We start from the raw sequence: 495,025 nt of genomic DNA on the forward strand, positions 1-495,025 counted from the left end.
GAGTTCCCAAGAGAAGGGGGCAAGCTCTGCCATGGGGGAGAGGTCACATGCAGAAGCACTGGGGTTGGCCAGGAGGCAGAGGGAGACAGAGGGAATCTCAGGGAGGAGGAGTTTTTACTGCGGTTACCAGGGGAAGGAATGGGCAAGACAGGATAAGCCAGCTTAGGATTGATTAGTTCAAATAATTTCAGAAGGGCTGTCCCTAGTTATAGCTAAGGGCATAGGGGCCCAGGGTGTGAGAGCCTGATAAAGGTGAAGGTTGACTGGCATGTGGGCTCTGGATTGGTTGGTTTGCATTTTTTAAAAAAGGCCATTGTTTACTATCTCTAGGAACTCACTGATTCTGGAGAGGTTAGCAAGGCCATAAATGTCAAAGTATCAGAAGGCAGAAAATAAAAGACATAGAAAATACAAAACCAGGCAATCTGCCCTTTGCAACTCAAAATGTTGTCTGGGGCGTGCTTACCAATAGCAGGATGGGATGGCTAATTTACTGAACCATGCACTAGTCCTGCATCTATATGCCAATCCTCCACCTGTTCATTCAACCAACGTCTGCCAAGCACCTGCTAAGTGTTAATTATTGTGATCTGGGGGTTAAAAAAAAAGCAGTTTTTATCCCCAGGGAGCTTAAAATTCACCTGCAGGAGATGGATTCCTAAATAAATAATTATAGCAAAATGAGATGTGGACTCAGGCTGTTGGGAGGGTCACATAACACTAGGGAATCCAGAAAAGCATCCAAGAAGAGATGACATTGATATCTATTCCTCGCAGGATGTGCAAGAGTTCACCATGAGAAGAAAAGAAATCTATTCCCAGCAAAGTGCTATGGTTTTTATAAGAGTCCCCCAAAGTACCACATGTTAAATGCAGCTTGTGGCACCACTGGGAGACGGTAGAACCTTTAAGAGGTGGGGCCTGTGGGAAGAAGTTAGATCACTGGAGATTGGACCTTGGAGGAAATGTCGGGACCCCAGCCCCTTCATCCCTCTCTTTCATGTCCTGGTCATGAGGCGAAACACATCACCATATCCTCCAGCCAGGTACGCTCCCTCACCACAGGCCCAAAAGGGCAGGGCCAATCAACCCTCCATCACCTCTGTTCTAGCACACATTTTTTCCATGGAGTTTGCTTTAACAATTAGTATGTAAGTCAGTATTTTGCAACTTGGAATGATTTTCCTATACTGCTTCAACAATGGACAATTTATTTGAATAAAATAGAGTCAAGATATAGATGCAATTACATGTAAGTTTAAGTATATAAAGGAGGCTTTTTATACCTCTAAGGAAAGGATGGATTATTTAGTAAATTGGGTTAGCACAATTGGCTAACCATTTGTGAAATGCTAGACTAATGCCTTGCATTTTTCACCAAAATAAATCCTATATGGGATAAAGAATTTAATGTTAAAAAATATGAAACCATTAGGGTGCTGGCACAAAATATAAGTAAATATAAAGGCTTTTTCTAAGCATGACACCAAGGAAATTATAAAGAAAGCTTTGATAAATGTGGCTACATAATATAAATTAGTCCACACTGGCTTCTAGCCATGGCAGAGAAACCAGCACCAGACTTGTTCTCTCACAGTACTAGAGTACTTGACAAAATATATGAAGTGATTGTTTGCAGACATTATACAATAGGCAGCACAGGGCTGAAATATCCGAACACAGAGCAACAAACAAGATGAGCCCTCTGGTCACTCTGACTTTCTGCCTAGAGGCACATTCAGGACTGGGAGGCAGGAAGGGGGAACTCGGCAGAGCACAGTATTCCTGAGTCAAGGAGACAGAGATCTGAGTTTGTGGAGACTTCGCTTGACATTGGAAGAGTACTGGAAAACAGAGTTGTGCAAAGAAGTGCCGTCAATGTCATACACATCCCTTGGAGACTTTGGTTGAATACTTTAGCACATGCTTCAGTGATACTTAAGGAGGCTGGAGAAGAAACCACTACCAGCTGACTGTAAACCAAACAAATCTCTGGGCTCCCAGAGACATGGGAGATATTGGAATTCAGACCAATCCTAGTGGGATTATCTCACTCAACTCCCAGGATTTTCAGGAGGGACAACATAAGAGCCATGCTTTAACAATAGGGCTAAGTCAACCCTAGAGAAAGACCAGCCTAGAATTGTCCTAAAATGTCTTATGAAATGAAAGGACAAAAACCCAAGCTCCTCCACAGCCACTCAGTTACCCTCCAAAGCAAACTTCAGCACTCTTTAAAAGAGTCTATGTACAATCCAGTCTAGGTACTGAATGATGTAACATTTCCAGTGTCAGACACAAAAGTTAAAATGGCCAGATGTGTGAAGAAGCAGGAGAATTTGAGCAAGAAAGTGTGACCCAGAACAAGAAAAATAATTCCACAGATATGGGCCAGAAATGACTGAGATTATGAAAATAACAAATGCAAATATTTTCAGTATTTAAATATGTTCAAAGATATTAAAGAATAATTTAAAGCTGTTCATAACATTTTCTCTTTATGCTTTTGATAACCATAATCTGTAGTGGTGTTGCCTCTTTCATTGCTAATAGTAATACTGTGTTCTTTTTCCTGATTGTTCTGGCGACAGAGTTTTCAACTTCTATTTTTATTTTATTTTATTTTATTTTTTTGGTACTGGAGCTTGAACCCAGGGCATTTTACTGCTGAGCTAAACCTCAGACCTTTTATTTATTTATTTATTTATTTATTTATTTATTTATTTATTTATTTAGTGACACAGTCTCACTAAACTGGGAGGCTGGCCTCAAACTTGGAATCCTCCTTCCTCAGACTCCCAAGTCACTGGGTTTTAAAGGCATGTGCCATGTGCCAAGCTGAGTTGTTTTTTTTTTTCAATTTTATCTTCTTTAACAAACAAGATTTGGGTTTTATTGAACATCTCTATTGTTTCTCTGTTTCTTATTTCATTGATTTCCACTCTGATTTTTATCACTTCCTTTTTTATACTTTGAATTAATTTACTCTCCTTTTTTCTTGTTTTTGAGGTAGAATCTAAGGTCATTTATTTGGACCTTTCTTATTTCCTAATATAGGTAGTTTAGTGCTATAAATTTCTAAGTACTACTTTTGCAGCATCCTTTGAAGTTTGATATGTTGTGTTTTCAGTTTTTTTTTTTTCAGTTCAAAATACTACCAACCTTAGCTTTTGATTTCTTTTTCCTTCAAGATATTTTAAAGGACATTTTTATTCCCCCAAATAAATTACAGCATTATCTTAGGTAACAGGTGCCATACCTGATTCTGTTGATAGATGAATGCTATTCTTTCTAATCCTTTTGGATTATTATTTCCCCAGCCTTATTGCTCAAGGGGGACTCACTGCATATCTCTAGTTTATTTCTTTGAGCAACTCTCTTCTCTTCATTACTCCACTATGAGAATTCTAGATAACTTGGTTCCCTGGGATTCTCAGTTACATCTCTGAGCTCAGAGATTCTTCTGGGTTTGCCAGAGTTCTCCTTGAGAAACTTTCTCAAGGTGGTAAGCTGGATTAATATGGACATGAGAACTCACATTTCTCTTCTCTGCACTCTTTCCTTAGTGGACAAACTGTCTTTATACTCTGGCACCTGTCAGTCAGTTAAAAGTGACTAGCATGACTAAGCCTTAAGACTCAGGTGCTAGGGTGGTGTCAATCCCCCTTTGCCTAGGCATTGGGAATGTCAGTTCTGAATTGCTTCAGTTTTCTTTCGTGGGAGAGACTTTGTGCATGGGATAGAGGAAGGCTTGAGGTATCTTATCCTATGGAGAGTCCTAAGGAGGGAGAAAAAGTAGTGGTGATGGTGGAAGTGGATCTGCCCCCTTGGAGGATGAGTAGCCACCTGAAACTTTGATTTCAGCGTGGAACTGCATGGGCCTTCCCATGTCTATAAAAATGCTATGACAGGCTCCATTTTAGTTTCTAAAGAGTTAAATCCAATAGTCCATATAAAAAACATTTGTAGCTCTTTTGTCTCCTACCTGTGGGAATCTAATACCTGGTAGAAAGCCATAAAAGCCTTGTTTTCTGTCAGTTTTTATGTATATGTGAGGACACCTGTGTATTCATTGTATTTTGTGTCTACATATGTGCTTGTGTCTATAAATCATGTACATGGTAAAAAAATGGGCATATAGATAAAGGAACACTCATAAATTTACAAGGAATGGATCCATGTGCTTTTCAGCTCATGCAACTTAATTTAGTTAAATAAAGAAGATGATTTAAAATGTTAGGTAGGCTTGTCTAACATCTTGGTTTTCATAGGTAACCTAAAATTAACAGCTAAAATGGGTCAATCAGATTGAACACAAATGAAATAAACATTGACAAATTTGTTTGTCAGAGGAGACATCTGATTAATTTGCAGAGTTAAAGTATTTAAATATCAATTGCTGAATATAAATCCAAGTATCTTGGCTTCTTGAATCCTGTAAGACAACATATTTTGGGGTCTATGAAATGTGCTTTTATAAATTATTGGTAAATGTAAAGCAGTTTAAGATTATTCTGTTTCTAGGTCTTTACTTAAAGTAAGGTGACTAAGAGAATTCCACTTACATGTGCTATTCTATATGAAAAAAGTACAGTAATGTTTTAGCTGTCAATTAAAGTACTGGAAAAAAGTGTTTCATGTTATTAAAAAGTAATTTGTCTAAATTTAGAAATTTCATAAGGATTTTTTCAGAATAAATAAAAAATTAAGGTCAACAATGAGAAAAGTGAGATACAAAAATATTATAGATCTAAAAATAGTTTTTCTTAAGGAAAATTAAAAGGAAGAAATGTTTCTGAAAAGAAAGTATCTTGTAAAGTAATATTTTTGTCCTAAAGTTCAAGATGAAAAAAAAAGAGACAAAACTAAGGATGTAAACAAGTTATAGAGTATCTAAGTAAGTTATAGAAGATTTGTGAAAGGTAAATCTCAAAAGGTTTGTGTGTGTGATTAAGTTGGCTGTATTCAGCACAATCAGTTTAAGTTATTTAAGGGTTTCTCCCATAAGGTCAACTTTTAATATACTGATATAGAACAAAGGCTAATTTTCTATGTTTAAAAACAACAAGTGTTCCTTAAAACATGGATTTGCTCTAATTATAACAAGGGTCCACTTCATACTTTGAACACAGCCCTTGCTGCAATTCCACTATGATTTATTTTAAAACTAACAGTATTTTTTTCTTTTCTCTTCTCTCTCTACCTTTCCCTAACCTTGGGGGAAGCAAAAACAAAACAGCATGAGTTAAGAAAATAAAGCACCACCTCCAGGACAAATAAGATAAAGTGCTGACTTCTAGTGCTGATGCTAACCCTAATCAAACAAAGGGGGTAATTGTCAAATTGTAGACATTAAAATTAAAACCCATTACACCCACTTTGAGAATGGTAAAACCAGTCTGCTGGATGTTTAAAACCAAAACCTGGAGACCAAGGCCAAGAAAGTAAAGGGGCCAAGGAAAAAGCAGCTAATATTTTGTCCCTTGCCTTCTAAGGTCAGCCAGAACTTGGGGAACAATGGGACCCCTCCCTCTAATGGAGTCTCAAGGTAAAATGGAGTTTGTCTGGTCAAGGCACATATAGTTTGGCCCACAACATGTATATATACCACATTTTCTTTATCCATTCATCTGTTGAAGGTCACCTAGGTTGACTCCATAGCTTTTCTATTGTGAATTGTGCTGCTGTAAACATTGACATGGCTGCATCATTGTAATATGCTAATTTTAAATTTTTAAAATCTATATTCGAGGAGTGGGATAGCTGAATCATGTGGTGGTTCTTTTTCTAGTTTTGGGGGAATTCTCCATACTGCTTTCCAAAGTGGTTGCACTAATTTGCAGTCCAACCAGCAATGTATGAATGTACCTTTTCCCCACATCCTCACCAACATTTGTTGTTGCTCATATTGTTGATAATTGCAATTTTGACTAGAGATAAAATCTCAGTGTAGTTTTAATTTGCATTTCTCTAATTCCTAGAGATGTTGAACATTTTTTCATGTATTTGTTGACCATTCCTATTTCTTATTTTGAGAGTGTCTGTTTAGTCCTTTTGCCCATTTATTAATTGGGCTATTATTATTGTTGTTGTTGTTGTTATTATTTTATTTATTTTGGTGTTAAGTTTTTTGAGTTATTTGTATACCCTGGTTATTAATGCCCTGAGTAGCAAGTGGTGAAGATTTTCTCTCATTCTGCAGGCTCTCTTTTCACTCTCCTGATTGTTTCCTTTGCTGTGAAGAGGCTTTTTAATTTGATGCCATCCTATTAGTTGATTTTCTATTTTACTTCTTGTACTTTAAGAGTTCTGTTAAGGAAGTCAGTTCTTGTGTTGATATGTTTGAAGTGTTGGGCCTATATTTTCTTCTAGCAGCTGCAGAGTTTCGGGTCAAATTCCTAGGTCTTGGATCCACTTTGAGTTGACTTTTGTGCAGGGTGAGGAATAGGGTCAAATTTAATTTTACTACTTTTGGATTTCCAGTTTTCCTAGCACCATTTGTTAAAAAGGCTTTCTTTTCTCCAACATATGTTTTTGTACCTTTGTCTAGTATGAGATAACTGTATTGATGTGGGTTTGTCTCTGTGTCTTCTATTCTATTCCATTGACCTTCATGACTGTTTTGGTGCCTGTACCATGTTATTTTTGTTACTATAGCTCTGTAGTATAATTTAAGATCTGGTGTTGTGATGTTTCCTACTTCACTTTTCTCACTGAAGATTTATTTGGCTATGCTACTCTGGGTCTCTTATTTTTTCCAAATGAATTTTATAACTGCTTTTTCTAGTTCTGTGAAGATTGTCATTGGAATTTTGATGTGAATTGCATTGAATCTGTGAAGCACTTTTCATAGTATGACCATTTTGACACTATTAACTCTGCCTATCAAAGAACATGGGAGGTCTTTCTACCTTCTAAGTTTTCCTTTGATTTCTTCCCTAGCGTTCTATGGTTTTCATTGTAGAGGTCCTTCACCTCTTTTGTTACATTGATTCTCAAAGATTTTTGTTTTGTTTTGTTTTGTTTGAGTTTCTTTGTTTTTGTTTTTTGTTTTGTGAATGGGATAGTTTTACTAATTTCTGTTTCAGGAGATTAATCCTTAGAGTATAGGAGTATGATTGACTTATGAGTGCTGATCATATATCCTGTTACTTTGCTGACTTCATTTGTGAACTCTAGAAGTCTTCTGATGGAGTTTTTGGGATCTTCTAAATATAGGATTATGTCATTAGCAAGCAGATCATTTGAGCTCTTCTTTTCCTATTTGTGTTCCTTTCATTTCCTTCTCTTGCTTGATTGCTTTGCCTAGAGTTTCAAGCACTATGTGTTGAAGAGGAGTGGTAAAACTGGGCTTCCTTGTCTTGTTCCTGTTTTAAGAAGAAATGCTTTCAGTTTTTCTCTATCCAGAATATGGGTTTGTCATATACAGCCTGTATAATTTTGAGGTGAGTTTCTTATCTCTCTAGTTTTTCTAGTGATTTAAACATATATGAATGCTGTACTTTGTCAGATGCTTTTTCTGCATCTATTGAGTTTATCATATGATTCTTGTCCTTAAGTCTTTTTATGTGGTGAATTTCACTTATCAAGCTTGTATGTTTAACCTACCTACCTTGCATTCCTGGGGTGAAATCCACTTGATCATGCTGCACTCTTTTCAATGTGTTTTTGAATGTGATTTGCCAGTAGTTTATTAAGAATTTTTGCATCTCTTTTCATTAAGGACATTGGGCTCAAGTTTTCTTTCCTTGATGTGTCTTTGACTGGTTTTGGTTTCAAAGTGATACTAGCTTCAAAGAGTGAGTTTAGCATTTCATGAAATAAATTGAGGAATATTGGTTTTAATTCTTCTTTAAAGGTTTGATATAACTCAGCTTAGAATCCATCCAGTCCTGGGCTTTTCTTTGTTGAAAGACTTTTGATAGCTGCTTCATTTTATTCTTGATATTGATCTGCTTAAGTTTTCTATGTCCTCATGATTCAATTTGAGTAGGTCATATGTCTCTAGAAATTTTTCAGTATTTTCAAGATTGTCTAGCTTATTGGAGTATAGATTTTCAAAATAGTTTCTAATTATCTTCTAAATTTCAGTAGTTTGTGTGGCGATATCTCTTTTTTCATCTTGAGTGTTATTAATTTGAATTTTTCCCCCTATTTTTGGTTAGTTTGACCAAGGGTTTGTCAATTTTTTTATCCTTTCAAAAAACAAATTGTTTCATGACCTTTTGTATTTTTTTTATTTTCAATTTCATTGATTTCAGCTCTTATTTTAATTGTTTCCTGTCTTCTACTGATTTGGGTGTTGGTTTGTTCTTTTTCTAGGATCTAGAAATGTAATGTTAGAGTATTTATTTGGTATCTTTCTAGTCTTTTAACGTATGTGTTCAACGCTGTGAACTTTACTCTTAGAATCTCCGTACTAACCCAGAGATTTTGATATGTTGTATCACTATTCTCATTTACCTCTAAGAATTTTTTCTCCCAATTTCTTCTGCTATTCATTCATCGTCCAAAAGTGTATTATTTAATATTCAGGTGTTAGAGTCGTTTCCATTTTTTAAATCTTATCACTGATTTCTAATTTTACTCCTTTAAGATCTGATAGAATGCAAGGTATTATCTGATTTTTTGTGTGTTTTCTAAGATTTCCTTTGTGCCCTAAAATGTGATCTATTTAGAAAATGTTCCATGTGCTGCTGAAAGCAAAAGTGAATTCAGTCGTTGGTGGATGAAATATTCTATCAATATCTGTTAGATATTCATATTATTAATTGTACTTTTTAGTTCTGTAGAATCTTTACCTAGTTTATGTTTGAATGACCTATCCAGTGGTGAGAGAGAGTCTGAGAGAGACCTGATATTATTGTATTCCATTTGATTCACCTATCTTCCTTTAATGACAATCAGAGGTACTTCATCAGAGGAGGAAATGAGGGAGAAAGGTAGACCGCCCATTGGCAAATAGGACATAGCCTTGGTAAAAAAGGGAAGGAGGGAATGACACTATGCCATCCTAGAAGAAGACATCCTGTCACTGCTTTTGACCACTTCGATATGTTTGTTGTGTTAAACTACATAGATTTTGGTCACTTTTAATGAAACAATTTATGACTAATGCAAAGTTTTTTATATTTATTCTGCTTGGGATTTATAGCAATTCTTGATTATGTGTTTTGATGACTTTCTTCATCAAAAAATTCTTGACCACTGACTCAGAAAAGATTATTTCTGCTTCATTATTTCCTTTCCTGAAATTCCAGTTTTCACCATGTCCCATAAATTCCTATGTATTTTATCATTTTTTTGTATCTTCTTTGTCTGTTCATTTTCTTCTGACTTGTTTTCCACATTACTTATTCTCTTTTCTGTTATATCTAATCTCATTTCAACTCATACATTGAGTTTCTAATTTTAATAAATGTATCTTTGGTCTTATAATTTCCATCTGATTTCTTTTCTATATTTTTCATTTACTTTACTGGAATTCTGTACCACATCATTTCACTTTCTCACCATATTAATTATGACTATGTTAGTCTATAATTTATACATTGATCTGGATATTCCATTAATTTTCTTCCATTGACTCTCTTCCTCATGAATTTTTAGAAATTCTTAACTCTGAATAGCCTGTTTATTTATGAGTGTTGATTATTGTATAGGAAAAATTATAGTGGTGATTATAAGCTCTGGATGTCTTCCTCAAGTTTTCTCATTCTTCTGTTAGTTGGCTAGGATAGGGTAGGATCACTGTAAACTAATTAAAGATGGATTTTAGTCACAACTGATCTTCAAGCCTGTGAAAACTGGTCCATTCCCTGTTCACACTTCTTAAGATGGCCTTTCATCCCCGCTCTAGAGAGTCTAAAGTGATTACGTGCTCTGTCCTGCTTGAGGACTTCTCAAGTTCAATTTAGTGCCTTATGTCTTGTGAGACTTCTGGAAACCTTGCTTGTCTTCCAAGTCTCTCATAAGATGATTACATTTTTAAAATTGCTTCGGTTATAAAATCAATCTCCAATGCTAGGCTTGCCTCTCTTGGATTCTTTCTTTTTCTTTGTTACCCCAGCAAGTTCTCTGTTGGTAGTTTTCTGATATCTTCAAAGATATTTTTAAAAACACTTCAGATCCACATTTCTGATTTTCTCTGTTGTACTAGAAAAGCCTAGTCAGCCATTGCTAGAATCAGAACTCCTTCATGCTCAATCTTAACTCTTTAAGTGGTATTGACTCTTCAAATATTATTGTCACCGGAACATTACTTTTTGAAGCTTATTTCTTGAAATTTATTTAAATGGAGTCATACAGCATTCACCTTTTAATGTGTCTTGTTCTTATTCTCATTATTGTTTTGTAGTCTTCTTTGTGAATATATTTTATTTAACCATTCTGCTGTTTATGGGCATGTGAGTAATTTATAGTTTGGCGCTATTACAAATAGTGATGCTATGAAAAGTATTATATAACACCTCAGGAGGGGAAGGATAGGGGAGGTACTAAGGAGTGAAATTGACCAAATTATGTTGTATGCATGTATGAATATGTAACAACAAATCCCACTAACATGTATAATTATAATGCATCAATAAAAAAATGTAAAAGATGATCATTATCATTTATCATCATAAAATTGCAAGTTAAACAAACAAGACATCACTACCTACTTGTTAGAATGACTAAAATCTAAAACACTGACAATACCAGGTAATGACAAGCCAGAGCAACAGGGACTCTCTCATTCATTGCTAGAGAGAATTAAAAATGATACAGCCACTTTAGAAAGCAGTGTGATAGTCTCTTCAATAGCCAAATATAGTCTTAACTTGTGACCCATTAATCATGCATCTAGGTATTTACTCAATTGAGTTGAAAACTTACATGTAGATAAAACATCAGCACACAAATGTGTATAGAAACTTCATTTGTAATTACCCCAGACTAGAAGCAGCCCAGATGTTCCTCTGTAGGTAAATAGATAAAATAACTGGTACATCTACGCAATGAATTATTATTTAGCAAGAAAAAAAGTAAATTATAAAGCCAGGAAAATACATAGACAAAACTTAAATGCTGTGATGAGAAAGGCACTTTACCTCTGTGATCTTTCTCTCAGTAACATATACCCCAATTTTATCATGAGAAAAATATCAGACAAGTTTCTACAGTGGAGCATCCTACAAACTACCTGACCCATACTCTTCAAAATTGTCAGAATCATCAAGATTAGGGAAGTCTGAGAAACTGCCACAGCAAGAGGATCCTAAAGACGTGATGATGGAATGTGGTATCATGGATGGGATCCAGAAAAGAAATAGTAAGTAAAAATTAAAGAATGTAAATAAACTGTGGACTTCAATTAATAATAATATGCCTTTTGGTTTAATGAACCTCTGTACCAATATTCTTTGCCTTTCTCCCATTTCAGAGGCTGAAGTCTCCTAGTTCTTATTAAAGATCAAACCCCTGCACTTGAGAATTCTATTTTCTTCAAGGATTTTGATGCTGATGTCATTCCTTCTCTCTCCTTTGTTATCAATCTCTCATTTTCTCCTGGGTTACCCTCATTAATAGGAAAGCACGCTGTAGTTTCTTTTGTCCTAAAAAGTTCAACACCACAATAATAATTTCTCTGAACTTTGTGTCTTCCTCCTGATGCTGCACACTCTAGATTGAAAACCAGCAGGCTAGAGGTTCTGAAGAGAACTTTGATCACCTCAGAAGGCTTTCAGATTCTTGTTTCTCATTCTGTATGATGACACTTGAAAGTTAATAAAGGTAATATATTTTTCTTCAATCCAGATATGAAATTAGCTTTGTGTACTTAGGGTCAATTTATCATGGAAATTAAGGTGCAGGAAAAAGGAAATGAACTTATTTTCTTAAGATTCAACAGTTTTCAAAGACAGAAAAGAAGTGAAAGGAGTCACAAATGTGTGTATGTGAAGAATGTCCAAAGATGTAAACATGAAGAAATGAAGTTGGGAGTGGAGATACTGAGTTTTCTCATCTGCCTCTGGGTGGGGCTGTTAACACAAGACAGCTTTGTTCAATGTCCCAGTGGAGGGTAAAGCACCCTTTGTTTATAAAATGTATGTACTAATCAATTATTCATGACTCCTGGAGTGTTTAAATTAAATTTAGAGAAACTTGGAATATATAGCATTTTTTCATTAAAATATCCAAATGCTGTATCAGAGTCTTTCCTCTTTTTTTCCCTACAAATTCTAAGAAAAATTAATTTGATCTTCATAATTACCATTTTACATTATTAAAATATTGTAACATTATAATAGTAACTACTAACATTCGTGCACCACTTGAAAGTTCTAGCAGCCATATTGCTGATAAAGCCAAGTGCAGAAAATTGTGGCTAGTGTGCTTCTATTTATACAAAGGTAAAGGGGTAAAAGAGAATACATCATTGGGCTCACTAAGTCGGCTGCTGCATCCTTTATATTACCTCCATGGAACTCAAAGTCTGTTTCCTTAGAGAAAGTGAAGGTAATATTTGATTCATTTTCCTTGAACTTATTTTTATTATCTGTGGAGGATTGCACTAAATCATGAAATGTTACTAGTTATGAGATAGACAGCTGCCTTTTGGGTTGCAGAGTTCTTGTACTGGCCTAAAAACAATACCATCTGAAAAATCTAGTTTTCTCCATGAGGCTTGGTGTTCAAAGGCACCTCTGCTTGGATTGCACACTGGGGCCTGACTCCATTCTCCTTTCCAGCAGGGCCATCTAAGGAAGATTGTCTCTGGCTTATCTCAGAAACTGGTCTCTTCAGAATTTACCTATGTACCTACATAGGAAATGTGGCAGTTGCAGAGAGAAGAGGGAGCAGGAAGAGAGGGAGCTTAGCCACCAAATAAAGTAGCTCATATCATCAGTTGAACTGAATCAAATCCAGCCACACCTTGAGAAAGGTACTGAAACGCAGTTTACTTATCTGTGAAATGGAAATAACTTCCTGCTAAGGTCACTGGGAAGATTGAAATAGTATGGTAATAGCCACAATGACTGGAGAAAAGTTTGTTTAAAGTAGGTCCTGTCTCAGGTGTAGTGAGACAGAATGGGGTTGACATTAGGCTCACCTCCCTCCCCTCAACTCTGAGATGGGTTCAGTGTGCTTACCTTGCAAGACCATCTTAGGCTCTAATGAGATATGTACTCAGAGAGAGTTCCCCTTTCCTTTGCCTTACAGGCAGCTGTGTCCTTGTTGGAGTGGCTGTTTTGGATCTCTTTCCTCTGGAGTACTCTTACTGAAGGAAAACCTGGCCATTCAGCTCCTCTGCTCAAAGACCAAAGATGGCATTGAAAGTGGGCAGTGGGAGTCCCCATCTGGAGAGAGATGCACAGAAGTTCCTCTACAGGCCAGATCAGGGGCACAGGAGAGGCATTTGGACCAGCTGCATTGCAGCAGAGTCGTTTGGGAGGAAGGGACGGGATGCTATGGAGGCGGTTAGGTTTTCTAGCACATACCTGAGGCCTGACAACAGAGCCCTGGAGAATGCCCATGTGTGAGAAGGATCCACGAGGACTTCAGATGTTCAGGATTCTGGGGAGCAGAGTGCAAGTGTCAAAATAAGAAGTCATGATTGTTCAACATGAGTTACATGGAAATGCTCAACATGTGTTGTCTCTTGTGGCCCTCACAAAAACCAATAATCCACTGCTCCTCACAGTTCCATTTCTTTAAATGATGAAACTGAGGCTCAGAGAGCATATGGGATGACCCTAGTTTGCACAGCCGGGAGTAGCTGAGCCAGGACTTGAAGGAAGGCTGTGTGCCCAGCCTCCTCACTCTCCACCTCTACCCCATGCTAAAGGGAGCACGCCTTGGCACCAGCACTGTGGAGGAGCCCAGGGGGTGAGTTTGAGCTGAGCACTGAGGATCCCAAGGAAGCCAGGAATCTGTAGTACCAGAGGTGGGGTGGATAGAATCCTGACTGCAGTGGACAGAAGAGGAGGAAGTAGAGGGGGAGCACAGATTAATATTGTGAATACTGCATTCAGATCATAGATGGAGAGAAGAGGGTGAGCAATGGAGATGGGCATTGCTGAGGGAGGCTTCTTATAGGAAGTAGAACTGTAGGTGAAGGGATGGAAGTCATGCTGAGAGAAAGGTTAGTGGTTTGAAGGGGAAGTTGACGGAATAAAGAAATAAAGACCCATGCAGAAGTGGACACTCACTGAGGGCTGACTGCAGTCCAGGCCCTGCCTTGGACACCTCCTTTCCTCCTCTCTTTATTTCCCTATCTGGGATATGGATGAGCTTATTTTGCAGAGAAAGAAATTTGAATCAGAAAAGGGTGAGAGAACTACCCAAATCCATAGTTGGGAAGGGGCCAGGTGGGAATCAGACCCACATCTGTGGACCCCACAGCTTGCCTGTTTTGTTCCTGTGGGATGTGCTGCACACTTACTGCTGGGACAAGAGGGAAGGGAGGGAAGTGATGACCCAAGGACTTGGGGTGGGAGAGACAGGGAAGCAAGAGCTCATCCTTTGCTGAGAGACAGAAAAGGGATTAAGAGGGTAGGTCTAAAACAGCTGACGTGGGGAAGTTAGCAGGCGGCAGGGTGCGCAGGCCCAGCTGGTGGAGTTCCAGGCCCTGATGACTAGGTGGGCTTGCTGTACCCATGCTGGCCCCAGTGTCTACCTAGTAAATGGACTTAGAACCCAGCTAGGAACTGAGGTCGTGGACTCCAAAGTGAGGTGAGAGGCCAGTCACTGCCTCCCTGAGGCATCTGGGAGCCTCAATTTTCTCTTCTCCTGCTTTGGTTAGTGATTACATGTTTATTTGTGAATTTGTTCTAAATGTGAGTAAGACTGAGTGACTGTGTTATGGTATAGACACGAGGTCCCTCAAAACTCCTGTATGAATGTAGGAATACTCAGGGGTAAAAGGTTAGATTATGAGAGCTTCAACTTAACCGGTCCATCAGAGTTTGAATGGACTGATTGGTTGGTAACTGGAGGCAGGTGGGGCATGACTGGAGAAGGTGGGTCAATGGGGACCTTCCCTGAAAGGCTTCTTTTTCCCTTCTGCCCCTTCCCCACTTCCTAGCTGCCACAAATAGATCAGCTTCTCTCTACCATGCCCTTCCGCCATGATGTTCTGCCTCACCTTGGGTCCAGAGCAATGGACTTGGCTGACAATGGACTGAACGTCTGAAACCATGAGTCAAAATAAAATTTTCCTCCTCTATATTGGTCTTATTGGATAGTTTGGTCACAGCAATGGAGAACTGACTAACACAATATGCAATGTGTGTGTCTAAGTGTGTGTTTGTATATGTAGGAGTATGTATATATGTATATACGTATGTATGTCTGTGAGTGTGTGTAAGTATATGTGAATTTGTAAGTATATGTGGATGGCTATCAGTATATATATATGCATATGAGCAAGCATGTATGCTTTTGTGTGTATCTGTGTACAGGTGTGTGTGAGTATGTGAGCGTGTACATGTGCATATGTAAGCAGTATGTGTGGGCATGCATGTGCTTGGTCAATGGGAGAAGGGAATCTCCACTGGATGTGCAGCTGAAACACAAGTGCATCCCTCTGACATAAGTCACCATCCCCAGAGAGGGCTGCATGAGTCAGGCTGGCCGCAGCAATGTGGTAGCTTTCCAGAGGCTCTTGGGCTCTGGCCACCCCTGGTGTGGCCCCAGAGCCCTGGGCACAAGGAGGTTTCTGTGTAGGTCTGAAGGGCACCTTCAGGTAGGAGCTAACCTCTTGTAGAATCCACAAATTGCTGCCAGAGTCAGGCCTCTTCAGTGGGGCATCTTGTCTCCAAGTGCACAGTTTTCAGCATGTCTGAGTCTGATTGGGGAATCCAGGTACACAGAGTTATAACCTCACTTTTTGGCTACTGGAATAAAAGCAGCAGGCATTGAGTGAGAGAAAGAGAGACAACAGAGCGTATAGAGAGAGATAGAGAGAGAAAGGATGCACTTTTGGGCACAGGAAATGTAATTCCACCAAACACATCGCATGTTCTTAGAGTTCTCTTAGTCGCTACAAAACGGGTACACTTCATGCATTCCTTTACTCCTTCATTCTACAGACTTTGTTGAATCCATAAGACGTGCCTGGGACTACGCTAGATGCTGGGGCTAGAGAGGTGAATATTCAGACACTATCACTACACTCACGGTGTGAGTCAGTCAGTAAGGACACTCAGCAGGTCCTCATCCATGAGGCAGGGTGTTTGGAGAGGAAAGGAACAGTGAGATCTTATAAAAATGAGCTCTCACTTAGTCCAGGGGTGGAGGGGACAATGACATAGGGGACAAGGGCTCTCCAAGAAGGATTTGGGAGTGGGGAATCACTTTTGTCTTTCCCAAGCTATCTAGCCCAGCATGAGACACTGTGCCTTTCAGGGAGACAACTACAGGGAAAACACCTGATGGCCCCCATCTAACTCCCCAGAGATAGAACAGCAATGAGCGTCTGTCCTGGGGTGGGACTCAGTCTGCAGGTAGTGACCTTTGCATCTCATTCGAGACCTCTGGGATTTGATGATTCTCACTGGTCGGAAGCATCCTCCTGTTGCCAATCCACTCCTTCCACTCCCAAATAATAATCTGAACTCTTTCAATGGGACTTTACAGTAGGTGCTATAATTATAGCCAGTCCATTTAACAGGTGAGGAAACAGAGGAACAGTAACACATCCAAGGTGAGAGAGTGGGAGGGCTGGGAGTTCCACCAAGTTCCACTGGAATCAAGTTCTTATTGATGTCTACTCTGCTATGCAGTTGTTCTAAGCAAAATTCAACTTGGCTTTAGAGATCCCAAGACAGTTCTCTCCCCATTCACTGAATTTCTGAAAGCCACGCACAAGTCTTCCAAAGGTTCTCAGGAATGACATTGCGCCAAACCATTTATCTACCTCATCATCATTTAATCATTCAACCAGTTTTTACAAGGTGCCAACTATGTACCTCAGGGTTATAGATGTGCAAATGCAGTGGTGAACACAACACAACTTTCCTGCCCTAATTTGGTGGTGACACTCATGATACACAAAGAAGCCAAGGAATATATAATGTACCAGCAGTGAGAAGTGACATTAGTCTCAACACCACATCTTTAAGTAGATGCTGGTATGCCCTTTTAAATGGAAACAGATGCTGAGACTCAGAGGGTTTAGCAAACACACCTGAAGTTACATGGTTAGCAAGTTTGAACTTGGCCTTGATTTTGGATTGAAAGCCAGACCTCTCCAGTTCTGAAGCTGGGGCTCTTCACCAGCACTCACTCATGCTCTTGTTTTTATATGTTACTTTCATTTATCCTTCCTTCTTTTCCCTTTTCTTCCATCACCCCTATTTAAGAAAAGAGGAAAAACCAATCCAGACTCCAAGGGCTGGAGGAATAATGCCCTGGGGTCCCCCTGGCTCTTCCCTTGTCCTCAGGTGAGGCTGTCCTCATCTTCAGATTCTAAATGAGATTGTCATGCACAACCAAGTTAAGATGAGGTCCTCTTTGACACTAGGACTTCTTGTGTTTATTTTTTCTCTCTTCTCCTTGTGTTGACAAATGTAGTAAAGACAGAAAAGAAAGCCAGGCAATTTGTCTCAGCAATATTTCTCTCCTAGCCTTCATAATGAATTGTAGCACTCAGAGTTAATCGATCGCTCCCATAATGGTTCTTGTGGATGCTTTCTTTTTAAAGGGCCCCAAACTGGATTCTTGAATTTACTGTTTCCACTAACTGGGTACACACACATGTCTACACTGTGTGCTCCTTAGGCAGAAAGAAAATCACGTCTCCTGAGCATCTGGCTGGGTGCTTTGAATGCGTCACCTCGTCTCCTCCCGGTGATCCTGTGTGGGAGATGTGATTTCTTCCTTTTCACAGGTGATCTTATGGGGTGCAGAAAGGTGAGGTCTGAAGCCTGAGGCAACACAGCTCACAAGGAGCAGCCCTGCAATGTGAGCCTAAGTTTGTGTCTCCAAAGCTTCAGCAAGAATCTTTTGCATTCTAATTAATATGATAACCCCAATTCCCACATATTCCATCCATGTCCTTACCAGATGTCTACAAGTTTGTTCTCCAGGGCATAAAAGTGTTTTGATGTTCTCTGAATCCCTGAAGCCTAATTCCTGTCATTTGGCTTTGTCCTTAAAAATAGAAATGTAACAATTCACCTTATGAGGGTTGTCATTTAAAACACAAACTCCATCAGCTCACATAGGCCCTCCCAAGCTCTCCCCGGTCCTTATATGGCAAAGTCTCACGCACCCTTCAACAGGAGGCAATAAAAAAGTGATAAAGACTTTTAAAATTCAACCACATCATGTAGGTTAATTTTCTGTGTTGTTGCTGCTGCTTTTGGAAACAAACTATCAGTAGCACCATAGCAACTAACAAAGGCTTTTAAAACATTGACAAAATTATTTATGTTTAGCACTTTCATTACTTGTCCTCAATAACACAGTTGCCAACATGGTTTGAAGAGGACTTAGAAATTGTTTGAGTGTATTCATGTTCAATTAGGTTAAATATTTCCCTGTATCTACTACCAATTTGCACAGCAAACCAATCCAAGAGAACCCAAATGAATTGTCACACACACTCAATTAATGCAATTTTTATTCTGAGACAAATAGGATCATGGTGGATTTTGATAAACTGCTCCAATCCTCTTATTTGCATCTGTTGGGTGACTGCTGCATTAAATTGGTGGGCTGTGGGCTGGAGCTTGACAATTGTTTCATCAAGCAAGTGTTCTGGCTTTCACAGTGCTTGCTGTAACAAGAGCAAACCCGTGTCACATTTTCTGGAGTAACAAAAAATGGGTGAACCACCAATAGATGTGCCAGTTGTAACATAACAGAGTGTATGATTTTAAAATTTCCACTTTGACCAATCTAGACATCAGCCAAAAATATTAGATCATCTTCTTTTCCTATGATGCTTCATGCCCAGGAGTTCATACCTATCTTTGTAAAATTAATTGTAGGGATATTATAGAAGGAATTAAAATTATAGCTAAGGAACTAGACTCTTTTATATTCAGGGTTCTTTTCAGTTCCAAACTCTGGGATTGTCTAAGATCTCAGTAGTTTTTTTAGATAGGAAGAGATGATCTAATTATTAGCATAAGTATGGAATTATGTATTTTTTATTCAGTCTATTAACTTATATCTTATTTACTTACTCTTGGTTATACACTGAAGATTCAGATGAAAAAGCCTAGATGGCCCCTGCCCTTCAGGAGCCCTGTGAGAGAGATTAAGTCTGTAGAGTGTCTTGCCTTGGCTTCCGATCTCTGATCTGCCTGCTAGAATGTAGGCATCCTGAAACGCAAGGTTATGTCCTATTTCCAGATGCAGCCCCCAAGTCTCACGCAGAGCTCGGAACCTATGAAACATTCAGGATCAGATGGATGAAGAAGTGGTTAAATGAAAGGCATTATGGGGGAAGGGTCAAGGTGCTGCCGGAAGTCAGAGGGGAAGACTGCTGATGGAAGGAGTTTGTGAAAAACACAATTCAAGTCAGCAAATGACACATGGACCAGTGACTGAGCACCAAGCATTGAGGCAGATGTTCAGGCATAGCATCAAACATGCCAGAGCTCCTACCCTTGAGGGGTTCTTGGTTCACCTGCTCTTGATCTTGAAAGACCCAAGAAACCAGGCAAATTGCCGTGGAATGCTGCAAATGCTGTCATGAGTGCCAGAGCATTGGGCCCAGGGAACTTGCAGGAGGATCACCTGGTCCAGTTTTGAGTGTTTCAGAGAAGGTCCTTCAGGAGGGACAGATTATAGAGCCTCAAAAAATCCAGGGTATGTCCTGGGCTATGTATGTGAAATTAGTAGGGAATCCAGCTGTGAGGATAGGTAGGGCATTATTAGAAGTCCATGTATGCTAGGCCAATGAGTTTGGGTGTTCTTCACTAGGTAATGGAGAGTACCAGATTGTTGCTGGGTGAGACTGTCATTATATGAGCATTCTAGGAAAGAGTGCCTAGTTCTCTGTGATTACAAATAAAAATATTACCTGCACTTGTACAGCACTTTCAGAAAGTCACAGAACCATTGCCTCATGTGCTTGGAGGAAACCTCTGATCAAGTATGTTGTCCAACTGAGGCTTAATCCTGCACTGGGCACTTGATCCACTTTGACAGTCTACAAATACAAGGAATATTTTAGCTTGTGTTTGTGCATCTTCAGTAAGAGAGACTATACCTCCCAAGGAGCTCATATCATTCTTAACTATCCTGAATGCTAGAAATTTTCTTTTTATATTGAATCAGAATCCATCTGTATCATGTGGACATAAGTGCCTCACAGAACAAGTTCCATAGCTAATAAATGAAGCAGCTGAACACCCCTAGATATTCCTCAGGGAAAATGGGCCTTAGTTCCATTTTAATGGAACTAAGTTAACTTAGTTAATTTATACATCAACTTGACTGGGCTATGTGGTGCCCAGACATTTGCTCAAACATTATTATGGGTGTGTCTGTGAAGGTGTTTGACGAGATTGACATTTGAATCTGCAGACTGAGTAAAGCAAATGATTCTCCTCAATGTGGGTAGACCTCATCCAATCAGTTGAAGTCCTGGAGGAACAAAAGGGCTGGCCTTCCCACAAATAAGAGGAAACTCCAGCTGCCTGAGCACTTTGAGCTGGAGAATGGGTCTTCTCCTGCCTTCAGACTCAAACTGAAATTCTGGCTCTGCTTGGGTCTTGAGCCTGATAACTTTCAGACCAGAATTTATACCACCAGTACTCCTACTTCTCAATCTTTGGATTCAGGCTAGTGCTACACCATCAGCTCTCCTGGGTCTCCAGCCTGCCTGATGCAGATCCTGAGGCTTCTCAGTCTCCATAATTGTATGAACCAATCATAAATATATATATATATATATATATATATATATATATATATACACATACATACACACACACACACACATGGTGCATTGGTTCTTTAATACTGTTCTCTTCCCCTTCTCTTGGCCACTTTCCTTCAGCCCAAAAAGGGCAAAGACCCTTCTAAAGTGTGGTGTCAAAAATGGGAGATGTTGCTCCAAGTTCTCAGATCCTCGTAGAGAGAGCATGTGACCTCCTCCCTCATTTTGAACTTTTCCTCATTGAATGTAGCCAGGGTTACAAGACTGGTCCTTATTCCTCATTTTCCAATACAGAAACTCAGACAGGGGAAGGAATTTGCTCAAAATCACAGAACTAGGAAATGACATAAATGCAAGTCTAAAGGTCTGATTTTAAGCCTGAGCTATTCTGCTGGATTCTGTACCATGACACATCCTAGCTGTAACATGAGCACCTTCAATATTACATCCTTTATGTAGGTCATCCTACTCAGTTCCTAAATAAGTCCTGCAAGAGGAGTCCGGGCTCTTTCCATTCTGCTAGCTTTGCTTCACCACACCAAAAACTGGCATTGACCCAGGTATGATCACATTCTCCACATCAGAAAACCCAAGAGCAGTGAGCAAATGCTGGATAGGTCCACAAATCCCAGAACCTGGGGCTGCCTGCTCCCAGCCACACACACTGCACAGCACTCTCACACCACGGGAGGGTCCTCAGAAGCCCACTCATGCTGTTCTGTTCAACGTGCTAGCAGCAGCCACCTCTCAGTTGCGGTTCCCCAAACCCACACCTGCCAGCTACTTTTTGTAAACCTGGCTCTAGGACTTCACTTTTTTTTTCTTTAATATCACTTCCATTTTGTCATCTGCACACATTTGTCATTCAGGAAGAGTAGAAAAGCAGTAGACACTAGCATGTGAGGATTGGAGAATCCTGGTTCCTTCCCTGTGCATTTTCCCTGAATGTGTTTCTAATGACTGGGGAACAGTGTAACAATAACAGAGGACCAGAAAAACAGAACTTCCAGCTTTATTCTTCCCACTGGAAGTCAGGCTTAATCTTGGCAGTTCTCACAAGGGTCCCGTCCTGATGTAGATCACCACTACTGGCCATCAGCATGCTCCCCTGGATCGGCAATGTCCATGGGAGGAGTGCCCACTGTGCTGGGCTATGCCACATGTTGGGGCCTGCGCCAGCAGGTTAATGACAGAGGAGGTGATAATCTCTTTTCCAGTCACTCCGGCATCTAATTTACAAAATGACTGCTCTGATAATGATATCACACAACAGCGACAGTCATGTTGTGGGGATGATCAGGTCTTGGGATTTGCCTCTAACTGTCCTCTAATGTTCTGTGACCTGGAGATGACATTTCCTTTCTCTGGATCTTAGTTTCTCCATTGAAAACAAGGACAAAAACTTCAAGTCAATTTAACTTTGAATCATTCAGTTCCCTTTGGGTTCTCATTTCCATGAATCTGTGATAGGCTATGTAGGCAGTCTGTAAGTCCATCAAGAGTAATACAGGCATCACATACATTCTTCAGGAGACTGTGGTCTCATGTGAGGCTTGGGTTTTCTAGTCATTCAACTTGGGAAGAGAGATAGTTCATGATGTCCCACAAGAACAAAGCTGCCTGCCCATGTAGTTATGAAACTCCACCATGATGCTCACCAACTTGCTCACACATAGTCAGGCAGAAGATGTTCTCACACACATGTTTGAACGAGGAGAAGGTAGAGACCTAAGCTTCCATAATTCAGAGACACTCTTCTTTTGTCTTCACCTGATTTAGTTTCCAAATCACAGTATTACAGATTTAAATGAAATGCCCAAAAGTTCCAAAGAGTAAAAATAGAAGTCAGAATGGCAGAGGGGACATCATCCAGTGAGTGACCCTCGTTCACGATGCTTACAGTGGCTGATTTATTAGATGACAGAGAGGAAAATTGATTTATAAATGGCCTTAGGAAGGTAAGGACTGCTGCCTACATTTTTGAATTAATGTTTAATTATATATGAAATCCTTAATTACACATGGAATTCTATTACAGGCAATACAGGAATATATTTCCCTTTTCAAAAAATAAAGCACTGGAGATAAAACTGAAGACATCTCTGAGCAATCCCCATCTCCTGCCTGCCCTGAGCTCCTGGTGAACACATATTCTATAAGATCATTTTCCTTGCTCTTACATACTTCTAGAGAGAGATACATAGAGTGAAAAAATGTATATGATGTTGTTCAGTAGCATATTTATGGTTGACATTTTAATTGCACATAGAATAATTGTGTAGATACTGTACAATCTACTTTTTTTCTTCATGAAATGACTTCAGTTCCCATCCATGTTCCTACAGATATTTATGCTGCTTCCAGTTGTTCAAGTTAGATATTGCTACAATGTACACTCTTGTATCTGCCTCTTCATGTATATGTGGGTCACCATTGAGTTGGTGACATTATTTTACAGTTCCACCATTTCCCATTTAAGTGCTGATGATTTCTATTTCCAAAATCTTTCAGTTTTGTCAGTTTATGGGGAAAAAATTGGTATCTCATTGGTTAATTTGTCCTTTTTTAATTACAAGAGAGTTGAATATCTTTTCTTGTTATTTACTACACATTATACAATCATTTTTCTATTGGTATTTTTTTCTCACTGATTTTTAGGAATGATAACCTTTCCCCAGCATTTGTTGTAAATGTTTTCTCCCAGGTTGCAGACACCCTACTCCTTGCCCCTTAATACTTCAGTGGGTATTTCCTAAGAATATGACTATTACACATAACTAGATGACCAGTGGTGATTTCAAGAAATCTAACATTGGGGCTATCATTGCAACTACTCTACCATCCACACTCCAATCATTCACTTATCCCAATAATATTAAGAATATTAATTTTATATTTCTGATAGAGCTCCCCTCCAGTTTAGGATCCAGTCCAGAAACACATCCTGTATTTACATCACTTCTCTTTAGCATCCTTTCATCTTGAACAGGCCCTGTTGTTGTTCATGACATTGGCATGTTGAAACACTGAAGTCAGCTGAGCTGGAACCACACAATGTCTGTCTACACTTGTTGGTGGTCAAGGTATTCCTGAAGGGCATCTTGTCTTTCTTGTCTCACCAAAATGTCCACCTAGATTTAGGGTTCATTGATGATTCTTGACTAAAATAATCTTCACTATTATGAAATAGTGATTTTTTTCTGTCATTCCTTCTATACTTTTTACTTCCTTCTCTCTCCCCTGCTATATATTCATTCATTCATCCGTTTATTACCTATCATCTAATATTAGGATGGACCCTGGGTTCTATTTTATTTACAACTTCTTATGTGAGTTGTAATCCATTACAAGCTGTATTCTAGCGCTCTGGTTGCTGTAACAAGTCACCACAAACTCGATGACTTAAGAGAGCACATACTCACTCTCTCAGAGTCAGAAATCCAAAGTCAGTTTCACTGGGCTGAATCACAGCATTGCTGTGCTGCATTCCTTTTGGAGAATCTAGAAGAGAATCATTCCCTTGTCTTTTCCAGGTCCAAGAGCTGCTTCCCTTGCATTCTTGAGCAGGGGGTCCTTTCCTGCACGTTCAAAGTCAGCAGTGTCTAATTTGGCTTCAGGGGCCTCATGGCTTCCCTCTTCTGTGTAGTTCAATCTCCCTCTGTCTCCCTCTTATAATGACACTTGTGATGACTTTTAGGGCCCACAGATAATCCAGGCTGATCTCCTCATCAAAAGATCCTTATTTCACCATATCTTCAAAATCCCTTTTGCCACATAAAGTAATATTTGTGGGTTTCAGAGATTGGATATCTTTGGAGGCCATAATTTAGTGGCCACACTGTCCTTATTTATTTACTTATTTTTTTTCAAGATTGTAATTACTTGATTTTATTTTACACTAGGTGGTGGACACAAAGCAATCCTCCTTAAGTTGACAATTACCTTCACTCAGAACATTTTTAATAAAGCACATTTTAAAAAAAAGTTATCCGTCTTGCAAATTGTTCTGCAATCCAAACATACAATAGCTTGGAAAACAACTTTTAGAAAACAAAAGCCAATGTAAAAAGACAGAATTAAAACAACCAGAACAGTACAGGTTTTATATGGCTCAGATTTTATAGTTTTCTTTTTTTTTTTTAATTTTTTTTATTGTAAACAAATGGGATACATGTTGTTTCTCTGTTTGTACATGGCACAAAGGCATACCATTTGTGTAATCATAAATTTACATAGAGTAATGTTGTTTGATTCATTCTGTTATTTTTCCCTTCCCCCCACCCCTCCCACCCCTCTTTACCCTCTATACAGTCCTTCCTTCCTCCATACTTGCCCCCCTCCCTAACCCTAACTCTAACCCTAACACTAACCCTTCCCTCCCCCCCATTATGTGTCATCCTCCACTTATTAGCGATATCATTCGTCCTTTGGCTTTTTGAGATTGGCTTATCTCACTTAGCATGATATTCTCCAATTTCATCCATTTGCCTGCAAATGCCATAATTTTATCATTCTTTATGGCTGAGTAATATTCCATTGTATATATATACCACAGTTTCTTTATCCACTCATCAATTGAAGGGCATCTAGGTTGGTTCCACAGTCTGGCTATTGTGAATTGAGCAGCTATGAACATTGATGTGGCTGTGTCTCTGTAGTATGCTGATTTTAAGTCCTTTGGGTATAGGCCAAGGAGTGGGATAGCTGGGTCAAATGGAGGGTCCATTCCGAGTTTTCTAAGGAATCTCCACACTGCTTTCCAGAGTGGCTGCACTAATTTGCAGCCCCACCAGCAATGTATGAGTGTACCTTTCTCCCCACATCCTCGCCAACACATGTTGTTGCTCGTATTCTTGATAATCGCCATTCTAATTGGGGTGAGATGGAATCTTAGGGTAGTTTTGATTTGCATTTCTCTTATTACTAGAGATGTTGAACATTTTTCCATATGTTTGTTGATTGCCTGTAGATCTTCTTCTGTGAAGTGTCTATTCATTTCCTTAGCCCATTTGTTGATTGGGTTATTTGTATTCTTCGTGTAGAGTTTTTTGAGTTCTTTATAGATTCTGGAGATTAGTGCTCTATCTGAAGTATGATTGGCAAAGATATTCTCCCACTCTGTAGGCTCTTTCTTCGCATTGCTGATAGTTTCCTTTGCTGAGAGAAAGCTTTTTAGTTTGAATCTATCCCAGTGGTTGATTCTAGCTTTTATTTCTTGTGCTATGGGAGTCCTATTAAGGAAGTCTGATCCTAGACCAACAAGGTGAAGATTTGTTACTGCATCATCAATGTCAGAAATCTGTTCCTTCAGCTGGTTCCATTGCTCCGGATTTAAAGAAATACCTTTCCTTCCTGGTTTCACTTAACCTTCTGGATCCATCCAATATTCTCTAATATCAGTCAGAACTTTCCCTTTAGAATCCCGAATACTGATGTACCTCATTTTCCCGATATGAAACGTGTTATCATCTTTGCTGCTGCTGCTCTGCTTGGCAGATGACAGAGCTCTTGAAGTTTCACCAGTCTTTTGCTTCTTTACAGGTTTTTCTGGAGCAATTTGCTTCTTCCTCTTTAACTTTTTCTCAACTTCACCATCAGAATCACTGCCCGATGAGCTTGAGGAAATAATTTCCTTTGATTTAGGCATTTCTCAGTTTCTGCAGTCAATAGACTTCTGCTCATGGCTTGCAACTCTGTCCTTATTTATTTTGATGCTCAAATTATGCCCAATTTGACCAAATTTGATCCCCTTCAAGCTTTTTCCTTTTTTCTTTGACATAACTCTGTCTCTTATTCAATCACTTTGTTACTTTCTGGCACAAGAAGGTAATTCAGGTTGATTTTGTACTTTCTCTTCCCTTGAATCAGTCATTTTCTCCAAGGAGCATACTTCCTCTTTGTGAGAGATAACATTTGGAAACTGGGATCTGGGTTCAGGTGCTCACTATAACAGGGAGTCATTATTTCTGGGGACTTTCAGCAAGCAGATCTAGGAAATAGATACATATTTACGTATAGGCCACACAAATCCAGCAGTGTTCTTCTTAATCCTTCCTCATTCTCTACCTCTCTGCTTCCATGCTGAGAACACTAAGTCCCTACAAAATCAATACAATTATTCACTTGTTCACTGCTTCAGTAGACATACAATTGTTTTAAAATTCACCATGGGCTGGAGTTGTGGCTCAGTGGTAGAGCGCTTGCCTATCATGTATGAGGCACTGCTAGTGTCTCAGCACCACATATAAATAAATGAATTTTAAAAAGGTCTATTAACATCTCTAAAAAATAGTCAGTGATTGACTTAAAAAAAAAAAATCCATACATCATACCATCATGTAAAGAAAAATCCACTAAGAAGAACTCAGGCTTTCTTTTTTTTTTTTTTTTTTTTTTTTTTTTTAGTGGCTCTATTTTCTTTTTCTTTTATTTTTCCTTATTTTTTTTTTTTTTTTATTGTAAACAAATGGGATACATGTTGTTTCTCTGTTTGTACATGGCGTAAAGGCATACCATTTGTGTAATCATAAATTTACATAGAGCAATGTTGTTTGATTCATTCTGTTATTTTTTTCCCTTCCCCCCACCCCTCCCACCCCTCTTTACCCTCTATACAGTAGTTCCTTCCTCTATACTTGCCCCCCTCCCTAACCCTAACTCTAACCCTTCCCTCCCCCCCATTATGTGTCAACCTCCACTTATTAGCGATATCATTCGTCCTTTGGCTTTTTGAGATTGGCTTATCTCACTTAGCATGATATTCTCCAATTTCATCCATTTGCCTGCAAATGTCATAATTTTATCATTCTTTATGGCTGAGTAATATTCCATAGTATATATATACCACAGTTTCTTTATCCACTCATCAATTGAAGGGCATCTAGGTTGGTTCCACAGTCTGGCTATTGTGAATTGAGCAGCTATGAACATTGATGTGGCTGTATTTCTGTAGTATGCAGATTTTAAGTCCTTTGGGTATAGGCCAAGGAGTGGGATAGCTGGGTCAAATGGTGGTTCCATTCCAAGTTTTCTAAGGAATCTCCACACTGCTTTCCATAGCGGCTGCACTAATTTGCAGCCCCACCAGCAGTGTATGAGTGTACCTTTCTCCCCACATCCTCGCCAACACCTGTTGTTGCTCGTATTCTTGATAATCGCCATTCTAATTGGGGTGAGATGGAACCTTAGGGTGGTTTTGATTTGCATTTCTCTTATTACTAGAGATGTTGAACATTTTTCCATATGTTTGTTGATTGCTTGTAGATCTTCTTCTGTGAAGTGTCTATTCATTTCCTTAGCCCATTTGTTGACTGGACTGTTTGAATTCTTGGAGTAGAGTTTTTTGAGTTCTTTATAGATTCTGGAGATTAGTGCTCTATCTGAAGTATGATTGGCAAAGATATTCTCCCACTCTGTAGGCTCTTTCTTCGCATTGCTGATAGTTTCCTTTGCTGAGAGAAAGCTTTTTAGTTTGAATCTATCCCAGTGGTTGATTCTAGCTTTTATTTCTTGTGCTATGGGAGTCCTGTTAAGGAAGTCTGGTCCTAGACCAACAAGATGAAGATTTGGACCTACTTTTTCTTCTATAAGATGCAGGGTCTCTGGTCTGATTCCGAGGTCCTTAATCCATTTTGAGTTTAGTTTCGTGCATGGTGAGAGATATGGGTTTAGTTTCATTCTGTTGCATATGGATTTCCAATTCTCCCAGCACCATTTGTTGAAGAGGCTATCTTTTCTCCATTGCATATTTTTGGCCCCTTTGTCTAGTATGAGAAAATTGTATTTATTTGGGTTTGTGTCCGTGTCCTCTATTCTGTACCATTGATCTACCTTTCTATTTTGGTACCAATACCATGCCGTTTTTGTTACTATAGCTTTGTAGTAGAGTTGAAGATCTGGTATTGCAATACCCCCTGTTTCACTCTTCCTGCTAAGGATTGCTTTAGCTATTCTGGGTTTCTTATTCTTCCAGATGAATTTCATAATTGCCTGCTCTATTTCTGTAAGGTACGTCATTGGGATTTTAATTGGAATTGCATTGAATTTGTATAGCACTTTAGGTAGTATGGCCATTTTGACAATATTAATTCTTCCTATCCAAGAACATGGAAGATCTTTCCATCTTCTAAGGTGTTCTTTAATTTCTTTCTTTAGTGTTGTATAGTTCTCATTGTAGAGGTCTTTCACCTCTTTTGTGAGATTGATTCCCAAGTATTTTATTTTTTTCGAGGCTATTGTGAATGGGGTAGTTTTCCTAATTTCTCTTTCTGAAGATTCATCGCTTATGTATAAAAATGCGTTGGATTTATGGGCATTGATCTTGTAACCTGCTACTTTACTGAAATCACTTATGAGTTCTAAGAGTTTTCTGGTGGAATTTCCAGGTTCCTCTAAATATATAATCATGTCATCAGCGAACAGGGATAGTTTGAGTTCTTCTTTTCCAATTCGTATCCCTTTAATTTCTTTGGTTTGTCTAATTGCTCTGGCCAGAGTCTCAAGAACGATGTTGAATAGAAGTGGTGAAAGAGGGCATCCCTGCCTTGTTCCAGTTTTTAGGGGGAATGCTTTCAGCTTTTCACCATTTAGAATGATATTAGCCATGGGCTTAGCATAAATGGCCTTTACAATATTAAGGAATGTTCCCACTATCCCTATTTGTTCTAGTGTTTTGAGCATGAAGGGGTGCTGTATTTTATCAAATGCTTTTTCTGCGTCTATTGAAATAATCATGTGATTCTTGACTTTAAGTCTATTAATATGGTGAATTACGTTTATTGATTTCCTGATGTTGAACCAACCTTGCATCCCTGGGATGAAACCCACTTGATCATGGTGCACTATCTTTTTAATATGTTTTTGTATGCGATTTGCTAAAATTTTGTTGAGAATTTTTGCGTCGATGTTCATTAAGGATATTGGTCTGAAATTTTCTTTCCTTGATGAGTCTCTGTCTGGTTTAGGTATCAGTGTGATATTGGCTTCATAGAATGAGTTTGGGAGGGTTCCCTCCTCTTCTATTTTATGGAATACTTTGAGAAGTATTGGAATGAGCTCTTCCTTAAAGGTTTTGTAGAACTCGGCTGAGAACCCATCTGGTCCCGGACTTTTCTTTGTTGGTAGGCTTTTGATGACTTCTTCTATTTCAGTACTTGAAATTGGTCTATTTAAATTGTTTATGTCCTCCTCATTCAGTTTAGGCAATTCATATGTCTCTAGAAACCTGTTGATGTCTTCGAAATTTTCTATTTTGTTGGAGTATAGATTTTCAAAATAGCTTCTAATTATGTTTTGTATTTCCATCCTGTCTGTAGTGATATTTCCTTGTTCATTCCGAATTTTAGTGATTTGGTTTTTCTCTCGTCTTCTCTTTGTTAGTGTGGCTAAAGGTTTATCAATTTTGTTTATTTTTTCGAAGAACCAACTATTTATTTTGTCAATTTTTTGTATTGTTTCTTTTGTTTCAATTTCATTGATTTCAGCTCTGAGTTTAACAATTTCCTGTCTTCTACTACTTTTGGTGCTGTTCTGTTCTTCTTTTTCTAAGGCTTTGAGCTGTAGTGTTAGGTTGTTTATTTGTTGAGTTTTACTTCTTTTATTAAATGCGCTCCATGAAATAAATTTCCCTCTAAGTACTGCTTTCATAGTGTCCCAGAGGTTTTGATATGATGTTTCTTTGTTCTCATTTACCTCTAAGAATTTTTTAATTTCCTTCTTAATATCTTCTGTTATCCATTCATCATATAATAGCATATTGTTTAACCTCCAGATGTTGGAATAGTTTCTGTGTTTTACTCTTTCATTTATTTCTAACTTCAATCCATTATGATCTGATAGAATACATGCTAGTGTCTCTATCTTCTTGTATTTGCTAACATTAGCTTTGTGGCATAATATATGGTCTATTTTAGAGAAGGATCCATGTGCTGCTGAGAAGAAAGTGTATTCACTCTTGGTTGGATGGAATATTCTATAAATGTCCGTTAAGTCTAAATTATTGATTGTGTTGTTGAGATCTATGGTTTCTTTGCTCAATTTTTGTCTGGAAGATCTGTCCAGTGGTGAGAGCGGCGTGTTAAAATCACCTAGTATTATTGTGTTGTGGTCTATTTGGTTTCTGAAATTGAGAAGGATTTGTTTGACATACATAGATGAGCCACTGTTTGGGGCATAGATGTTTATGATTGTTATATCTTGCTGATTTATGCTTCCCTTAAGCAGTATGAAATGACCTTCTTTATCCCTTCTGACTAACTTTGGCTTGAAGTCCACATTATCGGAAATGAGGATGGATACTCCAGCTTTTTTGCTGAGTCCATGTGCATGGTATGTTTTTCCCCATCCTTTCACCTTTAATCTATGGGTATCTTTTTCTATGAGGTGAGTCTCTTGCAGGCAACATATTGTTGGATCTTTCTTTTTAATCCAGTCTGCCAGTCTATGTCTTTTGATTGATGAATTCAGGCCATTAACGTTCAGGGTTATTATAGAGAAATGATTTGGTTTCCCGGTCATTTGGTTCATTTTTAAAATTTTGTTTATTTATTTGTTTGACACAACTTGTTTCCTCCTTTATTTGACAATTCCTTTAGGATAATTCCTCCCTTTGCTGATTTGCTTCTTTGTTTTTCATCTCTTCCTCATGGAATATTTTGTTGAGAATGTTCTGTAATGCTGGCTTTCTTTTTGTAAATTCTTTTAGCTTTTGTTTATCATGGAAGGATTTTATTTCATCGTCAAATTTGAAGGTAAGTTTTGCTGGGTATAAGATTCTTGGTTGGCATCCATTTTCTTTCAGGGCTTGAAAATGTTGTTCCAGGACCTTCTAGCTTTTAGGGTCTGGATTGAAAAATCTGCTGATATGCGTATTGGTTTCCCCCTGAATGTAATTTGGTTCTTTTCTCTCACAGCCTTTAAAATTCTGTCTTTATTTTGTATGTTAGGTATTTTCATTATAATGTGCCTTGGTGTGGGTCTGTTGTAATTTTGTGTATTTGGAGTCCTGTAAGCCTCTTGAACTTGATTTTCCATTTCATTCTTCAGATTTGGGAAATTTTCTGATATTATTTCATTGAATAGGTTGTTCATTCCTTTGGCTTGTTTCTCTAGGCCTTCCTCAATCCCAATAATTCTTAAATTTGGCCTTTTCATGATATCCCATAGTTCTTGTAGATTCTGTTCATGATTTCTTACCATCTTCTCTGTTTGTTCAGCTTTGTTTTCAAGGTTAAATATTTTGTCTTCAATGTCTGAGGTTCTGTCTTCCAGGTGTTCTATCCTATTGGATATGCTTTCTATGGAGTTCTTAATTTGGTTTATTGTTTCCTTCATGTCAAGGATTTCTGTTTGGTTTTTTTTCAATATCTCTAACTCTTTATTGAAATGATCTTTTGCTTCCTGTATTTGCTCTTTTAACTGTCGATTGGTGCGATCAATCAATGCTTGCATTTGCTCTTTCATCTCATCATTCAATGCTTGCATTTGCTCTTTCATCTCCTCGTTTGCTTCTCTGATCATTTTAATTATGTACATTCTGAACTCCTTTTCTGTCATTTCTTCTGCCATGCTGTCATTGGGTTTTATTGATGTAACATCTAGATTTGTTTGCAGCATTTTCTTTCCTTGTTTTCTCATGTTGTTCAGATATCAGTGGACCGCTGAGATATTGCAGATTTCCTCTGTTGATTTACAATGACCCTGAAGATTTCTATATATATCCCCTCTTAGCCTTCAGTAGGCTGAAGTCTTGGAGGAGGTTGATAATGCGGTGCTCCACAAGGAAGCTGCCTCTCTAGGAGTGGTGGCCTTCAGGTGGGGTATATTCCCTGCTAGTGGGCAGAGGTGCCTCCACTTGTTGACCAATGGTCATCCAAAGGGGACCTAGGCTGTGGGCTGAGGCAAGGCCTGTTTGGGCCTGAGCCTCTGGTTTTACCGTCCTTGTGGGAAACCTCACCCAGCAGGGAAGACTCACCCGGTGGGGAGGTCTCGCTGGTCAGTTTCCTCCTAGAGGTTCCCCTCAATTTACAGCTACTGCCTGGGCTGGGCTGCCTTCCTCTGCAAAGTTTCCAGGGGCCCGGCCCTACCTCCTGGGCCTGGGAGCCTCACCCTTCGCAGATGAATCTCCTTAGGCTGCCCCTCCTCAGAGAATTTGCCCATAGGCCTGGAACCTTCGCTCCGCCCTAAGCCTGTCTCTGTGCGGCTCTTCCACCCAGAAGCCTCCTAGATCCTGGGACCCTGTTCTGCACCTAATCGCCTGGCTGCGTGGCCCCTCCTCTGAGCAGCCACCTGTGGCCCCGAACAATCGCTCTGAGTCCCAGAGACCCGCCACAGGCCTCTTCCTCCAGACAGCTGCCCAGTATGCCGGTGCGGTCACTAGGAGTCCAAGAAACTCACTTCGTGCCTCCTCCTCCCACCAACCACCCGTAGCCCGGGGCAATCAATCACTCCGAGTCGAAGTGACCCTGCCCGTTCCTCCTCCTTCTCCAGATAACCCCCCGGGTGTTCAGGAGCAGTCCCTCTGAGTGGCTCTGAATCCACGTGACCCGCTGCACGGGTCCTCTGGGCCACCGCCCGGAGCTCTGGTGTGGTCCCTCAAGACCAAGCGTCCCACCACGCTTCTCCTCCAGGCAGCCCCCCTGTGTTCAGGAGCTGTCACTTTAAGACCAAATAACTCACCACTCGCCTTCTCCTCTGAGCAGCCGCCTGGAGCGCTAATGCAGTCACTGCGAGTCCAAAGGACCCGCCGCGCTCCTTCTCCTCCTTCTCCTACTCCTCCGGGCAGGCCCCGGGGTTCAGAAGTGGTCAGGGTCCAAACAGCTCGCCACGCAGCCCCTTCTCTGGCAACCGCCTGTAGTTCCCGTATAGTCGCCCGAATCCAAGCGGCTGCTCCTCTTCCTCCTCGTCCTCAGGGCAGGCCCCGGGGTTCAGAAGCGTCGTTCTGATTCCAAACAGCTCGCCGCGCGGCTTCTCCTCTGGCAACCGCCTGCAGCTCTGGCGCAGTCTCTCCGAATCCAAGTGGCCACGCTCCTCTCCTCCTCCTCAGGGCAGGCCCCGGTGTCCTGAGTCCACACAGTTCTCCCCGCCACTCCTCCCCCGGGCAGCCGCCGGAGCCCCAGTGGCAGCTCCGAGTCCCAGCGCTGTGCCGAGCTGCCTCCTCTATGGCGCTCCAGCGGGGGGAGGGGCGTCTCGCCGGCAGTTCTACTTCACAAAGTTTCCTGCGTTCCGGGACCCCCGTCCCATCCGGGATGCCCCCCCAGGGGGTGAGAGTCACCCGGCTACTTTGAGTTGGTCCCAAGCGTCTCAATATCTCCTCTCTTGAATCCTGAGTTCTGGAGCAACACGTAATGCAGCCACCCTCTAGGCCGCCATCTTGAAAAACCTTAGGCTTTCTTTTTTTTTAATACTTAAGTTTCTCTAGACTGGGTCTGCATGGTCATAGTTTTGTGTTAAGAGTTATTTGTATTCTCCCCTTCGCGTGGCCAGTCTCTTCATTTGAAACACAATTCTTTTAACTTCCCTCTTTCCATGTAGTTTCAAACTGATTTTTTTTTTTTTGCTTCTCATTGATCCTTTTGATGAAATTTTCTCAGTTTTCTGATTGAGCGTCGCTTCCTCCAGAAGGACACCTGAGCACAGGAGCCCCTGAGTTTTTGCACATTCAAGCCGGTTTTCTTAACAGCCTAGACAGCTTGGCTGGATTTAAAGTCTTTGTTCATCTTGTCTTTCTTGAAAATACTTCTCCACTAGCGCCTTGCTTTGTTCCTCTTGAGAAGTCTCTCGCTTGCCTAATTTTCTTATCTTTCTGTGTACTTTGATCTTTTTGTCTTGAAGTCCTGGGGATATTTTCCTTTGCTTCTGAGTCTAATAGTTTTACTAGTATGCCTTAGAGTTGATCATTTCAGGTGAAATTTCCAAAGTGTACGGTAACCTCATTCAATGTGCAGATTTGTTTTCTCTTACATCCAGAAAGTCTTCTTACATTACAGCTTTGAATAGGAATACTGTTTTACTGCTTTGTTTTTCTCCTTCAAGGACTTAAATCTTATGTCCATTGTATTGACTTCCCTTTCAACCACTTTCTTTCTGACCCTCAGACTTCTTAACTCAATTTTATTCTCTTGGCTGTTTTTCTGCCTGTCTTCGGTATTCTTTACCCCATTTGATTTTACTCTGCCTCTGGCATCTCCAGACTGTTTAATTTCTGAGATAATTTTGTCTTTTTATTCCATTTCTTTCCTGTGTCCTCACTGTTCTCTTTCCTCCTTCCCCCTCCCTCTCTCCCTCTCTTTTTCTTTCTTTCTTTTGACATTCCTGCTCTTAGTCTTTGAATTTCTATTTCTAAGCATTTTTAGTACCTCTCAGGGCTACTCTGGGGTATTTGATTCCCTCTCAACTGTGTTGTGTTATAATTTTATTTGACTTCATGGTTCTGTGAAAGAACATCCATCAGTCATAATGTTATGATTCACATTGGTTTTGTTTTCTTTGAATAGCAATTTTGAGTAGAGCTGGTTTGATTAAAAAAAAAAAAAAAAAAAAAAAACAGACATTTTGTGGATAGAGTCCTAGTTCAAGCGACCCTTCTCTGTCCCTACAGGAAAGACGACCTCTTTAACTGATGACATTGGTGGAGGAGCTGAGGAGGGTGGGGAGGGTTGACATGAGTTATTTCCCCTTTATTCTTCTTTCATTTTGCTGCCACATCTCTAAGAACATCGTCCTCTCGTGTGTTTATAGCCTTCCAGCAGCAGTACTTCTCCAAGGCCCCCTTTTTGTTCCTGCTTGCTTTAAGCCCTCTCCCTCTGTCTGGTGCCATGAGTCAACAAGCCCCAGGACTACGTGCAGGACTTGGCACTGGGGTCAGGCTTTCCCTTTCTGGAGGTGATTTTTTGGTTTTTGTTCTTGTTTTGCTTTTGTGGTGCTGTGAATCTGAGGTGCATCTGAGCATGCAAGGAGAGCACTGTACCACTGAGCAATGCCCCAGCGCCCCCTCTACTCCACTTACTCCTCCTCTTTCGCAGACCTTGTCCCGCCCCCATCCCTGCTCTCTGCAGTCTCAAGTTTGCAACAGCAGTGGGAACCGTGCTGGAATTGGGTGCTTATCACACACAGATTTGATGTTCGTGGTATTCTCTGCTTTCCAGAAATGTCGAAGGCATGGGTCATAGGTGTTTTATTTGTACTTAGAGTTCCATTTCTGCATAAGTTGGCTTTTGGTCTGTTCGTCTATTTGTTTATTTTGGCACAAACACTGATGCTGCTTTTATTATTATGGACTTTTATTTTGGAATTTAAAAAAGCTTCCCTTGTTCTTCTTTCTCAAACTTGTCATAGATGATGTTGCAGATTAAATGTTCCATATCAATTTTAAAATCACTTTTGCACATCAATTAAAAATCCTTCTGAGAGTGCCTGATGTGTAATAAGTGATTGATAAGTATATGCAATTATTATTAATAGGGAATGAATTTAAAATATAAATTAATAGGGTAAGAGTTTATATTAAGGAGTATCTTTCAATAAAGTATTATAGTTTTCTTGCTCCTTTTTGGGAAGTTATTCTTAGGTAAGTTGTAGTTTTACTGCTTTTACAACTAAGATTTTAAAATTACTTTTTCCAATTCATTGTTAGTTTTTGCTAACTGCTGTGTCCTGTTAGCTTGGTGTCTTGTTGCTTTTACGAGGAAAGATACTGGAACATGAAAAGAAAAAAAAATGACATTTGAGAGATGACGTAGCAAGTTTTCTGATGCTAAGTGCTACTTCATTCCCTGGTTACCACCTCCTGGCCCTCAGAGCCTGCTTTGCTCAGGCCATCCAGACCAGGGAAGGAAGAGGAACTGGAGGAACTGCAGCCTCAGCTGACAGGAAAGAATATGCTGATTGATTAGCAATGTCTGCCTTGGCAGCAAAAGAGTATGAGGGGTGGTATGTAGAATATCTATGCTGATTTAATATTGTGTTTCCACTCTCTTCTTACTCCTGATTCCTCATCAGAACTCTTCCTCGATTTTAAAATTGGACCTCCAACTCCCTAATCATTTTTTTCTTAACTGTTAGAATCTGTTTCTTTTTACTTATTAGCCAAGCTGCTTAATAAAATCATTTCTGTTTGAACTTACTAGATTATTCCAATCTTCTAAATTCTCTGGTTTCATTTATTTTCTCATCTCATCTCTAATGTTCTTGCAGGCACTGTAAAGTAGAAATTTCTAGGAATGCAGGATAGAAAAGAACAGTTCTCCTCAACCCTTTATCCATAGTGTTATCCTACCATGGAAGGTGTACCAGTAAGAATTCAACCAGAGTAGTAGAGTCACTGATATGTAGACATGATATATGAATGGATGGATGAATAGATAGAAATACATGATGGATGATAGATGATTGATAGATAGATAGATAGATAGATAGATAGATAGATAGATAGATAGATAAATGCATAATAGATTTGCACAGGGGATCAACTTACACAAAAAGGAAGAGTATTGCCCTGGACCGTAATCACAAAATAACATAAATTAGGTGACTTATTTCTCAGAGTTCTAGAGAGTAGAAGTCCATGATCAAGGTGCTGACAAATTTTGTTTCTGGTAAGGGCCCTCTTCATGGCTTGTAAATGCCCACTGGGTTCTCATATGACCTTGCCTCTGTGCTTGTTTGTGTGGAGAGATGAGAGACAGACCAAGAGAACACCTGTGCTTGCCAGCTCCCTGGTATCTCTTCTTTTAAGTACAAAACATCTACCAAATCATGGCCCAACTCTCATGACCTCATTTAACTTTAGTTACTTTCTTAAAGTACCTGTTTCCAAATGCACCCACATTGGAAGTTATGGTTTCAACATATGAATATGGGAGGACATAAGTATTCAACTCCTAACTATTTCTAGGGAGCCAGTTAAGTAGTCTCCCTACATTGGATGCTTATGTTGGAAGCCTGCGTGTTAGGCAATCAAGAAGGGAAGACCATGAACCGGCTGGAATCTAAGGGCATGAGCTGGAACCCACAGAGTAGAACTGTCCCTGATTCTAATGGTGTGGATCTCTGCAGAGGCTGGGGCCTTTGATTAGAGATAAATATGCATGCTGCCAACCCAGGAGTTGGAGAAGCTGAAGGAGAAGCTTCCAGGGGAAGGCAGAACAGTTGCACACCCAGCTGCTCCTTCATACCTGCAGGGGAATCCACAGCTCATCACAAGAGTGTGAATGTAGAATGCCTGCTGCTCCCCTCAGGCCTCCAGGTCTCGCAAGAAACTCCCTTCCGACCACACTAGCTGGAAATCAAGAAGAAAGTGAATTCCAGAACAAGCCATTTAGCCTAAAGGACCAAACCACACAGGTCAGAACCTGAGTGTCTCTATGTCATCACAAGAGGTCTTCCTGGACTTCACTGTCCACAGCCTTTCACTGGAGTTGTTGGCTGAGGTTGGTTCCCAACACCTGAACCCTAAATCTCACTATTTGAGTAACTCCCTAGGGTGATAGAATCACCTAGAATAGTCCTATAGAAAGAGCAGGGACTTGAGCAGCAGAGGAGGTTGTTGGACTTCTCCCCAGGCTGTCTGCCTGGTACCCCAAGCCCTCTGTCCTAGTACCATTTTCCTTTATTGTGACCTCTTCCTATACTTCCTTGTCCTTTTGCTCTTCTTCCTCTAGTTTTTCTGGTTGTACATGCACATAGGTTGAAAGGACCAAATGGATAAATGACTTGTAAGGAAAATAGTTGTGCCTGGTCCACTTTCTACCATAATTTCCCACACCCTGCAGCAAGCAGTTTTAATTCTAATAGCTTACAGTTTAATTCTATTAGCTTATTTTTTGTCTTTATGTCTATGTCTCTAAATAGTATACTTATTCACTCTTAATTTCTCAATTGCAGGCTTGCGTATGCCATTCCACACCCCTCTTCCTGACTCCACACTCTGCAATATGGCTTTAGCAATTTAGCTAAGTTTAGTCTAAACACTAAACACTATTTACATTTACTCAATTGTGATTATGTAAGTGTCATTCAGACTTTCCCACAAAATGTTTGTCTTGCTTAAAGTTCATCTTTAACTTTTCCCCCTAACTTTTAATCTGTATTTATCACTAAAGCAATCCCCAAATGTTTAAAAATGTCAATACATTTAGATAGTCCAAGTCTATCAGTTTCATCTTCTCCAAAACAATCTCTGACAGTCTGGACTCTATGCTGATGGACTTCCTACCTGGGCCATTGCTGCTGTCCTGGGATCACTCTTCACCATAGTCCCAGGAATCTCTAACCTCTTTCCCTGTGTGGCACCTAAATTCCAGGTCATCCTACTCTTGGCATTCCTACTTCTCCTCGTTGCCCAGCTACAATGTCTTCTCTTCTCTGAAGATGTTAACATTAGAGAATGGCAGGCTTCCGTTTCCTGCAGATCTCGGTTTCCTCTAGTTTTCTTCTATTCTTCTTTTTCTTTGTGAATTTGGTCTCCATATATCACGTTAGAATGCGTCCTCTGGTGTCCAGTATTTCATGGTTGCCATTCCTACTAAGAAGTGGGGCAATCAAAATTTGATGGAAGTTCTGGAACTGTGGTGAGGTGGGGTTCACCTTATAATAATCCACTGCCCTGTATCTTCCAGTGCCTGACTAGAGGGTAAAGGCCAGGAGCTCTTTGCCAGGGCAACTAAGAGTAATATACATCCATTTCTGCCTTTACCAAAAACTTGGCTCCACTTGGCCAAACTTCCATTGCATTCTTACTCTTGAAGTCTGGAGAACAAAAACTTTCTTTGATTCTACTGATGTCCTTTCCAGGACCCCATCAATTTCTACACGATTTTCTAAAACTAGTATCTTGATGAGTTTCATTACTATAGTTGACCTTCATATTTTCCTATATTTTCCTCTAGTACAACAGATTCCCCTCTGATTCCTTCTATTCAAGAATAAACATTTGATAATCATCTATGGAAAGAATGAGACTCAGTCTATTAACAACTCACCACTTGCACACCTTGGGGTTTGGTCAACTGGAAAGGCACATCCATTTCCCATTTCAGATCATGACCTAGGCAAATAAATTAGTCAAGACTGGTTCTGAAATGAATGGGAATGAATAAATCATCAGGGTACAGTAAACCCCAATAAGTCACAGAGTCACGATGCTTTATTCCAATCATCTGAAGGATAATATCCACTCTCCCTGTGTTGCCCTGGTCTAAAAATTATCACTGCTTGTCAAAAAACAAGATTAGATGTCCTGATACCTAGTCTACATTCCTGCACTGAATGTATGCTTCTGTGCACTGAGATCCTCAGCTGAAAGTGGGGATATCCTCTCATAAATTCCTACTTTAAAATTAATTTTAGTCCAATTTCCTGAGGTTTTGTTTGTTTGTAGCTTAAAATGTACTGGATGCAGAAGACAAACTATCAGTTGATATTCAGGGTAGACTCTCTGAGAGGCGCTTTTTGAGGACAAGAGAAACTGAGCACTCCTGGGGACAGAGTGTTGGAAAGGGAGAACAGGTGCAAAGACCGTTGTTGAGGTTGGCAATCAGAGTGGGGGACAGTTGTAAAAACAATAAAACAAACAGAAATAAGTAGACTATAATCTTCCTGCTCAGCCGAAGTTCTAATCAAAACTGCACCTTGATCCTTTCCCTTGGCTCTGGTCGGCACTTTCCTGGTTGCCGTAGGTTGCTACGCTGTCATTTACTTGCTATTCCTTATTGTTGGACCTTCTCTTGGAATGGGGAGTGGTCCCCTCCCTGAACCCTTCTCCACCACCATCCTCCAAAACAAGTCCTCAGACCCTCTCATTGCCAATGCTTTATTGAACAACAGGGGCAGTGCAAAGTGCCCTGTGAAGAAAATAAGGACCCTGGCACACTCACCAGGTCCTCTGCGTCTGGCCTTGAGTCTTCTGGGTTTCTGAACCTTCTAGGTTTCTGAGCCTGGGGCCTCACTATCCCTTGTATTCTCATGCCAAGTCCCTCTCCAGGGAGTCAGCCTCAAAGTAAGACAGGACAGAGGCAAATGACCCAAACCACATGATGTCTGGGCATCTCCTGGTTAGCCATCCCACACCCCAGGCCCTAAGCACCTTCCAATAGAGCCTGGCTTCTCTCAGAAGGGGCCTGCCTAGAGAAGGCAGGTTACTGGGCTTTGCTTTCCAAGAACATCTTTCTTTCCTTGCTCACTTGTTCTCCATGCAAACCTCGGCCCTGGTGGGCGACTCTTCCATGCTGCCTCTCCAATGAACAGGGGACCAGAGGCCTTGCAGGGTGGGCTGCAGCTTGTAGCGCTCAGGTTGTCACTACCAAAAGACACTGGAGTGTGGGCCCAGCCCCCACTTCACACTGCCTGGGGGGAAGAAAGAATCTATTCCGACCCGGCAGCTGATATTTACACATCTGAATCATGTGTGAAGGCAAGGGTGTAGAAACAGTAGCAGATGACTGCAGAGAAAGGGAAGCGAGGCCCCTGACAAAGGCATGGACTATTTATGTGAAACCCAACGCCTCTGCTAAAAATGTCCCCAACACCAAATGCTCGTTCCTGATACGAGAACTATTCCACTAATAAAGTCATTTCCCAGCTATCTATCTGGCCCAGGTGTTTACCATCTAACAGTAAACTTCTCAATTTTCCAGCATAATGCTACAGAGGTAGCACATGGTTCTAGCACCAGCTCCTGACTGTACTGGATTCACTTTACTGGTAAAATAAAGGAAGGAAAAGGGGATAAAGTGAAGGTAATTCCAGTGTGACATTTGATGAATCTAAGAAATCTTCTGGGTGGTTGATGGCCTCGATGGGAACATGGAGTTTCCATTTCCAGAGGCTGTGCTTAGAATTGCTTGTAGCAGACACATAATATGTGTTAGATGAATGACTTCATGCACCAACCCATTCAACTTGAATTTTAATAACTATGGAGCTTCACCTACACAGTCTGAGAGCAATAATGCTACTAGACACAGGGAAAGTCCACTTTACTACATCGTGGCCTCTCCTTACCAGGGTTATGTTCCAAGACCCCCAATGAATGCCTGAAACAGTGAATAGCACTAAATCCTATATATGCTATGTTTTTCATATATATGTATATGTTTATATGATAAAGTTTAATTTATAAATTAGGCACAGTAAGAGATTAAGATCAATAATCATAAAATAGAGCAATTATATCAAGATTGAACAATCAATTATAACAATTGAACAATCAACTATAACAATAAAATGGAACAATTATAATAATTATTCATCATTACTCTTGCCCTTTGGGACCTTTATTAAGTAAAATAAGTGTTACTTGTATATAAACACTGAAATACCATAAGAGTCAATCTAATAACTCAAGAGCGTTACCAAGGAAAAACCTAAACAAACCCTCTAGCTTCATTTGTTCTTAAATGGTTTAACAATCATTAATTTTGGCCAGGTGCACTGGCACATGCCTGTGATCCCAGAGGCTCTGGAGGCTGAGGATCATGTTCAAAGCCAGCCTCAGCAACTTAGCCAGGCCCTCAACAACTTAGTGAGACCCTGTCTTGAAATAAAAAAGAAAAAGGACTGGGGATGTGGCTTAGTGGTTAAGCAACTCTGGGTTCAATCCCTGGGGCCAAAAAGGAGGTCACACAACTGGGGGAATATCTTATTAGTCTCCCACTGACTTTGCTATAGATCACACCTCTGACATGTGGGTTATGATGATAACAGTTGCCTATGTTACTCTTCAGGGTCCTGAAGGCCACTTTTGCTGACCACACAGACCCTTCACCTGGGCCTGCAGATGTCCCATGGGTGACTGGAATGAGATAGAAGTGCTTGGCATCTCTGTATTCATAGTGCATCTGTTTCCTTTGTTGCCTTAACTTTTGGATCAGATTCTACTCAGTTCTGCATGTAGGGACTACTAAGAAACTAAAGGGTGGGTAGCATATATAGCATGGATGATTTAAAAGGATGATTTAAGTCCAGACAGAGTGGCATGAGATTTCATCGTTACTCAGAATGGTATACAATTTAAAATTTATGACTTGTTTATTTCTGGAAATATCCATTATATATTTTTGGACTACAGCTGACATCAGACAATTGAAATTGTGGAAAGTGAAACCAAGGATTCACTGTAAATACCAACTCTCACTTGGAAGTGAAAAAAAAAATAAAAACTGGAATCAGCAAAGAAAACAAATAGAATTTTTTTTTTTTAATTCATACAGTTAAAATGTGGGAAAGGTGTAGGGGAGCTGCCCTTGGAGATAGCTATCAGGCACCGTTCTCCCCATGCTTCCCCTCTACTCTCTCTCCTACTGGTTCGTGGATCGGGGAACAGGGAGAAAGGGGTAGAGCTCCACATTCAGATCTTCACAGATCCACCACTACAGAAGAAAAGGCACTTCTCTTCATTCAGCTAAAATTCAGGCAATCTCAGGGAAAGACTAATTGGCTCATCTCAAGCCACATGTCCACCCACTGGACAGTTTGCTCAAGGAGTGGGGAAATGATTGGCTCTGCTTCTGTCACCGCATTAGCCCTGAGCAGCAGGTGAGGCAATCTCTGCAAGAAGTGGAGTAGCCTCCACGAGGACACTGGGGAATTTGTGACTGAACTGGAAGAAAGTGAACAGAATATTGCTTGCATCTGGCCTCAATTTAGATGTGCATGTGAGGCTTGTCCCAAAGTGAGAGCTACACCAGCTGAATGCTTGACGATGTTCATAAAAGCAGATTCTATTCGGAATGATCCTCCCACTTCAGAGTGGGGAGGAGAAATGAGTATCTTGGAAAGCTATAAATTTTAAGTCGGGTTGGGGGGGAATTCCTATTGAAGGGAATGGTTTTACACATTATAGAAAGTTTATGAGGTCAACAGTATTTTCCTTGAAAGAAAGTAAGGATGTGTTTTCTACCCTCATTACAAGAAAAAATGAGTTATAAGGAGACAGGGTGTCAGGGGTAAAATAAGCAATCCCTAAGACTTGGGGCAGGATTTTAATAGAAAAGCATGCAAATTAAAACAACCCTATATTTATGCCTATTAAGTTAGGGAGAACATTTTTTTTCATGTTAATAGTCAATTTGGGCAAAGTTGTAATGAAACAGGTACATCTGTACATTGCGAGAAGAACTATAAATTGAAAAGAAATTTGACAATATGTGATTAAAGCCATTAAAGTACTTGGCAGTTTTTGACCCAGCAATCTCTCTTTAAGAAATTTCAGTAGGAAACAAATGGACAAAAAAGAGAAATAAAGATAGTTACTGAGTTCTAACTTTTATTGAAGAATTGTGACAGCAAGGGTCATATTTTATCCTTGTGTCCTCCATCAAGCATGACACAGGGTCTGCACTTTAGAGTTTGTTAAAATAGTAAGTGAAAATACATGAACACAAATGGATAATTTTAGAATTAATTATGTAAGATTATCTCAATGGGAGAGGATGTTGTCATTAAAAATAGAAACTATGAGAACAATATTGCAGAGTGGAGGAATATTTCTCTTGGGGATTCAGGGGGAAAACCTAAACTAGAAGTGTACATAACATTGCTCTTACATTCTGATTACAAGCACGTACAATTTATTTTCACATCTGGACATGGAGTAGAAAGGAAACAGAAGAAAGCAAGCAACTGTTAATTGGAGTGAATTTTTCACTGTGCAGTCTTTTAATATTTGTGCAATAACATGTTTAAAATTAATTGATATGTTTGTGAAATACAACTGCTCTGCAGAATGGCCAACAGAACCCATCTGGATCGCAGCAGAGCACCCAGGAGCCAACCAGGAGGAAATGATTCTCTGATCATTTCCTCATTCTGGGTCTTGGGAGAACCTGGAAATGGAATCTCCCAAAGAAATCAAAACTACACCTGTGAATGGATCTTTAGGGTTTAAGGACACACAGACATGCAGACATAATCAGTAAAATATCAATCAAAGATAAACAGTTTCTGGTACATCAGCCCTTATCTGTAACACTGGCAACATAATTTTGCAGGACTCCAAAGTGAAAATTTGGGGCCCCTTGTTAAAAAAAATTATTATGAATTTCAAGATGACAGCTGCTGAGCATCACGCCTGAAGTGGGTCCTTTACGTATATGTAAGCAATGGAGTAAATGTCAGTTCTCTCTTACTAGGGGTGAGACTATGAACAAGTAAGTCAGTCACTCTCTCTGTGCCCTGCTCTGGTCAGAATTTGATCTCCACTGTCAGTGTTTTCAAGCCTGTGACTTGGTTTCCGATTCCAACAGCCAGGAGGAGGGCCTCGCTTCGCTTGGTCGCTGTGAGATATGGAGAGGCCCTGCTCGTGCCCACACAACTCGCCTCCTCCAGGGAATGCTTCTTAAAATTACCCATCTTCAGATGCAGCCTGCTGCACCCTCCCCCCCATTTCCCATTAAAATGCTCATAAAAAAGATGAAAAGGAGAAAACGCACAACAGCAGGGACATTATGGATAATAACCAACCATATGCCAGAATCCAGGGGAGCGATCGTGGCTGCAGCGTCACTGGGTTGTAGTAAGCAAAGCAGCCTGGCTCAGCGGAGGTCGCCCCCAGCGAGGACCTGGTCTGTGTCGGCCTGGGGCTGCAGCTGTCCCAGACATTTGGGTTCCCTCAAAACTATACTAATTTCATCCATGGTTCCCAGCACCCCCAAAAGCCACGAGTGCTACTCTCTCTCTCTCTGACTCCTTTGTGGCCACTCCACCTCTATGTCACACACCACGGAGTCACTGACTCCTCTGGAAATTTTGTAGCTCGGTTTACTTCTTATTTTTAGTCACTCCCTCAATGTACTTGACCCCGGGTCTGCCCTCCCTGAGTCTCAGCCTCACACTGCTCCCTGTGTTTCTCCCTGGTTCAGTTCCCCAGCACTCTCTTTAGTTCCCTTTAGAATTTCGGGCTCTTTTTACAAATCCCCGGATGAGTCTCCTGCTCATCTGAGAAACGCAATTCTTTCCCTAGGGAGCCTTCTCAAGTAGATGGCACTCACACTCACTTCTTCATCTCCCACCACACAGTCCGCAGGGCGGAATGTGCTACTTACATCCCACTTCTCCTAATTATAGAGCTCCAGGGTCGCAGAGTGAGGCGACTTAGGCGTGACCGGCCTGAGGTCCCGAAGACTTAGATGCATGGAAACATCGTACTTTAACAGGGGGCTGAAAATAGGGCAAGGGTCACTGCACACTGCTTTGCCCTTGTCTTGAGTGTCTTGAGATATAAAGGGACACGAAAAGCATTTGAAAACCTGTCTTTTGTGTCTTAATATTCCCCCGTCTTTAGAGTAAAAGCACCAAGAGAATGTATCTCTGAAATTGGGAGATACAGCAGCAGTCGCAGACAACTGGCAAGGTCAAGGAAAAATGATGTTTTTTGTTTTTTGTTTTTTTGTTTTTTGTATCAGGGATTGAACTCAGGGGCACTCAACCACTGAGGCTGGCTTTGAACTCGCCATCCTCTTGTCTCGGCCTCTCAAGCCACTGGGTTTACAGGCGTGGGCCACTGCGCCCCGGCTGCTGTTGAATTTTTTTTTTTTTTTTTTTTTTTTTTTAACATTTCAAATACACTTTATTTTTAAATATATTCTGTCCTTTCCAAAGATTTTTCTTCCTGTCTTGTTCTTTTCTTAAAGTTTTATTTTTTCTATAAAATATCAATGGATTTTAACTTTTTAAAACTTTAGTTTTGTTTTTACAGACTGCATTTTGATTCTTTATATTCTGTTGTATGTTTGAAGTTCTCTCTGACCAAGCTCTGGGTTGGAGCTGAAAGCCACCAAGGCCAAGGTCACTGTAACTGCAGAGGTCAGAGATGGCAGCTCCATCTGGCCAAGTAGGCAAGCACATGATTCCTGCTTCCACCACTGCAACCAGCTGAGAGAACAAGAGGGTCCACCCAGAACGGAGAGGAGAGTCCCCCTGCACCCTGATCTCCTCCTCTTCCCCCCAACATGCATACACACATTTTTACACACAGCTCTTTGGGCAAGTAGTTGTTACAGTAGACCTCTGAGTGTGTAGTATTTTTAGAAAGCTGTGTTGTTGAATTTTTCATTTCTTTTGATATCTTTTTAATGTAGATACTTCTGGTAGAATTTTAGAAGGGAAGCCTAATGCTGTCCCAGCTCTCTCTTAACAACAACAAAATTAACCACGAAGATAATTTTAAAAGTCAGTAGTATCCAGACAAAACAATAAATAAAAGTTTTGTACAAACAGAACATTCGATTGACTCACATTTTTCTTTTACAACATTAAATTCCAAAAGATAATAAAAAATATTTTTGCAGTAAAAGACCTCTAAATACATTAAATTTTTAACATGAGAAGGCAAGGAATTACATTGTAGATGAACACTAGGTCATATGTCACACCACTCAGATACCTTTCTTGCAAAAACTACTCAAAAATATCCTCTGAATGAATAGATCAATCAAGTAAATGAGTGGAAAAGCTTAAGTTTAAAAAAAACTAGAGTAAATTTGGAAGTCCATTTAATGAAAGAGCAAATTAAATATCATATTTTATAAACACATTATTGTTATAAAAGTGAGGAGAAAGTCAAGCAATTTTTTTTTTTTTTTTTTTTTTTTTTTGCAGTGCTGGGGCTTGAACCCAGGGCCTTGTACATGCAAGGTAGGCAGTCGACCAACTGAGCTAGATCCCCAGCCCCAACAGTTTCTTATAATGACTTAGGAGAGAAGTAAAAACAAGAGCCAGGAAAGCTCATCTAACTCAAGTCTGTGCAGAGTGCTTAGGGTAACTTCCTGGAGTACCACAATTGCCCATGCCCCCAGAGCTGTACTTGATATACATGGGAAGACCCTCTCAGTTATGTCTGTGTTATGTGATTTTGCTTTCCTGGCCACCAGGTGGGTATGTGACTCAAGATAAGCTACCAGATCAACTCTACCAGGAATTTGAATCTTCAATGTAGACCCCATAGCACCAGAGTGCCATTGTCTGAGCCATCTTGGATTCCTGGAGAGCCAAGGCTCATGGATGCCCTGGGCCAACATCCCTGGGTCCACCCTGGTTGCTGCCCATCTCAAAGCATGGTTATTCCATTTTTCCTTGGACTCCATGTCATTACCTAGTTGCCTATATTAATAAATTCCCTTTTAAAGTTAAGATATCCACATTGGTCAAAGGGAACCTAAATAATGAATAAGTTACTGCTAGGAATGAAAAATTTCAACCACCAGAATGTCAGAGAAAATGAGCCTGATGAGGAGAGAATAGAAGCAAGGATATGCTCAGCTACCTGTTCACGTGTGGAAAGATGGCATTCCTTGCCATGTAGTAGTGACATAATTAGTAAAATTATTGCCTATGTTCTCTTGGGATTTAACTCAATAGTAATATTGCAAGTAGCATATTTCAATTGCTTTTTAATTGTTGGTTTTTTTGTTTTGTTTTGTTTTGTTTTGTTTTAGGTACTGGGGATTGAACCCAGGGTTGTCCTACCCACTGAACTACATCCCCTGCCCTCATTTTTTCATTTTAAAACAGGGTCTCACTAAGTTGCCCAGGCTAGCCTTGAACTTGCAATTCTCCTGCCTGAGCCTCCGAGTCACTGGGATTGTAGAAATGTGCCACCAGTCGTGGCTTCAGTTACTTCTTGCTGCATTTATGGTACAAGATGAAAGAGCCAAGCTCCAGTTCAAGGCAGGAATCCTAAAAACTGACATAAAATAGCACAGAAAATGTAAGCCTCTGTCCAGCAAGGCCCTTTACAGATGTCAACAGAAAATCTGAGTCTGCTGAAGGTCATATGATTCTATACTCTGCCAAACTGTGGCTGTCAAACTTGCCATTGCATCCTCCTTATAAAGCAGATGTTAAAGCTAAAGCTAAATGTGGTGTCCTGATCAGAAAACTGAGGGTTACGGCAATCAGGAAAAGTTTGGGAACCTGAGGATTTCCTCTGATTCCTTCATTCTTCCCAAGTACCTTCAGAAGAAAGGGGGTGGAAGAATGGATAATTTCCCAAGATGTGAGCTTAGGAGGCTCGATGACACCAGGAGGAACGTATCACCAGATGTGACTTCAGGCTTTTTCCCAGTGAGGGTAAGGAATTTGGTGAATCTCATTGGGCAGAGAATTCCTCAAGTGTATAGAAGAAACACGTGCATGCATTTGTGTTGGTTGGTCAAGGGGTGGAGTAGAATGAACATCTGCTGCTTGATTCATCCACCTTATATTTTCTTATATTTTCTTTCTGGAAATAGTCATCCTAGGGGGGTGGGCAGGATTTTGCTCTCTTTCATCTTTAATGTTTGCTTAAAAGGAGTCATGCTACAATAGGGTCCCATCTCCTGGCTACCTAACTCAAGCTGTATCTGATTCTGGCTGAGTCAAAGTCCTTTCTGATAGATTTCAAATTTGCAATGAAAAATTGAAATATCACTCTGACTGCTCTGTGTCTGGTGATATATTCTGGAACTACTATTAGTGATCAAGTTATCTTCATGTGACTTGGAAAACAAAGAAAGCTGGACCACAGTGAGAAGAAGGTATGAAACTGAGAAGAATTAATAAGGAAGAATACCCTGGGCTTTTACAGTGTTCTGGTCTTTCCATGAATCCCAACTGTGTCCTTGCCTGTGTTTCATGATGTTCTTGAGTTTCATTATTCCCCTACATTCATAGTCAACACAGTCACCCTTTGGCTTAAGCTGGCTCAACTTTCTATTTCTAGCAACCAAGAGAGTCCTAATATCTGTTATTATATGGAAAATTTGCATTTTAAACCTTATCCTCAGTGTGTCACCCCTTCTGCAAGTTTCTTCTGCATCTCAAGCCCTTATAACAGCACTTATTGCAGTGGATGGTAATTATTTTGTACATATGCCTCTGAATTCATTAGGAGCCAGGATGACCTCTTATCCATCTTCGGATTCCCAGGCCTGACACTAAGCAAACAGTCTAACTATGCATCTAAGTCCAGAGGTGTGCAGCAGGGTCTATTACAGAAACAGTTTCTACCTTGGTAACTGCTCCAGAAGGCAGCTCTTGGCTTCCTGACTCTATTCACATCTGAGTCATGAAGTGTCCTTGTCACCCCAGCCCAAGAAGCCAAGGAGATTAAGATGGTGGTGAGAGGGAGTTGGCCAGTACTGTTTAGCTAAATAGTAACCACCAACTGACCAATGGACCTGCTCAATTGTCTCAAAGAGCACAGAGGTTTGCCTTCTATAAAAACCTCAGCTAAGTTTGGAACCTTAGCAGAAACTGGGCCATGGAGTGGACAGAACAGCACGATCTCTCATGTCCACTCAGAAGTCCAAGTGCAGGCATGGGGCACAATGACCCAGCTCAAGTATGGCATGAATGACATTAGATTTCCAGCCTGTGGTGCCTGTGTACAAGGGTGAATTTGTCCTCAGGAGCCACGAATAGTCCACCCCAACTGGGATAAACCCCAAAACCCGAGTACAAATGGAGGGGTGCCACACACCTGTATCAAATTGTCCAAAATTATAAGCCCAGCTAATGAAGTGCTAAGGAGAACATGTTCAAACCCCCACACTGACAAATAGACCTTCCAACAAACCTGGAAGGCAAGTTTGGATGTGGAGTTCTTGGACCTACTGATGTTCTACCCTGAGCATGAATGTCACAGGGAGAGAGCTGGCCTTCTCTTCCTGACCTTGGCTCTGCTCCACATTGTGAGGGGTCCTGAGTACACGTGTGGATATGCAGCCTGCACATATGTGCTTTGGCCACATCCCCCACAGCCTTCTGCCCCTTAGTCACCATTGGGGCTCTGAGTACACACACACCTTCAGAGAATGGATAGAAAGAAGAGGTTCTGGCAGGCCTGCAGGAGAGATCCAAACTGGACAGGAATTCCAGGACCCTGAGTCTCAGAATGTTTTCAGATTGAAAACATTGAGAATAGTCCTGCTGTAAAGGACAGTGGCTATGCCCTAATGGGGTTCTCCCGGGGGCAGAAAATGAGCCGCTGAAGTGAGGCAGGGAGTTAGGATCTGGCTTAGTGAAAGCAGGCAAGGCAGAGTTCTCCCCAGAGGGAGGATGGGGCCTCTGAGCAAGAACTTTGAAGAAGGGGCACATACCCCCACTAATCCAGTCTGTCTGTGGGGAGAAAGATGAAGCATAGACTCAGTTTCCATCAGAGAACTGAATTCATGGAAGGCCACCAAGTTCTGGCTTAGTGAGCCAGAAAGAAAGCTTGGAAGGTGATAGCGTTGGGAAGAGGGCAGGCAAAGTGGAGCCCAGTGGTGAGAGCCCAGTCACCTTATACTGGATCTAGAGAGTATGGCTTAACTCCAAGTGCCCTTCTCCCTAAACCGCCCCCGCTAGACTGCCAAAGTCCTTCTACCCTCAGGCTAGCTCAGATGCTGCAGGGCCTACAGGTGGAGGCCTCCTGGGCTACAGATGTGAGGGACAAGAAGAGACTGGGGAATAAGTGGGACCATGGGGAAGTTCCAGGGAAATCACAAGCCCCAGGGAGCCTGGAGCTGTGCTGGCTAGCATCCTAGCTGCTAGCTTCATGTGGCTAATTGAGCACTTGAATGTGACCAGTCTAAAATGATATGTGCAGTGAGTGTAGAAATCACTCAAGTTGGAAAAGTGAATGCGGAAAATAGATTGTAAGTAAAATACCTCAATAACATTTATATTGATGACATGTTGAAGTGATCACACATTCTATATTTTTTACAGAAAATACATTGTTAAAATAATTATATGTTTCGTTTTACTTTTCAAAATATAGCTAAAATTCTGTATGTGACCCACACTGTATTTCTGTTAGATTAGCACTACAGATGTTCTCTAACTGAAGATAGGGAACATGGAAGATGAGGGAGGAAGAGGAAGGCAAAGAAAGAGAAGTCGTGTTTTTACATGAGAACTTCACCAAGAGTTGACATTCTTTTATTATCCAGGAACTGATGAACGGACTGTTATATGCAGTATTTCACTGATCTTCACAGCAAGCCTATAGGACTTCTATTACTATTTCCCCCGTTTTATCAATGAAGAAACTTAGGAAGAGCAATAGTTCTCCTCATCCATGGGGGGTATCCAGCACCCACCATGGGTGCCTGAAACTATGGAAGTATCAATCTCTATATGCTCTCTCTTTCCCATACATACACAACCTTGTGAAGTTTAATCAATAAAGTAGGCACAGTAAGAGATTAATTATAGCTGATAATGAAGACTGAATATGATAGCATATTGTGACAAAATTCAGTGACTATGGTGTCTCTTTCTCAAAACACCTCATTATGCTGCCCTTACTCTTCTCCCTGTGATGATGTGAGGTGACACGTGGCTGCATGATGAGGTGAGGTGAGGTGAATGATGCAGGTGTCCTGACATGGTGTGGGGCCACACTGACCTTCCGAGGATACACCAGAAGGAGGATCATTGAGCCTTGACAAAGCCGGTTGACCCAGGTAATTGAAACCATGGAAAGCAAAACCTCAGATAAGGGAGACTTATACAATAAGTAACTGGCCCAAGGTCCTATAGCTTGTGAGCTGGTAGAGGCTGTGTGCATGCTTAGCCTCTGGCCTTCAACCTCCAGCCACACAGCCCAAGCCAAAAGCTCTATGTACGTTCTGACCTTTCAAAAGTTTCAAACATGGGTTCAATCCCCAGCACCACACACACGAGAAAATTTCAAACAATTTCTGAGCAAAGCCTTTAATTTTAGAGATTTCTCAAAATGGTTGATGTGAATTTTATTTTGTTCATTTATTTTTTTTACTGGAGAGCTCACTGTTTGTTCCTTGAGCAGAAGCCCAAGGTCCCACAGCAGGTTCAATGGTTCTGGATGTCAGACCTGAAACCCTAGCCTTGCTGCTATGATTTGAATGTGAGGTGTTCCCAAAACACTCATGTGTGAGACAGTACGAGAAGGTTTAGAGGTAATGATTGGGTGGTAACTGCAGGCAGGTAGAGTGTGACTGGAGGATGTGGGTCCCTGGGGGTGTGGTTTGGGGGTTTATATTTTGTCCTTGTTGAGCAGAACTAACTCTCTTCTGCGATGATGTTCTGCCTTATCTCAGGCCCAAGGAATGGCATCAGCCATCAGTAGACTGAGATTTCTGAAACCATGAGCCCCCAAATAAACTTTTCCTCCTTAAGATTGTTCTTGTCAGTGTTTTTGGTCACAGCAGCAAAAAAACTGACTAAAACACCCACCTTCCGCTCCTTCTATGATCCAGATGGAAGACGTCAGATTCTCTAAAATTCTGGCTCAAGAAAATTAGATGGGACCTAATCAGCTGAACAAACAGGCTGCAAATTGATCTTGACATGAGAAGTCATCAAGAATCTGCAACAAAATTTCCAAGCTGTCAAAACAGTTCAATATGTATTCACATAGAGCAGGGGGGATTCAAGTCTCCTGTCCTGCAGGAGACACCAGTGACGAGCAGAGAAAATGAAAAGGCCCTGATGAGTCTAAACTTGTGATGCTGATTGTCACTGTAACAGCACAGGCCGCAAACACCACGCTCTTGTGTGGTAGGCTTGAGAGTGCAATGAGAGTTTAATCTGGTGTTTTGTAGCCTCCTAGCCCTGTATAGACAGGCCCTCATTGTTTGGAAGATGGGTCAGGACGTTTAGCGCAGCAAGGGGCCAGTCCTGGGGGTGGTCACAAACTTCAGGTGCTGGCACCAGGGCTTCCAGGAGCTTCTCAGCCCAGGTTCAGCTAAAGGGCTGAGAGGGGAACACATCCCAGACTGGGGCTGCTATAACAAAGGGCCACAACTTAGGTAGCTTAAATAGCAGGCATGCATTATTTCATCATTCTGGATTCTAGAAATCTGAAATTGAGGGGTTTGTAGGTTTGTTTCTTCTGGAACTATATAGAAGCATTTGTTCCAGATCTCTCTCCTAAATCCTGATGGCTGTTCCAGACACTTCTCCTAACTTCTGCAGCTTGCCTGTAATTCGGGGCATTTCTTGACTCACATGAGTGATCTCAGCCTTCATCTTCATGGCATTCTCTATGATGGTCTCCCTGCTTTTATTTGTACCTATGTCCAAATCTTCCCTTTTTACAAGGACATACCATAGTGCATTAGACTCCACCCAAATGACCTCAATTGGATCATCTGCAGGATCCTGTCTTAGTCTGTTGTGTGGCTACAACAGAGTACTTGAAACTGTTAATTTATCAAGAACAGAGATTTATTTCTTATTTCTAATAGTTTGGGAGAGTGGGCAGTGCAAGAGTGTGACCTCTTAAAGTTCACACCTTCTAACACCATTCCAACAGTAATTGAATTTTAACACAGATTTTGGAGGGGACATTCAAATCATAGCAGACTCTAGTCCAAAATAAAGTCACATTCACAGGTACCATGGCTTCGGACTTCAGTATCTTTTGATGAGGACACAATTCTATCCATAGCATCTGGGATGGCTAGCATTACCTTGGAGAATAATTATATCCTAAGCAAGATCTGTTCAAGGGGTAAAAATCATCCATTAGTATTTGGGATTGGCTTATTTCACTTAGCATGATATTCTCCAACTCCATCCATGTACCAGCAAATGCCATCATTTCATTCTTTAGGACTGAGTAATATTCCATTGTGTATATACACCACAATTTCTTTATCCATTCATCTGTTGAAGGACAGATTGGTTGGTTCCATAGTTTGGCTATTGTGAATTGAGCTGCTATAATCATTGATGTGGCTGTGTCACCATAGTATATTGATTTTAAGTCCTTTGTGTATAAATTGAGGAGTGGGATAACTGGGTCAAATGGTGGTTCCATTCCAAGTTTTCTGAGGAATCTCTACACTGCTTTCCAAAGTAGTTGCACCAATTTGCAGTCCCACCAGCAATGTATGAGTGTACCTTTTCCCCATATTTTGCAAACATTATCATTGATTGTATTCTTGAAAATTGCCATTCTGACTCAAGTAAGATGAAATCATATAGTAGCTTTGATTTGCATTTCTCTAATTGCTAGAGATGATGAACATTTTTTCATATATTTGTCGATCGATTGTATTTCTTCTGTGAAGTCAGTTCGGTTCCTTAGCCCATTTGTTGAAATAAGCCAATCCCCACCCCCCACCCCTCACCCCAAAAAAAACAAAGGTTGAATGTTTTCTCTGATATGCAGATGCTAATTCATAATCGAGGGGGGGGACACTCTGGAAGAATAGAGTTGCTTTAGATTAGGCAGAGGGGAATGAAGGGAGGGGAAGGAATCATAGAGTTACACAGACATTATTACCTCATGTACACTTACTACTGCATGACCGATGTGATCCTGCAATATGTATAATTAGAAAAATGAGAGATTATACTCCATTTATGTATGATCTACCAAAATGTATAAATGCAATCTACTGTCATGTATAAGTAATTAGAATAAATTTAATTTTTAAAAAAAATAATCCATTAACCTAATAGTCCCTGCAAGAAACCTGATATTCTTCCAGGTCACCCAGGGACCTGTGGTATAGTGGACAAGGTTGGGAGGCAATTCTCTTTTCTCTACTAAGACTTCCTTTTGGATCCCTTGGGAGGAGAAATTCTAAGGCTATGGATGTGTTGCTGCTTATCTCTGTCATGTTTCAGGCCCCCTGTGAGGCAGTGTATGGTATACTCTGTCCTCACTCTTCCTCTGTCCCTATGATAACTAGTGCATCACTCAGACCCTCATTCAAGTCTAGACTCTGCCATTTACCAGGATGTAACCTGGGACATGTTCTGTGACCTTTCAGCCTCACATTTCTTATCTATAATGGGGACTAGGATGTCACTCCTTTTCATGTGCTGATGTGAGGAATACAGGAGGTGATTCAGTTAAGGCCCCAAGTCCACTGTCTGGCACAGTGTTAGTGTGCAATAAGTGAGAGAGCTTTTGTTACTGAGGCTTAACCTAGCTAGAGCCTGACTTGGAGAAACTGGCTCCCCATCTCTGAGAGGACTTCCAGATGTCATTCTGAGGACCAGCATTGCCAGGAAACATTTCTCCTGGCCAGTAACATTCCCACATTGCACATCCTGTTGGATTTGAGTCCCAGAGGCAAATGCTGGACTTAACAGCCCCTGAATTGGCACCAGATAAATGGAGGGAAAAGAAATGCATATTAATACAGAGATATTAACACTAATAAAAAATTCAGTTCATAAAAAAATCTACCAAAAAAAAAAAAAAAAAAAAAAAAAAAACGCAAGGCCATTTGCCCAATCTCCCAGGGCCCAATTAGACACTGCTTTACTAGACCTGACTTTGAGATGTGAATGCTCTTTTCTTTTAGAGGAGAGAGAGAATGAGAGAGAGGAAGAGAAAAAGAGAGGGAGAGAGAGTGTGAGCAACAGGGGAGAGGGGAGAGAGAACAAATGAGACAGAAATCCTCAGCTCTCTTCCTGAGGCACACTTTGATCTTCTCTGGTTAACTCCTCCAGGGTCTGGTGCCTGCGTTACCCTCTGCCCCTGCCCCAGGTTTAGCTAGAGACACCCGCTCCCTGCCTCCTGTGTCTCTCCTCAGCAGCCCTGCCCCTCACACTGTCTCTTGTATGTTCTGAACACAGCAGAATATTCCTGACTGAGTACCACAGAGCAGGTAGCTTTATAAAGAAAAGGTTTATTTTGGCTCTTGGTTCTGGAGTTCTGAGCAGGTGGGGCCACATCTGGTGGTGGCCTTCTTGCTGGCAGAGTCCTGAGGCAGGACTGGGCATCCCATGACAAGACAGGGAAGGGGTGTGGGGGGTCTTTCCTGGTCTCTCTCCTTCTTCTCATAGAGCCACCAAGATTCAATCATGGGGCCCCACCCGAATGACATTATCTAGTCTTTCCCAACTTTAAACACCATTAAGTTTCCACCCTCTTAAGACATCACACTGGGGGGATTAAATTTCAACACTGGAGCCCTTAAAGGAGACACACAATCTCCAAACCATAGCATGTATCCAGGATTCTGCTGGTGGCAGAGACCCTGCCCTATTCACGTTGGAGTCCCAGGCACACAGTAGGTACTCAGAAAGGTTTATAGAATGAGTCCATGACCCCTGTAGGCAGATGGCACATGTGCTCCGCCCCTCTCTCTGAAGGATTCTGTTCCCCCAAACCCCCAGGAGCAGCTTGCTCCCTGTCAGCAATCATGATCCACAGCAGGCCTGGGCCCCTGGGTGCTGACATGCAGTGGCCCAGGGCAGGCAGGGCGTGCACTCTCAGAGAGTGCTCTGGTTTGGGGAGGGGAGTGCACTCTAGCTATGGCTCTGCAGAAGATTCATCACACTAATGCCTTTAATCCCTCCCCTCTCTGGAACTTGGGGTTCCTGTCTCCAAGACAGGGCTGGGTGGATGGACCAGGCTGTCTCCAGGTTTCTTTTCCCTCTCTACCACCATGGCTACCATGCTCAACTGTGCAGCTTGTGCCTGGTGCAGAAGGCACCCACTGAGGAAGCAGTGGTCAGGGGAAGCCAGCACCTGCTCCATTTGCAGTCTTACATGTTAGCTAGGACTACATCTATGGGACACTGTGGGTACCTTCAACTCATATATCTGCTCAGAGGGGACACCTTTTTCTACTTTATCAACCCAGAATGAGCCATTTTCTGATTTGTCCACAAAAGGGAGCCTTTCTTCTAATTTTCCAAACAGTACCATATGGACCAGCATCAACCCTGCAGCTAATTATAACAGGATGGACCTATCAGTGATTTCCAGCCAAGTGTGGGAACAGGAATCCCACTTTAGGCTTTAGTTTCCTAGTTCTTTTCCAGAAGGCTATAGAAGTCCTGCCTTTGAGGTTATGTTCTGAAAGTTATTTCCTTTCTCCTGGGTCTTCATGGTACAGTGTGGTGGTGGGGGGGGTTTCCATTTATGTCCATCACTAACATCCCTATGTGGGTCAGTGGCCTAGACCCATCATGCTGGTGCACGCCAGCCTGTCCATCCACATGTGATGGTTAATTTTATCAACACGACTGGCCACAGTGCTCAGATATTTGGTCCAACACTGGTCTGGGGGTTGCTGTAAAGGCATTTTCAAATGAGATTGAGTGTAACAGATGCCTCTCTGCAATGTGGGTGGGCCTCATCCAATTAGCTGAAGGCATTAAGGGGGACAATTCCTCCAAAGAAAAGGGTATCTTGCTTCCAGATGGCTTTGAACTACATCAACTTTTTCCTGAATCTTCAGGCTGTTGTTCTATTCTACAGATTTTGGACTTAGAAGCCTGTGTGATTATATGACCCAATTCCTGAAATTCTCTCCCCATCCCATACACACACACACACACACACAGAGTTTTATCCCTCTGACTAATATGCCCTATTGTGAGGTTGTCTCTCACTCTGAGTTAGATAACCTATGTGAAATCTTTGTGCCCCATGTGAAATCTTTCTCTTGAGAAGGGAATGTGCTATGAGATTGAATTAAGGAATTTTCCAACTAAGTAGGTTTCTCCACATCTTTTAATGTTGACGATTCCAACAGAAGAACAAGGTTGAATGAAGGTGTTAGGGGTTGGTAGGGACCAAGAAAACTGTGGGCCCATCTACTGGGTTAGCTGCTGTCTCTGCTGAGAACAACACCAGCTGATCCAGGCCAGCCAGCCACACCCTTTTCTCAGACACGGGATCCACACACTGCCTCTAGCCTCCTCTCAAACTGAACTGGGTTTGGGGCATTGCACTCACCAAACACTAGATGAATCAACTATCCCAGACACTTAACTCTTTTATGTAAGGGCCCATTAGAGTTACCAAATCCATCTCCAAGCCCATTCTACCAAGTAGAAATTATACTCAATATCAAGCAGAAAGTAGTCAAGCAGGGAGAAGTGAGACTTTGACTGACACTGGACTGGAAGCTCCCTGGTGTAGACCTGAGGACTGATCTGCTTCAAGAGCTCCGGGGCCCAGCACAGGGCCTGATGCAGGTGAGCAACCTCTGCCTGGCCAAAGACTAGAACTGAGCCTAATGTAAAATCTCCTGACCTCAGGAAAAGGGAAGACCCCTCGTAGCTTGGAATGAGCCCAGGACTTGTCCTTTTCTGGTTTCAAGAAGTGCTTTTCTGTTTACTTGCATCAGCCCTCCACAGAGCCATGAGGCACTGGGGAGATGTGTGTTTCGATCCCCATTGGATAGAAGCAAAGCTCAGGAATGTTATGGCCTCCCCTGGCCAGCCAGAGCCACGGTGGAGCCTAGACCATGTCCTTCCCAACTCCACTCAGAGGAAGGAGGATCCCAAAACAGAGCTGGGATGTTCCTGGAGAGACACCCTATGTATGGACTTCCTAATAATTCAGGGTAGAATTGGATGAGAGCTCTCTCCAGTCCAGTTATCTTCCCTCTGAGGGGAGCTCCTCTCTATAAATGCGGTGTTGCTCCTGAACTCTGACAAGCTCTCCCAGGGAAGGACGTGAGGACAGCTCAGCTCAGGCCCAGCCACATTCCTCTGGCAGCTCAGTGTGTCTCTGTTGTAAACTTGTATCAGGATGAAAATTTACAGGCGACATCAATTTGTAATGAAGACATCTTTTTTTTCTACAATTGATCTCAGGGAGCTCAGTCTAATAGTCTAAAACAGTCTCAGAGAGTTCAGCTGCTTGTGATAAGTTCTCTAGGTGCTGTACCTTTTCGTTTTGCTTATCTCCAAGATGGCACCTGAATATATGTGAGAGAGATATTTGTGATTTCAGGTGACAGCAAAAACCTCAGAGCCACACAGGCCACCCTCTTCCTCTCCATCCCAGTTCCAGTCTCTGGCATGGTGTCTGATGGACAGGAGCCTGCTGACATCAGAGGTGGAAGCCTGTCTCCGGGCTTTGTCTGAGCTCAGAGGTCCTGCTCTCTGGCTTCCAGCTGAGCCCTCCCCTGGGTCTGGCCCTGGTGCCCAGTCAGTTGGCCAAGTCCATCCGCCATATAGCCCACAGCTCCTGCACCCCCTAACCACAACACAGCAACTGCTTCCATCCCTCTCTAGTCTTCCAGCCAGCACCATCAGCTAACTTCTTTGATCTTTTAGGGGAACTGGACACTGTCCTTGCCTGCTAAGAGCTGAGGAAGCCTTTGAGGAAGTAAATGTAACCGCCTTACTTCAGGTCACACTCACATCACTGGGCCAGGGCATACCATTTCCGTAGCTGCTTCTCTGCCACTGATGGCTTCCTTCCACTCACAAATTTTTGGAAGTTAGAAATGAGATTTCACCTCCTCTTTACAATGCCTTCATGTAGTTTGTCCCCCAAAAGCCCTCATGCTGGAAACGTGGTCCCCAGAACTGCAGTGGGAGATGATGTGGAACCTTGAGAGGTGGGGCCTAGTGGGAGGTCGCCTGGGGACATGCCCTCAAAAGGGATGAAGGGCTTTCTTGTTGGACTCTGGTTGGTTTGTGTCAGAGAATTATTACAGAGGTTCAAGCCTGGCCCAGTCAGTCTCTCTACTTCCTTCTGGTGACAGGACTCCCTACTTCCATATGTGTTCCTCTACTTGCTCCTGCCATAGGCATCTGCCATGATATAACAGAGCCAAGAAAGCCCTTAACAAATGCAGATGAGCAGATGCAGATGCCATGTCCTTGAACCTCCAAAACAGTGAACTAAAAAAACTTCTTTTCATCATAAGTAACCTGCCTCAGGTATTTTGTTATAATGGTGAAAAACTGACTAAGAAGCCCCTACATCCTACTATAGGAGGCATCTGGCCTCCCCTTTCCCCAAGCCTTGGTGGTAGAATGGCAGACAGGAAACCCCATGTAGGAGAGTGTATGGTTTGGATGTGAGTTGTCCCCAAAGGCTCTGTGAGACAACATAGGAAGGTTCAGAGGAGAAATGGGTTCTAAGAGTCTTAACCCAATCAGTTAATTAATCCCTGATGGAATTAATTGAAGTGGTAGGTGTGGCTAGAGGAGATTGGAATTGGGGCATGGCTTTGGGGTATATATATTTTGTATCTGGAGAGTGTACTCTCTCTCTCTCTCTCTCTCTCTCTCTCTCTCTCTCTCTCTCTCTCTCTCTCTCTGCTTCCTGATGATGCAAGCTGCTTCCCACTGCCACACTCTTCTTCTATGATGTTCTGCCTCACCTCGAGTGCCAGAGAATGGAGCCGACCTTCTATGGACTAAGACATCTGAAACCATGAGCCCTCAAATAAACCTTTCTTCCTCTATAATTCTGCTGGTCAGATCATTTAGTCATAGCAGTGAAAAAGCTGACTAAAACGGAGAGGAATGCAAAATATATTACTCTGGTACTCTCAAAACACAAGTTCCTCTGGCTGAGTTACGGAACTAGAGAGACAATCATTCTTCTGGCCACAGGTGCTTTTAACACCTGCAAGACAGGAAAGCAGAGACAGGAATTACTTGTACCTCAAAAAGAACTGGTGTGTTACAGCATGGTGAATGCCTGTCCTTATAGAATAAAAAGCTGCTCTTTTAAGTTGGCCCATGGCTCAAGTCCTAAGGTTGTGCCACTAAAGATAGAGACTGGTTTTGAAATATGTTGCTTTTCTATGAAATTCCTACAGGAAAACAGGGGAAACACTTCAAGACAACAATGTAAGCAACAATATTTTTAGATAGGACCCAAGGACACAGGCAAAAAAAAGTAAAAATTGACAAATGAGATTACATCAAACTAAAAAGCTTCTGCACAGCAAAGGAAACAATAGATGGAATTAAGGGAGTCTAGAGAACAGGAGAAGATATTTTCAAATGGTACATCTGATAAGGAATTGACATCCAGAACATATAAGGAACTCAGAAAGTTGAACACCAAAACAAACAATCTAATTTAAAAATGACTGGGGGAACTAAACAGACACTTCTCAAAAGAATACATAGAAATGTCCAACAAATACATGAAAAAAGTTCAATTTCACTAGTCATCAGAGAAATGCAAATCAAACCACAATGAGATGTCATCTCACTCCAGTTAAAATGGCTATCTTCAAAGAGACCAGAAAGAACATACTGGTGGAGATGTGGAGAAAAAGGACCTCTTATACACTGTTGGTGGGAATGTTCGTTGGTCCAGCCATTGTGGAAAGCAATATGGAAATTCCTCAAAAAAAAAAAAAAAACCTAAAAATAGGACTATAATAATATAGCAATTCTACTACTGGGTATATCCCAAAAGAGATAAAAATTTCATATCAAAAAGATACTTGCAGTCTCTTGTTTATTGCAATACTATATACAAAAGCCAAAATATGTAATCAACCCTGGTGTCCTTCAGTGGGTGAACAAGTAAAGAAAATGTGGCATATTAACAATGGATTACAACTCAGCCATAAAAAAGAATGAAATCCTGTCATTTGCAGGACAATGGATGGAACTGGAGATGGTCATATTTAGTGAAACAAGCCAGGCACAGAAAGACAAACGCTAATGTTCTCACTCATTGATGGAAACTAATAGGTCAACTCTGTAGAAGTATGGGATGGAATAGAGGCCGCTAGAGACAGGGAAAGGTGGGACAGGAGAGAAAGAAATTCAGTAATGAGCACCAAAAACACAATGGAGGAATCACTCCTGGTTCTTTGTAAGAAAAGCAGGGAAACTATTGAACAAAATACTGTTTAATGTAAAAAAGAAGAGTACAAGATTCCCCACACGTGAAAATGAATAATAGTTGAAAAGGTGAAATGCTCATTACCTTGATTTGACTAATATGCATTGTATATATGTATTGAATTGCCATAATGTCCCCCATAAAGATGTACACATTTTTGAAGAAAAGAAATATGTCACTTTTTCAGGGACATTTTGCTGGCAGCATTCAGGGCAAAATGTTCTCTGGCAATATTCCAGTGTTCCAGCCCAAGTGTTTGACATGAGAGGCTCCTTTGCCAAGGTCACGCCTCTGGTTCCCATATGGAATGAGAAAAATCTAGTTCCAGGACCATGAGCCGGCAGGCTAGAGTGGGCCAGTTGGAGCAGAAGTCTGAACTTTTGGTGTCAACAAGGAACAATGTGAATTGAGTGTAGCTGACTCAGCAACATAGTTATTACTTTGGAAAAATACAACTTCAGACTCACATTCTACCAATGTAGGAACCATAGTTTATAATCCGAGGTCCATGAATACAGGGCTTCTGGGAGTTTGTAAATCTCCTGAATCTGTTAAATAAATGTGTGCATGCATCTGAGTGAGGCAGGGGTGTGTGTGTGCATGTCCGTGTGTGTGCTGCGTGCACATATGTATGAGAGTTATGCTTTTGTAGACATTTAATTTAATAGCATGCCTGTATCAGAGTACATTGGAATGAATTTAATGCAGAGAATGTGCTCCATTTAGTGAATCAAAGAGCTGAGGGACTAACAGTGTATAGTGAGGCCACAGCTCAGAAATCAGAAACTGCTGGAAACCACTGTCATTCAGCAAGGAGGAGCTCCTGGAGCCCAGGCAGGCATGTCTGCTGGGAACAGGGACCAGGGACCAGGTGGTAAAGACACCATCTGAGTCAGAGGAGGTAGCAGAGGGGCATACTAAAACATTACTTTTGGTTCATCTGAAATTCAAATTCAACTGGGCATCTTTTATTTTTACTTATTATATTTGGCAAGTCTAGATGTATAAGGACTAAGCAACATAAATAAGTTCACCTAATTAATATCAAACAATGTACCCCTAAAATATAATATATGCATGACTATGAAGTATACTTAGAAAAGTTACTAAATTGACTTAATGTTGGGCTATAAAACAAGTCTCAGCAAATTATAAATAATAGAAATTATACCCAATATATTAGCTGATAACAGAAAAAAATAGCAAAAACTTTCAATAGGAAATTAAACAAAAAGATTCTAAGTAACCCATTATGAAATTCAGAAATTATTTGATCCAAATTATGATAAGATCTATGACATCAAAACTTGTGAGACATAGATAAAATCATTTCTTAGAGGGAAATTTATCACCTTGTATGTTATAGAAGAAGAAAGTGATTTCAGTGTTCATAGGCAGCTGAAGACATTAAATAAAGAACAGTAAATCAAGATCAAAGAATATAGAAAAAAATAAATTAATAAAGAATAGAAATTAATGAAATAGAGGACAAGCCTACAATGGAATCAACAAAGGCAAATATTAGTTCATTGAAAAGGCTAATAAGATTGATATTCCTTTATGTGGTTTTAAAATGTGTCCGCACATTCTTTAATAATCCTCTCAAAGATGGAGCCCAATTCCACTCACCTTGACTGTATTTGGCAATGCCTTTCTAATGAATCAAATAAGTAGAACTGATGACGTCTGACTTCAAGACTAGATGATAAAAGGCACTGATGTTTCTTTTTTGCTCTCTACTCTCCATTATGGCTTGCATCTTGAAAATTCCCCAAATGCCATGTGCTAAAGGCTTGGTTGCCTTCTTACCTCCCAAGAAGGGAGGTGGAGGGACCTAGGGAAAGGAAGTGAGGTCAAGGGGGAGGGGTGACTTTGAAGGGGATACAGGAACCCTGGCTTCTTTCTCTGCTTCCTGGCCACAATGAGGTGAGCAGTTTCCTTCACCATGTGCTTCTCCTTAATATACTACCTTGTCACAAGGCCAGAGGCAACAGAGGGACTGGAACCTCTGAAACCATGAACTAAAATAACTCTTCCCTCCCTTTAAGCTGATTTTCTCAGGTACTTTGTGACAGCAACAGAGAGCTGACTAGCATACTCTCTCTTGGATCCTTTACTGACAGGGAAGCCCATTGTCCTGTTGTGAAGACACTCCAAAGGTTCATGTGGTTGCCTCTAATAATTGCCATCAAATGGCCCCAACTTGCCAGGTATGTGAATGAGCTGCTCAGGAAGTTGGTCCTTTGGTTCTGGTCAAGCCTTCATCTGACTGTAGCCTCAGATGATATCCTGATGTAACCTTATGAGAGACCCTGAGTCAGAACCATCTAGCTAATTCAATTCCAGAATTCATTCCCCCACACTGAAACTGTGCAAGATGATAAATGCATATTGTCTTAAGTCACTGAGTGTCAGGACAATTCATTATGGAGCAAGTGATAACTAATATAACTACCCACTCCCAAAGAAAAGTTGATCAAGAGAGTGAGAGATGGCACAAAACCAATGACAGGAATAAAAAGGGGGATATCACAAAAGACCTTATTATTTTTTTTAAATTATGAGATTATATGAAGAATTTATGATAATAAATTTAAAAATTAGAAAATTTCTACTAAGGTACAATTCACCAAAACTGACGCAAAAGAAATAAAAGACTTTACAGAAAGAAAATTAATAAGCCCAGTTCCAAACAATTCCAACCTGTTTAAGAGACCAGGAAAAATGTGATAGAAAACCTGAGAAAGAATTTGCAAGAAAGAGTAAACATAGGCCAGTCTCTTTATGAATATAGTTGCAATAAGCCTAAATAAAATATAGCAACCTAAATCCAATGACATATATAAAGAATACTTTTTTATTCCAGCAATGCACAGTGGGTTTGACATTCAGAAATCAAATATTTAATTGATTGCTTTAATAGATTAAAGGGAAAATATAATCATTTCAATATGTACAAAAAAGGCATTTGATGAGATTTGATATTTAAAACAAAAGCACATTTAGAAAACTAGGAACTGAAGGGAACTTCCTTATCTGATAAAAAGTTATAAAAAGCCCACAGTAGATTTACTTAATGGATCTCTCCCCTGAGACTGGGAACTCATTGGTTGTCTGCTACCAGGGCTGTTATTTAACACTGCCCTGAGGTTCTAAATAGTCATTATAAGGAAGAAAATAAAGGAATAAACATGGAAGGGAGCCATTGTCTTTAGTCACAGATGACATGCTCATATTAGGGAGACCTAAGAACACCCCAGCATCTCACAAGAATCGTCAGCACGCTTGGCTTAGTGCACAAGCTCCCCACAGTCTGTGTCCTGGAGCTGCTTCTCTCTGAAAACCTGAAGGTCACGAGGGTGAAGAGGAAGAGTGGGTGACCTGCCTCCTGACTCTGCAAGTTTTTGCTCAGATATGACCCACATGGCCTGCAGCCACATGTCATTGGCCAAAACATGTCACATAGCCACTGCTGAGTTCAACAGGAAGGGGGTGTTTCATCCTCCTGCAGAAGAGACACCTCAGAGGGGAAGCTGGGATATCCAGCAAGCCATGGTATGAGGAAGGAGGCCAGCATCCAGGAAGAATTCTTCATATTCTTCATAATACAAGGAAGAAACCAGTCATTGTGGCAGGAGTGGGAGACTAGGATTTTGGAAGAAAAGTGGTCAATGAAAACTTCCCAGTGCAGAGTTGCCAAAAGAATGGGGTTGCTTCATCTTCACTTTAAAATGTTGTTCTTTACTTTGCTCTCAAATGAATTCCCCTTACTTCCTGAATATTTGATAAAGTCCCCCCCACACACCCAAATGCTGTGTGTGAATTTTTGTTGGAAATAAGGGAAAGGAGATGCAGTTGCCTATGGTTTGAGTATGTTCCCCACAGCTTCGTGTGTTGGAATCTTGGTTCCCAGTGTGGTGGTGTTGGGAGGTGGTGGAACTTTTAAGAGGTGGGGCCTAGTAGAAAATAATTAGGTCATGTGGCACCACCTGGGAAGGGATTGATGCTGGTGTCACTAAGTGACTTAGTTCTTGTGAGAATGAATTGTTGTAAAGTAAGTGTGGCTTCCTTAGCCCCCTCTCCTGCTTCTTGCCATGTGATCTCTTCTTTCTGCATATATTCCCATGTTGTGATATAACAAAAAGGCCCTCACTAAAGCAGAAAAGAGTTTGGTGCCATGTTCTTGGACCTCCAAACTGTGAGCTAAATAAACCATTTTTTTTTCTGTATAAAGAACCCAGCCTCAGGTATTTTCATAAAGCAACAGAAAATGAACTAAGAAGATGATGAATTTCTTATCTGGGTTCATGCAGAGCAGGGAAAAGGTTTTCATGGGAGGTAAGAAGCTCGTGAGAACAAAAGTTCAAGAAAAGCAGCAAACTACAGCCGGAAGTAACTCTAAGAATTGATGCCCCTGGGAATGTTCAGAAACCTGGAGAAGGGCATTGAATTCCCACAGACATAGGAGAACTTCAAGCTAATTATCTCTAAATCTCAGCATTCTCAGCTAAGATCTAGGTTGCACGTATGACAAGCATGCATTTTTTAAAATTAGAAACTAATTAGCAAATATTATGGCTGTTTAAAATCTCCAACCATGTCTGCCAGTAATGAGGTAGCTGAAGTAAGATTGAGTACTCAGTAGTGTGTTCTGTTGAGCTCTTCTTGGGTCTGGCATGAATTTTCTGTAGGGAATTATCACAGTTATTTCAGTTATCACACAAAGACCTCATACAACAGAATAAGAAATAAACAAATGGAAATACATCAAACCAAAATGTTTCAGCACAGCATCATAAGCAATCAACAAAATGAAAAAGCAGCCTATGGATTAGAGAAAATATTTGTGAAACATATATCTGATAAGGGGTCAATATCCAAAACATAGAAGAAAGTCACAGTCATACAACTCAATGACAAGAAAATAAACTGATTTTAAATGGGCTAAAAGCCTTACAGACATAGCTCCAAAGAAGATATAAAAATGAATACCATGTATATGAAAAGGCACTCAATGTCATTAAACAGCAGGGAAATACAGATCAAAACCCAAATGAGATATCACCTCACACCTGTTAGAATGGCTGTTATAAAGAAGACAAGAGAATGCTTGTTGTCAACGGTATGGAGAAAAAGCAACCCTTGTACACTGTTGGTGAGTGTACCATTTTGAGAAGCACTATGGATCATCCTCAAAAAATCAAAAATAGAACTACCAAGTGATCTAGAAACCCTGCTTCTTGGTATATACCCAAAGGAAGTGAAATATGTACTATATGGAAGTGTCTGTTCTCCATGTTCACTGCAGCATTATACAGAGCCAAGATACAGAAACAACCCAAGTGTCCATTGATGGAGGAATGGATAGAGAAATTCTAGGCTACACACACACATGCACACACACACACACACACACACACACACACATACACATATAATATATAATATATTATGTATGATGATTTTAACAGATTACATTATTATATAGACTGTGGCTTATATTCACTATGTAATGTATAGTTCTGTGATATTTTATACATATATACACACACTATATACAATGGAATATTATTTAGCTTCTAAAAAGGAGCCCCTAATATTTGTGACAACATGGATGAATGTGGATGACCTGCCAAGTGAAATAAACCAGATGCAGAAAGAAAAACACTGCACAATCTCACTTATATGTAGAATCTTAAAAAGTTTAATGCCTAGAAACAGAGAGAAGAACAGTGGATGAGGAGGAGGAAGGACATGGGAAGATTTTGGTCAAAGGGCTTGAAGTTGCAGTTATAGAGAATGAATCCAACGAACAGGACAATGACCATAGTCAATAATATTATACTTGTAATGGAAATCTACCCACAAAGTAGATTTCAGGTGCTCTTAACCACAGACACACACACAATGTAAGTAAGGCAATGGATAGGTTAATTTGCTTGACCACAGTAGTGATACATGTGTGTTCGAAGACATCGTGTTGTAGACAGGCACGGTGGGGCACACCTGTATTCCCAGCTACTTGGGAGGCTGAGGCAGAAGGATCATGGGTTTGAGGTCAGCTTCAGCAATTTGGCAAGACCCTGTCTCAAAACACCAAACACAAAACACAGCAACAAAATCATGTTGTATGTACCTTAAATATCTACAATAAAAATAAACATTTAAAAAGGGAATCATTAAAGAAACCTCAGCTTTATGTACTGCAAATGTTGTATAGTGGGGTTTTCTTCTTAGCTAATAAAGGAAAACAGAGTTAATAAATGTTCTCATAATTATCTCTAATGTTACTCATAAATATGACACTTCTCTATGGTATAAATATGAGGGTTTTGATGTTAAATGCAAGTAATTCTTTAAAAATAGGGATTTAGGTAAAGATTCAGTCCAAAATCAACTTGTCTGATTGTGTCACCCTAAAACAAGAGATTATATTAGTTCCCTTATGCCAACCTTCAGTGCAGCAGCATCATGAATTTTATGTCAGTGTAAATTGAAATTTAACACTTAAAAATGTGTTTAAAAATAGGCCAATCCAAATGAGGATGCACAGATTTAACACAAATTCTCTGCAATCTAGAGTTCATGTTTGTTTTAGCTACGAGAAATCAGACTAACTGATCCTAAAATGAAACCTGAGAAATTTAGCTTTGCATGTGGCCAGTAAGATTAGTCACTCAGTGAATTTGAGGGTTCACCATGTGCTATGTGCCAGCCATGCACCTGACATCCCATGTCTGTGCGCACCCTTCTGTCTATGTACATAGCCCATCTGCAGCCCAGACACAGAGCAAGGAAGCACCAGGTTATCATGCAACAGCATTCGGTCCATGTGATTGTTTGGGCGTCCTCAAAAATGATCTCAAATTGAGGGTTTGAGTGCATCATCTACATAGGAGGTGTTTCCAGGAAATGTCAGTAAGAGAATCAGGAAGTGAGGGAAAGGATATGTTCTCAAGGGGCTGTCTATAGCTTAATCGTAATGAAGAACCATAGGAGCCAGCATTGGTTACTCATGTCAGTTCCCCCCCAACAAAGGGGCAAGGGAGCTGGGGCATTTATACTCCAACTGCCTTCCATCATTAGCTCAGGGCTCCTGGAGGCAGGTGCTAATTCCCCAGGACTTTTGGCCTGCCACAGGCTCTGCCACCAGCAAAAGGTGCTGGTGCAGAAAGTTGCAGATGCTGCAGATGGAAACCAGCCACAGCAGACCACAGCAGCACAAACTGAAGAGACAGGCTGAGTTCTGAGCCTACCTTGTTTCCTACCTTCCCAACAGGAAGCATGTATGGCCCTTTACGTTCTAGTGCTTCTTACTGATTTTTGTACAGATTTTGATGAAGAATAAGAAACCTTAACTAAGGAGACTCTTGTTCCCCTAGTTTATGTCTTTTGTCCTTTGTTCTGCATTATCTTGTTTCAAACACTGACACCTAGTGTTTTCCCACCACTATGTTCTGAATAGGGTTCAACAAAACAACTAGGCTAAGAACCCAAACCAATCGAAGTGTTTTTGATCCTGATCCATAATGAGTAAGATGGCTGCATGAATTAGCCCCATGGTAGAACACAGCTATGAGCTCACCAGCTGCTTGATTCTGCCTGTGTGGTCTCCACCCTTATTCTGAGACTCTCACTACCTCCAGGAGAAGAGCCCCCATCTGCTCTCTAGCAAAGCTTCACCAGGGACCTAAAGATGCGAATGCAGCCTGGGTTGAACCAAGCCCTGCTCAGAATAGCAAGCATCTGAGAGATCTGCCTGGCACTGTCTTCCCAGTAGGGGACTGCTGCGGCTTTGCCCACTACACCACTCCCTAATTACCTCTGTGCAGCACAGAAGCTAGAAAGCCCCAGTCATTAACTTTTATGGAGGACATTTTCCAGGAGGTTGCCCGTGTCCCGCCCTGCTCTTCAGAGCCGGCAGGTGATATGCCCTGAGCTTGCAAACAGTTTGAAAAGTTGAAGAGAGTCATGATCAATCTAAGATGGTGATCCTTGACTGGGGGTCATTTTGTCACTCTCCACAACCCCCGCCCCCCCGCACTTCCAAAGATATGTGGCACTCTGGAGAAATTCTGGGTGGGCCCACGGGGTGTGTGAGGATGCTACTAGTATCCAGTGGACAAAGACCAGGGATGCTGCTAACATTCTACAGTGCACAGATGGATCTCGCAACAAAGAAGTGTTTGGTTCAAACTGCTTATTGTGATGAGGTTAAGCAATGCTTGTCCAAGGAGATTATTCTGCTGGAAAAAAAAGTAGGCTGGACCCTTACACAACCCCACACTGGAATTCTAGTTTTATTCAACCCTGACTGTGCACCTATGCAGAATTTTCCTCTCAATGACCCCTCCAATTTCAGTTACATTTCAAAATTCCTCTTCTAACTTCCATCTGCCTTTCTAAAATCTATGCCCTTTGAGCTTTCCTAGCTTCAGGCATGAACTCATCATCCCCAGAACAACCTTCACTTGTCCTTGGACCTGGGAGCACAGTGGCTTTTAGGGAGCCTCCCCAACTCTGAACCAGCAGCTTAAAGTCAGTTTTTCCCATGTGGCAGACATCCCACAAAGCTGTACTGAGCTACACCCCAAGTGCCTGATTAAAAGCAATGGAATTCTAGGCTTTGGACTGTCTGTCCCCATCTCTGACAACTGCAGCCCTTGTTTCTGGCACCAAAGCCCCTATAATGGTAAGACTGGGGCTTCCTTTTGCACTGGCTGAGTAGATAGACGAGTTCCCCAGCCCAGAGTGTTGGCTTTTGACCTGGGGCTAGAATGAACAATCTTTCCTGGTTGGTACTGAAAGTACTGACACTGGAAATTCAGGGACAGTTGGCTTGGGCTGTCCTGAAAGTCCTACATCCTAGGCATGCCTCTAGGATGATGGTCCACTCTACTCGAGGTGATCTAGGTGGCAGCACCTGGCTGAAGTAGAGCAGAGCGGAGCTGCTACTTTCACTGGCCTGGATCATGGAGCCAGGAGCATGGCTTCCCTGATGCCTCATAACTGCTTCCTGGGTTTAAGTCTGGAGGTATGTCTCAGAAACTCAGACTCCATGTTTTCATCTTCATAGCTCAGTTCTCCAGATGCCCATTGCAATACAGATATCACTCTCATTGGAACAGAAGAGATAGGCCACGGTCCCTGCCCTGGAGGACCTCCGATCTGACTGTGTGTGAAAAGATCAACAATACAGTGTAGCAAGGGCTGACTGTGGCAGGGGTTGGGGGAGGCAATCAGTGAAGGCTTCCTGAAGGAGGCAGTACCTGAGGACAGAGGCTTAGAGAACAAAGAAAGTTTGCCAGGCAGAAAGAGAGGTTTGGGGAAAAATTTCCAGGTCAATGAAATAACAAGAAGATAAATACACTGGAAAGCCTTGGCAAAACTTACAGACTAAGGTGGAGTCGAGAGAAATGTAATTACCTCTGATCATTAAATGAAAGTACTTCTTTATACTTATAATGTCAGGCTATAATTTTTCAAAATGCATCTGCATCTATCTCCCCATTTTTCATTTTTATAACCTCCACATGAGAGTGACAAGACAGAGTCTATTTTTCCAATTTGCATTTTGGGGACTCTGGTCCCAAAGAGTTAAACAATTTATGCAAATCACAATGAGCCGAGGTCTCCAGACTTGACCTTGAGGCTGGCTGCGGAATACAGTGGGGAGTGCCCAGGCTTTGAAGGCAGACAGATGTTGGTAAGATCCTAGATTCTTTACATACTAATTCCATGACTCTAAGCAAATCAGTGAGTCATGGATTTCTCTTGCAATGGGAATAACAACACCTCCTGAGCAAGGACAATTGTGAGGACAAAATGAAAGAAGCACTTTGAAGGGCCTAGTAAGAAGTTGGCACTGGGTCGGCCATCATGAGATGGTCTCTAGAAATCTGAACTCTTAAGTATGAATATCAAAGAGTCAGCTTGCTGTTCAACTGAAGGCTTCCCTTGTGCAGATCTTCCTTCCGTGACTCTGCTCCCTTGTATGTCTAACAATTTGATTCTCAGTGTGCTCAAATTAATTAAACAACCTTTCTTCAGGGATGAGAGAGCTGATGTGCTTTTGAGGGGATGCTAATTACACTTGGTATCTCCTTTAATAACATGAGATTAAAAAGAGTTGGAAGTGAGATTTTTAAACATACAAGGCCACCATGGTGACAGGGAACTGATCAAGGATGGATCTATGAACTTGTTTACTTGGATTCTTTTCCTTGCTTAGTATTTTTATATGGATCTAAAACCAAGAACTGGAAAAGTCACTTTACATGGCGACTAACTCTAGCTTTCTTTTATTACAAATAGCCAAGGAGAGTTGATCTACACAAGCTCCATCAGCCTTGCTCTTCTCAAACCTGCTCGTGGAGTTGGCTGTCCTGGTGTTGGCTTTTGTCTTCCACTTTGATTTACTTGTCTGTTGGCATTACTCTTCTTTCCCTTTATCTGCGTGGAGGGAATAGCTCCTTCAATTGGACACACTGGACTGTAGGCAGCTGATACCTCTTCCCTACCACCATCAGAGGAGTGAGCGCTCCAAGCATTGACTCTAGGTCTACCTCTGCTGTTCCCTCTGCTTAGTGATGGAAGCAGCAGCATCGATGGGAAGGAGTCTGGGCTGCTCAGAGAGTCCTCAGTTCAAATCCTGACCTGTCTCTTGTATGATGACAATGACCCTGTTTCTACTTACACTGAGACTCCCTCGTCTCATCTCTGTGATGCTAGTGATAGTACTTGTTTATAAGATTGCTGGAGGATTATACACAGCAAAGTATGTAAAGCACCTCGGCAGAGCCTATAGATAGCAGGAGTTAATAAGACACTTCCTGCTTCTACATGATCACTGCCTCAAAACAGCCAATGTATTCAAGTCAAATTGGTTTGAGTTCTGTATTGCTTATTATAAAGGCTATTATGTAGATGAAACCCAGAGTGAGTTTATTCGGTATCATTTGTCAAATCATTATTAATCGATAAGACCTCCAATAACTCAATTAGCCTGCTGTATGCCATGCCCTAAAAGCAGTTCTGGGACCAGGACAGGTACAGCCTCTGCTTTCCTGGAGCTCAAAAATAATGAGTGACTTTCCACCTTCAAAACAGTTCAGATGGCTCCAAGGGGGATGGTAAAGGGTGGGAACTGAGATTGTTATTACTGAGGAAAACAGCTATCATTTCCTGAAGATGGTGTCACTCAAATCTTAGAAAAGCAAGCCCAAGGGGCCAAGAGCAAAAAGAAGTTCCATCAGGGAACTGTGCATGTTTCCACTTAGGACTTCAGTAATCCCTGGGAGGCTGCCTGGCCAAACCAGAAAGAAGATACTTTAAAGTATCTCCTACAGATAAAAAAGGCAATAGAACGGTCCATTCTAGTCCTAGAAAGTTTTCCCTACCTCCAATATAATTATGCTCCATGGGCATGACCCTAAGATGTTGTCAATAAAAAGACATGTGGTAAAGGGAAGAGCTTTCCTAGTAGCCCTTCGACCAGAAGCCTAAAACTGCCATGATGGCAGAGTTTGAAAAGTAGCTCCAGTTAGGCAATCCTGGTCTCGGCAGTCAGAGCTGGAAGGTGTTTGTGCAGGAAAAAAGAAGCAAGGTCACTCTGGCCTATGACTGAAGAGAGTAAATCCTTGGGGTCCAAGTCACAAGTGAGGATAGAGATACTGCGGGAGTCTGAGTGATATCCATATGTCACAGCCAGCTCAACATGGCCAGGGTGGAACTGGAGAAGGAACCACCAAGCACAGCATAGCCCAGTGGCTCACAGGGGTCCCAACAAACAGTTGGTATCCTGGGCAGAGGCCAGGGCAGAATTCTTGGCCACAGCTCCTGGTGCCTGCCTCTCTCACAACAATCCCTCCTCAGAGTACATATGATTGGCACTACCTTATCTTACTTGCATATGCCAAAAAGGAAATTATTTGGTAAACTCATGTATACATTTAAAATCTTGTATACATTTTAATTCTTCTTTTGCTAATTCACTTGTTTCCTCAAAGGCTTAAAGATCTTTTGAAACCAGATATTTTTAGATCTTATTGAACTAGAAATATCCCAAACCAGCTATATCCAACTAGTCATTCCAGGACAGTGATCCTCAACTAATGACAAGTTCACCTTCCCAAACTCAGTGGAACTTCTTAAAGTTCTCAAGCTGCTTCAATTATTGTGATTGGGATGGGTAGGGTTACTGGCATCTGATAGGTAGAGGCAGGGATGGTGTTAAATATCTCACCATGCACAAAATAGTCTTTTACCTTAAAGTACCATTCTGCCCCAAATGTCAATATCACTGAAGATGAGAAGCTTTGCCCTTAACATATGCAGAGTCCAAAATAGGCATAAAATGGAAGTCCTTGGCTCATGCCCACCCCTTCCACCACTGCCACAGGTTCCTTCTTGCACTGAGATAGGCCTTGCACAGATGTATGGACATTCATATTCACACTATCATGAATTCAGGAGTACAGAGATCAGGAAGAGACCTAGAGAAGAACTACACAGATCCCAGATGCAGACATGGGAGCCATCTGAGCAAAGAATTCTGAGGCCATGAACACTTGGACCATGATTTAGGAGATAGGCTCAGTTTCATTGCCACAAGGGAGTCATTACTCTAAAGCTTAGGGTCCAGACCAGGAGCCCTTGGGTCAGAATCTTAGATCCTGGAGCAGCATCTAAGTAGATGTAAAATGAGTGTCTGCCACATCACAGTATTGGTAGTGGGTACTGGAGGAGGTTAAGAATAAGGGGACCAGAGTGAGGAACCAAACATGATTATTAAAAGACTTTGCAGGGGTTGGAATTGTGGCTCAGTGGTAGAGCATTTGCCTGGCATGTGTAAGGCCCTGGGTTTGATACTCAGCACCACATAAAAATAAATAAAATTAAAACAAAAGATCCATTGACAACTACAAATATATATATATATATATATATATATATATATATATATATACACATATATACATATTTTTTTTTTTTTTTTGGAAAAAGACTTTTCATAGGTATTTAGCCCTGGTTCACTCTCTCAGCTCTTTAGAACCCAAAATGTAAGGGAATATCAAGTTTCAGAAGAAGACAGGGGCTTGGGAGGGGAGACCCAGGATGAGAAGAGCAGTATGAGAAGGAGTAGCAGGAAAACAGTCTAGCAAAAGTCTAAGTTTACCAGTTGTTGTTTTTGTTTTGATTCCTATAACTCTAAGGTAGAGACAGTTCAAATCCTATCACTAATTTTTCACATCACAGTTATGCTTTGGGAAAGGACTCTGTTAAAATACTGAGTCCAGGTTCAGAAAGTGGAAGGCAGAGTTGACAACTCAGCCCTACCTGCCATGAGATGTTCAATATTGACCTGGCATTCTACACTTGAAAGTCCTTCAAAGCACGTGTTTTAGTGAGCTTTGTATCACTGTCCCCAAAAGATCTGGCAAAAACAATTCAAGGGGGAAAAGTTTATTTTGGCTCATGGTTTCAGAGGTTCAGTCCATGGTTTGCCAACTCCATAGCGCTGGGGCTGAAGTGAGGTAGAACATCATGGCAGAAGGATCTGGTCAAGAAAAGCCTCCCAGGACATGACAGCCAGAAAGCAGAGATAGAGTTCCACTCACAATGGACAAAATATAAACTCCAAAGTCTCATCCTCAGTGACTTACCTCCTCCAGCCACACCTTACTTGCCTACAGTTGCCACTGAATTAATCCTTATCAGTGGATTAATCCACAGATTAGATTACAATTCTCATAATCTAATCATTTCACCTCTGAACATTTTCACATTATCTCATACATCAGCCTTTTGGGGACACCCAAATCTACTCCTGGCCCCCAAAAGTCCATGTTTATCTCACAATGCAAAATATATTTAGTCCATTTGCAAAAATCCCCATAGTCTTAACAGTTTTGTTATTACTCAGAAGTCCAAGTCCAAAATTCCTTCTGAGACTCAAGGCAAACTCTTAAATGCTTTCCCCTGTAAATGTCAAAAGCACTTTACATATATCCAATATATAATGGCACAGAGTAAATGTTTCCATTCCACAGGGAGAAATGGGGACATAAAAAGAAGGGATGGAATCCAAGCAAGATCAAAATCCAGTTGGGCAAACAAGTTCTATAGTTCCATGTCCAGCATCTGGAGTTGTGGCATTGTAATGTTCTCTCCAAAGGACTTGAATAGCTCCACCCCTATGGTCTTGCTGGTTGCAGCCCACATGGCTCTCATGACTTACACATAGCTCTCTCATGACTTATCTCTGCTCGATTCATGAAGTTTTCCTCAGCAGTTATTACACAGTACTGGCATCTCTTAATCATGGTGTCTTCACTGCATTTTCAGCTTCATTCTCACATCTTTATGCATCATCCTCTCAGGTGCTGACTTCAGGAATTCCAAGCCTGCTACACTTTGACTGGCCTCCCAGGCTCTCCTTTGAAGTCTCAGTAGAAACCTCCATGACCCCCTAGCTCCAGTATCCTGTGTCCCTGCAGAATCAGCACCACATGGTTGATGCCAAGGTCTGACACATCTCAAGCAGTAGCCAAGCCTACTGGGACCATATCTGCTGCAGTCTCTGAATACCTGGGTGACTTAGCACAATGAGACAACTTCCTAGGCCCACTTGTGCAAGCAGGGTGGCCCCATGGTCTTTTCTCAAAGGAACTTTTACTTTTAAACCTGAGATGCATGTGGACTTGCTAATTTCTGAGATACCCTCCAGCAATCTATCTTATTATTTATGAGCAAAGTACTTAGCATCTCTTTCATGGCTACAATCTCTTTAACAACCACACCTTCTTTAGACCCAGTTTTCTTCACTTTTCTGGCCAAACTGAAAGTTTTTCAAATCTTTATGCTCTGCTTTCTGGTCCTGATTATCAGGGTAAATGTGACTTTTAGCCATACTATCCATGCTACTTCCTGAATACTGTTCTGACTTGAAATTTTTCTCCACCAGATTAATTAGCACATCACCTTTATGTTCAGCTTCACAGAAAGCCTCAGAGTATGGGTAAAATGCATGAAACTTCTTTGCCAGAATATAACATGAGTTGGGCCTGTAGCCCAATATCTAATACAGTAGCCCAATATCCAATAGAGTCCTCTTTTTCCTCTGAAACTTCATGAGCCCAGTCTTTACTATCTGCAGTCCTATCCACATTCTGCTCTCTTGATCCCCTACTAGATTAGCCCATTAAACTCCACTTACAAAAAAAGTGGACTATTTTTTGGAAACACTGATGCTTTTCCAGCTTGTATCTCCAAACTTTTTAAAATCCCTTCCCCTACAATCCAGCTTCAAAGACTTCTGAACTACATAGCCAAGTTAGTCACAGAAATGACCCAACTCTCAGTACTAATTTCTATTTTAGTTAGCTTTTGTGTTGCCGTGACCAAAATATCTGACAAAAACAATTAGAGGAGGAAAAATTTTATTTTGGCTCATGGTTTCAGAGGTTTAGTTTATGATTAGCCAACTCATAGCTCTGGGCCAAAGGTGATGCAGAATATCATGACAGAAAGATGTGACAGAGGAAAAAAGCTCAGGACATGATAGCCAGGAAGCAGAAAGAGAGCTCTACTCATGATGGACAAAATATAAACCCCAAATTCACACCCCCAGGAACCTACTTGCTCCAGCCACATCCTTCTTGCCTACACTTACCACCCAGTTAATCCATATCAGTGGATTGATCCACTGATCAGATTACAAACTCCATGATTTAATCACTTCAACTCTGAACTCTCTCACATTGCCTCATTCATGAGATTTTTGGGACACATCTCATATTTAAATCATAACATCTACTTCCCCCCATAACTCTTCAAGTGGTCATCATCTCTCACATGAACCATGGCAGCTGGGCCTTAATTGGTCTGTTAATAACAGATTCCATTCTTCACGTAGGCTGCCAGAAAACCCTCCTTATATTTCCAGACATATCACTCTAAAGTCCAGTGACTTCACCTGCCCACAATCAGTGCCCAAATTCCTGACCATGTCACTGTGCCATTACTTTATGGTTTCTACTCCAATCCCAAGTCCCAGTGTTCATGCTTAGACCCACCAGCCAAAGGGAGTCCCCCAGGTTTGTTTCCCAGAATGTAAAGTTGTGTTGTATCTGCAATTTCTCCAACAGTGACTCAAATCCAAAGCCTTTGATTCCCTGGACATTTTGTACTCCTAGCCTATTGACAGTTTCATATCCTAGGAGGACTTGAAAAACACCTTCAGGAACAAAGGCTAGAGGAGAAGTTTACAGTAGACACGGAGATGTGCTACTCATCTCTTCCCTCCAGGAAGGATCTACTACCTGTAGGAAGAGGTCTGCACACAGCCTGCACAGTCAGCTCCTTCAGGCTCTTTCTCCAGTGCAGAACCCACTTTTCCCAAGATGCCCTTGTCTGTGGAGCTCTCACCTGGTCACTAAGAGAGGAGAAGGTTCAAACTCTAAAGTCCTGGCTCAAAAGGACCAAGCCTAGTGATTACCACTTGTTCACTTGTTCGAGAGAACACCACAAGATTGGCAAAAAAAAAAAAAATTATGGAACCTGCATTGCAATTTCATCTCCTCTTCTGTCCCATTTAACTGGAACATCCAATAGATTAGATTCCACAGGAAGACCCAAGAAACATGTCATTGACCAGACTCATAAGGAATGTGCCTCCTCCTACATTAGGTCCAGCAGGATACCTCTGTCGGCCAGGACTGGGAACAGGAGAAGTTGTTACAGAACTTGGTTCGCTGTCTGCAGTGGGAATAGGAAGACCCTGAAAAAACAGGGGAAGGGAAGCTGAACTGCCAAAAGGCAAGGAATTGCAATTACTATAATAACCAGCAAAGGCAGTGGCAACTAAAGGATCATCGCCCATAATAGACTGCGCAGTCTCTGAGAATTAGACATACGGATAGTAGATAAGGGTACTGTCCAGATTGTAACAGCAGAAAAAAATCAAGGCTAGATGACCAGTAAGTTGATGAGCCAAAATTCAGACTAAGAACTCATCAACTGAACATTTATTTCTCACAGTTCTGCAAGACGTGAAGTTCAAGATACAGGTCCCAGCAGATAACGTGTCTGGTGAGGGGCCACTCTCCTTGTTCATAGATGGCATCTGCTTGCTGTGTTCATGTGATGGAAGGGCTGAGAGAGTTTTCTGGGACCTCTTTTACAAGAGCTTTAATCTTGTTTATGAGGGTTCAATTCTGATGAGATGATCTTCTCCCAAAGTTCCCACCTGCTAAATCGACTTTGGGTTAAGATTTCAATATGTGAATTTTGCAGGGAATACAAAAAGCCATCCTATAATAGCCACTGAATAGATATATACAGGGAAGAGGCCTAAGGAAAGCCAATTAAAGACTTGTCCCTCCTTCCTCCTCTTGTAAGAATGATAAATGCAGAGGCTGAGTGATGTCAAAGGGTGAATTTAAATTTTTTATGGTGGGGGGGTGTGATGTTCACATTGGAGTATTAAGCAGGAGGCCACAGCTGGGCATGATGCCACGTCCTTTGCTCCCATCAAAGTCCTGGAAATATCTGACCCTAGAAAGCAATGAGTAAGGAGAAGGTACCTGTGAATTGTATGGAGCTGGATGAACCAAGAGAGCCAAACACAAGAGCACCTTTATCTCCTGCCATCACCTGGAGTTGGCTTTTTTCTTTGAACCTGTGTTGTATCCCCCAGGCTGGTCTGAAACCATGGCATATGGTACACACTTCTGCCCACTCTGGATGCCACTCTGTCTTTGATGCAGAAACAGCTGTGCAAAAACTTGTCTATTTCAGCCTTTAAGGGTGAATCAATCAATTCAATGAACTAAGAAATCAACTAATTTCACTCTTTTAGTTTCTTAGAACCCACTCAATAGCTATGGCTTTTTCCAATCAACAAGCAATCTAAGAGCTTCCCATGTCTTTACCCAAAACTGCCATAATCTTCTGGAAATCATTGTGAAAAAGTTAACTATATCATCAATGCATAGCTTTTCTACTTTACCCAAAATTATTAATATTAACATACTAATAATAATACTTGCTTAAGTTCTGTTTGCTAGTTTATAATCTACCAAAATTGTTACAAGCATTCTTTAAGTTCCCCACTTCCTTCACAGAATGGGATAAAACTGTCCTCCTTTAAAGATCTAGAAGCTCACAGAATTTAAGCAATTCTCTCAAGCTCACAAACCTGAGAAGACAGAGCACAAGCTAACTTCACTATGGCCGAGAAGAGGAAGGAAGAAGTCATGGTCCCAGTCACTAGCCTAGCTCCCTAAGAATCTGTAAGGTTTTTTCTTTCCTTCCTTCCTTCCTTCCCCCCTCCCTCCCTTCCTTCCTCCTTGTCCTCCTTTCCTCCTCCTCCTCCTCCTCCTCCTCCTCCTCCTCCTTCTTCTTCTTCTTCTTCTTCTTCTTTTCTCTCTCTCTCTCTCTCTCTCTCTCTCTCTCTCCTCTCTCTCTCTCTCTCTCCTGGGAATTGATCCCATGATCCCAGGCTCTCTCTACCACTGACCTACATCCCACCACTTTTATTTTTATTGTGAGACAGAGCCTCACTAAATCACTGAGACTGGCCTCAAACTTGGAATCCTCCTGCCTCTGCCTCTCCAGTCTCTGAGATTACAGGCCTGTGCCACGATGCTGGCAGGTTTTGCTTGGTTTTTAACCTTGTACCCAAATGAAGATTAGCCACATCACATAGTTCTCTGAAAAGAGACACCAGAATCATGAAGCATTTTAGTTACATGCATGCTGATGTTCCAAAGCTGTTAATTGGCTAAATCTATAAATAAACAAGACATTGTCAAGGTGGGCATGTGTTAGAATGTGAGAAGTATCTTTCTCACATGAGAACTCTTCAGTATTTAAAAAAAAAAAAATCACCTGCATCTCAAGTCAGCACTACTTTCTAGCAGCTAAAAAGAAGTTTGCTTGGAGTCCTGCGGCACCCTGGCAGCCAGGCCAGCTGGGATCCAGCACAGTAGTTTCTCATGAGCCCAGAGATAAGAGGGGGGAGGGGTTCTGTTTGCTGAACAGGCCACAACAGGCCAGATGCTGGGCACCTTACAATTTGCCTTATATAAGTTCCTACAATCTTTACAATAACCCTGCCATCAAAGACCCCATATTCCCAAATTATAGAAGCTGAACCCCAGAGAGAAAGGAGATAGCTAAAGGTCACTGTTCCTCCTCTGTAAAACTCACCTTGAACTCTGTCCACTGCTTGGCAAACATTACTAAGGCCAAGATCTGTCCATCAGAGAATAGTGTTTGTCAATTAAAAAATAAATAAAACTTTAAAATCAGAACTTCATGAGGAAGCCAACAAAATGTGGCACATCCTTCAAAAATAGATATATTTAGTACAGATATCAAAACAGAGGACCATAGCTGCTTAAAGATAGACTGTTAGAGAGTGAGAGCTGTAGTGTGATATTGCTATTCCTGTGGTCTACAAATAAAATCCACAGTACAGTCTCTCTTGGAACTGGAGGGAGCCCAGAGCCAGCTGGGCCAGGGAAGTCCCTGGGCCAGGCCAGTGTGGGATTCCCTCGTGATCTCTGCTGTGTGCTCCCATGTTATCTCATCAGCATTAGCACTTCTAATTCTCACCCAAACACTCTTATATTTAAGTCTTAGTCTGTATTTATCATTTGCTCCAAATGCAAAATGTATCCTGGCTCTCTTCTTTGTAAAGCACTGGAATAGCAACACAATGCTATGTGGTGCATTCTCTATCCCTGAACAACCTTTTGCAGCTGTGTTCCCTGCTTCAATAGCCTGCTAAACCAATGAGCTTTTACAACCCCTTTCTAGTAAAGTCTTTTCTGCTTATGGTCAGCACTAAAATTGATTCCCCAATTGCTCACCCCAAGGTCTGCTGTCTTAGTCTGTTTTCTGTTATTATAACAAAATACCTGAGAAGATCATTTATAAAGAATAGAAGTTTATTTTGCTCATGGTTTTTGAAGGAAGGGAAGTCCAAAAGTATGGCACTGGCATTTGCTTGGAATCTGGCAAGGACTCTTGGTGCATTAGGACATGACACTGGGCATCAAATAACAAGACACAGCAAGCATGCTAGCTTGGGTCCCTCTTCCTCTTCTTATAAAAGCCACTAGTGTCATCGATGGAACCCCCTCATTAAATCCTAATTACCTCTTACAGGTTCTACCTTCAAAGACCATTACATGAATTTGGGGTTTAAGTTTCCAACACATTAACTTTCTGTGGACAGAAAGCCACAGCATCTGCTTATGGAACATCATTAATCAATCTTCAGACCAGTGTGGTCAGGACTCTGAGGTTTAATCATTTCATACCCATGACCTCTGGGTTACCATAGCAACCACTTTGTATTTCAAGTCATCTGTTCCAACGCCCATTTCCCCTAGTGATTGGGGGTTAAAGACACCAGTGTTTGTATTCTCAGCACCAGCACAGAGCTCCACACAGAACAGATGCTCGAAGTTTGTGGAGTGAATGAGGAAGACTGGGTCCAGCTGACTCATCACCAAAGAGGGATCATATCACTCATCTTTGGGTCTCACTTCCCAGCCCAGCCTGTGTTCAGGTGAACCAGAGGATACGCACTCAAATGCCACTGGGACCAGGATGGTGCCAAATGAATAACCACAACTGAGAGTGATGGTATTTCAGTCAGATTTTTTGCTGCTGTAACTGAAAGACCTGACAAAAACAATTTTAGAGGAGTAAAAGTTTATTTGAGGGCTCATGGTTTTCGAGGTCTCAGTCCCAGGGAGAGTTGGCTCCCTGAGCCGACATTGTGGCTAAACATTGTGGTGAAGGAAACAGCTCACATGATGATCAGGAAGCAGAGAGAGACTCCACTTGCCAGATACCCAATATATACCCCAAAGGCAGCCCCCAATGCCCACCTCCTCCAGCCACATCCTACCTGTCTTCAGTTTCCACTCAGTTAATCCCACCACAGATTAATTCACTGATTGGATCAATAATCTCATAAACCAATCATTTCTCCTCTGAACTTCTTGCATTGTCTCACTCATGAGCTTTTGGGGGGATACCTCACATCCAAACTGTAACAGGTGGGATGTAGAGAACAAGAGACCTCCTGCCCATCTAAAGAGAACGACTCCTCAACTCTGATGATTTGGGGCACATAAGTACATTGGCCTACTATGGCTAGATCATCTAATTTTTTCAAGAGAACCTAGAAATTGTGATCCTCGTGCTACATTTCTCCATACAGGTCAACAACACATATCTACAACCTAAATCCCACCTACTCCTCCGCTCTGTGATGCTTCCTATCGATGCTCAGTGACTGGCAAATGGTTGGCAGGATAAGCACCTCAGTGACTCCCATTCTAGTGTAAAGTGTGACTTGGCCTGGGACTGCTTCCTCAAATGCAGCCTACCCTGTGTCTGCCTGCGTTCCCACGGAGTTGGTTCTGGTTTCAGAAGCAGAGATCCTGTGAGTTTCACACCCCTCTTTCCTTGTTCTCAAGGTCAATGAGTGGTTCCTACCACTGCTCTATAGTTTCTAAAACCTGGACTTCCATGCCCTTTAAAACTCGCTGCAGCCTTGCACACTAGTGAGCCGTTCCCAAGCTGGTTCCCTGAGTTAGGTGAGTATTGCATTGGAGCATATGTCTTCTTTAAAATTTTGTGGAGCCTTCATTCCAGTGAATGGGCTCTTGCTCAATATTAACCAACAGCCTAGTTTGTATGTCAGCCGAGAGCAACAGGAAGGAGAGGATGTGGATGCATGGCAAGTGGATGCTCGAAGACCCCCTGTGCTCTAAAATGCAAATATCTCTGCTATTAAAGCACAGGGTAGACCTCTTTATCTTGGTAGCAGTCCCAAGGAATCAGAAGCCATCGATGTGTATCAGGACTTTAAATTGTTTTGTTAATATGCATTAAATTGTAATTATCTGCATTAAATTCATTAGCCATTGTATTACCTAATTACCCCCTATTTGCAGAGATCTGAGAATTCATGAAGTTTTCCCTCCTGAGCAAAATCATTTTGTTTGAGCCACATCTCTGTGTCTATGCTCGTGCCAGTTCTCTGAGGTGGCAGGTATGCTGAGTCACAGCAGACCAGCCTTGGAAGCTCAGGAACTCACTCAGAATGGACAGGGGAGGGACCGTGAGAGAAAGGAGGCCTGGGGTCCCAGCGACATTGGACTGTGCCACCTGCTCTTGCCCACAGACGCCCCAGGCTGCAGGCTCCTCCTTCCCTGGAATTATGACTCACATAAGCCTGGCTGCTGCTCCAGAGGCTTTGCCTACTCCCAGGACCTCAGGGACCCAGCCTACTGTCCGTGTTCTGCCACCATCTGAGGGTGGGGTTGGTCCTCTGAGAGTTTCCAATCTTCCTTGCTCTTCTCAACTGTCACTGTGGTGAGTTGAAACTGGAGAGGTACCCAGCAACGACACAAAATCACAGTGTGGGGATTTTAGGAACTAGGGAGAACATCTAGAAATCTAACTCTGGGAGATTCAGGAGGACTCTGTGCACCATGAGATTGGGACATATTCCCAAAGTCAGGTTGGATGGGAGAAGGAGGCTCCTTATAGTTGCTAATTCCCTCATTCTTTTTTCAGCAGATATCCATGATGCCAGAGTCTGTGCTTCTGGTACTGGTGTCCTAGACCAGAGGCCTGACTGACACTGAGGGTCCCAACAAAACAGGCCCAGTCACTCAACCCAAATACCAAAAGAACAGGAAATGGTGAGAGCAGGAAAAGAAATTTAATGGGTATCAAATCAGTGTTTAATCAGGACTGGGAGGGCAGATTGAGATCCAGCCTCTCAGTCCTGTCTTCAGGTTGCTGACAGGAGCTTTTGGCTTAAATAGAGGAAGAATTAGGGCAGGCGAGAGTGATATGCCTAATTAAACAGCCTTGGTCACTGGTCTGGTAGATCATCCTTTCAGTGTTTGTTCTACAAAGGGGCTCTGAAAAAGTCCTTATTGCTTGAGGGGGCAATTTCCACTTGTCGCTCAGGATTTTTATCGATTAGACCTGTGCTCTTGGAAGAGAAGATGACTGGAGTTTTCTAGACACCACTTAAGGGATCCAGTGTTGTCAAAGCTGACAGTCAAACATCCCTGCATATCTTGTCTCCATCCTGAAGGGGGACAAGATAGGTTAGGTAAATTTAAGGCTAATAAGCTTTATATTGCTAGTTTTTAGACAAATAGCCCTTAGTTGATTAACCTGCTTACATGCAGAGCTAAACAGGAAGCTGATCCAAAGTTTAAGGTAATAAAGGAGACAGATACAGGTTGAAGGCAGAGCTTTATCCTGCTTTTAGTTACCCATTGGGCACCTCCAGGCCTAAGTAAGGAATCACTGCTTTTAGAAAAAGGCAGCCTCTCTAAGTCCCTGTCACATTCCCAATGAGGAGGAAAACAGAGTTCATGCTTCCATGGAGTCTGCAGATCAGTACAGGAGACAGATGGTATTTAAAATATTACATAAATAAATACAGGATCCTGTCTTAGTCTGTTGTGTGGCTACAACAGAGTACTTGAAACTGTTAATTATCAAGAACAGAGATTTATTTCTTATTTCTAATAGTTTGGGAGAGTGGGCAGTGCAAGAGTGTGACCTCTTAAAGTTCACACCTTCTAACACCATTCCAACAGTAATTGAATTTTAACACAGATTTTGGAGGGGACATTCAAATCATAGCAGACTCTAGTCCAAAATAAAGTCACATTCACAGGTACCATGGCTTCGGACTTCAGTATCTTTTGATGAGGACACAATTCTATCCATAGCATCTGGGATGGCTAGCATTACCTTGGAGAATAATTATATCCTAAGCAAGATCTGTTCAAGGGGTAAAAATCATCCATTAGTATTTGGGATTGGCTTATTTCACTTAGCATGATATTCTCCAACTCCATCCATGTACCAGCAAATGCCATCATTTCATTCTTTAGGACTGAGTAATATTCCATTGTGTATATACACCACAATTTCTTTATCCATTCATCTGTTGAAGGACAGATTGGTTGGTTCCATAGTTTGGCTATTGTGAATTGAGCTGCTATAATCATTGATGTGGCTGTGTCACCATAGTATATTGATTTTAAGTCCTTTGTGTATAAATTGAGGAGTGGGATAACTGGGTCAAATGGTGGTTCCATTCCAAGTTTTCTGAGGAATCTCTACACTGCTTTCCAAAGTAGTTGCACCAATTTGCAGTCCCACCAGCAATGTATGAGTGTACCTTTTCCCCATATTTTGCAAACATTATCATTGATTGTATTCTTGAAAATTGCCATTCTGACTCAAGTAAGATGAAATCATATAGTAGCTTTGATTTGCATTTCTCTAATTGCTAGAGATGATGAACATTTTTCATATATTTGTCGATCGATTGTATTTCTTCTGTGAAGTCAGTTCGGTTCCTTAGCCCATTTGTTGAAATAAGCCAATCCCCCCCCCCACCCCTCACCCCAAAAAAAACAAAGGTTGAATGTTTTCTCTGATATGCAGATGCTAATTCATAATCGAGGGGGGGGACACTCTGGAAGAATAGAGTTGCTTTAGATTAGGCAGAGGGGAATGAAGGGAGGGGAAGGAATCATAGAGTTACACAGACATTATTACCTCATGTACACTTACTACTGCATGACCGATGTGATCCTGCAATATGTATAATTAGAAAAATGAGAGATTATACTCCATTTATGTATGATCTACCAAAATGTATAAATGCAATCTACTGTCATGTATAAGTAATTAGAATAAATTTAATTTTTAAAAAAAATAATCCATTAACCTAATAGTCCCTGCAAGAAACCTGATATTCTTCCAGGTCACCCAGGGACCTGTGGTATAGTGGACAAGGTTGGGAGGCAATTCTCTTTTCTCTACTAAGACTTCCTTTTGGATCCCTTGGGAGGAGAAATTCTAAGGCTATGGATGTGTTGCTGCTTATCTCTGTCATGTTTCAGGCCCCCTGTGAGGCAGTGTATGGTATACTCTGTCCTCACTCTTCCTCTGTCCCTATGATAACTAGTGCATCACTCAGACCCTCATTCAAGTCTAGACTCTGCCATTTACCAGGATGTAACCTGGGACATGTTCTGTGACCTTTCAGCCTCACATTTCTTATCTATAATGGGGACTAGGATGTCACTCCTTTTCATGTGCTGATGTGAGGAATACAGGAGGTGATTCAGTTAAGGCCCCAAGTCCACTGTCTGGCACAGTGTTAGTGTGCAATAAGTGAGAGAGCTTTTGTTACTGAGGCTTAACCTAGCTAGAGCCTGACTTGGAGAAACTGGCTCCCCATCTCTGAGAGGACTTCCAGATGTCATTCTGAGGACCAGCATTGCCAGGAAACATTTCTCCTGGCCAGTAACATTCCCACATTGCACATCCTGTTGGATTTGAGTCCCAGAGGCAAATGCTGGACTTAACAGCCCCTGAATTGGCACCAGATAAATGGAGGGAAAAGAAATGCATATTAATACAGAGATATTAACACTAATAAAAAATTCAGTTCATAAAAAAATCTACCAAAAAAAAAAAAAAAAAAAAAAAAAAACGCAAGGCCATTTGCCCAATCTCCCAGGGCCCAATTAGACACTGCTTTACTAGACCTGACTTTGAGATGTGAATGCTCTTTTCTTTTAGAGGAAGAGAGAATGAGAGAGAGGAAGAGAAAAGAGAGGGAGAGAGAGTGTGAGCAACAGGGGAGAGGGGAGAGAGAACAAATGAGACAGAAATCCTCAGCTCTCTTCCTGAGGCACACTTTGATCTTCTCTGGTTAACTCCTCCAGGGTCTGGTGCCTGCGTTACCCTCTGCCCCTGCCCCAGGTTTAGCTAGAGACACCCGCTCCCTGCCTCCTGTGTCTCTCCTCAGCAGCCCTGCCCCTCACACTGTCTCTTGTATGTTCTGAACACAGCAGAATATTCCTGACTGAGTACCACAGAGCAGGTAGCTTTATAAAGAAAAGGTTTATTTTGGCTCTTGGTTCTGGAGTTCTGAGCAGGTGGGGCCACATCTGGTGGTGGCCTTCTTGCTGGCAGAGTCCTGAGGCAGGACTGGGCATCCCATGACAAGACAGGGAAGGGGTGTGGGGGGTCTTTCCTGGTCTCTCTCCTTCTTCTCATAGAGCCACCAAGATTCAATCATGGGGCCCCACCCGAATGACATTATCTAGTCTTTCCCAACTTTAAACACCATTAAGTTTCCACCCTCTTAAGACATCACACTGGGGGGATTAAATTTCAACACTGGAGCCCTTAAAGGAGACACACAATCTCCAAACCATAGCATGTATCCAGGATTCTGCTGGTGGCAGAGACCCTGCCCTATTCACGTTGGAGTCCCAGGCACACAGTAGGTACTCAGAAAGGTTTATAGAATGAGTCCATGACCCCTGTAGGCAGATGGCACATGTGCTCCGCCCTCTCTCTGAAGGATTCTGTTCCCCCAAACCCCCAGGAGCAGCTTGCTCCCTGTCAGCAATCATGATCCACAGCAGGCCTGGGCCCTGGGTGCTGACATGCAGTGGCCCAGGGCAGGCAGGGCGTGCACTCTCAGAGAGTGCTCTGGTTTGGGGAGGGGAGTGCACTCTAGCTATGGCTCTGCAGAAGATTCATCACACTAATGCCTTTAATCCCTCCCCTCTCTGGAACTTGGGGTTCCTGTCTCCAAGACAGGGCTGGGTGGATGGACCAGGCTGTCTCCAGGTTTCTTTTCCCTCTCTACCACCATGGCTACCATGCTCAACTGTGCAGCTTGTGCCTGGTGCAGAAGGCACCCACTGAGGAAGCAGTGGTCAGGGGAAGCCAGCACCTGCTCCATTTGCAGTCTTACATGTTAGCTAGGACTACATCTATGGGACACTGTGGGTACCTTCAACTCATATATCTGCTCAGAGGGGACACCTTTTTCTACTTTATCAACCCAGAATGAGCCATTTTCTGATTTGTCCACAAAAGGGAGCCTTTCTTCTAATTTTCCAAACAGTACCATATGGACCAGCATCAACCCTGCAGCTAATTATAACAGGATGGACCTATCAGTGATTTCCAGCCAAGTGTGGGAACAGGAATCCCACTTTAGGCTTTAGTTTCCTAGTTCTTTTCCAGAAGGCTATAGAAGTCCTGCCTTTGAGGTTATGTTCTGAAAGTTATTTCCTTTCTCCTGGGTCTTCATGGTACAGTGTGGTGGTGGGGGGGGTTTCCATTTATGTCCATCACTAACATCCCTATGTGGGTCAGTGGCCTAGACCCATCATGCTGGTGCACGCCAGCCTGTCCATCCACATGTGATGGTTAATTTTATCAACACGACTGGCCACAGTGCTCAGATATTTGGTCCAACACTGGTCTGGGGGTTGCTGTAAAGGCATTTTCAAATGAGATTGAGTGTAACAGATGCCTCTCTGCAATGTGGGTGGGCCTCATCCAATTAGCTGAAGGCATTAAGGGGGACAATTCCTCCAAAGAAAAGGGTATCTTGCTTCCAGATGGCTTTGAACTACATCAACTTTTTCCTGAATCTTCAGGCTGTTGTTCTATTCTACAGATTTTGGACTTAGAAGCCTGTGTGATTATATGACCCAATTCCTGAAATTCTCTCCCCATCCCATACACACACACACACACACAGAGTTTTATCCCTCTGACTAATATGCCCTATTGTGAGGTTGTCTCTCACTCTGAGTTAGATAACCTATGTGAAATCTTTGTGCCCCATGTGAAATCTTTCTCTTGAGAAGGGAATGTGCTATGAGATTGAATTAAGGAATTTTCCAACTAAGTAGGTTTCTCCACATCTTTTAATGTTGACGATTCCAACAGAAGAACAAGGTTGAATGAAGGTGTTAGGGGTTGGTAGGGACCAAGAAAACTGTGGGCCCATCTACTGGGTTAGCTGCTGTCTCTGCTGAGAACAACACCAGCTGATCCAGGCCAGCCAGCCACACCCTTTTCTCAGACACGGGATCCACACACTGCCTCTAGCCTCCTCTCAAACTGAACTGGGTTTGGGGCATTGCACTCACCAAACACTAGATGAATCAACTATCCCAGACACTTAACTCTTTTATGTAAGGGCCCATTAGAGTTACCAAATCCATCTCCAAGCCCATTCTACCAAGTAGAAATTATACTCAATATCAAGCAGAAAGTAGTCAAGCAGGGAGAAGTGAGACTTTGACTGACACTGGACTGGAAGCTCCCTGGTGTAGACCTGAGGACTGATCTGCTTCAAGAGCTCCGGGGCCCAGCACAGGGCCTGATGCAGGTGAGCAACCTCTGCCTGGCCAAAGACTAGAACTGAGCCTAATGTAAAATCTCCTGACCTCAGGAAAAGGGAAGACCCTCGTAGCTTGGAATGAGCCCAGGACTTGTCCTTTTCTGGTTTCAAGAAGTGCTTTTGTTTACTTGCATCAGCCCTCCACAGAGCCATGAGGCACTGGGGAGATGTGTGTTTCGATCCCCATTGGATAGAAGCAAAGCTCAGGAATGTTATGGCCTCCCCTGGCCAGCCAGAGCCACGGTGGAGCCTAGACCATGTCCTTCCCAACTCCACTCAGAGGAAGGAGGATCCCAAAACAGAGCTGGGATGTTCCTGGAGAGACACCCTATGTATGGACTTCCTAATAATTCAGGGTAGAATTGGATGAGAGCTCTCTCCAGTCCAGTTATCTTCCCTCTGAGGGGAGCTCCTCTCTATAAATGCGGTGTTGCTCCTGAACTCTGACAAGCTCTCCCAGGGAAGGACGTGAGGACAGCTCAGCTCAGGCCCAGCCACATTCCTCTGGCAGCTCAGTGTGTCTCTGTTGTAAACTTGTATCAGGATGAAAATTTACAGGCGACATCAATTTGTAATGAAGACATCTTTTTTTTCTACAATTGATCTCAGGGAGCTCAGTCTAATAGTCTAAAACAGTCTCAGAGAGTTCAGCTGCTTGTGATAAGTTCTCTAGGTGCTGTACCTTTTCGTTTTGCTTATCTCCAAGATGGCACCTGAATATATGTGAGAGAGATATTTGTGATTTCAGGTGACAGCAAAAACCTCAGAGCCACACAGGCCACCCTCTTCCTCTCCATCCCAGTTCCAGTCTCTGGCATGGTGTCTGATGGACAGGAGCCTGCTGACATCAGAGGTGGAAGCCTGTCTCCGGGCTTTGTCTGAGCTCAGAGGTCCTGCTCTCTGGCTTCCAGCTGAGCCCTCCCCTGGGTCTGGCCCTGGTGCCCAGTCAGTTGGCCAAGTCCATCCGCCATATAGCCCACAGCTCCTGCACCCCCTAACCACAACACAGCAACTGCTTCCATCCCTCTCTAGTCTTCCAGCCAGCACCATCAGCTAACTTCTTTGATCTTTTAGGGGAACTGGACACTGTCCTTGCCTGCTAAGAGCTGAGGAAGCCTTTGAGGAAGTAAATGTAACCGCCTTACTTCAGGTCACACTCACATCACTGGGCCAGGGCATACCATTTCCGTAGCTGCTTCTCTGCCACTGATGGCTTCCTTCCACTCACAAATTTTTGGAAGTTAGAAATGAGATTTCACCTCCTCTTTACAATGCCTTCATGTAGTTTGTCCCCCAAAAGCCCTCATGCTGGAAACGTGGTCCCCAGAACTGCAGTGGGAGATGATGTGGAACCTTGAGAGGTGGGGCCTAGTGGGAGGTCGCCTGGGGACATGCCCTCAAAAGGGATGAAGGGCTTTCTTGTTGGACTCTGGTTGGTTTGTGTCAGAGAATTATTACAGAGGTTCAAGCCTGGCCCAGTCAGTCTCTCTACTTCCTTCTGGTGACAGGACTCCCTACTTCCATATGTGTTCCTCTACTTGCTCCTGCCATAGGCATCTGCCATGATATAACAGAGCCAAGAAAGCCCTTAACAAATGCAGATGAGCAGATGCAGATGCCATGTCCTTGAACCTCCAAAACAGTGAACTAAAAAAACTTCTTTTCATCATAAGTAACCTGCCTCAGGTATTTTGTTATAATGGTGAAAAACTGACTAAGAAGCCCCTACATCCTACTATAGGAGGCATCTGGCCTCCCCTTTCCCCAAGCCTTGGTGGTAGAATGGCAGACAGGAAACCCCATGTAGGAGAGTGTATGGTTTGGATGTGAGTTGTCCCCAAAGGCTCTGTGAGACAACATAGGAAGGTTCAGAGGAGAAATGGGTTCTAAGAGTCTTAACCCAATCAGTTAATTAATCCCTGATGGAATTAATTGAAGTGGTAGGTGTGGCTAGAGGAGATTGGAATTGGGGCATGGCTTTGGGGTATATATATTTTGTATCTGGAGAGTGTAGTCTCTCTCTCTCTCTCTCTCTCTCTCTCTCTCTCTCTCTCTCTCTCTCTCTGCTTCCTGATGATGCAAGCTGCTTCCCACTGCCACACTCTTCTTCTATGATGTTCTGCCTCACCTCGAGTGCCAGAGAATGGAGCCGACCTTCTATGGACTAAGACATCTGAAACCATGAGCCCTCAAATAAACCTTTCTTCTCTATAATTCTGCTGGTCAGATCATTTAGTCATAGCAGTGAAAAAGCTGACTAAAACGGAGAGGAATGCAAAATATATTACTCTGGTACTCTCAAAACACAAGTTCCTCTGGCTGAGTTACGGAACTAGAGAGACAATCATTCTTCTGGCCACAGGTGCTTTTAACACCTGCAAGACAGGAAAGCAGAGACAGGAATTACTTGTACCTCAAAAAGAACTGGTGTGTTACAGCATGGTGAATGCCTGTCCTTATAGAATAAAAAGCTGCTCTTTTAAGTTGGCCCATGGCTCAAGTCCTAAGGTTGTGCCACTAAAGATAGAGACTGGTTTTGAAATATGTTGCTTTTCTATGAAATTCCTACAGGAAAACAGGGGAAACACTTCAAGACAACAATGTAAGCAACAATATTTTTAGATAGGACCCAAGGACACAGGCAAAAAAAAGTAAAAATTGACAAATGAGATTACATCAAACTAAAAAGCTTCTGCACAGCAAAGGAAACAATAGATGGAATTAAGGGAGTCTAGAGAACAGGAGAAGATATTTTCAAATGGTACATCTGATAAGGAATTGACATCCAGAACATATAAGGAACTCAGAAAGTTGAACACCAAAACAAACAATCTAATTTAAAAATGACTGGGGGAACTAAACAGACACTTCTCAAAAGAATACATAGAAATGTCCAACAAATACATGAAAAAAGTTCAATTTCACTAGTCATCAGAGAAATGCAAATCAAACCACAATGAGATGTCATCTCACTCCAGTTAAAATGGCTATCTTCAAAGAGACCAGAAAGAACATACTGGTGGAGATGTGGAGAAAAAGGACCTCTTATACACTGTTGGTGGGAATGTTCGTTGGTCCAGCCATTGTGGAAAGCAATATGGAAATTCCTCAAAAAAAAAAAAAAAACCTAAAAAATAGGACTATAATAATATAGCAATTCTACTACTGGGTATATCCCAAAAGAGATAAAAATTTCATATCAAAAAGATACTTGCAGTCTCTTGTTTATTGCAATACTATATACAAAAGCCAAAATATGTAATCAACCCTGGTGTCCTTCAGTGGGTGAACAAGTAAAGAAAATGTGGCATATTAACAATGGATTACAACTCAGCCATAAAAAAGAATGAAATCCTGTCATTTGCAGGACAATGGATGGAACTGGAGATGGTCATATTTAGTGAAACAAGCCAGGCACAGAAAGACAAACGCTAATGTTCTCACTCATTGATGGAAACTAATAGGTCAACTCTGTAGAAGTATGGGATGGAATAGAGGCCGCTAGAGACAGGGAAAGGTGGGACAGGAGAGAAAGAAATTCAGTAATGAGCACCAAAAACACAATGGAGGAATCACTCCTGGTTCTTTGTAAGAAAAGCAGGGAAACTATTGAACAAAATACTGTTTAATGTAAAAAAAAGAGTACAAGATTCCCCACACGTGAAAATGAATAATAGTTGAAAAGGTGAAATGCTCATTACCTTGATTTGACTAATATGCATTGTATATATGTATTGAATTGCCATAATGTCCCCCATAAAGATGTACACATTTTTGAAGAAAAGAAATATGTCACTTTTTCAGGGACATTTTGCTGGCAGCATTCAGGGCAAAATGTTCTCTGGCAATATTCCAGTGTTCCAGCCCAAGTGTTTGACATGAGAGGCTCCTTTGCCAAGGTCACGCCTCTGGTTCCCATATGGAATGAGAAAAATCTAGTTCCAGGACCATGAGCCGGCAGGCTAGAGTGGGCCAGTTGGAGCAGAAGTCTGAACTTTTGGTGTCAACAAGGAACAATGTGAATTGAGTGTAGCTGACTCAGCAACATAGTTATTACTTTGGAAAAATACAACTTCAGACTCACATTCTACCAATGTAGGAACCATAGTTTATAATCCGAGGTCCATGAATACAGGGCTTCTGGGAGTTTGTAAATCTCCTGAATCTGTTAAATAAATGTGTGCATGCATCTGAGTGAGGCAGGGGTGTGTGTGTGCATGTCCGTGTGTGTGCTGCGTGCACATATGTATGAGAGTTATGCTTTTGTAGACATTTAATTTAATAGCATGCCTGTATCAGAGTACATTGGAATGAATTTAATGCAGAGAATGTGCTCCATTTAGTGAATCAAAGAGCTGAGGGACTAACAGTGTATAGTGAGGCCACAGCTCAGAAATCAGAAACTGCTGGAAACCACTGTCATTCAGCAAGGAGGAGCTCCTGGAGCCCAGGCAGGCATGTCTGCTGGGAACAGGGACCAGGGACCAGGTGGTAAAGACACCATCTGAGTCAGAGGAGGTAGCAGAGGGGCATACTAAAACATTACTTTTGGTTCATCTGAAATTCAAATTCAACTGGGCATCTTTTATTTTACTTATTATATTTGGCAAGTCTAGATGTATAAGGACTAAGCAACATAAATAAGTTCACCTAATTAATATCAAACAATGTACCCCTAAAATATAATATATGCATGACTATGAAGTATACTTAGAAAGTTACTAAATTGACTTAATGTTGGGCTATAAAAAAGTCTCAGCAAATTATAAATAATAGAAATTATACCCAATATATTAGCTGATAACAGAAAAAAATAGCAAAAACTTTCAATAGGAAATTAAACAAAAAGATTCTAAGTAACCCATTATGAAATTCAGAAATTATTTGATCCAAATTATGATAAGATCTATGACATCAAAACTTGTGAGACATAGATAAAATCATTTCTTAGAGGGAAATTTATCACCTTGTATGTTATAGAAGAAGAAAGTGATTTCAGTGTTCATAGGCAGCTGAAGACATTAAATAAAGAACAGTAAATCAAGATCAAAGAATATAGAAAAAATAAATTAATAAAGAATAGAAATTAATGAAATAGAGGACAAGCCTACAATGGAATCAACAAAGGCAAATATTAGTTCATTGAAAAGGCTAATAAGATTGATATTCCTTTATGTGGTTTTAAAATGTGTCCGCACATTCTTTAATAATCCTCTCAAAGATGGAGCCCAATTCCACTCACCTTGACTGTATTTGGCAATGCCTTTCTAATGAATCAAATAAGTAGAACTGATGACGTCTGACTTCAAGACTAGATGATAAAAGGCACTGATGTTTCTTTTTTGCTCTCTACTCTCCATTATGGCTTGCATCTTGAAAATTCCCCAAATGCCATGTGCTAAAGGCTTGGTTGCCTTCTTACCTCCCAAGAAGGGAGGTGGAGGGACCTAGGGAAAGGAAGTGAGGTCAAGGGGGAGGGGTGACTTTGAAGGGGATACAGGAACCCTGGCTTCTTTCTCTGCTTCCTGGCCACAATGAGGTGAGCAGTTTCCTTCACCATGTGCTTCTCCTTAATATACTACCTTGTCACAAGGCCAGAGGCAACAGAGGGACTGGAACCTCTGAAACCATGAACTAAAATAACTCTTCCCTCCCTTTAAGCTGATTTTCTCAGGTACTTTGTGACAGCAACAGAGAGCTGACTAGCATACTCTCTCTTGGATCCTTTACTGACAGGGAAGCCCATTGTCCTGTTGTGAAGACACTCCAAAGGTTCATGTGGTTGCCTCTAATAATTGCCATCAAATGGCCCCAACTTGCCAGGTATGTGAATGAGCTGCTCAGGAAGTTGGTCCTTTGGTTCTGGTCAAGCCTTCATCTGACTGTAGCCTCAGATGATATCCTGATGTAACCTTATGAGAGACCCTGAGTCAGAACCATCTAGCTAATTCAATTCCAGAATTCATTCCCCCACACTGAAACTGTGCAAGATGATAAATGCATATTGTCTTAAGTCACTGAGTGTCAGGACAATTCATTATGGAGCAAGTGATAACTAATATAACTACCCACTCCAAAGAAAGTTGATCAAGAGAGTGAGAGATGGCACAAACCAATGACAGGAATAAAAAGGGGGATATCACAAAAGACCTTATTATTTTTTTTAATTATGAGATTATATGAAGAATTTATGATAATAAATTTAAAATTAGAAATTTCTACTAAGGTACATTCACCAAACTGACGCAAAAAGATAAAAGACTTACAGAAAGAAAATTAATAAGCCCAGTTCCAAACAATTCCAACCTGTTTAAGAGACAGAAAAATGTGAGAAAACCTGAGAAAGAATTTGCAAGAAAGAGTAAACATAGGCCAGTCTCTTTATGAATATAGTTGCATAAGCCTAATAAAATATAGCAACCTAACCAATGACATATATAAAGATACTTTTTTATTCCAGCAATGCACAGTGGGTTTGACATTCAGAATCAAATATTTAATTGATGCTTTAATAGATTAAAGGGAAAATATAATCTTTCATCATATGTACAAAAAAGGCATTTGATGAGATTTGATATTTAAAACAAAAGCACATTTAGAAACTAGGAACTGAAGGAACTTCCTTATCTGATAAAAAGTTATAAAAGCCCACAGTAGATTTACTTAATGGTCTCTCCCCTGAGACTGGGAACTCATTGGTTTCTGCTACCAGGGCTGTTATTTAACACTGCCCTGAGTTCTAATAGTCTTATAAGGAAGAAAATAAAGGAATAAACATGGAAGGGAGCCATTGTCTTTAGTCACAGATGACATGCTCATATTAGGAGACCTAAGACACCCCAGCATCTCACAGAATCGTCAGCACGCTTGGCTTAGTGCACAAGCTCCCACAGTCGTGTCCTGGAGCTGCTTCTCTCTGAAAACCTGAAGGTCACGAGGGTGAAGAGAAGAGTGGGTGACCTGCCTCCTGACTCTGCAAGTTTTTGCTCAGATATGACCCACATGGCCTGCAGCCACATGTCATTGGCCAAAACATGTCACATAGCCACTGCTGAGTTCAACAGGAAGGGGTGTTTCATCCTCCTGCAGAAGAGACACCTCAGAGGGGAAGCTGGATATCCAGCAAGCCATGGTATGAGGAAGGAGGCCAGCATCCAGGAAGAATTCTTCATATTCTTCATAATACAAGGAAGAAACCAGTCATTGTGGCAGGAGTGGGACTAGGATTTTGGAAGAAAGTGGTCAATGAAAACTTCCATGCAGAGTTGCCAAAAATGGGGTTGCTTCATCTTCACTTTAAAATGTTGTTCTTTACTTTGCTCTCAATGAATTCCCTTACTTCCTGAATATTTGATAAAGTCCCCCCCACACACCCAATGCTGTGTGTGAATTTTTGTTGGAAATAAGGGAAAGGAGATGCAGTTGCCTATGGTTTGAGTATGTTCCCCACAGCTTGTGTGTTGGAATCTTGGTTCCCGTGTGGTGTGTTGGGAGTGGTGGAACTTTTAAGAGGTGGGGCCTAGTAGAAAATAATTAGGTCATGTGGCACCACCTGGGAAGGGATTGATGCTGGTGTCACTAAGTGACTTAGTTCTTGTGAGAATGAATTGTTGTAAAGTAGTGTGGCTTCCTTAGCCCCCTCTCCTGCTTCTTGCCATGTGATCTCTTCTTTCTGCATATATTCCCATGTTGTGATATAACAAAAGGCCCTCACTAAAGCAGAAAGAGTTTGGTGCCATGTTCTTGGACCTCCAAACTGTGAGCTAAATAACCATTTTTTTTTCTGTATAAAGAACCCAGCCTCAGGTATTTTCATAAAGCAACAGAAAATGAACTAAGAAGATGATGAATTTCTTATCTGGGTTCATGCAGAGCAGGGAAAGGTTTTCATGGGAGGAAGAAGCTCGTGAGAACAAAAGTTCAAGAAAAGCAGCAAACTACAGCCGGAAGTAACTCTAAGAATTGATGCCCCTGGGAATGTTCAGAAACCTGGAGAAGGGCATTGAATTCCCACAGACATAGGAGAACTTCAAGCTAATTATCTCTAAATCTCAGCATTCTCAGCTAAGATCTAGGTTGCACGTATGACAAGCATGCATTTTTTAAAATTAGAAACTAATTAGCAAATATTATGGCTGTTTAAAATCTCCAACCATGTCTGCCAGTAATGAGGTAGCTGAAGTAAGATTGAGTACTCAGTAGTGTGTTCTGTTGAGCTCTTCTTGGGTCTGGCATGAATTTTATGTAGGGAATTATCACAGTTATTTCAGTTATCACACAAAGACCTCATCACACAGAATCAGAATAAACAAATGGAAATACATCAAACCAAATGTTTCAGCACAGCATCATAAGCAATCAACAAAATGAAAAAGCAGCCTATGGATTAGAGAAATATTTGTGAACATATATCTGATAAGGGTCAATATCCAAAACATAGAAGAAGTCACAGTCATACAACTCAATGACAAGAAAATAAACTGATTTTAAATGGGCTAAAGCCTTACAGACATAGCTCCAAAGAAGATATAAAAATGAATACCATGTATATGAAAAGGCACTCAATGTCATTAAACAGCAGGGAAATACAGATCAAAACCCAAATGAGATATCACCTCACACCTGTTAGAATGGCTGTTATAAGAAGACAAGAGAATGCTTGTTGTCAACGGTATGGAGAAAAGCAACCCTTGTACACTGTTGGTGAGTGTTACCATTTTGAGAAGCACTATGGATCATCCTCAAAAAATCAAAAATAGAACTACCAAGTGATCTAGAAACCCTGCTTCTTGGTATATACCCAAAGGAAGTGAAATATGTACTATATGGAAAGTGTCTGTTCTCCATGTTCACTGCAGCATTATACAGAGCCAAGATACAGAAACAACCCAAGTGTCCATTGATGGAGGAATGGATAGAGAAATTCTAGGCTACACACACATGCACACACACCACACACACACAACACACACACACATACACATATAATATATAATATATTATGTATGATGATTTTACAGATTACATTATTATATAGACTGTGGCTTATATTCACTATGTAATGTATAGTTCTGTGATATTTATACATATATACACACACTATATACATGGAATATTATTTAGCTTCTAAAAAGGAAGCCCCTAATATTTGTGACAACATGGATGAATGTGGATGACCTGCCAAGTGAAATAAACCAGATGCAGAAAGAAAAACACTGCACAATCTCACTTATATGTAGAATCTTAAAAAGTTTAATGCCTAGAAACAGAGAGAAGAACAGTGGATGAGGAGGAGGAAGGACATGGGAGAGATTTTGGTCAAAGGGCTTGAAGTTGCAGTTATAGAGAATGAATCCAACGAACAGGACAATGACCATAGTCAATAATATTATACTTGTAATGGAAATCTACCCACAAAGTAGATTTCAGGTGCTCTTAACCACAGACACACACACAATGTAAGTAAGGCAATGGATAGGTTAATTTGCTTGACCACAGTAGTGATACATGTGGTGTTCGAAGACATCGTGTTGTAGACAGGCACGGTGGGGCACACCTGTATTCCCAGCTACTTGGGAGGCTGAGGCAGAAGGATCATGGGTTTGAGGTCAGCTTCAGCAATTTGGCAAGACCCTGTCTCAAAACACCAAACACAAAACACAGCAACAAAATCATGTTGTATGTACCTTAAATATCTACAATAAAAATAAACATTAAAAAGGGAATCATTAAAGAAACCTCAGCTTTATGTACTGCAAATGTTGTATAGTGGGGTTTTCTTCTTAGCTAATAAAGGAAAACAGAGTTAATAAATGTCTCATAATTATCTCTAATGTTACTCATAAATAGACACTTCTCTATGGTATAAATATGAGGGTTTTGATGTTAAATGCAAGTAATTCTTAAAAATAGGGATTTAGGTAAGATTCAGTCCAAAATCAACTTGTCTGATTGTGTCACCCTAAAACAAGAGATTATATTAGTTCCCTTATGCCAACCTTCAGTGCAGCAGCATCATGAATTTTAATGTCAGTGTAAATTGAAATTTAACACTTAAAAATGTGTTTAAAAAATAGGCCAATCCAAATGAGGATGCACAGATTTACACAAATTCTCTGCAATCTAGAGTTCATGTTTGTTTTAGCTACGAGAATCAGACTAACTGATCCTAAATGAAACCTGAGAAATTTAGCTTTGCATGTGGCCAGCTAAGATTAGTCACTCAGTGAATTTGAGGGTTCACCATGTGCTATGTGCCAGCCATGCACCTGACATCCCATGTCTGTGCGCACCCTTCTGTCTATGTACATAGCCCATCTGCAGCCCAGACACAGAGCAAGGAAGCACCAGGTTATCATGCAACAGCATTCGGGTCCATGTGATTGTTTGGGCGTCCTCAAAAATGATCTCAAATTGAGGGTTTGAGTGCATCATCTACATAGGGAGGTGTTTCCAGAAATGTCAGTAAGAGAATCAGGAAGTGAGGGAAAGGATATGTTCTCAAGGGGCTGTCTATAGCTTAATCGTAATGAAGAACCATAGGAGCCAGCATTGGTTACTCATGTCAGTTCCCCCCCCCAACAAAGGGGCAAGGGAGCTGGGGCATTTATACTCCAACTTCCTTCCATCATTAGCTCAGGGCTCCTGGAGGGCAGGTGCTAATTCCCCAGGACTTTGGCCTGCCACAGGCTCTGCCACCAGCAAAAGGTGCTGGTGGCAGAAGTTGCAAGATGCTGCAGATGGAAACCAGCCACAGCAGACCACAGCAGCACAACTGAAGAGACAGGCTGAGTTCTGAGCCTACCTTGTTTCCTACCTTCCCAACAGGAAGCATGTATGGCCCTTTACGTTCTAGTGCTTCTTACTGATTTTGTACAGATTTGATGAAGAATAAGAAACCTTAACTAATGAGACTCTTGTTCCCTAGTTTATGTCTTTTGTCCTTTGTTCTGCATTATCTTGTTTCAAACACTGACACCTAGTGTTTTCCCACCACTATGTTCTGAATAGGGTTCAACAAAACAACTAGGCTAAGAACCCACAACCAATCGAAGTGTTTTGATCCTGATCCATAATGAGAAGATGGCTGCCATGAATTAGCCCCATGGTAGAACACAGCTATGAGCTCACCAGCTGCTTGATTCTGCCTGTGTGGTCTCCACCCTTATTCTGAGACTCTCACTACCTCCAGGAGAAGAGCCCCCATCTGCTCTCTAGCAAAGCTTCACCAGGGACCTAAAGATGCGAATGCAGCCTGGGTTGAACCAAGCCCTGCTCAGAATAGCAAGCATCTGAGAGATCTCCTGGCACTGTCTTCCCAGTAGGGGACTGCTGCGGCTTTGCCCACTACACCACTCCTAATTACCTCTGTGCAGCACAGAAGCTAGAAAGCCCCAGTCATTAACTTTTATGGAGGACTTTTCCAGGAGGTTGCCCGTGTCCCGCCCTGCTCTTCAGAGCCGGCAGGTGATATGCCCTGAGCTTGCAAACAGTTTGAAAAGTTGAAGAGAGTCATGATCAATCTAAGATGGTGATCCTTGACTGGGGGTCATTTTGTCACTCTCCCACAACCCCCGCCCCCACCGCACTTCCAAAGATATGTGGCACTCTGGAGAAATTCTGGGGTGGGCCCACGGGGTGTGTGAGGATGCTACTAGTATCCAGTGGACAAAGACCAGGGATGCTGCTAACATTCTACAGTGCACAGATGGATCTCGCAACAAGAAGTGTTTGGTTCAAACTGCTTATTGTGATGAGGTTAAGCAATGCTTGTCCAAGGAGATTATTCTGCTGGAAAAAAAAAGTAGGCTGGACCCTTACACAACCCCACACTGGAATTCTAGTTTTATTCAACCCTGACTGTGCACCTATGCAGAATTTTCCTCTCAATGACCCCTCCAATTTCAGTTACATTTCAAAATTCCTCTTCTAACTTCCATCTGCCTTTCTAAAATCTATGCCCTTTGAGCTTTCCTAGCTTCAGGCATGAACTCATCATCCCCAGAACAACCTTCACTTGTCCTTGGACCTGGAGCACAGTGGCTTTTAGGGAGCCTCCCCAACTCTGAACCAGCAGCTTAAAGTCAGTTTTTCCCATGTGGCAGACATCCCACAAAGCTGTACTGAGCTACAAACACCCCAAGTGCCTGATTAAAAGCAATGGAATTCTAGGCTTTGGACTGTCCTGTCCCCATCTCTGACAACTGCAGCCCTTGTTTCTGGCACAAAAGCCCCTATAATGGTAAGACTGGGGCTTCCTTTTGCACTGGCTGAGTAGATAGACGAGTTCCCCAGCCCAGAGTGTTGGCTTTTGACCTGGGGCTAGAATGAACAATCTTTCCTGGTTGGTACTGAAAGTACTGACACTGGAAATTCAGGGACAGTTGGCTTGGGCTGTCCTGAAAGTCCTACATCCTAGGCATGCCTCTAGGATGATGGTCCACTCTACTCGAGGTGATCTAGGTGGCAGCACCTGGCTGAAGTAGAGCAGAGCGGAGCTGCTACTTTCACTGGCCTGGATCATGGAGCCAGGAGCATGGCTTCCCTGATGCCTCATAACTGCTTCCTGGGTTTAAGTCTGGAGGTATGTCTCAGAAACTCAGACTCCATGTTTTCATCTTCATAGCTCAGTTCTCCAGATGCCCATTGCAATACAGATATCACTCTCATTGGAACAGAAGGAGAGCCACGGTCCCTGCCCTGGAGGACCTCCGATCTGACTGTGTGTGAAAAGATCAACAATACAGTGTAGCAAGGGCTGACTGTGGCAGGGGTTGGGGGAGGCATCAGTGAAGGCTTCCTGAAGGAGCAGTACCTGAGGACAGAGGCTTAGAGAACAAAGAAAGTTTGCCAGGCAGAAGAGAGGTTTGGGGAAAAAATTTCCAGGTCAATGAAATAACAAGAAGATAAATACACTGGAAGCCTTGGCAAAACTTACAGACTAAGGTGGAGTCGAGAGAAATGTAATTACCTCTGATCATTAAATGAAAGTACTTCTTTATACTTATAATGTCAGGCTATAATTTTCAAAATGCATCTGCATCTATCTCCCCATTTTCATTTTTATAACCTCCACATGAGAGTGACAAGACAGAGTCTATTTTTCCAATTTGCATTTGGGGACTCTGGTCCCAAAGAGTTAAACAATTTATGCAAATCACAATGAGCCGAGGTCTCCAGACTTGACCTTGAGGCTGGCTGCGGAATACAGTGGGGAGTGCCCAGGCTTTGAAGGCAGACAGATGTTGGTAAGATCCTAGATTCTTTACATACTAATTCCATGACTCTAAGCAAATCAGTGAGTCATGGATTTCTCTTGCAATGGGAATAACAACACCTCCTGAGCAAGGACAATTGTGAGGACAAAATGAAAGAAGCACTTTGAAGGGCCTAGTAAGAAGTTGGCACTGGTCGGCCATCATGAGATGGTCTCTAGAAATCTGAACTCTTAAGTATGAATATCAAAGAGTCAGCTTGCTGTTCAACTGAAGGCTTCCCTTGTGCAGATCTTCCTTCCGTGACCTCTGCTCCCTTGTATGTCTAACAATTTGATTCTCAGTGTGCTCAAATTAATTAAACAACCTTTCTTCAGGGATGAGAGAGCTGATGTGCTTTTGAGGGGATGCTAATTACACTTGGTATCTCCTTTAATAACATGAGATTAAAAAAGTTGGAAGTGAGATTTTTAAACATACAAGGCCACCATGGTGACAGGGAACTGATCAAGGATGGATCTATGAACTTGTTTACTTGGATTCTTTTCCTTGCTTAGTATGTTTATATGGATCTAAAACCAAGAACTGGAAAGTCACTTTACATGGCGACTAACTCTAGCTTTCTTTTATTACAAATAGCCAGGAGAGTTGATCTACACAAGCTCCATCAGCCTTGCTCTTCTCAAACCTGCTCAGTGGAGTTGGCTGTCCTGGTGTTGGCTTTTGTCTTCCACTTTGATTTACTTGTCTGTTGGGCATTACTCTTCTTTCCCTTTATCTGCGTGGAGGGAATAGCTCCTTCAATTGGACACACTGGACTGTAGGCAGCTGATACCTCTTCCCTACCACCATCAGAGGAGTGAGCGCTCCAAGCATTGACTCTAGGTCTACCTCTGCTGTTCCCTCTGCTTATGTGATGGAAGCAGCAGCATCGATGGGAAGGAGTCTGGGCTGCTCAGAGAGTCCTCAGTTCAAAATCCTGACCTGTCTCTTGTATGATGACAATGACCCTGTTTCTACTTACACTGAGACTCCCTCGTCTCATCTCTGTGATGCTAGTGATAGTACTTGTTTATAAGATTGCTGAGGATTATACACAGCAAAGTATGTAAAGCACCTCGGCAGAGCCTATAGATAGCAGGAGTTAATAAGACACTTCCTGCTTCTACATGATCACTGCCTCAAAACAGCCAATGTATTCAAGTCAAATGGTTTGAGTTCTGTATTGCTTATTATAAAGGCTATTATGTAGATGAAACCCAGAGTGAGTTTATTCGGTATCATTTGTCAATCATTATTAATCGATAAGACCTCAATAACTCAATTAGCCTGCTGTATGCCATGCCCTAAAAGCAGTTCTGGGACCAGGACAGGTACAGCCTCTGCTTTCCTGGAGCTCAAAAATAATGAGTGACTTTCCACCTTCAAAACAGTTCAGATGGCTCCAAGGGGGATGGTAAGGGTGGGAAACTGAGATTGTTATTACTGAGGAAAACAGCTATCATTCCTGAGATGTGTCACTCAAATCTTAGAAAAGCAAGCCCAAGGGGCCAAGAGCAAAAAAGAAGTTCCATCAGGGAACTGTGCATGTTTCCACTTAGGACTTCAGTAATCCCTGGGAGGCTGCCTGGCCAAACCAGAAAGAAGTATACTTTAAAGTATCTCCTACAGATAAAAAAGGCAATAGAACGGTCCATTCTAGTCCTAGAAAAGTTTTCCCTACCTCCAATATAATTATGCTCCATGGCATGACCCTAAGATGTTGTCAATAAAAAGACATGTGTAAAGGGAAGAGCTTTCCTAGTAGCCCTTCGACCAGAAGCCTAAAACTGCCATGATGGCAGAGTTTGAAAAGTAGCTCCAGTTAGGCAATCCTGGTCTCGGCAGTCAGAGCTGGAAGGTGTTTGTGCAGGAAAAAAGAAGCAAGGTCACTCTGGCCTATGACTGAAGAGAGTAAATCCTTGGGGTCCAAGTCACAAGTGAGGATAGAGATACTGCGGGAGTCTGAGTGATATCCATATGTCACAGCCAGCTCAACATGGCCAGGGTGGAACTGGAGAAGGAACCACCAAGCACAGCATAGCCCAGTGGCTCACAGGGGTCCCAACAAACAGTTGGTATCCTGGGCAGAGGCCAGGGCAGAATTCTTGGCCACAGCTCCTGGTGCCTGCCTCTCTCACAACAATCCCTCCTCAGAGTACATATGATTGGCACTACCTTATCTTACTGCATATGCCAAAAAGGAAATTATTTGGTAAACTCATGTATACATTTAAAATCTTGTATACATTTTAATTCTTCTTTTGCTAATTCACTTGTTTCCTCAAAGGCTTAAAGATCTTTGAAACCAGATATTTTTAGATCTTATTGAACTAGAAATATCCCAAACCAGCTATATCCAACTAGTCATTCCAGTACAGTGATCCTCAACTAATGACAAGTTCACCTTCCCAAACTCAGTGGAACTTCTTAAAGTTCTCAAGCTGCTTCAATTATTGTGATTGGGATGGGTAGGGTTACTGGCCATCTGATAGGTAGAGGCAGGGATGGTGTTAAATATCTCACCATGCACAAAATAGTCTTTTACCTTAAAGTACCATTCTGCCCCAAATGTCAATATCACTGAAGATGAGAAGCTTTGCCCTTAACATATGCAGAGTCCAAAATAGGCATAAAATGGAAGTCCTTGGCTCATGCCCACCCCTTCCACCACTGCCACAGGTTCCTTCTTGCCTGAGATAGGCCTTGCAACAGATGTATGGACATTCATATTCACACTATCATGAATTCAGGAGTACAGAGATCAGGAAGAGACCTAGAGAAGAACTACACAGATCCCAGATGCAGACATGGGAGCCATCGAGCAAAGAATTCTGAGGCCATGAACACTTGGACCATGATTTAGGAGATAGGCTCAGTTTCATTGCCACAAGGGAGTCATTACTCTAAAGCTTAGGGTCCAGACCAGGAGCCCTTGGGTCAGAATCTTAGATCCTGGAGCAGCATCTAAGTAGATGTAAAATGAGTGTCTGCCACATCACAGTATTGGTAGTGGGTACTGGAGGAGGTTAAGAATAAGGGGACCAGAGTGAGGAACCAAACATGATTATTAAAAGACTTTGCAGGGGTTGGAATTGTGGCTCAGTGGTAGAGCATTTGCCTGGCATGTGTAAGGCCCTGGGTTTGATACTCAGCACCACATAAAAATAAATAAAATTAAAACAAAAGATCCATTGACAACTACAAATATATATATATATATATATATATATATATATATATATATACACATATATACATATTTTTTTTTTTTTTTGGAAAAAGACTTTCATAGGTATTTAGCCCTGGTTCACTCTCTCAGCTCTTTAGAACCCAAAATGTAAGGGAATATCAAGTTTCAGAAGAAGACAGGGGCTTGGGAGGGAGACCCAGGATGAGAAGAGCAGTATGAGAAGGAGTAGCAGGAAAACAGTCTAGCAAAAGTCTAAGTTTACCAGTTGTTGTTTTTGTTTTGATTCCTATAACTCTAAGGTAGAGACAGTTCAAATCCTATCACTAATTTTTCACATCACAGTTATGCTTTGGGAAAGGACTCTGTTAAAATACTGAGTCCAGGTTCAGAAAGTGGAAGGCAGAGTTGACAACTCAGCCCTACCTGCCATGAGATGTTCAATATTGACCTGGCATTCTACACTTGAAAGTCCTTCAAAGCACGTGTTTTAGTGAGCTTGTATCACTGTCCCCAAAAGATCTGGCAAAAACAATTCAAGGGGGAAAAGTTTATTTTGGCTCATGGTTTCAGAGGTTCAGTCCATGGTTTGCCAACTCCATAGCGCTGGGGCTGAAGTGAGGTAGAACATCATGGCAGAAGGATCTGGTCAAGAAAAGCCTCCCAGGACATGACAGCCAGAAAAGCAGAGATAGAGTTCCACTCACAATGGACAAAATATAAACTCCAAAGTCTCATCCTCAGTGACTTACCTCCTCCAGCCACACCTTACTTGCCTACAGTTGCCACTGAATTAATCCTTATCAGTGGATTAATCCACAGATTAGATTACAATTCTCATAATCTAATCATTTCACCTCTGAACATTTTCACATTATCTCATACATCAGCCTTTTGGGGACACCCAAATCTACTCCTGGCCCCCAAAAGTCCATGTTTATCTCACAATGCAAAATATATTTAGTCCATTTGCAAAAATCCCCATAGTCTTAACAGTTTTGTTATTACTCAGAAGTCCAAGTCCAAATTCCTTCTGAGACTCAAGGCAAACTCTTAAATGCTTTCCCCTGTAAATGTCAAAAGCACTTTACATATATCCAATATATAATGGCACAGAGTAATGTTTCCATTCCACAGGGAGAAATGGGGACATAAAAAGAAGGGATGGAATCCAAGCAAGATCAAAATCCAGTTGGGCAAACAAGTTCTATAGTTCCATGTCCAGCATCTGGAGTTGTGGCATTGTAATGTTCTCTCCAAAGGACTGAATAGCTCCACCCCTATGGTCTTGCTGGTTGCAGCCCACATGGCTCTCATGACTTACACATAGCTCTCTCATGACTTATCTCTGCTCGATTCATGAAGTTTTCCTCAGCAGTTATTACACAGTACTGGCATCTCTTAATCATGGTGTCTTCACTGCATTTTCAGCTTCATTCTCACATCTTTATGCATCATCCTCTCAGGTGCTGACTTCAGGAATTCCAAGCCTGCTACACTTTGACTGGCCTCCCAGGCTCTCCTTTGAAGTCTCAGTAGAAACCTCCATGACCCCCTAGCTCCAGTATCCTGTGTCCCTGCAGAATCAGCACCACATGGTTGATGCCAAGGTCTGACACATCTCAAGCAGTAGCCAAGCCTACTGGGACCATATCTGCTGCAGTCTCTGAATACCTGGGTGACTTAGCACAATGAGACAACTTCCTAGGCCCACTTGTGCAAGCAGGGTGGCCCCATGGTCTTTTCTCAAGGAACTTTACTTTTAAACCTGAGATGCATGTGGACTTGCTAATTTCTGAGATACCCTCCAGCAATCTATCTTATTATTTATGAGCAAAGTACTTAGCATCTCTTTCATGGCTACAATCTCTTTAACAACCACACCTTCTTAGACCCAGTTTTCTTCACTTTTCTGGCCAAACTGAAAGTTTTTCAAATCTTTATGCTCTGCTTTCTGGTCCTGATTATCAGGGTAAATGTGACTTTTAGCCATACTATCCATGCTACTTCCTGAATACTGTTCTGACTTGAAATTTTTCTCCACCAGATTAATTAGCACATCACCTTTATGTTCAGCTTCACAGAAAGCCTCAGAGTATGGGTAAATGCATGAAACTTCTTTGCCAGAATATAACATGAGTTGGGCCTGTAGCCCAATATCTAATACAGTAGCCCAATATCCAATAGAGTCCTCTTTTTCCTCTGAACTTCATGAGCCAGTCTTTACTATCTGCAGTCCTATCCACATTCTGCTCTCTTGATCCCCTACTAGATTAGCCCATTAAACTCCACTTACAAAAAAAGTGGACTATTTTTTGGAAACACTGATGCTTTTCCAGCTTGTATCTCCAAACTTTTTAAAATCCCTTCCCCTACAATCCAGCTTCAAAGACTTCTGAACTACATAGCCAAGTTAGTCACAGAAATGACCCAACTCTCAGTACTAATTTCTATTTTAGTTAGCTTTTGTGTTGCCGTGACCAAAATATCTGACAAAAACAATTAGAGGAGGAAAAATTTTATTTTGGCTCATGGTTTCAGAGGTTTAGTTTATGATTAGCCAACTCATAGCTCTGGGCCAAAGGTGATGCAGAATATCATGACAGAAAGATGTGACAGAGGAAAAAAGCTCAGGACATGATAGCCAGGAAGCAGAAAGAGAGCTCTACTCATGATGGACAAAATATAAACCCAAATTCACACCCCAGGAACCTACTTGCTCCAGCCACATCCTTCTTGCCTACACTTACCACCCAGTTAATCCATATCAGTGGATTGATCCACTGATCAGATTACAAACTCCATGATTTAATCACTTCAACTCTGAACTCTCTCACATTGCCTCATTCATGAGATTTTTGGGACACATCTCATATTTAAATCATAACATCTACTTCCCCCCATAACTCTTCAAGTGGTCATCATCTCTCACATGAACCATGGCAGCTGGGCCTTAATTGGTCTGTTAATAACAGATTCCATTCTTCACGTAGGCTGCCAGAAAAACCCTCCTTATATTTCCAGACATATCACTCTAAAGTCCAGTGACTTCACCTGCCCACAATCAGTGCCCAATTCCTGACCATGTCACTGTGCCATTACTTTATGGTTTCTACTCCAATCCCAAGTCCCAGTGTTCATGCTTAGACCCACCAGCCAAAGGGAGTCCCCCAGGTTTGTTTCCCAGAATGTAAAGTTGTGTTGTATCTGCAATTTCTCCAACAGTGACTCAAATCCAAAGCCTTGATTCCCTGGACATTTTGTACTCCTAGCCTATTGACAGTTTCATATCCTAGGAGGACTTGAAAACACCTTCAGGAACAAAGGCTAGAGGAGAAGTTTACAGTAGACACGGAGATGTGCTACTCATCTCTTCCCTCCAGGAAGGATCTACTACCTGTAGGAAGAGGTCTGCACACAGCCTGCACAGTCAGCTCCTTCAGGCTCTTTCTCCAGTGCAGAACCCACTTTTCCCAAGATGCCCTTGTCTGTGGAGCTCTCACCTGGTCACTAAGAGAGGAGAAGGTTCAAACTCTAAAGTCCTGGCTCAAAAGGACCAAGCCTAGTGGATTACCACTTGTTCACTTGTTCGAGAGAACACCACAAGATTGGCAAAAAAAAAAAAAAAATTATGGAACCTGCATTGCAATTTCATCTCCTCTTCTGTCCATTTAACTGGAACATCCAATAGATTAGATTCCACAGGAAGACCCAAGAAACATGTCATTGACCAGACTCATAAGGAATGTGCCTCCTCCTACATTAGGTCCAGCAGGATACCTCTGTCGGCCAGGACTGGGAACAGGAGAAGTTGTTACAGAACTTGGTTCGCTGTCTGCAGTGGGAATAGGAAGACCCTGAAAAAACAGGGGAAGGGAAGCTGAACTGCCAAAAGGCAAGGAATTGCAATTACTATAATAACCAGCAAAGGCAGTGGCAACTAAAGGATCATCGCCCATAATAGACTGCGCAGTCTCTGAGAATTAGACATACGGATAGTAGATAAGGGTACTGTCCAGATTGTAACAGCAGAAAAAAATCAAGGCTAGATGACCAGTAAGTTGATGAGCCAAAATTCAGACTAAGAACTCATCAACTGAACATTTATTTCTCACAGTTCTGCAAGACGTGAAGTTCAAGATACAGGTCCCAGCAGATAACGTGTCTGGTGAGGGGCCACTCTCCTTGTTCATAGATGGCATCTGCTTGCTGTGTTCATGTGATGGAAGGGCTGAGAGAGTTTTCTGGGACCCTCTTTACAAGAGCTTTAATCTTGTTTATGAGGGTTCAATTCTGATGAGATGATCTTCTCCCAAAGTTCCCACCTGCTAAATCGACTTTGGGTTAAGATTTCAATATGTGAATTTTGCAGGGAATACAAAAAGCCATCCTATAATAGCCACTGAATAGATATATACAGGGAAGAGGCCTAAGGAAAGCCAATTAAAGACTTGTCCCTCCTTCCTCCTCTTGTAAGAATGATAAATGCAGAGGCTGAGTGATGTCAAAGGGTGAATTTAAATTTTTTATGGTGGGGGGGTGTGATGTTCACATTGGAGTATTAAGCAGGAGGCCACAGCTGGGCATGATGCCACGTCCTTTGCTCCCATCAAAGTCCTGGAAATATCTGACCCTAGAAAGCAATGAGTAAGGAGAAGGTACCTGTGAATTGTATGGAGCTGGATGAACCAAGAGAGCCAAACACAAGAGCACCTTTATCTCCTGCCATCACCTGGAGTTGGCTTTTTTCTTTGAACCTGTGTTGTATCCCCCAGGCTGGTCTGAAACCATGGCATATGGTACACACTTCTGCCCACTCTGGATGCCACTCTGTCTTTGATGCAGAAACAGCTGTGCAAAAACTTGTCTATTTCAGCCTTTAAGGGTGAATCAATCAATTCAATGAACTAAGAAATCAACTAATTTCACTCTTTTTAGTTTCTTAGAACCCACTCAATAGCTATGGCTTTTTCCAATCAACAAGCAATCTAAGAGCTTCCCATGTCTTTACCCAAAACTGCCATAATCTTCTGGAAATCATTGTGAAAAAGTTAACTATATCATCAATGCATAGCTTTTCTACTTTACCCAAAATTATTAATATTAACATACTAATAATAATACTTGCTTAAGTTCTGTTTGCTAGTTTATAATCTACCAAAATTGTTACAAGCATTCTTTAAGTTCCCCACTTCCTTCACAGAATGGGATAAAACTGTCCTCCTTTAAAGATCTAGAAGCTCACAGAATTTAAGCAATTCTCTCAAGCTCACAAACCTGAGAAGACAGAGCACAAGCTAACTTCACTATGGCCAGAGAAGAGGAAGGAAGAATGTCATGGTCCCAGTCACTAGCCTAGCTCCCTAAGAATCTGTAAGGTTTTTTTCTTTCCTTCCTTCCTTCCTTCCCCCCTCCCTCCCTTCCTTCCTTCCTTGTCCTCCTTTTCCTCCTCCTCCTCCTCCTCCTCCTCCTCCTCCTCCTTCTTCTTCTTCTTCTTCTTCTTCTTTTCTCTCTCTCTCTCTCTCTCTCTCTCTCTCTCTCTCTCTCTCTCTCTCTCTCTCTCTCTCTCTCTCTCCTGGGAATTGATCCCATGATCCCAGGCTCTCTCTACCACTGACCTACATCCCACCACTTTTTATTTTTTATTGTGAGACAGAGCCTCACTAAATCACTGAGACTGGCCTCAAACTTGGAATCCTCCTGCCTCTGCCTCTCCAGTCTCTGAGATTACAGGCCTGTGCCACGATGCCTGGCAGGTTTGCTTGGTTTTTAACCTTGTACCCAAATGAAGAGTTAGCCACATCACATAGTTCTCTGAAAAGAGACACCAGAATCATGAAGCATTTTAGTTACATGCATGCTGATGTTCCAAAGCTGTTAATTGGCTAAATCTATAAATAAACAAGACATTGTCAAGGTGGGCATGTGTTAGAATGTGAGAAGTATCTTTCTCACATGAGAACTCTTCAGTATTTAAAAAAAAAAAAATCACCTGGCATCTCAAGTCAGCACTACTTTCTAGCAGCTAAAAAGAAGTTTGCTTGGAGTCCTGCGGCACCCTGGCAGCCAGGCCAGCTGGGATCCAGCACAGTAGTTTTCTCATGAGCCCAGAGATAAGAGGGGGGGAGGGGTTCTGTTTGCTGAACAGCCACAACAGGCCAGATGCTGGGCACCTTACAATTTGCCTTATATAAGTTCCTAACAATCTTTACAATAACCCTGCCATCAAAGACCCCATATTCCCAAATTATAGAAGCTGAACCCCAGAGAGAAAGGAGATAGCTAAAGGTCACTGTTCCTCCTCTGTAAACTCACCTTGAACTCTGTCCACTGCTTGGCAAACATTACTAAGGCCAAGATCTGTCCATCAGAGAAATTAGTGTTTGTCAATTAAAAAATAAATAAAACTTTAAAATCAGAACTTCATGAGGAAGCCAACAAAATGTGGCACATCCTTCAAAAATAGATATATTTAGTACAGATATCAAAACAGAGGACCATAGCTGCTAAAGATAGACTGTTAGAGAGTGAGAGCTGTAGTGTGATATTGCTATTCCTGTGGTCTACAAATAAAAATCCACAGTACAGTCTCTCTTGGAACTGGAGGGAGCCCAGAGCCAGCTGGGCCAGGGAAGTCCCTGGGCCAGGCCAGTGTGGGATTCCCTCGTGATCTCTGCTGTGTGCTCCCATGTTATCTCATCAGCATTAGCACTTCTAATTCTCACCCAAACACTCTTATATTTAAGTCTTAGTCTGTATTTATCATTTGCTCCAAATGCAAAATGTATCCTGGCTCTCTTTCTTTGTAAAGCACTGGAATAGCAACACAATGCTATGTGGTGCATTCTCTATCCCTGAACAACCTTTTGCAGCTGTGTTCCCTGCTTCAATAGCCTGCTAAACCAATGAGCTTTTACAACCCCTTTCTAGTAAAGTCTTTTCTGCTTATGGTCAGCACTAAAATTGATTCCCCAATTGCTCACCCCAAGGTCTGCTGTCTTAGTCTGTTTTCTGTTATTATAACAAAATACCTGAGAAGATCATTTATAAAGAATAGAAGTTTATTTTGCTCATGGTTTTGAAGGAAGGGAAGTCCAAAAGTATGGCACTGGCATTTGCTTGGAATCTGGCAAGGACTCTTGGTGCATTAGGACATGACACTGGGCATCAAATAACAAGACACAGCAAGCATGCTAGCTTGGGTCCCTCTTCCTCTTCTTATAAAGCCACTAGTGTCATCGATGGAACCCCCTCATTAAATCCTAATTACCTCTTACAGGTTCTACCTTCAAAGACCATTAACATGAATTTGGGGTTTAAGTTTCCAACACATTAACTTTCTGTGGACAGAAAGCCACAGCATCTGCTTATGGAACATCATTAATCAATCTTCAGACCAGTGTGGTCAGGACTCTGAGGTTTAATCATTTCATACCCATGACCTCTGGGTTACCATAGCAACCACTTTGTATTTCAAGTCATCTGTTCCAACGCCCATTTCCCCTAGTGATTGGGGGTTAAAGACACCAGTGTTTGTATTCTCAGCACCAGCACAGAGCTCCACACAGAACAGATGCTCGAAGTTTGTGGAGTGAATGAGGAAGACTGGGTCCAGCTGACTCATCACCAAAGAGGGATCATATCACTCATCTTTGGGTCTCACTTCCCAGCCCAGCCTGTGTTCAGGTGAACCAGAGGATACGCACTCAAATGCCACTGGGACCAGGATGGTGCCAAATGAATAACCACAACTGAGAGTGATGGTATTTCAGTCAGATTTTTTGCTGCTGTAACTGAAAGACCTGACAAAAACAATTTTAGAGGAGTAAAAGTTTATTTGAGGGCTCATGGTTTTCGAGGTCTCAGTCCAGGGAGAGTTGGCTCCCCTGAGCCGACATTGTGGCTAAACATTGTGGTGAAGGAAACAGCTCACATGATGATCAGGAAGCAGAGAGAGACTCCACTTGCCAGATACCCAATATATATACCCCAAAGGCAGCCCCCAATGCCCACCTCCTCCAGCCACATCCTACCTGTCTTCAGTTTCCACTCAGTTAATCCCACCACAGATTAATTCACTGATTGGATCAATAATCTCATAAACCAATCATTTCTCCTCTGAACCTTCTTGCATTGTCTCACTCATGAGCTTTTGGGGGATACCTCACATCCAAACTGTAACAGGTGGGATGTAGAGAACAAGAGACCTCCTGCCCATCTAAAGAGAACGACTCCTCAACTCTGATGATTTGGGGCACATAAGTACATTGGCCTACTATGGCTAGATCATCTAATTTTTCAAGAGAACCTAGAAATTGTGATCCTCGTGCTACATTTCTCCATACAGGTCAACAACACATATCTACAACCTAAATCCCACCTACTCCTCCGCTCTGTGATGCTTCCTATCGATGCTCAGTGACTGGCAAATGGTTGGCAGGATAAGCACCTCAGTGACTCCCATTCTAGTGTAAAGTGTGACTTGGCCTGGGACTGCTTCCTCAAATGCAGCCTACCCTGTGTCTGCCTGCGTTCCCACGGAGTTGGTTCTGGTTTCAGAAGCAGAGATCCTGTGAGTTTCACACCCCTCTTTCTTGTTCTCAAGGTCAATGAGTGGTTCCTAACCACTGCTCTATAGTTTCTAAAACCTGGACTTCCATGCCCTTTAAAACTCGCTGCAGCCTTGCACACTAGTGAGCCGTTTCCAAGCTGGTTCCCTGAGTTAGGTGAGTATTGCATTGGAGCATATGTCTTCTTTAAAATTTTGTGGAGCCTTCATTCCAGTGAATGGGCTCTTGCTCAATATTAACCAACAGCCTAGTTTGTATGTCAGCCGAGAGCAACAGGAAGGAGAGGATGTGGATGCATGGCAAGTGGATGCTCGAAGACCCCCTGTGCTCTAAAATGCAAAATATCTCTGCTATTAAAGCACAGAGTAGACCTCTTTATCTTGGTAGCAGTCCCAAGGAATCAGAAGCCATCGATGTGTATCAGGACTTTAAATTGTTTTGTTAATATGCATTAAATTGTAATTATCTGCATTAAATTCATTAGCCATTGTATTACCTAATTACCCCCTATTTGCAGAGATCTGAGAATTCATGAAGTTTTCCCTCCTGAGCAAAATCATTTTGTTTGAGCCACATCTCTGTGTCTATGCTCGTGCCAGTTCTCTGAGGTGGCAGGTATGCTGAGTCACAGCAGACCAGCCTTGGAAGCTCAGGAACTCACTCAGAATGGACAGGGGAGGGACCGTGAGAGAAAGGAGGCCTGGGGTCCCAGCGACATTGGACTGTGCCACCTGCTCTTGCCCACAGACGCCACCCAGGCTGCAGGCTCCTCCTTCCCTGGAATTATGACTCACATAAGCCTGGCTGCTGCTCCAGAGGCTTTGCCTACTCCCAGGACCTCAGGGACCCAGCCTACTGTCCGTGTTCTGCCACCATCTGAGGGTGGGGTTGGTCCTCTGAGAGTTTCCAATCTTCCTTGCTCTTCTCAACTGTCACTGTGGTGAGTCTGAAACTGGAGAGGTTGTACCCAGCAACGACACAAAATCACAGTGTGGGGATTTTAGGAACTAGGGAGAACATCTAGAAATCTAACTCTGGGAGATTCAGGAGGACTCTGTGCACCATGAGATTGGGACATATTCCCAAAGTCAGGTTGGATGGGAGAAGGAGGCTCCTTATAGTTGCTAATTCCCTCATTCTTTTATTCAGCAGATATCCATGATGCCAGAGTCTGTGCTTCTGGTACTGGTGTCCTAGACCAGAGGCCTGACTGACACTGAGGGTCCCAACAAAACAGGCCCAGTCACTCAACCCAAATACCAAAAGAACAGGAAATGGTGAGAGCAGGAAAAGAAATTTAATGGGTATCAAATCAGTGTTTAATCAGGACTGGGAGGGCAGATTGAGATCCAGCCTCTCAGTCCTGTCTTCAGGTTGCTGACAGGAGCTTTTGGCTTAAATAGAGGAAGAATTAGGGCAGGCGAGAGTGATATGCCTAATTAAACAGCCTTGGTCACTGGTCTGGTAGATCATCCTTTCAGTGTTTGTTCTACAAAGGGGCTCTGAAAAAGTCCTTATTGCTTGAGAGGGCAATTTCCACTTGTCGCTCAGGATTTTTATCGATTAGACCTGTGCTCTTGGAAGAGAAGATGACTGGAGTTTTCTAGACACCACTTAAGGGATCCAGTGTTGTCAAAGCTGACAGTCAAACATCCCTGCATATCTTGTCTCCATCCTGAAGGGGGACAAGATAGGTTAGGTAAATTAAGGCTAATAAGCTTTATATTGCTAGTTTTTAGACAAATAGCCCTTAGTTGATTAACCTGCTTACATGCAGAGCTAAACAGGAAGCTGATCCAAAGTTTAAGGTAATAAAGGAGACAGATACAGGTTGAAGGCAGAGCTTTATCCTGCTTTTAGTTACCCATTGGGCACCTCCAGGCCTAAGTAAGGAATCACTGCTTTTAGAAAAAGGCAGCCTCTCTAAGTCCCTGTCACATTCCCAATGAGGAGGAAAACAGAGTTCATGCTTCCATGGAGTCTGCAGATCAGTACAGGAGACAGATGGTATTTAAAATATTTACATAAATAAATACATAATTATCCCACTTGCAAAAGGAAAAAGGAGGGGGAGAAAGGAGGAGGGAGAGAGAGAATGAAGAATGATATGAATACAATAGTGTAATGGTGGGGATCAGGGACAAAAATCCCCCGCACAGATGGAGCAAAACTTAATAAATTAGACTCATAGGGAGGGGGGCATACTCCATAAAACAGAGGCACAAGGGGGTCCCTTGCTTTCTTCAGAGCCCAAGTTGGATGTGAGGGTGTCAGCCAAATGACATGTGGAATTGAAATAATGTAAGCAACTGAAATAATGTCCCACACTTTGCAAAGAAGTGAATGCAGATTCCATCTGAAGGAACCAGAATCTGAATAACTTCTGCTTTCAAGGCAGTGACATGAAAGAAAAAGCACATGCTTTGGAATCAGATGAATTTGGGGGCTAAATTCTAGCCTGGCATAGAGTAAATGCTGGTATTCATTTGCTAATATAAGGGTTGCCATCAAAAAAGCACAGACTGACTGGCTTGAACAAAAGAAAGTTATTTTCTCACAGTTCTGAAGGTTGCAAGTCCAAGATCAAAGTGCCGGCAGGGTTGGTTTTGTAGTGGCTCTTGTTTTGGCTTGAAAACAGCCACTTTCTCTCTGTATACAATCTTGGCATCTTTTCCTCTTAGGTGGACACCAGCCATATGGGAATAGGGCCCACCCTATGATCTCACTGCACCTTAATTACCTCCAAACACAGTGACATTGGGGTTCAGGGCTTCAGTGTATGAACCTGTGAATCTTAGGGAGACATGATTCCGTTTATAACAGTGTTCATTAAAAATCCATTTCTTCTTTCCCTTTTTCTCCCACTTGCAAAGGTAATAATAGAAGAAAACAGAGTCACACTCTCACAATCCTTTAGGAATTAGGGTGTTACCTAAGAACGTGCTATAGATGCAGGGCTATTTCTTCATAAGGTCTACAGTATTTCACTTTAAAATGGTCAAGTAATAATATACCTTGCAAGAACCCACTCCACAGTGGACACTCTCAAAAATATAGAAGAAAAGGGAAGTTCAGGTTTGGAAAATTATTTGGGAAAGCTTACATGCCCATCTGCTCATTTAAAAAAAATCACAAATAACATTACGAATGTTAAGAATAAGATAATAATATAAAAGGAGAAAATAGAATTAACTATTGAGAATTTACTTTACTAACTAAAGTTGGGCCTCAAAAACAAGTTACAAGAACCAGAACTAAAAAATGAATGAGAAGACAGAGTAGCATCTACATCCATATTTATCAATGAAGAATGGAACATGCAAGAAGGAAGAAAGATAAGAAGCAAAACCTGTACTATTTTTCAGCATTTGTAAATGGGAGTTAAGTTGTATTTGTCTAGAAACCTTAAAAATGAGGATTGTAAAAATGAGACATGGAGGGTTCATAAATTGATCATTATGGGATGATAAAAAAAAAATCTAAGGATCCTACATAATGTATAACCATGGCAGAACATCACACTTTTCCCCATGGAGATGATTATTATCTGTCAATAAAATTCAAAAAAATCAAAGAACTGCCTTTTAAAACACTTGAAATCAGAGAATGAAACATAATATAACCATTTATCAAATTATACATCAAAGATCAAAAGAAATGTTCTAGTGCTTTAGATACACAGGACATTATAATTAACAGTATTGTACAGTTCAGAATAACAAGTAAGAGAGAATCTTGAATGTTTTCATCACAAAGAAATGGTAAATGTTTGAGATGAGAGGAAAAGAAAATATAATGTGAAGCTAGATGATAGACAGAGCTTGATGATCATAAAAATGGCAAGTGTCCCGCTCAGGCTCTCTAAAGATTGTGAGTTCTTTTCCAAGTTAGTATTAAGGTGAGCATAAGATACATTTCTGTAACACAAACATAGTGAAAGGTGAAAAACAAATTATTGAGTCCAAATATGCCAGTCAAATTCAAACTAAGGAACAGCAGCATTCATTCTGAATAGCATAGTATTTGGAAGTTTAAAAAAAATTACCTAAGACTTGCAAGTGCATACAGTAAAAACAGTAATAATATGTGGGAAATGAAACACAAACACACTCGTGTGGGAGAATGAAACTATTACAGACCTGAACACTCAGAAATGAAATGAGAACATAGAAAAAAAACGCTCAATGCAATAAACTTTGTACGTCTGATATACTTTTACCAAACCTTATAGCCCAGAAATATGGTTTATTTTCTTTTGAAGTATTAAATGTACTTGGTTTACAAGCCAAAAAAAAAATGATCATAAACTCAACCATAAGGAAAATGTCTATAAGTATACATGAACAGTTTATAGATAATATTTTGAGAACATAATGCAATAAGTTAAACCTTCATAATACATGCTAAAAAGAAAAAGCTCACACACGTGGAAACTAAAAATAAGACCCTGCAGATGGTGCTAAGACAAAGAGGAAACTGAAAGAACAGGGAGGGTAAGAATGGACAGGAGAATGAGCAGTTAGAATTAATTAAAAGTTTTGAGAATAGAAAACCTCATCAAGAGAAAATAGAAGAAATGAAAAAATGAGGGAAAAAAGATTGAAAAGAGAGAAACAATGGAATGAGAAGGAAATGAAAGAATGAAAAAGAGAAGCAATGTAGGCCTGACAAGACCTAATTCAAGTCATCTGAGTACAGGCTTGTTTCTCCACTCCAACACCTATGACTCTGAGACTTTGGAATATTTAATTTCTTTGGACCCTATTTTCTCATCTGGAAATATGGGAAATAACAGCACTATCTTTATTGGGTTGTTTAAAAAAATTAAGCAATGCCTGGAAAAGCTCCAAGTACAGTGTCCAAAAAACAATTGATAAAGGCTAATAAATCTAAAGAGGCCATGGTAGTAGTTGCTGTTGTAATAAGAATAAAGGTAGTCACTTGTGAGAGTGTCACTAACAACCAGAATTTTGAAAGAAAAGCAAAACAATACTACAAATAAGCTCCTGGTCAATCTTTTAACAATATGTGAATATAAAACAATTAGAAGTGAGAATGGAAATCCAATAGCTAGAAGAGAACAAGTTTAAGGTACGTGGCAATGTTACAAGTAGTTATAAGATGAGAAATCTTCACAATTTAAAGACAGAGATTCTTTGCACACACACACGTTTGTGAGTGTGCACGTGTGCATGTTTGTGTGGGTGTGAATATGCATGAGGGTTGCAAAACACACACGGGCTCATCCATCCCCCAGACAGGATAAGAGGCAAAAGGAAAGGAGGATAAATCATTAAAATTTATCAAACAGCCCCAGGGGTTTATTGATAAAGCTGTGCAAACATTTAGGACACTCACAATCTCCATCCAATTTTCAATTCTCAAGCATTAAAGAAAAATTTAATTCATCCCATTCATTCCAAATTGCCACACTTGAAGAGATAAGGTCCCAACACAGATTTCATGTTGAATAAAAATTTTAATTAAACAAAGAAAGATTGAATCAATTAGAAGAAAATATCAGATGATATTTTTATGGGCTGAGGGTGGGGAATTATTTCTTAAAGACAAAAAAGCACAAATCATAGCAAAATACTTTTAAACCTAACCATGCTAAAATTAAAATCTTTGTTATGATAAACAACTAATAATGTTAAAGAAAAAACTAGAAAATATATTTGTGATATGTACAAAGTGAAAAAATTAATTTCCAAAATATTTAGAGCTTCTACAAATCAAGAAAAAGCCAGTAGAAACAAAAAACAAAACAAACAAACAAAAGAAAACCCCAAAGCAAAACAAAAACAGCCTGAGGGGTGAGGGAAGATGTAATTCCAAGATGAGAAAAATCAATGGTTTATAAATGTATGGCAAGATATTCAAGATCATTAGTAATGATATGCCATTTCACACTCTTCAGATTACCAAAAAAAATTATTTTTAATTGTCAATATTGGCCTTGCTGAAGCAATGAGGAAAAGGTACTCTCACACTCTACTGGTAGGTATGTAAATTTAGCTAATAACTTACAGAGCAAATTGACATTATCTAAGATAATTGAAAACATTCACCCTGTGACTGAGCATTTCAATTCCAAGTCTACACTTTAGAGAATCTCTGTTCTGTAAGGAGAACACTTATTGCAGGATTGTTTGAAGCAGCAAAAAGAATTGAAAAGCCCTTGAATAACAATAGAGAAATCGATAAATAAAATGTAGTAATAAAAGTCACGTTGCTGAATGTTCTATACAATATATTACTTTTGATGGGAATTTTAGAAAACACAGAAGAACACAATAAATCTTTCATGGATTCATATGTGGTTTTTTTTTTTTAAATACAAAAGATAGAATGGAAGATACTAAATTCATTTAAATGATTTTCTCTGGACACCTGAGGGGAGAAGGTGAAACGATGGGGTGCTACAGTTTGGGCCCTGAATGTTCCCCAAAGGCCATGTATTCCGGGCTCGGTTGCTAGCCTGGGGTGTAACTGGGAGGTGATGGAACCCTTAAGAGGTGGGGCTTGATGGAAGAAGGCTAGGTCACTGGGTGCATGCCCTTGAAGGGAATTCTGGGACCCCCGACCTCTGCTTTACTTCCTGGATGCCGTGAGGTAGACAGCTTCCTCTGCCCTGAGCTCCTGCCACGATGTGCTGTCTTCTCACAGGCCCAACAGCAATGGGCCCAAGTGACCACAGACTGAAACCATGAGCCAAAATACAGTGTTTCTCCTTTTCAGTTTTTTAACTCAAGTGTCTGTCATGAGACAGAAGCTGACTAACATACAGGATATTTTTTCTCCATAACTGTGGTAAAATGTATATAATTTAAATTTTATGATCTGATCCATTTTTAAGTGTACAGTTCAGTGGCATTGAGCACATTCTCACTGTCGTGCAGACGTCACCCCATCAATCAGCAGAACTCCTTCCATCTTACAAAATTGAAACTCCAACCATCGAATACTAAATCCCCACTTTCCCCAGCTCCCAAGCCCCTGGCAATCACCATTCTACTTTGTTTCTATGAGTTTGGCCACTCTAGGTACCTCATGTAAGTGAAAATCATGAAGTCTTTGTCCTTTTGTTTCTGGTTTATTGCACTTAACAGAATGTCTCCAAGTTTTATTCATGTTGTCTTGTGTCAAAACTCCCTTCACTTTTTAAGGCTGAATAATATTCCATTATACCACCTTTTACTCATTTGTTCATCTGCCAGTTGTCACACGAGTTGCTTCTACCTTTTCACTACAGTGAATAATACTGCTTGAATATTCTTTGAGTCCCTGTTTTTCATTCTTCCAGGTATATACCCACAAGTGGAATTAAGGGAGACATTTTTTGGCCTCAAAAGTTACATATCTTTTAAGAAAAACAAAACAACCCTTAAAGCAAAAATGGCGAGATGATGATGATTTTTCAGTTCTAGGAGTTGTGTTGCTTTTTGCAGTTTTACTGACTGTGTAGATTTCTTGAATTATAATAAAGAGGAAAAATTTTTAAAAGAAACCACATAACCCAGAAAAACTACAAATTAAACCAATCACTTTTGTTCATATAAAAATTATTAAAGTAAATAACAAACTAAGCAAACCTGTAATAAATGAAATAATACAAAGTAAAAGAGGCTTATGCTGTGATGGTGAGGATGAAGCCTCAACAGTGAGAACTATTCAATTCATTAGTAGATCAAGCAAGAAAAGTCCCATGGTCATATGAATAGGTGCCAAAATGTTATTTGCTCCTGCTCTTTAATGCAGTCTTAATAAAATATGCTTCATAATATTAATAAAAGTATGCCCTTTAAAAGAGTTTATAAGCATGGTCTTAGGAGCCAGATGACTGATTGAGGTCTTCTCTCTGCTGTTGACCTGGGCATGCACTTATCAACTCTCTGTGTCCTGTGGCCTCATCTGTAAAATGGAAATAATCCTTTTGCATGAGTAACAAATGAAGTGACATGTATGTAAAGTACATGGAATGATGCTTGGCACATAGTACCAGGTAATATGCACCAAGGTAAGTATTTATGTTGTTGGTATTGTTACAATAAAAACAATATCTTCAGCTCAATCTCCTTGAAGGATACTCAAAGGTGAAACATACAAAAAGATGTTCCCTTTCAACTTGAACGAAGAACAGTCTCGACCACCATTTAAATTTCATATAATCTTGAAACAACACAAGAAAGAAGGTACACTGTAACAGATATAGGCTAATTAGAAACAGATAAAGTATCATTATGCTTTGTTACTATGACTACATACTTACAGAAACAGAGGTTTTAACTGAAAATCTCCAGAACTACTTTTTTAAAAAGGTAGTAAGTTGACCAGATACAAAATAAAGGATAGTTAGATAAAGATGCAGATATAGATATAATAAAATGGTACTTTTCTTGCATATTGGCTGTGACCAAATAAAATATTGATTAAGAAAGAAATGTCACCTAAACTATAGCAAAAACACAAATTATTATAATAAACAGCAATATTTCATGGAAGTAACCTTTAAAAACAAAACATCCCATTTGGGACAAATTAAAAGAAATCTGGGTAAAAGTAAAAACATAATACATTTGTGGATGGTTCTAGAAAGTTTATGTTATCAATATGTTGGTTTATCTAAATAAGTCTACAGATTGAATATAATATTTAAAAAATATTTCTTTGGGTGTTTCCTGGGAACTAGAAAAAAAAAATTCTTAGTATCCCAAAGACAGAATAAACAGAATCAACTATAAGAAAAATCTGGAATATGCTGGCTCTGCCAGATATTAAAATGCATTACAATTCAACAATAACAAAACGAGTACGGTATCAGCACAAGAGAAAACAAATATAATCTATCTGTGAATTTCATATACGGTAAACAAAAAAGCCATCAAGAACTACTGAGAAAGGACAAATTACCCAATCTAATGTTTGTGGAATCAAAGTTATTTTTAAAAAAGACCTATAACTTATACACATCTAACACAGAAATAAATTGCAGCCGGACTTGAGATTTTAAAAAACATTTGTGGAAAATTAAAATAAGACAGAAACGAATATTCCACAAATAATAGAAGTAATTGCAAAGGGAAAGGTAGGTAATTTTCAAAATTAGAAAGACAGAAACATCTCTCTGTTTTCCAAAACTAACAAAAATTAGAAGGCAACAATAAAATCAGAAAAAATACTGGTGGAAGGGGTCTTTTTTCTCTCAGGTTCTCTCCCTCCCTCCCTCCCAGGCCCTGTGCTGCATTAGGGAATGGGACATACATAACTCACCTCCAGATGCCTAGCACTGAATGTGCAGGCCCCACAGTAAAAGTGAAACTGCTGAACTGAACCATTAATTATATTAGGACAGAAGGAAAATGGCTATTGACAAAAGATGGGTTCCAACTGGAAAACGGGCATATGGAAAAAGGTTTCAGTTTCCTGGCGATCAAAGAATTGCAAATTAAAACGACCAAGGGTTCCTATTTTTCACCTACTTCATTAACCAAAAAAAAAAAAGCAAATAAGATCAGAGTCTGATGGCCTCAAGACACAGGGCAGCCAAGTTGTGCCCACTCCTGTCCCTCACCGAAGCGAGGAGTTGCTTAAGATTTACCGTGATGGCTATGGCATTGCTGCTTCTTTGATTTGCTTATTTAAAAAAAAAAAAAAAAGGCAGTAAAACCCAGGCGTACACAACGTGGTGGCCGGAGACCATGAATGCCCATCTTTCTCTAGCAGCGGTTACTGAAAAGCCTCAGAGGGCGGTTTTAATTTCCTCTTGCTGTTCGTCTGGGGTCTGGTTTCCCAGGCAGCCAAGGTGCTGGGTGAACGCAGGGAGACCCATCCATCAATTTTGTGGCTGCCATAGCATGGCGATTTTGAATCTTGCAATAAAACAAGATTAATGGGCTTGACTTCCGTCGGTTTGACATTTCAGCAACGAGGGCTGTATTTGCCAGGTTTCTACACCTCTCTCCTTCTTGTCTCAGCCATTTTGTAATCATGAGCCAGGTCCCTTTTGTTCTCTCAGACTCCTGAAGAGAATTGTGTAGAGGAAGATGTAGGGTGCACTCTGAAAAGACAAATCTCTCTGATTTCTTCTCATCGTCAAACACAAATAGGGATTTCGGTGGGGAAACAAGCTCTCCCAGCTCTGGTGGTGGGATGAAGCATTATGAATTTAATCATTTTGATAATCATTTTATCCATCCACATGTACTTACCCCGCATTGAGCACTGTGTAGGCACCTGGGAAAAGAAAGAGGGAATACATAAAGAATTACAGCAGCACCCCCAGATCTGCAGTTTTGCTTTCTGTGGCTTCAGTTACCTGCAGTCAACTGGGGTCTGAAAATATTAAATGGGAAAGAAATAATTTATAAATTTTAATTTGCATTCCATTCCGATTAGCTCCAAATCTCATGCTAACCCACCCTGCCTTGCCTGGCATATCACTTTGCCCAGTGTCTTCATGTCCTCTGCACTGTCCACTCCGTCCCTCAGTAGCTCCTTCAGTTATCAGACTTGCTGTGCGGCAGTTCTTAGGTTTGGTAATCCTCTTTATACTTAACAATGGCCCCAAAGCACAGGAGTAGTGATGGTGGCAATTTTATTACAGTATATTGTTAAAAATGATTCTGTCATGTTTTTATTTTTGTTAATCTCTTACTGCACCTAATTTATAAATTAAATCTTATTATAGCAGGCATAGAAAAATACGTAGTACATATTGGGTTCAGTACTAGCTATGGCTTCAGGCATCCTCTGGGAGCCTTGGAATGTGTCCCACTTGGTAAGTGGGGACCACTCATGTATGAAATGTTTATCCAAAGAAGACCCAGGACTGTTGGCATGGCAGAGCTGGGGATGTGGTTCTCAATAAAAATTCAAAGGAAGTGCAAGGTGGATAAAAGGTGGATGTGAGGAGGTGCCCCTGGGTGTTCCAGGACTCCTGCCTTGCAATGGGTGATTCTTTCACCTGTGACTCCAGCTTATCCCTCCTCCTCCAGAACCTTCCCTGGCCCTATGGAGCAGTAACTGTCCTTCTCTGACCCTTATGTTTGTTCTGTCACACAATACATTGCCTTGTGGCTCGTGTTTTATTATTTTAGATTTATATTAAATTATTGTTGATACCACCTTATTGTTACAATTTTCATACATCTATTTCCTCTTGTAGATATTGAGCTTTGCACAAGCAATAGCACAATGTCTGGAACATAGTAGGTACTCTGAAAATGTCTCCTGTACTTAGTCAAACAGATCAATATGAATTTATAGACACGCCCACAGGGGCGTGGACAAGTGCGGACTGGGAAGGGAGGAGGGGAAAGGTGAGCCACAGCGAATACCAGCACATCCTCACCTAGCACCTACCACCTGCAAGGTACTTAAGCACATTCCCTGCACCCATTCATCCCATCTTACAACAGACCTATGAGGGAGGTGCTATTAATGACCCCATTTCACAAAAGAGTGCATGGAGCCACGCCTGTGATCTCCCAGGGAGTGGGGAGGTGGAGCGGGTTAGGAGGACAAGGGACACTGGCTGCAGAGCTGGCTCTCAATCACTGTTCTGGGCAGCTCTGTGGCAGCCAGACTTGTCACTGCAGGTAACTGGTGGCTTAGAACCCTAAGGTCTGAGAGGCATCTAGCCCCACTCCCCACTCAGCGAGAGAATGCCCATAAACAAACCTTAAGAAATAGTTGCATATTTCTGCTTGTTTAAGCTTTGAGTTGACACGTTGACAAGACAGATTATGATTTAAAGTACAACAAAGAGCCCCTGTCTCTAAATAAAAAATGAAAAGGGCTGGGGATGTGGCTCATGGTTAAATACCCCTGGGTTCAATCCCCGGTACCATGGAGAGAGAAATTAAAATGTGTGATGTTATCTACTTTTTTCCAACACCCGAGAAGATGGACTCTGTTACTGTCATCTCCATTAGCAAATGAAGATTAGAGGTTTGTTACAGTAGCAAAAACAATAAAAACTTCCAGGAAAAACAGGGGTTGCAACACCAATATCAGAAAAAGTAGAGTTCACAGGTAAAACATGATAGAAACAGAGGGAATCATAATGTTGTTGCTGTTGTGACATCCAAGTCATAAAGGCAAGAACCTGTAACAATTTGCATCCTCAATAAGAAATAGCATATATAAATATGCTTTTTAAAAAGACAAATAAAAGACAGAGTAGCAGTGAGATAGATCAGTATACTTCCTTCCAATCCCTGCAGATGAGGAAGACATATAAGAAATAAGAATATAAAGGACCTAAATTAGTAAGGTAGATTAACAAATTTATAATCTGGTCCCTATAAACTTTATACAATTTTGATGGCACCTATAAACATGGCCTGTTGGATGATGAATAAAATTTGATAAGACCCTCTTCAAAGTAGAAATGTATGAACTCATTGTCCAAGCCCAATAAAATATTTATTTTTTAAAACCAATCACTTGAAAATTTTAAAAAGCTGTATCCTAAATAATTCCAAGAAAAATTAAAAGTTGTTATGAAATAACTAGAAAAATAGCAGTAATCAAACACAAAGTTCGTGGGGGAAGAGGAAGTACTGGGGACTGAAATAGAGCATATTAAATTCTGTACAAGCATGATTATGTCAAAATGACTCCCACATCCTAATTAGAAAAAGTTATACTTCACATATGCACAGTAGGTCAAAATACACTCTACTGTCATGTCTATCTAAAAAGAACAAAAAAAACTTTATCAATTTTCCATTGATATTATTACTATGGTATTTTGTAGAAATTGTGCTTGTTTGGAATTGTGTGTACATTTATTAACTTATATGCAAATATATACATATTTGTCAAAAATATTATATCTTCATGAACAAAAAATTGAGCCCCACTATTATGTTTAACTATAAAGCACTAATAAAAACATGAAAAAAAAGTTATTTTATTAGATCTATTAATTACTGAAGAATAAAGAATAAATATAAATTAAGAATTTAACTCCAGAGAGAGTTTCAAGATGTTGGCCTAGAGGGTGGCTGCATTTCATGTTGCTCCAGGACTCAGGATTCAAAGGAGGAGATATTGAGAGAGTTGGGGCCAACTCAGGGCAGCCGGGTGAGTCTCTCTCGTTGGGGAGGCATCCCGGATGGGGTGGTAGTCCCGGAACGCAGGGAACTTTGTGAAGTAGAGCTGCCAGCGAGACGCCCCTCCCCCCGCTGGAGCAGTAAACTCGGACAACTGGGAGCATCGTAGAGGAGGCCGCTCAGCACAGCGCTGGGACTCGGAGCAACCACTGGGGCTCCGGTGGCTGCCCAGGGGAGGAGCGGCGAGGAGAGCTGTGTGGACTCAGAACACCGGGGCCTGCCCTGAGGAGGAGGAGGAGGAGCGTGGCTGCTTGGATTCGGAGTGGCTATACCAGAGCTACAGGCGGTTGCCAGAGGAGGAGCGGCCCAGCAAGCTGTTTGGACTCGGAGCAACTGCTTCTGAACACCGGGGCCTGCACTGAGGACAAAGAGAAGGAGGAGCGCGGCCACTTGGATTCGGAGTGGCTATACCAGAGCTACAGGCGGTTGCCAGAGGAGAAGCGGCGCTGTGAGCTGTTTGGACTCAGACCACTTCTGAACACCGGGGCCTGCCCTGAGGACGAGGAGGAGGTGCGCGGCCACTTGGATTCGGAGTGACTGCACCAGAGCTACAGGTGGTTGCCAGAGGAGGAGCTGCGTGGTGAGCTGTTTGGACTCAGACCACTTCTGAACACCGCCGGGGCCTGCCCTGAGGACGAGGAGGAGAAGGAGCGCAGCAGGTCGTTTGGACCCGCAGTGACTGCATTAGAGCTCCAGGCAGGTGCTCAGAGGAGGAGGCGACTGGTGAGTTGTTTGGACTTAAAGCGACCGCTCCTGAACACAGGGGGGCTGCCTGGAGGAGAAGCGCGGTGGGTCGCTTGGTCCCGAGTGGCCGCACCAGAGTTCCGGGCGGTTGCCCAGAGGACGCATGCAGTGGGTCACATGGATTCAGAGCCACTCAGAGTGACCGCTCCTGAACACCCGGAGGGTTGCCTGGAGGAGGATGAGGAATGGGGCGGGTCACTTCGACTCAGAGTGATTGATTGCCCAGGGCTACGGGTGGTTGGTGGGAGGAGGAGGCATGCAGTGAGTTTCTTGGACTCCTAGTGACCGCACAGGAATACTGGGTGGCTGTCTGGAGGAGGGGGTGTGTAGCGGGTCTCTGGGACTCAGAGCGATTGTACGGGACCCCAGGTGGCTGCTCAGAGGAGGGGCCACACAGCCAGGCGATTAGGTGCAGAGCAGGGTCCCAGGATCTAGGAGGCTTCTTGGTGGAAGAGCCCCACAGAGACACGCTTAGGGGCGGAGCGAAGGTTCCAGGACTGCGGGCAGATTCTAAGAGGAGGGGCAGCCTAAGGAGATTCCTCTGCGAAGGGTGAGGCTCCCAGGCCCAGGAGGTAGGACCGGGCCCCTGGGAACTTTGCAGAGGAAGGCAGCCCAGCCCAGGCAATAGCTGTAAATTGAGGGGAACCTCTAGGAGGGAACTGACCAGCGAGACTTCCCCACCGGGTGAGTCTTCCCTGCCGGGTGAGGTTTCCCCACAAGGACGGTAAAACCAGAGACTCAGGCCCAAACAGGCCTTGCCTCAGCCCACAGCCTAGGTCCCCTTTGGATGACCATTGGTCAACAAGTGGAGGCACCTCTGCCCACTAGCAGGGAATATACCCCACCTGAAGGCCACCACTCCTAGAGAGGCAGCTTCCTTGTGGAGCACCGCATTATCAACTTCCTCCAAGACGTCAGCCTACTGAAGGCTAAGAGGGGATATATATAGAAATCATCAAGGACATTGTAAGTCAATAGAGGAAATCTGCAATATCTCAGCGGTCCACTGATACCTGAACAATATGAGAAAACAAGGAAAGAAAATGCTGCAAACAAATCTAGATGTTACATCAACAAAACCCAATGACAGCATGGCAGAAGAAATGACAGAAAAGGAGTTCAGAATGTACATAACTAAAATGATCAGGGAAGCAGACGATGAGATGAAAGAGCAAATGCAGGCATTGAATGATCGCACCAATCGACAGTTAAAAGAGCAAATACAGGAAGCAAAAGATCATTTCAATAAAGAGTTAGAGATATTGAAAAAAAAACCAAGCAGAAATTCTTGAAATGAAGGAAACAATAAACCAAATTAAGAACTCCATAGAAAGCATATCGAGTAGGATAGAACACCTCGAAGACAGAACCTCAGACATTGAAGACAAAATATTTAACCTTGAAAACAAAGTTGAACAAACAGAGAAGATGGTAAGAAATCATGAACAGAATCTACAAGAACTGTGGGATATCATGAAAAGGACAAATTTAAGAATTATTGGGATTGAGGAAGGCCTAGAGAAGCAAACCAAAGGAATGAACAATTTATTCAATGAAATAATATCAGAAAATTTACCAAATCTGAGGAATAAAATGGAAAATCAAGTTCAAGAGGCTTATAGGACTCCAAATACACAAAATTACAACAGACCCACACCAAGGCACATTATAATGAAAATGCCTAACATACAAAATAAAGACAGAATTTTAAAGGCTGTGAGAGAAAAGAACCAAATTACGTTCAGGGGGAAACCAATACGAATATCAGCAGATTTTTCAGTCCAGACCCTAAAAGCTAGAAGGGCCTGGAACAACATTTTCCAAGCCCTGAAAGAAAATGGATGCCAACCAAGAATCTTATACCCAGCAAAACTTACCTTCAAATTTGACGATGAAATAAAATCCTTCCATGATAAAAAAAAGCTAAAAGAATTTACAAAAAGAAAGCCAGCATTACAGAACATTCTCAGCAAAATATTCCATGAGGAAGAGATGAAAAACAAAGAAGCAAATCAGCAAAGGGAGGAATTATCCTAAAGGAATTGTCAAATAAAGGAGGAACCAAGTTGTGTCAAACAAATAAATAAATAAAATTTTAAAAATGAACCAAATGACCGGGAAACCAAATCATATCTCAATAATAACCCTGAATGTTAATGGCCTGAATTCATCAATCAAAAGACATAGACTGGCAGATTGGATTAAAAAGAAAGATCCAACAATATGTTGCCTACAAGAGACTCACCTCATAAAAAAGATACCCATAGACTAAAGGTGAAAGGATGGGGAAAAACATACCATGCACATGGACTCAGCAAAAAAGCTGGAGTATCCATCCTCATTTCAGATAATGTGGACTTCAAGCCAAAGTTAGTCAGAAAGGATAAAGAAGGTCATTTCATACTGCTTAAGGGAAGCATAAATCAGCAAGATATAACAATCATAAACATCTATGCCCCAAACAGTGGCTCATCCATGTATGTCAAACAAATACTTCTCAATTTCAGAAACCAAATAGACCATAACACAATAATACTAGGTGATTTTAACACACCTCTCTTACCACTGGACAGATCTTCCAAACAAAAATTGAACAAAGAAATCATAGACCTCTATAACACAATCAATAATTTAGACTTAACGGACATTTATAAAATATACCATCCAACCAAGAGCGAATACACTTTCTTCTCAGCAGCACATGGATCCTTCTCTAAAATAGACCATATATTATGCCACAAAGCTAATGTTAGCAAATACAAGAAGATAGAGACACTACCATGTATTCTATCAGATCATAATGGTTTGAAGCTAGAAATAAATGAAAGAGTAAAACACAGAAACTATTCCAACATCTGGAGATTAAACAATATGCTATTATATGATGAATGGATAACAGAAGATATTAGGAAGGAAATTAAAAAATTCTTAGAGGTAAATGAGAACAAAGAAACATCATATTAAAATCTCTGGGACATTATGAAAGCAGTACTTAGAGGGAAATTTATTTCATGGAGCGCATTTAATAAAAGAAGTAAAGCTCAACAAATAAACGACCTAACACTACAGCTCAAAGCCCTAGAAAAAGAAGAACAGACCAGCACCAAAAGTAGTAGAAGACAGAAAATAGTTAAACTCAGAGCTCAAATCAACGAAATTGAAACAAAATAAACAATACAAAAAATTGACAAAATAAATAGTTGGGTCTTCGAAAAAATAAACAAAATTGATAAACCTTTAGCCACACTAACAAAGAGAAGCCAAGAGAAAACCCAAATCACTAAAATTCGGAATGAACAAGGAAATATCACAACAGACACGACTGAAATACAAAACATAATTAGAAGCTATTTTGAAAATCTATATTCCAACAAAATACAAAATTTCAAAGATATCAACAGGTTTCTAGAGACATATGAATTGCCTAAATTGAACGAGGAAGACATACACAATTTAAATAGAACAATTTCAAGTAATGAAGTAGAAGAGGTCATCAAAAGCCTACCAACAAAGAAAAGTCCAGGACCAGATGAGTTCTCAGCCGAGTTCTACAAAACCTTTAAAGAAGAGCTCATTCCAATACTTCTCAAAGTATTCCATAAAATAGAAGAGGAGGGAACCCTCCCAAACTCATTCTATGAAGCCAATATTACCCTGATACCCAAACCAGACAGAGACAAAGTGAGGAAAAAAAATTTCAGACCTATATCATTAATGAACATTGACGCAAAAATTCTCAATAAAATTTTAGCAAATCACATACAAAAATATATTTAAAAGATAGTGCACCACAATCAAGTGGGTTTTATCCCAGGGATGCAAGGTTGGTTCAACATCAGGAAATCAATAAATGTAATTCACCATATCAATAGACTTAAAGTCAAGAATCACATGATTATTTCAATAGATGCAGAAAAAAGCATTTGATAAAATACAGCACCCCTTCATGCTCAAAACACTAGAAAAAATAGGGATAGTGGGAACATTCCTTAACATTGTAAAGGCCATCTATGCTAAGCCCATGGCTAATATCATTCTAAATGGTGAAAAACTGAAAGCATTCCCCCTAAAAACTGGAACAAGACAGGGATGCCCTCTTTCACCACTCCTATTCAATATCGTTCTTGAGACTCTAGCCAGAGCAATTAGACAGATCAAGAAAATTAAAGGAATACGAATAGGAAAAGAAGAACTCAAACTATCCCTGTTCACTGATGACATGATTATATACTTAGAGGAACCTGGAAATTCCACCAGAAAACTTTTAGAACTCATAAGTGAATTCAGTAAAGTAGCAGGTTACAAGATCAATGCTCATAAATCCAATGCATTTTTATACATAAGTGATGAATCCTCAGAAAGAGAAATTATAAAAACTACCCCATTTACGGTAGCATTGAAAAAAATAAAATACTTGGGAATCAATCTCACAAAAGAGGTGAAAGACCTCTACAATGAGAACTACAGAACACTAAAGAAAGAAATTAAAGAAAACCTTAGAAGATGGAAAGATCTCCAATGTTCTTGGATAGGCCAAATTAATATTGTCAAAATGGCCATACTACCAAAAGTGCTATACAGATTCAATGCAATTCCAATTAAAATCCCAATGATGTACCTTACAGAAATAGAGCAGGCAATCATGAAATTCATCTGGAAGAATAAGAAACCCAGAATAGCTAAAGCAATCCTTCCCAGGAAAAATGAAGCTGGGTGTATCGCAATACCCGAACTTCAACTTTATTACAAAGCAATAGTAACAAAGACGGCATGCTATTGGTACCAAAATAGAAAGGTAGATCAATGGTACAGAATAGAGGACACAGACACAAACCCAAATAAATACAACTTTCTAATACTAGACAAAGGGGCCAAAAATATGCAATGGAGAAAAGATAGCCTCTTCAAAAAATGGTGCTGGGAGAATTGGAAATACATATGCAACAGAATGAAACTAAACCCATATCTCTCACCCTGCACAAAACTCAACTCAAAATGGATTAAGGACCTTGGAATCAGACCAGAGACTCTGCAGATTATAGAAGAAAAAGTAGGTACTGATCTTCAACATGTCGGCCTAGGACCAGACTTCCTCAACAGGACTCCCATAGCACAAGAAATAAAAGCAAGAATCAATAACTAGGATAGATTCAAACTAAAAAGCTTTCTCTCAGCAAAGGAAACTATCAGTAATGTGAAGAAAGAGCCTACAGAGTGGGAGAATATCTTTGCCAATCATACTTCAGATAGAGCACTAATCTCCAGAATCTATAAAGCACTCAAAAAACTCTACACCAAGATACATATAATCCAATCGACAAATGGGCTAAGGAAATGAACAGACACTTCACAGAGAAGATGTACAAGCAATCAACAAACATATGGAAAAATGTTCAACATCTCTAGTAATAAGAGAAATGCAAATCAAAACCACCCTAAGATTCCATCTCACCCCAATTAGAATGGCGATCATCAAAAATACAAGCAACAGGTGTTGGCGAGCATGTGGGGAGAAAGGTACACTCATACATTGCTGGTGGGGTTGCAAATTAGTGCAGCCACTCTGGAAAGCAGTGTAGAGATTCCTTAGAAAACTTGGAATGGAACCACCATTTGACCCAGCTATCCCACTCCTTGGCCTGTACCCAAAGGACTTAAAATCAGCATACTACAGAGATACAGCCACATCAATGTTCATAGCTGCTCAATTCACAATAGCCAGATTGTGGAACCAACCTAGATGCCCTTCAATTGATGAGTGGATAAAGAAACTGTGGTATATATATACAATGGAATATTACTCTGCCATAAAGAACGATTAAATTATGGCATTTATAGGCAAATGGATGAAATTGGAGACCATCATGCTAAATGAAATAAGCCAATCTCAAAAAATTAAAGGAAGAATGATCTCGCTAATAAGTGGATGACGACACATAAGGGGGAGGGTGGGGGGAGTTAGTGTTAGGGTTAGGGTTAGAGTTAGGGAGGGGGACAAGAATGGAGGAAGAAAGTACTGTTTAGAGGGAAAAGAAGGGTGGGAGGGGTGGGGGGAAGGGGAAAATAATAGAATGAATCAAACAACATTACCATATGTAAATTTATGATTATACAAATGGTATGCCTTTACTCCATGTACAAACAGACAAACAACATGTATCCCATTTGTTTACAATAAATAAAAAAAGAAAAAAAAAAAAAGCCTACCAGCAAAGAAAAGTCCGGGACCAGATGCATTCTCAGCCGAGTTCTACAAAACCTTTAAAGAAGAGCTCATTCCAATACTTCTCAAAGTATTCCATAAAATAGAAGAGGAGGGAACCCTCCCAAACTCATTCTATGAAGCCAATATCACACTGATACCTAAACTAGACAGAGACTCATCAAGGAAAGAAAATTTCAGACCAATATCTTTAATGAACATCGACGCAAAAATTCTCAACAAAATTTTAGCAAATCGCATACAAAAACATATTAAAAAGATAGTGCACCACGATCAAGTGGGTTTCATCCCAGGGATGCAAGGTTGGTTCAACATCAGGAAATCAATAAATGTAATTCACCATATCAATAGACTTAAAGTCAAGAATTACATGATTATTTCAATAGATGCAGAAAAAGCATTTGATAAAATACAGCACCCCTTCATGCTCAAAACACTAGAAAAAATAGGGATAGTGGGAACATTCCTTAACATTGTAAAGGCCATTTATGCTAAGCCCATGGCTAATATCATTCTAAATGGTGAAAAACTGAAAGCATTCCCCCTAAAAACTGGAACAAGGCAGGGATGCCCTCTTTCACCACTTCTATTCAACATTATTCTTGAGACTCTAGCCAGAGCAATTAGACAGACCAAGGAAATTAAAGGAATACGAATTGGAAAAGAAGAACTCAAACTATCCCTGTTCGCTGATGACATGATTATATATTTAGAGGAACCTGGAAATTCCACCAGAAAACTCTTAGAACTCATAAGTGAATTTAGTAAAGTAGCAGGTTACAAGATCAATGCTCATAAATCCAATGCATTTTTATACATAAGTGATGAATCCTCAGAAAGAGAAATTAGGAAAACTATCCCATTCACAATAGCCTCAAAAAAAATAAAATACTTGGGAATCAATCTCACAAAAGAGGTGAAAGACCTCTACAATGAGAACTATACAACACTAAAGAAAGAAATTAAAGAACACCTTAGAAGATGGAAAGATCTTCCATGTTCTTGGATAGGACGAATTGATATTGTCAAAATGGCCATACTACCTAAAGTGCTATACAAATTCAATGCAATTCCAATTAAAATCCCAATGACGTACCTTACAGAAATAGAGCAAGCAATTATGAAATTCATCTGGAAGAATAAGAAACCCAGAATAGCTAAAGCAATCCTTAGCAGGAAGAGTGAAACAGGGGGTATTGCAATACCAGATCTTCAACTCTACTACAAAGCAATAGTAACAAAAACGGCATGGTATTGGTACCAAAATAGAAAGGTAGATCAATGGTACAGAATAGAGGACACAGACACAAACCCAAATAAATACAATTTTCTCATACTAGACAAAGGGGCCAAAAATATACAATGGAGAAAAGATAGCCTCTTCAAAAAATGGTGCTGGGAGAATTGGAAATCCATATGCAACAGAATGAAACTAAACCCATATCTCTCACCCTGCACAAAACTAAACTCAAAATGGATTAAGGACCTCGGAATCAGACCAGAGACCCTGCAGATTATAGAGGAAAAAGTAGGTCCAGATCTTCAACATGTCGGCTTAGGACCAGACTTCCTTAACAGGACTCCCATAGCACAAGAAATAAAAGCAAGAATCAATAACTAGGATAGATTCAAACTAAAAAGCTTTCTTTCAGCAAAGGAAACTATCAACAACGCGAAGAAAGAGCCTACAGAGTGGGAGAAAATCTTTGCCAATCATACTTCAGATAGAGCACTAATCTCCAGAATCTATAAAGAACTCAAAAAACTCTACTCCAAGAATTCAAATAATCCAGTCGACAAATGGGCTAAGGAAATGAATAGACACTTCACAGAAGATCTACAAGCAATCAACAAACATATGGAAGAATGTTCAACATCTCTAGTAATAAGAGAAATGCAAATCAAAACCACCCTAAGATTCCATCTCACCCCAATTAGAATGGCAATTATCAAGAATACGAGCAACAATAGGTGTTGGCGAGGATGTGGGGAGAAAGGTACACTCATACATTGCTGGTGGGGTTGCAAATTAGTGCAGCCACTCTGGAAAGCAGTGTAGAGATTCCTTAGAAAACTTGGAATGGAACCACCATTTGACCCAGCTATCCCACTCCTTGGCCTGTACCCAAAGGACTTAAAATCAGCATACTACAGAGATACAGCCACATCAATGTTCATAGCTGCTCAATTCCCAATATCCAGACTGTGGAACCAACCTAGATGCCCTTCAGTTGATGAGTGGATAAGGAAACTGTGGTATATATATATATATATATATATATATATATATATATATATATACAATGGAATATTACTCAGCCATAAAGAATGATAAAATTATGGCATTTGCAGGCAAATGGATGAAATTGGAGAATATCATGCTAAGTGAGATAAGCCAATCTCAAAAAGCCAAAGGACGAATGATATCGCTAATAAGTGGAGGATGACACATAATGGGGGGGAGGGAAGGGTTAGTGTTAGGGTTAAAGTTAGGATTAGGGAAGGGGGCAAGTATGGAGGAAGGAAGTACTGTATAGAGGGAAAAGAGGGGTGGGAGGGATGGGGGGAAGGGAAAAAATAACAGAATGAATCAAACAACATTGCTCTATGTAAATTTATGATTACACAAATGGTATGCCTTTACACCATGTGCAAACAGAGAAACAACATGTATCCCATTTGTTTACAATAAAATAAAAAATAAATAAATAAATAAATAAATAAATAAAAGAATTTAACTCCATATATTAGGGAAAAAACAAGAAAAAGAGGGAAAAAGAATAATGATATAGACCAAAATTAATAATTAGTAAAAAACATAAAATTAATAAATTCATCCAGAAGCTACTTTTTTATTAAATCCATATACTACATAAAACTATTCTAATCAGGAAAAGCAAGTAACTGTTCAAAATTAGGATAAAGGATGGATAACTAGCTATGGACAGGAAGAATATAAAAAATAGTCATTTACATTCTTAACAGATTTGGGAATCTGGATTTTAAAATACTTCAAGATTGTGCCTCTGGGGACACCCAAACCCTTGCTATGCCACCCTCATGCCTGCTATTCCAACCCACAGTAAACCCTGTGGCCTGTCTATACAATCCTAGAGCTCCCCAGACCATAATTCTTTTAACATGTTGGTCAATAGAAACATCAATTCTCAAAACTGACCCAAAAAGAAATAGAAACAATAAACATCGAAGAAACCAACAAACAAGAAAAAGTCTCTTTTCTATACTAGACCATGAGCCAAGTTGAGGCAAAGACCGCACTGTCAACTCCTTGGTAAAACATGAGAGGAGGACTAGAGATCTCAGCTTTGAGATCACGTCTTTCTCCCATTTCCTAGCAAACGGGTCCTACACCAGACCCGGAGCTTCAGCATAATGAGGATTACAGCAATGCCTTCCTCAGAGGCTTGTTGTGAGGAATGATTGAAATGATGTACCTTTGGGACCTTCCCAAGAGATGCCTCCCATAAAAGTTAGCTATTATTATCCATAAAAATAACAAGTAAATTGCAGGAGTGTGAAATAAATTTACTTCTGAGACAGAAAAGGTGACTGGAATAAATGGGGCCAGGCTTCCATTTCCTAGTTAAGATACAATGCTTAAAAGACATCAATTTTCCCCAATTTAACTTATACATTTAGTGCATTTTAAACCAGTAATATGAAAATTCCAACAATGGCAAGTCATTGCTTGTTGCCCTACTTTTTTGTTGTTCTTTGTAGATATACATGACAGTAGAGTGTATGTTGACATATTATACATACATGGAGTATAACTTCCCATCCTTGTGGTTGTACATAATGTGGAGTTTCACTGGTTGTGTATTCATATATGTACATAGGAAAGTTATGTCCAATTCATTCTACTGTCTTTCCTAATCCCATTCCTCCTCCCTTCCCTTCATTCTCCTTTGTCTAATCCAATGAACTTCTATTCTCCTCCATCCCACTTACTGTGTGTTAGCATCTGCATATTAGAGAGAACATTTGGCCTTTGATTTTTTGGAATTGACTTATTTCACCTAGCATGATAGTCTCCAGTTCCATCCATTTACCAGCAAATGCCATAATTTCATTCTTCATGGTTAAGTAATATTACTTTGTGTATATGTACCACATTTTCTTTATCCATTCATCTGTTGAAGGACACCTAGGTTGGTTCTATAACTTAGCTATTGTGAATTGTTTCTGCTGTACTTTTAATATCTCATTTCATTTAATTCTCAATCTCATGAATTATGATTCAGTTCTATTCTATAGGTAAAGAAGGGGCACTTTAATAACTTGCCAAATATCCCAATGTCAAGGGTAGAATGATCAGAATTTAAAAGTGGGCTGAATGTCCTCTTAAATAATGTCTAGATGGAGACAAAGCCTTACACATGATATAGAAGCAATGGTCAGTGATGGTCAGGTCCCACAGTCCCCACCACCCCACATGGATCAGGATTAGAGTGAGGAGACAGGGCCAGAACCTGTCGACATTGGCACAGAGAGAAATGATGAACAAGTGAATGAGATTAGTTTCCATGGAAACCATTCACCTAAAGAGAGGTCAATGTGTTCCTGGATGGATGAAGGAGCTTCTAAAACCTTAATTACAGGCCTGAAGGAAGATTCACTGTCAAGCTGAAAATGGTAAGATCTCACTGTTCCAATGCAACTTAATGTACCCAGATGAAGACATTATATTTTCCAACCTCCCTCAGACATAAGGGTGACCATAGGATATAGTTTTACAGATACAACTTTGGCAGATTTCAGTGACTGGTTTCCCAGCCTTTGCCCTTCCCAGAGCAAGGCTGCCTTCCTGCAGCTGCCATCATGTGACTGACCCTGAAGGAAAAGCCAAGAGGCACAGAGACCCCTACCCAGCGCCTTAACCGTTTAACCAAGCCAGTCACTGTCTATCTCATGTGGGAATGATATACCTCAAATTGTACTCCCCCCACAAAAAAAAAAAAAAAAAAAACAGATCTCATTCTTCTACCTTCATTTAAATACCTACCAGGTGAGGTAACAGGACATTATATTGCAGCCAACAAAATTTTTGTGACCCAATAAGGATATTTAGAACATCGAAGTTGAATGATCACTAATAGTGGTCCATCTCTATCTGGGAACAGGACCAAGCAGCACTGTCACCTCTTCTGTCCTCCTTCCACTTGCCCCTTTGTGCTACTGGGTGCAGGGAATCACACCCACCTCTCATCTTCCTTCCTGGTCTCTTTCCTCAGCCCCCTTCTTCTCTGAACACCTCAATCGTTTGTCCTCACCCTCACCATACATTTTCTTTGGTGACCAGGACTTCCAGTAACTGCAACTGACAAGCCCAAGATGGCATCTCCAACCTTCACCCATCTCTACCCCATCCCTCAAGCACCCACACCCTTATCCAACTGAGATCACCTTCCCCTCCTGCCTCCTCCTCCCATTTGCTCCTCCTCCTCCCTTGCCTAACTTGGGTTAAAGAGACCATCTTCTCTCTATGTGCCCAAAGAAATGTACTCAACCATTCCTTTTTCTTTCCCTCCCAAGTTCTACCAGTAATTATTTTCTGATGCTGCTACTTCCTCCACAGCTCACAAATCCAGCCTCTCAATTCCATCTCCATTTATGAGAGCTTGGGCTGCCCCCACATCACCTCACACCTTGCCCTGCTGAAAGTGCCTCCCACTGTGTCTTTTCACAATTGATCTAATCCACGCTGTGTGTCGTCAGAAGTGTTGACTTGCCACATAACCAGTGGTGCTTTCAGAGACCACACTGTCACTTTCCGATCTGCGTCTTAGTCCTGGTCTGTGCTCCATCCTCTCCTCTACCTTAGTGTCCCTCGTCATTTTCTGAAGATGGTATAGAGCATTCCACTCCTTCTCCTCTGCAAGGAGCCCGTTCACCTCCACACTCCTGCAAGAAAAGCCTTCCCTGACTTCCAAGAGAAAACGCCCTGCCTCTGCTATGTGCTCACCAACAAACAGGATACCAGGTATAAAAACAATGGCCACCAACATTTCTTGAGAGGTTATGGCCATGCACCGTGTTATCACTGAACTGATACACATGATTTCATAGTCCTCTGAGCCCATCCGCCCTAAGGGTGAAGAAAGCATTGTTAACACTTGTGTTCCGTATGGTCTGTGTGCTCCCCTCCCTGTTAGGCTGCATAGGAGCTGGCAGGGAAAGACATGGTCAGCTATATATTCCCAGCACCTGGCAAAGACAAGACACATGGTAAAAGCTCATTAAGTCCTGAATGGAGAGAGGGAGGGAGAGAGAGAAGAAGGAAAGGAGGGAGGGTGAAAGAGAAGGAAAACATCCTGGAATCTTATTATAGCCTAGGCAAACAGTCTTTGCTCTAACTCCACACTCACCAAGCATCCTTTTGATTTGTAATGGCCTCCTAAGCACATCGATCCCCGTCATGGGTCCTGGCCCTCCAATAGCAAATCAGTAAAGCATAGCTGGGTTAGACATGGCTTCCCATGTGTTAACCCGACTTGCTTTCCCAGGATCTGACTCCTCTGGGTGACCAAAAAGAGCCAAGGTTAAGAGAATCCAAAAAATCCAGGCCATAGACCTGAACCTGCATGACCTGCAGGAAGGTGTGTACCTTGCCCCACACGACCACCCTCTAGGTTACCCCTAATCACTTCCTGCCTCTCTAGCTCCTCTCTCTAGACCACCTAACAATCAGAGAGTGAAGCCCAAGATTTGACTTCACCATTTTTTCAGTTTCCCTCACTAGACAGCTCTTGGAGCCCAAAGTTCCTCTCACTCTTGGTTCTGGATACATCGTGTTGTCGGCTGCGTCATGGGCTGGCCAGCTCACCAAGCCATCTTTCCTGCATTAAAGTAACAAAGAAGCTGCCTGCTGATTAACAAGAGAACAACTGCATGGCAGAAATCCCCTGGACTCCCCTCCAGCAGTTCACTGGGGGCAGAGCAGAGTACTGCTTAGATGGCCACGCCCATCTAAGGTATTGACTTCTGGAGACAAAATACTTGGGCTAGATGAGGGCTGAAAGAAATCCCTTCTGAGCTTGGCTGCACAGAACTGGCTTTGTAGTGTAATGTAACTGAGAAAGTTCAGTTACTTTCTTAAAGCATGTGAGTCTGTGCCTCACATTTCATTAACGTTGTCACTTGACAAATATAGGCTTCAATGCTGCCAGCCTGGGGCAGCTAGCTGAGAGGAGGCCTGGTTAGAAACAGCCATTTTGAAATTCAGGGAAAATCAAAGAATGCCAAGGCTACAAAAGAGGCCTGGAATATTTATTGGGGGCTGCTGGTTGGGGTAGGGGCACAGGGTCAGGCCCAGCTATTGTCCCACATCAGGGGACCCTAGAATATAGGATCCATAGTCCAACCAAGAATATAGGGGAGTAAATTCTGTTTATATCCTGCCTTTAAATGATTGCTTTCCTTCAACTAAGTGAAAGAGAAAAGAAAAGAAATCAACATTTATTAAGCACTTACTGCATGTCAGCCACTGGTCAACATATCCTATATACATCATCTCACTTAATCCTTATCTAAGCCAGGTGCAGTGGCACACACCTGTAATCCCAGCAGCTTGGGAGGCTGAGGCAGGAGGATTGTGAGTTCAAAGTCAGCCTCAGCAACTTAGTGAGGCTCTAAGCAACTTAGTGAGATCCTGTCCCTAAATAAAATATAAATAGTTTTGGGGAAGTGGCTCAGTGGATAAGCACCCTTGAGTCCAATCCCCAGTACAAAAAAAAAAAAAGAAAGAAAGAATAAGAAAGAGAGAGAGAAGAAGAAGATGAAAAGAAATTCTTATCTAAGCACTTTGGACATCCCCACTTTATGGGTGATGAAATCAGGGCTCAGAAAAGGAAAAAGCTTTTCCCCAAGCAGCAGAGCTATGAAAAGATGTTGCTGGGACTTGAAGTTCAGTTCCTTTGACTCTGAAGCCCATTTGGTTTGCTCCTGGATAATGTTGGCAGAGGATAACAGTCCAGACGAGGGTCTCTTATATCTCTAGATATCTGCTACAGAATGAAATTTCCTGGCAAAAGATGATTCTGGAGATCTCCTTAATTCCAGTTTGCCAAAGAGTCTTTCCAGACACATGGGGTTTTTTGTTTTGTTTTGTTTTGGTTTTTTATTTTTGTTCCATTTTGTTTCTTCCAGACCACAAAACTCTCCTTGAAGTGAACCAAAGCTCTCCAGCCTGTGGATACAAATGGGGAGACAACACAAATGTCTGCCCTCCACTGCCGTCTTCAACTTAGCCTCAAGACCGTAGCCCCAGGAAGACTTCCTGCCCCACAAAGTGTCTGCAGAGGGCCTCCCTTGAATTTAAGATCAGCCTCTTTCTGCCCAGGTGCTCACCTCCCACCAGTTTTCCACCCTCAATGCTGCACCTCTGAGAACTCCAAGATGACACGTGGCACATCTTGTGCCCAAGGTCTGAGGACACCTCTGATAGCCACTACTAGGAGCTCCCATTCCAAAGTTGCAGGGTGTGAACTCAAGCACTGTCCCTTCCCCCATGTCCTTATCTGTTACAACTCCAAGCCTAATGTCTCCTCTCCTTCAGCCAAAACAAAATGCTTCATAAATCAACTCACACAGTGAAATAGTTTCTAGGCTCCAACCTCTAGGCAGACATGTGTAAGAATCTCAAGGAACAAACTCTTACTAGACCACTTCGACACCCCTTCCCATCCCTAGTAAAATATTTATAGCTCCTAAGCAAGTTTCCACACTCACCCAAGAATGTTTTGTAGGAATACAGAATCTTTAGGACTAAAGGGGCTCAGCTGTTGAGGTGGGTATGTCTCCTCCCCTGGTTAGTGAGATTTTTGCCTTGGAGGATCCAGGGCTTACTCATATATTAGACTGGCACCTATAATTGATGGGTGTTCAATAATTTTGACTGATACCCTGAAAGTCATCTGCCCAACAACCTTCCCACTGCAGGGTTTTTCTGTGGATACTTCCTGACTAAATGTCATAAGATGGCAGCCACAGTCATCTGCCATCATGGTTTGGTCCAAAAACAAACAAAGAAGGAGCTGATCCCAATTATCTTCCCTTCCATCTGTTAGGGCTTTACCTACACCTCCTACCTCTCCAGCTTCATAGTCACCATATGTTAGATGAAAATAGAAAGGCCATTTTTTTATAACCTCTAGGTGTAGCCCCCTTAGTGTGTCAAACACGTCCCTTGGTAATCCATCGTCTGCTTTTCTCTTCAAGCTTGCCCCACCTCCAGCCACTGTTGCTTCCCAGAAAATGAGAAATTTAGAGCACCAATATGAAAGGACACAAAGAAAAGGCTTGATAAATTGTTGTGTGAGCTGTCAGAAAGATCTTCATTGGCATTCCTCTACTGAGACAAAACTACTCAGACCAGATCCCATTTTAACTGCTGGTGGCCATCTTTGACCACCAGCATTACTGTTCCACCAACTCCCTGACCATACATACTACAAGGATATACCACTTCATTGACTGGAAGTCCAAAATGCAGTGCTTCTTTTATTTTTCTTTTAACATTTAAAGGCTCAGCTAGTGAGGAAATGTCCCTCTCTCTTTTTACTGGGGTCCCTTCTTCTTGTAAAAAGCCCTAAATCCTGTGGACTTAGCCCAAGAGCCAGCAGTGCAGAGAGACCTGGAGGATACAGCCTGGTTACCTGCACTACCCTCTCAGCCTGGTTATCTTCCCAACCAGCACCCTAACCTTGCAGTGCCCTGTTGGGAACGTGCTGTGCCAGTGAATGATGGGGCCACAGTGGTGCCTGGTCTGGAAGCAGTTTCTCCAGGTGCTTGGGGTAAAGGAAGAAAGGACCCTTCTCCTCAGTGGGTTAGGCCAGGAAGTACAGCACATCCTTGCTGAAGCCCCCTCCCTCCCCATAGTGACAGGGCTACCCATTAGGAGGGTCAAAGCTCTACCTGAAAATGGCCACTGCTGCATCTCTCTTGATCTGCCAGCTGAGTGTGTGTCATTGGTTCTGGCTCTTCCTCTCTCTCCACTCCTTCCCATTTCTGGCACATTCTCCAGGGATGTGGTGGAGGGCATATGGGAGAGGGTTCAGGTCTGGGGAGCGTCCTTTGCTGCAGGTTGCCCCCAGTACAAACAACCACAATCGCCAGAGAAATCTTTAAGTTACAAGAAGAAGAGCTTCAGGTCTGCAGCCCTCATTTCCCCCGGGAGGCATCTTTGCCCACTGCCTCTATAAAGAGTTTTTCAATTAAGAAATTTTAGTATAAAATTATTTAAACATTAAAAAGTATAGAAAACTAAGTTACTCTCAGTTCACCACCTAGATTAACCAATGTTAGCATGTTGTCAGATTTGTTTGGATTTTTTTAAAGCAATAAAAATGAAGCAATCTCCATCCCTAGCTTCCTCTGTCCCTGTATCCAGAAGTGATCACCTCATTTAATCCTGAAATTAGTATGCATTGTTCTAATATGCGAGAGACAGAGTTTGATAGCAGGGCTCAGGGACCAGGAAAAAGAAATGTTAATTAGTTTCTCTAATTACTGGTCCTGGGCCTCAGTTTCATCATCTGTAAAATAAAGTTTGGTGAGTTAAGTGAGATAATATATCTAAGTTCTTAAACAGTGCTTAGCCCATGAGGCTCTCAATACATCTTGGCTGGTAATATCTACAAAAAGCAGCATGCTGCACATGTCCTTTTAACTTACTTAAAAAAAAAAAAAAAAAAAAAAAAAACTCTACAATATGTTTTGAGATTTGGATATGCTGATAGGTATAGATTCAGTTCATTGTAATAAGCTATAATATCCCATTATGTGCATATACTTCAATTTAATTATGCATTGCCCTATTGATGGACCCTTGAGTTCCTTCTATATTTTCTCAATTACTGCAATAAATCAGCACACATCTCCATGTGCATGTTCAAGAATTAGATGCCTAAAAGGGAAGCTGCTAGGTGTGCACAGCTTGAAGTCCAGTAGATATTTTTACTTCCTATAAATATCTTTGAGCTCTATCCTAGGACACAGTTAAGTTACTTGAAGACATTTTGATCCTTTGGCAACTTGCTTTTATACTTTGTTAAAGCAGTCTTTAGGGCTAATTTTTCCCCATTGTTGATTTCCTCTGATCACTCTCCTTGATATCCTGTGAATTACGAGAATTTTCTGTTTTGGCTGGTGACAAACTATTCCTGAACTTGCATGAATTGCAGATATTGCTCCTACTAATTCTTTCCTTTGTTTCCCCCCAACTTTGGGTAGTTCCTTCAATGAATGCACCAATCAGTATTCAGCTGAAGGCTGAGAGGAACCATCTACAAATCTCTCAGCTGTTCTTGTTCTCTGCAGCTTTTGTTTACTCCTGTACTGTTTCCTGTGAATTGTAGCTCCCCTGTCCTCTGTGGACTCCCAACTCTATCTCTCCAGCACAGCTCAGGAGTGCACAGGGTTCTGCCTGAGTCAAAAACCAGAAATTCTGAAGGCGGAAGCTGGGGCCATTGCAGGATTGGCCTAGTTTCCCATCTCTTGGAGATCACTGTCCTACACTGCCTGATGTCCAGTGTCTCCTCTTCCTATGTTTTATCTCCCTTTTCAGTTGATTCAAGAAAAACTTAAATGTAGTTCCTATGACACTATTTGGGCCAAAACTATATTGTTAATTTTCTCTTTGAAGGGTCGAAACAATTTGCGATCATGTCAATAGTATGGGAAAGTCCCAGATTCTACACTTCTTTCTCTATTGTCAAAAATCTAATTTTTTCAACGATTTAATGGCTACAAGTGGTGCAAATGGGTCATCTCACAATTGATTTTGTATTTCTCTAGTTATTGGTGAGATTGTGCATCTTTTCATGTGTTGGCCATTTGGGTGTCTTCAATAAATTTCCTATCCACTACTCTGCCCATTTTTATATTGGTTTATTGATCTTTTTCATGTTGATTTGTATGTTACTTCCTTATATAGTCTGGATATTGATCTTTTGTCAGGGGAATGCATTGAAAAAAATTTCCCAGTCTATGACTTGTGTTTCTACGTTGTTTATAGTGGCTATTGTTATACAAAGTTTTCTATTTTTGATGTAGTCAAGTTCACCAGGTTTTTTTATGGTGTGTTTTTGTGTATTGCTTAAGTGATCCTTCAATTCTCTGATGCAGTGAAGATGTTTTCCTATATTTTCTTCTAAAGGTTTTTAAATTTAGCTCTTCCTATTGCACCTTGAAAGGTTTCTATTGCTCATAGGTAAGTGCCCTAATCCAGGAATATGGTTATATTGACTTTTGTTTGGCTAATATTGTCTAGAAAATTATACTAAATCTCTCTCTGCCCTTATATTTTCTGTGTGTCTCTTGTAAATAGCATATAGCTACATTTAAAAATTTATTTTCAAACCAGACTGAGAATCCATATCTTTTAAAAGATAAATTTGTCATGATTACCGTTGCTTTGTAGGGTGCTTTAAAATCAGGCAATATGAGTTCTTCCATTTTATTCTTCTTTTTCAAGTAGATTGTTTTGGCTATTTGATGCCCCTAGAGATTCAATATGAATTATAGGACTTTTTTCTCTTTCTGCAATAAAATACCCCTGGGAATTCTGACAGGGGATTCTGTTGAATCTAAAGACATTTTAGGTATAGTGCAGACATTTTATTGACACTGAGTCTTCCAGTCCATGAGTATAGGATGTCTTTCCATCTGTATGCTCTTTAGCAATGTTGTGTAGTTTTCCATATAGGAGCCTTTCATCTCCTTGGTCAGGTTTATTCCTGAAAGGGTTATCCTTTCTGATGCTACATTAAACAGGGCTATTTTCTTAGTCTCTTTTTAGGATTGATCATTGTTAGCTTATAGAACTATGCCTACTTTATGAAATCCATCATAGTTGTGCATTTATAAGAAAAACCATAGCACATATAGAGTTTGGTATTGTCCATGATTTCATGCATCCTGTGGGGATTCTTGAAACATTTTTCCATGTACGAGGTAGAATAGCTTTAGGTTCAGTTTACTCTTCTTTTACTAATTCTTGAAGGTATAAAGTTAATTGTTGATTTCTTCTTCTTTTTTAATATGTTTACAACTATAAATTTCCTTTTTTATCATAATGCTATATTCTATAAGTCTTGGTGTGTGTGTGTGTGTGTGTGTGTGTGTGTGTGTGTGTGTGTGTTTTCATTTGTTTCAAGATATTTTCTAATTTTCCTTGTGATTTCTTCTATCAGGTTTACATACCCCTTTGGGTGCCCATTCCATCTGCTCAATTGACTGCCTTCTTCATTCCTAAGATTTAGAAAGGAATAGATTTCTCTCCCTTTTTTTCAAGTTTGGCTGTGTTCCCCTGGAGACACTTGATTAAGTATTAAAGGGGCACAGAGAGAAACATTTAACAAGACAAAAACAGTTCTATTCAAAACTGAAAAATATGCCTCAAATGATTTCTTCCCAAGGCAGAAATGTCCTTTCAGGTCTCTTGATTTCTCTACACTAAGCAGAGACAGACTTCTTAACTGCCCGTTGCTCTCACTATCAAACCACGAAGGTGCTCCTGGGCCTGCCCTGCCCTCTCCAAAAGACCTTGGAGGAGACTGCATCCTTACAGAGTAGACCAGCTCAGAAGGAATCAGGGAGAGTGACTCCATGCTTAAACTCAGAAGCCCTCACATATATAACCATAAACTCTTGTTTCTTTCATTTTGAAGGCCAAACTCCTGAAAGAAATGACAGCTAGAAGAAAGAGAGAGAAGTATGAGGGTTCCAAGCAGGAGTTGATTCATGAGGACACTCAGGGAGGCTTCTGTTTGTTCCTTTCAGACTGCAGCAAGGTGGATGGATGGTCTGGCCTGTTGGCAAGAGCAGAAATCTATTACGCCTCCTTTAGAACAGAGTCCTGCCACACACTACAGCTGCTTTCCCCATCTGGTTCTCTGCCCTGTGAAAGTTGCATCTTTTCATATTACCCACAAAATGCTAAGATAAAGGAACTTGGAAAAATTCATGTCCTCTGTTAGGAAGTAGAACTTGATAAAACATATAGATTTGTGTGCTCACCAGTATTCAGAACACATCCCAAATTTCAGCAGCAGTGGACTACTGCACCCTATCGCTTCTATATCTGCTTCTTTGACTTCTTTTCCAAGATAGTTCAGCTAGCTACTTTGGGCAGCTTTCCCTGATCTCCTTATATTCACCTCCTTGCCTCCTTCCAAAGTGGGATATACATCTTCCCTTAGATTCCTAGGCTTACAAACACGTGATGCCATACTGTATTAAGTTCTTTCTTTGCTAATTCTCTCACTGGGTTGCGGGCTCCTCAAGAGCAAGAGCTGTATCATGCTCATCTCTGTATTCTAGGATTAGACACAAGTTCTGAGATGAAGAGGTACTTGGTAACTGTTGAATGAGTGAGAGAGGCAATGACTATATAGAGAGAGAAGTTAAGAAATGATGACTTGAAGCTCAATAACAGTGCTTTAGTGGCTTTCCAAGACCCTGAACTCTGTACTACTCAAATTCAGGCCTGAGCACTCCTAAACTCCTCCTCAGGACCCCAACAATATCAAATGCCATACTATCAACCTTGGCGTTTTGGTCAGCCTTTTCACTGCTGTGACTAAATGATCTGACCAGCACAATTATAGAGGCAGAAAGGTTTATTTAAGGGCTCATGATTTCAGAGGTCTTAGTCCATAGAAGGCTGGCTCCATTCCTCCATTCCTTGGGGCTCCACATGAGGCAGAACATCATGGCAGAAGAGCATGGCAGAGGGAAGCAGCTGGCATCATCAGGGAGCAGAGAGAGGCTCCACCCAACAGATACAAATATATACCCAAATCCACACCCCAATTCCCGCCTCCTCCAGCCACACCCTACTTCTTCAGTTACCACTCAGTTAATCCCTAACAAGGGATTAAATCATTGAATTACAGTTCAAATCTCATAATTCAATTATTTCTCCTCTGAACCTTCTTGCACTGTCTCACATGTGAGTTTTGGGGGACACCTCATATCCAAACCATAACACTTAGCAAGACCCCTAAACCCCTGAGCCTTGGGACCAGCCATTCAGATCCAGATGTGTCCAAATCCTGGATTAACAATCTCCTGACCACACAACTGCTGCAGCTTTGAAAGTAGAAGGAGGGATTTTCCTTCTGTGGCCCAACCCAGAGGAAGAACAGGCACTTCTTTCACCGGTCAGATCTACCCGCTAGACTCTCCACTTCTGACTACACCACCAACCCCACAAGTTTTCCAGACCTAGCTGGCCTCTTGCCCTTTAGCTCCTAAATATGCCCCCTGTAGCTTCTGATTCCCCATAGAATATGTGTAGTTTCATGGCAAAGAAAACAGGCTTTACTCAGACACAGAAAGAAACACAATGTATATACTCTCTCACATGTGGAAGCTAAAATCTTTTTGAAAGTTTACCCAAATATTGAATAGTGATTAGTAGAGGTTTGGAAGCATTGGGGGTTGGCAGAGGTCAGAAAAGGGGAGGCTGGATTTTCTCAGAGCACACTAGTATATTCTTGGATTGAAATATCACACTGAATCTTTTAATACATATGAACAATTATTACATGTTAATAAAAGAGAAAAGAAAACAGGTTTTACTGTCCAAATAACATGGGTTTGAAAACTGGTCCTATCCCTTGACAGCTCTCTGACCTGGATCAAATTTCTCCCTTTCTCTGTGCTTCAGCTTCTATGGGTGTAGGGTGGGAGTAGACACAGGAATGGAGTGAGTATAAGTGAGACACCTCATGTGAGGGATTTAGCATGCCCACAGGGAATGCCTGCTAAATACTTGTTATAACAGAAATAAAAGTTATCTTTGCACAGAGTCTAACAGGGAAGACAAATTAAAAAACAAAATAGTCATCATAAAGTCAGTGATACAATAGAATAGATGGTGGGGGGTGGGGGGCTCCAGGAACCATGGTAACCCAGATACAGTTGGTGATATCTGACCTGTAATTTAATAGATGGAATAGGCAGGTGGGGTGGCAGGAGGCACATTGATAATCTAAGAGGTGAGAATGAAGTAAGGCCTTTATGAGGAATTACAAGGAGTTCAATAGGATCAAGAAAAGGGTCAGAGCAGGGTGCAGTGCCTGAAACACCCCTGGTTTCAGGCCTGGGCGTTCAGCTGCAACGCCCCTGGCCACTGTGTGTGCTGGGTCCCCAGGCTGGGCTCCGGCTTCAGCACCATGACTGCGTTGCCGTTCTTCCTCGGGTTGAATTTGCCAAAACTATCTTGCAATTTCTTTTCTAGATCCAACAGCAGATCATTTTCATTGGCACATGAAAATGATCCTCCTCTGTTACTGCCAGGTGCTGTTCTCCATCTTCTATTTTGCAAGTTTTTTATCACGATCGTTGTTGTTGTTTTGGTTTTTGCAGAACCCGTTTTCCACCCCTGCTCTTCTTCAGTATTTGTTAACCAGGCAAGATATGTTTAAAAAGGGGGATTGTTAGCAAACAAGGTGGGCAGCCTTGATCTGACTTTCTGTCTCCTTATGAAATAGCCTAATGCCCTTCTCTGATTACAGCAGAAAATAAATTGGCATGCACAGATCCAGGTGTAGTTTCCATATGTCAGATGACTTCTATTTACTGGATTTCTAATGAAACTTGTGTCCTGAATGTCATTTCTCTAACAGCATAGACTGTGGGTACCTTGAAATTACTCTTCCCAGCATGCACTTCTCTCAGAGGTTTCCAGGATTTTCAGGAATTTCACCTCCTGAGATGCAATGTGTCACTTCCTTTCCTATTGACCTTGGAGCTGTTTCTGGGAGTTTACTCTCAAGAAGGTACAAATAGTGGAGGGCCCATGAAGAAACAAGAGTCTAAGAGTCAAGTCACTTCATCTATCATGTTTACAATAGTTTTCTTGGTGGCACTTCCTTGGTCCCTAAATCAAGTGACAGGCAAAGGAAGCAGCCATGAATCAACTTTCTGTCAGTATTCAGGTGACCTTGATGTCATTCCTCACATCCCAGAACTTCCATAAGGAGACTCCTGGTGGGCTCACCCAGAACCCAGGTCCATTTGTTTTGCAGTTGGTAGGGTTTCCACCCAGATGCAGAAATAGATGTCTTTGTTAGTCTCATATTTAGGTAGAACAAACCCCTGTCTCCTTTTGTGGCTTTTGAGCTACACAGTGGCCTTGGGAGGGTTGCAAGGGAGTTTGCTACGCAGATATGGTAGACCAGAAGCCATCAGTGACCTGTTACTGACAAATATTGGGTAAATTTCAGCTCCAGTTCTTGGATTTTCTGTGTTTCTGACACCGTTGACTCATTCCTCTCATCTGCTTCCACCTCCACCCCCACTCCACCTCTGGACATTCCACAGGAACATGGAATCATGGTCTTACTCCTTTGAGATTTTCCATGATTTCTCCTTTCTGAATCACTCCTTTGCTCCCTGCCTGTCTGGGAAACTTCTTGTCATTCTTAACCCTTCCCTTGTGTTTCCAGAGTCCAGAACTTCGTCTTCCGTGCAATCTGTCTTGACTGTTCCTCTGACCTAGCATTCTGTACACTGTCTACATCTATTACCATCCATTTTTATTTGTGCGCTACAGTAGAATGTTTTAGATGTTCATCATTGTTTCCTTACTTATCCTGGTCTTTCCCTTCTTTTCCTTCCCTTATGAGAGCTCCCTCTACTTATTCTGGTGGCTGATTGGGGGATGAATTGTCAAGGGGAGGAAGAAAAAATTATAAATGGCTTTCCAATCTTCTCAACTTTTGCTCCCAGAACATAAGTTAATTAAAGAGATTGTTCTAGATCCCTCTAAGAGAAGCATCAAGAAATAGGAAACGAGAAAAATAAAAAGAGGAAGAAGAGGAGAATTGAGTTTCTCCTCTTCCAAAACAGAAGAAATAGAGGCAACTTCTCCCCATAAAAATAATGCAAAGTGGGACCTATCAGTATGTGGAACCTTAGCTAGCCTCCCAAAGACACTTTGTCCTTGGTACCCATCCTTCCCTCCTCCTGTGACCCAGAAGGAGTATAAATTATTCTTGTTCTCCACATATGACAGGAAGGCAGTACAAAAAGGAGACAGGAATAAAAGACCCTCTGTTCTGACCCAAGTGCACCCATCTCCAAGGACTTTCTCCACCTCCAGCACCTAGGTGACACCATCTGTGACTAAGGTTATTTCCTCTGCTCTAGCACAACATGAGCAAACGCAGAACTAAGTTGAGTCATGGACACACAGGCCTATTTTTTGCACACCTGATTTTGTAGTATAAGATTTATCACCTCTCTATGCCTCTTACCAGCTAGACTGAAACATCTAACAGGTTCTATTTCTTATTCTCCTTTATCTCTGGTGTTTCTCATAGTATCAGGCACATATAAGTGCTCAATGAATATGTATTGAATAACAATTTTAAAGATACTCTCATGCCTTAGCATATTGATTTGATGACATTCTCAGTTGCCCATGTGACTTCTCCAGCAAACTGGGAACTTCTCAAGGGCAAACACTATGCTTTTTGTCCTCTATATCCCTGATGTTTATCTCAAGGCAGGAAGCATAAGAGACAGACACTCAGAGGTAGTTTACTCACCCAAAGAATGAATAAAGAAATGAGTGAAAGAGCATACCAGTCTAAGAGAGGGAAAGATGGAGTTTCCAGAGACAGTTGAGTTTGAAAACTGTTTCTGAAACTTCCTAGCTGCTGGATGTAGATGAATTACAGAATCTTGATTTCCTTGTCGGTAAAAAAATGGAGATAATAATATCTATTACCCAGAAATGTTTTGAAGATGAAGTCAAAGGAGACAGTATTTGTGAAAGAACTTTGCAAGTCAAGGCATGCAGGAGACATTTTAAAAAATGAGAAAAACAAACAATCAAAAATCTTACTCATTGATTACCTGCAAATATGCCATTTGAAATATTCATTTTTCCCAGGTCCAAAACAAGAATAATAGTCCCTGTCTCTGCAGAATGGAATCTGCTTGGAATTTTTTATATGTGCATAGATTAAAACTGTAATCTTTGTTTAAAAACAACAACAAAGGAGAACAAATTCCCTAACACTATCCCCTAATACTGATATGAACAATAATGTTAACCCTAATTATATTTCCTAATAGTATTAGGAAATATAATTGAGTTTATATAATATAATTCCTAATAGTATTAGGAAATAATAGTTTTAAATAATAATTTTAAATAGAAATCCTAAGTCAGCATCTTACATGTTTATGTAAAGTATTGAAAATGTTGAGCTCTGTTGTGAACATATTATCATTAGATTATCTGACATTTTGATTAATAAAATTTCATCAGGCTGCTCAAATACATATTATAAATCATCTTCCAAACACCTGGATGGGCCACCTCTGACTGTCCCCACAGTCAGGAATGGTGTCAGGGTTGGTGGGTGCCTTGCCTCAGAAGTTCTGGCTCCTGCAGATATACTGAGCACTGCAAAAACAGAAGCAGTGCAGCCAGGCTGCAAAGTGGCAGTGCTGGGGAGGGGATTCTCCTTGAAGGCCCCTTCGCACTTCTGTAGATGAAATGCATTCTGCAAGATCTGAGGTGATATCAGCCAGGTTAAGGGGCAGTAGAGAAGGTCTCGGAGCCCACATACTTTCTTTTTTCCATGGCAGCCTCCAAGGGAGGATTGATTACTTTGTTCAAAGGGCAGAATCAGCAGCTGTTACTGATATGAGACTCAATGGGACTGGAATTCTGTACTGTGGACAGCACACTAGGCTTCTTCTTCTGCTTCCCCTTTATCTTTTTTTAAGTCAAAGTGGCATTAGTGAAGCCTTTAGAAATAAACCACAGTTCTCATTTTAATGGATTCAGTGTTGGGTCATGTGCAAGATCTGTTATTTAAAATGTGCATTTACAGGCCACTGTTGAAAATAGCTATCTTTAATATTGCTTAGGCTTTAGACTTGCTACATGGGGCAAGACTCTGTTATCAGAGTTTTTGCCACTATCACCATATGTCTTCCCTGCTCAGCTGGAGATGCTGAGCCTCCTACTACAGGCATATCTTCTAGGGCAAGGGACATGACATTTGCTTCCTTTTTGTCTCTGATGGCAAATGAAAGAGTGAGCAAGAATTCTGAACAATAAGAGTGAAACAATCTAAAAAAAAAAAAAAAAAAAAAAAAGCCAAGAAGTAAGAGTTCCAACTCTTTTTTTCTGAACACTCTTCCTCCTAAGAATGTGATCCAATCACAGTGAACTCCTATTCCAGTTACCAGCTTTCCTTCCCCATAGTCCACCTTTTTGGGGTTCTTGAGCGTCCTAGAGGGCAGAGTATGATATTATAGGGAATCACAGCGCCACCTGGAGGTAGGATCTAGACCTACACTTATGGCCAAAGATGAAGTACCTGAGGAGAATGTTGGATGCTTCTATGTCCCAGGTCACAGTCTCTCCGTGATCTTCACCTTCTTTTCTGCATTCAACTAAATTGATACTTCAACTCCATTTCATACCTGTTATTCTGGGTAGGGGGAAGGATGAGGACCCTGACTCCAATACTAGCAGCTGCTAGGTAATGCTTCAAATGGTCTTCTCAATTAGAAATAAAATGTGCGTGAACACACAGCACCTTCTGTCCTCATGTCCCATTTATTGAAGTAGCCCTCCTCATCTGTCAGTGCTAGCTAGAGATAAGTCTAAATCAACCCCAAAATCACTATCTTATAAGCTCTGCTCTCCCCCCAAGAATCTCATATGCATGCTTCCAGGCATACTCCTGCTTGATTCCAACTCATTGTCTCTATTAGTCCCGGCTTTTTTTTTTTTTTTTTTTTTTTTTTTTTTTACAGAGTGCATTTTGATGTCCCCACCTGCCTCACTGCAAGATGACCAGAGGCATCATTCAACAGACAGTCACCTAAACCCTGCCATGAGCCAGGACCTATGCTGAGTACCCAGTGCCTAAAAGGAATACAGATCCTGGCCCCCACAAGTTCAGTCAGGTACAGGAGACACACAGTGGATATTTACTATGAAGAGAAGTGTTTGCTACTTCTGTTAGAAGTGAGCACCAGTTCCTAGGGAACCATAGCACCTGGCAGGACTGGGTTTCCCAAGAAGCAGAAGAAGAAAACAGGTAAGGTAGGGATATTAAAGACTATTGAGAAAAATATTTGAAAGAATATGGATATATTCCAAAGGTGCACTGAATTATCATATGTGAAAATCAGACTATTTTTGACTTACACAGATTTTATGTTTTGGTTGCATTTTAACTTGAAATTCATATGGGTGTAGGGTGTCAACAGAGCTATTCTTGCTAGGTCTCTGAAGATTGGAGTTATCTTGTAGAAGGACTCAGGAAAAGCTTCCCTGACAACCACTTTCTGGAGACACTTAGAGGAAGGAAGGAGTTTCCTCTTCTGCTTTATACTATATTTCATTTCTGTTTTGTCAAACAGAAAATTAAATAAATAAACCAGTTGGGATAAGTTTGCAGGTCTCTGAGTGCAGTTAAGGACAATGAGTAATATATTAGCTCATCAAATAAGTTACTGCATTCACACTACCCTGGAGAGGAGCCATTTGCTGCTGCCAGTGGCTGGCTCTATATCTTCCAGAGAACCCAGTGGCCTCAGACTCAATCCAAGTACCACAATCATGATACATCAGCAGAAACTGAAGATGTAGGTAATACATGTGCAAACTGAATTGCTACTGTGGAAAAAGAAGCTTGAGATCACAGACAAATAAATAACACTTCCTATAATGACCATCCTTGAATGCATCTTCAGATCTGCATTACACCCTAAGATTCTGACGGGCACCATGCTCCTGCACTGAGATGTTAAAATGGTCCCTCTCTCTGAAATGCACCCTTGTACCAGCTATGTTCTTGAGATAGTTTTTAAAAGAATTCCTGTACCCCTGTCTTCCCTGCATCTTACCCTGTATCATACAGAACTGTCTTAGTCTGTTCTACAACAAAATACCTAAAACCAAGTAATTTGTGAGGAACAAAAGTTTATTTAATTCATGGTTCTGGAAGCTGGGAAGTCCAAGAATACTGTGCTCACATATGCTAGCACCTGGTGTAACCTTTCTTGCTTCATCTTAACTTGACAGAGGGCATCACATGGAAAGACAGCAAGATACAAGCTCCAGGCTTTCTTCCTCTTTTTGTAAAACCACAAAGCCTATCATGAGACACTCACTCCCACAGCCTTATCTAACTCTAATTAACCCCCAAAATCCTCACTTCTAAATTCCATCAAAATATGAATTTTAGTCAGATTATCCACTCTCCTAATACTGCCATGATGGCAAAAAACTTCAATACATGAATTTGGGAGAAGGGGACACATTGAAACCATAGCAAGAACCCTCAGTTGGGTTATTGCTGTTCATAGTTCTTCACTCTCTCCTCACTCCCCTTATTTGCACTGCCTATCCTGATTGGTCATTTCTGTCTTTCTATTGTATGGCAAGCTTGCAGGAATATCTTACCCACATGGCACAGAGTAGTGCTTAATAAAAGTTTGTAAAAGTGAATTGAGTGGCATAAATCACAATACAGATTCCTGAAGAGTCTATTCCTGGATTTAAATACAAGCAGAAGATTTCCTTGAAATTATCACAAGTTAGCAATTTTTGCAGCTTAAATCTTCCATAATGAACCTCTTCAACAGAACTAAAGCACAACTATAAATTGTGCTTGAGTTTGGGAGCTTTTTAAGGAAAAGAGAAGCCTCCTATTTGTTAGCAATGCTCATGAATGGTAGGCATATGTCAACAAATAGAGATTCTTTTGTTTAAAGGGGAGGAATTTAAAGGAGTTTCAATTTGGGTCAAATTGTGGCAAATATGTATATCCTCTAGGCTCAGTAAAACCACCATCCTTTCCCCTGAGTACAACACAAAACACCAGATTTTAAAAAAGCAAAAGTCGGATATCTGGAAAACATGGCAGCCTATAAGGAAGTCATTGACATGATCACACCACGCAATAGTAGAGCTGTTATCAAGTTCATTGGCTGAGCTCCCAATAACTGTCAACACACAAGCTACAAAGGTAACCGAGACATGGTCTCTGGTCTCCAGGGACTCAAAGTCTACCTGGACACAAAAATGAGTAATGCTGTGTAGTTGTTGCTAGACAGTTTGTGGCAAAGACTTGACTGGAGTTGGACTGCCATCAGCAAAGTCTTCCTAGGGCCTCGAGCTAAATTTTGAGAGGTAGAAAGGAATTTAGTGGACAAATAAAGAATCAAAGGGTGGATACAGAGCCAGTAAGTCCTCGTGTAAGAGGGAACTACATGTAGTTCAGAGTAGTTATGGCAGATATAGGAAGAAAGGAGAAGCCAGAGGAGTCCCCACCTGTGATGTGGGAGCATCAGACACCATGTAAGGAGCACGTGCATCACTATAGCCCAGAGGCAGTGAGACCTCGTGGAAGAGCCTGAGGTGGAATTGGCACTCACTCTGCATTTTATAAAGATCATTATGGCATAGGTGTGGCAAATAGATTTGCGAAGGGTGAGTCTGGAGTCAGGAAAATCACTCAGCAAGCCACCATATTGGTTCAGGTGAGATCAAAAAGGGGTGGGGAGAAAATTGAAATTTATCAGATTAAATTTATGAAGTCAGTGATTAAACTAGATGCAGAAGGGAAGGAGGAGAGATTTGTTCCAGAAGTGGAACAAATCACAAGAGTAAAGTCTGGGTTGGCATCAGAAATTGAGGGGAAAATCTGCTTTCTAAAATATACTTGAGGATTTATAGTTGTGCACAAGTTATTATTTCTTATGCCCTAAAAGGGATGCTCTGAGCAAATGAGTTAGGAATTACTGACATCAGGGACTTTCACGAGAACAATTTTGGAGAAGTGATGGACACAAAAACTGAATTCAAGTGGTTCAAAAAGTGAGTGGGGCGAGGAAAAGGACCCAAGTGTAATCTTTTTTTTTTTTTTTTTTTTTTCTAGAAGCATCCTAAAATAAGTGTAAAAGAAGGCTTTCAGTAAGGGAAGAGGATCAAAGATAATTTTCCAGAGGAGGGAGTTTGGATCATGTTGATGCTAAGAAGGAAGGGCCAGGAAAGAGGGAAAGTGGAGAAAATACAGAATGGATTAAGGAGTGAGGTCTCTGAGAAGGTGGAGGTGGGGTGGGCTCAGGCAAGATCTGAACAAGAGCAAGGGTGTCTGGGGCTGGAAGGAAAGAGGAGAGGCTGGTGTGCTCATTCCTACAGTTGCTATAACAAAATGCCACAAACTGAATGACTTAAAACAATAAAAAATTATTATCTCACCTGAAATCAAGGAGTTTGCAGAGTCATGTTGTCCAGAGGTGGAGAGGAGATTTCCATGCCATGCTCTTAGCATCTGGTATTCCATGGTTTGTAATTGCACATCTCCAGTCTCTGTCTCCATCATCTCCTGACATTTGACATTCTCCTTTCATGCATCAGTGTTCAGATTTACCTTTTTCATAAGGAAATGAGTCATATTGGATTAAGGGTCTGCCCTACTCTAGTATGACTTCATTTTAATTTAACTAAGTACATCTGCAATAATCCTATTTCCAAATAAAGTCACATTCTGAAGTATTGAAACTTAGAATATCAACATCGCTTTTTTGGAGGGAGGGGGCAAAATTCAGCCCATAACAGATGCTAACTCTACTTTTCAGGGAAATCAGCAACTGCCATGGTGGAGGGCTGGGGTGATAAAGAGGTGATCTCATTCCAAGGGCAAAGGCTAATTCTTTGTCCCTTTCTTCCCAGTCCCAGTGCATATGCTGAAGTCATACTCCAATAGTGACCTACACGTCTGTCATTCTTCATAATTCCCTTTTTCCATATGACCCTCCCTCTGATTCCAGGCATAGCTTGGGCAGTCTGCCCTTGCTCTACCCAGCAAGGCAGACAGAAGCTGAATGACAGGAGAAAAAAAGAAGCAATTCTCAGCTTTGGACTTTCAAATCAGACTTCTGAAATTCCCAGCAGAGACAACATTGGTGAGAAAGAGATTGTAAGTCCAACAGAATTACTAAAGTTTATGACATAAAAAAAAAAGAATGGGAAGGATAGATGATTGCTTAGTTGAAGAACCGATGTTCACTCCTTAGACGTGATTAATAGAGGCAGGCTGGAGGGGAGGAGGGAGTTGGAGGGGAATTGAGAGAGGCAACAAGGAGGGACTTGCACCTCTTCCCAGGGTCAACTCCATCTCCAGGCTCTGGAACCCCTCAACCAGAACTTCTCCAACTTTATCTGATTTGCAGACTGAGCTGCCACATGAGATTCAGATGGAAGAAATGGCTACTGCTATGAATAGTATCTATAATAATGAAGGCTAGAAGTCACTGGTCAAGGCCAAGATCTTTGTGTTTCTAGTGGGGATTTTAAGGTCCATGGAGGGGTGAACATTCATTCATGGAAGAGCCTGGGCAAAAGTTCAAATCTTCTAATTCTGAATATTTCCTGTAACTTCTGTTAATGGTGACAGCATTAGTTGTTCTTTTATTTCTGAATGATGAAAATTTGCACAAAGCTCTAAGGGAGCCAAAATCCCTAACTATAGTTTCCCTTCTTTTAGGTTGATCTACTAACCAAAACCAGAAGAGAACCCCACTGAGAAGAAAAATGTGTATTTTTCAAAGCAGATCATATGTATTGAACACCTAGGGTGTGACAGACACCATGCTAAGCACTTTGCACACATTAGTGCCTTCAATGCCCAAATAATCCAATAAGGAAGGTACTATTCTTATTTTACAGATGAGGATGCAGAATCAGAGTAAATCAGAGTTAAACAACTTGCTCACATAAGCAGTAAGCTGTACAGCAGTATTTAAACCCAGGAATCTGCTGGAAATCAAAGTGGTACTCCCAAGTGCTATACTGGCTTTATATATATATATATATATATATATATATATATATATATATATTTATATTTATATATTTATATTTATATTTATATATTAAATATGTATATATATATGTGTGTGTTTTATATATATGTGTATGTTTGTATATATATGTGATATATATATATGTGTATATATATATATAAAGCTCCCTTGTGATAACTAGAAAGGAACATGGGAAAATGAATTGCCAGTAAGTACCTACTACGTGCTAGGCACTATGCATTTGCATTTATTATCTCATACATAGTGCTCAGAAATTCCATCCATCACTAACTTCAATCTTCCTGGAAGAGAGCTTAGGTTCCAGAAAAAGCACCCAATTGGTTTATGGATCAGTGATTTCACTCAATTTACACCTAATGAAATTCATATAACAAATTCCTCTATTCTGATGCTCAGAATCTTACATTGGTTTCTCTGTCTGATTCCCAAGACCTTTACAACCTGCATAGTCTGTTTCTTCAATGTACATATTCCTGACCCCATATAGTCTGAACTAGTATGATTAGTATGTCTCTTCTGACATGCATATGTTTACCTTGTCTCCCATGACATTATGATTTTCTAATTTTCCTATAGCTAGATCTGGGCAGAAATCTTCATTGCTCCAATGGTGAGGCATTTTGAGGGCTGGTTCAGTATTTAATACTTGTTCCCCAGCTTGTTCCCAGACACACACACAGTGTCTAACATGTGGTAAGAACTCAGTCAGTGTTAGTCAAACAGATATTTTAAAATTAAAGACACTGCTCTTGATTTAAAGGAAGAAAACAAAATATCATAAAAGAACCCCAACCTAGGAAAGTTTTACTCAAGCCAGTGCACACACTGGACAGACCATGAACCTCACCTGAAGCAACATAAAGACAGTACTGGAAAGAGAAGTATGGAGGAGCTTAGGTGTCTGGTTTTCTGGTCACAAGCAGCAGAAAACAATTCTAGCTGGTGTCAGCAAAAGAGAGATTTTATTGGAAGGATACTTGCATGCCCACAAAATTGTCCAGAAGATTGACAAAACTCCCAAGATGTTGAGGCCTGGAATTATGAACTTCTAACTCCCTTCACTTTCTTTTGTCCCTTCTATTTGAGAGTCAAAGTTCTAAGACAAAGTGCAATTAGCCTGAGGTCACATGCTCAGCCTCAGCTGAGACAAAGTTTCTGGCATAATTAACCTCCATATCCCTGTTAGCTCCCATAATGACAGGACTAGACAGCTGAGTGTTATTTCAGAGCAACCTGGAGGTACTAAGTGCTTCACATCTTTTAAATTCACCCAGAAATCCTTATTTCCTTTGTCACGCCTCCACTCTTTCCTGATAAATGCTTCAGCTGTCATGCAAGCCCTGGCACAGCTGTATATTTAACAGACATTGTCATTAACAATCCATGGGTCAAACTGAGATTGGTCTTCAGCTCTTCAAGTTCTAGAATTATAAGAATTAAGAGATTATTTTGGCACTGTCACTAAGCAGCCCAGATTTTTGTTCTATTCCTCGAAGTTAGGAGGTAGGAATTTGAGCTTTTTGGTTCTTGTTCTCAATGGCATCCAGTGCTTTACCTAATGTGTCAGACAGTGTTCCTGGTCACACCTATGGCTCACTTGATGTACTTTTTAAGAAGATATTAAGAAATTCAGAGTTAATCCAAAACTGGACAGCGAGACTGAGAGGGGATAGAAAGGAACCTGGAGGGTAGAGTTGAGGTGAGTGCGGTCCCTGGGCTGCACTAGGACAGCAAGGGAGGGAGGATCTGGCCAAACTGGATGTCTGTCTTATCTTGTGGGAAGGCAGAACATTTTTATTTACTCCAGGGAATTGAAATGTTTGGGAGAAGATGAAGTCAATGTTAAATGACTGGAAATTTTAAATGGAAACCATTTGTTAGTGGCTTTTGGCAAGTGTATCTCTCAAAGTTGGCACCTCCATTTTATACTACCTTTCAAGAGAATCCAGAACTCCAAATCAAGACTGACTGTGTGTTCCTGATGGGGAAGGAGAGTGGAGGAATGTGCTAGTATTAAGTTGGATCTTGTCTAAAGTCAATTCAACAGTCTAGGCTGGACTCTGTCATTATGGCTCTGAGTTAGCTTTTGTTTAATTACCTAACTTCAGTTTTTCATCATGCACCCATATAATAGAAGACCTGTTTTGTAAAACTGTTATGGAGGCATGGCTCTATAACCCACGGCTCATGGTCCTTTTTCTGAGACTGACCTGAAATACAGGGGAGATACAGCCCCCAGGTATAGCCTTTGCCCATTGTTATGGGAGTTGGTGGAGACAATGCTCTCGGGAGATGATTCTGAGATATGTTCTTTGCCATCTACCAGAGGCCCCCACAGGACTGAGCCTGTGCTGCCCACAGTGGAGACCTGTTAAGGGCCACACTTACAAAGTATGTCTCCTACTGCTGTTTCCGGAGTGACCTCCTAAATAAATGACTTGTACTCCCATTCTTATCTCAAGGCCTGTTTCTGGAAGAATCCAACCTAAGACATCTACATCAGCTTTCCTCCAGTTCACCTGAAATGGCTGGGGTCCACTTTCAAATAAGAAATAGATCTGTAAATTGTACAAAAGTGAGCATCCCAAAAATCCAAAGAGGACATTCACTGTGTGATTCCATCTATATGAAATATCCAGAATTGGCAAGTCTGTTAAAACAGAAAACAGATTAGCAGTTGCCAGTGTACTTTTAAAAGTACAGTTCAGAAGCATTAATTATATTCACAATATTTACAACCATCACCTCTGTTTCTAGATCTTTTTCATCGCCCACACAGAAACCCTGAACCATTAAGCAGTCGTCCCTCATTCCCTCTTCTCCCTAACCCCTGGAAAATGGTAAAGTTAATGCTACATGTATTTGACCACAATAAAATAGAATCAATGAAAAAGGCAGATGGAAGATGTTTTATTATATTTCAAGTGTGTAAGGGATTCTATAGTTATTGGTGTTTCGTTTTGTTTTGTTTTTTCTTTTCTAAGAGAGCACCCACCATAACCTCTGCCATTTCTTCCATCCCCCAGTCATGGTATCCACATCTTTAGTCTCTCATTGTCATGTTGGTAATCATGAACTGAGTTCACCCCTTCTGCAGAGCCTTCATAGAGCCCAGGCAGTCCAGGTAATCTGCCTGCATTATTCCTAGAGCCACTTGCAGGGAGCTGTGTCCACAGTAGGCTGTGGCCCACAGGCAGATGGCCATTTCCCCTGAGCCTACCCCTGTGAACTCCTCCCACACCCCTTGACAGCCCTATGACACATCCAGACCCTGAGGGTCAGTTTGGAGGCTAATGACACCCATATGGACGGCACTTATGCAGAAAGTGTGTGCAGCTGTTGGGTCTGCCAGAGCCAGATGTTCCGCTGATGGTCTTTTTTGGCTCACGATGAACTAGTCTGAAGTGGCATTCACAGGAGACTGCCTGCTGAGAAACTACACTCTATCTTAGAAAATGTTTGTCTCTCATTGAACCTTAAACAGAGGGCCTGAACAGGGCAGAACAGAACAAAGAGAAACAATGGTTTGGAAAAGCAGAGGACACTGACTGGTAGGTGGTTTACAAATTTTGATTTGGCCAGAGCATTTTTTTTTAATGAACTGTCATCATTTACAAATTGCTTACTCAAGCACTACCTCCTACATCTCACACCTGACTTGCTTTCCCTATTTCATATCACCCATCTGACCAGAGCATGGATTCATGTTTGTTTTCCCCAAGTTAATGACTTGGAGGCATGACATGATGGAACCTGACCTGCTGACCTGCTCTTCCTGTGTAGGCATGAGCAGTGGTTCATAGGCAGAATAATTACATCTTGTCTTTGTTTCTCTAAAATTAAATTCCCACTCATAACACACAATGACTTTTTTTTTACCAAAAGGAGTTTAGAAACCTTCATGCATTGCCATAGGGCGCAAAGAATGCAGCCATGATAGAGATTCCAGAGACCAGAGACCCGTGGGGACACTCAGAAGAGAGATCTGAGGTTCTGAGAACTTACCTGACTTTCACAGTCATCAGTTAAAAGGCATCAGAACCTTCCTACATCTCAATCAATATAACCTCATCTCTCAAGATTTCCTTTTAGTAAAGACATGCAATAGACAATACCACAGCAAATCTCAATCCCTTTTCCTCCTGGCCATTGAGTCAACCAAATTTCCCAGTCTCCTTTAAGAATTTGGAGGAAGCATGTGGCTGAGTTCTAGCTGGCTGGGCAGAAATGAGGAGTTTCCCTGCTTAATACTCCATCCTCTTTCCCTTTCCCTAGGTGGAATGGAGCAGAGTTGAGGGTTTGATGTGAGACAGAGCTACAAAATTGAAGAAGGACCCTGGGTCCCTGAGTCACTGCTTGGAGGAGAGGCTCCAAAAAGAAAGTACCAATATTGAACTCTTAAGTGAGTGATAAGCTTGGGTTAAGTCACTGAAATTCTGAAGTTCTCTGTTACATGAATTTGTCTATCCTAACCAATAGTTCATAAGACAAGATTCTAAAAGTAAGTAGGGAATAAAATTGTACAAATTACAGATAAGACTTTCAGAGGGGATCAGAACTAGCTGTTAGTCTCATTTTACCAATTTTCACTAGTCCTAGTCCCTACTGAAGTTTGTCAGAAACTCCACACAGTCACTGGAGCCACCACAGATACCTCTGTTACCACTAGATCTTCTGGGACATGTGATTCAGGCAGAAGAGCTGTTTCCCTACCACCTGTGTAAACTACAGAGTTCTTTCTTATTCTGTGATCTACTAGAAACTGGTAGGCCTCAGAGTCACCTGATATGAGTCACCCACATATTTTCAACTGTGGTATATTCTCCCTCCAAAATTGAAAAGATCCAATTCTGTGTCTCTTTAGGGTAAGAGTAGTAAAGTACAAAACCTTCTTGTTACCCACAGAAGGGATATTCTGACATGCACCATGACTTTTGATGCCTAGAAATCTTACCAATACATCAGGCCCTAGAGTCTTCGTGGAGTTTATTTCCTATATTCTGGTAGATGAGATTTACTGAGGCATTAGAGTTACCACCAATTATTCTCTTGCCCAGGCTCAATTGGCATGATGCCATCAATATTGTGAAATAGCTTAATGTTCTAGGGATGTCAAGATGATCAAGATTCCCAAACTATGTTGTCACAGAGAACAGAAGAGTTAAGCAAGCCCAGAAGCAAGAGAGTGAATTGTACTTCTGTCCCTCTCATGTCAATGCAAACTGCTATTCATCCTCCTTACTGATGTGGAATTGAGAGAAATACATTCACCATGTAAGAAGCTGAGTTTTTTCCATTGAAGAAACCATATCAAGCCCCTAAGTTGTGACTGGAGCTATCCCTGGTTAAGTTTATGACAGTCTACCACCATATATTATCAACCTTTTAGTTTTTGAAAAAACTAAGTAAGTGAATTGAATGGAAATTTTCAGTATTCATGGTTAAAAAAGGCCCAGCAACATTCATTAGGGAAGTGGTTTTCAAACTTTAAAGTTCATCAGTCATCTGGAGAACACATTAAACTATATATTTCTGGGAACTACCCCCATATTTTAATACAGTAAGCCAGGAGTAGGACCTGTGAATATGCTCTTTTAGAAAGTTCCCAGTTATGTGATGCTATTGCTACTGGTCCAAGGACTATATTTTGAAAATCACTACTTTCAGTCTTTGTTAAAGACAATGCTCTCTTCAATTTCTTGGGACATATGATATTAGTTCTGATTTACTAACTTAACCAGCATGTTGAGGATAGGCTCAGATTTTATTTGGCCTTTTCTATCATGATGGTTCTTCTTCCAAGGTCAGGGAACCATGTGAGGTCTCCACCAGTCGCTAAGTATATCCATCTTAATTGTACACTCAAAGACCAAGGATATAATGATCTTTTGGATCCAATCTGAGCACACTCGGCCAGAACTACATTCATTACCTGACTTCCATAGCATTTATTCTGATAAGTGCTTATGGATCCATTTAGGAAAGAATTAGAAGGAATATTTATTGGAAATTCTTACAGTAGCATTTTCAAGGGGACCTGATCTTCCCTTTAATCAACAAGTCCTGGGTTGGTAATGAGTCTTGGATCTGGAAACTAGGTAACAGACTTTGGCTTTTCATCATGATAAATGATATTGACTTTCTGCTGCTACATTTGTTTAGTTGTTTTTGTTGATCAAGTCAAGTCACTCCTTCAGCTGCCCCAATATCTTACCCTTCAGGACATAGTTATCTCATCTGGTCAAGGTCTCCTCTGTCTTGAGGTCTTTCAGAGAAATTATACCCTCCTTACCTTCAAAATTTAAGGGCCACCAAATGACTCTTGCCATCCCTATTGACATGAGAAAGTCAGTTCCCTGGCAGCATATCTATTATTTAGCCAGCTGGCCAAGGTGAGCCATCACTGAGTGTCACAAATAACCTCTGTTATTTGAGACAGCTTCACAAGTGTATCTTTATTAGCTTAATGAAGGGAATGTCCTCTGGGACTCTCAGGGAACATTGTCAGGTGGTGGACTCTTCATCTTATATAATAATTCTGTTTTAATACTTTCACCTTTTTGGACCTTCTGATCCCTGCCTCAATACTCTATAACCAGGCAATTTCCTACATATCCACCTAATTTACTACAGGTCATTGTTGTGTCAAGTTTCAAGGAGCCATCCCAGCAGCAATTTGGACCATTCCAGTTGTACTTTCTAGGACATTAAATCCTGAGTCATGGGAGAAGGCTTCCATGTCAATAAATTCTTCCCCATTCATTTACCATATATCCAAGTCCAGAATTTTTTTTTTTATTAGTGGGAACAACAACAACAAAAAGACCACACAAACAAAAGTGTAGATTTTGTGTTACTTGTTAATTCATGAGAAAGCATTGCCATAGAGGAGACATTGAATGACCAAGTAGACAAGATGACTCATTCAATGAAGGTTATCCAGATTTTCTCTTTGGTCTTGAAAGGCTCATGTGAAAGGGGTATAAATGGGCAGAGGGGATAATGATAAGGAAAGCAGGTTACTGATGGGCCCAAAGGCATGGGGTTTGTCTCATCCATCAATGAATGTCTGGTCTCCCTACCACAGAAAGCTTCATATATACAGCACTAACTCTCAAGGAGACTAGCCACTTGGAGGGATGTGGACTGCATTTAATTTCTTCCATCTTAGAAGAGGGCAGCTATTCACACTGTGCTAGATATGGCTTTGCCAGCACCACCATTCAAGGGCTTGCCAAATTATGTTTTTATGGCTCTGGGTATATCTTAGATCTTAAAACCCCCATTTGGTAAAGTTTATGAGACCATAGACTTACAGGCATAGGATCCACTAGTCTTATTGGAAGGGTCCAAAGAAGACAGCCTAAGGGAATGATGGGATGGACTATGAAGGGTTCTACTGAGACACCATTTGGGGACCACCCCCTGTTGGGTTGAGGGTGTTCCCTTCTAAGATATAATATTGTGATGCATCAACAATTAATATATTGGGCTGTATTGTCAATAATTAGATTAAATAGATCTGGGAACCAAGAGATGCAAGGAGAATTGATTTCTCTAACTTTCATTCTCAGCGATCCATCTATGGTATTTGTGCTTTCTGTCCTCACAATCTGAGGCCCTGCCAGATTAGAAGTCCTGGCTCTCATGGATATGGTTGAGCATGCTTCAAGTAGAGGGTACAGTAAGGGTCACACTATATTTGAAGGTGCAACCATCACCTGGCTACCTTGGGCTCACCATACTGGTGGATTAACAGTCAGAGGGAGAAGGTACTATACTGGCAGGAGTGTTTAACCCTGATTAGCATAAGGAACAATATTTGCTATTATCAGTGAAGCTAGGAGGAGTATGTCTGGAATTCAGAGATTCACTATAGCATCTCCTTTTATTATCCATGAATAGAATAGATGAATTAGAAAGTTAAACAACAACAGCCTAAAGAGGGAAAGGCAACTAAGGGTTCAGACTCCTCAGAGATGAAGGTCTGGGTCACTCCACTAGGCAATAACCTAGACAAGCTGAAGTACTGGTCAAAGCAAGATGAATGAAGGAGGTGATGAATACCAAATACAGCTAGAAGATGAGGCATAGCAATGGATATTAGCATTAATTCCACTAACTCTCCTCCATTCAAAGAAACATGGCTGGCCACTAATTCAAAAAATCAGCAACAGATTGGGCTTAATGGAGGACACAAGCAGATCTGAGTGGTACAGGGAAAGCCATATCATGTATCCCTTGGTACCACTCCACATTCCCTTGGCCTCAATGCTACACTATGTTGTGGGTCTTTTGCTTTTGTACTTGACTCCTCCGTCAAGGGAGCCTACGCAGATCTGCATATGTGCAGCCTGGATATGTGAGGAAGGTAACCCCCACCAGGCACAATACTCAAGCCACAAATAAACTCTTGTTTTTCCTGATTTAGCAATAGACAATGTGAGATATATTCTGTGTTCCACACAAATTCCCAGAAGGATCAAGCTCTAATTCCTACTATAGTGACTAGCATGACAATGCATCTTTATATTAGCTTCATCTCAATAACATATCTTAGTTTAATTTGCTCCTCATTTCTGATTCCTGGAATCATTTTCCAAATAAACTACCTGCAACTCAAGCTAAAACAAGTGTTAGCAACATTTTAACACCATTTTTGCTCAGGTAGTACAGGAATAAAAGAGAGAAGGGGATTCCTGAGACCCACCAATAACAAGAATTAAATTGAGGAATAAAAACACAGGGAAAAAAAAGTGGCCAGAGAAATAAGAGGAAAGTCAGAAGAGAAATTTTCCAGAAGCTAAGGGAGGCGAGAATTTCAAGAAAGAGAACAAGCACAGTGAACTCTATCACAATCAAAGAGAAATTAAATAAGTTAAGAGAAGGCTGATAAGAGTCCACAGATCCTTGCAGAACTTGTTGCAAACAAGTCATCAAATAAGTGTCTCTTATGGAACTTGTTGTAAGCAAAGCCCATGATGTGATGGAGGAAGAACTCAGATGACAGCAGCAAGGCACTGGATAGGAGATGGGGAGGAACAGATAGAGAGGCAACGTCACTTTTTTTTTTGAAGCTAATTAAAAATAAACACATAAAACAATAGGAAGCAAAAAGAACTTGGAGTTCAAATTAAAATTTGATATTGTTTTTAACAGAAGGAAGCTGATTATGTCTAAACACAGATGTGAGGGTCAGTCGAAGGTGAGAGGTTGATGGTAGAAGAGTTGAGTGTGTAGTTGATGGAGTGTGGACCCTGTGTGTAGACTGCAGGAAGGGAATGTGATCCATGGCATAGATGAGGGAGATCTTTGGCTAACAGGAGGTGTACCTTGTGCACAGGTGGGGGAAAGGGAAGGAAGGAGCTGTATACAGGTAAGTTTCTAAGTGAAGGAGTCAGGAAACAGGATGGTAGTCAGAACATCCAGATACATCATGTGAAGTCAGTGAGAAGAAGGCTAAGGATGGAACCTGAGGAGCAACCAACATGCAAGAGATCCCAGGGAAAGAGATGTCCATCAAGGGAACTGGGAAGAAGCAGCTAGAGAGAAAGGAAGAAGACCCAGCCCAACCAAGAAGGTTGTCAGCACAGATACTGCTGAATAGGATGGAGTAGGAGGTAGAAAAAAATGAAATTGGAAGGTTACCAATGACCTTCAGGAAAAGTCATCTGGCAGGGTGAAGAGATGTACTTCTGAGAGGCAGCATGGTCCTACCAACCACTTTCAGAAAATGACCTCCCTCCTTAATTAGGGCAGTCCTTTCTTCCCTGCCACTCCCACCTCAGTGACTGCTCTACCTTCTCCTCCTCCCATACCATGAATATCCATTCTCCAAGACGATGTTTTTAGTCCTTCCCTCTCCTCATGACACACATTTTCTTTCTGTGATCTCAACTACTACCTATGGGCTCATACTGAATACCAAACTCCACAGAAAACCTCTCTCAACCACAGTCCATTATGGCCAAATGCCTATTAGATGTCCTCCGTTCTAATATATATGTTTAAAATTTCACTATTGCTGCTATGCAATGAATGGAGTGGCGGGGCCAAGTACCAGTAAGCAAGCACTGCAGGTGCCAGAGCTTGGACTGGGGGCCACAGTGGAGACCAAAAGAAGTAGGATATGAGAGAACCACTAGGTCTGGTTGCAGGATTGATGTGACTGGTGGAGAAGATTGGATCAAGTTTTCTGGGCTAATCAATTGGGCAGATGGAACAGAACCATTCAATAGGATGGAGAAAATGTTGAAAGAACAGACTTGGGAAAATAATGAATTAAGATTGAGGGTACAGTGATGGTGATGATAGAAATAGTAATAGAAGCAGAAGAAAAAGAATGGACCAAGAAATACCCCTCATTTCTATGGAGTCTTTTGGGGAGATATATTATTTTAAAATCTTTTCAATTTAGAGTATTATATGGAGTTATGGAGGAAAATTTTTGCCTTGATTTTTAATGTAAAGTCAATATAACTGAAATCTTATACAACCAAATATAAGAGAAGAAATTAAGACATTTTATCATTGTATTATCTTCTTAACAAAAAAATCTCTCTTAAATTCCTCCAAGAATCCTGAGTAGTTACTACATGATTTCACTATCCAAGAAGCTACTGGTGGCAGAGGTTTCTAAGCACTTAAAAAAAGATTGCTTGCGATGGGCTGTGAGTATAAAATATACTCAGATTTGAAAACTTAAAGGATGAAAGAATGGAAGCTATCTCATTAATATGTTTCATATTGATTACACTTTAAGGGAAGATAGTTTGGATATATGAGTTAAAGTAAAACAGTACAACTAATTGGACCTGTTTATTTTTACATTCTAAATGTGCCTACTAGTAAATTTAAATTTACATAGGTGTCTTCTCTTTTATTTCTACAGGACAACATTGCTGTTTAAGTTGAAATTATTTAATAGAATATGATATTGCTTTCTGTCACAATACACCCATGGAATTTAATAATAATTTCTTACCTAGTGAGTTTTGGGGGGGTTTCAGAAAGTTCCAGAATGTGGAAGGAATACATAGAATCAAAAAACACAAATACAATTTTAGTTAGTAGAAGATATCTAGAAAATTGTAATTTGCATAATTTTAGTAGGTAAGTCATTTTGGATCTGTGTTCAGCTATATGTAACAGAAAACCTACATAAAAGTGACATAACCAAATAAGAATTTATTTTTCTCATACAGAGACCAGTGCTGAGTTGCTGACCTTGGTTCCTTAGCTCCAGGAGAGCAGGGATTAAGCCTCTGTGGGTTCCATGGACTGATTTACACTACCAGAGAAGGTGGCTGCTGCTTTATCTATCCATGATAGACACAGGGGAAAGGTCACAAGATGTCATGTGAGTTTGTCCCTTATTGAAAAAGTTTTCCCAGCAGTTCCACACAATCACTTCCTTTTATATCTCATTGGCTTAGAAATGTCACTTAAAGGCCAAGAAGTTTAGGGTTTCATCTGGGCAGGCAGACATCTATGCCACAAGAAGGGTTGGAAATACCCATCAACCTGCCAAACTTTTTTATTGTTTAATTTTTTTAAACTTTTTAAAAACTATGTTTAAATTATCTATGGACCTTTATTTTGTTTACTTATTTATAAGTGGTACTGAGAATCGAACCCAGTGCTTCACACATGCTAGGCAAGAGCTCTACAACTGAGCTACAACCCCAGCCCTCCAAAACTTTGTTTTATTGGGAAATATTCATTGGTCATTTGGCATTGTTATCCTACCACTTCCTTTTATCCTGTGTGCAACTGAGTCAAAGAAAAAGATTCAAGATCATGAAACATCTGGTCTACAGGTTTCCAACCACTTGTATTAATCCTTTTCAAACCTACCAACTACGTTTGCTTTCAATCATACTCCTATCATCAAAAAATTCTTTCAAAGTAAAATTGTAATGCATTTGTAGAGATACACTATATTATGTGTTACAAATTCACTGGAGGTGAAATACTTTATCTGATGCCAAGAGAAAGGTCCTTTTCACTCAAAATTATCATCTCAAAAGTGTAGCATGGCTGTTGGTTAGGCACTAGAGATTCCAAATAAGAAAATGTGTATGCTTTCAGAGAACCCACGGACTACCAGGGAGGGACAAGGGGAACAGATGTATCAAATACTTGACATAATATTTAACATGCTTATTGCAATAAAATTTTAAAGTTCTAACGATCATCGAATTGGTTTCAGGGATCAAGGAGAGCTTATGTACACATAATGATTTGTCACTGGTAATATGTAACACATTGCAGTGTGCTCCATGTGCACCAGGCATTGAGCTACAAACTAGGCACACATTGCCTCATTTGCCACCTTTGAGATAGGTGCAATATCATGCCCACCTAACAGATGAGGACACTAAGACTCTCTGGCACCCTCTACTGCTCCTTTGCAGCCCTGCTCAGGATCATTATTAAATGCATAACTGATTATCTGCTCACCATTCATCTTCCTTGCTAGAGGGTTAGCTCCGTGAGGGCTGGAGTCACATCTCACTCTCCACTGTACAGTCAGGCCTGACTCAGTGCCAGGCACAAAATGAACATGCACATGCGTCTGTCCAGTAGCTTAATAATTACATCCAGTGAAGCAAATGCATTTCATCAAGCATTCCAACTCTATTTTATTGATAGAGCCTGCTTGCAGAGCCAGGATGAAGATTTCTGACTCTGCAACCTGACAAATTGGGAAGAGATATTTGATTCATTAGTGAGGTCTGGGGTATGAGAGTAGGAAAGGGTAGCCTGTGTGCCACAAAGTTGCCAGCTCTGAATCAGATTCCATGAATTTGATCATGAAGTCTATGCATTGTGCTGCTTCTGTGTTAATCATACTAGACACCCACCACTAAACAACTGGTAAATAAACACTTGCTTCAGTTAATTGACTTTATCAGATGGTTAATGGTCAGGCACCCAAAGCCAGATTTGTTCAATAAAGATCATTCTCCAAATGCGCCCATCCTAAGTTTAAAAAAAAAAAAAAATCCCTGATAATGTCCCATGGCAACTATTAGATGTTCTAATAGGCAATCCGTAGTTTATAGATGGGCCTTGTAGACCCTCAAAAGTCTCAGAGGAAATTCATCACTTTCTACCTCAGCCTGGCCAGTGATGTTTGCCAACTTTACATTTATTTCTCCATTTTCAAATGAAAACAAGACTATCTCTCAGCCTCCCTTAAACGCTGTGAAGAAAAAGTAACAAACAAGCATTTGTAAAGCAGTTGACACAAGCTGGAGGGCTTGCTGACCGTGAGCAATTGGGAATTCATAAATCCCTCTCTCACCAGCCCATCCATCTTGGCTTCCCCCTGTCCATTTACTTACCATCATTTATTTTTAATCGGAAAATAAGTTACCTCAGCTCAGAGGATTTTTTTAAAAAGATCTCATAGAAAATATGACTTAGGAAATCGGATGTAGGCTATGAAAAATGCATTTACTGTCAGCAAACAAGGAATCCAAATTACTCAAGCCTAAGCTATTTTCACTTATCCTTGGCTCTCGCTACTTGCTACCTGTATTCTGTCAAGGCATTTGAGAGCAAATTGATGACATTCTTTCCCTTGAAGACCTTGTATATAGTTGCAGTCAATCCCCTGAGCCAAACCAGGGCAGGGGTGGGTGTGGTGGGAGAGACAGAAAGAAAAGAAAAAGAAAATCTATAAGTGAAGTGACAAGACTTAACTCATATCTTAGGTATATGAGTATTCACACACGTATCCACACATCTTTTTATATGGTAGGTAGGGTTTACCTGATCCACTGTAGACACTCCAAAGAAAGTTTTGCATGTGAAATGTAACTGGATAAATGCCTGATGCTGACTAGGCATTCATTAAATTATTCATTAAATTATTTTTTTTCATGTGGATTTAGGTTCAGAAGAAGCAACAGTTAAAACTAAATATTTACCTGGCACTGACACATTTCAAAATAATCATGATATTGTAGCATTTCTACTACTTGAAAAAAGAAAAAAAAAAAAAACTTTTGCCATCAACCCTCTACCCCTCAACCCTGTTATAAAGCTTACTAATTCCCAGGTAGGCACAGGGATGGTCCAAAGAATTACAGGAAAGGGAAAACTTGGAATGCCATGAGAAGGAGTTCCAACTTTATTCTGCTCCAGAAGAACCATCAGGATGCTTCAAACAGGAAAGTAAAATGATTGGACTTATGATGAATGAAAATTATACTGATGATAATGATGTAGAGGAGAAATTAGAGAAACTGGGAGCACAAGTCGGGAAGGAGGTTGGTGGCAGTAGCTAAGGAATCTCAATGCAGATTGACAAAGCAGAGGAGACAGTGAGGGTAGAGTGCAGGGACCAGCAGAGTTGATGAGTCTACAAAGATGGAAATTCGAGGCTGGGAAGAAAGAGCAGAACACAGCAGGAAGAGGCAGGAAGCCTGGCAAGTACTGGTGTGTGAGGGAACCAACGGCAAATCCATTTATAGGTAAAAACAACTCAAAATTGAAACTTTGCAGACTCCTCCAAGTACAAAATCAAATTTAGATTTTGCCTTCGAACCAAGAGCACATCTTAAATTTTATTGCATGCTGGAGGAAACATGAACACAGAGGTGGAGAAAATGAATTGCAACTGTACTTTCCATTTGGATCCATTGACCCCACACAGAACTGAAGAGAGTATTTCCAAGCAGGCCACTCAGGTGACCAGAGCAAGAATCTTTGATAGAGCACTTAGCTCCACAGGAAAATTTGTTACAGAGCAAGAGCATCTGCTATCCATGAAATGTTTTATAAAACAGATTTCATGGCATATCCTGTAGTCGGTTCAAAGAATAATAAAAAGGGCAAACTAACACTTATTTTATCTTAAAATGTTAATCCACTTATTTTCATACTGGATTCATCATAGCATTTATTATGATTCTAACTGAATTTTCTCCTAAAATAGTTAACCATGTATACCTTAAAATTTATTAAATTTCAATTTTTATCCTACTATTTTGAAATCCTATCTCTATCATGTGTGAAATTTCAGATAATCAGTCTATGTCTATACTTTATTCTCTATCATTATCCTATTTTAATTATTGTGGTCTTAAAAGTTATGCCTAAGAGGGAAATAGAATCCTCTCTTGACCCTGGGTAAATAAGAAATCTGAATTTCTCTTTTAAGTACAGTGATCAGATTCTAAGTTGTATAGTGCTTGCCAATAAGCTTCAGGGTTAAAGAAAAATGCATTTAACATAAACAAATTTCCATGGCATCTTCAACCTCAACAGGAGCCAGTTTTTACTGACTTAGTGACAGTATTTTCTCAAAAAAATAGAAATACTTCTAGCGCCAATACATTCAATATTTTGTTTTTTCATGATAGATTTAAATCTCCTTTGCTATTGAATTGGTTTGAATGGTTTTGAAATAGTATTTAGATAACTGCATAAGATATAAGTTTAATATGAAAATTATTAATACATTTTTAATTGCATTTTCACTGGGTTGGGAGTTCTGAGAAGGTCCTCCAAAAGGGAACTGGATCTCAACTCAGGCCGGAAGGGTCCTTGATGTCACATAAAGGAAAGTGAGGATGGGTCCAAGTGAAGCACAGATTGATTTTACTGAAAGAAACACTCTGAGAGACAGGGTAGAGTACAAGCACTGTAGAGGAATAAGCTAGTGCCATCTTAGGGGGGCATATTTATACATGCAAAATCTATAGTGCAGAAACATGATCTAAGAAGGCATTTTCAGTTATCCTTTGTGTTGAGTGATTGAACATGTTGGCCATTAGCAGGATCATTTTCTTTTCTTCCCTGGTTTTGATGCTTTGTGAATTTAAGCAGTACTACATTATAAGGCTTAATAATTGATCTAACAGTGCTCTTTGTGATCAGGACATGTGAATATGACCTTTAAATCTGAACTTCTAATCCATATGAAAGTGGACTTTAAATCTGGACAGTAAATCATGGTTGTTTTACACATGACTGAATCTTGTGTTATTCTTTGTTTCTTTGTTTCTTTCTTTCTTTTTTCTGTACTATAGATTGAACCGAGGGGTGCTTAACCACTGAGCCACATTCTAGCCCTTTGTAATATTTTATTTAGAGACAGGTTCTCACTCAGTTGCTAAAGCTGGCTTTGAACTTGTGGACTTCCTACCTCAGCCTCCTGAGCTGCTGGGATTTCAGGAATGTGCCACTGCACCAAGCCCTTGTTTCTCCTTTCAACCTATCCTTATGTCTTCTTCCCTACCTTATTATCAGTTGGGGTAAAACATTCATCAATAACTTCACGGGGAATTTTATAAAGTTACATCATACTCAGAGACAGAGGGAAAGAGAGACTATTCAAACTTAAATTGTCTTTAGGTATTAAGGAGAATAATTCACTTGCTCATCATCCTACTGCTTTAAACTTCTTAATAAAATGATACCTGACAGTTTGTGTCTAAAACCCCAAATGCAACATGATTTGTTCTGGATTCATTAACTTTAATCCCTTCAAGTCCACTTGGAAGGCAATGCCCCATCTTCTCTCACATTTCTAAATGTCATACAAGTAGATGCAAGGAACCACTTAGTTTCAACAGTCTTTTCAAGGATGTTTGTATGGTAAACAACCCTGGAGAATAGAAAGAAAGTTTCTTTCCAGAAGAAAAGGCAAGGTCCATTACTGTTCAATAAGATACAGATGATGTCTCTCTCTCTCCCTCTCTAAGGCAAAGTTCTGGTAGGTTCAGGTACCATCTATTAAGAAGAGCTGGGTTTCTTAAGTTCATGATTCCTCAACTGTGATACAGACCCACTATAAGCACAGCAGTTACCTGGGACCCTCCTTGTCACCTCTGAGGGACTTGGGGGCAAGGAAAATTAATGTAAACATGAAGTTCGTGCTGCTTTGTTGTGCCCCTGAATAAAAACAGGCTTTGTCTCTGACCCAGAAGTCTCATGTCTTCTTCCAGGACCTCTGAAACTGTGCAGACTTCCTTAATATCTTGCAAGTAGGTTAAAATCACATGCCCTTGACAGCGTTTGGCAATGAGGATGAGATGCAGACAAAGACATGGCTTTCTAGAAGAGAAAGGACAAGATCCTCATGGGCCAGTTTAGGGGATATGGAAAGGTACAGATACAGTTGTCCTTGCTCCCATCCAAGTGGTAGATGAGGGGGAAGAAAGGGTAAGGGTCTTCAATTGTCTTATCTATTAATGAATGACACAGGCCGAGAGACAAGAGGTGAAATGGAAACAAGCCATCCAATGATGCTTAGTTGTTTCTTACTCTCCCTTGGGAAAAAGAAAGAAGAGATGTTTTCATGACACTGGGGCAACAAGCCCCTTAACCCCGTGAACAGCCAGGGAACTGAGTCAAGGATACTCCGAAGCTGAAGTTGATGATGTGATTAATAAGGATAGGGGACTTTGGGTGGACTGAAAGCATTAGAGGTATGTGAACTGAGTCACTGAAAAATCAAAGCAAATGTCCTTTGTTGACTAACAGAAGACTGTCCCTGTCACCCCTGACTCCTGCTTGCCCTCTACCCTGGCCTCAGCTACTTCAAGGAAAATGATTAGGGGAGGGCCAAGGTCTCCCCATCCCTAAGGAGGACCAAGGGTCCTATGTGCCCATCTGAGTTCACTGAGAAAACTTTGGAGACAGGAGGACTAGTCATCATCTCACCCTATCCTGGTATACAAGGGGACTCTGAAATTCAAGTGATGGGGATTTGCAGCCTTAGGTGGGGTCCTTCAGGGTGATTCAATGTATTGCTGCTGTGGTTTCCACTGCTGAATGCAAAACTCCATTGATATCCCCACACCTGTACTAGGCGTGCTTATAAGTACCAGAGGGTATTATCTGGACTGGAAAGAGCCAGATATAGAAAAGTGCAAGTATTTTTGGGGTCCCACAATATAGCCTTTGAGATAGAATACTCTGTGATTGATAATTTGATCAACTGGATCCTCTGACACAGGGCAGTAACTCCACATGGAGAAGTTCCTTGGGATTAGGAATCAAGCCTGCCTCTCTTGGCTACAACTAGACTCCTTTTCTTTCCTTCCTTTTTTTTAATTTGTTTAAATTTCAACTTCTTGTTCTGATATAATTACAGATTCACACACAGTTATAAAAAAATACAGAGAAATCCCATGTACCTCTTACCTACTTTTCTCAATGGTAATATCTTGCAAAATTCTAATATGGTAACCATACCACAATCCCCTCTTTCAAAGCAGCTGTTACTATGCTATTGGGATTTTGGACAAACTAAATGACTGACCCATGGAGGTTTTGTGAAGCTCTGACTTAATAGTTCATTTTAGGATAGGTCAACTCAGACTCAGTGCTTTACCCAGGGAAATACAACATTCCAGAATGTAGCAACCTGGCCTCAAGGGTATCTCATCTTTACATTAAAAAGTGAAACCCCATCTCTTTGGATATCACTTTCCCTCCCACTTCAGTGCCTGAAGCAAAGCTGGTGGTATAAAGAGACCATGGATCCTAAACTCCTGAGTCTTGTTCACTGATGGTTCAGTTAAACTGAAACCCGCTGGTATCATCTACCAGGCTGCTGCAGCTGTTGAATCTCAGCATCAACTAGATAGAACTGAAAATGAGGCAATCACTCTGTCAGGTAGGCGTAATTCCAGGTTGTCCTCAAAACTCTGGAAACATTTTCCTTGGTGAACTTTGCTGTATTTTCACTGTTGCCAACTGCTTAGCTGTAGGTTCCACCACGTGGAAAACTTAAAGACAACTCTTACAAACTGTGGAAGCAAGTCACTCTGCTGAATAAACTCTTGGGGTCACCGGTGTAGATCCCACAGTAAAGGCCCATTCTCTGATGAGACAGGTTGGAACAAAACTGCTGATGGAGTCTGTGCTGCTATCACTGCCTGGCCCTCCATAGTACAGGAGATGGCAACACCCCCACCATGCCCAGTCAAGGACTGGATGGACCTGATGCACATGTTGGACTGCCTGTCAGGCTGTGACTCCTACAGCTGACCTGTTTGTCTCGCAGGAGGGAGGCCACATTACACAGGGCATGACCCCCACCTGTCCCTGGTAGAGGGACTGCAGTGGACCTCTGGCTTCCTCCCAGAGGTACCAGCCTCATCACTGTCGACACTCTTTGCTGTTTCACCTTTGCTGTTCCAGTCCAATCAGCTGACTCCAACCACACCTCTGTGGCCTTGGAGTCTAATCCTTATGATGTCAGGCCACTTTCAGTCTGAAAACAGTGCCCCTTTTCTGCAAAATCTAAAAAAAGAGCTGATACTTAAGGCATTCAATGACCTTCCAAGCTCCCCATCATCCAGAAGCATCTGAGGTTACCCAGCAGCAGACTCACCTCCTTAAAAATCAACTCAAAAAGATTTCTGACTCTACTTCTCTTATCTACTCCTGACCTATTTATCTTAATAAATCAACTTGGTCACCAAATGCAATTATCTTCTGAAAGGGATCTTCTTCTCTGAGCCATTTCCTGGATAATGATCAGGATTAAAAAAAGAGTGGTTTTAGAGACTTATTTAGGGAAATCAAGGATTCTACCATGGGTGTGATGTATCTTTCTTTCCTCTAAAAACAATCCCAGGTCAGCCTTGAAGGAGCGGGGAAAAAAAAAACAAAAAAAAAACAAAAAAAAAAAAACCATGAGGGGGAGGGGATTCCAAGGGAATTTATGGTTCATTCCTTTGGATTCTCTTCTTGGATTGACATGGCGAGTTGGATTGGCTTCAACTCATGCTAGACAATAGAATTTCCCTAGATTTTCTTGTGTGCCAAGACAGAGTGTAAGCAATCAGTAATGCATCTGCCCATAGCTGGATTAATGTCTTAGGCCAAATGGAAAAATCAATACAGAAACTTAAGGAGAGGGCAAATTGGTTTTGTAAGGTATATGCTGATGGTTTATGGGATTTGTTCAGTTGGTTGAATCCAGGACCCTGAGGGATATGTTAATGTCAGTCCTGCAGTTTGGCCTCATCCTGACGCTTGGAGTCCTATTGACCATAGCCTTAATTAAATGCTGTTTGAGACAAATTGAATAGATTTGGTACCAGCCTCAGTTGGTCATATTAATCAGAGTGGCAGAAGGAATAGCACCCAGGCATGGGGAAATTTTTCAGAGTCTGAGACAGTGTAGAAATGAGGGGTGGATTTTGTTGGAAATAATTCTCTATGGGTCTTTCATGTTTCTTCATGTCTGAGCAGAGGCATTGGCTATCTCTTCAAGGATGTTTATGTAGTGAAGAACCTTCCCTACAGAGCAAAGGGCAGGTTTAGGTACACGGTAACATAATAAAGATTAACTCTCTCTCTAGAGCAAAACTCATGCAGGTTAGCTTATTGCCCATTTTGAAAACTTCAGGTACTATAACCTCAGGGCTCCACAGATGTGATGAAAACCAGCTAAGTACCCAGCATCTGTTTGGACCCTCTGCATTGCCCCTAGGGACTTGGGAGGCAGGGAGGACCAACACAAGCATGATGTTCAGGTCACTTGCTGTACCATGAGTGATAAACCTCTCTGTCTCCAACCCAGGAGTTCGTGTCTTCTGCTGGAATTCACAAAACTTTGTTTTTTTACTAAGGCAAATTGAATTGTTTTGTGTTCTATTTTTTTAATTAGTACTATCTTAGGGAAAAACAATTTTACACATTTATTTTATAGCGGCCTCACTAAATTCTGATAGTGCTCTAGTTGCTTACATTGGGCCTCCTTTATGAATGAACAGAACATCTGTAAAGGGGAATAATTTCATCTCTTGCTTTCCAGCATGCACTTCCCTTATTTATTCTAAACTTATTGTTTTGGCTAAAATTTATAGAAAAGTATTAGTGAATAATTCTAAGTCATTCTTATCCATGGTTTTCATGGTATTTCATTATTATTTGTAAAGTTGGTTCTATATTAGAAATATTATTTTCTCATGTTGATAAAGTATTATTTTGTTTTATAATCATTAAAATATTTTATTAGGCATTAATATTGAACTTCAGTCTTTTTAATAACAGTCTTTTTAGTACCTGTCTAAATAATCATATCCTAAACCACATTGCATTGAATACTCTTCTGGTAGACATTAGTAGGTATAGGCTTCACAAAAGGATTGCATTATCAAGTAAGTTTGGGAAAGGCAGTCTATGACCACTTTTAAAACTCGCAGTGTATATGACCATGATGAAGTTTCTGAGTAATGATCAAGTAAATAAATATATTTAACTTTGTTAATCCACAGTTTCCCAAAGTTACCTAAGCATGGATTAGTAAGCCATCTCAGAGCATGCCTTTACCATAATGCTTTGTCATGTCCTGAATACATAAATGATAACTTGGCACAAAAATGGGATAATTTTCCACCAAACCATACCCACTGTACTATCATTTTGTGCTATATGTCCCCCCAAACCCAAATTCATATGCTAAAGACCTAATTCCCAATGTAATAATATTTGGAAGAGGGGCTCTTGGGAGAAAATTAGGTCATGAGGGTGACACACTCATGAATGGAATTAGTATCCTATAAAAAGAGACACAAGAGAGACGTTGTCTCCTTCTACCACATAAGGACATAGAAAGGTATCTAACTGCAAACCAGGAAGAGGGCCCTCACCAGGAACTGAGTTGGCTGGACCTTTATCTTGGACTTCTAGATCTGTGAGACGTAAATTTCTGTTGTTTAAGCCACCAGTCTATGGTACTTTGTTATAGCACTAGCACAACGACAACATGTGGTACTCAGGACTGGAGAGGAAATTTCTGCAGTAAGCCTCAGTCTTTTTTTTTTTTTTTTTTTTTTTTTTTTCCTTTCTAGAGACACATAACATTCTTTTGCCACAATTGAAATTCAGGATTTCCCCAGGATGTATGTCTATATACTGGTTTTATTAATATCATCTAGAATATTTTCAGTATGTAGATTCAGGCAAATTTTCTTTTGTGATGTCTTGACATTTTCTTTTGGATTTCACCTGCCTGCTCTCAGAACCACCAAGTGTCTCTATACTGGTATCTGTTTTCCAGCTTCTCTTGTTGTCATTTTCTCACTGGTTCCTTTTTTCTTTCTGTTGCCTTCAGGAAATGTTTCCCAAGCTTTTCCTCCACATCATGAATTTCGTTCTCTGTCTTCCACTTATTAGTCCCTCTAATTTCATCTTTACAGCCAGGCTTTTATCTTTCATTCTTTTCTTAATTTTACCAGCTATTTTCACACTGTCTGTTGTCTCAGCTTCCCTCTTGTTTCATAGACTCATGCAGCAATTAAATGGCATCTACTGCTTGGGCTTTGACAGAAAGGATACAATAGGGACTGGCAGACACTGTGGTCAGCTGGAGGGGACCTCGCCATCTGAAATGCAAATCAGACTGACCAATACCTGCAACAGGGCCCTGGTATTGCCTGATCTGCTCCAGAAATGCAGGTTCTTTAATGTAAATGCTTTTTACTTATAACAGATGATAATATTCTACTTTTTCAAGAACTCTGTGTGGGTCACTTCTGTGATCCAGATGAAACTCACACTTTTGCAAACTCTCTTAACATTTGAGATTGAAACTCTCTGAAGAATTCTAGGCTAGGACCATTAAGTTTTATGTAAAATAATATTAACTTTGGACACTTTTATTTAGAAACAAACTGGTGAAATCATCTGGTCAGCAATTGGAAATATGTACCTAGAAAATGTATTTGCATTGTTGCAAAAAGCTAAAACTCCCCCTGAGGGACTCCAAAGTCAACACCCTGATGTCTCTGATGATTTTTGATATTGTTGATATCCTTCCCCCAATAGAAGCCCTGCACATCTCTGTCAGGGGATTTACATACATTATCTCATTGAAGCTCACATATTCCAAACTTAGGACTGAAGAACCATTACTACTACTATTTAGGAGGAATAAAATGAATAATAAAAGCTATTAGTATGTTCGAGGTCAACTCATATTTTAGAAATGTGTGGACTAAATTGAGGAAATAGGATTATGCAAAATCATAAATCAGAAAGCACATATACATGCCCACATGTGTACACACACACACACACATACACATACACACTCAGATTAGCTGGCTCATTCAAGGGTCAACAGCTTGTAAATATCTGGCATTGTTTTCAGAACAGAGAATAGCAGAGTCTCCATGAAGAAAAAAAGTCAAGGCAAGAAACAGCTAGGAGCTGGGAGTTGAGGCTTCCTTTGAAGCCTCTGGTGTAAGGGCGCTCTGTACAGCTTCTCATTTGGATTGCTCCCGTGACCCTCAAATGCATCCAGGTATTTGAGATCTATGGTCCAGAACAGAGGGTCAATAATTATCAGACTAGTGCACAGAAGCTCACAGAGATTACGTAACTTATCTAACATTGTGCAGCTCATTAGGAGAGTCCTAGAATTTTCCCACAACGCCTGACCTCCACTCCTCCACATCCCTTGGTTTCCTGAATCCTTTGGACCTCCATGTACCACTCCTGCCCCATCACATGACAAGTAGGTCCATTTGATACTTTGAAGGTATGGAAGGAAATCTCATCCAGGAAGTCTCTAGATTCTGTGCCATGGTTCCTTCAGTGAAATGAATCCATATGGGTTGAAGATGGGAAGTGATACGTCCTGAAAGTCAACACACAGGGAGCCTTAGAAGAAGCAGTTGTTAGACTGTCTCCCCAGAGACCTGAAACCATAAAAGAAGCAGATCCAAGCGCCTTCTAGGAAAGGAAGATGTTTAAAGGGCACACGCATCCATTTCTCTCTTTCCCTCTTGTCAAACATCATTTGCTAAACTGTGATTTTTAGCAAAGGCAGGTATTTTATACCCAAAGTCTCTTTTCATATTAAATATATTCCTGGTTCATATATTTCTAGTCTAGGATGAATTTGACATGGTATTGAAATTGTCAAGGGAAATCAATGGAAGAGACAATGTTAGAAACAGATTGTCTGAGCTGATAGCTTGAAGAAGTTATTTTAAAACAAAACAGCAGCAATAAAGAGGAGATGGGCAGCTGTGTGTGAGGAAGGGGGAGATGGGGAGGAGATGCAACATTTCCTAGCAGCAGGGCGCAAATGCATCACACAGAGGTGTCAGACAGTCCACACCAGGATTCGGAGCTTCAGACCATCAGACATCACCAGATTTCACATAAAGTGAGATCATTTGTCTATAAGCCTTTTGAAGATATAAAGCATTCAGGAGCCATAAGGTCTCATAATTATTACTACTCTAGTTACTTAATCGGTAGTGCTCAGTGTCTGTTTTGGGAGGGCACTTTCAGACCAGAGGTGAATGAGAAATGTCTTTAATACACAGTTGACCTCTTTTCTCTATATTTGTCATCCCCAGCCCATGAGTCAGACTGTGAGACCGAGCAAGACTGATTCTCTACATTAATAATGCACAATGCTCTATTTTAATAACAACTATCCATCAGGTGTGCACAGTGATTCATGGTTTGCAAAACATGTTCACCCCCATACTTTCACATCACCCAGGGAGTTGGAGTTGAGACCGATCAGCACCAAGGGCAGCCAAGCAAGTACCACCCTGAGAGTGCTCTCTCCAAGGGCAATGACAGAATTGTTGGCCTTTCTACTTCTGCTGCTCCAACACGAGAACTCTACTCCCTCTGTTGCTCTGAGATGATCCATCTTTCAAAAGCAGAAGACAAGGCAGTTGGGAGTGGTCAATTTCAGACTCTTTGTGCTCCTGGAGGGCCGTTCAGCAATCAGAGAAGAGAGTGTGAGTGGGTAGCTTCTTCAGTCTTCCCACATGTCATATGCATGATCATTTTGCATCTTGAAGACAACAAAGCCATCCTCCTCCCCATTTTTTTAAATTTGTGTGTCTGCCCCAGGGAGCCCCTTTACTGCAGGTATCACAGTCCCTGGCCTTAATAAGTATTCAATAAAAGATACTTAGGGAAGAAGGAAGTGATTGAAGGGCCTTTGGCATTGACAAGCTGTTCTACTGGTCAGTAGATTCCAGTAGGTGGGTCATTGACCTTTTAAATACTTCTACAGAGGACTCTTTTGGTCATTCCACCTTCTTCCTTCCTAGTAAAGGGAAATCTTTTCTGATGTTACTCTGATATTGCCCTATCCACAATGCTCTGTGCTTGTGTGTCTGTCACCAGAAGAGGTATGAGAAATTTCTCAAAAGGGGACCTCAATTCAGGATAAGCAGGGTCCTTGCCAGGATGTGACAGTCAGAGACAGAGAGAGATTGATTTAGGAAAGCAGGTATGCATTTAAGGGAAAATGAGGACTATCTCAAGAAAGTGACACCTTTGGGGGTAAAGCAAGAAATACACATTGAAGGGAAAATGTGGGCATCTCAAGAGAGAGACAGTTGGTGGTAAAGCGAAAAATATGCACCCAAAGGAGAACACAGGCCATCTTAAACATGAGAGGCATGTTTGGGGGGCTCCTAGCTGCTCTTTTAAAGGAAACTTGTGGAAGGGTAGATAGGGAAAGCTGTGGGGTTGACATCAGCCTTGTGATCACAAGATGGTTTGTGGTGGTCTAGCCATTCTCAGGATCCTTAGGTTGATGTGTCTGATCAATAGATAAAGCTGGAAAGTCCCCTCAATTATAGGTTCCTTAAAATAGTGAATCTCTCTTTGCTTAATCTATTTATTGGTGGGATGATTTTTGTAGGTGGATGAATTTATGGTAACTCTATGGAAAATCTTAGATTTAGAGATCTTCTAGAAAGTTTGTAGCCATAGGCCTGGGAGAGGGACTGACTTTGGGAATGACAGGCCTGGAAAGGTCTGAAGAACTTCAGTTTAAAATTAAAGATCCTGTCCTTCCTTTTTATCTCCTTTCTACCTTCTTTTTATTTCTTCTAGCCTACCTCAGATTAAACTTAGGCTCAATATTTCCCATTCGTCATAATTATCTAGAGCTTATTGAAATGGATAAGCCTAGGTCCCATCCTTAGCAAACCAGGTTCACTGGTATCTACCTGTGAACTATGCTCTCTGCTCATGGCTCTGTCACCAGAAGAGGTCCAAGGAGTTTCTGGAGATGGGGACTGTTCTAGTCAGCTTTTCATTGCAGTAGTCAAAATACCTATGATAACTTAGAGGAGGAAAAGTTTATTCTGGCTCATGGTTTCAGAGGTTCTGTCCATGGTTAGTCAACTCCATGTCTCTGGGTCCAAGGTGAGGGAGAACATCATGATGAAAAGATACAGCAGAGGAAAGCAGCTCAGGACACGGCAACCAGGAAGGAAAAAGAGAGTCCTTCTCACCAGGGACAAAATACAACCCCAAAGTTATGCCCCTTTGATCCACTTTCTCCAGCCACACCCAACCTATCTATGGTCACCACCAAGTTGATTCACGTCAGTGGATTAATTCACTGATTAGGTTACAACTCTCATGATCTAATCATCTCACCTCTGAACATTGCTGTATTGTCTTAAACATGAGCCTTTGAGGGACATTTCATATCTAAACCATAACAGGAACCTCAACTTGGGACAAGTTGGAGAAACTGAATTTTATAAGTTCTACAGGTGGATCTTATTTTGGGGCAACTTTGGGATTCTTGCACTACGTGATATATCATCCCCTGAGAAGTTGTTATTAGTTCAGGGCAACACCCAACCTTGGCTGATCTCATTACACTGAAAGGAAATCATAACATTCCCAGGTCCAGGGAGACATCTTCACTCAAACTCTCCGGCTGAATGTGAGCAAAGAATATATGCTTCCTGAATGCTATTGGCCACCATCTTACACCCATGAAGGTAACCAGCCTGAAGACCAAACCGACCCCTCAAGTTGGTACACAGGAGAAACAAAGAGAGCCTGTGTCCTAGATAACAACACTGGCATCCCAAATGATCCAACCCTGGAGCTTGTCCTAAATTAAACTTCTCATTATGTGAAATAATGAATGCCTTTACTGTGTAAGTCACTGTGAGTCAAGTTTTCTGTTACTTACTAAAAGCATGTGATTAATTCTGCTCCTGGCAGCAGCAGCTGTAGCACATCTAGATGTCCACTTAAGCAGCCAAAATCCAAAGGTAATCAAAACAGTTATCACTTACAGAGTGTTTGCTATGCCAGGCACTACGCTAAGTGGTTTGTATTGATTATTTCAATTATTCTCCACAGTCATCCTATCAGGTGGGAACTTAGAGTGTGCCTTCAATTATAGATAAGGAAACCAAGGAAAGGAGGCTTTAAAACAAGTTCTCCAAAACAAGTGGCAAAGCCAGAGTTTGAATCAAGGGGATCTGACTCTGTCACTTACCCTATTAATCACTGAGCCCAAAGAGTCTCTGCCTGTTGAAGACCACTACTGAAATCCTACAAGAAAGGCAGGGCAGAATGTGGTCAATAGGTTTTAACCATCAAGGATGATCTGCTGAGCTTCACAAATCTAAGAGGTAGTCACCCACTCCAAAGCATCAACCAAAGGAGAATGTGCCAGTTTCTCATTGGAAAAATATTGGCAGGCCTGGGAACCTGAGGTAGGGTTTCTTATTAGTGTCAGAGAGTTTAAGTATGTCCAATCCTCAGATACCAGAGGAGGATCAGTTGGGGATCTTTTCTGTCCAGGTTCTCATTTTAAGTCAGTAATCCCACCTGCAAATTGAGACTCACCTTGAATGTGGATGAGTGAGTGTAGGAAACGCAGATGATAACTAAGCTGGTGCCAATCACTGTAAGGAGTTCACTTCTGGCTTAAGGACTAACTTAGAATCGATTTTAAAGGGAAATTCATTTTAAAAATTGGACAGAGATGAAAGGCTAGTATCCAAACATCTACCAATATATCCAATAAACACCAGTAGCATCAAATTATAAAGCCAATTTAATAAGTTAATGGAAAATTTAAAAAGCTAGCCAAGCTGTTTTTGTTTTCTATTTTTGTTGTGATTTTTTTTTGGTCTTCTGTTTGGTTGGTTACTTGTATTTTGTTGTTGTTGTTGCTCTTGTTTTTAAATCCATGTAGATAACCAGTCTGTGTCTTACTTTTCAATTAGCTATTCTAGTAGCCAAAAGTATAGTCATATGTCTATTAAAAAATAGTTGCTACATATGCTAATATTTTAATAAATATGTTATTTTGATATTTGATACTCTACTTGATCCTAGAACATTTATGTTTTGACATCTACTTTATCCTGAGCAACGTTAAGCATTAAGACTTGATTACCCTGTGTGTGGTTCCTGGACCAGCAGCTTCAACATTCCCTGGGAGCATCACCTGCCAAATCAAACTCTGCATTTAAACCCGATCTTCTGATGATTGCTTCGCACATTATAGTTTGAGAAGTAAAAAGTATAATAAGGTGACAAATAAGATATGACCCTTTTTCTCTAGGAGCATGGGAACCAGAGAGAGGAACACAAACTAGGTAATCACAATATGCTGTATTTGCTGCTATAATGGAATAAAGCTCAGAGAGTCCTGGGAGTCCAGAAGTGGGGCATGCTGACTCCTGGGAAGTCAAGAAGTTTCCTGGCAAGAAGTAGTCTTGTGCTAACCCCAGTGGGTAGGAGGCCCCCTCCTAGAAGGTGCAGGAGACAATTCACACAGAAGACAAGCTCTTGCTGTGAGAATATGCATGCCTGGGCACGCTTTCCATGTCCAAGGCTCTATCACTCTCAGTGCTCTTTAACTATACATGGCTTTAACAGGTCTTATACAAGGAGAGGGCTTTGTGTCTCAAAATCTGGGAAGCATGGAAGGATAGAAATAGAAAACAAAGTTTTTGTTTAGCAATATTTTTGTGATCCTTATTATATAAAATTACAATGCATTCAAATTTTATTTAATAACAATTTTCCCAAGCTCCTTGGTTAGTTCTATATCCAACCATAATAGGCTATAGGGATATATGCTTTGCCTATAGAAGAATCTAATTAAGTAAAAATGCCTCTCTTCTTGCCTGCTCCATGAAAGAGATCACCAACACCAAACTATCTCATTTCTGTTATTTTCCAATAAAGTATCCAAGCCTGAAGTTAGACCTTCTTGATGGACTCAGCCTAGAATTCCATAGCCTCTGAGGGAACTGTGGAAGTGATAAAGCACAAGGCCTAATGTAGGAGTTGGGAGAAGGTGAGGCACTACTACAGAGAGGGCCCACTGAATGCCAAGAGCTCTGTGAGACACCTTTCCAGAATGACTTTCTTTGATCCTCAAAGTGGCCTCACATCTCTTGACAAATACCAAAACAGAGGTGAGAGATGCCTCTAATGGTGATGTAATCAGAATCCAAATCTTCCTTCTCATGCCACTTCTGATTACTTCCCATTCAAGGCACAACTGACACCTCCCAAGAGACTTCATTTTTCTGTGCCACCTTTTCCATCTCCTTCTCTCCCCCTCCTTCCCCCAATCTTCAGCTGCACCATACTCTATATTTCAGGCTTTTACTAGAGCTCTCATCACTGTGATGTCCACAGGTCCTGCTAACATCCCATTAGTGTGTGATAGAAAATGTACTTAAATCTGCATTTATGCTCTTGATGGTTTCTTGCCTTTTAATAGCATTGATCCTGGACTTCACTTCAGCTCTTTCATCTTGCAACCCCCATTCTGGGTGATTGATATTAAACTTTCAACTATAACATCCTATATCTTTCACTCTATCAGTGTTCGGGTTCTCACTGAAGGACACCTGTTAACCATTGTGGGCACTGTATTGGGAGAGCAGTGATATTGAGGCAGGGTCAGGATAGAGGATAACAGGCAGAATGAGCAAACAATGGAGCTGAAGGGGGAAAAAAGCCAACAAGAGTTTGAACTCTGGTGAATGAGGGAGCCAAGTTTACTATAGAAAGAGAATGCCCAACATCCAATCCAAAGATCAAAATTACAACATAAGTGAAACAAAGAGCTTACAATCAGAAATTGTAGAATCCTGAATAAGAGGCAAGACATTCAGGAATTATCCTTTCATGTAATGTTTCATGAAATTTCTCTAGATGGATTTGATGACATAAAGGAACCTGCAGATCTGGTCACATGTGGCCTTAAAAGCTCTTTCTTCAAGTACTGAAGGCTGAATGACCTACTGATTAGGCAACCTTGTCTTCAGTTTGAAACTCATTTTTTTTTTTTTTGTCAAATTCCTTTTCTGGTGGTTTGCTCAAAATAACAAAAGTGGGTGTCCATGGGTGTCCTGGTGACTATTTTGTGAAATTTCTTTGGGTTTATGTAGTGGATAAGGGGAAACATATTTGGACTTTCAGCTCACAGCAGGATGATCTATTTTTATTTTCAAACACAAACTAAGGAATTATGCCCATCTTCCTACACACACACACACACACACACACACACACACACACACACACATACACGCACACACTGACACAAATAGCTATTGTCAAATCAAGGACAGGAATAAGACATTATTTGAAATGGGGTCAGTAAACTTTTATGTAAAGAGCCAGAGAGCAAATATTTTAAGTTTATGGACCACTCAGTCCTTGTCAAAGCTACTCAATTCTGTTGTTGTAGCACAAAAGCAGTTGTAGTGCATGAATATATGGATGTGGTTATGTTCTCATATAATCTTATTTATAAACTCAAAAATTTGAATTTCATATAATTTTTTGTGGTACTAGGGATTGAACCCAGGAGTGATCTACCCCTGAACCACATTCACACTTCTTTTTATTTTTTTATTTTGAGACGGGGTCTCATTGGCAGTCCTCCCGCTTTACCCTCCTTAGTAGTTGAGATAACAGGGAATTTCATGTAATTTTAATATGTCATGAAGTATTATTCATTTTTGCTTTATTGAAACCATTTGAAAACAAAATATCTTCCTAGCTCATATGTCAACACAAACAGAAGACTAACTTGGCATGTAGGCACATGAGGCAGAGTTTGATGATCCCTAATTTAGAATGTCCTTTTATGAAGTATGAGCCTGGAGTTAAAATTAATCCACTTTTCAGCATATTTGAAACCCTCATACCCATGGTACTCAATCCTGTAGGTAAATTACAATTGTCTGTGAATCTTTAAAAAAAAAAAAAAGAGTATAAGGGTCAAATCATTCTAAATTTACCAAATTTATAGTCCCTGGGATTAGAAAGATTATTCTATTAGATCGATATAACATAATTAGTTGTTATACCATAAGTTATTAAATTTCTGTTAATGGTTATTTAGGTTGTTTTTAGCCTTACTATGACTATAAAATAGTATAATAAATATCATTAGACACATGACAAAGATTAAATGCAGATGATTAAATAGAAAACAAGAAAACAGTAGAGATTATTAACTCATCAATAAAGCTACTGAGTTGAAAAAAGATATCTTGTGACATGAGACAGAAAGAGAAAGGATGAAGCAAACAAAACAAGAAGAGGAAATAATTGCACACACACAGATATTTAATGCATATATTGAATAATAATGAAATAATGAATAATAATGAAATATATTTGAAAAGCAAGATGAAATGAAAAAATGGGGGAAAAAACACGAAAAATAGAAAGCTTAACTAGACCAATGTACACCAAAAAATTTAGAATGGTAATTAAGATCTCATCTGCTGCCAAGCTGGGGTTAAAGGTAGATTTTCTATAATCTCTATTAAAGAGAGAGAGAGAAAGACCCATGAATGACATCTTAAATAAAGATAGCTGCAATGGTTTGTATAAGCATGTCAAAAAGGCTCATGTATTAAAAGACTTGTTCCCTAGTCAGTGGTGCTATTGAGGTGGTGGAGCCTTTGGGAGGTTGTGGAACCTACTGGTGGAAAGTTAGGTCATTGATGTAGTGCCTTTGAAAGGAATTGTGGCATTCTGGTCCCTTTTCTTGTCTCTTTGCTTTCTGGCCACCTTGAGGTGAATGGTTTGCTCTACCACAAGCTCCCCACCATGATGTTCTGACTCTCCATAGGCCCAAAGGCAAAGGGATCAAGCAACCATGAACTTTAACCACTGAAGCTATGAGCCAAAATCAACCTTTCCTCCTTTTTAAATAAATTACCTCAGGTAATTGTTACAGTAATAGAAATCTGACTAGCTAATAAAATATTTCTAATAACCTCAGAATATACGCAGGTAGGTCCAAATCAACAGCATCAACATGCGTGTGTGTCCTGTGGAAGCAACCCAAGGCAAACAAAGGATATCTGGTGATCCTGCAAGCTAAGAAATACAGAAATCACCCCCAAAAGGAAAGGATTCACTCAGACCTGAGGATCTTCAACTAGCCACTATGCAAACAACCGTCAAAACTGGATGCAGTCTCTCAGGTTCTGATTTGTAGGTGAGCGGCCCAGGAGTCATGATGGAAGGTCTGAAAGGATAAGGGTGATTCAAAATCTCAGGGAAAGGACAGAACCTGCAGTGAGGAGAAACTGACAGGAATGGAACATGAATTGATCAGGACAGAAATGCTTGGGGTAAAAGGGAAGAAGGTTCAGATATTACCTGGTTCAGAGGATCAGAGAAGATAGATCTCAGGGAGAGGAATTCAGCATTAGGGAACCCATTAATACAACTTATCATATTACCAGAGCTAATGAGAAAAATTGTGTCATCTCCATAGATAATGAAGAGAAAATTCAATATTCAACTTAAAAAATCAGCAAAAGAAAAAAACTGAGGGCTATTTTTCTGAACATGACAGAACACACATACCACAGGCCCAAACTGGCATCTTTCTTAAAGGTAAATCATTAACAAAAATGCTTAATCATCTTATTAATCTATATATTATATAGGCTAAAAAGCCACATTTTTATTTTCACTAATCTCCAACAGAAATTTAGCATTTTCCATCAATTATGAATGAATCACATTAGTAGTAGAATTATATAAGGCTCTGTCACTAATAGAAATCACAGATAATTTCGTATCGCATTACAGTTGTTACAGGTATTTCAGAATATTATTTATACCACTCATTATTTTAAAATCAAGGTATTTAATAGACCTGATACTATATCTTAGTATTTGATGAATAATAATATTTCAATAACGATTTCACTACTTGGTTTCCTTTGTAATCCCATGTATTTTATTTTATGCATTTAAAATCTCAATTCAGAGAAGCAGTCTATAATCTTTAGCTGACTGACAGAGGGCTCTAGGCCACAAAAAGAGATTATAGACTCTTGTATCCATCACTTTTCCAATAAAATCAGGAACAGAGATTTCCACTCTCTCCAATTGTGTGACGCATTCTCAGGCCATAAGCTGAGCAAGTCTAAAAATGATAGCCAAGTCTATGGCTACCCTGCTACACCCAATATTTCCTCCTTATGTGCACATACACACAATTTTGGTTCCTTACTAAATGAAGAGATAAGGGAAGGAAGATAAAAAGTAGAAAAGGAAAAAAATTTAATCCACAGCACAATGCAGCCCATCCATTTCCAACATTTGCAAACTTCCAAGTCTCTCAACAGAGGTTACAGTTTTCTGGTTCCCAAGATAATCCCAACCAGGCCTAGCAAGGGACAGCTGGTCAACTCTAGCAGCAGGAGGGACTTGCAAGAAGAGTACTGCCTAAGCCCATGCCCAGTGTGTCCTGAGGGCTGCTGTGGGTCCAAAAAAAAAGCACCAACACTTACTCTCGCCTCGTGGCTCCTTCCAGCTGTTTGGGCTTTCTTGACTTCCTGGGCTTACTCTGGTCCCTCTGTAAATATTACAGTCTTGCCTGGATACCTGTCCATTTATTTGGATCCCTGATTCCTTCTCTGGCTTTAACAAACTCTTTCCTTGAAAGAATGGGAGGAGAGGGAGCTGCATTATCTGCCCTGGCTTGCAGCAGCTCACTGGAACTGAAGGAGCCATGATGTTGTATTTGACCTGGCAACGAAGATCACCATTATTTTGTGAACACAGCAAATCCAAATTTTCAGGGGGCCAACCAGCTGTACATAACATATTAGAAAGTTATTATAAAGACAGGAACTAAAGCAGAACAAGCATCTTCACTTAAAGACATTCAAATAATATATAAAGTACATACACACCATGAAGTGAGCCAAACAAAGCAAGTCTGCAGGCTTTATTCAGCCCCAAGGGCCACCCGTTTGCAACCTCCAGCAATTCCTGCTGCCTTTACAAATTACTCAGTCCTGTGGGGAGAGGCTGTACCATAAACTAAGCCTACATATATGACATTCCTTTGTATCCCATAATCTGGACTATTTGTTCCTCCATCCCCTGGGGAAGCTTGGAGCTGCCCAATGCCATATCAGATTCCCTGTTTCTTATACTCACCAGTTAAGCTCCTGAGCAGCCAGCAAGTCTGGCATGAGTAATGACCCAGGTCAGCACACCCTCCTGTGAGTCCTTACAGCCTCTCTTTCTAAACACATGCACAAAATTGCTCCTAGAACCAAATGGAATAGTTGGCCAAAGAAGATGGCATGGAGAATCTAAATATAGTTACCAGTCAGGTGCAATTTCTTTACTGAGCAGAGAATATATAAACTGAATTATTTTTATCTTGGAGTAAAATATATTATTGTGGGCTTCATTCATGAACCAATTATTTTACATAATCCATGCTTATTTTAAAATATCCTTGTCACTTGACAGGCTACAGAAAGGTAGGCTGACTAGAAAATTAGCATTAGCATTGCCTGCAAATTGCAGGTTTTAATAACTCTAGTCACAGTCACAGAAATAACCAAAGAAAATCAAATTAAGGAACTAATGCAATCCAAAAGGCTCAAAGGAAAGGAAGAAATGGAAATTCAAAGATTTACACAGCAGTCTACAGTGCATAAAGGGCTTTTGTGTACATTATTCACTGAAATCTTCATAAGCCATATGCAGAGGGGTTATTATCTCTATTCCATAGATGAGGAAACTAAAGTCCAGAGTGGGTCCTCCAATACTCCAGCTAGTGAGTGCCAGAGCCAGAATCGATGTCAGATGTACTGGCTCCAACCCAGCATTGCTCTACTACATAGATCAGAAAACTTCATCTATAAAAATCATACAGTAAATATTTTAGGCTTTTAAGTCTGTAGGGTCTCTATTAGAATGAACCAACTCTGCCATTATAGGACCAAAGCAGACATAGGCAATATGTAAACAAATATGTCTGTGTTCCAATAAAATTTTGTTTATAGAAACAGGTAGCAGGCTGGATTTGGTCCACATACCAAATCAAGGTTTTCTGAACCCTGCTCAGGATAAGCAGCCTTTGCTTGTTCTTACTGGGTCACCTTTGCATATCTCCAAAGAACCAGAGATTCAATATGGTAGTAGTCTCCATATGTTAGAGTTTGGATTTGGAATCTTCCTGAAAAGTCATGTATTGACAGCATAGTTCCCAGTGCAGAAAAGCTCAGAAGTACAATTTTTAGGCAATGATTGGACCATGAGGAATGCGATCTCATCAGTGGATTAATCTATTTGATGGATTAATCTATTGATACCTGAATAAACTGGGAGGTTGGACCTCATTAGAGAAAGTAGGTCACTGGGGTGTCCCCGAAAGTGTTTGTTTCCTTCCCAGCCCCTTCCTCAGCCTTCTCTGTCTCTTGACTGCCAGGAGGTGAGCAGTTCTTCTCCACTACAACCTTCTGCCATGATGTTCTGCCTCTTCTCAGGCCCAGAGCAGTGGAGCCTGCCAACCATGGACTGAGGCCTCTAAAATCATGAGCCCAAAATAAGGTGTTCTTATCAGGCATTTTAGTCACAACAATATAAATCTAACCAACACAGCATGATAGTATTAACCACGTGGCAGTATTCATTTATTCGGCAAGAAACTGCCTTCTGGGTATTGGGAACAACACAGAATATTGGGTTGGGGAATGTTTTAAAGGAGGGGCCTGAGAAGAAAACTGCTGACTGTGATAGCTCAGCAGCAAGACCACTCAGGCCTCCACTGAGGCAACAGGTGAGGACAGGCAAAGGAAGGGTGGAGGTAGGCACAGTCTAAAGAAAAAAATAGCAAAGCTGAGGTGGCATCAAAGCAGATAGAGAGGTCAGTCAGGCTGAGGATACCTAGGGAACCCAAGATGTCAAGCTGGGTCAGCACAGATACCCTGTGACTGAGCCGTAACCATGAGATGTTAGAACAGGGAGCAGGTTCTGGAGAGAAGGGCTAAACCACAGACGCTGAAGGAAACTTCTCCTCACCAAGAGGAAGAACTGGAGGTAAACGAAGGGTGCAGCATCTGACACTATACCACACACATCCCCTTTGAGCGGACAAAGGTAAGGCACAGCACAAAGTCTGCCACTGCTGAACATGACCCTCCCTGGGAGGCATCGTTGGCTTCTAGGTCGTATTGGATTCCCAGTGCCTCATAAAAGTCACCAAAGAGAGATAACTGAATGAGGTTTAATACTGAGGGAGTCCAGGACATGCATCCCAAAACATGTCAATTTGGGATATTGCCTATTTTGAGGTAAAGGCACTTTAAAAACAGCCAGTACAAAAAGAACACCTGACCTTCCTTCTTCTTTTTCAAAGCAAGAGATGAAATTCCCCTGTGAAATCTTCCTCCTTAGACCAGAAGAATGACCTTAGAGTGTCATTCTTATCATCAGGGATGGAAACTCAGGCCAAGGGAAATGTGCACGAACAAACCTTGTCGAACTCACCCTTGTCTTCCTCGTCACTTCTCCACCCACAAAGCCACCCCGGACAAAGCCCCTTTGCCTCATCACAGCTATACCATTTTCTACTTTTTATCTAGTTCAGCATATAAGTATTCAACTCTGTGTTTTTGGGCCTTCGTTTCCCTATGAAGGCTCCTCTGTCACATAAAACTTGTGTTTTTCTCCTATTGATCTGTCTTATGTTCATTCTGCAGCCCAGCCAGAAAACCATCAGAGGGTATAGGTAAAACCAATAAATACCACCTAGATAGTGACCTCATCCTGTGGGTTGCGACCATGGAATAAAAACTAGTCATTTGTTGGGCCTTTTTCTTTTCTTATTAAATGCCCCATCATCCCTTCCTTTGGCATTATTGATGTCTTAGAAATGACTGGGTGTGCCCCTGGGTGTGAAGCTCTTCATAACAAGTGTGCAGAATTCATTCATTGAGTCCCCTCCATTGAATTCACCCTTAAAAAACCTCAGGGAGCCAAGTATAATTAAACAACATTAATTAAAATACTGAAGATCAGAAAAGGGCAACCACAGGAGGGACAATGGAATAGCATCAAAGAGATGGAAAATAACAAAAATAGCAGCAATCACTGCACATGAAAGCCTGGGAGGTTGACAGCTCAGCTGGAGGGCCTTCAGAGGAAAATTTCACAGACACCCACCCCAGCGAGAAATGAGGAGACACAGCAGCGGGTGTGCAGAGGGTCTCCTTTCACTCTCCACAGACGTCCAAGAGGTCTGTGGTCTTTGTAGGTCATAATTAAACATTTTGACTCAACTGCCTTCAGAAATTTCTATCCATACACAACATACCATGGCATTTGTGGTCTAATAGGCTGCTGCAGAGTCTCGGTGTTTGGGTTTTTAATTAAAAGGAAAGAATTCTAGCATCTTGCTAAATTACAGAGTGATTCTCTCACACCTATTTCTCTAGCTTAGCCTAGATTTAAAAATAACGTTATTAAAGCCAGCACCAGTAGTGTTATGGTTCCAGTTTAAGGAGCTGAAGAACATAGGCAAGATAGATCCCCCTCAATCTGGAGGTAGGGGGTGCATCAGACCCAAGTGGTTTAACCCAAGGCAATTTGAACCCAAGTTCCTCTCCCCAGAGGTAAAAAGTGCTGTCAGCTTCTCATATGTGCCTCCACACATGATCTATGCATATATAAGCAAATATATGCCCCGATATATTACTTGTCACACATATTATGCACACTGTACAACTTAGGTGCTTTTTTTTTTTTCCACTTAAAAATATATCTTAGAAACCCTTCCATACCAGAACACACAGAGTTATTTAATTCTTTCCAATGGCCACGGGAGTGTTCCATTATATAAATTTTCCACAGTTTATTTAGCTGGTCCCCTAGTTAAGATTCCACACTTTATTCCAATCAGTGTTGGAATGAACAATCTTATACATGGGCCAGTTCCACATGCACAAGTCTATTTATAGGATGAATTCTTATAGATGAATTGCTGGGTCAAAGAGTATGTAAAGTAGAGATAAAAATAGCACCTATTTCCTGAGTCGTTTTGAAGATTATATGAGCTTTTGCATGTTAAAATCACACAAAAGGCTCAATAAATAGTTGCTGTTTTTGAAGGCAATGTCCTGAGCACTGAAGGGGGGAGGAGGGCTGTGAAGGGAACAGAAATACATCGCCAGAGGTGAATTCACAGTCCCTCCCTCAAAATGTTTAAAGTTTGGTAAAGGATAATTCTTCACAGCAGGGCAAATTAGTAGATGCTATCTTGGGCATATACACAAAATTCTAATAGGTATAAAGAAGAAATAAGTAAATTCCACATGGGGAAGTTCATTTTTTTAAAAAATGGAGCTTATGAGCTGGGCTTTGAGCATGGCAGTAATCTAAACAGACAGAGGAGGAGCAACATCCCATCATGCTGGGAATCAGAGGAGCAAAGTCAAGACAGTCAGAACTGACCCTTGAAAGCACTGTGGAATACTAGGAAATCACATTAGTCAGGACAACCAATAGCTCTCTGGATAAACTTAACACATGTACTTTATTGATAAGTCTTTGGCACTTCTAGAGAAAAAAATCAGAAAAAAACTAGCCAGAGGAGACAGAAATGTGGGAGACTTTGGTGCAAAGCCTCAGTTGATTTCTCACCTTGCAAGGATGCTCTGAGAACTTAGGGACTCTGGGAACTGGGAGGTTCTTCCTAAACTTTCAACATGGAACACACACTGCACTGTGCCTAACTTCTTGGGAAATTAGAGCAGAATTCAACCACAAAATCACTGATTCCAGAATCAAAAGGAATAGGGATAAACAGCTGGCCTTTCAGAAGTCACCAATATTTCATCTAAATGTTGTAATCACCACATCTGTTTTTACTGACAACTGTTTGTTCCTAGGGAATACAGACTGATAGCTCACATTTCACAACTTGGCTTTAAAAATGTATGGGCGCTGCATGGTTTAGCCAAATCTCAATGGTATTGCTGGAAAAGTTTGCCAAATAAACCTGCAACTTGCAAGTTTCTTTGACTGTCTGAGAGGGTTGTGAGTCCTGTCCCTGATGTCCTATGGATGTTTTCCATCTCTCTTCATCGGACCTGTTGGGGAGCACATGGTATAAGACCACTTTGCCTGGGACCAGCTATCTAGTACATACTCCTAGCCTGACTTCCCATCTGCATGTTCGAAGTAGCAAGACTCAAAATAGTGAAACTTAAAAAAAAAAAAAAGTGAAATTTTGCCCTGCACAGTGGTGCATACCTATAATCCCAGCAGCTCAGGAGGCTGAGACAGGAGGATCACAAATTCAAAGCCAGCCTCAGCAACTTAGCAAGGCTCAAAGCAACTTAGTGAGATTCTGTCTCAAAATAAAGAATAAAAAAGGGCTGGAAATGGCCAACAAATGAAAAAATGTTCAACATCTCTAGCAATTAGAGAAATGCAAATTAAAGCTACACTGAGATTCCATCTCACTCTAGTCAGAATGGCAATTATCAAGAATACAATAAATGTTGGCAAGGATGTGGGGGGAAAGTTTCATTGCTGGTGGGACTGCAAATTGCTGCAACCATTCTGGAAAGTAGTATGGAGATTCCTCAGAAAACTTGGAATAGAACCACCATTTGACTCAGTTATCCCACTCCTCAGTTTATACACAAAGGGACTTAAAATCAACATACTACAGTGACACAGCCACATCAATGTTTATAGCAGCTCAATTCACATAGCTTAAATATGGAACCAACCTAGATGCCCTTCAACAGATGAATGGATTAAGAAAATATGGTATATACATGATGAAATATTACTCAGTCATAAAGATGTATGAAATTATGGCATTTGCTGTACTCTGTACACTGAATAGCTAAAAAAAAATAGTCACAATTTGCATTACTGTAAAATATTGGTCTGAGTGAGAGAAGTAGTTTCTGATTGTCCTGTGTTCTGTGAAATTAAACCATCACTTAACTTTTCTTCTTAAGACTGCAGGTGTTTAGATTAGCTTGTGTCAAGCATAAATCTTGCTTTTTTAATATTTTCACTTTGTAATATCTGTCATTAAAACCATGTTTGAGAGGGGTTTTTAAAAGAATAATGATGATTTTCTTGTCATCATTATTCTTGATGACTGTATTATTTTTCTAATAATATAGGGTAATTATAAACATTCAAACAATATTTAAAATTATTATTTGTTGGGGGGGGGTGCAAGGGATTGAATTCAGAGGCACTCGACCACTGAGCCACATCCCCAGCCCTATTTTGTATTTTATTTAGAAACAGGGTCTCATTGAATTTCTCAGTGCCTCGCTTTTGCTGATACTGGCTTTGAACTTGAAATCCTCCTGCCTCAGCCTCAACCCTCCCCAGGGATTACAGGCATGTTACACCTAGTCTGGCTTAAACTTATTTTTTTTTCTTTTATTTTATTTATTTTATTGTAAACAAATGGGATACATGTTGTTTCTCTGTTTGTACATGGCATAAAGGCATACCATTTGCGTAATCATAAATTTAAATAGAGTAATGTTGTTTGATACATTCTGTTATTTTTTCCCTTCCCCCCACCCCTCCCACCCCTCTTTTCCCTCTATACAGTGCTTCCTTCCTCAATACTTGTCCCCCTCCCTAACCCTAACTCTAACCCTAACACTAACCTTCCCTCCCCAAATTATGTGTCATCATCCACTTATTGCGATATCATTCGTCCTTTGGCTTTTTGAGATTGGCTTATCTCACTTAGCATGATATTCTCCAATTTCATCCATTTGCCTGCAAATGCCATAATTTTATCATTCTTTATGGCTGAGTAATATTCCATTGTATATATATACCACACTTTCTTTATTCACTCATCAATTGAAGGGCATCTAGGTTGGTTCCACAGTCTGGCTATTGTGAATATTGAGCAGCTATGAACATTGATGTGGCTGTATCTCTGTAGTATGCTGATTTTAAGTCCTTTGGGTATAGGCCAAGGAGTGGGATAGCTGGGTCAAATGGAGGGTCCATTCCAAGTTTTCTAAGGAATCTCCACACTGCTTTCCAGAGTGGCTGCACTAATTTGCAGCCCCACCAGCAATGTATGAGTGTACCTTTCTCTCCACATCCTCGCCAACACCTGTTGTTGCTCGTATTCTTGATAATCGCCATTCTAATTGGGGTGAGATGGAATCTTAGGGTGGTTTTGATTTGCATTTCTCTTATTACTAGAGATGTTGAACATTTTTCCATATGTTTGTTGATTGCTTGTAGATCTTCTTCTGTGAAGTGTCTATTCATTTCCTTAGCCCATTTGTCGACTGGATTATTTGAATTCTTGGAGTAGAGTTTTTTGAGTTCTTTATAGATTCTGGAGATTAGTGCTCTATCTGAAATATGATTGGCAAAGATATTCTCCCACTCTGTAGGCTCTTTCTTCACATTGCTGATAGTTTCCTTTGCTGAGAGAAAGCTTTTCAGTTTGAATCTATCCCAGTGGTTGATTCTAGCTTTTATTTCTTGTGCTATGGGAGTCCTGTTAAGGAAGTCTGATCCTAGACCAACAAGGTGAAGATTTGGACCTACTTTTTCTTCTATAATCTGCAGGGTCTCTGGTCTGATTCCGAGGTCCTTAATCCATTTTGAGTTTAGTTTCGTGCATGGTGAGAGATATGGGTTTAGTTTCATTCTGTTGCATATGGATTTCCAATTCTCCCAGCACCATTTGTTGAAGAGGCTATCTTTTCTCCATTGCATATTTTTGGCCCCTTTGTCTAGTATGAGAAAATTGTATTTATTTGGGTTTGTGTCCGTGTCCTCTATTCTGTACCATTTATCTACCTTTCTATTTTGGTACCAATACCATGCCGTTTTGGTTACTATTGCTTTGTAGTAGAGTTGAAGATCTGGTATTGCAATACCCCTGTTTCACTCTTCCTGCTAAGGATTGCTTTAGCTATTCTGGGTTTCTTATTCTTCCAGATGAATTTCATAATTGCTTGCTCTATTTCTGTAAGGTACGTCATTGGGATTTTAATTGGAATTGCATTGAATTTGTATAGCACTTTAGGTAGTATGGTCATTTTGACAATATCAATTCTTCCTATCCAAGAACATGGAAGATCTTTTCATCTTCTAAGGTGTTCTTTAATTTCCTTCTTTAGTGTTGTATAGTTCTCATTGTAGAGGTCTTTCACCTCTTTTGTGAGATTGATTCCCAAGTATTTTATTTTTTTCGAGGCTATTGTGAATGGGGTAGTTTTCCTAATTTCTCTTTCTGAAGAATCATCACTTATGTATAAAAATGCATTGGATTTATGAGCATTGATCTTGTAACCTGCTACTTTACTAAATTCACTTATGAGTTCTAAGAGTTTTCTGGTGGAATTTCCAGGTTCCTCTAAATATATAATCATGTCATCAGCGAACAGGGATAGTTTGAGTTCTTCTTTTCCAATTCGTATCCCTTTAATTTCTTTGGTTTGTCTAATTGCTCTGGCTAGAGTCTCAAGAACGATGTTGAATAGAAGTGGTGAAAGAGAAAAAAAAAAAAAAAGAAGTGGTGAAAGAGGGCATCCCTGCCTTGTTCCAGTTTTTAGGGGGAATGCTCTCAGTTTTTCACCATTTAGAATGATATTAGCCATGGGCTTAGCATAAATGACCTTTACAATGTTAAGGAATGTTCCCACTATCCCTATTTTTTCTAGTGTTTTGAGCATGAAGGGGTGCTGTATTTTATCAAATGCTTTTTCTGCATCTATTGAAATAATCATGTGATTCTTGGCTTTAAGTCTATTGATACGGTGAATTACATTTATTGATTTCCTGATGTTGAACCAACCTTGCATCCCTGGAATGAAACCCACTTGATCATGGTGCACTATCTTTTTAATATGTTTTTGTATGCGATTTGCTAAAATTTTATTGAGAATTTTTGCGTCGATGTTCATTAAGGATATTGGTCTGAAATTTTCTTTCCTTGATGAGTCTCTCTCTGGGTTAGGTATCAGTGTGATATTGGCTTCATAGAATGAGTTTGGGAGGGTTCCCTCCTCTTCTATTTTATGGAATACTTTGAGAAGTATTGGAATGAGCTCTTCTTTAAAGGTTTTGTAGAACTCGGCTGAGAACCCATCTGGTCCCGGACTTTTCTTTGTTGGTAGGCTTTTGATGACTTCTTCTATTTCAGTACTTGAAATTGGTCTATTTAAATTGTTTATGTCCTCCTCGTTCAGTTTAGGCAATTCATATGTCTCTAGAAACCTGTTGATGTCTTCGAAATTTTCTATTTTGTTGGAGTATAGATTTTCAAAATAGCTTCTAATTATGTTTTGTATTTCAGTCGTGTCTGTTGTGATATTTCCTTGTTCATTCCGAATTTTAGTGATTTGGGTTTTCTCTCGTCTTCTCTTTGTTAGTGTGGCTAAAGGTTTATCAATTTTGTTTATTTTTTTGAAGAACTAACTGTTTATTTTGTCAATTTTTTGTATTGTTTCTTTTGTTTCAATTTCATTGATTTCAGTTCTGAGTTTAACTATTTCCTGTCTTCTACTACTTTTGATGCTGGTCTGCTCTTCTTTTTCTAGGACTTTGAGCTGTAGTGTTAGGTCGTTTATTTGTTGAGTTTTACTTCTTTTATTAAATGCGCTCCATGAAATAAATTTCCCTCTAAGTACTGCTTTCATAGTGTCCCAGAGATTTTGATATGATGTTTCTTTGTTCTCATTTACCTCTAAGAATTTTTTAATTTCCTTCCTAGTATCTTCTGTTATTCATTCATCATATAATAGCATATTGTTTAATCTCCAGATGTTGGAATAGTTTCTGTGTTTTACTCTTTCATTTATTTCTAACTTCAATCCATTATGATCTGATAGAATACATGGTAGTGTCTCTATCTTCTTGTATTTGCTAACATTAGCTTTGTGGCATAATATATGGTCTATTTTAGAGAAGGATCCATGTGCTGCTGAGAAGAAAGTGTATTCACTCTTGGTTGGATGGTATATTCTATAAATGTCCGTTAAGTCTAAATTATTGATTGTGTTATAGAGGTCTATGGTTTCTTTGTTCAATTTTTGTCTGGGAGATCTGTCCAGTGGTGAGAGAGGCATGTTAAAATCACCTAATATTATTGTGTTATGGTCTATTTGGTTTCTGAAATTGAGAAGGATTTGTTTGACATACATGGATGAGCCACTGTTTGGGGCATAGATGTTTATGATTGTTATATCTTGCTGATTTATGCTTCCCTTAAGCAGTATGAAATGACCTTCTTTATCCCTTCTGACTAACTTTGGCTTGAAGTCCACATTATCTGAAATGAGGATGGATACTCCAGCTTTTTTGCTGAGTCCATGTGCATGGTATGTTTTGCCCCATCCTTTCACCTTTAGTCTATAGGTATCTTTTTCTATAAGGTGAGTCTCTTGTAGGCAACATATTGTTGGATCTTTCTTTTTAATCCAATCTGCCAGTCTATGTCTTTTGATTGATGAATTCAGGCCATTAACATTCAGGGTTATTATTGAGATATGATTTGGTTTCCCGGTCATTTGGTTCATTTTTTAAATTTTATTTATTTATTTGTTTGACACAACTTGGTTCCTCCTTTATTTGACAATTCCTTTAGGATAATTCCTCCCTTTGCTGATTTGCTTCTTTGTTTTTCATCTCTTCCTCATGGAATATTTTGCTGAGAATGTTCTGTAATGCTGGCTTTCTTTTTGTAAATTCTTTTAGCTTTTGTTTATCATGGAAGGATTTTATTCATCGTCAAATTTGAAGGTAAGTTTTGCTGGGTATAAGATTCTTGGTTGGCATCCATTTTCTTTCAGAGCTTGAAAAATGTTGTTCCAGGCCCTTCTAGCTTTTAGGGTCTGGATTGAAAAATCTGCTGATATCCGTATTGGTTTCCCCCTGAATGTAATTTAGTTCTTTTCTCTCACAGCCTTTAAAATTCTGTCTTTATTTTGTATGTTAGGCATTTTCATTATAATGTGCCTTGGTGTGGGTCTGTTGTAATTTTGTGGATTTGGAGTCCTATAAGCCTCTTGAACTTGATTTTCCATTTCATTCTTCAGATTTGGTAAATTTTCTGATATTATTTCATTGAATAGATTGTTCATTCCTTTGGTTTGTTTCTCTAAACCTTCCTCAATCCCAATAATTCTTAAATTTGTCCTTTTCATGATATCCCATAGTTCTTGGAGATTCTATTCATGATTTCTTACCATCTTCTCTGTTTGTTCAACTTTGTTTTCAAGGTTAAATATTTTGTCTTCAATGTCTGAGGTTCTGTCTTCCAGGTGTCCTATCCTACTGGATGTGCTTTCTATGGAGTCCTTAATTTGGTTTATTGTTTCCTTCATGTCAAGGATTTCTGTTTGGTTTTTTTTTCATTATCTCTAACTCTTTATTGAAATGATCTTTTGCTTCTTGTATTTGCTCTTTTAAATGTCGATTGGTGCGATCATTCAATGCTGCATTTGCTTTTTCAACTCATCATTCAGTGCGTGCATTTATTTGCTCTTTCATCTCATCGTCTGCTTCCCTGATCATTTTAGTTATGTACATTCTGAACTCCTTTTCTGTCATTTCTTCTGCCATGCTGTCATTGGGTTTTGTTGATGTAACATCTAGATTTGTTTGCAGCATTTTCTTTCCTTGTTTTCTCATATTGTTCAGGTATCAGTGGACCGCTGAGATATTGCAGATTTCCTCTATTGACTTACAATGTCCTTGAAGATTTCTATATATATCCCCTCTTAGCCTTCAGTAGGCTGAAGTCTTGGAGGAAGTTGATAATGCGGTGCTCCACAAGGAAGCTGCCTCTCTAGGAGTGGTGGCCTTCAGGTGGGGTATATTCCCTGCTAGTGGGCAGAGGTGCCTCCACTTGTTGACCAGTGGTCATCCAAAGGGGAACTAGGCTGCGGGCTGAGGCAAGGCCTGTTTGGGTGTCTCTGGTTTTACCGTCCTAGTGGGGAAACCTCACCCGGCAGGGAAGACTCACCCGGTGGGGAGGTGTCGCTGGTCAGTTCCCTCCTAGAGGTTCCCCTCAATTTACAGCTACTGCCTGGGCTGCAAAGTTCCCAGGGGCCCGGCCCTACCTCCTGGGCCTGGGAGCCTCACCCTTCGCAGAGGAATCTCCTTAGGCTGCCCCTCCTCAGAGAATCTGCCTGCAGTCCTGGAACCTTCGCTCCACCCCTAAGTGTGTCTCTGTGGGGCTCTTCCACCAAGAAGCCTCCTAGATCCTGGGACCCTGCTCCGCACCTAATCACCTGGCTATGCGGCCCCTCCTCTGAGCAGCCACCTGGGGTCCCATACAATCGCTCTGAGTCCCAGAGACCCGCCACACGCCTCTTCCTCCAGACAGCCGCCCAGTATTCCGGTGCGGTCACTTGGAGTCCAGAAACTCACTGCGTGCCTCCTCCTCCCACCAACCACCTGTAGCCTGGGGCAATCAATCACTCCGAGTCAAAATGACCCTCCCCATTCCTCCTCCTCCTCCAGGTAACCCCCCGGGTGTTCAGGAGCAGTCGCTCTGAGTGGCTCTGAATCCACGTGACCTGCTGCACGCCTCCTCTGGGCAACCGCCCGGAGCTCTGGTGCGGCCACTCAAGACCAAGCGACCCACCACGCTTCTCCTCCAGGCAGCCCCCCTGTGTTCAGGAGCTGTCACTTTAAGTCCAAACAACTCACCAATCACCTCCTCCTCTGAGCAGCTGCCTGGAGCTCTAATGCAGTCACTGCGAGTCCAAAGGACCCACCACGCTCCTCCTCCTCCTCCTCCTCCTCCTCCTCAGGGCAGTCCCCAGTGTTCAGAAGTGGTCTGAGTCCAAACAGCTCTCCACGCAGCCCCTCCTCTGGCAACCGCCTGTAGCTCTGGTATAGCCACTCCGAATCCAAGCGGCCGTGCTCCTCTTCCTCCTCCTCAGGGCAGGCCCCGGTGTTCAGAAGCGGTCACTCTAAGTCCAAACAGCTCGCCGTGCAGCTCCCCCTCCGGCAACTGCCTGTAGCTCTGGTATAGCCACTCTGAATCCAAGCGGCCACACTCCTCCTCCTCCTCCTCAGGGCAGGCCCCAGTGTTCTGAGTAAACACAGCTCTCCTTGCCGCTCCTCCCCTGGGCAGCCTCCGGAGCCCCAGTGGTTGCTCCGAGTCCCAGCGCTGTGCTGAGCGGCCTCCTCTACGACGCTCCCAATTGTCCGAGTTCACTGCTCCAGCGGGGGGAGGTGTGTCTCGCCGGCAGCTCTACTTCACAAAGTTCCCTGCGTTCCAGGACTACCGTCCCATCCGGGACGCCTCCCCAACGGGAGAGACTCACCCGGCTGCTTTGAGTTGGTCCCAAGTCTCTCAATATCTCCTCTTTTGAATCCTGAGTCCTGGAGCAACATGAAATGCAGCCACCCTCTAGGCCGCCATCTTGAAACGCTCTCTTAAACTTATTTTTTAAAAGCAAAAAATAATCTCACCCCAAATCAGCTCCCCATGTAAATCATCATTCATGAATGCCATCACTACAGACTTCTTTGCATTTGTACAGAAACTCGGATTGTGCTACTCTCATTATTTTAATAAAAGTTCTTAATTTAATGTAACTTGTGTGTAACAGAAGAAAGGGCAGTTGACAAGAAACTGAAGAAATTGTTAAACTTCTGATAAATGTTTCTTTGCCAGAGATAATCATGCCTAAAATTTTCCTCTAAAATTAGAAAAACTTCAATTAAAAATGGAAGATGTTGGACTAGGTTTTTTAGCTTTACATTTTAATTTTGGCATAATGCTGAAATTTATTTATTCATTCATGAGTAACTACCATATGCAAGAAGACTCTATATGGAACTAGCAAATCAATAAATATAATATCAGATGAGATGTGAACTAGGAAGAGAAATCAGAATACAATGGCAGAGGGGCCGATTATGATCAAATAGTCACAAAGGGTTCCTCCGGGGATGAGAAAGGATCTGGATGAGATGAAGAAGTGAGATATGAATAGATGTGAGGAGAGAGCATTTCAAGCAGAGAGAATTTCAAATACAGATGCCTCAAGGCTGGACTATTTGGAGTGTTAGAGCAACAGCAAGAAGGTCAATGTGACCTGCGTGAGCAACAGAAAAGGGGGCAGGAAGCCAGGGAAGGTGGAACTCAGGCTGCGCGGAGCCTCATAAGCCTGGGTAAGGCATTTGTTTTATTCCATATGTAATGAGAAGCCTTTGGGAAATGGAGTAAGGGAATGGCATGACTGGGTTCACATCTGGGAACAATTGCTTTAACTGATGTGTAGGAAATCACTTCTGGTGGGCTTGGGCAAGAGAAGAAGCAGAGACCTTAGTCAGCCGCACTACCTTTTGGAAGAAACCAAGAAGACCTGGTGAGTGGAAGATGAGGCAGATGTTAGATTCCTAGGGGTGTAACCAAGTGCTACAAGCCAGGTGGCTTAAAACAATAGAATTGTCTTGTCTCACACTACTGGAGCTTGATGTCTGGAATTATGGTGTCACCAGGGCCATGTTCCCTCTGAAACCTGAGGAGGAATCCTTCCTTACCTCCTCCTAACTTCTGGTGCTTTGTTGGGCATGGGCGTCCTGTGGCTTGCAACTGCATGACTTTAATCTCTGCTTCATTGTCACATGGTGTTCTCTATGTCCTGTCATCACATGCTGCCTTCCCATAAGAACGTCGGTCATATTGGATCAGGAGCCCTCCCTACTCTAATATGCCTTCACCAGAACCAATGACATTTGCAATCCCATATCAAAATAAGGTCACCATTCCAAAGTATTTTGGTAGCTAGGACATCCGTGTGTCTTTTTTGTGGTTGTGGGGTGACAAGAACACAATTACATCCATAGTGGGATGTGAAAGAAAGAAGAGGACTGAGAAAGACCTAAGCAATGGAGTGAATGGTGGTGCCATTTTTGGAAATGAGAGAATGGATGGGGAAGTGTGTGATCGGATTCATGAGAGTAAATACAGAATTGCTTTTAAAATGCTGTGTTTGAGATGGCTCAAAGTGGAGTTGCGGGTATAGAAAAAAACTACTATTTTCTCAAATGTGAACATCTGAACAGAAGAATGGGATAGAGAGGTAATTTGGAAATCATCGGGGTACAGGGAGTATTTCAAGCCAGAGAAGTAAATGACATTACCTAGGATGTAAATGCAGAAACTGCATTTTGGGACACTCCAACATTTAGCGCTGGTAAAGAAAAAAAGATCAACCCAAGACCACGACAGAGCTGGCAGTGAGGTTGGAGGAAAACCAGAATACAGAAGAATCTTAGAAACCAATTAAGAAAGTGTTTCAAGAAGGACAGAGTAAACCAATATATCGAATGCACTGAGGGATCTTGTACATGGATATCACCTCTGACCTTGGCAGAAGTGGTTTCAGTTGAGTGGTTGTGTTTAGATCTGTTTCAGAGAACATGAGAAGTGAAAAATTTAAGTTAGAAAAGACATTATAGATGCTTTTGTCTTTTGAGGAGCAGATAAATAAGGTGATAATTAGAAGGGAATCTGAGGCTCAAGAAAAGTTCATTTTTATAGAGGAGATATTGTGATATGTTTAAATGGTGGTGAGAATGGCTCAGTAAAGGGGAAAACTATGGTTGAAGAAGAGAAGATAATTATAGCAGCGGAGAATATGAGGACAGAGGAACTGGGATCCAGGGCATAAAAAAGAAAATTGGCCTTAGGCAGAAGCAGCAAGAATTTATCCTTTTATAAAAAAGATGAGTTCTTCTTCAGAAAAGAAGACAAAGTATGTAAGTATAGATGCTACTAGTCATGCAGGCCTTGTAGAGGAAAATAAGGATATTCTATACTGATTACTTCCATTTTCTTATTTTTTTAAAGGGCCAAATTATTATTTTAGACTGAAAAAAAGTGCTGGGGTGGGTGGGAGATTGGGAAGTAGATTGAAGTAGTTACTCAGGAAAATGAGTAGAGAAACTGTAAAAAATGGACAAGACTTTCTAAGTTGGGTGGTCCTAAAGTTAGAGCAAGACCATTAAACATGGTTGTATTGTTCTCCAGTCACATTTAACCATGAAGTTATAGGTGAAAAGTAAGAAGAGAACTGCATTTAACCAGATTGGTGAGTGTGATAGGACAGAGGTGAGAGAGTCAAGTAGTTAAGGGGTTATAATGAGGAACCATGGAATTCAGAAGAGATGAAAATGGAAGTAAAGAAAAGATGTAGACTCGACTTGGTGGCTAGAAGTCCTTACAGGGCCCAAGAGCTGTTGAAATTTAAACCTGAAAGATAAAAGACAATGGTAAAAGGGGAAACTTGAGTCAAGATGTTAAAGGTGTTGTGATTACCAGTAACGCGTGGCTGAAATGTGACAGAGGAAAGGATCTTGTGAGATCAGGAAACTGAGAGCTTGGACTTATGCATAAGTCAACTAACTGGATGTTGGAGGACTCTCCAACATGGATGCTGAAGTCACCAAGTATGATGACTAGAAAGAGAGAGATGGACTCTAAATCAGTCGCTAACATCACAATGAATGAGTGATTAGAAGGAATGGCCCCAAAGATGGTATATGAATGCTACAAGGAGAATTAATGGGTAGTGTAACATTTTCTTCAAAGGCTGGAAAGTTTTTAGGACAAGGAAAGAACAATGAAAATGATCAGGCAGCAGCCATGAAAAAGCAAGGACACCCACTCCTTAGGACCATGCTACTCAGGGCACCAAGTTAATGGGGAGGTGGTTTTCTTTCCTTGCTAGCACCGCTCTTCTACCCTTCTTCCTAGATGGCCTGTCCACAGTTGGGCACTGGAGGAAAGATAATTTAAGGAAAATTTTTGCTTGAATGGTTCTTTTCAATATCTGGAGACCCTTTTATGCGTCCTTGGAGTTCGGGGAATTGGGAAACTCCAATTAACATTTTCACAATGCGGGTGATGCCATTGCTCTGGTCTGACCTTAAATGAACTCCAACCACTGAAACCTGGAATGCAAAAAGGGGCCTCATAAGTATTCTTACTGGAGCCCTGTTGGTGGCCTCCTTGGACGAAGCCTGTTGAGTAGAGTCTACATCCCAGTCTGGCTGTCCCACATGGTCCACATCTGCTCTGGAAAATGGGTTTGCCCTGCCATGGGTGGAATGGTCACCTTCCCCAGTACAGGGCTCTTTCTCCTTGTCCTTCTTCCTTGGGCTGAGAGCCCACTGCAATCTCCTGCCTTTAGAAGTTAGAGGCCCACTCCCAGCCCACTGTGTCCCCTCAGGCCTTGAACACACAACAAGCTCTAAAGGGAATGACCTTCTCACTAACCATAGGGTGATTTCTGAGCATGGTCCCCCTCAGCAACCCTTCTTAGGTGACAGGGGAAAATCTGCAGCACTGCAACTACTTTCTCCAGAGACATTTTCTCTGGCTCCATCAATGTTCACTCTTTTTAAAATTTTTTTTAAATTTGTTCTTTTAAACATTCACTCTTTTATACTCAGGAGAGTGATGGGCTAAGAGACAAAAATTAAGAAAAAAGAAAAAAAAAAAATCCTGACTTGGGCCACTCCCTGCAAAAACTCTGCAGAAGAAGTCCAGCACCAAACTTTGAGACATGGCACCTATTATTTTATTTTTAGCCTTAGGGACCTCTCCAGGCACCAAGACAGAACCAGTCTCATTTTAATGTTCTGCTACACCAGTAATGAATATTCTCAGCCTTCTTTATTCTTTTCCAACTCAAACTTCAGGTTTCATTAAATTTATTTTTATTTTTTCCAAGGTTTATAAATCTTATATTTAGTCTATAATTATAATTTTCACAATCAAAGCCTATTTTTATTTCAGCTTTTTCATTCCTCAGATTTTTAAAATATCTCCTTTGGATAGATTTCATTGTCATTTGGGTTTCCTGTTGACATACACTTTATCCATGCATACCTAAGATCTTTGCTCAGATGCTGGAAAGACCACTTAGTCAAGCAGTCTTTAACATTCATGCCACATTTTCTTTTGCTCAACATCATATCTATGGCTCTATTGGCTACCAACCCTAAATGATGCTGTAGTCCTTTCCTTATGGTCTCTCCTTTTATAAATTGGTTGCCTTGATTAGCAGCTAAATTGTTTGGTTGATTCTTTATTTTTCAAGAAAAGTTCATTCATGTATGCTTGAGAATTTTCCATATGTGGTCTTCATACTTAAAGAATTATTTGACTGCTATGAATTATAGGCCAAACCATCTTCTCCCTTGAACTTTAGACATTGTTCTATTGGGTTCTGGTATTGAATGCTGCAATGGGAAAGTCTAAGGTAAGACAGATTTTTTTTTGTTAGATACCCTTTTTCTACCTGGATACCTAAAAAAATCTTTCTACCTTTTTCTTTTTGTAAACTTTATAAATTAGCACAAATTCAAACATTCTATATCAATGTATGTCAGTTTTCCTGAAATACAATCTGGATTAGGTTTAGACTTACTTCAGGAAAAAAAATTATAATTTCGTCTACATTTTGTCATCTGTTTCCATGTTATTTATTCTATACAGACGGTTCCCAACTAGCAATTTGTGTGTGTGTGTGTGTGTGTGTGTGTGTGTGTGTGTGTGTGTGCTTTCAAGTTAGTGATAGTGCAAAAGCACTACATATTCAGGAGAAATTGTACTTTGAATTTCAGTGTTTTCTGAGGTTGGAAATAAACAATATGATATTCTCTCTCATTGTTGGGCAGCAGCAGCAGACCATATCTGCCACTTAGCCACACAACCATGACAGTTAGCAACCAATACTTTATACTACTATCCTGCTAAACTGGAGTGTTGGTATTTTTTTATTTAGGTCAAGAAGCATCTGTACTTTTCTGATTATAATTTATGTTGGATATCATTATGGATCATTTATATCAGTCTTTCTTGAGCTTCTTTTCTTTTTGGGAGGGAAGGTATAGGGTACTGAACCCAGAGTTGAACCACTGAGCCACATCCCCAGGTCCCTTGTGTGTGTGTGTGTGTGTGTGTGTGTGTGTGTGTGTGTGTGTGTGTGTGTGACAGGCTCTCACTGAACTTCTGAGGCTGGCTTTGAACTTGTGATCCTCCTGCTTCAGCCTCCACATCACTGGTGTTACATGTGCGTACAGCCAAGCCTGGCTGCTTTTATCTTTTGATTCTTGTCTGCATTCCCTCCATTCTCTCTTCTATGTTGGCAATTCAATTTTCAGCCATGTCTAATCTAACCCTTGATCACTCCAACTTAATTACTAATTATATAATGCAATTGTTTTGGTTCTCTTCATTCCTCTTTTTCTTCTTATTCTGCTTTTCTTTTTAAATCTGCTGGCGAGCACTGCATGTCTGAATACTTTTCTTTCCATCTTGCTCATGCTCTGGGAAGTTTCCTCCACTCCTTTTCCTTACTGCAGTTTAGTATGGACACCTTCTCTTTGGCACCACATTTGCCTCGATACGACATCTGTTTATCCAGTTATGGTTTAGGGGCTGAAGGACGATGCCCTGTCATTCTTTCCATAACCAGAGGGTTTGAGAAGAGAGGGATAAAGAGGGGACTATCCTTTCAAAGAAATTTTAAATGTCTAGGCTCTGTTAGATTCCCAAATTCAGCAGAAATCCCTAAAAAATGGATGCTCCTGAATTTTTGTCTGCATTAAATGCTATCCTGGGATGCTGCAAGACTACACACTGGGGCTCATTCTTTTAAAGATTTTCCTTATGATTCCTCCAAGTAGCTCGCTCACCTCCATAGTGCATTTCTTCCGAATTTGGGGGTCAGGGGGAAAATTCTCAAGATTTTTTAACCAGCTGCTCTTTCCCAAAATCAACTTTGAGATGTGGGGGGTAGGGTACAAGTGGTAGTAAGACCCATCCAGGACCTTGCCAATAGCTTTCATTCTTTGTTATGATCACATCTTTAAAGTTAGGACATGACCTGATGCCGCTTGAAATGGTATCACTGTGTACTTTCCTTTTTTGTTATTTTACTTTGTTACTTATATAATCAGATATTAGGAAGGTAACTTTCTATGACCTGGCTTCATTCTGCCATCTTCTCCCAAAGCCTGTTATTTTATGATTTTAAATTACTACATCTTGTAAACAATGTTTGTTTTTTCCCCTAGAATAGAACATTTCCACTTTGTCATGAAAGTCATATAAAGCATAGTATCAAAATACTGAGATTCAATTACAAGAGAGGTCTTGTGTTTTGTTTTGTTTTTAATATATCTATTCCACCGACTGAATACCACCTGAAAAAAAGTACAATCTTCACAAGCTGTTTCAGACCTGCAGACTTCTAAAATGTTCCTCCTTTCCTTGTAGGTAGTCTATTCACATGGCCAATTTTTGGCAAAAACAAAAAAAAATTATATATGTATATACATACAAACACACACACACACACATAAGGTCATAAAGTAGGTTCTGGACATAGTCTGTTTACAATCTAAGACTAGAACATGGTGCTTTAAAATTGAACTTAAAAATTAAATCAATAAAAATAATAAAATCAGACTGAGAAAATAACTTTGCCAGGAGCACAAAATAAATAAGTAACAACAACAAAAACTCAAGAAGAAATGCTTCCATTACTTATTCATGTTTTAGATGAGTTTTTTTTCCTTTGGAAGCCTATTCTATGGAGAAATTTTAAAATGTACTTAAGGAATACTTTTTAATGTTTTTCCCTATTACTAAGTTGAGACCTGATTCATGCTTCTGATTTTGCTCTTTGGGATTAGAGAAGGGGGAACAGAAATGATGGCTAATTACAAAAGAACCTCTTCCGCAAAGCCACCACAGTGGGAGGGAAGGCACAGATGCCTTCTGATTCACTCGAAGGGGAGATTTGCTCATCTTCCTTATTTGGCTTGTTTCAGGCTTGTGTCATATGGCCCCAGCTGGGATGTCTTTGATATTCACTTTGAGTTAGGAAAAAATGCAAACCATCAAAAGATTTAATCTGCTCCTCACATTAATAAAGACAAAAAAGGAAAAGCTAGTGTCTTAGTCTGTTCTGTGCTGCTATAACAAAATACCAAAGACTAATTCATAAAGAACAGAACTTTACCCTCTCACAGTTCTGGAGGTGGGAAGTCCAAGATCATGGCACCAGCATTGCCTTCTGACTGCACGGTCAAGTGGCAGAAGGCAGAAGAACAAGAGAGCATCAAGCTCCTAATCCCACCCATGAGGGTAGAGCCCTCACAACCTAAAAACCTCTTAAACACTCCACCTCTTAATAGGAGCACATTGGCAACACCTGGATTTTAAAGGGGGCATAGTCAAACCATAGCATCTGGATATGTCTGACTCATCTACTCCTAAGGTGTCAACTCTAGTGACTTGTGTTGTTAAGCTATAGCACACTTCTGAATTCCAGTGCCTACCTGACTTCCCCATGGAGAGGGGTCTCTAACTCATCAGGTCACAAAGCAACCTCCACTTTTGCCAAGTCCACACCCATGAAACTGCCCAGACCTCTCCTTTTCTCATGGATGGTTCTGCTTATGCTGAGTGGTCATTGGAAGTCTTCCCTAACCCTCCTTCCTCTTTGCTGGCTCATGTCCAAATAGGACAGGGTCATCAGAAATACCTCCTGGAACATGCTTATCTATCACTTTTGCCACCACCAGGTTTCAGGCCTTATCTCTAACAGACCATAATATCCCAACTCAACCCTCTGGTAGATGGAGTTCAACAATGTAAACTGCATCTTATACAATGTGACCTCACCCCTCCTCCATCAGGGAATGGGGTCTGTGTCCCTTGTTGAATCTGAGCTTCCCTGTGACCTGTTTCAACCCATGAATGCAACATGGTTGTAACTTGGAAGTAATTTCCAACACTGGGACTTAAGAAATTTACAGCTTGAGCCTTTGCCAATTGGAAAGTTCTTTCCTGGAAGCCTACATCCATGTCAAAAGGTCAACTACCCTGAAATCATTATTCCATAAAGAATCCCAAGCAAGGCCCCCCACCCCACGAGAGAGAGACCATGTGGAGGAGCATGAGGATGCCAGGCTGCAGAACAAAGCCTTCTCAGACCTTCCACCCATCAGGACCACAGCCAATGCCACATGCAACAGGGCAGCCCAGCCCTACACTGCTGGATTCCTGGTCCACAGGAAATGAGGAATAAAAGAAACACTCCTCTGTTAAGCCACTCCATCTTGGGATAATTTGCTATACAGCAATAGAAAAGTAAGGCACTCCCTCTGCATCAAGTCTACCATTGTAGACCTTTGCCATCTTGCCACCCGTGCTGTGTTCTGAGCTCTGGAAGGACCAGAGTTCCTGAAGAATCAACACCAAACCCCTTGGTCTCTTGCCAAGTTACCTTCTCTGTCAGCCCCCTACTCACCTGCCCAACTCTAGCTCTTGTTCCTTCCTTCTCCACCCCTGTCCCTCCCGAATCCCTCAGACATGCATCCCAGACATACACCTCTTCATGCATTGCATGACGTGATCCTGAATTGCTGGGATGACCTTCCACCTCTGGTTCAAAGCCCAGTTCCTTTGTGAAACCTCAGAATACCCGCAGGTCTTACTCAGCCCCACAGGCAGCACTCTTCGTCAGGGTCCCTTCCCAGATCTGATGGCACATTGGAATCTCAGGACAGATCATTAAAAATATACATTTCTCAACTTCTTTCCACCCTGTGGAATAGGGCCTGGGAGTGAGACCTACAATCTGAATGTTTTGATGCACCCTCGGAGTTACAGTCAGAGCCAATTAGAACTCCTATTCAGGACTGAGTCTGAATTGGAATTACTTGCCAAAGTTGCCAGCCTTTGCCCTAGGCTGGCATCCCCGGGAGGACAAGAATCACCTAGCCATCTGTGTGTCCTTGGGTCTAGCCTTCTTCCACAGTGGACACAGGAACACAGGAGGTCTCTAAGACAGTAAGAAGGCCCGGAGATTCAGGTCTTCTTTGAAGGAAGAAGAAAGTCAAAGAGAGACCAGAGACCTCAGTCCTTATGCCTGACACCTTTGCTCAGCAGAGAATTTCCCACAATGCAACTCCTTTACTTCCAGATTTCACTGTCTGATTGATCTCTCTATGCTAGGCCCTGGTCTAGTACCTGGAAATTAATGGAATGAATTAATAACTCTTATAAACCGAGAGGAGACAGACCTGTTCTGACTGAGGCCTCTTCAATTGCTTTGTTTTGACCACACCGCCCAGGCCTAGTCTTGGTACCTTTAACCTTAGCTGTCCACAGGATATTACCTCTCCCAGCTCTGATAGTGCAGGATGCCAGGTGGGTATTGCCCTCCATGAAAGATCTGCCTATAGCTACCAATGGATTCTTGTTCCCTTTACACTCACAAGATGCTGCTTGGCATCTCTGTATCTGAGGGTGACATGCCATTAAATCAAATCCCATGACTGTACCCAGAAAGGTTAATGATTCTTTCTGCTGTTGGATTCCATGCTGAGTAGGCAACCTTTAGCTAAGTGCCCAAGAGAATAATTGCTGATTTATTAAGAGTGGAATGACACAGAAACAATGACAAAAATGAGCTAAAAGTGTAGTCAAATGATAGCATGTTGTCTAAGATATACTCCTCAGCACTAAATATTCAAGAGGTAAATTAGAATCAATTGTCTACAGCCATTTATTCTTTGAAAGCAAATTTTGTCTCCTCTTACCCATCTTTATATATTTTCTCTTGGAAAAAAAAATGTTTTTCTCAGGAATTTGTTTCTGGAGAACAATGAGAATAATAGAGCTTTCAGTTTTGCATTTTCGCCTTCCTATTTCAACAAAGCAGATCCAGCTTTTAAATTGGAATCAGCCCTTGAGATAGCTAAGTCAATAATCAAAGTAGCCCGTGATGCTTTTAAGGACCCTGGGAGCATTTTATGCACTAGCCCATGAGCAAAGAGCAGCACCCCTTCTTCTTTAATTGAAAGCTGTTTATTTGCTGGTGTTTGATATTTGTGCTGATAGCAAATGGACAGCCTGCCAGCCCGCACTGCTCATTAACTCAGAGCTTTCCCCCAGAGCCTCCTTCCTGCTGCTCTGTAACCTGGGCTGTCAGGATTTCCTGCCAAGTGGGACAGCCTCCTCCTCATATCTGCTGGTACCACCTATTCTCCTAGGTGCCTGTTTTCCCCAGTGACGAGTCTCACCCCTCAAACAGCCAGCCTGATTTCAGCACCATGAACCTTGACCACTCAGAACTTGCACGTCTCTTGAGTCAGAGACTTGACTCTCAAGGTTGGTGCTGGCACTGAATAGCTTTGCAGAAAAGAAGCCGATGTGCATACGATGCACTAAGTTGCTATCAAATTGCATTTATTCAAAATGTTTTTGAGAAACTGTCCCACACCAGATACAGTTCTACCTGTGGGATGTAGCCAGTCAGTGAGGCATACCACAGGCTGCCTTCACGCAGCTTGCATTCTCTGCAGAGACCACACACAAGTCAACAGAAATAACTGCAGACAGCAAACTCTGCAATGAAGATACAACCGGATAAAGGGATAGAGGGAAGAGATGTTTTTGAGCTGCAACCTGAATGTTGAAGAGAAACCAGATATTCATGAATTGAGAAAAAATACTCTTTGCAGAGGGAGCAGAAAGTATAAAGATCCTGTGGCCAGAGCAAGCTTGGAAGGTCTGAGTGTTTGAGAAACAAGAAAATTAAATATTTTTTTAAAAATATATACATGTATATGTATGTGTATTACATTATATATTATTCTACATATTATAAAATATTTATTTATACTAGTTTATTCATATAACAGTAGTGCAGCATTATGCAGGTGAGGAGTGCAGTGTGAGTATTCACACTGGAGAGGGCAAGGAATCATACACTGATAAGCTGTCCAACATCTTGCCACCCTTTGGAACCTTCGATACATATGTGTTGCTCAGGATGCCAAGTATAAGACAGTAGATGTCCGGGCATTTGACATTCATTCAAAACTTCCTTTGTGCAGGACAGCAGGCTAGAGTGGGGATGGACAGGGTTTTCTGTACATTTCAGTGGATTTAGGGGATATGTGGCTTACAGGCCACAGTCTCTCTCACATGCTATTCTGCTCTGCTTTGTACCACTCTTTAAGGGTGCCCTCAACAGAGGGCAGCCACAAGCAGACCCAGGTTAGACTGCACCTGTGGGCTGCAGTGTGTCCACCCCCGGAGACCCATCCCTGCCTCAGAAATACTCCAAGTCTGGTGGAGGAAATCACAGTCCAGGGTGGCAGGAGGACTTCCCAGCAGTAGAGGGGACTCAGGAAGGGCCCTTGGCTCAGGACAGGAGAGCCCAGCCCTGCTTTCTAGGAAGTGGCATCTGGGCGGAGGGGGTGGGGCGGGAGTAGGGAGGCGCTGAGTACTGAGCCCTCCCGTAGGACAGTACTGAAAAGGGCCTGAACACGTGCAGACAAAGTCTGCAAGTCTCCGTTAACCCTAGAATCAGGGGCTGCAGTTGTGGGCAGAGAGGCTGGTGTGGGACTCAGAGCGGAGCGGGCCGTGGGAGGAGCCGAGACTGCACTTCTCGGCCTCAGCCTCGGGGAGACGCAGGTCGGGGCAGCAGGTCGGGGCAGCAGTCCTGGTGCACCGGGCAGCTGGTACCCAGCTCTTGCTAACAGGGGATGGGGCCTGATGTGGGCTAATTCGATTTTTTTCAAAAGAGTTTAAAAAAAAAATTTTTTTTTTTTTTGTTCTTTTTAGTTATACATGACAGTAGAGTGTGTTTTGACATATCAAACAAACACGGAATGTACCTTCCCATTCTTGTGGTTGAACATGATGTGGAGTTACACTGGGCCTGTATTCATATAGGAACACAGGAAAGTTATGTCCAGTTCATTCTACTGTCTCCCATTCCCATCCCCCCTCTCTTCCCTTCATTCTCCTTTGTCTAATCCAGTGCACTGCTATCCCACCCCCACTTAGCATCCTCATTTTGGAGAGAGCACTCTGCCTTTGGTTTTTTTGAGGATGGTTTATTTCTTAGCATGATAGTCTCCAGTTTCATTCATTTACCAGAAAATGCCATAGTTTCATTCTTCTTTATGGCCAAATAATATTCAATTGTGTATTTATACCACATTTTCTTTGTCCATTCATCTGTTGAAGGGCACCTAGGCTGGTTACATAGCTTGGCTATTGTGAATTGAGCTGCTATGAACATTGATGTGGCTGTGTCACTCTAGTGTGTTGATTTGAAGTCCTTTACGTATATGCTGAGGAGTGGGATAGCTGGGTCAAATGATGGTTCCATCCAAGTTTTCTAAGGAATCTTCATACTAAAAAGACAGAAGTTTTGATCTCTATAGTTTCAAAGACTGGTGGTGTGTTTTAATACGTTTAAAGACAGTGAGGGTAAAAATTTTGTGAGTCTAGTAAAGTTCTGTGGTTGTCTACAGGACAACTTCGGCACCCTGGTCTGGGGTTTGTAGACTCTGGGATGCATCATAAAGGGACAGAGATGAAATTGAAGAAGTCAGTCAAGGCCATGTACACTGGTTGATTAAAAACAAAATGTGGGGCAGAAAATGAGAGAATAAAGACACAAAAAAAGAAGGAAAAAGGAAACCTGGCCCCTCAGAGTCTTGTTGCTATGAAGCACTGTGCTTTTTTTTTTTTTTTTTTTTTTTTTTTTAAGGGAGAGATCATGTGAGTCAGCTCCAGTCTTGAAAACCAAATTTGTTTTCTCCATCTAATGATCCTGCTCACTCATTCATTGGACAAATATTTAAATACCTACTATGTGCCAGGCTCCCTTCTAAGCATTTGGTGTCAGTGAATATCACAGGTAGTGATCCTTGCCCCCAAATATCTTATATTCTGAGGAGTAAGAGGTGTTGAAGAAAGTCAAAAACTTTAAATGTAAAAATATGTAAATTGAATTTATCAGGAGATAAATTCTACAAGGGAAAACAAGCCAGAATTGAGGCCTAGACAGGAGCTGAAAAAGAAATAATTTGCATTTTGAAATAGGACACTGAAGCCAGGCCTCTGGAAAAGAGACTTGAAGGAACAGAGAGGTATCTGAGGGGCATTCCACCAGAGGGGCAGTCAGTGCAAAGGCCCTGAGGCCTGAGTATGCCTAGTGTGTGGAAGGCAGGGCAAGGAGGACCTGTGGTCACAGCAGGGTGACCAGGGTAGGGGAATTGTATTAGCAGCAGTGAGAGTTGAAGGTCAAAAGGATCAAATTAATCAGTTCTCATGACTCTATGCTCAGATCAGTGTAGAGAAAGATCCTCCAGTCCCAGAAAATTCCATGTGCAAGTAGCTATCTTGGGTAACTATTCTAAGCAGAGTATCAGCTTCCAGGTTGAGCCCTGGGGACTCAGTCTGAGTCTGACACCTCAGCATCTTAGATTTCCAGACCAGTCAGTGGCTTCGATCCAGGGAAGGCACCTGACTAGGGCTAGGTCGAGACTGCCTAAGGAGCACCTGGACATGGATGGACTCAGGAAATTGTGATCCAGGGGCTCAAGCTCTGTGTACTCCATCCTGAAGTTGATCTGCCGCCAACTACCCCTCTGCTCACCCAATCTGCAACCACTTGACAAAAGAAAAGCAGAAGTCCCCCACTCCATCCCATTTTCTCTGTATGGCATTGTAGGGGGTGGGGGTGAAAATCTCACAGCATCCACAAGGGGAAGTCCCCTCTGTGAGTCACTGAGCACCCAGATCCCCAGAGTTCCCAGCTTCTCCTGCTGGGGGCTTGTGTCGAATGCTCTGAATTAGATATGGACTGAGAGGAGTTGGAGGAGTAGTAGTAATTTTTGTTTAACAACTTCACCGCCTCCATCCCTGAGCTAATACAAAAGAACGCTTTGCTCTTGAAGGAGAGTCACGTGAGAGCGAAGCAGACAGCAGAACGCAGGCTAGTATCTGCCTCTTCCACGATTTAACACAGGCAACTGCTGGCAAGGTGGAGGCTTGGCAGCTACGACTCCAGCTGCCAGGTACCACATTCTGCCTGAACTCCACGGCATCACATGACAGGGATGAGGAATAGGCTTTTGTGGCCATGCTGTTAGCAGAAGGCAGATACTGGTATCCCACCCACCCCACCCCACCCCCACCTCTCCCAGGGCTGAGGACCAGGGGAGCCTCTGCTCTTTCTTGGCACATCCCAGTTTTGTTAGATCTCCCCTTCTCTATCAAATTCCTACACCCACAGTAAGGGGCATTGTGGAATTTGTTTAAATTCCTGTGCCTAAGAGATGATGACTCTGAAGCACCCAACAATCCTTGCAGGTAAATAATACAGAGAGAGCTTTCACATGATGAGTTTGTAGCCTTGGGGGGACAGAAAGGTCAAATGGACTACCCTGGGGAAGAGTCAAGATACCTGGACAGCCAGCAGCTAGGCTTGGTGGGGCCACCCTAAGCAAAGCATGTCACTGGGAGCAGATCGATCAAGTGGCTTAGTGATTGAAAGTCAGCACAGTCCCAGAGAAGCTGTGTGATCTGTCGGAAGGCACTAACACTTCCCACTCCACTGAGGTTCTCTGGTCGCTAGAAATGTCCTTTGAGATTGCTAACTGGGTTGAAGCAGCCCAACACCATGCATACCACCCAGGGATTGCGTGAGGTCTGAGGTAGGTGAGGACATGACAACTCCTTAAAGAATAGGGTTTCTTGTCCCTTCACCACACTACCACACCAGGAGGAATTGCTGGACCCAGATATGTGTTTATATCAATTAAGCTGAGAAAATCCCCAGCAGGCAGGCAGAAGGGAGGGTTAGCTCAGGACCCTGCTGCAGAGCACGTAGCCAGACTGATCCCAGGAGAGGAGGGGAACATTCGTGCCTTCTAGAGATGAGTGCCCAGAGGCAGAGAGGCTTCTAAGACTAACCCCTCTGAAGGGCAGCCTGCTGGGTGAGACAGTTCCTCCCTGGAATGTGGACTGGAAGGGAGAAGAATGGGCTCCAGGCTCTGGGCCAAGTTCACAGGAAGTTGGCCAGCCACTGAGGCTGCAGGATGCATAGAAAAACCCAGACTGGACTCAAAGCCCAGTGGGAGGTGAGCAGGGTTAAATGAGGGCATGAAAATTAGCACAATTGTTAAGAACAAATTATTCAGAAGATAATCAAGAAGGAAGGGAAAAGGAAGAGAATTGAATGAGTTTGGGGTTGGGAAGGAGCCCCTTTCATTAGAGATGTCATCTCCCAGGCCTTCAACTGGGAAGCTCTGCAGTGAAGAGTCCTCTACCTGGCTGAGTCCATTCAGACCCTGGAGCACCAGGCCTGGGTTCCAGTCTCCATCATCCCCACCCACGGAAGGTACCACATTAGCAACTGGGGGGACTGCAGATATTCAAATGTCTAGTATTTCCCACCTTCTATTAACAAAAAGAAAACTTTTCTATCCCTTCCAGACACAGGAGTCTTTACTGGTTGGATACCTTTCTTTTTCATTGATTGCATAAGGAAAGTTCGATCATGCTGTGCCATAAAATTAATGGAGTTGTTCCTCATCTTTATATTTGACTCATTTAATTATTCTCCAAAACAGAAAGCCAATGTTTGATGCATGCACACATCCACATTTACCAGATTTGTTTTATAAATGTCCTTTGACATACATATAACCTTACCCAATTACAAATTCAGAAAGAGAGACTGCATATTGATTTATGACCTTATTTTTATAACATTATAAAATGGATAAATTATATTAGTGATACATCAGTTTAATCCTAACTAGACTGATTTTATTATCTATCCAACAAAATGGGCCCCATAATTTTTTTCCAGTGGCATTTATAAGAGTGCTAGAAATGCTTATTAGCATGTTTGGTTGAATTGGAAAAAAAAAAAAAAAAAAGAGGTCAGTTTTTTTATTTTAACAAGAAGTAAGAATGATTTGGCCTATTGATTTTAAAGGGAGGACTAACTTTGCCAATTAGATTTTATAGTTGGTGTTTTACAAGCTCATATTCCAAGGTTTTGATGAAAATGTATTCAAAGCACATGATTTTTAAAAAGCATCACATTGAAAATGTCTCAGCAAGCTGGGTGTCATGGCACAACCTGTAAGGGAGGCTGAGGCAGGAGGATCATGAGTTCAAAGCCAGCAGCAGCAACTTAGCAAGGCCATAAACATTTCAGTGAGACCCTATTTCTAAATAAAATATTGAAAAGGACTGGGGATGTTGCTCAGTGGTTAAGCACCCATGGGTTCAATCCCCAATACCAAAGAACAACAAAAAGTCAGCAAATGTTGTAGGAAATACCATTATGCAATTTTCCCAAATTTTTAAAAAATATATCTGGCTAAACAAGGTGCCTCTAAGTGAAAGAATTGGAATTACCAACAGGTAGTTGTTAATATTGCAAAAGCCTCTTTTATAAACTTCCTAGTAATTAGAAAGTTGAATGACTCTCTAACAAGTGGATAACACATCCTTTTCCAAGTCACATATTTTTCAATTCTTTGCTTTTAACAAAATTAAAAATTATTTTAATGATTAGTCATTGTGTAAGTTTTGGCAAATAACTCAAAAGGCAATCAAAGACACAAGTGACAGTGACATAGCAAAGTTTCATTTCTTGCACTTTTTTATATGAACACATTTTTTCATTGCTTATATCTATAAAATAATAGTATAAAAAAGATTTTTGATCTGTTTCATTGCATAAGCAGTCATATCATACAGAGACAAATTAATTAGGAAAAAACCTCACTCAGTGTATTTCCAGTGAAAATACTTACATTTAATATAACTAAAAACAATATACATTGCTATTTTGAAATCTTATATACTAATAATTTTAATTATAACAGTACAGAAGAATTGTTTAAACACTTAAAGTCTTATGGTCACAGAAAAGAAAGTAAATTTCAAAATTTAAGTTTAGAAGACATAATCAATGAGATAAATATGATAGGATGATCAATAAAAAACTTTTAAGCATGAAATAAGTATGTTTTATTTTTTAATTCATTCTAACTAGTTATTCATGGCATTAAAATGCATTTTGACACATTGTACACAAATGGAACAAATTCTCCTTCTTCTGGCTGAACGTGGTGCAGTTACACCAGTAGTGTAATCATGTTTATAGGGTAATAATGTCCATCTCATTTCACCATCCTTCCCATCCCCACACCCCCCTACTCTCCCCTACACAATACAAATTTCCTTCATTTTCCTCCCCAACTCCACATTATGGATTAGCATTCAGTTATCAGAGAAAACATTCGACCTTTGGTTTTATGGGTACAGCTTATTTCACTTAGCATGATGTTCTCCAGCTTCATCCATTTATCTGCAAATACCATAATTTCATTCTTATTTAAGGCTGAGTAATATTCCATTGTGTATATATACCATATTTTCTTTATCCATTTATCTACTGAAGGACACCTAAGCTGATTCCATAGCTTGGCTATTGTGAATTGAGCTGCTATAAACATTGATGTGGAAGCATCACTGTAGTATGCTGATTTTAAGTCCTTTGGGTATAAACCAAGGGAAAATTGGGTCAAATGATCGTTCCATTCCAAGTTTTCTGAGGACTCTCTATACTGATTTCCAGAGTGGTTGCACCAATTTGCAGTCCTACCAGCAATGTATGAGTGTACCTTTTCCCCCCACATCATCACCAACACTTACTGTTGCTCATATTCTTGAAATTGCCACTCTGACTGGAGTGAGATGAAATCAGAGTAGTTTTGCATTTCTCTAATTGTTAGAGATGTTGAACATTTTTTCACACGTTTGTTGGTTGATTGTATTTCTTCTGTGAAGTGTCTGTTCAGTTCCATAACCTATTTATCAATTGGGTTATTTGTTATTTTTGTGTTAAGTTTTTTGAGTTCTTTATATATCCTGGAGATTAGTGTTCTATCTGAGTGCATGTGGTAAAGGTTTTCTCCAATTCTGTAGGCTCTCTCTTCATGTTATTGATTGTTTCCTTTACTGAGAAGAAGCTTTTTAGTTGAATCCATCCCATTTATTGATTCTTGATTTTACTTCTTGTGTTTTAAGATTCTTGTTAAGAAAGTCAATTCCTAGGCCAACATGATGGAGAGTTGATCCTACTTTTTCTTCAATTAGGCGCAGAGTCTCTGTCCTAGGGCCTAAGTCTTTGATCCACTTTGAGTTGATTTTTGTGCAGAGTGAGAGACAAAAGTTTAATTTCATTTTGCTGTATATGGATTTCCAGTTTTCCCAGCACCATTTGTAGGTGAGGCTATCTTTTCTCCAATGTATGTTTTTGGCGCCTTTGTCTAATATGATATAACTGTATTTATATGGGTTTGTCTCTGTGTCTTCTCTTTTGTTCCATTGGTCTATGAGTCTATTTTGGTGCCACCACCATGCCATTTTTGTTACTATTGCTCTGTAGTAGAGTTTAAGGTCTGGTAGTGTAATGCCTCCTGCTTCACTCTTCTTGCTAAAGATTGTTTGACTATTCTGGATCCCTTATTTTTCCAAATGAATTTAATGATTGCTTTTTCTAGTTCTATGAAAAATGTCTTTGGGATTTTAATAGAAATTGCATTCAATCTGCATAATGCTTTTGGTAGTATGGCCATTTTGACAATATTAATTCTGCCTATCCAGGAACATGGAAGGTCTTTCCATCTTCTAAGGTTTTCTTCAATTTCTTTCTTTAGTGTTTTGTAGGTTTCTTTCATCTCTTTTGTTACATTGATTCCCAAGGGTTTTTTTTTTTTTTTTTTTTTTTTTTTGAGACTATTGTGAATGGGGTAGTTTTCCTAATTTCTCTTTCAGTGAATTTATCACTGATGTATAGGGACACATTTGATTTAAGGGTGTTTTCATTTTATATCCTATTACTTTGCTGAATTCATTCATTAGTTCTAGAAGGTGGAGTGTTTTGGATCTTCTAAATATAGAATCATGTTGTTAGCAAATAGTGACAGTTTGAGTTCTTCTTTTCCTATTCATTTCCCTTTAATTTCTTTCTTCTAATTGCTCTGGCTAGTTTCAAGGATGATGCTGAATAGGACAACATAGGAAAAAGAGGGCCTGTTTGTTCCAATTTTTAGAGGGAATACTTTCAATTTTTCTCCATTTAGAATGATGTTGGCCTTGGGCTTACAATAGACAGCTTTTACAATGTTGAGGTATGTTCCTACCATCCCTAGTTTTTCTAGTGTTTTGAACATGAAAAGGTGCTATATTTTGTCAAATGCTTTTTCTGCATCTATTGGGATGATCATATGATTCTTGTCTTTAGGTCTATTGATATAATGAATTACATTTATTTATTTCCATATGTTGGACCAAACTTGCATTCCTGAGATGAACTCCACTTGATCATGCTGCACTATCTTTTTAATATGTTTTTGTATTTGATTTGCCAGAATTTTATTAAGAATTTTTGCATCTTTGTTCATCAGGGATATTGGTCTGAATTTTTCTTTCCTTGATGTGTCTTTTTCTGCTTTTGGTATCAGGGTGATACTAGCCTCATAGAATGAGTTTGGAAAGGTTCCCTTCTTTTCTATTTCATGAAATAATTTGAGAAATATTGGTGTGAATTCTTCTTTGAAGTTCTTGTAGAACTCAGCTAAGAATCCGTCTGGTCCTGGGATTTTTTTGGTTGGTAGGTTTTTGATGGTGTCTATTTCATTGCTTGAAATTGATCTGTTTAAATTGTCTATGTCCTCTTGATTCAGTTTGGGTAGTTCATATGTCTTAGAAATCTGTTGATGTCTTCAAGATTTTCTATTTTATTGGAATATAAATTTTCAAAATAGTTTCTAATTATCTTCTGTATTTCAGTAGTGTCTGTCATGATATATCCTTTACATCACAATTTTTTTTTTTTTTTTCGGGTGCTGGGGATCAAACCCAGGGACTTGTGCTTACAAGGCAAGCACTCTACCGACTGAGTTATCTTCCCAGCCCCTACATCACAAATTTTAATTTGAGATTCTCTTCATTAGTGTAGCTTAGGGCTTATCAATTTTATTTTTTTCAAAGAACCAACTTTTTATCTTGTCAATTTTTTGAATTGTTTCTTTTGTTTCAATTTCATTGATTTCAGCTCTGATTTTGATTATTTCCTTTATTCTGCTGCTTTTAGTGTTGACTTTTTCTTTTTCTAGGGCTTTGAGATGTAATGCTAGGTCATTTATTTGTTGACTTTTTATTCTTTTAACGTATGAACTCAATGCAGTGAATTTTCCTCTTAACACTGCCTTCATAGTGTCCCAGAGATTTTGATGTTGTATTAGTGTTCTTACTTATCTGTAAAACTTTTTTTTTCTCTCTTCCCTTATAGTTACTGCTATTCATTCATCATTCAATAGCATGCTATTTAGTCTCCAGGTGTTGGAGTAACTTCTATTTTTTATTTTATCGTTGATTTCTAGTTTTGTTCCATTATGATATGATAGAATGCATTGTATATTTTTATTTTTTGTATTAAATAAGAGTTGCTTTGTGGCATAATGTATGTTCTACTTTAGAGAAGGATCCAGGTGCTGCTAAGAAAGTATATTCACTTGATGATGGATGAAATATTCTATATATGTCCTATAAGTATAAACTATTGATTGTATTATTCAGTTCTATAGTTTGTTTAGTTTTTGATTGGAAGATCTATCCAGTGGTGAGAGAGGTGGGTTAAAGTCACCCAGTATTATTGTGTTGTGATCTCTTTGCTTCTTGAAATTGAAAGGGGTTTATTTGATATGTGTAGATGCTCCATTGTTTGGACCATATATATTTATGATTGTTATGTCTTATTGATGTATGATTCCCTTAAGCAATATGAAATGTCCTTTGTTAAATTTTTTAAAAATATTTTTAAATGCTGATAGACATTTATTTTATTCATTTTTTTATGTGTGATGCTGAGAATCGAACTCAGTGCCTCACACACGCTACGCAAGTGCTCTACAACCGAGCCACAAAAAACCCCAGCCCCGAGAAAGGTACACTCATACATTGCTGGTAGGGCTGCAAATTAGTGCAGCCACTCTGGAAAGCAGTGTGGAGATTCCTTAGAAAACTTGGAATGGACCCTCCATTTGACCCAGCTATCCCACTCCTTGGCCTATACCCAAAGGACTTAAAATCAGCATACTACAGAGATACAGCCACATCAATGTTCATAGCTGCTCAATTCACAATAGCCAGATTGTGGAACCAACCTAGATGTCCTTCAATTGATGAATGGATAAAGAAACTGTGGTACATATATACAATGGAATATTACTCAGCCATAAAGAATGATAAAATTATGGCATTTGCAGGCAAATGGATGAAATTGGAGAATATCATGCTAAGAGAGATAAGCCAATCTCAAAAAACCAAAGGTCGAATGATATCGCTAATAAGTGGATGATGACACATAATGGGGGGAGGGAGGGGTTAGGGTTAGAGTTAGGGTTAGGGAGGGGGGCAAGAATGGAGGAAGGAAGGACTGTAAAGAGGGAAAAGAGGGGTTGGAGGGGTGGGGGAAGGGAAAAAATAACAGAATGAATCAAACAACATTACCCTATGTAAATCTATGATTACACAAATGGTATGCCTTTATGCCATGTACAGAGAAGCAACATGTATCCCATTTGTTTACAATAAAAAAAAAAAACAGCCCCTGAAATGTCCTTCCTTATACCTTACGACTTTGACTTGAAGTCCACTTTATAGGATATGAGGATGGAAACCCCTGCTTGTTTACAAAGTCCATGTGAGTGATGTGTTTTTCCCCAACCTTTCACTTTCAGTCTGTGGATGTCTTTTCCTAGGAGATGAATCTCTTGACATCAGCATATTGTTGGATCTTTTTATTTAAATCCAATCTGCCAGTCTATGTCTTTTGATTGATGAGTTTAGGCCATTAACATTCAGGGTTATTATTGAGATATGATTTGTATTCCCAGTCATTTTGGTTTATTTTTGGTTTTAAACTTGACTTAGTTTCTCCTTTGATTGACTTTTTCCTTTAGTGTAGTTCCTCCCTTTGCTGGTTCTTTTTTTCAATTCCTTCTCATGGAATATTTTGCTGAGAATATTCTGTAGTGCAGGCTTTCTAGTTGTAAATTCTTTTAGCTTTTATAATGGAAGGCTTTTATTTCATCTTCACATCTGAAGGTTAGTTTTTCTGGATATAAAATTCTCAACTGGCATCCATTTTTTTTCAGAGTTTGATATATGTTGTTCAGGACATTCCAGCATTGAGGGTCTGGGTTGAGAAATCAGCTGAAATCTGAATTGGTTCTCCCTATATGTAATTTGATTTTTTTCTTTCACAGTCTTTAAAATTCTATCCTTATTCTGTATGTTAGTAATTCTTATATTGTGCCTTGGTGTAGGTCTGCTGTAATTTTGAACATTTGGGGTCCTGTAAGCCTCTTGTACTTGATTTTCCATTTCGTTCTGTAGATTTGGGAAGTTTTCTGATATTTATGTCATTGAAAAGATTGTGCATTCCTTTGGTTTGTATCTCTATGCCTTTGTCTATTCTAATAAATCTTAAATCTTTTCATGTCATCCCATATTTCTTGAAACTTCTGTTCATGGTTTCTTACTATCTTCTCTACATGGCCGACTTTATTTTCAAGAGTATATATTTTGTTTTCATTGCCTAAGGTTCTATCTTCTAAGTGGTCTAATCTGTTGGCAATGCTTTCTTTTGAATTTATAATTTGGTTTATTGGTTCCTTCATTTCAAGGATTTCTGCCTTGTTTTTTCCATAATCTCTAACTCTTTATGACATGATTTTTCACTTCCTGTTTTATCTTTTTTTCACTCCTTATTCTATCCTTTACTTCACAGATCAGCTTTAACTATGTACATTCTAATCTCCTTCTCTGACATTTCTCCTACTGTGTTGTCTATGGATTCTATTGCTGGAACATCTTGGTTTGTTTGAGGTGCTTTGTTCCCTTGTTTTTTCATGTTGTTTGTGTATCTTCCCATCTAGTGGTATGGATCTGAGGCAGTACAGTTTTTACCCTGTAATCTTATAGTGTCCCTGAAGGTCACCTTTAAGGGGGAGACCAATATTAATGGCACCCAATGCAACCAATGTACAACCCTAAACCAAATAGCTTCTATTAAGGCTTCTACAGTTTTGTTGTAATAAACAGAAATGATGTGATCAATTATTATCTACAATATAAACATTAAGTTTGCTAAAAGGGTTCACCATTTCAAATGATGGACAAAGAGGGAACAGAAGTAGTGTAGGATGTGATGTTTATGGGGGAGAAGGAGAGTAGATAGAAGTAAAACTTTATAGTAAGAGTGAAGGAGGAATTAATAGAGGTTGGCTGTAAGCATGAGAGAAGTGAGAGAATCCAGGGAGACAGATAAGTGAGAGAAAAAAATATACACAGATTTTTTTTAAAAAGTAAAAATATAAGAATACACAGCCACACTGTAATATCTATTCAGACATCCCACTCTTCAATAAATTGATGCATAAAAATATTTGGATTCAAAGATAGTAGAGATGTGAGGCAGGGGAGGATAGTCTCTATGGAAAATTAAGCGATTGCTTCCATTGGCTTTCAAAATTTTTCTCATCTTCCCTTCCCCACTGATAGGTGGGGTTGTCTGAAGTTTAATGATAGCTCCAGTCCAGTGGGTGCTGGACCAGTTGGGTGGGTGAGCTGAAAGCAAGATGCCATCACCCCTCTTCCAGTTTTCCCACCCATGGTAGCTGGCCACTTATGTCCCCATGCACTTCAGGACTCACTGAGCTAGAGAGAGCTGAGTTTTCTCCAGTTTCTCCAACCTGTGCTCCCCACAGGAAAGTGCCCCAGTCTCTGGCTTTCCACAGACTTATCAGGCCCAGACTGGCCCACACAGACCCAGCTGCAATCGGACAGACCTGGGCTTCAGATTCCCCAGGCTGCCTTGCTGCAGTCCCAAGATCTCAATGCCATTCCAACTTGCAGAGAGACCACCCAGGGATGCACTCACACAAAGGAGCAGCCCTACAAACAGGCAGTCAGATGACAGCCACTAGCACACCCAGCAGGAAGTCCTCAGGTGCAACCAGACTATCAGGTACACTGACAAGATATTTCCAGGGCCTGGCTGGTGTTCCCAAACTGAGGCACTTACGACCTGAGATAGCAGGGGTGGCAGCAGCAAACCTGCAGTCTCCCTGACCTTAGAATCCCAGACCCTCACCAGTGTCCCAAGATGGCAGCAGCCTCATGTAACGAAACCCGCAGGTACCCTGGCAATGGACTTCCAGGCAGCAATGGGCAGCAGGTGCTCCACAGGCAGTCTGCAGGTGGTCTGCAGGCAAAAGGTAGCCAGATGTCTGGTGGTGAGCAATATACAAGCTAAAGGAAAATGATGGGCAGGCAAAAGGCAGACAAATGGGCAACCAGCAGGAGGTCAGCAGCAGTCAGCAAACCATTTGTATGTGAAAGGTGGGTAATATACTAGCAAAGCGCTGGTGATCACAGGGCACAAATAGGGGCAAAGAGCAAGGGATTAGTGGACAGCAAGGGCTGTCTCACAGGGAAAGGGTATTTCCTCTGCTGTAGTTCCGAGTCACAGAATGACTAGGAATGAAGACTCCTTTTAGTTTGCTATCTTTGAAAATTCCAAAATAAGTATACATTAATTTAAAATTCTAGGCAAATCCCATACCAAAACACATTAAAAATATAGTGCACCACGATCAAGTGGGGTTCATCCCAGGGATGCAAGGTTGGTTCAACATATGGACATAATGTAATTCATCACATCAATAGACCTAAAGACAAGAATCATATGATCATCTCAATAAATACATAAAAAGCATTTGACAAAATACAGTACCCCTTCATGCTCAAAACTCTATAGGGATAGTAGGAACATACTTCAATATTGCAAAAGTTATATATACTAAGCACAAGGCCAACATCATTCTAAATGGAGAAAAATTGAAAGCATTCCCTTTAACACCTGGAACAAGACCCCTCTTTCACCACTTCTATTCAACATCATCCTTGAAACTCTAGCCAAAGCAAGAAGGCAAGAGAAAGAAATTAAAGGGATATGAATACGAAAAGAAGAACTCAAACTGTCACTATGTGCTGACAACATGATTCTACATTTAGAAGATCTAAAACACTCCACCAGAAAACTTCTAGAACTAATTGAATGAATTCGGCAAAGTAATAGGATATAAAATTAACACCCATAAAACAAATGTGTTCCTATACATCAGTGATGAATCCACTGAAAGAGAAATTAAGAAAACTACCCCATTCACACTACCCTCAAAAAAAAAAAAAAAAAAAAAAAACAAAAAAAAAACAAAAAAAAAAACACCTGTAATGAAAGAGGTGAAAGACCTCTACATTGAAGACCATGGAACACTAATAAGAAATTGAAGACCTTAGAAGATGGAAAGACCTTCCATGTTCCTGGATAAGAAGAATTAATATTGTCAAAATGGCCATACAACCAAAAGCATTATACAGATTTAATGCAATTCCTATTAAAATCCCAAAGACGTTCTTCATAGAACTAGAAAAAGCAATCATTAAATTCATTTGGAAAAATAAGAGGCCCAGAATAGTCAAAGCAATCTTTAGCAAGAAGAGTGAAGCAGGAGGTAACATAATACCAGACCTTAAACTCTACTACAAAGCGATACTAACAAAAATGGCATGGTATTGACACTAAAACAGAATGTAGACCAATGGTATAGAAAAAAAAGAGAAACAAACCCAAATAAATAGTTATCTCATACTAGACAAAGGTGCCAAAAATGTACATAATAGAAAAAGTAGGCCAAATCTTCACCATGTTGGCCTAGGAATTGACTTCCTTAACAAGACTCCTAAAGCCCAAGAAGTAAAATCAAGAATAAATAAATGGGATGGATTCAAACTAAAAAGCTTTTTCTCAGCAAAGGAAACAATCAGTAAGGTGAAGAGAGAGCCTACAGAACAGAAGAAAATCTTTACCACACACAACTCAGAGCACTAATCTCCAGGATACATAAAGAACTCAAAAAAACAAACAAACAAAAAAAAACCCAATCAATAAATGGGCTAAGGAACTGAACTGACACTTCACAGAGGAAATACTATCAATCAACAAACGTGTGAAAAAATGTTCAACATCTCTAGCAATTAGAGAAATGCAAAACTACTCTAAGATTTCATCTCACTCCAGTCAGAATAGCAATTTTCAAGAATACAAGCAAGTGTTGGCAATGATGTGGGAAAAAGGGTACACTCACATTGCTGGTGGGACTGCAAATTGGTGCAACCACTCTGAAAAGCAGTGTGGAGATTCCTCAGAAAACTTGGAATGGAACCATCATTTGACTCAGTTATCCTACTCCTTGGTATATTCCCAGAGGTCTTAAAATCAACATACTACAGTGATGCAGCCACATCGATGTTTATAGCAACTCAATTCCCAATAGCTAAACTGTGGAACCAACCTACACGTCCTTCAAGAGATGAATGAATAAAGAAGTTGTGGTACATATACACAATGGAATATTACTCAGTCTTAAAGAAGAATGAAATTGTGGTATTTGCAGGTAAATGGATGAAGCTAGAGAACATCATGCTAAGTGAAATAAGCCAAACCCAAAAAACCAAAGGCTGAATGTTTTCTCTGATAACCAGAAGCTAATCCATAATGTGTGTGTGTGGGGGGGGGGAGATTGAAGGAATTTTGGACTGTGGAAAGGAGAGTGAGGGGAGGGGCAGGGGTGTGGGATGGGAAGGATGGTGGAATGAAAGAGACATTATTACCCTGTATACATGATTACACTACTGGTGTGACTCTGCACCATGTTTAGCCAGAGGAAGGAGAAATTGTGTTCCATTTGTGTACAATGTGTCAAAATGGATTCTACTGTCGTGTGTAATTAATTGACAAATTAAAAAATAAAAATAAATATATTTTTAAAATTCTCAGGAAGAAATGTATGAAAAGGAAATACAAACGTTCGAAGTGTTAAAGTTTGTTCGTACATTCATTTAAGTGAAGGAAGGGGGTCTCATATCATCACATGGCATTTAGATTCTATTGGCCACTTCTCTAAATATTTAAATTTTCTTTTCAAAACTGTCAATTTTCACAGCATATTGGAAATCACATCCTTTCCAATTATTTACATAGAAGATGAGATATTTTATATGCCAGTTCTGTTATATGCATATATTTTTCGCCAAAAGCTGTCTGGAGGCACATGAGCAAACTCTCAGAACACTGTCCTAGACCATCAGAGCTTGAAAGACCTTAGGGCTCAAGTAGTCCAGCCCCTCCATATTAGCTCCTGCACCATTTTACAGAAGAGAAAACTGAGCCCAGAGAGAAACAGTGAGCCTCCTGCTCCCTAAACCTTTGGCTCTCACCCTAGGTACAAAGTCAGATTCAGCGCCAACTGCAAAGTCCAGGCATGCCGACCTCCCCTCCAGTGTGGTTCCAACCTCAGGCTCAGTGGTGATGGAGACTCTTGCGCCAGTGGTCAGTGTGTTTACACCAAGTAAATGTCACACTTGCCAAGCTTCAGTGCCCCACCCTCTTCTTAATTTCCTTAGCCTTTTGTGCGCCTCCCCGTCCAACCGTTCACAGTGATTTGACAACTTTCTGCTGTTGCTAACATTATCAAAATCATGGGAGGCGCTGTGACAGAAATGGCAGCCGGGAGCCTAGAAAGACAACGGGGACTGACAGGGAGGAAAGCAAGCCTCCATAGGAGGGGCACCAAGTGAAAAGGCAACCACGCGGGAACAGAGTGGAAGACACCTACTGCACTAGCCCCAGGCCTGTCGCAGCCAGGGCTGAAGCACAGCACAGCCAAGCATGTGGCTGGAGGCTCCTGGCCTCTCCTCAGTATTCAGTCTCTGTCACACTTGCCTCCAGTTATTTGGGCTCAAGAATAGGCAGGGAACCAACTGTTAGAGTACCGTGACACTTAGGTCCGCAAATACAGTGGGGCAGGCAGAAGATTTCCAAGTCTGAAGAACTAAAGATGAAGACTTTCAAACTTGCAAAGGGGCACAAATGGCGTGCATGGATAGCCAGGTTTGTGTGGTTCAGTCATTGCTAAACTTGGTTTGGAAACCCAGGTAAAAAACTAAGCTGGCTTATGACCATGAAAGATATGCTGCCCTCAGATGCTAATAACATGCTACAATCTTACCCTGAATTTGAAGGCTTAAGTCTTAAGTTGAAAAGGAGATTAATTCACTTGGAATTTTTTAAGTCAAAAACAACAAAGTTTTCCATTCAAAACTTTTTTTTTTAACTCAAGTTAAACAGAGCATGATATTTTGAAATATTATCTTGCTATTATTTTATTTAAAACACGTACATTCATCAAAGACAAATACAAAGAAGGAAGCAAAAATGGCACTATCCAAGTAAATTTTTGCTGGCATTTAAAAAATAAAAGTGATATAGATAAAGAATGAAAAGACAAAGTAGAAACTAGAAGAGATATGAGAATGATACATCTGATAAGAGACTTCCACCTAGAATACATAAAAAACTCTCAAAACTCAACACTAAGAAATCTATATAAAGTCTGGAATGTTATTAATCATAATGTGATAAAGTGGATTTCCTAAGTTTTGACTAATATATTTTGTGATAAAATATGTCAACTCTAGGAGAAGTTGGGTAAGAGTTACACAGAAACACTACCATTTCTACAAACTTTTCTGTGAATTTAAAACTGTTCAAAGCAGAGCATGTGCCACTGTAATCCTAGTGACTAAGGAGGCTGAGGCAAGAGGATCATAAGTTCAAAACCAGCCTCAGCAACTTTGCAAAGCCCTAAGCTACTTAATGAAACACTGTTTCTAAATTTTTTTAAACATTTTTAAAGAGCTAGCAATGTGGCTCACTGGTTAAGTACCCCTGGATTTAATTCCTGATCCAAAAAAATAAAAATGTTCTACTATAAGGTTCATTAAGGAAAACTGGACAAAAAGAAAATAAACAACCATATTCAAAAATAGACCAAAGACGTGAATCAATATTTCACCAAAGAAGGATGAAATGTGCATGGATGGCATGCACATGGAAAGATGTGAAGGAGATCAGTAACAATGGCAGAGTAAGGACCTCTGACAAGTCTCCTTTCCGTAAAAGCCACAGGGCACTGGCAGAAATTGTCAACATCTTTTTAGGATTCTGATTATTAATTAAAGGCTTTCAACAGTCTGAGGAGCATTTATTTAAAAAAAAAAAAAAGAGAGAGAGAGAGAGAAAGCAGGTCTCAGTAAGAACAGTGAGCATGGCGGCCTTTAACCCCTATATCCAACCTCTTCTCCCATCTAAGTCCATAGAACCCTTGAGAATCAACAGCCTGCAATCACGGCTTTGGGGATTAAACACACTTCTAAATAAAACATGGGTCAAAGAAGAAGTCTCAAGAGAAATTTTTTAATATTTTGAGCTAAATTAAAATGAAATTGCAACTTAGCAAAACTTACCAGATATAGGGAAAGCAGTGCTTGAGGGACATTGAGAGCCCTTAATGCATATACTAGAAAAGAAAGATCTAAAACCAGTAATATGAATGTCTGCCTCAGTGTTACTGGGGGAAAACTTAAATAAACCATGTAGTTTCATTTTATCTTGGTTGAGTTAAAAATCACTCATCTTGGAGGTCACACAACTGGGCAATACCTTGTTAGTCTCCCACTAGCTTTGTTTAGAAAACACCTCTGATGTGTGGGTCATGCTGATATTGGTTGCCTAGGTATTTTCCAGGACCTGAAGGCCACTTTTTTTGAAAACTGACTCTTCACTTGGGCCTGCAGATGTGCCATGGGTGATTGGAACAAGAGGAAAAAGACTTGGCATATCTGCCATCACACTGTGTCTGCTCCCTTTGCTGCCTTAACCTCTGGATCAGAGTCTACTCAGCTCTGTGTAGACATGTTGATTAATTTGAGAAAAGTGTGGTCCAGAACTATAGCACAGGATTGACCTGTACTAGACTTGCCTAGCTGCTCTCTCCACCTTCAAGCCTAAAGACCCCTACCAGCCACCATAACTGGAAACACCAGACTACAACAGGAGGGAAATGAGGTGGCTCCTGAGTTCCTGGAAGATTTCTGCCTATTCCTAGAAAGAAGATGAATATTATTCTGTTTTGTTTACTAGCCTCTGTCTCTCCCTCAGTATTCCTGTTCTGTATCTGCAACCCCTCAACTCCCTGGAGCCAGAAGCTGATTTGCAAGCAGCACTCCTGCTTCTCCCTTCTTTGACCACTGATGCATCTCATTCTTCTTCTGTCACTCTGTCTCTTGAGTCATTGGCCTCATTGAGCAGCAGCAGAATCTGACCTTTGCCCAGTTACGTTACGACGAGGGAAAGAAGAGCAATATGAGACTACAGCAAGCAGAAGAAAAACAAATAGAGCAGGAATCAATGAAATTAACAACTGGAAATCAATTAAAAATTAACAAAAATAAGATCTGGCTTTTCAGAAGATTAGTAAAATTGACAAACTTTCAGCTAAGCTAACTGACATAAAAGAGAGAACATACAAATTTTAATATCAGAACTGAAAGAGAGGTCATCACTCGTGATACCATGGATATTAACAGCATAATAAAGGGACATTATGAACAACTCTGTGCCCATAAATTTAATAGCCTGGAAGAAATTGAACAACTCCTTAAAGTACAAAAACTACCAAAATTCACACATAAGGAGTAATAGGTGATTCTAATAGGCTGACACATATTTTTTAAATACAATTAATAATTACCTTCCCAAATAGGAAGTTCCAGGCCCAGATGCTTTCTGGTAAAACCTACTACATATTTAAAGAAGAATAGTACCATATCTTTATAATCACTTCCAGAAAACAGAATGAAGGAACACTTCCTAAAATTTTTTTATGAGAACACTTTACTGTAATATCAAAAGCAAATGAAAATATTACAAGAAAGAAAAACTGCAATCTGATCCCCCTTACCAACATAGATGCAAAACTCAACCAAATATCAGCAAGTTGAATTTGTGATGTGTAGAAGGAATCATTCACCATAACCAAATAGGATTTATTTGAGGTATGCAGAGCAGTTTCAACATTCCAAAGTCAATACAATCCATCACATCAACAGGCTAAAGAAAGAAAATTACATGATCAAATCAATAGATGCAGACAGTGTCTGATAAAATCCAACTCCCATTATGATTAAAAATGAAAAACCTCTCAGAACACCAGGAACTTGATAAGAACATCTACAGAAAACCTGTAGCTAACATACTTAATGATGAGACACTAGATGTTTCCACTAGAACGAGACAAGCATGTCTTCTTTTGCTGCTCCCATTCAAGAGCACATTGGAAGGCCCACCTGATGAAATAATACCAAAAAAAGGCCATAAAATATATACAGATTTGAAAATTCACATATGGCATGACTGTGTAGAAAATGTCAAATATATAAAAGAAGAAAATACCCTCCTGAAACTAGTAAGCAATGATAGCAGGTTTACATAATATAAAGTATATTAAAAAAAAAAAAAAAAGATTCACTTGCTTTCTAGTATACTAGTAACAAACCATTGGAATCTGAAATTAAAAACACAATACCACTCAGATTAGGGCACACACACACATACACAAACCTAGGTATAAAGGGCATTCACAAAAATCCCAGAGCTAACTTCATTCTTAATAGTAATAGACTGGACGCTTTCCCCACTAAGATCAGGAAAAAGACAAGGATATCTGCTCGCACCACTTCAATTCAACATTATACTAGAGTTTCTAGCACGGGAAAATAAGCAATAAAAAGAAATAAAAGACATCTAGATTGAAAACAAAAAAGGAAAATGACTTCTATTTGCATATGACATAATATCATAAAATCTTAAAGAATGTACATACACACACCTACTAGAGCTAATGAATGAGTTCAGTGAAGCTGCAGAATGCAAGATCAATATACAAAAATTGTCTTTCTATACACTTGCAAAAACCAATGAAAATGAAATGATTTTGCAGTGAAGAATACAAAAGCAGAGCTAAGAAAACAACCCTATAGCATCAAAAAGAATAAAATACTTAAGAATAAATTTAACAAAAGTAAAATATTAATACTCTAAAACTTTAAAACATCATTTAAGGAAGTTAAAGAAGATTTAAAGAAATGGGAAAATGTCCCATATAACACTGTTAAACTGATCTGCAGATTTGAAGCAATTCCTATCAGAATCCCTGCTGTCTTCTTTGTAGAGATTACAAGCTCATTTCTTATGGTATTAGAAGTCGCCCAGAAATAGCCATATCAATTTTGAAAAGGAAGAACAATGTAGGAAAGCTCACGCTTCCCAACTTCAACACTTAATACAAAGAACAACGTTCAAGAGAATGTAGTTCTGGGACATGGATAGACATACAGAATAGAAGAATAGAATTGTCACACATTCCATTGTCAACTAACACTTGACCAGGTTTCCAGGAGCATTCATTAGAGAAAGAAGAGTCCTTCCAATTTGTGTGTCAGAAGGAAAAGGGCCAGTGCCCACAAAGCGACTGTTTTCCTTTTATGCTATGAATCCCATCCTATCCTGATAACTGAGAATGTTAAACATTTTTCTTCATTCCCTCCCTTGCTATTTTTTTCTGCTCAACAGTGTGTAACCTCATTCCCTTTATGAGAAATTAAAGCACTGCAAAATTACAGAGCGTAAAATATAAATATTCCTTTCCAAACACTCCTACTGCCCTCAGAGATAACAAGCATTCGGAGTTGGGTAGGTTGTCCCATTGCCCAATCTTTTCCTGTGTTCATACGTGCATATTAAACATGAACATGTTTTATTAAAATGCAATCATGCTCTATCCATTGTCCTGAAACCTGTTTTCTTAATAACATGCCTGAGACTGAATCACTGCACATTAACCTACCTCATTCTGTCCTAAGTGCTACATTATTGCAATATCTAATACTTATGAAGAAGCAACTATGTTAAGGATCTATTCAGAGCACTTCAGACTCTTAATTCACTTAACCTCACCATAACCCTATCAGAGAAATAAAATCATTACATCTATTCTAGAGATGAAGAAAATGAGGAAGTTAGGTGATTTTTCTAAACTGGTAGGGAAGAAACCAAACCCCAGGTAGTCTCAGCAGCAGCAGGCAAGCTTTAAGCTTTTTAACTCCTAGGCTTCATTACTCCTTGGTGATGTACAGGCCTAGTAATGTATCTGAACGGTTCCCTATCGAAGAGGCTTTAGTTTCCAATTTTTCACCATTATAAACAGGCTGTAATTAGCGTCCTTCTGCCTGTAATCAAATCTATCAATCTTTTCCTTTACAGCTTGTGCGTTTCAATCTTGTGTGGGAATGCCTCTCTACCCCTAAGTTATAAATAATCTTCCTTCATTTTCTTCTATAACTTTTATGGTTCGATTTTATTCATTTAGCACTTGCGTCCCTCTGGAATTTACTTTGATGTATGGCATTATTTAGATGTCTAATTGGATTGTCTTCCATATGGATAGCCAATTGTCCCAATGTCATTTCTGAATAGTCTTGTCTTTTTTCTTGGTTGCAGAAATATTTCCCAAGAAAATCTTTTAAGACTTAAAAACAGCTTACATCAACACATTAAAATCTACCCATGCTTAATCAACTGTTGAGAAATATAAACACAAAGTGGTTTGTTAAACATACAGGAAAAATCCAGTGTGCAGAATAGGGAAAATAAGGAGAGAAACCAGGGGTTTTTCCCCATAACAAATACACTAACTGAATATTTTTAATGAGAATATTTTTTACTTCATTCAGATCCTGGCTCCTTAACCATAATTTATCTTACATGACTGCCCTAACTTTAGTGTCTCTGTTTCCTCACCTGTAGAAGGGGGAGGGGGGTAGTAACTTTGGTCTTAGGAAGTAATTGTAAGGCCTAGAGCACCTGGCACCCAGTAGATGCATCACTCAGCATAGAAGGTTCGACGTCCCATTTTTTTCCTGGAGAATTAAATCTCCAAAGGCAGCTCAGTTCTTACACCCACAAGCCTCTAGGTAACACAATGGTGCTTACTACTGAGAACATTTGCTTTTGGAGAACATTGTGTAATGTTCTCAATTGGACCTTGGCTTCCAAGAACAGATTTCCAGAAGTAGATGTAAAGGTTATTGATGATTTCTTGGAAAAAAATAAAGAGAATTCAACTTTTTTGATATGTTTTTATGGGCTCAAAAACACCAGGGGTAAAAAATATATAGAGAGAGAGAGAAATTGTTGAAAGGCAAATGATGTGTCCCTTTTGTCTTACCTTCTTTCATAACAGCTATTCCAAACCTTATTCTTTCTTGGTCCTTCTACTTGGTCACCTCCTTTGACAACTAATCTCACCTCACATCCTACATCATAAAGCCCCTCACCCCTCAAATTCCTGCTGCCAAACTCACTGGTGCCCACAGCTGTGTTCATTCATTTTCCTTCCCACCAGCCTCTCCCTCTCCACATTGCCTTCCTTTTATCAAGTCAGTAGCATTCAGTATCCTAACAGCCACCACTACTACAAAATCCTCCCTCAACCCCACACAACCCCCAGCTATTGCCCTCTTCTCACTTCTTTTAAAAGGAGGTATACACCTGCCGCGTTAGCTTCCTCTCCTCCCTCTCATCCTACTATAATCTGGCTATTGCCCCCCACCTCCAATCTGCCTAAGATCAATAAGAACCTCCTTGTGCTAATTTCAGTGGCCACTCCTCAATCTCTACCCAGAGTGCCCTCTTAGCAGCCTGGCCCTTTTGACTACTTCCTCCTTCTTAAAATATCCTCGTCTTAGATTTCATGATACTATAATTTTTCATTTTTCTCCGACCACTTCAATTCTTGCTAGTCTTCCTCCTGACCCTCTCATTTTCTGCTCATGTCTTACATGCTGGCATCTTTGGAATTCTGGTCTCTTCTGTTTTTCTTTACATATATTCCCTAAGTGCTCCCATTAACAGTCACATGTTCTTGGCTTCCTAAACCACAAATCCATGTTGGCCAGCAGACCCACAACTCAACTTCCTAATAGAGAGCACCATTTGACTGCCCACCGTAAGCTCCTTTAGTACAACATAACCCAACTAAAATCTTATCATCACCTCCGTTCCCACCTTTGTCATCTGTAAAGAGGACCAGGGTCCCAAGTCACCTCTTTCCTCCTTCTCCCTCATGCAACGTGCTGTCCATCCTGCCCCTGAACAGCTCCTGAAACAAACTACTTCTCTCCAACTCCACTGCCACCATCCAGGTTCATTCACCGTCACCTCTCAACTGGATTTCCCAGTCCGCCTTCCTCCATCCTGTCCAGTGTGACACTGCAGTTGGGATCATTTTAAAATTTCAAATCTGTTCTTTTTATTTCTTGCCTCATCCAGTTTCTTCTTTCTCTTATAATAAACTTCAGAGTTTTTTCTATGGCTTACAGTCCCATACATTTTGCCCTCTCATCTCTCTTCAACATTATCGCCTACTATCCATATTCCTATCTGCACACACACCTTATATGAATATGTTTTACTTCCCCCAAATACACTTTTTGACCTGTACACTGCTGTTCTCTCTCCCTGGAATATTCTCTACCCATCCCCACCATGAGTCCAGTCACCTTCTACCCAACTCATACTTCAGATTCCAGAGCATAACTCACTTCCACTGGGAAGTCCCCTCTGAATTCTCTTACATGCTCCTGTAGCAACGTAGGCCACCCTTTATCAGACTAACTCCATTTTAGTAAGTTACGAGCTCTGCTCGTCTGCAGGGTTCCCTCATGGCCGGTGCAGAGTACAAGGACTTGCTCTTTGTGCTGTTATGTTTCACCACCTAGCACAGAGCTGGAACAGAAGAGACACTCAGGGCACTTCTGAATGAATCAATAAGACCTATTGTGGTACCTGCTAATTTATCAAGACACATTATACTTACAACCTTGGAATCCCAACCGGTTTAATCAAAGTGAAGAGAAACATATAATTAAAATAGTTTAATTTGGAAAAAAATTACTGGCATTTACCAAAATAAATTGTTTAAAATTAAAAGTAGATGAAATATAATTTGTAGCAATGTTTCTTTTAAAAAAATCTCTAGCACTTAGAAAAGCATTTCAACTCCTAGGACATCACAGATGAGCATTTCCAGTCTAATTTCACCCAGGACTCTTGCCATACCTATTGTCCTCACTCACAGAGCCCAGGAGCCTGTTCATGTCCTTATGGGACCCGGGCCATTCTGCTTCCGTGACTGGGCCAAAGGCATCAGGGCCAAGTAGAAAAGGGGCCTCTTCAGGCCTCAAATCCCCTGTTTTTCCAACTGCAACACTGGACATCCCATTTATTTATATCCCAGCAGTTTTCTTTGACATCCTAAAGAGTAAAATCATTTTCCTAATGGGATTCACCTGGCTGACTAAAGCTTAGCTAACGAGCATCCACATGGCAGACTCTCTCTGTACCCATCAGGGAAAACCCATCTTTCATCACAGTAGCTTTCAATGTTCCTCCTACCTGGAAGCAGCCTAAATAGTTACAGTGAGGTGATGAATAATTTATCTTTCTACTGTCCCCTCAAAAATCTCTGGAAATATACAATTTCCACATCCAACTTGTCTGTATCAAGCGCCAAAAGAGGTGTCATCGTGTAGAGAACAAGGACTTGTGGATGTAGAGCCCTCGCTTTGATCTTGACAATTTACTTAGCCTTTCTGGGATTCGGTTTTCTTATCTGAAAAGATTAGGAACAGTATATCAACTTCATATGAGTATTAAATGAGATCACATGTGTAAGCACCGAGTCCTCCATAAATATCAGCAACAGCCTTCTTTTCCCTCATATACTCAAATTTCACTAAGGTCAGTTTCCAAAAGAGGTATTTAAGTGCAAATTAGAAGGAGATGCCTCCTGATTATAAAGGCTCAAGGCCTTTACAACAACTGTGAGAAACTTCCTTTTTACAGCAATTGGACAACAGAGGGGCCTTGGATACGCTCAGAATTCCAAATGGGCATAAAGCAAAAGCTGAATTTCAAAAGCTAAAGTCATGGCAGTATCATTCTGATCTAGAAGATCCAAAACAGGCTATGGTCATCCACAAGCAGGGTAAACAACTCCTCCTAGTTCACTGAGACTCTCCTGATTTTAGTACTAAAAATCCTATGTCCCAGGAAACCCCTCAGTCCTGGAAAAACAAAGATAGTCACCCTACTACACAACACAATGAAATGCTGCATTGGTGAACATCCAAGGGCGGTTTCTATTTAGTAGGAAAGCAATGGTGAGGATGTGAGAAAGAGGGAACTTTGCACACTGTTGTGGGAGTATAAATGAGTGCAACTGTTATGGGTAATGTTTTAGTCAGCTTTTTCCACTCTAACTGAAAGACCCGCCCAGAACAATTGAAGAGGAAATGTTTATTTGAGGGCTCACAGTTTCAGAGGTCTTAGTCCATAGAGGGCAGGCGCCATTCCTCAGGGCTGAACATCATGGTGGAAGAGGGTGGCAGAGGGAAACAGTTCCAAGATCAGGAAGCAGAGAAAGAGAGAGACGCCACTTCCCAACTACAAATATATACCCCATAGCCACCCTCCCATCCCCACCTCCTCCAGCCACACCCCACCTGCCTCCAGTCACCACTCATTAATCCTATCAGGGATTTATTCACTGATTAGGTTAAGGGTATGACCCAATCATTTCCCCTCTGATTGTCTCACACTTGAGCTTTTGGAGGACACCTCACATCCAAACCATAAAAGATAACAATATCAATTCCACGTCTGGGTATATACCCAAAGGGGGTGAAATCCATATGTTGACGAGACATCTGTACTCCCATGTTCATTCTTACACTGTTCACAGTAGCCAAAACACAGATCAATTTAAGTATCCAACAACAAATGAAGAGGTTCTTTCAATGTGGCATATACACACAATGGAATATTATTCCACCTTAAAAAAGAGAAGAAAATCCTGTCATTTGTGACAAGATAAACAAGCTAAAGAACATTTTATTAAGTAAAATAAGCCATACACAGAAAGACAAATGCTGTGTGATCACACTTGTGTATACAATCTAAAAAGGTTGAATTCTTAGAAGCAGAATGGAACGGTGGTTACAGCCACTGGGCAGGTATGGGAGGTGTTAGGAAGAGGTTGGTCACAGAATATAAAATTTCACTCAGACAGAAGAAACAAATTCAAGAGTTTGGTCAAACAACATAATTAGTTAATAACAAGATACTGTGTTCTTGAACATTACTAAGGGAGTAGATTTAAGTGTTCTCAATCCAAATAAATGGTGGGTATGTGAAGTAAAGCATATGTTAATTAGCTTGGTTTAACTATTCCACAATGTATACATATTTCAAAACATCATGGTAAAGCCTGGGGGTGTAGCTTCATGACAGAGTATATTCTTAGTATGTACAAGGACCTGGGTTCAATCTCCAGCAAAGAAAGAGGGAGGGAGGGAAGAAAAGATAGAAAGAAGGGAAAAGAAAAGAAAAAGAAAGAGAGAACAATAAAAGAAAGAGAAAGGAAGGAGAAGGAGGGTGAGAGAAACAGAAAGAAAAGAAGAAAGAAGGGAGGAAGAAAAGAAAATCATGGTTTACACAATAAACATATGCATTTTTTACTTTCCAATTTTTAAAAATTGACTATTTACTATTTACTTAAAAATTTTAAAAAAGCAATGAGACACCCAGGTTTTCAGGGCTTTTGAATTATTCCCTCTGGGGCCTAGAAGAGATAACCTCAGTTTTTACAAAGGTTTTGTAGTTCAGTGGTTCGCATCCTTGGTTGCCATTGGAATCACCTGGGGAACAACCTCCAGAGATTTTGACTTAATTGTTCTGATGTGGGACTCGGAGATTTTTAGAATATCTCTCGGTGATTTTAATGCATAACAAAGGTTGAGAACCACTGTGTAAGTTCTCAGAAGTATTGTCTCTGTGTTCACCCTTCAAAGACTTTGAATATTAAAAGGGGATTTAAGAATATAAAACAACATTTTTCACATGCGTAAGCAAAACCGGAATATATGCTTAGGAATGAAAATGTTAACATTCATAGTAAAACTGTCCGATGATTGAGTTAAGAATGCATACACAAAAAGATTTTGAGGAAAACCTTTTCTTCAACAAAGATCCCAGGAGTTATATATCTGAATTATTATGTCCCTTAAAAGTTGTTAGTACATGAAAAGAAGCTATAAACTTATTTTAATGATGCTGCCATTGTGGAAAAACAAATTTATTAGAGAGAAATTGCCTTTTGAGGCTGAGGTAGATTCATTAAAATGTCTTGAATTGTGGAAAATGTTGATCCTTGGTTATGGATTTAACCTCTGGAATTAATAAAATATCACCTAGAGCTAAGCTGTGTGAGTTGACAGTTAACCAAGCTGGGTGATCTCACGTACATTCAGGCCCAAGGTCTCTGAGGGAGTCCTGTTTAAAAACGTTTGGAGCAATGATGACCTAACTAAGTAAGGGCAGACTTTCCCAGGTGTGCAGTGTTCTCACAGTATATTTGTGACAAAGACCATTTTAGTACTTCCTAAGGATATCTGGACCAAAAAAGGAAGTGACCCATGAAAAAGCCATCATGGCTCCAAAAGAAGATGGTGGCTGTGTCTGGAAATTTCATTAGTGGACATCCATTACTGTACATGACCCAAAATGTAGATCCGACCCATGGTAAAGGTCAAATCCATAATTGCCAGCATACAGAGAATGGGTCTGACTTTCAAAGCCGAATTCCCACTGGACTCACGATGATGGACAACACAGGAATTCCAATTAGTTATGTTGCAAAGACAAGTAGAATAGCTGTAGAGGCCAGAGGCTTGTTGGTGGATAGAAACTCAAGATCAGGTGACTAAATTAAAGCCCCAGCGGCATCCCATTGGGAGAGTTCGAAGACTACTTCTCACAATAGGATAGCCCTTCAGTGGGAATACAACACTCAAGTCCAATGCATGGGATGGCTCCGCCCCTGTTTTGGGGTAGAAATGACCTGCCTGCCCGTGTTTTTATTGTTGTGCCCATAACTGACCAACTTCTTTTCCCATTGATGTATTCTTTCCTTATCTATGTTAATGGGATGGATTTAAAGAATGTGAATGCTGAAGCTCTACCTGTCTTCACCAAGGAAGGAGAATTCGAATATATGGAAGTGTGTGTTTGTCATCATGTAATATAGTCTTTCAAGCCTCCAAACCAGTCTTTCTGGAGAACAGTGGACCAGAGGAAGGGGATCAAGGGGAAGAAAGAAGTGGGTAAGGGGACCAACTGCAGAATGAAATTGATAAAATCATGCCATGTGCGTGCATGAATACCACCCAATGAATTCCACTTTTATGTATATTTATAACGTGCCTATTTAAAAATAAATAAATAAATAAATAGCACTAAGACCCATAGAATAGCATAAAGGGATAGGGGAGGAGAGGGAGAAAGGAAGGAAAGAGGAAATTCTGGGGAATGAGAATGAGCAAACTATGTTATATGTATTTATGATAATGTCAAAATAAACTTCACTATTATGTGTAACTATGATGCACTAATAAGAACTTTAAAAAATAATTCTAGAAGACAAAAAAAACCTTTCTTTTAAAGATGATTCTGTCCTTCGTGCTCTAGTTAACTCTTTTTCTCCATTTTCTAAGTTTACAAACTTCTGGAAATGTACCTAGCCCAATATGTACAACACTTTGTGGTAGTAATAGTCTCCCACATTTAAAAAAAATTATAAGGAAAATTCATTCATTATTTCCATTCATTCAACAAATATTGATTGTGACAGATACTTTTCCCAATGCTGGCAATTCCAAGGTAAACAAAACAAAGTTCCAGTCTCTATGGGGCTTACATTCCAGTTGAAAGACAGGAAGTAAATGAGGAAAAAAATACCTATATCAAATAAGTTCACATAGCTACAAAGAGAAAAGAAGTAACATTAAAAACACCTACTAAAAGGTTCACTTCCAAATAAGAGAAAATTATCACCTCAGGGAGATATTAAAACCATATCTTATGTGGCCCCAAAATGACTAAAAGCATCGTTGTCAATGTAGAGAAATGGCAGAGAGGGTCCCACTCAAAAGAATACGGAGAAATCTGAGACCAGGGACTGGAAATCCATGTATCCATGATGGTGGGACTAGGACCTGTGCGGTTCTGCAGTCTCAGGAATCTGTGCCAGAGAATTTTCTCCCTGCCAGTGCTGCTTGTATTTTTGACAGTTTCCTCAGAATCTATGGCCTTAAATGATGCATGGAGAAAGGGAAAATGGAATTACTTTTTTGTGCCATACCTGAATTTAATGTCTAGCAGCAATGCCCCAGATTCTTACTTTGGGTCTTGCAAAAGCAATATCTCACCATCAGGGGTGGACAAGAATGGAGGCAAGAAGTGCCTAAGTAACTGAAAAAAGACCCTCATTTTAGTAAAAAAAAAAAAAAAAAAAAAAAAAAAAAACAACAGGCAGGGAAACAAAAGCCACAGTGATTATGATCATTATAGCACATATCATTTATTGATTACCACTATGGCTTATATACTAAAGAGGCATTTTGCATATTTTACCCAAATAAATTCTTAGACCCCTTGTGACCTGATCTCCAGGCAAAGTTATAGTCAAAGAAATACAATCCAGAAGTAAAAAATAAATTTTTAAAATAATCCTTTTTTTACTTGCATTTATAAATAAAGTCCTTAAGATCCTCTTTCTTCTCCTTTCTATTCTCACATAACTTTGGCAGTTCTAGAACCTCTCACCTGCTTCCTACCCTCTATTTCCACCCAGGACACACTGAAAACAGGCCACCACCATTGAGAAGGACCCTGATCTCTTCTTCCTCTTCCCCATTTTTTCCCGTTTTTCTGGTTCTCTCTTTTTCTCTATCTATTCTTCTAACCCTAAATCATAAACAGCCAGAGAGTGAGAAAAGGAAACCAGAAGTCATCTGTTAATGGGGAATGGGAAAATTAGGAAAGACAAAAACAATATTATCTTTACAGATTTGGAACAAGGGAAAGTAGCAGGAAGGAGAAAGACTGAGAACATCCATATGTTGTTAACAGGCATGAGAGATTATTGTAACAATGGCCCCAAGAAGCCCCCTTCCCTGTTTCCAGCCTTTTTTGCTATAGTACATGCCTGACCTTGAGTCTGGGCTGGCCCTTGTGATCTATTTGGAACAAAGATTGCAGCAGAGGCAAAGTTATACAATTGTGTTCTGGAACCCTGCCTTGAGGAAACTTTGAAGCATCTGTTTTTTTCTCTTGGAACCCTGAGGTCATCATGCTGCAAAGAAACCTAGTTCAGCCTGCTGGAGGATGAGAGACCACGTGGAACACCAACACATCCCGATCATCCCTTATGATTGACATGTGAGCAAAGCCATCTGGGATTCTCTGGCACCATCTGAGATATTGAATGATGCAGCATCAGATGATACAGTCACATGAGGGATCCCAGACAACAACTAAAGAACTGAGCAGATCACCCAACCACAAAATAATAAGTAATAATGAAAGATTGGGGGTGGATCATAACAGAAAAAAAGCTCTCCCATATATAAATCATCAACTCATGTAATTCTTGCAGTACAAAATAGGTTGTCTTTATTTATTTATAAATTAGAAACTAAAGTTTCATAAAATTAAGTATCTTCTTCAAGGTCACACAACTTCCAAGTGGTAAAACCAGTATTTGCATCCTGGTCTGATTTCAAACCTCATTTACACATGATCTATTGGCTCCATCTCTTTGAAATCTGAGTAATGTCTACTGAGAATCATTCCTCTGTTAGCCTCATAGAAATTGTTCATTCAAAGAAACCTCTTCCTTCACATCTCCCACTTCCCAGCCAATTTAGGATTCATGCATGCATCTCCTTCCTGTTGGAAGTATATATATATATGCCTTATGTTCTAGTTTGGGTATCCATGGCATTTTATACACAGTTAAGGACATTGTTTAACTTGAACTTTAAAGGCATTTTATTGGTTGCTATTGGTTGCTATTTTATTTTGTTATTCACTTATTTTCATTCATTAACTGTAATGGCCACCATAAATTGCTGAATACTCACTGTGGGTCAGGCTCACTGTGGGTCAGCACTTAATGTGCATTATCTCATTTAATCCTCAAGCAAATGCTATAACTATCTTCATTTTGCCAGTGAGAAATTGGAGGCTCAAAGAATAATATAGCTATTATGTGATGTAGCTGAGATGAAAACCTAGGCCTGTCTGATAATAAAGCCTGTGCACTTAACTAGAAGATTTTATTCAGTGTTGTTCTAGTAAGAGGAATACAAATGCCTCTCAAAGGGGAAAAAAAGCCATGATTTGTAGACCTTGCTGATTCCCATGGTACTCTTCAATATCAAGTTAATAAAGTGAATTTGAGGTAGAATAGAAAAAATAAGAGAGTTAGAAAGGAGACAAACAGGGAAGGAAAGGGGGACTGTAACTTTAAATCTAAGAACTCCAAGAACGACCTCACCTTAACCCCCAGGCCTGTTTTCCTCCAGGAAGAAACTTCCTTGGACCCCATTCAGTGACAACATCACTAAAGGTAGAGTTGGGAAAATATGCACACAGCTGACCTTCGTGATACTGTAGACATGACCCTGGCACATCACTGGTTCTGTTTTACTCTGAGCTAGGTCCTGAGCTAAGCCCTAAGAATACAGAGACAAATGTCCCCACATAGAAGAGCTTAGAGTATAGGAACCATGAGGCTTTAACCTCCTTCTAGTCTATCCTGTTTGCTCTGGGCCTGAGATGAGGCAGAACATAATGGCAGAAGAATGTGGCTGAGGAGAGCTCTCTAATCATTGTAGTTAGGCAGCAGGGAGAAAGAGGGGAAGGAGTGGGAAAGAAAATAACCCTTCTAGGGCACATCCCTAGTAATCTACTTCCTCCAACAAGGTCCCAATAGTTTATTCAACTGTCAGTAAATTAATGGATTGATCCACTGATGAGATCCCACCAATCAATCACTTCCAAAAAGTTCCCCTTCTGAACACATGAGAATTTGGGAGACATTCCAGATCCAAACCATAATGGTATTATGGTGAAAGACCTTATACCCTTGCATATCAGACTGCCCTAATAAGGAGCCATTCTTCCACGCATTTGTGCTATCTGGCATGTTTGCATACTCCCTGTCACTCTTCTGAACGCTCATGAGGATCCACAGGCCATGCTTAATCTCGCATTGCTCTGCTTGGAAGCTCTGGTTCAAAGAGGCAGGGCTGATTCACAACTGTTCAGGCAAAACATACTCTCTACCACAGAAAAGAGGTCCTGGGGACACCATCCCTTCTAAGAACAGAGGATGTTGGGGGCTGTGCCATGTTGATCACATCAGCAGCGAGGAGGTTAATTGACATAAGCACACTCAGGTGATTTATTGTCCACACACACAATGTATGCGCATGTGTTCTCGAGCACTCCTAATTGTGCCTGCTCGGAGCATCTGGCCTAATCTTTGCGTAAGAGGCGTGGCCCTACTCTCTGCCTCCTGGAGATGATATAAGCGCAGGCTGAGCGAGACAGCGTGACACACGCGGCAGCAGCTAGTAGGGAAAAGCGGAAGCAGCAAAACACAGGCAGCAGCAGCCAGAAGAAAGGAAGTGGCTAGCCGATAGAAGCAGTGAGTAGGGGCAGCGGCGGAAGGCAGATCGCAGAACGGAGAACTGAGACGCATCACTAAAGCACCTTAGGTAGACACACCCTTAGTTCACAGGATGCAGGACGCACCAGTAAGAAGAAGCAGACCTTAAGTGAGGCGTAGCAAGTCTCTCTTCCTCTAAGCTCTAAGCAAAGCCTGTCCTTCTCTCAAAGTCTCTCTTAAGCAAAGTCTCTCTCTCTCTCTCTCTCTCCTCTCAAAGCAAGTAAACCTTATTTCCTCTATCCTTTATAAACAAGCAAGAAAGCACTAAAGAGAAAGATAGAAGTAGCTCAGTTTCCAGTCCACCACCCATAAGACCCGTGCAAGTTGTTGCTGCAAGCAGTGACAAGTATCCACGGATTTTGTACCACAAAGAGCCAGCGACAAGAGGATACAGGGTACATTGCAAAAAAAATCCTATAAAAGTCCTACTTGCATCTGGTCCATGAAGCACATGTGGCCTATGGCACAAGAGGTCCAGAGATTTGGCTGACAGCACAGATTGCTGCCCACCATCTTGGGGCAAGTGCACTGATAAAGAACTTCAGCACAAACCAGAAGACTGAACTGATATCAGATGTCCCAAAAGATGTTTCCACCTTCCTATGATGTCCTGGTTATTCACTAGCTGCTATTATAGCAGCCCACCATTCAAGGAGGCATTACACAAATTGCCTCTTCCAGGAGGGACCTCAGTGGGTCTCTAGTCTGACTTACTTCTCTAAGTAAGCCTTCTCCTCCCTACCAGCAGAGGGCGACCTGGACAGAGTATTGGCCTCATGGCTTGGGTGTTCCAAAAGAGCTCCACCTAGGGTACAGATTTCCACCTGGGTAGGCAAGGGTCAGGGACATCCAGGAAGGGCAAGTCAGATCAAGAACAAGAACCACATGGTCCATGGCTAAGGGTGTGAAGTCTAGAATCAGATACACTTGGAAGTGATCCCAGACTCACCCAATATTAGTCATGGACCTTAGACATTTTACTTAATCTAACCATGCCTCCATTTCCTCATCTGCAGAATAGAGATAGTAATAATATCCTCCCAGCATTAGGAGAAATGCATATGCTCACATATGTAAAGATTGCCACCAAAATAAATTGTGCAATAAATTCTCAGCATTATTAGCTGCTCTCAGGAAATCCTGAAGTCTGGACACCAAGAAGATGAAATATGAATCCTGAAGCTAAACAGCAAGGGAATAATGGGTGTCAGAGTAGTGAAATCTGCAGTAGATTTTCCGTGAAGAACCTGACCTCAGCTTTGTAGCAAGCTATAAGAGTAGACTAGCCCGAAAGAAGGAGACCCACCAAACCCAACTGAATGATGATGAAGGCTTGAAGCAGGAGTGGAGATGGTGGTGATGTTAACAAGGAGGGAGGTGAGGCAAGGGAGGAATTCCAGACTGAGACTGTTGGAAACTCAGGAAGGATGAGGTGGGTCAGGCCAGGAACGTTCTGGACATTGAAGATGGCAGGAAGTTGGGAAGGTGTCTAGAGCACAGGAGGCATCATGAGGATGGGGCGGGGGGTGGCATCCAACCTACAACCAGCCACCTGTGATGCCTCCTCTAGAAGCCACAGCTCCACCAACATCGATCTAACTGGGTAGAAGAGTTTTGACAGAGCAAATAAGGAGGTGACAAACAGCAGCTGCTGGAAAGATAACAGCTTTATGCAGCAGCAAATGGAATCTTGCAGAAATTAAAAAGCAGGGAAGTATTTTAGAACCACAGCAGGACTTCTCAAGATAGCAGTACGTATAATAGACAGTCAAAAAAATCAGAAAACCGAGATTCCATTTTAGGATGAAAGATTTTTTTAGGTCTATAAAATAAATTAGTTTTCCATTATTGCTTACATGAGATTTTGAAAATGAATGAAAAATGGGAAGACAGAAAAAATTATAAAGCATGGTTTCATAGAAACACTAGAGTTATTAGTATTTTAGACTTTTTCTTCTAGTCTACGTTTACTCTGTGTGTCTATATGATTTGTGCTTTATTTTCCACTTAATATTTTAACAAAAGCATTTTTGCAAGAATGTACAAAATAACCCACTCTACAGAAAAACTGGACCATCTCATATAGTACAAATTATCAAATTACAAAAGAAGTATTTTAAAAACAACAAGAAAGGGAGATTTACAAATAAGGAGTGTTGGCATCAATGTTTACAGCAGCACAATTCACAATAGCCAAGTTATGGAACCAGCGTAGGTGCCTGTCAACAGAGGAATGAATTTTTTAAATGTGGTGCATATATACAATGTAGTTTTTCTCAGCCATAAAGAAGACTGAAATTACGGCATTTGCCAATAAATGGATGGAACCAGAGAACATCACACTAAGTGAAATAAGCCAGACTCAGAAAGTCAAGGGCCAAATGTTTTATAAGTGGAAGCTACAGCAAAGTACAGGGGAAAAAAGGGAAGGGAGACAGATCTCACAAAAAAAAAAAAAAAACAGAGGAATGATCAATGGAGTAGAAAAAGGAGATTAGGAGAGAGAGAGAGTGTGGAATGAATTTGACAAAAATTAAACTATGTACATGTATAAACATGAGTTCCACCTTTATGTATATCTATAAAGCACCAATTTTAAAAAAGCAATAAATAAATAGAAGGAAAACTGGTAGAGTAGAGAAAGGGACATGGGGGAAGGAGGAGGTGAGGGAAAGAGGAGGCACTGAAAATGAAGTAAATTAGATTCCATGCATGTATGATTATGTCACAATGAACCCAGCTATTATGTATAACTATAATGCACTAATAAAAGCATTTTAAAAACTAATGTTGTATAAGAGGGTGCTAATTATATGTGGCCTCGAGCATTTCTCCCTTGTGAATCTCAGAAATCATTTCTTGCTTATTTCCAACAAAGGAGAGAAAAATGTATGATTATGTATGATTATGGAATGCAAGTAGCAAATAAAACATATGTATGCATCTAAAAACAAAACAAAACGAAAAGTAAGTGGTGTTGGTTCAAATTGGCAAGCAATTTGAAAAGACAATATTCATCTAGGTATTTATCTTTTCCTTTGCATTAAAACAAATTCCTGATGGGTTAAAATATTTCTATAAAACAATAAAACACAAAAGCAAAAGAGGACATAATTAAATATTTATTAAATTTCTGGAGGGAAAGGACTGTCTCCTTTCTAAGCTAAGACATGGTAAAATAAATCAAATATAAACTACAAAAGGACTAACATCCTTTCTTCTTTAAGAACTGAATCAGGACTGGGAATGTAATTCAGTAGCTCCATGACAGATTGTTTACCTGGCATGTGCAAGACCCTGGTTTCTGTCCCCAACACCACCACCAAAAAAAAAAAAAAAAAAAAAAAAAAAAAAAACAGAACAAATCAATGCAAAATTCACTAAAACCACTAATGATAAAATGGCAAAGGAACAAACAGACAAAAGAGAAATATAAGAAATATAACTTGTCAACAAACAAAAAATGTGTGATCGTGACTCCAGTAATAAAGAAATATAAACTGAAAACAATGTTAACTTGTTTGGATTTTGTTGTTGTTGCTGTTTGTATCTGATAAATAAGTGAGCTTTAAGCATTGTCCTCGGTTAAGCAGTCAGGAGAGGCTGGTTATGCAAGGGTAACAATCAACCACAAAGATCCTGTGGTTGAAAACAGGTGGAAAAACTTTCTGTAAAGGGACAAATAATAAATATTTTAGTCTTTGTAAGCCATAGGATCTCTGGTGAAACTACTGAACTCTGCCATTGTAGCAAGAAGGCAGCCATAGGTAAATTACAAAGGAATGGAGATTTTGTGTGAAAAACAGGAGGTGGGCCAGCTTGGCCTGCAGGTCACAGCTTGCAAGCCCCTGGCTTAAAATAAGCATGATTTTTCTCTCATGGTCCATCCTTCACAGGTCAGCAGGAGCATTCTGATCACTAGAGACACTTAGGGATCCATGCCTGACTTTTGCTTCTACAGCTACCTCAGCACAGGAATTTTACAAAGTCTCACAAAGGCAGTTCAGTGCCCCAACCACTCAGTTCCATGCATGTCATTGACCAGTCACATGACTGTGTCCCACCACAGGGGGACAGGGAGTTCAGTTTTCCCTGTTCTCAAGCTAGATTTCCATGAGCTGCACTGATCTGAGAACCACACTTGGTACTAGTGAGGAGGAGGAAAAGAGGCATTCTTGTCTGCATCTGGCTTTTGATGTTCATGCATGTATAGCAGGACTGACAGAAACAGAACATAAAAATACCGTGAAATCGGAACTTCAAATAAACCACAAGTAACTTTTTGGTGTAAGTATGCCCCAATCCCTCCTGCTTGCCAGCCTGCATTGTCGGCCCTTGCGTTACCCGAGTTGGGACCATGAGTTGGCAGGTGATCATGCTAAGGCTACTGGTGAGAGACAGTAGCTAAAGTCCAGGTCTTCAAAGCTATGTATACTGAGTATATCACGTCCAAGACAAATTGTTACCATTTTACAGGAAATTGAAGCTAAAAGAGTCTAGGTAACTTATCCAACATCACAAAACGTGGCAAATGGTGCAGCAGGAATTGGAGATGCTATGTTGCCCCTGCTGTGCTATGCAGGAGACGGTCACCATGATGCAGTGTCCTCCTCCCTCAGGTTCCCGTCCATACAATGAAGGGGTTGGACCAGAAGGTCTCCAAGGAGTCCTGGTTCTGAGACCCTCTGAATCAAGAATGCTTTGGAATTAGTCATTTTTTAAAATGAGCATTGCAAGACTAGGGACATGCATTTTGAGAGCTGCTCCAAAATATCAATATCATCACCCAGTTTTGATTATTTCAAGTGATTAACTGTGTCAAACCCAGTGACCTATTCCAAAGAACGTGCCTGCTAGGTGGAGAAGGTCAAGAACTTCAACTTGGAACCTAAAAAAAAGAGCAAGTACATCTTATTTACCAGAATACGCAGTGCTAAAGTGAATTCAAACCCTTACTAATCACAAACACTCCAGCAAGAAACTTCCCCCTTCTGTGTCTCTTTTTCCTTATCAGCAAAATGAAGGTAATAATAAACAAAGATCCTCAGGCCTTTCATAAGGAATAAATGAAATAACGCAAATAATGCACTTAAAATATTGCCTGGCACACAAATAACTATGAACAAAAACTAAATGCTATATTTTATTATTATCTTCCTCTTGAGTCAATCTCTGTTCATTCCTTTCAGCATTAAGCCCCAAAATGTTCCCATAGATTTGAACATCATTCTTGCCTTGCTGAGATTTTGGCCATCTATTATTGAATTACAGCCATCTTTGATCCTGGCCCCAGCTCCATCCCTCCTGTTAGGATAAGACATATTGCAGGCTTATAAGGATCACCTCAAAACCTCACGTTAGCCTCATACATCTATCCTGGTCTCAATATACCTTATATACTTCCCTTACCTAAGGTACCCCACATCTTGATCTTGTAAATGAAGATTCCTTTTCTTCCAAAAGGTATTTTCATTTATTTAATCACTTACTCATTTGACAAATATTTATGGAGGGCATCCCCTGAGGCAGGGAGTGGAGGTCACATCAATTAGCACAACAGACAAAACTTCTATCCAAGATAGAAAACCGTGTAGCACAAGAGACAGACTGAGAAGCAATGCATGCCAGGGGACCCTGAAGGCAGATGACTGTGCCATTCAGACATTGTGGACAGGGTTGGCTGAAATAGTTCATGCTGTTCTACAAAGAAATTGAGGAGCCAGCTCTCGGCTGCAACTTTGAAGAAGACAGCTGCGTGTGGCAAACATGGAGGACAAGGAACCCTCCATGTTATGGGAAGGCTTTCGAGGAAGTCACTGCCAAATGGGAGCCACTTGGCTTTTCCAGTGGGGATTCCTGGCCCAGGAAGGTTCCAACTAGCCTTAGTATCAGGGTTTGGATTCTAATAGAAGTCTAACTACTGCTAAAGCTGTAGAGATTTCAATGAGTCCAGGTGTCTCTGGTTCCTAGGTCAACCATCTGTGACTCAAAGTCCACATCACAAGAAAGAGCTCAGGTGTCTCAGTTTTAGAAGCAACCTCAAGGTTCTGAGGCCATGTCCCCATACAACATGAGCCTCATCTTCCCAGAGCCCTGGAGAATCTGAGCAGCACCCTCTGGATTATCAGAGAACTTTTGCAGGGAGTCGCTGTGAACAGAAACCACAGGGAGGATGTCTCCTTTCTACTCTTCTTCGCCCTCCCCCCGCTTCTCCAAAGTTCTCCTTCCCCACATGCTCAGAGGGGCCAAGAGGCAGAGCCCTCAGGACGAAGAAGGCTGCTCTCCAAGAACCTCAAATAAGAGGATGATTTCTGATGACCTACTGGGAGCTCTTCACCTTCCCTGAGAGAAATTACCAGGCATCACCTCCAATCTCAGCCCATTGGCCCCCACCCACCAGACTCTGAAAGAGTCTACCTGCTCCCCAAGGAGAGGCCTAGGGAAAGTCCTCGTGGAGGATCCTTGCCCTCAAAGCCCAAGAACCTCCATCTTAACAGCTCCCACATCTTTTCTCTAACTCAGATGGACCCACTTCCCTTCAAGACAAACCATATAAGAAGCATCTCATTATGCCTCATGTTATTCTAAGTACAATGCTTTCCTTTTGGATTGTCAAAAAAAAATAGATGTGTAGGGGAAAGTCAGGCACAGCTGGGGTTGCATAAGATGCCAAGGGCTTACTCTCATAGGCTTGGCAATGACTTCAGAACAAAGTATGAGAAGTGACACATTTAAAATAGATGAAAATGCATTTCATTCATAACCAAATTGAAAATCTTCAAGCTCTGTGAGTAATCTTGGGCTGGTCTCTTTTTTATTCTCAGTTGCCTAATATAACCATCTGGAATTCTTTTTAAAGTGCCATCCTATTCAGCATGTAGAAATAAAGGACTTGACTTTAAATGGAAAATCTACATCTCATTGTAAGGGGGAAACTCAACACTCATGGCCCATTCGGCACAAATCACAAATACATGCGCTTAGCGGATGGGAAAAGATAGTTCCAGAAAATTCATTTCACACATGACAGGGGACATGAAAACGTATGAATGGACCAAACAACCTAAAGAGTGCACCCCCTATTCGGTGTCCCTGGGGTTCTATGATATCTTTTCTAAGTATCTGGAATGCTGTGGAATATATGCTCACATCATATCTGGGCACAGAATAATGTGTGGCATGCATTGTAATCCTTGTCTAACTGCAAGTTATGAACTTGCCAACATAGTTCAAAATCAGTCTTGATTACTTGATCTCTAAAATGGAACTGAAAACCAACCTCATACTGATATATGACATTCAAAAATTTTAAATAAAAGAATGCATGTCAGTGCTTGAGACATCCTAAAACATTATATAAATGTTACTTTCCAAATAAGAGGAACTCTAGGGTATAAGAGTTGAGAGAACCCAAAGGACTATGATGGTGGGATAGGGATAGGGTTAGGTCCTTACTGTCAGCCCAACTGTCATTTGGCAAGAGCAAAATCTGAGGACAATGCACCCCCAATAAATACTTTGGATCTTCTTAGGTCAGAATGGAGAGCTTCCAGAAGTTTCCTTACAGAGAGTTTTGTGGATAAGACCCGAGTAATGCATATTATGTATGTGCAGACATTCATATGTATTTATATCCATTTCTTTGTCTCTCTATTTAAAAACCATAAACTCACACTGACATCTCTAATTCCAATCCATCATCCCAGGACTTAGTCTTGTACTTTCGCTACATAGGTCTAGAAACTGACCTCCCAGAAACACACAAGGTCTTCCAGATCTAGGCTTTTCAATACCATTCTTCATTAAAAAGAGCAGGACTCCATGAAGAAATGGTCAATATAGAGAAGGTACAAGATGAATCTGGAATACTTTGATATGCCAAAAAGTAAGGAAACACTCAACTTATAATGGAAACATGTCAAAAGGACACAGGAGCCACCAGGAAAGGCCTCCTACTGGCCAAAAATAGAGATATTTGGGCATCAAAACATTGAGTTGTAATCCACTGAGTAAAATAAGAATATAGGGCTGGGGTAGAGCACTTGCCTAGCATGTGTGAGGCACTGGGTTTGATTATCAGCAGCACATATAAATAAGTACAATAAAGGTCCTTTGACAACTAAAAAGTATTTTTAAAAAATACAAATCTGTGAATCTATATTGATATAAATAAATGGATACATGTATGCAATTCAATAAATAAATGCATTCTACTGTGTAGTAGAATGCTAATACTAATAAATGTGGAATTAATGATGGAATTAGAAAAATCAATTGGTCAACACTACAGTAATAACAAATTCAGGCAAGAATACTCAGTAGATGTAAAAGCTAGTGAATGAAGATTTGATGAGGAAGAATATAATTACAAATTCTCAGAGTCTCCCTATTTTAATTACCAAGCACAAAGTGCTTATTCATTAGCATTACAATGAACAACCGAGTAGATGCCATCTTAACCAAGAGATAAAGGTTAGCACTTAAGTCATGAGATAAATTGACATGTGCCTCCTTCTATAAAGAACAGAGAAGAACACAGGATCCTATATGCTGTTCCTGCAATTAAAAAAAAAAGAACATACAATCCAAATCTAATTGTGAGAAAATCTCAAACAAATCAAACTGAGAATGCCATTCAAAGTTATGAGGCTATACCCTTCTAAATTATCAGGGTTGTGAAGACAAATCATTCAGAAAAAAAAAAAAGATATCTACATATGTACACAGACAGTTATATATGGGGCAAGCCATTCAGAGAGAGAATAAGACAAATGTGGTAAGAGATTAATAATGGGAGAATCAGGGTGAAGGGATTTTTTGAGTATTCTTCCTTCTATTCTTGCAACCTTCTATTAATTTAAAAACTTAAAATAAGTTAATTTAAGAAAATGAATACATACACACACACACACACACACACACACACACACACACTGCTAAGGATGGTATAGTGTCATGTGCTGGCGGCTCTTTTGCCTCTTCAAGAAAAGCTCTTTTCAATTCTCGCTGCCTTCTCTGAAAGTGGAAGAAGAACTTGCATCTTTTTTCAGAAAGATCATTTTTGCCTGGGGTCATTAATGAGACACCATCATCTATCAGATAATAACTTGTCTTTGGAAGTGCAAAGGCCAAATTTCCCACTTCAAGATAAATGTAGCAGGGCCTCATTTATGGAAGGGAAGCCAGAAATCTGATAGAGAATGAGACAGAGATGCAGGTGGAGCCATAGAAATGGGAATTCTCTCCAGCGCCTCCTGCTGGCACATGCAGGTGGGTGAGTCCATCCATGGTGTGCTGCCCGGGTGAAGGCTTACATCCAGGTCTGTTGCTTTATCAGAGAAAGCCATGTCTCGGGAAAAAACAAACAAAGCAAAAAAATCAAAATCTGGTGTTAGGACATAGCAATCAAAAAAGTGAAGCCTAGATTTAACATTTTTCTGGTGTGATAAGAAGGTGGGAGATAGGTGCTTCCTGACATTGATCCAATGGATTTAAGATGTTAGGACTGAAGTCTCTTGAGATTTACTTGGCCTTTCCTTTAGGTTCCCCACCATCCCAAAAAAAAAAAAAAAAAAAAAAAATTTTGCTGCAATTCCAGTCATTACACCTGAATTCTGGGCAAAAAGGAAAAAGACTAATGAATCTGCCCCCACTGGCAGAGGGGGCGATCGCTGCTCTCCCCACACAGCAGGACCAGTGACCACAGCATTTTGTTTCTCCCTCTCTTTTTTGGAGGGGAGGTTTCATGTGGTAATCCAGCATAACAGTTATTATGTATTTCCTGCAGGTAGCCATGCATAACAGAGGCTTAGGTAGCAAAGACATTTAATTATAGTATATTGCAAGACATCTGGAAGAAGTGATGCCCAGTTTGGGCAAGTAGTTCAAGCATAACATCAAGAACAAAAGTTCTTTCCACCTGTCTTCTTGATCATTCTCCGTAGGTTAGCTTCTTGTTTATAATTATATAGGACTGAATACAGTTTTAAGAGAGCTAGTCTCCATCTGTGGGGATTTTCATACTGGGAAGCTGAGAATCTGAGGCCTCTGGAAGCCCAAACCTCCATCATATGGAAAGAGTATTTCTGCAGAATGAAGTCAGTATGCAGAAGAAAGAGTTAAGGCTCAAAAGAGAAACATACCATGACAACATCATTGGAGATCCTGGGTCCAATAGACCTGGCCTCCACCTCCACATGTCCCAGTTACTGTGCCCACTGCACTCCTTTGTCATTCTTCCTGCTTCTCTTCCTCTTCTTTTTTGGTTTAAAAATCCAGTGCTCCAGCAATTTCAGTTCTGGTTATAAAAGGAAATAATTGAAATCAGGGTCTCAAAGTGTTAGGTGTGTGTATACTCATACTCATGTTTATAGGGTGTCATTCACAGGAGCCAAAAGTTGGAAGCAAGTTTTTAATGACAAATGAACAGATAAACAAAATGTAGTGTGTGTGTGTGTGTGTGTGTGTGTGTGTGTGTGTGTGTGTGTGTGATGAAGACAGCCTGGAGAACCCCAACACTGAAGAAGCTGAAAGAAAGAGCGATCCAGGAATATGACGGGCACAAAGCTCCCCAGCAACACAGGCGACAAGCCATGAGAAGATGGTATCGAGGAAGCCAGAACAGAAGTGACAAATTCCAGTGGGCTCGAAGAGACCAAATTACGTAAATATTGAAAAGTGTCTATTTGACTTAATAATTAGAAAGTTTTTCCAGTGCGGATTCATTAGAACTGAAAAAGGAATTACAGTGGGTGAAAGGATGAATGAGAAGAGAAAAAAAACACAGACTTTGAATGACCTTAGAAGACTATCACTTCAGATTAATTCCATAGTTTACAAGCCATCGTGATAGGAAAGAGCAGAAAGACCCATCCCTGGGTCATCCGGTAGCCTGTTTAGTGGACTTTCTGCTGGAGCCTTCTCTGGCAACAGACTGGCCTGCTCCCTAACTTGGTCTCTCTCCTCCCTTAGAAAGGTATGTAGACCCCAATCCTTGGGCAAGGCTCTGCCATGGCTGCTGCTCTGAGTCTGACCTTGTGCAAGAAGGATCCCAGCAAAACATGCCTCCCACATGACACTAAAATCCAAAACCCTCAGCTGATGAATTGACACTGCCCTGTGGCTTGTTCCTTCCTTCCTTTCTTTTTTTCTTTCTGTCTTATTTAGGAACTGGGGGGTTGAACCCAGGGCTTTGCAAACGTGAGGTAGATGCTTTGCCACTGAGCTAGGTTGTTACTTTTTGCTATGGAACTCTCTCTTCATTCTCAAGGACAGTGGTCCCTCTCATATGCCGGTCTGGCCATGAGGGCTTGGCCTTGCTCTTTATGTTTTTAGTAAGTTCACCTGTCTCTTCTCCAGCTGGTATCAAAAGGCATGCCCCATTCTTAGTGGTCCCTATATTTCCTATACTCCTTCCCTACAGCTAGGCCCCTCATACCACAATGGCAACCTACAGGGCAGAACCATCTTTAGCATGTGAGAAGTAATTGAATACAAAATCCAGTAATGGTTGAACTAGTGTGAAAACTCGTGCCTACAGATATTAACTAAATCAGTCTAGGTCAAATAGCTACTAATGAACTGTCCAAGAATTCAAACACAAGTCCATCTGACTCTAGTGTCTGGGTTCTTTCCAACCCACATCAGCCCCGCTAACGGAATCCCATTCAGGCATACCACACTGGGTATCCGTAGCTAAATGTCATCTGTTTCTTATCCCTGTTGCTATTCTCCACCATCTATGCAAACATCTCTATCACCCCTTTTACTCTCTGACAACTGTTTTTTGCCTGAATGCTTCCATATCTACAGCCGCCCTTTGAATGCTGTATTTCCTCACTATCCAGAATACAGTCTATCCACCAGTAGCACCAGACATCACGTAGAAACTTGTCAGAAATAGAGAATTTTGAGCCTTGCCCTAGATCTACAGAATCAAAAACCATGTTTTAACAAGATCCCCAGGTGCACTCTCTGATTAAGGGGAGGGCTGCTGTGTTTCACCGGCTAACACGCTTTCTCCATTGCCTGTGGCTGAGCGGACGCTCCACCCTCCCTGCCCCATCAACTAATGCAGGCAGTTCCCCTCCCAGGTTCAAGCGCCTATAGTGGTCCACACAGCAGGGTGGCCATGCCTGAAAATGTCCAGAAATACCACAGATTTCGTCCATGACTCCCATGAATGAGATAACACATTTTAAGCCCTTTAGGAAGAATTTCCTCCATAAACTGGATTGTTCCACTTCCTTTCTTGGGATCTTTAGGAGGAGTGCAAACATTTGCATCTGGAAAGTATTTTCATTTTTAGTCCTCTATAAATAAGTCGACACATGACGTCCTTTGTCACACTCTGCCTGGCGCCTGCCCTCCACTCATTCATCAGTACCCACACAGCTGGAGCAGCTCAACCCTGCCCCCATCCTCCCCAACTTGCAGGGTCAATGTCAACCGTGTATGCTTCGACTATTGCCTGAGGACTCTGTGGCATCACCAGCCCTGAGTGCCTGACCTCAGCACAATGCTACCCCTCACAGGTGGCCTCTGCTTAGATTCTAAACCCCATCTACATGCCTTGACTTGTCCTTGTGGCTTGAGGCTTTGTTCCTGAGTTTTAGTTTTGTCACCTGCCCATATCCTAGCCTCCTCTGAAACCCTACCTTTTGCTTAATGGGTTCGTCTTGCTACAGTGCCTGGGCCTGCTAGATGCTCAATGTCCAGCTTTATCCTCCTGCCAGAACATGCACTGATTCATCTTGTCAGTTGTTTACCAGGATCATCCAGAATCTGCCATAACCTTGAAAACCTGCACTGATTTTCAGTCTCACACTGATGGATGCTAGAAGAGAGGACATTCTTAGCCAGAGATCTGGAAGGAACTTCAAGTGGACATGGCTAGTTAATTTTTCTTTAGATGAACAGAATGGATTTTATGTCACTATAGTTTTCACATGAATTCCTTACACACTACAAACTGTCCTGCTTAATATTACTTTCTTTGCAATGCTGTCTGGGCGCCCAAGATAGTAGACTTTCCAGGCTTCTGGCTAGGGATAGCATCCCTAGGACAGGGAGAGAGTCAGAATAGGAAGGGGTTCACCAAAATCCAGGGTATTGTGTAAATTTGGATTAAAAGAATACCAGGGTCAAGGTGGCTCCAGAACCCCATCCCCAAAATGTCTGATGGAGAAGCAGGGCAGGAAAAGAAGGAAAAGTCAAGTCCAAAGTAAAGATATACTACTCATATCAACCAGATAGGATGGGAGCAGGAGTCAGAGTCTAGAGAGACTCTGGGGTACAAGGTCTGGGAGAGAGAGAGAGGATCTTTTATAGGGAGCCCATAAATTTACTATAGGTGGGGGGAAGGAAGGACAAAACTGGTTCAGACAAAATAAATCAAATACAGAGATGATAATGATACAACAGGACATAAATCCTGTCTGAACTAAATCATATTACAAAAAAATATTGAATTCAAATCATTCTACCAGTTTGACATATCAGAGAAATATCCAGGTCATAACTCAGAGGGTACTTAGCAACACAGCCAATAGGCACATAAAAAATGCTGAAAACCATTAGTCATTAGGAAAATGCAAAGTAAAACTAGAATGAGATTCTACTACCCACCTGTCAGAATGGCTTAAATTTTTTGAACCAACAATACCAAGTGGTGATGAGGATCTGAAGCAACTGGAACTCTCATAAACCACTGAGACTGTAAGATGGTACGACCACTTTGTAAAACCTTATTTCCTAGGTATTTATCCAAGGTTAATAAAAGCATATGTCTACACAAAAACTTGTACCTGAAAGTTCTTATCAGCTTTGTGATAAACAAAAACTAGAAACAAACTGAATTTCCATCTGCAAGTGAATCAATACATAAATGTGGAATAGCTGTACAGTGGAATACTACACTGCAGTAAAAAGGAAGGGATCATCAATACACACACAACAAGGTGATTCTATAAATCATTATGCTAAATGAAAGAAGCCAGTAGAAAAAAAGAATAAATGCTATATGCTTTCATGTATTAAAAATTCTAGAACATGCAAAATGACCTCAAGTAATAGAAAACAAACTGATGGTATCTTAAGAACAGGGCTGGAGGAAGGCATGGAAGGTCAAGGGTATCAGGGAAACTCTTTTGGGGTGATGGAAATGTTCATCTTCTTAATTATGGTGATGGTGTCAGAATTGTATGCACATGTCAAAATGCACCAAATTGTACATTTAAACATATGCAGCTTACGATATTTCAATTATAACCAAATGAAGATAAATAAAAACAAGACAAAATAAAGCAAACAACTTCAGTGTTCAATTCCTCATGTTCCCTTCCTTCCTCCTGATATGATGACCAGTGACAGATGGTAAGGTCCCTAACAACCTCCATTCCTGAAGGAGACATGAAAACGTTTCCCCAATGAAACTGGAATGAAAATGTAGCACAAGCAAGAAACAAACCTTCAATTTTTTAAGCAGGTGAGATTTACATGTTATTTATTATTGCAGCATAATCTTACACACCTGACTGACATAACTCCCAAACTCAGTGTATTGTCAGAAAACCTCTTTGAAAAAAAGTAGCTAACAGTCCAAAACTGTGGAACACCATAGCAGGCAAAATCTACTCACAAAGAGTGTGTGAAACCCAAATCAGACTTCTATTTGTTCAAGTGACAGAATCATCATGGCATTTGTTTTGAGATACAAACCCTTGAAGAGATCTATCCTGCCAATCTCAACATATGTGGTTATGATGAGGGCTAGAACATTACAAGGGAGCAATAGGAAGATTGGATATGCCACAAGCCATCCCATCTCACACCAAGATATCATCTAAAGCAGACCAAAAAACACAGAATATATTCTGAAGAAAGAAAAAGTAATATGAAGATGGTCACTTGTAGTGACATAAACTGACACATTGCTCTCTTTCAGAAAAAAAAAAATTGAGGTTACACAGAAACTATCTGAGGATGGCACCAGCCATCCTGGACCTTTTGGACAAACCTTTCTCCATTACTGTAGGAGTTCCTTGGGATGTCAGCAGATCCAGAAAGATCTGGATTCATATTAATTAAGTAGAGTTGAAATAATGCTAATAAGGAATTCAAATTCCTTACAAGAGACTAAACAAGTCTTTGGAAAAAAAATATTAAAATGATAAAGTGTCAAGGTGTCATTATAACTAGAGAGGTGAGACCAGAACATAAGTCCAAGCGAGGACCTATCACAGAGAAGTTAGATGGAACACTAGACCCAGCCTCATTTTCAAAGGAATGTCATCTCCAGATGAGGTAAGCATGAGAGAAGATGTCTTCATGGTGGAATGTTAGACATACAGCCCACCACTGAACCCATGGACAATGTGAATCAATTCTTCAAAATAGATTTGCGATGGGATACTTTTGTGTTATAAGTATTTGTTTACAAAACATAGACTTTAAAATGTTGCAATGTAACTTCATTTTTATTTTTATGGGAAAAAAATGATCCTCAAATAATGAGAATGTCCTGGATCTTGCAGTCACTGAGAAACTCCAGTTAAAACATTCACACTCACACCTGACCCTGCCAACCCACAAGGTCAGAGCACATCACACTCACTTCAGAGCCAAGGAAAGCTTAGATCAAGGTAAATATGAGGTGGAAGAGGTGATGGACACAGGAAGGCAAACAGCCCTGGTGGAGAAGAGCAATGTACTCTGGAGGAAAATGCAGCCACCAGATGAGGAAGTGCTTGTAATGAGGGCTGCAGGAGAAACAAGAAGACAGGGAAGTGCAATTAACAAAAGGAATTAAAAAGGAAGTGGTAACTATGTAGGCCATTCTCTGAAGTTCTCAATCATAAGGATTATTTCCCCTCTTTATCCCAAGAATGAGTCAAGGAGATGAGTTGTCCATAGAACTTGATTGATGTAGTGCTACTGTAAGATGCTTACTGGACCTTTTCGTAAAACGCGTTACCTAAACACCCTCCAGAACTCAGTAGGCCTCCAGTCCATGGAGGAGCCAGATAAACCTAACAGGTGCCCCTTTCAGTCAGAGGTGAGGTGCCCTCACAGACAAGTCTCTGAATGGCTCTGGTCACATGGCTAATGGATGGCAAAGCTGGAATGCACTTCATTGCTAGCTCCATGTACTTCTTCACAATGCTAGAGAGAATCAAGAGATTTCATGTCTGTTAGTCAGCTTTCTGTTACCATAACAAACACCTGAGACAATCAGCTTATAAAGAGAAAAGGATTATTTGGGTCATATAGATTTAGAAGTTTTAAAAGTTTTAGTCCACAGTTGGTTTGTCCATTGCTTTTGGGCCTGTGGCAAGCAACACATCATGGCAGGGAGCACAAGGTGGAGCAACACTGCGCATCTCATGACTGGAAAGCAAAAAAGAGAGAAAGGAAGAGACAGGGGGTCCCACAATTCCCTTCCAGTGCATGACCCCAAACCTCCCACTAACACCCACCTCTTATAGGTTTCCACCACCTTCCAATAGGCCAAGCTGGGGACCATGTCTTTAATACACAGAACTTCGGGTGATATTCAAACTATAGCAATGCCACATATTAGTTATGATTGATTTTTAGTAGGCATCTGAAGACAGTGTTAAGAAAAGTCTGAGGTTGTGCCTAAGCTTCATACCCAGAATCTGCTATTCCTTCACATCTTTAGCCTGAGTCTGGACTCAGTCCTATTTTAAGACAAATTCCTAATTAGAGTTTACACGATCTCTATCTCTAACCCACGCAACTCCTTTGGGAAGTTCACAGGATGTAATTCTTAAATAATAGGATCAAAAAATATATATGTGCAATTAAAATAGCAAGATTATTAAGGAGAAAAATCCTGCAGCAGTATGAGGTGTTCCCCTGGAGGCATGCAATCCTGCCACCATTGGGAGAGCAAATCTCCCTTCACCTGGGATCAGTACTCTTTCTGCAAAAATGAAACAGAAGGGAGGAAAAATTAACCCCAGACTAATTCTAAATCTGAATGTGTTATAGGGTTGAGCAAGGGAGTAGCTGTATCAAAGACAGTCACTGATTTTCATTTTCAGAAATCCATTATGACCCCACAGCCATTAAAAAGTAAAATTATAACTATTACACAATAAACACAGAATGTGCCAATACAAATGATGACTGTCCTATGATTAAATTTTTGTATGCGCAAAGGTAAGAGCTTGAACAAAGCATGAATAAATATGAACAGCTTGATTTGTGGCACTGGTCAGAGCATGGGTTAATTTCTTTCAGTTTAGTTTCCATTAATGTTCGTACAACAAATAATTTGTAAAAAGCCATTAAGGTGCCTCGGTGACAATTGGAAAACCAATTATAAATTCCTGCATCTCTAAAATGAGACTGAACCAATGGTGCAGAGCCACAGCATGGAGAAGCAAAGCCTCTGCACTCTTTTTTTTTTTTTTTTTTTTTTTTTTTGCCTGAATAGAAGGAAGTCTTCACTTAAAGAGAAAAGGTACTTTTATCTGAGTGTCATTTACCTGTTTTACTCTAAAAGCATAGCCTCTTTATAAAGATTGTTCAAATCATCTCAGAGATTCATCCCTTGTACTCACTGCCATGGGGATTCACTGGAGACACTGGCCTACTGCCACCATGACCCCTGTTTCAGCATTAGTCACTACCCTGGGGCAAGCCATGCCTCTCTACAAGGCCCTTTTGCATACACTGCTCTGATAACTGAAGGAGTCACACAATATTAACTGCTGTGTCCTAGCAAAGTAGGATCAGTTATTAGTCCATGAGCAAAGCTCTAAGTTTCCTGTGATGAGAGAATAAGACTTAAAGCCTGAGCAGACTTTCTAGGCATCTCCACCTCTCCCCCAACATAGCAGTTTGGGGGTGCATCCTGATTGGTTAAAACCAGTTATGGTGCTCTCATTCTCCTTACCAAAGAATAGGTAAGACTCCAGGATGACATTGATAAAATAAGGGTTTTCTATGCCCTTGGGATTGACGCAGCTGGAGCTAATGAGACTCAGGGGGTTCTTTGATAGGATGTTGCTGTACCCACATTTTGGGTCCAAATTTTTGGCACCTGTTGTTACCCTGAGAAAAACTGAGCCAAGAGGATTGCTGGAAAATACAAAGTGTGCCACTGGATTAAGTTGACCTCAAGCTTACCCTACTTCTGATTTCTGGGCATAAGGCCTTTATTATTTTTGCAAATTTGAGTTTTTCTCCTATTACATCCCAATTGATGCTAGACCACATCTCTGACATCCCTATCAATCAAGACGGAGGAAGCCATATGACACTAAAAGGTGAAGCAGATACAATTTCCAGAATTATCTTACCCTCTTGATCCCCATCCATCTTCTCTACCTTTTCCTACACACTCACATACATTTGCCTGAAATTGTACATTCAAATGACAACAGACACAAAATGGAACATGTTTGAGAAGTTATTCTAGAAATTCTTCTAAAAGAGATCATCTTTAAATTTCTCATTTCATGAGGAAACTGAAATCCTTGGAGGAAAGTGTACTTCCCAAATGCAATTCAAAGAGACAGAATTTAATGACCAGCTAAAATATCAACTTCTTAGCAAATTTTTCCCCAAGAATAACCTCCCCCAACACTGTCCAAAGCAGAATTGTTTAGTCCTTCTTCACTGCCACCAATAAATTTTGTACCCACCTCTATTATAAACAGCCCCCATAAGATTGCATAATTACTGGTCCCACTAGACAGTCTACTTCCTGAAGGCAGGGACCACTATATTCAGTGACTGATACTATAGGTGCTTGACTACTAAACAAATGAACCAATATCTTTGATTCAGTAGAAATACATTATGTCTAATTAATTACTTTCAACTTTGTTGACACAGAACCTGTAATATTTCTGAATGAGGTTATAGTAGGAAGAAGTTCTAAAATAACCTCCCAAACATGTTCCACCCTAGTCCTCTGGAATCCCTAAACATGAGATACCACTCCCGTGATGATGTTATGTTATATGGCACAATAGACTTCAGAATATAGAGTTAATGAGATGACCATAATGTAATGGTACATGAACACTTAACAGCAGAGAACTTTCTCTGACTGAGTGCAGAAGTGGAAGGCAGAAAGCAAAGTCAGAGAGATTTGAAGCATGAGAAACATTTGATACACCATTCCAGGCTTTGAAGATAGAGGAAGCCATGAGCCAGGGAATTCAGGAATCCTCTAATGGCTGAGAAAACCCTTGGTCAACAGTTTGCAAGGAAACAGGGACTTGAGACTTGCAGCCACACAGAACTGAATTCTGCCAACAGACTGAATGAGTTTGAGATCAAATTTGGTCCCAGAGCCCAGGTAAACAGACACCTTGTTTTCAGCCTTCTAAGACTAAATGCCCAGCCCAAACTGCCTTTTCTTCCAACCTACAAAACTACAGAATAGTGTACAGGAACATTGGTGGGAGAGGAAATATTGTTTTAAGCTGATAAATTTTGAATAACTTGTTATGCAGTAAAGGAAACTAATACAGAGGATTATTTGTGGTGGAAGTGAGGGAGGATAAGACAACATAGTTAATACGGATCAGACTAGTTATCCAAGTCTCCTAGCACCCAAATCTAGTTTTATTTACCCTGGGCAGAGTTTACTAGCCTCAGTGGAGTTAAAATATTGATCCCGTTCTAACACAGTTCAAGACTCCCCAGACCCTGGCAGCATCACACGGCTCACATCACGAGCACTGAAGTCTGTCTGAGGAGAGCTGGATAGGACTACCCTGAAGAACTCCAGTCTTATGAACTACCCTCTTTGCTCAAAGTCAGCCAGTAGAAGGAGGCCATTCCTTCCTTCTCCTCTCTTTCTCTTCCCCCAAGAAGATGGCAGCAATCCACACCCCCAGGGATACAGTTAGAAGGCTAAGAAGTGGGAGACTTCCATACATCAGGCCACCAAAAAAAAATTAGAGCTATAAGGTGGAAGTCAATGGGGAAGCATAAAGGAAGTGATCAACTTGCAGACTGCATCAACTCCCCATGCCGCCATGTTTATTGTTCCATGTACCTTAGCAGGCCCCACCTGAGCAAATGAAAGCTTCTAGGCTCTATCTGGGGTTAGGCACAGACCATTTCTTACCCAGTCAGTTGTCTGATATTTGGTTTCTTCTGGACATTCTGCGAGTATGCCTGAGCAAATTCAACAGCAGCCCAAAGAGTTGCAAAGAGCTGTCCAAATTCTCAATCTCTCTCCAAGTACATGTTTCTGAACATTGATTCCAGACCCATCTGTCTGCTCTGGGAGCCTGCTGCCTCTTCCTGGTTTCTTTGGACTCTGCCTCATGGACTCCTGATCATCACTGTCTCAGAGTGAGCCCAACTTATCCACCAGGAAAGAAAATCAGCAGGAAACACTCACCTCATGATGCAAGGCATAGAGAATGAACTGCTCGCTAGAAATGCAAATTCTGAAGGATGAAAATCTCACTTCTGAATATATAATGGTCCCTAATTAGCTCACAAGTAATTAGAGCAATTACCAGGGGCCAGCACACTCTTTGAGGCTGTGTACCTAAGTTTTCTGTCTCTAGGAAACATATAGACAAATGGTTAAAATTCCTTTTCTGCAAAGATGATATTTTTTCCATCCATTATCATTGAATCAACTTTGCTTGTATAAATGTGGTCATAAATGTTCCTATTTACAGCCTTTTCAATGAGTCACTGCCAATAAGACCTTAGCTTCACCCTCAGCTGGGTAATAAGGGGGCTGGTCTGCCTCAAAGTCATACAGATAACCTCCTATGAGACGAGCTCAGGGGGAGGGGTGCATAGATTTGAAATTTGTTCTAATGTTCTCAAAGCCATAGAACTATTGTACTTTTTACCTCAGTAATCTCACAGCAGGAACCATTTTAGACAAGTAAATCATCCTATGTAATGAAAAAAAATGCACTGTTTTAGCCTAGTTTGCCCAGAAATCTGAGTTGAAATTGCAAACATGTGCTACAATTTGAGTAGAGTATTTAATATCAGGGAAATAGGATTAAGGAGAAAAAAGAGAATGAAGCAGTAAAGGAGGAAGAACCAACGTAAGGGGTGTATTCCTGAGCTGACCCTTGCTTGATATTTAGCAAATCTGATTGCTTGATCTCTTCAAGGCCATGACTGCAATGGCTGTGAATCAGGGAGTCAGCAGGGAGCCAGAAAGAAGGGCAAAAATTTATTCTTTGGCATCCATTTCCCATGGGTCAGAGTTTTGCCCCATGAGGCATTACTTCCTTCATACTTCCAGGTTGCATGTGTGGATGCTAAGAGGGCCCTGTGGTGTCTTACACCTCACTCTCAACAGGGAAACCTGGCTTGTGAGGTCCAGTGGGCAGAATGTGCCTACAGGAAGTTGACAGACTCCATCCCAAGTTGGTTGTCAGGGTGGCAGTTGAGGAACACAAGTCACAAAACCTTCAAGATGGGGAAGCTGAGAGGCTCTAAAGAGGTTTTAAACATGCACAGAGATGTCCATCTCAGTGTTGCTTCCAATAAAAAGCTCAAGTTAGACAGCTAAATCATCTTCTGTATGAATCCTGACTCTGCCACTTACTAACTATAGGACATAGGCCAAACTAATTTTTCTGCACCTAGATTTCCACATTTGTTAATTTGAGAATAATGCCTACCCCACAGAATGTGTGAATGTGATCATCTATGTAGAATATGTGACCCAGAACATGAGATTAACAAAGCTAAATTCTCCTCTCAAATAATAACAATGAATTGAAACAAGGGAGGAATGGTAAATAAGCCACTATGCAACCAATTAACAAACTCCTGTGTCTCCTTTAAGAGTGAAGGTTGCTGGACATGATGGCATATGCCTTTTAGTACCAGCTACTCAGGACACTGAGGACCAAGGATGGCTTGAGCCCAGGAGTTCCAGGCCAGCCTGAGCAACATAGCAGACCTGTCTCTTAGAAAATAATTGACAATAAGTGGCAAAATGGAAAATTGCTTATGATATCTTTAAAAGCACAATCCAAAACTGTATGTGGAAGGAGAGTGCTATGGACAACACAAAATACTATGTGCAAATGCTTGACATGAACATACATAGCACTTGGGAGAAAAGAGTGAAAAACTCTAATAATTGCTGCTCTCTGCTCTTCTTCTTTCTTGTTAGCACAACTCCAAACTTGTTCATGGTAGCAATGGACTCATTCCCAAGTGACCATATAATGATTTGTCTCAGTCAATCTGGAAAATCCTTTTCCACAAAGGCAAACCCCCTGACAGCTGGAGAAGACCATGAGATAAACTTCTGTACAGAATGATCTAATGAGAAGTTTCCTAGCCTCCTTTCAACATCTAGGAAAGCTTTGCTTTCCTGATTAAAAAAAAAAAAAAAAAAAAAAAAAAAAAAAGAGTCCTGTGACCAGTACCATCCCTTCCCCTTTCTTTCCATCTTGCATGTAGATGTGAAGTAGGGGACTACAGTAGCCATCTTGTGATCACAAGGTGACCAGCATGAAGGAAATCCAAGAAATTCAGCCCTGTCATTTTTGAGTCACTGAATCTACATCAAAAACTACTTTTAGGCTCTTGTTACACACTTACTTGTTTAGGTCTCTATAGTCAGATTTTCTATTATTTATAACTAAACACCCACAACTGGTATAGGATGCTATACTCATCAGTTTGTATTCCTTATCTCATTGAATTTTTACAGTAGTTGTTTAAAGAATATGTCATAATACCAACTTTACAAATGACAGAGAGCCTAAGTGACTTACCCAAGGACACCCCATATCAAGGCTCTGAAGCAGAGTTCCATCCAGTCCTTATCCTTTCTACCACTGTTAGAGCACATAGTTCAGAACAGAATGTAAGAAACTGGGAGGCAGAGAACAGAGTGCTGAGCTGTGAGGCTGATAAGAAGAACTAAGCCCAGGCTGTGGATGGCATTGTGTGCCATGCTAAGAGGCCCTGACTATTCTGTATTAAGGTAGAGAGCAGCAATGTGCTAAAGACCTGCACTTCATCAAACATTGCTGCCATGCTCCCAAAGCCTCATGCATGACAGAGCTCAATAAACATGGAATGAATGCAAGAGTGAATGGATGAACCAAGACACGATTGGATAAAATTCCCTAGATGCATATGGAGAATGAGCCAAAGTAGGCAAGACTAGAGACAAGATCATTTAGGAGATTACTGCATGAGAGTTATTGAAAGTATGAATTATGGCAGCCTCTATACGATTGGAAAGGAGGGAACAAATTCAACAGGAGTTCAGAAAACCAAACGGATAAGGTCATGGTCCTCACATGGCCACGAGCTTATCTTCCTAAAAGGACATTTTTTATTAGGCCATTTGGATGACCTGGAACCCTCAGTGGTTTCCCACTGCTTGTAGACTGCATCCTAAAATCTTCCACCTAACATTTTTAGCCCTTCCTTGCTTCCAGTCCTAGATCTGTCCCACTGACTATTCATCAAATGCCATCAAATGTATATGGGAATAAGTAATTCATTAATTTGCATAACACTTAATCATTAACAAATGTCTCCATCTACATTATTTATTCATTTGGATCTTCCTTCATTTGCTACTTATTGTTTCTCAACAACCAAGAGTTAAGCAGGATGGCATTGAGCAGTAACAAGTAGCAATCCTACTGATGAAGAAAACAAGATCTCAAAAGACCAATTGTTAAAATGACCCTCTCACAAGACCCTCCCTATCTGCTGCCCCCATAACTCACAGCTGATTCTGCCCCACACTTTGGCTGGCTCCCTCCTTGCCTAGACCCATACTTAGCTCTTTCCGCTTTTGGCCCCAGAATTATGGGCATGCTTCGTATCCGTCCTACTCTATCTAAACCTCAGATGAACTCTCGATCAAATCCCACACCCAGACAGCTCTCTTAGCAAGAAAATTGAAGTCATCACTCTTAACCCAGAAATTGGTTTACAGATCTTTGTCCCACACAGATGGATCATAAACCGCTCTGTTGAACACTATTAAATATGAAACTTCTGAAAGCTTTTTAATGGACAAAGATGATTCTAAATCTTTCACAAAACTTCTCATAATAAATGACTCTTGCAAATATTTTTCCCCTGGCTAGAATGTGTGTCAGTATCTGAAGTATCTAGTCAACTGCAGCTCATCCTTCAAAACCCCACATTAAATCTACCTCCTCCTCCAGGAAGCCCTCTGGGTGCAGAGTTGGCCTGCAAACCACCAAAGACCCATGCTCCTTTCTCATAGATTAGATCTGGTTTGGGAGAAAATATGTCCAACCAGGACTGCATTCCAACAGTTTAAAGCCCAGATGGGGCCATGTGACTTGTTCTACTTAATAAAATGTGAGGGAAAGGGATATAATATCAATTTCAGACCAACATGATTAAAAACTAGATGTATCTTCCCTACTCAATATTCTCCCATCACCTAGCCAGAGTTCAGTACTCATAGACACCCAAGAAACGACAGCATGTTGGACACGTAGGGTCTCCATCAGGTTGTATCTATAAGCACATGGAGCAAAACTTCTCCATCTCCTGCGCCCTCACCCCAACCCTGACCCCCACCAAACTGTAACACCTGCAATCCACTATTAGATAACACCCATGGATTGACATCTTGGATTTTTTTGTTGTTATAGTTAACATTAGCTAATATACCCTTCACATCCCTCCAATATACTTTAACATTCCTTTTTTCAAATTCTGTACTAAATTCATCAAACAGTTGTACTAGAGGGCTGCTTTTGTTGCATTATAATATGCCACAGTTAACTCATGTGTCCATTTTCCCTACCAGCTTGTGTCTGACAGAAAGAACGTTCTGGGTGTTCTCTAATTCTACATTTCCAGGTACTGGAACATGGTGGTTAGTTATTACTGTGTGCTGAATCAATTTTTGAAAAACTAAATGAAACTCTGAAAAGCTTACCAGTTCACAACATTCTTTATACTAGCCCAGTAGAGAACTGGCTCTTTGTAGCCAAATATGTGTAAATAGAAAACAGTTGATTTCTTTCTTTAGTGTTGTATAGTTCTCATTGTAGAGGTCTTTCACCTCTTTTGTGAGATTGATTCCCAAGTATTTTATTTTTTTCGAGGCTATTGTGAATGGGGTAGTTTTCCTAATTTCTCTTTCTGAAGATTCATCACTTATGTATAAAAATGCGTTGGATTTATGGGCATTGATCTTGTAACCTGCTACTTTACTGAAATCACTTATGAGTTCTAAGAGTTTTCTGGTGGAATTTCCTGGTTCCTCTAAATATATAATCATGTCATCAGCGAACAGGGATAGTTTGAGTTCTTCTTTTCCAATTCGTATCCCTTTAATTTCTTTGGTTTGTCTAATTGCTCTGGCCAGAGTCAAAATGGCCATACTACCTAAAGTGCTATACAAATTCAATGCAATTCCAATTAAAATCCCAATTGTGTACCTTACAGAAATAGAGCAAGCAATTATGAAATTCATCTGGAAGAATAAGAAACCCAGAATAGCTAAAGCAATCCTTAGCAGGAAGAGTGAAACAGGGGGTATTGCAATACCAGATCTTCAACTCTACTACAAAGCAATAGTAACAAAAACGGCATGGTATTGGTACCAAAATAGAAAGGTAGATCAATGGTACAGAATAGAGGACACGGACACAAACCCAAATAAATACAATTTTCTCATACTAGACAAAGGGGCCAAAAATATGCAATGGAGAAAAGATAGCCTCGTCAACAAATGGTGCTGGGAGAATTGGAAATCCATATGCAACAGAATGAAACTAAACCCATATCTCTCACCATGCACGAAACTAAACTCAAAATGGATTAAGGACCTCGGAATCAGACCAGAGACCCTGCAGATTATAGAAGAAAAAGTAGGTCCAAATCTTCACCTTGTTGGTCTAGGACCAGATTTCCTTAACAGGACTCCCATAGCACAAGAAATAAAAGCTAGAATCAACCACTGGGATAGATTCAAACTAAAAAGCTTTCTCTCAGCAAAGGAAACTATCAGCAATGCGAAGACAGAGCCTACAGAGTGGGAGAATATCTTTGCCAATCATACTTCAGATAGAGCACTAATCTCCAGAATCTATAAAGAACTCAAAAAACTCTACTCCAAGAATTCAAATAGTCCAGTCAACAAATGGGCTAAGGAAATGAATAGACACTTCACAGAAGAAGATCTACAAGCAATCAACAAACATATGGAAAAATGTTCAACATCTCTAGTAATAAGAGAAATGCAAATCAAAACCACCCTAAGATTCCATCTCACCCCAATTAGAATGGCGATTATCAAGAATACGAGCAACAACAGGTGTTGGCGAGGATGTGGGGAGAAAGGTACACTCATACACTGCTGGTGGGGCTGCAAATTAGTGCAGCCACTATGGAAAGCAGTGTGGAGATTCCTTAGAAAACTTGGAATGGAACCACCATTTGACCCAGCTATCCCACTTCTTGGCCTATACCCAAAGGACTTAAAATCTGCATACTACAGAAATACAGCCACATCAATGTTCATAGCTGCTCAATTCACAATAGCCAGACTGTGGAACCAACCTAGATGCCCTTCAATTGATGAGTGGATAAAGAAACTGTGGTATATATATACAACGGAATATTACTCAGCCATAAAGAATGATAAAATTATGACATTTGCAGGCAAATGGATGAAATTGGAGAATATCATGCTAAGTGAGATAGGCCGATCTCAAAAAGCCAAAGGACGAATGATATCGCTGATAAGTGGAGGATGACACATAATGGGGGGGAGGGAAGGGTTAGAGTTAGGGTTAGGGAGGGGAGCAAGTATGGAGGAAGGAACTACTGTATAGAGGGTAAAGAGGGGTGGGAGGGGTGGGGGGAAGGGAAAAAATAACAGAATGAATCAAACAACATTGCTCTATGTAAATTTATGATTACACAAATGGTATGCCTTTACGCCATGTACAAACAGAGAAACAACATGTATCCCATTTGTTTACAATAAAAAAAAAAAAAGACACACATAAAAAAAAAAAAAAAAGAAAACAGTTGAATCGCAAGTTTCAGGGCAGTTCTTGAAATACACACTTATACACATTTTTTTATTTCAGTTTTGAACCTCACTCATTCAGGATATATTTGACTAAAATTGTTATGCCCTCTGAGTGGGGAAACCATGGTGATAAGTTCTTATCATCCCAGTGTTACCAAAGGAAACCATGAGACTCTCAGTTCCAATTGTCAAGGTGGCATGCTGAGTGTGTGATGGGTACTATGTGCCACATAGAATGGTGGCCAGTAATGATAATATGTCAACTGATTCTCATTTAGATATGTATTCAGGGTGTCCTAGTTAATAAGCTTTCTCCTAATACTGTAATGTTCTCTGCTCTTCATTCTTTGAAGAATTATGAAGAGATTTCTCTGTCTGGTAGGATACATGAGGGATGTTGATTCTCTCATCCTATGACCTGCCTCAGCACAGTGTGGGCAAACACCATCACAGAAATCTGGTTTGCATAAAATATACACAATTACTGTGTCAATTATAGAGGGAATATCCAGTGAGCTAACATCTAACTCCATGCCTGCTGAGTTTAGTGCAGTTTGCCTTACTCTGGAATCAGCAATGGGTTTTAGTCCAGAAAAATTGAAATAGCAATAATAGATGCCCAAGGCCTGAAACCATGCACTGGATCTTCTCCCTCAGTGAGCATTCACCTCTTCTTCCTGGCGAAGAAAACCTCATTTTGTTCAGGGAATGCAACCTCCCCACAAAGTCATGGAATCTTGTGTTAAGGACAGACATGGGATGGTCAGTGAGGAGTCTGCTAGGGACCTTCTGTGAGAGATAAAAAGACATGGGAAAAAGTGATTCTTCTTTTTCAAGTGCATGTGACCAGGTTTGAATATGATGTCTGGAATTGATGCAGCTGACTCAAAGATGAAAGCTGAACTCTGAGAAGGGTGAGATGACACCCAGGAAGGACAGGACCATAAAGTACCAGTTTAAGTTAGTAATTGAATCTGGTTTAATAAAACAGAAAATTCAATTAAGAGAAGGCTAAATAAGTTAGGATATTATTTCTGTCCCATAATAGTACGCCTAGAGGTAGGTAATTGCTGACATTGGTTTTGATGGTTGGGACTGGGGGTGTAGCTCAGCAGCAGAGCAGTTGCCTAGCACATTCAAGGCCCTAAGTATGATCCCAGCACACACAGGCACACACACAAAAAGTCAGGGTCAAGACCTTTGAAATTCACCTGGCTTTCCCTAGTATTTGTAAGGTGGATGCTTCAGTTCCAGCCATCAGATCTGAGTTCCAAGAATGAGACAGGTCCAGAGGGAGGACAGCATGGTGTCTGTATAGAAAACAAAACATTCTAAGTAATACCCAGAAAGTTTTTGCTTACAATTACTAACTTAAAGGGTAGTGTAGAATAATAGTTTCCTGTCCGAGAACAATGTCATCCTTAACAAAATTGAGGTTTTGTTAAAAAGGAAAAGGGGAAAATAGTCAGTAGGTAGGAAAAAAAAAATTTCTGGTATATCACTCTGTAATGTGTACAGCTGAAAATCCATTGAAATAAAAGTCAATCAGAATGTTTTACTGAAACATCCAGAATACAGTCAAAGCAGGGAGAAAGAAGTAAAAAACCACCAAGTATGAATGTTCTTTTACACCATGAAAGGCTCAAGAAAGGAGAAATTTTGTACCTAAAGGAGACATAACAAAGGATCTGGACAAAAAAGTGGAGAGTTTAAACAATGGTCTGAGCACGAACCACAAAGAAATGGTGCTTTGTCACTGCCCAGAAGCTATCTGGGCACAAACCACAGCAAGCATAGTTAGCTAAGATTTGCTACGATGGCGAGTAGAAACCCCGTCTGGTATGGAAGGAGGGTGGAAAATGGCAGCTCCACACATCCTATCTACATGCTATCACTCTCCTGTACAAGAATTTGGCCTGTTTCCAGATGGAAAGTGGAACACAATCATTCATCTTCCCACTTTCTTCTAATATCATCTAAAAATAGGAAAATCTGTACCAGTGCAATGGAGAGTAACATAGAAGTCTAGAAATTTTGTAAAAATTTTGTAGAATGGAATTGGTTGGGGAAATTTCTAATTATCTCCTAAAATTGACAGCAACCAAGAAAATTCATCCAGGAAATAAGTAGGCAATACCCATAATGGAACCACAAACCACACCTAACTGGCAATGGTAGCATTCAAGACAAGTGGGAGTGAACAGAGGAAAAGCTTGTTTCTAGAAATTACTTAAGAACACGCTCCTGTGTTGGACACCTTGTGGGTGGCTATATTTCTCATCTCCAGCTGTTACATGGAATTAATTGCATATTAAAGAAAGTGAAGGTATAGCTGCAGGGGTTGCCATTGTCAGCACTGGGGAAACAAGTACACACATGCACTGTGCCCCAACCAAAAGAGAAATCATTTCATCCAGGTCTCCCCTATGGCATAGTCAACTGGCATCTCACCCTCCCTAGTATCCACCAGCAGCTGGAACTCTAGCTCAACAAAACCATCTCCTAAATCACAGCAGCAAGGGCTGAGTCAAGGACTGGCCATGAGACAGTTATAAGGAAGAAATCTGGATGCTACTAGTCACTCAGGAAGTGCAGGTTCTCAAGGTGCAGAATGAATGGTCTCTGCCGTCTCTCACAGCCTTGGTCAGTGAGCAGTGCTTAGTAATGTAAAGAAGACATTACCACAACTGACATCTAACAGTGGCAGTGCTGGTTAGCTATGGTGCCAGTGCGCCAGTTAGCTTTGAGGTCTGACCACAGGTGGGGAAAGCCAACCTTCAGCATACCAGGGTGGATCCTGCTACATGGCAATAGTTGCTTCCCATCACCCCTCACAGACTCTAACCTAATGAACAAAACTACCAATGAAAAGCTACTTCCTTTCCTCCTTTTCTGGAGCTAAAAAGATGTGAAAGGGATCCAAATAATTTTTAACAGAAGACTGGAAGTCTGTATCCGTCCCTGCCCAAATAAGAAAACAAACAAATCCTTGAACATATGAAAAGATAAAGGCATTAAGAAAAAAATGAATCATTTCAGAAATCAGAGAAATGAAGTATACTTAATCCAAATGCATATGAAAATGACATTGCTTTATGCAAAGATAAAATTCCATAATCGGAAAATGTTTCATTCTAATGGAAAACATTATTATCACTTATTAAAGTATTACAACAAGAATACTAATAACTAATAATAACAGAAGTTTCTATTATTGAGCACTTACTCTGTGCCAAGAACTATTCTGTTAGGTATGTACATAAACTCATTCATTTCTCACAACACACTGCAGGATAGGTGCTATCAATTTACCCATTTTAAAGATAATGACACTAAGAGTTAAATAACATGCCATGGTCACCCATCTGTAACAGAAGAAGTAACAACCAACAGGACTTTGTAAAATACTGAATCCAGTAATTAGAAAAAGAAATTCTCTCAAACTCAAAAGAAAATAGAAAAAGATGAACATTTTAATTTAAAGCAGTAGAAAAGTGGAGGCAAGTTTCTCTTCATGTGCAAAAGTTTTGAATTTTGAAGCAGATCGATTTATCTGTCTTTTTCCTTCTTAGACCATAATTTTCATTTTATCTTTAATATATCTTTGCCTAAGTCAAAGATATTTCTCCTATGCTCTATTATAGAAGTTTACTGTTTTGGCTCTTACATTTAAGTCTCCAATTTATTTTGATTCAGTTTTTGCATATGGCATGAGATTACAGTCAAATTTCATCTTTTAGCGTTTCTTGAATAAACTTCCTTCCACCAAAGAACTGCCTGGGTACCTTTGTCAAAATAAATTTACTTTATCTATAAAGATTTATTCCTGAATGCTTAGATCTGTTCCCTTGATCTCCATATCTATCTCTACATCAGTACCTGATAACTGTGACTTTATAGTAATCAGAAAATAAAAGTTTTACGACTTTGTTCTTTTTCAAAATTGTTTTGACTATGTATTTTGCCTTTCATATAAATTTTAGAATCTGTTTGTCAATTTCTCAAAAAAAAAAAAAAAAAAGCCTGCTATTATTTTGATGAGGATTGCACTGGATCTATGATCAAAATTGCCACCTTAACAATATTGAATCTTCCAATCCATGAACATTGGAATGTCTCTCCCTTTCTTAGATCTTCAATCTGCTCAGCAAAGCTTTGTTATTTTCAGTGTATAAGACTTGCACTTCTTTGTTAAATATATTACAAAATTACATCATATTTAAAGGTCACATTTTATGTGATAGATGTTACTACATAAAATAATTATGTAAAGTGTATGTTTCTAAGTTATTAATTTATTTCTAACTTTATTCTTTTGGAAAATTATTATAAATAGAATTTTATTTTTAAATATTTTCATGATTCTATCATTCTGGTTAAAACTGACAGTGATTGGTGATAATATAGAACAGACCATTTTGGGTTGGAGGTATACATACCATGGCTGTGGCTCATGTAGGTTGGTCTCAGAAGTGGGACTGGTGAGAGACACACAATCAGTTCTGCTGCCTTATGTGAAGACACAGGGAGATGACTCTGGCAGCTCTCTTTTTTTAAAATATTTTTTTAAAATTGTAGATAGACACAATACCTTTTTATTTTATTTATTTATTTTTATGTGGTGCTGAGGATTGAACCCAGTGCCTCACACATGCTAGGCAAGTGCTCTAGCACTGAGCCACAACCCCAGCTGGTGGCAGCTCTCTTGTGGAATATTTACTACTTATTTTCCTCAACTTGGGTCTTTAGCAGCAATTCTAGAATAACAGAAAAAGCCATGGCTAATATTCTATTTTGAGCAATCTTCCTCCTCTCTGATACAGCTTCAACACCTAAAGAGAGAATCCACATCCAATATTGTTGAGTGGTTATCTGTCCGTAGCTCCCCAACGCTATGAGGGCAATGTTAAACCCCTTAATTAAGGAACACACATAAGGGAAGAAGGGCAAAGAGCTGACATTTGCTAAGTCTACCATAAAGTGGTTGGCTCTTGGTTTTATTTAAATCTTATAACCCTCTTGAAAGTAAGTATTATTCCAATTTTTCAATGAGGGAACTCAAACACAGAAATATTAAGAAAATCACCCAGAGCACATAACTATCAGCATAGACCTGGGATTTGAACCTAACTCTCAATCTAAAATCTAAACTCAATCCTCAATTTCCAAGGCCCAGTGCATCCCACTTCTACCCTATGTTATCTTCCTTCAGGATGTGACTCCTCCGCCATCATCGAGTTGGGGGAGGGGAGGGTCCTAAGCCTGACTGCACATTGGAATTGTCTGGGAGGTTGTTTGCAAATATTAATGGAGAGCTGGGTATAGAGAAGGGGTCTTTTTTAAGACCCAGGGATTTCCATATGCAGCCAAGGCTGAGAACACCTGCCCTAGAGCTCACGCCCTCTTCTCCCCAAGCCTTCTGTGCTAACCTTGTGGAAGTGCTTGGGGACTCTCCCACTGGGGCACCTGTGCTCCCAGCTCTGGGTCTTTGCACTTACTCTTCTCCCTGAGCATCAATTCCCCCGCACGATTTCTCTGTCTGCCCATCTTTATGAGATTTAGCCTCAGTGTCACATTCTCTGGGAATCTTTTCCCAGACCCCTGGGTGCAATTTGTTGCTTCTTCTCCCACAAGGCACAATGTATGTAAATCTACTGTTGCCATTTATCTCGAGTTACATTAATTGCTACTGACAAGTAATTATTCCCTTTTAGAATCTGAGCTCTTTGAAGACACAGATAAGCAGTCCCTTCTATATCTCTGTCTCATAAGATCATCCATGACTGATATCAGGCCCTCAAAATATTTGTTAAATTAATGAATTTTACTCTCGTAGGAGTAAAAATCCCAATTTGGCAAGGAAGGCTCTACTCAGTCTCTAATTCTGCTATTTCCACCTATTATCAGTATGACCTTGAAACCACATAGGTTGAGGCTTCACTTAGCAGGTGACCACCATCCAAATTTTAGTCTGAACATACAAAGATGGATAAAGTAGCCTTGGGAGAAAGCTGGCCTTGCAAACTCAGCCCCTTAAAGTGACAGATTAGGCAGCAGCTGGTGTTCTGCTTCCCTGGCCAGGCCTGGCTCCCAGCTGGGCCCTCCCTGCTTACCTGCTGTCCTGTTCCCTGAGCTCTGTCTGCAGGGCAGGATAATTTCAGTTGTCCTTTTCCTTCATTCCAAGGAATATATGATTATGGATTTAGCCTGGAGCTCAAAATTCCAGAAACACTCAGATTTAAAACTGTGCATAACTTCTCTCAGGAGTCGGGGGAAAGGCTGACGTACATCCCTTCAGAGCCTGTGAGCTGCTCTCATATACACCTGCTCTCTGAAGCCTCCAAACTACTCTTTAAAATAGACATTATTTTACAGATAAGGAAAACAAAGAGGGAATAAGGAACATGCCCCATCAGCTCATCAGAGACAGAGATGGAATCCAATGCCAGGCATCTGACTCTGGAGCTTCCCCACTCAGTGCTGCCTGACCTCACTGGGGACACTTCCCAGGAGCTGAAGCAGGTTCTCAACCTCAGTACTATTGACATTTGGTGTCAAATAATTCTGTTATAAGAGGGCAATGGCATCTGTGGCCTCTAGCCATTAGATATCAGCAGCACTTTCAAGTTTTAACAAACAAAACTGTCTCTAGAAATTACCAAATAACTCCTGGGGGCAAAATCATCCCCCAGTTGTTGCAAGTTAAAGGATACCATTGTGTTCTCAGATTGTGTTTGTGAACAACTGAAATCGATTAAAGGGAATAAAAAGATTGTATTGGAATGGTATTAGATGATTCATATAAGTCTATGAGGATACTGTGGAACAGCGCAGGACAGGCTACCAAAATCATTCCACGAAAAGATTTCATTCATTCTTCCAGCAAATATTTAAGTTAACAAGTATAGCTTGAGTGCCTTCTATGTGCTAGTACTTGGGACACATCAGCAAACAAAGGCCCCATCTCCATGGAGCTTATATTCTAGCAGGGAAAAACATAGGGAATAAACATAAAATGAAGAAGGCAAATGCAACCTTTTTAAAAAACTGAGGAAGGTAAGGGGTGTAAGAGTGCTGTCTCATTAGACAAAGAGTCAACTTAAACATCACTGCCATACGCAGATCCCTCCTCCAGGCCCTATGCCCCTGCCCACTAGAGACCACAAAGACCATTAGGACCACTGCTCCCCCGTGATGGTAGGTGTCATTGTTAGAAAAACAAAGTCTTTGTTCCTAGCTCCAATTGCATGAATGAACCAGCCTAGGTCTCGTGACTGCATCCCAGCTCCAAGGACATGGGACAGCAAGTCTGACCATTTTGGCATTTGTCATAGGAAACAGGCTCCCTCTCCCACATAAGAAGCCAGGTGGAAAAAAATAAAAGAATGCCCATGGTTTGGACATAACCCCAGAAATTAGGCCAGCAGGCAGGGCAGATGAAAGGAATGAGGTAAAGATATCAGAGCACATTAGTGGAGGGTTTATGAGATGAGACCAACATAAAGGATTCCGGTTTCAGAGACCCGCTCAGTTGAGCCCATTATGTGTCTTCTTATAAACAGGTCCTTATTTTAAAAAGCCAACAAAGTGTAAATAATTCTCTACAAACTAGATTTTCACTCCAATGAGTCTGTGTTAAACAAAGTCTGATGAAGAAAAATTGAGGCATTTAAATTGCTGTTTCCATAACCAGTGCTGAGTATCAAATTTAAATTTATAGGAATGGTGATTAGGACACAGGGGGTCATCATATCAAATGCAGCATCTTTGTCCTGTGTTGTATTAAACTGCTCTTCTGGCTGTTTGCCTGAATTGGGGGCCTTGATTCATCCTCTAATTGTTGTCAAGATGTAGCTCAGTCATGAAGGTTAAAAAAGCAAAATGTCTAAATCAGCAGAGAAATGAACACCAGCACTCCTTCCCTTTTAGTTAATCTACTCAAACCCATTTTGTTTTTATTGTTTACAAGGTTTTCATATTGGTTGGTGGATTTGCAGCTGATGTTCACAGTGCGCATTGTTATGGCCAAGCGCTAACAAGATTAGTAGGTAGCCATGCCATACCAGACATTAAATATTTTAATACCTCTCCAGTGGAGCCTGGGGGGCAACTGGTGGGTCTTTTATGTAAGTCATGAAAGAGAAATTTGTAAGTGACCTTACAGAGCTTGGGATTCGCCTCCATTTCCCAGTGAAAATAGAGACCAAATAAAGGCAAGAATTTCTTCAAAGACCCACAGTCAGCCCATGCTTTCTTTGCTCCCTTTCTAATCCATAATGGGAAGAGATACAGAGATAACATAAGCAGAACCTAGATCAGTTCTGGCCAATGGAACACCATGCAAGTCACAGTGAAAGCCCCATACGTCACTCTGAATTTTCCAGTAGTCACATATTCAAGAAGTAAAAAAGAAACAGGTGAAATAAGCATGAACAATATGTATTTTATTTTGCTCAGTATATCCAAAGTCATATCACTTCAACATATAATCAACAGAAAAAAATTATTAATGAGATGTTTTACATTCTTTATACTAAGTCTTCAAACTCCCAGTGTGCCTATTCTATTTACAATGTATCTCCATTGGAAGCAGCTACATGCAGCTAGTGGCCACCACACTAGACAGTACAGGAGTTCATTTTATTTTGGCATCTGGGAAGTTCCTTCTTTAATCAGCCAATCAGTTCTCAAAAAAATCTTAAAGAGTTGGCAGAATGTGAAAAACAAAATCAGATCAGTAGAATTTTCAAGTTAGGCATTTGAAAGAATTTCAGTGCCTTTGTAAGGCATTTCCAGGAAAGATGAAGTACATTTCCCTGTCTGACAATTTTAAAGAAAAATGCAACCCTACAAATACTCTTTGAATGCCAACTGTGAGCCAGGCACTGTGTGAGATGCTGCAGATGCCCCATCAACAAGTTGGATCTCCCACCCTCAATGCTCCTGGCCCTCTGCAGAGTGGTCATCTGTACAAAGAAGGCTGCCAGGAGCTGGGGAGGGGTGAGCACCACACCTGCAGCCATGTGGCCCTAGCATTACTCTGTGGGAAGCCTGTGACCACACGAAGAGAACAGAATGAAGTGTTGGAACACAGTGCAACTAGGGCATTCCTCTTCTTCTCAGGGTTTTAATCAATTGAAAGATGCCACAGAATTCAGATGGGGGTCAGTGTGTCAGTTTGATGGCTGCTATTTAGAGCAAGGATAGAACAGGTGACTTTCTTCTTCCCTGAAAATTAAATGCCCTCCTCATTATAAAGACAACAACTGGATACCTTCTTCTTTCTCCAAGGGGTCTATCTTGCCCCATGCAAGCAGGCTGCAGCCTGCCTGAAAAAAAGAGATCCAACGAGGGGAGAAACTGGGTTCTGCAGAACCACACCCTGCCTGTCTCACCATCACATGGGTCCATCCTACCTTGGAGGTTCCAAGGGACAGACTGGTCGGGGCAAGTCAGTTCCTCTCACAGGTAGGACCTTCTGTGCTCTGGCTTTTCCACTGAAGCACATGGTCAACCGGGGCACCAACATCCCCTGTGAAGGGAGGCAGGAGAGGGGCACTGCCATCTTCATCAGCACTGCCTTCTTCCTCCTCCTATGCAGACATTCTGCAGACAGCCAGCTCTCCTTCAGGACCAGTGGTGGGCTGTTCAGCTCCTGCCCCCAAAAGGACCCTGGAATGGATCCAAGCAACAATATTAGCTACAGGACACACTAAACTTTAGGACAAAGAGGCACTCACTACCCTTTTCCTAATTTTGAATTGTGCACAGCTCCACATTCTAGAACAGCCCACTCACAGAATAAGCAACAAGTATAGATGATAACACAGAATGTCTCCAAGAATTATAACACCAGTCACACAAATAATCAATGCTCTGGTTTGAAACCTAAATATTCTGAATCTCCTCCTAATCCTAGTTTCCCAGGAAAAAACAGAGGTCCCAAAATATAAGTTCCCTTCCCTTATAACTTAAAGTTCATGCAGAATCTCGTGCTTTTTTTCTCTCTCTGATTCCCCAGTCGATCACTCGAAGCCATAGAGGTTCCATCTGGAGTGTGGGTGGAAGGAAGCTTCTTTTGGCAGCACACAGTCTGGAATGGCTTTTTCTGGAGTGGCTGAAGTTCTTTCTGGCTCCTTGTGTCCACAACACACACAAAGTCACCACAGCATCAGCCTCAACTACTGTCATCCTTAGATCCTAGAGCAGTTATCCTGGGAACATTCAGTTTGCAGGATGCAGTGCCCAGAATCACCCAGACCTACATTTCTCTTGTTGGCAAAGTCTAGTAGAGAGTTAGCGGCCTCTTGAGTAAATAGAAAAATCTCAAGGGAGAGGAGAAGTGCTTCTTTGTCTTGCAGGATGTTGGCTGTCTCTGTGGGTTGTCTTCAGTTCATGACCAATGAGCTTCCACTCAAGTGGAAGAAACCCTTCATCAAGGGTGCAATTGTGCTCCTGAGTCCTCCTCCACCCAGTCCAGGCAGAAGGCCAGTGCTCTCTCAGCCCTGGGCTTCCTTCAGATGCCTGAATACAGGCAAGGTCCTCTGCCTTGTGCTTTTCCCTGGAATCTTGCCTGTTCAGCTTTTAATTTCCCCATGCTTTAGTTAACCTTCTCTGCTTCAATTGGGAATATAAAAATCCCTTTCCACCCACTCTTTTCCTGCTTCAGCAGGATTTAACTTTCCAGAGCTGAAAAGGGGGAAGAATGCAGGACAAAAGTTTTTTTTAAAAAATGTTAATTATTTACCTTTTAACCCTAGCGCTCAGCAGTGCACAAACTGTAAATGTTAAAAATCAGCAAGTGTGCACTTGAACCTTGTGGCTCAGGAACTGGAAAACACCAAGAAGCATCTTGACAAACCCCCTACAGTCTAAGAGGAAGTGAAGGCTTTGCCCTTTCCACATGGGACTCTCAAGTCCCTGAAGAGCAAAGCACATCCTCAGCGTCAGTTCCCTGTAAAAGATCTCCCTGAGATCCAGAGGGGAAATCTCTACCTCAGACCTCTGTGTGCTAAGGTGAAGTCCCAAATCAGTCCATCACCACCTAACATGAGCACAAGGCATAGCCTCACTGGGGTAACCAATCAACCAACCCACAAGGTCCACTCATATTAAAGAAGTCTGTTCAGTCAGCACTTATTTAAGCCAAGAACCCACTTACAACAAACATCAATCATGATACAAACTGTTGCAGACCAAGAGCACCGACTGGTCTAATTAAACTTTCCCAACCTTCTGCTAATCAAGTCTTGCTATGTAGAATTTGGGCCACCACATCATTGACTGTTTCTCATTAGGGTTTCCCAGTTGGCACAACATATGTTGAAGATTCAAAGTGATAGTTAGTTGTCCCCCTCTCTATTTCATATTGCAAGACACATGAATCTCATGATGATTAAAATATCTATTTTAATACTGTTAAGCTAGAACAATATTAGAAAATAGAACTTGAACCCAAGGGCAAAGTGTTTTTTCCTCACCCAGTTGAAAGTAGAGGATCTGGACAGTTATAGGCTGCCCCCTGGGACTCTCCCCACGCCTACCTCCCCCATGTTCCTGTGAGCACAGAGCTTGTCCCAGGTTGTCCTCATGTGCAGAAGGCAAAGAAGAGGAGAGAAGGCGGTAGCAGCAAGATTTCAAAACAGAGCGATGGAGAACAGACCATGACACCTGTGTGACGGCCCTCTTCCAATCCTCACCCATGAAAGAGGTCATCACAGCCCCATGAGAGGAGCAAAGAAAAGGTGGAGGGGAAAGCAGAAACCGTCCCCCAGGGCCCTCAGGGTACAAGCTCTCATTTTTCTGGCTGCCAATGATGTGTGGAAAGGAAAAGGATTGTTCCCACTGCAAAGATATATGAAGAATCAGCTCTGATAAACATTATTCAACAGCTAGTGGAAAGCTAATTCTAGAAAAGATCGGAAGACCCAGAGAAGCTGACTTGCTCAAGGAAATACAACAATGCCCATCTGAAATCCCAGCCCTCTCAGTGCCCCAGCACATGTTCCCTCCTAAGACCACATGTGTGTATTTATTCATTTAAGTTAACAATTAGTGAGCACTTGCCATAACAAAGCAAGCAGTATCACATTTAAGTATTTTATGAAGAGAGGGCTACCGTTAGGCCCATATGATTGATGAAGAAATTTAGGCACAGAAAGGTTAAAGAACTTATCCAAAGTCATACAGCTAGTAAAATAAATAGAAGTGGGCTTCAAACTTGGAGAGTCTGGCTCCTAACTGTGCAGCCTATAATTAGGTGGCCATCTACTCCCGGAGTCTAGGCCCCTTGATTCAATTACTGCTCTTCTCTCCATTCTTGGCTTGTGGGAGATCCCCATTCGGGGATGAAATAGGCCTGCAGGATTGTATATATGGAACTCTTTCCCACCTGCCCAGGAGGAGACTGACATCCTTGCCAACTTCTACATTTATAAAGACACTGCCAGACAGTTCCTTGGTTTAGAGCAAGACATTGTCCTGATCTATGGGATCCACAGTCTTCTCAGGAGAACTGACTAGTAAATAAATCACCACACACACAAAAAAAAATGTGATATGTGCTGAGGCAGGGATGCAGAGATGTGTACAAGATGTTATGTGGGGACAGATGAGACTGTGGTGAATTCCCGTATCAGGCAGAGTCCTGGGGAGATATGGACAAACACTCAGTTGCGTGATTTGAAGAGACACTCTTAAAGGAACTATCCCAAAGGAGAAAGCAGAGATTAGGTGCAAAAGCTGGGATTTGCAACAGTCAGAAGCCATTGCCACCCAGGTCTGTGAGGCAGTCCTCCACATATATCTCCCCTTTCCAGATTCCAGATTCTACTAACTTCCTGAATGGATTTTAAGAACTACTTATGTGGGTTACTAACAGAATTCCTGTTAATACCCACTAAGAAAAGCACACCAGCAATCTTTTAGTTGTTCTTGGTTGCTGGATGTATTTTGCTGCATGAAACACTGACTTTATACTGGGCTGCTTGGAGCTCCGGTTTTTACCTGGGTTACGTGTTTACAGAGGTTCACAAAATCACGTACTCGTAGGAAGCTTGGTGGAGGCAGAAGATGTAGAGAATGGAACTTGCTGAAAATGTAGTTCAGAGCCAGACTGAAAGTGCTCTTACAATTCATAAGATGCCTACTAGGGAAATCCAGAGAGAGAGAGAAGAGGAAGGGAGAGAGGTGGAGAGAGTCCTAGATCAATCCAACAAATGAGAACTGAACCAGGAAGGAAAGGAAGAAAAGGAAATCCTAACTGAGGAGAAATGCAGGAAGGTCGGTTGATCAGCCCAGGCAACAGCTACAAGGACCGAGGTGCTAGAAAGCTGGTGGTCCCAGCGAAGTCTGCACTGAACTGGTGCTGGGGTTGTGGCTTGTTCAGTGTGTTCAGTGGTAGAGAACTCACCTAGCAAGCGTGAGGCCCTGGGCTCGATCTTCAGCACCACATAAAAATAAAATGCAGGTATTGTGTCCACCTACAACTAAAACAAAATATTAAAAAAAAAAAAAAAAAAAAAAGAGAGAGAGAGAGAGCCCAGAACCAGAGAATGTGCAGCTGAAGTGCTTTGCAGACCTGGAATCAACTCTGAAAGAGAAGAGCCCCTAATTGGCATGCGTTTCCATGCTACTCCCTCAGTTAAGGACCCTTCACAGTCCTGAGCAAGCTAGAACTTGAAACCCAATAACTAATGTGCTGACCCAATAACCAATGTGCTGGCTGATGGCAAGCCATTTGACTTAGAGGGCTGTATTTCTTTCCATTTAGAGGCATCCTTTCTTGGTTCTGCTATGGAGCGGAAGATGCAGCAGCAGTGGTTAAGAATAGAGATTACATCAACAACAGCAGGGGTCCTGTTTTGGTCTTTCTTTGCAGGCAAAGGAAACTAGATACAAAGCAGACAACCAACTGCCCAAGAAGTCAGTGGCAAATCCAACAAAGTAGGAAATCTCTGGAGGGTCTTATGGGAGAATAAATGTGTGGCCCTATTTATTCTCCACTCCATGTCCTCCTCATGCACATATCTACACATCTGTGCAAATGGCATGAGTGAATCTGGAGACCCATCTCTTGGATGGGTGGGCACTCAGGGTCAAATGTTAATATATTAGCCACCCTTGCCACAGATAATATGTATATTGCTGGACTTGGTCAGACTTGTGAAGAGAAAGTCAAATATGGACATTTGAGGCTGAAATGGACATATTTTTCACTACACCAAGTACCTGCATATGAAGCTTTGGAAAGGTGGCTGGGCTGATTGGTGGTTCTTTTGGTCCATCCAGAACTTCCTGAGCCCTGTCTGAGATAACATCACTGAAAATTCTTGCAAATCATGTTTGTTAAGTGTGAGCAGCTGCACTCTGAGTACCCCTCATTTAGAGATTAGCATGGTACCTTGAGAATAATTGAACAGCATTATTATCCCACACAATGGGAAAAATAACCTTATACCTAATAGTCCAGGCATTCCCTAAAACCAATGAATTCCCAGTCTTAAGGGGGATAGATGATGGAATTGGAGAAGATGTTATATTGGTTTTGTTTTCCTATACAGATTTGCTTTGAAGCCCCATGGTGGTGGTTTTCAGAGTTGTGTTTTGTTTTCAACTAAGAATAGAAAGTTTATCTGTTGACCAGAGAGATCCATAGTCCCTCTTTAATATTCTCATCTGTCTTATTGCAAAGTCAATGTTTATTGGTATCACCTGAAGACTCTTATGGACACCCTAAGAACCCAGATAGCCAGAACTCCTGGCCTTGATCACTCACAAAACACACACACACACGCACATGCATGCACATGCATACACACACACACACACACACATACACACACACACACAGCAAACATACTCTAAGGGCTCGAGCAAGGTTTCTCAATAGTAGCATTATTTACATTATAAACTAGATAAGTCTTTGTTGGGAGAGCTGTCCTGTGAATTGTGGGATAATTAGTAGCATCCCTGGCTTCTACACACCAGATGTCAATAGCAGCCTTCCCCTGTGGTAACAAGGCCATTGCAGACCTTACCAAATGACCCCTGTGAGTCAACATCTCCCCCTGGTTGAACCCTAGACAACTTAAGCCCTTTCTCTTTTTCCAGGTAAACATGGGATACAGGTACTAACTCAAGTGAAGTCCTTACAGACATTTCCCCGACCACCACCACTCTGGGTGGCAGCTTATAGACTAAGCAACTGGCACAAGGAAATTGCTGAGCTGGTTTCAAAGCTACCTTGTTTTGTTCCATTATGACTGAGCCATTCAGAGAAAGTCTGGTCCTGATACATGGTGTCCAACAGAAAGCCAGATTTAAAACAGCTAAAGAAAGCAAGTAATTCCTCAACATAGAGCAGTCATTGATTGTTTAAAATGAGAATTTAAACTAATTAGTGGCTATTGAAGGCTGGTGGATTGGTTGATTGTATGTACATCCCTGTCTGGTTCCCAAAAGTTTTTGAGACCACTGATGTGGTTCTTTTGAGACATTTCCTGACTGGGGATAAACCATGGCAAGACTGTCCAGGAGGAGGGCAATTGAGTTCTTTCTCTCCATTCTCTTCTTCCTCTCTGTTTTCTGCTGGGGAAGTGAAAGATGGATGAAGAGTGAGGTACCACATAGCACTTCAAGACCTCCCAGGAGAAAGAAGGGGCAAAACAGAAGGTATACTTGCTTTGTGGCTGCTCTGTGCTGAGAATTCCACCTGCATGGGTAACCCCATTCCGGGTTGTGAGGCAGGCACGCTGTGCACTGTCCCTCAATTTGTCTGAGTCTCATGAGATGGAGACACTCAAGAGCAATGAGTTACTTTAAGTGGATTTATGACTTACAGAGAGGCAGCAAGGGACAGCAGGAGCCTACAAGTCATTTTGAGCCAGTCCCACCAAGGCTCAGGAAAGCTGACTGGGTCATCCTCTTCTCAGGACTCTTGTGCCGTAGTTAGAGACCCCAAAAAGCAGCCCATTCTGGACTGTGGAGCTCAGGGTCATGAGGCCCACGGGGCTAACGTGTTGAGGAACATCCTATCTTGGAGGAGCCTAGGTAGGGGGAAAACCAGGTCAAGCCAAGGTCACCTAGAGACTGAAGGTAGAGAAAATTGGCCCACTCCCTCTTTGGGTCCCTGAAGGGACTCCAGCCCCTCTTTAAGATTTCTGTGGATTCCTTCAGCCTCGGCGTTTCAGGGGTCACCTTTACTGAAATGTCCTGCTCCTGCGTCTCTGTCTTACATCTCATTCCATGTGCTTTTCCCTCAAATATGGAACATGCTCTCTTTTTTTGACTTTCCAGAAATGAATTAACTTCTCTTTCTTCCTATTCCTTTCTTCATTCCTTCTTTTCCATTATCTGTTTTGTATATTTGTTGGCCATTTATCATGCTCTAGGCATTTGTACTAGGGATAAACCAGTGAGTAAAATCAGATATTCTGTCACTGAGCTTGAAGTAGGGAAAGTGGACATGAACCAAATAATGATTAAACTTAATATAGAATCATAAGAATAACAAATATGAATAGTCTATGAAGCTTGAGAACATCTCACAGCCTGGAGAGTCAGAGAAGACTTACTGGATCAATGACCCCTGCTTCTGATGGATGGAGAAAAATTGACTCAAAGGAAAAGGAAGAAGGGAATACCAAGCAGAGGGAATAGCAGATTCTAAGGCCCTGTGGCAGGAGGGGCCAAGGAAGCAAAAGGATGCCATGTGAACATTATACAGAAAGATAGGGCAAGTGTAATGGAGATGTAGATGGGCCAGGACATGCAGGATGGGGTCCCTAACCTGATAGAAGAAAGACAGCACTAGTGGAAAGGAGAGCCTGGTGTGGTACTGGGGAGTGCTAAAAGGCATGGTCAGATTTGAACTTCTTTTTTTAAAACTTTTTTAAATTTTTTATTTATTCTAATTGGTTACACAATACAGTAGAATGCATTTGACACATTGTACACAAATGGAGCATAACTTCGCATTACTCTGGCTGTACATGGTGCTGAGTCACACCAGTAGTAAAATCATACATGTATATAGGGTAATGGTGTCTGTCTCATTCCACCGTCCTTCCCATCCGCACCACTCCACCCCTCCCCTTGCTCTCCTCTGCACAAAGTTCCTTCATTCTTCCCTACACCACTATGGATTAGCATCAGCTTATCAGAGAAAACATTCAGCCTTTGGGTTTTTGGGTTTGACTTATTTCACTTAGCATGATATTCTCCAGCTTCATCCATTTACATGCAAATACTATAATTTCATTCTTCTTTGAGGCTGAGTAATAATCCATTATGTATATACCACAGTTTCTTTACCCATTCATCTATTGAAGGACACCTAGGTTGGTTCTATAGTTTAGCTATTGTGAATTGAGCTGCTATAAACATTGATGTGGCTGTGTTACTATAGTATGCTGATTTTAAGTCCTTTGGGTATAAACCAAGGAGTGGGATAGCTGGGTCAAATGGTGGCTCCATTCCAAGTTTTCTGAGGAATCTTCATATTGCTTTCCATAGTGGTTGTGCCAATTTGCAGTCTCACCAGCAATGGGTGAGTGTACATTTTTCCCCACATCTTTGCCAACACTTATTATTGCTTGTATTCTTGAAAATTGCCATTCTGATTGGAGTGAGATAAAATCTTAGAGTAGTTTTGATTTGCACTTCTCTAATTGCTAGAGATGATGAACATTTTTGCACATTTGTTGATTGATTGCATCTCTTCTGTGAAGTGTCTGTTCATTTCCTTAGCCCATTTACTGACTGGGTTATTTGTTTTCTTGGTATTAAGTTTTTTGAGTTCTTTATATATCCTGGAGATTAGTGCTCTATCTGAGGTGCATATGGTAAAGATATTTTCCCATTCTGTAGGCTCTCTCTTCGTGTTATTGTTTCCTTTGCTGAGAAGAAGCTTTTTAGTTTGAATCCATCCTATTTATTGATTCTTGATTTTACTTCTTGCATTTTAGGAGTCTTGTTAGGGAAGTCAGTTCCTAAGCTGACATGATGAAGATTTGGACCTACTTTTTCTTCTATTAGGTGCAAGGTCTCTGTTCTAGTGCCTAAGTCTTTAATCTACTTTAAGTTGATTTTTGTGCAGGGTGAGAGATAGAGGTTTAGTTTCATTTTCTTACATAGGCATTTCCAGTTTTCCCAGCACCATTGGTTTAAGAGGCTATCTTTTCTCCAATGTTTTTTGGTGCCTTTGTATTTATGTGGGTTTGTCTCTGTGTCTTCTATTCTGTACCATTGGTCTACATGTCTATTTTGGTGCCAATTCCATGCTGTTTTTGTTACTATTGCTCTGTAGTATAGTTTGAGGTCTGGGATTGTGATGTCGCCTGCTTCACTCTTCTTGCTAAGGATTGCTTTGTCTATTCTGGGTCTCTTATTTTTCCAAGTGAATTTCACAATTGCTTTCTCTAGTTCTGTGAAGAATGTCATTGGGATTATAATAGGAATTGCATCAGATCTGTATAACACTTTTGGTAGTATACCTTTGCCTTAATTATTGTCATCATTTCTTTTTCTTAAATGTTATTGGTCCTTTTTAGTTACACATGGCAGTAGAATCCACATTGATATAATTATACAAGTATGGAATACATCTTATTCCAATTCAGACCAATACCTCTCCTTCCCTTTCCTTTTTCCCACCCTTGCTCCCTTCCCTTTATTGATATTTCTGCCATTTACCCATAGCTATTTTTTAAATTAATTTCTTGTGGATGTACATGATGATGAATTCACTGTGGTATATTTAAATATGTACATAAGAAAGTTATGTCAGATTCATTTTACTGTCTTTCCTTTTCCTATCCTCCCTCCCTTCCTTTCATTCCCCTCTATCTAATCCAGTGAACTTCTATTCTTCCCCACCACTTTTTGTGGGTTAGCTTCCACATATCAGAGAAAACATTCAACTTCTTTGGGATTGGCTTATTTCGCTAGAATGATAATCTCCAGATTCATCCATTTACCAGAAAATATTATAAAGTCATTCTTCTTTATGGCTGAGGAATATTCCAGTATGTATATATACCACATTTTCCTTATCCAGTCATCGGTTGAAGGGCACCTAGGTTGGCTCCATAGCTTAGCTATTGTGAATTACGCTGCTATAAATATTGATGTGGCTGTGTTCCTGTAGTATGCTGGTTTTAAATCCTTTGGATATATACCCAAAAGTGTGATAACTGGGTCAACCAGTGGTTCCATTCCTAGTGTTTTAAGGAATCTCCATACTGCTTTCCAGAGTGATTGCACCAGTTTGCAGTCCCACCAACAATGTATGAGTGCTCCCTTTATCCTGCATAGAGGGAGCTACTTTTAAGAGATACTTAACAGTGAAGGATTGGATGTGGAGGTTAAGAGAGAGAAAGACAGAGATATCAAGGATGACATAGGCTTTAGAGTGTTTGAATGTTTCAAGCCTTGGAAAGTGCAAGAACCAACAACTTAAAAGTTGCATCTAAGTATGGTTATTCTTCAAAATATTAAGCATAGAATTACTACATCATCCAGTAGTTTACCTTCTGGATACATCCCTGCAAGTACTGAAAGCAAGGGCTTGAACAGATATTTGTACACCAATGTTCCTAACAGCATTATTCCATATAACCACAAGTCGGAAACAATCAAATGTTCATGAACAGATGATAGATGAATGGATAAAGAACATGTGGCATGTACATGCAATGGAATATTATTCAGCCTTAAAAAAGAAGGAAGGAAAACCTGACCCATGCTACAATAGGAATGAAACTCGAGAACATCATGCTAAGTGAAATAAGCCAGATGCAAAAAGACAAATATTGGATGATTGCACTTATATCTAGGTACCTAGAATAGTCCTATTCATAGAGATGAAAAGTAAAATCACAATTACCTGAGGCAGGGGGTGGGGATGAGGAATTATTGCTTAGCAAGTACAGAGTTTCAGTTCGGGGTGATGAAGTGATAAAGGAATCCTGAATGGATGGTGGCAAAGGCTGAACAACAATGTGAATTGCTAAATGCCACTGAACCGCACTCTAAAAATGGCTAACATGATAAATTTTATGTCATGTATATTTTTTCACAATAAAAATCTATTTTAAAAAAGTGCAAGGATAGATTAATTGATTTTTCTCTGTTAATTAGAAGATTACTTAAAACACTTAAATTGCACAAGAAGCAGCCTTCTTAAAACTTACTAGGCATTCATAAGTATTGTTGATTAGTATCTTAATGGTGTTAAGGCTCTCGTGGTAGTTTTCCTCAAGTCCCCACACACCCACAGGAAGTCCGCGCTACTCTCTCTGCCACACCTCCACCATCTCTTCTCCTCTGCCCACCCCAAGTCTCTGTAATCTACTACTTTTTCAATCTACTGCCCTGGTTTCCAGTTCCACCTTATATTCCGTGAGCTCTCCCAGTGGCCTTCATTTTTGCTTAAGCTGGTTTGTGTTCAGTTTTGACACTTGGAAGCCAAAGAGTAAAGGACTACATGTGTTTTTAGTAAATGTAACATAAAACACCATGACAACTGAAATCAAAGTCATCACTAGTATCAATAAATAAAATAGGCTAAATGCATCCATTCAAAAAACATATTTTAGATTTTCAACAAAATAAATACAACTCTAATGTTTTCTCAAGAAACATACAAAAACAACTAATCAGAAAAGTTAAAAGGAAAAAATTTTTAAAAGACAAATATAGAATGAAAACAAGTGCTGTGATTCTGGTGCCAAATATTTTACAATTGAGTGCTAAAAACAGTGAACAAGACATAGAAGGAGACTTTATGATGATAAAAGCCCTGATGCATGGTGATGTTATTACTACTTTTAATCACTGTGACTAAAATAATATAGCAGCAACTTTCACAAAACAGAACTATCAAGACAAAGGGAAAAATAGACAAAATCACACTAATTTAAAACACCTCCTCAGACCCAGACAAATTAAGGGGAAAGTAATTAGCAAGGATATAGATTAGATCTTTTTCCATTCTTCTGTCTGTCCTCCTTACTTTTCTCTTCCTCCTGGCTCTCCACTCTCTCTAGCGCACGCCCTTTCTTTTCCTTTCTATTTTCCTCTCATTTTCTCTCTTACCCTGCAGGGAGACACTGTTTGCTTAATAAATTCCCTTCTGTGATTGCCCGTGTCCAGCGTGGTTTTCGTGGGATTTCTTACATTGGTGCCGTGGACTCGGGATGGGTATCCACCTTCCATTCTGCCTGGTCACTCTGCTCTGCATTTATCACCGGAACCCTTCACCCGACCCCTGGTACTTAAAGCCATCAAAATCTGTTTGTGGCCTTTACGCCATGTACAAACAGAGAAACAACAGGTATCCCATTTGTTCACAATAAAAAAAAAAGAAAAAAAAATCTGTTTGTGTAATGGCACACAGCTTCTGTGAGCAAGCGGGCAGATGGAAAGGGATTCCTTATTTTCAAGTCTTTTCTTTCTAGCTTCTTGACTCTTCCTGCAGGCTCAAGCGCCTCCAAACCTAAATTAAAAGGAAATGTAAATGGGGAAGGCACTGTGGGAAACCAGTCTGAAGCCCAAGGAAAAAAGTGTCCATTTTAAATTTCTCCTGGGCTACAACTCAGAATACTTTTCTCCCTTTCACCTTTTCTTTCCTTCTCATTTTCTCATGCTTTGATTAATAACCATTATCATTTTTCTTCTCGGACTTTTGTTTTTCTTAAATGCTATATTTTTGAGCTCACAATTTTGATCCTACATACCTAGGTTAATGATTTTTAATCAGTTCTTTTTATCCAACTCTAGAGTTATTTTTGAACATCCGTTACATTGCAATGGAGATAAATATTACAAGGCCTTTGCTTTTGTGTTAAATATAAGCATGCATAAAAATTAAAATTTTTAAAATGGATCCAAATATTTTTAATTCACATAATTTAAAGAGGTTCAATTTAAATTGGGTAAAATGTCCTTAAAATTAACTCCCAAGTCTCTAAGCAGTCAAACTAATAAAATGTTGATGTTTATAAAATGTCTAACATCAATTTTTCTAGGACTTTTCTTCAACAGGAAAGAGACGGCAAATACTGTTGGTACACTTGTCTGATAGCTTGGTTTTTCTACAATAAGATGAATGAATTAAAGTCGACATGTATGGGATTACTCAAATGTGTTTGTTAGAGACATCTAATTAATTTATAAAGTTATTCCATGGAGTAACATACTTAAAAACATTATTCTTTGTATATTAAATGTGTTCATAGTTTCCAGGTATACAAGCCTTTAAAGCAGAAAATTTATCAAGCTGCTGTTCTCCAAATTAAACTTGTCTGTAATGGTAAATCTATCATTTAATGTTCTATTATAGGACCTGTCATCAATAGGGTATATGTAAAATGACATTTAAGAAAGAGTGTAATGCGCAGTAGCAAAAATGGAACAACAGTGACTGAAATTGGGGTCTCTGATGACCTCATGGCTGTGGCATGCCTGGTGCCTGGGAGTGCTCCTGTGCAGGGGCACAAGATGCCTAACTGCTGTGGCAGTACATTGATCTCAGGCACACAGCTCTTGGGCAGGAAGGAATTCTTTGGCTAGATAACCAGTGTTTCATCAGCTCCCTTCTCTGGTTCCTGCCCACCTACAGTAACTTTGGAACCTAACATTGCACACATATAAAGATTGCTGACATAACTCTTTAGATCCACATTTCCATCAGAGAACAGAGCTCCATCTGAGCTCAGCTTAATCTTCAAAATCTGTGTTTATAACCCTTTATTTTCTAATACGCCTTTGCCCCTCACTGAAAAGCCCCACGTTACTTGAGATAAGGCTCTGCCTCACAACCCTGCTACACATTACAATGGCTCCAAAGTAAGCCTGACTTTAACTCATTTAAAGTTGTGTTCAAAAGTTTGATGTTTGTTGTAAAGATTACTATGATCTCAAACGGGAACTCAGCCAAAATTCAAGATAGCTATTGCACAAACTGTTTTACTGTTGGTGATTCCATTTTGTATTTTCCTTGTAAACTCTAATTGTTGCCTGATCAATATTTTGCAGAAGTATTGCTTCAAGAGTGAATATCATAAATTAACTTGGAATAGTAAGCCATCACCTATAGGACAGATAATGTAAACCCCAATTAGATAAAAGGGGGTAAATAACCGTAAAGTTATAGACATTGAAGCTAAAGTCCAGTACTCTTACTTTATGACTGGTGAGACTGACTTGCTTGATGGTTAAGATCAAAGTTAGAGATTGAGATTAAATACAGAGGTCAAGAAAAGTCCATATTTGGGTCTTTCCCTCAAAGTCGGCCTGAACCCAGGGAACAAGAGGACTGCTCCAAGGAGCTTTGCAACTCTGGGTCACACAACCTCCTGACCAAGGAGATTGATGAGACCACTAGAGGATGAAAAATCACTCAGTGCATCTGCTGCAGAGGAGGGTCATGGAAAAAGGGAAACATTCCTGGTGCTTTCAAGGAAAGCCACCTCATGGAGGAGACCCTTCCTAACCAATGGCACTGGTGGAGCTAAGAAGCTGCTCTTAAGTTCTCTATGAGTGACCCCTATGGGAACTCGGCTGACTCTTTAACAGACAGGAACAGGTCACTTTGACCAGCTGGATCTTAAACACCTAGCAAAACAGTTAAAACCAAAATATAGCCATTCTTGGGCATTTAAAAGAAGTAATACTTAAATGTAACTTAAGATGTAAACTTGTGTTAGCCCACTAGAATAAAGACTAAAAGCTACAAAAGAGAGATTCTTAGGCAAATGTGCCTGATAACTATCAAGAGAAACTGCCAGAGTCAGAAGTTTTTAGTCAGTTTAAGGCCTACAGACACAGGTAGGTTTAATCTATGTTTGCTAGTATCTCTACTAAATGTTGTGTTTACATTCCTGATAACCTAGACAATGTTAAAGTTCCCAAATAAAGGCCTTGTCCTCTCCAGCCTTTGCTAGGCCTTGTTATGGGAACAACTTCTCAGTTCTTCCATCCCCTGGTGAGGAATTATTGACTTCTGTCATCTTTATGATATTCATTGGCATGTTCCAGATTCTGCAACATTTATATTGTATTAATCTCATTTCAGTACTCATGTCTTTTGTTCTTCTCTCATAGAAGCACACATCCCCAGATTCCTTTACAACCTGCTCTTCCCAACTGGACTTCTACCATGAACCCCTCAATTGACCCGATTTCTAAAAAGGGAACTCCAAATTGCTTGCCCCACGCTGCCCCCTTCCAGCTCGAAGAAGCCAGATAGGTCATCACCCCTTTTCCCTACAGCAGTGAAGGAGTTCCTAGAATTAGAGGGGTAAATGAAGTCAGAATTGGGGACAGGCAGTTAGTGTGGAAATAGGGGATCAGCCAAATCGAGAAAATGAAGTCCATGAAAACCATCTGCCTTTGGAAGTCTGGAAGGAGAATGGACTTTTTACATCTCACCTGCAAAACCAACCCCAGTCACCTAGGCAGGAAGGAGAGAGAAGGCTTCAGAAAGAACTGGAGCTCAAAAGATTTTCTTATAAAAAAAGAAATTGGGGACTGTAATGTAAAGCTGCTCCCCTGCCCATCAGGTGCAGTAATTTTCCCTGCCTCCCAACCACTTGTCAATCTGTGAACATCCTGGCTAGCTATTGGTTCATCAGTCAGTTTGCAAGTATCCTTCTCTGATATTGGTCCCCTGTTAGCCCAGCAGAATTCAACTGTTTTACTCTAACTTCCCCGCCATCTTTTTTTCCATTCTTCTATCTGTCCTCCTCACTTTTCTCTATCCTCCTGGCTCTCCACTCTCTCTAGCGCGCACCCTTTCTTTTCCTTTCTATTTTCCTCTCATTTTCTCTCTTACCCTTCAGGTAGACACTGTTTGCTTAATAAATTCCCTTATGTGAAAAAAAAAAAAAAAAGGATATAGGATTAGCAAGGAAATGTAAATACTCAAAGAGTGAATATTAAAGCTATATATCCAAGCCTATACTCTGATAATATAGAACAGTTCTTCTTTAAAAATGCAATATAGATCAATTATGAAAACAGACCACATTTTAAGTCACAAGAAAAATTTAAATTAATTTCAAAAATAGAAATAGCATTGAAAACATCCTGATCAGAATACAGTAAAACCATAGATTTCTGTCACTATAACAAAATACCTGAGGGAATTTACTCAAGGGAGTGGCCCATTGCCTTGGGGTCATGATAAGGCAGTATATCATGGCAGGAGTATGTGGCAAAGCAAACCACTCACCTTGTCAGCTCAAAAGCAAGAGTCCCACGTCTCCATCTGAGGCATGCCCACATGACCTAAGGACCTTCCACAAGGTCCCACTCACTAAAGGTCCACAGCACTCCTACTGGTACCACCATGAGAACCAAGCCTGTAACACCTAGGCCTTTGGGAGAAACTCATGCAAATCATCCAAACCATAGAAATGCCTACCAAAATTTTTAACATATGTCATTTCATCGGGAAAATGTTTTAAATTCTTTGTTAAATAACTCTTAGGTCAAAATCATAAAATTTCTAGAAAGCATCCATAACGAAAGCATATCTGGAAAAAAATAAAAGTAGTTCACGTATGAAAAAATATATCCTTAAATAACCTTATCAAAAATGAAAATAAATTGTCTAATATCCAACTCAACCAGTTTGAAAAAGAAAAAAAAAAAAAAAGGATAACAGTGGAAAATATTTATTAAAGGAAAAACTGTAGAACTAATGCCGAATCTTTTTTATTTAGTAGTTGAAAGAGGAAAGGAAAATGTGAATACACAAAATAAGATGTCAAACAGGACATATTCATGATGACAGTGGAAATTCTAAATTCATCAGATATTACTTCGTACAAACCTATACAAATAATTTTTAAAAACTAAAATTAATAACTTTGTGGAAAAATATAATAGAAATATTATACCAAAACTAACTACAGTGAAGATATTAAATCCAGGTGCTAGGTATGTAGCTCAGTGGTGGAGCACTTGTCTAGCACACATGGGCCCTGGGTTCTGTCTCCGGCACTGCAAAAGAAAAGAAAAAAAAAAAAAAAAAAAAGATACCAGACCAAAGAGGACACATTCCTGAAGGAAAAAAAATTACTTACCTGTGTGCACTCTCCTGCCCTTAAAACAATCACAAACTGCAAATGGTTTCATAGGGAAGTTCCATCCAAAGTTTTAAAAATCAGACTATTTGCAAATGGTAGTATTCAAAAGCATAGATAAAAGATAAAAACATGAAACCATACCAACAACTGACAAAGATTTCACAAAAAGAGAAAAAGACAACCCAATCTCACTTAACAACAGCAATGTGAAATTGAATGATCCCAGAGTCTAAGGTCCAACACAAGAACTACAGGTAATAAAAGCATATTAAAATGGGATTCATGCTCAATGGGAAAATCTTAGCTGCTCTTTCCACCAAAAATAATAATAATAATAATATATGCATATATATTTATATGTATATATCTTTGAACTAACCATAGTAACCTTTTTTACCATCATTTACCATCATGTTTTATACCTTAAATATTCATGGTAAAATCTATTTTTAAAAATATAAGCAAATAGAACTCAACATCACCAACAAAGATACATCAGGACTAAGTGTGACTCGTTTGGGAATGCAGGGATGATTTCATATTAAGACATCCTATTAATATAAGTCCCCATGATGACAGGGTCAGGAAAAATCATATAACCATCTTCATCCATGTTAAGTTAACAGAGTAGTGGGGACCACTGGAATTTCTCTTCTGACTGTCCTTCATTTCTCGGTGAAACTGAATTAAGCATATCAGCTGACAGTGAGAATTGGAAAACGAGGGAGAATATCAAATGTAAAGTTGTCATCTAGAAAACAGCTTATCTTAATCAAATTGAATAAGACGGTGTCACCACAGATGATTTCCGCAATGTTCCTGTGGGAAAGGTTACTGTGGTTCTAACTTCAGGCTAGCCAGATCAATTTCCTTTTATCCAATTCGAAGCATCTTTTCTGTTCTATCACCTACAGGACATGAGTCTTCAGCTCCCCAAAATGACAGTCTGGGGTGGAACTACATAGCCTGTCCCTTCAATGCCCTTCTCTTAGGCAGCCCCCAACTTCCCTCACTGCTTCCAGTGTCACCTTCCTCCCGTTCATCTTTCACATCAGACATCCAGTGTAAACCGACCAAGACGATAAGATAAACTCATCCTTCAAGATGATATAGATGTCATCGCCTCAATTCCTCTTTCAAGAATTTACCCTACAAATATGTTGGCCCACATATTTAATGGTATATAGACATGCACGCTCATTGCAGAATTATCTGTATGGAAATCAGCTATACTGATGACCACCAACAAGGACCAGAGGAAACTGCTACCCCGGTACAATGGGAAACAACGCAGCCCTTAAAAGGGAAATGCAGACTGAATTGGGAGGTGTTGACCCTGGGGCGAGGGCCCCAATGTCAGAGAAAAAGCTGCCAATAAATAGGCTTGGGCCTCTTACAGGAGGGCAAGTTCAAGCCGTTCCCTTCCTGAGACTGGCTGGTTTTGATGAAAATGAAGATGCACCTGCCTGAGAAGATCACTGGAAGGACGACAATGTGAAGGATGACTTTGCTGATCAATCACAAGAGGGACTTGAGAAGTACGGTTATCACATGAAGACGTCACAGCATCCAGGAAAGGTGCTGAAGTGCCCAACCTTAAACTGTATGCCAAATCTAGGGCAGAGAACCCGGTAGCAGATACTTTTAAAATATGTTTATTTTATTTCTATTTCATTATCTGCTTAATTTATTTTTGTTTTTGTAACAAAAAATAGATGCTTTGTGTTTTTTTCAAAGGAAATTTGGTAGATCTATTTAGGATGCTCTACCACTGAGCTACATTCCCCAGTTCTTTTTGTTTTGTTTTGTTTTGTTTTGCTAAGTTGCCAAGGTTGGCCTTGAACTTGAAATTCTCCTGCCTCAGCCTCCCAAGTAGCTCAGGTTATAAGTGTGTGCCACTGTGCCAGACTATAGATCTATACATTGGTTTTGAAAACTTCCCAGGATATATTATGAAGTGATGGGGAGAAAGGTCTTAGAAACATATCAATACAATCCCATCTCTTTCTAAAATTGTATATACATGTAGGAATTCATCATTATCTAAGACATGAACATCTCAGTTGCATGGTTACGAAGAAGTCAGAAATCCTTTTTATTAAAAAAATATTATCAATGAAATAACCACTTCTACAATCAGTCCCCAAACATATGCCACCCACCCCACTGAAATCAATTTCCACCGATCTGATTAGCCTCTTCTTTGGGTGGCCTCTGGTCCATAGGAGACTCTAGGAGAGGTACTCATTATCTTTGCATAATTTGCAGAAGCACTGGATTTTTCTGATGGTCCTGTGCCACAATTTACAGGAGCAATCACTAAGGTACCTTAAAAAACACTAGAAAATTGGGTCTCTTTACTTGCCAAGTGACTTGTTAAAGGTCTGTTAATGGCAAATTAAATCTTGAACATGCTTTTGTTCCCATGGTTTTGCCACCATTTAAATCATTCAACTGTTTCATCTAATCCATACCACAGGGCCCAAACAGATGTCACCTACTCATGAAGCCTTCCAGGATTCCCTTAGTAGGAAACAGAGCCCCTTTTCTCTGAACCCCAGCAACACAGGACGTGATTCACTCATGTGGACTTTGTTGATGTCTGCTTTGGCTTGAGCTGCTGATATATGGAGTTATCTGCCCCACTCCTCCATGATCTCCTTGAGGAAATTCACTCGCTCACTGTGTTTATGAATATCCAGAATCAGGATGGGGTCAGGCAAATGAGGGGCCTAGGGTGCAAAATTAAACCCAGCACTCACTCTCAGTCTTGCAATCACAGGTCACTTGTCTCACCCTAGTCCCAGCCCTGGGAACAATTGATAGAAATGAAGGTCTACCATATCCTGAGAGTATGTCGCCAAGCACAGCTTTAGACAGACAGGTGAACTGCCCAAGTCAGCCAGCGAGTGGCTGACTGCACAGGAACTCCAGTGCTCTCAGCCTTGCACCTTTAACATTGTTCACAGCATCACATCGGGTTCCTGGGGAGGACGAGAAGGAGAGGAGATGGCGAAGGTGAGTGAGACCTGGGTGCTGCCTCCCAGTGCTCACATCTAAGAAGGAGCTCTGGGTAGCCGCTCTCAGGTTCCAAGGTGGAGTGTGTATGAAGGCAAGATCCCTTTGCCAAATTGCATTTTCTGTCATTTTCAAAACAGTGATTTATTAATAAAATGTGCATCCTCCATGAAATAATTTGAAATTAGATGAAAAAGTAAAAAGAAATTGGATAAATTAAATGAGTCTGAAAAAGTAAAAAGAAATTGGATAAATTAAATGAGTCTATTTATCATTTTCTTTGTCCTAGAGTCTTTGAAGCACTTCCTTTCATTTTTATTCAAAATTCTAGGCTGAGCTGGCCAGCAGATGAATGAGGACAGCCAGGCAGCTCCCATCAGATCCTCTGGGCCATACAGAGGGGCCTGGTGCTAAGGCTTCATTCCAACCATCTGCCAAATCACCCTTCAGAGAGGGCAGCAGGGAATGGAGCTTGACTTCTATTTGGAGTAATGAGAACAGACACTGAGGGTCCCGTGGATGTGGCTGAATGGTGGTCCAACTTCAAAGAAGCTTCTGAGTCCAGGATAATTCCCTGGGTCCCCAGGTGAATGCACGATCTGAAAGTAATCTCCCTTGACTTGGTGTCTCTCAAAACAGCAACCAGACCAGTCGGGTCAGTACAGAACAGCATCCAGGGATGACGCCTTGGTATTCTACCAGGACAGGCCGTCAGGTCAGGCATGGTTGCTGCCAGATTCCTGGCCTTTCTTCTCTGTGCTTAGAACCTCCTTCAGTCAATCGGGAGGCACATCCATAATATATTCTTCCAGAGTAGCAGAGCTACTCTGCTCTTCTGCCTCTCCTCCCTCCCCTAAGCTAGCACTCTGAGGAATTAGGGAAAGCACAGCAAAAATTAGCTTTAAAAAATGATTATCAAGTTGATGAGTCAATTTAAAGAAAGCAAGACGTTCTAAATCCTTATTGGCTGATGTGCGACCATCAAGTCACATTATCAGACACCTGTGTTCTTAATGTTTCTTATCATGAAATCATAGTCTTCCTAAGAAGGCTAAAAACCCTCACACCCTATGTTATTGCATGTTACTAATCAAATAGATTAAGGCCCTTGCACTGTTTAGACGAGTGGTACATTCCACTTGACATGGCTTCTCCTCCTTGCAGCAGGGAGCTTCCTCTCATCCTTCAGATGTCTTGGTCACTCAAGGAATGTCTTGGGGACAGGCACACTATAGATGAGTGGGGAGTCCCTATGTGAAGTGGTTCTGCCAGCATTCACCCATTTCCCTTTTCCAGAGTTATCTGCTCCCAGATGAGCACCATCTTCCAGAATCACTGAATCCATCCTGACTGCCCCTGACAGAACTCAGTCTGGGAAACCAAACTGCCCAGATGGAAGAACTAGGACCATCTCAAGTCCATTCCTGAAGTGTCAACTCTGACTGACCAGCCAGAAGACACATCTCCAAATTTACACCCGGTCTTCAGAGCAGCCAGTGCATGTTTCCCCCAAGTGGTCCTATGAATAAAAACGTTTCCAGTCCAAAGGAGTCAGAGAAGATTTTGATCACAGCCTAAGGATTATATTGACATAAGTGACATAAACCAGACTTAATACCATTCATAGTGTTATTTCTGACAGAACAGATGACATGGGAGGGAAAGGCAAGGAGCCTTTGTCTTCTACTTTTTTCAACGTTGGTCAACAGTTTTATTAAGATAATGATTCACATACTTAGTCAGATTTTTCCATCACTGTGACCAAAAGACCTGACAAGAACAATGTGGTGAAGGGAAAGCTTATTTTGGCTCACAGTTTCAGAGGTTCAGTCCATAGTTGGCCAACTCCATAACCCTGGGTCCAAGATGAGGCAGAACATCATGGCAGAAGGACATGTCCAGAGGAAAGGAGATCAGGACATGGCAACAGGAAGCAGAGGGAGCTTTGCTCACCAGCAACGAAACGTAAACCTCAACAATACACCCCTAGTGACCTATACCATCCAGCCACACCCCACCTGCCCACAGTTACCACCTAGCTAATCCACATCAGTGGATTAATTCATTGATTAAAGATCTCATGATCTAATTAGTTCACCTCTGAACATTCTTGCATTGTCTCACACATGAGCTTTTAGAGGATACCTCATCTAAACCGTAACACACACCATATAATTAATTATTTAATTTAAAGTGTACAATTACTAGTTTATTCACAGATCCTGTGCAACCAGCACCACAGCAATTTTAGAACATGTTTACTACTCTAAAAAGAAGTATCACGGGCTGGGGAAATAGCTCAGTTGGTAGAGTGCTTGCCTTGGAAGCACAAGGCCCTGGATTCTGATTCCCAGCATCGCCAAAAAAAAAAAAAAAAGTAAAAAGAAGTATCACAACCCCCCTTCAGTCATCCCTCTTTCCTTTCAGCCAGCCAAACCTAAACCGCCTCTGTAGATGTATCTGTCCTGAGCCCTTCCTATTAATGAAATCATGCAATGCATTATGGCCTTTTGTGTCTGACTTCTTTCCCTTAGGCTCACCCATGTTGTAGCACATACCAATACTTATTTCCTTTTCATGGCTAACTAATAGTCCATTGTCTGGCTATACAACATTTTGTTTATCCATTTGTTTATCCACAAATGTTGATGGATACAAGGATTGTTTCTGAATGTGGGCTATTTACATTTACATATTTGGCTATGTATATTCATAGGCAAGTTTTCATGTGAATGTGTTTTTTCATATCTTTTGTTTGCTAGGTCAAAGGATAATTCTATGTTAACATTTTGAGGAACTATCAACTATTTTTGCAAAATTGCTACATTTTACACCACCTCTACCAATATAAGAGGGTTACAACCTCTGTACCTCTTCAACATTTAATATATCTTTTTTAATTTAGCCATGCTGTGATTATGAAGCGGCATCTCACTGTCATTGATTTGCATTTCTCTGACAATTAATGGGTAGAGCATCTTTTCTTATGCGTATTGACCATTTGTAATGTGTTATTTGGAGAAATGTTTATTCAGATCCTTTGCCCATTTTAATTGGGCTATTTATCTGTATTATTGAGTTGCTTAAGTTCTGAACTCCAGTCCCCTATCAGATATATAACCCACAAATATTTTTCTTCATCACATAGTTTATCTTTTCACCTTCTTGGTGATATCCTCTGAAACATAAAAATTTTTAATTTTGCTAAAGTTCATATGCATATTGGACTTTATTTCTTTTGTCACATTTGCTTTTGATTTCATATCTAAGAAATCATTTCCTAACACAAGGTCACAAAGATCTAATCCTGCTTTCTTCTAAGAGTTTTGTCATTTTAGCCTTTTTGGGAATTTTATTTTTTAAAGTTAATTTTTGCATGTGCTATGAGGTAGGAGTTCAACTTCACTCTTTTGCATATGGATATACAATTGTCCCAGTTCAGTGTTAAAAGACAATTCTTTCTACATTTGTCTTCACACCCCTGTCAAAAATCAATTGACCATAAATACAAGGCTTCATTTCTGAAGTTTATAGTATATTTTGAACTTATTACAATTTTTCCAATTGATTAGAAAATATAAATTTTCCAACATATCTCTCTCTCTCTCTCTCTCTCTCTCTCTCTCTCTCTCTCTCTCTCTCTCTCTCTCTCTCTCTCTCTCCCTCTCTCTCTCTCTCCCTCCCTCCCTCCCTCTTTGATTACTCTGTGTTGTTCACATTTCTATACAAACTTTAGAATCAGTTTATCAAGTTCCGCAAAAATGATGGTTGGAATTGTAAGAAGAATCTCCTTTTTTAACTTTTCGCATGTCCTTGTTTTGCTTCATTTGGTGTCTTTTCTTTTCTTTCTTTTTTTCTTCACCCACTTATTTATTTGTTCTTTTTTCCATACATGCCAGTAAAATGTATTCTGACATATCATACATATATGGAGTACAACTTCCCGTTCCTCTGGTTGTATATGATGTGGAGTTACACTGGTCATGCATTCACATATGAATATATATGAACATAGGAAAGTAACATCTGATGCATCCTACTAACTTTCCTACTCCCACTCCCCCTCTCTTCCCTTCCTTCCCCTTTGTCTAATCCAAAGCACTTCTGTTTTTCCCTATGTGCATCCTTATTAGTTTCAGTGATGGGATTTGGATTTATGGACAACCTGGTCCAAATGTACTCCGTTTAGCTGAAGGCATTGTGTTGTTTTCTCCTGTGAAGCCAACAGATGCCCTGAAGTCCATAAAGTTCCCGACTGCCACGGAGCCAAGCCAGTCTGACTCTCTGTGTCACCCCATGAGCTCACAGGCTACCACTGCTAAGGAGCAGAAGGCCTGGAAATGGTGACAAAAATCCTCTCCTGATTCCCACTCCAAATACGCCTAGAAATGAGAAACCCTATCTGAGCATTGCAATCAATACTCTGGAGCCAGACACAGATATAAATCAGCCCTGTCACTAAGCTATATACTTTGAATCTGTTCATATCCTTTCTCTTTCTCTCTCTCTCTCTCTCTCTCTCTCTCTCCTCTCTTTCTCCTCTCTCCTCTCTCTCTTTCTCTCTCTCTCTCTCTTTCTTTCTCTCTCTCTCTCTCTTTCTCTCTCTCTCTCTCTTTCTCTCTCTCTCTCTCTCTCTTTCTCTCTCTCTCTCTCTCTTTCTCTCTCTCTCTCTCTCTCTTTCTCCCATTCCACACACAGGCAGCTTCCAATTTGCCCTGCAAAGAATTTAAACTTCTTGATAAGCTCAATCATGTGTTAAAAAAAAAAAAAAGTGCCTTTTCCTTCGTTTGATAATAGTTTTCACGAGAGGCCTGGTAAAATGAATGCTCAGCTGTGGGCTTTTAAAGCAAAGATTGGCTTCTGATTGTACAGAAACTATTATGAACTAGGAATGCATATTATATAGGCAAGATCTGCACATGCAAATTAGACTAGCATCCCTTAACTTCTCTCTCCCCAGTAAATACATGATAGGGGATGCCTTAGTCTGATTAAATTTAAACACATAAACCTCAGCTGTCTCTTGGTGAATTAATTGCCAGTATCCAAATGCTCAGATAGAAAACTATTCTCCCATCTATGTCCTAATAATGGATTAACTTTGTCTTAAATAAATTTATTTTTCCTTTCTAATGAACTTCAGGTGGACGCTATCTCTATGAATAGTCAAAATCCAGGTTCAACCATGAAATTAAATGTAATCTTTGTGGATTCATCCTTCAGGGACCAGACCTACGCTCTGCATATTCCAAACACAGTAATCAAGTAAAATTAAGAACACAGTGCTGAGTTTGCAGACTCTTATCTCTACAGGTTTGTTTGTGGTGCTGCAAGTAGGAAAGAAAGCAAATGAAATAAGGTAATTTATATAAATGATGCTTTGTAAGCTGTCATAGGAAGAAAATGCTAGTTATTACTGTGATAGTGATTATTATTATTGTTGTTGTTGTTGTTGTTGTTATTATTATTATTATTATTATTATAGTTGGAATTGGGAGGCCTTTATTCTATTTTCTGGCCATGCTGTTTTTGTTAGTTTCTTGATACTCTGTGGGTCTTTGGCCAGATGTGACCGAAACCAACCTTTTGCTTTGTGGTACCCAACAGGCAGAGCAGGATCTCTATCCCACAAGAGAGAAATGAAAAAGGCTCTCTTCTGAGTTAAATAAAGCAGGCCTTTGAACTTGGGACTAACCTTTGGAATTCAGACTCTCCATCTCTTCAATCCCTTTCCGTCCCACCCCTACCACACTCCACGTACCACCTGCTACCATCAGAAAAGTTGAGCCAAAGGTGGGATGAGCCAAACAAAAAAAAAGTGACAGGGAAGAATGAATAGGAAGGAGACATGTTTAATGTGGAGGATATCTATTTTTTTTTTTAAATACAGCTTGACAGAAACATCAGCTGAAGAGCTGTCTACAGATGACACTGACTGTCATAGGACCAGGGAGGTCCCTGTCATGGGAGCGTTGAGTCAGGGGATTAGGCTTCTTCTCAGAGATTTTCGTCACACGATATGCAGGGGGTACTGAACTTGATAACCCAGTTCAACACAAACACAGGGCCTGGATGCTTCCAATATCTTAGAGTTAGAATGATCCTTAGTCCTGCCTCTCAAATGTCTATTTTAATTCTATGAAAACGGCAAGTGTATCTCAGCTGTTACTTGGATTCCTCCTATTCTAGACCTTGAAAGATGCTCTGGATGACCAGCTAGACCCCAGTCCTGCCCTTCCCAGGGCACTGAGCTGCCTTCGGAGCCCTTGGCTGCCCATGTTCCACAAGTGCTCCTGTGATCCAGGCTAAGGCTACTGTTGCCAGCACCAGCAGCAGGTGGTCACAGTGCTAGGAAGGGGGGCACGGGGCAGCGTGGAGGTTCAGGATACACAGAACATTGGGGAGACCACAAAGGCTGGCACCCCGTGTCCCCTGGGAATTCAGAAGAGCCACTAGTTTGACACTGAGGGGAACAGCAGGCAGGAAAGCAGGCGATCCACGCTCAGAGGGAAAACCCATCCCCGTGTCCTCAGGGGCTTGCTCCTGGCCTTTCTAGGAAGTCATCCACCTTCTCTTCAGTGTCCCACAATACTGCCCTTGCCCACTGTGGTTCAGCCCGGCCTCCATCGCTCCACGACCTTGATCTCATCCAGCTCAACCATGGCCTCCAGGCTGCCAAATCCAGGGGACACTTTTCCAGTGTCTGTGGAACAGGCATGTCACCCTTGCCCTCTTGGCAGTATCTGGCAGTGCTGGCCACTCTGTCCTCTCTCCTTCTTTGCTTTCTCTCAAGTTTTCTTTTGTTTTTAACTCTTTTGCTCCCTTTCTTCAACCAATATTTGTTGAGTACCTTCCCTGTCCCTGGCAGGCACCCACCAAGGCACTGGGAATACAGGGGTGAGCAGAGCAGGCGCATTTCCCGTCCTGATGGCAGCTGCACTTGATCAGGAAGGTCACATGTTCTCCAAATAGCCATCAACTCCTGACTGTCAATTCCTGATTCATTGGAGAGGGATATGGCACAGCCAAGAAGTCTGTCTGAAGGAATGTGACATAGTTAAGGAAGTCAAGGAAGTCGGCTGGGGAAGCAGATGCTGGTGTGATTGGGGCGTATTAACCAGGTGGCCAGTGTGAGGAGCAGCAGTGTGATTTCAGGCAGAAGGAATAGCAAAGGTGTCTCAGGTTTCTCCCCAGACACACAGCCCAAGACAGGGATCCCAGTACCTGTGATTTATTGAGAGAATGCTCTCAGGAGAAGGGGGTTAGAGAAAGAAGGGGGTTAGAGCCTAGCTTCCACCTGACCCCAGGGCCAGCTCTGGATGGCAGTCACACCAGAGTTGGTGCCCCTTGTAGTAGGAGCATTGGCCTTTTGTACTGGCTCCTACCTATGCCAGTCATTTGCTGTGGGCTTCGTGCAGAAACTGGGGAACACATAACCTGCCAAGCAAAGTACTTCCCATTGACAAAAGTCAGCTCTCCAGAGACAGGGCAGCTAGGTCCCCTCAGCAGCCAACACTCCCAACTGCTTGGAGTGCTGGTGCCCCAGCTGTAAAGAGATCTGAGCAAGACACCAAAAGCCCCTAATCCAGGAGCCAATATGGCATGAATCCTGAGGGAAAGGAAGCTCTTCTGGATTCTAGACCCTCACCTAAATGCTTTCCCCTCCCTCTTGACCTGAATTTTCTTTTCTGTACAACTTTTTCATGCCTCTGACCTTTCACATTCCATGACTATGTTTCCCTCTTTTGGCTCCCAGGCTAGCGTTCACTTCAGGATACAGCCCCATCTGCCCAGATGTAGGGCTTAAGGGCTGGATATCAGCATCATCTCCAGTCCTCCAACAGAAGAACCACGGAAGAAGCCAAATTCAGAGAACACAGGACCTGTCTGAGAGCTCATGCAAGAGATTTCTGAGGCCAAGAGGTCAGAATAAGACTGGTCACCCAGGCAGGTGGTAAGTCAGAAGCCATGGAAGTAGAACTGTCAGAGCTAAGGCAAAGAGAAGGCTCAGGAAGAGAGTGGACACATCTGTCTTCTTGCAGTCTAGTCATCTTTCTCTGCAAAGGAACATATTCTCCCCTTCTCTACCATGTGCCCCTCTTCCAACTCCTGAGTTCAAGGTGGCCATTCTTGCTACCATATCCTCCTATCAGTGTATTTGGCCCCAAAAGTGGATATATGGCTCAAGCAAGGCAAATCAGAGAATCTCTATAGGATTTAGAAAAAAGAGTGTAAACAATATGAACCCTCCAATCCCCATCTAAATGCCAATGATTTTCTTCACAGAACTAGAAAAATAGTCTTAAAATTCATATGGAAAAGTAAAATACCCAGAATAGCCAAAGTCATCCTGAGCAAGAAGAGAAAGACAGGAGCTATCACAATACCTGATCTCAAATTATACTATAGAGTTATAGTAACAAACTGCCTGGTATTGGCATCAAAACAGACAGAAAGACCAAGGGAATAGAAGACACAGAATACATACATTCATCTGATCCTTGACAAAGGAGCCGAAAATATATGTTGGAGAAAAGACAGTCTTTTAAACAAATGGTGCTGGGAAAACTGGATATCTACACATATAAGAATGAAACTAGATCCCTGCTTCTCACCCTGCACAAAAATCAATTCAAGGTGGATCGAAGACCTAGGAATCAGAACAGAAATAGTGAAACTGCTAGAAGAAAACATAGGGGCAACACTCGACAGATTGGTACAAGCACCAACCTCCTTAATAAGTTTCCTAAAGCTCAAGAACTAAAGTCAGGAATCAATAAGTGGAATGGCATCAAATTTAAAAGCTTTTACACAAATTAGGGAAATGCAAATCAAAACTACACAGAGATTTCATCTCACTCCAGTTAGAATCTCAGCAATCAAGAACACAAACCATAATAAATGCTGGAGAGGATATGAGGGGAAAGGAAGACTTTAACACTGTTGATGGGATTGTAAATTAGTCCAACCACTATGGAAATCAATGTGGAGCTTCCTCAAAAGACTGGAAATTGAACCACCACACAATTTAGCTGTACCACTCTGTGGTATTTATCCTAAAGAATTAAAGTCAGCATACTGCTGTGATACATGCATGCCTATATCTATAGCAGCCCAAAGCATAAGAGCCAAATTATGGAATCAGCCTAGGTGTCTGCCAGTAGATAAATTGATAAAGAAAATGTAGTATAGATACACAATGGAATTTTATTCAGTCATAAAGAAGAACGAAATTACAGAAAAATGGATGGAACTTGAGAGCATTACTTTAAGTGAAATAAGTCAAACTCAGAAGGTCAAAAGCCACATGTTTCCTTTCAAATGTGGAAGTTATAGGGGAAAAGTGTTAGCTCTCCTGAACATATCATGGAGACCAGTACAGTGGAGGAAGGTGACCAGGGGGAGAGAGGAGGAGAGGAAAAGAGGAAATATTGGGGAATAATATCAACCAAATTATACTGTTTATATTATGTGCATATACAAATATGTAACAATAAATTCCATCATCATATATAATTATAAGGGACCAATACAAGTATGGGAAAAGTATGAATAAATTGACTTCTTCACAGCAAGGAAACAAAAACATGAAGAAAGAGCCTACAGAATGGGAGAAAAATCTTTGCCAGATACTCTTGTAACAGGGGATTAATATCCAGAACATACATAGCTGCTCAATTCAAAATAGCTAGATTGTGGAACCAACCTAGATGCCCTTCAATTGATGAATAGATTAAAAAAAACTGTGGTATATAAACACAATGGAATATTACTCAGTCATAAAGAAGAATAAAATTATGGCATTTGCAGGTAAAAGGATCCAGCTGGAGAATATCATGCTAAGTGAGATAAGCAAATCCCAAAAAACCAAAGGCCAAATGATCTCTCTGATAAGTGGATGATGATACATAATGGGGGTGGGACGGAGGCAAGAATGGAAGAAAGATGGATTGTATAGAGGAAAAAGAAGGGTGGGAGGGGTGGGGGAAGGAAAAATAACAGAATGAGGCAAACATCATTACCCTATGTACAAGTATGATTACACAAATGGTGTGACTCTACTTCATGTATGAGCAGAGAAACTACAACTGTACCCAGTTAGTTTACAATGAATCAAAATAAATAAATTAGAAAAAAAACCTTAACACCAAAAAAAAAGCCAAATAACCCAATCAATAAATCAACAAAAGAGATAAACAGACATTTCTCAAAAGAAGTACAAATGGCCAAAAAATATATGAAGAAATGTTCAACATTCCTAGAAAACAGGAAAATGCAAAGTCAAAACTACACTGAGATTTCATCTCACGCCAGTTAGAATGACAATCATCAAAAATACAAATAACAATAATTGCTAGCAAGTATGTGAGGAAAAGGTACACTTAATACATTGTTGGTAGAACTGCATACTATTACAATCACTTTGGAAGGCAGTATGGAGACTCTTCAAAAGACTAGGAATGGAACCACAAAATGACCCAGCTATTCCACTGCTTGGTATTTATCCAAAAAACTAAAAGCATCATGCTAGAGTGATACATGTATACCAATGTCTCCAGCAGTATAAGCACAATCCACAAGTCCTGGAACCAGTCTAAATACCCATCAATAGACAAATGGATAAAGGAAATGTGATAGATATAGATATAGATATATAGATATAGATGATATAGATATAGATATATAATGTATGTATAATGGAGTTTTACTCACCCACAAAGGAGAATGAAATTGTGGCATTTGCTGGTAAATGAATGGAACTGGAGAACACCATGCTGAGTGAAATAAACCAGTCTTTAATATGTGGGGGAGAGAGAGAGAGAATAAAAAAGGAATCTCATGAAAATAGAAGGCAGACCAATAGAGTAGAGGAGGGGGATTGAGAGAGAAGGTGAGGGGGGCCATGGGAAAGTACTGGGGAATGAAATCCATCAAGTTGTGCTGTGTTCTTATATGAATGTACCACAATGAATCAGAGATGTAGCATAACATGAAAGATATAACTTAATAGCTATAATTAAAATGTACTAATAAATATAATAATATTAGAAGGAAGATCAGTAGAATAGAGTGGACAAAGCAGGGGAGGGAGAAGGGGAGGAAGAATGAGAGGGAAAGGGAAGTACTGGGGAATGAATTGACCGAATCATAGTATGTGCATGTATGAATATAGCATAATGAATCCCATTACTATGTATAATTATAACACAAAAATAAAACTTTTTTTAAATACCTCTCTAACTAGACTAGAAGAAAATATTTTCAAAACATTTATCTGGTAAAAGACTTATATTCCGAAGTATTCAAATAACTCTTTTGTCTAAATAATAAATTAACCCTAACTTTTTTAAATGGAAAAACAATTTGAATAGTCACCTCACCAAAGAAGACAAACATGTAAGTACATGAAGATTCTTGATACCTTTAGTGATTCAGGGGAAATGTAAATTAAAACCACATTGAAATGCCCCTGAAAGTTCACTAGAATGACTAAAATTAAAGACTGATAATACCAAGTGTTGACAAAGATAAGAAACAACTGAAACTCTCAAACATTGCTAAGGCAAAATGGTATGTCCTTTTTGGGAAAGTTCAATAGTTCCTTATAGAATTAAACATACACTTACTCTCTGATCCAGCAATCCTGCTCCTAGGTATTTATTCATGAGATACTGAAACATAATTTCACACAAGGCTTGTAGTTTTTTTCAGAAATGGAGCCCCGATATCTATCAAGTGGTAAACAGATAAACAAATTGTGGCATATCTATACAATAGAATACTACTTAGCAATAAAAAGGAGAACTACTGATGTATGGAAGAACATGGGTAGTTCCCGAAAGAAGCATCATGCTATGCGAAGGAAACCAGACACCAACAAATGAACAGTAGAATCCATTGACATGAAATCTACACAAGCAAAACAATGACAGAAGGCAGTTCAGTGACACCCAAAGCCCCGTGAGGGAAGGAGGCTGGTGGTAAAGGGGCAGAAGGGTGTTATGGAGGGTGAGAGACGTGTTCTGTATCATGGTTTTGATGATGATTACAGGAATGAATATTTTTGTCAAAGCTCATCAGGTTGTACGTTTTGTCTTGTTTTTGGTTTGTTTTTGTGCTCTGGGGGATTGAGCCCAGGGGTGCTCTTCCACTGAGCTACATTCCCAGTTCTTTTATTCTATTTGGAGACAGGGTTTCCCTAAGTTGCCCAGGCTTGAATTTACAATCCCCCTGCCTCCGTCTCCTAAGTAGCTGGGTTTACAGGCGTGCCTCAGGCTAAACTGTATGGTATGTTTTATTTTGATAAAATTTACCAAATGTAAATACCTCTATAAAATTATTAAAAAAAAAAAAAAAAACTCTTTTCTGCTAGCGTAAAGGATATAGCAGGCCTCCAAAATAGAGGAGATATGTAGCTAGAAGGCACCAATAGAAATATGGAAAAAATAAAATAGAGATAGCCTTTTGCTAACTCTTTAAAAGAAAGCAACTAATTTCTCTACCAGCTCATCCTGCCTCACTTATAAAACATCTCCCTTTCCTTAGGAGGTTCACCTTGATTTCTCACACCTGCAACCAAAAGAGCTCTGATGAAGATATTTCTGATTTAAGAAAAATCAAGTTTCTCAAGTAACTTAGGAAGCCCAAACTACCTAGAATCATCACGTCAAAAAATCTAATACTGTATTCAGATGGCCTTATCCCTCTGGAATGCTAACTTTCATCTTGCCAGCCTCCTAATATCACTGCATGCATAATGAGCACAAATCACCACCTAACTTTCACCAAGTCCATTCGAGGACTGAACTCATCATTTTGTAATGATCCCCCAAATTAAGATGTTCCTGGCAGAATGGTCTCAATGTTCATTCTTTTTACAGATCGCACAATTTAAAGTTCAATTTTCTGTGATTACTCCGCAGAAAGAGCAAGTCATCCCTGAGCTGCCCTTGCTTGGACTGTAGCATCCTGACAGGTCTGTGTATTTCCAGCCAAGGACTCCCGAGCCTATGGATGGCTCCTACCTTCTAGCAGTTGGGCCCATGGGACAGCTCCATGGAGAACACCACCCTCCCCAGTTTCCAGCCCATGTTGTATGTGCTGAGCAGAATTGCACAGCTGGGCAGCAAGCATTGCAGAGGGGCTCTCACTGGCCACAGAATAATGGCTTGTCCTGGCTTTACAATTCCATCTGACTCTGGGAGTCTCTTCCAAGAAGACCAGCAGCCAAAAGTTTAAGTGCTTGTATCATGACAAATATAATTAGGAGACAGAAAGAGCCTATTAGTTTTACCATGTAATTTTAAACTTCAAACTATAAAAAAAAAAAAAAATTAAAACTTCTTTTCATTTTGAGAAGACTGCCATTATTCCAAAATCCATGACAGCTTGCTAGTTAAATGGCCATTCCTAGCTGGCAAGGCTTCCTTCTGCACTGGTTCAGGTGTCTGGAATGGTTCAGACGCAGAAAGTTGAGCCAGACAACCTGAAGTCCCGGGTTCTCAAAGCTTGGGAGTGTGATGCTGGATAGAGCATGCCTTACTTTTCATTTGTTTTTCAGTAGGAAATTGCAAGGTATACACTAAAAGGTGTACATGTTTCTGTATATGTGGGTCCGAGTGTGTGCATTTGTGGGTCTGCACAAGTCTCTGGAGATGTGCATATGTATGTGCTCCACCGTCTGGACGCTTTTCTGTAAATGTAGACGATCTTGAGGTTCGAGCTCATACTTCCCAGTCCACCCCTGCGCTACAGGGACATCTGTTCGGTATAGAGTTTAAACACTCTTTTAGGCACCAACTGATTAGCTGTTCTGTTTTAGGCAAATTGTTTTACCTCACTATCTCCACTTTCTTCTCTGTAAAAATGAAGCTAGGAACATTCATTCATAGGGCTCATAGAAGGATTTGATAAGCAAACATGTGCAGAGGCCTTTTGTGAGAGTTCATTATATAACAATAATGTACATAGAATGTTGTAGTATAGTCATGTGACATGTAAAGAGGGGCATTAGTTCTGAGAAATATGTCAATTTCTGCATGAACTTAATTACAGTGTACTTGCACAGACCTTGATGGTAGAACCTACTACACACCTAGACTATATGGTCTAGACTATATGGCATTACCTATTGCCATATAGGGCCATGCTGAGTAAAATATGAGATTAATTCAAGCACAGGGAAAAATTATGCAATCAGGAGATGTGGTAAACACAAGATGTGTGAGGCCGTGGCTGGCATTTCATGGCATACCGTTGTACAGTAAACTTTTTAAATAAGTAGCATGATGATAAAGTAATAATGAAGAGTATAGTATAGCAAATACATAAACCAATAACATAGTCATTTATTGCCATTATCAAGTATTATGGGCAGTACATAATCACTTGTGCTATACCTCTTTGGTTTTGCTTTTGTTTTTTACTGGTGATTGAACCCAGGGACACTCTACCACTAAGCTATATCTCCAGTCCTTTTTAACTTTTTATTTTAAGACAGGATCTCACCAAGTTGCCAAGGCCAGTCTTCAACTTGCAATCCTCCTGCCTCAGCCCCCCAAGTAGCTGTGATTACCTGCGTGCATTACCATACCCAGCCTGTGCTACACTTTTATATGACTGGTAGCAAAGTAAGTTTATTTACACCAGCATTTTCACAAGCAGGTGAGTAATGCTCCAAACTACATCACTAGGTGGCAGGAATTTCTCAGCTCCACTGCAATTTTATGGAACCATCATACTACATATGGTCCACCACTCAGCACATGACTGTGTTATGTAGCAGCAGTGCTTGTGTTCGTTTGCATTCCCCCAACAGTACACTCCGAGACAAAAAAACTTTAAGATCAAGTAGTTTATTTGGGGTATGAAGAAGAGTGGGAAAGGAAACAAGGAAGAGAGGTCAGCTACTAAACAGTGCATTATCAACCAGCTACCACTACAGGTAACAGGAGCTGAGCCCTGATTGCCCCACCCAGGCCTGAGGGAACTGATGGAGTCACACTCCAACTCTGCTGGTCACTGAGCATCTGGGGTGGGCAGTCAGATTCTCAGCGTGCTGTGGAAAAGGGCCAAGGATTGTAGACCCTGCTGTTTAAAATGTGCCCACTTCCCACCAGACCCAAGACCTGAGGACCAGGAGCGGGTCCTGGTAGCACCTGCTTCAGGGTAAGATTGGCAACACTGCAAAGTTGTGTTTCACAAAGAAAGATCTACATTCTGGGCAGGCTTGGATTTCAAAATGGGGCATACACAAAGGGCAGTTTCAGGAGGAAAGTGAGCCAAAAGGGGAGTTCTCTCAGGACTAGCTGCATTCGTGTCTGTCTCTCTTCCATTTAGTTACAAAAATAATGATGATTTGAGCACCTGTTCTTTGCAGACCTGGTGCAGGTGTGGTGGTGAACAAGACAGACTGGGCCCTGCCTGCCTGGAGCTCTAGCAGGGATGCCCAACTTAAACCATCACTGGGACAAATAATCTGAATTTAAGTTGAAAGTGAACAAAGGTGAGAGGACAGCAGGGAAGACTGCTCTGAGTGACATTCAGGCTCGGACCTGAAGTCTGAGAAGGGACAGCCAGGTGAAGGGGAAGGAAACTACAAGCAGGTGGCTTAACATGTGCAAGGGCCCTGAGGTAGGAAAGAGCTTGGCACTCTCCATACCCATGTGAATGGGGCTAGAGTCCAGTGGGAAGAAGCATGTGGGGAAATAAGGCTGGAGAAGTAGGAGGGGTCAGACCACGTGTCTAGAGTACCAAGAGAAACAATGGATTTCATCCTAAGTGCTATGGGGCAGTAGGGTCACCCAGGTTGAGCTGATGATCAGACACTGGGGTCCACAGGAAGCCACCAGGGGCAAAGGTGCGTACTGGTCAGGTGGGTGGGGTGGGGTCACTTACCTTCTAGTCCAACGTACCCTGCAAACAAACAAAAACCCACCTAAAATTAGTGTTTTCATTTGGGAATTTCAGTAAACCAGCATGTGCATATATGTGCTCATGCACATGCACAGACATACATACACACATGCTTGCTGATGTAAACACGCACCTAGAACAATCCATGAATATGCATGTGAATGCAGAGCTCACATTCATGGATGCCGGCTTTGTGCTCTAGGTTCTAAATCACCATATTTAACCCCCACAGGAGCCCAGAAACATTGTCACCTCACTTTACAGACAAGGAAATTGTATGTTGAAATAGCTTCCTCAGTGGGGTGTAAGTTACAAGCACTGCTGTGTGCAGAATGCTTGTTTGTCCCTAAATCACACAAGGACTCCAGAGAGATTGTCACCTTCCCTCAAGGTCACATGGCAGAGACAAGAGCCTATTTCTGTCCTGTAAAATCCTTCCAAAAACTCAATGAAAATTGGCTCTAAGATAGAAACCCAACTTTTTTATGTGTCTGTGTCTGCTATAATATTAGGAAAAAGGAAAGTACCCCAGCACAGTATAGCATTCGATGATCCCTCTGCTCTCTAATAAAGCAAGTGATGAATCTGATATCAGCAGACATCTGTTCCAAATCCACTGTCTGACTTAATAACTCTTTAAAAAACAAACAAGTAAAATTTAATTTTCTCATAAAGAATATCATTTTGGGGTTTCCAGCACATTAAAAAAAAAAATGTAGGTAAAAGACAAAGCATTCAAATCATCTTGGCTTTCCAGTCACTTAAATCATTTTAGCTTCATGTCCAGCTTTTAATTATCCAAACTGACATATAAAATCCTGTGTGTGCGTGTGTGTGTGTGCATGTGTGCACGTGTGTATGTGTGTGTGTGTGCGCGCGCGTGTGTGTGTGTGAAGCTACTGGCATTTCCTTTGTGCTGACTTCAAACAAACTCAGAAAGTTTGGGCCTGTGTACCTCACCCCTTACCCTTTGCCCTTCTTTCTAAAGGGGTGTTCATTCCTGGAGCCCTGGGAGCAGCACTTGGTGCCTAGGAAGCACCATAAAGTGTCAGCATCCATGGGATGGCCACCATGGTCACCATCGCCACCACAATCACCACCATCAGTACCCCTCCCTTTTGTGCCCACAGTAGGAGGTGCTCCCATGGACCCTGTGTATCATCTTGTAGATCCACAGTCTCATCTCTGTCCCTGGGATCCCTCCACTCGTGCCACTTTGGCTTCCCGACTTCCTCATATTTGTCATTCTCCCTCCCAAGCTGGGGCCTAGCACACTCGTTCCCCAGCCTGGACACCCTTCCCTGTCCTCCTCCCAGTCACTCCCTGCACATCTTCAGGTGGCTGCACTGTCGCCTTCTCCCCAGGAAGACTGCTCCGGCTCCCTGACTTAGTCCCAGCTCCCTAACAGGGAAATCCATCACTCCCTGTCCTGCTCCTCCAGAGCACTTGTCAGCAAGGAAAGTTCACGCCTGCCTGGCGGATGATTTGTCCCCTCTCTAGTGCAAATCCCCTCTTAGACTAGAATTTCAGCCTCCCCAGAGTCCCAGAGCTGAGCACCTGCAATGGAGACTAACAGGTACTCAGTAATATTCGTCACATAACTTTTTTTTAAAGGGGTTTGAAGTAACAATGCAAGAGGGAAGGCCCTAGAAAAAGGATGACAGCAAAGAGAGAATGAGACCAGATGCTCACGTTGGCTCTCCTTCATCCATGCTATAGGCACCCCCAGCCCCATCCCACCTCCTCCCCAGCCAGGAGATGCAGACCCATGCTGAGAACTTCAGAGCCCATCTGGCTGGGGCACAGTCACTCTGCCAAGGCTTTAAGGATGCACCTGGTATGTCTCCAGTGACAAAGTGACTCCAAATAATACCCTGTCCATGTGTCCAACCCTTCTCTCCCTGCTGCAGAGGGATCCTCTCCACATTCCAGCGCCATCTGCTTGTGCACAGCATGCCAGACTCCCTGCTGGCTAGAGGGGCCCGACTGGCACAGGAGTTCCTGTGCCACCATGGAACCAGCACCTATAGTGGGTAGGTGGGCAGAAGCCAGACACAATGATCTGGGTCAGAGACATGGTCCCATCTGCTTAGTCCCATGAAAGACAGAGGAGACAAGATGAGAGTCTCCATGGAAGTCATGATGTTTCGGAAAGAGGAGTAGCTCTGGGTGAATTTGCCCTAAGGTGAAAACTGTCCCATAGCAATGAGGGATGATGCGCTATTGGCACCATGAATGTCCTGAATCTGGGAGATAAAATTGAAGACAGAATCCAGTCAAGCAAAGTGAGAAGTCTCCGTCAGTCTCCTAAGGACCAGCTTGGCTGCCCTCATAATCAGCTTTCCATTGCTATAACAAAAAACCTGAGAAAAACAACTTGGAAGAGGAAATTTTTATTTTGGCTCACAGTTTCAGTTCATGGTGAGTTGGAGCTGTCAGTTCTGGGCCTGTGGTAAGGCAGAACATCATTGCAGGGAGGGTGTGGTGGAACAAAGCCGCTTACCTCATGGCAGCCAATAAGAGAGAGAAAGGGGATCCCAGAGCCCCAATTAGGTCTTACCTCCTGTAGTTTCCACCACCTCCCAAAAAGTCCATTCAGCTATGAATCCACCAAATGAATTAAACCACTAATGAGACCAGAGCCCTCATGATCCACTCATTTCCCAAAATCCTCACCTCTGAACACTGCTACACTGAGAACCAAGCCTTTAGCACATGAGCCTTTTGGGGAACATTCTGGATATAAACCATGACATCTGGAGAAAAGGGCCTAATACATGTCCTCAAGTACCAACCAGGGTGAGGACCACAAGTCTGAGTTAGCACAAGGGGACACAGGCAACATCACCCAGACAAGGAACAAGGCCAACACAAATGCAGGGTGTGGGAAGCCACAATACTGTTCAACTGCACAAATCCCTTGGCGCTGGGATCATGTGCTGCCATTTGCACTAGGCCAGGCTCAGTGTGGGCTTCTCCCCAGAATGCAGCTGCTGCTGCTGAGAACATCCATGGAAAAAGCAAGACTCATAACTGGGGAGGTGGGATGTGAATTATAGCTCAACCCTTACCAGCTGTTTGACCTCAACTAAGTCACTAAACTTCTCTGAGCCTCCACAACTGTAAAGTGGGGATTGTAAACTATGCCTCACAGAGTTGAGAACCTCCTTTGTGCCAAGCAGTAGGTAAGGCTCTGGTGATACAATCTAGAGGAAAGCCAGGCATGACTCTTGCCATTGTGGCCTTATGCTCTAGTGGGAGAGGTGGACGTTAAGTGACTAATTTTTATCACATGCTAAAATAAATTCTAGAAATGATAAGCATCAGAAGTTGGAGGTCAGGCAAGGGAGACCTCAAACTAGTGTAGAAAGAAGAGTACCAGGGATCTTCCTCAGGAGACAACAATAAGCAGGTTTCTGATGGATGAAGAAGAGCATCCACCATACCTGGTTAAGTCTGAGGAGGAGAGGAGAGCATTCCAGAAGGGTAAGGACACGTGTGGCCATGCTGGTGCAGAGAATGAGAAGGAACAGATTGCAGAGAGCAAGGCAGAAAGCAGCAAGCAGAAGAAGGATCCCAGAAGGCATTCTCAGCCTGACAGGAAGTTGTAAGGAGCATCCAGGGCTTGTGTAGCAGTCATCAGAATGGCAGCCCCAGCATTGCATGAAAAAGAGCACCCTAGCCAGAAGCCAGCCCCACCAACTGCCTCTCCGCCAGGATGTTCCTAGATTATTCAGATATTCCCCCAAAAGCATAAAGCAGTCTTTATCTATCCTCTTAGTTCCAAAATCTTGACACCTTTGTTGCCCCCAAATGGGGCACTAATCCCAAGAGGCCTCTCTACTATTTCTCTTGAGAAACCAAGCCCACCCATAGGACAACAGGTTTCCAGGGAGTCTGTGCCAGGAAGCTGGGATTCTCAAAGAGAGGGTGCAGTCATGGAAGACACCTCAACCCCCTGCCCAGCACCCACTTGCCCTGCTTACTCAAGGGAATGGAGGGAGGATGGTATTTATTCCTAGAAATCTCCTTGTCAAAGGACCAGCAGGGATTCTGATTATCCATTCACTGAATTCCTCCTCCAAGCTCCCTTTTTTGGGAAACCACTGTCCCTGAGCTGCACAGCTCCAGCTTCATGAAAAAGAGGATGCAATACAGCGGTCCCCAGTCTCTCAGCCACTGTAAATCCACAGAATTGTCTGTCTCTCCCTCCATCTGCTTCGCCTCTCTCAGAGTGTGTAATTAAGCCAGAGGAGCCTGGAAAACCCCCTTCTGATCAATAATTCAAACTGCTGGTCTCCTGCGACATTTTTTTCATTACTATTCTCCAGGTCAGGCATTCATGAGTTATCCAGGATAGAATTCCCTGCTGGGACACCAAAGTAGAATGAATGTAGTTTGGGGTAATTATGTATTTTTTAATTATCCCTTTTTTTCCCCTCTAAACAGCCAGAAAGAATTGTGCATAAATAAAGGAAAATAGTATGGTCTCATGAGTTGGGCATCTGTAAAGGAGATTCAAGTGAGGGTACAAATGAGAGGAGCAGGAAACATTTTGGGTATTCGCTGAGTCAAGAAAGCCCCATTTAGAAAGAGGTGAAAATATTCTGAGTACTGTTTAGAAATGCCTGACGTGACATTCCAGCTTTGTAATGTGTACTACTGAGGTATTGGTGACCTTCCTCTCTCCCTTGCTCTTCCCCCCACCTTCCCACCACAGTCCTGCAGGAGACACTGCTGGTGGCTTAGATAATATCCATTCTCTCCTCCTCTCGATATTCTAAGCTAACAATAGAACCCCAGTTTCATTCAGTATAGCAATACGCCCAATCAAAAATACCTCCCCAAGCCAGGCACACCTATAATCCCAACCACACAGAAGGCTAAGGCAGGAAGATTGTAAATCCAAAGCCAGCAATTTAGTAAGGCCCTAAGTAACTTCATGAGACCCTGTCTCAAAATATAAAATAAAAAGGGCTGGGGATGTAACTCAGTGGTCGAACACCCCTGGGCTCAATCCCTGGTACCAAAAAAGAAAAACCTCCCCAATTTCACTGCAGCAAAACGAGACCAGGAAACCATCCCCTGACTGATGAGGAGAAAATAAAGTGTACTAGGTGGGAAATTATGGGAAACATAACTGCTGCCTCAGGTGACAGATGTCTCTGTGACTTTCTTTGCCTTTTCAACTTTTTTCTGCCTGGAACGTGGAAGAGATGGTTGGAGAGCAACCATCCTGCAACCATGAAGATAAAGCCCACACATAAAGTTACCCAGAGTGGTCAAATTCAGAGACAGAAGGTAGTGTGGTGGTTGCCAGGGGCTGAAGCGGGGGGCAAAGGGAAGAGTTAGAGATTAATGGATACAGAGTTTCAGTGTGACAGTAAGAAACAGTTCTGGAGATAAATGGCAGTGGTGATGGTTGCATAACAACGTGAATGTATGCAATGTCACTGAACTGTACACTTAAAACCAGTTAAGATGGCCAAGTCCAGTGGCACAGGCCTACAATCCCAGCAACTCGGGATGTTGAGGCAACAAGATTCCAAGTTCAAGGCCACCCCAGGCAACTAAATAAGACCCTGTCTCAAAAAAAGTAAACAAAAAAGGCTAAGGATATAGCATGTAGTTCAATGGCTGAGCATCCCTGGTTTCAATCCCCAGCACCTCTCTTTCCCAAAAAAAGGCTGAGATGGCTAATTGTACATTCTGTACACTTCACGATTTTTTTAAATGTTCATTTAATCTTCCCTTAATTCTGCCAGTTTTCTCTACGTACACACATAGCTGAAGCATCCTGCAACCTGGAGGTAATCCTGATTCCTTCCTTTCCATCTTCCATCAGCAAACCCTGTTGATGCTGCCTTCAAACCACGTGTCCACATCCACACACGTCTTTTCACTACCACCACCAGCTCCTAGCTGCTCTCATGTCTTACTGGGATGACTGCAAGGCTTCCTTCTGAGAACCCACCTAAAGTCCAAACTGTTTGGTCAGCAGCCTTGCATAGTCCCTCCTCTGACTCTGTCCAGCCATACACTGCATTTCCCCATGGCTCACCAGTGGACTGGAACAAGCAATCATCCTCTCCCACGGATGCTCTTCTTCCACTGATCTTAGCATGAGTGCAGCTTTCTTATCCTTCATGTTTCACCTTGAAATTCCCCCAGAGAGACTTTCTGCAACACCCTAACTAAAATAGTCCCCATGGGTATTCTCTAACACAGCATCTGTCTGTGACTATGTGTCTGCTCACTTGTTCAATGTGTGTTTCTCTCACTAGACTGTGAAATCCAAAAAGGAAGCAAGATCTTGATCTTGGTCAATACTGTCACCCACCCCATGCCTGGCACACAGCTGGTACTCAGTGTTTACTGGCTAAAAAAATATGAGTACTGCCAGATTCTCTTATTTCAGTCAGAGATTAGCAGTAAAAAGTGGCTCCTCTCTCTGTTGCCCTTAGCCACGAGGAAAATTTGTGCTTCTTATCCTAATAATTTTAGGCCTGAGATCTAGAGGTTAGTTCCAAAAGGAAGAATGTTTCCACCAGGGGATTCAGCAGTGATTCCACTGACCTGGAAGTTGGGGCTACTACCCACTCCTCGGGCCTCCTCTTGCCATTGAGCATTGGAGGTTCCTGTACTGATTGGAATGATCACTTCTGATAAGCAAGGGAAAAATGAATGGGTACGACACAATAGGATAAAAGAGAGCATGCGGAGAATGAAGGAGATCCTCTGGGGTGCATCCCTAACGTCAGTGATTGAAGTTGATGGAAATGTATAACAACCCATACAGGCAGGACTGCTAATGGCCTAAGTTCATGAGCAGCAAACTACAGGCCACTCACAGGCCAAATCTGGCCCTCCACCTATTTGTGCAAATAAAGTTTATTGTAACATATCGACATCAAGTTGAGTAGCTGAGACAGAGACTATGTAATCCTCTAAGCCTAAATTGTACTATCTGACCCTTCACCTAACCTAGACGTGCCACCTGGTGTACCTACTGAAAGCAAAGAAAATAGTAAAGTCATGGATGAAGGTGTTGTAATAATTAGCTACAGTCATGTGACTAATGGCATAAAAGATGATTATAAAATATGTGAGTATATCTTTCTTATTTTGTTATAAATGTTTGTATGTTTAAGCAATACGTATTTGTTTTCTCCCTCTGTCATCCCTTCATGATCTATATAAGATGTGCTAATAGAAATTAACTTTATATCTCAGTGTTTAAATTAGGTATATCAAATGGGGAATGAGAATAAACTAAGAGAAAAGTGAACATTACCCCAAAGAAAAAAAGGGACAATATACTCTCTTCTGTGTGTTGTTTTTTTGGTCACTGTGACCAAAATACCTGACAAGAACAAGTTAGAGAAGGAAAAGTTTTTTGGGGCTCATGATTTCAGGTTCCATCCATAGTTGGCCAACTCCATCACTCAGGGCCTAAGGTGAAGCAGAACATCACAGAGGAGAGGGCTGGCAGAGGAAAGCAGCTCAGCTTAGGGCAGCCAAGAAGCAGAGAGAGAGAGGAAAAGGAGGCAGGGATAAAATATAAACCCCAAGGTCACTTCCCCAATGACCTAACTTCTGTGATTCCCCACCTGCATACAGTTACTACCCAAATAGTCCATTCAAATTATTAATCTATCCAATGTATTAACCCACTAGGTATAGCTCTTATAATATAATCATTTCACTACCTACATTAACATAAGAGCTTTGGTAGGGAGAGGGAAACTCATATCCAAACCACAACAGTTAAGTGTTGGTTATTTGTGGGTTGCTTATATCATGTTAGGTAAAAGTGTGACTATTACTGTCTTCATGTGTAAAATAAGTATGGTTTAAGGTAACACATGTGGGTGCCAGGCTGCAAAAGTGGACCACAGTGACTTGTGATAACTTGATTAAGCTAAATGGCATGTCCCATAATTCCCAATCCTAAAGGTTACTGGTCAGGGCAGGGCACTAGGAGAGCATCCTGGCAGATTTGGAGAGCAGAGGAGAGCAGCAGCCACTGGCACCGCACTTTGCCAGTGATTTGACCTGCAGCAAGGCCTGCAACTGCTCCATCTCCCTGAGATCTGATTCAACTTGTCCAATTCTTGGGCCAACTATGTGTGGTTAGTTCCAGGTTGAGGGACCCTGGATCCTGCAGAAGACCCACATCATCAAGGACATAAGTCCAGGCCATCCGTGTGGTTCCTAGGTTGTTCCTGTGGGTTCTCACATGTTCTTGCTTTCCTCTCTTTTATACCCATCTTCCCTTCCCAACCACCTGGTCTGTGGGCTTCAACCTGTAGCACCAAGAGGTCAAATTCCTCTAATAAATTCTGTAACAAAACCAGATATATGTGTGTAAGATTTCCTTGTGGTTCTGCTTTTCTGACTAGACCCTGACTCATATACTAATTACTTACTAAATGCAAGGCATGCTTGAAGTAGTATAGTAGTGGGATGACATAAAACGCTGGAGCTAACAATACGGAAAAGGGCTCAAATAGAGGGAAGAAGAGGACAGAGGGCACAACAGAGGCATAAACAATGTGCTCTGGGGCATGTTAAGTAGCAAAGGCTTTGCAGAAAACCAGACCTGAATTATAATCCAGGTGCCAGGACCTACCATCTATGTGGCTTTGGTAACGTCACCCAGAGTTGACTTAGCTTCTCCTACTTTCTTCTCTGGAAGGAAACTTCAGGGGAAAGAGACTGGTTTTGATGGTGGGGAACATGTCAGGAAAGTCTCCATATTATAGAATATTTCAACTGGGTTTTGCAGGAGCACAGGTCAGCATAGCATTTTTTATGTCTTGTGTAGAAGGAGTTAATGCATTTTGGTGGAATATAGTGGGAAAAGGTCATTCTGCAAATATTCAAAAGCAATTTCATGAAACAGTGGCCTCTCATCCATCTGCTGTAACAAACTGGCTGGGCGCTCTGGAGCCTTAAGCACTATATGTTCAGAGAAATTATGACTCCCACCGGGGATATATTGTATTTTTTTCAAGGCTGAAATGAAAAGATATACAGTACACTGTATACATAGACCTATTATGCCAGGGAAAATATCAGAGCCAGTTTTGCTGTTTATGGAAGATCAATGATAAATCAACCTGTATAATCTGCAACTGACTGCTTCATTTGTTCTTTAATGTTCCACTGATCTTTTTGGAAATGAAGGAATTTCATATAAAACAAGTAGTTTGATGAACTTTAATCTTACGCATAATTGGATAATAAAATTGGGTACGTGCAGTAATTAAAAGGATTATGACAAAAGAATCAATCTACAGTTTCGTATTGAGGTTCTATCGTAAACTGAGTTCAGTTCAGGGCACACCAAGAGTAAAACACACACACACACACACACACACACACACACACACACACACAACACAGCCCTGTGGCAGGAAAACTGTTTTTTATGGAGAAGATATACCATGTCAGTGAGGGCTAATATTATCACCTGGGGAGCTTTGCGATAGGGAGATTAGGCTTCGACTTGTTAGTGAACAGGAAGTAAAATGCTTGAGTTTTTATTTAATGAGCTAGTTTTTTCAGGTTATCTCTAAATTGGTTCATCTGTCACACATTCTTCATCACTGCCTGTTTTGCATAAATGCAGACTTGCAACTTGCACACAAGTCTGCATGTGCCCAATCTTTGTTTCTGGGCTCTTTATAATGCCTGTCATATCTGCTTCCAGTCTCGAGATTTAAACAAAAAAAAAAGTCTCTCCTTTGCCCAATTGTAATGACTCTCACTGTTTCATTGGAGCCCCACCCAAGACCTGGAATCTGATGATCAGGACTCCGAACTGGAAGCCATCATGCCTAGGATATCCCCCACCAATAATTCTTTCAATCGATGCTTTCAGCTTCTCCAATATTTCTTTTAGCACTATTTCAGTGCTGGCCTTGGCCTGCTACCAACATCCACATCCTCAATTACTGACTTCAGACCCAACCTTGTGGACCACCTGCCCAGCTTTAACTCAGCCATATGCCAGGTCATTAGCCACACCATACTGGTTCCTTTAATTCCTTGCTCTCCAATAGCCCTTAGGAAGTTTTCCTTTGCATCACTATAAACAAAAATAATGTGATAGAATAGCCAACAACCTACAAAGTGCTAATCTAGAAGGCACAGTTCTGAAGACAAAAATAAAACAATAGTTAGAAAAGTGATCAGTAAAACACTAAAGAGATATGAATGTTTTTACATGAGGTAAGAGCAACGTCTGTTTTACAGATGAGGAAACCATCCCTCAAAGAGCCAGGGCAATCAGTCCAAGGACTCACAGAGAACAAGAGGAAAATTTAGAACTAGAAAGCAGGCCAGTCTTCTTACATGCTAGTGATAAATATTCTTGTTTTCTTTTGATCTTTTTTAATAATCACAGTTCTTACATTTTTATGCCTGATAAGACAAAAATACCATGTTAACATTTTGGCAGATATTCTACCATTGATTTTTTTTTTTTGCATGTTATTTTTCCCCACATAATGAAATTATTTGTAATATACTGCTTTGTAGCATATTAAAAAAACAAAACCTTAGAGTGTGAATATTCCTCCTTTTGAAATATTTGTCAATGATATATTTGATGGCAACACCGTATACAACTGGTCTGTGGACCAGCCTCATATTGTTATATGGCTGCTTTTCATTAGATAATAGCAGTTATCACTATTGAAACAGGCCTATGCTGAACATCTTTGTATATAACTCTGCAAATAGCTTACATTATTTCATTGGGATAAATTCCTGAAAGTAGAATTGCAGGAATAAAAGTCATGGAAAGTTATAATATTTTTGTTGCCTTTTGGTAATTTGTTCTCCAGAAAGCCCAAAATTTATACTCGTACAGCAGAATTTGAGTGTCTATGTTCCTGTTGCATAGCCAAAACTCAACATTATTTTTATGATTATTTTTTACCACTCACCTGGTTTGAATTTGTATTTCTTTGATGACACTTGAAATTTCTCATATATTTATGGCTACTTGTGGGATTACCTGTTCATGTCCTTTGCCTTTTTTAACTGGGCATATTTCAATGTTTTCTTATTGATTTGAGTAGCACTTACTGGGAAACCCATGGATCTGGACAAGCAGAGAACTCCAAAGTAGGATGCATCCTCAGGAGTCAGAGAGAACTAAGGGAAACCATCTTGCTAGATGAATCAACTTGCCCTCCTGTCTGAGCACCTCTACTGAGTGGTGGTACTGGGGACAGCTGTGGGAGAAAGCAGCAGAGAGGAAGTGTACATAAGAGGGATTACTGCCTCTGGAATAGGAAGTAGGAAGGGATTTGGGTGAGGTGACATCCTGAAGTGAACTCTAGTCCCCACTGGGAATTGGGATGGAGCCTAAGTTGGAGGATGACAAGCAGATATACTGAAGCTCAAAAAGGAAACTTTTATTAATGGAAGGGGGGAAAGAGAGTGGCATGTAATTCCTCCAACTCCTGGGCTACCCAAGGACCCTGGACTCATCCTTGATCCCTAAATTCCAGATCCTTTTCTATTACAAGCCTCTGCCTTCTACACAAAAGTCAGTGCAAATTAATGTATCTCTAAGAGGCAAATAACTTCCTCTTAGACTGAACTCTTGGCAAAAGACCAACCATTTTTCATCTCTGATTAAAATGTCTATAGACAAAATTAAAAATAATTCAGCAAAGGAGCTACCTCTGATGGAGTTGCAGAATACAAAATAAATCTAGAGATGGTGGTAAAAATAGCACGCTGCCTTCCTTGCACATAGAACAATCAGGATCTTTCCTGCCAATATATTCAGGGTTCCTTGGGTATGGGGGCTCACTGGGGTACTGGAATACCCACAGGTAACTCGAGCAAGGAGGACCCTAGTGAACCACTTGCTCAGTGCTTCCCAAGTATGCCTTTGTTAGAAGCTCTTGCTGGAACTATAAATTACAAGTCTTTTTTTATGAAATTGTAGTTCAGTGTGTCTAAAGTAGGATCAGGAAACCAACATTACTAAACAAGGATCTCAGATGATGAGACCTTCTTATGATGTGGCCAGAAGTTGATTTTGTCCAGTGTATCTCATTTCAAAATTACTTGAAGAGATTAAAAAATATATGTATATTAGGGAATTCCATTTCTGCCTGTGACAGACTAATTAATTCAGATCAATTCTTCTACCAAGAACAAATAGAAATGCTAAACAAAATAATTTTTTAAAAAATTCCATTTGAAAGCATCAGAGAACTCTCACATATGGTTTGGTCTTAAGGCGCCAAGATCTCAAAGAGAAAGAAGGAGCAGAAATGAACCCAATATTTGGCACAGCTTTTTGCCTTGAAGCATTTGTTGATGCTCAAGAGAAACCTAAAAGTTGAGAAGTTGTGTTTTTGATAAGTGAAGGAGTCAAGAGAAGAAATGAAGTGGAAACCACCAGCCAAGCAGTTATGAGGCTAAGCAGAGTTTTGGTAATCCCACCTATCACCCTGAGGAAGCAAAAATGAGAGTTGAGGGTTCACCAAGAAGGAGGCACTTGGTATACACCCCAAACTTTCAGAAGGAACTACTGAATCCTAGGAAGGAGGACAAACCAGAAACAGATCAGCATTTATGAAAACTAAAGCCTGGCTTCCCATCTGCTCCATCCCAGATGGGATTATGTCAATCTGCCCTGACCCTAACTTCCAAAAGCGAAAGCAATCTTCTCAGGACAAAAAATGCACCATCCAGAGCCTCAAATTTTCTCTCCAATTTTTCATATACAATGTCTTATATCCAACAAAAAAATTTTAAGTGAAAAAATTATAAAGCACACTAGGAAAAGAAGTAAATAATAAACAGAAATACAAAGAGATTCTGATGCTGAAATTATCACACAAGATAAGTGTAATGGATATATCTAAAAAATGAATTTTAGCACAGAATTAAAATCCATTTTTAAAAATCAAATGAAAGTTATGCTCTGAAATATATAATAATTAAAGCTAGGAACTCAATAGGTGGGTTTAATAACAAAGTAAAGCAAAGGTGAAGAAAAGATTAGGGAATTCAGAGATAGGTAATAAAGAATATCTAGACTGAAAGAATGGAGGGAAAAAATGGAATGAGAGGGAATGAGAGGACAATGTACAAGACCTAGCGGGACATGGTGAATATGTCCAACACACATGTAATTGGAGTTCTGGAGATGAAAAAGAAAATGGAGCAGAAATAACTTTTATAGAGATAATGAATGAGAATTTTCTAAACCTGATAAAAAACTAAAAACCACAGATTCCAGAAGTGTTATGAACCCTAAACAGAATAAATACAAAGAAAACCACATTTAAGCACATGTAGCAAAACTGCTAAAAAATAAATAGGAAAATCTTAAAAACAAAGTTAAGAACTAAATCAATTTTTATTAATTGATAATTGAATTTGCTTTCATTGTTTACTAATGGCCAATTATACCAGAGTCTCTGAGAGTTGGGCCAGGGTATGAGGCAGGGGGAGGGTACTTTTTTATAAATGAACATCCTAGAGCACTGTATTAGTCTATTTTCTGTTGCTAATAACACGATACCATAAATTGAGTAAGTTATAAAGGAAAGGTTTATTTTGGCTCCCAGTTCTGGTTCAAGATTGAGGGACCACATCTGGTGACAGCCTTCTAACGCCTCAGGACATTACATCGTAAGAGACACAGTGCAAATGTGGGGTGGGTGTGTGAGTGTGTCTTTTAGACTCTCTCCCTCTTCTTCTATTCAGTCACAGAGGCTCCCCCTGATGATTTTATCTAGTTCTGATTAATTCCCACAGGTCCCACCTCTACATACCATAGTCTGATTACATTTCCAACCTTCTGATGTCTCACAATGAGGATTAAATCTCAATATGAGTTTCAGAGAGAACAAACTGTATTCAAACCATAGCAAGCACTGCTAGAGATTGATTTTGGTCAACTCGCAGCAAGGCCCATGAATCAGTATTTTCAACAATCCATCCAGGTGATTCTGATGTAGAAATTCACAAACCCTTCTTCCTAAAACCTACCTCTGTCTATATCCCCTAACAACAAAGGAAACTGAGGCCCAGTCAAGCAAGTCTGAAGTCACTCAGGGTGATACTATGAGTTGTGGCAGGACCACAAAGGGCACATTGTGCCATTAGGGGGTCAATTCTGAGCAGCAGTTCTTCTGATGAGGTACCTGCAGGTATCCCAAACCACAGTAGGTGGGGCAGGCAAAAAAAATATGCTTGTAAGATAGCAGAAAGGAATTGAAAATACCTGATGACCTCTGCAAAACAGACCCTGCATGAGGCCCTTTTTCGATTTCCTTTGAGTCTAAAATTGGGCCTAAAGCTACACCATTTATCCAACCTACCACATGCTAGACACTATATTACTTTATTATCTCTTTTAACCTCTACCACAAACTTATGACATAGATACTACTACCATTCCTCATTTTATAAAAAGGCACAGAGAAAGTAATATACACAAGGTCACACAGAGAATAGTTGAGTCAGGATCTGAAAGCATAAATCCTGATTTCAGTCTATCCATAACTTCAGGGTTCTACTACCTCTGCAGAACTCCCCTATCCCTAACCACGCACCAGATCTCTCATACCCACCCTACAGGCCAAAAGATGGTTTCTTTAACATTCCCTGCTCTAGATCATTTTTGGTGATGGGGGAGCTATAGAACAAAAAGGACACAGGAATGAGAAAACCTGGGTTATAGCCCTGGCTCTACCACTCCGTTCTATGATTTTACATAGGTTCCTTCCCTTCTGAAGCCTCCAATTTTTTCATCTGGCAAACAGAGGCTATGATGCCTACCTCAGGATTGTGATGAGGATTAAACACCTTTGAAAGCCCCAGAGTGTGGTTGACATACAGGGGATATGTTCAGGTTCCACTGTGCTTGGAACAACCTGGGCACTTTGTCTGCCAGGTTACCAGCTGTGCTGTGGATGACTCCTAAGAAGCTGTGTGACTCCTAAGAAGCCTGCAGGGTGACCCTGTGCAGCAGTGCAGTGTGCTACAGTGTTCATTTCCACAAGAGCCAGCACCTGCCAGAGGGGTGTTCTCCTCTCCACTAACCACACAGCCGACAGTTCCCACATTATTAAATGGCACGCCTAGTTGCACTTGTTTTATAAAACACATGAGCAGTCATGCAGTTATCTATAGGTTTTTCAATAAACTTAGAAATCTGATCATCTCATTCTCTGAAATTTCCCTTCTGGTGGCTAGGTATTGATGGGATTTTTTAAAACTTTTTATCTAAGTTTAATAAAAGACTGATGCATTAAATGGTAGAAAAAAATGTTCTTACAGGTGATAATAATACAGGCAGGACTGACTGGGCAAACTGTCAAGAGAATAAAATGAGGCATGGAACCCTTCTCCTCTCCCTTTGTTACCTTCTTTCTTGCTGGAGGAGGGGGGCCGAAGCCCACCTTCACTTCTTTAGCAGTTGTCCTTTGCCCAGCATCCTCAGATTTCTGTGATTTTCAGGAATGCTTTACAGTCCCTTAGCCCCTTGCAGAATGTTCCCACAGTGCTGCCTTCTACTAGATAAGATTTGGGAATCTAATAATCATGTGGCAAAGATTCTTTCTTTGCAGATAGTCCTATTCCCTGAAGTTCAAGGCTAATGGGGGGCAAAGAGGTAGAGAAAGAAAGGGAGGGGAAAAAAGGTAGAAAGGAAAGACGAGGGACTAAGGAGAGAGAAGAAAGGAGAGACAGTAAAAAGAAGGAAAATGGGGATATACAGTAGGTGAACCATCAGCAGAGATTGAAAACCACGTGGGGAGTGACTGAAAGGCTTCTAAGGAGACCAAGAGGAAACCCAGGATTAGGGAAGGCATCAGAGCTCAACACAATAGACTAACCAGCTGGAAACTATTTGAGTCTTGGAGTTTTGTAACCAGAGAGAACTATAATTAAAGGGCATTCCAAAGCTAGGACAGAAGCCCAGGCTGGCCCAGTATCTTACTGGAAGGAGCTGATTTCTGCAGACCTGACCAGGGACTGAGGTAAAGCAGCTGCCAATCAGCCTGATGTGAGGCTTGTTGAGATCTCCTAGGCAGCCTCTTTGGCCTTGTGAGGACAGCTTGGTAGGACAAGAAGACAAGGGTCCTGAATGGGAAACCAAAGCCCAACTCCACAGGGAGTTCTTCCAGCCTTCCCATCTTGGGCCTAGTGACCACCTCTCCATATCTGCCATAGACTCACTGAAGTTTTTGTGGGCTCAGGTACTTCAGGGAACTGAAGTCACAAGGTTCAAATTGAGCTAGTGGCCCCAGGAGCCAAGAGAGCACATGTGAGGGCTTAATAAGAAAAATAGAAGTTCTCCCTTCCCAACACTCCAAATGAGGTGCAAGATGGGCTTAAAATCAGAGGCCTGGTTCAGATTCCGAGTTACTATACATGTGGAATATGGTCTTAGCCTTGGTTTTCTATAAAACAGCACTAGTGATATCACAGTTATAAAAATGGAATATATGCAGATGTATGCAAAGTAGCTGTTTTGCATGCCCATAACCATGTGCTCACATAGAAAGACTTTAGCCAGAGTAATACTCTTGTCCTCTCTCCTCCTTCCCTCAAACTTCCCCACCTAATGGTAAGTTTTGCAGAAGAAACCAAGCATGTGGGGTCTGCCCCCTTTGGTTTGTTTCTTTTGAATCTGACTGCCCATAGGAAGTGCACTCTCTGCCATGCCCTGTGCTCCTACCCTTCACAGGAGGGCCAGCAGGTTATCTGGCCAGTTGTGATTCTGAGTGGCTAGTGGATGGGTATGTCCAATGAAGAAGTCTCCTATCAGAAGACTACACATCTAAGCTAAATCGACCAATCCATTAACCAAGTTGATCTTCCGACCTACCATATCTGACTCTGTGACTGTCTCTCAGATGGTTCTGAACTTAGAGGAGAGTGATATTTACAGGCTCCTGTTACATAGAAAGCATTCATTAAACCTGCTACACATGCAACTCTCAGAGACACCAACTCTGGCAGACCTTCCTCTTGAGGGGCACTTATCCTCCTAGATAAAGCATTCAAAGCCAGTGAGAATAAGTCAGCAAGCTGTAGTCTTTAACTTCAGTTATGCACCCAGATGGATGTTGGGGAAAACATTTTCACCTTTGTTTTCAACTTGACTCTATTGCATCCTGTTCTTTGTCAATGTGTGATCTTAAATGATCCACTGCATCCTGTGCTTACAGCTCCCATCTTCGACCAGTATGTTTGACTTCTTCCTCCCAGAAAACTTCACATACAGTAGTTTCTCTTTTGCAGGGGGTATATTTCAAGACCCCCAAGTGGATCCCTGAAACCATAGGTAGTACTGAATCCTACATATATTATGCTTTTTCCTATATATACATACCTATAATAAAGTCTAATTTATAAATTAGGCACAATAAGAAATTAACAATAGTAAAATAGAACAATCATAACAATGTACTATCATGAAAGTTATGTGAATGTAGCCTCTCAAAATACCTTATTTGCCTTTCTCCTTGTAAAGGCGTGAGATGATACCATCTATGTGATGAGATAAAGTGAGATGAATTACATAGGCATTGTGATGTAGTGTTAGTTACATGTAAGGGGTACCTGAAACACTGCAATACTGTGACGGTTGATCTGGTAATAAAGACAACTGCTATACTGTGAATGTACTAGACTAAGGAACAATTCATATTCACAGGGATGGATTGGATGACACAAATTTTCATATTTTTCAGAACACTGTGACAATTTAAAACTTGTGAATTGGTCATTTGTATAATTTTCCATTTAATATTTTTGGACTATGGCCACAGGTAACTGAAACCATGGAAAATGGAAGCATAATAGAGAGGATCACTGTTCCATGGTCCAGGCGACATGTGTTGCTTCTCTTTTCCATCCAATATTCCAGGTAATTCTTCTCATTGGGTCCTGATTCACAACCCAAATGAGGCCAGTCAGATGTTTCCTCCCAAGAATTTGCATGTTAAGCAGAGATGCCCTGGTAGCATCCAAAAAGTTTTATAAGTTTCTATCACTAAGATCTCAGGTCTTCCCTATTTTTGTCCTTGAGGCCTTTTTTTAATTCAGTCCTGCAAACTTCTCAAAACCACTGCCATAAGCTCAGATTCCCAGGAAACAGACTGAGTTGGAGACTTGTACACAGAAAGCTAACTGAAGCTCTCAGGAGCTGTGAGGAGGGAAGGAAACAGGACTGGGCAGAGAGAAACTTGGGATTAAAATGCAGTTTGGTGACTGAACACAGGCCTCAGTTAATCTCCTGGGAAGCTGGGGCTGGGGTGTCTCTACAGATTGTGGCCCTTCCTGACTTGATGCAATGGGGCCAGGCCTATGTACCTCTACACTGACCAGGTATTGGGTGCGGGCTACCACCAACAAAGGGCTGAACCTTGAGCAACATGGTTCTCTTTAAGCAAGGGTAAATGCAGGGAAGGGCCTCAGCTCTGAGCTGCTAGCAGTCAACATCCTTGCTGCTGGAGAAAAAGATGAAGCAGGAGGCTTGCCACAGCAACTACTATTCCATCCAGTACTTCTTTTTTTTTAATTTAAGTTCAGTCTCTGCATGAAGCAAAAAACATTAACTCATGTACAGACACAAAGTAATCTCAGACTACAGGTTCCAATTTACCTCCTGCTCATGAAGAGTCTTCCTTAAAACATCTAAATCAAGGTTTATCTGTCTGCCTCACATCATTCTCCATTCAAAACTCAGAACAAGAACACAGACCCACATCAATGAAAATATCATGCAGGCTGTTAACTAGCATGGGGGTCTGCTTGGCAATCAGCCTATCCCTATTAGTTTTCCATTTCCAATAATGATATGTGGAAGGATATGAGATGGAACTTCTCTTTTTGTCTAGAGATTTTGCAGAATCCCCAAAGCAGGGACAATGGATGGACAAGTATCCATACATTCTAAAGAGAAATAACAGACATGTTTTAGCCAGGGTCCCCGGGGGGGGGGGGGGGGGGGCGGCAAGGGGAAGCACCCAGGACAAGGAATTACTTGCAATCCCAGGAAATAGGAAAGGGGGCCTGAAAAGAGGGAAATGGGGGGCAAGGCCAACCTAAGGATGAGTTATCCTGCTGATAACCACCACAGGCATTGAGGCTTATTGCTACTAACCTGGTGATCCCCTCAGAGTTAGAAGTAGAATCTATTCAGTGGTTCCTAACCTGCACTGGTCAAGCACTGCCCCTTGAGGTGCTAACTCCCTCACACTTTCATATTTGCACATGCACCAGAACGACTAAGAAGATTCTTCCAAGAGTCACACACAGCTGTGGCACACCAGGATAGAATTTCATACAGGTAAGGAGAGATGCTATCTGGCTCCGCCTTTAAGTAGCCAGTTTCCTAGAACACTTGCTGGAATGTAGGTGTAGTACAAGAGATGCCCAATACAGACACCTACAGATTGACTAGTAGTCAGAATGGTTCTTGAACTAGTGACCATCATCATCCAATCCAAGTTGTATTACAAAGGACAGGATATTAAGCAGATTCTTTGAAGAAAGGGGATTTGTAAGTATACAGAGGTGCTGAGTCATTTCCCTTCCCCTCCCCAAGATTCTGTGCCACCACTTCAGGCCAAGTAAAGGTTCCTGGTGTTACCACAGCATCTGGGAGGACGGCAGCAAGAGTTCCTGGGAGAACTCCCACACATGACTTCTGGCATGATTCAGGGAGACAGCAGAACTCTGAAAATTTGTGAGTTGTCTGAAAAAGCCCTCATGAGCAGAGAAAGAATGGGTAGTCTGGGAGCTGGTGACACTTGTAGTTTGGTGGACCATTCATGTAGCCAGTTACCTATTTAATAAAGTGGTTTTCTCAAATGGAAATTAGACTCAAGCCTTCCCTGGTCAAGGGGGCTGCCAGCTGGGGCCAGAGGATTTTAGGGGTATGCTTCTAGAGGGCAGGCACTGAGTGGGAGCCAGAGGTCAACTCAAGCATAGTGCAGTACATGCAGTCCAAGCAGATGTTCTCCCAAAAACCCACAAAGCAGCTCTGAAAATCAGCAGGATATATGGCAAGCAAGAGGTGCTAATGACCAGGTGACTGATTCAAGCCACCTGTGCTTCTTTCCTCGACTGTCAGAATCCTCAGAACCAGACGAAAGGAGGTAGATGGAGGAAAATGAACTACTACATGGAGACCCCTCTGCCCTGCTGAGTTGGGAGGTTAAGGGACACAGGAGAAACAAACAAAAAGCTGGAAGAAAGTGAAATTTTGATTTAAGATTGAGCTGAATTTTTAATGTCCCCCAATAGAATTCATTTTTTATATCTGAAAGGTTACCAAAAAGGAATAGGATCTTGCCAAAATATGCTCCTGGGAAGGAAAGGAATATCTAAATTGTCTGAAGAAGAAGAGAGTTATTTCTTGATTGCTCCTTTTGGGATTGCAATTCATCCTTGAAACTGGATGCAGGCCCTGGAGGACCAGAAGGCATATGGGACCAGAGAATATACCTGGGACCAACCACACACCTACAGAATGCCATTGGCTTGAGGGCCTGCCTGTACTTCCTCCACCCTATGAAGCTCTGGTGTCAGAGGTCAGCTCCACAAGCAAAACCTGCTGCACCTGAGGAAAACAAGGTAAGATTTCCATGACTAGCAAGCAAGGTAGCTAAGCTGATCGGCCCCAATCTGTCTCTCACATTTGCTTATTCCCACATTAGATTTACCTCTGGACATCAGATTTTGGATCCTTGTAGACTTCTTCCTCTAACTTCAGCATGTATAAGAATACCCTGAGGCATTTGTTCAAAATGCAAATTTCCAGTCCTCTATTCCTACAGGTTCTGATTTAATAGGTTGTCTGTAGAAAACAGTTTGAAAATTAAGCTCTAGAAAATAGTGCTGTGCAAGAGAACATTCTGCAATGCTGGAAATGACCTATCTTTGTGCCATTTAACAGAATAAGCACTAGCCACATGGGCTACAGAGCTGTTAAAGTGTGTCTAGTGTAGCTATGGAAGTGTCTTTTAAATTTTATTTAATTTTCATCAACTTAAATTTAAACAGCCACTAATCACTAAGGTTACCATACTGGACAGTGCAGCTTAGAACATTGCTACTCAAAGGGGCAAGAAACCAGCAGCATTACCTAGGAGACTGCTAGAAATGAAAAATTTCAGGTTCTACCTCAGACATACCAAATCAGCATCCACATTTTAAGATCCCCAAGTGATCCATATGACAATAAAGGTTAATGTTCACTTTCTAGAATATTTTGGTGCCTCACTGAAATCTCCCACTCCTGAACCATTCACTACCTGTTAACACTTCTCTTATAGACTAATGTCATATTCAATTGTATAAATGTGTTTTTTACTCAGCATATTGGATTCTGATATAACTAGCATTTTTTGTGTCTGAAGGGCAAAGGAGGTATGGGTGTGTGTGTGTGTGTGTGTGTGTGTGCGTGTGTAAGCAAGAGAAACAGAGGAGAAATGAAGGGAGGCAGTGCCAGGTTGGAAAGGGTCCAATATGCAAGCTGAAGAACTTATTCTTTGGGCAAGAGATAACCATCAAAAGCTATTAAGCAGGTAGGTAGCATGAAGAGAGTTGTGTTTTATGGAGATAATGCACAGAAGGATGGAGGATGGCCTAAAGGAGATGGACACACAGATTAAGTAATCTTCACTGTCCACTGGCTCTTGTATTAAGCATACCTACAGGGAATGGGATTTATCTCATCCCCAATTGGAGGAACAGCAAATATTTTAGACTTATAGCAATATATCAATTCTACATGGTCAAGATCCACAGTATCCCAACCCAGATCTTCAGAATAATACACTATTCTTTATCTCTAAGATTGGGAAGAAATAACGAACACTTTTTGCATTTCAATTCTAAAGAGATTATTTCTCAATGATAAACCAAATGTTTGTCATTTATAGTAGTAAACTTTGGAATATGACTCAACACTGTAAACTGTTTGCTTTTGAAAGTGTATTTTTAAATGAATCATTTTAAGATTTAAAGTATATGTGGGATGAGGTTGTGGTTTAGTGGTAGAGCACTTGCCACGCATGTGCCTGTGGAGACACTGGGTTCGATTCTCAGCACTGCATATAAATAAATAAAATAAAGATCCATCAACAACTTAAAAAATATATTTAAAAAAGTACATGAAAGACATTTAAGGGACACATAATAACCAAAACAATTAAACCAAATGGATTTTTGTGCAGATACCTCATTCACTGGTATTGATGTAGTCTGTTGTCATAATAAGCCACAAATATTAAAATGAAAAGGAGTTTCAACTGGTGGTGGGAAGAGGGAGATGATGGAAAGGAGAAAAGTGGCAGACTTTAAAAGTTTTTCTAGCTTTTTATCTAGTCAGGGAAAGTCTGAAAGGAAAAGACCCCAAAGAAAGGAATCTGTTGTTTTCCAGTGACAGGGTTTTTAAAGGTACCTTGTCTTTAAGGTGCTATGTTCTTACAGGAATAACTTAAAAGTTATTCAAACACAGACAAAAAGCCCAACAACCAAGGTAATAGCTCCAACCAAAGAACATGGACAGAAGGCAAGGGGGCTGGTATTGAGACATGGTGACAAAAAGAAAGACAAAAGGATCACAGGCAGGCCAGACCAAGCAAGAGGCTAAACACCACACACAGTCAACACAGCCCAGAGAGAAGTAAGACCCAGGAGTCAACGGCTCTGTGGCTCAACTACACTCTCTCTTGACCAGTAAACCTGTCCTTGTACCTACCTTTAGAGCAATGGTCACCAAACAGGATGACTGCCCCACAAAGCAAGGTGATCCACTAGGGTTTGGGAAGAAGATATTAGAATCTCTATTTACTCATCTTTCAAAGACAAGAAATTCAGTTTTGCTAAAAGTTACATTCAGATTGACATCAGCCCCTCACTGCATCAGTATACCCAAAGGTCCCACATCAGAATAAGCAAGCTGTTTGGAGAGAAAGAACAGTTGGACAATGTGGGAGGGGCAGTTTGGTTACTTTCAGCATATTGAGACATAGTGCAGTTTCTGAGGCATAGGAATTTACCTATTTCATTATGTGGTTCTACTAAACCAACGCTCTTAAAATGGACAAGTGGTTTTAAAAGATCCTTAAAAAGAAATAGCAGATGAAAGATAATTCTAATAATGCTAGCCCAAATGAGCAACAAGAGCTGATACTTCTGTTCCTGACATAAGCTATTCATGAGCCACACAAGGGGAAAAAAAAAAAAAAAAAAAAAAACACTAATATTTGCCAAGAAATCAACCAAAAAATTTGAAATTATCACAAAGACTTCTTCAAGTAGGGATCTGTGTCCCACATGGTTAATGACAAATCACATTCTTCACATGCACAGTGAAAAATGTGCATTGCCATTAAATGCCATTTAAAAAAATACTGGGTTTTCACACTGTGGAAATATGGACGAAATGCTGGTAAGAAAATGTAGAGAAACCTGAGGCATCTTTGTATCAAGAAGCATTATTGGATGGCACATAGAAAACACTGCTCACAATCTGAAGACATGAGGACAGGAATAAATCCTTCATGGTGGGAGGCTGAGTCAAAGGACAGATGCTTCCAACATATCTCCTCTTACAGTTCCACTACAAGAAGAAAGATGTTAAAGAAGAGATGAAATGGAGAAGATATATTTCTCAAAATGGTCACTAGTAAATTGCTAATTAAGCAGATATTTTTTAAAAATAAATACATCTAATTTGAATCTTCAGGGTAAAAGGTGTGTTCCATCAACAAGACAGCAGTGAACTACCTTCGGAGAGCACTTGCCTGGTATGCATGAGAACCTAGGCTCAATATAAAAAGAAAAATAAATAAATAAAAAAGAAGGACTTGTGACATAGAAGGAGCATACTAAAAATGTGGTTATTTGAAAATGTTTTCATCATTATATGATTATGTTGCCAAAAACTGTTTGACACCTATAAACACTTTCATATCTACACAACTAAACAACTGGAAGCAGAATTTTTCTAACTTGGTTTAAAATCTTTCTAAGAATTTCCATAAGTTTTGAACCCATTTGTCAACAAAGCAAATGGGTGGCATCGTCTGTTTATTATGTAAGAATGACAGAAGCATATCAAGAAAATGTACACTGGGGTTGTGGTTCAGTGGTAGAGCACTTGCTTGGCATATGTGAGGCACTGGGTTTGATTCTCAGCACCACATAGAAATAAATAAATAAAGGTCCATTGACAACTAAAAAAAATTTTAAAAAAAAGAAAAGAAAAGAAAATATGTATTGCTGGGCACAGTGGTGCAGGCCTGTAATCCCAGTGGCTCAGGAGGCTGACACAGGAGGATCCAGAGTTCAAAGCCAGCCAGCCTCAGCAAAAGTGAGGTGCTAAGCCATACTCAGTGAAACCCTATCTCTAAATAAAATACAAAATAGGGCTGGGGATGTGATTCAATGGTCGACTGCCCCCAAGTTCAATTCCCGGTACCAAAAAGAAAAGAAAAGAAAACGAAAAAATGTATATTGACTAGTCATATTTCTACTTAAAATATCATTATGAAATTGGTAGATAAAATTAAAAACGCTAGTAACTGCAGCAGTATATCCATCTAGATCTGCTTATCTCTGGAAGGTATATTTTCAGCTTTAAAAAATACTTTAAGACCCATTACTGAAATAAACTGAAATTAGTTTTGAATCAGACTTTTGAGTCATTAAAAATGTGTTAAAATAAGTTTTTCAAAAAATAATGAGTTGGGTGTGGTGGTACACACCTGTAATCCCAGCGGCTTAGGAGGCTAAGACAGAAGAATCCCAAATTCAAAGCCAGCCTAAGCAACTCAGTGAAGCCATAAGCAACTCAGTGAGACCCTGTCTCTAAATAAAATATAAAAAAGGGCTGGGAAATGAATGCGTGGCTCAGTGGTAGATCACTTGCCTAGCATGCACAAGGCTCTGGGGAAGGAGGGAAGGAAGGTAAGAAGGGAGGGAGGGAGGGAGGGAAGAAATAATGAATTTTTTAAATCATTATGTTGCTTTTAAAAGTGAATATAAATTATATCTAATATATTCTATTTCAACTTTATCTCATCCTTCTTGTGTGTTTTATAACATGCATATTATTATTTAGAAAAATATGTTATTTATTTTTAAGAATAGAAGAAAATATCCTTGGAACAGATGCCCACAGAGATTGGTGGGGGACGGGGGGCCTGGGTTTTTATGGAGGGTAACATTCAAACTGGTTCATTCCTTCACTGAATTTTCTGGGGCCAGGTATGGTGGCACACACCTATAATCTCAGCAACATGGGAGGCTGAGAAAGGAGGATCACAAGTTCAAGGCCAGCCTCTAGAACTTAGTAAGTCCCTGTATCAAAATAAAAAATCAAAGTCTGAGATGTAGCTCAGTAGTAATGCACCCTGCTATGGGATTCAATGCTCAATACCACAAAAGAAAAGAAGAATTTATTGGGTATTTACATTGTGCTGAGATCTGTGGTAAGTTCTAAAGAAAAAAAAAAATTTACCAGGGAAGGTCTTTTTTTTTTTTTTTTTTTTTTTTTTTTTTTTTTTTTGCAGTACTAGGGATCGAACTCAGGGCCTTGTGCTTGCAAGGCAAGCACTCTACCAGCTGAGCTATCTCCCCAGCCCAGGGAAGGTGTCTTTAAGGAGCTGTAGGATAGTGGAGGAAGTAAGCATATAAACATATGATTAGCCAGGTGCAGTGGCCCATACCTGTAATCCCAGCACTAGGGGAGGTTGAGGCAGGAGGATTACAAGTTCCAAGCCAGCCTCAGCAACTTGGTGAGGCCTTAAGCAACTCAGTAAGACTCCATCTCTAAATAAAACATAAGAAAGGACTGGGAATGTGGCTCAACAGTTAAGTGCCCTGGGTTCAATCCCTGGTACCAAAAAAAAAAAAAAAAAAAAAAGATTAAAAAGGAGAGTAACTGAATTCTATGATCTCTAAAAGAAAAACAATACAACAAATTATCCCAAGCTACAGTGCAGAAACAATCATTTCATTATGCTCATGGAATTATTTGCAAGTTTATTTATTTATTTATCTTCTGCCTTTCATCCACACTCCCCACTAAAAGCAAGTTTTCTGAGAGCAGATATCCTCCCCTCAACTCCTAGCAATGGTAATCTACTTTCTCCATATATAGATATACTAACAATATGAAGAATCAAACAATATGCAGTCTTTTCTGATGGGTTTCCTTCACTTAGCACATTTTCAAGTTTCATCCATGTTGTAGCATGTATCAGAACTTCATTCCTTTTTATTGCCAAATAATATTCTGGTTGATGGAAATATTGTTTCATTCATCTATTCGTAAGTGCATAGACCTTTGTACCATTTGCACTTTTTGGACACTAAGAATTATGCTGCTCTGAATATCTGTGTATGTTTTATGTGGAGGTACGTCTTTAATCCTCTTAAATACATATCCAGGAATGGAAAACAAAAAAAAAGAAAAAAAGAAAAAAAAGAAAAACAATACAAACAAGTGAGTCCAGGGACTAAGCTTCTGCAACAAATCACCCGTGCCTTGACATATTTATCAATCTCTTAAAAGGAAATCGTGATTAAACATGTATTGTTATCCACACTTCATATAGTTCACTCTCGGTAAGCATAATTCTGTAGAATATACACCACAGACTCATGTTGGGGCTGTGAGGTTTCCAACTCCAAAGACTAGGAATTACTTAGTTCAGTCCTAGCTGCTATTTCTCTCCCTTCTACCTGGATTATCCCTTCCTGAGAGCCTCATCATTCTTGCTTCTTGTTGACCTGCACCTCCTAGTGTCAAAGGTTTTGTTCTCATCCTGTTTATGTCCTAATCAAGTGACAGTGTCATCATTACCTGAATGATGGGAGGAAGGGATTCTCCCTTAAATATCTCTGCACAAAGACCACTGTGCATTACTAATCACTAAGACATGGCTCTCTTCACAGATGGGAAACTCTGAAGCCTCCTGTCATTCCTGAATTTTAGCACCCTGCTTCTTCTGGCCAGCTCACTACCCGTTCCACCTGCACTTAAGAAGCTGGCTGAGTGATTTTAAATGCTGTCCTTTGGTGGAAGAATAACATAGATTGAACTGATTAGGCAAAACTCTTAACAGACCTGCAGCACCTTGGGAATTTCAGACCAACGTCAGCTATATTAACATTCACCTTAACCTTACAGTTTGAAGTAACGCTTAAGATTTTTAACCAGTGTAATAATGTGACTTAATAGTTTGTAGGAATTCCATTTCTCTCCCATTTTGCATTGTACATCTTGAACTGTACAGATCCACCTTTAGCCCAATGATATTTTAAAGATGTGGGGTTTTTCTACTTTTGTGCATGAAATAATGAATCACATACAAATCCAAATCACGAATCATGAATCCAAAGAACGGTAGATCTGTTTTAAGTGAAATGCTCCTAAATATATTCAATTAACTCATTAAAAATATTTTCAAACACTCACTCTATCTCCCACTGTCTACTAAGTATGAAGTTTTTGCACTCAAAGACTGGTGAAGCAGACAGACAAGTAAACTAATAACTGATATGCAGGACAAGGAGGTGAACAGCCTGGGTTGTTTAAACAAGGAATGGATCATAAACCTGCCTGGGAAAGCAGAGGAAGACTTCACAGAACAGGCAAAGCAGGAGCACAGTCCTGAGGATGCACAGCAGTTGTCCAGATGAACAAAATAAATATTTCAGACAGAAGTGTTCACATAGTGCAAAGGGCAGAAGCAGACTGCAAGCTCAACATGTGGCACAGAAGGAGAACATGAGAGGGTAGAGACAAGAGGAGGAAAAAGGTGATGTCCTCTCATAAGGGAGATTATACACAACAGGACACATCAGGCCATTACCCAGGGGGCTCTGAGGAGTCCCCAAAACACTCCAATCAGAAATGCTTCATGATCAGATTTGTGTTTCATAAGACCACTCTGAAATAAACTTGAGGCAAAAAGAGGTCAGGTATGAAACACTTGCCTAATTCCACTTAGAAATGCTGAAGGGCTGGACAAAAGCAGTAGCAGGACAATGGAGAGGAGAGCAGATGTAAAATGCACTTCAGAGGCAAGATCAACAGGAGCTGGTGACAGCTGGAGTAGGGAATGAGACGAGAGCGAGTGGAGTCCAGGAAGACTCCTGGGTTTCTGGTGATAACCAAATCTTCCCCGCAACAAAATCACCATTCTCTAGCTGTGAGGCCATCTGCCAGACTTCAGTTCACAGCAACTTTCATTTTCCAAAACAGAACCATGAGCAAACAGAAACAATTCCTAACTCATATCAGATCTTAAACTCATAAGGGGCTGACACATAAAACCAATCAGTTAAATAAAAATTTTTAAATCATAGAAGGTTTCCATACATTCATTAACCACCAAAAACTACAGAGTGCCAAACATCAGATCTCAGGGTGAGTAAATGAAGTCAAGATGAAGTGGTATAATATTCTCAGGAAACTCGGTACCCAAAACAAACACTGACAAATCAATCAATAAGCTCCAAGTCTCCGTATGTCTGGCCAGGCCCAAGACAGGACAAAAACGAAATACGGTGTCCACCCCCAATGTGTTTACCTTCCTCTCACACTCTAAATTAGAACACAGTTCCTCAAAAATATTTAACTTAAACGGAAAAGTAGAGAGATCAACTTGTCACACAACACCAGGAAATTAGTTGAAAATCATATGGTGATAGCCTCCATTTTAATCAATATTCTAGTATTCACACTTTTATTGACTTCAAAAGACAATTTACTATTAGGTATTTCATACTTACACTAAAAATCATCCAAGTCCATATTCAATTAATGTGTAACTTCAATTAATTTTTGACAAGGGAAAAAATATACATATATTCTTTATGCTGGTTACAAAACACTGATTATTTGGCTGTAGTCATCTGGTCTTAAGACAGTGAAGAATCTTCATAAAGAACTTCATCTACCTTCATGTCATGTTCATCCACTGGGACCTGCAGGCAAATCTGTTCTTTGAAAGCCAAGGCCAAGGTGTAGGGTTTCACTTCCTGACATTGCAGACAGCGCTTCAGGTAGGTGTCATAGTAGCCCTTGCCCCTCCCCAGCCGGTTGCCATGTTTGTCAAACCCAAGACCTGGCATGAAGATGAGATCAAGTCCCCCTGTGGAAAAGAGGAATAAATATAAGAGGATTAATGGTTTCTGCAAGATCACTTTGGAATGAAATGTGGTTTTCACTTTTAATGACATCTATTCTTTCTCTGATTTCTAAAGAAATATACGATCACTGTAGAAAGCCTACCAAAAAAAAGAGCTGGACAAAGAAAGAAATAATTACTCAGCAACTCGGTAAATTCTTCATCCATCCTTCAGCAGTTCTTTCAAGTGTATCTATGTAAAAATGCCATTCCCATCCCCTATTCTAAAGAGACTCTCTGAGGATACAGTCTAAAAACTTCTTCCTTTTTTCTAGCATTCAGATGATTCTACATATCTGTCAGGTTTAGGAACCATTGCCCCACGATAATGATAGCTGGAGGAGTGGGAGAGGGCGAGGGAGAAGCAGGAAAGGACAGAGCTGTTTTCAAAGTCAGCGAGCAGGAGAGGTAGCATGTAGTTCAGACAACCTATCCCTCTTCACTTCTCCCCCTGGAGAGGTGAGGCCAGGTTGTCAAGCTTCCCCAGATGCACATGAGGCAGGGTTTCACCTACTCTGAGACATTCCTTAAGTACAAAATAAGATCCCATAACCAGTCACCTAGCTATAATCCTCCCAAACACAGGGACCAGAAGTTAGCATGGCATCATGAGGACAAAGCGGGCTGCTAGAGCTCAGGGTGAAAGGTATGGTCCTGGAGTGGGATTCTATGAAAAAGGTAATAATGGTCACTAGGTGGAAGACCTCTGTGGATATTATGAGCCTCTGGCAGGGAGGACAAGGGCAAGGACCAGTGCAAGAACCAAGTTAGGTGTCCAGCCCAGTGCTTTCCAGAGGCCTTCCTGTATTGGACCTTGACCTCCTAAAGGCTATCCTGGGAGCTTCTGGATGAACTACATATTAGTCATGGACTAACCACTCAGACAGCATTGTTGCCTTCCACTGGGTTAGAAAACAAGAATATTAGTAGATGTTCAGAATGCCAGCTAGGTCAGCCCCTGCTTCCAGCAGCTGTTCTGATTTCCTGCAGAACTGTGAGGTTAACTCAGTTTCTCTCTGGCTCCCGGCAAACACCTGTCAAATCTGCCTGCCAAAATCCAGCAGAGTAGATCTCAGGTTACAGTCATGACCTTCCTGTGTAAACCTGGCTATCCAATCTAATCCCCACTTACTAAAGGGTCCTGGTCACTGATCTGTGTTCCTGTCCAGCCCATTTTCTCTTAGGACTGACACTGACCTGTGTACTTGGACTTTACTCCCACCAGAGCTTTTTCTGTTGGCAGAGCATCCTCAGGCTTAAAGTTCAGCTGTCTTCTAAACCTAGAACGCACATTTACCACCTTCCTAAGATTACTTCCACTTTACAGTATGGAAAGGTGTTTTGCAAAATCCTCAGGGTAGGGGGAAGGGTGGACACACAATCCCTGCTCTTCGGGAGATGACAGTTCAGTTAACACAAAACATACACATGTAATATCCATTCCAGCAATAATATCTACCAGTTGCACAAAAAGCAACAGACAATGGGTCTCCAGCAGTGAGAAAGTAATTCTAGCTGGGTAGTCAGGGAAGGATTCATGGAGAACTTTGACCTGACTTGGATTTTTAAGGACAGGTCAGAGTTGTGACTTGATATGTTTCAGAAATCAAAAGAAGGGTGGCAGGTGCAGAGTGACGAGAAGGGAGTAGAGAGCAGTTTATTTGCTAGGACAGAAGGACCAGGCTGAAGAGCAGCAGAAGACATGAGTGTACACTGTTAAAAAAAAAAGTATAAAATGGAAGAGCTGCTATGGAAAACAGTATGCAGGTTCCTTAAAAAATTAAAAACAGAACTACCACATTATCCAGTTATTCCACTTCTGGGTATTCATCCAAATAACTGAAATCAGGGTCTCAGTGAGATTTCTGTATTTCCATTCTCATTGCAACATTATTCACAATATTTAGTAAGTAGAAATAGCCTACATATCCATTGTGACATGAATGGATAAACAAACTGTGGTACATACATACAGTGAAATATTATTCAGTAAAGATAGAAATTCTGCAAAATGGGACAACATGAATGAACTTTGAGGATATTATGATAAGTGAGAGAAGTAAGACACAAAAAGACATACACTGGGGCTAGGGATGTAGCTCAGTGGGAGAGTGCTTGCCTACCATACATGAGGCCCCAGACTGGATCCCCAGTACTGAAATAAATAAATAAATAAATAAATAAATAAATAAATAAATAAATAAATAAATAAATAAATAAATAGATAGATAGATAAATAAATAAATAGATAAATAAATAGATAAATAAATAAATGGCAAATATAGTATTATTCTACTTCTATAAGGTATTTAGAGTAATCAAACTTTTATGAACAGAAAGTAGAATGTCAGTTGCCAGAGGCTGGAGGAAGATGGAAATGGGGAGTTATTGTTCAACAGGTACAGAGTTTTAGTCGTACAAAAAGAAAACATTCTAGAAATCTGCTCTATAACATTATAACTAATATAACTTTATTATACACTTAAAAATTTTAGGAGGGTAGATCTCATATGCTATTTAACACAGTAAAAAAATAAAAAGGCAGAACAGAATGGTCAGGATTCCCAGCCAACTCAAAATGCAAGGGAAAAAAAGGCAAATTTCTGGAGCATCCACATTTAAGCTATTGGGGGAAAAAAAAGAGAGAGAGAGAGAGAGAGAGAGAAAGAGAGAATAAAGAAAAGAAACAAAGGTAAGAAAACAAAATTCTAGTTCCTTCAGGTTAGAATTAATCTTGTTCCCCCTATTCTTGTTACTCCCTGTCCTTTGATTACAGCTCTCACTGAAGTCTACCTTGTCCTACAGCTGACTACGTATGTCTCTGTCTATGCCACTGGACAGCAAATTTCCTTGCAGGTCATAATTTTTTCCAACTCATCCTTCATACTTGAATTTTAATAGAATTCTAGGCCAAAGGAATCCTGAAAGATGAGTGTATTATCTGCAAATGGATCGATCCTGGCATGACATCCCATACTTTAATAACTTCAAGGCATACAGATTCAGATCAAGGAGGCAACATTATGGGACAACAAAATGATAAAAGTACATCCTTGCATGGCTGCAGGTTCAAAGTGAGCTCTACAACTGTTAAGCAAAAAAAGAATGGCCTTTGGATTCTTGGGTTGTAACTCAAAGACTCTGAAATGGCCCTTCATAGGTGGATGGGGGTCCTGACATCCTATTTGGGATGTTGACTGTTGGACCCTCTGCCCACAGTATTGCTAATTTCTCCACTCAACCATGGGGCCACCTGTTGTTGCCCCTGGCTTCAGTTACTTGGAATGCCCTTCCTGGGCTGCTCCTGCTTCTGCTATTTGGTGAATTCAAGCATTTTCCTAAAACACCTAAAGCATTTTTTGCTTGATTTCATCCATTTGTTGTCACCCTTGAAGTTCTTCCTGTGCCTCAGCACCATCATCACACGCGCGCGCTCTCTCTCTCTCTCTCTCTCTCTCTCTCTCTCTCTCTCTCTCTCTCTCTCTCTCTCTTTCTCTCTCTCACCATACACACCTGGGGCTCTTCACATATTCATAACACTATGTGGAATGCTTCTGCCACCCACCCCCAAAGGTGAAGACTCAATGTGGCATGAAGATGATGTACAGGTCCAACATCCTGGCTCAACAAGCTTCCTGTGCACATGCAGGTCTCCCCTGGGCCACAACCACTAATAAAGGAAGATTCTAGACCCACTATAAATTATCACAAAGTTCAAACTCAGGAACAGAAAGGAGAAAAACCCTTTTTCTACTGATATTTCTAGTTTTCTAATGTGTCTTTACTCCAAAACCACAAACTAACCTTTGGAAAACTGATCCAGCCCCACACACTGTATTTGCTCTAAGACGTTGGTGCCCTCTGGACAGTCTGGTGTGGTGATTAGGAGCAAGGGTCGCAAGGCTATCTTAGAGCACTGCCCAATTTCGCTTTTAATATTTTCATCTGCAAAATAGAGTTGGTCCTGCAAATTAAATTAGATAATGCTAAGAATCTCCCCAGCAAGGTGCCTTTTATGATATTTACATTTATTATGATAAATTTTCTTTTTTTTAATTTTTTTTAGTTGTAGTTAGACACAATACCTTTATTTTATTTATTTTTATGCAGTGCTAGGATGGAAACAAGTGCCTCACATGTGCTAGGCAAGTGCCCCACCGCTGAGCTACAACCCCAGCCCTAGTTCTTTTTTATATGAAGAAATACCAGGCACTATTTCCTGAAACAGCTGGCAAGGAAAAAGAACCGTGTTCCTTCAGTACTTCAAGTTGATTTTTAACCTGAGCTTTTACAATCTTACCTGAGAACTGGCTCCCAGCTCTAGGATTCAGCATAGATAAATCCTAGAGGAGCAAGAAAACCAGAAGGGAGGTTATAGAATAGGAATCAGCAAATTTTTTCATGTAAAGGTCCAGGAATAATAATTTGTAGGCTTTGCAGGCCACAGGTCTATGTCACAACCTCTTAACTCCACTGTGTACTATGAAAGCAGTCATAGATAATATATAAAGGAATAACTGCAGCTGTGTTCCAATCAAATTTTACTTACAAAAACAGGTAGAGGGCCAGATTTGACCTATGGGGCTGCAGTTTGATAAACCCCATCATAGAATTTCAAGGAACAGAGAAGCTAAGATAGTGTCACAAGCAGAATGGGTAAGTCAGTTAAGGACATAAAAGTATCATATTTGGCAAACCACTGGGGTAAGGATACTTTAACTGAGGAGATGGGAACAGATGCCAAGCTGCACAGTCTTCATTGGAAAAAAAAAAAAAAAAAAAAAAAGACACAGGAAATAGGTATTGAAAAGAAATGAAAAAGAATTTAATAAATGCTTTTACTTATTCCTAGTTCTAAAGCACTAGGCTCTGATGAAGCAGTTCACTTTCACAAAACATTCCTGATAACTCTGGCAGTGAGGCAGCAGCTGGGCCACTGATGCCTCCCAGGATGCCCTCAACTCAGATTCCCTGTCCTGAGCTCTTCAGAACAGAATCAGTTTGGCCAGTAGACTATCTTTGCCCTAATACTTAAGAGAAAGCTGAAAATAACAAGTGTTATAGCCCAGGATGTGCATACAGCTTTCTACTCTTCTTTTAATAGGTACAACAGGTACTATTTTTATACTGCTTTTTCTCCTCCTGATTTTTTTTAACTTACTTTTCATGGCCATGTCTCCCAAACTCTTAGGAACTTCATTATTCAGTATTTTCTCCAAAATTATCCCTCTCCAATACAGCCAGAGTTCTTTCCTCTCCTCTTTTAATACTGAACATGCCAGTTCTCCTGAAAGTTCATCTGCTTATCCCACCTGTAGTCACTCCAGGTCTAAGTTCATCCTAAAATGCAGACTTCACCCTGGTTCTTCCTTGCTCAAAAGGAATTTAACCAATAGCAACCTCTTAAAGATAACATCCAAATCCCTCTTACCAGGTATGCAGAACCCACTGCAATCTCATTCCCATTAACTTTCCATACCATCTCTCACTGCACTCTGGTAACGTCCATTAAATGGACTGACTCATTGTCCCACAAACTCACTTCACAGTTTCCTGTCCATGTACCTTTGCTCCTGCTAAGCTGTTCTCCATTCCTGAGATCTTTCCACTCTTTTTATCATAACAATCATGTTAATCTCAGTTCAACGCTCAACGTCTTCCTTTCAACTCACTTGTGTAACCAGCTCTTATCCCACATTGCAGAATGCCTATGATCCACAAAGAAGTAGGAATCCTTTTCCCTTTACTCCAGGAGCAAAGGTTTTGTCTTTCCCTCAAAGAAATGTTGAAAGAAAGAATAAGAGTAAGGAATACTGGTCACTTCACCACATTTATCTTAGTGTCCTGACTATACCCAAGTAGTAACCTATTCAGACTATTCCACAAGACATCTAACTCTGAACCAAAGTGCTGCTTCTAGAACAGAATAACATAGAAATCAGCATTTTGGAAGTGCCTACAAGGTGACAGGCAACCATAGGTTTCAAAGGATGAAAACCAGCTGGTCAGGACATCTACCAGTAAGGCAGCAGGCAGAGATTATTATCTCCATTTCACAGATGTAGAAACTGATGCTCAGAGAGGCCAAATTTCTCCTGATGGTTATTCAGCTCCTAAGAGATGAAGCTGTCCCAGGTGAGTGATGACTCAACAATACACACTGTTCTTACTGCCAAAAGATACAGGTGGGATTAAGCAAAGGGATGGAAGGAGCATAATAAGTCCAAGCACCTTAAGAGCCAGAAGAGTGGAGGGATAGAGTCTGCAGGCTTCGAGTTAGGATGGGTGGATCTCACTCTCAGCGCTATGAAACAACAGTCAAAACTGCCTTCACCGAAACCTAGAATCAACAGGCATATTATGATACAGTCCCTGAACTATTAACACCACATGTCAACTTAATCAATTGCTGCATACCTATTCCTTAGACCAAGCATCTGACTGCTAGACACAGGCACTTCCATCAAACATGCTTCTAAAACATGAGGAAGCTGAAATCCTAAAATAAAATAGAGGACCAATAATTCATGATAGCTCTTGTGGCAGAACTCTCAAAAATCAATACAATATGCTTTGAACTCATTAGTTGCTCAGAAAGAACAGACTGAAGCACAACCCCCTTGAATCACTCACTCTTCATAGTAAAACAGTACACAGCATACAAGGCAATAAACAAAACCATTAAGTGACTACAATAATAAAACATATTCAACCTCTGATTATGTATAAAAAATTGGGTTTTGAAAAAATATATTTCCCTGTAAATCCATAATACACTTAAAGAAGAGCCAATTAAACCACCTAATGTGGACTGGCAAATTTTTTGAATTACACTGTAAATGTACCTTCACTTTTTCTGCCATGTTTGGTCACAATATATTTTTGTCATTTAGGAATCTCCATGTAGAATCAAAAATGCTGTAGCAAGAATCATCTATTAAAGACATGATTTTTCACAACTGATTATGTCTTATTGTTATTAAAAACATCCTAGGGGTTGGGGTTGTGGCTCAGGGGTGAGGCCCTGGGTTTGATCCTCAGCACCATATATAAATAAATCAATTAAATAAAGATCCAATGACAACTAAAATGATATTTTAAAAAAAAATCCTTTCTTTTAGCACAGGCACCCAGGTTTGCATCAAAATACAGGGATTGCATCTGTCACAAGAGCACTGGGGACAAGTACCAAACACTATGTATGGTACCCTTCTCCTAATATTCCTGGGTATGACAGGTCCTTTTGTTCATCTACTAATGAGGCATTCAGAATATAAGACAAATTTTGTACGCCTTACATTTAAAACCTAGAAGTATTATGAATCTGAGATTTTTACTTGACCCTACGGACACTGACTATGTGTTTAAATGAAGGAATTAGGAGGTGACTAGAATTTAGACTCCTCTGGGTAAAGCTGAAAGCAAAGTCTGGGTAAAGTCTGAATGACATGTGGTAATTTAACTCCTGAGTATCTATACCAACAGCATCCTCCTCCAACCTAGTGCACAGAGTCTAGAAAAACACCAAGGTCAACACAGAAGTTAAGCTGAGATGAACCATGAGGACCAATAACATTTCTCCCTATAATGGCCACTATACTTCTATAAGGATATCTCAGGAAGGACACGACAGAAGAATGGCCATCTATGGAGCAAAAACCTGGATGAAAAGGGTACTTTACACTTGCACACTACTTCTTTTTTACCATGTGCATATAGAACAAAACATTTTTAAATACCCTTTTAAATATCAACCTTCTAGCCTGTCATGGAAAAGAGCCTTGGAAGCAGTCTAGCACAGAAATTGGGTGTGTGGGCTTCCAGAGAGACTGCCTGGGTCCAAATCTTTCAAGTACCACTATTAGCTAAGAAGTATTAGTCAAGGTACTGAATCTCTCCTTAAAACCTGATTTCTTCTCCTTAAGATGGGAATGATAATATCACCTGCTTTACAGAGTGACTAAGTAAATAAGGTATGCAAAAACTCTAGTAAATGTTCAATAAATGCTGACATACTATACTTGGGTACGTGAGTAATGTCTATTCTCTTTTGGCTGACTCTGAAAATTATTTCTTCTTGAATAATAACACCCTTTCAATAGTTATGTAGATTTTCTATCTGCCCAAACCGCCTCCATCAGCAGGCCTGGCTCTCTACTGCCACCTTCTGTAGTTAAAGACATCCACAAGAGACTACTCAAGCCCTGAGAGCAGGAGCCATAATGACTCCCTGAAATGTAGACTCTGACACAGGTGAAATGGGAAAGCACTCATCTGTTACAAATGGCCTTTCCCTTAGGATCCTCTGAGGGGTATCTTTTTACAAACCAAGAACAATGGAATTGCTCTTTTACACTGCCTTTCAGACTTTAACCAAGTGCCACACACTACTCTAAGCACTTCACAGACACATCCTCATTTCAACTGTCCAGCAGTCCCCTAAAGCAGACATTAGGATCCACTTTTTCCAAGTAGGAAAATCAAGGCTCAAAGAGGTGATGCAATGTGCTCAAGTCATAGAATGGTAATGTCAGAGTTGGAATTGGAGCTCAGATACTCTAGCTCTAGAGAAGTATAGGACCTTGTTCCCTGCCTGGAGAGTAACACAGACAGGGAAAGCTCTACTTACCTGCCTTAGAGATATGCTCATTCAGACTAATCACAGTAGCTATACCAGTCAGGTCAGGGCCATGAAGAGGGACAGAGGGCACACAAACTGGGGATATTGGAGGAGTTTAATAAAAGGATGGCTTTATTAAATGGTGGGCAGGACTTTAAGAGTCTAGGAAGAGTCTAGGAAGCCTTGACCATCCCTAGGTCTGAAAGTTCAAGGGATTGTGCTGGGGAACATGGCTATGGACCCAAAACTGATGCAATTAGAAGGGCTGCCAGAGAGCAGTATGGATGATGCACTGGGGTGGGAAAGATTAACACCTACTCACTCTCTGGCACACTCTGTTCTCTACTGGTACCTTCTGATATAGTAGGGGCCATCAAAAAAAAAAAAAAAAATCGACCTTCTGAGTACTGAGCAAGTGAAAAGACAGACTGTGTGACTAAGAGAGGCCTACTAAAGGGATACACCAAGATTTAAACATATCTGTTACTCCTGGGTTTGGGGACTTGGCCTATTTTTAATTTCTTATTTATGTCATATCTTTATAATCATAATAAAACTATTTTCCTTTCAAAAAAGAAATATTTTTATGAAAACCAAGAAAAATTTCCAGTCTTCTTTAGAAGACATACTTAAAACATGTTAGCAATTTTCTTAAATGTGTTTTTTATTACATCTTGACCAGCATGTTGTTTAGAAACTATCTCCAAAATTCAATGGGTAAAAATAATTTGATTTACATTATTTTCTCTTTTTTTTTTTTGGTTTTTTTTGTTTATTTGTTTGTTTTTTTGGGGGGGGTGCTGGGGATCAAAGCTAGGACCTTGTGCTTGCAAGGCAAGCACTCTACCAACAGCTATCTCCCCAGCCCCTACATTATTTTCTTAATCACCATCATATCATCATCACCATAAACAACAACTACGACTGTATAGGAAAGAAACCAAGCTAGGTGCTGAGGACCAAAGAAGTGGGACAGGGTGTCATAATACAACTACAGGGATTTGCAAACTATAGCGTGGCAGCCAATCTGGCTCTAAATAAAGGTTCCCTGGAACTCTGCCGCATAGTGCTTTCACACTATGACAGCAGAGTTGAATCATTGCAACTGACACAGTGTGGGCCACAAAGCCCCAAATACTTAATGTCTGGCCCTTTACAGAGAAGGCTTTGCCAACCCCTGCTTTAAGGCATCTACCATAAGGTTTTGGGTGGGGAGCAAGGATCAATACTTCAGTTTATCCTGTCTTAACAGATATTGACCAAAATAAATCTTATTGAAAGAAAATAATCAAATTATCTTTGCCGTAGATAGGCAAAAACACAGCAAGTAGGTTCCTCAGCAGCACCAGCCTAATCACAATAACAGTATCTAAATGTTATATTTCTTTTGGCTCTGAGTTTAGGATACCTTCACCATTATGAATAATAAAATAGACCTAAAATGAACAGTAAAACTGAGAAGAAATCAAAGCGCTTCCTATAATCTTTCACTAACCTTAGCTAACCTATGCTGCCTGATTTTCTTCAACGGAAAAATGGGCAGGTAGAACTCTTCAGTTTCTCAGATCTCTTTAAATCGAAGCTTAATGATTCTAAAAATTTTAAGGATAACTTCTCTCTTGTATATGTGACACAATCAAGAAATAAGTCAGTCACAAAGGTTTCATTTACATGAGGTATCTAAAGTAGTCAAATTCACAGAAACAGAAAATGATGGTTGTTGCCAGGGACTAGAGGGATGGGGAACGAGAACTGTTGTCTAATGGGTAATGGGTTAAGGGTTTCAGGTCTGCAAGATGAAAATGTCTAGATCTGTTGCACAATAATATGAATGTACTTACCACTGCTGAACTGTGCACTTAAAAATGATTAAGATGGTGAGTTTTATGCTATGTGTTTCTTTACTGCAATAATAAAACAAAGAAATAAAGAAAGGAAAAGAATGAGGCACTGGGGGAAGACTGGAGGGCAGCCTATGTTGTGGCAAGGTGTACATGAGGTTGTACCCAAGAAAGAAAAGAAAGGCCTGGTTTACTCTTAAGAGCAGTGAAGAACAATTTCTTCAGGTACAGAAATATAATGGTGCTTTTGAAGCTCTTGCTATTTTTCTCACTTTTTAGAAGACAAGTTCTCAAAGTCATTATTCTAAATAATTATAGCACTGTATACTCTCTCTGTCTTAGGAGCTTAGCAAAATGGAAACTTCTCCCTGGTTTCCACCATTTGTTTTACCAAGATGTTAAACGGGCACTTGAAAGTCCTGCGACCTCTCTGGTTCCAAACATTTAACTAAAACAAAATTACATAGTCCATTATATTTCTTCTGCTTGCTCTCTTCCTCCACATCTAGGACTCATAGCTCGACTAATATGAGCCTTGTGCCATCTACAACAAATTCTATTACTGCAAGTCTAAGATAAAATAACCTATTGCTTTGAAATAATAGCACCTGGATTTTATATAATGTCCTTTTCCAATGAATTCCAAGTGCTTTTTCCATTCTAGCTAGCCTTATTATCTGCTTCAATAAGTCTTTTTTTGGTAGTTAAGAAACTTGCTCTTGAAACCCTTAATGCTCCCTAAAACCTGCTAGAGCAGCATGACAGCAAAGAGGAAGCAGAAAAAGAATTCTGAAGGTTTGTCCCTCAATCAATATTCCATAGATCGGGCTGGCATTGTGGCTCAGTGGTAGAGTGTTCACCTAGCATGTGAGAGGCCCTGGATTCGATCCTCAACACCACATAAAAATAAAAGTAATAGTGTTGTGTCCACCTACAACTAAAAAATACTTTTTTTATTAAATAGATCATGAAAATAGAAGGAAGGACCAACAGAGTACAGGAAGGAAGAGAGAGGATGGGAGAAAAAAGGGAGTACTAGGGAATGAAATTAACCAAATTATGTTATATGCATGTATTAATATGTAACAACAAATACTACTATTATGTATAATTAAATTTAAAAAGAGGAATAATCAATGGAATCAGGTCAATTACAGCCATGACCAATAACTTGATACATGGAAGGCCCTGAAGGCAGACAAGTAACTACCAATAAAGACCTAACAACTTGCTTGGCTAAAAATTTGCCTAATAAGTTGATGTAAAGAGATAATTAAGTAACCGTAATAAGGAGTAGAATAATTTAAGTATAAGGAAATAAGTAAAAATGAAGAAAGTTCTATTTCTTCCAAGAAGGGGTAATAGCCACTAAGGAGGTGGCTATTGTGTGATGTGAATGATGAAAAGATGAGAAGGACCTTGAAGAGTCAGAATGAGAGGCAGGGATGGTACATCAGGCATAAAACCAGAATGAGCAAAAGTATAAATCTGGGGAAGTATGGCACGTGTTCAGAGTCAGTGACTGGTTCCCTTTGGAAGGACTTACTAAAATAAAAGCAAGATGGCTAGAAGAATGCATTCAAACCGTACTGAGAAATGCTTCCAGTGGCAGAGTAAGAAATCCAATTCTGCAGGTGGAACCAATGTATCTCTTGATCAGTCCTTGAGAGGAAAATGAGGTAGACACCAGTGGCTACAGGGAGCCAAGCTGGGTCTCCAGGAAAAGAGAAATCCACTGGCCTATGGGAGAGGCATAAGATGAGTAAACAGCTTCTTAGAGATGCTAGAAAGAACAGGGACTAGGTCTTTTCTGCCATTTTAAAATTGTACATAGACTACTTCCGAACAGTTTCAGTCATTATAAAATGTGTTACAAAACTGCCCACCATTCCCACACTCTACCAAAAACTTGTAAGTTTGTCTCCTGAGAAGGCCCTTACAGCCAGGTCTCAGGGCTGCAAACAAGCCCCCTGGACTCCAGATACCAGTAGGTTATACCCCAACTTATCCAACCAGACAAACAGATTTCCCTTAAGGACTTCTAAAGTCTTTAGAAAGAATAGCACAAAGGAGTTCCCTTTCTAGAAATGGGATTGCTCTGTATCTTATTGTTGTAGTGATAACAAGAATCTACACATGTGATAAGACTGCATAAAAATGTGAACACATATACATACGCATGAATGAACACATGTAAAACTGGTCAAATCTGAATAAGGTCTGGAGACTGTACCCAGGTCAACTGCCTAGTTTTAATAGTGTTCAAAAACTTTTAAGATGTTATTACTGAAGGACACTGGGTGAAGAAGGCACTCTGCACTATTTTTTGTAACTTATCATTTCAAAATAAAATCTTTTAAAAGCCTATTGGAAAACATACTCTGACCTCCAACTGAAAAAGTCTAAAACCAAACCAACCCCATAATCTTGATCTTAAACTCTAATTATAATAACCTATTTACTGCTTGCCTCCACAAATGTGCTTCCCAGCCTTCCACATGTGTTCCACCTTTGGAGTCTCTGCTTTTGTAATCCCGCCCTTCCTTCACACTCACTCAGTTATTTCCTTCACCTTCCCACCACTCCCCGCAGGCTCTGGCTATTCTAAATTCCAATAAGCAATGGCATCAGAGCTGTGTGGTAGGTACTTATTATATGCACTCGGGCAGGTTCCCTCTCCTCAGTAATGATTAAATGTTCTATATCCTTTTCCACAAGCAGATTTTGATAGGGTGGAGTCAGATGATTTCCCTGAACTATCAGAAGGATGTTTGTTTGAAATGGATATACTGTCTACTTTATAACTTTGTTCAATGTTTCCCCTAAGTGCTCTCCTGGCTTCTTTGTCCTGATTTGTCTAACCATTAAAATCAATTTTTCCCATTACTTGATATATACATATATTGGAAAAGATTATAGATTCCTTGATAGTATTTTTCAATACAGATAGAACTGAATGATTTATATTGTTTTTCTCCAATACAACTAATGAGGCTATAAGAAGAGAGAGGGTGGGAATTATTCTATTGAGGTTACACATGTATGTGTAGACACACACATACACACACACATCACAAGTCCATGGTCATTATGAAGGTCAGGACATTAAAACAAAGGTCATTTTCACATTCAGTAATTCTACATTCAAGTAACTATTTTCAGTCATCTGTTTTCAATTAGTTTCATCCAATCATTATTATAATCCAAGAATCTAGCCTCTTATTCCTAAAGAGTATGCCTACCCAAAAAATTGAACAGCATCTTCTTCCCTTCCTCCAAAATATAATTTCTGCATTAGACTATACATTTTTGTTCTCCATGATTTTGATGACTATATTTAACCAGTCTTTTAGAGAGAGAAAGTCTTGGAAATAAGAACACCTGGTAAGTTTTAGCCTCACTGTTGACTGTGTGATTTTGGACAAGTCATTTCCATCTAGACCTGTTCTCCTACCTACGAATGAAAGATGGACTTAAATGATCAAAAATGCCTTCCAGTTCCAATGATCCCCGGAATGCTGATTAAATGCCTGAAGGATATATAAATGCTGGAGACTGCAGGCAAACCACTACCTCAGACTAATAAATTTGTGAAACACTGACATCTGCTGGAAATTGAGCACAACTTAACCCATCTAAGAAACAGCCTTTAAAAACCTCATTTCTCTCATTTTGAAAACATGTTATAAAGGATGTATGTTTCTTATGAAATCAAATTTTTAATATTTGATTTTATCAAGCTTAAGAAAATTTTGAGGAAAATAACTTTCAAATTATTTCAAAGACTTCTAGTTCCATTTGGAAATTTGAGTCTATGTACCTGTTTTCCTTTACAACACAAATAACCAGCTTTAAAATATAATGGAAAAATTCCATTTATAATAACAAATATAAATTAAGAATAAGAATACACTTAAAGAAAATGAGCAGAAGCAACAGGACTAAAAGCAAAAACACTTAAAAAGAAGTAAAGAAAAGGTCTTTAAAAAATGAAGAAATGTATCATATTCCTAAAGAAGATTCCTAAAGAAATCCATTTTCCCCATATTAATCTACAAAGTTAACACTACTCCAGTCAAGATCTCCAGGAGATCTTGGGGGAGAAATAACAAAATTACTTTCAAGCTCATTTATTAAATGAGTATGTAAGAATATTATGGGGCTGGAGATGAAGCTCAGTGGTAGGGTACTTCCTTAACATACAGGAGGCCCTGGAGTCAATACCCAGCATGAAGACAAAAGAATAGTTAGCTAGATTTTTCAAACCAGAACCCAACATATACAAGAATTTAGTACATGAAATGAAAATGGTAACATTTCAAACCAAAAAGAAAAGACAGATAATTCAATAAATGGTGCTGGAACACCTGGCTACAATTTTTTAAAGTTACATTCCCTCCCTGAACACATCAACCTAAATTCAAAAAGAATTAAGATTTCAATAATGAAGAAATAAAATACTAGGTAGTGGAGACTTTCATAATTTCAAAAGTAAAGAAAGAAAGATCTCCTAAAATGAAACAAAAGGCAAAAAACCCTATAGAAAAAGATTAATGGGCTTTATCAATGAAATTGTAAACATTTCTATCCCTCCAAAACAAACCATACATAAAATTAAGAAGAAATATTTTAAATGGATAGAAACTGTTCACAGCATGACTGACTACATGACAGACTAATAGTTAATATTTTAATACTTAAGAAATTGTTACCATTCATCAGAAAATGATGAATACAAAAAAGAGAGAATAAATTCCCAAGAGCAATGGGAGAAAAAAACAATGCTTTGTAAAAGACAAACTAGAAGACTGTACATAATGATCAAGTTGGATGCATCCCAGGGATTCAAGGTTGATTCAATATATGTAAATCCAATAAATGTAATTTGTCACATAAATAGAATGAAAGGTAAAAATCACATGATTATCTCAACAGATGCAGAAAAGGCCTTCAAAAAAATTCAGCACCCATGTTAAAAACACTGAAGAAACTAGGGACATAAGGAACATACCTCCATATTGTAAAGTCTACATATGACAAACCCAAAGCTAACATCTTACTGAGGGGAGAAAAACTGAAAACATTTCCTCTAAAATCAGGAATACTCTCACCATTTCCATCCATTATAGTTCAACTCTAGCCAGAGTAATCAGGCAAGAGAAGGAAATTAAAGGGGTACATATGAGAAAAGAAAAAATCAAACTATGTCTATTTGCTGATAGCAGAATTCTATAAGTAGAGGACCCAAAAACCTCTACCAGACAACATCTAGATCTGATAAACAATCTCAGCAAAGTAAGAGACATACAAAAAAAAATCAACAAATAAACAACCTAACACTACAGCTCAAAGTCCTAGAAAAAGAACAGACCACACCAAAAGTAGTAGAAGACAGGAAATAGTTAAAATCAGAGCTGAAATCAATGAAATTGAAACAAAAGAAGTAATTGAAAAAATTGACAAAATAAATAGTTGGTTCTTTGAAAAAAATAAACAAAATTGATAAACCCTTACCAGGCTAACAAAGAGAAGGAGAGAGAAAACTCAAATTACTAAAATTCAGAATGAACAAGAAAATATCACTACAGACACGAGTGAAATACAAAATATAATTAGAAGCTATTTTGAAAATCTATACTCCAACAAAATAGAAAACCTCGAAGACATCAACAGGTTTCTAGAGACATATGAATTGCCTAAATGAACCAAGAGGACATACACAACTTAAACAGTTCAATTTCAAGTAATGAAATAGAAGAAGTCATCAAAAGCCTACCAACAAAGCAAAGTCCGGGACCAGACGGGTTCTCAGCCGAGTTCTACAAAACCTTTAAAGAAGAGCTCATTCCAATACTCCTCAAAGTATTCCATGAAATAGAAGAGGAGGGAACCCTCCCAAACTCATTCTATGAAGCCAATATCACCCTGATACCTAAACCAAACAGAGACACATCGAGAAAAGAAAATTTCAGACCAATATCCTTAATGAACATCGATGCAAAAATTTTCAACAAAAAATTTTAGCAAATCGCACACAAAAATATATTAAACAGATAGTGCACCACGATCAAGTGGGTTTTATCCCAGGGATGCAAGGTTGGTTCAACATCCGGAAATCAATGTCATTCACCACATCGACAGACTTAAAGTCAAGAATCACATGATTATTTCGATAGATGCAGAAAAAGCATTCAATAAAATACAGCATCCCTTCATGCTCAAAAAACTAGAAAAAACAGGGATAGTGGGAACATTCCTTAACATTGTAAAAGCCATCTATGCTAAGCCATGGACAATATCATTCTAAATGGCGAAAAACTGAAAGCATTCCCCCTAAAAACTGGAACAAGGCAGAGATGTCCTCTTTCACCACTTCTATTCAACATTGTCCTTGAAACTCTAGCCAAAGCAATTAGACAGACCAAGGAAATTAAAGGGATAAAAATAGGAAAAGAAGAACTCAAACTAACCCTATTTGCTGATGACATGATTATATATTGAGAGGAATCCGGAAATTCCACAAGAAAACTTTTAGAATTCATAAGTGAATTCAGTAAAGTAGCAGGATATAAGATTAATGCTCATAAATCCAATGCATTTTTATACATAAATGATGAATCTTCAGTAAGAGAAGTTAGGAAAACTACCCCATTCACAATAGCTTTGGAAAAAAATAAAATACTTGGGAATCAATCTAATAAAAGAGGTGAAAGACCTCTACAATGAGAACTACAGAACACTAAAGAAAGAAATTAAAGAAAACCTTAGAAGATGGAAAGATCTCCCATGTTCTTGGATAGGCAGAATTAATATTGTCAAAATGGCCATATACCTAAAGTGCTATACAGACTCAATGCAATTCAAATTAAAATCCCAATGACATACCTTACAGAAATAGAGCAAGCAATCACGAAATTCATCTGGAAGAATAAGAAACCCAGAATAGCTACAGCAATCCTTAGCAGGAAGAGTGAAGCAGGGGGTATTGCAATACCAGACCTTCAACTCTACTACAAAGCAACAGTAACAAAAACGGCATGGTGTTGGTACCAAAATAGACAGGTAGATCAATGGTACAGAACAGAGGACACGGACACAAACCCAAATAAATACAATTTTCTCATACTAGACAAAGGTGCCAAAAATATGCAATAGAGAAAAGATAGCCTCTTCAACAAATGGTGCTGGGAAAACTGAAAATCCATATGCAACAGAATGAAACTAAACCCCTATCTCTCACCCTGCACAAAACTCCACTCAAAATGGATCAAGGACCTTGGAATCCTGCATCTTCCAAATCTTCAACATGTCTGCTTAGGATCAGACTTCCTTAACAGGACTCCCATAGCACAAGAAATAAAAGCAAGAATCAATAACTAGGATAGATTCAAACTAAAAATCTTTCTCTCAGCAAAGGAAACTATCAGCAATGTGAAGAGAGAGCCTACAGAGTGGGAGAATATCTTTGCCACTCATACTTCAGATAGAGCACTAATTTCCAGAATATATAAAGAACTCAAAAAACTCTACACCAAGAATAGAAATAATCCAGTCAACAAATGGGCTAAGGAAATGAACAGACACTTCACAGAAGAAAATCTACAAGCAATCAACAGATATATGAAAAAATGTTCAACATCCCTAGTAATAAGAGAAATGCAAATCAAAACCACCCTAAGATTCCATCTCACCCCAATTAGAATGGTGATTATCAAGGATACAGCAACAATAGGTGTTGGCGAGGATGTGGGGGAAAAAGTACACTCATACATTGCTGGTGGGGTTGCAAATTGGTGCAGCCACTCTGGAAAGCAGTGTGGAGATTCCTTAGAAAACTTGGAATGGAACCACCATTTGACTCAGCTATCCCACTCCTTGGCCTATATCCAAAGGACTTAAAATCAGCATACTATAGAGATACAGCCACATTCATGTTCATAACTGCTCAGTTCACGATAGCCATATTGTGGAACCAACCTAGATGCCCTTCAATGGATGAATTGATAAAGAAACTGTGGTATATATATACAATGGAATATTACTCAGCCATAAAGAATAATGAAATCATGGCATTTGCAGGCAAATGGATGAAATTGGAGAATATCATTCTAAGTGAGATAAGCCAATCTCAAAAAACCAAAGGACGAATGATCTCACTGATAAGCAGATGATGACACATATTGGGGGGGGCAAGAATGGAGGAAGGAAGGACTGTATAGAGGGAAAAGAGGGGTGGGAGGGGTAGGGGAAGGAAAAAAAATAACAGAATGAATCAAAAACTATTCCCCTATGTAAATGTATGATTACACAAATGGTATGCCTCTACTTCATGTACAGTGAAACAAGATGTATCCCATTTGTTTACAATAAAAATAAATTTACAAAAAGATCAATATACAAAAATCAATAGCTTTCTTATATTCTAATAATGAAAATGCCAAGAAAGACATCAAGAAATTACTTAATTCACAATAGCCTCCGAAAAATAAAATATTAGGAATAAATCTAACTAAGGTGGTGAAAGGTCCTACAGTGAAAATTATAAAGCGATGAGGAAACTGAAGAAGAACTTAGAAGATGGAAAGACCTACCATGTTCATAGATAGACAGAATTAATATTATCGAAATGGCTGTACTGCCAAAAGCAACCTATATAATCCATTCAATCTTCCAGCAAAATACCAAAGACATTCTTCACAGAACTAGAAAAAAAAAGTTCTGAAATTTATATGGAATAATAAAAGGCCTAGAATAGCCAAAGCAATCCTGAGCAGCAAGAACAGCACTGGAGGCATCACAATACCTGATCTCAAATTAAATTATACTATGGAGCTATAGTAATAAAAACAGCATGTATTGAGATAAAAACAGATGGGAAGACCAATGGAACAGACTAGAAGACAGAGAGAAACCCAAAAGATACAGTCATCTGATTCTTGACAAAAGGTGCCAAAAACATATGTTGGAAAAAAAGATAGTCTTCCCTTCCCCTTCTCCCCATGCTGGGGACCAAACCCAGGACCTCATGCATGCCAAGCAAGTGTTCTACCACTGAGCCATATCCTCAGCAGCACTTTTTTTTTTTTTTTTTTTTTTGGTCTCGACTTCCTTTACTGTGTTGCAGGATTGGTTTCTTTGTAAAATAATAAATGTGCACTAAAGGAAATCTGAAAAATAGAGAAAAACTGAAAACTACTCATAAAATTAAAAATTAATTAAATTAAATTAAATTAAAAATTATCCACCTTCATTGAGACATGGTTGTTGGTAATGTCTGGGTAAGCAGTTTTCTTAGTCTTTCTTCCCTGCTCAGCACTTTCTTAACAAATGGTTCTGGGGAAACTGAATATCCATATGAGAAAAATTAAACTAGATCCCTACTTCTAACCCTGCACAAAAATCAACTGAAAGTGGATCAAAGTTCTAGGAATTAGACCAGAAATAGTGAAACTGCTAGAAGAAAAATAGGGGCAACATTCTAACATATTGGCACAATATATTATCTTATCCTTAATAAGAATCCTAAAGCTCAAGAAAAAAAATCAAGAATCAATAAGTGGAATGGCACTAAATTAAAAAGCTTCTGCACAGCAAAGAAAAATAAGAACATGAAAAGAGAGACTACAGAATGGGAGAAAATCTTTACCAGCTTCTCTTATGATGGAATTAATAACCAGAAACACAAAAAATATTTAACACCAAAAAATAACAATAATAATAACCTACTCAATAAATGGGAGAAAGATTTAAAGAGATATTTCTCAAAAGAAAAAATTAAAATGGCAAAAAAAAATTAGCAATCAGGGAGATGTAATCAAAAGTACACTCGAATTTCATCTCACCCCAGTTGGAATGGCAATCATCAAGAACACAAATAACAATAATTGCTGGTGAGGATGCAGGGGAAAAGGTACACTTACACCTTGTTGGTGGACTACAAATTAGGACAACCACTTTGGGAAGCCATATGGAGACTCCCAAAAGACCGGGAACGGAACCACCATATGGTCCAGCTATACCATTCCTTGGTATTTATCCAAAAGGACTAAAATCGGCATACTATAGTGATACATATATATCAGTGTTTATAGTAGCACAATTCACAACAGCTAAGTTGTGGAACCAGCCTAGTGCCCATCAATAGATGAATGGATAACAAAAATGTGGCATATATACACAATGGATTTCTATTCAGTCAAACACAAAAAAAATGGAATTATGTCATTTACTAAATTACGTCATTTGAAGTGAAGAAGAAATGGAGGTAAGTGGAAGAAACTGGAGAACATCATGCTAAGGGAAATAAGCCAAACTCAGAAAGTCAAGGATTAAATATTTTCTCTCATATATGAAAGCTAGAGAGAAAAGGGGAATTTTAAAAAAGGGATCTCACAAAAACAAAAGGGAGAAAAAGCAGTAGAGACAGGAAAGGGGGAAGGAGGAGGGAAGGGAAATGGAAGAACTAGGGAATGAAGCTGACCAAATTATGACCTATAAATTTATGAATATATCACAGTGTATTCTAATTTTATATAAAATTATAAAATGCACCAATTTAAGAAATAAATAAATAGAAGACCAATGGAGCAGGGAAGAGAGTTGGGGGAAAGAGGAGGGGAGGGAAAGGAGACACACTGGGGATTGAAATGGAGCAAACTATGCTATATGCATTTATGAATATGTCAAAATGAATACCCACTATTATGTATAACAATAATTCACTAAACATTCTTAAAAAGACAAATTGAAAGGTTATAAAACAAACAAAAGCCTACAAAAGTCACCATCATATTTTGTCTTTTTCCATAATTATCACATTATGACCATTGTAATTTTAAAAAGAAATGAAAAGGAAATTAAAACAAAACCTAATAATCATCCCTTTGATCAATTCTCCAAGACAAAACCAGAAAAACTAACACAACAAAACTAAGCTACTTCTAGGGTTGAAAATCCAAGTAGCAGAGATCATAAAACACCCTAAATAAATTTCTTCTGAGAATATTAGCAAACTTTTTCAATATATTAGTGAAGTTTCCTGCTGCTAATATACTTTTTTAAAAAAAATTTTTATTAAAAGGAGCATGCTTCTTCCTGATAAGACCTCCTGGCAAACTACTACAGGTAGAATATCCCTAACGCAAAAACCTAAAATCTGAAATCCTCCAAAATCTGCAACTTTTTGGTTGCTGCATGTGAAAATATTCCACATCTGACCTCAAATATGGATCACAGACACACTAAAATATTATATAAAATTACTTTCACTCTATGTGTAAAAGATACATATGAATTCACAATGAATTTTGTGTTTTGACTTGGATCCTGCCCCCAAGACATCTCATTATGAATATGCAAATATTCCAAAATTCAAAATTTTCAAAACATTTCTGGTCCCAAGAACTTGAGACAAGGGATATTCCAAATGTACCCACAGTTAGACTTGGCTTAGAAATAACTGCCCTTCTGAAGCATTCCCAAGTACTTCTAGGCAAAAAGAACTCTCCATCCTGAGTCCCCAGAGCACTCTGGGCACATCAGCATTTCAATCCTTAGCACCAGGACTGAAATCACTAGTGAATGTATTAAGTCACCAACATCAGCAGCAGCAGCACCATCAAGCACTTATTGTACAACAGACACTGTACTAAAAGCTTTACACAAATTTCTTTTTTAATTTCCAAAACAATCCAGTGAAGCAGATATTGTCCTGATTTTCAAATGAAGGACCAGAGTCTTAGAGTCAGGCACTTACTCGTGTCCACTGAGCTAGCATGCAACAGCATCAGTAAGTAAACTCAAGCTTTGTCTAAAACAAAACCTGCACCTTACCTGCTCTTCATCCTCTCTCCATATAGCTGTTCTTGCCCACTAAACTAAGCTCCGTATGATCAGAGATCATGTCCCTTATTCACCATTTTGTTTCCAGGTCATCACAGGGGCCTGGCACACAGCAAATAGTCATTAGTGGCCCTTCATTTGTTATTTCAATGTGCATTCATTCAAGAAAAAATCTGCACAGCCATGTGTTGGTGACAGGTATGTCAACTAGAGTAACCTTTTTGAAAAACAAAATGGAAACATCTATAAAAAAAAAATGAAGAATCCAGTGTCATTCCAGTGATGGCAATTGGTCCTATGGTCTTACTTGCATATGTATGCCAAAAAAAACTTTCTGGATGTTATTATATTGTTATTATATAATTAATTTACTATTATTTGTAACATTTTAAAAACAGAGGTAATCTTAATGTCTATCAACAGAAGATTACTTAATTTTGAGCACATCAATACTATGCAAACATTTAAAGCCCTAAGCTAGAGTTGAGGGTATAGTTCAGTGGTAGAGCGCTCAACCGGCATGTGCAAGATCCTGGGTTCAATCCCCAGCACCACACACAAAAAAAGAAAAACTCACTATGCTAGACCTATATGTGCTGCTATGAAGATTCTAAGGTTTATTAACAAGTGTAAAAGCAAGATGCAGAACAGAATATAGACATGACTTAACCTGTGTAAGTTTTATCTAAACAATACATATAGATCTAGAGGGATACACAAGTATGTTAACAATGGATGACTCTGAGAAATAGGCTGGAGAGAGGGAAGGTGAGACTTACTCATTTCATACCCTTGAAGCCATTTAAACTCTTTACCATGGGTACATAATTTCTTTTATGAATGAAAGAATGAGTGAATGAATGAATGAATGACTACCCTACTGTTAAGAACTTTTCTTTTTTGTTTGTTTGGGTACTGTTTGTTTTTTAAACATCAACACAGAATGAAATGAAGTACAGTTAACTTAAGATTGGCCAAAATGGCTAACTGTATATCAATACCCTTAAATCAAGTTTTGATATTCAAAGACTATATTCTCATTTTAAAGATTTGGCAGGTTCTTTACACCACCACCAAAAAATAAAATACAATATAAGTAAAATCATCCTTTCACTCACCATTTTTTTCATTTTACCTGATAAATCCACAGAGGATACAAAACAAGCAAATATTATCTGGAAGCAACTGGTAAAATCTGCTTTGCTTGTTGTTTATCACAAACTGAACTGCAGCTAAAAGTACAAAGCTAGTAACTCCTCTCAGAAGACAACAGTGGAAAAGCTGATGGGTGAATGTCAGGGCAGTTCTTATTTCTCATTTCCCACTCTCATCAATCACATCAGCCCTAATAAATGGTGTCTTCTCACTTTCTACAGCAATAGAAAAACAAAACAAAACAAAAAAACCTTTATAGGCTCTTAATTCTTGTACATTGCTTATACTCATTTCCATATACTTAAAGATTGTGCTGTGTTCTCCTTTTAGCTAACTGCCTTTTCCATATTTATATTTATCATTTCTTTACTTTTATAAATTATACTAGTCTAGAAAATAATTTCAAAGACATTTCATGCTTTAGAAAACTTCATCTAGAAAATGAAATTAATGTTGTTCTGCCCATCTGTCATATTAGCTACCCAGGCTCCCTATTTAATTTCAGGGCTCACCCCTTGACCATTCTCAGAAAATCCTGAGTCAGTATTTACTATTTCCTGACCTCCAGATCTATACACCCAACAAGTTACATACCAGCATCTTCAGAGGCCCAAGCCACCTGAAATAGTATTCATGATCTGCTCCCCAACACCCACCAAACTTGCTCTCCCTTCAGCATTCTCAACCTCATTGAAGAGCATCACACCCAGATGGCAAAGCCAGAATGTCTCTCAATAGTCTCAAATAGTCAGTCCCCATGGCCTGAACACACTATATTCTGCATGTATCAAAATCCATTCTATTCTATCAGATTTCCTAGTCTCTTTAGCCTTCAACTTACCCAGTCTGACCTCCTTAGTGCTAGCAAAACAAGCTTCCCCCAACACAGAAATGATCACATCATTCCCCTGATTCTTTCAATAACTCTCAAGCACTTTCATAATAAAAGTCAAACCCTCATGTATGGCATACAAAACCTTTCATGATGTGGGTCTCCAGTCTCAGCCCAGGATCATCCCCTGAATCACAAACTGCCCAGAGCTGATTGTGATAAGAGCTGCTGGTGGCACTCTCCCTTTTTTCTCAGTAGTAAATCAGGACTTCAGTCAGAAGGCCATGAATCCCACTGCAAAACTACATTTCTCAGCTTCCTTGACAGATATAGATGGCCTTGTACCAAAGGTCTGGGAAACAGAATTTACAAGATAAGGGATGCTCTTTTTTGTCCCTGTCACCCTCTGTTTCTTCCTTTTACAGGGAATCAAAATTAACAACTAAAGCTTGAGATGCTATGCTGGACCATACAGCATATGTGGCAAGATCTGTCCCATATGACTTCAAGATCTCCAAGACAGCCATAGACTATTACTACTACTCCCATACTTCCTTTCCAAGTATTCCACTGTTACTATGGGATTTTATGACAGATGTAGCCAAGTCTAAGTCTAACTGATAGGCGGGGCATGTCCTCCCTTTACCCAAATCCAGGGCACACAATGGCAGCATCAAAAGGCACAGAGTACCATCCCCCAAAGAGCATGTCTTTGGATAAAGTAAGTCTGTCAGAAAACCCTGGCTCTGCCTTTGAGCTGCAGCACACTCATAAATACTGCACTAAGACTTACTTTATCTGCAAAACTGGGGTAACAGTGTGATAAACGATGCTACTACACCACTACATATGTAGAACCATTTAGCATAATCCTTAGAACCTGACACTCAAAAGGTAGGTACTAATAATTTATCCATATGACTGCCTCTATACAAAAGTTCCTTAAGAGAGAGGGGCTGGGGATATAATTCAGATGGTAAGAGTGCTTGCCTAGCATACACAAGGCCCTGGGTTCAATCCCTAGCATCACCAAAAAAAAAAAAAAAAAAAAAAAAAATTTTTTTTTTTAAATGTTCCTTAGGAGACAACTGCCTCACTTTCTCTGCCCTCTAGTAGATTAAATTAACAGAAAAGAGTTCTCACAGACCTTTACACACTTCATGGTACTTCCATCAACAGAGGATAAGAAGCAACTCTTCTAAGCTGGGCCCAGGGTCTATGCTAACTTAGTACCTCCATGTATGGCACAGTGTTACACATGGTAGGGCTCACAATGAGTGAACAGAGAAAATATTTTAGGGAGAAACAGAAAGAGACACCGTGTACATACTGATTATAGTGCTCAGTTCCTAATTTTCATTTACCTAATTCCAATTTTTTTTTTTTTGGCCTTAGTCCAATGAAATCAAGGGTGGTTTTATGCTGGCATTTAGTTTCTTAAAGTTAAAAAAAAATCACCCAAAAAGGTTGACAACTCCAGGCAAATTTCCAAATATTGTAATGTGCTTTCTATTGTTTCAGGGGAAGGGGTTTCATAATGAAAGAAAATATTCAGTAATCTTATATAGATAAATCCAAAGTGTTATCAATCATATAACTTCCATTGTTCACAAAGAAGACCTTGATTTGTAAAAGAGACATAATTTTCATTCTGAGGAGACAAAGTAGAAAGATACTTCAAGGTATAAAATTGTCATTGTTAATAAACAAATATTGCACACATCTGCAATCCCAGTGAGTCTGGGGGCTGATGCAGGAGGATCACAAGTTCAAGGTCAGTTTCTGCCACTTAGCAAGATCCTGTCTCAAAATAAAAAAATAAAAAAATAAATTAAGGGCTGAGGATATAGCTCAGTGGAAGAGAGCCCCTCGGTTCAATCCCCAGTACCACAATAAATAAAAAAAATTTTAAATGCATTAAAATTCAATATAAGGAACTCAGCACACATATTTAACTTTCTATTTTACCAATGAAAAAATGAATGTGGGAAATGTATCTATTATACTGTTGGAAACCAGGGAAGGGTACCATGACTATATCAGACACTTTGAGGTATTTATGCAAGATATAATTTAGGAAAAGGGAAAATAATAATGAATCTCATGTTGAAGAAAAGGCTGCCTGCCTTGGGAATAACTGGCAGAAAACTACCTCAGACTTTCAGTCAAGTTCCTAGCCAGAAGGGGTACATAAGGATGGGTCTAGGTGTAGCAAGCAGTCAAAAACCAAATTGTGACCCTTTTGGAGCACTAGATACCTGGTGCAGAGTCAATTTAATGAGAAACATCACCTTCAGCCCCCATCCGAGCTTACCCTCAATGCCACGTGCTAAGCAAGGGTGGCTATGGCCATACCCCTAACAAAGGCTCCAGACTCTGGAGCTTCTACCCCTACAAATCTGGTTCTATGCAGAAACCAAACTCTTCATACAGTAGCAAAGCTCCCTTCAGCAGCTGCCTATAACAATCATTTGCTCCCTTCTCCCCTCAGTTTACACCTCAAATCAAGAATCTTCATTCAGGCAAAATAAATTGGTAAATTAAAATTTTTCTCTTCTTCTCCAGTAGGATGAATTGGACATAATAACTTTCTTATGTTTATATATGAATACACAACCAGTAAAACTCCACATCATGTACAACAAGAAGAATGGGATCCTAATTAGAATAAGTTATACTCCATGTATGTATATGTCAAAAATACATTCTACTGTCATGTATATCTAAAAAGAACAAATAAAAATAAATTTAAATTTTTTTTATTTTTTATTTTTTCCTTCTCAAGCTGGGCTCGAACACTAACCACATATAATCTCTAAAAGAACCCATTAGAACCAATATGGAACAAACCTAAATTTATCTTAGTACAAGAAGAAAGGAAAAAAAATCACCCCAGTTTAAAACTTTGTAAATTAAAAAACTAAAAAGAAAATTTTTTAAAAGAACTGGAGCACCTTTTTGCCTGTAGGATAGTTACAACAAAATTTTGATAGACTAGTGGCTATGAACAAATTTAGCAGAAGGAATATGGACAGTCCTCACAACTAAAATGATCTGTGTTTTGTTTTGCTTTGGTTTAGTTTGGGTTTTTGTTTATTTCCATGAGAAGCTCTAATTATAGGTTCAGATGATCACTCTTTTGAGTTCAAGGTTTTCCTTTTATCCTAAGTTTTCCCCTTGATCATCTTCCAAATATCAGATTTACCTATGTTATCCTGATGGAAAGCTAGAGTCCATTTTTCTCAGAGTTAGCCCAATGGCCCTCAAAAATATTACTAAGAGAATCCTGGACAGAGCTTAAAGAAAAAGTTCTTATCAGAAGTTAAGATTTGGGCAGAAACCACTAGCAAAAAGAGACCTGATGTGGATGCCTCTACAATATAATGGAATAACAGAAAGTAGCTTTACAAAATAGCAAAGTAGACCACAGAAAAGAACCTAGGTATGCAGATTTATTCTGTGGGCCAGACCCTGGGGCTAAAGTCTGTTCAGTGGGCATGCACATACAGGAACATAAGTCCCAACATACAACCTCCAAGACATTTTCCCTCAAGTAATAAAAGTGAGGGCTGGGGCTGTAGCTCAGTGGCGTAGCAGAGCACTTGCCTAGCACAGGTGAGGCACTGGGTTCAATCCTTAGCATCACATAAAAATAAACAAATAAAATAAAGGCATTCTATCATCTACATACATACACACACACATACATACATACATTTATACTTTTAAAAAAACTAACAGTGATAAAAACATAACTCTTCCAATAGCAAAAAAAAATCTGCAAAACTACATGTCAACAATTTCTTCCCAATTTCCCTACCACACCCCAGTCTCCAACTAATTCACCTCTCTTATGAAATAGAGTTTCTACAGGGAAAAAAAAAAAAAAAGATTAAGACATCTTTTAAATATCCCTGTTTAAGGAGTTTCAAATTTATTGTAAAAGCTATCATCAATACCTTTCCCAATTCAATAGAAGTTTGAAAGTTAGCAAATCACACAAATGAAGTACAATTCTTGGTTGATTACCATCGTTAATTAACTGCTGAGGTGATCTTAGCCAAACTCACTGGAATAAAATCAATATGCTCTTTCCAAAGAAATAAAATTTGTGGCATAAAGAAACAGGTATTAAGTTTTCTGAATGTTTCTTTACATACATTTCCAGGTCATATATGAAATTTTTTTAACATCTGTATTCATTATTCTGTAAGGCTATTTTTCTTATAATCTAACTAGATTGTTTTTATCTTATAACTTCTTGTACCCATCAAATTCAGAAACATTTCCAAATATTTTTTAAATGTAAATAAATGAAAAGTGAAACAAAGAGGGGGAAATGCCAGGATGGTCATAAAAACCAACAAAAGTTTCCCAACCATTTATTAAAGATGCCTGTTATGGTTTGGAGTGAGAGGTTCCCCCCAAAAAGCTCAAGTGTGAGACAATGCAAGAAGGTTCAGAAGAAAAATGATTGGGTTGTGAGAGTCTTAACCCAATCAGTGAGTTAATCCCCTGATAGGGATTAACTGAGTGGTAACTAAAGTAGTAGGGTGTGGCTGGAGGAGGTGGGAATTGGGGTTTATATTTTGTATCTGGAGAGTGGAGTCTTTCTCTCTCTGCTTCCTGATCAATGTGTGAGCTGCTTCCCTCTGCCACACTCTTCTGCCATGATGTTCAGCCTCATTCAAGCCACAAGGAATGGAGTCGGCCTTCTATGGAATAAGACTTCTGAAACCGGGAGCCCCAAAATAAACTTTTCCTCCTCTACAATATTTTAGTCACAGCAATGAAAAGCTGACTAAAACTATGCCTTAGTCAAATGAATTCTTAGAGCTGGTGTATGTGGGACATAAATCTCTAAAGTTCTAAGAAATTTTTCCAGTGAAAGTTGCTATCAGAACAATTTAATCTATAATTTTTCCAATCTAAAAAGTATAACTTTCTAAATATGAAGATGAAGAATCAGTACTAAAGATCTAAAGTTCAAAGTCCACATAATTTTTTAAAAATATGTAACGTGGAAGCATATCTCCAGTTAACAGAGACCTATAATTAACTGGGATAACAGAAGAATATACACTGAAGCTTCAGGGTGGGTGAGAGAAGGATGGAGTGAGAGAACATAACAATCCAAGGATGCTATAGCCCACTCTGGTACTTTTGATTTATGATTCAAGTGAGGCCTGGATGTTTTCTAAATGCTCTGCCGTTTGTAGCAGACCTAGGAGACAGGAAAAGCAATAACTAAGGCATTGTACCTAAGAATCAAGTATCTAGCTTGTTTTAAGCAAACTAAGTATAAATAAGAATTTCTACTAAAGGAGATTAGAAAAAAGGGCAAAACATAATTGTTTTTGTTTTATATCAACCTTTCTGCTCCTACTTCAATATAGTATTCAATATACAATAGTCAATTTTTTGCAACTTCACATATAATTTTATGCTACTGAAAATGAGTCATCATTGAAGGAACGCTTAAGTTTCTGTGTGGAGCAGATGATTTTCTTCACAGAAAGTAATCTCAGGGTCAAAGTGAAATATGATAACTTGCATTTTAAAGAGTTCTAGAAAAAGGAGAGGAATCTTTTTGATATGATGGTTAATTTTATGTGACTTGATTGCCCATGGAATGTCGAGACTAAATATTATCTCTGGATGTCTCTAGAATGAAATTAACATTTGAAGTGGTGGACTAAGCGAATGCCCTCCCAACATGGGTGGTCATCATCCAATCCATATGAGGACCTACACAGAACAAAACATGGAGGAAGGAGGAATTTGTCCCTTCTCTGCTACCTCACTACTTCAGCTGGAATATCTCACTTCACCTCTTACACAGGCACTTGACAGAAAATATCTGTCAACTCCAGAACTATAATTTAAGTGAAAAGACAAAAAAGGCTGATGTAAGAATTTATCCCATTCAAGAATCCAGTAATGTATATAAAGACATCAAAAATAAAAACATTCTAAAAATATACCACACATAGACCATACTGAAAAAATTACTTAAAGGAACTCTGACCAAGAAGTTAATCAAAAAACATAAATCAAGAAAGAAGAAGACATGGTATAATAAAAGAAGCAGTCAATCATGAACCAGGAAAATACTGAACTATTAAAATAATTGTTCTTTATTAATATAGTAAAATCATTCCTTAAAGAATAGATAAACATCTTTATTATCACTAGTTTAAAATCTCAGTTCATGTAGATAAAAAATTGAAAGAAAAAGCACAGTTTCTTATCTTTCATAGGAGGTATAATGTCAATAGACACTATATTGATAATGCTAGTGAGAATTTGAGATTTAAAAAATATTGTAATGTAACCAACAGGAGAAATAAATGTATAACTATCCAGTACTAAAGGGGAAAAAAGGATATAAACAGAAATGACAAAAAAAAATTGTTTCCCCGAAATAAGATAGTAAAATTAACAGAAGGACAAACATACCAGTTACCACAAAAAAGAAGACAGATGGAACTCCCCTAATTAAAAAAAAAAAGACTCATACGGGTGCAAAAAAACAAAAATCTAATTATAAGATATTTATAAGAAGCACAGCTCACAGAAAATCACATTCAAAGTTTAATAAGAAGCATAGGGCCAAGGATATATCAAAACAAAAACAGAGATGTGTCCAAAAGGATAAGGCAGAATTCAAGACAGGAGCTTTAACTGGAAAAAGAAGGTCGGCTTATAACCAATACAAAATCCACAACTAAGGTTGGGGCTGGAGCTGAGTGGTAGAGCACTTGCCTAGCAAGCACGAGGCCCTGGGTTTGATCCCAGTACTGTAATCAATCAATCAATCCACAATTAAATATAATAATTAAGAAGTCTTCTGTACTGAGAAACATAGTACTGAAACATATAATAGAAAACATTATATGTTAGAAATTAGAGAAAATAATAAAGTTAACAAAACTTTAAAGACAGTACATTGTAACACCTCCCCAAATTTTTACATGTATCTATAAATACAATTAAAGCTATTCAGGAGTCAGTTTAGACTACAAAATTTATAAGCCTGGAGATGAAACGGACCTGAAAATATAGCTACAGATCTTACTTTGTCCTCTAGACAAACACAGATTCTTTCAAAGTCTACAGAACACTGACTGGCGGGAATTGTTAATTACTAATCCAATACCCACACTCTATCTGCTCTTCCTTATTAACAAAACTATGATTGTTTAAAAACAACTAACTTCCTAACCTCCCTTATGGATAGGCTCTATCACAGTGCAAGTTAATAAGATATAAGAGTTTATAGGAAAGCTCCCTGAACTGGGGCCAAGACATTCAACCACTGCCATCAGCTCCATTCTTCCTTGTCCTTGCCCACTACGGGTGTAATGACTGGATAGGCAGCAGCCATTTAACAACTGTGAAAGAAAAGCTAAAACTGGTATCATACTTGAGCTAAGAGACCAATGCCAATACCTGCCATTGAAATTCTTGTTGCATAAAAAGAAATTATAAATAATCTCCTCCTTTGTTCAATAAGCCTCTATTTCATAGGATTTCTGCTTCTTACAGTCCAATGTAATTCCTAATGAATAGCAATAACCAAAACTATTAAGAAAATTTTAACCATTTCCAAAAGTGATAAGTTGTATGTATCAATAATCTCTTATTCCAGGACAACAAAATAAAGTAGTAAAAACAAAAATTTTAAATTATGTATCTCTTGAGGCAACAAAGCATCCAATACTATTAATATAAAATAGAAGAACTGGACACAGTGCCTCACACCTGTAATCCCAGTGACCCAGAGCTGAGGCAGGAAAATCTAAAGTTCCAGCCTCAACAACTAAGCAAGACCCTGACTCAAAATAAAAAATACAAAGTGGTGGGGATATAGCCATGATAGAGCATCATGGGACTGATCCCCTTCAATCCCCAGTAGCATAAGAGGGGGGGAAAAAAAGACACACACACACACACACATACACACACACACACGTGTATATGAATATATACATATAAAATAAATAATGACACTTCTATTAATAAACATAATAGAATGAAAATAAATGAGTAGGAGTCAGGGAAAAAAAACAAATCACAGGACAGCAGGAAGGCAATAACCAACAAAGATAAAAACATTAATTGCTTAAATGTTATAAAATATTAGGTAAGGGATGATAGAAAGGGAAGGAAAGTAAAAGGAGATGAAGGGAAGACAAAGAATGGGGTGGTGGGGCTGGGCAAGGTGGCACATGCCTATAATCCCAGCAGCTTGGGAGGCTGAGGCAGAAGGATCGTGAGTTCAAAGTCAGCCTCAGGAGCTGAAGAAATAGCTCCTTTTGGAGAGCGTTCACCTAGCATGCGGAAGGACCGCGGTTCGAATCCCGGGTCTTTCAAATGAGAAAAAAAAAAAAAACCCACAAAGTCAGCCTCAGCAATTTAGTGAGGTCCTAGGCAACTCATGGAGAGCCTGTCTCTAAATAAAATACAAAAAAAAAAAAAAAAAAAAAAAAAAAAAACAGGGCTGAGGCTGTGTCTCACTAGTTAAGTGGTGCCTGGGTTCAATCCCTAGCACAAAAAAAAAAAAAAAAAAAAAAAAAGAATGGGACAGTTAGGAAAAATGGGAAAGGAAAGCAAGGTCATCAGGGAGAGGAGGAAGACTTGATCTCTGCATCCTTCCAGATTCCTCTCCACACACTTTCTTGTCTTCCTGGGCCTTACTCTAAATGTTCAAGGTCTACATGTCTCCCCAGCCTTGACCTGTCCTTGCTTCCATCACCATCACTCTATCAACACCAACAGCCCACTGCAACTTCTGCTCATCGGCTGTTCTTGACTGTACTTGGCTGAACTCACAGCCCTTAAAATTCCCAGTCCCTTAGTATAGCTAACCTCAGTTGGAAGTTAGGAGGAAAACAAGTCAGTTGAAAAATCTGCAAATGTTTCAATGAACTCTAAAGCTAGGAGTCACCAGGCTGGATTACTTGCCAATCATAAAACATTAGGAATATAATACGACTGTAACTATTCTGGAAGAGGAGAACACTGAAACAGCAAACAGGGAGCCACGCACTCAGGAGACTGAGGTGGGAGGATGCCTTTGAGAAAGGACAGAATAAATAAGGATAGGCAGAAAGGAGATAAGCTGAGGCAGAAGGATCACGATTTCAAGTCAGCCTAGTAATTTAGCAAGACCCTGTCTCAAAATAAAAAATACAAAGGGTTGGGGATGCAGCTCAGTGGTAGAGCACCCCAGGTTCAATCCTCAGTACCACAAAAAATAAAATGAAATAAAATAAAATTTAAAATGTTTTAAATTTAAAATTTAAAAATATTTAAATTACAACAAGGTATTCTAAACAGAAAATTCTGCAGTTTAATAAAAATCATTATCTGAACTAAACACAGTTTTTTTATGCTTTACTCTCTACAGAGATCATTAAGAATTCTATAAGGAAGAAATTCCATTTTCTCTGATCTAATTCCTTAACTAGAAAATGCTATGCCCTCTGGGATTGTAGGGCTCAGGAACCATGCCTATTTAAATAGGGAAATCTCATGTGGGGAAGGATGCCTTTTCACCAGGGGAATGAGCACTGCTGAAGAACCAGCCTTAGAGACCCAGCCCATTTATTTTCTCAGTGAACTCGGAGCTGGTTGAGCAATAGCTTGCAGTCAATATTGAAGGGTATGCAGTACCCCCTCCAGGAAACAAAAAGGGAAAAAAGAAAAAAAAAAAAAAAAACAAAAAACAGCAAAAGAGACAGGACCAGGCTTTAGGACTCTCCAAATTTCAGTCCCCATCATCCTTTCTCAGTCTTCTTGTGGCACCTTCTGGTACAGCTATAGGTATACAATGTGGTGATTGAGAACTCAGCCTTACATCAAAATTACCTGGGTCTTAATTTCTTTTCTGCCACTCAGGAGTTGACTGCCAAGGATAATACTTTAACTGAACCTTTTTTCTGATCTACAAAATGGAGAAGGTACAAATTAACAGCATCAATGCCTCTGCAGATTGAGGAAGAATTAAATAAAGCAAAGCAGAAAACTTGCTTAGCACTGTTCCTGGAAGCAGTAAGCAATGAAACAACTGCACTATTACTATTATTATATCATCCATATTTTCCACACATCACACATTTGCAAAATCAAAAAGTTCCTCTCTTGAACATTTCTTTATGGTGATATGAAGGGGGAGAAGACAGAAGAAGAGAAAGAAAAATCACCAAATAGATGCTCTAGAATTGAAAAGTATAATAAAGAGTTCACTGGAGGTAAAGAATCAGTAAACTTGAAGATAGATAAGTTAAGATAACCCATTCTGAGAAATATAAAGAAAAAATGATACAGCTGTGTGCAGTAGTACATATTTGTAGTCCCAGATACTCAGTAGGCTGAGGCAGGAGGATTACTCAGGAACGGGAATGCAAGGCCAGCCTGGGCAACGAACGCGGCAAGACCCTGACTCAAACGAGAATGAAGAAAACTGAACAGAGCCTCACAGACTTATGGAACAATATCAAGCATACAAATGCACATAGGAAAAAAGTGTTCTAGAAGGAAAAGAGAATGACCAGGAAAAAAAAATATTTTTCTATAACATGACAAAAACAAAACTTTTGGAAGAAATGATGGCCTAGAACATCTCATATTTGATGAAAAACATTAAACTTATAGAACTAAAATGCTCAATAAATCCCATGTAGGATTAAAAAAAGAAAGAAATCTACAGTTATATACATTATAGTCAAACTGCCAAAAGATAAAGAGAAAAATCACTCAGGATAACAAACAAACAAAAGAAAAAAACAATGATCAGTTGATTTCTCTGTGTGTGTGTGTGTGTGTGTGTGTGTGTGTGTGTGTATGTGTGTATGTGTGTGTGTTTTGCTGGAGATGGAACCCAGGGCCTCGCACATGCTAGGCAAGTGTTCTACTACTGAGCTACATTCCCAGCTGGAAAAGTAAAGATAAAACAAATATTGTTTTAGCCAGAGATTAGCTCAGTAGTAGAGCACTTGCCTAGCATGTGTAATGTCCTAGGTTTGATCCCTAGCACTGTAAGAAAAAAATATATATATACATATATACATTTTTTCTCTTTTCAAAACATAAGATCTTTTTTTTTTAATTTTTTGTTTTTGGTTGTAGATGGACACAATAACTTTAATTTTATTTATTTATGTGGTGCTGAGGATCGAAACCAGTGCCTCATGCATTCAAGGCAAGTGCTCTACCACTGGGCCACAGCCCCAACCCCACATATGATCTTTTCAAGCAATAATTATAATACTATCTTGTTGAGTTTATACTGTATGTACATGTGATTCACATTACAAAAGAATAACACAAATAGAGGCAGGGGAATGGAATTATACAAGAGCAAAATTGCTCTATTTCACTGAAAATAGATGTAATCTGAAGCAGACTGCGCTAAATAAAAAACCACTAAAAATAAATATAATAGAACTTAAAAATCAACATGGGAATTAAAATAGTGTATTAAAAATTTTTAACACAAAAAATTTCCTCTCTCAAGTGCATATTGCTTGAAATGAGCAATACTTCCCAAACTTTTCTGCTCACATAACTGCAGAGAAGGCTGAAATCTCTGGAGTGTCTGTGCAGCCCTACCCACAGAGCCCAAGTTGGTTTTGTTTTAATATTTTGTGCTTTACCTTCAAATGTTTAGTCCTTAAAAATTCATGAATTTTATTTATCTTCTACTACATATTACATTTGTGATTATGTTGCTTTAAAAATAATGTGGGACTTGGTTTGTGTGTTTGTTTTTCTGGGTTTGTTTTCACCAAAATTACACTTGAAAATGTACCATCATTGTACCATCATTGCTTCATGTGCCCAATGACAGGGTCCCTAAGAGATTCATGCTCTTTGGACAAGGTGGCCTAAACCAGTGGCTTTAAAACATTTTGGAACCTACTACAAGAAAAACACCACAATCTGTTTTATACATACACACATACATTCATTCTTTCTCTCCCCATTCTCCCCTAACTAAAAGTTCCCTTCCTATTTCTTTCTCATCTTATGTTTTATTTGTTTGTTTGTTTTAATGGTACTAAATTGAATTTTAAAAGCTATTAATGAGTCATGGCTTAAAGTCTGAAAACATTCATTCAGACAATCTGATAAACTATTTCATCCAAGGACTTCTGAATGATTCTGGCTACCTGTATCACTATACTCAAAGAACACTTAAAATTTTATAGGGTATTTCACTGCTTTAACCCAAAGGAAAGAGATGGGCAGTCAGAAAGATACTTTTTGTTTCTGTTCAATTCCCATATCACAGTTTGCTGCTTACATCCTCCAATAGTAATACAACAGTCCCCCTTATCAGTGAGGGATACATTTAAAGAACCCTAGTGGATATCTGAAATCTCAGTACCAAACCAAACACATACTATGGTTTTTCTTATACATAAAACCCTATAATAAAGTTTAACTGTTAATTTAGACAAAGCAAGAAATTAATAATAATAAGATACAATAATTTAATAAGTTATATAAATGTGCTATCAAAATCTTATTGAACTATAGATCTCTACAACCTCAAAATAAGTTGGTTTTTTGTTTTATTTCCCTTTTTCTTGAGAACTTTTGCCTTTGTTCTTAAAGCACTTTATGGCTTATCTTTGTCATAGCTGAATTGCTACAGCATTACCACTCCTGTTCATTTAGGCCATTATTAAGTAAAATAAGGGTCACTTGAACGTAAGTACTGAATAGTCAATCTGATCAGTTACTAAGTGACTAATAGGCAAGCAGTGTATACAACATGGATATTCTATACAAAGGGATGATTCACATTCTAGGCGGGACAGAGACTATATTTCATTATGCTGCTTCACAATAGCATAGAAGTATTTTACAATATTTCATTATGCTGCTCAGAATGCTATACATTTTAAAATTCATGAAATGTTTACTTCTAGAATTGTCCACTTAATACTTTTGGACCACAACTGACCAAGGGCGAATAAAACCAGAGAAAGTAAAACCAATGATAAGAGGGGACTACTGTACTTGTTCTACTTGTTCTACTCATTTACTTATAAATAATCAATACCTATATGTTTTTTTTGGTTTTGTTTTTGTTTTTTTGCAGTGCTGGGGATCGAACTTGGTCCTGTGCTTGTAGGGCAAGCCTTTACCAACTGAGCTATCTCCCCAGCCCAGTCCCAACTCCTTAAGGCTCCACCACCTCCCAACAGAGCCATGGGCTGAGGACCAAGCCCCCAACATGTGGGACTCTGGGGAACCACACAGAGAAAAACTCAATGGAAGAGGTACCTAAATATGACAGAGGAACCTAAGAAGCCCTCTGAAAGAGGCAACACTCACGATGAGCCTTGAGGATGAAGAAGAGTACAAGAGGCAGAGAAAAAAGATGGGTGAGCAAAAGCAAAGTGATCTTTCCAAAAACAGAAGGGAAAATTTAAAAACACCTCTTTTCCTCATCCTTGACTCTTTCTACAAAACTTGGCTTATTTTCTAGGCAATGAACACAGTTTTCAAATGGTAAAGTAATGCAACCTAGTTGAGTTAAGGTCACTTTGGCAGGAATGTTTGAAATAATGTGGCCAGTTAGGAGGTCACTGCAATAACCTACAACAAAGAACTTAACCCCAATGTTTGTAAAAGTCAGTGCAGGCAAAAATAAAATTTCATTTACTGAGACAGCATCCTTGAAATCATGTCTTGTATTGACATTTCAATGGAGAAAATTCCCTAGCCCACTTTTCTGGAAAAAAAAAAAGAATATTATAACTCATTTTATTCTTTTCTTTTTTCTAATTCAAACTTCTCTTAAAAATTCTGCCACTTCTCTGAACTGAATGTGTACAAAAACATACATAAACCTAATAGATATCTTAATGTTTCAATTAAAGGTAATAAAATAAAAATTGAATTGGAAAAGCAGTTTAAATGACTGAAGTTCTATATGAAGGGAGTTAAAGTCACCTGGGTTAGTCCTTTTAAAGACATTTAAGGGTTCAATAACACAGTCAATGAATCATTATGCTTGAATAGAACATTTAGCAGGCTAACCCATCTTGCCAAGAATAACAGGCCATAATCCCTAAGGAAGTATCTTTTAATCTTAATGGGCTGGGAGTTAACAAGAAGTAAATTACCACTCTCTGAAATGAGAATATATTCTTAAGTTGCTACTGCAAAAGATAAAATACACAATTTTGGATTAGGTCCAAGGAAGCCTATCATGGGTACATTTAGCATTCAAATGAAAGGCCCTGTTATAAATGAAAGATATAACTGTTTTCCCTGTGTATTTAGTTGAGTACAAAATGAAAAAAAGAAAAAAAAAAAAACTTAACTTCATGATCAGTGTATTTTTAGACACATCTGACTCAGTACATGTTCTTCCTTGAGAAAATATAACAATGTTCCCATGCATACAACTACCAAGGGTACCCATTTAATGAATGATGATTCTAATGCAGTATGCTATCAGGAGAGAGAAGGAAAATTCAGGTAGAAAAGCAACCTTACTGAATGAGGTGTTAAGAAAAGAGATAGCACTTCAGAGGGCACTGGAATGGAAAACAGGAAAAATGAGTGACCTCACACTCTCATTAACTTGGGGAAGTCACTTGACCTCCCTGTACTGCAGTTATCCCATCTGAACAGTGAAGATGTTTCACGGACAGTAACGCTCTGCCTCCCACGGTGCCTAAATCTGGAGGCAATCTTCTCAGTTGTCCAGAGAGGGAAATCACCCAAAACTGCCATGGCAGATATAATATGCAAAAACACATTTCAAACTGTTTTATTTTTAGCTAGGATAATTTATTCCAAAGGTTCAAATAAAATCAATGAGGGGGATTTCTGATGAGCAAAAGAGATACAAGTTAAAGGTTTAGAAACACCAGTTCCAGTAAGAACATGAGCTGCAGCTGTAATCATATCAAAACATCAAACCATGTAAGAGCTATACCTATTGACTTCTCGGTTTAGTAAAAATTAAACGAACAAAAAAATTCTCATGGACGTGACAAGCCAGTCCTTTGTGTAGCAGTGGTGTTTGAATCTCCGCAGACCAGACTTGGAATGCTGCACTGACCCACTGTTCTAACCGTCTGACTTGACACTCAGACTTGGGCGGTGCCACAGGCACTCATGGAAGAACACAAAGTAGGAGATTCAGCAGGTACACCATTTTCAACCCACCCAGGGTCCAGCAACCACCTGAGTACAAAGCATCTTTTGTTCCCCATCCACTCACATACTGTGCAGCAAGAGCCAAGGCAAAGTCACCTTGACACAAGCTGCAGCCTCTGTTTCACACTGATCTTTTATATAGTTCTAGTCCCACATGCCAACTCCCAACACAGGTGTGGCAACACCAGCAGACAGCCAAGTACAACACTCCACATTCATCTTAACTCTAAGGCTTCCCCAAACCACACTAGGGGAAGATAAATACCAAGGCTATTTCCCCTGGCAAACCTGGCTCAGTCCAGGACTGATGTTAATGCTTTACTCACAGATACCAAATAAAAATGTCACAGCATCCACTAATTCTGATATACTTTTTGAAGTGTCCCTACATAGGTACTTAAAATTTTTTAAGCCCTGGTTTTTTTTTTCACAGCTATGAAGTATTGATCATCTTTTTCATTTGTATAAGCATTCATGGAATTCATAATAAATGTTAGCTTCACCTCAAGAAACTTTTACCAAAAGTACAAAGTGCAAACCACATGATGCTAGACCCCTATGATACAACGACTTATAAGAAGGTTTCTGCTCCTAAAGATACTAAGTCTATCTACAAAGAAAAGGAAATGTTCCCAAGGAGAATTAATAAAGCATGAGGATATATGTTAAGCGCCAAGATTAGAGAAGCATGGGCCTAGTGCCTTGGTGGCAGCCAGGGAACATACTTACAGTTTAGTATTAATAACAATTCCACTTATTGATCCCAAACAAGTCAGACTGTACTGGGCACTTTACACACACCTTTATACTTCATCCTCTCATCAACACAGTGAGGGGGCCTGTCATTATTCCCAATTTTCAGAACGGTGCAGGTAACCTGCACAGAAAGGTATTTGTGTGAAAATAATTTAGCCCAGAAACCAATCTGAAGTTTATTCCAATGGAACAGATATGAAGAATCAAAACTACTGAAAAGGATGGCTGGAATTAGAGGGACACGAGTGATAAAAACACCACGCAGAAAAATCTGGCAATACTTGATAAGTGGATGGGTAGAAAAGGGATGAGGATGATCCTATGTTCACACACTAACCAGTAACAGAAAAGTAGAAAGCATGAAGAGAATAATAAGAATGAATCCAGACATGTTGACATTAAGAGACAGTGGAACATCTCAGAAGCTGAACAGGATACCATGAGGAGAGAGACCTATGACATCAGTACAACCCTGTCTCCATGAAGATGACAAGTTAGTTAACTCCACAACAGTGGAGACATGTCCACATCATTTCCTACTGGTCCCCATCATACCTCTCACAGATGAGATACTCAGGAAATATTTTCTGAATAAAGTACTATGACCCACTCCAAATGTCTTCTGCCTGTCCTTAAGGAGATCATGACTTGTCAAAGGGCTTCATAAAATCTATACACACTAACTTTATTATATTCTTGCAGATGTCATAGAGCCCTAGTAAAGAAAGAAATGAAGCCAACCAATCCTAACCTTCCTGAAAGTACTGATCCTAATCACCTAGAAGGGAATATTCAAAACCTGCTCTTGATGCTGTCCCATTTAATTACTTTAAAGTGCTATGGTGGAGGACTAGAAAGTCCACATAATGATCACCTATTTAAGTTGTATCTCAGATATCCACACTTAGATATGAATTCCAAAAAAATCCAGAAAGAGGAGAAACTTAAATCGGTACTGACAAAGCTATGACTATAAAGGATCTGTTATAGTCTATAGACTTTCAGAAATGAATGACAGCATAGGTGAACTTAATTTTTAACTCTCCAGTATCCATCTGGAAACAATATGTGTTTTTCAAGTGGTGAAACACTCCCACTCCACCTTCAGCTCCCTGGTTTGAGTAGACAGAAGGTGGAGGCATACAACCCAGTACAAGTCCGTCAACACACCCTTCCTCCCTATTCTCAGAGAACAGGTCAGGAATGGGCATGTAAGACCCAGGCCTAAGCCCACCAGTCTATTCCATGTCCTTGGCCAAAAGTGATTAATTTGGGGATGGTCACTTGGATCAATCAGAATTAGAATGAGGATTTTATTAGAACTATTAGAAAACAGACTTGCTTTTTTTCTGCTAGGACTGCTAGCAAAAAAGATGCTATAGAAACCTGAGTTGCCATGGACCATCATGTGGTCCTTGAACATGAGGTCAATATTGAAAGCAGAGTCAAAAGAGAAAGACTGACTTCTAAGGATACCAATTAGCCACAGCTAAAGTTAGTACTTCTGTGGATTCTCCAGTTTCGAGACCAATAAAATCCCATTTTTGCTTAAGCCAGGTTGAATCAGATTATATACTCTAAATGGAAAGACACCTGGCTAATCTAATCGCTTAAGCAGTCCTCATTTTGAAGATAAATCAGTACAGTCCCTCTACTTAACTTACTAATTAGCTTATTTTGCTATATACAATAGCTCATATAAAATTTTTGTTTAGGAACTTAAAATTGCAACTGAGAACACAAGCTTACTCTTTTCTAAGCTGAGATAATGTGAGCAAATGAAAAAGATAAACAGACTACAAAGGCTACACTAAGGACAATCAGCTCTGATCAGCTTGTACCAAACACTGTGAAGCTAGATTTATGCTTTAGCACTGAAGTTGCCACATTCTAAGCTGCTGATGCTAGTAAAAATCTACAGTGCAGAGTGTGATGCTAGGAGATAACAAACAGCTAAGAACTGCCTACTCAAACATTTCTATAAACAACATCAGAGACCTTGGGCTCCCAGACTGTAGTGGCAAGAAACTATGGTATAATCCCCGCCCTCTGCAATCCAGATTGCAAGTATCGATAATGAAAAGCATCTGGAGAGAAAGTCATTGATTTCATAAATATAGCATGGATATTACAAATACAGCATGGATAAACACTGTGGAGGAGAAAAAAATGAACAAACAGTTTTGGATATAGCCTTTTTTAAATTCAAGATCAATCTCCAAACTTCTGTGTTTTTAATATTCAGTGAGTTTTCATTTGACACTTATATTTGATATATACTACAGGTTGGGATACTTATTCTATTATACAATTTCTGTCTCCCCAGCTGGACTGTGAGACCCTTGAGGTCCAGAACCTTAGATCTAAAATAGCATCTGACACAAAACAAAGGCTCAGAAAATATCTGGTGGAAATTTATTAAAACATGAAATATTTGGCTAGCAAAGATTATACCATATAATGAACAATTCTGCTTTCCTTAAAAAATAGTACTATTTACTGAACAGCTCCTATATGCCAAGTGATGTGCTAAAAACCATACACACGTGGATGATTTAGCTCACTGACTTGAACTGAATTTATTCCAACCTTTTAACAATTAAGAGGAAAGATCATGCTCTTCCTGCTCTTCCCACTGCTGGACTTAAAAGAAATAGAACAAATGTATGAAGGCTCAAAGGAACATATTTTAGCTTAATCCAATGAAGACAGTCTAGAAAGGGCAGAGCTATTCTAAAAGGAATAAGCTGCCTCTGGAGGAACTGGTTATTGGAGAAAACCAAGTAGAATTTCACTTAGCAAATACATTACAGAAATAATGCAATCACCAGAGGAGCAGTTCACACAGTCAACCAGATGGGAACATACTCTGACCTCTGTCCTAGGCTGGGAGCCTAAAGAAGTACCTGCATTAAGTTTGAGCAATGTCAAGGCCTAAAACTTCCTCCATTTCCTTATCTTATAAACTTGGGCTACCCCCGTCCCCCGAAGATAGGCTGTATTCCCTTATTGTCTCGTTGTATCAAAATGCTTACAATCTTTCCCCTTGAAGATATGAAAAAGTTTTATAATGCTGAAATTCATCTGGCCTACTGATATGACATGAAAGATGTAGATCTGAATATGATTTTCATACCTAAACATTTAGCAAACCCCAATACTGGAAAATACAGGAAAAGTTAATGTAGCAAAATCGGTAAGCCCTTGACCCTGTCCCCTCCAGCTCTACCATTTTGATTTTATAAGGCATGATGCTATACTGAAAGGGGCGGATAGTAGTATAAGACTGCATAAAGTTGTGCTGGAATTTCTTTGCAACCATTTAAGTCTTAGTCAAAATATATACTTCTATGATGAGTTTGATGTTCTATATTACAAAAGGGTAGCGTTAGCTTATTTTGCTTTTAGCTCTTTGACTGCTTAATAATGATAAAATCTCCTAAGCAGCCACTGGCCAGAGAATAGCATGAATAAGGAACCAGCAGTAGAGAAAGCAGTTAGATTGAAAAACTGAGATATACTCAGAGTGAGTGGAATTAACACTATGAAGTTGGAGAGTAGGAAAATGTGAACACGGAAGAAAAGGAGGGCCAAGATCAGGAAGAGCCTTGTTAAGGAGGGTTTATTTCAACCTAAAGTTCGCAGGAAGTCACCAAAAGACTTTGAACTGGTGAGAGAAGTGGTCATGCCGATATTTTAGAAATCTTGTTTCGATTACTATGTAGAGGGCTGGGGATATAGTTCAATGGCAGGGTGCTTGCCTAGCATGTGTAAAGCCCTACGCTCAAACCCCAGTACCAACAACAACAAATTACTATGTAGATAACGGACTGAGAGGGAGGACAGGATGCAAGAAGAAGACATGAACAGTTAGAGAGTGTTACAGTATCCCAGGAAAGAGAATGAGGCAGCTTAGACTTAGCAACAGAATGCATGTGGGGCATGAAAGAAAGAAGAATCAAGGGTGACCCTGAGATATCTGGCATGGCCAACTGGACGGCTGATGGTGCCATGAAATAAGATGGGTACATGGTAGTCAGGTTGAAGGGAACATGATTCAGTTTGGAACAGGCTGAATTTGAGATGCCCATGTGATATACAAGTAGAAATGCCCAGAGGATAGTAGATAATTCTAACCTGGATAAATAAACACACTAGCATTAATAACAATACATTTACTAGCCCACAGACTACAAAAGAACCATTAGAAAGGGTGAAATTACTCAGAGAAAATGTATAATTCAACCCATAAGGCTAGGGCAAGCACCTATGAGAAAACAATACCTTGATACCTTACTATTATAGTTGACACTTCCTAACTTAGAAAAGATACCATACCCTAAGTCAGGTAATGTGGGTGTTTTGAATTATAAATGAAATACAAATTCATCCCTAGAGGAAAAACAACTTCCCCTGACCCAAACATAACAGGTGGATCAGAGGTCTAAAATCTCATCACATCTGACAACATCCTAAGACATCCATTCTAACAACAAAACACTCACCTGTTGACAAGGCCTCCTCACGATCATCACCCTCACCAGGTTGATGAATATTCCAGGATGTTTTGGGAAATAAAGAAATTTCTTCAGGTGAGGCTAATTTTACCATATCCATGTGGTTGCTCTGGAATTGGTACCGAGGGATAAAACAGATTTTGCCTTGTTGGAAAATGTCCTTGATGATCTCTTCAGTCTCAATTTCATCTTGCATGCTCAGAAAGATGGAAATTCTTTTGGAATTCCGATACTGATTGTGGGCCATCACCTAAATGGGAAATGACAGCAACTATAATTTCTAAGATTATTCTTTTATAAACTAGAAACTCTTTCAACAGTTTCTCCCTTCTCTCTCAGCTTTTTCCAACTTCTTTTAACTTTCCAAAAGAAAGCAGAATGTTCTCATAGGCTGGACAATGGTAAGCCCTGAAATCTGACTTTTAGTTCAAGACCTAAGACTTCTCTCATTCCTTTACCCTTTCTGGCACACCACTCTGGTAAGAATGAAAACTCATTAAAAAGCCACCACTTCTTGAGAATTCGTTTTGATCCCACCTACCCATTTAGTGATCTCCGGTCATTTCACATGCTTCCCCTAGAGTCTTCGCTTTATTCTATTAAGTCTTGGCTCCCATAAACTTCACTCCATGTACCGTCAACTTCTCTCCTAAATTCTACCCATTTAAAGCACAGCTCAAGCCAAAACTTTTCTTAACTTCTGCAGTCTCACTGCATTTACTATTGACAGGTAACCTAACACAATTCTGTATTGTCATGAGTTGATCACTAATTATCTATTAGCTCCAAATGTAGTAGCTTGAATCAGTTCATAGGCTCCCTAAGGTCATGCCTTATAATTCCCTTAGCCCCTCAACCCCCACCCCATTCCATTCTACAGAATGGTAAATTGTCAGCTAAGATGGGGCGGGGGGGGGGATCATGGTGAAAGAATCCATATTCAGCTGAATCATTCATCAAGCAAGAGAAGGGGACTGAGCTTTGCTAATCATAGAAAAGTCAACAATCTAAGGAACTTGGACTCAGAAATTGACTTTTACCTCTTTTTTTCTCCCTTCCCTTTCTGTTTTCCCCTGTCCTCCAAGCCATGAAGAAAAACACTGCAGAAGCCTCTTATAAATATGACTAGCAAAAAGATACAAGCATAGAAAGTCAAGTTATTGCAAATAAAAAGAGAAAAAGATAAATTAAGTAGATACAGAACAGCAAACTACTGCTGAGGAAATAAGTTAACTCATGCTTTCTGAAAAGTTGCACAGTTGTTATGAGGCCTGACACAGGCAAAGAAAATGAAAATGTGAAACCCAAACTATAGGCAAGCCAGGGGCTTTTGGAATCCAGGAGCTATATGAGAAAGTTAAGTGTCTCAGCTACGCAGGAGGCTGAGGCAGAAGGATCACAGATTCAAGGCCAGCCTGGGCAATTTAATTTTTTAAAAGAAAAAAAATAGTGGGAGACCTCTTGCCTAGCATGCATAAGGCAGGTCCTGGGTTCATTCCCAAATACCACCACAAAAAAAAAGAAAAAGAAAAAGAAAAAAGAAAAGAACAAATGAAAGAATGAACAGAAGTTGTCTGTCTTGTTCTCTAAAATGCAGAATGTAGAAAAGCAAGAGCTGAATAAGCAGTAAAAAACATCAGTTAAAATGCAGTGTGAGACTTTGCATATATATTTATCTTCTTCCTCAAATCCCTTTACACGATACTTGTAAAGAAGCATGAAAAAAATCCATTACAGAACTGAGAATAAGAATAGAGAATTGACTAATTCCTGTAAGACAGAGAGTGGATGGACAGTATTTACAGACAAAACAGCAGAACACAACACTCTGAGAAAATGGATACAGGTCAGATATTCCTCCCTTAAGATCCCCACCAAAGTGACTACTAAAGGCTTAGAAAATCTCCATAAGCTAACACAACTTATAATTTATAAATAAGTACACACTACAAAGGATCAACAAATCTTTTGGAAGCCAAAATACACAGAAGAATAAAAAGCAAGGATAACCCAATGGAAAACTGAGACAAGTTAGAGAACAGAGTTGTTCTTTTAAATTCTAATTAGTTAACTCAGACAAACTAAAAAAGATAACTGCATTTACAAAATATCAAGAGATTGCAATGGGAACAATCCGATTTATGAAATAATCACTGGAAATTAAAATTGATTAGCAAAATGAAAATTTAGGAGAGTGCTGGAGAAGGGGATATAAGACAAAAGTAGGAAAAATGAGAAAAATGTGTAGAGAGACAGAAAAACAACTAGGGTTATTATCTGATTAATAAGAATTCCACAAAGGTGAAAAAGAAAAGAAATAATCAAAGATATAATAGATGAATAAAGATACCAATCTACAGACTGAAGGTCATAGGTACTGAACACAAGGAAAATAATTTTAAATTTTAAATTCAGATTATCAAATATGAGGTAAAACACTGTAATGTAAAACACAATAAAAATTATCCACTCCCATGGATTTTTGTTTGTTTGTTTGTTTGTTTGTTTTTTAGGATCTACTGTAATAGGAAGGAAGAAAAAAAAATCTGAACTTGTTAAATAGCTCTAACTCAGAAGCAAAGTAAGCAGAAACTCCAAGGTAACTGCTGTGCAACCAGACCAAAAAAAAAAAAAAAAAAAAAACAGGAGGTGGGATGCCTTGAAAAAGAAAGTGGATATATATTCTAACAGGCAAAATGAAAATGAATCTATGGATAAGCTAAAGGCATACGCTTGTCAAAAAAGTAAAAATAAAGGCAATTTTTAAATCCTGGGGGGAAAAAAAAAGAGCTAAATTAGATAGATGTTCCAAATAGGAACAAAGCAAAATGAGACAATTTTGAGTAGATACAGGGTAAAGGAAAAGAGAATATACTTGGTATTAACATTTGAAACAATCCTCTCAGCCACACATATCCAGTGAGTTAAAACTATATATCCATAATCTATAAAACAAAAACACTCTAAGTACTGTTTATCAAAATTCCAAGTTTGAAAACAAGCCACAATTACCACTCAGTAGACTCATTACAGTTACAGAACATAGTTTACATATAAAACTTGACAATATCAAATAGGTATTAGATATTGACAAATGGTATAAAAAACAGTGAATAAAGGAATACTAATTTTCTCATCTTAGGACATCAAGATAAAGTTGAATTTCTTTACACACATCACTTTCCTCATAAAATTTTTAAATTACATAAAGGTGCTGTGCTAATAGATGTTGTTTTGATTCGAAGAAACACATCACATAATACCTTTACTGAGGATTCACTAAGGTAAAACACTGTTCTAGTCACAGCACACCAATGTTTCAGGACATGATCCATTGTTTGGTCATGAAGTGAGTAGTAAGTTACAATTAGTGTTTTTTAAAGAAATTTAAAGGAAAATATTAAAGTTCACTGCATAAGTCATGAAACAAAGTCCTAGTATGTGTATCTATGCTTATATGGGACAAAATGTATTATTACTGAGGGTCATAGGTTCTTAAATTTTTCTCTCTCCTCCTTTGATGCCAATTCTTAGTTGTCACTTACTGACAGTGGTTCTGCCTTTATAAAACTACTATTTCCACCTGGAGTTTATGAATTATAATTTACAGACAGTACTCAGGAAGCTGAGGCGGGAAGATTGCCTATGCCCAGAAATTCGAGGCCAATCTTGGCAACACAGCAAAATCCTATTTAAGGGCTAGAGTTGTAGCTCAGTGGGAGAGCACTTGCCTGGCATGGGCAATGCACTGGGTTCGATTCTCAGCACCACATATAAATAAGTAAAATAAAGGTCCATTGACAACTAAAAAATATTTTTAAAAAGAAACCCTATTTTTAAAAATTCTGTGGACAAAAATAGTCAACTGAATTTATTTTCCCTATGCCCCTCCAAAACCTACTCTAACTCCTACATTCCTTATACTTAGTAATGTTAAATACCATTACTCAAACCGTAAACTTTGGAATCCTAAGTGACCCTCTCCTTCCAGTACTCTCTAACCTCTTTCCAGTTGCCAAATCCTGCTGATTCTCACTACACAATCTCCCACTTATCTCCTTTCCCCCATTTTCATCACCCATCCTCTGGATTTTATCTTTATTATTCCTCACCTAAATTGTCACGAAAGCCCCTTACTGGTCTCCATATTTTTTTTCTTTCTTCCCTCCCCGACCCATTATTCAAATATTACGAATATTTTCTCCTAAAGGGTCTATCAAAACTATGTAAAGCATTGAATATATTCCTTACACACCACTTTAATTTCACAACAGGATTTCATCTCATTGTTTAGGAAATTCAGAGAGGAGACTTGTCTAATACATATACAGTTAAAAAAAATTATAGTGGAGCCAGATTAAATCCAGATCTGTGAAGTTCCAAAGCTTATGTTAAATACCCCTGCCCTCTCTTGCCTACATATCCCTGCAAATGTTTTCCCAACCCATCTTTCCCTTCACTTGACGAAATTCATCTTATACTGCAAAATTCATCTCAAGTTTCCAAATCCCCTGCCAGTCTTGTTTCTACAACACTGGTGTTTACCTTTCGCTTATTCTAACTGCATTGCCACTTTTTTATTCATGTTTCCTCTTACATTCTCTACTGCTTTATAGCAACAATTATCTTTTTCTTTCCTACAATTCAGTACGCAGCAAAGTGTATACAGGTGCTCAATATGTGAATAAATTGGCTAAATTTTAAACAACTAACGTAAGGACAATATTCTGTATCCTCTATCTATTAAAGCACCCAGATATATACCTTCGTAATATTAGCTAAAATTATTCCATTTGAATGAATAAACTAACATTTGCAGACCCCCTCATGCTCACCTACATTAATTAAGGAGATGAAATGAGTGTACTTGCTTTACTGCTTTACCCAACAGGAAATTTGAATTTGAAAAATTAACGGATAATAAGACAGGGTATTGGAGAAAAACAAAATCATTAGTTTAACTTGGAATCACTAATATATACTTATCCATGGGGCATCGATGTCCCGCCCCGTGTACAACAAAAACTAGCCTCCCAACATCTTAACATGCTTTCACAATAAATGCCACTTTATTAAGAAAATGACTTTACATAGCAGACTGAAGATGTACAGCAAGTCAGTTAGACAAAGTCATAAAACCGAGATCTTCTAAACAAACTGGGAAACTCATTTTCCTATGCCTCTCTTCTGCTTCCTACCTTCTTGGGAAGCCTGCGTATGGTAATCATTCCTTCATTAATTCAAAAAAGGATTTACTGTTCACCCTCTCTGCAACAGGAAAACAGTAGGCCTGGAGGCTCTAGACAGCCCCAGCCGTCCACATGCCCCGAGAGGCCAGTCAGCGTGTCCTCCGTCCTTTCGCACCTCTGCACCCTCTTGTGGTGTTCCTCTGACTGGATTAAACGCATCGCTCCCTGGTCACGTTACTGATACACCTGGCTTCTTACGCCGCAGCTCATTATCCTTAAGACTCACTGCGGGAACCTGAGCGCTGGGCTCTCCCACCCATCTCCTTCACCTCTTATCTCCATTATGCCCATTAAGAAGTTCCCACACACCGCAGGAACACCCATCCTAAGAACTCCGCTCCCTCCCTCTTTCTCATGAGCTCCATAACTCCGCACCACCACAACCTCCTCTTGCACCGCAACCATCGTGCCCACAGCGCCTCCACAACACCAGACGCGCGAGCGTGGCGGGGGAGCGTGCGTGCACCCGAGAAACGTGCGCGCGCTCAAGGGGCGGCGCCTGCGCGGATCCGCGAGCCGGGCCGCGCGCAATTCGGCGAGTGAGTCCGCCGCGGCGTGGGGTACCCTTGGCGTCGCACCTTCTGCGTCAGTAGGCGGGACTGGCGCAGCCGTTCTTCGGCGCTGATGGCCTGCAGACGCTGCTTCAGCTCGGCCCGTAGGCTCCGTTTGGCACCGCTCACGGCTGCAGCCGCCATTCCGCCGAAGCAGGCCCGCTGGCGCCCTCGGGTTCGGCCCCCGCCCCTGGCCTCGCCCAGTTGGATCCGCCGACCTGTGGGAGAGCTGGATTCGGCGAGGCGCGCCCCCTGCCTGCTGATCGCGGGCCGGCACCACGCCCCCCGCGCGCTCCCTGCCTTGGGGCTGCCTGATGGGCAGACCCCGCCCCTCTCCTGGCACGTGGTATCGAATGGCGGTGAGCTTGGTTGGCCTCGCCGAGCTAGTGGTCTGTACCCCAGACGCGGCCCAGCGCCTTTAACCCCTTCACCAAGGCTACAGAGATGATAATACAACTGCGAGGGGTGCTCCACAGGCAGCTCACAATACACCCCACTTGGTACTTGCCTGTTGTCTTGTGGTGCAGTACTGGACTGTAGGGGCTTAAAAACAAGGCTAAGGCAGACTATGCCATAAACATAGACCAGACACGTTTATTGTGTGTGTGTGTGTGTGTGTGTGTGTGTGTATTACTAAAAGGCTATGAAAGAAAGTGGCCACGGGGTTTCAAGAGGCCTTTGAAGAGCAGAGGCAGAACATATACCAATGCAAAAGTATGACTGCAGGTAGTTAGATAGGCTTATGAACCAGCCCTAAGACCTTGTTCTGGCCCGGCATCCTGGCACACACCAGTAATCCTGTAATCCCGCCTGTAATCCTCTAATCCCAGCAGCTCCGGAGGCTGAGGCAGGAGGATCCCAAATTCAAAGCCAGCCTAAGCAAAAGCAAAGTGCTAAGACACTCAGTGAGACCATGTCTCTAAATAATGTGGGGATGTGGCTCCTGGTTGAGTGCCCCTGAGTCCAACCCCCAATACCCCCCCACCACCACCACCCCCAAAAAAACTTGTTCTGGGTGCAGAGCTTTCAGGGCATAGAACTTTTTCTTCACCCAGGGCCAGACAGTAGGCAGTTTCAAAGTGGGCCATATCAAGCACAGTGATCAAGCAGAGCCGAAGTCCTGGGGGTGGAGTTGGGTTTTCAGTGCCTGTCAACCTCCTGATGTGTTCGCAGTGTATGATCTGATGACCTAAGACCACTGTCTTAGGTGCCTCTCCTTTTATGTTAGGGAATTACATCTGGTGAGATCGATAAACTCACAGACCTGGTTTCTCTGGTATGAGTTTGATATATGCCCATGTGTCCATGTGCTTCTGATGTAGTCGGTAAATTCACAGGTGGTCATTTTTTTGTTAGCCCAATTTACTTATCATTTTGTGCTTTATGATTGTGCTTGCAGATGGTGGTTGTTTACTTGTACAAACAAGTTTTAGAATCATTCTACTTTACCATTTGTATTCAACGTGGAGTAGCTCATGACAATCTGCTGCTTAATAAAATGGAGTAACTAAGGGCTAGACACATCCCGAAAACTATTGTTATATACCATGGAGTAACTCAGAGCAAAGCACAGCCTGCTTTCCACAGCAGGCCAGATTGAGAAATATATATGGTACCAATTGGAAACTTAACTTCAGCTGGTTAAAGGAGGTTAAAGGCACTTTGCAGTGTCTTCCTCTCTTTTTCAGTCAGTGAATTTGTTGCTATGGACTGGATAGGTCACTGATGCAGCAAGTGACTTGCCCTTTTTAGACCAGATGTCTCATCACCTCTGGAAAACAATAAATTGCCCTGTTACTGTCGTCTTAGACTTCAACAATACTGGCACTGTAGAAAAAAGGAACTTGCTCCTACTATAAGAGTTCTTCAGAATCAGATGATGAGAACATAGAGGCACCAATTGGGTATTTGACCTGGGTTAGAAGGAGATAATATGGTAACCATGGAATAAGTGAACATAGAGAAGAGCCCTTGTGTCAGATTTATACCCCCATCACATGTTGACATCTAGTAATCCAATGAATAATTTTTAGAAGGATCAACTTTTCATTGGAAAAAAGTATTAACGTTTTAAATACTTTTAGGCTAAAACTTCCAGTTTTGCAAGCGATGTGAAATTTTAGTGAGTTTTATATTAATGATGAACTTTACAAAAGTTTATATGGAAAAACAAGCATTCAAGGGCTGGGGTTGTGGCTCAGTTGTAGAGCATTTGCCTGGCATGTATGAGGCACTAGATTCAATCCTCAGCACCACATAAAAATAAATAAATAAAATAAAGGTATTGTGTTCATTTATAACTAAAAACATTTATAAAAAAAAAAAAAAAAAAGCATTCAAGAATAGCTAGGAACCAGGTGTATTGGTGTATGCCTGTAATCCCAGGGCCTGGAGAGGCTGAAACAGGAGGATCACAAGTTCCAAGTCAGCCTCAGCAACTCAATGAGGCCCTGAGCAACTCACCAAGACCCTGTCTCTAAATAAAATATAAAACAGGGCTGGGGGTGTAGCTCACTGGTAAAACTTCTCTGGTATCAAAAAATAAATAAATAAATAAATAAATAGCAAGGAGCTGAGTGTAGTGGAACACACTTCTAATTCCAGCTAATCCATAGTCTGAGGGGAGGAGGATTACAAATTCAAGGCCAATCTCAACAACTTAGCACGACCCTGTCTTAAAATGAAAAGTAAAATGGACTGGGGGTGTAGCTCATTGGTAAAATGGCCCAGGACCACAGAAGGAAAAAAAAAAAAAAAGTTAACACTGAAATTGAAAGACTGTTAAGTTGGGACTAGCCATTCCAAACATTAAAACATACTATCAAGCCTCTGTATTTGAAACACTTAAATATCCAAAGAAATCAGTGGAATGGAATGGATTGGAATGGAATGGAATGGAATAGAATGGACAGAAATAGACCCAAAGCTACATGGTGATTTAGTAGTTGATAAAAATGGCACCTCATATCACTGGGGCACACTTGAACTTGTTAATAAATGGTGCTGGGACAACTGAATAGCTATATTTTTAAAAACAGGCTAAAATTAGTGCACTCGCCTAGCATTTGTGAGGCACTGGGTTCAATCCTCAGCACCACATAAATAAATAAAATAAAGGTATTGTGTCCATCTACAACTAAAAAAAATTTTTAAAAAGAAGAAAAATAGGTAAGTTGGAGTTCATCAAAGTTAAAAAACATTTTAAGTACTGAAAGACAAAACCAGAGAATGAAAGGAAAACTTATAGAAGGGGACAAAATGGTTGCGAATCATATATCTGATAAGAATATGTAAAGAACTGTATCCAGAATATGTACAGAACTGTTAGGACTTGGCAATAAAAAGAAAAATCTGATTTTCAATTGGGCAAAGGTCTTGTTTAGACATTTCTCCATATAAGTTATATAAATAGCCAAAAAGCACATGAAAGATGCTGAACATCATTAGTCATTCAAGAAATGCAAACCAAAACCACAAAGAGATACCACTTCACACCCACTAGGATGGCTAAAATTTTTTTTAAATGGAGAACACAAATATTGGTAAGGATGTGGAAAATTGAATCACTCATATTCATGGGAATGTAAAATGATACAGTGACTTTGGAAAAATAGTTGAACACGGTTACCATGTGACCTAGTCATTCCACTCCTTCTAAACCTAAGAAAACTGAAGAATGGTCACATAAAAACATGTACATGAATGGTCATAGCAGCATATTTACAATCTAATTGTAGAAACAACCCAAATTTTTACCAAATGATGACTGTACAAATGAAATGTGGTATGTCCATATATTGAAGTATTATTCAACCATAAAAAGAAGCGAAATGCTGATATATGCTATAATGTGGATCAATCTTGAAAGTAATATACTAAGCAAATGAAACCAGACAAAAAAGGCCACATATTTTATGATCTCACTTACATGAAATGTCCAGATCAGGCAAATCCTTAGAAATAGAAGGGAGGTGAGTGGATGTTTGGGACTGAGAGGCAGGGAGGAGTAGGGTACATGGTTTCTTTTGAGGTAGAAAGCATTCTAAAGTTAGATTGTGGTGACAGTTGCACAATACTTTGAATATACTAAAAACCACTAAATTGTACATTTTGTGGTGCCACAAAGTAAGAATGCACTCAAAAAGGAAGGGAGCATGTCGAAAGGCAGGCAGGATCCAAATTAGAGTTTCCAATGGCCAATACAGGGACAATGTGGTCAACAAAATAATGCTAATCTTGTAGCCCAGAGAATAAAATGGGTATTCATTGCTATGAATGAATGGACATGCTAAAATTAGTGGGCGGAAGAGTGATGAGAAAGAGAAACAGGACATTTTCATAGTCTCAAAATATCTCCTGGGGCTGGACAACCACTTGGCCCTGGGTTCAATCCCCAGCACCACCACCACTAACAAAAAAAAAAAAAGAGTGTATATATATATATATATATATATATATATATATATATATATCCCCACAACATACTTAATAGTGAAGACATCTAATAATTACCAATCATAAGACAAACATGCTCCCTGATACCCATTCCCTGAATAAGACATAACTTCATTTCTATGGTAATCTTGCCAGAAATGCAGGATCTCAATCTAATAATGAAAACCCATCAAACCCAAGTTGAGGTACCTTCTACAAATACCTGACCAATACTCTTTGAAAGTCTCAAAGTCATGAAGGAGACTGAAGAAGTGTCACAGATTTAAGGAACTTAGGAATCATGACAACTAAATTCAGTTTCACTGCTCTGGATTAGACCCTGGACCAGAAAAGTGACATAAGTGAAAAAACTGTTGAAATTCTAATAAGGTTTGTAGAATTGTTAGTAGTGTCTTATCATTGTTAATTTTCTTGTTTGGATAATCATAATTAAATAAGATGTTAATGTTAATGGAAACTAGATGATGGATATATATTGTAACAAGCTATTTTTGTTACAATTTTTCTGTAAATCTAAAATTCATTCAAAATAAAAAGTCAAAAAATAGAAACATTGTTAACAAATAACTTATGAAAGCATTCAATAGAAGGGATGATCCTGTGAAAACGCTGAAATTTTAGTTGACCTCATGTGCAAATTAATAACCGTACTAACTCTCCTTAGAGCAGGCTGCTAATCAGTCTCTCAGCTATTAAACTCTTCTACTACCTGGTTGCACCACTCCTGAACTTTGGGTCCTTAGAGAACATTCTAATCAAATCTTAGCTCTCTAAAAATTGCCTTCAGTAATACCTAATGTGGTGATGTACACCTGTAATCCTAACAATTCTGGAGGCTAAAGCAGGAGGATAGTAAGTTCAAGGCCAGCTTCAGCAATTTAGTAAGACCCTACATCAACATAAATAAAATAAATTGGCTGGGGATGTAATTCAGTTATAAAGTGCCCTGGATTTGATCCCCTGTACCAAAAGAAGAAAAAGGGAAAAAAAAAAAAGGCCTTCAGTAGGAATTTCTTTGTGTGTGTGTGTGTGTGTGTGTGTGTGTGTGTATGGGGGTTAGTTACCAAGGATTGAACCCAGGGGCGCTTAACCAGTGAACCATATCCCCAGCCCTGTTTTATATTTTATCTAGACAGGGTCTCACTGAGTCACTTAGCCTCACTAATTTGCTGCAACTGGCTTTGAACTCTCGATCCTCTTGCCTCAGCCTCCTGAATGGCTGGGGTTATAGGTGTGGCCATTGCACCCAGCAAACACTTCTTATGGGCCATGAGGCTCCCCTCAGCCAAGATTCAGACTATCTTTGCAGCTCTACCTCTTACTCTTCATTACCACCCTTCCATAGGCCACTGTGCATATCTGATTTCAGTGTTTTCGTGATGTGTTGGCATGAAGAAACCCTTATTTCATCAAAATTTCTCCCAGGAAAAAAGTACCATGTGTTTTATCTTGTTTTGTTTTAAAGAATTACTTCAGTAAACCACTTGGGGTAGAAATGATGCCAAAATGATAAAAGGGTAGTCCTAAGTGCTGTGCTCTTCAAAGGGCAAAGAGGAGAGTAGTGATTCAAATAGAAAGAATTGTGGAGCTAATCAGGCTAGTTTCCCCTGCATTGGTGGGCAGAGGGTGGGAGCAGGGAAAAGTCCCTGGAAGCGACACAGCCTGTAAGAGGAACTTTGAAGAACAAAAATGTCAAAGGAGGAGTTTTTCAGTTGTATGCTATTGAATATGATGCAAACCCTCACCTCTCTCCCCAGAATATTCAGTGGTCCTTATTGCACATTTGTATGTGAACGTAAAGCTGATTATCATGGTCTGAACAACAACAACTGGGGTATGAGAGAACCAACGTCTGGATTAGAATCACAGTAGGGATAACATGTACCATTTACTGAGCTTTCTACATGTCAGATACTAAGCTAATTTCTTCACATGTTCCATATGTTCCTCAAAACAAACCATGATACTGTGAGAAACAGAAAGTTCAATGGTCCATTTTCAGAATATAGTATTTAGCCTTAATTGGACTGTAAAGATCCACTTGTAGCCATTTTAACTCTAGCTCTTCCCTTTGCCCACCCCAATTTTAAAATTAGCTAATTGTGTAGATTGTAACCCCAAGCTCCTCCTATCAGAGCAAGGGGCAGCTCTGCCTTAGAGATAGAAGCAGGTGGTCTGCCCTCCCCAGTGCCTGTGCTAGCCAGGTTCCGCAGCTGGCCCTTCTCGCTTAGCTACCACATGGAAGTAATCAGATCCTAACCCAAGATCTCCAACGGCAGCACCCAACTACCTCCCCTCTTGTCACAGAAGAGTTTCATCAACTCTGCTCTTGTTCTCCCAGTAGAGAATGCAACTGGGACTATGTTTTATAATTCTCTGTTTCAGTTCTCAGAACAGGGCCTGGGATCAAATGGGTATTTGGCAGACATCTGTTTAGTCAGTCAGTGAAGCCTGTGTTCTGAGCCAACCAGGCAGGAGAGCAATTGACTAGCCCAATAAAATCCCAAGCTGCTGGTGAAAGTCCAGGTCAAGAAAAGGAAGCCCATTTTTCTCTTCACCGACAGAACTATAGCTGGAGTACTTACTATATGACACTTCAAGGTCAAGCAAGGGAATTATAGTAGCCATCCTAGAAATTTAAAAGAAAAACTAGGGTCGCCAGGGAAAGCCAATAACCCACTACCATGAGGTGTCACCAATTAATTTTCCTTCACTTAAATAAACTATGTGAAAGTTAAGTGCATGAAGATGGGGCACGTTGGCAGAGGGAGAAGATGAAGAGACAGAGTTCCTATCATCGAAGGCTAAACAAGCCCTGAATTCAGGTATATCCTGTCTGGACCATCCTTACATTTAGAAACCTATATCCAAAATAGAATTTGTTTACCAATACTTGCTACTTGACTGTGGTCCATGTACCAGCAGCATCAGTGCCACCTGAAAGATTGTTAGACATGCAGTGTCTCAGACCCTCCCTAGATTGACTGAGTCCAGATCAGTATTTTAACAAAAGCTTTAAGTGACTTGTATCCATATTAAAATTTGAGAAACACTACCATGGCTCACAGATGTATACAGCCAGTACCAACTTACATACAGAAATAGAAGCCCTAAAACAGTTAGTGTTCTCTCCATTTCAACAGACCACTAGTTTTCCTGGTGGACCCCATTGTCCCCCCACCCCCATCTCAAGGAAGGAACTTTTCAACTGAAATCTTAAGACTGAGTGAGTATTCACTAGGTGAGAGGATGAGTGAAGATAGGAGAGGAAGGGAATGCTAGAGATTTTTCAGGAAGAAACAACTGTATGTACAAAGGTCCTAAGAATGACATTTTAGAGGAATTCAAAGATAGCCAGAATGGCTAATCAACAAAGAGCAGGGAGGAGACAGGCAAGAGATGAGACTGAAAAATCAGTGTCCAGATGACATGAGTTTGTTTTTGTTTTGTTTTGTTTTTTTGTTTTGCTTTGTTTTGATACAAGGGATTGAACTCAAGGGCACTTAACTACTGAACCACATCCCCAGCCCTTTTACTTTTTTTTTTATTTTGAGACAGGGTCTCACTAAGTTGCTTAGAGCCTCACTAAGATGCTAAGGCTGACTTCGAACCTGCGATCCTTCTGCCTCAGCCTCCCAAGCTGCTGGGATTACAGGCTTATGCCACAACATCCAGCATGAACTCGTTTTTAACTAAACTTTATTTTGAATAATTTTGGGGTCACACAAATATTGCAAAGTTAATACAGAGTTTTCATATACCCCTTACCCAGTTTCTCTTAATGTTAACATCCTTCATTACCATTGGACATTGTCACACTGTGAATCCAACTGTGGTATGTTACTATTGACTAAACTCTAGATTTGATCCAGATCTCACTAGTTTTTCCACTGTGTCTCTTTTTTGATCCAGGATCTCACACTGTGTTTAGTTGTCATGTCTCCATGACAACTCTGGAATGTGATAATTTCTCAGGCTTTCCTTGTTTTTTATTATCTTGGCAGGGTTTTTTTTATTTGTTCTAACTAGTTATACATGACAACAGAATGCATTTTGACACATTGTACACAAATAGAGCACAACTTCTTCCTCTGGCTGAACATAGTGCAGAGTCACACCTATAGTGTAACCATGTATATAGGGTAATAATGTCCATCTCATTCCACCGTCTTTCCCATCCCCACACCCTGCCCCTCCCCTCATTCCTCTCTGCACAATCCAAAATTCCTTCATTCTTCCCCACCTATTCCCTATCCCCCCATTATGGATTAGCATCCCCTAATTGGAGAAAACATTTGGTTTTTTGGGTTTGGCTTATTTCACTTAGCATGATATTCATCTTGGCAGTTTTGAGAAGTCTAAGTCAGGTATTCTATAGAAAGTCTCTCAATTTGTGTTTGTCTGATGTTTTCCTGGGGGCTGGGGTTTGGAGGAACAATAGCACAGAGATTAAATGTCCTTTTCATCATGTGTTACAGCAGGGTGCTACCAAGACATCTTAGTACTGGTTGTGTTAACCTTAAGCACTTGACCAGAGTAGGTTCACCAGGCTTCTCCACTGTGGAATCCCTTTGCTTCCCCTTTCTATACTCTTTTCTTTGGAAGGATGTCGTTAAGTCCAACATGCTCTAGTGGTGGGAGGAGGATGACACAATTTTTGGGGAAAACAGTGGCTCCTCCATGTATGTCAAACAAATCCTTCTCAATTTCAGAAACCAAATAGACCATAACACAATAACACTAGGTGATTTTAACACGCCTCTCTCACCACTGGACAGATCTTCCAAACAAAAATTGAACAAAGAAACCATAGACCTCAATAACACAATCAATAATTTAGACTTAACGGACATTTATAGAATATACCATCCAACCAAGAGCGAATACACTTTCTTCTCAGCAGCACATGGATCCTTCTCTAAAATAGACCATATATTATGCCACAAAGCTAATGTAAGCAAATACAAGAAGATAGAGACACTACCTTGTATTCTATCAGATCATAATGGATTGAAGTTAGAAATAAATGAAAGAGTAAAAAACAGAAGCTACTCCAACACCTGGAGATTAAACAATATGCTATTACATGATGAATGGATAACAGAAGATATTAGGAAGGAAATTAAAAAATTCTTAGAGGTAAATGAGAACAAAGAAATATCATATCAAAATCTTTGGGACACTATGAAAGCAGTACTTAGAGGAAAATTTATTTCATGGAGCGCATTCAATAAAAGAAGTAAAAATCAACAAATAAACAACCTAACACTTCAGCTCAAAGCCCTAGAAAAAGAAGAACAGACCAACACCAAAAGTAGTAGAAGACAGGAAATAGTTAAACTCAGAGCTGAAATCAACAAAATTGAAACAAAAGAAACTATACAAAAAATTGGCAAAATAAATAGTTGGTTCTTTGAAAAAATAAACAAAATTGATAAACCCTTAGCCACTCTAACAAAGAGAAGACGAGAGAAAACCCAAATCACCAAAATTCGGAATGAACAAGGAAATATCACAACAGACACGATTGAAATACAAAACATAATTAGAAGCTATTTTGAAAATCTATATTCTAACCAAATAGAAAATTTTGAAGACATCAACAGGTTTCTAGAGACATATGAATTGCCTAAATTGAACGAGGAGGACATACACAATTTAAATAGAACAATTTCAAGTAATGAAGTAGAAGAGGTCATCAAAAGCCTACCAACAAAGAAAAGTCCAGGACCAGATGGGTTCTCAGCCGAGTTCTACAAAACCTTTAAAGAAGAGCTCATTCCAATACTTCTCAAAGTATTCCATGAAATAGAAGAGGAGGGTACCCTCCCAAACTCATTCTATGAAACCAATATTACCCTGATACCCAAGCCAGACAGAGATAAATCGAGGAAAGAAAATTTCAGACCGATATCATTAATGAACATTGACGCAAAAAATTCTCAATAAAATTTTAGCAAATCGCATACAAAAATATATTAAAAAGATAGTGCACCACGATCAAGTGGGTTTTATCCCAGGGATGCAAGGTTGGTTCAACATCCGGAAATCAATAAATGTAATTCACCATATCAATAGACTTAAAGTCAAGAACCACATGATTATTTCAATAGATGCAGAAAAAGCATTTGATAAAATACAACACCCCTTCATGCTCAAAACACTAGAAAAAATAGGGATAGTGGGAACATTCCTTAACATTGTAAAGGCCATCTATGCTAAGCCCATGGCTAATATCATTCTAAACGGTGAAAAACTGAAAGCATTCCCCCTAAAAACTGGAACAAGACAGGGATGCCCTCTTTCACCACTCTTATTCAATATTGTTCTTGAGACTCTAGCCAGAGCAATTAGACAGACCAAGGAAATTAAAGGAATACGAATAGGAAAAGAAGAACTCAAACTATCCCTATTTGCGGATGATATGATTATATACTTAGAGGAACCAGGAAATTCCACCAGAAAACTGTTAGAACTCATAAGTGAATTCAGTAAAGTGGCAGGTTACAAGATCAATGCTCATAAATCCAATGCATTTTTATACATAAGTGAGGAATCCTCAGAAAGAGAAATTAGGAAAACTACCCCATTCACCATAGCATCGAAAAAAATAAAATACTTGGGAATCAATCTCACAAAAGAGGTAAAAGACCTCTACAATGAGAACTACAGAACACTAAAGAAAGAAATCGAAGAAAACCTTAGAAGATGGAAAGATCTCCCATGTTCTTGGATAGGCCGAATTAATATTGTCAAAATGGCCATACTACCAAAAGTGCTATACAGATTCAATGCAATCCCAATTAAAATCCCAATGACGTACCTTACAGAAATGGAGCAAGCAATCATGAAATTCATCTGGAAGAATAAGAAACCCAGAATAGCTAAAGCAATCCTTCGCAGGAAAAATGAAGCAGGGAGTATCGCAATACCCGAACTTCAATTTTATTACAAAGCAATAGTAACAAAGACGGCATGGTACTGGTACCAAAATAGACAGGTAGATCAATGGTACAGAATAGAGGACACAGACACAAACCCAAATAAATACAACTTTCTAATACTAGACAAAGGCGCCAAAAATATGCAATGGAGAAAAGATAGCCTCTTCAACAAATGGTGCTGGGAGAATTGAAAATCCATATGCAACAGAATGAAACTAAACCCATATCTCTCACCCTGCACAAAACTCAACTCAAAATGGATTAAGGACCTTGGAATCAGACCAGAGACTCTGCAGATTATAGAAGAAAAAGTAGGTCCCGATCTTCAACATGTCGGCCTAGGACCAGACTTCCTCAACAGGACTCCCATAGCACAAGAAATAAAAGCAAGAATCAATAACTGGGATAGATTCAAACTAAAAAGCTTTCTCTCAGGAAAGGAAACTATCAGTAATGTGAAGAAAGAGCCTACAGAGTGGGAGAATATCTTTGCCAATCATACTTCAGATAGAGCACTAATCTCCAGGATCTATAAAGAACTCAAAAACTCTACACCAAGAATACAAATAATCCAATCGACAAATGGGCTAAGGAAATGAACAGACACTTCACAGAAGAAGATGTACAAGCAATCAATAAACATGAAAAAATGTTCAACATCTCTAGTAATAAGAGAAATGCAAATCAAAACCACCCTAAGATTCCATCTCACCCCAATTAGAATGGCGATTATCAAAAATACAAGCAACAGGTGTTGGCGAGGATGTGGGGAGAAAGGTACACTCATACATTGCTGGTGGGGCTGCAAATTAGTGCAGCCACTCTGGAAAGCAGTGTGGAGATTCCTTAGAAAACTTGGAATGGACCCTCCATTTGACCCAGCTATCCCACTCCTTGGCCTATACCCAAAGGATCTAAAATCAGCATACTACAGAGATACAGCCACATCAATGTTCATAGCTGCTCAATTCACAATAGCCAGACTGTGGAACCAACCTAGATGCCCTTCAATTGATGAGTGGATAAAGAAACTGTGGTATATATACACAATGGAATATTACTCAGCCATAAAGAATGACAAAATTATGGCATTTGCAGGCAAATGGATGAAATTGGAGAATATCATGCTAAGTGAGATAAGCCAATCTCAAAAAGCCAAGGGACGAATGATATCGCTAATAAGTGGAGGATGACACATAAAGGGGGGGAGGGAAGGGTTAATGTTAGGGTTAGAGTTAGGGTTAGGGAGGGGGGCAATTATGGAGGAAGAAAGCACTGTATAGAGGGTAAAGAGGGGTGGGAGGGGTGGGGGGAAGGGAAAAAATAACAGAATGAATCAAACAACATTACTCTATGTGGATTTATGATTACACAAATGGTATGCCTTTGCGCCATGTACAAACAGAGAGGCAACATGTATCCCATTTGTTTACAATAAAAAAAAAAAAATTTGGGGGGAGAATTTGAGTTCCTAAGAATAACAGAAAGTCGTTGAATGATTTTAAGCATATTAATCTGAATGTTATCAGAGGGGGGTAAAAATGGGTGTGATACACCAAGCAAAAGTCTCACAGTGATCCAGGCAGGAAACAATGGTAGTAACAAAGGCTCAAACTAACAAAAGAGTTAAGGAGAAGTAGGCAAATGGGTAGATTAAGAGATATTAAGAAGTAAAATTGCCAGGATTCAATTTTTGGTTGAATCAAGGGAATGAATGAAAGGAATATTCTTTGATGACCCAGAAAAATGTGTCTGGTTCCAGCAGCTGGTTGGATATTAACAAGGTGGAAAGCAAAAGGACACAGTAAAAAGGCAAGCAGAGAAGTCCGAGGACTCTTTAAAGGAGGAAATGCCAGAGTGATAGAGAAATAGTGCTATGGGTCAGATGCCTCTATTACATTCCGGAGGTATTGTTTTTCTGGGTGACCATGGCTACTATGGATGGTTCTGTACCATGAGCAGAGCCCTCTAACAATGTTCAGCTGAATAAGGGTATAGTTGATTGATAGAGCACTTGTTTAGCATGCACAAGGCCCTGGGTCAGTATGGTCTTATATTTTAGAGGTTCCTTCTGACTGCATGAATGGGAATCAACTGTATAGAGTCAAAGGAAGAAGAAAGAAGAGGAGGTCACCTCAAAACCTGTACAACAGATTTTGGGTAGCTCACATCAGGATGGCAATAGTGAAGGCAGTAACAGTTGAATACTGGATATATTTTGGTGAGAGAACCATTTGCTGATGGGTTGAATGTGTATAGGGAAACAAAGAAAAGATCGAGTGTTTAAAGGGTTTCCACTTTCAGTAGATGGGAAAAATGGAGGTCCTATCAACTAGGATGGTGAGGGATTCAGGGGTTATATGTTTGAAGTGGGAATTGATGAAAATCACTATGTTTTGGTCATAGTGGATTTGATATGCTTGCTAATGGTCCAAATACAGAAACATCAGGTCAGCAGTTGGATATCTCAGTTTGGAGTTCAAAGGAAGGTCTTGGCTGGAGATAAGAATTTGGAGATCATAAGCATATGATTGATCCTTAAGATCATGGTGCTGAATGAGATATCTAGAACAAGAGTATAGATAAGGAAGAGAAAAGGAGCCAAGTATTAGCCAGAGCACTACACTATTTAGATTTAAGGAGTTCAGCTTAGGCAGATTCACCTGAGGAGACACAGAGTAACCAGTAAGATAAGGCAAGAACCAAGAGAGTTGGGTCTCCAAAGTTGAATAAAATATGTATAAAAAGATAGTCATCCACTGCATAAAATGGCATATGTCAAGGACTTGGAGGACTGAGAATTCATCCTTGAACTTGGTGTAGGAATAAAGTCTGAATATTAAGTGTCCATGAGGCAATGAGAGGAGAGGAATTAGAGCAAGTATAGATGGCTTTTCTCAGTTTGTTTTTTGTTTAGTGATACTGGAACTTTTTTTATTTGCTCTTTTTAGTTACACATGACAGTAGAGTCTATTTTAAAACATTTATGCAAACATGGAATGTATCTTCTAGTTAAGATCCCAGTCTTGTAGATGTACACAATGTTGAGATTCACAGTGTGATCACTATTGTGTATTCACACATATACGTAGGAAAGTTATATCAGATTCATTCTGCTGTCTTTCCTGTTTACATACCCCCCCTTCCCTTCATTCCCCTTTTCTGATCCAGGGAATTTCTCTTCTTCCATCATCCTCGCCCTCTTAATTTGGGTAAGCATCAGAGAGAGCATTCAACCTTTGGTCTTTTGGGATTGGCTTACTTACCTTGGTAGTCTCCAGATCCATCCATTTACACGTGAATGTCATAAAGTCATTACCCTTCATGGCTGAGAAATATTCCATTGTGCATATAAACTACATTTTCTTTATCCATTCATCTGTTGATGGCCTCAAAGCTTAGCTATTGTGAATGTGCTGCTGTAAACATTGACGTGGCTATGTTGCTACAATATGCTGATTTTTAAATCCTTTGAATATATAGAAAGGAGTGGGATAATTGCATCAAATGGTGGTCCATGCCTAGTTTTTTGAGGAATTTCCATACTGCTTTCCATAGTGGTTGCACCAATGTACAGTCCCACCAGCAGTGTATGATTGTACCCTTTTCTCCACATCCTCACCAACATCTCTTGTTACTTGTATTCTTGTTAGTTGCCATTCTGACTGAGTGAGGTACTGGGAATTGAACCCAGGACATTTGTATGCTAGGCAGGTGCTCTACCACTGAGCAGTTTTTCTATGAAGAGAAACAGAAAACTGGGGTTGCTGCTGAGAGATTGTGTACTTTGTTTTGTCTCGTTTTGTTGTTGTTGTTGTTAGTTTTTTGGTTGCTTGTTTGTCTTGAGACAGGGCCTCACTATGTTGCCCAGACTGGTCTACAACTTGTGGGCTCAAGTGATCCACCTCAGCCTCCTGAGTAGCTGAGACTACAGACACTTGCCACCATGCCTGACCTTTGTTTGGTCTTCTTTTATCCTGTTTGTTTTTACCATGAGAGAAATCACATTAACAGGATTGTTGTGGTAGAGAACGGAAATTGTGTGATGCAGAAGAGTGAGGCTGAAGGGCTGTCACTCAGAGGAAATAAGGAATGAGGTCTAATACCCAAATGTAGAGGTTGGCCCTAGAACAACTGATTCACAGTAGCAGCAAGAAAGGAAAATATAAATGCAGAGTAACTACATACGGTGGAGAGAATATATGGAATTTGTTAATAAAATAGGAAGCAAGCTCAATGACAATGAAAATGTGCCAAGATAATTGTGTTGGAAATGTTTATAACATTAAACTGTATATGTACATTATTCTGTTGCTCAAACAGCTGAGTTATCCACCTTCTACTTTTAAACAGTTTAAAGGAACACTGCTCATGCATTTGGATCTCATGCGAGGTGGTTTAATTTACTCTGCTAAGGTGATAAATCATAGCCCTGCACTCAGTCAGCTCTCTTGAAATTGCTGCCTGTGGTCTTAAAGCAGATGAACCCACCGACACCATGGAAAAATGATTTAGCCCTTCCCTTTCCAGATGATGTGACCCTAATAGCATCTTCCAGCAGAAAGAGCCACAGAGAACCACCAATGAGAAAGAGCTTGTTTTATTTTCACATTTTGTGGAAAGTTACAAAGCAACATTTCCCTGCCAGCAACTTTGCACCCTTTGCAAGAAGTTTCTGGATCTAAAATAGTGGCAGTCAGTCCAAGTTGGGGGTGATCCTATAGGGAGACACACACACACACACACACATACCAAGTTGTGGGAGTGATGACGAGTTAGTGTGGGGACACCCACCTGGCCATCCAAGGTCCTCCTCGCTGGCAAGGAAGGCACTTACACCCCGCTGGCCTTCATGCAGTGTTGACTTGTGAAAGGGTGGGAAGTTGGAGAGTGACCAGGCAGTGCCATGAGATCAGAAGAAGTAGAGCAACAGGAGGAGGCCCAGGGAGCGAGGACCAGCACGGACTTTGGAATCCTTCCTGAGGCCCAAAGCCACCTATGACACACTCACCCAACTCTATGACCTTGGGCAAGTTTCTTACTTGTTTTAAGCCTGTTTTTCCAACAGTAAAATGGGGGATGTTATCTACTTCGAACGACTGTCATGAAGATTAAGAGTTTAGACGGGCATGGTAGCACACGCCTATAATCTCAGCTAATTGGGAAGATGAGTCAGGAGGATTGCAAAGTTCAAAACCAGCCTGACCCTGTCTCAGAATAAAATAAAAGGGGTCATGAATGTAGCTCAGTGGTAAAGTGCTTGCCTAGCATGCATGTGGCCCTGAGTTATGTTCCCACTACTGAGTAGGGAAAAAGATTAAAGGACATTACTATTTAAGGTTTCTTAGCATGTGTAAAGAAAGGTCAGGGTTCGATTTGTAAAGATTTATTCACTTGTAATTTTAATAATTTTTTTCTTAATTGAATTCTGTCCAAGTTCATCAAACCCCAGCACCAAAACAATAAAATAAAGTTCCCAGCACATGAAAAACAACCAGTAAACAGACATTACTCTCTTCCATACTATTGCTGAGAACATAGTTTTTCAACTCACCCCAACCTCATGTGTTACCTTTTCCGAAACCAATTGATTTTTATTTTTATATATTTTTAAGCACGTATTTATTGAACTCTTGCCAGGCTCTGAACTAGACTCTGAGATAAAACAGTAAATCAAAATAGTCATGTAGAACTAGCCATTGGAGAAACAGATAAACTGAGTTAAAAAATCATACAACTGTAACAGTGGGATTGAAATAGTGTCAAGGAGAATTGAAACTCGACAGGGAAGGCACTCTTGAAGAAGCGACTTGTGGACTGAAATCTGAAGGACAAGCAGACATTAACCAGGCGAGGAGGCAGGAAAGCAATCCAGACAGAGGCAATCATGGCAAAAGTCAGTGGTCAAAGGTCGAAAGCAGCCCAAAAGCGCTGCAGAAGAGACAGACCAACAAGGAGGACAGAATTGAAGGGAAGAGAGACAGTTAAAATAGGGACCACACCATGGGGGAGAGGGGAGCTATCAGAGTGTTAGTAGGGCTTTGATTTACTATGACACGGTCCTTTTGAATGATAAGACAAAAATAATATTTCATGATATTATTCTGGGCCATTAATAGCATTTCACTTCAATGTTCGGTGATTTTTCTCTTGTACTTTTCCTTATTGTTTACATTTCGGATGATGAGTGTTGATTATTTTCCACAAAAACAAATACGCTTTTCTAAATCAACTTCATAAAGACATTTCTTTTCTTTTCTTTTCTTTTCTATTTCTTTTTTTTCTTTTGGTACTGGGGAGTGAATCCAGGCTTTCTTAACCCTGGGCCACATCCCCAGCCCTTTTTTGTATTTTATTTAGAGACAGGGTCTCACTGAGTGGGTTAGAACCTTGCTGTTTCTGAGGCTAGCTTTGAACTGATGATCCTCCTGCCTCAGCCTCCCAAGCCCCTGGGATTACAGGTGTGTGCCACCACGCCCAGCTTCAAGACATTTCTTATCTACAATAAAATGCACCAGTTGTAAGTGTACATCTCTATAAATTTTGACAAATTATACACCTATGGAACTACCACCAGATGTAGACCATTTTATCACTCAGAAAAGTCCTCTCCCGGTTAACTCCCTACCCCAGCCCAACCAACAACTGATCTACTCTCTGCCAGTGTGTATTAGATTTGCCTTTCCTAGAGTTTCTTGTGAATGAACTAATACACTGTGTGCTCGGTGGTGCCTGGCTTTTTTGTTCAACATGTTTTTGAGATTTATAATTCCATTGCATGTATCAATAATTTTCCTTTTTATTGTTTAAAAAATCTATTTAGTGGGAATTCTGAAATTGCTTTATCTACTCACCTGTTGATAAATATTTAGATTACTTCTAGTTTGGGCTATTATGACTAAAGCTGCTATGACTTGTATAGAAGTGGAAGTTCTGGATCCTAGAGTAAATGTATGCTTTACTTTACATGAAATTGTCAACCTGTTTTCCAAAGTAGTTGTACAATTTTACATTGTCACCATAGTCTATGAAAATTTCAGTTGCTCACATTTCCTCAAAGATGGTTGTCAGTCTATTTCATTTTAGCCATACTGGAGGGTATGCAGTGGTCTCAAGTTGTGCTAATTTTGGTTTTGTTTTGTTTTGTGATAAATAAGATTCACCATTTTGCCCAGGCTGGTCGCTAATTCCTGGGTTCAAGTGAATCTCTTGCCTCAGTCTCCTAGGTAACTAGGACCACACCATCATGCCACCAAACCCAACTTTCATTGTGGTTTCAGTTTGCTTCCCTTGATGGCTAATGGCATTAGGCATCTTTTCCATGTTCATCAGTCATTTGTATATCTGCTTTTGTGAAGTGTTTTGCTCATTTTTAAAATTAGGTTGATGGTCATCTTGTTATTGAGTTGTAAGATCATTGTAGATATTCTGGAAACAAGTCCTTAGAGATGAATGTGATATATATTATCTCCAATGCTGTGGCTTGCTTTTGAGAGGTTTTCTGTTTTCTGTTTTTTTACAGCTTTATTAAGATAAAATTCGGATGCCCCATTTGAGTTTCTTTCCTGTACCCCTGCCCCTTTGGTACATGGGACTGAACTCAGGGGCACTTTACCACTGAGATGCATCCCCAGTTCTTTTTATTTTTTATTTTGATACAGGATCTCACTTAGTTGCCCAGTCTGGTCATCCTCCTGCCTTAACCTCCCAAGTGTCTGGGAGTAAAGGCTTTTGCCACCATATTTGGCCCCATTTCGGTTCCTAATGGTGTCATTTTCAGAGTTAAATGTTTTGGTTTTGCCTGTTGTTATTGTTTCAGTCTTGTTTTTGTTTGTTTGCTTTAAAAGAGAATCATCTCACTAGGTTGCCCAAGTTGGCCTAGAACTCTGGGTCTGAGAGAGCCTTCCACCTCAGCACCCCCAGTGCTAGGACTACAAGCATGTGCCACCTCACCTGGCTAAAAGTAGAATAGAATTCGGTTGAAGCTCTTTGTGTTCTAAACAATCACTGCCTACTCCAAGACTGAGAAGATTTTCTCCTACATTTTCTTCTAAAAGTTGTATAGTTTTAACAAACATTTAGGTCTATGATCTGTTACAATTTAATTTTTGTGTATGCAATAAGGTAAGAATTGAGGTTCATAAAACCATTTTTTCCAAAAAAGTTAATTTAATAAACAAACACACAGTGAGGTGTAGTTTACAAGATCAGATCACAGACCAAACCAGAAAGGGTCACTGATTTCCCAATGTCACATTGCTAAAGACGTAATTGTGGTGTAAAAGTCAGATTTGGGAACTTCTCGTGTAAGTATATTCCAGGTAGTAGCATACATACTTCCTGTTATATGCACTCCTGGCTGTTCATTCCCACCACATAGCTCTCATTAATACAAAAATGAATTAAAACAAACAACAGCAGTTTCAGGAGTGGGTGAGGCCCTTGACAGAAGACGTAAAAGAAAATGTGGAATCTTACCTTGCCTTCAGTAGACACAAGCCCCAGGTGGCATAAGTAGCTGTGTCTCAGATTTCATAAGTAAGCCAAAGTTACTGTGGCCACAAACATTTCCCGACTGACTTGCCCCCAGTGACCTCATTCCCACTGTCTCCACTGTTAGGAATCACACACCGCGTGAGTAAAGCATTAACTGAAATTCCCCTTGAAGTTTGGGAGAGAAGGGATCTTATTTCTTTATTAGATCTACCAACAACTTCCTAGGAAATGTAATGCAAGCCCTAAGGAGTAAAAATTGGGGTAGGGTGGTCTAGAACAAGATAGAGGGTTGCCATATTGTAATCAGTTTTGCTGGCTTAAAAATTAGAATACAAGTAATCACTGGTATTCTTTTATTTTTGTTTTTAACGTTTATTTTATTTTATTTTATTTTTCTAACATGGTGATAAGGATTAAACCCAGTGCCTCATGTGTGCTAGGCAAGCACTCTACCACTGAGCTACAACCTCAGTCCCCACTGGTATTCTTGAAAAAAAAAAAAACAAAAAATCAAGCACAGGTTCTAACAAACAAAAAAGTTTTTTAATTTGTGAATTTTGCAAGAAAAAAATACACAAGTTTCACAATGGCTCAGCACTGAATCATTTATCTAATAGTTTTTGTACAAACCATCCCAGAGTTTCCTGCTGTAGGGGCAAAAGAGGCGGGGATCATTTGCTGCCTATCAGGAAGGATCATGACCAAAACTCCTATCAAAAAAAAAGATAGGCTAACAAGAGGAAAAGATAACAAATGTATTTGATGATAGTTTTACATGACATGAGAACCTTTAGGTTCAAGACCCAAAGACTCAGGGTGAGCTGTTCATTTTCATGCTTCATGTGTGCACAGTGGCATACACATCAGATCCAATAAGAGTGTGATCTTGTGGGTGGGCATTCAGGCCTGTCTGTTCAGATTCTTCTTGGCCTCTCTGAGTAGTGTCCTTCCTTCCAGTTACAGGGCAGGAGCCTATCTGGAATTAAGGTCTTAAGACTTACAATCAGACAAGTCAGAGAATTTCTTTATGTAACCATCTAGGGTGACTGGCTTCATTGTCTCTGTTCAGCAAAGAACTGAAGGACAGGACACAGAGATAGCAAGCAAACAGCAGGTTTATTGCAAAAGCAACCCAGATAGATTTCTCTGAAGAAAGGGGCCCTGGAGCCAGGAATCAGTGGGGTAGTTTTGGCCTGCTCTTTTCATGTTCTCTGGAATTTCCTCCTTTCCTTATCTCTTCCCCTGTCCATGCTTTGCTCACTATTATTGATTGGTGCATCTGCTTTAATTTTTCTATTGGGTCCCCCAGCTTAGGACCATGAGTATGGAAGTGTCTGTCTGTTGGATACCCCACTTGTGTCCCCTGGATGAGCACTTTCATCAACCAGGAAGTTGACCTCATGAGAAGACTCTCTGCATGCTCTTTCGTTCTGGCCCTGCCCCCGACCTCCTCCCTTGGCATTTTGCCCTGGCTGCCCTATGCCCTTCTACATTTCCCTAGTTTATTATTTTACCAAAATATCGGGAAAAGTTAGAATACTACTTTTGGGTTTCATGGCTGACATTTGTGGGAGGGGTCCTGGTTCCTACGACCTGCCTTGAGGAAGGTGAATTCTAGTTTTTATGTCTGGCCTAAGAAGAGAAAGAAGGGAGAAATATGGGAGGGAAGGAGAAAGTCAGAGAGAAACTGTGCTTCTGAGGACTTCACTTTGAGGTATCATTTTCTGAGCCCCAAATGACAGACCAGAGGGTGAAGACTGGAACTCGAAGCAGTGGAGCAGGTGCACTGGGGACCCAGGAGTCATGAGCCCAGGAGAGACAGCTCCTGTGCTGTCCAGCCTGGGGACCCAGAGAACAAATTAGGATGACAGACATACCCTAAGAAAGAGCAGAAAAGACACCTTCTTCCCCATCATTATCCTTTACTTCAATACCTGTCTCCTGTGTTGGGCTGTGCCCTTCTGCTAAAGTTCCAGGCAGCTTAAAGAATTAAGACACAAATCACATATAGAGAAAAATACATACAATTTATTCATTAAAATGAGGACAAAGGGTCCTTAACTCTGGAAAGTCAAGTTACATCATCAAAGTTGTTTATTTAAAAGCAGAAGTAGCATGTGTTGGCAACAGTTCTTGAAACAGTCAGTGTCTTTTTGGTCAATAGTATTGCTTCAGGAGAGACAGCATCTCACAGATCTGCCCTGTAATTCCCAGAAAAGTCAACCAGCCCGATTTAGGTTCAAACTTCTTTACAAAGCCATTTTCCTAGGAGAGAATAAAACATGTAACATTTTTAAAATCAGCAGAGATTAAGTTAAAAAAAGAAGCAAAGAAATTTTATTTAAATGATGCAAATAGTTACTCCTCTCTGTACTTTTAGCTATTTGTACTCTGTCATTGTTCTCTATCTCCAATTCTAGAACCCTTTCAAGTAGCATCATCCAATAGAAATATAGCCTCAGCTGTGTTTTTAAATTTTGTAGTTTTAATGATTTTGCAGTCACATGTGAAAAAATAAAAGTAAATAGCTAAATATAATTTTAAGGTATATTTCATGAATTTAATATATTCAAAATATTACTTCAAAATGTAAACAGTATAAAATCATTAATGACATTTTTTCATAGTAGATATTTAAAGTCCTTTCACCTTAATTCAGACTAATTGCATTGCAATTATTCAGTAGCCACAAGTACTGCGCAAGTCAGCACAGCAAGCACAGTTCTAGAAGGAACAAATTCTGTTGTTTTCTTTTTCTTTCCCTTTCAATTGCCCAGCATTGAAATATGTATTTATACACTCTCATATTGAGAATTATGAGGACTCATAGTAAATCTAAATTAACCCAATGCTTTTGAGTCTATGAAAAGATTGATGACTATTTCTATTGCAATTCATTCTCTTTGAGACCAGACATCGTTTAAAAAAAAAAAAAAAGTATGAACTGAATACTGTATTCAGTTAATTTATGAGCTATAATTATAAAACATCCTCACTGAAAATTACTTCCAGCTTATGCCCTCTCTTATTTTAACAAATGAGAAAACTGATGCCCAGAAAAATGTAATCTAAGATAACCCAACTCTGTAGTCCCTGGACCTGGATTGGAATTCAAATATTTCACTTCTTTCCACTCCCTGCATTTCCAAACAAGTACCAAAAGGATTAGAAAATTGTTAAAATAATTTTTTGAAAGATTCACCTAGCAAACATTTGCCCTACATTTTGCAAGTTCCAGAGTCTGGGGTTACAAATGCCTCCAAGGTACTTCATAGCCTGGCATGACTAATACTAAAAAGTGAGCTAAACTTATTTCTTTGATAGCCAGAAGAGACTGGAGAGTCCTGCAATGCCCTGGAGTCATCTTTGTGAGATTGATGGCAGAGCGGATAGACACCAGTTGGGATTTTCCATCTGAAGGACTGCCTAAGGAAGCCAGCTCTGCCTGTGTGCTAAGGGTAGTCTCATGCTCTGAGGCACATGCCCTAACACAGGGCATGAAGAAACTGCTCCTCCCTTTCCTCTTCCTCTTCCCCTCCCACCATTACACACTCATATTTTCCCATACATTCTAGATATGTAGACATTTCATTGCTCCCTTTTTAGAATTCCCCATGTTTTGAAATTAGAAAACCACACATTTGGCAAGTGTTAACAATCCCCTTTAAAATGATTTTTCACTATAACAATGATGGTTGTCTATTTGATGGGGCAGTTAACATGTCTCGTTTTTATGTGCATTGAACTTCTAAAGCAACAGAGTGAACAGAGGAAAAATGGATAAATTGAACTGTATGAAGATAAAACCATTTTTAAAAGTTTTTTTAAGTTGTAGATGGACACAATACCTTTATTTTATTTATTTTTATGTGGTGCTGAGGATCTTGAACTCAGTCCCTCATGCATGCTAGGCAAGCACTCTACCACTGAGTCACAACCCAAGCCCCAGGATGAAACCATTTTTTAAACTATGAAAAACTAAATTAAAAGAACAACAGATTGAGAAAATATTTATGTTTACTGTGAAAGAGTTTATTCCAATAAAACAGAAAGTCATCAAACATAAGTCATTAACAAATCTATGGGGGAAAGTTTGATATTACTAGCCATTAAAAAAATTGACATTTTACTACAATTTTAATGTTTTTTAGACCTATTAAACTGGCTTTGTTTTCAGCCTATGAAACAAATTATTTTTTAATAATACCACCCGAAGCTGACATTGTTCCATTGGTATAATCCTTTTGGAAAGCAATATGTATTCCAATAGGCATGAGTAATGTGATGTTCATATCTTATGAATCAGTCAGTCCACTGTTAGAAATTTATCATTAGACAATCGTCCAAAATACTTGGGGGAGGGGAGAGGTAAACATACCCAAGTTCACTATCAAATTATTATTTCTAAGAGGGAAAAACTGCTGGAAACAACCCAAATATCTAACAATTGGGAATGGTTAAGTAAATCATCTCATATTAAATTAGTGAAATATTCTATAGACATTAGAAATGTTAACTTGGAGTATGTGAGACAATGTTGAAATTGTTTATAATATAAAGAAACTGTTACGTACACCTTAATGATAATTACATATAATAGCATATCCACATGTAGATATATGATAATAGTGGGAGTGACTTTTTCCCCTTCAAAATGTGTTTTTAAACATATTCTTTTTAAAAATATTTCCTTTAATGATGCAATGTGTATCTTAAGACCATTATATAAAAAGAAATATATAAATAAGGATTTGGTATAATCCTACTAAACAAGGAATGTCCAGGGAATATTTCTGGGAATAGTGATAGTTTGTTAAATTGAGCTACTCTAGTTTTAAGAAAACCTAAAGCATAAAATAATATATTGGGTTGCTAGAGTTTGAATGTCCCCTTCAAAACCCAGTTGAATTTTCATTGCCATTGTGTGATCTTAAGATCAAGGTTGAAGAGTTGATTAGGTCATGGGGACACAGCCCTATATATTAGGACTATGACTGAAGAAGCATGTAAAATTATCAAAGGGAGGAGTTCAGCCTCCTTTTCTTTTCCCTTTGTCTGTCTCTCCCTATCCATGTGATTCCTTTCACTATATTGCAGTGCAGCAAAGAGGCCCTCATTGGATATAGTCTTTCTATTTGGTAGTTCCCAGCCTCCCCAAATAAATTTCTTTATAATTTACTCTGTCTGTGACATTCTGTTATAGCAGCAGAAAGCAGACTACAATATGCATTATATCAATAATGTGAAGAAAATCAGAACCTCAGACTTTTTCAAGTCTATAGGCAAACACTATAATAGAATACCATAATATTATTCCCACTTCTTTAGAGATTATTTGCTCCTGTATTCATTTAAGAAATATTTACCGAACACTGATTGCACCCCAGGTACTATTTGAAGCATGTGAAACAGGAGTGAACAAAATATGCAGGATCCCTGCCCTCCCTAAGCTTAAATTCTCACCACAGAGATGGACAATAAGCAGATAAGGAAATAAATATGTAATGTTGAGTAGCTGTGAAAATTGTCAGGAAGGAAACAAAGTAAGGCATGGGGACAGAGAGTGGCAGGGGTACTATCTTAGATGGAGTGAACACTGAAGACTTCTCTCAAGAGGCAGCCTTGGAGCAGAGGGAAGAAGGGAAGATGAAGGGAAGGGAAGAAGGGAAACATGCAAACATCTGGGAGGAAATTATTTTAGGTAGAGGCAATAGCAAGTGCAAAGGCCTTGAGGGAAGATCCAAGGATGCTGGGGCTACAACAGCTCAAAAGGGATTCATAGAAAATGGAATTTGGGGAGTGGTCAAAGGCTAGATAGTATTGGTCTTTGAGTTTGGGGGTCAAGACTTTGTGTTTTTGTTCCCAAGGTGAAGGGGCATCTTGGAGGGTTTTACTTAGGTCAGGACATGATTAATTCAAGTTTTAAAATATCACTCGGGCTGCTATTCACACAACAGATCTTAGCAGGAAAAGGATGGAAGCAGGGAGATTGCTAGGAGCCTACTGACGGAGTCAAGTGAGAGAGGAAGGTAGCCTCGAGGCCCTGGATGGACAGTATTTGCTAATGGATTGGATATGGGGTCTGAGGGAAAGAAGTCAAGGCTAACTCCCAAAGTTAGAGAGCTCTCCAGAAGGACCTACAGGAAGATTTTTCCTCTGACCCCTGTGTCAATATCATGCATTTCTGTATGACTTCAGTAAGATTTCACCTTATTTTTCATTAAATAATTTCAAACTCTCAAGTTGAAATTCAAAAGAAATAAAAGCATTTGACCCCAAGATTGAATTAATACAATGATATATACCAATATTTAAGATTATCTCACTCTTAGATCTTTATACTTTCTAGAAATGCCAACTGACCACTTAGTCAATCATCTACATTTCTCTGTATGCCCATTCTGCCCATTCATTTGGCCTCAAGTTGAAGCGACCATTATTGAGAGTAAGAGAGAGAGTAGGGAGGGAGGGAGGGAAGGAAGAAGGAAGGAAGGAAGGAGAAGGAAGGGGGAGAGAGGGAAACTCCTGGCTTAACTCTTATAACCCAAGCTTTAATATTCTGATTACTTGGAAAGCACCAACTGTGTACATCTCTATTTTAAAGGGGCTTCCTTTGGGTATTTAGTTTTAATAATTATATATCTAAACATCTTGGACTTTATCGTATAACCCTCATAGTTGACAGTTCACCAAACAGTTTTACTTAAATGTTTTCTAGTCCTTTACTTTCCCTTCCAAGGTAGGTATTGTCTTCATAATATATTGTGTGTATAATATATTACTATATACTAGCATATCATACTTTATTATGGTACACATTATATAAGGAAGATGAACCTCAAGGTACTTTAGTTTACTACTATTCAAGTTTATATCTCTAGTAAGGGAATAAAATCGGGATTCAGATCTCCAGTTCCAATACTAGGTCACTGAATCATTCCATCCACAAACATTTTTGGGTACTTTCTATGCAATCGGCCCTGTGCTAAGCATTAAGTAGACATGATTCTTCCTACATGGAGCTACAGGCTGAGAATTCTTTCCACTCCAGCAGCACAGACAGACATAGAAGAGTGCTCCATTGAAGGGAGTGAAGGTAGGAAAGTTGCCTGGTTCAATAGGAAAAGGTGATCCAAGGGGCCAGACAGAAGTTGCTGCTCAAACACACCTTTCTTGAGACAGGATCTTGCTAGGTTAACCAGCCTAGCCCTGAATTCCTAGGGCTGTCCTGGTCTGCTAAAACACATTCTAATGACTTCTAAGACCCATCCTTTTGGCAGGAGATGTAGGTTGGTGGTAGTGTTTGCCTGCTTGCACAAGATCTCAGATTTAATCCCAGTGCCACACATGAGAAAGGGGGGAAAAAAAAACTCTTTTTTTTTTTCTAGTGGGGATGGAACCCAGGGTTACTTAACCACTGAGCTACATCCTCAGCCCTTTTTATTTTCAATTTTGAGGTAGGAACTCACTAAATTGCTTAGGGCCTCGCTGAAGTTGCTGAGGTTGACCTTGAACTTGCAATCCTCCTGCCTCAACCTCTCAAATCGCCAGTACCAGGGATCTAAATGCTGAAGACAGCTAAAAAATAACACTGACTCTTTTAACAGATCTTGTGAGAGCCTATCCATTTTCAGCACTCCAAATTAGCAGAGGGTATGGAACATAATAGTAAATGTGGAAGTGGAAGAAAAAGAGAGATGAAACAAAGGAAGGAAGGAAGGAAGGAAAGAAGAGGGGAAGGAAAGAAGGAAGGAAGGAAGGAAGGAGATAAAGAAGGAAGGAAGAAAGAAAGAGAAGAAAGTAGGTCAAGCTGATTTTTTAAAAAGACAATAAGGAATGAGATTATGAGTCCCTTATTGATACCGGCCTTACTTTTTCCCTTTATTGCATCTGTTTTACATAGTGGTTAACAACTAATTGTAGTTGATCATATAACTTATGGAAACTAAATACATTTAATCAAATTCTTTCCATGGAAGGTAGGTAATATTACTACTGATAATAAGAGTAACTCGTGTCTTATATTGGGTTCTCATTTGCAAGCATTGTCCTTGATGCTTTGCATTGAATGATTTGATTCTTACATCAGGCCAGAAGATAGGCTGCAATATCCTCCTGGTTTCACAGATGAGAAAACAAGATTTAGGGAAGTCACATAACTTGTTCAAGTCACACAGTAAGCACCAGTGACTAGAATGAACCCAAATCTGCTGAATCAGAGTTGTGCTCTTACATGTGTGCTGTGCTCCCATACAACTTTTTTTTTTTTTTTTTTTTAGTGGTTCCAGGGGCACTTAACCACATCTCCAGCCTTTTTTTATTTTTTATTTTGAGACAGGGTCTCACTAAGTTGCTTAGGATATTGCTAAGTGGCTGAGACTTGCTTTGAACTTGAGATCCTGCTTCAGCCTCCTGAGCCACTGGGATTACAGGCATGCATCACTATGCCCAGTCCCACACCACACTTTTGATCCAGAAGTTTTCATAAAGTCTCTGTATATACTTTAAATGAAATTAGATTATCTCTTTTGTGATCAGTGTTTTTTTTTTTTAGTTTTTCTCAGACGGGAAAAAAGAGAGAAGTTCGTGCTTGCTTGATAAAATTGTGAAATGCCTGTTCCCCTCTTTTTATGGGCCACCTGACTTGACTAATGGTAAGCATGTGATGGTACATTTCCCATGAAATGAATCACTCAAGAGTAAATTCATTCATTTAATTGTATGACAGTGCTATGAAAAGAGTACCAGTTTTCCATGCCTGTATGACTAACTCAAAAGAGTACTGTCTGTCATTAACAGAATGAATGTCTCCTGGGAACTGGGAACACAGTATTGAGATTGCTTTGAAAAAATCTCTTAGCAAGTTTATCAATCACATACACAACCTACGCTACTCGGGTGTAAAAGTGAAGAGCTGAGAACCTGCGCAGGATGTTATGAAGGATGAGTATGTTTGCAGGCAGGTATGTGCATTTATATCTCCATTCAGGGAGGTTTGTTTCTTCTGCTATATTTTTGCTTACCCCATACCCCACAAAGGATAAGTACATTTCTAGAAATTCTAAGGAACCATTTCATACCCTCATTCACTACAAGTTCCAGGAACTCATAAAATTCATTGTGAAGAAGTAAATCTCTAAGTAAGAGCAATTAACCGTGTGTTCCCAATAGTATGCTAAGCACTGGGAATACAGTCAAAGGCTACAGAAAGCTTGCAGGCTCATATGTGGGCCTCTGTGCTAGAGAACAGTTGCCATCATTTGAAAGCTCCATAGCGCAGCTAAAATTTTGCTGAGCATTTCAGTATAGCTTCCCACAGTCAACCAGAAGAAAACATAGTTAAGCATCTCACATGCTTCACCTAGCCTACGTTAGGCTGAGTTAGAAAGAAGAGTTCCAGGAAGAAGAAGGTGAGTGAAAAAGAAGACCGGTTGCAATAAGACCCATCCTTAGGCAAGAAGACCTTAGAATGGAAATGGCACCAAGTAAAATATTTATCAATTGGATTGTATCAAGCTTTTTTTTTATATACTGGAGAATTAAACCCAGAAGTTCTTTACCACTGGATCACATCCTGAGCCCTTTTTATCTTTTATTTTGAGACAGGATCTTGCTAAATTGCTTAGAGCCTCACTTAGTTGTTGAGGCTGGCCTTGAACTTGTGATCCTCCTGCCTCAGGCTCCTGAGTCACCTCAGCCTCCTGAGTCACTGGGATTACAGGCATGTGCCACCATGCCTGGCCTGCATCAGACTTTTAAATATCTATAATGACTGAAGACAACAAACTAGAAGATATCTGTCAAATATAAAAATAATTTGTATCCAGCATATTCAAAGAGTTCCTATAGATCAGTTAGAAAAAGATAAAATAACAGAAAAATAGACAAAGGTTATAAACAAATTCCTAAATAAGAATTAGAAATTGTTAGTAAACATATGAAAAGATGCTCAAATAAAAAGATGCTTAGCCCTACTAATAATCAAGAAAACAAAAGTTAAAACAAGGTATGTTTAAAAAAATATATTTTTTAACCCAATGAATTGGAAAAATTAAGACAGATTATAATATTCGTCCCCTGGTATGGAGGGAAATGTTGGGTACTCTAACAAGCTCCTGATGGGAGTATAACTTTCCAGAACCACTTTTGGAGGGCAAGGATCCAGTAGATTAAACAATAGACATGTACCACAGCCCAGAACTCTGTAAGGAACGTCTACCCTAGAAAACACACACATGCCTGAGGGCAGGTACACATAAAGATTATTCAGTAAAGCATTGTTTGTGGTAGACAGCTCTGGAAATAACCTAAATTTTCATCAACTAGACATAGCCAATTCTTCGATAGCATTTATATACAACAGAATATATGAAGTACTCTTAGGGGCTGGGGAGATAGCTTAGTTGGTAGAGTGCTTGTCTCACATGCACAAGGCCCCGGATTCAATCCCTAAAAGAATAAATGAAGTACTCTTAAATATACTATTCTAGCAGAACAGAATGGCACAAGTCCATAATCCCCATGACTCAGGAGGCAGGAGGTTAGCAAGTACAAGGCCATTGTCAGCAATTTAGCAAGATCTGTCTTGAAATAAAAAATAAAGAAGGCTGGTAATGTAGCTCAGTGGTAAAGTGCCCCTAGGTTCAATCCCCAGTACCAACCAATAAATAAATAAATCCTATTATAGTCTTGGTTGAAAAACAATAAGTTTAATAAGTTGCAAATTAAGTACCATATAGAATTTTCACACACACACACCCTTTTTTTTTTTTTTAACAAGGAAGTACTACGGAGCTGAGGTATAGCTCAATGGTAGGGTATGTGATTAGCCCGCGGAAGGCTCTGGGTTTAATCCCTACCATCAAACAACGACAGCAATCTGTTAGCCAGGCATGGTGAGCCATGCCTGTGGTTCCAGCTACTTGGGAGGACCAGGCAGGACAACTCCTTGAGTCCAAGGAGTTTGAGGTCAGCCAGGGTAAAATAGCAAAACCCTATCTCTAGGAAAAAAAAAAAAGTACTAGGTATTTCCTATGGATACAGGCATGTCTACACATTCTTGGCTTTTTGAAGTCCTGATAATAATGTGAATTTTTATTTTAAAAATCTTAAATAATGGTTCTCTTTAACAGCCCATAATTCTTGTATTATAATACTTAAAAAAATAATTTATAAGTAATTAACTTGCAAAAATATTCACTTATCTTTTTCAACATAATAAATACCTACATATGACAGCATCTAAAACAAGTGTCTCTGTACTAATTCTACATTGTTGTGACAGCACTAGCAAAAAGTAAGTGCTGGAGTGCCTCTGCTGTTGGTTCTGAAGATGCATTAGAAAGCTGCTTTATCGGTCCCCAAACTTCATTACTGTAATTCATGCTGTTCAGAATAAAAACTGTTAGAATTTTCTAGCTATAAAGTTCTAGAACTCATTGGAAATGAGCCAGAAAGGTGTTGGGTTTTTTTTTTTTTTTAATTAAAAACTTTTCTAAAACAAACTATCCAAGAAAATTAAATTCTTAAGTGGTGTTTGGTGATAGTGGCTTTAATTAGCAAGGAAACTCTGAATTCCTATTTCATAGTAAAAACAATGAAAAAATTTCCATCACACATACCCAGCCTCCGTTTTGCCTTATCCATTCTCCTGCATTATTCATAATGAACTCAGCCACAAAGTAAGAGATCTCCTCCTCAGAATCCACAGTAGGGGCAATGTGCTCTCGCAAAAGTTTCTTGATCAGAACTCCTCCAAACGCAAATATGGTCACAATCCTTCCCCAGTTCATGATGCCATCTTCAAATTCCTTTTCCATCACTTGATTGAATATTGTTCTGGCAGTATCTACAGACACCACATCAAAATTGTCCAAGTATGGTTTCAGATTATTTTCAACTTCTCTTTGGACTGAGAAAGCCACATTTTGTAACACTCTGGATGTTTTGCTGGTACTTGACCCTTGTTGTGGTACCTGCAGGACATGCTGCAGGTAGTCCTGAGCCAGCATGTGGATGTAGCCAAACTCACAGTCATTCATCTTCCGCTGGTGCAAAGCAGTCTGGAGCAGGTTCACCTGGAGACCTGGAGGCTAGCTGAAGCAAATGTTCACAGAGCTTGGCAGAGGTGTGACACATGATATCTGGAGGTTGGTGGAATTTCTGTTTGCATCATGGTATAGTATCCTTCCTCCTAGTCACTTTCGTGCGCGTAGGCTGCATGTGAAAGAGAAAGTTCAAATGTGAAAGAGGAAAATGTTTCAGAGAGGCCACTTCCTCATCCTGTAATTCAGTTTAAAAAGTCTCAAGTGTGAGGATATGGATCCTGCTACATTGCTCTCAGGAGTGGAGATTGGTACAGCTCCTGTGAAAGGTTTGACAGTTCCTCAAAAAGTTAACTGAAGGATTACCAAAACACCCAGAAATTCCATTCATAGGTATTGAAGGAGTGGAAGATGTGTCATCTCACAATATGCCAAATTGGCTTGTTATTTCAGGCTGAAATCCCTTAAGGAACTAAAACTTCAGAAAGGGCTATTTGGCTTCTTTCCCCACAAGCAAGAAGCCATAAAGATTCTTTCAGGAGGGATGTCCCTCCACACCAAGGCCAGAAAATAGGTTTGACCACCAGAGACTGGTAATTGAGGCTGCAGTGAACCTGAATAAACAAACTCATTGAAGTATTTTCCACTACATCCCCACCCACCCCTAAATATCTCTTAGTAACATCCCTACAATTTATGTCCTAGTGTACATACCCATTTGTCCTGTCAATCCTTCAAAAAAAATTATTTTTCTTTGTATAAAAGTATAAATGCAAGGTGCTTTGACTATTTCTTCAGACTTCATTCTCTTGTGAAGATCCCCATGTGTATGTAACCTTAATTAGAACTTTTATACTTTTGTCTTGTTGATCAGCCCTGATAGTAACTGGGTTCCTAGACCAACCAAAGAGAGCACATAGGAATTAAGGGGAAAGTAGAGGGATCTCTCTCTCCCCTACAATATATACCCAAAAGAATTGAGAACAGGTATCCAAAGACCTATACATCAATGATCATGGCAGTGTGACTCATAATAACTGAAAGTTAGAAACATACCAAATGTTCATCAACAGATGAATGTATAAATAAGTTATGGAATATTATTCAGTCGTAAACATAAAGTACTGATACATACAGCAACATGGATGAACCTCAAAAACTTTATGCTAAGTGAAAGAAAGCAAGCAGACAGTCACATATTATATGATTCTACATGTGTGAAATAAGAAAAATAGGTAAATCCATATACAATGGATTTATTGGGTAAGTCTCATAATATTGCTATCCAAGAGCAAATGGGTGATAGCCAGAGATTGAGGGGAGGTGGGAACAACTGCTTGTGGGTATAGAGCTTTATTTTGTGTGACTCCAAATGTCACTGAATTGTTCACTTTAAAATGGTTATTTTGTATTAGTGAATTTCACCTCAAAAAAAAGTCTCATATGCAGCTCAGGAGGTAAACCAGATTAGTGGGAATTTGGAATGGAATGAACAGCCTGGCTGCCCCGGCACAGGGCATCTGAAGGTCACTAGGGCAGTACTGCCCTTGAGACTTTGGTATACCATGGGAAGGGAAGAAGAAGATGGTTCCTTTGGTTTTCACCCCCCATTTATCTTAGAATTTCTGATAAATAGAAACCAAAGTCTGGGTTTAAGCCTTACTTAATTCATATTTTTCGGTCAGGTAAATTAACCAATGTATGGGTCAGAGATTGTGGGAGTGGAAAGAATACTGGCTTTAGAGTCTGAGAACCTGAACCTGGTCCTGGTTAAATCCTTCTTCCCTTCTACATCATGTGTCCTGGCCCTGGGTTTAATTTGTAAAAGGAATCGATCCATACTGATCTCAGAGGGTTGAGGTGAAATTAAAAGAGATGATTGATGTAACACACCTATCACCGTGACTAGTAAACTATAGGCATTTAATGCTAGCTCCCCATCTTTTTTTTTTTTTTTTTTTTTTTGACTAACAAGAAATTTGGCTTCCCAGTCATCTCTTTACCCATTAAGTACATAACTTCATAAGTGCTCAGTTTGAAGTGAAAAGCAAATCTGTCATTTTATTTAGCTTTGGCAGCAGTTCTGAGAAAAGCTTGGCAGAGATGGTGAAATTAGTGACTAAAAAGAGCTTTGAGGACTTTGGGGTGGATTTCAAGTCTCCTCACCCAAGAACATAGCAATTAAGGCAGCAACCAAATACTTGGGGTAGGTGGGGAACCATTCCTGACTGACAGCTGCGAGCCAAAGAGTCAGTGGTTAGAGAAAAAGGAGAAAATTCATGGTCCTTGGAAAAATTGAATTCTCTTCCCTGCACCATTCATACATGGAGTAACTTTTCTTCTTTGCACCAGTGTCTATGAACAGCTGAAAACAGGGGCGGGGAATCAGATATGACTTACATTCCTGAACTATCACCATAGAGCTAAGGAGGAGGAAAGAGGGGCTACTTAGAATGCTCATTAATGGGGACTTGTGGCAGTCTGAAAATGCACCTCTCAAACAGACTGCGGGAGGATAATTGACTAAGGGTTCAGTCGCTGTGCTTTGAATCTACTACTGACTTTGCACTGAAGCCACGTGGCTCACAGGCTGTTCCCAGCCAATGACAGCAAGGCAGGAAGGAATACTGAGACACATTCCTATAAGTCAGCCTACTTTGACAGGTAACTTTGGTTCAAGGACTCCCAACCAGCTTGCGGAAACTCTGATACTGCACTGCAGTCTAAGACTCTTCGTACCCCACATGCATTTCTTCTTTCTTTTCTTCACAATGATCAGTCCTGTGTTGCTATCAAATAGCTCCCCAGTTTCTTTTGCCCCTTTCCCATTTTCCCTCACAAGCATTGTCCTTAACAAAGACATCTCTTATACATCTATCTAACCCCTCATGGCATTTGCTTCTTAGAATACCCAGACTGATACGGGATCCATATAGAACAAAGGAATGTGCAAGTCACCTCTCCAGAATTTCCCCTGGGAAATTCCTCCTGGTCTATGCCTGTTAGTCCACAAGAGCACCAAGCCAAGGGAAGGGTGCTTTCTCACCTCAAAACATCTTTAAGGGGCCTGGGGAGATAGCTCAGTTGGTGAAGTGCTTGCCTTGCAAGCACAGGGCCCTGGGTTCAATCCCCAGCAACACAAAAAAAAAAAAAAAAAAATCTTTAAGTATCATAGGAACCACCAAAATGACAGACATTTCCATGGTGCTGAGCATTTCTGAAAAAATAATAGAAGCATGTGGCTTAAGAGTTACAATTTGTCATTCTGAGGCCAGGTTCTATCTTCTTTCTCTTTCCACTCAGTGTCCAAGGCTGGACCCAGGGAAGACAAGTAGCTGATCTTTTCTGAACAAATGAAATGCCCTTACATCACAGTTAGATTCAATTACAGTTAGGACTTTATATTTCTCATCTTCTGGATGCAAAAAGGAGTCACTTTAAAATCCTTAAATATTGTGGCCCACTTTAATTTATTTAGGTGAGTTTCCAAATAATCACTATTCATGAATAGGTGGGAGAGAGAAAGACAAAGTCGTTTGGAAAAAAAAAAAATGTTTTTGCACATAAAGTACAAAAGGACTAGAGCAGAGCAAGGTGAAGAGACATGTGGGTCAGAGGCAAGAAACTGACCAAGAAGTAGGTGTGAAGACTAGGGGATGTCCTTCCTCAATGATAATGCAATTGAGTCTGTATTCACTGGGACCTAGTATGCAGGATCCTAGGGGTCTTCTCATGGTCTTCATTCCCTAAGCTGCTCAGTCTACAATGCAGAATTTTGTATGAAAATGGGTCCCCCACCCCGACCCCAACCAAGTACATTCTAAGTCAATGTGTAGGATCTGGAAAACATATAGGTTCCACTTTACTCTATTAAGGGTACAGTAAGATGTGCTGTGTACCAGGTACAAACAACTTTCAGTTTCAGAGAAATTATACTATATTAAAGGCAGTCAAAGGAACTGCCAATGGGAATAATTAGAAAAAGTCACTGTAATAGCTTCAAATGCAGAAACTTTCCCTGGAATTCCATCCAAAGGTCATGGAGCCCAATTTGAGACCCCACAATAATACTGAGGTTCTAGGAAATGCACATATATGACCCTAATCTAATGAGAGCTGAGGTGGGCAGGCCAGCTCATCATGGAGACATGATGAGGATGGACAATGATTTACCAAATCCATCCATTCTTAACAAGTATCTATGGGCTAGAGGGTGAGAATGTAGCTCAGAGGTAGGCAACATGCCTACCCAAAACACATACACATATGCATGCACACACAGAGCCTATGACCTGACCAAGATTTTATCCATGCTTGTGTTGTCCAAAAGTTTCTACTGAAGAAGCACAAAGTTCTGGCTAGGTCTGAAGGAACGGCTGATGTCTTTCATGGGAATAACAACAAGAAGAATATGTATCGTCCTAATGATGAATTAACTTCTTCCACATGTAAAGTGCTTTGGACTTTATTGTGATCATTATCACTTACAAACATGTGAACTCATGAGTTCACAATGTGCCTGCCTAGTTGCACACTTACATATACATGCTCCAGTTCCTACTGTTTTGTGACAAACAACCCCTTCAAATCTCCATGGTTTAAAACAATAGTCATGTATTTTTATCATGACCCTGACATTTGGGCAGGACTCAATAGAGCCTGCCCTAGGGATTCACCTAAGGACTCACTGGGGCCTGTTGCATGGTGTCTGGGATTTGGCTCAAATGATTCAAACAGTCAGGGCTCTGTTCTGCTCTGACCAGTGAACAGAGAACAATGATTGCCCAAGGGTAGGTTGTGATGGAGCACAAGAGAGTAGAACCCTAAGGCCACTCTGGCTGATGAGTATCCAGACAAATGAAAGCTCCAGACTAGATGCGTGACCTCTGGCAGAGACCACTGACGTCAACTTCCCTTTTTGACAAAGGTGGAACCTGAAGTTTGCTGGGTTTTTGGCGGCTTCCGAGGAGGTGGCTCAGGGGAACTCCCACCCCTGGTTTGCTCTTTAGCTCCTCTGAACTTAGCATGCCTACTTCCCCATTCCAAGGCCCTGACCATTCCTGTAGAGAAAAGAATGATCTTCTAAAGTGACACCATCAGAAAACACCAAGGGAAGTTAGGAAATATGCTCAAGAAGTCATCTGCATGTCCCCTATCATCTCCCCTGGTCCTGTGAGATAAAGTCTTGATGGTCTGAAAACCCATTGAAGGCAAGTCAACTCAACCCCCAACTCCATCAAGAATGGCCAGAGGCCTGACGTGACAAGGTTTCTGGTAGAAACTTGGTTTCTAAGGAGATTAATCTCCAGGGAATCCCACAAGCAAAACAAATGAGCATGATTTCCTCCTAATTTTCCTTTTGTTGTGAGAGCAAGGTTTAAGGGTGTACAGGAATGAGCAACCAGCTGTGAACCAAGAGAGATGAAAGGCAGGGCAGGGGGAGAAGAGCCAAGAAACCTGGCTAGTGGGGCAGAATGTTTTAATTAAGGATATAGAGGCCACAAGGGAGGTGAAAGGAGAAAAGAGCGAGGAGAGAGGTGAGAATTATGAATGGCACCACATAAGATAGACAGTGCAACAGGCAACAATGTCACCAATCTGTTCTGCATCCCCTCTTGCACACCTGTATTTGTGCCTTCAGTCTCCCAAGTCAACCTACACCCTACTCCCATCCCCTGCAGTACCTGCCCTAACACTGCCACGTGTTTTCCCGGTGCCAGTAGGTTTCCTGGTGCCAGCAATTTATTCTTCTTTTCTCTAACGAAAATGGCTTTTCCCTTTTGTTTCTCTGTCTCCAAATCTTGTCCATCTTCAATTCCCCGTCAGATAAAACCTTCCCTATTCACTATTCACCCTAGTGGGAGCAATGTCTCAGTGAGTGCTCCCACAGGCCTCTGCGCCTGCATGATAGCAGGTCTCATACTGCAGCTACTTGGCTGGCTCAGCTGGCTCCAGATTGCCAGTTCTCCAGAAGACAATAATCCTACTTATCTCTGATTCTTCTAGAAGGCCAGATCCAGAGACTGGTACATGCAAAGCACATGATAAACATTGACTGGATTCTGTTCTTATCATTGTCTGTGATGGTGAATATTTTATAAGTGGCCTGTTTCATAATCAGGCTGATCCTATGGACAACACAACATTATCTTTTCTGTTTTACTGAACAAAGCAAAAGCAAAATTTTCTTCTTTCCCCAAATGTCATCTGTGGGGAAGTACAAAGGAAAGCCTATTTGAATAGGAGAATCAAGACTGGGGCAGAAGGCCTTGGACTTTCCACTGCCCTGAATGGCATGGCAAAAGATTCAGCATACCCAAGAAGCAGAAGTACTCAGTGACAGCAAGTGAAACTGGGCCCCTGGAGGGCAACTCTAAAAAGTCAAGGCCTCAAAACACACCCAGGAGCAAAGTACAGAGAACTAACAGTCAATCATTCAATTAATTGTTCAACTAAGTCTACTGTGCACTGGCCACATGCCAGGCCCTGACCTGGACCAAGGGCTATGTATACAGGGGTTTTGTTTCATTAACACAGAACTCACAGTGTAACAGGGTGTCGCACAAAATACCAGAAAATTCAGGTGCAGAATGTCAAGGACCACAATATGAAATGACAGGAAAGTTCAGCCTAGAGGAAACAGAGCTGTTCTCAGAAAAGGCTGCCATATAAGCTGGCTCTTAGGGATAGAAAAACCGTCACCAGGCAAGGAGCACAGTATTGTAAATATACACAAGTGTGTTGCAAGAAGATGCTTCCGGTAAGACTAAAATATAGTCTAGGCTGTGGATAAGTTATGAGAGGTGAGCAGAATTCAGGGTACAGCAGCCTTGTATACTAGGTTGAGTTTGAAACTGATTCTGAAAGATAAGAGGACCACTAGAAGGATTTTTTTTTTTTTTTTTTTTTTTTTTTTTGGTGCTGGGAATTGAACCCAGGGCCTTGTGCTTGCAAGGCAAGCGCTCTACCAACTGAGCTATCTCCCCAGCCCCCATTAGAAGGATTTTAAGCAGGAGAATAATGTGGTTAGATCTGCATCGTGGGAAGTTATTGGAAAGTACTATTACTAGTGGATTGGTTCCTGGAGACACTAAAGTCTAAAATAACAGATGTTTTAAAAATCAACTTCATTGAGACATAATTTCTAAAAATAAAATCCACCACCTTTTAGAGTGCACTTCAATGAGTTTTGATAAATGTAAATACAAATTTAAATATCCCTATGAAGACAGAAACATTTCCACCATTTCAGAGTATTTCTTCACACCCCTTTGCAGTAGATCCCTTACTACCCACTGGCCACATACAAGCATCGATTTGCCTGTCATCACAAGAGATTAATAGCAGTTTTTCCTATCCTAGAATTTCATATAAATGAAACCAACCAGTACATACTCTTTTATGCCTAGTGTATTTTACTTAGCATAATGATTTTTATATTCATCCATGTTGCTGAGTAGAGTGTGTTCCTCTTTATAACCAAGTAATACAATATTCCATTGTGTAGGTATGCCATAATTTGTTTATTCATTCTCCTGTTGATGGACATTTGGGTTTTCACAATTTGGGCCTATTATGAATAAAACTGATATAAACATGAAATCCAGGGTTTTTTTTCAGTATATTATAATTATACAAAATAGTGGGATTTGTTGTGATATATTAATATGTGCACATAACATAATTTGGTCAGTTTCCTTGCTGAGTACCTCCCCTTTCTGTTCCCTCTTTCCTTCCCTCACCAACCTCTTCCTTACTCTACTGATCTCCCTTCTATTTTCATGAGATCCATTTTTTCCCTTTTTGTCTCTCTAGCTTACACATTCATGTATACTTTTTGTATAAACATATTTAGATGCTATGTCATAAATAAATGACAAAGCATGCCAATTGACTATGACTATAATAATGTTGCCTAATAAAATTCCCCAGAAACTCAGCACCACATAAAAATAATTATTCAGTATTTGCATGCAGATCAATGGTGGGGACAGTTTTACTTCAACCTCCAGAACTGCAGTTTGGCTCAGCTGCTCTGTCCCATGTCTCTCTTCCCCAGGCATGTATGGAACACAGTTTTTTCATGGATATGGCAAAAGCACAACAGTGAGAACCCAACCACAAAAGCTCATGTCAGGCTTCTGCTTGTCACATCTATTTACATTCTCTTGGACCAAAGAAATCACAGCGTCAATCTTTTAGTGAAAGGGACATGAATATTTGCTGAATAATCCCAAATATTATACCAGCTACCAAGAAAGTCCCTCCAATGGATAAAGAAAAAAAATGGATCTTTCCTGATCTGGTTATTGTAGTGGACATCTATTGTTTGTCTGCCCTGCAGACTTCCTTTCATATAGAAATAGCACTTCTCTTTTTCTAATAAATTTTCCACTCTCCAACTCTAACTTCAAGGTTCTGACTGGAGGAATCAAATTTACTACAAAATTTTTCAGAATACTGATTATATTTGATTGTCCAGGAGTAGGTATCTGACCTGACCAGAGATGATCAGAGTCTTCCTCAAGATTTTTTATTTTGATTACATAATGCTATGGTTTGATGTGGTTTGCACCCCAGGGTCCATGTGCTGAAAGCTTGGTCTCTAATGTGGCACTATTGAAAGATGGTGGGACCTTGAAGATATGGGGGCCAGTGGAAGGTAATCCGGTCATGGGAGGTTCCACCTCAAGACTGGATGAATACTACTTTATGGGAGTGGGTCAAATCTGGTAGGAGTGAGGTATTTCCTATAAAAAGAGCAAACCTGCCCCTCCCAGTCTCTTGCTTCCTTGCTTGAATTCGTGCCCTTTTTTGCAGATGGCCAGTACCCTTTCTGCTTCTCTTTCATATTAAAACACAACCAAGAGGCCTGACAGGATGCCAGCACTGTGTTATTTGGAATTTCTAACCACCAGTATCTTGAGCCAAATGAATCTCTTTTCTTTATATATCACTAGTGTCAGTTATTTTGTTATATTGATACAAAATAGAATAAGAGACTCAATAGGAATAATTCAGTTCTGTTAGCTTGCAAGTTCTGGACATGGGACCCAAGAGTTTTAGTGGTTGCATTTCTCACTTTGGGAAGGAAGTTGATAAAAGTCAATGAAACCTATGTGCAGAAAGGAGAAGAGATGACAGATGGTTAGAGAGTCCTAGTGGTCTACAAGTCCTTGTTTCAAATTGTTCTATTCCATATTAGGTTCAGAAACATTTCAGAATCCTTCCAATAAATTCTTGTTTTTATCATTTCTGACTGAAGAGCTTCATGCAAATATATTTCCTCAACTTGGTGCCATCAGGAGAACAACCTTTGGCTCTACTGAGGACGATATTGAAAGAGGACAAAAGGTCCTTGAGATAAAAACACTATTCCTAATAGACATGGTGATTAGTGGCTACAGTGAGTTGAATGTACAGTGAGTGAGCTCCACGTGTTTCTCCCTTCTGTCCCATCTGGTTGATAGAACTGTACTTTCTGGAGATACAATACCATGTGACCCTGGTGGAACTGTCCTTGGCATTGCTTTCCTGCTCTTACACCCCCAAATAATGAAGGCACTTGATCCTCCAACTTTTTGCTCAGGAATTGCTCCTGCAATTATTTATACAACGTCTACTGGACCAAAAATTTGCTCCTCACTACTGTAACATCCCCATCAGCAAGATAAACATTTTTGAATTCTTCTCATTATAAACAGAAAAGAAAAACCTCCCTTGACTTCCATTCCCCAAGAGCTACCACCATGTTTTTCTACTCATCACAAGATTTTCCTATACTTTTTTGTCCCCATTGCCTCCCATTTCATTCTCCATTGAGCACACTCCAGACAGCTCTTCATCTCAACCATTTCACCCAAACCGTCCCTTGGAAAGCATGAATGGCCAATGCTGAAGTGGGAGGTGTTGAAGAAAATTCTAGATTGTCTTCTGACTCCCACCAATGAAGATGTAGTAGGTCTGGAGTGGGGTTTCTTCTTCCCATCCAATCTCATCTCCAGCATTGCCTTTCCACCAACTCCAGGCTTGTATAACCAACTGCCTTATCTAACCATCTCTATTTAAATATCTAATGGGTATTTCAAACTTAATATATCCAAATCAATCTTTTGATTTCCCACCTGCCCCCAACCTCTTCCTTCTGTCCCATTCTTCATCTCAGGAAAGGCTGTACATTCCATCTAATCTAAAACATTTGGAACACTTACGTGTCTTCTCTATTTATGTCACACCCCACAACTCATCTATAAGATGTCTATCTTTGAAATATGTACCAAATCTCACCACTTCCACTGCTACCAATTCTTGTCCAAACCACCATCATCTCTTGCCTGAAAAATGAAATAACCCCCTAAATGGTGCCTCTGCTTCCATTCTTACCCTACAGTCTGTGCCATTCAAGACCAACAGTTCCCTTCATTCCCTTTACACATGCCCCTCCCCAATCCCTCATGCTATCACTCTCTCCATCACCTAACCCCAGGCTACTTCTCTCCCTTGAAGAGGCTCAGTCTGGCACATAAGGGATAAGAGCAAGAAGAACGTCTTCCAGGAATTTCCAATGTCCATTAAAACTGAAGTAGCTGCCACCTGCATGGAGGATGAACCATATGGAAGATGAAAGAAATCTGCATCTGTGCTCCATCTTTCCCTTTCCATACCATGACATTTGGCAGAAGTTTCTTGTTGGACACTTGGGAGGAGATAGATCTCTCCCAAGATGTTCAGCACTGGAAACCATGAAGCCTGTGTAGACAAATGGGCTTTGTATTCCAGGTTCTGGCTTCACTGCAACAAGTGACAGAGGTGGACCTGAAAATGTGGTGAGAGGATTTAGTGAATGCAGTTTACAGAAGCATGCACTTCTATGGCTTCCCAGGTGAGTGGACAACATGCATCTAACATGTAATCTCTTATTGACACTCACATGAAAGATCCCAGAGAGCGGGACTTCCTCTTCTGCCATGCAATGATGCCCCACACAAAAATGACAACAAAGAAACTGCTTTTGGAGAAGCCCTTGTGGCAGTGCAGGAAATCTCAGAGTTTTTACACCGGCCTTTGGCCTCAAGAAATGAGAATCTATTCCTGGACTTACATTTGCCCCTGAAATTATGAACAGAAAAGAAGTTTACACTGAGACTTGTATTTGAACACCTGTTCAAACCTTCCAAGTGAAAAGTAAACAAAACAATTATCAGTGCCGTCAGGCATAGAAGGAAGGTTCCTAACTGAGGCCTGCCTTGAGGGTTGCTAGAATGCATTGCACTTTAATGAGGTAGATGTGGGATTCATAGCACAGAGACTTGCTAATACTAGGTTTTAGTAAAACTTTTGAGTAGAAAAGTCATTTGACTTTTTTGTGACATTATATACCACATTAGCCACTGTCAAGTGTGCAGTTCAGTGGCATTAAGCATATTCACATTGTGTGACCATCACCTCCAGAACATTTTCATCATTACAAAATGAAATTCGGTACCTACTAAACTGACTCCCCATCTTCCAGACCTCAGCCCCTGTAACTACTCTTCTACTTCCTGTCTCTATGAATTTGACTGTAAGATATCACAGGTAAGTGAAATAATACAATATTTTTCCTTTAGTGTCTGGAACACATTTTGTTCCTCCCTTTATCTGCTGATGGACACTTGGGTTGCTTCTATGTTTTGCTATTGGGAACAGTCCTGCTCTGAACACTGGTGTTCAAGTATCTGTTTGAGTCCCTGCTTTCAGTGCTTTTGAGTATATACCTAGAAGTGGAATTTTTTTTTTAATTTTTTTTTTTTTTTTTTTTTTTTTTGCGGTACTGGGGATCGAACCCAGGGCCTTGTGCTTACAAGGCAAGCACTCTACCAACTGAGCTATCTCCCCAGCCCCAGAAGTGGAATTATTGAATCATATCCTTTTGACTTTATGAAAAATATTTCATGGAAAGGAAAAACTAACTTTTTGGAGAAGAGTGTAGGAAAGTAAGAGGGTAGAAATAATGTCCAGTTCAACAGATAGCGTTTTACCTTATAAAATAACTGAAGACATGCTTTTGGTTTTTACTGAGTTTCTCTCTCTCTCTCTCTCTCTCTCTCTCTCTCTCTCTCTCTCTCTCTCTCCCCCCTCACACACACACACACACACACACACACACACACACACACACGCACACACAGCTACTTTAAATGTATTAAGACCAAAACCATGAGCTAAGACTATAATAGGAACAATCTATGTTATTGATATCTTTGTACCCACTTCAAAACCAATCCAATGTGAAAAGCTAGATTGTTATGTTTTCATGCAACTTTAGGAATGAAAGTATAGACAGTGTCAGCCTTTGGCAAGCAGTCTGACTATAGATGACTTCTGTAGCTATACTGTCACCAATCTTGCCTATAAGAGGGGAGACCCATAAGCTAGTCTGATCTACTCTCAAACTAAAGATTAAATACTTGGTTACTACTCAAATTAAATATCAAACTGGAAGATGTCAACTTCATTACTTCCAAGCAGACTTTAAAGTCTGTTTATTAAATAAAGCTTACTGCAGGGGTGGAACATAGCTATTTGGAAGAGTGCTTGCCTCGCAAGCACAAGTCTCTGGGTTCAATCCCCAGCACTGCAAAAAGAAAAAATAATAATAAAATAAAATAAATAAAGCTCACTAAAGTCTATAAAGTTTGCATGTAAAAAACTGGTCCTATACATACAAACACATATTTTTGTAGTTCCATAACATATAGAATATGTGTATATATACTAACATATACACAGTCACATGTTGCTTAATGATAGGAACATGTTTTGAGAAATGAATCATTAGATGATTTCATTATTCGGTGAACATCATGGAGTGTATTTACACAAACTGCGATAGTTACAACGTCACCAGGTGATATAACCTTCAACATCATACATACAGTCCATTGTTGGCTGAAATGACATTATGTAGCTCATGACTACACTCTCTCCAACTCTGTGACATTGGAGAAGTTTCCTAACCTCTCTTATCTTAGTGGCTTCATCTGTAAACTGGGATGAATAATAGCAATACTTAGGATTACACCCCCCCCCCCCCCCGCCAAAATAAAAAACATTAAAACTATAGCACAGCACTTGGGTCAACAGTTAAGCCTCAACCAGCACAGGGCTCCCCACTCCCCATCACACCTAAGAGCAAATAGAGAGCATCTGGCTCTCCCCTGCTGGCTGTACTGATGTCCCCATACCTGTTGAAGATTAAACATTTGAGACTTAGAGCACAGGTGACCATAGTACTTTGCAGGACCCTGTGGGCAGGGTGACAGGTCCTCAATATACCTGAAGTGCCAAGGTGCTAGTCAGTCTTTGCTGCTCAAGAAGCCACCTGCCTAGCAGCCAGTGAAGGAAAGGTCACTCTAACAAGCCTGCAGCCCTTCATGACCAAAGACTTCTGGAATGCTCTAGCCCAGCTCTGCCTCCCTCACCTTCAGCAGATGTCCCTGCATTGTGGGAAGCTCCCTGCTCCCTGCTCTGAGACAAAGTCAGTGGTGTCTCAGTGACTGGATCTTACCAAGAGGACATATTTCCTTCCTTCACAAAGCCTCTGTCTTTGTGGGAATTTTTTTCTTCTTCAGAATAAACTGTAAGGAATGTTTGGGGTCCCAAGGCTCCTGGGTTTTGGAAAACAGGGAACGCAGATGTAGAGCACCCACTTTCCACATTTTTTTTTTTTTTTTAGGGATAGCACCAAGCAGAAGGAAGGATCTTGGGCTAGAAAAGCACTCTGACTCCTGGATACTAGTTCTGGTTCTGCCACTGACTTAAATCCCTTTCCCTCGCTGAATCTTCCGTGGTGTTTTAATGACAACATTTGATGACAAAAATGAAGATGATTATGAGCCCTAAAGCTCTCTGTGGCAAGAGTGGCTTCATCATGCTCTTGGCATTTGGGGCTCTTGCAGGGTTCTTGGACCGTGTCCCTTTGTTCAGAGTAGGTTGTGCTGCAGTGTTCAGTGGCCATTGGTGGCCTGGACTGGACGAGTGGATATACTAGGCATTCTGAGGCCTGGTTTCAGCCCAGACTCAGCCTCAGGCTTCCTGTGCTCATTCTCCTCTCTCAGCCTCCATTTTTCTACCTGGTACCGAGGCAAACCCAGAATATCTCCAAATTCCTCTCAGCCCCATAAATTCTTTGTTTCTTATTATAGATTTAACAAGGGTTTAGAAGTCTTCTAAGATAAATAAGACGTTTCTACTCTAGAAAAAAAAAAGTTGGAGAGAGATAAAATAAGAATGGGCAAAATATTGGAAATTTGTGAAAGTGGGTGAGGGGCACAAGAGGGTTCATTACACTATTTTCTCTTGTTAGGATTTTTCCATGATAAAGAAAAACAAACAAACAAAAACAAAAAACCAGAAGCCCCTTTGAATTTGAATGTCTCTACAGCCTTTGTTTTCTAGTATTCTTGGGAGGCATCCATCTGTCTAATAAAAGGTAACTTCCAAAGGAAACTACCTTCCTTGTCATCCCCATCTCCATCCCTAGTAACAGACAGCTTCAACAACCATACTGCTCCAACATCAAAAAAGCCTGGGGGGTTTCCAGAATCTTCTATTCCCACTTCCCATTTCTCAAACTACTTCTGCTAACATATAAAGAAAAAAGTCACAGACAGGAGACAGAAGACTCAAACTCTTGGTCCTGCTGGGGACTTTAAGAGACCTCCATCTGGGGCAAAGTCCCATCCCTAGAGTTGAGTCCCCATTGCAGAACTTAGTCCAGGGGCAGAGGAGTTAATGGTCAGAGGTTATTCTCCCTGTTCCATTAAATGCCCTATGCTCAGTAGAAGGCTGGACCTGTGGAGGAAGTGGAAGGCCTCAGGGCCTGTTCATAAAGCATCTCCTCACATCTCAAGTGCAGCTCCAGGTGAACTGTTCCCAGCACAGGGTCCTTACACAGGGATTCCTTTAACCAGAGGAACCTTGGGGCTGCCCCCTTTTCTAACCTGGGTAAGCCAGCATTCTAAAGAAATATACTGATCATTCCAAGTTCAGGAAAGACTACTCTGGGAAATGCCTGAACCTCTTCCCCAGGAGCAGAGGGGCTGGCAGGATTACAGGAACTCAGACATAAACCCAAACCAAGGTAGGGCCATTCCAGTCCATCTGCCTTCTCTGTCTCTGTGCCCTCCCTGCCAACCACACCCCAGTCTTCTGGCTTTTGGCCACAACAGGGGATTGTGAGTCTACATAGCCAGTCAGCCAGGTCAGCACCTGGAGGCCAGTCTTTCTAACCATGTGACTGCAGGCAGGCTGCCCAGCTCTGTCCAAACTCTCCAGATGGTACATGCAGGTAGAAAATCCCCTCTAGGGTCAAAGAGGGCAAAAGGACCAGTTCGGGTTTTACCAGACTTTTCCCATTGTGTGTTTTAAGCAAAAATATTCAAACACTTATACCAGAATAGTTCAGGTTTTTTGTTTTTTGGGGTTTTTTTGTTTGTTTTCTAGCCCAGGAAAAAGACATGTGGATGGGGGTAAGGAAGGGGGGGGTGCCAACTTCAGCTTACTCATGCATCAACCTTTCATCAGATATTTATTTTTTGAACTTCTATGTACCTATCACTGAGCTAGATGTGAAGATAGAGAAAAATCAAGCTAGTCCTGTCCCCAAGGAGGGCATAGGTAGGGTAAGTACTAATGAGACACATATAGAAACTATTATAAAAAACAAAATGGAAATCAGTGTGTGTTGAGGAGATATATAAGGAGATACAAAGATTTTTTTAAAAGGGAAAAATGAATATTTACTGCAAATCTACCATGTGTCAGCACTGAGGCCTAGACGTCTGCAAACCTCATCTCATTTAAAGTTTGTAAAAAGTATTACTAACTGTTACACAAAGAAGGAACCCAAGATCTAAATGTTAGTCCAAAGGTCGCATAGTTAATAAGTAGTACAGTCAGTATTAAAACCCAGAGCCATCTGATTCCAAAATACATAGATAAAATACTCCTTATAAATTTTTTAAAATCCATATGTGGACAGGAATGAATACATGCAAACATTTAATAGCTCTGTTTATCCTAACAAATAAATTGGAAATCAATCTCATCACCGACCCTGGAGTATAATAGGGCTCCTGCTGCTGCTGGCTGGTCAAGCAGATCACCCAGGGAAAATGCCTAGGGTGGACCTCAACAGGCCTCCACAGGGCGCCATCTCGTGTTGCCAACCAGAATTGCAGCAGAGGAGCAGAAGCCTGTGGGTCTCTGTGTTTAATACACGCTTGGGAAGTGCTTCGGTCACCGTTACCAAAGGCTTAACAGGGACTGAGAAATCACAGACCTCTGGCAACTCTTCATTGGAAAATACCTGCAAATCAGAGCGGCTATGTTGACTGTGCTTACAACAAATGTCCCTCATATAATAAGGAGTTGTTTGTCTGTGTCAGCCCTTAGCAAAAACACTGGGGATTGAGAAGGAAAGATGTGGCCCATGAATTGCTCACAGTCTAGTGAGGGAGACAGCAAGGACATGAAAATCATAACCCCGTGTTCCAAGTGCACTGATAGGGAGGAACACAGAGGGAGTTGGAAAGCCTCCCGGATGAGATTATAAGGAGCTGACGCTTTAGTATGTGTAGGAGTTTGCCAGGCTGAGACAGGAGTACAGATAGATGATCCAGGCACAGGGATGGGGGTGGAACTGTGAACTGGAGCTGAGAGAAACTGCAGAGTTTCAGTTTCAGCAGTCTAGTCAACAACCAGGGGAGGAAAGGCTACAGGTGGGCAGGGGCCAGGTCACAGTGTCTTTAAGCCACGATGAGAAGAGTATACCTCATCCTGTGGGCAATGGGGCATGAAGTAAGGCACTGACTCAGCCACATTTGCATTTTAAAAATAATAGTCCAGGAACAGAGGAGAATCTGGAACAGAGGAAGTGATAGAGCCTGGTTAAATGCTTTTGTAATTTTGTAATGCTTTTATTACTAGGGGAGACATGCTTGGGACCCAAATGAAGATAGAAATCATGAGGAAGAAAAGAAAAGGTGGATTTGAGAGGCATTAAGGAAGCAAACCCTGGGGGTGTAACTCAGCGGTAGAACACTTGCCAAGCATGGGTTCAATCCTCAGCCCCACAGGGAATAAAGAAAGAAAGCAAATCTACAGTGATCAGTGGCATGAGGATAGTAAACTAGAGGAGTTAGGTAGGTAAGGGACATAGTCACTGGAGAAAGAAACCCAAGAAGAGCATGTCAGGTGAAGAGGATGAGATCATGCTGAATCCAAGGCACCAGGGAGTGTAGTGTTCAAGAGAGGCATTCCAGAGGATCTGGAACTTAGAAGAGATGTTTCAGCTGGAGATTGGGCAACACTAACATATTTATCATTCTGAAGTTTTGAAAGAGGCTGAACTCACCCATGAAAAGGCTTGCATGGACTAGAAAGGAGCCTGGGCAGTATCCCAGGAATCCCTGATGTTGTCTTCCAGCTTCTGGAAGTGGAGCCTAAATAAGACCAAGAGAGTGGGCCAAGGAGGTAGGAATAGAAGCCAGACACAAGTGGAACACATACTTCTGAGGGTACTAAGACTTTCCAAAGGGTATCAAGCTAAGACTTCAGAAGGATCCCCAATTTCATTCTCTCTTTCCTAAAATCTGCCTGTAGAATGAACCAGTACTTGAAGGATTGAGCTGCTGGTTTTCTTTTCTTATTTCCTATTCCACATGCCCTGGTCTCCCACTGTGGTGCATTTACTTCAAGGGAAAGAAAAATCCTAGGGTGCCAAAGCAAAGGGACAGCTCAAAGTTTTGGTGTAGATATTGGGAACATCACTAGGAACCAGTCAAATAATCAGCTGATCAATTGTCAAAAGCAATTGTGATTATAGATCACTGAGTGATTTTTTTTTTTGACAAATCACTGAGTAACACATAACAAAATTTTCATTCCTATCTAGTTTTTTAAACATTTCTCAGTGCTTATGGTCATAAAAACACAAAAGGAAAATTGATGCCCAACTCCAGAAAAAAGAAATTATCTATAGATATATAAACAAATAGATCTATAGATATATAAACAAATTATAAATATTTTTTAAAGTCCCATCTATCTCATTGAGAGATGCATTTCCAATAAAAGTGTGCCTCCTCAGAGTGAGATTTATAACATATTTGCTATTTTGTGTACTAAGAATGATTGTGATACTAACTGAAGTCAAAAGAAACTTTTGACTTAGAAAGTTATGATTATGGGAAATTTCAATGTCAAGAATTTCAAGAATTTACCTCTGAGCTCTCAGCCTGAGAATATCAGACCAAACCTGAGGGCAGAAGTTGAACTGAGACATGAGCTGTCCAAGCTCAGGGTGACTTAGGCAGCTAGTATAAATGGGCAATGGCCTGGCTCAAGAGGCCCTGGGCAGGAGGGTGAGTTCAGATGAAGTAGGATTGCCAGAATCCAGAGAAACAGACAAAACATTCTGTTCTCTGAGAAGAGAAGCATTGCCCCAGGAATGGCTTCTGGAATGGCTTCTGATATGCAGATGTTTGAACAGTTTAAGCAGAAATGATCATGAGATGCTGCCCATCCCCTTCCCACTCACTGATGGAAGAGCTGCAGCTCAAACAGTGAATCAGCTGCAGGCTCCAGACAGGAACCCCAGCATCCTGACTCCCTACACCGTGCACCTCTTCTTGTGTCACTCTCTGCACAAACACCACTACTGCTCCAAGTAGGGCCTCCTACGCCTCCTGCCTGGCTTTCAACTGCCTGACTGATGAGGGCAGGGGTGTTGGCTTCAAGCTTTTTTTGTTTTTTTTTTTTTTTTTCCTTTTGCAGTGCTGGGGACTGAACCCAGGGCCTTGTGCTTGCGAGGCAAGCACTCTACCAACTGAGCTATCTCCCCAGCCGGTTTCAAGCTTTTTATCCAAGTCTTCTTCCTGCCTTCCCCCGAACCGCTTTTTTTTTTTTTTGTCCCATCCTGAGCCTTTTCCCTGCCCTTTTCATTTCACTCCATTCATTTTCCATGGCTAATCGTGTCCGAACTCTCAGATAATAGCTGTTTGCCCCTGGGGATCTCCAGATCTACAACTCCAGACTAAATCCTTCTTCTGGGGTCCAGATCAGCCCAAACCAGAATTCTGCAGGGTAGGATGAGGATGGGGCTCAAATTCCACATCCAACTGGTCAAAGAGTACTTCCCTTTCTAATCTCCTCTCTCCACTCACTGGACTGAATTAGTGCCCTGGATCTATGGGCAGCCACCTCCCACCTCCTGTCCTCCTGACTCCATTCTCTTTCTGCCAGAGCCATCTGACCAAGTCACTCCCCTACATGAAAACTTTTGGAGGCTGGAAGGAGGAGGAGGGATGAAGTCATCTCCTTGGCTGGGCATTAGAGGTGCTAAATGTTCTACTTCTGCCACCCACTCCTGGCTCTGACCCTGCCCAATTACTTGTAATTCTCAAAACAATGTATCTCCTCTTTCAGGCCTTGGTATCTTGGCTCACCCCACCCCTTCTCTCTCTGTGATACCCTTTCTTCTTCTTGCCAGTCTGGAAACCTCCACTCTCTCCTTTGCTGACTCAGGTTTAGTTAGCGAAGGCTTTGCTGAACTGCAAGGTATCCCGCTCTTCCAAGTTTCCCATAGCTCATCATTCTTTCAGTTCAACACACCTTTGTCGTAGTACTTAATACGCTGCACCATAATTTTGACCCCTTTTTATATTATTTTATCACCAATCAATGTCCTTTCTGAGGGTGGATCAAATCTTATTAATCTCTGTATAGCCCTAAAAGGGAGGAAAAAGCTTTCTCTGGCCCTAGGGTGGCAATATTTTGGCCACCTGAGTTCCATGACTCTGCTCCAGGTAAGAAAAGACTAGAGGGTGAAAGATACTTTAGTTAACTTTGCCACTTTATGGGTGGGGGAATCAAAGGACCAGAAGTGAGACTATCCCTGGTACAGCCATGATTCATCCTGCCCTCTGCTCATGTGGGAAGCTGTGGTTCAAGTTAGCACAAAGCATCACAGCACCACCAGCAGCCTAAGCATGCTCAGGACTGGCAGTTTGATGATTCTAAAATTAGACTGTGCCCATATCTACTTACTAGAGTGCTTTTTGCCCTTTAAAAATTTTAAGACCATTGCAAATTCATTTACAAATTAATGTTTGCCTTTCTGATTTTTGATCTACCAAATCAACACTTTGCTGTGTCAATCTAGCCATTGTAAAGGATAAATGTGGACCAGTGGTGAGTGGTTGACAATGGTCACACTACCTTGAGAAATAGAGAAAACGAAGAGGCTAGGAGAATAGAAGCATGTCAGAGATTCTCACCAGCCCAGCCAGCAGCTCAGGGTCACATGAGGCACTCCCCCTTTCCAGGCTTCTGGGCTCAATCTATATAAACAAATATAGATTCACTAGACTAGTGGACTAGATTCACTACTTGCAAAACTGATCTGTAGGGCACTAAGTTTTCATAGAGATGCATCAGGGACTCCTGTGGGAGAGAGGAGGGTTTGAAGGAATGGGGCTCTATGTTCCATGGATGATCTCACCTCTATCAGCACCCCTCCACTTTTATGGGTCTTACATGAAAGTTTCTGCATAAGAGACCACTTGAAAAAAATGTACTGTTGCTTAAAAATATCCCAACAAAGAACCTAGTGAACTCCAGGGCTTTTCCTATTCTATTGCTTTGTCGGTTTTTTTTGTTTGTTTGTTTGTTTGTTTGTTTGTTTTGTTTTGTTGTTTTTGTTGATTTCTTTTTTTATTTTTATTTGTTCTGATTTGTTGTTCATGATAATAGAATGCATTTGTACATTTTGATATATCATACATAAATGGAGTGTCATTTCTCATTGCTCTGATTATACATGTTGCAGGATCACATTGGTCATGCAGTCATATATGTACATGAGGTAATAATGTCTGTTCACTCTACTAGTCTTTTGTTTGTTTGTTCTTTTGTTTTTTTTGTTTTTGAAGGGTTCATTCATTAAATTCACACAACATTCACTCAGCACATACTACATAACAATATATATTATACAATATATATTTATATTACAGGCTCTAATAAACACAAAGATAACCACACTGTGCTCCTCAAAGGGCTTAAATTCCTGCAAGGGAGGCAAATATGAAAAGGGATGAAAATAGAGTTTATGAAACAGAGAAGAATTTCACAGAGTTGACTTCGAGGGACCTGGGCTTTGAAGAATCTATAGAATTTGAGTCTCCATGTCCAGTGATGATGGATGAAGTGATTTAAACCAATAATTCTGCCAAAGACAGCTACAACACCTGCTGTAAGGCAGTGGAGAGGTTAGAAGGCAGCCAATATGATAGGACCCGATATGAGAGGAGAAAGTCCAGAGAGGTGAGACTAAGCATTTGAGACCATTTCCACCAGGAATGCATTGACTGGTTCTGGAAGGGCCAGAAGAGCAGCTAAGGGTAATTCTGATGTCTACCCATCAGTCCTGTCCCAGGTTCAAAGCTTCTTAACAGTCTTATCTCCCAGACTTCTCTTTGCTAATCTTACCTGCTTAGGGGAATAGCTTTTGAGTCAGAAGTGTGTTCCTTTGGGTAGTGTTATGGTTTGGATGTGAGGTGCCCCCAAAAGCTCATGTGTGAGACAATCCAAGAAGGTTTAGAGGATAAATGATTGGGTTATGAAAGCCAAAACTAATCCATGAATTAATCCCCTGATGGTAACTGAAGGCAGGTAGGATGTGGCTGGGGGAGGTGCGCATTGGGGACATGACTTTGCAATATATATTTTGCATCTGGTAGCGGAGTCTCTCTGCTTTCTAATCATCATGTGACTTGCTTTCCTCTACCACACTCTTCTGTCTTGATGTTCTGCCTCACCTCGCACCCCAAGGAATGGTCTGAGAACTCTGAAACTGTGAGCCCCCAACTAAACTTTTCCTCCTCTACAATTGTTCTTGTCAGGTCTTTTAGTCGGAGCAGTGAAAAAGCTGACTAGAACAGGCAGAGAACACTGAGGTCTAGAGCCTGGAGTTAGAGGATATGGGGAGCTGCACCAGATGCCCAGCCCCCAGGAGCAGGGTGGAGTGAATAGGCAAAGGTGCTCTTAGGCTCCTCATGACCTTGCAGGGGATCACAGGCTCTGCATGGATAGGGTCTCCTGAGAGTGTCTGTCCTGGCCCATTGGAGGAAAGTCAGAACCACAGACTCAGGATCGGGACTGTGAGGACTCCATGAGATCTGGAAACCCTAACCATGAAAAAGATCTGTGCAAGCTGTTCACAGCTGTTTTATTCATTATGGTCTAACAATGGAAACAACTCAAACTGCAATTCAAAGGTGAGAAGGACGGTCTTTTAATTAAGTGGTGATGGATAAAATGGATATGGTATGTGGTGATCAAGGAATTTTTGGTTCTTACCTCATAACATACATAAAAGCTACAACAGAAGAATGTAGAAATAACATATGGTATGTCTACACAATGTGGTATGGTTTGGATATGAAGTATCCCTCCAAAGCTCCTGTCAATACAGGAATATTCAGAGCTGAAATGATTGGATTATAAAAGCTGTAACCTAAAACATCCATCCTAGTTTGAATGGACTAACTGAGTAGTAACTGTAGGCAGGTGGGGTGTGACTGGAATAGGTGGAGGTATATCTTAGAAGGGTGCATCTTCATCTTATCTGAGGGCCCTTCTCTCTCTCTCTCTCTCTCTCTCTCTCTCTCTCTCTCTCTCTCTCTCTCTCTCTCTCTCTCTCTCTCTCTCTCCCCCCGCCCCCGCCTTCTCTTCTCCTTCTCCTTCTCTCTTTCTCCTTTCTGACCCCATCATGAGAAGAGCAGCTTTCCCCTACCGGGCCCTTCCTCCATAATATGTGCCTCACCTTAGGCCCAGAGCCATGGAGTCAGCCATCTATGGACTGAGACCTCTGAGACGATGAGTCCCAAATAAACTTTCCTCCTCTAAGTTGTTCTGGTTGGGTATTTTGGTCACAGCAGTGATTCCAAAGCTAATTAAAACACAATGTAACTCTAATCATCAGTCAAAAGTAATGGACTACTGATACATGTAAAAACATGGAGAAATCCAACAAACATTTGTTGAAAGAAAGAAACTGAACATAAAAGAAAGAAGCCATGCCAGTATAATTCCATTTATGAGAACTTCTAAATCAGGCAAAAGTAAGGTGAAAAAAAAATCAGAACAGTGATTGCTGTGGGTAAGCACAGGAGGCTGCCTTGAAACTTTCAGGAACCTCTAGGCTCTTGACATGGGATCCTTTACATAAGGCTATCCATTTGTGGGGAAAAAAAAAAAAAAAAAGTACAGAGATTTGTGCACTCCAACATATGTAAATTCTATCTCAAAAATAAAGAATTATAAGAAAATAATGAGTAAGTAGAAGTAAGGAGGGTGTAGATGAAATAAGGGACAGAAAGTCATAAACAAAAATAGCAGAATATTGAGTCTTGTTAACGCTGTGTTATAGTTGTTTGAGAGTTCATTGAACTAGTCTGTTTATTTTATGTGTTGAAATTATTTCCATAAGATATTTTTTCTAAAGATATTATTTATAATAGCATCAAAAACATCAACTATTTAGCAATAATCTAACACAAGATATACAAAAACGTCTTGGCAGGACTGGGAGAGAGCTCAGTAGTAGAGCACTTGCCTAGTGGGCCTGAGGCCTGGGTTCAAATCCCAGCACCACAATAAATAACTAAGTAAACCTCTCTGCAGAAAACTATTTAATATTGAGACAAATTAAACTTAAATGGGGATATACAATGTGTTCAGAGATTGGAAGACTGTATATTATTGGTGTCTATTCAATGTAATCTCAATAAAAATCCAAACTGCTTATTTTATTATGAAAATTGACAAATGAATGCCAGTATACACACACACACATACACACACACACACAAATGACCTAAATAGCCAAGACAATGTTGAAGAAGAACAAAGTTGGAGAACTTGTGCTACCAGATTTCAACACTTAACTAAAATGCCACATTAGAAGAGGGTGGTATTAGTACAACAGTAGGAGATAGACAAACAGAATAGAATAGAGCTCCAAAATAGATCCATATGTATACACCCCTCAATTTTATATAAATGTACCACCAAAATAAATAAATAAATAAAATGTACCTTCACTGTAATCTAAGAGTGGAAAGAATGAGCTTCTAATTGAATGGTGTAGATAAAGTGAATATTGTATCTGAGAATAAAGGGGAAGCTTTGATTCTTTCCTCTAATATACACGAAGATAATCTGAGCTGGATCACAAACCTGAATGTGAAAGGTAAAACAACGAAGTTTTTTTTTTTTTGGCGGTACTGGGGATCAAACTCAGGGCCTTGTGCTTGCGAGGCAAGCACTCTACCAGCTGAGCTATCTCCCCAGCCCACAACAAAGTTTTTAAATAAAGTATAGTAGAGTCAGGTGTGGTGGCACACACTCATAATCCTACCAACTCCTGAGGCTGAGGAAGGAGGGTGACAAGTTTGAACCAGCTCCAATAAATTATCAAGAACCTGTCTCAAAATAAATTTTTAAAAGTATGGCCGTAGCTCAGTGGTAGTGTCCCTGGGTTCAGTCCCCGGTACTACCCCACAACACACATACCATAGGATAATATTTTCATGACCTCAGGGTAGGCAAATATTTCTTACACAGGACACAAAAAACTCTCTTCATGAAGAAATAAATTAAGAAGTTATACATTATTAAAATTAAGAACTTGTTTAATCAAGAGACACCGTTAAGGGCTGGGGAGATAGCTCAGTTGGTAGAGTGCTTAACTTGCAAGCACAAGGCCCTGGGTTCAATCCCCAGTACTGCAAAAAAAAAAGACACTGTTAAGAGAACCAAAAGACAAGGGATGGACTAGGAAAAGATATTTGCAAAACACATATGCAACAAAGGGCCCACAACTATGAAATACATAAAGAACTTCTAAGAATCAATAAGAAAAGATCAACCCCATTTAAAAAAATAGACATGATCAGGAGCTTCATTATAAAAACCACATGCAGCTGGCACAATAGCACATGCCTGTAATACCAGTAGCTCGGGAGGCTGAGGCAGGAGGATTGTGAGTTCAAAGTCAGCCTCAGCAACTTAGTGAGTTCCTAAGCAACTTGGCAAGACCTTGCCTCAAAACTAAAAATTAAAATTAAAAAATGGGCTAGGGATGTTGCTCAGTTGTTAAGCACCCCTGGGTTAAATCCCTGCTTCCAAAAGAGAGAGTGAGAGAGAGGCAAATGGTCAATAAATATATTAAAAAGCACTCCACTTCATTACTCATTAGGGAAATGTGAATCAACCATAATATGATATTGCTATAGACCCATTAGAGTGATTAAAATTTAAAAGTCTACACATATAAAGGTAAACAACAAACAAAAACCAAAAGTCTGGCAATACCAAGTGTTAGTGAGGATATACAGCAACCGGAATTACCTTACATTGCTTTTGGAGTATAAAGTAATGCAATCACTCGGGGAAAGATTTGCTATACAAACAACATGGTCTGGCCATCTCATTCTTAGGTTTACATCCAAGAGAATTTGTGCTATGTCCATCAAAAGACATGTTTTTAAAATGTTCACAGTAACTTATTCATAATAACCCCAAACTGAAATAACCAAAATAATTAATAACAGAAGAAAAAGTGAACAAAAGTTAGAAACTTGGTTATTTTAAGGAAGGGTTTTCATTGGAAAATTTCTGGTTTGCTATATATGTCCATCTTGATCTGAATAGTGGGCATGTACACACATAAAAATACATTAAGCTGCACGTCTAAACTTCATGCATTTTATGCACCTTATGCATAATGTATCTCAATTTTTAATATTTTTAAAGCTTCTACCAGATATTATAAAAGAATACATTCATAAAAATTTTCTTACGTAGGATATTAAGCATCAATGATCTAGAAAAAAACAAGATTTGACATTGTAACAATTAAAAACTCCTTGTTATCAAAGAATGACAAGCCTCTGAGTAGTGCAGATATTTGCAATGCATGTAACAGGCAAGGCATCATAACTATATACGTGAAGAGTTAACTCTGTGTGTGTGTGTGTGTGTGTGTGTGTGTGTGTGTGTGTGTGTGTGCGCGCGCACCCACGCACATCCCTCCAGGACAAGGAAAGAAAATGACAGAGTCCACACCAGATAAGTGAGCAAAAGGCTAGAATCAGCACTTTGCAATAGAATATACCAAATGACCAATGAATGAGAAGAAGCTTAATTTCACTAATCATCAGGGAAATGCAAATTGCATTTACACCTACCAAAATAACTAAAATTAAAAAGATCAACAATACTAAGTGTTGGTATACATTCAGAGCAGCCGTACCCCTCTTGTACTGCTTGTGGGAGTGTAAATTGTGATTATCACTTGTTTTCTGTATTTATTAAAATTCTAAGATCCAGAAAGTCCATGCCATATTTCGTACCTAGCAGAAATGTATGTACATAGAGTGGAAGGGATATGCAAAAGAATGTTCACAGCAGCATCATTTGTAAACTCCAAAAAAGAAGGAATAAATGTCCATCAGCAATAGAGTGGATAGATAATTTATGTTATATTTATCAACAGAAATCTGTAGAACATTGTAAGTCGTACTCATTGCGCACAGCAGCTACACATGGCAACCTAGATGGATCTCACAAATATAAAATTGAGCCAAAGAAGTAGAACACAAAGAGGCCAAATAAGAAGACACACTGTATGATCCTATCTGTAAATAGTTCAAAGGAGGCAGAACTAACCTGCAGAAGTTAGGGATACCTTCCTATGTAGTAAAAAAGGAAAAAGAAAAAGCAGGGACTGAATGTGGTGGCACACACCTGTAATCCCAGCAACTCGGGAGGCTGAGGCAGGAGGATCACAAGTTTGAGACAAGCCCCTCAAGTTAGTGAGACCCTGTCTCAAAATAAAAATAAAAAGGTCTGGGGAGGGGGCTGCAGTTGTGGCTCAGTGGCAGGATGCTTGCTTAGCATGTGTGAGGCACTGGGTTCCATCCTCAACACCACATAAAAGTAAAAAATAAAGGTATTGTGCCCATCTACAACCAAAAAAAAATTTTTAAAGGCCTCAGTGGTAAAGCAACCCTGGCTTCAACTCTCAGTACCAAAAACAAGAAGGGAAAAAAAGTGGGTGGCGGTGGGTGTGGGGAGGAGGAGAATAAAAAAAAGCAGGAAAGTGGCTCCATAAAAGTTAGCATGATGAAGGAAGAGGGCTGTAAATAATAGAAAAGACCTTTGGGATAAGAAAGAGCTTTTAAAGTGAGAGGTGGCAATGATAGAGTACTGGAAATGTTCTATTTTTTTTTTTTTTTCCAGTGTTGGTTACTTGAATGTTTGCTTTTTAATTCATGGAGTTGTGAGTTTGTGTGTTATGCACTTCTGAGTGTTGCATTTTATGGTGGCCCATACCCCTAATCCCAGCAGATTGGGAGGCTGAGGCAGGAGGATGGTGAGTTCAAAGTCAGCCTCTGAAGGGTGCAGCGCTAAGCAATTCAGTGAGACCCTGTCTCTAAATAAATACAATATAGGGCTGGGGATGTGATTCAGTGGTCAAGTACCCCTGAGTTCAATCCCCAGTACCCTCCCTCCAATAAAAGAAGGAGAGAGAGAGAGAGAGAGAGAGAGAGAGAGAGACAGACAGACAGACAGACAGACAGACAGACAGACAGACAGACAGACTGACTTTACAATTATCAGGGGGAAAAAAAAAAAAAGAACCTATAGGACTTGACCTGGTAAAGCACAGAGAAGGAAAGCAGGGTTTTTCCAACCTGGGAGGAGAGCATGTGAGACACAGGGGCCACAGAGCCAGGAGCACGGTGAAGGCAGAGAGGCTTGTCCAATGGTCCCACAACAAGGAAGGGAGCACTGGGAGATGAAACCAGAAGTGCAGTTTGAGGCCGGGTTCTAACGGGCCATGACTAGTGACACCACATGACTCTGAAAATTGAGCTGCACACATGGGCACCCAGCTAAGAGGGCAAAGGTGTCCACCCTGGCATGGGCCACATCTGCCAGAGGAAGAGAAGTCCTTTTCCAATTTGCACAAAGTTCCATATCCTGGAAGGAATAGTATCTTCTTGTTTTGGTGTGTGTGTGTGTTTCCTATAATTTGGAAGTTCCCTTTTTTGTGAGGACATGGGCCTTTTTCCAGAGGCACTGCTAAATAATAATATGCACCACGCATTCTCCCAAATCAGACTCAAACCTGTGTAATATTTCCTTCTCTACCCTACCCAAATTAGAGGGCTCTGGAAAAGGAGCCACTACCAAAATTAGCCATCAGCCTCATGTGCAAGTGTGAGTGCGAGTGAGTCTCTGGAAGGCCTCCCCACACATCGCAGACTGCCTGGATCCATGCCTCCATTCAGCACCATTACTGAGGCTGGGCCAAGACTGGCAAAGGATTCAGCAATTATGGTCATTAGCCGGATGATGCCATCTCACAGGTGAGGCAGTTTCCAGCTGCTTCGAAAAACAAAAAGGTCACACTGTTGTCAGAGATTTTACATAGGCAGGCTTTATGGATGATGGTGTCAAAGGGGCAGTGGAGTCTCCGGTCAGATGCCAAAGGCCTGTGGTAGTCCAGGTGGGTTTCCTCCATCCCTCCTCCTGCTCCACACCCTTGCATCTCAATTCTTCACAATCATGTTCTTGGATTGGCTGAATATCTTGGAAAACCTCCTCCTACCTTCATTAGGTGAGTAAGAAAATTAAATTAAAGCAAACACCATTCAGACTCACAGGAAGGTGCGCTAAAGAAGATAAGCACACAACAGTAAGCAGGAAGTTCTATTATGTTGACCACTGGTCTATGAACACATCAGCACCTGTCAGCTCCCTGCTGCCCGCCCTTCCTACACCTGTGGTTCTCCAACTCCCATTTGCAGGCTCTTCTGTGCCCCAGGCTCCAGAACAGGGCATAATCAGGGGCCCAGGTGTATTAAGGTGTTTCAGTAACAAGGGAGACGGGCTATTGTCTCTGCATCATAAAGACCTTAATCTCTGCCTGCTTCTCTGTTCTAATAACCTGCCAGACCTCCAGCCCTCCTGGAACATTTCAATCTTTCATGGATTTCTGAATAGTGCCAGTCTGACCTTCCCATCCCTGGGTGCTTCACTGTGAGAACTTCTGTCATTTCTTGCAGGCTCTCCTGGGCACGGTGGCACATGCCTGTAATCCCAGTGACTCTGGAGGCTGAGGCAGGAGTATTGCAAGTTTTAGACCGCCTCAGCAATTTAGCAAGATCCTAAGCAAGTTAGTAAGACCCTGACTCAAAAAAAGAGGGCAGTGGGCCAGGCATGTGGCTCAGTGATTGAGTGCCCCGGGGTTCAATCCCCAGTACAACCTCACAAAAAAGAAATTATACACAGAATTTATCTAGGCTTTTCATCTTAATGGTGACTGAATAAAAGCAAAAATGACTTTTACATGGTAGCTGAACAATAGAATTCAGCTGCATAGCTGATATTATGTTTTTCATCTAACCACAAATTTCACCTATATATTCCATACCTGTTTTGAAAAGTCAGATATTGGTATGACATGCTGAAATCAAGCTGAAATGTTGAGAAAGGCATGTTTTTACACGTACAGGGACATGTGTGGCCCTATCCATACCATACCACTATTCCCAGAGGTCAACCATTCGTTCACCTGGAACCACCCCCACCATTTGTAAACATCCTCTCTGGTTTCCACAGTCAGGCACCCAATAAGCATATCTAATTGCAGGTTCTTGACCCTTTTGACCTGCTCCATTTAGTTAGAGTTAATTGCTCCATACCCAATCATGTCACAAGAAAAACCAGAGGTGATTGTTAATACAGTTCAAAAGCTAGACCTTCCTAATTTGATGCACTAATACGTTTTGCATGACATTGAGGAAAATGAGGCATTAAGAGACTCAAAATGAAACTCAGTCATATATAATTACCATGTAATGAAAAGAATATAATTCAAAACCATTAAATTTAAAAAAATTGTCCACATTTGAAAGTCAAAGAACTTCCATTAAGGATAAATCCTCTTAAAATCTATGGATTATTATGGCCCAGGGGTCTCACTTAAACCTCACCAAAGGTGAGTTCAATTTAAAGTTCACCCCAGCTTCAAATTTTATCAAACCTTTGACTTCATTAATATTTTCCATAGCTCCTCTCTCTCATTCAAGCCCTTTGGGCTCTGGCCTTCTTAAAGTCTTTTTGTACCTCAGATCTTTAGAGCAGTATTTTAATTATATACAATAATTTTCTAGTTCCTATTTTCTATTCCCTCCTCTGTTATTGACAACTATGTATCTATGAATGTTTAGACACACCTATTCAGTGATGAAGAAGAAACCAGATACTGCTCTGACACTGAAGGAAAAATAATCGCAAAATGTACATGTTTTTCTCACGCTTGAACAAATTAACTGAAGGAGTGATGGGGTTGTAGCTCAGTGGTAGAGCGCTTGCCTAGCACATGTGAGGCACTGGGTTCAGTCCTCAGCACCACATAAAAATAAATAAATAAAATAAAGATATTGTGTCTATCTATAATGAACAATATTTTTTTAAAAAATTAACTGAAGGACTGTGGTGTAACTGCATGGTTGAGCACATGCCTAGCATGTGCAAGGTCCTGGGGTCCATCCCTACCACTGGAAGGAAGGAAGGAATGAAGGAAAGAAAGAAGGAAGGAAGGAAGGAAGGAAGGAAGGAAGGAAGGAAGGAAGGAAGGAAGAAAGGAAGGAAGAACAGAAAATAAAAATTTTTATCTCCTCAAGTGATCTTTTGAAATATGTTCACCACATGTGGTGTTGTCACATATTTGTAAAGAGGGGACAGCAACCCCACCTGCAAAAATGGAAGCAGGTGTAGAATCTGCCCTACACTTTTACTCCTCCAGTCCTTCGCCTGTGGGGAAGAAACAGTGGGATGGTGAGCCCCCAGAAGGGCCCCTCAGAACTGGTCACAAAAGAGGTTAATGGGTCAAAATGGTATGAAAAGGCTGGAGGTGGAGATGAAAAAGGGAGATGCACACAGAGGGGCGGTGTCCAGACTGAGGGAGGTCCCTAGCAGGGGTGGAGAGGGACTTGAGAATATGGGGGGATTCAATGTAAAATCCCATGAGAACACTCCTGGGGGCACAGGTCAAGAAGCAGGATCAGAGGCCACTGCTCTCCCTGTGCTATTTTTTGCAGGAGTTCTATATTGTTGTGTGCCACAAAAAGTTGCTTTGAATCTGGTAGCTCCAGAGGTTTGGTTTAGCTCCCCTTTAGGTGGTAACTGAATGACTTATTGGCACAGAAGCCTGACTGGTGTTCTGATGAGGATACCTATGGGCATTCAAACAGTTCCTCTGCAGCAGGTTTTGGTCAGTCTGCTTTCCTGATACCTCCCAGTCAGCACTCCTACTTGACCTGATTCAGCAAAGCATGATGGGTAAAAGCCAAGAGCCAGGTCATATCGATTCAGTTCCTGGCTCTACCACTTACTAGTTGTATACCTTTGGGCAAATTACTTAATCATTCTGTGACTCAGTTTCCCTCTATGTAAAATAGGGATAATAATAATACTGGTTCCACAGGGTTGTTGTGAAGACTGTGTGAGTTAATACATTTTAAGGTATTACGACAGGAACAAGAACATAGTGAGCATTCCATAAATACTAGCTACTGTTATTATTATTTCTTCTGTCCTAGTTCAAGGTTCTGGCCTTTGAAACCTCCCACCTAATTTTTTCTTCTCCAGGATCCTTCAAATTCCTACCCACATTTCTTTATCTCTGGAGATCAAAAGTTCTCATTTTATCTTTTTATCTTAAAATGGCCCTAGAGTTCCTATCAGAAAGAAACTGATCACTTTACAAAAAGTCAACCCACTTCATAAACTACAAAAGAAAAAAATCAATAAATTGGGCTTCATCAAAATTAAAATATTCAAAGGATACTGTTAAGAAAATGAGAAGTTGAGACATGGATTGTAAGAAATAAAACAATACATGTATCTGACAAGAGACTTGTATCAAGAATGCATAATGAGGGTTGGAGTTGTAGCTCAGTGATAGAGTGCTTGCTTAGCATGTGTGAGGCACTGGGTTTGCTCCTTGGCACCACGTATAAATAAATAAATTAAATAAAGGCATTGTGTCTGTTTACAACTAAAAAAATATTTTTAAAAAAAGGTATAATGAGGGGCTGGGGTTGTAGCTCAGTGGTAGGGCACTTGCCTAATGTGTGAGGCACTGGGTTCAATCTTCAGCACCACATAAAAATAAATAAATAAAATAAAGGTATTGTGTCCATCCATAACTAAATATATATATATATATATATATATTTTTTTTTTTTTAAAGAATGCATAATAAGCAGGATGCAGTGGCTAATCCTACAGACTTGGGGGGCTGAGGCAGGAAGTTCATGTGTTCAAAGCCAGCCTCAGCTGGGATCCTAATCAGGAAAAAAAAAAAAAAAGAGCAACGAACTGCCAGTACATGCAACAACATGGATGCATTTTTTAACCCACTGTGCTAAGTAAAAGAAGCCAGATACAAATTAATTTCTTACCACATAATTCTATTTATATGAAATTCTTTAAAAGGCAAAACTAATCTGGTAAGAGCAGAGAAAACGAATGAGTGGCTTACTAGGGGTAGAATCCGGGAATTGACAAGGGGAGGAGGGGACTTCTTGAGGTGATGGAAATATTCTATATCTTGATCATGCTGGCTTGTGGTTACCTGGGGGGTTTACGCTTGTGAAAATTCATTTAACTGAACAAAAACCAAAAACATAAAAAAACCCATATGAAGTGGTACACTTAAAATGGGTGCATTTTATTGTATGTAAATTTTATCTCAACAAAATAGCTTTTTAAAACAACCAGTCCCTTTCTTTAGTATCAGGGAAAAAATCTGTTCTTCATGACTGGGGTAGCAGTTACAGAATAATCAGAGGCAAGAGAGGGAGTCAGTTGTTTCTTTTTAAAACAAATTTCATATTTTAGAGCACTTTTAGGTTACCAAGAAAATTGAGCAGAAGGATCAGAAATTCCCAATTTTCCCCATCCCCACAAAATAATCAGAGGCAAGAGAAGGAGTCAGTTGTTTCTTTTTAAAACAGACTTCATTTTTTAGAGCAGTTTTAGGTTACCAACAAAACTGAGCAGAAGGGTCAGAGATTCCCAATTTTCCCCGACCCCCACACAACATCCTGTACCTGAGTGGTAGCTTTGTTACAATGGGCAGATTTCTATCACCCAAAGTCGACAGTTTACATAAGACTCATTCATATTTGGTTGTTAGACTTTCTGTGGGTTTGGACAAATTAGGTTATTGTACAGAGTATTTTTTCACTGTCCTAAATCCTCTATGCCCCACCTATTCATCCTCTGTTCATCCCTCCCTACCCTCTAATCCCTGTCAATACCCATCTCACTTTTCCTTTTCCAATCCATCATATAGTTGGAATCATACAGACAAAATGCAACCTTTTCATATTGACTTTTTTCACTCAGTAATATTTAAGGTTCCTCCTTTTCTTTCTTTCTTTTTTTTTTTTTTTTGGTACTGGGAATTGAACTCAAGGACACTCAACCACTGAGCCACATCCCCAGCCCTATTTTGTATTTTATTTTGAGGCAGGGTCTCACTGAGTTGCTTAGGACCTCGCTTTTGCTGAGGTTGGCTTTAAACTCGAGATCCTCTGGCCTCAGCCTCCCAAGCTGCGGGAATTACAGGCGTGTGCCACTGCACCTGGCCCTCCTTATCTTTTCATGGTTTGATAAATCATTTCTTTTTATTACTAAATAGTGTCAAATTGAATGTAACATGATTTATTTATCCATTTACCTACTAAAAGATATCTTGGTTCCTTCCAAATGTTGGCAATAATGAATAACGTTGTTATGAATATTCATGTGCAGCTTTTTGTGTGGACATAGTGTTTAACTTGGACAAATACAAAGTGCAGTTGCTAGGTTGTATGTTATGTCTACATTAGTCACATAAGAAATTGCCAAATTCTCTTTCAAAGTAGCTGTACCATTTTGCATCCCCATTAGCAACGAATCAGAGTTCCTGTTGCTCCACATTCTCACTGGCAATTGGTGGTGTCAGTAGTTTGGATTTTAGTCATTCTAATAGGTTTGTTGTTTCATTGGCAATTCTCCAGTGAAATATATTGAGACTCTTTTCATATGCTTCTTTGCCACCTGTTTCTCTATGATGAGGTGTCTATTCAGGTCTTTTGTTCAATTTTTAATTACACTGTTCATTTTCTTATTGTTGAGTTTTAAGAATCCTTTATCTATTTTGGAAAATGGTCCTCTATCAAATATGTCTTGTGCAAATGTTTTCTCCCAGTCTGTAACTTATCATCTCATTCTCTTAAAGGTGTCTTTCGCAGAGCAGAACTTTTAAAGATTTAATAGAGTCCAGTTTATCAATTATTTCCATGGATCCTGCTTTTGGTGATGTATCTAAAATGTCATTACCCTACCCAATCTAACATAGATTTTTCTCCTGTTATCTCCTAGGAGTTTTATGGTTTTGGTTTTGCGTTTTATATTTAGGTTTATGATCGGTTTTGAGTTCATTTTTGTGAAGGATGCAAAATCTCTCTCTATGCCCTTCTTCAGTTTTGTTTGGTTTTGTGCTGGGGATTGGACCTAGGGTATGAAGAGCGTGAAGCATAAGCATGCACTCTTCCCCTGAGCTACACCCCTACCCCTTCTCTCTCTCTCTCTCTCTCTCTCTCTCTCTCTCTCTCTCTCTCTCTCTCTCTCTCTCTCTCTCATAGGACTGTCCAGCTGTTCCAACACTGTTGAAAATATTTTTCTCCATTGTATTGCGTGACTTTTTCAGTAAGATCAGTTGACTATATTCATGTGGGTCTATTTCTGGGCTCTATTCTGTTGCATTGTTCTATTTGTCTATTCTTTTACCAACACCACGCTGGCTTGATTAGTTAGTTTTATAATTAGTCTTAAAGTTGGGTAGCGTAAGTCCTCCAGCTTGGTTCTTCTCCTTCAATATTGTGTTGATTTTTTTGTCTCTTAATACAAACATCAGAATAGATTTGTTAATATCCAGAAAATAATTTTCTGGAAGTTTTATTGGGATTGTATTGAATCTATAAATCAAGTTGGGAAGAACTTATATTTGGCAATATTGAGTTTTCCTGTCATGAATATAGAATACCTCACCATTTATTCAATTTTTTATAACATGTATGTAATATTATCCATTTATTTAGTTATTTGTGTGCATATATATACACACACACGTACACACACATTCATAGATGTGTGTCAGACACACACACACACACACACACACATACATGTATATATTTTGGTGGGGGCAATACTAGGTATTGAACCCAGGGTACTTTACCACAGAGCTATACCCACAGCCCTGTTTTTTACTTTTCATTTTAAGACAGAGTCTTGCTAAGTTTCTAAGGGTCTCATTAAGTTGCTGAGGCTGGCCTCAAACTTGCAAGCCTCTTTCCTCAGCCTCCCATGTAGCTGGGATTACAGGCATGCACCACCATGCCCAGCTCTTATTTCTTTCATCAGAGATTTTTAGTTTTTCTCATATATATTTTAATCATATTGTTAGATTTGCACATGTATATTATTTTGGGGGTGCTTACGTAAATGGCCTTGTGTTTTTAACTTCAAATGCTACTTGTTCATTAGTGGTATATAGTAAAGTGATTGACCTTTTTGCATTAACCTTGTATCTTTCAACTCTTCTATAATTGCTTATCAGTTCCAGGAGGAATTTTGTTGATTCTTTCAGATTTTCTACGTAGACAATCATGTCATCTGTAAAGAAAGATAGTTTTCTTTCTTGGTTCCCAATAACTATACATTTTATTTCCTTTTTCAGGTTTATTACATTAGCTAGGTCTTCTAGTACAATATTGAAAAGGAGTGGTGAGAGGGAATTCCATGTCTTATCCCTGATCTTAGAGGAAAAGCTTCTAGTTTCTTATCATTAATATGATGTTAATTGTAGGATTATTGTAGATTTTCTTTATCAAGTCAGGGAAATTTCCCTGTATTCCTGGTTTGCTGAGTGTTTTTATTGTGAATGAATGTTGAATTTTGTCATGTGTTTTCTGCATCTATTGATTTGATCCTGTGATTTTTCTTCTTTAGTTTGCTGATATGATGGATTACATTAATTGATTACCACTACCCCCTCACCCACATACTGGGAATTGACCCCAGGCCCTTGAGCATGCTAAGCAAGTGATCTGCCACTGAGCTACCTCCCCAGCTCTTTTTTACTTTTATTTTGGAACTGGGTCTCATTAAGTTGCCTAGGCTGGCCTCCAACTTGTGATCTGCCTCAACCTCAGCTGGGATTACAGGTTTGCATCGCCACACCCAGCCACATCAATTGATTTTGTAATGTTCAACCTTATGTACCCTGGATAAATTCCACTTGGTCACGGTATTAGAATTTGTTGTTGTTATCAGGGATTGAACCCAGGTGTGCTTTACCACTGAGCTACATCCCCAGTCCTTTTTATTTTTTTATTTTGAGACAGGGTCTCACTAAGTTACTTAGGTCCTCGCTAAATTGCTGAGGCTGGCCTTGAACTTTCGATCCTCCTGTCTGAGCCCCCGGAGTTGCTGGTATTACAGGCTTGTGCCACCATGCCCATCTCTTTTCACGCACTATTGGATTTTATTTGCTAATATTTGGTTGAATATATTTGCATTAATGTTCATGAAAGACATTGGTCTATTCTTGTAATATCTTTGGTTTTGACATTAGGGCAATACTGACTTCACAGAATGAGTTAGGAAGTATTTCCTCTGCTTCTGTCTTTTGGAAGAGATTGAAAATAATTTATTTATTATTTATTTATTATTTCTTTCTTTCTGCTTACTTTGGACTTAATTCGTTCTGATTTTTCTAGTTTACTAAGGTGGATGCTTAAATTATTGACCTTAATTCTTTCTTCTTTTTTCACATATACATACAATGCTATAAAATTTCCTCTAAGGACTATTTTCATTGCATATAATTTCTTTCCTAAATGTCTAATGGAATTCATCAATGAACTTATCTGGACCTGATGCTTTATGTTATGTAAAGCTACTAATTGTTGTAATAGATTATAGACCTCTTCAGATTGTCTGTTTCTTCTTGTGTGAGTTTTGGCACATTGTATCTTTCAAGGAATTTGTCCATTTCATCTAGGTTATGAGACCTGTGGGCCATATTGTTTACAATATCTTTTATGAGCTTTGTGGGATCTGTAGTAATGTCTTTTCTTTCACTTCTATTATTCATAATTTGTCTTCTCTCTTTTTCCTTGGTTTGACAAGAAGTTTTATTGCTTTATTCATCTTTTTGAATAACCAACTTTTTATTTCGTTAATTTTCTCAATTTATTACCTCTTTTTAATTTCATTGATTTTTGCTCTAATTTTTATTATTTCTTTCCCTCTGCTTTCTTTGGATTTAATTTGCTCTGATTTTTCTAGTTTCCTAGGGTGGATGCTTAAATTATTGACCTTAATTCCTTCTTCTTTTTCACATATGCATCCAATGTTATAAAATTTCCTCTAAGCACTGCTTTCACTGCATTCCACAAATTGTAGTAAGTTGTAAATGAATTTTTATTTAGTTCAAAATATATTTTAATTTCCCTTGAGATTTCCTCTTTGACTCCCATGCTATTTACAAGTATATTATTTAATCTCTAAATGTTTGGGGTTTTCAAGCTATAATTCTGTAATTGAATTTTACTTTAATTCCATTGTAATCTTAGGGCAAATGTTGTAGGATTTCTATTTTTTTAAATGTTTTAAGATGTGTTTGATAGCCTAAAAGATGGTATACCTTGGTAAATGTTCCATAGAAGCTTGAGAAGAATATATATTCTGCCATTGTAGTCTGTAGATATAAAGTGCATCCAGTTGATTTATAATGCTGTTGAGTTCACCTATGTCCTTACTGATTTTCTACCTGCTGAGTCTGTCCATTTCTGAAGAGAGGTGTTGAAGTCAAAACAATGGATTCATCTGTTTTTCCTTACAGTTCTATCGGTTTTAGCCTCATGTATTTTTACTCTCCATTGTTAGGTGCATACTCATGAAGGATGACTATGCTTTCTTGCAGAGGATTACTATGTCTCATTTTATCCATGCTAACTTTCCTTGCTCTGAAGTCCTCTCCATCTGAAATTAAATAGGAATTCCTATTTCCTTTTGATTGGTGTAGCATGGTATATATTTCTCCATTCCTTTAATCTACATATGTCTTCATATTTAAAGTGGGTTTTCTGTGCACAACATATAGTTGGGTCTTGTTTTTTGATTCACTCTAACAAACACTGTCTTTTAATTGAATATTTGGAACATGGATGTTTAAAGTGACTATTGATACAATTGAATTAATATCTACCATATTTGTTACTGTTACCCTTGTTCTTTGTTACTATTTTTGTCTTCCATTCTTTCCCTGCCATTTCTGTTTTGAAATTGAACATTTCGTGATCCCATTTTCTCTCCTTATTATAAAATTTTAGTTCTTTTAAAAATATTTTTAGTTGCAGTTGGACACAATTCCTTTATTTTATTCATTTTTATGTGATGCTGAGGATCGAATCCAGTGCCTCACACATGCTAGACAAGCGCTCTATCACTGAACTATAGCCTCAACTCTTAGTTCTTTTTAAAACTTTTTTAAAAGATTGCCCTAGTGTTTACAGTATCATTTTGCAACTAGTCCAAGTTCACTTTCAAATAAGACTATTCAGCTGGGCATGGTAGTGCATACCTGTAATCCCACCAACTTAAGAGGTTAAGGCAGGAGGATCAAGTTGGAGGCCAACCTCAGCAATTTCTTGAAGCCCTGTGTAACTTAGAGAGACCCTGTCTCAAAATAAAACTTAAAAAGGGCTGGGGATGTAGTTCAGTGGTTAAGCACTCCTGGGTTCAATCCATGGTACCAAAAAAAGAAAAATCTATACAGCTTCATGGGAAGCACAAGTACCTTATAATAACAAAATATTCCCATTTCCTCCCTTTTGTCCCATGGAGCATTGCTGTAATTCAGTCCTCTTAAATGTGTGTGTGTGTGTGTGTGTGTGTGTGTGTGTGTGTGTGTACACAATTACTTGAGGAGGAGAAATCTCTTCCTTAGACATGGAAAAAATTCTCTGCACTTCCCAAAAGAGCAAATGATACCATCCAAGGAACATTAAAGATAGTAGGAGAAAAGAAGAAAAAGTATGACCAAACATTTATATCCTATTATCCCCTGGATCCTTCTTCTTCAAGAACCTTTCATTCTGCTGGGGTTAAGTGGCAGCAGAGTTGAGCTTAGAACATAGATAGATCCAAGGTCCTTGGGGCTAGGAAAGTCAATCAAGAAATGCCTCCCCACCTCTGCCAGTATCACTGAAACCCCTAAGAAGAGGAGCTGGGCTCAGGAGTTAGGCCTGGGGGCTCTTCAAGGAACTGTTTCTCTAGTAAGTATAGAGCTGTTGGCAGAGGTGCCATCTGGACTGAGTACTATCTCCCATGTCCTTTTCTGCTCAATTCCAAGGGCTCTGCGGGTCCAGGTTTAGATTGTGCTGCAGAGGTTGAGATGGCCTCCCCTCTGCCCTTCCCAGCACTTCACATTCAACCTGTTACCAAGTCCCATTGATTCCAATTCCAAATGACTTTCAGACTTATTCCTCTTTCCATGATCCCTCCTGCCCCCATTCCTATACATAGCACCATACTTCTTTGCACTTGTCTCCTTACTACTCTTCCCTGCTCCTATTTTTTTCCTTCCTATAATCCATCCCTGGCAGCCAAGTGGTGTTTTTTTTTTTAAGTGAATTCAACTATATAACTTCCTGCTTAAAATTCTTCCAACAGTTTTCATTACTTTAAGGAAAAATTCCAAAGTAATTAATATTCCCTTTTTAAAGCTTTGCAGGATCCTCATGACCCCTCTGGAACTATCTGATGCCCACTTCTTACTCTTGATACGTGATTCACCTTAACTCTCTTCTCCAAAACAACCTCCTTCCTGCCTCAGGATCTTTCCACATGTTATTCTTACCCAAACCATGCTTCAGGTTTTGGATTAGAAACTACATTCTGATGTTTTATGTTAATATAGTACCCAATATTTTTTTCCATGTAATATCATATTTGTGATTATATTTGTGTGATTATTTGCTTGATGCCCTACTTAGACTTCATAAAGGCAGCAACTGTCTGATTTGCTCATCACTGGATTCCAGATACCTGGAATGATGCCTGCCATTTAAGAGTTCTAAGAAGATATTCTTTAAATGGATTGATGAATGAAGAAAATTGTGTTTTTAAAGGTGTTTAAGGGTGTTTAAAGGTTATTTAGAAAGGCAAGGTCAACATAGCAGGAAAATATAGATATTTTTACTCAGAGATCCCAAGAGAATCTGTTCCCATGCCATACCACTGGGAACATTCAGAGAAGCACTGGTGTCAGTCAGAAGCAGAAAGATCAAATGGAAAATGTATGCTTTTATTGTGGTTTCCACAAGAAGAAACAAAGGAGGTAAGGTAAATGGGCTTGGGATTGGCTAATTTAAATACTTTCTGGGGGCTCTAAGATATAGAAGCTGACCCTAGTTGTCTAATACCTGGTCTTAGAGTGACTAAGGGAGGGAGTATAAGAGCCCAGTAAAGAAGGAAGTCAGAGATTTTGGATTTGGAATGGTTGGTTTGCACTCTCAGCCAAAGGTCAGACCCTGTAAAGCCAGAAAGGCCCCAAGTAGTCAAAGAATCAAAATATAAAAATGAAACATGGTTAATGCAAGGGATAAGACCCAGTATTTAATTTATATAAAGTCCCCTGGAGATTGTTTCTTCATTTAACATACATACATACACACACACACACACACACACACACACACACACACACACACACAGACATACACACTATGCCCAACCATAGGACTTGGAATCAAAGACAGCAGCCCCTGGGCCAGGTTATTGAAAGAGGTACTCAAGATACAGATCTCCATTTTCTTTCCAGGAGCAGACTGGACACTTCTTCCCCCAACCAGGAATTAGGAACAGTAATCATCCCCAACTGGAGAACTGGTGTAACTTCCAGCAGGGCTGGGCTTCCATTTGATAAAGAAGACAGCCAGTTACTCATTGGAACCAAAGCAGTGGGAACCAAAGCAGTTACACAATCCTATCCTAGTGGAGGGCAGCAAATCAGCTTCATGCTCAGAATGTGTTTCTTTGAAGGCCTGTGATTTACCAGAAAGAAGAAAGGTACAGGCAAACATGGGGTGCCAGGCATGGGTGTTGGTCAGAGTTCTCGGTTGCAGACCACAGAATCCGCCCCCCTCGTATAAACAGAAAGGTATTTATTAAGGGACAGATCACAGAACCATTGGAAGCACTAAAGAAACAAACACTGGAGGGTGCCTCCCAGGACTCCCAAACCACAACACAGAACTGTGCAGCCATGGCACCTTCTGGTTCTGTATGATCAAGAAGCTTCAAAAGCAGGAAGCTTCCATGCCAGTCACCTCCTGGAAGCCACCTCCTAAACTGGGAAGCCACCAACAGCCTTCAGCTCCATATAACTCATGCCACAATCCCTACCATGTTTCTCTCTTCTGTGCGTCAATTATGAGCAAGTACATTTGGTTGGTAGAAAGTAATTCAGATCTTGTGCTCTAACTACCAGGGAATCTGGAAAATGCCATTTGTAGTTCTCTTTTCTCAATTAGAATGGGTGTGAGTAAACCAATCCAGGTATCCATCACTTTCACAGCGGCCAGTGTGTTCCTAAAAGACCAGAACGTGTTTGCTTTTTTAAAAACTGTGAATTATTGCCAGGCACGGTGGCACATGCCTATAATCCCAGCAACTCAGGAGGCTGAGGCAGGAGAATTGAAAGTTCAAAGCCAGCCTTATCAACTTAGCAAGGCCCTAAGCAGATCAGCAAGACCCTGTCTCTAATAAAATTTTAAAAAGGGCTGGCGATGTGGCTCAGTGGTTAAGCACCCCTGGGTTCAGTCCCCAATATGAAAAAAAAAAAAAAAATTGTGAATTATTGAACACAATTCTGCCTCTAAATCTTGGTGGCTATTGCTCTGCTTCCCACGGTCCAACTTTTTAGAGGGTGATATGAATGGTATGGCTGGATCACAAGATAAGATCTGGGACCCTAAACCATCATCATCTCTCCTTTTTGATTTCCATCTCAGCTACCATTTCTCATGGCCCTGATCTTCTAAGCTGTATACCTGTATATCCAAATGCTATATGTACATTTTTACCCAATCTGTATGAGACCAAGTGTGTAGTCATAAGCAAGAAAGGATAACTTGGGTGAATTTAAGCAGAAAAAAAAACTATTTTAAAAAAGTATTAAGTAGTTCACGAACCTCTGAAAGGACAACCAGGCTACACAGCAAAGAACAATGTCAAGGATTATGCCACAAAGTTGCCACCAGTGGACAAAGGCAGGGCCACTAACATCACTGACATTGATTACTGGAGGCTGCAGCTACCTCATGTTGCTCCAAGTCTGTGAACACTGGAAGGGTGGATGCTGCTGCCTGCCTCATCTGAATGGACTCTGAGAGTCTGCTGATTCTTTGAGTTTTCTGACCCAAATCTGGGGAGAAAGCACCTAAATGCATGCCTTGGACTTAAGAAAATCTGAAAAAGTGTGTTTCAAATTTTTAAATTTATAGTGCTATGTAGGGTCTATTGCACAAAGTCTAGAAATGGTTTTAGAGGCTGGATGTACTTTGAAGTTGAGATGGTATGGGTGATATGAATGGTATGGCTGGAGTCACAAGATAAGATCTGGGACCCTAAACCATCATGTTATCATGTTGCCATGCTTACCCAGGGCACCTGCATTACTGTCATTTGGACATAAACAAAAACAAAATAAAGTATGAGAAAATAAAAACCATTGTATTAAGTCACTGAAATTGTGGAGTTTATTTCTTAGGACAACTAGTAGTGTTATCCTAATCACCATAGTGTCCAAAATAATTTGAAATTTCCACATCATTTCCTCCTCAACAGATATCGCAAATTCACCAGGTCCCCCTCTTTATCCCACACCTCCAAACTTGTTCTCTCTTATTTCCCATCTCTCAGCTCTTTGGTCAGCACTTTTGTTGTCACTTTGCATTCCTTTCTCTGCTTCACCCCTAAGGCAGGTAAATCTTGAAACCTCAGACCAAATCCAGCATGTGATCTTAGTAATCCCTTCCTCAGCTTTCCCCCTTCTATGAATGTGACCCATTCACCAACTCTCATTTTGATCCTGCCCTGACTACTGGATCAGTCTCTTACTTGGTCCCTACCTTCACTCTGCCTCAACTCTAATCCATCCATCCATTCATCCATCCAATCAACCATGTATCCATCCAGTCATCCATCCATCTATCTATTCAATTTGTATTTTGAATACATTATACAGTGTAAATACCATACAGTGTAAATACTATAATAAATGAGTCCTTGACTGAGATGATTGGGGAGATCAACAGTAATGAAACAGTCCCACTAACAAATATATAATTAGGGTACTATGAAAGAAAATTTCAGGGTGCTCATGAGAAGATGATAATGAAGCCCTGCATTGGTGAAGAGGTCAGGGAAACCTTTCCTGAGGAGGTGACTTTTGAGCTGAGGGTTGAGGATGGAGGTGATAACTTGACCAAAGGGCATGGGACTTAGATCCTCTAAACAGAGGGAAAAATGAGAATGATGGTTCTGACACATTTGGGAAACCAAAACTCTAATGTGGCAGAGGAGCCAGTCTATTTTATCATGGTATTCCTAAGACCTAGCAGCATACCTGGCACATAATGGGTGTTTCAAAGTTTGCTGAAGGGGAAAATGAATGAAGGGAGGAGTGATGGAGACAGATGGACAGGAAGATGAAGCTGTAATTCATAGCACAACCTAATACTAAGAAACAGAGCTGTAACCTCCATCAGGGTTTGCCTGATGACTTCATGTTTGCCCACCTCCAATCCCTACTTCACCTGGTAGCCACAGGTGCTTATGCCATCCTACCTGTTATCATGCTATATGTAATTTACTGGTTATGTCTCCCTCCTCCCCCATAATGAGCACCACAGACACCTTGTTTACCAATAGAGGACCTGCACACAGCCCACTGCCTGCACAGAGGAAGCATTGCATATAAATATTTAATGAGATGGTAGACATAGGAGGCAAACACCAAGCATCAAAGTCAGTAGGGCAGGAGAGGGTGGAGTTGATAGTGAGTAAAATACGAGTCAGCTGCCAGCGTTGGCCAGCATGGGAGGGGCTGGAAGCCAAATAGAGCATATACATGCCAGTAGCATTCTGCAGTCATGTCTGGAAACAAGCCCAGAGCCTGCAGGTGAGTGAGGAAGCAGGTGCAGAGGACTCAAGGAGGGATTGCAGGGTGGACCCAAGTCAGTCAGGGGATGGCATCCTTTTGGCTGCTCTGAAGGGCCTGCCTGACTACTTCTGTCAGGTCACACTATGGCCTTCAAATGCGCTTGACCCTTCACTGCTTCTGCTTCTGCTGCATTATGGCCCGTGTGTGTGTGTGTGTGTGTGTGTGTGTGTGTGTGTGTGTGAGAGAGAGAGAGTGTGTACACGCTTGCACATGTGCTCATGGGCTAAGTTCCCCTGGTACATGTACACTCCTATAAGGATGTCCAAATTATTTCTCTTAGCCTGTGCACCCTGCCAATGCTCAGTCCAGTGCCTTGAACTTAGGAGCCAAAAAAAAGAGTTGGAAGAGAAAGCCCTGAACCTGGCAGCAACACAAGGCCCCATGGAAGATTGTGTGTTGTTTTCTGAATGCTCCCTGTTTGCTTGCTTGAAACCAGACTTCCTACACAATCTATTTTCGTCCTCTCATTTTACTTACCACGTTTCAAAATGATCAGTTTCACACATTTAATTCTGCCCTTTTAGCTCCTAATTTCTGTAATAGCTAAATTCAATCTTCATGCACTATTCACTGAACACTTACCCAGTCCCTATCCTATGCTGGATACGAAGTCATCATACTCTGTAGGATTCTGTGGGAGAGTCTAGAGAGAAAGAAAGACAAATAATGAACATCCAGAGTGATAAGAGAACAAAGCACCCAGAGTTCCCTGAGGAGCAAATATTCAAACCAAAATAATGTATTATTTGATCTTATATGTTTTTCATGAATCCATTTCCTTATGTATGAGAGTGACTAATGAACCAGAATCAGAGGTATTTGGGTCAGCAATGCCACTAATTAATTGTTTCTCAAACACCCAGCTGCAACTTCGGCAGCATTCAAACTTCCAGGGATCGAGCCCGAGGGCTTTGCCTTGGCATGAGTAATTGTTCATTGCACCTGGTCACTCCTCACTCTTAGCTGGCACCTTGCCAGCCCTAGCTCCCTGGATCTGAGCCATTCAAACCTCCTGCCTGCTGACTCAGCCACACCTTGGTTGCTTAGTAAGTCCTGGTGGAAGCAGGAAGGAAAGCATCAAGCTCCATGGGAGGGTGAAGACCTGCTGCTCTAGTTCATTACTATATACCCAGCAGGGAGCACAGTGTTCCTCTGAGCAAGAGATCGATAAGGAATTAATTAGGAATGGTTTTGGTTTCTCTATTCAGGAGGCTTAAAGTAAAGTCTCTGGCTCAGGCCACATGCCCCCCCCTCAAGTTTCTTCAGTAGCAATTCAGCCACATGACTGCCAAGACTCCAGGGAGCAGCCTGGAGAACCCATGTTGCCTGAAATCTGGCTCACTCTCATTTCCCACTCCCCCAGGACTGTTTAAGGCTGCCAAGGCCCCTTTGGCCAGAATCTGACAGTTTCCTGTGGTCTTTCACCCTGAAGAGCTCTGCCGTATGACTGCCAGATTTCCTTGGGCCCAGTGTTGGGATTTTCACCTCCTGGGCAGATCTCCAGTGTGTTGTCTGTTCCATCACTCATGATTTGAGGATCTATGTTCCAGCCTACATCCCCACTGAAAATTCTGCATGCTGACACTTCTGAACCTCTGAGTTGGTAACTCCTATATGTTCTATTCCCACTCCCTCAGAGACAGTTACGATCAGTGAGGTGAAGAGGTAAAGACAAGGCAATCTTTCCTCTTTCATAATCTTTTCTCCTTCCCAATCAACATATTTACCACCAGCTAGCAGCTGGGATTCTGGAAAGATGTGAGGAGGGTGTAGGAAGAGCAAAAGGCTATTTGCAGACTCATAGCATCCGAGCTTTAAGGAACTGTCCGGGTCACTGAATCCTGTCTCCCCTCCATGTAGGAAAGAATCTTGCTGCACTCTGCAGATAAATGGGCCCTTAGCTTTTGTCTTGATGGGCAGCTCCCTTCCTTTCAGGTGTTTGGTTGCTGGTGGGCTCTTTCCATTGCTAGGAAGTTTTGCCAACATCTATATCTCTTTGAAGGAAAGAGCTCCTTAGAGTGCATGTTGTATTCTGAGGTTGAACTCCTAGATTCTGACAAGCTTGTTTTAGTAGCACCCTGTGGGTTGGGGACATCTCCCCCTAAGGATATGACCATTCCATGGTTTCTCAGTCAGGATCCCAACACGTGGTGTACTCAACTGAGGACAATACGAGGAAGATTTATATTTATAAAGGGACTCTATCAAGTTGTGGGCAGGATATGGGGATAGTGCAGTGAACTGCTTTAAATAGCAGTAGAGACCTTACTCCTTTAGTCTGAAGGATAAGGGAGGAGACTTACTGGAATGCAGAAAATGGAATCATGAATTGAAGGCAGCCTATCAGCACTACCTGGGGCTTTCAGTACATTCTCTAACCCCAGACTCCCACAACTTAGACCCAGAAACCAATGCGAGGGTGGGACCCCAGTAGGTGTGAGTTCTCTAGGAGAGTTTTCTGGAGCAATTACCAGGGAATACAAGCTGGACACCAGAGCCAGCATAACAGAGAAACTAAATTTTGTCATTGTATCTGAAAGCTGTTTGGGGCTAAGAAAGAACAAAGTTTAAGGAGTCAGGATTCAGACAGTCACTGGCAGGGGCAGGAAGCCTGGGCAAAGCATACAGATAGCTTGTGAAAGTTCCAGCAGACATGAATGCACAGCACTTACTATAACTGGCCTCTAACTGTACTCAGGGCATGTGTGGCTCCCCAAGATTTATTTGCTGTCCAAGAATTCACCTTCTTGAATAACAGGCCACTCCTTCTCCTCACCAGGGAACCCTGTCTGACTGAACTCTCCTGTGTCCTTTTCAGTTCAGATGATGACCCTGATCAGTTGAAGTCTCTTCTTTGGATCTGGAGCCTTATTTTGGGAGCCCACTCACTGCCTAGTCAATGATCCAACCCTCATACTTCTCAAACTGTAAGTACATAAAAATCCCCGAGGTGCCTTGTTAAAATGACTATCCTGATCCAGTAAGTTCTGTGGGCTGGAAAACACTGCATTTCCAACAAGTGATCTGATGATACTGATTCTGCCTGTTTAAAGTCCCCACTTTTTGTAGCAAGGCCCTAACCCAGTGGTTCTCAAACTTCAGTTGGAATAAGACCACTTGGAGAAAGTGGTCAAAACAGAGGCCCTGGTCCTCTTCTATTTCAATGAGCCTGAGTCTAGTTGAGCTATTGCCTCTCCAGGGGATTCCGATACATACCAGAGTCTGAGAACCATTGCTTTAATCCTCAACTGATTCCTGCATGCTGCAGATGGTCAAACTGATTGAAAAGTCTTGGTTGCCACTTGTCTTTGAGACACTCATGCAATTGCCTGCCAAGGTGGCTTTATGGTGTCACTTTAAAAACATGTGGGGTGAAACTCAGTGTCTCTTCTCCTTTGCCCATAGCACAACCAGGAAAATCATCTCCTGTGTGTAGATTGCCACGGATCTCTTATTTATTTATTTATTTATTTATTTATTTATTTATTTTTACTATTTTTTAAGTTTTGATGGATACAATACTTCTATTTTATTTATTTATTTTTATGTGGTTCTGAGGATCAAATCCAGTGCCTCACACCTGGTAGGTGACTGCTCTACCACTGAGCTGCCATGGATCTCTTATTAACAAGATCTTTGAGGGAGTGAAATGTTCCCATGTGGGGCACTGGGCCAGGCTACAGCTAATGAACCACCGGTGTCTGGAATACCCCTCCTCCCTAGGGTCTGCTGACATCCTTCCTGCCTTCGTTGCCCTCTTCTGTCTACACGCCAAGGAAAAGAGGGCTGTCCCACAAGCAGGAAACAATTGCTTTCCATATGAAGTAGCGAACATACTTTGGCTGCTGAATGAAAAAGTTTAAAGGTTCAGAAATACAGTTTCTTGATTGGTTGAAGACTGTAGAAATAGTGAGAAGGAAATGAGGCAGCCATTAAGGAAGCCCAGGGAAAGTGTGGTGAGATATCTAACATCCTCCTCTTCTACAGCCCTTTAAACCCAAATGGGACACCCAGGAAGACTACTGAAGTGTCTTTTAGGCCTTTCCTCTTTGTAGCAAGGGCACTGTTACCTAGTTTCACTGTCACAAGGGTCTCCTGTAACTTGAACACTTTGCAATCCATTGGCTGACTCATTCGTTTAACAAATATTTATTGAGGACCCATGGGGCAAGTACATTATCTGCCTGGTACCCAGGGCACTGGTGGGGTTGCTAGGCACTACCGATAAATTCTACCCACATAGTGCTGAGTGAAGGCTGTGCTTTGGACTGATAAGGGATGAAGGGAAGGAGCTCTTACTAGAACCTGCAAAGAGCAGCTGGATTAAAAGGGCCACTGACAAGAGTTGTGGTTTTGGTATAAGAATGTCACCAACCTTCTGCAACCCAACAGGGCTAAAATCAAGAATAAAGACCCCAATCTCACATTCTTCCTCTTCCTCCACCTTCTGATTATGTTTTCCATGGACAAAGCACACTGGAGGCCAAAGGACAAGGATGCTCAGTGAGGAAATCCACGTGGGTCAAACTCTCAGGACACAGAATTTGTTGGGAAAAATGAAAAAATACATCTGAAGGGGTGATCTGAAAACCCTGTCTTTTGCTCATCCATGTTGGATTCCCAGCAACAGATGGGCATCTATCCCTCTTGCTTATTGAAAAGGACACACCTTAGCAATGGCTGGCTGTAGAGTCTATTGTCCTAAGCCTAGCCAACGTAGGTCACTAATGCAAGTTCACTGGAGAAGAAATGGGTTTGCAGGGACATCTGAGGCATCACTAGAGTAAATAAGTAAAAGAAATGCTTTCTTAAGTAAAATTTTTATTTAGAATAGCTTATATTTATTTTAAATTTTCTTGTAAAATAAATTTAGATTTATAGAAATTCTGAAGATTATACAGAACTCTCAGCTTCTATTATTAACATCTCATTAATGTTTTGGTCCTAGAGATTGAACCCAGGGGCACTTAACCACTCAGCCGCATCCCAGTCCTTTTTTATTTTTTATTTTGAGACAAGATCACTAAGGTGCTTAGGGCCTCACTTAGTTACTGAGGCTGGTCTCAAACTTGGGATCCTACTGCCTCAGCCCCCTGAGCCAATGGTGTACCACCACACCAGGTTTTGTGTGTGTGTGGCGGGGGGGGGGGGGGGGGGGTGTTACTGGGGATTGAACCCAGTGTCATTCTACCACTGAGCTACATCCTGCCAACATTTTAGTATTTTTTTCTTTTTGAGAAAGAATCTGACTAAGTTGCTGAGGCTGCCTTGAATTTACAATCCTCCTGAGTTGCTGGGATTATAGGCTAATTAAATTTTATTTTTAAAAGGCCAGGGCTGGAGTGTAGCTCAGGATTACAGTGTGTGCTCTCCATGCATGAGGCTTGAATTCTATCCTCAGCACAACACACATACAACACACACACACACACACACACACACACACACACACACACGTAAATAAAAGACCAGCTAAATGGTTAGGTATAAAACAGATATATTGAATTTAACACAACAACCAGTTTGAAAATATAACAAAAAATGCAATTTCATCTACAGTATCATGAAGGCGTAATATAAGTAAATTATTAATAAGAACTATAATAGAATGACAATAGAATGTGGTAGAAGTGTCATTATTCAACTTTCAAGAAAGATCAAGCTCAAGCACCTTATATGCCCAAAGGCTCCTTGCTGTGCAAGACCACATGGAAAGAGAGGACCAGATTAAAAACCATCACAGCTCAACTGTCACCTCAAGACTTCCTTTAACATTTCACTATTGTATTAAATTAAGAAACCAAAATGCTTGAGAAAAAAAAAATTAAACTGATTAAATGGTGAAAAGAAGACAGCAGATTTCTTAGTGGCCATTCAAATACTTCAAAGATGTAAATATTTCTCCCTGCTTCCCCAGATTTTTTTCAGTAAATGCAATCCCAATGAGTATCTTGGCAAGATAGTTCTTAGAAAATAGGAAAAAAAATCATTCAAAAGTTAACCTAGAAGCATAAGGAGATCAGAATTTCAAATAAAACACAGAAAAAGAAGAGTAATGAATGGTGGAATGGTATGAAGTGATGTGATTAAAAATTTCATGGGTCTTGAGTGAAAACACACTGTTGAAGCAGGCTAGTGGAAAAGCTCAAATCAAGAATCCATTATGTCTACAAGTTAACACATGATTAAAGGAGGCCTCATACAAACCATGGGGAAGGAGAAGATTGATACATTGTTAGAATAATTGGTTAGAGACTTGGAAATGGATCAATTTGCACCCGTATTTCATACCTAACTGAAAATAATCTAACTTTAGAAAACCAAATTTCTGGTCTAATTAGGGAGAAAGCAAACATATAGACTGACAAATTTCAATTTAACATGGTAAATGCTATTGCAGAAAGAAAAATTAAGTGTGTGAAAATGCAGAAGAGAGGAGTCCTAATTTTGCCTATAGGAGTTAAGAAAGCCTTCACCAAGAAGCATGTATGTATACTAGATTATAAGAGATAAGTAGGAGTTTAATAGAGATAAGAAGACAGTACATGCAACAAGGATGAGATCATAAAAAGGACCAATATCCTGAGTGTAATGAATGGTAGGAGATGAGCAGAAGCATATCCAGGAGTTGAAGGAGCACATTCTTAAACTGTAGTACCCTTTTAACATTTTAAGACACTATCTCAAGACCATGATTCTCAAAGTGTGGGACATGAACCCTCAGAGGTGATCTGAAACATCATAAGTTATTTTCATGCCAGGTGTGGTGGTGCACACTTACAATCCCAGCTACTCAGGAGCTGAGGCAGGAGGATTGCAAATTAGAGGACAGCTTTGGCAATTTAGCAAGATGCTATCTCATATTTTAAAAATAGAAGGGCTGGAAATGTAGCTCAGTGGGGGAGCACCCCTGGGTTCAATCCCCAGCACTAAAAAAAAAAAAAAAAAAAAAAAACAAACAAACTAAAAAACTTTTTTCTTTATAACATTGTCACTATTTGCCCTTTTCACTGTTGTACTCTCAAGAGCATACAGTGGAGTTTCCCAAAGGCTATATGATATATGATATTACAACAAACTGAATGCAGAAGCCAGGTGGGTGGCACATGCCTGTAGCCCCAGTCACTTGGGAGGAGGATTGCTTAAGCCCAGCAAGATCAGTCTGGGCAACACAGACTCCATCTCAAATAACTAAATAAGTAAAAGTAAAAACTTGCAGAAGCAAATATGAAAATCAAGCTGTCTTGGTTTAAACCAATACTGAAGAGATGTGCAAAAAATGTAACAATGCCATTCTTCTCAGTGACATAGTCTGGAAAATTATAGTTATTTTTCATTTTAAAAATGTTCCTTCTGTTAGCAAGTAATATTTGTTATTGTTTTTTTATAGGAATTAGTATTTTCAAATGTTTCACTTTCATTTCTAATGAAGTAAATATTGATGGATATAAACACTACAAAAGAAAGGCTTTTTTTGGTTCTCAATCATTTTTAAGAGTATAAGAGGTCCTGCCAGAAACAGTGGCACACACCCATGATCCCAGTTACTTTGAAGAATGAGGCAGGAATACTGCAAGTTGGAGGCCAGGCTGAGCAACTTAGTGAGACTGTCTCAGAATACAAAACAAAAAGGGGGCCAGGTGTGTTGGTCCATGCCTGTAATCCCAACAGCTTAAGAGGCTAAGGCAGGAGGACTGCAAGTTCAAAGCCAGCCTCAGCAAGTTGGCAAGACCCCATCTCAAAATAAAATAAAGGACTAGGGATGTCATTCAATGGTTAAGCACCCCTGAGTTCAATTTCTGGTACAAAAAAACAATACAAACAAACAAACAAACAAAAAACCTCCAAAAACCAAAAAGGGATAGGAATAAAGCTCAGTGGTAGAGTGCCCCTGAGTTACTGAGGATGAGGGTAGGGGCGGAGGCCCAATAAGCACAGGAAGAGATACTCAACACCTTTAGCCATTAGAGAAAGGCAAAGCAAATGCACAGTGATATTCATACTTCATATTCACTGGGGTGGCTATAATAAAGAAGATAGATTATAACAAGTATTGGCAAGGATTTTGGGATTTTGGAAACCTTATTGCTGGGGGGAGTGTAAAATGGTGGAGTCCCTAAGGAAAACAATCTGGCAGTTTCTCAAATGTTTAGAGACTTATTGTATCACCTTAGCAATTCTACTCTTAGGTATCCACTCAAGAGAAATGAAAATATGTGATTCCACAAAAACCTGGATACAAATATTCAGAGCAGCACTAATAGCAAAAAGTGGACAACAACCCAAATGTCCATACACTGATGAATGGATAAAGAAAATGTGGCATATTAGTATTAGAAATATGAAATATTTTTACAATAAAAAGGAATACAGCACTGATAGATGCTATTACATGAATGAACCTTGAAAACATTGTTAGGTGAAGGAAGTCAGTGTGCATATTATAATTCCATATTTATACAATGCCTACTGGTTATCTAGGACTGCTAATAACAGGTACAGAATTTCTCTTTGGGATGATAAAACATTCCAAAATCGATTGTGGCATATTTGTGCAACTATGAATATTTTCACAACTATGACTATACTAAAAACCAATGAATTCTATTCTTTAAGTAGGTGAATTATGTGGCATATGTGTTAAATCTCAGTAAAACAGTTAAAAAATTTTTGAAGGATGAGTTTCTAGCTTTATTAACTGGAATCATGATGTCACCATTAACCCAAACTGAAACTACAGGAAGCAGAGATGAAAAAAATGAGACTTGGACATACAAAGTGGCTGTGAACCCACAGTAAATACCCTGGTCTGGAACATTGGAGAGAGAATAATAATGCAAATGAGCTACGAGTCATTGAGCATTTATTATGTACCTGGTGTTATAAGTATATTGTTTATGTATACCTACAGGTAGACTATATATGTATACCATTTATTGTTTCTGTTCCCTCTCTTCCCTGTGTAAACAAGGAGAGGTGGGCTCTTACTGCTGCATCCCGATACCTACAACTGGCATAAAGATGGTGTGGAACATTCACTGGATAGTTCTTTTAACCCTCCTAACCCTCTGAGGTAGATTTATGTTCCTAGTTTACATGATTGTCCTAAGACCACAAAGCTTATTACGTGGTAGTGTTCTATGAAGTGCCATCATCTCTCATTTTCTTGGTATGGGTTTGGAATGAAGAAAAGCAGTAAAGGTAATGTAGACCCAATTTTCTACAAATTCATAACATACATGAATACTAAATTTTATTAGGTATCAGAGTTAATACAATAGTAAACTGGACAAAAGTCAAAACAAAAATATGTTTAAAATCCATAAGAATTTGCTCACATCCTTTTCAATAAGGAAGAACTTTCACATTTACTACCATATTAAACCCCAACAATCCTCCTAATGGGAAGGTATTATTACTATTCCAATCAGCCTTTTGCCCTCTACTTAAACTACACTCCCCAAGGTGGCCTCCACCTTACTAAAAGCAACTACAGGCTTAGTCCCCATTGTACTTGAATTAGAAGCTTTTGACACTTTGATCATTTCACACACTTTCTCTTAGCTTTCAGGTCACCCTACTCTGTCCTTTTCCTCCTTCCTCTCAGTTTCCTCCTTTGTTACTTCGTGCACTTCTGTATGAACTTTCAACTTTGGAGCCCCCCGGGGCTCAGTCCTTGCTTTTCTCTATGCTTACTTCCCTATCATTCTGTTGGCTTTAAGTACCACCTATGCTATAATGACTCTGGAATTTATATCTCCAGCAGACCTCGGTCCTGAACCCCAGTCTCATACATCCAACTACCAACCTGACCTTTCCACTTGGCTGTGCTATCTCCAATCCTATATATGCAAAAATAATCTATTGATCTCCTTCTTACTCCACCTCTCAGTACCTCAAGTCAAAATCCCTTACTGTGACCTTTGATTGATCTCTCTTGCATCTCACATTTCATGTACCATCCCATCTATCAGGAAATTTTGTTGACTCTCCAGAATTTGGGGTAGGAATATAGATGCTTGACTAGGATATACGAAGTCCTGGGTTTGATCCCCAGTGCAAGGGTGGAGGGATGTGTGTAGATAAAGATAGAGATAGATAAATAGGTAGGTAGGGAGATGGAAAGAAAGAAAAAAGTCTACTTCTCAATGCCTCCCTCATTGTTACTCTGATCTAAGCCACCATTACCTCTCACCTGGATTCAGAACCGCACAAGGCCCTAAATAATCTGGTACTCCCTTAACTTGCTACCTTCCCTTTCTATTCTCCCAGGCTCACTTGATTATAGTAATACAAGCTTCCTTGCTGTTCTCTGCTTGGGACCCATGCTCTAATAATTCTTTCACAAGACCCTCACCTCTAATGATTCTGCTAAAATCCCTTCCCAATGAGCCCTACCCTGACTACCCTGCCTAAGACTACAATCTTCCCCGCCCCACTGTCCTTTTCCATGTTCTAGTTTTTCTTCTCTCAATGCCACTTACCACCTTCTAACTCACAACATATATAAATCTTGTATTAAGTTTATTATTTGAAGTCCTTCCATTATAAATTAAAACCCTGTAAGGCAAGGGTCTTTGTTTTGTCCACTGACATTTCCCAAATTTGCAGAAAAAAAATGAGAACTGGGGAGATTATGTTATGTTCAGTGTCACTGAGTCAAAATGTGTCTGACCAAAATTTTGAACCTCAGAGAAAACCCTAATTTTTTTCCCATACAGTTCTACTACCCAATGACCCGAAACCAGTGAATGAACCCCTGGCTGCAAAATTATTCCTACTATCAAGCTATATGTACCAAATTGTTATAATCCACCACTTCTTTCTCTTTTCAATTCTATAATGGCTTCCTTCCCAATTCCCACTAAGTCAATTACTCAATTTTTTTTTTTCTTTTTTTTTTGGTACCCAGGATTGAACCCGTGGGCACTCAACCACTGAGCCATATCCGCAGCCCTTTTTTGTATTGTATTTGGAGACAGGGTTTCACTGAGTTGCTTAGGGCTCTCCTAAATTGCTGAGGCTGACTTTGAACTTGAAATCCTCCTGCCTCAGCCTCCTGAGTCCTTGGCATGGCAGGCATGCTCCATGGTGCCTGGCTTCAATTAAGTTTTTTAGACCTGTAAACAACCTCTAGTCTCCATTGTAATCTTGTTTTCATTATCAGAGATGATATCCTTAGGCAAAATCCTTTGTTGGGTTAGCACACTGTTTGTATGTGCATACTTTAAATAGAATTGAAAGCTTCTTAAAAACACATTTTGAATACCTGTAGGCCCTGGGCAAGCACACTCCAATGTCCTGTTCCCATTTCTTGCCTTAGGTTTAGCTTCAGATGTTTCACACTTTATTAAGCCCTTGAAGCACCTGTTTGTCACCTCACAAAATTATAGGTTGTGTTTTTCAAACCCAACATTGCATCTTGGGACCTCTTTAGCAGGAGTTTCCATCTTTCCCAGCAGGCTTCTGCACTCTTCCTAATCAGAAACTAATACCAACTACTTCTTGGGGGCCTTTCCAAAATCTATCTCCTCTTCCACAATAGATGGCTTCCTATCCTAAAGGCCCAGGGCAAGAAGGGCCTACACGTCTGCAATGTCAAAATTCCACCCCTCAAACTGAGCCCCCACTACTGGGAAACCAGTGAAATACTTAAGGCATAAAATACAAGGATCACCAAGAAGCTCAGTAATCAAGATAAATATTTTATTTTATTTTATTTTGGTACTGCGGATTTAACCCAATACCATCCTCTTTATTTTTATTTTGAGACAGGGTCTCGATAAATTGCTGAGGGCCTCACTGAATAACTGAGTGGCTCGAACTTGAGATCCTTCTGCATCACTTGAAATTCCCGAGTCGCTAGGATTCTAGGCGTGCACCACCTCGCCCGGCTTTAATGTTTTGTAAAAAAAATAATATTAATACAAAAACTCCATGACTAAAAATCAAAATATAAAATAAAGGCCCGGTCGGCTTCCTACCTGTGAACCGCATTCGAATCCTTTCACGGTAGGATTAAAAGACCTCAAACTAAGTATCTTGTATTTCCTGCTTGTATTGCACGGAGTGGGAACAAAGGCTGAGAAACTTCAGAGGAGCCATTCTTCCGATCACCCCTTACACCAGAGCAGCAGCACAGCCAGCACCACCACACACCTGGGACCCGGAACCAGTGCTTTAAGAAAAGGCTGGGATAAGAAGGTGCTTGTGTGCGTGAGTGCGGGGGTGGGGGTGGGGGCGCTTGTGCACCCGCGCAAGTGTGCGTTACACATGTGTGTACGGACGCTTCTAATCGCTTCTCTTCCCAAGTCCTGGGTCAGGACAGGGCAGAGGTTTGCCTCCTAGTATGCACACAGAACTCGGACTTTGGACTAGCAAAGACAGGCACTTGGTTGCACGTGGGAGTGGAAGCTCAGGATTTCTTCTTGGACGACTGGCAGGTGG

At 40.3% G+C, this 495,025-nt stretch overlaps 2 protein-coding genes and 1 pseudogene across 6 annotated transcripts; all 3 read right to left on the reverse strand.

The window, feature by feature from the left end:
- Positions 1–21,893: 21,893 nt before the first annotated feature.
- LOC306655341 (activated RNA polymerase II transcriptional coactivator p15-like) lies at positions 21,894–26,568 on the reverse strand (annotated as a pseudogene). The gene is made up of 2 exons: positions 26,142–26,568; positions 21,894–21,989 (listed from the first exon to the last, which is right to left on the reverse strand). The product of its transcript is annotated as an activated RNA polymerase II transcriptional coactivator p15-like (transcript).
- Positions 26,569–160,224: 133,656 nt separating this feature from the next.
- On the reverse strand, positions 160,225–406,753 carry MTHFS (methenyltetrahydrofolate synthetase). Of its 4 annotated transcripts, none has more exons than XM_079128464.1 (4): positions 406,194–406,752; positions 400,355–400,616; positions 290,796–291,051; positions 160,225–160,243 (listed from the first exon to the last, which is right to left on the reverse strand). In XM_079128464.1, the coding sequence occupies exons 1-4, from the start codon at positions 406,308–406,310 to the stop codon at positions 160,240–160,242; spliced, it is 639 nt and encodes a 212-aa protein (XP_078984590.1). In that variant the 5' UTR covers positions 406,311–406,752; the 3' UTR covers positions 160,225–160,239. The 4 variants fall into 4 exon arrangements, with proteins under 4 accessions (XP_078984590.1, XP_078984588.1, XP_078984589.1 ...); XM_079128462.1 differs by lacking the exon at positions 160,225–160,243 and adding an exon at positions 264,511–264,642 and having other exon boundaries at positions 406,194–406,753; XM_079128463.1 differs by lacking the exon at positions 160,225–160,243 and adding an exon at positions 289,703–290,076.
- Positions 406,754–428,069: 21,316 nt separating this feature from the next.
- Positions 428,070–438,279, reverse strand: BCL2A1 (BCL2 related protein A1). The gene is made up of 2 exons (XM_079128466.1): positions 437,683–438,279; positions 428,070–428,326 (listed from the first exon to the last, which is right to left on the reverse strand). The coding sequence occupies exons 1-2, from the start codon at positions 438,100–438,102 to the stop codon at positions 428,219–428,221; spliced, it is 528 nt and encodes a 175-aa protein (XP_078984592.1). The 5' UTR covers positions 438,103–438,279; the 3' UTR covers positions 428,070–428,218.
- Between the last annotated feature and the right edge of the window lie 56,746 nt (positions 438,280–495,025).

The sequence above is a fragment of the Sciurus vulgaris genome (genome assembly GCF_902686455.1).
Source record: "Sciurus vulgaris genome assembly, chromosome: 2".
In the NCBI taxonomy this organism is placed as follows: domain Eukaryota; kingdom Metazoa; phylum Chordata; class Mammalia; order Rodentia; family Sciuridae; genus Sciurus; species Sciurus vulgaris.

Excerpts from the sequence above, each read along its gene's own strand:
- MTHFS (XM_079128462.1), bottom strand. The coding sequence starts at position 406,310 with ATGGCGGCTGCAGCCGTGAGCGGTGCCAAACGGAGCCTACGGGCCGAG. Across the intron at positions 400,617-406,193 it reads CCCGCCTACTGACGCAGAAG|GTGATGGCCCACAATCAGTA; the intron begins GTGCGACGCCAA and ends TTTCCCATTTAG. Across the intron at positions 264,643-290,795 it reads TGTCCCTTGGAACCTCCAAG|AACTGAAATTGCTGGAGCAC; the intron begins GTAGGATGGACC and ends TTTTATAACCAG.
- BCL2A1 (XM_079128466.1), bottom strand. The coding sequence starts at position 438,102 with ATGAATGACTGTGAGTTTGGCTACATCCACATGCTGGCTCAGGACTAC. Across the intron at positions 428,327-437,682 it reads TAAGGCAAAACGGAGGCTGG|GAAAATGGCTTTGTAAAGAA; the intron begins GTATGTGTGATG and ends ATTCTCTCCTAG.